Source organism: Schistocerca serialis, chromosome 1 (assembly GCF_023864345.2).
Source record: "Schistocerca serialis cubense isolate TAMUIC-IGC-003099 chromosome 1, iqSchSeri2.2, whole genome shotgun sequence".
Lineage (NCBI taxonomy): Eukaryota > Metazoa > Arthropoda > Insecta > Orthoptera > Acrididae > Schistocerca > Schistocerca serialis.
The window spans coordinates 326,697,017-327,184,603 of NC_064638.1; the positions used below are offsets into that span (position 1 = coordinate 326,697,017).

The 487,587-nt window shown below is 43.8% G+C and overlaps 1 protein-coding gene and 1 pseudogene across 1 annotated transcript; one reads left to right on the plus strand and one right to left on the minus strand.

Annotated features, from left to right (window-relative positions):
* Positions 1-159,290: 159,290 nt before the first annotated feature.
* On the minus strand, positions 159,291-159,408 carry LOC126426259 (5S ribosomal RNA; annotated as a pseudogene).
* An 84,993-nt stretch (positions 159,409-244,401) lies between these two features.
* Positions 244,402-474,809, plus strand: LOC126470804 (uncharacterized). Its single transcript, XM_050098852.1, has 6 exons — positions 244,402-244,619; positions 365,258-365,557; positions 418,582-418,918; positions 454,872-455,219; positions 465,196-465,358; positions 473,908-474,809. The coding sequence occupies exons 1-6, from the start codon at positions 244,402-244,404 to the stop codon at positions 473,964-473,966; spliced, it is 1,425 nt and encodes a 474-aa protein (XP_049954809.1). The 3' UTR covers positions 473,967-474,809.
* The last annotated feature ends 12,778 nt before the right edge of the window (positions 474,810-487,587 follow it).

Genomic DNA, 487,587 nt, shown 5'->3' on the forward strand with positions numbered 1-487,587 from the left:
CCTGGGTCACTGAAAACTTTTTCGGACTACGTCACAACTTGTAAAATACCGTTTTCCCTTGGACTGTCCATGACTGCACAGATTCGGTGGTGTATCTGCCACAAACGTGTTATTTGTGTCGTAATAACTAATAAAAATTTCATGTGGCTCAATGGTCGTGTGCGGTTCTTTCGACTGGGCGTCTCTTCGGCTACTCCTATTATCCCACCGGGAAAAGAGGGCCTACTCCTCACATCATTGCGAGGTGAAAACTGGGTTAGTGAAAACTAGGTTACAGGCTGACTGAAAATTTCTGTCATCTGCCTGGGATTCGAAACCACGACCTTTCGGCTTCCCGGCACCCGTTGTACCACTGTAGCATCATTTGTGTTGTAATCTAAATGTTCGCCTACTCGTATATTGTAAAAATATAGATGTTAGCCGGCTGGTGTGGCCGAGCGGTTCTAGGCGCTTCAGTCTGGAACCACGCGACCGCTACGGTCGCAGGTTCGAATACTGCCTCGGGCATGGATCTGTGTGATGTCCTTAGGTTAATTAGGTTTAAGTAGTTCTAAGTTCTAGGGTACTGATGACCTCAGATGTTAAGTCCCATAGTGCTCAGAGCATTTGAACCATATAGATGTTAGCAACATGGATTCAAGTGTTTCGTGAGCAACCTGACTGTAACCCAAATAAGTCTGTTTCATGGGTTAAACCTTACTTGATAATAGCTACAACGCCGGCAGTATGCAACAACAGTGTTTTGAAAGTAAAAGATAAGCCAGCTAATTATAGACATTTGCGGCCCATTGTCGTCATCCAGAAAATTTATAGAACCGCTCAGCCACATCGGCCGGCTGTCAATCCCTGAATCTTATTAGATAATCCAGAAAGCAGTTCAGAGTAACTTTTAATGAAATTACATTAAAGAATAATCAGTTACCTTTTTTAAAATTGTTTTTAGTTAATTTGCCTTTCTTTCCTTCTGTACGTACGAACTTTGTTGTAGAACCTCTTATTTACGTGTGGTAATAAAAATTCATTTACACAGAATTAAGTACATTTAAAATTACGTGAATTCATATTAACTGATTAAGAATATTTAGTTGAGAATTAAATCCTTTACATAATTCGGCCTTGGCACACATTTTCTAAATGCAGTGGTTTTTTTTTAAATATTTACTGAATTCTTTCCCAGCGTTAGCTATGGAACACAAGACTGTCTCTATTAGCAGAAAATGGTTAAATATTGCCAAGCCGACGTTTTATTATCATTGTTAAAACACACTTCACTATACATTTAAGTTATTTAAAAGAACCAAAATCGTTAAATGTCAACGTTAACTATCCGCCTATGAATGCACAAATGTGAAACTAGTAATAAATTCCGTCAGTCTCTGGATCGCTGTAAAAGAAAAACATTTTCTTAATTCACTGCTAATTTTTATCTGCTTCCGATTTACGGGTTTGGTTAATTTTTCTTAGCGGAACAATTTTTTAAATGTGCCACCGCTGCAAATCGTTCGGTCGCGGCACAGCCCAGCAACACCGCTAAAAATGCTGAAAATTCTTTAAAGAAACATCATAGATGACATGGGCAAGCTAATTTACATTAGTAATACACACTTTTGTTAAATTATAATGTATTTAGACACACTAATAATTCAACTTACATTAGTTTGCAATTTCTCCTCTAATGGCGGCTAAATCTAGATACAGACAAAAGAAGTCTACCCATTCATAAAATGCTACGTCACAGGTTCCTCTCACTTTCAGCTCTCCAGGAAGACGACAAAGAATACACACTACGTGGTGCTTTTTATACTACTGCTGACCATTAACATCTCTTTGTAATCTTACAACATAATTTTCCTCTGTGGCTGAATTTTACATTTTTGTTATCGCAGATATTGACACATTTCGCAATTACATTATGAGTATAGAAATATTACAATCATAAATACATCGAGAATATTACTACAGAAAATATTACAATAATAAAGAATGTCCTTTACACAAAATTAAATAATATTTTTGTTAAATAATTACAGTATATACAAATCGCTTCATAGCGGCGTATATAGTACAATTAAAATTTTAGTTTGTTAATAGTGTGAGTGTTGCCAGGGAACGTTACAAACACGAAGGTCAAGCATACTGAATTAAGTAGTTTGCCGATAAGAACTACTTTAGTTTCCACGCACAATCAGGAACTAGATAGCTGATGATAACCATATTCTGATGCTGTCGTCTAGAAAGATTGTCTTGCATAAGAAGGTTCAGTAGTATCGGCAGAGAACACAACTCATTCTAGCAGATCAACAATTTTTCTAAATCGTATTTCTCCCTTCTACTTTCGCATACCTTCTACGGGCTACTTCTTTTCACACGAAATACACTATCTATTGTATATATTTCAGGGAAACTCATGGAAACGTTGTTTCTCAGATTGCTCCATTTACATTAACTTATCGCATGTACAGATCAGTTCGGTGCAGAACTTAAATTTACTTCATGCTGGGTTGTCGAAGGTAGCTTCGTCGCCCTGATATCCTCTTACCCTGTGGTTATGTTAGTTTTGAGCAAAGGACGGCAGAGGCAACACTATTGCTTTGCAATACACTCGATTCTGTAAACTTGTTCAAAATAACTTCGCTAAAAGAGTGTTGTCATTTTTCCTTTAAAGTTCCACGTGAACAGTTGTATCTAGTAGTAATCTAAGAGGCCTGTTACAGATCTATCAGCGCTCCTCTAAATTCCTTCAATCTGTAGGCAAGCATGTCGCCTAACTACTTGTTTGATACCGCTTGATAATACCCGAAGGGATGAAATCAACCGATCACAAAAGTACTGAATTGTTTATTTCAAATAAAAAAGCAGCCACAAGCAAGAAAATTAGGAAATAGAAAGTAATAAGCACACCGGACAAATAATTAGTCACCGCTAGGAGATACCACACTGACAAGGCGTAACACTGCCTCTAGTCTTGATAATAGCGCCAATTCGGTGAGTAACAGGCTTGATAAATTCCGTCAGGTGCTCCACATTGTGGTGTATCATATCGTTTCTGCGGAATAACACACTCCACTTCCAACTACTTAGGCCGAAGAAAGGCATTCGTGGAAATCGGGAACGTTGTTTAGGTAGTTGTTGAGTATGAGACGTCCCACAGTGCGAGCTCCGGTTTGTCGTAGGCGCAGATAGGGAGTAAAAGATTTCAGCTCAGAACAACGACAAACAGCGACGGCGAGTGCGCGTCTCCACCTGCTTTGGGAGGGCCGGGTATGCCTTGGCCTCGCGGCTTGGCTGTGCAACTGAAGCCACGGAACAAATGGAGTGAGCGATAATTTCAACTCCAGAACAGCTGAAGATGATAGACGAAAACTGTCACTCTCTAATGCAAATTGAGTACAGTAGTATATGACATGATCTATTGTGAGCTACAAGTTACGAGCGATCTGTCTGGCTCGCAGTTGCAAACGAAATTGCATAGAGAATTATAATACAGTAGAATTACCACAAAACTGATTATGTCATTTTAGTAGCTTGAATAGATTGGAGCCGTCTTTTAGCACCCGTCAACTGCAAAAGATGCAGAAGTAAGACGTCGCAGTCTAGCGGCACTGCATGGCAGGTCCACTACAACAAATAACTTCAAGAGCGACGACCGCAAGATACTTCTAAGGTAAAAGCTGGTAATGTAGCAGCAGGATGACAGGTCATGGAAGGAGTGGAATACATCATAACCAACCACAACCATCTATTCCACTTCAACATCCAGCTGTAGCCTCTCGTTGACGATTCGATCCCGTAGACGTAGAGCAAAAAAACTGTGGAGATGTTGATGGCCGCATTTCACCCGCTGTTCCAAATACTCCCACACATTGTGTATGGAATTAAGACCGCGTCATTTATATGACTAGCCGAGATACGATAGGGTGCCTAACTGTTAGTCAAACTAGGAACATGTGCGGGCAGCCGAGTGAACTCCGCTGTTTTTATCCTACAAGAAAGGAATGTCTATGTCACACTCATCATGAAGGTGTAGCAGAAGAGATGACACCTGCTCACGAAGAATGCTAAAATGAGCGTCCTCGTTCATTTTCGCGGCAACCTCAATGAGTAGGTTCAAATTATGATACGACAAATATCCCAAAAACTTGACAGAAACTGAACTATATTCTCCTCACACTTGAGAGTGAGGCCTCATTTGGCCGCGGGCGCCTTGCGTCATTTGAAAAAGAGGCAAAAAATCATCATTTGGTGGAAGAAACTATATGCCTCCAGTCAGCCGGTTTCTACGTTGTTTGAACCACTGAAAACGACCAGTTTTACATGCAGCTGTGAGCAACTTCTGTTCTCACGCCATGTTTAATGGTAACGAGATACCACCCACTTCCTTGGAGACGCTTTGAAGAAAATTGCTTCAAAATATCATTAGGACTGCACCCGTGGTATAGGAGTAGCGTCAGGTCTTCGGTCCCGGGTTCGAATTCCGGCGCTGCTTAATTTTTGATTAATAATCAGCATTTGCGGCCGAAGACTTCCGGCATAACAAGTCACCCCCATTCTGCCAACGACCTTGTCAAAGAGGGCGGATGAGCGGACAGAGGTTCAAGCCGCTCTCTTGTCCTAGGGGTGGGAAACTCCTCCTAAAGGCAGAAGAATCAGCAATAATCAACGAAATGAGGATGCAGAAGACAATGGAAACCACTGCATTAAAGACACGTAACATGTATCCACAGTACATGTGGCTTGTAAATGAAGAAGTGTCGTGATGATTTTTCCATTGGCATAAGATTCCGGAATAGTTCCCCATTCGGATCTCCGGGAGGGGACTGCCAAGGTGGAGGTTACCATGAAAAAAAAAGACTGAAGAATCAACGGAAGGATAACGTTCTACGAGTTGGGGCGTGGAATGTCAGAAGCTTGAATGTGGTAGGGAAACTACAAAATCTGTAAAGGGCAATGCAAAGTCTCAATTGCGATATTGTAGGGGTCAGTGAAGTGAAGTGGAAAGAAGACATGGATTCCTGGTCAGATGAGTGTAGGGTAATATCAACAGCAGCAAAAAATGGTATAACGGGAATAGGATTCGTTATGAATAGGAAGGTAGGGCAGAGAGTGTGTTACTGTGAACAGTTCAGTGATAGGGTTGTTCTTATTAGAATCGACAGCAAACCAACACCGATAACCATAGTTCAAGTATACATGCCGTCGTCGCAGGCTGAAGATGAAGAGATACAGGACGTGTATGAGGATATTGAAAGGGTACGTAAAGACAGATAAAAATCTAACAGTCATGGGAGACTGGAATGCAGTTGTAGGGGAAGGAGTAGAAGAAAAGTTCACAGGATGATATGGGCGTGGGACAAGGAATGAGAGTGGAGAATGGTAATTGAGTTATGTAACAAGTCTCAGCTAGTAATAGCGAATACTCTGTTCAAGAATCACTAGAGGAGGAAGTATACTTGGAAAAGGCCAGGTGATACGGGAAGATTTCAGTTAGATTACATCATGGTCAGACAGAGATTCCGAAATGAGATACCGGACTGTAAGGTGTACCCAGGAGCAGAATAGACTCAGATCACAATACAGTAGTTATGAAGAGTAGGATAAAGTTTGAGACATTAGTCAGAAAGAATCAATACGCAAAGAATTGTGATATGGAAGTACTAAGGTATCACGAGATACGGTTGAAGTTCTCTAAGGCTATAGATACAGCAGAACGCAATAGCTCAGTAGATATTACAGTTTAAGAAGAATGGACATCTCTAAAAAGGGCCATCAAAGAAGTTGGGAAGGAAAACATAGGTACAACGAAGAACAACGAAGAAGCAGTGGGTAACAGAACAAATACTTCAAATGATCGATACAAAGGAGGAAGTACAAAAACGTTCCGGGAAACTCAGGAACAGAGAAATACAAGTCGCTGAGGAATGAAATAAATGGGAAGTGCTGGGAAGCTAAGACGAAATGGCTGCAGGAAAAATGTTAAGACATCGAAAAAGAAAAGATTGTCGGCAGAACAGACTCAGCATACAGGTCCTTCGGTGACATTAAAATCAAGGGTGATAATTAAGAGCGCAACGGGAATTCCATTGTCAAATGCAGAGGAGAGACCGGATAGGTGGAAAGAATACATTGAAAGCCTCTGTGAGGGGGAAGATTTGTCTGTTGTGATATAAGAAGAAACTGGAGTCGATTTAGAAGAGATAGGGGATCCCGTATTAGAATCAGAATTTAAAAGAGCTTTGGAGGTCTTAAGATCGAATAAGGCAGAATCGATAGATAACGTTCCATCAGAATTTTCAAAATCATTGAGGAATGTGGCAACAGAACGACTATTCACGTTGGTGTGTAGAATGTATGAGTCTGGCGACATACCATCTGACTTTCAAAAAAAGCATCATCCACACAATTCCGAAGACGGCAAGAGCTGGAAGGTGCTTAACAGCTCATGCATCCAAGTTCCTTACAAGAATAATATACAGTAGAATGGCAAAAAATTGAGGATACAGTAGGTGACGATGAGACTAGCTTTAGGAAAGGTAAAGGCACGAGAGAGGCAATTCTGACGTTGCGGTTAATAATGGAATCAAGACTAAAGAAAAATCAAGACACGTTCATAGGATTTTTCGACCTGGAAAAAGCGTTCGACAATGTAAAATAGTGCGAGATGTTAGAAATTCTGAAAAAAGTAGGGGTAAGCTATAGCTAGAGACGGGTCATATACAATATGTATAACACCCAAGAGGGAATAATAAGAGTGACAACCAAGAACCAAGTGCTCTTATTAAAAAGGGTGTAAGACAAGGTTGTAGCCTTTCGCCCCTACTGTTCAATCTGTACATCGAGGAAGCAATGATGGAAATAAAAGAAAAGTTCAGGAGAGCAATTAAAATTCAAGGTGAAAGGATATCAATGATACGATTCGCTGATGACATTGCTATCCCGAGTGAAAGTGAAGAAGAATTACATGATCTGCTGAACGGGATGGACAGTCTAAGAGGTAAAGAATATGTATTCAAAGTAAATCGAAGGAAGACGAAGGGAATGAGAAGTAGTAGATACGAGAACAGCGAGAAACTTAACATCCGAATTGATGACCACGAAGTAGATGAAGTTAAGGAAATCTGCTACCCAGGCAGTAAAATAACCAATGATGGACGGAGCAAGTAGGATACCAAATGCAGACTAGCAATGGCAAAAAGGACATTCGTGGCCAAGAGAAGTCTACTAATGTCAAATATCGGCCTTAGTTTGAGGAAGAAATTTCTGAGAATGTACGTCTTGTACAGTTTTAGCTTCATGAATGATAATTCGCGTGTTTACCTTGCTGTTCTCGTGAATTCGTTCGTTCAATCATGCTAGGATCTCCAGAATGAAGTGGCCTGCCTTTTCCACGGACTTGGTCCCAATCGAACACGTTTGAAACGAGCAGTTTTTGAAAGCCATGTATGTATACCATGTATGTATGAGTACCATTTTATGGTTGGGAAACATGGACTTTTGGAAAATCGGAACAGAAGAGAATCGAAGCATTTGAGATGTGGTGAGACAGACTAATGTTGAAAATTAGGTTGTCTGATACGGTAAGGAATGATGAGGTTCTGTGCAGAATAGGAGAGGAAAGTAATATGTGGAAAACACTGATAATGAGAAGGAACAGGATGATAGGATATCTGTTAAGACATGAGGGAATGACTTCCATGGTACTAGAGGGAGCTGTAGAGGGCAAAAACTGTACAGGAAGACAGAGATTGGAATACATGCAGCAAATAATTGAGACGTAGGTTGAAAGTGTTACTCTGATATGAAGAGGTTGGCACAGGAGAGGAATACGTGGCGGGCCGCATCAAACCAGTGAGAAGACTGATGACAAAAAAAAAAGCAACAAAGTGTGGATTTTTTTAACATTGTGTTCACGGGCAAGTCCAAAGGTGATAGCTTTTTCCTGCAATTCTGTTCCGTCTCCAGACGGTTCATATTACTGGGCTGACTCCATATAGACAACTGGGAATTTACACCACTACAGCATCCCAAACTGACCATTGTGCTCTTTTAAGGAGGTAACTAATATTTTCTCCCGTGATCTTACTTCCAGCCAAAAAGGTGGTGATGTCCTGTTCAGCATGTCGGAGCTTCAGTTAAGGAAAGAGTGTTGTCTCGAACCTAACCCACAATGAATGAAAGCTACTGCCCTTCAACTACATACACCGACGAAAATGTTGCATACCCACGACATGTCATGGTGGTGTGTTTCTATTGTGACTGTTGTGACCAGAAGGTCATCCCTGACGTTGTTCGCAACCATACAAACGATTACTATGAGCGCACTCGAACGGAGTGTGGCGTTTCAGTTCATAGTAAAGCACAAGGAGGGATGCATTAAATACGTCTTGAACAGCATAGTGAATATCCATCGTGCTACGGTGGACCACACGGCGAGTATTTGGGTCCACGTCATCAAGTTACGCGCAGAAAGCTTGTCAAACACGGAAGTTAGTCGACGTGTGCACCGAAGTCAAAGTGTTATGTTGTGAACGAGGAGTCGGCTCCAACTGACAGGTACTGTTGACGGCTTAGACCGCACAGGGCGCCAACGTTTAATTGTACACCATTATAGTGAAAGGAACAGTGGGCTGAATGCTCTACAATTGATGAGGCTAAGAGACATCATGTATCTCATTAGGCTGTTACGGGGCAATTGCATGATACGAATATTCACTCCCGACGACCATGGCGAGCGCCATGTCTTGCACAACAACACCATGATCTCTGTTACACAAGGTAAGAAATCATTCAGAATGGATGCCTCAAGATTGGAATCTGGTGTCGTTTACTGTCGAAACTCGCAATTATTTGTACTGGAATCGTTTACCGTCGAAACTCGGAACTGTTTGTACCATGTCACTGACAGAAAACTCGTTAAAATCCAACGCCCGGAACAATTTGTCGCACATACGTTAACAAGATGATGGCGTAGTGATGTTCTGGGATGGCTTTTCATGGGGCCACGTTCTCCCGCTGCTGTCATGGCTAGTCTCACTGCTCTAAGGTGTAGGGACGAGAATGTGCACCAATAATGGGACCGTACTGGCAACATTTTTGTACAGTTTTAGCTTCATGAATGATAATTCGCGTGTTTACCTTGCTGTTCTCGTGAATTCGTTCCTTCAGTCATGCTAGGATCTCCAGAATGAAGTGGCCTGCCTTTTCCACGGACTTGGCCCCAATCGAACACGTTTGAAACGAGCAGTTTTTGAAAGCCACAACGACTGCCTCCATTGCACGACTTACACAGAATCACCACTGAAGGGTGCGGCACTTTGGACCGGGGCTGGCTTAATGATCTAATAGGCGGTATACCACGACAGAATCAAGCCTGCATCCGAGCAAGGGGACGTTGCGGAATGTACCGCTATTGCTTAGCAATGCTCTGAAAGAACTCTCATGGGAACAGACGATTTTCTCGCTACACAAATGTTTGCTTACCTGATTTGGTGATCTAGACACATTCGAAATGAATTTATGCGCGTGTCTCAGAGCCAGTTTTTGTTTTCTGCGGTGTAAATTTCTAAACAAACTTTTGTTGATGCGCGTAGTAACGATAGGACAGCTTGACGCTCGTGAGCTGTGCGCCAGTGGAAACCGGCAGGGCTGATTTAGAGACGCTCCACTGTAGACGTTTACGCGGCCCATTAGCCCCTCACTGCCGGCTGCGTAACGGCCACTTAGCGACACTTCTCCGTGATGAGATCGCCTGTGTCCACTGTGATGGACCTCGGAGCTGCGGTCGGCGTACCGCTGGCGGGCTGCAGTTTGGCCGAGCAGCCTCGACCTCCGGCGAGCGGTCACCTCGAGAAGAGGCACTGCGCAGTGTGCGGTGCGGTGCGCGTCCTCAGCCACAGTACCTGCAGGGAATATAAATCCCCTCGGCTGCGCCTGATACGGAGCTACGCCCGCGGCGTCGCGGTGTAGGGCAAGCGGCCCGCCGCGCCCGTGCTAACAGCCGGCAGAGTGCCTGGCGCCGCGGGGCCTTAAAAAACTCATAAAGACGCGCTGCTCGCGAGATACCGACCCTCGGGGAGCCGGCCTTAAAACAAAACAGAGAGCCCCATGCACCGAAAGGGGCCGCGCTCTGATGGCTTACGGCCTGAACTGTCTGCAGCGTCTCTAAGGCGCACCTGGCCAGCTCTACAACTTACTTAACTTTCTGCGTCGCCATCTTCGCCGCGCTGAGAAAAATAGTGAAGCAACAAATGTAACCACTACGCGCTACAGTTAGTAAATGGAATATCAAGGAAGTACTACGTTGTGGACTCGGGAGTGGCCAGACATTATTACTAGCTACACTACTGACCATTAAAATTGCTACACCACGAAGATGACGTGCTACAGACGCGAAATTTAGCCGACAGGAAGATGATGCTGTGATATACAAATGATTATCTTTTCAGAGCATTCACACAAGGTTGGCGCCGGTGCCGACACCTACAACGTGCTGACATGAGGAAAATTTCCAACCGACTTCTCATACACAAACAGCAGCTGACCGGCGTTGCCTGGTGAAATGTTGTTGTGATGCCTCGTGTAAGGAGGAGAAATGCGTACCGTCCCGTTTCCGACTTTGATAAAGGTTGGATTGTAGCCTATCGCGATTGCGGTTTATGGTATCGCGACATTGCTGCTCGCGTTGCTCGAGATCCAATGACTGTTAGCAGAATGTGGTATCGGTGGGTTCAGGAGGGTAATACGGAACGCCGTGCTGGATCCCAACGGCCTCGTATCACTAGCAGTCAAGATGATAGGCATCTTATCCGCATGGCTGAAACGGATCGTGCAGCCACGTCTCGATCCCTGAGTCAACAGATGGGGACGTTTGCAAGACAACAACCATCTGCACCAACAGTTCGACGACGTTTGCAGCAGCATGGACTATCAGCTCGGAGACCATGGCTGCGGCTACCCTTGAGGCTGCATCACAGACAGGAGCGCCTGCGATGGTGTACTCAACGACGAACCTGGGTGCACGAATGGCAAAACGTCATTTTTTGGATGAAGCCAGGTTCTGTTTACAGTATCATGATGGTCGCATCCGTGTTCGGCGACATCGCGGTGAACGCATATTGGAAGCGTGTATTTGTCATCGCCATACTGGCGTATCACCCGGCGCGATGGTATGGGGTGCCACGTCTCGGTCACCTCTTGTTCTCATTGACGGCACTTTGAACAGTGGACGTTACATTTCAGATGTGTTACGACCCGTGGCCCTACCCTTCATTCGATCCCTGCGAAACCCTACATTTCAGCAGGTTAATGCAAGACCGCCTGTTGCAGGTCCTGTACGGGCCTTTACGGATACAGAAAAAGTTAGACTGCTGCCCTGGCCAGCACATTCTCCAGACCTCTCACCAATTGAAAACGCTTGGTCAATGGTGGCCGATCAATCGGCTCATCACAATACGCCAGTCACTACTCTTGATGAACTGGGGTATCGTGTTGAAGCTGTATGGGCAGCTGTACCTGTACACGCCATCCAAGCTCTGTTTGACTCAATGCCCAGGCGTATGAAGGCCGTTATTACGGCCAGAGGTGGTTGTTCTGGGTACTGGTAACTCAGGATCTATGCACCCAAATTGCGTGAAAATGTAATCACATGTCAGTTCTAGTATAATATATTTGTCCAATGAATACCCGTTTATCATCTGCATTTCTTCTTTGTGTAGCAATTTCAATGGCTAGTAGTGTATAATGCATCCTAGTTTTTGAAACACCTTCCTACACATTTAAATAATATTATGAAACACAAAATGTACATAACAATACTTTTGACAAGTTATCTGGAACATCTAAAACGTTTTGCGCTTCCTGAGAATGTGCAACTGCAGTACAAGAAGGAGGACAACTTGAACAGTAGAATCTACGTTTCATGGTTTGCTCATCGCCGCCCGAACACTTTGTTGCGATCGATGTAGGCTCATCTCACTTTGTTGGTTTTGAACTGTCCCATTCGTGTACTCAGTCCAATGATTACCATGTGATCCACGTATTGTTGAAGTTAGGTGGTTAGCGTCCCATTTATTTATTTTTATTTAGTGTATGGTACGTAACAATCGCAATAACACACAAAATACAGTACCACAGACCCATTAAAATACAATTTAGATCTTTATACACTCCTGGAAATGGAAAAAAGAACACATTGACACCGGTGTGTCAGACCCACCATACTTGCTCCGGACACTGCGAGAGGGCTGTACAAGCAATGATCACACGCACGGCACAGCGGACACACCAGGAACCGCGGTGTTGGCCGTCGAATGGCGCTAGCTGCGCAGCATTTGTGCACCGCCGCCGTCAGTGTCAGCCAGTTTGCCGTGGCATACGGAGCTCCATCGCAGTCTTTAACACTGGTAGCATGCCGCGACAGCGTGGACGTGAACCGTATGTGCAGTTGACGGACTTTGAGCGAGGGCGTATAGTGGTCATGCGGGAGGCCGGGTGGACGTACCGCCGAATTGCTCAACACGTGGGGCATGAGGTCTCCACAGTACATCGATGTCGTCGCCAGTGGTCGGCGGAAGGTGCACGTGCCCGTCGACCTGGGACCGGACCGCAGCGACGCACGGATGCACGCCAAGACCGTAGGATCCTACGCAGTGCCGTAGGGGACCGCACCGCCACTTCCCAGCAAATTAGGGACACTGTTGCTCCTGGGGTATCGGCGAGGACCATTCGCAACCGTCTCCATGAAGCTGGGTTACGGTCCCGCACACCGTTAGGCCGTCTTCCGCTCACGCCCCAACATCGTGCAGCCCGCCTTCAGTGGTGTCGCGACAGGCGTGAATGGAGGGACGAATGGAGACGTGTCGTCTTCAGCGATGAGAGTCGCTTCTGCCTTGGTGCCAATGATGGTCGTATGCGTGTTTGGCGCCGTGCAGGTGAGCGCCACAATCAGGACTGCATACGACCGAGGCACACAGGGCCAACACCCGGCATCATGGTGTGGGGAGCGATCTCCTACACTGGCCGTACACCACTGGTGATCGTCGAGGGGACACTGAATAGTGCACGGTACATCCAAACCGTCATCGAACCCATCGTTCTACCATTCCTAGACCGGAAAGGGAACTTGCTGTTCCAACAGGACAATGCACGTCCGCATGTATCCCGTGCCACCCAACATGCTCTAGAAGGTGTAAGTCAACTACCCTGGCCAGCAAGATCTCCGGATCTGTCCCCCATTGAGCATGTTTGGGACTGGATGAAGCGTCGTCTCACGCGGTCTGCACGTCCAGCACGAACGCTGGTCCAACTGAGGCGCCAGGTGGAAATGGCATGGCAAGCCGTTCCACAGGACTACATCCAGCATCTCTACGATCGTCTCCATGGGAGAATAGCAGCCTGCATTGCTGCGAAAGGTGGATATACACTGTACTAGTGCCGACATTGTGCATGCTCTGTTGCCTGTGTCTATGTGCCTGTGGTTCTGTCAGTGTGATCATGTGATGTATCTGACCCCAGGAATGTGTCAATAAAGTTTCCCCTTCCTGGGACAATAAATTCACGGTGTTCTTATTTCAATTTCCAGGAGTGTATCTAAGCCATTGTCCCAATTCACCACTTCAGAAGTAACCAGGTTGGGATCCACTACATTTCCATGGAAGGCACGGAGGGGGCAGTCCACTGCTATATGCTTCATTGTTTGGGAACGTCAGCACAGTCACAGAATGAGGTGTCCACCCAACCCCATTAATGTAGAACCGAAGCACTTCTTTCCACACGACATCTGAAAAGGTTAATCTTGCTCCAAATGTATCTTGACAAGCTGAAACCATTGAGCCTTACTGTTGGATCTTCAACTTTCAACAGACCCTGTGGAGTAGAAGACGTCCATTCTTCCCGCGAGCTGTCTTTGGGGTCGAAATGGTTGCTTAACAATTCCATGGCCGTTTTACATGCCGGTTTACCGGACTTCGACCTGGATGATTCTAGCTGTCTCACATCTTCATAAATTGAGACTGACGAGTTATTCAGTATTCTTGACCACAGATAATCAAGATGTTTTTGTCTTCTGATGGGAGGAGGTGGTATGTTACACAATACCGGCAGCGTTTGGAGTAGCATGTAATGATCCAGATATGATACGCATAGTGTGACGAAGTTGAATGTCTACAAGGTGAGTAAGGCAACTATTAGGCCATACTGCAGAGCAGTACTCTGCTGAGGAATAGACGACTGCTAGAGCAGATGTTCTGAATGTGATTGCGTCAGCTCCCCATGATGTACCAGCTAGACGCTGAAGAAGGTTATTAGGGCTCTTCAGTTTTGCAGCAGATTTACGTAATTGGGCTTTATATGTTAGGTTCCTTTCCAAAGTTATACCCAGATATGTAGGTGTGCCATTGAACCGTAATGCTTCCCCTCTAAAATTGACTCTTGGTTGGTAGTTTGAGAGCCTATGGTGCAGGAGAAAAGTAGATACCTCACTTTTGTGAGGGTTAGGTTTCAAACGCCATTTCTTAAAGTATTCATCCAGGAGCACAAGGTCTTGGTTGAGGACATTCTCTGCTTCTGCAAAATTAGTGCGTTGAACACTGAGGTTGATATCATCCGCATATATGAATTTACAGGAGAGTGTGTTAGGCAGATCATGAGTGTATAAACTGAAAAGTGCTGGAGAGAGGACCGAACCTTGTGGTAGACCATTACGCAATTTGCGGAATCGGCTTCTGCTGTTTTCTGACTAAACTTGAATTAGTCTGTTACTTAGCATATTTTCGATTGAAGTTGATATCTTAACACATGGGACCACCTTGATCAGTTTTAATAAAAGACCTTCCTCCCAAATGGTGTCGTAAGAGTCCCAAACTGATACGTTCTGGTATCTTTTGTACTTTGACTTCCCGCAACTGCATTCTTTCCACTTCCGGTGCTGCAGTAAATTCTTGTAATGGCTGTAGGACGCTTTTTCTATGCTCAGATCCTTATTCACAGGTATCTGTAAGTGAACGTATGGTGGGGTTCTCCTGTAAGATGTCACCACCTTGCTACTAAACAACAGATCTCGTTCAGCGCTGATCTCACTCGTTAGGCAAGCCCAAACTGGAATATAGGTGCTAACACATAATCCTTCAATATGACCGATTGTGGTCAATACTATGTGTATATGATAGCAGTGATGCCATCACCTAGTCATACACAACTTCTTATTAACATAATTAATGGCAGTCATATCCATGTAAGTATCACGAGAGGGTAACGTCACCTTGCCACAATCTAGTGGATATAAAGTTTTCGCTCAGACTTGCCGGATCAGTTTGAACTGATCTTACTCAATGACGTTTAAAGGTGTCCTTGGAGCGTAGCTCGCCAAATCACATCATAATTTAACCATTTTCCCGTCATCCTCCTATAGTTTAGACTAGTTCTTTAAGTACATATTGACCTTTGTCGGTCAATTATTTTAAGTGTGTTGACTGCAGCGATGTACGCCTAGTCACACTTTAGCTTTAAATATAATTCCGCTGTCATTCCCTAAGTTCAATGGCAGTGGTCACCAGGCCCGAATTATGATGGCAGTGTTCCACACACAGTTTTTACAGTATGTGTGTGGATCACCTCCATAAAGGCAAGTTGAGTACCCCATTGCCGCCACATTATCCTCTACTTTCGTGTTTTCTGTAAATCATAACCATAACCTCGTCAAGAAGCTCAATCAGGCACGTGCATTAGTTTTTAATTTGATTCTAGACCATTTCAAGTCAAATATACTAATCTTGAATAATGACCATCTCTTTTATATGGCCCGTATTGACGGATGTTACAGATTAGATATAGGCTTGTTCATAAGTTCAATCATGACCATTTGTGTGCTAAGTCAATAGGATGTTCATGCATTGTAATCATAGCTAAGCAAGTGCTTAACATTTACGTCTCAAAAAATTTTTAGACCTAGTCATAATAACGACGATGTTGGCTTTATATTATACTTCCCACTTCTAAGTTATTTTTAGGTGATTAAACTTCGTGCTTCAGCACAAAATTTTCTTAGACAGGCTATACCTTGTAAGCACGTGATGTCTTCCTCATATCATGACCAATGAATACTTCATAAATGTTGCGGCAGTCGATGTAAGTACGTTCTTCACAGGATAACATATGCGCCATTTTCCTAAGCTGTACCTTTTATTTCATTTTACTAGTAAATTCAAGGTCAGGAGTTAGGTTCGCGTCTTGTCCCAACAAGTAACTATCACACAGTTTATGCGCAGGCGCAAGGTATTGTGTCCGCCTAGGCGGGCTTCATGACGCTACGGACAGTTCCAGTACAGCACTCGTGTCTGCCGCATTGCGGTCGCGAAGTGGGACCGAGGCAGTTTCTGATAAGTTTTCACAGTCTGACGATAATTTATGGATTTGTAGTTTTAGCTTGACGATGTCCACTATGGACAAATGGTAGTTACTTTTATTCTGAAGAAGGTTGTGTTATCCCGACTGAAACCTAGGTAAACCTAAATAAACATTGCAACTGAGTCTGTTGGTTATTAAAATTAAAGTTCACTGAAAGTGTTCCCAACATAGTTCAAGCCGTCATACAGGCGAAGGGTGGACACACCCTTCATTCACGTCCATTATTAGGTAATCCGCATACTTTTGATCAGATAGTCGCGGTATGTGAACTAAGGAGCTATCGGTATTGGCGTTCTGAAAATTTTTATTAGTTATACCAGCGCCCTCTGCATTATGTGAAAACAGAATTAGCTTTCTAATAATATTACACACGTATTGTTCGTGTGCTCTCTTGAACTGTCCTGCACGAAATAGTCGCAGCTCTTTTCGTTAGCTGTTAGTTCTGTTGTTGTAGTTCATGTTGCACTAAATGAGTATCACACTCCAGAATATGTAAACAGATGTGTGAGCAGAAGCTGCTGACAATATGAAGCGCTAAATTTCGCAATGATTTGTTGGCGCTGCGCTGCAAGGCAGCCGTCCTAGGAGCGTTCCGAGGACCGGGCCGGACCGGGTGGCGGCTATCAGGTCCTGCCTCAGCTGTACTGGCTACGTCGGACGCAGGACTTGCGTCCTTCCTTGAAACCTGCGTATGTGTGAAGCTAAACACAGACTGGTCCGTACTAAGTTGTCTACAGTTTACCACCGACAGAGGACTGCACTTTACAGGTTTCAGCTGCTAACAGCCTGATGAAAGACGGTTGAATACTACAATGAAGGGCCAAAGAAACTGGTATAGGAATGCTTATTCAAATAAAGGGCTATTACAAATGGTTGAAGCGATTTCATAAATTCACTGTAGCTCCATTCATTGACATATGGTCACGACACACTACAGATACGTAGAAAAACTCATAAAATTTTGTTCGGCTGAAGCCGCAATTCAGGTTTCTACCGCCAGAGCGCTCGAGAGCGCAGTGAGACAAAATGGCGACAGGAGCCGAGAAAGCGTATGTCGTGCTTGAAATGCACTCACATCAGTCAGTCATAACAGTGCAACGACACTTCAGGACGAAGTTGAACAAAGATCCACCAACTCCTAACTCCATTCGGCGATGGTATGCGCAGTTTAAAGCTTCTGGATACCTTTGTAAGGGGAAATCAACGGGTCGGCCTGCAGTGAGCGAAGAAACGGTTGAACGCGTGCGGGCAAGTTTCACGCGTAGCCCGCGGAAGTCGACGAATAAAGCAAGCAGGGAGCTAAACGTACCACAGCCGACAGATTGGAAAATCTTACGGAAAAGGCTAAAGCAGAAGCCTTACCGTTTACAATTTCTACAAGCCCTGACACCCGATGACAAAGTCAAACGCTTTGAATTTTCGGCGCGGTTGCAACAGCTCATGGAAGAGGATGCGTTCAGTGCGAAACTTGTTTTCAGTGATGAAGCAACATTTTTTCTTAATGGTGAAGTGAACAGACACAGTGTGCGAATCTGGGCGGTAGAGAATCCTTACGCATTCGTGCAGCAAATTCGCAATTCACCAAAAGTTAACGTGTTTTGTGCAATCTCACGGTTTAAAGTTTACGACCCCTTTTTCTTCTACGAAAAAAACGTTACAGGACACGTGTATCTGGACATGCTGGAAAATTGGCTCATGCCACAACTGGAGACCGACAGCGCCGACTTCATCTTTCAACAGGATGGTGCTCCACCGCACTTCCATCATGATGTTCGGCATTTCTTAAACAGGAGATTGGAAAACCGATGGATCGGTCGTGGTGGAGCTCACGATCAGCAATTCATGTCATGGCCTCCACGCTCTCCTGACTTAACCCCATGCGATTTCTTTCTGTGGGGTTATGTGACAGATTCAGTGTTTAAACCTCCTCTACCAAGAAACGTGCCAGAACTGCGAGCTCGCATCGACGATGCTTTCGAACTCATTGATGGGGACATGCTGCGCCGAGTGTGGGATGAACTTGATTATCGGCTTGATGTCTGCCGAATCACTAAAGGGGCACATATAGAACATTTGTGAATGCCTAAAAAAACTTTTTGAGTTTTTGTATGTGTGTGCAAAGCATTGTGAAAATATCGCAAATAATAAAGTTATTGTAGAGCTGTGAAATCGCTTCAATCATTTGTAATAACCCTGTACAGAGACATGTAAACAAGCAGAATACGACACTGCGGTCGGCAACGCCTATGTAGGACAACAAGTGTCTCGCACAGTTGTTCGATTGGTTACTACTGCTACAATGGCAGGTTACCAAGATTTAAGTGAGTTTGAATGTGGTCTTATAGTCGGCCCACGAGCGATAGGCAGAGCATCTCCGAGATAGTGATGAAGTGGGGATTCCCCGTGCGACCATTACATGAGTGTACCGTGAATATCAGGAATCCGGTAAAACATCAAATCTCCGACATCGCTGCGGCCGGGAAAAGATCGTGCAAGAACAGTATCAACGACGACTCGAGAGAATCGTTCAGCGTGACAGAAGTGCAACCCTTCCGAAAATTGCTGCAGATTTCAATGCTGGGCTATCAACAAGTGTCAGCGTGCGAACCATTCAACGAAACATCATCGTTATGGGCATTCGGAGCCGAAGTTCCACTCGTGTACCCTTGATGACTGCACGACACTAAGCTTTAGGCCTCGCCTAGGCCGTTAACACTGACAGCCGACTGTTGATGACTGGAAACAACATTATACCGAGCGGATGGACGTGCACGGATGTGGAGACAACCTCATAAATCCACGGACCCTGCATTTCAGCATAGGACTGTTCAAAATGGTGCACGATCTGTAATTGTGCAGGGCGTGTGCAGTTGGAATGATATGGGACCCCTGATACGGCTAGATACGACTCTGACAGGTAACACGTACGTAAGCATACTGTCTGACCACTTTCAGCCATTCAGGTCCATTGTGCATTCCAACAGACGATGCAGGACGATGCGACACCCTTCACACCAATAATTGCTACAGAGTGGCTCCAGGAACTCTCTTCTGAGTTTAAACACTTCCGCTGGTCACCAAACTCCCCAGACGTGAACATTATTAACCACATCTGGATTCCCTGCAACGTGCTGTTCAGAAGAGATCTCAATCCATCGTACCCTCACGGATTTATGAACAGCCCTACAGGATTCATGGTGTCGGTTCCCTCCAGCACTACTTCAGAACTTAGTTGAGTCCATGCCAGGTAGTGTTGCGGCACTTCTGCGTATTCCCAGGGGCCCGACACGATATCAGGCATCTGTACCAGTTTCTTTGGCTGTTCAGTGTATAAGCTATGACAGAATACTCTCCCTCGGAACAGGCGTCGGAAGGCCCAACGGTACCGACCAACCGCCCTGTCTTCCTAAACCGATGGACCTAGGTGTCACTGGATGCGGATATGGAGGGGCATGTATCGTGAACCACTCTCCGTGCCGTTGTCAGTTTTCGTGACCGGAGCAGCTACTTCTCAGTCAAGCAGCTATTCAATTGGCCTCAAAAGAGCTGAGTGCACCCCGCTTACCAAATGGCTAAAAAAAAAATTGTTCAAATGGCTCTGAGCACTATGGGACTCAACTGCTGTGGTCATAAGTCCCCTAGAACTTAGAACTACTTAAACCGAACTAACCTAAGGACATCACTCACATCCATGCCCGAGGCAGGATTCGAACCTGCGACCGTAGCGGTCGTGCGGTTCCAGACTGTAGTGCCTTTAACCGCTCGACCACTCCGGCCGGCCCAAATGGCTCAAATGGCTCTGAGCACTTCTGAGGTCATCAGTCCCCTAGGACTTAGAACTACTTAAGCCTAAGGACATCATACACATCCATGCCCAGAGGCAGGATTCGAACCTGCAACCGTAGCGGTCGCGCGGTTCCAGACTGTAGCGCCTAGAACCGCTGGGCCACTCCGGCCGGCCCCGCTTACCAACAGCGCTCCGCAGACCCGGAGGTCACCCATCCAAGTGCTAGCCAAAGTCAACAGCGCTTAACTTCAGTGATCTGACGGGAACTGGTGTTACCAGTGCGGCAAATCCGTTGCCTCTGTGACAGGAAGAGCGAGACTAAAATGATGCGATTGTCCTTATATTGGACGTCTCACAGAATCTTCTCGTGCAGGCCACCTTAATTTTAAAATCTTCCTGACACGAACACTACCTAAGTGACTAAAACGGCAAACTAAAACTAACGAGCAGATGGTTGTGGCTTAGGTATGGTTGTAGATGTAATCATCTTAAGCAGTAGAAATAGCTATAAAGATGGGAAATAATATTGGGTTACCTTTAATAGTGCATTTTGTACCCTTAGTGGCCGAAGTATAGCAAAAAAAAAAATTTGACTGTTGACAGTAATAATTTGAGTAAGAACGAATACAGCCTTCGCTTACAGTGTAGGTAACAGTTAAGAACGAAATCAATAAGAACCGCGGACGTGAAATAGTTTGTCTCAATCGCTACGTAACACATCTGAGACGCGACAGTACTAGTGTCACACACCTTACATACAGCGTCCGGCAGGTGAGCGACCACGGGTCACGATGTTTACACAACGCATTCGCTTTGCCTTGGAGACCATGTCGAGTCTCATAGTCGGTGCTGCAAGGACGAAAAGTGGCACTTTGGTGTCTCTAATGCAGCTTCTGATAAGCGTGTAAAGAGACCGGTGAAACTTTGCGAAACAATTAACTCACATGTAAGTCACGGCCGTCGCTTACGCGAGCCAGCGACGTATCAGCTGAAGGCATTGACTTATCTTCAAAACGCGCAAAAAGGCTGTAATTCAATTAGATTGAGGCTAAAATCTGAGGAAACAACAGCAAGTCAATTTATTATGATCCTAGAACTGTGAACCACCATTAATCCGTGGGCGGCGCCGTTTCTGCACCTGGTGCTCACGACATGATTGCTTCCTTTAATTCCAGCGGGTAGGGCGCACGGGCTGCTTTCAGGCGCCCAAATAATTCATGCTTTACTTTGCGTGTTCTCCAGTACTCCGCTCCATTAGCCCTGCGCTTCCAGGACGGCCCCTTTTGTCGCCTCTGCTTGCTGCACTTTGCGGAGGACATCTGCGCCCTTGCCCTACCTGATAAAAACCTGTCGTTGAGTAATAGCAGCACTTGTAGATTAACATCATTTCTATACAAGTGATAAACAGAGCGATGTTTCAAGAATGTCTCCCCCTAACCTCTCATTTCGGCCTTTTAAACTGCCTTTATAAGACTTCATATTTCTTGCAGTTCCTAGAATATACTTAATGACATTCTGTTCTTAGTCAAATCGAACGTTATACGATCAGACGCTGAAAGATTTTTACTCTCAAAAATGTTGTTATTTTTAATCCAGTCTCCTGTTAGCTCAGTGCCCTTTTCACATCTCCCTCCCTGAAGTCTGTGTCTACAGAACAGCCATCTACAGTTTTGCACAGATTCTTCAATAAACACAAAACGTTTGAAAGTAAAATTTCCTTCAAATGTGAGAGCAGGTGGAAGACATGCCAAATACGGTGCTGAGGCTGACATTTCCAACAATTTTTATCAAATCCGTTACTTTTCCCACCATCGAAACAACTTTATGAGTAAGAAAATTGCACCAGTGATGAGTGATATATTTTTTTCTTTTACTATTCAGATCACTTATCATTTTTCTTTTTATGTAGTTGACTCACACGACTTGCCTAGCATTCACCAGTTATTAATTTATCCTTTGAAAGTTAAGTAGTATGACACTTACCATAAACTTTCTGGCGGATGAAACAGACCTTATTGTAGAAATAATTCAAAAGCCAAGATCGCTTAAATACTGTTTACTGGACAATCGGTTTCAACACACTAGAGGTACCATGATCGTATCTGTGAAGATATAACATGACAGGTGTGAGGGAGGGCTTACATGAGTAACACTATATACATTACTATTAGTACAGTACCAGATACCTGAATGTAGATTAACATTTATAAATCATTTGGATATAACGATACATGAGGCAGACCAGCTGTATCGTTATATCCAAATGGTTTATAAATGTTAATCTACATTCAGATATGTGGTAGCGCACTAATAGTAATGTATATAGTGTTACTCACGTAAGCCCTCCCTCACACCTGTCATGTTATATCTTCACAGATCCGATCATGGCATCTTTAGTGTATTGAAACCGGTTATTTAGTAAACAGTATTTAAGCGATCTTGGCTTTTGAATTATTTCTACAACAGTGTGATCGCCCCACTACGCACTATGTGTTCACTGCAAAAGTCTTTATTGTGCTGGTCTATCGGCTTCTGCGCATTTCTTTGCTTTCTCCTTCGTTACTGGTTTCAAATCGAGGATCCACGTCTCCTCCATGACATAAGATCTGTTGGATTCATTTCAAAGTCTCCAAAAATTGCTTACGTACTCACTTTGCGTTTTCTTTCGGTTGGCGTTGAACAAATGTGGCACTCCTCTTGCACAAAGCTTTCTCGTAGCTGATTATTCATATGAAATGTACCGCACAGTTTCTTCTGCTACGTCTGTGCCGGAAACGACACACATTGACAAGCACCACACCATAGGTACACACACATGCATAAATACGTGCCATTGTAGACACCACTTTTAAATTTGTCTTCTGCGATAAATAACTTTGACTCAGAATTAAATTAAAATGGTTTCAATACCCCACTTAGGACTGAAGGTTTTGGGGATTTCCGCTGATTGCCAGACGAATTGTGGAACTGAAAGTGCCCTCCTAAATATTTCCATTCGGGTTCCCTATCGCTTTCACCTAGCCTACTGGCTGGAGAAAACCGGTTTGTTATAATGGTCCAGACCCCAGACACCGCGCTTCACTCCTTGGAGTGGAGAATGTAAAGTATCAAAAAACAAATGTCTGTGTCGTCAAATATTTCATATCCGCGATTTGTTTGAAGTGAAAACTTTCAGTGCATCTCTCAGAAATACGCTGCGCCATTTCATACCGCGAAAATCGATAAGACAGGGTTCGACGAACATCAGATTAGCGTGCTGCCTTGGTCTGGCAAAAGTTCCGACCTCAAACCAATTGAGAACTTGTAGTCAAGGCTTAAAGCCATACCTCACGACGGAAACCCAGTAACATGAAGGAGACCCTAGAGGCCATCGGCAACTCGTGGTTCAGAGTGATCAAACCAGAACTTCAACATTTCGTGGACTCGATGTCGCGCAGTGATTACATCAATAGGTTATCACACAAAATATATATCAATAACTTACGTGCTAAGTAATTTGTTGTATTGTGGTTATTCTTTGATTTTTTAAATTGTTAATTAAATTTTTATATTTGAATTTTAATTTTCAAATAGTTGTCATTAAAGCATACTTTCTGCAAATTTGTGGTGGTTTATATTGTACATTTCATCTAAAATAACCTTCTGACTGCATTAGCCAAGTGCCCAGAATTAATGGCTCAAATGGCTCTGAGCACTATGGGACTTAACATCTGTGGTCATTAGTCCCCTAGAACTTAGGACTACTTAAACCTAACTAACCTAAGGACATCACACACATCCATGCCCGAGGCAGGATTCGAACCTGCGACCGTAGCGGTCGAGCGGGCCCAGAATTAATGCCACTACTGTATATCTCATCTCCACACGAGTGAGAGAAGGGGAGACACACTATGACAGAACTATTAAACCCAAAATACAAGGTATACGAGACACACAACATCTTCTCAAATGAAAAAGAATGTAATTATCCCAATTCAAAACAGGCAAGAAGAGACAGGTAGCAATTTTTCATAGCCATCAGTTTACTAAGTCATGATAGCAAAAAACTAATACGACTTATTTAAAGGATAAAAAAACTATCAGAAGACCAAAATGGGTACCAGAGAAATGTAAGAACAAGAGCGGCTGTATTGACTCAGTATGACTCTATGACTCATACCACAGACCGAAAAAGGGCAGACATACATTGATAGTATTTGTTGATTTATAAAAAGTTTTCGTTAATGGCTACTGAGATACACTTACTGAAATTCTGAAGTGTGTCTACCCTTCTACAAAAAACAGACGCGAAGAACATAAAATGAAAGTAATGGGAGGGACTCAGGCAAATTTCTTTTCAGATTTCATAAACTTTTTGGTCAGGTTTATTTTGTTTGAAGTTGATTGGTCTTACAACACGATTATTAAAGTAAAACTTGGTATACATACATGCAGCTCAACATTATATTTAAGAGTGCAAAACAATTTTATATAGGCTCAAGTCGAGGTGTAAACGTACTCGTGGTGTGCGGTTGGTTTACTCACCTACGGGCGCATGTTTAACCATCTCATGCAACACAATAATAAGTATACAAAACACATTGGCAGTAAACAAAATTGCAGCTTTAATTAAATCAATAATTGTGGTCAAATGCAAAACTTTCAGTGGCAGTAAACAAACTTTTGGCGAAATTTCAATTCTTAGCATAACATGTCCTACATAGAAGTTTTAATGTTATTTAAAGGCCTGTTCATCATCATTGTCCAAGTTACAATTTATGCAGATAAAAAATAATTTGTCTGCTGTGGCACTATCGTCTTCAGTCCACCTTTTACATCTAAGGCACTGCGCCCATTCTTGATTTCATTTTGACTGGTCGTACCTTGTCAAGCGATAAGTAGAAAGACATTATTCATCCTCTTGACGAGAATGCTGCAGATAATAAGAGAAAGGAAGAAGAACTGGATGGGACATTCGTTGAGACGGGAGTGCTTGGTAACAGATGCTTTGGAAGGACTGGTTTGTGAGAGGAAATCGAGAGGAAGAAGGGGATACAAGATAATAGACGACATAAAGGGAAGCGGAAATTAGGTAAACCTGAAGGGGATGACAGAAGACAAGAGAACACGCAAAGTTACCATGTGAAAACCTGCCTTTGAGCAGAACAATAACTGTATCAGAAGTAGGAAAATACGCATTTTTCGTGAAGTTACCATGTAAAAACCTGCCCTTGAACAGCACAATAATGATATCAGAAGTAGGACTATACGCCTTTTCCTTTGTTATTGCTTTTAGCAATTTGTTGCCCCTCTCAGTCCTTGCTCTCATAGGATTAATTCTCTCAGCTTGAGATGCATCCGGTTCAATTCGCTTTTGTTAGCAGTTTCTTCCTTTATTCTCCTGTGTCTTCATTTTTTAGAGTACGTTTGCAACTGTTGTTGTCTTAACATTTCCTTGACTGTTGTATCAGTTAGGATGACAATCCAAAATAGTGCGTAAATATGACCCAAAGTAGCCGGCCGGAGTGGGCGAGCGGTTCTAGGCGCTACAACTGGACCCGCGCGACCGCTACTGCCACAGGTTCGAATCCTGCCTCGGGCATGGATGTGTGTGATGTCCTTAGGTTAGTTAGGTTTAAGCAGTTATAAGTTCTAGGGGACTTATGACCTGAGACGTTAAGTCCCATAGTGCTCAGAGCCATTTTACCCAACGAAACTGCGTAAACGTGCCCCATCACCATCATCGGATTAGTAAATTTGATACTTTCAAATTATACAGGTGCACGTCTAAAGTAGAATAATCTTCTATAAACAGACATACATCTGTCTATTCTCAATTCTGAAAGGTATGCTCTGTAGGAGCTTCAATATTTTAGTAACAAACTTTATTCGCCATGGACAAAAACACAAAATGTTCTTCGCAGCGAGACGTTTACGCAACTGGTGTCGTGAAGTTTGTGATTGCCGACAATAGAGATGGCAGTACTAATCTTCCATTGTCGGTAGTGCTCATGCGAGAATGGTTACCGAGAATAGTGCCCTGCGTAAACGTGCCAATGTGTCATCTACTCGAGAAGGGGGTGGACAGAGCAGGGCCTATCCATGATTTTATTCAGTCTGTAAAGAACACCAAACAGAAATTTGGAAAGGGAATTAAAGCTCGTGGAGAAGATATAATAACTTCGAGTTTTACTGATGACACTATAATCTTGCGACGGACGGCAGAGGACTTAGGTGAAAAGTTGTACGGAAGAGCAATTAAATATAGTCAAACTCACTCAGGTGATGCTGAGAGGATTAGGAAGTGCGACACTAGAACTAGTAGATGAGTTTTTCTATGTGGGTGGCGAAATAACTGTCGACGGCCAACGTAAAGCGGATGCAAAAATTGCGACTGTCAGTAGCAAGAAAAGCTTTTGAAGCCTTTTCTGAAGGTATTTTCCCGGATTGTAACCTTGTACGGATGTGAAAGGGATTGCCAGGATTGTAATCTTGTACGAATGTGAAAGATGGATGATAAAAGGTACAGGTAAGAAGACAATAGAAGTTTTTAATAAGTCATGCTACAGAAGAATGATGAAGATTAGATGGATAGATCGGGTAGGTGAGGAAGAGAAGAGAAATTTACGGCCTCAGTAGGTGTGAGTGTGCTGGCAGACAGTGGAGCAGCAGCCGCTAGGTGTGCCACTTTCCAGCAGGTGGCAGCGCCTGGCGGGCTGATCCCATTTACGCGCCGCGCCGCCACTCTCTTTGCATAATGGCTGCAGCGGCGGTGAACTCCGTCGCTGGAAGCGCAGGGGCGCTCTTCCGCCTGGAACTCTGTCCTTCGGCGCCACTCCGCTACTGCCGACTCCTCGCAACCTCTGCGACCCCTATAATCACGCCGCGGCGGCCCTATCGTCACTGATCGTCTACCACGGCAGACATGGCAACAGGTCGCCCATTGCTCGTAATGGGTTGACACTTTGAGAAAGAGTAGGGCAGGGCTGGGAACCCAGGACACAGCCGCACGTGTCCCCGCTCAGTGGCCGGCTGCAGCTAATGGTGACAGCGCGGCGCGCCCAAGCTGCAGCACGGTGTTGGCTGCCTACTGAGGGCTGTTACACCGACCGTCACGAAAATAGGCACCTCAAGGACATCTCACCGTCTTACAGCATTGCCAGTCACGATAATGTCAAAAGTTAGTACAAATTCCGAAAAAAATTAGCTATATTTTTAGTCTAGAATATGATGCAGTTACGAGGATGAGTCAAATGAAAACCTTAAATTTGTAATAACAAATCGAAATTTCGCACCATTTTCCTGTAAGTTGGAAAGCATGCTACAAACAGTGTGCAGAATGGCCTGTAGGTGGCAGCATAGTGCAGATGCACACAAACCGTCCCCGTATCAGTGTAAAGATGGCCGCCCCACTTGCGACTTGCATCAGGGAAGAACAGCGTTCTGTTATTCGGTTTTTGCACAGTGAAGGTGTGAAACCTATTGAAATTCATCAACGAATTCAGTACGGTGATGCATGTTTGTCACATCAGCAAGTCTAAGAACGGCGTAGGGAGTTCGCAAATGGTGTGACTTCAGTGGAAGATGCTCCTCGTCCAGGTCAGGACCAACGAGTTGTGACTCCACAGAACATTGCAGCAGTTGAAGCCATTGTGAAGGAAAACCGAACAGTAACACTGAATGACATTGCAGCATGTTTACAGATTAGTCATGGGTCATCACACAACACTGTTCATGATGTGCTCCAATTTCAGAAAGTGTCTGCAAGTTGGGTGCCATGGCAACTGACTCCTGAAATGAGAAAACGACGTGTTGATGCTTGTGAAGAATTTCTTCGGCGCTTTGAACGAGAAGGTGATGACTTCCTTGCAAGAATCGTTACGGGGAACGAAACATGGGTTCAAATTGGTTCAAATGGCTCTGAGCACTATGGGACTTAACATCTGTGGTCATCAGTCCCCTAGAACTTAGAACTACTTAAACCTAACTAACCTAAGGACATCACACACATCCATGCCCGAGGCAGGATTCGAACCTGCGACCGTAGCAGTCGCGCGGTTCCGGACTGCGCGCCTAGAACCGCTAGACCACCGCGGCCGGCTAAACATGGGTTCACTTCCACCAACCGCAAACGAAGAGAGCGAGCAAGGAATGGCGCCATTCCTCATCACCAAAACCAAAGAAGTTTCGAACAGAACCATCAGCAGGGAAGGTTATGGTGACTCTATTTGAGACGAAAAAGGCGTCATTTTGGAGCATTACATGCTAGAGGGGCCACTGTCACCAGTGCATCATACACAGATCGCCTAAAAAATCATCTGGGGCCTGCAATCAAATCAAAGCGTCGTGGATTGCTGTCAGCAGGTGTCCCTCTGAAACATGACAATGCAAGGCCCCACACTGCCCGTACAACAGTTGCAGCAATCTCAGACCTGCATTTTGAGTGTCTTCCTCAGCCACCATACTCACCAGACCTTGCTCCAAGTGATTTCCATATGTTTGGACCACTCAAAGACGCAATGGGAAGAAAGAAGTTCCGCTCTGATGAAGAGGTATGCCACACGGTGCATGAGTGGTTGCGCAGACTACCAAACGAACTTTTTTCTAAAGGAATTTATGCACTTTGTAAACGCTGGAGGACTTGCATTGAGCGTGGGAGAGATTATGTTGAAAAGTGATACAGCTTTGTACCATTTTTCACAATAAATAATATTTAAAAAATATTTAAGGTTTTCATTTGACTCACTTTCGTATTTTCACAAGAAAAATTTTGTCAGATGCTACGAAACAAAATAAAAACTAAAGCAACAAGAAATGTTGAAGAAAAACAACTTTTTACTTCAACTTGTTGATAAAACAGAACTACAGACATAATTGGACTGAAAAAATGTATGAATAATCTGAACGTTTATAGATGCGTGTGATACATGTTTTATCGTGGAAGCATAAAAGTATTCCGACATAAAAAATAAAATACCATAAGAGGAGTGAAACTATTCTTCCTGTGCAAGGAAAAATGTCGTGACTGATTACCTTCATTGGACTTTGTACAAACTTCCAGCGAGAAAATAGTTGAGAAAATTGTAAAATTAATTTTGGTAGCATCTGAGACTTCATTATTGTATCATGTCAACTATGAAAGCGTTTTATTTGCGAGAGACTCCGTGCGCCGCAGGGTTCGAGCAATTACGTACCGCCGCCAATCTTTTTGTTCCGACGACTCGCCTTAATACGTCCGAGAATGTTCCCTACCGTCCGAAAACTTCTTGTCAGGCAGCTCTCACTACTTTTCGTCACTGCATCCATCACCCAAATCGCCGAATACACTACAGAAATGTATCTGTAGGTACTTTCAGGCCATTAATTCCATTAAAGTCAAGCAAAATACATTTATGGTGATGGTTTTTTGAAACGAAAGCTTTATCGAAGTGTACTACGTCCTTGCAGCTGCAGTGTCTCTGAATCCCATCAAAAATTTTTGTCCAACTTTACATTTCGTGAATCAAAAAGGAAGTGAGCGAAGAAGACAAATAACGGAGGTCTCTGAGCTAGAATAATCAATTTTTTCACCGCGATCACCCTGTATTTTTCTAGTCCTCTCATCGGACGAGCCTCGTAAGTACAGTTCTATGCACTAACCTTTCGTCAAAATCGTCAAAATTCCGTTATTTTTATTTTCACCCTTTTCTTCCAGAATCAAAACACATGTTCAACTCTAGGGATTCTGCCGACGTAACTGTACTCTCAAAATGGAATACAGTCTATTCCGACATACTACAAGATTTGTTGGCATTTTGTGATACTGTGCAAAATTTATATTGTTCCTTGTTTCTTCACTGTTAGCCAGATCACTAAAGAAAGTTTAGTACATTCGATACGACAATTTTAGATTCTTTTCGAATGTCTTTTCGCCCTTGCTTCTGTATTTCGCTCACTACCACACACGTCAGTGCACCGTCCCACGGGAGACTGAATCCACACGTCAACACACGATATCGGTTGAAAACACAGAAAATTGAGGTGGCAGCGATGACCTAATGCACTGACGACAGCGTGGCAACAGGGCTATGAGGCGGGTAAATGACAGTGCTTAGCGTCTGTGGCCCGCAGGCAGCGGGTGTGACTTTGAGGTGTCTAATTTCGTGACGTCCGCTTAGTTTACAAGCATCGTGTGTTACCAGGTATGACTTAAGACTGTGAGACAAGGACTTTTAATGCAAACCATTCAAAAGCTGGGGATTTCTAAACTAGTAACGGAGAGATGGCAATTGGAAATTATTGTAAGAGACAGGAGGCGTTCTCTTTGTCAAGTTTGCTGTTTTCTAGGATATAAGAAAGTAATCGAAAATGGAATGTCGGAAAGTGGGTAGATAACATGAAGAAGTACGCAGTAGCAACTTAGATGTCTAAGGTTGACTACCGTAATGCATGGTGGAATCTGAAAGATGCATTTTAGACCCTTTGGTGTCAACTGACTGATTTATGTTTATGTTTACATGGACCACCCGTGATAGGTGGATCACTTGTGTTGAGTCTTGCCCATTAGGCTCGTATAGGGTGCCTAAGGGATGCTGCGTTCTCAGAATGCTACACAACAATTCAAGCAGAAAACATTAGTAGTTTTATTTCTATAAAGCAGAGTTGATAATACTTAACTTGACTGTACAAAATGTGGTCGCAAGCGAGGGGCGACTAGCAATATAATTCAGAAACCTTGGCTATATGCAATGATCCTGCAAGGTGACACACGTCACTAATACTGCTCTGAGCATCCTGTCCACTACTGTCGGCAACTGAGCACTAATCTCCGGTCAAGACTGGCAGGAGCGGCGCTTATATTCACTTCTTGCAGATGGCGCTTCTGCCGTCGCCGCACCGCCTTCTCTGGTCTCGAGTTCTTCCTCTTCGTTCCGGAGTTTGTGGTTACGACAGAACATCAGAACATCCCTCCTTACCCCCCCCCCCCCCTCTCCAACGCGACGAACCGTCGTCGTGTCGGGAGTGCGACCACGGAGGGGGAGGCAGAAGTGTGGCGCATCGTTGTGCTGGGAGCTGTGGCTGCAGGGGACGTCGCGCTTCCGGCCCTACCCTTCCATTCGGCCTGTGCTCTCGCGGAACGTCCCCCGGAAAACGACCAGAAGGGTACACGTCCACCTCCTGCTGCCGTGAACCAGACGAAGAAGGCGGCAACTGCTGCATTGTGGGCAGGTCCAACCCCATCTGTAGAAGGAGGTGGAGGAGGCGAAGGCTATGTCTCCATGGTGACGCCCCGCGGTGTCGAGATGACATCCTCTGGCGGCTGCTGTGGCCGCATTGTCCTCTGGATCCGTTAATCTGGGGGAAGAGAGACTGAAAGATCATCGTGTGCATGACAGAGGCGAAGTTGATTGCAAGCCATCATGACCTGAAAGAAGATACATGCGAGCGCCAAGTAGACGGAAGATTTCGGCTCGCGCCCACCGTCTGCTGCCGCTAAAAACTCTGTGAAAGACAATATCGTGCTGGGCGAAGCGATACTTGCGGCCTTCCAGCGGCACCTGATGCTGAGGACGGTGGATCAGGTAGAGCAATGTGCGATGGCGGCGGCCGTGAAGCAATTCGGCCGGCGATGGTCGATCTCGTGGGTACGAATGTCGAGAAACAGTTGCAATGCTTGATCCCTGGTGTGTGCGGAGCGAAGTTTGGCCATCTGCTGCTTGAATGTTCTGACAAAACGTTCCGCTTCGACGTTTGACTGTGGATGGAACGGTGCACTAGTGAGATGCTGTATGCCATTACGTTCACAGAATTTTTCATATTCATTTGACGTGAACTGAGGTCCGTTGTCTGACACCATTACTTCAGATATGTAGTGGACTGACCCGACAGCCAATCCACTAGGACGGGTAGCCGAAAGGCACGCGTTTAAACTCACGCAGGCTGGCGTGAGGTCTGGAAAATGACAAGGAATTATAGTAGCCGAAAATAGTACATAGCTTCTGGAATACTTAACTTTAATTCATAATTGTAGAACATCGCTCTTGATGACACAGAAGTATAATAGCAATAATAACTGGTAATGGCGCCTTGCGAGGTCGTAGCAAATGACGTAGCTGAAGGCTATGCTAACTATCGTCTCGGCAAATGAGAGCGTAGTCGTCAGTGATCCATCTCTGGCAAAGTCAGCTGTACAACTGGGGCGAGTGCCAGGATGTCTCTCTAGACCGGCCGTGTGGTGGCGCTCGGTCTGCTATCACTGACAGTGGCGACACGCGGGACCGACGTATACTAATGGACTGCGGCCGATTTAAAGGCTACCACCTAGCAAGTGTGGTGTCTGGCGGTGACACCACAAGATAAACCTTCGAGGCAACAAATTGATGACAACGCCTGAATTGTGCTATTTGATGTTTCGAGTTCATTGGCACAGCATAAGGAAACTTGCTGTATGAGTCAACCAGAATCAACCATCGACTGTTCCGAAAAGGTCCCGCAAAGATCTATGTACACACGTTACCATGACGATTGCGACTTAGGCCAAGCAGAGAACTTTGGTGGCAGAGCGGACTGATTTTCCACGCATGCGTGACACTGTGGCAATCATTAAAACAAAGGCGTTGCGTCGGGATCTTCTCATGAAATTCCAATCACCAGTTTTCTCCTCCGATTGGGAAAACATTTTGTTGGCACCCACCTACATAGGGAGAAATGATCATCACGATAAAATAAAAGAAGTCAGGGCTCGCACAGAAAAATTTAAGTGCTCGTTTTTCCCGCGTGCCGTTCGAGAGTGGAACGGTAGAGAGACAGCTTGAAGGTGGTTCATTGAAACCTCTGCCAGGCACTTTATTGTGAATATTAATCACGTAGATGTAGAAGTAGATACGTTCTATTTGGGCGTCCATACCCTGCCAAGTACAGTGTCGACGCGCTAACTGTTTCGTACGCAGTATCCCCCAGTGTCCTTGGTGAAATGACTGCATCACTTCTTATTGCAAAGCTTTAGGGATCAACATACGTGACTGTCCACTGTCATTCTCAACAAGAATTACACATTTCTATGCAGCGAGGTTATGCCCACGTGCAAAGTATCGGCGCACGACAGAGTTCTTTATGCTATTCAAGGAAGGAGGCCAAGATGTGCGAATATGTCAGCAAAATGTTCAGATCTGCATCATCTTCCGTGGCCTGTGCAATGTTCCTATAATCAGCGGAAAAGATTGAAGCAATTCAGAATCCTGATCATTGATGTGACAACAAGACGCAGCAGAAGCGTCAAAGATCGTCTTAGCGCCAATCGGAAGACGTGAAAGCGCGTCCGCATTACCATGTTGAGCTGTTCAAATAGTACAAAAGGCTTTAAGCACAATGTGACTCAACTTCTGAGGTCATCAGTCCCCTAGAACTTAGAACTACACTCCTGGAAATGGAAAAAAGAACACATTGACACCGGTGTGTCAGACCCACCATACTTGCTCCGGACACTGCGAGAGGGCTGTACAAGCAATGATCACACGCACGGCACAGCGGACACACCAGGAACCGCGGTGTTGGCCGTCGAATGGCGCTAGCTGCGCAGCATTTGTGCACCGCCGCCGTCAGTGTCAGCCAGTTTGCCGTGGCATACGGAGCTCCATCGCAGTCTTTAACACTGGTAGCATGCCGCGATATTGCGGACGTGAACCGTATGTGCAGTTGACGGACTTTGAGCGAGGGCGTATAGTGGGCATGCGGGAGGCCGGGTGGACGTACCGCCGAATTGCTCAACACGTGGGGCGTGAGGTCTCCACAGTACATCGATGTTGTCGCCAGTGGTCGGCGGAAGGTGCACGTGCCCGTCGACCTGGGACCGGACCGCAGCGACGCACGGATGCACGCCAAGACCGTAGGATCCTACGCAGTGCCGTAGGGGACCGCACCGCCACTTCCCAGCAAATTAGGGACACTGTTGCTCCTGGGGTATCGGCGAGGACCATTCGCAACCGTCTCCATGAAGCTGGGCTACGGTCCCGCACACCGTTAGGCCGTCTTCCGCTCACGCCCCAACATCGTGCAGCCCGCCTCCAGTGGTGTCGCGACAGGCGTGAATGGAGGGACGAATGGAGACGTGTCGTCTTCAGCGATGAGAGTCGCTTCTGCCTTGGTGCCAATGATAGTCGTATGCCTGTTTGGCACCGTGCAGGTGAGCGCCACAATCAGGTCTGCATACGACCGAGGCACACAGCGCCAACACCCGGCATCATGGTGTGGGGAGCGATCTCCTACACTGGCCGTACACCACTGGTGATCGTCGAGGGGACACTGAATAGTGCACGGTACATCCAAACCGTCATCGAACCCATCGTTCTACCATTCCTAGACCGGCAAGGGAACTTGCTGTTCCAACAGGACAATGCACGCCCGCATGTATCCCGTGCCACCCAACGTGCTCTAGAAGGTGTAAGTCAACTACCCTGGCCAGCAAGATCTCCGGATCTGTCCCCCATTGAGCATGTTTGGGACTGGATGAAGCGTCGTCTCACGCGGTCTGCACGTCCAGCACGAACGCTGGTCCAACTGAGGCGCCAGGTGGAAATGGCATGGCAAGCCATTCCACAGGACTACATCCAGCATCTCTACGATCGTCTCCATGGGAGAATAGCAGCCTTCATTGCTGCGAAAGGTGGATATACACTGTACTAGTGCCGACATTGTGCATGCTCTGTTGCCTGTGTCTATGTGCCTGTGGTTCTGTCAGTGTGATCATGTGATGTATCTGACCCCAGGAATGTGTCAATAAAGTTTCCCCTTCCTGGGACAATGAATTCACGGTGTTCTTATTTCAATTTCCAGGAGTGTACTTAAAACTAACTAACCTAAGGACATCACACACATCCATGCCCGATGCAGGATGAACCTGCGGCCGCAGCAGCAGCGCGGTTGCGGACTGAAGCGCCCAGAACCGCTCGACCCCACAGCGGCAGACTGTTGAGCTGTCCGACGATATACAATCTCGTACTGGTATTGAGACGACAACAAATCCCATCTTTGCAATTTTTGAGCAGTTCGTACAGGAATCGATTTCATCGGATGAAACAAGGACTGCAAAGGCTTGCGATCCGTTAATAAGTAGAATTTTCTGCCATACAAATAGTGGTGGAATTTGGTGGCGCGGTACATAATAGCTAAAGCCTCTTTTTTCAGTCGGTGAATAGCTTTGGACAACAGTTTTGATGCGAAAGCAATAGGTCTGTCCTTATACTAATTCTGTGCGAAAGCACCGCACCGTTTCCGTAAGAGGAAGCGTCAACTTCCAATACAACTGGTTTGTCAGGATCAAAGTGAACTAAGCATCGATCACTGAGCAATGCATCTTTAAGTTTCGGAAGAGTTACATGACACTCATCTGTCCAAACAAAGGGGATATGCTTGCTACGCAAGCGATGCAATGGAGCTGCGACTTGCGCAGCGTTCGATATGAAGCGAATATAATAGTTCATTTTCCCTAAAACTGACCACAATTCTGTAACGTTGCGAGGAACTGGCAAGTGTCGTATGGCTACGTAATGCTGCTGAAGAAGATGTACACCATGACTGTTTATGACACGACCAAAATGCTGCAACTCAGATTTAAAAAAAAAAAAAAAAATGCATTTGTCCAGTCTACACTTTAGTCCTGCAACAGATAACACACGAAACAAAGCGATTAAATATGCAATAAGTTCTTCAGATGTACGAACTGCTACGTCAATATCGTCCAAATAGTTCGAACAGTTTGGCACCTGTGCAGTCAGCTGTTCCAAATACCACCGAAAAATGGCTGGTGCGGAAGCACTGCCGAAAGGCAAATGCAAATATTTAAAGAAGTCGAAGTGAGTATTCACTACACACACTTTGAGATTCTTCATCGAGCGATATTTGAAGATATGCGTCGCGCAAATCAAGTTTTGAAAAGTAGCATCCAGCGCCTAATTTCTCCATGGGATCTTCTGGACGTGGTAATGGATAAGTATCAATGATAGATTATGGGTTGACTGTAGACTTAGTCAACACAGAGGCGAATGCAACCTGAAGGTTTGGGGAGCAAAACCAGTGGACTTGCCCATTGAGTAGCTTATATGGGCGCAGTAATTCCGCCATCTTGCAATTCTTTAAGTTCAGCAGCGACTTTGTCCCATACTGCAGTGGGAACAGTTCTGGCTCGGCAAAATTTCGATTGAGCATTGTCTTTCGGCGTAATATATGCAACAAAATTGTTAGTTTGCATAAACCTTCAGAAAAGAGTTCCAGGAATTCTTTTAGCAAGCTATCTACACTGTCTTTTGCATTGAATGTGGACACTGACAAGACATTGTCCTGAATGGTAAAGCCAAAAAAAAAAAGAAAGAATCAAGATCATATGTGTTCTCACACTCGCGTGATTTTAGTACTGTAAAAGTCACTGTTCGTGCGTGCAAGTGATACATGGCAGGTAAAGTACATTTTCCGAAAACGGGAATGTCCTGTCCCTTACAAGCCGTCAGTTGCGTGCTAGTTCTAGACAGGTGTGGAGAGCCTAACAGTTCATATGTATGATTGAGCAATGAGTCAGAGGCACCCATGCCCAAACTGAAATTTCACACATTCCCCACAAATACGTAAATGAACAAAAAGTTTGTTTGACTGACGTATCACAGTTGCAGACTTTGAATATACTGCATTAATCACATGGGCCTTGTGACTACATTTTTGTTTGTGGGCCGACTTCTTGTATCTGTTCAGTTGCAAACATACGGATTGCACATGTCCTTGCCTACCACAGGCGCAACACTGAGCCTGTGTGTAAGGGTAGTCTTGGCGTTTGTGCCATGAATAACACCTCGGGTAAGACTCGCCTGTGTAGCCGTCTGTTTAGCGAACTGCTTACATGGCGTGGAACGTTGTTTACTCGGTGTGGCTAGCGCACACCGCCGGTTCGGAATGGGGCGATCGCAAACGAGAGACTCTACCCGGCTTATAGCTGGCTGCTCAAATGTATGAGCCGACAGGGCACTGGAATTGTACTGGTCAAATATTTGCACTACCTGCTGAAATGGTCGATCTGAGTGTTGGAAAATCTGCTCTCTGAGTTTGACATTAGATGCATTGTACGCGATTGCATCATGCAACAAAACATCTGAATATAAAGCACCGCAAGCACATTTGAATTTGCATTTCCTTGTCATTCCCTGCAAATCTGTTATCCACTCGTAATAAGTTTGTTCTGACCGTTTTTTGTAATTAAAGAATTGATACCTAGCTGCTACCACATTCATTCGTTGGTCATAATAGTTAGGGACTGTACTACTTGTTCATACAACAGTTCACTCGGAGTGGCGTTAGGAAAGCGTTTATGAAATAATCTGAACACTGCACTTCCTACCATGGGTAATAGATATGGAATTTGCACAGAACCTGGCACACTGTGGGCAATGAGATGCGATTCGAACTGGGACAACCACTCGAGCCTTTCTTTGTCTTGTTCACAATACTATCGGATAGGCGGTATGGCAGCTGTAGTAAGCGGTGCTCGTTCCGTCGGGCTCACAGCATTGCAGCATTGGCCAGCAGCTGCTGCACCGTGTTGTGTAGTGCAGATATTTGCTGTGTCTGCATTAGTTGTGTGGCATCTAACGCTTGCTGCTGTGGCGCCTGAGCAGGAGCGGGACAGATGGGGGGCATGGTGGAAGAAACAAATGCAATAAACAGATAAAAATATGTTCAAATAAATTTTCTGCAATGTCCAAATGAAAATACGATGTAGCAAAAACAGCAAGATATCGTTAGAGCAATATGCGCCACTGCAAAGGAAAGACAAGAGAAAATTAAGGCGCCAGTAACAAAAACACAAAGAAGTCTGTGGGCATCAGACAGGGGTTTTGTTTGCGACACCTCATCACCAGTTGTTGGGTCTTGCCCACTAGTCGAGTATAGGGTGCCTAAATAATGCTGCTTTCTCGGAATGTTACACAACAATGAAAGCAAAAGACATTAGTAGTATTATTTCTATAAAGCAGAATTGACAATACTTAACTTGAATGTACAAAATGTTGTCGCAAGCGAGGGGCGACATGCAATATAATTTATAGTCCTTGGCTAAATGCAATGTTCCTGCGAGTTGACACACGTCACTAATACTGCTTTACGAATCCTGTCCACTAATGGCCGGAGGAAGCTGGCAGGAGCGGCGCTTATCAGGAAGGCGGCTTCGAACGTGGTCAGTTGATTGGGTGTCACTTGTGTCATACGTCTGTATGTGAGATTTCCACACCCCTAAACATCCCTATGTCCACCGTTTCCAATGTGATAGTGAAGTGGAAACGCGTGAGTTCCACAGAGCGTCCCATTCTGCTCTCTCACGACGTCTAATGACTACTGAGGTCGCGGATATGGAGTTCCCGGCAGTAGGTGGCAGCACAGTGGACTTAATATGAAAGACATATGTTTTTGGGGGTGTCCGGATACTTTTGATCACATAGTGTATGTCTACGAACCGCTTTGTTCACAACCACAACTTCTCCTGCGAAGTTCACCTAGGGCGGCTTCCCTATGGAGTACACAAACGATGAATACGCAAATTTGCTATTGTTGCTGGGTATATCTGACAACCAAGTTGCTGCTGCTACCGGTTATGCGTATGCTGCGCGGTCCGTCGGTGTATAGCTGCTGAAGGGAACTACTTTGAAGGGGACAAGATTGTTGTTTGAAAAAATAAAAACTCCGGTAGACAAAAAAACTATCTCATTCATTTTCTCGCACAGATCGTGTGCTCATCTTTGCAGTTGCGTGTGCAGCAGCCATGTTTCTGTACGTTGTCAGAAACTTGGGCAGGAATCCTTGTAACTACTGTTCTCGCAAATTGTTACTTCAAATCAGTCAGCCTGCTCTGGTCGAGAGTCTGCCTTGCAGCAGGTAAAGCATTACATTCCGCCATTACTTTCGTTCAGATATACGCACCTAAAATCGTTAGGTTTGCCTCCGAGTGGGTTGTGCGCGTTCGACCTCTTGCATCGGGAATGGAGCCTGCAGATTCATTAGCATGACCTGCATTACAAGGACATTACCTTGTCGTATTGCAGACACTTCTTGCTCGAGGACTGACACCCTTCCTTGAGCTGTTTACTTTCCTTATCTGTGAGCGCAGAGATGTGAGACATCTTCGCGTTTATCCGCGTTTCTGTGTGGGCAGCCTTCGTTACTCACGCTTGTCTCACCTCGTCCTGATTACCTCTGTCCGGATCTTTTTGATTTCCGTCCTCAATTCGTGCCTAACTTCGGAGATCTGCCGATAAATCTTCTGATTACAAAGTTTCAGGTTCTGCTTTTTTGTCTTTCGAATGGTGGTTTATTCTCATACCTCTTGGCAATTAACTGAGATGTTTGGTTTTCTAATATCACGAGAAATCGATCCAGTGGGCTCTGTCCTTGCGTATCCCCTAAAGATATGCCTCGTGTACTTCTTCTGTTGCGTGTGTTACACCATCTCAGTTCAGTTGCAGTAGTCCATAGAATTTTTATCAGTGCTTCAGACATTCAGTTCTTATTGTATTTGCCCTTCTTTTCGCTGACTTTGCGTTTATAACAGACAGGGTGAATAAAAAATGCCAAATTTGGTGGTCAGAATTCGGTTGCTCCTCTCATTTTAAAGACAAAAGCGTATCTAGCAAAACCTAGTCCTGCTAATAGGTTTCATACAAATGTGATTTAAAAAACGACGCCGTGGCAGCGCTGTAGGTGCCCGCAGCGTGGGCAAGACCAGGGAGCATGAACTCTGCACTATGCAGAGGTATCCCATTAGCTCAGTGAGATGACGTAATGCCATGGGGGACGAATATGCAGACTGGCCAACGTCCTTTTTTTCAGTTAGAGCAACAAATTGTATCCAATTTAATCCTCCACAGTGTAGTATCTTGTGTGTTTTTTCTGTTACTATTACCTTTATTTAAACATGAAACAACGTTCTTACAAATGTAAGCGATCACTTTGTTTCGTCCACGACATAAACGAAGCCAGCAGAAAATAATTGTGGATGTAGTAACATCGTCTGTATCCAGCGAGGTATAAGAAACATAACAGATAGGCTACACTATACTGCACATTATGCTACACACAATAATTTCATTCCCTACATTTGACGTCCATAGCTGAAATTTACACGCACAAGCAACGTTCAGTTTAGAGAAGACAGAATGCACACGAGCTATTAGGTCGTGCACTTCACAGGGTGGAATACTGTGCACTTAATCCTTTAAGTTGTCACCATAAACAAAAATCTACTGGATTAATGTCACAGGAAAGTGGAGTCAAAAATGGTTCAAATGGCTCTGAGCACTATGGGACTCAACTGCTGAGGTCATTAGTCCCCTAGAACTTAGAACTAGTTAAACCTAACTAACCTAAGGACATCACAAACATCCATGCCCGAGGCAGGATTCGAACCTGCGACCGTAGCGGTCTTGCGGTTCCAGACAGCAGCGCCTTTAACCGCACGGCCACTTCGGCCGGCGAACGTGGAGTCCAGAACATTGGACCTCCAAGGCCAATCCATTTCCTTGGGAACGCTTCATCGCTTCATTTAAACAGGTACACATATTTATTCCAAAGTATGGCGGTGCACAATCATGCCGAAACCATAGCTGTCGCCGAACATCAACTGAAACAGTTTCTAATGCACCAGGAAAAGTACTGGAAGGAAACGTACCATTCAGAATCGCATTCAACTTATCTGGTGATAGGTAAGGGCTCAAAGGCACTCCTCTCACAATTCCAGTCCGCCGCTCGTGGTCGTGCGGTAGCGTTCTCGCTTCCCACGCCCGGGTTCCCGGGTTCGATTCCCGGCGGGGTCAGGGTTTTCTCTGCCTCGTGATGACTGGGTGTTTTGTGATGTCCTTAGGTTAGTTAGGTTTAAGTAGTTCTAAGTTCTAGGGGACTGATGACCATGGATGTTAAGTCCCATAGTGCTCAGAGCCACAATTCCAGCCCATAGGGTTATACCAAAGCGAGTCTGAAAGCCAAATTCACAAGTGACACATGTGTTGTGTTCCGAGCAATAATGGCTGTTGTGGAGCTTGAAAATACTATCACTAGTGAAGCTAGATTCTTTAGTCCATATAACATTACTTATAAAATGACGTTATCTTCCACTTGGTACAAAATCCATTCAGAAAACGGTACTCGTCGAATGTTATCCTCTGGCCGCTGGTGTTGAGTTAACGTGTAATGATATGGATGCAGTTCCTCATCGAGCAACACTTTAACAACAGTCTTTGAGATATCTGAAACTGGCTTGCAGTATCACGGGCACTTTGACGAGGTGGCTGGTGAATGGTTTCATGAATCGTGTCCTCTGTTTCAGGATTATATATATTCCTTGGATGACGTCTGTCAATTATGTGTGAACGAAGACTACCGGTTTCCTGGAGGCATTGCTCCAGACAATGGAACACATACTTATCAGGAGGGCGGCTTTGAGCGTACCGCGCAGCTTACGCACAAGCGGCAGCAGCAGCTTGGTTGTCGGATGAACCAAGCAACAACAGCAAATCTATGTATTCATCGTTTGTGTACTCCATAGGGAATCCGTCCTAGATGAACTTGGCAGGAAAATGGAAATGAGTGTTTGGCGTCATTGGCCGGGAAGCCCCTTGCGGAGCAACTCCGCCCGCCTTGGTGCAATTCTTATTTCATTCGACTCCACACTGGGCGACCTGCACGCCGGATGGGGATGAAATGATGATGAAGACGGCACAACACTCAGTACTTGGGCGGCGAAAATCCCCGACTCAGCCGAGAATCGATCACGGGCCCGTAGGATGGCAATCCGTCATGCTGACCACTCAGCTATCGGGGCGGACAACTTGACACGAAAAGTTATAGTTGTGAACAAAGCGGTTCGTAGACATACACTATGTGATCAAAGGTATCCGGACGACCCCAAAAACATATGCTTTTCATATTAGGTACATTGTGCTACCACCTACTGCCAGGTACTCCATATCAGCATTAGACGCCGTGAGAGAGCAGAATGGGACGCTCCGTGGAACGCATGGACTTTGGTCAGTTGATTGGGTGTAACTTGTCATACCTCTGTACGAGAGATTTCCACGCTCCTAAACATCCCTAGGTACACTGTTTCCAATGTGATAGTGAAGTGGAAACGTGAAGCGACACGTACCGCACAAAAGCATATAGACCGACCCCGTCTGTTGACTTACAGAGACCGCCGATAATTGGAGAGGGTCGTATTGTGTAATAGTCAGACATCTATCCAGACCATCACACAGGAATTCCAAACTTTATCAGGATCCACTGCAAGTACTATGACAGTTAGGCGGGAGGTGAGAAAACTTGGATTTCATGGTCGAGCGGCTGCTCATAAGTGACACATCACGCCAGTAAATGCCAAAAGACGCCTCACTTGGTGTAGGGGGCGTAAACATTGGACTATTGATCAGTGGAAAAAAGTTGGGTGGAGTGACAAATCACGATACACAATATGGGGATCCGATGGCTGCGCGGTAATTAGCGCCCATGGCAGGGTGTGGGTATGGCGAATGCCAGAGTGTGTTGTTCCAGCAGTAAACTTCGGAGCCGGTGGTGTTATGGTGTGGTTGGGTTTTTCATGGAGGGGGCTTGAACCCCTTGTTTTTTGCGTGGCACTATCACAACACAGGCCTACGTTGATGTTTAAGACCTTCTTGCTTCCCGCTGTTGAAAAGCGATTCGGGGATGGCGACTGCATCTTTCAACACGATCGAGCAGCTGTTCATAATGCACGGCGTGTGGCAGAGTGGTTACACGACAATAACATCCCTGTAATGGACTGGCCTGCACAGAGTCCTGACCTGAATCCTATAAAACACCTTTGGGATGTTTTGGAACGCCGACTTGGTGCCAGGCCTCACCGACCGATATCGATACCTCTCAGTGCAGCACTCCATTAAGAATGGGCCACCACTCCGCAAGAAACCTTCCAGCACCTAATTGAACATATGCCCGCGAGAGTGGAAGCTGTCATCGAGGCTAAGGGTGGGCCAACACCATATTGAATTCCAGCATTACCGATGGAGGGTACCACGAACTTGTAAGTCATTTTCAGCCAGGTGTCCGGGTACTTTTGATCACATAGTGTATGTATTTTATTTAATGGATTCCAATATCATTTGACAGGCTACTGTCATGTGACAAAATTATGTTCCACCTATAAATGACGATAAATATGGAACGGGAGTCTAAAACTAAAAAGAAAGGACCCTGATTGAGATTCGAACTATAGATCCCAGGTAGATGTGGATTTGATGTCCGAGCTGTTTACCCAGTGAGTTACAACAGCTGGTACAGTAGTTCGAGCTGATATACGTTCTTCACTGCATGCACTGCGCGATGTAACAGTGTTGCCAGCTCCTCGTTTTTGTATACGTGTTTTCGAAATGCACGCGATCTGATTTTGCTTGGTAAACTTTTGTCTTGAATCAGGATGAGGTATCGCATGCCGACCTCCAAGAGCGGCGTTTCTTCTTCGCCCTGTATAACCGGGAATACAGTTACAAAAGACATGATAGACAGGATCGACGCATATGAGCTGATTGAAAATAAAAATAAAAATGTGGCGAGTTTTTCCTCTTGTTAGCAAGCGTGTGAGTGTTGCATTTTTGTCTGCAGTAATGCATTCCGTAGTGCTGGCTCGCCGGCGCTGGCTGACACGGGCACCCATTGAAAGCGGAGCGGCGCCAGCGCGCAGCGTGCCCTGTCTCGCCTCACCCCTTGTCGCGCCGCCGCCCGCCGCCCGCCGCCCGCCGGCCACTACTGTAATAAAACTCCGGCGTGTAACCCCGCCGCGACGCGACACGACGCGGGCGGCTGCGGAAACAAAAACGCGCGCGACAGCCGTGTAAACAGCGCCGTCGCCGGCCATTGTACGCCCGCCGGCTCACAACGGCGGGCGCGGCGCTAACAAGGCAATTAGCCGCGGCCCTCGGGCCCCGCCGCTTACGCGCTTCGGCAGCCCGCGGTCCCACTCTCACCCGTCGCTCCACGCTACTCTCTCCCAGCTCTTATTGCCCGCTACTTCTCGCAATCTTGTCAAGTCACCGAGATTCTCGGTCTAAACCGCCCGTCCGAAAAGTTCCGAGACTGATTTTATTCGTGGCGTACAAGCGACGTTAGCGCAATAACTGCGACGGCTGTCTGAACTAAGCAGACTGTAACACTTCGTACTGCGGACGCTCCGAGGAACGCCACGTGCAGTGATGAGATTGTGAGCGTCCATGCTAGATCGGAAGCAAAGGATGATTCGAGAAGTCATGAATAAATATGAAATCGTTTGACAGATTCGACACCTTTTCATGAGGAACAGACAGCTGTGTTTCAATTTAATTCCGAAGTTTCTAAAAACTCAACCATGAATTAAAGTCCCAAAATAATTACAGAAGCGAAATAAGCCTTGTAATCATAGTTCTCTACGTCACTTTGAGAGGAGTTCACAAATTTTTCAATATGGCGGCGGCCGTTAAAAATATTCACGTTCAAACAGGGCGTCTTCTTGGTCTTGAGGCGCACACGAATGCAGAAAGGTTGGCCGTCCCAACGGCCGATGCCGGGCCGCGTTAAGAAATTTGTGGTGCAAAACGGAAGCGGCAAGTTCTGTGGCCCATTTGACCACCCAGCAAGTTGAACCTGAACTACACTACTGGCCATTAAAATTGCTACACCACGAAGATGACGTGCTACAGACGCGAAATTTAACCCACAGGAAGAAGTTGCTGTGATACGCAAATGATTAGCTTTTCAGAGCATTCACACAAGTCTGGCACCGGTGGCGACACCTACAACGTGCTGACATGAGGAAAATTTCCAACCGATTTCTCCGATTTCTCATACACAAACAGCGGTTGACCGGCGTTGCCTGGTGAAACGTTGTTGTGATGCCTCGTGTAAGGAGGAGAAATGCGTACCATCACGTTTCCAACTTTGATAAAGGTCGGATTGTAGCCTATCACTATTGCGGTTTATCGTATCGCGACATTGCTGCTCGCGTTGCTCGAGATCCAATGACTGTTAGCAGAATATGGAATCGGTGGGTTCAGGAGGGTAATACGGAATGCTGTGCTGCATCCCAATGGCTTCGTATCACTAGAAGTCGAGATGACAGACATTTTATACGCATGGCTGTAACGGATCGTGCAACCACGTCTCGATCCCTGAGTCAACAGATGGGGACGTTTGCAAGACAGCAACCATCTGCACCAACAGTTCGACGACGTTTGCAGTGGCATGGACTATCAGCTCGAAGACCATGGCTGCGGTTACCCTTTATGTTGCATCACAGACCAACAGCAGGAGTGGCCAAGTGGTTCTAGGCGCTACAGTCTGCATCCGCGCGACCGCTCCAGTCGCAGGTTCAAATCCAGCCTCGGGCATGGATATACGTGATGTCCTTAAATTAGTTAGGTTTAAGGAGTTCTAAGTTCTAGGAGACTGATGACCTCAGAAGTTAAGTCCCATAGCGCTCAGAACCATTTGAACCATTTGCATCACAGACAGGAGCGCCTGCGCTGGTGTACTCAACGACGAACCTGGGTGCACGAATGGTGAAACGTCATTTTTTCGGATGAATCCAGGTTCTGTTTACAGAATCATGATGGTCGCATCCGTGTTTACTTGCTGTCTTTGATTCAGTTCATGTGGATCCCATTTTCCCACTTTCTGCACCTTTCCCATAGTTTTCAATCGAAGAGAAACGGCTTTCTGCGTCACATTAAATTGTTGCGCGAGTTCCAGTTGAGTTTGAGTATCATCTTCAACCGATAAGGCTTGCTAGCCGTTGTCTTCGAACTTTTTCGGTGGTTTTCCGCGCTCTTCGTTTCTCACGTCAAAATTACCATTTTGAATTTTTTGAACCACACAAGACAATGTTTTCCCAAGAGCATATTTTTCGAAAGCTTCGACAAACATTCGATGCGATTCTGCAACTGTTATGTTCAAATGATAACAGAAAATCAATGCTGTCACCAAATCGTAGTTCGTTGGCATAACACTCGACATTTGAAACAAATACCGATGTATGGAACTTGGGTTACTGTGTGCTGACATTCGGCATCTATAGGGAAATTCCTCTTTAATGCTTCTATAGGTGGTAATGACGCTAGGAGAAGCTTGATGTTCTTTCTACAATATTGCAGAACAGCTAGGCAGGAATGTAGCCGCTGTACCTCATGCTAGTAGCGGTAGTCACGAAAATGCGTGGTAGCAAGAACGCTCGGCTCTGGGAGCCGCGTGACACTACCAAGGCAGGAGATAATCGTGTTCGGTATATGGCTCTGGAGCATCATACTACACTACTGGCCATTAAATATGCTACACTATGAAGAAATGCAGATGATAAACGGGTATTCATTGGATAAATATATTATACTAGCACTGACATGTGATTGCATTTTCACGCAATTTGGGTGCATAGATACTGAGAAATCAGTACCTACAACAACCACCTCTGGCCGTAATAACGGCCTTGATACGCCTGGGCATTGAGTCAAACAGAGCTTGGATGGCGTGTACAGGTACAGCTGTCCATGCAGCTTCAACACGATACCACAGATCATCAAGATTAGTGACTGCCTTATTGTGACGAGCCAGTTGCTCGCCCACCATAGACCAGACGTTTTCAATTGGTGAGAGATCTGGAGAATGTGCTGGCCAGGGCAGCAGTCGAACATTTTCTGTATCCAGGCAGGCCCGTACAGGACCTGCAACATGCGGTCGTGCATTATCCTGCTGAAATTTAGGGTTTTGCAGGGATCGAATGAAGGGTAGTGCCACGGGTCGTAACACTTCTGAAATGTAACGTCCACTGTTCAAAGTGCCGTCAATGCGAACAAGAGGTGACCGAGTCATGAAACCAATGGCACCCCATACCATCACGCCGGGTGATACGCCAGTATGGCGATGACGAATACACGCTTCCAATGTGCGTTCACCACGATGTCACCAAACACGGATGCGACCATCATGATGCTGTAAACAGAACGTGGATTCATCCGAAAAAATGACGTTTTGCCATTCGTGCACCCAGGTTCGTCGTTGAGTACACCATAGCAGGCGCTCCTGTCTGTAATGCAGCGTCAGGGGTAACCGCAGCCGTGGTCTCCGAGCTGATAGTCCATGCCGCTGCAAACGTCGTCGAACTGTTGGTGCAGATGGTTGTTGTCTTGCAAACGTCCCCATCTGTTGACTCAGGGATCGAGACGTGGCTGCACGATCCGTTACAGCCATGCGGAGAAGATGCCTATCATCTCGACCGCTAGTGATACGAAGCCGTTGGGATCCAGCACGGCGTTCCGTATTACCCTCCCGAACCCACCGATTCCATATTCTGCTAACAATCATTGGATCTCGACCAACACGAGCAGAAATTTCGCGATACCCTAAACCACAATCGCGATAGGCTACAATCCGACCTTTATCAAAGTCGGAAACGCGATGGTACGCATTTCTCCTCCTTACACGAGGCATCACAACAACGTTTCACCAGGCGACGCCGGTAACTGCTCTTTGTGTATGAGAAATCGGTTGGAAACTTTCCTCATGTCAGTACGTTGTAGGTGTCGCTACCGGCGCCAACCTTGTGTGAATTCTCTGAAAAGCTAATCATTTGCATATCACAGCATCTTCTTCCTGTAGGTTTAATTTCGCGTCTGTATCACGTCACCTTCGTTGTGTAGCAATTTTAATGGCCAGTAGTGTACATCTTCAGCAGCAATTTGAGCAGCAGTTGGCACCACAGTAACACAACGAACTGTTACCAATCGATTACCTCACGGACAGGTCCGAGCCAGACGTTCTGTAGCGTTCATTTCATTGACCCCAAACCACCGCCATTTGCGACTTCACTGATGTTAAGCGAGATCTCACTGGAGAGCAGGTTGGAGGTCGGTTGTGATTTCAGGTGCAAGCTGGTTCCGTTTGGGTATTAATGATGGCCGTGTTTCAAGCCGTCACTTGCTTTAATCATAAACATGTATCTCAGTGATGCCAAATGTTATTGTCTTTACATATAGAAAAGTATTATCTTCCCATAAACATTCCAGTTAGCGAATTTACTTATGACACTCTCACTGTCTTATGTCTGTCATCACTTTGAACACAAATTAATAGTTGAATTACAGAATTTAATAAGATTCAACTTTAGATTGCCGGTGTACCTAAGGACCACCACAATAAAATATAAACAGTGGATAGTAGAGGGAGTATGAGTGAAAACAGTGGCGTATTTAAATTTTACAAATAATGAAAAGTTTAATTAATTCTTTTGTAACTACAAATAGCTGCTAAACCTACACAAAAATGACAAACACAAATCAGAAAAGGAGTGGTGTTTGATTGGTAACTCATACATTGGGATGGAAGCCATACAAATTCTCCCAGGAATTAATTTCTTTTACAATGCAATCTGACGTTGCTCAGAAGGATCCACTGCGAGGTACAACTCTATTCAGATGGAATCAACTAAGCCTAGTATACCACAAACTATGGTTCACCTACGAACAGGGAGCTGTGAATATCATTTAACAACCCTACGCCAGTGCAGCACTATTTTACCCTTTTACCTTGGTTCAGGAGGCAGCAGAAAATGGCGCACTGTGGGCGAGGTCTGGTGCTCTGCAGCAGCTATAATTTTCTGACGCATCCACAAAAATTTGCAAACTATGCAATCTGGCTTTCTGATTACCAGGACGCTGCAAACTTCCCTATCAGAGTCCTGAAATCGCGGCACATTTCAGTGAGAAGTGCACTCATATGCTCGTATGGACAAACGAATTTCACCCACAGGAATGGCAGTGTGTGCTGGAACTCTCAAACGTCAGATGGCCAACCCAGAACGTACAAGTTCACCCTCATAACACACAGTAAGTCCAACATGCTGTGCATCGGTACAGTTGGAAACTGCCATTGGCTCTTAGTCCATCACGAGATTCGGACCACAAGTGTCATCCACTAGGGAAAGTTCTGTAGTTCTCCACCAGGGGACCGAGCGAGGTGGCGCAGTGGTTAGCACACTGGACTCGCATTCGGGAGGACGACGGTTCAATCCCGTCTCCAGCCATCCTGATTTAGGTTTTCCGTGATTTCCCTAAATCGTTTCAGGCAAATGCCGGGTTGGTTCCTTTGAAAGGGCACGGCCGATTTCCTTCCCAATCCTTCCCTAACCCGAGCTTGCACTCCGTCTCTAATGACCTCGTTGTCGACGGGACGTTAAACACTAACCACCACCACCACCACCACCATCCACCAGGGAAGGACCTGAAGACAAAGAAGGCAAAGAATCACATCCACTTTCCACCAAGCCTTGGTATGGGAGTCGAATTGGCAAAAACGCAACCGCCCGCACATTGCACAAACCAATCTAGCGATCCTCTGCTCATTGACTCTCTCCTTTTGACTGTTCTTGGTGTGGTAGCTAATCCATGCACAGCCAGTGCTGCAGTTCCCACGCTAGGAGAGCAAGCCTCTACTCTGCGTATCCTGAGAGGAGCAATCAGCGAATCCGAATCTCTCTTCTCTGAAAAAAGAAGATTTTAGACTAGGGAGGCATCATTCTGATGGTAAGCATGTCCGTGTTTTTAAACATCTTCCTAGATGGGGCCATATTCCTTTATTTACAGAGAGATTTAATCTTTCGCCAGCCGGTGTGGCCGAGCGGACAAAGCGCCTACTTCAGTCTGGAACCGCGCGACCGCTACGTCCCAGGTTCGAATCCTGCCTCGGGCATGGATGCGTGTGATGTCCTTGGGTTGGTTACGTTTAAATAGATCTAAGTTCTACGGGACTGATGACCTCAGATGTTAAGTCCCATAGTGCTTAGAGCCATTTGATTTGATTTAATCTTTCCGGTTCGACCATTTCCAATTTTTGGAAGAAGGCTGTTAAGCTTCCCAGACAGTCTTGCCAATAGAATATGGTGTTTTTGCTGCTCACTAAAAGAACCTGTTGACTGCCTGGCATCAAGGGAGTTGCTGTTCTGCCTCCACTAAACACGTATACAGCCGCTCTGTCCGTATCGTCCCAGCTTCTAAAATTGGAATGCATGGAGTTTTATGACATTATCACCAATTGCTCAAAAGATCAGTTTACAGCAGTCTCTCTTAAATGGCTTCCTGCACGCACTTTTGCCATCTGGCCACCATCGCAATAGACTGCCGCTGACCCAGGTAAAATGTTTTGCGAACAAGCGCTCTTCTGTCCGATTCTAAGCGGAAGGAGGAGAGGGCATCGGCCAGAAGTCCCTTTGAAGGTAAGATCCACCGAGCGCTGTTTCACAGAATCACTCACATGGCCAGGTCGCTACACTCAGCATTTATGGCCCTGAACTCATCTCTCTTCCTGTTCTGTGTCACCTCCATTATGGCCTCTCGGGTACAAGTTCTGCGCAGGCTACACATGCAGTTATAAGAACATTCTGCCCACAATTTCTCTATGAAAAAATGTCATAAACCACACACACCAAATGTAGTACTGGAGAACACCAAGATCATGACCTAAAATATGAATGTTAATCTGACTGACAATGTTGTTAAACTGAGATAGTGGCGTGCCACCTCTGGCTGCCTCCCTGTTAGCCAATAATTTCTGGACCAGGAGTGTCATACTTCAATAAACAGGTTAGTGTGACACAGAGCAGAAGGAATTATGATACTTTAAATGCGTCTTTGAGTATGACATGTCAGACCATGACAGCTTTGCCAACCAAAAAAATACTACATCCTGTCTTGACCTCATTCAACCAAGGGCCATACACACACTCACTGCTGCAAGCCTGCAAAAGTTTTGTGATTTTCTCAGAGTGAGAATTGTTCCTGTGGACCCTCATGTCTTTCATATACACCTGTGGCTCTAAACACAATGACTGAGTGGTTGATAGGTCATGGAGACATTTAACTAACCCACTCACACCGAGGCTGAGGTCAGAGATGATTGGTTTTCGTAACTGCAATGGAATATCATTGAGCATTGAGCTTTCTCTACCTCAGAGATTTTGTCACCCCTGCCCAAGCATTCACAGTGATTCCACGTTCCACAGAGACAAATAACATGACAAATTCTATCGAAGCATTCAGAAAATGTAGGTAAGTCATGTGTGTGTTCTTGTTGCATGTGCCATCTGTTAGCCTTATTTCATAGTGAGGTGTCTTTCTGTTCTTCTAGTGCAATGATGTACATCGTCTTAACACGAAATAAACAACGTTTAAATGACACTTGAAACATAGTGGGACTTTACACAAATGACAAACACAAAATGAAAATATTAGTCAGTTTGAAGAAGTGGTTTGGATATTAGCGTATTTGTTGTGTGTGATCTTTTGTCAGTCTTAGATCTTAATGACAGACCTTGTACCCAAGAACACATCTGAAAATGATGTTGTCCCTCATAACAAAGAATCGACACATTTCTAGCCAAGAAGTAATATTCTATCTATGAAACATGAGAGGATACCAGTACGTATCAAATTTGTGGTAAACTGTCGAAGGCCAAATGCTATAAAGAAAACTATAAACGTTTGTCTTGTTGGTCAGATGACACAGGAGACCTTATTCGCTAAGTATAGTAATAAATCATCCAAAAAAAATAAGTGCAAACAAATAAAGTACAATACACTACGTGACTACGTGACTACACAAATCAATTGGAAATAAATGATTCTTAACGCTAACTTAATTATATAACTATAGAAATTTGCCCGTACTGATCTTACGTCCGGCTTAATTTTGTGCTGAGGCCTTAGCGGCCAACTGTCAATTCCTACGAGGACTTCTGGTGCTATTTCTGTTTGATGGGTTAGGTGATCTGATTTCCACTACGTCATTCTGGTGATTACACTGTGATCTTCCAGTATTCTATCGAATTCCTCTCACAATATCGTGTCTACTATCTCATATTCATCTACTGCTTCTTACTTTTGTAGAATACTGCGTCCCGGTTCATTTCCTATTGTATATATTTCTTGCACCTTTCCCTTCTTTGCTTTATACTGGCTCCCCATCTGAGCTCTTGAATTCGTAATATTGATTCTCTTTTCTTTCTAAAGGTCTCTTCAATTTTCCTATAGACGGTATGTATCTTTCCCCTAGTTATGCATGCTTCTACAGAGTTGCATTTTTCCTCTAGCTATCAGGATTTAGTTCATTTAGGGACAGTTTCAGAATTAAGTGGCAGTGAAGGTGAAAACAACAAGTAAGTGAAATCGATGTATTTTCACAATAATAACTGTTACTGTAATAGGTAACACGAATTTATGTGGGTTTTAGACACAGGCAAGTCAAAGAAAAATCGCTAACATTTACGGTCGTAAGTTTATTAGAATGTGATATATTCTACATCCTTGAGAATTTCATGACTACGGATCTATGGAACGAAAAATGGAAAAATGTCTCTATCTACGTGAAAAAAAGCCGAAATATCCTCCCATGTAATTTAGGTATCTCGGTTACTATTTTCTCGAAAGTTGCAACTTGAAAAGAAAATGTTTGACTACTACATAGATGTATGAAGAAGAGTAGGAAATCGATAAAGCACATCATTTTTTTGTTTTAGTGCGTTTTTTATACTGTACCTCTTAAGAATATAGATAAGTGTATATAGTTTTCCTTTTGTGAAACTGCAGTACAGAACAGATAGAACAGTTGAAGTGATAAATTTAGGATATGTTGGCTTCAATTAAAAAGTCAAAATAGCTTTACTGTTCACTACTCTGCTCCAAGCAGTTATTAAAGCTTATGGACGCCTCATAAAAGCTGACAGCTCCTCTTCGCTTTAGTTGCTGCACTCTTCGATAGCTTGTCGTTTGTCTCGGTTCCAATATAAGCGTACTCGTACACTACAGATATTGCGGCAAAGTTTCTCCATGAAATCACTCAATGAGTTTTAATGACGTCAGCCTAGGTGTTCTAGACTAATTGCAGGTACGCTTCGTCAAGGTTATATCCACAACTTTCGACAAAGTGAATGAATAGAGAACGACCAAAGTGTGCACATTCCATCAGAGAGCTTCCTAGTGGCTACCCAGTTGCATTATTAGCGAAATGACATATGTTGATTTTTTCACCTTCGCTAGTACTAGTACCAACTGAAGAACAGTATAGTAGTACTAAGGAAGGCGACAAATGCTACAAACGTAAAATTTGTGTTCTGTGCTTCAGTTGACCGATATTGGGCAAATGAAGTATAAAATACAATCTTCGTAGTTCAACTGAGGTACAAGATGCCAGTATTATGTATGTCGCTTTTTTTTTTTTTTTGCTTCCGCTAGTACTAGTATCCTATTCTTCAGTTCACCTACATGGTACAGGATACGAGTCAACTGTAGAGGTAAAAGCAATCGGAATGAGCCACTATCAGAGAAAGGTATAACTTAAAACGTGTACACAGATGATTTAAAATTACCACAAGCGACAAAAAGCATGCTCAGTATCTATCACTTAATAATATTCATTTATTTTTATTTGAGATTCTGACGCTTTGCAATAGAAGATAACCGATTTATTATCTACGACTCGAAAACGCACAAACTAATGTCTATGACTAAAACATGACGTCATTGGTCAAATCTGACTAGTAGTATCGCATTCTTCAGTTGGCCCTTAAATTATGGTGCGGTGTTGAGGAACCTGTACAGTCTGTACAGTACAGTCTTCGACATACACCCCTCGTTAAGGAAGAGAGAAGATATAATCGCGATCTAAATGTCATAAGGAATGCTTGAAGAACTGTGTTTCCAGTGTCCTCCTTACTGTGACTGATCTTGACTTTGTTGTGTTTCAGGTGAGTTACGTGACGTCATAGCGCTAGACGCAGCTTCAACCGAGCGTGGTGCGTTTCCTAGCAACAGTAGCCTACGCAGTCGCAGCTTAGACGAGCACACAAAACGCGCAATCCACTGATTCAGCGTAACAGGTCGGTAAATGTCACTGTACAAGCTTGAAATTTCTGCTTATATTCTCTCTTACTATTACTGTACAGAATGGTTACAAACGACACGTAATATTCCTCTTTAATGCAAAATGTCTATGATTTCGAAAAAATAAGCAGTTAGGGTAGTCCACAAGACGCCTTTCTCTGTTCAACGACGCAAGTGCGTTTTGAAACACCGTAACGAGGAAATGCTTAGGCGTATGAGTATTTTGTTGCACATCCTGGACGCAAGAAAAAGTTCAGAATCTTATCTGCGATTTGTATGTAAATTTCTTGGTGTTTATCTGTGTCTTCTTCTCCGAAATATATTTTGATATTAAAGACAGAAGGCTTTTAAATAGGACACAAATGAGAAGATTTGAAATATACTAACTTGAAGAACCTGATAATTATTGAAATAATATTTGAAATAGAAATGACGGAAGAAATTTCATAACTACATCTTTTTCGTCGTTTTCCATTTGTAATGAGCCAGTTCTATACAAAATTTTGTTGTTCTTATTGTCTTCAGTCCGAAAACTGATTTTATGTGGCTTTCCTCGCTAATCTATCATGTGCAAGCCTCTTCACCTCTGAATAACTAATGAAATGAAATGAAATGTCGTGTGGCTAGGGCCTCCCGTCGGCTAGACAAGTCGCCTGTCTAATGTAACCTAAATCCATTACATCCTCCTTACTGTATCATCTTTGCGGTTATTTCATTTACACATACATATGAGTATAATAAAGCTTGTATTACCGATCTTTATTTATCTTGAGAGACGCCAAACCCTTTTGGGTTGTATTCTTTCATTTATTTTCTTTAACTGTCCTCTCAAGGACTGACGATAGGAAGGCGATCAGGTATCAAGGTCTATAATTACTCTTTGCTCTAAGTAAATCAGGTCTTACTCCACTGCTATATTTTCCAACTATTGGTGAAGTTTCTATATGTGAGAGACACACGGGACGGGAGAGTTGTGTGCGGCCATGTCCACTGGGTTCCAGGAACGTCCGCTCCAGGTGACGATAGCAGTAACCAGCGACTATTGTTGCATTCTTAGAATCTCGGCTCGGTGAACACCAAGTCGGCACCTCACGTAGGCACAGTATTTTGCTGTGTCAGTTACTCTTCCCACGCCGCAGTCTTCCACGTGCACTTTAAAAAGACCAAGCTGACTTGCAGACAGTTGACGACGCTTGCAGATGTAACGAGACGCCACTAGTTTTTGGCGGTAGGATTTTTCATGGTGTTTTGGAGGGGTTGTGTGCAGCGGTTTGCACACTAGTGATTGGCACTTCAGTCCACAACCGGTCGCCCTGCGGCTTGATGTGGTCGGCGCTTCTTAATTTTTTGGTAGTTGGGAGAAGACGTGAAGCAGTGACCGAAGATAGGTCGACTGGAACGTATTCACTGTCCCGGTAGCCCGGACAGAGTTTTTTGTTAGCGCTGGTCCAACTGGCTTTCGATATCGCGACATTAGGAACATCGTCCACGGCCTCAGCTCGTCACTGTGGTCAGCGGTCCTAACTGCAGCGTGCAGTGCAGCTCAACGCTGATAGCTGACTCCACACATGTTGAGCACGGCAGCCGGCCGCGGTGGTCTAGCGGTTCTAGGCGCTCAGTGTGGAACCGCGCGACCGCTACGATCGCAGGTTCGAATCCTGCCTCGCGCACGAGTGTGTGTGATGTCCTTAGGTTAGTTAAGTTTAAGTAGCTCTAAGTTCTAGGGGACTTATGACCACAGATGTTGAGTCCCATAGTGCTCAGAGCCATTTGAACCATTTGAGCAAGGCATTTGGTAATGTACTGGACAGCTCTGGCAAAGCACGGACACCGTCAGTTATTTTGATGGTCCCAGCATCGCTCCTGCCCACACAGTGCCCACCGTAGATCTAAATTACGTGTGGAATTCTGTAGATGTGTTCTGTTACTCTATCACTTCACTACAAGCTAGTGAATTAGCTGTTTGTTAGCATAATCAGCCCACTAACATAAGAGAAAAGAGAACTACAACCATTTGATAGGCCGTGCTCTTCAACTTTACCAACATGGAAGCTTGTTGTACTTCTTACGTATATGAATAGCCACGTGTTGTCATAATATTTGAGGACTGGAGTCGTTTGTGTTTTATATCAGTAATGTCATTATGATACTAAATCCCGCTATAATTTCAGTAATTATAGAACCATATTAGAATACCATGCACTTTATCATATTTTTTGTGGGAGATTATTGATTATATTGTGAATTACGTAAAGCGGTTAACCAACAAATTGTCGTTTAAGACATGGACAAATAAATGGTTCTGCATTCAGACACTCTTGCAGAACAGGGAGAGTGACTGCTGCTGGGGCAGTGTGAATCTTCACAACACTGAGATAAAGGTTTTTATTTACTCAAATCTGAGAACTAGTTTCACCTCGCCCCAGGTACCTTTCAGCCGGTTCACATGACCCTCAAATTTAGAAAGTGAATGCAGCATTTTGGCAGAAAGCGTATTGAATGGGGAGGGGGCAACGGCGTTATGACAGCCATTAATATACTGACGTGTATTGTATCCAAGAATAGGCTAGTTGGACTAGCGGCAGAGCGTACGTTCGAAATGGAATCGAAGTATGAGAGTTTTAGCACCTATGAGGTCTTCTTTGCAGTGATGGGTCACCATCATCTCCATCTACAGTGGTACAGCGAAAGCCATCGTGCGGTATGGACGTGGAGGGTACATACTATTCCGTACCAACATCGGTCGTCCTACCCACGAATTGGCGAGTCGTGTGAGAAATATGTGAGACGAAGCGATAAGTCTCTTGACTCATTCTTACACGCCTTCCTTCCATGTCTGAACAACGCATTTTAGTGCGACGTACAGTGTGTTGCTTGAGCATGCCTATGAAACTTTCGCGCGACTGAAATTGTATGTGACTAAACAGGCAGCTCATTTCTGAACGTTCTCTATCTGTTCCGTCAGTCCAATTCTGTAACGGTCCCAGACTGAAATCAAATAATCGGTGGGATTTTCGTAATAGATATCTGTCGTAAATTAATTGTCCTTCCTCCACAATCAGATTGCAGTTGACTTTAAAGATTACTCGAGGATGGTATAACCGAAATATATGCTGTCGTTTACGCACATTTCATGAAATGAGCCAAGTGACAGCTTTTGTTCTATGGAATCAATGCATCCCTTAATAAATTTTCAGTAAACGACAATCCTGTACATAACTGCGCCTTCAAGGAATAGTGAAAGTGAGAGTCATCGATGTTGCGAACGAACAGCTTTGGAATTCAACCTAGGAAATACGGCGAACAAATGGTTCAAATGGTTCTGAGCACTATGGGACTTAACATCTGAGGTCATTAGTCCCCTATAACTTAGAACTCTTTAAACCTAACCAACCTAAGGACATCACACACATCCGTGCCCGAGGCAGGATTCGAACCTGCGACCGTAGCAGCAGCGCGGTTCGGGACTGAAGGGCCTAGAACCACTCGGTCACAGCAGCCGGCGGTGACCAGCTATACTACAGTGGCACTCCCTCGATCCTTGATAGTCAGCCTCGGGCAATGAAAATTTAATATAGTATCAGTACTCCTGGCACTCTCAGAGTTTCAGCATGTCATCAACGAGACAATTGAACATCGATTATGAGGGCGCATCGTGGACATCATGCCCTACAGTGGAACAGCTCATTAGCTAGTGTAAAACTAGCAGCAGTTCAGTAAGTCATGTTGGCTATGTGAAAAGAGATACGTCATCGAAAAAGGCCGCAATTTTGTTGGCAGCATCGAAGTGAGACCTTCGCTAGTTACCAAAGGTAGCCACCCGTTACCAGCACCATCCAAACCGAAGGACTTCAACGTGTCAAACTAGAAAGTAAGGAGACAAAACCACTGTTTGGTTAAGTTGAATGCGCTATGGTAAGGACGTCACTGTGGTAAAGGGAAGGCTGCTTTGTTGTCCGTTTCACTAAATCATTAGTGTGCAAAGAACTCTCCGATGTTTGAATTACAGTATATGTAAAACATCACTCAGTTTCCGTAGTATTCATTTACATATACCTTAAAGTAAACTGCACTTTACGACGTGTTTGAGAAATATACGGCCGATTCTTCGGCCGATTCTGTCCGTGACTCAGAATCGGTTGTATATTGCGCAATCATGGCCTTAAGACTGCATATAAATCGACAAAGAAGGTCAAAGAGTGTCCCAGATCGGCAAAGGAGAAAATGGACCCATTTGAAATATCCCGGAGTATACTACATACCATGTCATGCAGAAAATTTTTTGTTGAAATTACTCCACGATCAATCAACACCAAGATCACAGAATGTAAGTGGTATTGCAGGTTGCAGGAGATGGAGAAATCAGCCGTGGCAGATGTCACGATGCGAGACCGACCATACAGTAAAATTCACCGACACGGTAGTGCTTGCCGTAGAGAAAAGCTATCACGCCCGCTTGTTCTGAGAAGCTGTAGAAATACACAAGCACGAGAATTGCTTCTACAAGAAAGAAGAAAGCTTCAAGGTGAACGGACCCTGGATTCCCGTGCTACAGCGAATGACCGTTGCAGGTATCGAGGGGAGAAGCCCACCAGAAATGACCGTTTAAAAGCCATTGGACGTTGGGGCGCCAGGTACGTATGATCTCCGGCCGTGAGCTCGATTGCAGTCCACCACCAGCAGTGGAGGGTGAAGCTTTGATAATGCCAGCCACTCTTGCTGGTGAAACGTCAGAAAAATCACACAAAAAAACGTCGCCCGAAGAACCAGGCAGTTTTTCGACAAGTGGTCACGAAAGCCTTAACAATTTTGTATTAGAGAAAGCTTTTGACAGTGTTGACTGAAATACACTCTCTGAAATTCTGAAGGTATCAGCGATAAAATACAGGGTACTAAAGGTTATATAAAAATTTCATAGAAACCAAAATGCAATTATAAGAATCGAGGAATGTAAGAGAGAGACAGTGGTTGAGAAAAGCGAGTGAGATAGGGTCGTAGCCTATCCCCGAATTTATTTAATCTATACACTGAACAAGCAGTAAGGGAAAACAAGCGGAAATTTCGCGAGGGAATGAAAGTTCAGGGAGAAGAAATAAAAACTTTGAGGTTTGCTGATGAGATTGTAATTTTGATAGAGACAGCAAAGGGCGTGGAAGAACAGTTGAACGATGTTGGATAGAATCTTGAAAAGAGGTTTTAAGATGAACGTCAACAAAAGTAAAACAAGGGCAATGAAATGTAGTCGAGTGAAACAGGGCGACGGTGAAAGAATTAGATTAGAAAATGAGATCACCGAAGTTAAGCGCTGTCGGGCGTCGCCGGAACTTGGATGGGTGACCATCCTGGCCGCCATGCGCTGTTGCCATTTTTCGGGCTGCACTAGGCCTCGTGATGCCAATTGAGGAGCTACTCGACCGAATAGTATCGGCTCCGGTCAAAGAAAACCATCATAACGACCAGGAGAGCGGTGTGCTGACCACACCCCCCTCCTATCTGCATCCTCCATTGAGGATGACACGGCAGTCTGATGGTCCCGATGGGCCACTTGTGGCCTGAAGACGGAGTGCTGGGTGCTGTGAAAAGTACTAGAAGAGTTTTGCTATTCGGGTACCGATATAACCGTTGATGGCCGAACTAGAGAAGACATAAAATGCAGACTGAAAGTATTAAGAAAAGTATTTCTGAAAAAAGTGAAATATTGTTGACATCGAACACAAATTTAAGTGTTACAAAGAGTGTTGAATATTAGACGAGTGGAAAGATTTTCTAATGTGGAGTTACTGAATGGAAATGGGGATAAAAGTAATTTATTGCACAACTTGACTAGAAGGAGTGATCGATTTTGTATCACACATCCTGAGACACTAATGAATCGTCAGTTGGTACCGGAGGGAAGTGTGCGGGGTGTAAAATTTATAGAGGGAGAGCAAGACATGACAGATAAGCTACTAAAATCCACTAAAATGTAAACAAATGTGACACGTACCAACAGAAAAAATGCTCCTATCAGAGTACAAAAATGAGAACACATAGGAAGGTAGAATGAGGCAGTTGGTACCTCACTTTTCAGTCAGAGTCTTTTAAGAAACATGAACATATTCACATTTTTTTTTTTTTTGCTCCGATACAATCATTTTTGAGCTGGTTCCCCTCTTTTTCCCACTGCAGCACGGTATGTAACACGTGTGAAAAGAAATGTATTGGCCAGTAAAATTTAGATAGTTTATTAATGTGGAACTGAAATAACGCGAAACTAATTTTAAACCTCAGACCGGATTTTAAGTGCAAAAAAAGTTTGCATGTGCTTCCGTATTGCAAAGTGTTGTTTCCAGATAACGGGCACATTTTGCAGAATATTACTTCGTCTATGTCACTTTATCAACTACGTTTTCGCCTGACACCCGATTTTACCTGTAGTATTAGGGTAAATTTGAAGCTCTGTACCTCGGAAACGGATAAAGATAAGAAGAAAATTTTCAGGGTTATTAAAGATAGTGACCTTTAGGAAAACATCTTAAAACTTTCAGACATTTTCTGTGCTTGGCTGTCGTGGAATCCTCTGGTAAGTTTTGGTTCGCTGGTGACGGCGAAAATATAGTAAAATAATCTTTTTTGGCCTTATCCGAGGAACCTCCATGTGCTAATGGTGCCTGCTTATGTCCCATCAAGTTCACCATAGACCACATAAAATGCAAAAAGAACCAACAGATTTATTCCATTTGCCTAAGCCGTACTGTAGGATAGTAACACTAAGACGATCCTTCTGTTGGGCATACAAATGGCACGTAGCCAAAGGGCTATACAAAACACTTGACCGCCCCCTCTTTAAAAAGCAATAGAACCCGAGGCATGAGCACCGGAAAAGCCCATTTTTATGCGCGGCTTTTTGGAACATATTAGGTACCAATGATGACTTGCCGATCACAACTACCAGACGATTGCCGTTACACAATAAATATCTGGAAGTCCGGAAGCTCTGTGAAAAACATTAATTATTGTCTGATCGGATTAGGGATCTGTATGTAACAATAAATGATATTTCAATGCTGTTCGCTTTGAACAGATGCTGGAATTTTGTCAATTAAATACTTCGCTCTCCGCTAAAGTTTATTATTTACCTTCGGTAAGGTTGTACAGCGGATCAGTTAGGAATTTTCTCCATTTTTTATGTTTAATTATAATCGCGTTCCTTCTCCAAAGCGATAACCCCTTTTTATCGCTTTACTAGCTTTATTTCAAAGATTGATAGACAAGGTTCTGTTCTTTGACGTAGATGTCAAAGGAGATACCTTGGGATGATTTAGCCTCGTTGATGCTGCAATAATATCTCCGACCGCCTTAACACCGAGACAAAATTAACGATGTACCTCCAAAGAATTATATCAGTAAACAGCCGATTGAAATACAGGCTGACGTGATGGGTGCCCACCGTTCGACAGTGTGAGACATACTGAAAATTTCAGCAGTCACTGTCGGATGTCACTGTCACTGCCGACAACAGTGTACACCCGTTGACAGGTGATTTTCTCAGAGCGTGCACATTTATTTTAGTCTGCATGCACAACACGCAAAATGCGGGAATATTCCATACAACTGGTCATCCTTAGTCTGTGTAAACTTCACTTCGAGGTGCACAAAACAATCGATTGTTTAAAGTTTGTCTCTCCTTAATATAGCCCTGAAGAACAAATCATAAGTCGATACATTTCGGTATCTAATTGTAACAGTTAACTGTTCTTATCAGTAATTCTCACGTTTCAAATTTCGTCTCCCACGAAGTTAAAACCCACGAGCAATATTTTACCAATATTCGGATTTAAGACAGTAGTAACCTCCATTTGCATAACAATACAGCGCAGGAAAATATTATTTCACAGCATCTCGAGCTGGATAAAATTTGCACATTGTACGTCTGTCTGCGTTCACTCGTTTTCCCAACAGAAGAACTCACGTCCTCTTGCTTCAATAGCCGGCCGCTGTGGCCGAGCGGTTCTAGGCGCTTCAGTCCGGAACTGCGCTGCTGCTACGGTCGCAGGTTCGAATCCTGCCTCGGGCATGAATGTGTGTGATGGCCTTAGGATACTAAAATGTAAACTTTCACGGCCGGAAATATCATGTCCATTATAGTTATCCGGGCTGTTATGCCGTGGTCGGTTGATGAATTCTGTGGTGATTCCCAACGTTTCGTCTCCGACTGCGGGAGACATCTTCAAGGGGGTCCGTAGCTTGATGGAAGGTCCAACACACACACTGGCTCGCTACTGACTGCCGCTAAATTCCGTGTCCGCGCGCCCCCGCGCCGCGGCGTGACGTCACGTGTTTTGAAAACGTCAGTGCAATTGGCCGAAATAAAACGTGCGTTGAGGCAGCCACGCAGATATCATACTGACGTACAGGCTACTGCAAAATCCAAGGTTTTCCTGCCGTTTGTTAAAAATATAACGGAAAGAATAGGGAGGATCTTCACGAAGCGGAATATTACCGTAATTTACAAGCCCACCAGGAAGGTACAGGAATACCTTAGGCCTGCCAAGGACGCTCGCAAACCATTGGAAAAATCTGGAGTGTATAGGATACCATGCAGATGTGGTGATGTTTATGTGGGTACCACCAAAATAACTGTTTCTAAACGTTTGGAAGAGCACAAGGGAAATTTTAGAAGAGGAGAAACGGAACGATCAGCTGTTGCGGAGCATGCTTTCCAGCCAGGGAACCACAATATTCGTTTCGAGGAGACGCAAGTACTAGCGGCCACGAGCGGATACTACAAAAGGCTCTACAGGGTGGCAATCGAAATCGCTAAACACCCAAACAATTTCAACCGAAAGGAGGAGGGCGTCAAATTAAACGGTATATGGATGCCGGTGTTAAAGAAGATGTGTACCATCCGTCCACTACTGGGTGATGGCAACGGCGATCGACGGCGACGGACAGCGGCCAATTGCACTGACGTTTTCAAAACACGTGACGTCACGCCGCGGCGCGGGGGCGCGCGGACACGGAATTTAGCGGCAGTCAGTAGCGAGCCAGTGTGTGTGTTGGACCTTCCACCAAGCTACGGACCCCCTTGAAGATGTCTCCCGCAGTCGGAGACGAAACGTTGGGAATCACCACAGAATTCATCAACCGACCACGGCATAACAGCCCGGATAATTATAATGGACATGGCCTTAGGATACTTAAGTTTAAATAGTTCTAAGTCTAGGGGACTGACGACCCCACATGTTAATTCCCATAGTGCTTAGAGCCATTTGAACCAATTTTTGTTTCAATAACAAAATCTCCTGAATCTTGACGAGATTTTACGTTGATGAAACATATCCCAAACTAGGCCATTTCATTGTTTTACATGTACAATAATAATTTCAGGTCATATTATACTTACAATGTAGACAATATTTACATATGTCAGAAACAGAAAACATTTCTACAGTTTCTCATCAGGCATAGATTTACATAATCAGGGATATTTTGCACAACAGAACTGAGTAATGTACAAGTGATTAGTTTACAAATCAAAATGTACATATAATAAGACAAGTCCCCGTACCAGTGCTTTTTGAGACGACCAATTTGCCTTCCTTCTCATGATTCTTTTGCTTCCCCCACATAATTTAACAGCACAGCATTTATTACAGTCACACATAATCGGGTTTTACGCAGGTTCGAGAAAGGGCAGGGCAAATCACATTTGATGGAAGGAAAGAGGGACGTCTATGTTCATCCCAACGCTCGGGAATAACAGTCACTTAACAACGAAGGTAACTTACGCATTATGTGTTACTGTAGAGCAAAGCAGTTCTATGAAATTGGACTGTACATAGAAAGCGTCTTTACAGCGTAGTGCAGAAGATAACTGTAAGAAATTCGTAATAAGACAAACAGAAATTACACTTTTACACTTTATTCAAAGATAACAACTAATTTGCACTGAAGTCATTCCGATTTATGATTTTCCCCTAGACATTACAAAAGGCGGGACACGGATCTTAAAAGGGTGTGTGATCACCGCGGACGGCTACGCATGCTCTGCAACGTGCTGCCATGCTGACCACGAGGTTGATGATGAATTCTTGTGGTAGGGCGTTCCATTCCTTCACCAGCGTGGGTGACAACTGTTGGACGATCGTTGATACATGTGGGCGTCCTTTCATCCGTTTCCCCATCGCACGCCACACCTGCTCTGAGGGATTTAAGTCGAGGGGAACCGCGGATGCCAGACCATTCGCCGAATAACCTCTCGTTCCAAAAATTCTTCCACCTGCACTGTTCGATGCGGTCGTGCATTGTCATCCATAAAAATGAGGTCAGGGACGAATGCACCCCTAAAATGATGCACCATAGCGTTGACCGATGCCTGTGGAGGTCTGTACGCCCATGCAACATTATACCTTTACCTTTTCTTGGTGTTTTGTTACGAAGGAAAGCAGATGGAACCTTGGGACACAGAGTCCATGCAAGCCAACGCTTACAGATCTATACCTGCGGGCCACAAGCTGCCGTCATCCTGCAAAATGTGGTAGTGCATTACGCACGTTAGTTAATAGAGCACATGATTGATCCTGAAAGCCTGTCGAGTGAACTACAACATTTGAAGACAGTGTTCCGACAATATGGTTATTCCGAGAGACAGATACGTAATGCATTTAGGCCCAGGCGAGTTCAGTCTATGGAGCAGAATGAAGACACGAAGACACCGACCACTTTGGCCTTTTTGCCGTATTTTGGTGCCATGTCGTCAACAATAGGAAGAGTCCTCGGAAGATATGGAATTAAGTGTGTTTTTCAACCATCTGCAAAACTGAGAAACCTGTTTGGTTCGGTTAAGGATGACGTCGGCCTGAGGAAATGTGGTGTGTACAAGATTCCTTATGTGGGGGGCAGCGTATATAGGCCAGTATAAGAACGCTGCGATGAACATCAGCGTCACACACGCCTTCGTCAAGCGGAAAAGTCGGCAATTGCGAAACACTGTCTGAATACAGGACATCGGATGATTTATGAAAAGATGGAAGTTTTATCACCGGCATCTTCTTTCTGGGATTGCGTCATTAAGGAAGCAATACATATTCTTTCGTGGCCGAGCGGTTCTAGGCACTACAGTCTGGAACCGCGCGACCGCTACGGTCGCACGTTCGAATCCTGCCTCGGGCATAGATGTGTGTGACGTCCTTAGGTTAGTTAGGTTTACGTAGTTCTAAGTTCTAGGGGACTGATGACCTCAGAAGTTAAGTCCCGTAATGCTCAGAGCCATTTGAACTATATTCGTACAGCCGATAATCTCATCAACAAGGATGCGGAATTTCAACTGGAACCGTGCATCGGCTGCTATCAAATCACGACGCGAAAACCCAAATTCTTCGATAACAGGCCCATCATAACATTGGTGTAGTACGTCCGTTGGTTTTAACGTCTGGCCTTACTGTTGGCAAAAACAGCTTACAGCTCACGCGCACGTGAGCCGCTCTGCGATGTTCGGCAGAGGGAGTTCTAATATGGCACCATCTAACTGCAAATCATTGCGCATGCGCGTTTTCCGCGCCTGCGTATTCTTCGCGCGCGTGTTCCAAAAACGGGGCTTCGACGTGCGGATACCGTCAGTCGTACCTGGCAACGAGCAAGGTTGAACCACCTGAAGGTGTCGGACAGTTGCTCCGAGGAAATATTGTGGAATTTGCACAACGTGATCCGGCGGCAAAACCGTGAAGACTTTTTACAACATTATACCTCCCCGCACCGTAACACACCGGAACCATTATGTTCGACAGTGTACCTGGGTGCAATGCGCGCTTCCACTTCACGATATGTGACGATACGTCCAGTATTACTACTCAAGCTGAATCTGCTCTCGTCCGAGAAGAGCACGCGCTCCTCTCCTCGTTTGCCCGGTCGTTATGCTATGGGAACCACTGTAAACAGTGCCGCCGATGTGCGGGTGTCAATGGAACACAGCGTATTGGCGTCGGCACCCCATGCTGTCCTCGTGCCACTGTGGAGCATGAGATTGCAAGCCTTGGGGTCCTGTTAAATGTGCTTGCAACTGTACCTGATGTCTGACACTAGTCCGTTCTTACCTGTTACACAATGCAGCTGTCATCTACTGGTGCATTTGACCATGATCGACAACATCTTCTCCTTCGGGCAGCAGTGTTTGTGGTTCCGAAAACTCCCCAAGCGCTTGGAACAATTCTGTGAGCGAAACCAAAGTCCTGGGCTACACTCGTCGCACTTCGTCATCCTTCCAACTTCCCGACCCGATGATTCTTCCCCGTGTGGAGTCATTCACATGTTGTCTCCGGGCCGTGTTTTAATGAAGAACACCACCGCAGGATGCTATAGCTTCTCGCTGGTTGACACACAATGTCTTTTCCGATTTCTTCAATTGCCTTCGAGTTGCGGGGCTACATCCATTTGAAGCAATAGTCATGCCTACCTGACGGCATGTCACGCCCAGCTTCCTGTACACGACCGCGAGACCTCTGGCAAAGGCTACAGCACTTTCATCTCCACTTAGTATTCAATATTTTGTGTTACTTTATGTAGCTAATTCTTTAGTATTGCAGAGTACTATATTTATAATGATCGTTTTTGCCTATGAACAGCAGCAAGAGATGAAATTTTTTTTTCAGAAATACTGCCATCCTGAAACCCTCAAAAAAAAAAAAAAAAAAAAAAATGATCTCGGCTAGAAAGAGACGATCGATGACTATGTTTCAAACTTCCTGGCAGATTAAAACCGAGACTCGAACTCGTGATCTTTACCTTTCGCGGGCAAGTGCTCTACCACTGAGCACGACTCACTCCCCGTCCTAACAGCTTTGCTTCCGCCAGTACCTCGTCTCCTACCTTCCAAACTTTACGGACGCTCTCCTGCGAACCCTGCAGGACTAGCACTCTCCTGAAAGAAAGGATATTGCGGAGACATGGCTTAGCCACAACCTGGGGGATGTTTCCAGAATGAGATTTTCACTCTGCAGCGGAGTGTGCGCTGATATGAAACTTCCTGGCAGACTGAAACTGTGTGCCGGACCGAGACTCGAATTCGGGACCTTGCCTTTCGCGGCAAGTACTCTACCACTGAGCTACCCAAGCACAACTCACGCCGCCCCTCACAGCTTTACTTGGCTAAGCCATGTGTCCGCAATATCCTTTCTTTCAGGAGTGCTAGTCCTGCAGGGTTCGCAGGAGAGCTTATGAAAAGTTTGGAAGGTAGGAGACGAGATACTGGCGGAAGTAAAGCTGTGAGGATGGGGCGTGAGTTGTGCTTGGGTAGCTCAGTGGCAGAGCACTCGCAGCGAAAGGCAAAGATCCCGAGTTCGAGTCTCGGTCCGGCACACAGTTTTAATCTGCCAGGAAGTTTCATATCAGCGCACACTCGCAGACCGCGAATGAATCTGACAGGAGATCTGTCTGTTCGCTGTCGGTGAGTGAGATATGGAAGGTCGGACGTTCGTGACCGACTGTTGGGGTATGGGCTGGACATGAACCCTGGAATGACAGCTGCGTCCGATCGTCATATGCGGTTATTGCGGAGATATTATTAACGAAGCTAGCCGTGATTTGCGGATTTCCAAATTTGCAAGCGAAGCAGTGTGCGCAGCAGCTGTGTTACGACTGTTCCTGTATAGCATCATCGAGAATCGTCAGCACGCCTCATTAGAACTGTACACGACAGCAAGAGGCGAGGAACGAAGAGGGAAGGGGGTGGTGTAAACAGGATCTCAAAAGCATCGCGGTTTCCAGCAAAAGCTTGTTACTCGCGATTTTTAATGAACAGTGTAAAAGCGATCGATTTATTACTTGCGTCTGCTGTGCATTTCGTTCTGTTAGATATTGCTGAAGCGGCAATATCTGTTATCTTTGCTGATTGCTTTAAGTGATGTCCGAATATACACCTCCGGTTTTATTTTCAAGCACGGTCGTGCAAATATCTACATATTCTTCTCTGCACATACACACACACTCACACACACACACACACCCTACCACGCACCCACGCACACGCACTAGGGGCCACCCTTGTTTTAAGCGCCTGAGGGTTTTTGCTATGGGACCGACCCCAATATCTGCGCCCCTTTGATCGCACAACGGATAATGTCTTTCTTTGAACCGGTGAGCTATGAAAGGCAGTAGATAAAAGCAGATCGTATCGGCCCTTTGATGCCTTACGCAGCATCGTTCATCGTATTAAGTTGTCTTCAGGAAAACGATGACCTGCGAAATAAATACATGGTACATACCACGAACCATGTAATTCGCAAAATACAGAAAAGAAACAAACGACTCAATTTTGACTTAGTATAATGGGTTGCGAAGTTACGCAAAAATATTTTTAACGCAATAGAACAGGGATGTCCTTGATCACATATTCGATTATGCAGTATATTATAAGGAACTTCGAAAATTTTGCGATTTGGAGTACTAATCTAAAAGCGAAAGAGAGGTCCATTACACACGGGTCTGGAAATGTATTCCATCTGCGAACTCAACACCTGTTAATAGAAACACTGAAAGACGTAGCAGAAATTAACACAGGCTTTGCTTTGATTGTACATCAACGGGGCCAACAGATTGTTTTGATGTCTTAGTATATCACAGAAGTCTTCACGCACATTAATTTGCACATTCGACACGCAAGTCGCTACAGTGGCGTCAACTCGAAAGACTTGCACCAGGCGAACGGTCTACCCCACGGGAGGCCTTAGTCACACGGCATTTCCATTTCCAATTTGCACATTAGGAACCCTGCAGCTGTTTATGTGGTTTTAGCTGTACAGCAATGTAGTTAGAACATTAAATTATTCGTAACTCTGGATACCTATCGTGGTATCTTACCCGCTTATGAAACTGTCATCTCTTTCATGATTACTGTTATTATGCTGTTTGCTCCTACGAATGGGCAAGAACATTTTCCTTTATGATTCTCTCCGTCTGTTAAGAATGTAAGCTTCCAACTCTAAAAATCATAAGATATGATTTTCTATTACGATTTAGCAAATGCTAGTTGCTTGCGAGCCCTTTCCCTCTACAATGAAAATTACCGACGTCGTCGAGTTCAATCTAATAAAACATTGGGTTGACTTTTACGATATATTCGGTTCACGGATTCTCAAGCACCTAAAGATGTACCTACTGAAAGACGTAACTGAGTCCGCTCGTATGCAATGGATGAACGTCCATTACGTTTAGCCGACAACAACGCTGAGGCCAGTGTCTGACAATTAGCAGAGGAAGAAAGCGTGAGTCATCCTCTTGTCTGGACAGTAATTTATAAATAATTGCTCTATCCGTACTGACTTCATGTTGAACAGACTCAAAGACAGCGAAATACACTCCTGGAAATTGAAATAAGAACACCGTGAATTCATTGTCCCAGGAAGGGGAAACTTTATTGACACATTCCTGGGGTCAGATACATCACATGATCACACTGACAGAACCACAGGCACATAGACACAGGCAACAGAGCATGCACAATGTCGGCACTAGTACAGTGTATATCCACCTTTCGCAGCAATGCAGGCTGCTATTCTCCCATGGAGACGATCGTAGAGATGCTGGATGTAGTCCTGTGGAACGGCTTGCCATGCCATTTCCACCTGGCGCCTCAGTTGGACCAGCGTTCGTGCTGGACGTGCAGACCGCGTGAGACGACGCTTCATCCACTCCCAAACATGCTCAATGGGGGACAGATCCGGAGATCTTGCTGGCCAGGGTAGTTGACTTACACCTTCTAGAGCACGTTGGGTGGCACGGGATACATGCGGACGTGCATTGTCCTGTTGGAACAGCAAGTTCCCTTGCCGGTCTAGGAATGGTAGAACAATGGGTTCGATGACGGTTTGGATGTACCGTGCACTATTCAGTGTCCCCTCGACGATCACCAGTGGTGTACGGCCAGTGTAGGAGATCGCTCCACACACCATGATGCCGGGTGTTGGCCCTGTGTGCCTCGGTCGTATGCAGTCCTGATTGTGGCGCTCACCTGCACGGCGCCAAACACGCATACGACCATCATTGGCACCAAGGCAGAAGCGACTCTCATCGCTGAAGACGACACGTCTCCATTCGTCCCTCCATTCACGCCTGTCACGACACCACTGGAGGCGGGCTGCACGATGTTGGGGCGTGAGCGGAAGACGGCCTAACGGTGTGCGGGACCGTAGCCCAGCTTCATGGAGACGGTTGCGAATGGTCCTCGCCGATACCCCAGGAGCAACAGTGTCCCTAATTTGCTGGGAAGTGGCGGTGCGGTCCCCTACGGCGCTGCGTAGGATCCTACGGTCTTGGCGTGCATCCGTGCGTCGCTGCGGTCCGGTCCCAGGTCGACGGGCACGTGCACCTTCCGCCGACCACTGGCGACAACATCGATGTACTGTGGAGACCTCACGCCCCACGTGTTGAGTAATTCGGCGGTACGTCCACCCGGCCTCCCGCATGCCCACTATACGTCCGTCAGCTGCACATACGGTTCACGTCCACGCTGTCGCGGCATGCTACCAGTGTTAAAGACTGCGATGGAGCTCCGTATGCCACGGCAAACTGGCTGACACTGACGGCGGCGGTGCACAAATGCTGCGCAGCTAGCGCCATTCGACGGCCAACACCGCGGTTCCTGGTGTGTCCGCTGTGCCGTGCGTGTGATCATTGCTTGTACAGCCCTCTCGCAGTGTCCGGAGCAAGTATGGTGGGTCTGACACACCGGTGTCAATGTGTTCTTTTTTCCATTTCCAGGAGTGTATTACATCTCTGTCAATGGCTCTCGCGAAAGTGTAGTGCAGATCCACTCTTTGGATTTAACATTTTGTTTACTTCAGATGTGGGATTCACTACAGATGGTATTGCGAATTTTCGTAATCAACATTTGTTAGATGATGGAAACTCTTACGCCGTTTCAGAAGTTGTGGAATCTGTATGGATAGGCGTGTTAAAGGTAGGTTAATAGAGCCATGTGAAATGACTGTCAGGACTTTTTGACGAAAGTATTGCTTACGTTGCTGGCCTCCTCGATACATCAATACTTTCAGTTATGGAGACATTTGAAGGAACTTGTCTATGCCAGGCCAATCCATAGTCTGCAGACACTACAGAATCGCACCTTTAATATATGCCAGCACATATAACAGCAACCAGATGCAACTTGAAAGAGTGCGTGATTTCTTAGTCGAAGGGCAGAGGGATGCACTGGCTTGATTGTGCTTCACGTTGAGCACCTCCTATGAACAAGTGTTCAGCTCTCAAAAAATATGCGTTTGCGCATCCGTATTTATTGAATTAGTGTTCTATTCATTCTACTACAGGTTGTGTTCAAAAAGATCACCGCCAGCAGCAGTACACGCTTCCAGTCTGGTATGGAACGAATGCTGCTCATGCGCTAGCGTTTCAGCAGAGATGTTGAAGCAGACTGTAGTAATACGCCGTTCCATATGATCGGGTGTAGTAGGTATGTCCCTGCAGACAGGGTCTTTCAGGTTTCCCCATAGAAAAAAATCTACAGGCGTTAAACCTGGGAATAGGCCGGCCAAGGTACAGGTCACCTAAATGTTGCACCGCAAATACTGCGATAATGGAAAGAACTATTGATGTGCGGTTTCCACGTAAAGGATTAGTGGTCAGGGGCTCGTACATTTAGCCAATCAACAGACGGTAATAATCCTTAGAAAGTGTATTTTTGTGCAAATATACACTTTTTTACATGCAAAAATGCCTATTGTCATTAGCAAATTAAAACAGGGTAGATTATAAAGTAAGTGCTGTTTGTTGCAGCATTCTAATGCGAATCGTTTACGAGGTGTGGTGCGCGTACTGTAAGACCTTCGGTACACACACCATCAGATTATTTGACTTGTCGCTCTAACGAAGTAGGCGAGTGTCAGCAATATGTCTCGTGGTCTTATCGTGGCGTGTTTATCTTCTGCCGTTAGGTCAGACGATAGAAATGCCACTTGCACGCTTAGAGTAGCAGATTGACGGCGACCAACTTTAAACAGAACTTGATTAATTTTCACACACATTTATTAAAATAATAAAAAGGCATAGATATTACGTAACTTGATTCTGGATGCTGTTTACAATTGACAATCTCAAGTTCTTTTCGTCTTGGTACGTTAATCTTATTCTCACATATTTCTGACACTTGACAAAGTGTCTATTCAAATGGTTCAAATGGCTCTGAGCACTATGGGACCCAACTGCTGAGGTCATTAGTCAAAGTCTCTATTCATTTATCTTCATGGCTAAGTACAGGAATATGATAATCTTATTAGGCGCAGACTGAAACTTGACTATAGACTGGTACAGACTGGTGCAGACAAATGCAGACTGACTAATCGGAGATCTGTACACTCATTATAATACCTCACGCGTTCAGGTATCACTGCGCGAGTGTGATCCGCGAGGAGAATAGGTTCTACGTTAGCAACAATCTCATTGACTGCGCTACATATTAATACGCGGATCAGCGGAAGCAGAATTTGGTCCGCCTCTAAGACGGCACCATCTCGTAGTGCGGAGACGGATGAGCGCTGCGCCTGCGCTGTTGTGCTTAGCGGGGCGCGCTCTAGTGGGAAAGTTGTGTACGCGCTGACTACGCGGAACTATGTACACAACACGAGGTATCGTATTTTGCGAAGTTCCCACGCCGACACTTGTACAATATCTGTGGTAACACACACTTTAGAACAACAGAAGTGCTTACTCCAATTCTGCGGATTATGACCAGTAACAAGACAACTGACCATCACAGGTTGTGTTTAAAATGACCACCGGCTGCAGCAATACGCTCTTCTGGTCTTATATGGAACGACTGCTGCACACGTGCTAGTATTTCAGCGGAGATGTCTTGGCAGGCTGCAGTAATACGTCATTGTATATAAAAATCCGGGAAACTAGCCGGCCGAGGTAGAGGTCCTCTGTGTCCAATCAAATGATTTGGAAACAATTTTTGAAGGCAATCTATAACACTTCGTGCACTATGGGCTGAACAGCCATCATGTTAGTGCCATAGGTCCCTCCTAGTCTGCGGAGGAACGTCTTCTAGCATCCGGGGAGGATGATCTATTAAAGTGCGCGTCATATATCTTGGCGGCCGAGTTTAGGTTCGTTCTGCGCATCTGACGTCACAAAACACAGTCAGCCAATGAACAGAGAACGACGTTGCCAGATCTCGACAGCAGTGCAGAGCACGGACGAGTGTCTTCAGTTTTAGAAACGTTCAGTCATAAATAAAGTAATAGAACAAAAGCAATGTCTTGATAGCAGGCTTTCTTTTACAGAAAGTTTGGAAAAAGCGTTCTTTATACCAATTGCTTCATATTCTATTAATTAATTAAACCAAACAAGCAATAAGACTCCTAATTCAGGCGATAGCAAGGAAAGGTGTTTGTTTCAATCTCACGAACTGCTTTTTCGCAATAAAGAACAGCGGTAATTGTTTATTTCCTATTGTACTTCGACGAAGCGTGAGTAATTCATAGTCATACCAACAGTGTTTATAAGTAGTTGCGTGAGGTGTTAGAGTCCTTATGGAGTTACACTGTCCGATGAGCTGAGGTAGCGGAACGGTTAAGGTGTTGGGCTGCCAAGTGAAGGTTTATGAGTTCAAACCTTGTGTGGTCCTCAATATTTTCTTTTTTTAAAAACAATATTGGAGTGCCTTACTTCAAGAATTTTATTCGTTTGAATGAAATTTATAGTGCTTTGCCTCTTCATTAACTTTTTCGCTGCTGCAGACACGTGCTCCCCGCATTCCGCGCTGTGCGCGATTTTGTCATCACTGCACTTCTCGCCTGTGCAGACACATGGTGTTCCCACTGCTTTGACACACTTATCATTCGATTTCACAAAAACTATTTGGCCAAAAAATTTGATTTTTACACGTCTTCTTGCCTGATACCTTCCCCCCATAAATGACTTAATTTTGTTTTGATGTCCAGCATTAAATGTAGTAAACCATTGCACGAAATTTTGAAGAGTTTGCAGAGGTAAAAGTCCATAGCGTATACTTTCCATATGGTCGATTTTAGTTGCCACAATGTTGAGAATGAAATGTGGACAAGATACTTAAATTTCATATAATATTTACTGTATAACAATATCTCATTTAATTTAAGTACCACATAGGTGTCGTATGTAATATTGAGAAATATTCCGTCTTTCGCGACTGTAATAAAAGTTTTATATACACACGGCGCGTTTGGCTTTATTTTAAAGCACTTCCATCGGTGAAAGATATGGCACATACACAATGGTATTCATGTTCTATTTCTTGTTTTTGTTCCACAGTCGCAATTTTACCAATGGTATTGAAATATATCCCTCTTCTGCAACTGTAATAAGCGACTTATTTAGACCAGACGCGTTTCTCTCTTTTGAAGCATCATAAGATCCATTGCCAAGTCACCTTTCGCAGTTTTGTGCTGCGGTAGCACAATATTCAACGTTTGTGTTGGCTCATCAGTGTTTTAGCAAATAAATGCTGTTTGTGTGTGCCACACACAAAATTATATTTGACATAGCTCTGAGCACTTCACTGACAGACGGTATATTCAAGTCCTAATGTTTTTGTAAGTCCACAGTTTTGTTTAATGTATTTTGTCTACTTCCTTTTGATTGACTGAAGTGCTTTAAAATAAAGTCAAACGTGCCCAGTGTAAGTAAAACTTTTGTTACAGTCGCGAAAGGTGGAATATTTCTCAATATTACATACGACACTTATGTGGTACTTAAATTAAATTAAATATATAGGTATCTTGTCCACATTTCATTCTCAACATTGGGGCAACTAAAATCGACCATACAGAAAGTATACTCTATGGACTTTTACCTCTGCAAACTCTTCAAAATTTCGTGCAAAGGTTTACTATATTTAATGCTGCATAATAACTGCGTTGAACATCGAAACAAAATTAAGTCATTTATGGGGGAAGGTATCAGTCAAGAAGATAGGTAAAAATCTAATTTTTGAGCCAAATAGTTTTTGTGGAATCGAATGATAAAGAGTGTCAAAGCAGTCGGAACACAATGTGTCTGCACAGGCGAGCAGTGCAGTGACAATATCGCCCACAGCGCGGAATGCAGGGAGCACGTCTTTGTAGCAGCGAAAGGGTTAATGCGGCCGTGGTGGCTTTACTTCATGAACTGCGCGCTCCCCCCTACACGTAAGCTTGTGAACTATGCTATACTATGGCGCTGCTTCTATTGGCGCGTGCGTCGTGTGCAACTGGCAACGCAGCAATCTCCAGCGTCTGGGCGAGCATGCGCGAGCCGCCAAGATAAAAGAATTGAACTATAGGAGGCTGTGATAATTGTGCGCATGCAGTGTTCCGTCTGCGAAGAAAGGGCCTATGAGCTAGTGGTTCAGTGTCCCATACCACACGTTTATACTCCTATGACGTTGGCGCTCCACCTGACGAAGCCAACGGGGTTTGTCAGCATACCAGTAGTGAATGTTTCGGCGGTTTACCTGATCATGACTGGTAAATGTGGCTTCATCAATAAACAAGATACACGATATACCTGAGGTATCCTGTCTTAATGCCCATGTACAGAAGGTAACACGATTCTCATTATCGTTTCCATGCAGCTCTTGATGGAGAGAGATGTAATAGGAATGGAACCTATATCGGTGGAGAATGCGTTAGAAATTCGCCTGACTCGTGGCACTTCCTTCTGCGATTTCGCAACAGCAGCAAGAACATTTTCCCTCTCTTCTGTCATCACTTTCCTTCTGTTCCGCTGCGTGGGTGTTACACTACCACTTTCGCGAAGAGGTTGATAAATAATTGCCGAAATGGCTGAAGACTATTGGGATGTCTTGCCACATACACCATACGAAAGCGATCTGCATTCTTCGTACACTCTCCATACACCATGAGCATGTCGGCTTTTTGTGCGCGGCAAATCCCATCCCCCACTCACGACGTGCTGCTTCGACTGTCACACAGTAACTAACTAGCAAGTCACAATGCACTCAAGGTCACACAAACATAACATCGTACCTAGCAACTACGGTGGTTGGTAGCAAAAACAAGTGTCGGTGTCTAAACTGTGCAAAATACGATATCTCGTAACACTGTGTAAGAACAGTGGCCGTAAGAAGATCCTAACCGACAGGGACTGGATACGATTGCCAGGCTTGTCAGTAACAACAGTTTTCGAACCCGATAGGAATCGCCACTGTCAGTGGATGCAGATCCATCACCTCAACGTATTTTAGTGGAACGTTTACTTTTTGCTGCATCTGCTTGTCATAATGCAGTTTTGATGTTTTCGTAATATGTCATAGGAGTGACACTTTACTGATAATAGATCGTAATACTATCAGTATTAGTTGACAGGAAACAGTCGGTTAATTTAGTTCTTGCCAGTTTCTCTTTGGCTGCTAGTTGCATGACATGGCTGAGCGTGAAATGAGAGACACTGAATTAACTATTTCAGAAAGTGAGTAGAGACCCGATACAAGTACGTTTAGTGATGCAACAACTGTGCCAGAAGCTTCCAAGAACTCGACTGTAAGTGTATTGGCACGTGACAAACGAAGAAGTGTAGAACCGTTGGAAAGAAGCATGTAAATATAGCGAGAAATGTTGACCCTCCAACAGATACTGGAGCGGATGGTAGGTATAAAAGCCGCTGCTGTGGCAAAATCAGTGATGAAATGAAAAAATACGTTGATGAAATAATTCAATAAACTGAAGACCAAAAAGCAAATGGATGCATTTGTATGTGGGTTAATGACAGGAAACAGAGGACATTCGTTCTTCTAGAAGGCATCTGCACATAACACGTGACGACACATATATAAATATGTCATGAAGCTTGCCAAGAAGTACGTGCCAGCTTCAGACATGGAATTTTATAATGAGATGATCTGTTACCTTACTATTGCGGATGCTAACATCCAGTTCATCAGCAGGAGAAGCGCAATGAACTTTCCATTAAGCATCTACAGCTATGACTTTTATTGGCCTATCCACTATCCTTCGTAATTCCGTCTTCTCGTAATATTCAGGAACCTTTAAAGTACTAACAATTGTTGCTTCTTTAGTTACTTGTTTATTCATTTGATGTTCATATTCACAAAACAAAACTGTTTGGTGAAAACGAGAGATAAGCAGACTTTCTTAAAAATCAATAGATATGATAATAATTGTTTGTTTGGTTATGTAGTGAACTTTTACGCTGCGCAGATGCCCAATATAAAGGTTGATTAAAAAATTTTTTACAATATTTGGACAGCTTTTGTATTTTACTCGAAATTATACTTAGTTATTGCACCAATGCTTTCAATTGAGGCCATTATCAACGTGACTGGCAGTGCTACATGGTATTAGCTTGATGGTCCCCGGCTGGTAGCTAACCTTTCGTCCAGTGAGTTTGTATTCCACTCCCTAATCCGCTGCCAGGTAAATTCATGGCCAATAGTCCACAGCTAGCTGTGGGACGCCATCTCAACGTCAAATTTCGGAAAGACCACGATTCCCTACGAGTGTACGAAGCAAAGAGAGGCGTGAAGGATAGTGGTTGTGACATCATACTCGCATTTTGCAGGAGCGTGTTCAAATTATTTCCAACAATCCACATTTAGGATTCCTGCAGCTACCCTACATCTCTGACGGAGGGAAATGCCGAGGTGGTTCCTATGAAGAAGGCTTGGCCGGTTTCCTTCTCCAGATCCTCGTTTGTACTCCGTGGTTAATAACCTGTTTGTCTTCTGGTCTTAAAGCTGCCATCTACCTTCCTTCGCTTCCGAGAGGCGCACGGTTGAAATCGCTGTCCACCATTCATATTTACGTTCTTCTTGGTCCCTGAATCAATCGATGCATTTGCTTGGATGTTATATCAACAAGCAATTTGAGATTCAATCTCCTATAGTTGCCCAACTAAACTAGTGACATTCGCTAATGGTCTCAACGTTGACAGTACATTAAACTATAGCATTTCTTCGTCGCTCGGCTCCTTCAGTCTTTCACGGTGCAAGTATTTTTATGCTCAAGTGTTGTTTGAAGATGCGCACTGCGAGAAGCGTTCCTGATACGTTAGCCGCTAATCTTTGGGGTCAGGTTTTACTGCTAATGGATAAATTATATTCATGCTTTGAGTTTCCTCTCTTCCACCTGAACAAATTTTTGTTATGTCGTAAAACACAGAGTGTGTGTCCAAAATGGAGTGAGGAGAAAATCTGTAATTTGTACGTGGTCGAACAGTGTACGAAAAACAATGTATTTCATTGTTAAAATGTCGCGACTGGCGGAGCAGCGAACGGAAGCGATTAGCAGGAGTCCGCCATTGAACACGCCGCTAACAGGCCGGGCACCTGGTGTCGGACGCTCTCGTTAATCAAAACGGGTGCGGCCGCACACCACGCAGGAAATTACGAATTCAGCTAACCACGTAAAAAGGAAATTGTTACCCGTTTCGAATGAATATTAACAACGTCGCATCGATTTCGTTTTAATAACGTCGCTAATCAAACAAGATGATAGGCCAATTAGGCTGGCCACATTACGCGCGTTACATAGTGCAGCAGATGCATTTAAATTACGATAGGAAAGCAAACAATGCCAAACAAGATCAAAGAGCAGCCGGCGAACCTAAACCTCACAATAAATACGAGGCAATTAAAAGTCAATTAGTGAACCTTAACTTGGAATACTTAAGACGTTACGCAAAAAGAAATTAAACAGTTTTTTTTTTTTTTTCTAACGGTGATCAAGCAGTAATCTTTCGACGTATCGGTCGGCTTGCTCTTGCAAAATGGCGTGATCAAGAATGAGAACTAAATGTTACTGCCAATACTTTGAAGATAGGGTTACTGATTTCACAGGTGATCGTGAAGATGATGTAGCTATCACAAATTCGAAGTCGGATTCCATCATGACACCCCTCACTGTGAGATCTCATTTTTCCCCGAGTCCAGTGCGCATTTCAGAAAGGTGCTACAGCCCTAGGCAGTGTGCGTAAACTACACCGCGGCTGTTGGAACGACATACAAGGTTCGAAACTTAAATCACCACTATTTGGCCGTCAAGGGACGGAGAGGTGGCGGTGCGCAGTTCATTATCAGATTGTGCGTCAGCATTCAGAGTTTACGTACCAAATCTGCCAGCGTTTCCTTACGGATTGAGGGCATGAGACACTGTTGTTTATATCCTACATCGACATCAATATATACAGTGTGTCACATTCATATACAGGAGATAGTATTCGTCAAAACGGAAGAAAATTTATTTACATGTACGGAAACTAAGGCCTATGGAGATATGGGCTGTTTTACTTGTGACGAGAAATGTGAAGTACTCGGCGTCTTACTGTTGCAATTCATTGCGTGTGTCCGAATAGTTGCAATTTTCAGGACACTGATGGTGCCGCTGATACCAGGCATAGTAGTGCAACGATTTAATCCATGGATCCTTGGGGTCGATATCGGTTTCCTAGGGAATGACATAAACGAAAACTGATTTTGGGGGTCGGCGAGATCTAAAAATCGATCCCTATTAAATTAACACAAGTTCTTATTTAAAACTATCAAGATAGGTAGGTACTTGGTTCAAAAATGGCTCTGAGCACTATGGGACTCAACTGCTGAGGTCATTAGTCCCCTAGAACTTAGAACTAGTTAAACCTAACTAACCTAAGGACATCACAAACATCCATGCCCGAGGCAGGATTTGAACCTGCGACCGTAGCGGTCTTGCGGTTCCAGACTGCAGCGCCTTTAACCGCACGGCCACTTCTGCCGGCAGGTAGGTACTGTATTGTTTATGTTGTGTTACGTGTACTAAGAATAATTAATATTTTTGTAGGAAATAGCATTGTTGTAGTAATGTAAAGTCTCAAGTTCGTACAAGATGAAAAACTCGGCAAGTCTATGTGGACAAGTTTGTGCAAGATAATGAGTTCGAGCGTACGTCTTTCAGGCTCGTTTTGACTTGCTCTCTATTTGACGCTTAGTACCTAGGTATTTTGTATCAATAGGAAAAAACTAAAGATAGGCCCCCTTATTCATAATAGTCTACTAACTTAAAGCATTGCTAATTCTCACTCTGTCGTCTTCTATTGACCTTAGTCAGAATCAAAAATAACACTCTGTAGCAGCTGTTTTAAGTTAGCGGACCATTATGAATAAGGGGGTTGATCTTAAAAGCAGGTAATTTGGCCAATGGGGTCTGAGGTAGCAGTTCATTTTGGAAAAGGGTTCACTTGTCCAAAATAGTTTGGGGATCCCTGATTTAATTCATCAGTTGAGCTTGTGCTGCCCGTGCATTATTATGCGTATCATTCCTGTCACTAACTTGCATGCCTGATACGTTAAACTGCGTCTGCGATAGTTCTCGCATTTATATGCTTTTGCTGTCTTTGAGATTTTATGGATGATGTTTTTCCGAAAGTCTTGACTCACAGATTCTACAAACCAACGTCAGTAGTCGTTTGGTTGCCAACTTCCCCTATACTTCCAGAAATTCCGAAGGAATTCCGCGTTATTTGGTCGCAAGTCTTCCGAAAGCTCTTTTAAACTAAAAGTGTAATACTCAAACCGCTATGTACTTCATAACGATTCCCACTTCCTCTTCTATCACGTCATTAGACAGTTCCTTCCCCGTGTAGAGGCCCACAATATATTCTTTGTATCTATCCGCTTCTGAAACCCTGGGCTTAACAAACAGCACAGTTCCTCTTGAACTCTTAATTTCAACACCTTTCTTTTTAATTTCGACGAAAGCTGTTTACACATGAAGTCAGTGTGGACATTTCGAGAATTTTCGTCTACATCATTCTTACAATTTTATCTCCTATTCCATTTTCACTTTATTATATGCAGAAACAGTCTTTCTATTGACAATTTCTTTTTTCAGTTTTTCCAAATTTTTCCTTCGGTCATTTCGCATTTGCTTTCTTGCCCTTCCACTTTATTTCATTCCTAAGTGACTTATATAGTTGTTCTCCTGACTTTTCCTAAACATTTTTGTACTTGTTTCGCTCGCCAAGCAGCTGAAGCTTTCTTTTGTACATTAAGCTTCTTTCATAGCAACCTTCCTAATATCTATGTTTGTACGTCCAACTTTCATGATTGCCCTTTTTACAGATATCCAATCCACTTCGACTGTATGTCCTGTTATAGTATTCATTACTGCAGTATCTACAGTCTTTGACAACTTGAAACGCATGTCATTCTTTCTCAGTACTTCAGTATCCCGCCTGTTTCCACATACATTCTTCCGGACTTTTCTTTTATAGTTCAGTCTGCTCTTCATCATTAGTAAATTGTGATTTGAGTCTCTATTTATTTCCGAGTGTGCCCTACAACACACTATCTGATTTCAGAGTCTCTTCCTCACCTTGATGTAATCGAGATGGAATCTTCGCGTGTCTCTAGGCCTTTCCAAGTCTACCTCCTCATATTATGATTATTTAGCAGCATATTCACTGTTACGAACTGACACATATTGCAGAATCGAACTAACCTCTCTCGTCTCTCATTCTCACAACCAGTCCCATATTTTCTCACAACTTTGTCTCTATTCCTTCCCCTACTACACATTTCCATCACTCATTATACCCATCACATACTGAATTACACATTTAGTGTCCTGACATACTTTCTCTACCTTTTCATCTTCTACTTCTGATATCGGTATATATACATCAGTTATTGTTCTTGGAGTGGTTTGCTGTTGATTCTGATGAGAATAATCCTATCACTGAACTGGTCGCAGCATATCATTCTCTGGCCCACCTTCTTAGTCAAGACGAATCCAACTCCCGTTACATAATTTTCTACTGCTGTTGATATTACCCTACTTTCTCTGACCAGATATTCTTAGTTTCTCTGCATTTCACTTCAGCGACCCTCACTGCATCTACACTGAGCGCTTTCATTTCCCTGCACATAATTTTTCTGGTTTCCATACCACATCACATTTCTGACATTCCACTCTGCGACTCGTAGAATTTTGCCCTTCGCTGGCTATTCAATATTTTTTTCATTGTCGCTTCCCCTTGTTAGTCCCTTCCCGGAGATCCTAATGGTGGCTAATCCGAAATGTTTTGCCAATGGAGATATCATCATGACACTTTCGATTACAGGCTGCGTGTTACGTGGATACACATTATGTGACTTTAATACAATACTTTCCATTGCCTTCTGCATCCTCATACCGTTGGTTATTGATTTTTCTTCCGCATTTTAATGGCAGTTTCTCACCGTGAGGGCAAGAGAGTGCCACGATCCACTTTCCGCTCCTCCGCTCTCTTTAAGAAGATCATTTGCAGAATGGGGCTGACTTCTTATGTCACAAGTCTTCGGCCGCCTACATCTACATATATAAACTGCAAGCCGTTGCACAGTGCATGATGGAGGGTACATCGTGTCAATACTATCATTTTACGTCCTGTTCCATTCAGGCATTGAACAATGGGAAGAACGACAGTCAGTAATGTCCTGTACACTTCTTGATCTCTCATATCAAATCCTGATCAAAGCTACGCGAGGAATACAATGGTTGCAACATTATAATCGCACAGTCTCCTTCTAACACAGATTCTCTAAATTTACCCAACGGAGTTTCATGACAAAAACATCTTAACTCTCTCAAAAATTCCAATGTAAATTCCGCAATTATTTCTGTTACAGCATCATATGAGCTTCATCGTCCCGTAACAATACCAGCGAAGTGTCCTCAACGTCTTCCGTTATACCTAATTAATAAAGTAACGTAGCGCATCCATACTACAGAAGTTTGGCGAAATAGATTGCAATGAAAGCTCATCCATACTACAGAAGTTTGGCGAAATAGATTGCAATGAAAGCTCAGTCTAAGAGTTATTTACGTAACGAATGCCAAGAGCGCAGCTAAAATCGAATTTACTCTGGCATCACACCGTCAAAGATATGTACAAAATAGCATTGTGTAGTACAGAGAAGATACTTTGGTTTGTTCCATAGCCGGGTGAGGAGCCATGGTTGCGCTTGAAGAAGGTGAGAAAGGTGACAAAACATTCGAAAGAGGTGATTAAAAGGTAATAAAATATTTAAAAATGTGATTAAAAGGTGACATTATTCTCAAGAAGCGGATATGGCACAAATGAATCGTTTTCATTTATGATAACCCCATATCAAAAGGGTCTGCAAAGGCCTAATAAATTTCTCTGTTTCGCTCCTGGATGAATTGTTATCATTTTTTTCCATTCATACTAATTTATTAATGTATGCAACCACATTGGTAATTCGGTATTGGTGATTCGACATCGGTAATCGTAATTCACAAACAAAATTTAGGTACATTTTACAACTAATGATATTCTACACTTCAGTACTGGAAACAGATGAACAAAATATTTTTGGATTATGTTTCCTTAGGAATCTCAGCAAAACATTGAAGTAATCACACTAAAATTTCTGTGTGGTTTCCACCTCCGTTCTTCATTCTTTCTTCTAATGTCATGACTTGTGCACTCAGATTTACCCTGGGCCAGTTTTGCTGCCTTTAAATTATTTACAATAGTGTAGTGCCTTTGTTGTTAAGAAGTACGGTGCAATGTTCCATCGGGCATGCATCCGCGTCCGTGGGAACAGGCACCATGAAATACGTGAAATGTATTCGCACTTGCGCATATGGAAAACCATCAGCTGCATAATGGAATGACGACAAAGAGAACTTGTTAAGGTGCTTAAGGCGACCACTGGCGTAAAGCGGGATGTCCGGTTCGAGTCCCTGTCCGGCACAAATTTTCATTGTCGTCATTCCATTACAGCTGATGGTTGTCCGTATTCGTAACCGCGAATACGTTTCATGTATTTACATTATTTGTTTCGAGTGGTTTCTTCAGTTTAGCTGAACCTTCAGAAAAAAGTTAACCTCGCACCTCCTTATATGGTTTACATTCTTTTTTCTTTCCTTTCATAGCAACTGTCTCATAATCAATTAGTTTTTACGTTATTCGCAATTTTAATCTCATTTTCAAGATGCCTTTGGTTTTGTTCCTCTTTATGCTTCTCTTCTAACTCAAGTTTTCTTTTCCTTTCGCATTCTTCCTTGTAAGCAGTACTTGCTGTCCATATCTAAGGAGTTGTGAGTCAATGGGCACAGAAAATAAATGTTTGCATTGTCCTAAAAAATCCCTCAGAGTCAAAACACTGTTCAAAAATCTTTCGGTTATCACTGCCTTATCTTCTCCTTAGATCTACGTTGAAATGGAATGTCTCCTATGTCCACTTTCCCATGGGACAGCTTCAGAGCAGCCTTAACAAGTTTTGAAAAATTTTGATACTTTATGAATTCTGAGTCTCTTTCTGAGACGTGCTGCTGCCAGTAATTGTCAACGTCTTTGTCACCTAAAGCTTGGTCATCTATATCAAACTATAGAACCTTCCACTCGTCTAACAATTAATCTTTCCGGACATCGAACGGCATCATTTCTGCTACTTTTAACAGGTCACTATAGCTTCTGCCCTTTAATATTTCTTGGGAGTGTAAAAACCTAAAACTTTTCAGTTGTACAAATGAAAAGTAAGCCTTTCCCATCACGTCTGCAAGTTGCAATGTAATGTTTTTTGGGAATTGTTTAGAAACCACAACATGTCACGTTCTTGTAGTTTACTATGCTCTTCGGTTGCTTGCCCGCTAACAACCAGTTGTTGAAGAGGACATAGATCATCCATTGTAAAGAGTTCAGTATGAAGAATTTCAGAAATACTCTCAATTTTTCTCGAAATGGAAACCTTCAAAATACGAGTCAAAAAGGTTTGACGTATATTTTTCTAATTTTGTATGCAACTTGTGAATCAAAGGTGTTGACTTACTGAGTAGTCATGCAGTTGAAACTATGAAATGAAGTTCTGATTTCAATGAAAGTTTTTTAAAGAATTCACACCTCATTGTTGGATTGGGACTGAAGAGTAACAAAATTCTTTTTTAGAGGTATGTGCTTCGGAAAGTAATATCGAATACCATCCCACTGTTCCAAGATACTGTTGGCTGTAGGTCCTAAAGTAAGTCATCTTGTGCTTGCACGGCTTGAAAACTTGTGATGTCGAATGTTAGATTGAATGTCTTCAGATTCTTCCCAGCAAAAACCTCGAGTCTCCTGGACATCACTACATAAAAGCCTAAACATTTTTTATTGACGTTAGAATTGTCTGATCTCAACATAAGGAATTTATTTAGGGACCACTTGGCTTTAGAAAGTGCTTCACATAGTTTCTAATGTAACGTTTCACCATCTGCTTTGCCGACAAAGAAAGTCTCAACCGACGCTTCGTTATGCAACACTTACTCTCTGACTAAAATTTAATAGTTGTTTGTAATTCTTTTTTATCATTGACACTGATTGTTTCATCGAAACTAAGTATGTAAAATGAGTAACTTGTTTCTTCTAACATAGTTCCCCGAAATATGGTGCTAGTCCGTCAGTTATCAGGTATCTCATTTTCTCAGACTACAGTGAAATAGTTCAGGAACTCTATCAGGGTACATCATCTTTAAAACGTTACACATACCATTTGACGAATCCGTAGAGTAATTGGAAATGTCTGATTTCATTGTCCGAATCAGTTTAACGTTGATGGATCTATCCTTCACACTAACATCCCTATTGTTGACGCACGTACCGAAGTTGAAGGTTGTGTCTGATCTGAAAATTCTAAATATAACTAATGTGGTCCATATTTAATTTTGAAGTTACACTTATGTTTTGTTGAAAGTCGCTAGTTGAAAACTGCCTGAAAATCTTTTGTCTCAAAATTATCAGAGCAAGAGCACACACTGCAAAGTATTTCATTTTCACTAACTTTTTCCCCCAAGGCAGACACTTTTCTTCTAAAACTATATGTCTTTTCAGGCCAGTCACCAGGAATTTGCTTTTTCCCATCTAGAAAAGTTTATTTTCAAAACTGACCAGAGTATGATAGAGGAACTTTATTTACTACACTAAAATTAGAATCTGGAAGCAGTTGTAATACACTCCTGGAAATTGAAATAAGAACACCGTGAATTCATTGTCCCCGGAAGGGGAAACTTTGTTGACACATTCCTGGGGTCAGGTACATCACATGATCACACTGACAGAACCACAGGCACATAGACACAGGCAACAGAGCATGCACAATGTCGGCACTAGTACAGTGTATATCCACCTTTCGCAGCAATGCAGGCTGCTATTCTCCCATGACGACGATCGTAGAGATGCTGGATGTAGTCCTGTGGAACGGCTTGCCATGCCATTTCCACCTGGCGCCTCAGTTGGACCAGCGTTCGTGCTGGACGTGCAGACCGCGTGAGACGACGCTTCATCCAGTCCCAAACATGCTCAATGGTGGACAGATCCGGAGATCTTGCTGGCCAGGGTAGTTGACTTACACCTTCTAGAGCACGTTGGGTGGCACGGGATACATGCGGACGTGCATTGTCCTGTTGGAACAGCAAGTTCCCTTGCCGGTCTAGGAATGGTAGAACGATGGGTTCGATGACGGTTTGGATGTACCGTGCACTATTCAGTGTCCCCTCGACGATCACCAGTGGTGTACGGCCAGTGTAGGAGATCGCTCCCCACACCATGATGCCGGGTGTTGGCCCTGTGTGCCTCGGTCGTATGCAGTCCTGATTGTGGCGCTCACCTGCACGGCGCCAAACACGCATACGACCATCATTGGCACCAAGGCAGAAGCGACTCTCATCGCTGAAGACGACACGTCTCCATTCGTCCCTCCATTCACGCCTGTCGCGACACCACTGGAGGCGGGCTGCACGATGTTGGGGCGTGAGCGGAAGACGGCCTAACGGTGTGCGGGACCGTAGCCCAGCTTCATGGAGACGGTTGCGAATGGTCCTCGCCGATACCCCAGGAGCAACAGTGTCCCTAATTTGCTGGGAAGTGGCGGTGCGGTCCCCTACGGCACTGCGTAGGATCCTACGGTCTTGGCGTGCATCCGTGCGTCGCTGCGGTCCGGTCCCAGGTCGACGGGCACGTGCACCTTCCGCCGACCACTGGCGACAACATCGATGTGCTGTGGAGACCTCACGCCCCACGTGTTGAGCAATTCGGCGGTACGTCCACCCGGCCTCCCGCATGCCCACTATACGCCCTCGCTCAAAGTCCGTCAACTGCACATACGGTTCACGTCCACGCTGTCGCGGCATGCTACCAGTGTTAAAGACTGCGATGGAGCTCCGTATGCCACGGCAAACTGGCTGACACTGACGGCGGCGGTGCACAAATGCTGCGCAGCTAGCGCCATTCGACGGCCAACACCGCGGTTCCTGGTGTGTCCGCTGTGCCGTGCGTGTGATCATTGCTTGTACAGCCCTCTCGCAGTGTCCGGAGCAAGTATGGTGGGTCTGACACACCGGTGTCAATGTGTTCTTTTTTCCATTTCCAGGAGTGTAGATGAGTATTTGACCCTAATAACAGTAGTGCAAAATACAAGAAACTCTCAAAAAATCAAAAAGCAACAATCTCTCTTAAATTTCAGAGGCCCCTCAAAGTTAGATTTTATATACTTTCATCAATGGAACATAGAAAAAGTTGAATAAACGAACATAAATAAAGAAACTTGGAAAGAAAAGTAAATAACATCTTTACTTCCTAAAAAGCAAAAAAGGTGAAAAAGATGATATTCTTTTTAATGTGACAGGAGGTGACAACGTTAGGAAAAGGTGACTGTGAGAAAGGTCACTGATGCCTGGCCCTTTGCCTGTTGAATTTTAGACTCACAGCTCGTTGATGAAAATCTGAAAGCAGAACGGTATTAGACACTTCATAAAACAGTACGCAAACAAAGAAAAGAGTTCCTAGGAACCCTGTGCCATGTTGTTAGAAACCTCAACAGCTAAGTTTACTTTTTATCGCCTGAAATAACCCTCTACCGAGTAAAAAGATAGCCTAAGTCATCTTGAAGCACGGCGAGGAGGCTTTGAGGCCAACAAGGTCTTTACTAACACTTCACGTGAGATATCATTTTCTTAATTTTATCATTCCACTCCGCCGTAAACTGGTGGCACTCTACAGTGAGAAGGGGTACAGGAACTCGTGTACAATCAGTAGCACACCGCAATAACTGTACTGTGCAACGCAACCTGCTCCCGGTAAGCGACGGCTGTCTGTGCTGCTCTGTTTCCTGGGGGAACGGGCACTGTCTCAGGGTATGAACAACACCTGTTTTATTGCCGACATTTCAAACTAAATTAATCTCGTTGCCAATTTTAATCAGAAGATGGAAAACACATATGTATATTAACAATCCCGCGACAAAAATGCTATATCACTGTTGCAGGTAACACAAAGCTCTTCTCAGCAGACTGGAAATCCAAGACTCTACACAAATGTTGTATAAGACAGAAAACTCGCGTAGTTCAGACTAGCAACACATCGCTCCTCCAACGACCAGCAGAAATATTTTCATGATCTCTGCTGGGTTTCTATGAATATCAATCAGTTGTCATAAATTTTGTTCGACTTTTAGTGTTTGACATTTACCATCATGGATCTTCGGTTTATAGCAGTAATATCCTTCCAATAGCTGTCCAGCAAGATTCCAAAACGCTTTTTAATTAACGTTTCAGTCGAGTGGTACAGGCCAGCCGCCGATCAATGGTAGTTCTTTCTCAAGTGCCACCTACTCCCTGTATTGTCCGTTTTGTAAGTAAATCCAGAAGTTTCATGAGCATAGTCTGCTGCAAGCTAGGACCCTCCCCACCCCCTATGCAGTTCGATCCGTCAGTCACAAACTTATTTTGTCTGAGGAATAATTCCCGAGGAATGAGGCTGAAATCCCCATCGGACCATCAACATCGACGAATTTTTAAAAAATTTATTGTTATTTCATCCCCCCTGCCCGCTCCCTCCCCCCTGACGTCCCATATGGGCAAGGGGTGGACTGTCAGCGGATACAATGAAGGAAAAAAATCTCAGCACAAAAAATTAATTAATGTAGAGTAATGAAATTCCGGGAATACACTTGTCTAGGTTAGATATCTAAGTGACTAAGATTACAAAAAAAAAAAAAAATGGAAATTTATGGTAAGGTATTATGGGACCATACTGCCGAGGTCATCGGTCCCTAAGCCTACACACTATTTAATCTAACTTAAACTAACTTACGCTATGGACAACACACACACCCATGCCCGAGGGAGGACTCGAACCTCCGACGTGGAGAGCCGCACGGATCGCGACAAGACGCCACACACCGTGTGCCTACCCCGCGCGGCTAAGATTACGGTTCAAAATGGCTCTGAGCACTATGGGACTTAACATCTGAGGTCATCATCAGTCCCCTAGCCTTAGAACTACTTAAATCTAACTAACCTAAGGACATCACACACATCCATGCCCGAGGCAGGATTCGAACCTGCTACCGTAGCAGCAGCGCGGTTCCGGGCTGAAGCGCCTAGAACCGTTCGGCCACAGCGGCTAAGATTACGGGATCATACGTTCATGTGGCGCGAGATAAGCCATTGCAAATGTGAACTGCCTATACCTGAATAACCGGTGTGACTACCAGAATGTGTATTTAAAGGAAATCTGATATGAATCCTCATAGTGCCGCTGCTAGCGCCACTCTTATACAACTGGTGCGAAATTTGAGAAGATATCATCTTTCAGATGTAGAAACACGCCTACCAACTTTCGTTCAGCTCTCACAACTGCTTCTTGGTGCTGCGACTTTTTTTGCGTCAGTGTATATTTTAGTTTCTCACGGTTTCGATTAACCAGCGAACGCAAATGCCTGGCTGGTTCCTTTAAATGTGACTCAGAAGTATTCCCCTTCCTTTCTTCGTCCGACTAGTTGTCCTGTCTCTAATAGGAGCATGGCGACGTGACCTTGCTAGTCTGCGAGACGAGTCAAACACCGACGAGATTCTCCCATGGTCAGCCTTAGTGTATCCAGAATGAGATTTTCACTCTGCAGCGGAGTGTGCGCTGATATGAAACTTCCTGGCAGATTAAAACTGTGTGCCGGACCGAGACTCGAACTCGGGACCTTTGCCTTTCGCGGGCAAGTGCTCTACCGACTGAGCTACCCAAGCACGACTCACGCCCCGTTATCACAGCTTTTCTTCTGCCAGTACCTCGTCTCCTACCTTCCAAACTTTACAGAAGCTCTCATATCAGTGCACACTCCGCTGCAGAGTGAAAATCTCATTCTGTAAACATCCCCCAGGCTGTAGCTAAGCCATGTCTCCGCAATATCCTTTCTTTCAGGAGTGCTAGTTCTGCAAGGTTCGCAGGAGAGCTTCTGTAAAGTTTGGAAGGTAGGAGACGAGGTACTGGCAGAAGTAAAACTGTGAGGACGGAGCGTGAGTCGTGCTTGGGTAGCTTAGATGGTAGAGCACTTGCCCGCGAAAGGCAAAGGTCCGGAGTTCGAGTCTCGGTCCGGCACACAGTTTTAATCTGCCGGGAAGTTTCAGCCTTAGTGTAGATTTCAGCTTAGTTTTCCACAATTTTTAAGACAACTAAATGCCAGGCTGTAATCGTATCCTCGACTGAAATACATCACGAAAAATAAATGCCAGGCTGTAATCGCATCCTCGACTGAAATACATCACGAAAACAAAATAAAAGTCTCACAGAAATGAGTTTAAGGAAATCACATACAGGAAACTTTCTTCGTTCTAGTGCCTTAGCTTACGTCACTATTATAGGAATAGGAAAGGCACCCAACCACAAAATAACTGCCGAAAAGTGAATTCACGATTTCCCATAATGTATTAGCACTGCCAAGATAGGTTTTCTACAGTGTACATACGTTCAACTACAGTGCAGGTGCAGTGGTACTGAGTGAAGTGCTACATCGCACAGCACATCGAATTAGTAAATCCTGTTCCTCAAATATAACCTTGAATCTTACATTGGCCTAAGAGAAAAATATATACATTGTATTGTATGGAACTGGGGACCTATAAACGACGGAGAGGCGTCGGCCCGCCGTAGCTCTCAGTAGTTCACAACCCCACAACAGGCCACAGCAGTCCACCGCCGCCCCACACCGAGCCCAGGTTATTGTGCGGTTCGGCCCCCAGTGGACCCCGCACCCCCCAGACGAGGGTAAAACGAATATTTGCGTGGTAGAGTAATGATGGTGAACGCGTACGTGGAGAAAGTGTTTGCGCAGCAATCGCCGACATAGAGTAACTGAGGCGGAATAAGGGGAACCAGCCCGCATTCCCCGAGGCAGATGGAAAACCGCCTTAAAACCACCCACAGAGTGGCCGGCACACCGGACCTCGGCATTAATCCGCGTCGTGCCGGCGACTGGTACGCCTTCCCGTCCGGAAAGCAGTGCGTTAGAAAATGGTTCAAATGGCTCTGAGCACTATGGGACTTAACATCTATGGTCATCAGTCCCCTAGAACTACTTAAACCTAACTAACCTAAGGACATCACACAACACCCAGTCATCACGAGGCAGAGAAAATCCCTGACCCCGCCGGGAATCGAACCCGGGAACCCGGGCGTGGGAAGCGAGAACGCTACCGCACGACCACGAGATGCGGGCGCATTGCGTTAGACTGCACGGCTAACCGGGCGGGCCAAGATCTACATTACTAAGTATCTACGCCGGAAGCAAACATTAACAGAGCGGTCGTTACTTGGCACCGAAAACCAGACTGGATCTGGAATTACAGTATCTGCCAATCATGAGTAGCGCTGTCATAGTCGTCAAGGATATAAACCTTGTTCTCTATTTCTCTGGGAGCAGACGATTTAATTCGTTGGTAGTGTAATTCGACAGAAGTGGCCGGCGTGAACTCACAGCAGCGAATTCGCGCAATTAATTCACGCGGTCTAAATTTCATGAACCATTTGTGGCGGGCTGCGGCTTGTTGGGACTGGCTGTGGAACGTTCGGCTATTAAACAGATTCCGGTCATCATTTCATCAGCGTGTCCATTAGGAGCAGCGCGCGGGGCGTGTGATTCGATAAGCTGCGTCACGGCAGCCGCTCACGTGACGCCACATGCATCTGATAGCCTACGGTCGCTCTCTGCTGCGCTACCGTCGCCACGTCTTTGTGCTATACTGCTAGTTACAGAGTTCATCTCGCTAACTCAGGAGAGAAGAGAATTTAGAAAGGTGAACGGGTCGAGACTGGGCGATGACTGTTTTTGTGGTGGTCAACCTTCAGGTTGATCTGACGTCTTGTCTCTTGTCATCTGTCCTCTTCGTTTCAGCATAGCTGCTGCGCCCCATGTGATCGACAGTCTGCAGAAACAACGAAACAAACACGCCAAATTTAAACAGACGCAAAATCCCCAACACTGGCGATCCTTTACAGAAGCTCGAAACTTAGTGCGGATTTCAATGCGAGACGCCTATAACAGTTTCCACAACGAAACGTTGTCTCGAAACCTGGCAGAAAATCCAAAGAGATTCTGGTCGTATCTGAAGTATGTTAGCGGCAAGAAACAATCAATGCCTTCTCTGCGCCATAACAATGAAGATACTATCGAAGACAGTGCTTCCAAAGCAGATTTACTAAACACAGCCTTCACAAAAGAAGACGAAGTAAATATTCCAAAATTCGAATCGAGAACAGCTGCCAACATGAGTAACGTAGAAGTAAATATCCTCGGAGTAGTGAAGCAACTCAAATCACTTAATAAAAGCGAGTCTACTGGTCCAGACTGTATACCAATTAGGTTCCTTTCGGAGTATGCTGATGCATTAGCTCCATACTTAGCAATCATATACAACCGTTCGGTCGACGAAAGATCCGTACCCAAAGACTGCAATGTTGCACAGGTCACACCAATATTCAAGAAAGGTAGTAGGAGTAATCCACCATATTACAAGCCCATATCGTTAACGTCGATATTCAGCAGGGTTTTAGAACATATATTGTGTCTGAACATTATGAATTACCTCGAAGGAAACGGTCTATTGACACACAGTCAACATGGGTTTCGAAAACATCGTTCTTGTGCAACACAGCTAGCTCTTTATTCACACGAAGTGCTGAGTGCTACTGACGAGGGATTTCAGATCGATTCCGTTTTCCTGGATTTCCGGAAGACTTTTGACACTGTACCACACAAGCGGCTCGCAGTAAAATTTGCGTACTTATGGAATATAGTCTCAATTATGTGACTGGATTTGCAATTTCTTGTCAGAGAAAGTCATCGACTAAAACGGAAGTGATTTCAGCAGTTCCCCAAGGTAGTGTCATAAGCCCTTTGCTGTTCCTTATCTACACTCCTGGAAATGGAAAAAAGAACACATTGACACCGGTGTGTCAGACCCACCATACTTGCTCCGGACACTGCGAGAGGGCTGTACAAGCAATGAACACACGCACGGCACAGCGGACACACCAGGAACCGCGGTGTTGGCCGTCGAATTGCGCTAGCTGTGCAGCATTTGTGCACCGCCGCCGTCAGTGTCAGCCAGTTTGCCGTGGCATACGGAGCTCCATCGCAGTCTTTAACACTGGTAGCATGCCGCGACAGCGTGGACGTGAACCGTATGTGCAGTTGACGGACTTTGAGCGAGGGTGTATAGTGGGCATGCGGGAGGCCGGGTGGACGTACCGCCGAATTGCTCAACACGTGGGGCGTGAGGTCTCCACAGTACATCGATGTTGTCGCCAGTGGTCGGCGGAAGGTGCACGTGCCCGTCGACCTGGGACCGGACCGCAGCGACGCACGGATGCACGCCAAGACCGTAGGATCCTACGCAGTGCCGTAGGGGACCGCAACGCCACTTCCCAGCAAATTAGGGACACTGTTGCTCCTGGGGTATCGGCGAGGACCATTCGCAACTGTCTCCATGAAGCTGGGCTACGGTCCCGCACACCGTTAGGCCGTCTTCCGCTCACGCCCCAACATCGTGCAGCCCGCCTCCAGTGGTGTCGCGACAGGCGTGAATGGAGGGACGAATGGAGACGTGTCGTCTTCAGCGATGAGAGTCGCTTCTGCCTTGGTGCCAATGATGGTCGTATGCGTGTTTGGCGCCGTGCAGGTGAGCGCCACAATCAGGACTGCATACGACCGAGGCACACAGGGCCAACACCCGGCATCATGGTGTGTGGAGCGATCTCCTACACTGGCCGTACACCACTGGTGATCGTCGAGGGGACACTGAATAGTGCACGGTACATCCAAACCGTCATCGAACCCATCGTTCTACCATTCCTAGACCGGCAAGGGAACTTGCTGTTCCAACAGGACAATGCACGTCCGCATGTATCCCGTGCCACCCAACGTGCTCTAGAAGGTGTAAGTCAACTACCCTGGCCAGCAAGATCTCCGGATCTGTCCCCCATTGAGCATGTTTGGGACTGGATGAAGCGTCGTCTCAAGCGGTCTGCACGTCCAGCACGAACGCTGGTCCAACTGAGGCGCCAGGTGGAAATGGCATGGCAAGCCGTTACACAGGACTACATCCAGCATCTCTACGATCGTCTCCATGGGAGAATAGCAGCCTGCATTGCTGCGAAAGGTGGATATACACTGTATTAGTGCCGACATTGTGCATGCTCTGTTGCCTGTGTCTATGTGCCTGTGGTTCTGTCAGTGTGATCATGTGATGTATCTGACCCCAGGAATGTGTCAATAAAGTTTCACCTTCCTGGGACAATGAATTCACGGTGTTCTTATTTCAATTTCCAGGAGTGTATATAAACGATTTGGGAGACAATCTGAGCAGCCGTCTTCGGTTGTTTGCAGATGACGCTGTCGTTTATCGACTAATAAAGTCATCAGAAGATCAAAACAAACTGCAAAACGATTTAGAAAAAAATCTGAATGGTGCGAAAAGTGGCAGTTGACCCTAAATAACTAAAAGTGTGAGGTCATTCACATGAGTGCGAAAAGGAACTCGGTAAACTTCGGTTACACGATAAATCACTCTAATCTAAAAGCCGTAAATTCAACTAAATACCTAGGTATTACAGTTACGAACAACTTAATTTGGAAAGAGCACATAGAAAATGTTGTAGGGAGGGCTAACCAAAGGCTGCGTTTTATTAGCAGGACACTTAGAAAATGTAACAGATCTACTAAGGAGACTGCCTACACTACGCTTGTCCGTCCTCTTTTAGAATACTGCTGCGCGGTGTGATCCTTACCAGATAGGACTGACGGAGTACATTGAAAAAGTTCAAAGAAAGGCAGCACGTTTTGTATTATCGCGAAATATAGGAGAGAGTGTCACAGAAATGATACAGGATTTGGGCTGGAAATCATTAAAAGAAAGGCGTTTTCCGTTGCGACGGAATCTTCTCACGAATTTCTAATCACCCCTACAAAGGGCGGAACGATCACCACGATAAAATAAGGGAAACCAGAGCTCGTACGGAAAGATATAGATGTTCATTCTTCCCGCGCGCTATACGAGATTGGAATAATAGAGAATTGTGAAGATGGTTCCATGAACCCTCTGCCAGGCACTTAAATGTGATTTGCAGCGTATCCATGTAGATGTAGATGTAGATGTTATACATGGCGTTAAAAAAAGTGCGACAGTATGCGTTATACATGGCGTTTAAAAAAGTGCCACATATTCCTACAGGAGGCAGCGTTGGTCAAAATTAGAAGAAAAGTTCCTGTAATCTCTCCACTCATTCAAATCTATCTATTAAGCAGAAGTAGATCGATCAGTCCTTCGGCCATGATACATTATGGTATTGTCGCATGATCTGTAGAAAATGGAGTTGTGTTCTGCCGTGTATAGTCAACAATCGTCTTTCTGCAAGAGTAACGTTTTTTCCTAGCGCTGTTTATTCATCGCACAAAAATCGGTGATACACAGAACCTCTTACTCTGTTTCGTAACGTGTATGGTCCCACGAGTCTAACATCGCAAACTTGTGCGTATCCACTGATAGTGAAGCGATCCTGAGGCCTCTTCTCTGTGATTACTGAGGGATTTACATCTGATCCTACGTGCGTATTGTGAATACCGCCTCATCTGTAAATTTTATGACGGAGTCCACAGTCATCATGAAATTTTTAATGAAATCATTCCGCTTTAGGCTGTTGAAAATTTATTTACCGCGATAGCAAGTTCGACACGTGCTGATTATCAAGCACTGCGAGATGCTGTAACCCAATAAATAATACAAAGCTGTGATATGTTGTGTAAGAGCATTTGCATGTAGTGGGGTGAATTTATATTTGGAAATTTGTGGTAAGGTTCTACGGGACCAAACTGCTGAGGTCATCTGTCCCCAGGCTTATCCACTAATTAATGTAACTTAAACTAACTTATGCTATCGACAACGCACACACCCATGCCCGTGGGTGGAGTCGAACCTCCGATGGGGGTAGCCGCGCAAACGTCACAAGAAGCCCCAGACCAAGCGGCTACCCCGCGCAGCGCTGAATGTATCTCCTCATATATCACACAGAAAGATGGTGAAATAATGACAGTGTAGCAGATGTGGTAAACTGAACCGCCTAAAGCGCCTTTAGGAGATGTGGAACATACATACATATACACTACTGGCCATTAAAATTGCTACAGAAAGAAGAAATGGAGATGATAAACGGGTATTCATTGGACAAATATGTTATACTAGAACAGTTATGTAATTACATTTTCACGCAATTTGCATGCATAGATCCTGAGAAATGAGTACCCAGAACAACCACCTCTGGCCGTGATAACGGCCTTGATACGCCTGGACATTGAGTCAAACAGAGCTTGGATGGAGTGTAAAGGTACAGCTGCCCATGCAGCTTCAACACGATACCACAGTTCATCAAGGAGTAGCGACTGGCATATTGTGACGAGCCAATTGCTGGGCCACCATTGGGCAGACGTTTTCAATTGGTGAGAGATCTGGAGAATGTGCTGGCCGGGGCAGCAGTCGAATATTCTCTGTATCCAGAAAGGCCCGTACGGGACCTGCAACATGCGGTCGCGCATTGTCGTGCTGAAATGTAGGGTTTCGCAGGGATCGAATGAAGGGTACAGCTACGGGTCGTATCACAACTGAAATGTACCGTGCACTGTTCAAACTGCCGTCAATGCGAACAAGAGGTAACCGAGACGTGTAACCAATGGCACCCCATACCATCACGCCGGGTGATACGCCAGTATGGCGATGACGAATACGCGCTTGCAATGTGCGTTCACAGCGCTGTCGCCAAACACGGATGCGACCATCATGATGTTGTAAACATAACCTGGATTCATACGAAAAATTGACGTTTTGCCATTCGTGCACCCAGGTTCGTCGTTGAGTACACCATCGCAGGCGCTCCTGTCTGTGATGCAGCGACAAGGGAAACTGCAGCTATGGTCTCCGAGCTGATAGTCCATGCTGCTGCAAACGTCGTCGAACTGTCCGAGCAGATGGTTGTTGTCTTGCGCCGGCCGCGGTGGTCTAGTGGTTCTAGGCGCGCAGTGCGGAACCGCGGGACTGCTACGGTCGCAGGGTCGAATCCTGCCTCGGGCATGGATGTGTGTGACGTCCTTAGGTTAGTTAGGTTTAAGTAGTTCTAAGTTCTAGGGGACTGATGACCACAGAAGTTGAGTCCCATAGTGCTCAGAGCCATTTGAACCATTTTTTTGTTGTCTTGCGAACGTCCCCATCTGTTGACTCAGGGATAGAGACGTGGCTGCACGATCCGTTACAGCCAAACTTTCCTCATGTCAGCACGTTGTAGGTGTCGCCAACGTCGCCAACCTTGTGTGAATGCTCTGAAAAGCTAATCATTTGCATATCACAGAATCTTCTTCCTGTTGGTTAAATTTCGCGTCTGTAGCACGTCATCTTCGTTGTGTAGCAATTTTAATGGCCAGTAGTGTACATTTACGTACAGTGAACTGACAAAAGTCATGGCCTAGAGATGCACACATATACAGGGTGTTACAAAAAGATACGGCCAAATTTCAGGAAACATTCCTCACACACAAAGAAAGAAAATATGTTATGAGGACATGTGTCCAGAAACGCTTACTTTCCATGTTAGAGCTCATTTTATTACTTCTCTTCTAATCACATTAATCATTGAATGGAAACACGCAGCAACAGAACGTACCAGCGTGACTTCAAACACTTTGTTACATGATATGTTCAAAATGTCCTAGGTTAGCGAGGATACATACATCCACCCTCCGTCGCAAGGAATGCCTGATGCGCTGATGCAGCCCTGGAGAATGGCGTATTGTATCACAGCCGTCCACAATACGAGCACGAAGAGTCTCTACATTTGGTACCAGGGGTTGCGTAGACAAGAGCTTTCAAATGCCCCCATAAATGGAAGTCAAGAGGGTTGAGGTCAGGAGAGCGTGGAGGCCATGGAATTTTTCCGCCTCTACCAATCCATCGGTCACCGAATCTGTTGTTGAGAAGCGTACGAACACTTCGACTGAAATGTGCAGGAGCTCCATCGTGCATGACCCACATGTTGTGTCGTACTTGTAAAGGCACATGTTCTAGCAGCACAGGTAGAGTATCCCGTATGAAATAATGATAACGTGCTGCATTTAGCGTAGGTGGAAGAACATGGGGACCAATCAAGACATCACCAACAATGCCTGCCCAAACGTTCACAGAAAATCTGTGTTGATGACGTGATTGCACAATTTCGTGCGGATTATCGTCAGCCCACAAATGTTTATTGTGAAAATTTACAATTTGATCACGTTGTAGCACATACTGACGAAACTAAAATGAGCTCTAACATGGAAATTGAGCGTTTCCGGACACATGTCCACATAACATCTTTTCTTTATTTGTGTGTGAGGAATGTTTCCTGAAAGTTTGGCCGTACCTTTTTGTAACACCCTGTATAGATGCCTACGATCTCGCGTGCAGAAGGTATAAAAGGGCGGTGCATTGACGGAGCTGTCATTCGTACTCAGGTGACTCATGTGCAAAGCTTTCCCACGTGATTATGGCCGCACGACGGGAATTAAGACACACTGAACGCGGAATGCTAATTGGAGCTAGAAGCATGGGACATTATATTTCGAGAAACGTTACTGTATCAATATTCCGAGATCGACAGTATCGAGAGTGTGCCGAGAATACCATATTTCAGGCATTGCCTATCGCCACGGACAACGAAGTGGCCGACGCTCTTCACTTAACGACCGAGAGCACGTAGAGTTGACAGTACTAACAGACAACAAACATTACGTGAAATAATCACAAACATCAATCTGTGAGGTATAATAAAAGTATCCTTTGGGACAGTGCGGCGAAATTTAGCATCAATGGGCTATGGCAGAAGATGTACGATGCGAGTGCCATTGTTAACAGCACGACATTGCCTGCATAGCCTATCCTGGGCTCTTGACAATATCGGTCGCACACTAAATTGGAAAAAAATGGTTCAAATGGCTCTGAGCACTATGGGACTTAACTTCTGAGGTCATCAGTTCCCTAGAAATTAGAACTGCTTAAACCTAACTAACCTAAGGACATCACACACATCCATGCCCGAGGCAGGATTCGAACTTGCGATCGTAGCGGTCACGCGGCTCCAGACTGTTGCGCCTAGAACCGCTCGGCCACCCCGGCCGGCCCTAAATTGGAAAACCGCGTCATAGTGAGATGAGTCCCGATTTCAGTTGGTAAGGGCTGGAGGCAGGTTTCGACTGTGGCGCAGACTCCACGAAGCCATGGTACCAGGTTGTCAACAAGGCACTGTGCAAGCTGGTGGTGACTTTTTAATAATGTGGACTGTGCTTACATGAAATGGACTGGGTCCTGTGGCCCAACTGAACAAATCTTTGACTGTAAATGGTTATGTTCGGATACTTGGGGACCATTTGCATCCATTCATGGAATTCATATTTCCAAATAACGATGTCATGTCACGAGCACACAATTATTCACGACTGGTCTCAAGAACATGATCCAAAACTCGAGCGAATGATTTGACCAGCCAGATCGTCCGGTATGAATCCCATCTAACATTTCTCGAAAAGGTCAGTTCGTGCACGAAATCCTACACCGGCAACACTGTCGCAAATATGGCCGGCTGTAGAGGCTACATAGCCCAATATTTCAGCAGGGAACTTCCAACCATTTGTTGAGTTCAAACCACGTCGAGCTGCTACACTTCGCCGGGCAAATTGAGGTCCGACGAAGTATTAAGAGGTATCCCACGACGTTTGTCACCAGACTGTATAAACGAGTACATACATACATTTTTGTAATATGCATGGACTTTTTCTAGTTCATTCGATACAGGACATCTTGATAACTCACGCCATCAGTCCATCTGATATGCAACAGGGCTACATAATACCACACTTTAAAAACTACTTAATTTTTTATTGTTTCCAGGTTTCCAAGTGCAACTCTTCATTAATCTTTTTCTGGTGTCAAGGCTAATATTTTTGGACTTTAGCAGGTGACTGTTTTCGTAGAAAACCCCTCTCACTAGTGCAATTCTTGTTAGTACGCCTCACTCGCATCTCTCCTTTGTTTATTCTAGCCCGAGAAAGAAAGATTCGCCCATCGCTTCAAAAGTCCCTTGTCTAAGTTCAACACAGCCATCTGGCAGGTCCACCTGCTTCACTCAGCCTTACGTCAGTTTCTTTTAGTTTATGTGGGTATCATAACACACGCTCCACTTAATCAGTCACCCGAGTCGATTCCTGCTCACTTTCGCGGAGTACTGTTAGTTCATTTGCAAAGTGTGACATCACTCACATCAAGATAGTACTTTGGGTCCCTCAATGTCCCTTCAACATACAAATGATAGCAGTGACATCGAGCGGCTTCTCGCCATATTTTTCCTCTTTTATGCAAATTAAATATTACTCGTGACAATGAGCAGCCCTGTCTTAGCATACACTTCCTAATTTTGACCTTTCGCATCCTCCCGACAGTGCTAACATCTCTGTTCCGGGTCACATAAAGTGAATGGATTACCCTTTTATCCAAGCAGTTCATACCACACTGCTTAAAAATGGAAACCATTTCATTCAGTCCCACATCATTCAAAATCTTCTCCAAATATACGAATTCCATGTAAGTCTCCTTCATTTTTTCATTAATTCTGCCTGCAGCTGCAGGGCACAAGAAGAAGTGACTACTGGAAGGTTTAGCTTAAATCTGCCACACAGCATTTCCAATAAACACCATTCTCATCCTTTGCTGTCTTTTGTAACCACACGAAGACGTAGACGCGTGTTAGGGAGCGAACCAATGCAATTTGATTACGTTATTTCAAATTGCTAAGCTCTGAACAGTTTTCATAATGCTGCAGCCTTCTAATTTCCATAGTTCCCTACAGATTCCTGAATAAAGGTGTCCAGCAATACTGTCGCTAATAACGCCTTAGAAGTGTAGAAAAACGTAAATGTTTAAATTTGACACATAGCAATGGTATCGTCGCTTAGAAAGTCGGCGCTTGCACAGTGGGCATCCGTATTGCAGTGACTCATTTTGAAAACCTGTCTGATTCACTGCGAATGGATAATAGCTACGGACGACACGGCCAAGTGGAACTGAGGTGATTAGTCCTCATTACACTTCTGTTTGCTGAGGACAGCGCTCGAATTATTCATTTCTCTGTAGCTAGTTAACGTAACGATGAATGAGAACTCGGGATTCCACGTATGTAAACAGTGTTACTAAAACAATGAGAGCATACACGGAGGGAATTTCCGTTTGCTCTTATTTATTGTACCCTCTGTAAACGTTAAAAAATAAATAAATCCAGGACGCCCCTATTGTTTGACTGTCTTCATAAGTAACTTTTACAGCTTTCCAGAAAAACGCGTAGTATGTGATTTAGTCAGGTTTTAGAGAAATAGTGTACGCATTGAGACAGCTTGCACAGTTAATAGAACATGGAATAATTTGATAAAACCAGTTAGGATTTAATTATGGCTAGAATACTCAACTAGTCTTAGAAGTTATTTAGGAATGCAGAAGAATAACTAACTGATATGACAAACGGTGAAACTGTAGATATAGTTCTTGTCCGTCAGAATGTACCTTGAGCTAGCCACTGCAGGAGAAAAGAGAGAGAGAGAGAGAGAGGGAGGGAGGGAGGGAGGGAAAACGTGATTGGGACATGAACAATAAATAATTTGCCAAAACATTGCGATGTAACCAATAACGACCATATATAAAGTTACACTTGCTGCCTTCAATGCAGCTATCGAACATGCAATACTGCAACGTAATACAGGTTGTAATAAAAGTACTCGCAGATAGTTCCATGACGATGATGATTTTGGTTTGTGGGGCGCTCAACGGCTTGGTTTTCAGTTTCGCCATGTCCTGAATGGTGACGATGACAATACAAACACCCAGCCCCCAAGCGAAAAAAACCCTACGCTACCAGGAATCGAACCCAAAAATTAAAAAAAAGGTCAAATTCAAGTAGGATATACGTCAATTCTGGGAATTAAGAAAATCAAAGATGTTTACCTGTTATCGATATCGCCAAGTTATCGGTCCAAGGGATTCCAAGACTTTATCAAGATCTGTACAGTAGTTTCTCAGACTAGTTCAGACATACAAAAAGAAGAGAACCGTTTATATATGTAGAGGCTGAAGATTTAATAAAATATTTTTATTTACTTACTAAAACGTAAGTAAAACTTACATTTTATGTCTGTGTGGAGTAATGTTCGTCTGTTATGCTTTTGACGGATAATGGACACAATTTATGTTCTAATGGCAAAAAGATATTATTATGTGGTATACTCACAATTTAACAGTTTTGGGATTTCTTTTTTTTACTTATACTATGAAACCTTACTCCTTGCCGAACTTCTTGATTCTTGGTTAATGGTAGGTATCCTATAGTTTTACATGAATGAGTTTTCTAGTATCAATATATGTGACATAAATAGACGTACCTTTTGACTGAATTGACTTAGAAGCTTAAAATTTTTAAACTGTCAAGGGTCCATCGACCTTAATATGTGACAAGAATTTGAACTTGATACGTTTCCCCGTTCCTGAGAAGAAGGGTTCTTAACAGTGGGACAGACAAGCAGACAGACAGACAGACAGAAAGACAGAGGGACAGCAACGGAATCCTGTAAGGGTTCCGTTTTTACAACTCGAGGGATGGAACTCTAAAAAATGTGAAAGTTCAGCGAAACTTAAAATTTTAACATGATCTAAAAATTTTAACATGATCTAAAGACTAGAGCGAAAGCCACTTGGATAGGTGAAGAAAAATTAACAGCAAATACCTTCTCAACTGACACAGAATCAATGCTTTTTTAAAATCAAAAAAGTTCAAACGAGCTCTTACTCAAGATTCTTTTTAAATCGAACTGAAATACACCTCGGTCGACAAAGCATTCTATATAACAGTATAAAAAGGGCTTTTTCTATTTATTTCCTTAGGATCTTAAACCGGCCGCTTGTCTTTTATAAACAGTATGAATTAAAAAAGGTAAGGAAATTCAATAGTGAATGCTGGAAAGTGCACTGTTGTTACATGAAATGGTCTTTTGTGGGATCAACAGATTAGAAAGGAAATAAAAGAAAAAAAAAAACTTTAAATGAATTATTAGAAGACTAGAAGACTTACGACATTTGAATGAAAAACATCGGCGGTTAAATCTCAGTTAGTGGAAAGGTTGGTGTTTGCTGGGATGGAGTTTTGGAGACGGCGTGCCCTGGTGTCCAAGAGGAAAAGGATCAGCAATTAAGTCACCAGGAAGAAAATGGATGTCACAAGAAAATTTATTGATTTTGTGGGAGAAAAACAACTCATATGGTATAGTCATACGAAAAGGATGTCAAAGGAGAGATTGTCACGACGAATCATGGAATGAGAACCATCAGAAAGGAAAACAAGAGGGAGGCCGCCTGGCCGGTGGATTCAAAGGATTCAGATGTAAATTAGTAGAAGAAATAACCAAGAAAGTTTATGGACAGATAGGCCCAAATGTAGAATAAAAATTAAATTTGATTTATGATATGTAAATACAATGCATGATATGTAAGTACGATGTAAAACTGGTGATAATAATGCATTATTATTACTATTACTACTATTATTATTATTATTCAATCTCTGCAAAATTTCATTTACTCACCAACAGCTCACAATAAAAAGTAAGGACTTTACAATAGAACAATTTTAAATAATAAATTCTTCCTAATGTTCCGTTAAATTACATTTATTTCGTTCCGAACCGGCTTTCGGCTTCTCAGGCCATCGTCAGGTGACAACGGAATGCAACAAACACAGATAATATGATTCGCGACTGACACAAATATTATTTGCAAAGAAGGTACAAAAAATACAAAAATGGTGACATGTAGATGTTTACTTAAGAAAGTCTTACTTTTTTTCGTCACGCAGAAATGGTTACATTACCTAAAAAGACAACGATTTTTTTTATGTAGAGATGCGTTTCACAATTGATGATTGCAATTATAATTCGACTTTATTTTTCATCATTTGTTATATGTTTCGTCACACAACAAAAATTGTTTCCTTTTTCGTCGACTTAAATATTTCTGTGTGGCAAAAAGTGTAATACTTCCCATGTAAATACTCTACATCGTTTTAGTATCTTTTGATTTTTCTTCGTAAAAAATATCTATGTAAGTCGCAAGTCATCTTATCTGCGTTTGCGACATCGACTTGTTTCCTAAAGATGTCACAAGAAACGGAAATCCGGTTCGTAACCATATAAATATGATTTTGTAGCACCTCAGACAATTTTTCCTGTTTAATATTATTATCATGTTCTGATTAAAAATTCAGTTGTTATTATAAAACAATTACGTTGTAGTCGATAAGAGCTCTGCTGTAAGGAAGAAAAGAAGTTTAATACTGAAGTAGTTGGGATCAAAACCACAGGCCAATACGAGTATATACATACAAATATACTTAATTCTTATTGCACATAGGTATCATGTATGGATAATACTGCAAAATTGTAACTGTGCAGCAGCGACAGACAAAAAAACATCAAACGTTCGTGTGATAAAGAATGAGATAACTGTACGAAAACAAACACTGCCCTCACATTTGTATTCTTTGTCGTAAAATATTTAATGAAAGAGAAGAAGAGCGAGTAGCCGGTGAAATTGTTTGCCCGCCTCCGTAAGCTGAGAGCTGTGCTCGTCCGGCACAGCGAGCACCTGTATTCGACCACCAGTATGTTCGAGAATGTTTCTCGATAGTTTTCAGAAATTGGACGCTTCGTTATGGAGGGATGAAACAGAGCTATTGTATTTGATTTTACTACATGGGTAAAGGTGTGAGATCACCAAAAGTCTTGGCTGGCTCCGCCCAAGCAGATGTTTCCAAAACCGCAGACTTGGACACGCATAGTACTTTCCAACTGTTTCTCAAAAAAATGGTTCAAATGGCTCTGAGCACTATGGGACTCAACTTCTGAGGTCATCAGTCCCCTAGAACTTAGAACTACTTAAACCTAACTAACCTAAGGACATCACACACATCCATGCCCGAGGCAGGATTCGAACCTGCGACCATAGCGGTCTCGCAGTTCCGGACTGTAGCGCCTAGAACCGCACGGCCACTCCGGCCGGCACTGTTTCTCATCGGAGAATGTTAAATGAGATGATAGCGCTGAAGTAAGTAGCAGTGGACGCTCAAACTCAGTTTATTATCCATGTTTAAATTAAACACGGTGTCGAACTGGAACTGTGTGGTTCCAGAGACCTTTTCAAGTCTCAAACATCTATGATATACATTATGTATATTCAAACTGAAGCGACGACTGAAGATTTGTACCAAGACTGGCATTCAAACCCTTCCGAACATACATAAACTTTTATTTGCAGATTTTTTAACAATCACAGCTGTATACTTGAATTTTTTGACCCATTTCAAATGGAAAGAGACATTGTTCTCGTTTTTCTTTGCAGTTCTATAAATGGATTTTGTTAAATAAGACATCATTTATTCTTCGATTGTCTTTAAGCGATTTTGCTATGTTTGTTGACGAATTTCGTTCTAAGAATTAAAATATTTTGGTTTGTTGATTTTTTTTACTTTGAATATCTTAGATTACATATACCTAGTACGTTTGATGGTTTTTGGCATAGTGACATTTTTTATTTAACGTAAAGGCGGGGAAGAAACACAGATATATTTCATTTAAGTATGTGAATTAGAAAACACTACAGGCATGATAAAAACATAAATTTAGAGTAATAAACAGTAATAAGATGAAAACACTGGTTCCCCTGCTCGCTAGGCAGATGCGCCAACCAATAAGCCACCCTTGCAAAGTGGTAACACGCCTCGCTCCTCAACCCAAATTCCGATTCACGCCTCAGCCTACTTAGTATTCCCCCTAAACTCGAACAGCAGTGCGGGTGTTCTCCAACTGTATTGGAATAGCACGACATGATCCACCATTTTGTGGCTTCTTTCCCCCCTCCCATGAACAGCACTTTCTTCATTCTAACAAAAATTAAGAATACTCTCCCTAAATAGACCAGTAAATTCAATGAGAGAGAGCCTGTAATGTCATCTGGAAAAGGAGAGGCAATTTTTCCTTGAACAAGTAATTTACTTCTCAACATTTGCTTGTTCAATACTGTTTTGCCTGCTGCAGCTTGTAACGTTAACTGGGCTGCATAGTCCCTTCCGTGGGCCACTGCCCACTGTCCTTCCCTGCCAAAGACGATTTTACACTGGCACTTATACAGTAGCGAAATGGAAGGGTCAGGTCGCTTTGACAAGCTGAAGCCCATTCCTTGCATTTTCTACCACTTCGATTCTCAGAGTAAATGTGACCATACATCACAGAGAATCATACATAAACAGGTTCGAAAATATCGGTGATATCGAGTTCAGAAATATTTTGACACTTATATGCCTAAAGGTTAAACCAGCAATATCTCTTAAAAATTGTCCACTACCTTCACCAGGGATCATCTGGAGCCATCTATTAACTGAAGATTGTTAGATCATAAACAAGAGCACAAGTCTAGAGCAACCTTATCAAAGAACTGTTGATAACACGTTGTTTACGTAATTTGGAATTAATTTACTTGATGACAGAGAAATAGCATGGGCAAGATATTTAACGCGGCTTATTGTTGATGGCACTAATGTTTCGTACATGAAGGTATTGATACGGAACAAAATACCATGTGATACATAGGTGACATATAAAACTCTTATTCGAGACGAGTGACAGTTAAATTGGCTTTTGTTCAACCTTATATTTATGTTATGTGATTCTCTACTTGGCCACCTAACGAAGGTCGCTAACGGGCTCTTGCCCGATGGATTCTATTGAGATGCTCGCAGTAAGAAAATTTTGATCACTACTGTTAGTAAGGTAGGTGTCTTAAGATTCTATGTACTTAACTTACACTCAATTCCAAGCGCATCCGCAACGTTTCATAGAGTGACTGTTTTACATCTAAAAACTTAATCCACAAGCCAATTGGCCATTCATGGCGACGGGCACCTTGCACCACTAATAGTCATTCCCATTCTGTTCTACGCGCAGAGCACCCAGGTATAAACGATTCGTTCTGCAGTCATCGGCAATTCCGGTTCTCTAAATTTTCGCAGTAGTGTTTCGCGTAAAGATCGTTGTCTTCCCTCCAAAGATTTCCATTTCAGTTCGCGAAGCGTCCCCTTAAAACTCGACTGTTGATTCAAAATCGAGCAGCACGCCTCTTAATTGCTCCAAAATGTCTTCCTGTAAACCTATTTCGTAGGGATTCCAAACACTCAAGTATACACAATCTCCTTTAGACGAGCGACAATTTCCTAGAATTCTACCAATAAACGAAAATCCTCATTCCTCTTCCTTACAGTCGACCTTACGTGATCCTTCGTTTCATGTCGCTTTGCAACGATGTATCTAGATTTTTAATCTGCGTGAATGTGTTAAGCAAACCACCTATAACATCGCATTCTAACATGACAGTATTGTTTTTCTGTTCAACTTACATTTTTGCACATTTTGAACAAGGTACCTTTCATAGCACCAAATAGAAATTCTATTCGTGTCATCGTGCATCCTCCTACAGTTTTCCAACAACGACTCATTACGCGCACTGAAGCATCAACAGCAAACAAGACTGAAGCTCGCCCTATCCTTCAAATCGTTTACGTATGCTGCCTGAAAAAAGAAAAGTGAAGCACCAAGAAGGGGAGAATGAAACGAAATGAGGCTCCGTGGACAGACGTAGTATGTAGTCTTATTTCAGTGATTCAACTCTCCGGAGGCAAGCTTGCCCAGAAATGTTGTAATTGGTCCTCGATGTCCTTCATGCTGGCAATGGGACGGAGTTGGCGCCCGAGCTGCTCCGACACATGTTCTAACGAGAATGGATCTTGGAATCTTTATTGCCATTGAATTACCTGAACAACTAGCAGATAGTTCATAGATACACGTGAAATGTGGGGACGAGCATTATCCTGTTGAAAAATAGCACCTCTATACAATCACGTGAGAGATTACGTATGGGACCACAGGATGTCTGTGGAGTATTGTTGGGCCGTCAGATTCCCGCAGTCACCACCAGCCGTGACATGTCATACCCGATATATCCACACACCATGACGCCTGGGGTAACTCCGATGCTCCTCCACAAAACACTGGAAGAATGGGACTATCCCTGAGGATCGCTGCCATACTCGCCAACGATGGTCAGCAAGTGTAGTGCAGAAACGCGATTCATCACTTATATAATGCGACACCATACACCAGTAGTCCATGCTTACCGGTCGCAGCACCACTCAAAAAAGCAGCCGGTTTGCTATGATGTTAACGGCAGCTTACGCATGAGACGGCAGTTCCCTAGTCCGGCTATTGTGAGTCTCCATCATCCAGTGGTATGGGAATACAGAATGTCCCATGGAATCCAATGCTCATTCCTGGATGGCAGGCGTAGATTTGATTGCGATAGTATGTGTCTGATGAAGTGTACGGTTACCCTCCCTTGTGGTGGCCGACGTGACCGACCGGAAACTCGACGACAAAGATGCCTGCCCTCACACTTCAATGCAGTCCAATATAGGAGCACTGTCACGTCCGAATGCCCCACAAATCTGCATATTGCTCGATTCAACCAGTCGGCCAATTGGAGACCGACAGTGAAGTCACTTTCAAACTGTGTCAAGTACTGATAATGCTTTCTCACATGAGTGTATAGCATTTCCATGTCATTCACAGACATCACTCAGCACTTGACGCTCTTTATGCTCCTTATATGACGAACTGGCCTCACAGAAACATTAATCCCGAAAAACACTAATATCCTCTGGTGGCCGTTCTATCCTCCACAGAAAATGACAGTTCTTATTATTAGCATATACGCCGAAGTTACATTGACATTCAACCAAGGCTTCTGGGCGCTTCACTTCTTGCAGAAAGTGTACACGGGATAAACATTAATAAAGCCTACAAACTTCAGGGACAGATTCCCGACTGTAAATGGGGGAAAAACGTTCCTATCAACACATGTCCGGAAATGCATCGTTGCAACAGTTATCGGCGCTGATGAATGACAGTTCCTCTGACCATGTGGCGAGTGTGCCTTGTGTGTTGCAGTCTATGTGATTGACGCAGCGTACTATAAGCAGCAGAATGGTCCAGTATTCATGTCGGGAACAAGCCGAGACCATGACTCTGTACGGGGAAACAGATCAAATCGGATGAGAGGCAGCACAGCTACACCAAAACAAATACCCTCAGAGACATCAACCACATTTCAAGCTCTTGTTGCGGGGTCGGTGTGTCGAACCTGGGACTCCAGATGGCAGAGCTGAAGCAGGAACCCACCGCGCCGCATTTCGTCAGGAGGTCGAGCAAGTTCAAGAGCGTCTAGGGGCAGTGCAGAGTGATACAGCGGTATTCGGTAACATTGCTTTCTTCAGCTAATTTACAGTACTCGATGGTGAAGCGTAGTGTCAGCGTGCCGCCCGGCGATGACCCGCTAGTCCAGCCAGCTCAGCAGACTCCTGTTATGCCGACGCCGCTGCTGTCGTCATCCAGGCCGACCGCCGATGGAAGTCGGCCACCGCTCTCCCGGTCGCCACCTGCCGATGCATCGCGACTTGCGCCGCGCTGCTGCCCGCGATTCCGTAGACTACTAAAGTCCCTGGTCCTCGCCACCCTCCATCCCATTTGGCCTGCTCTGTCCGACCATGGGACAAAGGTGGATGTACTGGTCACCTGTGGCCCTCGGGCCGCCGCTGCTCCCAGGACAGGACTGGACTCGAACCCGCGCCCTCCTGGACACTGCGCCGCAACTTGCCACTAGTGGTGCTTGCCAGATGACAACACCTGCCTCCGTCTCTGGCACTGTCGCAGCACTGCTGCGCCTCGCGCAGCGTACACCTCGTTCGGACCCCGGTACGCCACGTGGGAAGTGAACCTGGCCCGTAGACTCGAGTGGAACCGAGCCCCTCCTGGACGTGCTGCAGACTGCTGTCACTGCCCTCCTTCAGGCAGTCCATGCGATCTCCAATTTCCAGGCTGCCATTCTGTCCCATGTGTTGTGTCCCCAGAGGTGGAATATAGCCCGAACAAGTACATAGAAACAAAATACAAGTTTATGCAGAATATTTATAACATTGCTGCCAGACGGGCCCCTATAAGCGTTGACCAGTACAGATCTGTCCTGACGCTCGGCTGACCTGGCACACCCTCTCAAGCTAAACTTGCCCATCTATTTATATTGGTTTCTCCCTCGCTTCTGACATAGTGTCAGAGAGAGACACAAACTATGGCAGGGATAAATTCACACACGTCAGCCATTTAGCCGGCCGGTGTGGCCCAGCGGTTCTAGGTGCTTCAGTCTAGAACCACGCGACTGCTACGGTCGCAGGTTCGAATCCTGCCTCGGGTATGGATGTGTGTGATGTCCTTAGGTTAGTTAGGTTTAAGTAGTTCTAAGTTCTAGGGGATTGATGATCTCAGATGGTAGGTCCCATAGTGCTCAGAGCCATTTGAAACGTCAGCTACTTACAAATCGCCACTTTTGGCTCTGGCCTAGTGCCCCGCCTCATACATTGCAGTAGCTTAAAGCAATGCTACAGTTTCCAGCCTTGTTGTTGCTCCACTCAAAACAAATCGTGCTTGCAATACCGCTGTCGCAGCTCCGCACCCCCGAGTGCCGTGTTTACCTTGCCCGGCCTGCTGGCTGTCGTCTGTTACCACACTCTGCCAGCGGCCCCAGATTTCATCCCCCAACCGCGCCTTCATTGAATTTTGATAAAATTTCCCTTTCCCTCGAGTAGGACTGACACTAGCGCAGCACCCTTTCTAGGCTTTAGTGTGATCAATGATCCTTTCAGTCAAACGAATGTGCAGGTAGGGGGCGGATTGGAGTACTGGTTTCTGCCAGATACTGAGACGGATCCTTGTACAAGCTCCAGACAAGTGGCCCGTCAACTTGTAAGACATAGTACGATTATGTGTATCCTGCACGACAGACGCTACTGTCCACATCACCTGCAATCCCATGGAGGCCACATTGAACATCTGTTGTGACGCGGATGCAGCTCTGTACTTTGTTCCCGGACGATCTGTTGTCGTTGCACACACACCGTCCATTTCCGGACATTTCCACTCAGCAATTCGTCCCTGTAGTTTTTCGTTTTTGTTAATGTTCATCCCGTATAGAGCATCTCTTGTTACGCTCAAAAAAGATAATTCATATTTGCGAGAAGGTACCTTCAAATGCTCTTACTCAAAGACTCTCGCACATGATTCTAATCGAACGGGAACAACAAGTCTGTTGTTTTCGTGTGTCTGACCAAATGTTTTGATCGCGAGCTTCGGTAGCCACCCTCCAAACCCAACGCCCGCGGCAGAGTGCACAGTGTAGCAGCGACGCAGATTAATGGGAGCCATCAGTGGCCCTTAGCACGTGATATATCACCCGGCAACAGCCACCACCATTGTTGTCGGCCACGGATCAGTACGCTCGCTGTACGGCTCGCTTTTTTTTACGGCAGAACAGGTGGCTGTAAAAAGGAGCGTCCCGTGGCGTGGGTTGCGGCGCTATGGAAATGGCCGCGAAAACAGCGCTACGGTGGCGACCACCGCTTAATCAAGGCACGGCTGGGGACGCAGGCACCGCGGGGGGCGTGGCCCAGCCAGACACCGATCTGCGCGGCTGGCCGGCTTTTTGCTGGCAGAGCAGCCACGGCGAGTATTACGGCAGCCTCCGATTAATCGGTCGCCGCCGCGCGTTCGGTTCTTTTTGCAGCGTCCCTCAGCTTCATCCCTTCGCCAAACATTTCGTCGCCCCGCGAGCGGCTGCTTTCGATCGAGTTACCACGTCACACGCGGCGCTTATTTCGCGAAATTAATCCGAACGCGGCGCCGCTCCGCAGATTGTGAGCATTAATAAGGATTCCCGATCTTGCGTCCGCCAACTGCGCCCGGCCGGCGAGCCGAAGATTTACAGCGCCCGGAGAAATATCCTTACATTCGGCTCCTGCGGGCAGGCGGTGTAAAAAAAATGGGCAGAACGGAGAACAGACGTGGATGACATCATTAGCGGGATTGTACTCTTCGGCTTACTGTGCAGCGCATTCAGTCATTGCGAAAAAACCGCCACGCAGTAATCACTTTGCAGCGGATGACCGCTTCGCACAGCTATCGGAAGGCCCCATTTGCGATTGGACTATCGATCACCCAACTGTCGATGTGCATCCGTGCTTAATATCAAAATTCGCCGGAAATTTGTTTCCTCTATTGGCGGGACGTATGTGACCGCATACAAAGCTCCCACTCGATTGTTAGCGGCACGATCACAGACTGCCATCATTAATTCCACGGCTACACACGCTACTCCGTCGCTCTGTTTCCACAAAACAGACTATATGCACAAGTCTGATTACTAACAAACCCTCAGCTACTAATTACAAGATTCATATACACAACCTGACAAAATGGTCAAGCACTCAGAAGACATGATCGGATGTTAATGTAACTTCGTAGGGGGTCACATCATCGGCGGATATGTAAATGATGAGAGTTGCAGTTCTCTGCGAGAGGTGCACTAGCCACCAGTGTGTATTAGAGTTCTTCGTGCTTAGTATTGCTACCATGCCCGGTAGGGTACATAAGGGGCGTGAACAGCGGCAGATGTTGAGTGATTACTGTCTTCTTTATTCGTATCAGAGGTATACTAAAATGAACACATATACAATACACACAAAGAAAACTATACAGTATTCGCCCTAGAATTGGGCAACTTTGATAGCATTAGGTGCTGCAGACGTTAAGTCCTTCATGCTACAGCTGGTTGGGCATGAGTTACATTTCAAGAGATGCCGGGTTGTCTGCAATTCACCGCATTCGCACAGTGTTCTGTTGGGAGTTGGAAGTTCCATTTAAGGAGATTGTTCCTCGATCTTGCGACTTTGGTCCGTAATCTGTTCAAGGACTTCCAGATGACCCACTTCTCCATATGTCCAGGAGGCAGGGATTCTTGTGGTGTCATCCAGTTTGACAGGTGTTGGCATCTTTCTTTCTACTTGGTGATTCGGATAGCCGCAGCTGATCCTTCTAAGGGCTGTGAAGTTTTTAGGAAACACTTCCTGGGCTTCAGTCTTGGCTTGGCAGGTTGATGTCCAAAGACTGGGCGTGAGGTCACTGTATTTCATTTATGCCTCTCGATGTTAGCGGCGACCTCTCTTCTGATGTCACATGCAGCAAAACCCAGAGAGACATTGAACTCTGTCCATGGGGGTTGGCCTTAGGCAGCCTTTAACAATCCTACAGCTGTCATTTAAGGCTACATCAACCTTTCTTGCATGTACTGAATTGAATCACACTGGACTAGCATACTCTCCTGCAGAATAGCATAAGGCAACAGCTGTTGTTCTTGATGTTTTTGGTTGTGTACCCCAGTTTGATCCCGCCAGTTTCCGAAGAAGGCAGTTTCTGGAGGATACTTTCTGCTTCAGCTTCAGTCAGTGTCCCTTGTAGGTCTGTACGGTCGAGAGCGACACCCAAATACCAGGGGTGGGAACAGTATTCTAGTGTAACTCCATTCCAGAATATTTCAAGTTTCCTGTCAGCTTGTTTATGTTTCAGATGGAATGAACACAGTTGCTTTTTCTTAGGATTGGGTGCGAGTTGATTCTTTTCATAGTAATTATCGAACTGTTGTAGACCGTGTGTAAGTATTATCTCTACATCTTCAAACCGATTGCTCTGGCAGCAAGAGCAAGGTCATCAGCATATGTGAAGCTTTTGAATCCTTGAGGCTGTGGTTGATCGTTAGTGTACTCATTAAATAAAGTAGGTGACAGTATACTTCCTTGAGGGAGACAACTTTTGAGTTCTCTATCGGCTGTGTTTTCCTTGGAAGCCCACGAAAAAACGTCGATTTTGTAGGAGTGTTGCAATTATCCTCGTCAGCGCATAGTCGTTATTCAGGTTGTAGATTTTGTGCAGTAACACTCTGTGGTTTACGGTGTCAAAGGCCGCCGAAAAGTCAACAAAAGCTACACCTGTTATCTTTCTCTGCTCGAAGCCATCTTCTATGAACTCAGAAAGATAAAGAATTTGTGAGGTGCAGTTCTTGCCTGGTCTAAAGCCAGCTTGCTGCGAGATGAGAAGTGGATCAACTACTGCAGTTAAGCGGTGAAGAATCATTCTCTCTAGGATCTTATAGAGATGGCAAAGGAGAAATATTGGCCTGAAGTTCTTCGGATCCATTGGTGACTTTCCGGTTTTAGTATCGTAATCACGCGTACGTTGCGCCATAATTTGGGGATCTTGAAAAAAGCCAGACAGTGGTTATACAGGTTTAAGAGCCAGTCTTTGGTTGCGGTGACAAAATGTTTAATTTGCTCTACACAAATGTCGTCCAATCCTGCTGCCTTGCCATTTTTGCATTTTTGAATGGCTTTTTCTAATTCACCTAGGTTGAATGGTCTAGTCAGGTTATTATTCTGAGATTGTTCCTTAAACTTTGATTTGAAGCCCACTTTTTTGAGTGGAGATCTTGGTTTAGCATTCTGAAGAATCTGTGTAGCAATTTCATTTGGAGTGATGTTGGCGTGATTGGCATGATTGGTTAGATCGTTATTTTGTTTTCTCAGCAGTTTCCAGGCCTTCTGGCTACTAATGGAAAGATCTGTTTCCTCCATAAGTTTAATCCATCTTTTCCTTTTGTTTTTTGCTATGGGAGACATTACTTCCTGGCCAGCCAAGATGGTTTGCTCATTGAATGGATCTTGTTCAAACAGCGACAGGTATTTATCCGTTAGTGCTGCCGATAGGGTTGTTAATCCGTAGAGGTGTTGTGTTGTGCAACCCCGTGTCGTAGGTGACCGTGATATCTTCTTCACCCCATCCACAAACTTATCGTAGTTTTCTGGTGTTGCCTGGAGATCAGTTACAATTTTATCCAGGTTGGAACTAAAAAGCTCCCAGTTAGCCTTATGGAAGTTGTATCTTCTGCGGAATGGAATGGTTCTCGGTTGGGATACTGCATAAACTTGGCACACCACAGGGCGGCGTCGAGATTGGGTACAGTGAGGTAAACTGTCTTAACACACTGTTGACCTATGCGAAGATTAGATATGGATTACATTCACGTTTCCAAAGTCCGCTGTTGAAAGATGCGGAGAATTTACTATCGTGGATGAGAGTTAGTTGGAAGTTGTCAGACCATTTCAGCACTTCTTCCCCGTTGTCATCATCTTGTGAGTAGCCCCAAAGAAGTACATGCAAATGAAGTGATTACTGTGAAGGACACGGGGATGCCTCGTCCTCCTGTGAGACAGTGTTATCAGCACCTGCAGAGTTTGAAAGGGACATCATTGTGAGTCCCTGTTTGGCCGGCAGATCGAATCATGCAGTATCTAGGTTTGTGAGGCATTCGAATGTGACAGTGGCCCGATGTTGGACAACATCGAAACGTGAGGGTAGCCATACTCGCTGTCATGCTTCCGATCGACCACGTCTGACTACAACAAGGGGCGTCGCCTTATAGTGCATCAGGCACATCGTAATCTCTTCATATCTTTGCCTGCCGTCCGACGTCATGTAATGGACTCCATGCAACGTTCTGTGTTATACAGCGCCATTGGTTAAAGACCAGAAAATTACTGTCTTATTTGTAGACCACTGTTTACACTAAGATACAAGCGTTTAGAGTCGTGCCGTGATCTGGAAGCAGGGACTGCTGATAAATTGCATTACGTTGCGTTCAGCGATGAATCGTGGTTCTGCACTGCTACGAAGGACCGTCGCAGACGAGAATGGCGCCGAACTGGTCAGGGTGTCTCATTCTTTGAATGTTTTGGAGAGAGACTGCGGTGTTACCTCTAGCGTCATGGCGTGCGGAGTCATCGGATATGACTTTAAGTGACGGCTGGTAGTGCGTGACGGAACTCTAACGGTATCACGGTAAGTCACGAACATCCTGCGTCCTCTCATGCGACATTATTAGGATGCCATTTATCAAAAGAACAAAGCTCGCCCAGACGTGGCACGTGCCTCTAAGAACTGCCTGCGTGATGTTCGGCACTGACGGGGCCAGCAAAAGTCACAGATCTGTCGCCGATGAATGGGACTAGCTCGAACGTCAACTCTGCCCCACTGCTAGTATCCAGGACATGTAGGGCCCGTTACCAGTTGTGGGGTGGCTCAGAGGAGGACACCCTTACCAATCGGATCAGTGCATGCATCCAGGCAAGAAGGGGTGCAACCTCATTCTGTGCTGAAACTGTCAAGTTCTTTCTTAATTTGACTCCATTCTCGCGACCACCGAAGGAACATCACATACCCTCTCAATCCTGGTCGCTCCATTTTTTATCAGGTAGTTTTTTACCTGGGAAGAGAACAGGTCTAGATTACTCTGCTGTCTTGTTACAAAAGTCACTTCTCTAAACATTTATCTCCTCTACTGAATCACTTCTCGGAAGTGCAATAAAATTATATGTGCTTCGTTCGTAAAGCAGTACTGTTGTGGTTCGAAGCGATCGTTCCATTTCAGCAGACAGTCTCCTTGCAGCTGATTTTGTAACGTTATTTCGAGGATGGTGGTTTCGTCAGCCCATAGATGTGTGGTATATTGACTGTGAACGAACATTTCGAATTACTGTTGAGATTAAAGATACTAGAATCTTTAGTTTCCAGTTTCATCGAGCTTCTATCACGGTGGTAAAACATCCCACGTTCTAGGGAACGCAGGCGTCAAATGCCGCATTAATTGCTACGACTGAAATTCTCCCTGATTCTCCCAAATTACTTCACGTGAATGCCGATGAGCTCCTTCCACTGAGGCTTCGATCAAATATCCTTGGAACCGCTGATTCATCTTATATACTTTCCCGCTTCGAGGATCACTAAATATATCTGATATTAAAACGTAAAAGTTTACACCGCCTTCACTTTCCGAAACAAAATATCTTGCACATCAGAGTCACTCTGGTAGAGATACCTCATTATTCTAGATGGTGCTCGTTATACTAGTGACAGACTTATAGTGACAGCATTAGGCATATCTGTCTTCAACCCGAAAATTGGTTTCAACATTACAGAGCTTTGCTCGGTACAGACTTACTCAAATTAGTATGACATTATTTTCTCCCGTCTTATGTACTGACTTCTGCTGCATCGCATAGAGATCCTTCAGTTTAACGTGGACTTCCAACCGTACAGCAGCGTATTACATTTCACAGAGACAATTTATTGACAGAGTTTAAACACATGGTAAATGGCAGGAGAAAAAAATGAAAAAGAAAACATATTGCTCCCAAATAAAGATTAAGTTCATGTAATCTGGCTTTTACCCACGAAGTTGCCTGGCCTCCTGATAACAGTATGCCAATTTATTTCCACCATTGCTTCTGTAATGTGCTAACTCCTTCATCACTGGTGTAAAATGGCTCATATTCCCATTGAAAGATTTAAAGCCCCATTTTCGTCTCATGAGATTGGTTTTTTTTTTTTTTTTTTTCTTTGACGTTGCTTATCGTCGTGTTGAGTTTGATTCCCACATTGGGCCAACAAATGCAAGAGTCTGATGATGCTTCGCCCTCATGTTCACGAATTTTCAATTTTTGAATTTTTCGTAATAGAAGTAAGTAACCGCTTCTCTATACAAATATGGATTATGTATATTTCATGTGGAGGACAACTCATACCCGTAGCCGTTTGAAATTCGTTTTCGTCTTAATGAACAGTGAATTATTTTGATAGCGATTGATGACACTAGCCTTGCTAGCTATGACTTTTTTAGACATAAATTCCGTAACAGTGGAAAGATTGTCGACGAATGAGCGTTGTCACCACGTGACTTATCCCAGATATCAATGGAGAGAACACCTAAACCTGCCCCTGTGCAAAGCTTTCGGAAAAATTTGAAATTTTTGGTAAGGTCTTATGGGACCAAACTGCTGAGATCGTCGGTCCCTAACACTACACACTACTTGATCTAACTTAAACTAACTTACGCTATAGACAACATCCACACCCATGCCCGAGGGAGGACTCGAACCTCCGACGGAAGGAGCCGCACGGACCGTGACAAGGCGCCCTAGACCGCGCGGCTAAAAAGCTTTCGAAACCCTCCACCGTCCTTATCCCCTTTCGCTCGTATTGTGAAAATGTTCGTGAGATGAAGAACATATAAAAAATTCCACGAACCTACCATTCTGCTGCAGGAGCCTTTTGATAATCCACATGGCACTGTTACAGGCGACTATCACAATCGAGAAGCTATCTTTCTGTTTGTTGTTCTGAGTTTGCACGTAATAGCTCATAATCTTCCATGTTCAGTGAGATAACACCCAGCGTATGTGTAGACGAAATGTCTAATTTCATGATTTCCAGAGATTTGCTTAGCGGATAGTTGGATCCTTTTGCTGGTGATAAAAGTTACCCTCTGTCATGAGAGAGGCAGGGGTGGATTAGACATTGGGGTAGTGAGTTTCTACTCACCAGAAGCAGGATTCAGATCTCTGTTTGGTCAACCAGACTAGGGTATTCCACTGCCTCCCACATCACTCTCCACCCGAGCTCACACTCCGTCTCCAAAGACTAGTTTTGGTCGTGTGTCAAATTCTAATCTTCCATCTTTCGATGCGAGGTAATTATATCTACCATGCCAACAGCGACCAGCGTTCACTAGCGGTAACGTTGCATTTTGGTTCTCCGACCAAAAAAAGTTATCAGAAGTGATCGAGCCTATTAAGGGCACAACAGTTTGTACTAAGCTTCTCGGTCATATTTCGCCGACTGATAAATGCTGCAATGTGAAACGTGAGTTGCCCTTAAACAACTATTACAAAAGTCGTTAACATAAGGAGCAGTCCAATCAAAACCGGAAACCCGACACAACGGGACCACGGAATGGTTGTATTAAAAAATAATCACCAAACGCATTACGATATTTACCCCACTGGGAGACGAGACGATCAGTTCCTGATTTGTAGAGCTCGTTCGGCCGCTGACGCATCCACAGCCACACCCACTCTTGCACTTTCTCGCCCGACCCATAGTGCTCAGAGCCATTCCCTGGCGTTTTGACTTTATGGCATATCGCAGGTTCTGCAAAGTGTCGTCAGAGCGCTGCGCATTGATTGCGGTTACACGCTCGAGAAACTTGTAATCAGCGGGACTCTGCAGTCGAATAATATCATCATGACTTCGCTGATAGTTATGTGAATTGGTCTGGATTTCGTTGGCGGGGAGATGTGGAATGTTTTCCTCTGTTAGCTTTACCGCTTGACCCTGGGCTTCGGACGAAATCATCCTGTTCCACGACAGTGCCCCCTCCCACAGTGGCAATTGCAGGAAGGCTACGCTGTAGCTGTTTGGTTGAGGACCAACACTTCATCCACCGAACATCCAAGATCCTTCACCTTTTGATTTTCATATATTTAGCAAGCTGCAAAAAGGCATGCGTGGACATCATTTTCAGTCCGGTGAGGAAGTGCAAGAGTGAGTACTGTTGTGGATTTGCCAGGAACTGATCGTCTCGTCTCCCAATGGGATAAATGTCTTAATGCGTACGGTGATTAGTTTTGAATGGAATCATTCCATGCTCCCGTTGTAGCGGGTAACGGTTTTAATTTAACTGCTCCTTATACTACGCACACCGGGCATACCTTTTACCAAAGAAGGGAAGGGAGATTAGGGTTTAACGTGCAGTCGATATCCAAGTCATTAGAGACATAGCACAAGCTCGGATTGTTTTCAGGAATGGAGAAATAAATAGACCAAACCTTTTCAGAGGAACTTGGTCAAATGGTTCAAATGGCTTTAAGCACTATGAGACTTAACATCTGAGGTCATCAGTCCCCTAGACTTAGAACTATTTAAATCTAACTAACCTAAGGACATCACACACATCCATGTCCGAGGCAGGATTCGAACTTTGCGACCGTAGCAGCAGTACTAGCAGGAGTAGTACTTGACAAGGATACATCAGGAGGTATAAAATATGGAGAGTGATACACAAACAAATTAAAAGAAGAAACAATTATCAATGTAACTACAGAATACATAGAGAACTCAAGCAGTATCAATAAGAGAAATAGAAATAAATAAATGCACGAAAATGGAGGTGTTTGAGGGTACATACAGCAAACGCAATCTTTGAGAGTGTGGTGGTACTGCTTTTTAACATTAACATTATATTAAAAACTCTGGCTATGTAACAGTTTGCATTAAATAGGTGAACAAAGTAAAATATGAACAGTATTTGATGAGACAACAACAAGAGGTGTTAAATGTGGTGTCACCGCCAGACACCACTCTTGCTAGGTGGTAGCTTAAATCGGCCGCGGTCCATTTAGTACATGTCGGACCCGCGTGTCGCCACTGTGAGATCGCAGACCGAGCGCCACCACAAGGCAGGTCTCGAGATACGGACTAGCACTCGCCCCAGTTGTACGACGACTTTGCTAGCGACTACACTGACGAAGCCTTTTTCTCATTTGCCGAGAGACAGTTAGAATAGCCTTCAGCTAAGTCCATGGCCACGACCTAGCAAGGCGCCATTAGCCTTACATAGCAAGTGATAGTTTGATAGTTATAGTATGAAATGTCTCATCCGGAATGCTGTATTCACAACAAGGATAAATAAAAGATAAGTATTCGAAGAGCTGCATACTTTTCTTATTAGCATTCAATACTTATCCTGTTCCAGAATTCACGCCAGTCGGCGTGTGTGAGTACGCGTGCCTTTCTTTCGGCTACCCGTCACTGTGGACTGGCTGCTTTGTCAGTCCACTACATTAAACGTGGAAGGTTTTGGTAAAGAGAATGAAGGGCATCGGTTCATCTGGGGGATGCTCGGACACGACAGTTAGTCCACACCTGCTTGTAAAACTAACGCCTATACGGGAATCCTCACGTTTGTGAAATCCACAGCTGTCTGGCTTACACAGATCGTCGTGCGCATGCAATGAATGGCACGCAGAGAGAATGAAGTGGAGAATTCTCCAGGGAGAATGAAGTGGATATGGTGAAACACTACAAAAAGTGGTCACGACGTGTATCTCACGGAAGTCTAATTATAATTAGTATTTAGGGCAAAATATTCATTTACTCCATACGGCTCTAATGGAGAACTCAAAGGTAAATTAGACTGCTAAAAGTTAGTGCAGACACATAAAAGTGCTCATTCTTCTAACGCATCATTCGTTAATCACCATCTGCCATGCACTTCCTGACGATATAAAAAGCGGACATTTGTATGTATAAAATACTTTTAAATAGTAACGATATTAGAGGAAAACTCATCAAGTTCTCGTTTCTGCCTTTTGTAGACCTAGCAATTAGTTTTGCAGGTAAGGTTAACAAACAACGGGATAACGTACTGTCGTTGACGGTGCAGTCCGCAGGCCGGTTTCAGAAGTCGCCATGTCCAAACATTTCACGACGGTTTCGTGAATGAAATTCCTGGGCATAGCGCCGAGGTTTAGCGTCCAGCGGGCAGATCCCATATTTATGGTCGCTGGCGCAGCTGTAATCTGCATATTTATTGCTGTGAGTAACTTTCAACCAAGCGGTGAGCTGACAGATAATTTCGGGCGAGTAAACTTTACACCTTGCAGCTGGTACCTGTAGACTGCGCGCTCTGTCCCGGCAAAGTTCAAAGTGTGTTTCTTAAACGTTGAGATTAATTTAATGCTAAGCACTTCCAATTAGTTACATCCGCCTTATTGCATCTGTTCTATCTAATTACCCTCCTTTGTCACTATCAACTACACTAATTCCTGTATTTCCCGGCCGACTGCAGGTATGCCCCAAGGCTCTGTTCTCTCTCCTCTCCTATCCATCCTCTATCACGCCGAAATTCCTGAACCACTCGCTCCAGTTCACTTCCTACATTTCGCCGGTGTTCCACTTTCATATCCCTCTGTCGTACACTGCAGAAGCTTCTGCGCTTCCTCAAACTTCTTGTTAGCCAGTTTACCTCCTAATTCAACCAGCGGTCCTCAATATTAGCGCTTCAAAAGCCCTGCTAATAAGAACCACCAGCTGTTTTCTTCTACATAACCTTCTTCTATATAACCTTTATAACCATCTTATTCATTTAACTGAAACACTTACTCCGAGGTCAGTCTCCACTGGTCTTTTTTCCATCTCCTGTAAATAATTCGAATCATTATCTTGCAACCATGGCTTAGTAAACTGATGATTCAGCAGGTTCCTTCTTTGGGAATAGAATTTACATTCTTCTTGAAATCTGTAGACATTTCTCATGCCCTGCGTAGCTTGAATACCAAGCAAAATAGTTTTGTTATGGTCGGTTCTTCCAAGGACATTAATAATTCCGAGGAAGTGAGTGGTCCGGTTGCCTCGTTTCGATTTACGCTATAACCCGTCAATTTGAGTAAACAATCTTATCATTTGCCGCCTATCATTTGCCAACACATTCCAGCGATCCTACACCTACACATCTCCCGTACACTCTCCCAGCGAAACTTTCATAGCCTTCCCCTCACAGACAACGAACGCTGTACTGTCATTTATCTTTCTTATTATATCCAAACCGTTTCTCCTTTTCATTTCTCAAATGGGGTTTCTCCTTGTTTCTCATTCTATCTGTTTCTCACCTCTCTATAATCACTGTTCGGCGTTAATCCAAGTCACCTCTACCCATATCAAATGTCTTCTGTCACACTCTGTCGCACTAGTCATCTCTCCCACCCACGCACCTCCAATAAATTTACAAATGTAATTACCATGTCACACCATTTAACCCTTCTACTCCCAATTTGTCCCTTTCCAGCGCAGCTCGCACAATTTAGTGAAATTGTTGATTATTTCCATAAAGACTGTCCTCAGTATTTATGTTCTAAAAGACAATACAGTTTTTGAACGATTTTCAATGTACAGCCGAGCTCCTTAATAATTATAAATTGATGAGCTGTTTATACGCTCCTATTCTACGTCTGTTAATCCGTACCAGTCCTAAAGGGAGAAGCAATGAAATTACAATAATGAAAATAAATTGACGCTAGCAGATGTGTGGTTCACAAGCAACGTGTATGTGAAATACGTCACTATAGTAGGAACGCCCAAAGAAAGTCCCTGACAGTTTCAATGGGTTTGGTGAGCTGCTTCACCAGTCAACTAACGAGATTTCCTAAATGTCTCTATGGAAACGTCTAATTGGGATCGCAATTTATTTATAGACGACTATTGTTTGAGGCTGCAGTCGTTTGCGCTTTTCAGATAACAGCATGCAACAGCGCTGGCAGCTGGCAGAGAATTTCTATTGCCGACCACTATAGTAATAACGACTACGTACTACACAATTTGTAAGTATTAATTTACTCTGTGTAAGCTTTCAGATTTCACAGACATTGATTTTAGCGTGCCCACGTCTGGTATAGCTAAGACAAATCTGCAGTGAAACTAATTTTCGAAACATACCTCTCATTGTTAGCAAAATGGATTTGCTTTCGGAGAGATTCAAAGCCTGTTTTCATAGATGTGGCATAACGTAATATGAACAGTACATGGTTCTGGCGGATAAAGAAAGCGAAATTCGTGTCTTTGAGCAGACAAACTACGAGAACACACTAATAGGAAACATAAAAAAGTCTTTGAAAAATCTAAGTCTTCTTCTCAAGCAGATTAGCAGTGTCCACAACAAAGATAGTAAGTAAGAAACGACGTATCGTGCAAGATTTAACAAATAACATTCACTTTGGGATCGCAAAAATTGACGTGTATTTGCGATAACGCGTCCGGTGTACACATTTACGATGTTTGGAATGATAGAACTTCATTAAGAAACATCCACCCAGCTATAGCAGTGAGGCGTTCTACTTCACGATACAATGAGTTAACTATAAATACAAAAGCAGACAGAATACACCTGTTCACAATTTTTTTGTGTATAAAAAGAAGCAAGTTTCTGATTGAGCACAATTATTACTACAATATACGCTAATGCTTCTAGCTGTACTCAGTAATGTGTCGCCGTGAACAAATAAAAGCCATGCTGAAAAAATGTACTTTCTGGCCGCATCCATTGAAGCACAATTGATGTAAATAGAGTAGTTGAATTACTGAAAACTGCCGTACGTTACTATTACGATTTTATTATTATTTCAGGTAAGATCCAGCGCAGACAGAAACACGAGAATGTCGTGAAAACGAAAGAAGTAAACTGGACGAGAATTGTCAAATTAGAGCACATGTGCTTCTATGCAGGTACAAGGTATGTTAACAGGAGATAAGCCCATTGCTAGTTCTAACCCTGTCACAGTATAATGTACTTGAAAACTGAAGAGTTTACGTCAGTATCTGTTAACAACTATTCTGTGACTTCATGGAGCAGTCTTTGACATGCTGGAATATCTGATCTTGGGAAGAAGAAGAAGAAATACAGTAACAGCAAGGAGGCTAGCAAATGTAAGTTCTAACTAGGTCACGAATGTAATCGAAACCAGTCAATCATCATACTTTTCTAGGTCTAGTTGTCTCGACTTCTACTTATTACACGTCAATTCCCATCAATCATGTTATGAAACCAGCATGCGCAGTTTGCTGAGTTCGGTTTTAAAAAGGCCGATAATTTAACAGATTACAAACGGAGGTCAAATAAAATGGCGCACTTTAAAATAAATATGTCGCCCACTAAAATCACATTTAAAGAGTAATCGGTTCCCACGTAAACAGATGAATGATATTGCAATATCTGAATCTCAAATCATATAAGTATATTTGAAATAATCAGCACACTCCTATGAACTTAAATAGTACAGAAGACAGTGTGAACAGTATCTGTGAAATAATCGTCACACAGTTATGCACTTTAATGATTAAGAAGACAAAATGAACCATTTTACCAGTAACTGATGTTGAAAATACGCCATCAAAATCTCTGTCGTTTAACTTAGCTATAATTAGCAACAATTTGGTATTTGTGAAGGCAGAATTAATTACTATAGGAAGGCGGAATAAACATACAAATTTTGAATCCAGTATTATAGTTACAGTAGTTTTAAAGATTCCACACGCCAAAAATTTTAAACTTTTAAGCGACAGTATTTTCGTCATAGATTGCACTAATTATTATAATTTTCACATTTGCAATTTCGACTTTTAAGTCATTTTCAGGTGGTTTAGGCACTGAAAATCACTTGAAAATGACTTAAAAGTCGAAACTGAAATTTTGTAAATTATAATAAATAGTGAAATATAAGACGAAAATCTTGTCGTTCAAAAACTTAAAAGATTCAGCGAAGCGAAGACAAATACAACTGTGTCAAAAGTTAATGTTTCATTACAATTGTTAATAACAAATGCGATATTACACTTTTACTTTGAAGTTTTTGCAAACAAAGCAACGTCCTCTTGACGCATTACTGTTTCCACTGACATAACAGCTAATAATATTTTTGACCGTTTGCGCCTATGCAAATCTATTAGCATTTATTTAATTTTTATGTAAAGAAAATATGGCAATCACATGAGCATTTAAATGATAAACAACAGTAAAGGCACTCAGAAAACTCTATTCATTGTGAAAAGTTGAATGTCATATCGCGGACGACTCCTTGGTCAGAAAGACAGCTATCTCTGCGTTCTTTGTTGATACATTCGTCAGACGTTCACGCACGACAGAAACACTAAATAATTTGTTTCACTATACTTTCATAGACGTTAGGTTTCTGACAATGGGCATTCTTATACAAAGCAGACTATGTGCTTTTCGACTTATTGGTGTCTTCACTACCACCCAGTTCACAAAATGGAAAATTACTATCACAAGTCTGCTTAGCCCCTACAGTCTGAAGTGGACTTACGTTCGAGCCTCTCTCTAACTTCCTGCTTCCATACAACGTAGCGGCTCTAATCGTACCAAAATACCAAACTCAACACTGTTTTAAATACAAAATCACAAAATTTGTGTTCCTAGGAGTATCTCTCCATACAAATGATTACCGATAGTATTTACATAGCATTGCACGATTTTAATCACATTACAAATACATGAGGGGATAAATATTGAAAAAAGCATTAATATGATGATACACTGTTTTCCAGCGTTCTTTGTTGTCATTGTTTCTGATAGTACTGAGCAAATGCCAACATGTGGCATAACGTACATTCAACAGTACATGGTTCAGGCGGTTACAAAAAGCGAAATTCGTGTCTTTGAGTAGACTTAAACTACGAGAACACACTAATAAGAAACATAAAAACGTCTTTGAAAAATCTAAGTCGTCTTCTCAAGCAGATTAGCAGTGTCCAACATGTGGAGCGCAGTGTTCTGTGTAGACAGTAAGTAAGAAACCACGTATCGTGCAAGATATAACAAATAACATTCACTCTGGAATCGCAAAGCTTGACGTGTAGTTGCGATAACGCGTCCAGTGTACACTTTTACGATGTGGGGAATGACAGAACTTCATTAAGAAACATCCACCCAGCTATAGCAGTGAGGCGGTCTCCTTCACGATACAATAAGTTAGCTACAAATACAAAAGCTGACAGAATGCACCTGTTCACGAATGTTTTGTTCATATAAAGAAGCAAGTTTCTGATTGAGCACCATTATTACCTACAGTATACGCTAATGCTCCTAGCAGTACTCAGTAATGTGTCGCCGCGAAACAAATAAAAGCCATACTGAAAAAATATACTTTCTGGCCGCATCCATTAAAGCAGAATCGATTTAAATAGAGTAGTTGAATTCCTGAAACCTGCCGTACGTTACTATTATGATTTTAACCGCACACACACACACACACACACACACACACACACACATACACACACACACACACAAAACCTATCTTTCCACAGTAAAAATCAGCGCTATTGGTTACCAGTTACAGGATTAGAATTAGTTACTAACACTGCTTCACTACTTCTCAATTGCTGGACGAGGTGTCCGGAGTAGTACTATTCAAAAAGGTACACTGCTTGACAAAAAAAAGAAAAGAAAAAAAAATTATTAACTAATCATAATACCAAAAGTACCGTTATTAATTACATTCGTGTGAAGCAAGTTAGAAATTTTGATACTCTGAGAGAGGAAAAGGTGAGTTAGCCATCTGCCCAGCAACGCAATGAGGGTTAAATTGCAGTAGGAGATGAGAATAATTCCTCCAGAGTATTTGGTAGGTCCGTTGGAAAAGTTACGTGTGAAATTTAATACGAAGATCAGTGACTTGTTAATCTGGGTTGAAATTTTGTTGTGGGGAAGATTTGATATGTACTGGCTAAAGTCGGTTGTTCTGTTTTATTTTACGTGTTTAATCTGTGTAATTTGAATGTGGCGACTTGGTTACAATTACTGTACCAAAAAGCAAGAATTTTCTTTGAATAGCGTGTAAACTATCTAGGTTATTAATGAATAAGCTTATGAGAGTGAGAGTGAGAGAAGTGATGGATATCGGTACCAATCCAGAAAGTGCACTATAATAATAAGGAAAAACAATAATACACCATAGGATATTGAAATGTGCACGTAATATCATGCCCACTGGGCAGAGAATTTCATGTTTTCTTTGTATGTTTAAATGTATTTGAGGAAATTTTGTATCATTGCGGTGGAAATAAGAGGAGATATGAAACAAAGTGGTGGTCATGATCATTCAGTAGAAGGTAGCCATATAGTTCAGACATTTTTGCCATAAGCTCCCCATTACTAGATATCCAAGCTCTGATTAAAATGAATGCAATAGAATGCGAAATGGTTCAAACGGCTCTGAGCACTATGAGACTTAACATCTGAGGTCATCAGTCCAGCGGTCGCATGGTTCCCGACTGTGCTGACCAACACTTCCGATCTCACCAAAAAGTCACAAATTCGTTCGATTCGTGGATCGCTTCTAAGATGAACAATTTTTTTCGACGTGGGATTCGTACACTGCCCGAAAGTTGGGAGAAAGTAGTGGCTAGCGATGGAAAATGTTTTGAATAATACATGTGTAACCAATTTGTATAATTAAAGCCTCAAATGTTGGGGAAAAAACGGCGGAAGCAAAGTTGTACACCCTGTATTATTATTATTATTAATATCAATTATTATTTTTACTAATAATATAAAATATTACTTTATTATTGTTACTGTTATTTAGTATGTTTTATGTCTGTTGTTCCTGATCAGATGTGAGAGAGGACCTTGAGGTCCTAATCTGGTCAGGCTAAATAAATAAATAAACGGTATCTGCTACCTCGTTAGCTTCGTAAGACACACATAAAAGAGTTAACTGCTTTTATGTCTCATCACAGATTACCGGCGATCAAGGTGGCGTTACTGAGTTCTAAGTCATGAATTTGGTGGACAGTCCAGTTAAAAAGCAATCTAGAAGCCACAGAGTAGCCTCATTGTAGTCAACGAACATTAGTAGATAGCAGCTTGAGAATGAATCTTACTACTTCCGTTAGCACAGATTTCCGCGATTATTTATCGGCATCTCTCTGTTAATAATAATTTATATACATTATCCCCCACTGAGCCCATTCCCTGTAACACGCAACTATCACGGAAATTCAGAGTCCCAAAATAAATAACCTGCATCTCTCTTCTTATACTCTAAATGCCAACCACTTCTCTCCCTCTTCCAAAGCAAACATTTCTCTCTGTGTTGTTCTAGCTAATAGATATGGACAATTCTGCCCTTTAATTCAAGCATATTTTCTATAAACAAACATAATTACGTAATTAATAAGACAAAAGAACGAAATTACCAGTCTCTCTTCCCGTCTCTTTCCTGTAGTCTGCAGAACCTTCAGAATTGAACTACAGCGCAATTGGGTACACTATTTCCCGTGTGAAATGAGTTTCCAAACGGATGTATTGAGCAAAAAAAAAGAAAAAATGTGACTGCCTTTCATGATCGTAACTCTTGCCGTTCTGTTATTTTCTTTCTACAAAGCCAGCAAAATTAATAATCTGCGACGGAAGACCAGAATTTAATCAATCGTCTTTTAAAACAATTAACAACGCATTTCTACTCAATCACCAATCACAACCGTCAAAGACGCAGCTTTGATGTACTCTGTCCCGTAATGGTGTGCCAATCCGGTACTAAACGAGCACTTTGTTGCGAAAATTTTCACTTTCCGCTTCCAGCGGTTACTCACTTTTCCAGGAAGAACATACCCTCTAGCCCTACAAAATTAAACAACTTTCTACGTAATTTCCCGAAGAAGAGTTACTTTAAGCAGCAATCGTTGTTAGGACAGCTTTTAAAATTAGGGGCTTTCTCTAAACCTCTTTCGACTAGTACCGGCTATTCTCATATCGAACCATCATCAGGTCACTTGTAATACATGTTTTAAACAGTAAACAGAACCATCTCTGAAAATCGAAATCCTTTCCACCTAAGAACCTGAACATATCTATTATACTGCAGTGCCCAGTAAAGTAAGGTTTTGGAAGTGTAATTTCTGTATCCTTAGTGTGTTTCATCCAAATAGGACTCAAGTTATACCGGTCCTAACTACTTTTTCCAGGATGTGTATTGTGGGTTTGCTGAATTCACACATTCTAAATTCCCCAAATGCATTTTAGCAAACAAGAAATTAGTTTTTTCTATGATGTTAATCTAAAAAGTACATGTTTGAAAGCAGAAGCTTCTCTTTCATATTAAGTTTTCTTCGCACTACTTTGCATAGCAGAAGAATGTGCTTTTTAGTATCCGCTGAGTCATATTTTTTTCCTGTTTCAGTGACTGCCCTAAATTTAAAAAGCCTATATATTGCTAAATGACCTCAAATCCTTAGCACAAATTTCCACACACTCGTCAGCCACTAAACCTTTGTCCTTTTTCAAACTATTTACCGGGTGATCAAAAAGTCAGTATAAATTTGAAAACTTAACAAACCACGGAATCATGTAGATAGAGAGGTAAAAATTGACACCCATGCTTAGAATGACATGGGGTTTTATTAGAATCACTGCATATTGCTAGACGCGTGAAAGATCTCTTGCGCGCGTCGTTTGGTGATGATCGTGTGCTCAGCTGCCACTTTCGTCATGCTTGGCCTCCCAGGTCCCCAGACCTCAGTTTGTGCGATTATTGGCTTTGGGGTTACCTGAAGTCTCAAGTATATCGTGATCGACCGACATCTCTAGGGATGCTGAAAGACAACATCCGACGCCAATGCCTCACCATAACTCCGGATATGCTTTACAGTGCTGTTCACAACATTATTCCTCGACTACAGCTATTGTTGAGGAATGATGGTGGACATATTGAGCATTTCCTGTAAAGAACATCATCTTTGCATTGTCTTACTTTGTTATGCTAATTATTGCTATTCTGATCAGATGAAGCGCCATCTGTCGGACATTTTTTGAACTTTTGTATTTATTTATTTGTTTATTTATTGTTCTAATAAAACCCCATGTCATTCCAAGCATGTATGTCAATTTGTACCTCTCTACCTATACTATTCCGTGATTTATGCAGTTTTCAAATTTATACTGACTTTTTGATCACCCGGTATGGTGTGAAGGAAGTGCTAGTCAAATTTACAAACATGTCGTAACATACTAGATGCTCCAAAATGGGTGTTCAGTAACTTTTTACGCACTTTGCATTGCGAGACACCTATAGGTTTATTTGAAGCTGCCTGATGTACAGATGAATGCTTTTCCCCTGCTGGACTTGCGCTCTGTTTCGCGACTGGTATATAGTCCTCAATTTTTAATTTCTCCTTAATCACCTTTAAATTCGCTTTGTTCGTACTGCTGCTCTCACCGCAAAAATATACATGGCCAGTCATGGTTAGAGAGCCTGTATAGGGAGACAGTGGCCAATTGGCTCGTGGCCGCCATGTTTTTACCAGATTGCGCGCGGGACGTGCAGTAAGGTAGCGACGCAAGCAGAAAGCTAGCCACTTCACGAGTAAAACAAGGCATGTGTTTAATGCATGAGATCAAAGCAGATATTCTAGCTTAATACTCCGTACATGATTAAAACAAATGCCATTCGTCTATGTTTATATAGGGCTAATAAATTTGTGAGCAAATGGAAGTATCGTGAAGCAATGTGTATGTCGGCCGAATTTCAACAGCTGTATTTTATAATGCTATATAAACATTGACAACTGATTAATAAGAAAAAGAAGTATCATTTAATGTATCTCAGAGTACATGATACTATTTCAGATTTTTCCGTACGGATATTCATCGCTGAAATTGGTAAAATCTTGTCTCTTTCCGTCCCCACATAACGCATTTAAAGTGTGTGTCGATCTCATAACATTATCTTATGCTGGCAAAACATGTCATTCTGTACACACTTTTAGGAACTCTAGACAGGCTCTCTAGTCACGCTAGATTCATAGCGCAACCTGTTGGCAGACACAGCAGGCTGAACGGACACCGTGAAGCTTGCCAAGTTTGCGGAAACCGAAGCTGGCCTGTGCTTCAGTACACGCGTACTTTTGTGTGTCAGTTGCGGTGGGTTGAGCTGCTTTAATGGTTGCAGCAGAAAGAGTGTCAGGCAGGTTGGAACGAGAATTTGTGTACCTCTGGTGAAAATAGCTTCGTCACGTAACTGTATGAATGGAATTAATCGGCTATTTGCCATTTCTTCCTGACAAGTTTATTATAGCCGCGCTGTGTAGCCTCCATTAAGGTTGTTCATCTGTCGATGAATAATGCAATACAGTACAAGCCATGTTGATGTAAGACCGCTGTACTTTTGTATATGGAACACTCACACGTGTGCTTTTTGTAAGGTCTTTGGCTAAGATCTACTGACTGAATAGTAGCTTTCACTCGTATTTCATCTTTTCTTCACTTTCGGGACATTTCTGTGTACTGGCAATTGTAAAAGTATCGCGAAAACGCCTGAAGCAAGAATATTTACATTGGAAACCTTTGTATTTATATGTCTTATCCGTATGTTAGGCCGGCCGCGGTGGTCTCGTGGTTCTAGGCGCTCAGTCCGGAACCGCGCGACTGCTACGGTCGCAGGTTCGAGTCCTGCCTCGGGCATGGATGTGTGTGATGTCCTTAGGTTAGTTAGGTTTAAGTAGTTTTAAGTTCTAGGGGACTGATGACCACAGATGTTAGGTCCCATAGTGCTCAGAGCCATTTGAACCATTTTGAGCCATCCGTGTGTTAATTCTCCCAAATAATTGCGTCACAGAAAGAGAGCTTGAAAATGCAGGCACATTTATTCAGACAACGAAATCACTACTCATCTACGTAATACCAACGAGCGCGTATCAGAGCTGTATATGAGAAAGCTGGTGTGTCCCCATATGCACTGACGGCTGCACATGTATGAGGGTCACTCCAGAAGGAATGCACACTATTTTTGTAAAAATACAGTTTTCATTCTGCATGTGTGAAAGTTTTACAGTGTACAGATACATCCCTCCCGCTTGTTTTCAAACTTAGTTCAACCTGTTGCCGTGAGTGGCATCGTCACAGATGGCTGCTATTCTTGACGTTCGTCAGAAGCAACGTGCTGTCATAGAATTCCTGTGCTGTGAAAACCAGACAGTGGGAAACATCCACAAGAGGTTGGAAAAGGTGTATGGAGATGCTGCTGTCGATCGCAGTACAGTTAGTCGATGGGCAAGAAGGTTACGTGATGAAAGCGGGCACGGCAATATTGAGGATTGCCCTCGCAGCGGCAGGCCTCGTACTGCACACACTCCAGACAATGTGCAGAGAGTTAACGAATTGTTGACTGCTGACAGACGCATCACAGTGAACGAATTGTCACGCTACGTTGGGACAGGGGAAGGAAATATTTGCAGAATACTGAAAGTGTTGGCGTTAAAAAAGGTTTGTGCCAGGTGAGTTTCCAGGATGTAGACAGTGGCTCACAAAGAAACAAGAAAATCGGTATGCAGCGAACTTTTGGAACATTACGAGAATGGTGGAGATGAATTTCTTGGAAGACTTGTGACAGGTGATGAAACATGGCTCCATCGTTTTTCACCAGAGACGAAGAGGCAATCAATGGAATGGAGTGGCATCTTGCAAATTCACCCAAGAAAAAAAAAATTCAAAACCACACCTTCTGCTGAAAAAGTTATGGCTACGGTGTTTTTCGATTCCGAAGGACTCTTGCTTGTGGACATCCTGCCAAGTGGAGCCACCATAAATTCTGATGCATATGTGACGACACTGAAGAAACTTCAAGCTCCACTGAGTCGTGTTCGACCACATCGGCAAAGGCAGGATGTTTTGCTGTTGCACGACAATACACGGCCACATGTCAGTCAAATAACCATGGAAGCGATCACAAAACTAGGACGGACAACACTAAAACACCCGCCTTACAGCCCTGAACTGGCTCCATGTGACCATCACCTCTTTAGCAAACTGAAAGACTCTCTTCATGGAACAAGGTTTGAAGATGATGACTCCCATGTGCACTCTGCCAAACAGTGACTCCAACAGGTTGGTCCAGAATTTTACCGTGTGGGTATACAGTCGCTGGTTCCAAGAAGGCGTAAGGCAGTTGAGAGGGCTGGAAATTATGTGGAGAAATGAAAATATTGTTCCTAAAGGATGTATCTACCCACTGTAAAACTTTCAAACATGTAGAATAAAAGATGGATTTTTAAAAAATAGTGTGCATTTCTTTTGGAGTGACCCTCGTAGTTATCGTAACTTTTTAGCTCTAATTGCATATCACTCAACACCTGTATTAATTACAATTACTTCGTAAATACTAGGTCAAGGAGAACACCCAAGATATATGAGTGGAAAAATTTTTTGGCGTCTCCATTTAGCTCAGTGCTTTTTGACTAAAGGTTTTTTAGTGAGCGCATTCCTCTGTGAAGTGCTATACTGCAAGGTCCACAAAATATCCATCTAACACTGTTGTAAGCTCTTCATAGGAACCAACGTATTTTTCAGTCAAAAACATCTTTACGTGTATGGATGTGTAGGAGTCTGAGGATGTGGATCTGATGAATAGTGCAGACGTTTTTCGATCGTTGGGGCACCTCTTTGGACTGATGCAACGTCTCATTTGCGTTCCCGTTTTTAACTCTGGCCTCTTCCCAAGCATTTACTCATTTTATTGGTCCAGATGACTATCAACTTATTCACCGGATAAATCTTTACCTTTGCAAGGAAACGAGTTAATTGTATACAGCAATAAAACGTCACACAAAATCAGTTGGATTGTTCCTAAGACGATCCAGACTGTTGCAGAGGAAGACATTTCCCCATTTCCTGTAGCTTAGCGTTAAACAAATACCGCGCCTATTTTGCTCAAAGCTTTCTCAGGCAAAATGTGCCGTCATCTTTCTGCTGATACGCCTATCACGTTATGGACTACGTTCACTACTAAACTCTTTTTATCGCCTGGTGGTGTAGTATACAGTTTGATCACGTTTTATGCTGTGTGGGTACTTTTTGAAATGTCCATGCGGCTCACCTTTACAACAAATACTGCCACATTCGAGTTCTGCCTGCCTCTTCTTAATCACTGAAGACGAAGCAGCAGACGCTTTGACCTTTACCGTTATCATTGACGATAAGACTTCATAAAAATTTTCCAAAATTTCATAAGCACACAGCAGTCGAATCACAAATAATAAAACATAATCGAATAAACACAGGACTTCTTCAAAAATATTTATAAAGTAAACTACACCGCAGATGAAGCTGACACTCGACTCTCTCTACTGTGTGACGTTTATCGATAAACCAAATTTCCGAAACTAGTCACATTTATTAATCTTGTCACTGCGCTTTCCGGAGCATTTTCCTCTATCATCAGGCGAATCTATCTCAGTTAATATGCCATAGACTGTAGTATACGATTTCTTGTGGACAAGGTGGATACGGTCACGAGTCCAGGAGAAGTGCTGCAGGCGATATTATGTGTTAGCAAAGACACTTATGTCGGTCGTCTGCTGCCATACCCCATTAACGCCAACTTCCGCCGCACTGTCCTAACGGATACGTTCGTCATCCGTTCCACATTGATTTCTGCGGCTATCTCATGGATTGTTGCTTGTCTGTTAGCACCGACAGCTCTACACAGACGCTGCTGTTCTATATCGTTAAGTGAATGCCGCCGGCCACTGTGTTGTCCGTGGTGAGAAGTAATGCCTGAAATTTGGTATTCTCAGCACACTAATGACACTGTGGATCTCAGAATATTGAATTCCCTAACGATTTACAAAACGAAATATCCCATGCATTTACAGGGTGATAATTATTGAACTATATAAAAAAATCGTCATAACTTCTGAACGGTTTGCCTTAGGACGTTAAAAGTGCACAGTTGGTCGCAGGGCATGAAGGGAGTTAGTATGCACATGCGCCCGCGCCTTGTTGTTGGCGGCCATTGGCACGTGAAAATACGCAAAACTGGAGCATTTACGGGGACTAGAATCCGTATTACGCGATCATCGAGAAGTCTCTACACTCTCAACGGGTGACTGTGTGGCGTGCAATGTCAGACACGGAATAACCGGTGCGATATTATCTGATGCCACGTAACTATCAAACAGTGCGTGAAGGTTTTGCAAGACGATTTCATCCCCAATATCCAGTGACTCTGATTTCGACGAGATGTGGTTCATGCCAGACGAGCTCGACCCCACTGAAGCAGGAGTGTGATGTCCTGCAGGAACCCAGAGGCCACTGGCATGGGCCTCGATTGGCCGCCATATTCTCCAGATCCGAACACATGCGACTCGTTTTTTTGGGGCTGTATTAAAGTCGAGGTGCACAGCAATAATCCCAAAACCTTTTGGTGACCTGAAACCAGTCATTCGGGAGGTCATCGACAGCATCGATGTTCCGACACTTTAGCGGGCCATGCAGAATTTCGCTATTCGTCGTCGCAACATCTTCGCTAACGATGGCAGGCATATCGAACATGTCATAACCTAACTCCGCATACCTATAAGGACGTTTAAATGTTGAATAAAGTAGTTGCACGCCGTAGTTTGCAACTAATTTTTTCATATAATTCAGTAATTGTCATCCTATAGCTCCAACTACCAACTGCGTTCTGAGTCCATTAATTCTCGTCGTGCGCTCGAAATCTACATCTACATCTACATGGATACTCTGCAAATCACATTTAAGTGCCTGGCAGAGGGTTCATAGAACCACCTTCACAATTCTCTATTATTCCAATAGCGCGCGGGAAGAATGAACACCTATATCTTTCCGTACGAGCTCTGATTTCCCTTATTTTATCTTGCTGATCCTTCCTCCATATGTAGGTCGGTGTCAACAAAATATTTTCGCATTTGGAGGAGAAAGTTGGTGATTGGAATTTCGCGAGAAGATTCCGTTGCAACAAAAAACGCCTTTCTTTTAATGATATACAGCCCAAATCCTGTATCATTTCTGTGAGACTCTCTCCCATATTTCGCGATAATACAAAACGTGCTGCCTTTCTTTGAACTTTTTCGATGTAGTCCGTCAGTGCTATCCGGTAAGGATCCCACACCACGCAGCAATATTCTAAAAGAGAACGGACAAGCTTAGTGTAGGCAGTCTCCTTAGTAGACCTGTTACATTTTATAAATGACCTTCCAATAAAACGCAGTCTTTGGTTAGCCTTCCCCATAACATTTTCTATGTGTTCCTTCCAATTTAATTTGTTCGTAATTGTAATACCTAGGCATTTAGTTGAATTTACGGCTTTCAGGTTAGACTGAGATATCGTGTAACCGAAGTTTAACGAGTTCCTTTTAGCACACATGTGGATGACCTCACACTTTTCGTTATTTAGGATCAACTGCCACTTTTCGCACCATTCAGATATCTTTTCTAAATCGCTTTGCAGTTTATTTTGATCTCCTGATGACTTTAATAGCCGATAAACGACAGCGTCATCTGCAAACAACCAAAGACGGCTACTAGATTGTTTCCAAAATCGTTAATATAGATAAGGAACAGGAAAGGGCCTGCAACACTACCTTGGGGAACGCCAGAAATCACTTCTGTTTTACTCGATTACTTTCCGTCAATTACTACGAACTGTGACCTCCCTGACAGGCAATCACAATTCCAGTCACATAACTGAGACGATATTCCATAAGCACACAATTTCACTACGAGCCGCTTGTGAAGTACAGTGTCAAAAGGCTTCCGGAAATGAAGTTGGAAACTTTTTCACACAAATCACCCGAGTTCATAGGACAAGTCCGCCTGTGCACTGCGTTTTATATCTCGTGTACATGATGCTATCGTCATCAGTACAAGTGCATATCGCTATCACATGACTTTTGTTCAAAATGGCTCTGAGCACTATGGGACTTAACATCTGAGGTCATCAGTCCCCTAGAACTTAGAACTACTTAAACCTAACTAACCTAAGGACATCACACACATCCATGCCCGAGGCAGGATTCGAACCTGCGACCGTAGCGGTCGCGCTGTTCCAGACTGAAGCGCCTAGAACTGCTCGGCCACTCCGGCCGGCCATGACTTTTGTCGCCTCAGTGTGTATTACTGTCTGATGCGCTGTTAATCGGTGATTGATGTTAACGTTTCGAAAATGGTAAATATACTGTTTTTCGTTTCTGGCATCTGTAGTTCCATCCATTGCAGTAAAGGCAAGCTATGTTTATGTGTGTTGCCAGAACTCTCTAGAACACGGTACCGTGACGTGTCACTGTCCAACGAGCGTTTCATCAACGATTAGATGTAATAAAGACGCTAAACTTTCCGGCACACAAGAATTTGGTCAGATTTGCGGTAGATTTCCTGTTCGATACAGTTCCCCACAGTCATTTAATGAACAAAGTAAGAACATATAGACTGTCAGACCAATTGTGTGATTTGATTGAAGAGTTCCTAGAAGACAGAACGCAGCATGTCATTCTCAGTGGAGAGAAGTCTTCCGAAGTAAGAGTGATTTCAGGTGTGCCGCAGGGGAGTGTCGTAGGACCATTGCTATTCACAATACACATAAATGACCTTGTGGATAATATCGGAAGTTCACTGAGGCTTTTTGCGGATGATGCTGTAGTGTATTGAGTGGTTGTAACAATGGAAAATTGTACGGAAATGCAGGAGGATCTGCAACGAATTGACGCATGGTGCAGGGAATGGCAATTGAATCTCAATGTAGACAAGTGTAATGTGCTGCGAATACGTAGAAAGAAAGATCCCTTATCATTTAGCTACAATATAGCAGGTCAACAATTGGAAGCAGTTAATTCTGTGAATTATCTGGCAGTAGGTATTAGGAGTGATTTAAAATGGAATGATCATACAAAGTTGATCGTCGGTAAAGCGGATGCCAGACTGAGATTCATTGGAAGAATCCTAAGGAAATGCAATCCGAAAACAAAGGAAGTAGGTTACAGTACACTTGTTCGCCCACTGCTTGAATATTGTTCACCAGTGTGGGATCCGTACCAGATAGGGTTGATAGAAGAAAGAGAGAAGATCCAACGGAGAGCAGCGCGCTTCTTTGTAGGATCATTTAGTAATCGCGAAAGCGTTACGGAGATGGCAGATAAACTCCAGTGGAAGACTCTGCAGGAGAGACGCTCAGTAGCTCCGTACGGGCTTTTGTTGACGTTTCGAGAACACACCTTCACCGAAGAGTCAAGCAGTATATTGCTCCCTCCTACGTATATCTCGCGAAGAGACCATAAGGATAAAATAAGAGAGATTAGAGGCCACACAGAGGCATACCGACAGTCTTTCTTTGCACGAACAATACGAGACTGGAATAGAAGGGAGAACCGATAGAGGTACTCAAGGTACCCACCGCCACACACCGTTAGGTGGCTTGCGGAGTATGGATGTAGATGTAGATGTAGACTCGCAGCTTTCGCCACAATGGGAAGCACGAGCCGCGCCTGCCCAGCGAGGTCGCCGTTGTTCGCCTGCTGGTGACCGCGCAGCCCCCAGCGGCAGCTCTCTGCGAGTCTCGGGCCGCACGCCAAAACGGCGCGTCGGTGATGCATCCGCCGGCGCTCCGTGCAGTAGCGTGGGAGCAGCACGGAACGCGGAACCTGTCTCGGCTATCTGCGCTGAGTGCACGTGCCTCCCCCGCCCCTCACCCCTCCTCACACCCTTCCGCCCCCCAACAACTCCCTCTGGTATCGCGAACACTGTCTGCGCCCGTACTTTCTTCCTTTGTACTCTGCAAGAGAAGCGAGAATAAAGGCGGAACAGGTGGGTGGCGCTGACACGAAATTCGTCTTTGGGGCTGCACTTCTTCGTGCCCTGCTCGGTGCTAAAAAAACTACCTGACGCTCCCGCCGGTGAGGCGCGTCAGGTGTCTCAGAGTGAGCACTTCCAGAGGGACGGCGTCTCTAGGAAGTAATGGCTGCCGCGAGCACTGCCTCTCACTTCGCGTATTGATAAAAAAAAAGAATAAATAAATCATTACAGAAGGGTCTATTCATCATTTTGATTTGCAGCTCCTTGTGTTGGCCGTGTTTGCAGTTAAAATTTGTGAGGTCCGCCAGTTATGCAAAAAACAGTTTTTTCTCAGTACCCAAACATGTTTCGGCACCACTGTCCCATCATCAGTGGGTTTTCGTTTTTATTTATTTTGTAATGTGAACAAAATGGTTCAAATGGCTCTGAGCACTATGGGACTTAACTGCTGAGGCCATCAGTCCCATAGAACTTAGAACTACCTAAACCTAACTAACCTAAGGACATCACACACAGCCATGCCTGAGGCAGGATTCGAATCTGCGACCTTAGCCGTCGCGCGGTTCCAGACTGAAGCGCCTAGAACCGCCTGGCCACTCCGGCCGGCTCTAATATGAACATTTTCCTTAAATGATTTTAGAATGATGTGCATTTTTAGTTCAAACAATAGAACGTTTTTTTTTGGAAGTACCTTTACATTTGGTACGCATGAATTTTATGGATCACTTGTGTGTGAATTACTACAGGTAGCTTGTCATCTGCAACCAAACGATGTTGATGAGAAAAGTTTTTTGCTGGGAGTTAACCCATCTTCTAGAATGTAATTTAGTTTGTCGCGATGTTTTCGCACCTATATTCGTTTCTACTTACGTTTTCGTGTGGCAAGCACTTCCATTCTCCGCATCATGCTGAGGTGTTGTGATGCCCGCGTAAGTATAACAAGTTTTTTCCGCAAATAACGTAGTAAAACACTTTTCACTTCACCAACACACGTACACACAAAAGGAATACCATATAAAAGACAACACACACAGCTAAGATGCTCACAAATGGCTCTGAGCACTATGGGACTTAACTGCTACGGTCATCAGTCCCCTAGAACTTAGAACTACTTAAACCTAACTAACCTAAGGACAGCACACAACACCCAGCCATCACGATGCAGAGAAAATCCCTGACCCCGCCGGGAATCGAACCCGGGAACCCGGGCGTGGGAAGCGAGAACGCTACCGCACGACCACGAGATGCGGGCTAAGATGCTCACAGAAAACGCACACACACGCACACGCACATACAGACACACACACACACACACACACACACACACACACACACACACACACACACATACACACACACACACACACAAAGATAAAATGCAAACAAAATTCAGATTTGGCGCCGAATCCTCTGGTGAAAAAATGAACACAACAAACCACAATCACACTGTGTTTCGCTGAAGTGAAAAGTGTTTTACTACGTTATTTGTGGAAAATACTTGTTATAGTTACGCGTGCATCACAACACCTCAGCATGATACGGAGAATGGAAGTGCCTGCGACACGAAAACGTAAGTGAAAACGAATATAGGGGCGAAAACATCGTGACAAACTAAATTACATTCTAGAAGATAGATTAACTCCCAGCAAAAAAACATCAACATCGTTTGGTTGCAGATGACAAGCTACCTGTAGTAATTAACACACAAGTGATCCAGAAAATTCATGCACACCAAAAGTAAAGGTATTTACAAAAAGAAACGATCTACTGTGTGAACTACAGATGCACATAATTCTATAATCATTTAACAAAAATGTTCACATTAATAATAAATAAAAACTAAAACCCAATGATGATGGCACAGTGGTGCCGAAACATGTTTGGGTACAGAGAAAAAACGGTTTTGCATAATTGGCTTATGTCACATCCAACAATTACAGAAGGGACACACGTTATGTCTGAACGAGGATGAGAGAGGGAATTGCACGCACTCTTTTTGAAGTGAACGTTTTGGCTGTAAAACCAAATCAGACCACCACAAGGAAGCGAAATAAGGAATCATTTTCTCACAGGACTTGAGTAGTGAAATGTATACATATCTAAGATTTTGGAAAATAGTCACAAGTCACAATTAGTATTTTTTATTTATCGGTTTCCCTCTTCTAATGAACAAGAGCATCACATTGACGTTACGTAAAGTACATGTTCTATTTCTAGTATGATGACTTATGTTTAAAGCATTGACAGCACTAAAGATTGCGTTTAAAGTTTGCTGAAAGCACTAGAGTTTAAACTGGCTGTATTATACACTATTTGATCAAAAGTATCCGGACACCCGGCTGAGAATGACTTACAAGTTCGTGGCGCCCTTCATCGCTAATGCTGGGATTCAGTATGGTGTTGGCCCATCCTTAGCCCTGATGACAGCTTCCAATCTTGCAGGCATATGTTCAATCAGGTTCTGCAAGGCTTCTTGGAGAATGACAAGCCCATTCTTCAAGGAGCGCTGCACTGCGGAGAGGTATCGATGTCGATCCGTGAGGCCTGGCACGAAGTCGGCGTTCCAAATCATCCCAAAGGTGTTCAATAGGATTCAGGACAGACTCTGTGCAGGTCAGTCCATTACAGGAATTTTATAGTCCTGTAACCACTCCGTCACAGGCCGTGAATTATGAACAGCTGCTCGATCGTGTTGAAAGATACAATCGCCATCCCCGAATTGCTCTTCAACAGTGGGAACGTAAAGGCAAACGCTTTTTGAAATTACGTTACACAGACTTCAGACGTAGGATTTAAAGACTTCTTTCAATGGCACACTATTAGCAGCAACCACTACCACCGGGAGGCTGCTAGTTATGTGTCCCTACCGACTCTACTATTCAACAAGTTAAGCCACAAACATTTACATATCTGTATATGCACAAATTATTACGTAACAGATATTCCTGGCCTCATCCATATGCGTCGCCTGTTGCTAGCTGCATATTGCTATTGATGCCTTCCTGGAATCTGAGAGTAAATAACTCAGAAACCCTTTGAACACTTCTTCGCGTATGGTAATTATCTTACACAAATCCTTTAACGACATAGTCACAAAAAGGCTGAGTAATGACAGTTAATATGTATATTTTTGCGATGTCCATAGTAGTCTCAGTCAAACATATTGACTTAACAATAATAATAGTATTTAAATTCCCATTACATTGTAATGGGACTTTCACTATATTCCCGAAATATTCTAGAGCTCAATGATATGCTATGTTATTCCCTACATGCTAAACTGCTAGACATTTACTTCATCATTCCTAAGTGGAAGATCGTATTTAATGTTAAAATGGCAGCCTTTGGGCAAGCCATTTCTGAAACGCACTTGACAACACGCTCTATGATCGGACGTTTTGGCAGTTTGAAGAGACGGCGGCTGGCAACCTAACAGTCTTTGCTATTTCCGGAAAGCCCCGCTGACTGAAAGTGGGCGCGTAGTGAATTAAATGTCGATGGTCGAAGTGGAGATGGAATAAAATCCAGGCTAGTTTTTATAAGAAATGCGTTGCTGCAAACGTGGAACTTGTTAACATCGAATATAAATTTAAGTGTACAGAAGTCTTTCTGAAAGCATATCTGTAGAGTGTAGCTTTGTACGAAAGTGAATCAGACGGCAAGCTGTACAGACGAGATCAAAATAGAAGCGTTTGAAATGTCATATTAGAGAAATGCTTAGGATTAGATGTATAGATCGGGTTATCAATGAAAAGGGGGTATTGATGGATATGGAGAGAAAGGGCTTTATGGCAGAACTACACTAAAAGAAGGGACAGGTGGAAATAATACATCCTGACGCATGGAGCAATAGTTAACTTGGTAGTGCAAGGAAGCGATGTGAATAAAATTTGCATGAGGAGACGGCGGCTTAACAACATTAAACACGTAAAAGTGGACATAGTTTCCAGCAGTTAGTCAGAGAGAAGAGACTTGTACAGGATAGATTGGCATGGAGCCGCGGTTTGCGAGCAATGAAAGTTAAACAGCCTTACGGCAGCGGATCATTGTGCGTTGTTCAGTTCTTGGCCGGATAAAGTCGTTAACCGTTTGTCATACGTTAGCCAGGGTTGCCCCTCGCTCATTCTCATTTCCTTCCTGACTTCAATTATTTCATGATACGAAAAGTAATTCTTCCAGGTGCTTTGTCTTTACGCCCACGTTGCACTTTAAGTTAATAACTACAAAATGTTCTGATTCCTAATACATTGATCGCCTAATTGATTTCATAGCACTCTCTGTCATCATTTCAGTGTTCACGTGTGTTCACGTACTTTGTGCTGTGGACCTAATAGTACCTCTCTTGAGGCTACATCTAGATCTCCAGTTTATTTCTGTGTGTTGTTACTGTGCCTATGCTTGAAGATCTTGTTCTTTATAAATAACTAATTCTATAAAGTTGAGGGGAATAAATATGCCTGCTACACTCACAGAAATGGAAAGTGCTATACCATGATCACGTTGACCGAACACTGCTAGGCGACACTCCACTACTTTCATCCGGTGGGGTGAGTTGATTAAAATATCATCCTTCTGTGGACTTATTATCGGTATAGAGAAAAGCCATTCTAACAGATGACGAAAAGTGTGAGTACATGGCGGCTACTGGACGTGTCTAATAGTGCTGGAACTTTTAAGCAGATATCGCGACACAGCATCACCATCGGAAATTGCATATTCAGCTTATCCACATTTTTCGGACTTTGAAAAAGGTAGAGCTGTTGGCATGAGGGATATGCGAGCAACACATCGACAGATCGCACAGGCAATTGACTGTGCGGGAATGAGTGGAGAACGAGTCATGACGAGACATCCAACGGTGTGGCAAAACAAATAGCAGCAGACCATTTCAGAAGGATTACTCGACGAAGAGATCGCAGAATTATTTGACTGGCTCTGACAAATATATAGATGACAACAGCTGAAAGTCTGTCGTACATTACAGGCAGTGTGTCACTACGAAATTTAGAGTACAGATTACTGGAATCTGCATTGTGATCTCCAGTTGTAATGCGTCTTTCACCGATACTTGCATGCTGTGGAGCCAGAGTCAACTGGGACATTGAGTGGCATAATCTGGTGTTCTGCGATGAGTCTCTTTTCTCTTTTTAGGGGTCAGATCGACGCCAACGAGTCCATTGACGACCTGATGAAAAGTCGCAGGAATCAGCGATTCTTGAAACGCATACCTCTCCATCTCCTGTACTCATGGTGAGCGGAGCTACTGGATGTGATAGCAGAATTGATTAGGTAATACCGGAAGGAGTCTGAGTTCTCGAAAGTAAGTTATAAGAATATTGTCATACCATTCCCGACCAGCATCCCAAATGGCGTATTCCATTAGGATAATGCAAGACCCTAGACTGCTGTTGACGCCGTAAACGCCTTGACTGGCCTGTCTAGTCCCCTGGTCTGTCATCCATGGAATATGTCTGGGACGCGAAGGAAAGACGTATACAGTAGTATACGTATGAATCTTTATCCACTATCGACAAACACTCCAAAAACTTGTTTTTGGTCTCCAGAATCCAGCTGCGGATTCCGAGACGGCTATGCGTAGAAAATGGCTGTAATATTTACGATGAACTTCTATGATAGCGATCTCGAACAACCTTGAAAATTCCTTCATGTCTTTATCCGTTCCCGATATACAGAGGTCCAAACTTACCCTACTTGAACACGCAAAATACGCACTTAGAATATGGTGTGAGAAGAAAATGTAGTTCATAAAGCGACTTATCACGGGGAGATGTGCTGTAAAACGTCTCTTTCTTTTTCACATAAAATCCGATATCAGGTCTAAAACTGGTTTCGCGTGATTTTAGTTTCACATAAGAAAAGTAACTTAATTTTACTGATCAATACATTTCCTTTCATACGAATTTCATGCCCTGCTGCAACAGGGACAAGGAGGGAACCAGAGGAAAAAGTGCTCCTATCGTAGCACAAAAAGGCAAATATCTTCCTGTTTGTTAAAAGACTCTGAGTAAAGAATTGAGGTACCAGCTGTTTCATTCTACCTTCCTCAGCACACTATCTGTGTTACAGAAAGAGCGAAGGAGACAATGGCATGTGAGAGAAAGAGAGGGACACTATCTCAGTGGAACATAATTGCCGGCCGTCGTGGCCGAGCGGTTCTAGGCGCTACAGTTTGGAACCGCGTGACCGCTACGGTCGCAGGTTCGAATCCTGCCTCGGGCATGGATGTGTGTGATGTCCTTAGGTTAGTTAGGTATAAGTAGATCTAAGTTCTAGGGGACTGATGACCTCAGAAGTTAAGTCCCATAGTGCTCAGAGCCATTTGAACCATTTTTTTTTTTTTTGGAACATAATTGACAGTAACAGTGCCGTGGGTGGAGGGGGGGGGGTGAGGAGTAAAGAAAAAGAGATAGTGGAAGTGGGTGATATCCAATGATTATAAGAGACAGAGGGTATGACAGTGACAACAAGAAAGAGAGAGATAGTGACAGTGGGAAGAGACAACAGCATGCAAAGGAAGGAAAAATGGTTCAAATGGCTCTGAGCACTATGGGACTTAACATCTGAGGTCATCAGTCCCCTAGACCTTAGAACTACTTAAACCTAACTAACCTAAGGACAACACACATCCATGCCCGAGGCAGGATTCGAACCTGCGACCGTAGCAGTCACGCGGTTCCGGACTGAAGTGCCTAGAACCGTACGGCCACCGCGGCTGGCAAAGGAAGGAAAGAAATATTGGCACTGGCAGCAAGTGAAAGATAATGACAGTTAGAGGAGACTGCAGTATTAGGACAGAACGGAGGGATCTGTGGCTGCGACAGAGAGACAAGAAGAGATAATGACAATGAGTATAGCTGAATGAGTGAGCCAGAAAGGGCAACTGGGAATGGATGGTTATGAGCGACTCACTGCTATAGACTAGTGGCTTGTAGGAGTTTGAGATGAGTTGCGTATTAAAATCGTGAATATGTCCGCATGTCAAAATTATCGCAAATATTTTAAAAGGTGCTGACGGAGGTTGAACTAGGGAGCTAGTACCGCACTTTTCAGTTAGTTTTTTAAATTAACAGGAATATATTCGAATTTTGTGCTCAGACGGGAGCATTCTTCCGCTGGTAGAGTGTATACGTAACTGGGTGACAACTAATTTTCATAATAGATATCAGTTCTCAATGGATTGAAATTTTAATCATTTAATACCTATTATCTAATGACCATATCTATGAAGTTTAATGAATACCGGAATGGTGGTTCATAGTCCAATGCGTTCCATTTCCGTCAGTGTAAAAATTCGATACTGAGATATCAGTAACAAAATCAGACGGATAGTGTCAGTGATGTAGGATGTCAAACGTCTATTGTCAGAGGAGGAGACTGGCCCACGCCAGCGGCTCGATAATGCAGCACAATGTTGGTTAAAAGATAAATGAATTCTTAAGATCTTGAGTTTTTAAAATTCAGCGCGCATCCCTTGACGCAAAACATATCGGACAGACAGGTACAAGGAACATAAAGATTCATTCAAATTAAGTAATTGTGAGAAATGAGGATTTGTCAGTTATATACATGGTGGTCAGAAACAGTCTCAAGACGCTTCTAAGGGGGTTGTAAGGTGGGTTGTGTTGAGAAAAAATTCTTAAGTAACAAATTCGATATGTTGCGCCATTTCCGAGTTAACTGTTATTGAAGTTAGCCAATCAGGCCACAGCATGCACAAATTTAATTGGCCTGCCTGAGATGGTGTTGTCAAAAGTGTCCTTCATTTGATTTCCTAAAACCTAACAAGAAAGCGGTACAAATTTTGTCTAGTATGTAATATGAGATGGGACGTATACTGCAGATACCGACGATTTTAATGTAAGATGAGGACACACAGTCCTCACATTATCGATATTTGATATCCAGATTATATGAAATGAAATGTATATTGAACTAATTTGGTTTGAAAATAGCGTATTCCTTAACTTTTATTAAAGATTACTGATAGTTATTGCTAATACATAATGTACAAATAGGCGTTTTATTTCTTAAGAGTTACATTTGGCTGGACTGCCAATTTCACAGACAGACAGCAGATTAAAGTAGGCAGAACTAACTCAACACAGTTTGTAAAAGGTGATGCCGAAGCCAGATAGGGCACACCAGGTAAAGCGCAAAAGTCCGGACAGCCGCAGGGTAGTCATTGGAAATCTAAGCAAGACGACTGCCGCTCCCACATTCCTTAAGCGTTTTTCCGCGGTGAGGGTGTTGTAGACTAAAGGTCCCAGAAAGTGGACAACAATGAGCCTTGGGTGGAGAACGCAGAGAAAACGGCGCAAGTCTGCCGATAGGAGAGCAATATACCGGTGGACGCTACGCAAGATCTGTGAAAGCTACAGGTATTTATGACTCTGTGTTCTTGGCAGAACACGGCATGCGAGACGTGAGGATTCTGTAAGTGTGAGACTGCAACTTTCTTGTCCCAAAAATATCTATAGCTGGCCCCTCATATATACAAAGCAAATACGAGTCTTACGACAGTCATAGGCAACAACATGCTGCAAGTGGGTAGCTCAGTTGGTAGAACACTTGCCCGCAAAGGTCCCGAGTTCGAGTCTCGGTCCGGCACACAGTTTTAATCTGCCAGGAAGTATCATATCAGCGCACACTTCGCTGCAGAATGAAAATCTAACTCTGAAACGTTAGTATGTTAATGAGCAGAAGGAAGACGCTCTTCTGGCTTGATAATTTTACAAAGTCAAATTTTGACAATCACTGTGGTCAGATCGCGGAAACGGTTCAGTGTGCTAATAATATACTGTAGTATCCTACTTGTCGGTTCCTGGTCTTGAATCACCGCCAATCTTACTAACTTGCAGCTGTTTCATGTACGTCTGATAATTTGTCAGTGAATGGGATATTATTAAGCACGTCATAGTTGTACTTCAGTGCAACTATTGCGCTCGTTTTGTATGAGGATTATTGTATAATAAACATTAGAACTTAGCGTAACTTCGGATTTCAAAACATACGTATCTCACCTGGACACAAAATTAAATTACAGTGTCACTGATCTACCACTGTTTTTAGGTCTGTGGGGATGTAATTTAGGGTTAGTTAAAAATACTTGTGAAACAAATGATTGTTTAAGGTTTTCATTAGGTGTCTACGTACTGATGTAGGTTAATTACCTAAAAGCTTAGGTAGTGAGATGGTACATTATTTCATCTTATGAACCCCAAAATTATTATTGTTGTTCCGTTTTGTAGTGTTTTTAACTTCATGAGGTAAGTTTTTCAACCCGATGATGAGCGCATTTCCTCACGAAACAGTTCGTCGGCACGTGGGATACAATTGAACGCAACCAATAATTACTGCAGCTATTCGACACAAGTCCTACATGGGTACTGTCTAAGTAAACCATCATTAGTCACTTCTGTTTTCAGTGTAATCCTCTTCCGTTAATTTTCGCTCACTGTTGAAATGCTCTCATGCACCAGTCTCGTAATAGCCATATGCATTAAAATGTAAATTTAGTATCCGAAAAACTTTCATACCACTTCATTAATGCTTGTTAACGGTGTTATCTATATCAAAGTTCGCATTGCAAATACGACAACACGACATCAGAGGCAGAATCGATGCTTAATAATTCACTGGCTAGGTTGCATCACGGAGCACTAAATATTTCAGACTGCTTAAAAGGTTTCGCTTATCAAAACTTGCATCGCACGCCGGAGAATGTTGTTTGCGTGTGACAGAATAGAGAGCATGCATTTAGTTCGATTTGTCCCACCTATGCTGTTGAATGTTGGATGCATAAATTCGTTACACGGCATTCACGTTATTTCAAAAGCCGCATGTACACGTATTATATCGCGTACTCAGCAGTTTTAGCAACGAACATAACGCGCGCCGCTTGCGACAAATGCATTCAAATATGATGTCCCAATTGCGCGCTCTGGTGCGTTTTTGCAAGGCCACCTCAACTCGCTTGTTAGCCGTTTTCTTTTTTACACTACAATAAACGGCAGGCGCTAGTTTGGTGCACGCGTTTCGAGAGCCCGCCGTCCTCAAACAGGTGGACACCACGCGTGTATTTGTTAGAAAACAAGTATCTCTGTTGGTCAAACAGATGTACCTTTTAGACATGGAGAATGAGAGAGCTGCCACTACAAGCGTGGCGTACTTTGATGCCCTACCTGTTTATACTGCACCTGCCAGTGTAATCTTGGTTCGCGATGCAGAGACCGAGTTCTCTGCTCCTCCACACGATACTATCGGATTTTCACTGTTAAAGCATTCCCTTGCATTAAAACGAATGTAGTGTATTTTGCTACAGAGTCTGCGATACCTTTTCAGTTCAATTTCCTTATTGAAAGACTTCATGTTTCATTTAGATGCAAATCTCATTGTCTCAACACAAATTGGGAAGAAGCACCACGCATGAAACTCATTAGCGTAGTAATACTATATTACGCCGCCAGCAAATCCAATGCAGCTGAACACCATAGTTATGGATGTACCGAGGAACTTCAGGTAAGTGTACCTAGTAACAACAAAAAACAGCATCTAGGTTAATGCAAGTCTTACATGAAACAAAGCTACATTACTTAACGCTGTAGACATATTATCAGTATACGAAAAGTTCTAAAATCTTCTTGTAACTGTTTTTAAACATATCAGTAACATTAGATGATTGTAAATTTATTCCATCTAACAAATCACTCAACATAAAATTTACAGAGAAAAGTAATTTGAAGTTACAGTTCCTGACGTAAGTATTCATATGCCAGCTAAACTCGTACATACAACAAATTGTTCATTTAATCTGTTCCCCATTTTATTTCCTATTGCTGCTGTTGCACTTCGGCACCTGAAGTCAGGAAATAAACTGCCAAGAGGCCCCGCGTCGTTTTTCATAAACCTCTGAAAATTACAATGGAACTGGCTCCTGGTTACAAAAGAACATTTCTTTACTTCGCAGGACCAACACAGTAATGGTTAGGCGTAGGCTGATGAAGATCGTATATATTCAGGCTGAAAATAACAAATTACTGTTAGTGTTCAAATGTTCAAATGTGTGTGAAGTGTTATGGGACTTAACTGCTAAGGTCATCAGTCCCTAAGCTTACACACTACTTAAACTAAATTGTCCTAAGGACAAACACACACACCCATGCCCGAGGGAGGACTCGAACATTCGCCGGGACCAGCCGCACAGTCCACTGTTAGTGAATCAGGACAGTAGTTCAAGGAAACTATTCTTCATTGTAGTAACACGACGTCCAACATATAGGCTATCAAGTCAGTTACTGCGTCCCTATTATAAAATGGGCAGTGCGCAATAGTATGAATACTGTCTCAGAGCAATTAAAGATATACACTGATATGCCAAAACATTATGACCACTGCACAACGCGATTTGGATGCCGCCTGGTGGCTTTGCGAGCACGTAACGAAAGTATGTAAGCGGGGCAGACACGGACTGGGATCATCCTAGCGAAGACATGAGCTGCTAGTGAGAAAATTCATCGATATAAGCGACTTCGACAATGGGCAGATTATTATTACGCTGAGCCTGTCAACGAGTACTCGAAAACGGCGAAGCTGGTCGAATGCTCACGTGACGCTGTCGTGAGCATCTACGGAAGGAAGTAGAAGAACAATGAAACTATCATTAGGTGCTAAATGGCTGGACCTCCACGACTCGTCACAGAACGTGAAGATCGGAGGCATGTCCGCTGTGTAAAGCAGAATAGATGATGATCTGTGGCATCCCTACCGAAAAAGCACAATGCTCGTGCACGCACAAGTGTTTCGGAGCACACCGTTCATCGGGCATTGTTGAACATGGAGCTCTGAAGCAGACCACCCCAACGTATTTACATGTTGACGTAACAATACCGTCAGTTACGATTGCACTGGCCATGGGACAATCGGGATTCGACTATGGATCAATGGAAACGTGTCGGATGTCCGGGTGAATCACGTTTTTGCTACACTAGGTCGATGGCCGCCGTCGGGCTGAACGGCGGCTCCAAACGCGTAGGCTGGTGGGAGCAGTATTTTGTTTCCAGCACTTGCAAGGGATCTGGTGTAGTAACCGGAGACACGCTGGCAGCTGCGAACTAACTCTATCCCTTCATGCTCGATGTCTTCCCCGACGACGATACCATCTTTCACCATTATAATTGTCCGTGTCTCGGAGGCAGAACCGTGCTACAGTGGTTTGAGGAATATTATAATGAACTCACGTTGATATCTCGGGGACCAAATTCGCCTGATGTAAATCCTATTGAGACCATCTGAGTCGCTATCGGGTGCCATCACCGGGCAGTTCAGCGGCCCGTTATTTACGCGAATTACATGACCGGTGCGTAGATATCTAATGCCACATACCTCCACAAATGTACTAAAAAACTGCCGGATCCCTGATACGCAGAATCAGTGACGTACTTCGTTCCAAAGATGGCCAGACAAAGTACTACGGAGATGGCCATTATGTTTTGCCTCATCAGTATGTACAACGATCTCCAGTTTCAGGAGTTTACGTAGTGGATCATTGCTATAAGAGATAGCTATAGAAAACTTTGGGAAACGACACATCATAATAAGGAGGAAACTGTAGCTGCAGTGCGTTACATTGCTCTCAGTCATGGCCTTCATCAGTTTTGTGCTAACATACATTGACTTACTGCACTCTGAACAAGTTGTCAGCAGAACCCCACATGGATTCCACAAGACGCTCTTTTTATTCAAGAGATTAAAAATACTATAGACGCTTGTGCTGGGTTTAATACTATTTTTGTCGGCCTATGCAGAGCATTTGATGCAATTACACCTAGTCACACTGCCCAGTGTGGGAACCTACGTTTATTATCTGAGAACTCATTGCCCTAAATTGAATAAATGGAGTGTCAGATCCCCAGATTCTAGTCATAGGGTGTATACCACTGAAGTTAGAAGTATACTGCCTAGCCAAATGACGTCTCATCCTATCTCGCCTATTGTAAATGCCATCGATTTTTTTTTCTTCGACGCGGTTATACTGGTCACCAGAGGTAGGTTTTTTTCCCACTAGGTCTTACTTTACATGACAATCGCGAGCGTGCTCGACTTGGAAAGAAATAGGCTGCAACAATTGTTGTAGCTCATCCCGCATACACTAATTCTGAATGAGATATGAAGCACTGACCAGGAAACAAGTCTGGCATGAGTCCAGCGCTTGCCCGTTTTTCATAAATTTTTGGGTGATTATGCTCTATTTTGGGCTGGGTAAGTGTGACATTTCTCACTGTTTTACTTCTGCTGCTGATTCGTCCATGCAGTCCTATATATAATAGAACCTAGCCTCTTTAATCAGTTTTACCGCCACGATATATGATCCTTGGGGTTCTCTGTCTAATTGCTTACAGCATCCATTGAAGATCTGGTCAAGTACAGATGACCAAGGGTGCCTAACAGGACTTCTACTGTGTCACTCTACTTTTTAGTTTTATATACAAGAATAATACTGGTTTCTGTACTAGACTGTAGAGGCTCTGTATTTTCCAGCGGTTCACTTCCATTCGCACAGGTATTCAGATTGTGTCGTATCGATTTTGTAATGGCATCTTGACACCACTGTTACTTCGCATGGATAGCATGAGTAGCTCTTGACTGCTCTGGCTGGTGCAGTTGCTGGGCTAGATGGAAGCTTTCCTGGTTTTCCGATAACAGTGGCTGGAATTAACTGTTGACTCTGGACGCTGTTGTGGTCTTGGGCGAAGTAGTGTTGCTGCGCAGTTCTTGGTTGTGATGGCGCTCTTCAAAAAATACTGTTAATATTGTGAATCGTAGCCGTGTACTGCCTGACAGTGCCGTAGCTCACATCTCGGCATATCCCATTTCCATCCCCTCTGCCAGTCTTACACTATTCTTTCTCGCTCTTCATCAGAGGAGTCAACTTCTTGTCAACTTGAATTAGTTCTGCACTGCTGACATACATTTCTATTAGATGTCGCTACTCATGTTCGACACAAATGTAACAAGAATATTACTTAAGGGGACCCATCCCTGGACGGGCTGCATTTTTAGCATTGTCTTCACTCTCATAGTGCAACTGATCTATAAATGAGAGATAGCTCAAAATACTTACACACAATTAGGGTCATTAGTCAAAGCATTTCCCAAAATATCATTGAAATATTTATTATATTTGGTACTGACAACAATATATATATATATATATATATATATATATATATATATATATATATATATATATATATATATTGAGAGGCACCCACATGCCTTGCTCATACTGTGGCATCAAGCAGTCAGGCCTGCAAGATGAGTGGTCTGCCAAGCGAGTGGATTCATTCTTAATTTATCGAGTAACATGAACTCTCGTACTCACAATTTAAGTTACAAGTTATCCTCCTATATGATTATTACGCAACGGAAACACGCATCTGACTATCAATAACTTACAGAACTCTGACTGTACACTACGCACTGGCAATACCACATTTTCTTTTTTGTCTTTTATTTAACGGCTTTTGTCAACACGTGACCACCGCACACATTATAAATTCGGGACATTATGACAACATACAATTCGAAGTAAAAGTCCACCAATCTTTTTCTTATCACTATCTTATTTATTCCGATAAATTCTCTAACCTAAACACACAAATTCTACAACCTACAACAATAACACATAAGAAATTCCGCCCTGTGGGCATGGCTTTACAATGGTGAATCTCTATATTATGGTCTCGTAATTACTTTTAACGCTACAGTGCACTTTCTGGATAGGATGGTGGATCTTTTATTATACCTCACACTTCGACTCTCACAATCATCATCACTAAACTTTCCTCCAGATCGAGCGATACAGAAGGAACAAGCATAACCCACTAATCTTTTGAAACTACCTTGCTACTCTCCCATGCAAACCACACATACCCAAATTACATGACATACATCACACTGCAATAAGAAATATAAAACACTAAATAGTCACAACACTATCACTTTCAGCTTTCCCACTTCAATTAATATTTATCCCAGTTTCACACGACACTGCCCCACTTTGTAATTCTACTTTCCTACTGTGAACTCTGGAGATATATGCACGTCTTCCTGTGCAATGCAAGCCAAGTGGCGTTGCTGGATAGACGGCCGACTCACCTTGATTCTCTCTCAGAGTTTAAATCTAGCGTCACACGGAATCATATCACACAATTTAATATTAAGCACACACGCGAGTCCTCAACTGATACCATGGACGAGTACTTCTCTTTATCTTTTGTCTCATACACAGTTTGAGACTCACACAGTACTCACCACGTGGAAGTACTCGTCTCTAATTTCAAGTCCTGCACACGCCATTTCTTAAATATTTCAACTTATGGTACACACGCTATTTCTTAAATATTTCAACTTCTTGTACACACGCTAGTAATTCAGCTTAACTTAAGCACACGGAAGTATTTCAACTTAATGCTACACGTGGTTTCATTGTGACCGTTGGTCACTTCAGAAGATTACTACAATCCCTTTAATATTACCTGCCTGACATTTAATTCTCCCCACAAAAGTTCCTGAAATAGAGAAATTAATATTTCAAACTACTCTTAAATATTCCACATGCATACCATGTCTCAACTCTTTCGTCATTACGGAGCACAACTAAAAACAGGTCTTAACAGCACAAGATCCAGCGGCAGAGTGCCGAAACATGGCCGTTCTCTAGGTCCTCTCGCACCTGTGTCGAGGTGGGGGAAGCACCTTGCTATCGTATTGGTCAGCCACATTTCAGACGCTCAAAGTTCTGGTAAATTTCATCTCTTTGGTCCCACCAAAGGTGGCCAAAGGATCGACTCAAAGATGATCATATTCACTATCTGCGGTTAGCAGACGACCATACATTCATTCATTTCACAGATCTCACCAAACTGGATGTAGGGATTTACTTTGTGGGAGTGCACATGTGATCAATTAAATAAATAAATTGTCATTCTTTCCCACAATGGTATCCGGCTTCGCTGTATTAATTGAAATTGAGTTATTTTACCAAAAAAATGTGTTGTTCTGACAAAAATAATGAAGTATGTTGTACCTATTTTCAATGTCGGGTGGTACTGTACCCTTTCAATATATATAATAGTACAAAAAACGGAACACTATTTCCCTGTGGTACCATTTTCTGTGGAACCACTGGCTGCACAGGTTGGAAAAAGATTCACAGTACAGACAACATTCACACAAGTGTTTTATGCCTCCAGTTTCCTTCTCTGATACTCATCTGTAAAAAAGACAAGTAATATATTTTACTACAACAAAAATATTTAAAAATGTAGCTCAATTATCACCGACATCATCATCTTGTTATAAATTTTTCAGGAAATAATATACAAGGGAGGTAGGGGAGGACATTTTAAATATCTGTACCACTTTTTGTGAGTTTAACTTCAGTCATTTAGGAGAAAAAAGTACCTGAATGACGACAATTCAAGTTTTCGGTAAAACACAAAAGAAGATTTACAGATTTACTAACTTACCTCTATGCTCGTTTAGAACATTCCAGCTGCATACTCCAGTTGTCGTCCTGTTTCCTTATCCTCCAAACTCTTTCTCTTAATTCTTTGCTTTATCCTTGACTCCTTGGTAGCAGCTTCTGCAGCTGTCTCTGCTTCGGTTACCCGCAGCTTATCAATAGCAGTTAGTGTTGAAGCTGTATCCCTTCCCGTCCGGATGTTCAATTTCTTCATCACATTGATCCTTGAAATTGCACCATCATTGAATGTTGTTATTGTATCCATTATAGCAATCTTCAGCACTGTCAGCCCAACAAATACAGTTTTGGGTATTCTCTCCCACATACAGCTGTTGAAGCAATCATTTTCATTCTAAGAGAGACCATACATACTTTGCCTAAGTAGATTTTTATTTGCCAGATCTCTATACATAGGCCTAATTGCCTCCATTACAGTAAGCGGTAAGGAATGCTTGTGGGTATATTGTATGCCTGTAGCATTGCTCAACCAGTACTTGTATCACAAATCTTCCCCTTTTGGACACAAACCATGCTGTGGGGTTTCATCTGTTGACACTCTGTGAAACGATGTTGCTCAAACAGTTCGTCTCATGTTCTCCAAATCTCCTACATTTCTCCTTGTTGCTAGTCCATAATATTGAGTCAAAGAATCAATTTCACTTTTTGTAAGACGACCTGGACCACCTGTGTGTTTTCCGCCTGACAGTTTTTTTTTTTTTTTCCACCGAAGTCCTTACATAATTTTCTTAGCCGAGCTCCCATTCTTTTTTGTACATGAATAACACAATCAAGCTTTTCTATCAGAGTGTCCCCATATGGTCTGTCATTAATAACAGTAGTGTGTTCTTTACAGTCTCCATCCCCCAGGTAGCCTGCATACCTATACCACGACTGACCTCTGATCTTCTAAAAATGTTTGGAACTCTTTCGTTCTCATGTTTCCACTCGGGCCATCAAAGTTCTTTACGCAAACATGAGTGCCAATAAATTTACTTGAACAACCCTGGCAGTGCTTTGTTAGACATTCATAATCTAATATCTTACCAGTTTCAATAAATGTGGCAGTTAGAAGTATGACCTCTCTTCTGCCAAGATCTATCAAATGCTGCTACAATATCTGTATTGTCAGACAAGGCTACTGCTTCTTCTGCTGCTATTTTCATTGAATGATCATTTACACCACATAAAGCACTGTGTATTAATGTATAGTATCTGTCAAACCTCAGTGGAGATTGAGGTAAATCCATTACAGCACAAAAAGTCTGGACAGCTCTCCTTCCCCTTCCAATCCGTCGTATTGCATAAGCAAGCTGAATATTTACACTGTAATGTCGACTATCAGTTACTGGCGATGTCATAGTATCACTGTGCGTCTTACAGTGTAAGTAGATCCTCCAAAAATAAAACTGTGCTCAGTGACTGGAAGACAGCATAGCTACGCCCGTCTACAAGAAAAGCAGTACAAGTAATAGGCAGAACTGCCGTTCTATTTCACTGACGTTCATCTGTTGGAAAATGCTAGAATATACTCCGAGCTCAAATACCAGTGAGTATCTCGACAGAACGGTCTCCTCCAAGTCAGCGAGGGTAGATTCCAATAACATCGTCCATGCGAAACACAACATGCACTTTTCTCGCATGGCATTCTCAAAGCCGTGGACCAAGGTAACAGTTGGAGGCAATATTTCTGGCCTTACGAAAATCGTTTGCCTCGGTACCACACCAATATTCATCAGCGGAAGTTTGATCATATGGGATATGAAATGAAATTTATGACTGGACTGACGATATTTTAGTAGTGAGGACGTAGCATGTGATCGACGTCTAAGTAACTTCGGTCCTGCACCCGGGAAGTGTGTCGGTACTCTTGTTATCTACGTACATTAATAACCTGACAGACAACATTACGCGGTCCAGTAACGCTAGTGTTCCCACCGCCTAGATTCGACGTCAACGTGCAATCACCACAGACGGCGGGTGGCTGCACTAGCGGGGGAAGATACATAAAGCTTGTCCGGGGAACGCGGAAACAGTAGAGCCGCTGTCGTCCAACAGGGCGTGATCATTGGCTTTTGTGCCATTTCCGAAACGGCGGTTTGCAAACTGTTCGCATTCGGCCGTGGTGAAGGCATACCGGAGTGGAGGCAACTTGGAGCACCATGGGTCATAGTTGACAGGAGTAAAAGACGGTGGCGGCCATGTGCACGAGCGAATAGATGCGCAACTCTTCAACAACTGACCGCCCAAGGAGCCGGCCAGGGTGGCCGAGCGGTGCTAGGCGCTACAGTCTGGAACCGCGCGACCGCTACGGTTGCAGGTCCGAATCCTGCCTCGGGCATGGATGTGTGTGATGTCCTTTGGTTAGTTAGGTTTAAGTAGTTCTAAGTTCTAGGGGACTGATGACTTCAGATGTTAAGTCCCATAGTGCTCAGAGCCATTTGAACCATTTTTTGACCCAAGGGGCTACCAACAGTACCTTCTCAACGACCGTTCGGCGAAGGTTGTTGCGTATGGGTCGCTGGAGTAAGCACCTCGTTCGGGAACCCATGCTTACTGCTGTTCATCGGCGCTGAAGACAGGAATTTGCATACCAGTACCAGAACTGGTCGTCCACTGAGTAGCGAAAAGTGGCCTTTACAGAAGAATAACGTTTCATGCCCCATCGGACAGATGACAGTAATCGTGTACAGTTGAATCGTCCGAAATCAAACACCCTTCAACAATCGCTAGAAGGGTTGACGCTTGAGGGTATCCCCTGGGTGATCTCGACATACTGGAGTATACAACGGATCAACACAAGTATGTATCTATGCTTGGGAACCATTTCCACCCCTACATGCAGTTTGTTTCTCGTCGAAGTGATGGTAACTAACAACAGGACAATGCAAGGAGTCACACAGCCCACAGTGTACGTGTATGGTTCGAAGAGAATCACCATGAGTGGTGGCCACCAGATTCTCCGGATTTAATCTCAAGCTACCTCAGACTTGTCTCAGATGATGCAATTAACTATTAAAAAAAGCAAGCACTCCGCCTTCCGGCCACAAGTGGCCCTTTGGCACCCTCCGACCGCCGTGTCATTCTCAGCCGAGGATGCGGATAGGAGGGGCGTGTGGTCAGCACACTGCTGTCCCAGTCGTCATGATGGTTTTTTTTTTTTTTTTTTACCAGAGCCGCTACTATTCGGTCAAGTAGCTCCTCAATTGGCATCACAAGGCTGAGGGCAACCCGAAAAATGGCAACAGCGCATGGCGGCCCGGATGGTCACCCATCCAAGTGCCGGCCACGCCCGACAGCCCTTAACTTCGGTGATCTGACGGGAAACGGTGTATCCACTGCGGCAAGGCCGTTGCCAACTATTAAAAAGCTGTACGATTATCCACTCGTACCTTGATAATATTTCAAATTAGTGTAGAGATTGACAAATTTCTTGAAACGTAAAAAATGAAAAATTGTGCACTTTAATAAACACAGAAAAGCAGTATCCTACGAGTAAAAATCAGTGAGCCACCATTAGAATCAGTGAACTCATACAAAAACTTTGATGTAATAATCTTAGGGATATGACACGGAATGATCATGTAGATTCAGTCGTACGCAGGACGGACGGCAGTCAATCTACAAAGGAGACTGCACTTTAAAATCACTTGCTCGTCCCATATTAGAGTATTGTTCTGATGCGTAGGATCAGTACCAAATGGGACTAACGGAGGGTATTGAACGCATGGAAAGAAAGGCAGGGTTATTAGATTCACGAGAGAGCTCCACGGAAAATCAGAAAAGTCTGAATTGCCACAGGCTCGAAGATGGATACCAGCTATCCCACAGAAGCCTACTTACAAAGTTACAAAAATGGTTCAAATGGCTCTGAGCACTATGGGACTTAACTTCTGTGGTCATCAGTCCCCTAGAACTTAGAACTACTTAAACCTAACTAACCTAAGGACATCACACACATCCATGCCCGAGGCAGGATTCGAACCTGCGACCGTAGCAGTCGCGCGGTTCCGGACTGAGCGCCTTAACCGCGAGACAAACAAAGTTACAGGAACCGGTATTAAGTGAAGAAGTGAAGATAGATGCATTTCAGATCGATCCAGCAGGTAATGCGAAAATCAGATTTGTCTAATTGCGTGGGACACAAAGGTAATAAAACAGTCGTTCTTCTCGTGTTCCATACTCGACTGGTACAAGAAGAAACCTAAACATGAGGTACAATGCTAAGTATCCTCTTCCATGATCTTCACAGCGATTTGCGGGTTTTGTATGTACACTACTGGCCATTAAAATTACTACACCAAGAAGAAATGCAGATGATAATGGGTATTTATTGGACAAATATATTATACTAGAACTGACATGTGATTACGTTTTCACGCAATTTCGGTGCATAGATCCTGAGAAATCAGTACACAGAACAACCAACTCTGGCCGTGATAACGGCCTTGATACGCCTGGACATTGAGTCAAACAAAGCTTGGATGGGGTGTACAGGTACAGCTGCTCATGCAGCTTCAACACGATACCACAGTTCATCAAGAGTAGTGACTGGCGTATTGTGACGAGCCAGTTGCTCGGCCACCATTGACCAGACATTTTCCATTGGTGAGAGATCTGGAGAATGTGCTGGCCAGGGCTGCAGTCGAACATTTTCTGTATCCAGAAAGCCCCGTACAGGACCTGCAACATGCGATCGTGCATTATCCTGCTGAAATGTAGGGTCTCGCTGGGACCGAATGAAGAGTAGAGCCACGGGTCGTAACACATCTGAAATGTAACGTCGACTGTTCAAAGTGCCGTCAATGCGAACAAGAGGTGACCGAGACGTGTAACCAATGGCACCGCATACCATCATGCCGGGTGATACGCCAGTATGGCGATGACGAATACACGCTTCCAATGTGAGTTCACCGCGATGTCGCCAAACACGTATGCGACCATCATGATGCTGTAAACAGAGCCTGGATTCATCCGAAAAAATGACGGTTTGCCATTCGTGCACCCAGGTTCGTCGTTGAGTACACCATCGCAGGCGCTCCTGTCTGTGATGCAGCGTCAAGGGTAACCGCAGCCATGGTCTCTGATAGTCCATGCTGCTGCAACCATTGTCTAATTGTTCGTGCAGATGATTGTTGTCTTGCAAACGACCCCATCTGTTGACTCAGGGATCGAGACGTGGCTGCACGATCCGTTACAGCCATGCGGATAAGATGCTTGTCATCTCGACTGCTAGTGATACGAGGCCGTTGGGATCCAGCACGGCGTTCCGTATTACCCTCCTGAACCCACCGATTCCATATTCTGCTAACAGTCATTGGATCTCGACCAACGCGAGCAGCAATGTCGCGATACGATAAACAGCAATCGCGATAGGCTACAATCCGACCTTTATGAAAGTCGGAAACGTGCTGGTACGCATTTCTCCTCCTTACACGATGCATCACAACAACGTTTCACCAGGCAACGCCGGTCAACTGCTGTTTGTGTATGAGAAGTCGGTTGGAAACTTTCCTCATGTCAGCACGTTGTAGGTGTCGCCACCGGCGCCAATCTTAGTGAATGCTCTGGAAAGCTAATCATTTGCATAACACAGCATCTTCTTCCTGTCGTTTAAATTTCGCGTCTGTAGAACGTCATATTCGTGGTGTAGCAATTTTAATGGCCAGTAGTGTAATTGCATGGGACACAAAGTTAATAAAACAGTCGTTCTTCTCGTTTTCCACACTCGACTGATACAAGAAGAAACCTAAACATGAGGTACAATGCCAAATAGCCTCTTCCATGATCTTCACAGCGATTTGCGGGGTGTGTATGTCGAGATGTAGATCTACATGTAACTCACCTGGTTACGTATGAATAAACAAATAACAAACAGATGTATCTTTTGATGGACCTATCCTCTCCTGACACTCACCGGTAGTGATTAAGTGACACGATGGACGTCTGGACATAGATCTCAATCTTTTCCTCCACGCATGAACAGAACAGTGTATTGATGTCTGAAAGCTGTCAGTGATGTTGGCATTGCGTCCTGATCTTAGCCTGTTAAAGTTCTCCAGCAGTTGGCTGGGTCTTACTATATTGAATTCGGTGTAACTTATGCGGATAACACACAACGAATCTCTTGGATTCGGCAGCTAGGGTATTTCCGGTGGTAGCAGCATGTCAAAGTGCTGTCTGTCCGGAGGGACGGCCACCCAAACGCGGCCCCGTGGGAAATCTTGGGGTTGACGGTGGCCGCCGCCGACTCTCCGTTAAAGAGCAATCCGCCGCGCCGTAATTAATGAGGAAATTTGCGCGGTAATTGGAAGGCGAGCCGAGTGGCACCGGACCGCCAACACGCTGCGCTGCTGGCGCGTGACAGTCAGAGCCTGCAAACGAACACCGGACAATTCAAGCAGTCTGCACGTGACACAAGAGCGCAGGAGTCCGCGGACGTCGATTATATCGGAAAAATTCCTCGGGATGTGTGGTCAGCTCTTTATACGCTTTATCGGTATTCATGCAACAGCATGCTCACCCAATATGTTCCAAAACGCCGTGCATAAAATAGGGGTTGTCCGGCTCTCGTACCTCGGGTTCTACTGGCAATAAAGAACTGCTTCTATCTGTCGTCCCTCCAAGCTCTGTTCGTACAATCACTCACTTAATTCACTTTCTGGCGTGGTATCGCTTCCTTGGTGGATTGCATATCTTTTGTTTATTTAGCTCTGAATTTTGTTTCAATCTCCTGATATCCTCTTCTGTTTCTGTGGCAGCTATGACTAACTTGTTTGATGGCTTCATTTTCTTGATTCTTATCTTTTCTTTCTTCGGGTCAATTAGTTATGTCAGATGTGTCTGCATTTCCTTTGAGTCTCTCCTGTCCTTGAATTTGATGAATAGTGTGCTACCTCACTTGGCTTGCTGGTCTCAATCTTTCATTTTGTGGCGACCGTCTGAAAGAGTGGAACAGTGGCTGCCACACCATTGCACGAAACTTCTTGTTTTTGTTTTCTTACCTAAGATTGTCATTTTCTTTTTTTAATTGTTCTGCATACCAGGCAGTTCTGCTTGTGGTAATGCCCAATGTTTAAAAACGCGCGAAAATGTTTGGACGCCAAATTTTTGGGAAAAGGTAGACTGCGGCAGATGGAAATTCACTTTTCCGTCAGAGTTTTTTAAATAAACAGGATCATATTCGCATTTTTTGTGCTCCGATAGGAGCATTTTTCCGCTGATACACTGATGAGCCAAAACGTTATGAAGACTTCATACCCAGAGTTGGAATGCAGCCTGTAGATGTTTCGGACAAGTGACGCGGTGAAGAAAGAATATAAGACGCGCAGAGACAAATGGGAAATCATTCTAGCAACGATACGGACCTCAATATGGGAGAATTCTGCTCATGTAAGCGTCCTCAATAAGGTCCAGATTGATATGCCCTGGGACCTGGGAACGAACGTCTTGAAAATGGTGAGCTGGTCGGCTGCTGGCGTACTGCTGTCGTTAACATCTATGAGAAGAGGTTGAAGGACGACGAGATGTTGGACAGACATACCACATCACAGAGCTTGGAAGTCAATGACTTGTCCTTTCTGCAAAGCATCTGCCGACAAAGTACAGTGGTGGTGCAAGTACTAATGTTTTGGAGCACACCGTTCAGCGAACAATGTTGAACACGGAGTTCCACCCACATGATCCCTAGGTGTTCCCATATTGGAACAACGACATCATCAATTACGTTTGCAGTGAGCACAGGATCAGCGAGACTGGACAGTAGTCAATGGAAATATGTCATCTGGTAGGATAAAACACACTTCTTCACACACCAGGTCGTCAGTCTTGTCCAATTATGCCGTCAGCCAGGCGACAGGCTAATGGCTACACGATGCATGCATCGCTGCACGGTTACAGGCTGATGGGGGCAGTATTATGCTATGGCTGGAGGGAGGGGACGGGGACATTCTCTTGGGCTTCCATGGGACATATAATGGTTAAAATGGCTCTGAGCACTATGGGACTTAACTTCTGAGGTCATCAGTCCCCCAGAACTTAGAACTACTTAAACCTGACTAACCTAAGGACATCACACACATCCATGCCCGAGGCAGGATTCGAACCTGCGACCGTAGTGGTCGCGCGGTTATAGACTGTAGCGCCTAGAACCGCTCGGCCACTGTGGCCGGCATGGGACGTATAATATAATCGATGGCACCATCATGACAACTATGGACTACGTGAACTTTGTTGCGGACCACCTCCATCCCATCATGCTTGTTGTCATCCCAAATGGTGAGGACGGCTTCCAGGATAATTGTGCGTCACAAAGCAAAAATTGTTCTTCAGTAGTTTGAGGAGAATGGCAGTGAACTCAAGTTGACGTCTTAACCACCAAATTCGCCTGATATAAACACGAAGGACCTGTCTAGGGTGGTGCAGGGCTTCAGCTCCGCGCTGACACCCACCGGCTGGTAATTTACAGGAAGTGCGTGACCTATGCGAAGACTTCTGGTGCCACGTACCTCCATAAATCTACCAGGAAACTTTCGAATCTATGTCACAGAGAATCGCTGCTGTACCGTGTTCCATTAAACTACCAAGAAAGTCGCCATAATTTTTTGGGACGTTAGTAATATATATCGAAGCATATCACAAAAGTTTTTGTCTAAACCACAGGACCAGGTATATGCGCACCTTACTGTTGGGCAACAAGTGCTGTCGGGGTAATAACTATCTAATTGACATAGTTTAAGAGTTATGACGTCATAAACACTGAGATGCCCGAAAATATGTCGCATCGTGCATCATTCTTGGTTCATTAATCCTTTACCACTAAGACACTCCTAAGTCGAATCAAATTAAGGAAATGCCTACCATCTGGCAGCGCTTTTTGACAGCTTTCAACTGCGAAGCGTGAAACGATGTAGGCGAAAAAAGTCGCCATCTACAGAGCTATGAAGACACGTCGCCATAGAGACGCTTACAGAATGGCGTTTTAGGTGCGCGAAGCAGCCGTGTCCATCATACAGAAACCATCAGAAGTATTACACTACAAACACAGTTCATATTTTGTTTTCATCTCAAATGTAAAACTGGCAAAATGAATACCCGAGCAAGCCGAGTTTGTCAGCTAGTTTGTATGTAAAAGGTGTCTCTCCTAAGAATCGTCACTTCAATTTTCTCTGGCGTTTCAGGAGATATTTGCAATTCTCTTTCCTCACCGTGTAGCTGGAGTCATCACAAACAAATAGAGCTTATCACGACTTTCATGCGACGTCCAGTGTCGACGGAAACGTCGCTATGTTTCCCATTACAAACAAAACTATTTTTAAAGCTTTATTTTATGTTCTCATTCGAGAGAACGGTTACAAATTAGTCTAGCGCGATATTTGTTATATCGGTATGTATCAACAGGGACAGCAAAACTCGAATAATAACCAGTAATCCAGCAGCGACAATAACTTACTGTCACGGCCCTATTTGACTGCTACCGGCAAATATGCGGTACTACCGTGTCGCTGCTAGAATGTTATTTGTTCTTCGTGTTTCACTATTCCTGTCTGTACTGTAAGGTGACAATGGCCTTGCACCTTACATGAGTCCATTTAACGTGACACTTTAGGTTTTGTTGGAGCAATACTCTAAATTACGGTAGAGGAAATCTATGTAGAAACGCATCGGCACGCGAGAATTCCACATTTTGTAATTATAAGATTTTGCGGAAAGGCAGTACGCGAGACAGCTCGGCTACCTCCCCGCCCAGCCGCCGAAGGCCACAGCCTAACGGTATCAATGGTGAACTGGGGGATTCCTGTAATCCGTTTAGAGAGGCCACAGCGGTCGTCAACCTCTGAAGGACGTGTGGCTGCAGGTGTTCAAGTGTTTACGAAAACAGAGCAGTGGATAGCTGGACAGGCTTCCCTGTGCGTGCTCTCGCCTATGTCCCACTAATTTTACGCCTTCGAGTAACTCAAGTGGGGCAGGCCAGGAGATCCGAATAACAAACTTTCAATGCAAGAATCTGTGTTCGCTACGACGGGGAATCTTGCCGGGAAAATCTCGAGTAGTCTCTTGGGAGAAAACTTCCAGTAAACATGTTATTGCCCACAGCTGTGGTTCTTACCAGCCGGCGAGGGCGGAGTTTACTTGTGAAATTTTGTAGAAATAAAAGAATGGTGGAAAAGAGTTCTGTTCCCAGGCCGTACATTGGTCGGCACTGGCAAAATGGGTATTTTGAGAGCTTCTAGTGATGTGATTCGCTCGGTAAAAGTTGAGGCGAGAAAACAAAGGTGGAGAGCGATCTTCCTGGACTCTCGGTAATGGTCTTCCGTTCTGGGCTCTCGTACTGAGAGGACGTTACCCAAGTCGTCGCCCGTCTTGGTCTTTCGTTCTGAGTGGACGTTAGCCGCGCCAGCTCTTTACTGCCGGGAAGATCGTTGCAAATAGAGACGTTTATGGACAGCGGTCTGTTGTCCGAGTAGTGTAGGAGTGTACTTCCCGAGACGCCACACGCCAACCGCACAGCCCCGCCGTCGCCGTCGGAGACCGCCGCTGCAACAGGAACATTACGGTGAGGTCGCTCCCGCTTCGGCCTGTGTTAGGAGTAACGTTAAATAGTTGGACCACGTGCAGTTGCTGTTTCCACATAGGTTTCACGGTACTTTGGGGTGTAGTGGTTCTTCGTATTTTACGTTTTGTGTCGATGTCAGTCGGTCAGCCAAGTTATAAGAGATCGCGTTTTGGACCAATTTTAACACAGTTCACTGCCAATGCCAGTCAGGAGGATAATTTGTAAATTGTTCATTGTGTTTTATTCAGCATTGATCTGAAGGTTATAATAAAATTATTGTGATTCAGCAGAGCCTTTACTTTCAGTAGTTGATCCTGAATTCACTCTTTTGCGTTATTTTATTTTTGTGTATGTGTTTGATGTCACTGAACACTCTAAGTGTTCATAATCATTCATGTAATAACAGGTGTGATTTATCGTCAACGCTACCACCGCAGATTAATTAGGGGTGACAGGGCCACATTTAAATCTAGCGTTATACATTTTTGCGTACAGTTCCACTCCCAATTTCTCTTTAAGTTGTTTGTCAGGGGCGAACACACGCAAAAATCTGACAAGCAACGGGTGGGGTGTTACAGTACATATCGAGAAAATAATATAGCATTAATCCTGCACCGCTCTGTCGAATGTGCACGTAAAATACCTCTTTAAAAGTAATTTTGTTTATAACAAGAAACAAACTGATGCTTTCCGTCGACTTTGGCCGTCGCATGAAAGACGTGATGAGCAGTACTTGTCTGGGCTGATTCCAGCTACACGGTGCAAAATAATGCAAATATCTACTGAAACACCGGAGAAAATGCACCTGACGAATCTTAGGATGATGATGAAGTCCCATACTCCATGACGGAGCGTAGGGAAACGATGTGGAAGACCCGCACCGACGTACTAGGCAAGGTCCTAGTGGAGGTCGTTTGCCATTGCCTTCCTCCGATAGTAAGGTGATGAATGATGATGATGACAACACAACAACACCCAGTCATCTCGAGGCAGGTGAAAATCCCTGACCCTCCGGGAATCGAACCCGCGACCCCATGCTCGGTAAGCGAGAACGCTGCACGAGACCACAAGGGGCAAACGAATCTTAGGGGAGAGACATATATACAGGGTGAGTCACTAACTGTTGCCACCAAGAATAGCTCTGAAAGTATGACAGAAGCTGAAAAGTTTGTGGGACAGAAGTTGGATGGTCCAACGCGGGCCACAGTATGACGTTGGTTTTTTGTTGCTAGGTGAGGTCGCTTCAGAGATTTGAAGGTCAACTTTGTTTACTTAAATGGGATGCTATAGTTTGGTACTTGCTTTCTGATAGAGCCTATCGAGACGAATCCAATAAAATGTAACAGTAAGGTCTTTGAAGGTCAACGAAGGTCGAAAAGGTGGCATGAACGTCAATTTACAGAAGGTGTTCGAAGTGATGACCATTGGTATCAATGCAGTGCTGCAGTCTTCTTATTATGGATCGAGCGGTATTCCTTATCACATCGGCACTTATAGAAGCACATGCTCTGACAATTCTCTCTTGCATATCTTCAGGTGTATCTGGAACGTCTTTATAAACAATGCCTTGACGAATTCCCACAAGACAAAATCCAGAGGTGTCAAGTCCGGCGAACGAGCTGGCCACGGCACATCTCTTCCACGTATAATCCAACGATTTGGAAATTGTCTCTGCAACTCATTTCTAGCCATCAGCGAAAAATGTGCCGGGCATCCATCGTGCTGATACCACATTCTGTTCCTTTTTCCCAAAGGTATTTCCTCCAATAACAGACCTAATGTTTTTTGCACGAATGTGGTGTACTTCCTACCATTAAGATTTTCTTCGATGAAGTAGGGGCCTATAATTATGTCCTCCAGGATCCCACACCATACACTCACCGACCACGGCTTTTGGTGTGCAACTTGCCGCAGCCAACATGGATTTTCAGTTGCTCAATAAAGCATGTTATGAAAATTAGCATTTCCATGGTTCGTGAATGTATCCCCGTCAGTAAATAAATTCAAATTATTAAATGTGTCATCCCTCTGAATCTGAAGTTGAACCCATCGGCAGAATTCAGTTTGGTGTATACAATCCGTACCAGTTAATTTTTGCTAAGGATGATATGTATGGCGATACAGAATACGAGCAACACCACTCTGGCTCATGCCGGACTCCCTTGCGATTTGACGGGAACTAACACAAGGATCTCGAATCACATTGCAAGAGTACCAATTTCCGTTTCCTCGTTACTAACTTTCCTTTACCGGACATGTTTCCGATGCTTTAAGATCCAGTTATTCTCAATTTATCATACACATATTTAAATGCACAAAATGTAGGATGAGTGCATTGAGGATATCTTTCAGCGTATAAGTCTCTAGCTTCACTGAAATTCATTGGCATTCTCCGTAAATGAAAAACATATCAACTTGTTCTCCGAAGGAATACATCATTCACATTTCCTTGATTTGACGATACTAGTCTTACCGTTCCTATTAGTGTTGTATTGCGAAACTGTCGAATGGTGTTTACATGTCAGTGGCACGTTAGATGGATACGCCGTATTAGGCGAATATTTATTATTTGCACGACATACCGCAGAGAATTGTCAGAGCATGTACTTCGATACAACGTGATCAGACACCTAGTTACCTGCAGCCAGTCTTCCAGCACGACGCGTCAAGTATCAGCAGAAAATTGTGGTACCATTGTCTCTTATTACTGAGGCCGTTCTTTCCGTTCTTTTCCCTAAGAGTGTAATTGTGGATGTGCGCCATCTTATAAGGCATTACCATACTCCTGTGCAAATATATCATTTAATTTGAGAAGTGATTTAAAGGGCATGAGATACCACATTTACAGTTGATACAATTGATAAAGTTCTCGATTTATGCGGGAATTTGCAAAAAAAAAAAAAAAAAAAAAAAAAAAAAAAAAAAAAAAAAAAAAAAAAGCTTGTGTATAAATCTTAAAATTCTATACCGGTACAAGAAATTCTACATAGCTATCCTTATTGCCTTGTCATGAACTGAGTAAAATCTAAGAAGCTAACGAGACAAAAGGAATCCATAACACAACAGAATAAAAAACATGGCCGGCCGTTGTGGCTGAGCGGTTCTGAGCGCTTCAGTCTGGAACCGTGCGACAGTTACGGTCGCAGGTTCGAATCCTGCCTCGGGCATGGGTGTGTGTGATGTCCTTAGGTTAGTTAGGTTTAAGAAGTTCTAAGTTCTAGGGGACTGATGACCTCAGATGTTAAGTCCCATAGTACTCAGAGCCATTTGAACCATTTATTTAAAAAACATGAAATCGATATGAATACAAGTTCTCGTCAATGAATCATCCGAAGTGGCGATTTTTTATGTTATTCCTCCAGATGCAAGACAAATTTGGGAGCCTGAATTCCACCGGTCACTGAAGATGCAAATCATAAAAGACGATAACGAGAACACCACAACCCCAGATGTGTTAAAAAGGAAAGTCTCAAGAGCCTGTAAAAAGTTTTGCCCTAATCTAAAATAAATTCTACGCTTCCTACAACAATGGATGTTCTCCCATCAGTGACAGTCCAACATTAACATCGTTACCTAGGTGTATGTATACTTACGACTGCTGTCTACGTAAGGCAACGGAAGAGAGCACGTTGTAAATGTTGATGCTACTGTGATGTTGCTTGACTACCACTGGTAAAATAGTTATATGCCAGAGTCTCCCAGCGCACGTCACGTCGTGCTGGCAACTGTGACATTTTCTCGATTAGTTGTTATTCAGACGAGAGTAACAAAACCGAGATCGTAGTGTTTTAATACACTTCTGGCCATTAAAATTACAGCACCAGGAATAACAGCAAACAGCTTAACGATAATTATTGGGCGTATATAGCTTATTTGTCTGCTTAGTAATAGTTCCCGTTTAGTCCTCGTGCAGCTCGGACTTTTTTTTTTATTTTTATAAATTTACGGTAAGTGCCTATGGGATCAAAGTGCTGTGGTCATCGTTCCCTAGGCTTACACACCACTTAATCTAACTTCAACGAAATCACGCTAAGGACAAAACACACACACACACACACACACACACATGCCCGAGGGAGGACTCGAACGTCCGACGGGGGCAGCCGCGCGCTCCGTGTCAAGGCGCCTAGACCGCGAAGCTCGGACATTTTATACCTAGAGCATGACGTCACACCTACTAACACACAGGCAGCGTTGGAACCACAACAAGCAAAGGCCATGCTGACACCGTGCGCGCTGAAGCAAGTCGCCACATCAGAACAAGCAAGACCACAAGAGGAACGAACTCTCCATAGGCACAACAAGTAAAGCAACCTTGTAAACAAACTGAAAAGTTTCTCCCCCAAACCCAAAACAAACAAGTGGAGGAACTTAGTGACAAGAAACAAAAAGGAAACGAAAGAGAAAGAGGAAGCAGACTGGCTATAGAGGAAAACATGTCTGCGACGCAGACAAAGGAAGAGACTCAAGAACGCCGGCCGCAGTGGCCATGCGGTTCTAGGCGCTACAGTCCGGAACCGCGCGACCGCTACGGTCGCAGGTTCGAATCCTGCCTCGGGCATGGATGTGGGTCATGTCCTTAGGTTGGTTAGGTTTAAGTAGTTCTAAGTTCTAGGGGACTGATGACCACAGATGTTAAGTCCCATAGTGCTCAGAGCCATTTTTAGACTCAAGAACAGATGCATTTAAATATCCGTCAACACCCTCAGTCACCTCCGTCCTCCGAGATTTTCATCACTAGCGCACGGCATAAGAAGGGAATCAGAACAAGAATACAGAAGCAGTACGGAAGAATAACAAAACTTAAGACTCAAAAGACGTCAGTATTACTACTCACGGAAAAGAATCCCAGTCTAAAACTCAAACGGAGAAGGCGTGAGACTATGCTCGTTTAGTCAGTATTGCTGAGATTCTCTGTGGCTATGACTCGAGCTTATACTCTTTCTGAATATTAACAGAATTAAATGTGAATTAAACGATGCATTTCAATAACGTCCGCCCCCGGTAGCTGAGTGGTCAGCGCGACAGAATATCAATCCTAAAGGCCTGCCGGCATGATAGCTCAGCGTGCTCGGACAGAGGGTTAGCTACCCTCTCTAACAAAAAGCAGAGTTAACGGATCAACGAAGAACCTGAACGGGTATCATCGGACGTCCTCCCCGAACGAATTCGCCGAACAATAAAGAATAAAAAATGAGATCTACCAAAAAAAGGCCGGGTTTGATTCCCGGCTGGTTCGGAGATTTTCTCCGCTCAGGGACTGGGCGTTGTGTTGTCCTCATGATAATCATTTCATCCCCAACGACGCGCAAGTCGCCAAAGTGGCGTCAAATCGAAAGACTTGCACCCGGTGAACGGTCTACCCGACGGAAGGGCCTAGTCACACGACATTACTATTATTATTTCAATAACAGTTTATCTCAAGAGCAGTTACAGTTGTTACAGGGTAGCTAATATTTTCAGTTTATCGATACCTAGTTGTAAAACAGTACCGAACGTAGCACCCGAAGAAAACACAAGCACATCTGTTTTATTCAGAGAGGGCATTCCAGTAAACAGTTTCGAGATTTTTGAGTCCGGGCGAGGCATATATCGTAAGATTTGCAATGTCAGCTTGGTTACCAACATGCACAGACCAGCAATAGTAATAAGCTACACAGATGCACTTTTTAAGAAGAAGAAATTACTTATCTCTTAATAAGAAAATCATCACTGATGGGGGCTGAGTGTGGGAGTGGGGATGCCGTTGAAGGTCAAATATGCACGTTTCTTCCTGAACGACTCGAAAATTACGGTTTCTAGTGATAACGTCTCCAAGCACAAAATTTAAGTATATTTAATTTACTACAAGAAGGTACTAAGAGAAATTTGTGAACATCTAGTATAGATTTAAGTATCATGAATTCGTTTCTGAAAGTATTTGTATGGAGAGTAGCCATGTATGGAATTGAAACGTGGACGATAAATAGTTTGGACAAGAAGAGAATAGAAGCTTTCGAAATGTGGTGCTACAGAAGAATGCTGAAGATTAGATGGTTAGATCACATAACTAATGAGGAGGTATTGAAAAGAATTGGGGAGAAGAGGAGTTTGTGGCTCAACTTGGCAAGAAGAAGGGACCGGTTGGTAGCACATGTTCTAAGGCATCAACGGATCAAAACTTTAGCATTGGAGGGCAGCGTGGAGGGTAAAAATCGTAGAGGGAGACCAAGAGATGGATACACTAAGCAGATTCAGAAGGATGTAGGTTGCAGTAGGTATTGGGAAATGAAGAAGCTTGCACAGGATAGAGTAGCATGGAGAGCTGCATCAAACCAATCTCAGGACTGAAGACCACAACAACAACAACACAGGTCTCAGGCTACGTGCGCGTGGAGGTCGATACAACTGCAGCAACTGCTCGTTATCACAAAACTGGAAGCATCCCTTGACGTTTCATACTAAACATTCCAAGTGCTATTATCGAAGCCGTTAAGCCACATCGCTTTCCTCATCCAGTTTCTTCTTTTTCTAGAACTCCATGATCACACAGCAACTCGGAACATATTAAGAAAGCTTGCAGACACACACAAATGAAGAACATACTAAATATGCTTTTCACAGCTGGGTCGGATTCTATAACGTAGCTGCATGTTCGGATTGAATGTGTCATCCTTTTATAGTCGAACAGCATGCAAATCAGTAATCACATTCAGTTTGCAGAAACTTCCGTCCTCTCGACTTTCAAGATTTGCCATCGAACACACTACATCTTAAGGACCAAAACGCATGGACAACTCAGTTGTGAAACAAGGGAACATGTCATATGTCTTTCGAGTGTAAAAAGTGACGCAGAGGAAGAACTCAGATTTTTTCTGTCCTGTCTGATACTAGGGAAAGTCTTTATTGGCTGTCGGTGAGGGTCCTAGTGCAAGAAAAGAAATCAGACGTTACCCATAAGGAACGAGAAGTGTGGTCAGGGGAAGTGTTCGTAGCACAGAGGTTACTTCGAAATCTAGAATCACATTGGTGTCCGCACTGCTGTGCTGGCGATTACTACTGTGTTTGATAAACTAGGAACAATACTTTCATTATGATCTTTAGTGTAGTTTCGTGAAGATAATCCATGTCTGTCATAAAGAGCTAACAACAACTTTTTCTATTGATATGTACATCTTGAGCCACGTCTGTCACAGACGTACGTGAATCACGCGATCGCGTTTTGCGTGAAAGCGCAAGAGACTTAAATTAATTTTACACTGAGCCGTGTGGCAATTCTATACCTGGAAAAGCCAAATGCGGGACGGAAAGAAATTTGCGAGGGATTTGACTGGCGGTACTTGGAGGTTCATAACATATGTAAAAAACCATTGTCCCGGCTATCAATCATAGACATTTGTCGTTTAAATGCATTCCACATTTCAAAGATACCAAAAATATGCAGTGTTCAGTTTATTCGAAGTCCTATTTCAAGCGTAAATAGGGTATACAGGGTGTTAATAAAAGGTACGGCCAAACTTTCGGGAAACATTCCTCACACACAAAGAAAGAAAATATGTTATGTGGACACCTGTCCGGAAACGCTTACTTTCCATGTTAGAGCTTATTTTATTACTTCTCTTCAAATCACATTAATCATGGAATGGAAACACACAGCAACAGAACGTACCAGCGTGACTTCAAACACTTTGTTACAGGAAATGTTCAAAACGTCCACCGTTAGCGAGGACACATGCATCCACCCTCCGTCGCATGGAATCCCTGATGCGCTGATGCAGCCCTGGAGAATGGCGTACTGTATCACAGCCGTCCACAATACGAGCACGAAGAGTCTCTACATTTGGTACCGGGGGTTGCGTAGACAAGAGCTTTCAAATGCCCCCATAAATGAAAGTCAAGAGGGTTGAGGTCAGGAGAGCGTGGAGGCCATGGAATTGGTCCGCCTCTACCAATCCATAGGTCACCGAATCTGTTGTTGAGAAGCATATGAAAACTTCGACTGAAATGTGCAGGAGCTCCATCGTGCATGAACCACATGTTGTGTCGTACTTGTAAAGGCACATGTTCTAGCAGCACAGGTAGAGTAGCCCGTATGAAATCACGATAACGTGCTCCATTGAGCGTAGGTGGAAGAACCTGGGGCCCAATAAAGGCATCACCAACAATGCCTGCCCAATCGTTCACAGAAAATCTGTGTTGATGGCGTGATTGCACAATTGCGTGCGGATTCTCGTCAGCCCACACATGTTGATTGTGAAAATTTACAATTTGATCACGTTGAAATGAAGCCTCATCCGTAAAGAGAACATTTGCACTGAAATGAGGATTGACACATTTTTGGATGAACCATTCGCAGAAGTGTACCCATGGAGGCCAATCAGCTGCTGATAGTGCCTGCATACGGTGTACATGGTACGGAAACAACTGGTTCTCCCGTAGCACTCTCCATACAGAGACGTGGTCAACGTTACCTTGTACAGCAGCAACTTCTCTGACGCTGAAATTAGTGTTATCGTCAACTGCACGAATAATTGCCTCGTCCATTGCAGGTGTCCTCGTCGTTCTAGGGCTTCCCCAGTTGCGAGTCATAGGCTGGAATGTTCCGTGCTCCCTAAGACGCCGATCAATTGCTTCGAACGTCTTCCTGTCGGGACACCTTCGTTCTGGAAATCTGTCTCGATACAAACGTAACGCGCCACGGCTATTGCCCCGTGCTAATCCATGCATCAAATGGGCATCTGCCAACTCCGCATTTGTAAACATTGCACTGACTGCAAAACCACGTTCATGATGAACGCTAACCTGTTGATGCTATGTACTGATGTGCTTGATGCTAGTACTGTAGAGCAATGAGTCGCATGTCAACACAAGCACCGAAGTCAACATTACCTTCCTTCAATTGGGCCAACTGGCGGTGAATCGAGGAAGTACAGTACATACTGACGAAACTAAAATGAGCTCTAACATGGAAATTAAGCGTTTCCGGACACATGTCCACATAACATATTTTCTTTATTTGTGCGTGAGGATTGTTTCCTGAAAGTTTGGCCGTACCTTTTTGTAACACCCTGTATATTAAGTCTTCAAACATTTATTCTTCTACTAAACTCTCGAGGGCATTCCATTATATACAGAATGGTATTGATAGATTTTTAAAAAAATTATTTTCCCATTGCATTTCGTAATTATACAAGAACAATGTTAACTATCTGGAAATTTTTGTTGTCCACAAATTTTAGATAGATTACTACTTAAACTTCATGTGATACACTTGCATTTCACGGTTCACATTCATAAAATTTACTGCATTTAAAATAAGAACAGAAAAAATCACACAATTTATTTACATGTTGGCGTTTTATATATCTTTTCAAATGGTTCAAATGGCTCTGAGCACTATGGGACTTAACTGCTGAGGTCATCAGTCCCCTAGAACTTAGAACTACTTAAACCTAACTAACCTAAGGACATCACACACATCCATGCCCGTGGCAGGATTTGAACCTGCGACCATAGCGGCCGCGCGGTTCCAGACTGTAACGCCTAGAACTGCTTGGCCACCGCTGCCGGCTGGTGAATCTGTTCGGCGTGGTGCCATTATGAGTATCTGTGGAAATTGGTTGAAGCTCAGTGAACTCATGAGCAGGCATTAAAGTGTTCGATGTGCACGCCACGTGGATTTCGAAGGCTTGCCCGCACTTGCTATAGGCGGCGATCTGTAGCGGATCTGACAACAGAGTATAATGCTGGTGCAGGCACACAGGTGGTTCGGAGCATGCTGTTCAAAGTACGTTGTTGAAAAATGGACTCCGCAACAGAAAACTCCTACCTGTTCCCATGCTGATCCAACGACATCGTCAATTTCGAGTGCAGCGGGCATGCGATTATCGACGCTGCAACGCAGATCAATGCAAACGGGCCGTCTGGTCGGATGAATCACCTTTCTCGTTGCATCAGGGCGATGGTCTTTTGCTGTCCGATGCCATCCAGACGAACGTCTCCTCGGAACATGCACAGTGCTAGCAGGGGCAGCATTACGTATATGGGTGACATCGTTCTGCGCTTCATAGGAACCTGTGCTAGTAATCGAAGGCACCGTGACGGTTGTGCACTACGTGAACACCTTTGCTGACCAACTGGATCCCTTCATGTGTAATGCCCTTATCGACTTCCACACGTATCTTCCAGCAGCGTAACTGTCTCCGTCACAAGGCCAGGATCGTGCTACAGTGGTTTGAGGAGCACTACAGTGAACTCACGTTGACAACGTCTCGGTCACGAGATTCGCCTGATTTACGCGATGGAGTACTTCTGGGACGCCATCCGGCGTCATATTGGCGCCCACGAACCACCAACTTATAATTTACGGGAATTGCAAGGCCTGAGGGTAGACATCTGGTGTCACATACGTCCATAAAGACACCAATGACTTGTAGAATCTGTGTCACGTAGTATCGCCTTAGAGGAGCAGCTGTTCCTAAATCGGCTCTCTGGCCGAATTTTTCAGCAGTATCGAGTGATCCATCCACGAGGCATCACTCTGAGACACATCGAGTTCTCCAGACCAGAACGAGCAGTTTAGAATTAACAGTTCTCTCTTCGTCTTCATGCTCACGGGGAACAACAAAAAATCGAGGTTTTGGCTGGTTGAACAAGCATAATTCATAACGACAGCTTGATGGGTTGCGTTCTCACAGCTGAATATGTACTAGTAGATCTAGATCTCTGCAGATGTCACATGATGGCGACGCCTTCGCAGTGTTTGTGATGAAAGTGTGACAATAACGACCAATCAGAATATTTCTTACGATAGTAATCATTCCCATGAAACTAGCTGCATCAGTTACCGAAGCGTTGGCGTTCGTTATAAATCATTGGTGTCAACGCAGTCTGAAAAACTTTATTCAGTCAGATACCTGCCAAGAATGCCTAGGCACATACATTGAGGAATAAGATTACCATTTTTGGTAACGTGCTATGACTATTCAAATTAAGAATTTTCACGTATTGAAAATTTCAGTTCACGATTTCTTGGGAGAATTGGTGTTCCCCGTTGACTTTTAAACACATTATACAACAGTGAATTTAAAGTAGTGTCTAGTATCTAACATCATTATTATTTAAATAATCATCCACAGCAGACATTTATTTTTGCCTACTGTGATGGAATATCGTATCGGTATTCTGAATTTTTCTCATGAGGTGAAACTGGGTGCGAGCACAGATATCCGCACGAGGCCACATTCACTGATAGCTGTGAGCTTCCCGATCCTTGTGAAACATCACATAAGCTTTTACCTGTCCAAAGCATTCGATTTCACTGTGCCAACGCTTCGGTAACTGATGCAGCTAGTTTCATGGGAATGATTACTATCGTAAGAAATATTCTGATTGGCCATTATTGTCACACTTTCGTCACAAACGCTGCGAAGACGTCACCATCACGTGATATCTGCAGAGATCTAGGTCTACTAGTATATATTCAGCTGTGAGAACGCAACCCATCAAGCTGTCGCTATGAATTATGCCTTTTCAATCAGCCAAAACCTCGATTTTCTGTTGTTCCCCGTGAGCATGCACACAAAGAGAGAACTGTTAATTCGAAACTGCTCGTTCTGGTCTGGAGAACTCGTTGTGTCTCAGAGTGATGCCTCGTGTATACGGTTACAATTGAAATTTGTGTCATTAACATAACTTTCCGAATATATTAACTCGGAAAACCTTTTTCTACAATTTTTCGGGCCTAATCGCTACACATTAATTGTAAGCCACTTGTATTTTCTAGATTTTATTTTTCTACTATAGGTGTTTCTGTCACTGCTGTAGTTGCTCCTTGAGCATGCATGTATCCTCGGCTTTTACGATAAACGCTTTTTCGATTAACCCAAGCGGACACGTCACCTCCAATTCCGTCTCTGTCCCACATAAGTCGCTGCGTTCAAAGAGTCAATGAATTCTTTTAAAATACACAATGACTATTCGTAACGTTCTTATTCATTTTCTCTCTATATGTTTGCCGTAAAGTTGAAATCTAAGCTTCGCATGTGTCTGGAGCTTACGGGCGGTCAACGCGGAGGTTATCAGCGCTAAGTTTCGCGATACGAAACGCGGTGATATTAAAAGTGCAGCACGAGCAGACACGATCATAGCACTAAAGCTAGTGTATTTGCATCCCAGTAAGATTGAAGTACAGTATAGTATTAAGACTTCAGAAAAACGTCCTGAAACATATTTACTGGAAGTTACACCTGAACGGAGCCACCCATTTCGTTTCATTATTTTCACCTTAAATTAAGGTAGTTCCTTCTGGTGCTACACCTTGCTGCGTCATCTTCTTCATTCGTTATCTTTCTGAGCTCTTCTTTATGTTTATCTTATTCCTATTCTCTTTAAGAATAAAAATGTAAAAGCCGTTTGGCTAGGGCCTCCCATCGGGAAGACCGTTCACCGGGTGCAAGTCTTGACGCCACTTCGGCGACTTGGACGTCGATGGGGATGATATGATGATGATTAGGACAACACAACACCCACTCCCTGAGCGAAGGGAGAAAATCTCCGATCCAGCCGGGAATCGAACCCGGGCCCTTAGAATTGACATTCTGTCGCGCTAACGACTTTTTTTTTTTTTTTTTTTCAATTTTGTTCGTTGTTGATCGTTGGGTTTGGTTGTTGCGGACGTCACATGACATACGTCAAAGTTCGTTTGTTGATCCTTCCACTCAGTTTTTTACTACAGAAGCCAACCAGCTCTCTGACCGAACACGCTGAACTACCGTGCCGGCGACCACTCAGCTACTGGGGGCGGCCTTCTTTAAGAATAAGAAAAATAGATTAAATGACATGAAACATAAGGATAAACACCAAGTGCCGCATGTAATGAAATAAATTTTGTCCTCAAAAGCAGAAAATATCCCTCACCAGGCTCAACAGAGCGCCACGCATTCTTTAGTAATGAGTGCACCACTACCCACATAAAAAAGGATTATCTCCTTATTTTTTAGTCTCTAAGATAATCAATGTGATTTAAAAGTTAATATTTTTTAAGAAGCACCTTGTTGTAGTTAATACAGAATACTAATCTGGCTTGATGGCATATGCACTACACTTGTCATGCTGTCTCTGCTAGGACTACGTCGTATAATGAGTTAAGTGTGCTTTAATGTGACAGTACTTCTTAACTTAAAGAAATGTATTAAGCTTCACGATGTAACATGCTGACATAATAACTTACACTTCGTAAAATCATTGGTCTGAGAAAAAACGCAACGCTGTACTGCATCTTTAAACGAAGTTCATGCAGAAAGCTTTGTGTTTATCTTTAGTTTCATTTTAATTTTCGGTGACACCATTATCCATGTGCTTTCTGATCATAGTGTGTCAGCAACTGTGCGCCGATATGTTGGAAAGCAAACCATGAGGTATAGAGAAGATAAACGATTTCACTGACTGTTTCCCCTCTTCTACGAAGTTACTATGAAACCCAGGAAACATACCAAACCTTCATACAATCAGTCCTCTCATGCTACGTGGTAACTGTATATATATTTAGAACTATTGAGTCACAGGTAAATTAGCTCTCACACTACTAAGATTATAACGCTATCACTACTGGATTTATTTACGTAGACATTATTTAACAATTCGATATTGTGATATAAATGGCATCTCTTAGTTTTTGACTGATGTCACAGCTGTCTCTTTTTTGCTTTGCATCAGTGTGAAAGTACACTTTAAAAGACCAGGACCGCAATTGGAAGAGCTGTTTATTTAGGACTGCAGGATTGGCCATTGAAAATGGAGGATGTCGAGGTTTCTTTTCCTCGGAAAATTGCAACATTTCCATGGAATGGAGCGCAAAAGTGATTTTCCGTTAAATTTCCTGTTAGCTCACTGAATAGTTCAGATACATAAAGAAATATATGATTTAAAGGTGTAAAAATATTTTGTCCAGAATTTAATTAATTTAATAAGACCCGGATACAGCCTTATTACTTAGCTCAACGCACGGACTTCGTCTGGTCGATGACAACTGGCTGTATTACCTGTTCACGACATCATGCACAATACATACATCGAAGAAATTACTACTTTTCGTGGCGCTATGATTTTCAGAATCTGAGGCACAACAAAATAGTTTCATCCAGAAATGTATGTGGTTCAAATGGCTCTGAGCACTATGGGACTTAACATCTGTGGTCATCAGTCCCCTAGAACTTAGAACTACTTAAACCTAACTAACCTAAGGACATCACACACATCCATGCCCGAGGCAGGATTCGAACCTGCGACCGTAGCAGTCGCGCGGTTCCGGACTGAGCGCCTAGAACCGCTAGACCACCGCGGCCGGCTAGAAATGTATACTTACGAACTTTTTTCTTCCTGGATGATACAACTTCAAGGACTTTAGGATTCATTTACGGACCTCATGCTTGCTACAGCCTTGCTTTGTCTCCTGTTGCGCGCTGTATGGTAGAACTCGCGCTTAAAAAATGAAAATCACGCTATGATAATGCCTCTGTCTTAAGTACTCGCTAATGCAGTAGACTGAGCAGCTGGGAACACCACTCTCAAACACAGACAGATTCTTGTAAATGAAAAGCATATTCAAGCGTTTGCAGCGTCGCAAGGCGAAGGAAAACCGGAAATACTATTTCAGTCCTTCACGTATTAAGATCGTCAGCACTACGGTCCGCAATAGTGCTGGTAGGCATTACTTCAGCACGTTAGGGACATGTTTATTTACAAATCACTAACTAAATAGAAATAATTAATGTGATCTAAATCGAAACGATTATATTCGCGAAGTTATAGACGGATTTAAATCAACTGCCATCTGTGGTTTAATGTCCAAAGCTGCCACCCTGCTATTGTCTGTAGTCGGCCTATGCAGCGCTTTGATCTTCTGGCCACGGAAACTCACTTTAAAGTCAACATCACCTACAAAAATCAAGGGAAAATATCTGGTAGCCAGGTATAATATAGATCTTCATATTGGGTCTAAGAGCATAAAAATTCAGGGCCAGAGTTAGCTTTTTATTTTTAAACTTTTCACATCATGTCTAGGAAACTATTGTACTTGCTGAATTACTCTCTTTGGGCTGATCACGGAAACACCTCGCAAAATACCACGCAACAACGGATCTTTCCGAAATTGCGTAGCGCACTGCGTTAGCTGTGTGTTCTTTTCCGAAAACAGCCTTTTTTTCTCAATTTGTCGTTGTTTAACTCCTAACAAGCATGAAGTTCAAATCTCTATTTCGTTCAAAAATCACTGAAAGCTTATGACCTCTAATCATGTCAAAAATTTTGTTCTTAAATGTAATTAAGGCATCAGTTACATTTTTTTCTTGAAACAGGAAAAATTATCTCTTTCAGAAACGTTTATTGCTTTGTTCAGCTTAAGTGTCAACCGAGCTGGAGCACGCAATGCCAACCCACCATCGATGTGTTGACCGTCAAATGGCAACTACTTTAAGTCGGACTGCAGTATATTCTCGAGTACCAAGCTAGTGAAATCAGAGTGTTCCGCGGTGATATTTTGCGGACAATGGAATACTGTGTATCTTCTGCCCACGGCTTATTTTCCTTCTTGTCACAAGTTTTCTCCTTTTGTTCATTCCCCACCCAAGGTACTGTAGCCCACTGTAGAATTCTTACTTCTTTTCAGACATAGTACATCGATCTGGAAATTGAACAAAGAGTGCAACAGTGCTCCAGCACTTCAGCGTCTCTGGATTTCTTTGGTGTAATACTAATACGTAACATCGCTTCATCTATGGTGAATGTTTAGAATTAAAAAAAATATGTTTGTCATGTCTTTCCTCAGGAACTCGAAATTCAGAATGTGTAAGCGTAATTTAACATTTCTGATTGGAGTATGGGACGTATAAATAACAAAATCTTTGGTTAATCCAAGCAACTTTGGCAGACAAGCTGAGACAAACCAAAAGAAAACACACTACTGAGTTATGATACACTATCATTATTTATTATACACTTTAGAAAAACGTTCAAATGTGTATGAAATCTTATGGAACTTAACTGCTAAGGTCATCAGTCCCTAAGCTTACACACTACTTAACTAAATTATCCTAAGGACAAACACACACACACCCATGCCCGAGGGAGGACTCGAACCTCCGCCGGGACCAGCCGCACAGTCCATGACTGCAGCGCCTGAGACCGCTCAGCTAATCCCGCGCGGCTACACTTTAGAGCCACAACAATACAATGATAATGACAAGTAATTAGTCTCAATTGATGGTGTCTGCAGATTTAGAGGATTTGAATAACAATTTTGTCTCAATAAAGTTGTGTTAACTTTGACCTGCTTGCGAGTAGTTTTCGGTAGAGCGTCTTTTCTAGCGGTTAGTTTGTGACTGAATACGTTAATGAGAAACTAAAAATCAGCCTCAAACAGCATATGATTGTACTTTCACATTTTAGTTAAATTACTTCACAATCAAAGATAAAGTTTGTCCTAAGTGGTGATTTAAATTTGTTATGATTTTTAACATTTACAATATTACCTACAATGATTAGTATTAATCGCACAGAGTAAAATAAATGAATAAATAATTTATCAACGCGTTACATAACCATCGCTTAGTTAGAATTTCATTAGGATCCTTAATTCCCTTTTTGAAGCATTTCTCGATTTTACTCGCGGTTCGCGGGTCTGCGTACCAATGTGCAGTTTTGTGAACGAAAATCTACCTATACGTCAACTGCCAAGTTTCCAGCTCTCTCTCTCTCTCTCTCTCTCTCTCTCTCTCTCTCTCTCTCATTTCTGCCCGAGGCAGTGGGAAACTCCTGAACTCCTTATCGCACAAAATAGGGACGAAGTAGTATCATAACTGTTCGAAGAATTCGAGATAAGCCGAACCTAACGAGCGCCTACGGCGCCTCATAGCTCAGGCTCTCCTTGTGAGGCAACATCAACTCCCTGAGAACACTGTGCGCGCACCATACTAGTTTCCAGAGCTGTAAGGTCAAGGGCCGCCGCTATCGCTCCACTCTGTCGGGAACCCACATGTTCTGAGGATCGCGCATTCTGTCTCCTGCCGTGAAGGCATTCCTCCATCCGCTTTACTTGTTCACGGGCGGTTTACCTTTGCCAAGAGAGACGGAGCTGTCACAATTTCACTCAGCACTTTTCAAGGAAATACAATGACTGAATCCAAGAAAATGAAATGGGATCATTTTCCTTTACATCTGTGCTCCAGCCAGATGTGCTGCTTCGCTCACGTAGCATACCGACATCTTCCTCCCGCTTTCATTTGGGCTAGAAGAATGTCTATCAATACTTCTACCGACAAGCTCCAACCATTTTACTTTTGCTGCCACGGCCATTAACTGAACTATATGTGGCAGTAAGTAATATAATTCTTGGTTCCTCCGAAATTTTAAAAGTAAGCCAAGCCTTTCCGTAATGCATAACATCAATTTCCCAGTGGTTCCAATTGGTGTTTGGTAGTATATGTGTGACGTTCTAAGGCTGTTATCATTCAAATGTGATGTAAAACTAAGAAGCGAATTTCACCTACCAAACTATTTCCTAATCTGCGTCATGTAATAAAATTAAAAATTATTTGTTATAATAACAAAGAACGGAATCAACGCTATTCCAAATGAAAATCAGCCAATTAAAACTAGAGAAAAGGTTTATCAGTAACTGATCACTTTCAGACTATCAACTAAATGACAGGGAACTGTAATGAAGACACGATAGGATAAGATATTGCAGTGCCTGTGTTATTCCGAATTATGATGCAAAGTTCCTTTGGACATGCACGCATGCATCGTAGTTCTGAATAACACAGGCACTGCAATATCCGATTTGTCAGGTGACACCGGTCAAGCGGCTTTCAAGTAAAATGTCTCGCCCGTACAGGAATGTACATAATGGCTGTATGGTTAGAGATTGTAGCCACGTGGTTGACGACGGGTGGAAATTTGGATCTGGCCATGAGTCATGCTCGGACAGGCTAAATGTATGGCGACCGCTCGCGATAAGCAGGAAATCCGGGTTCGAATTTCGGCCCAGCACAAATTTTCACTGTCGTCATTCCAGTGGTTGTCAATACCGCAATGGCAAATACATTTCATGTATTGAAGGCAAGATGATATTATACAGGGTGGTCCCAGTGCATATTATACCGGTTTACGTTACCGCTTTTGGTGAATGACGCTTCGTCGCTAAATAGAACGCTTGCAAAAAATCTGTCATTGTTGCGTAATTTCTCTTGTGTCCAGTGGAAGAACTGTACACGACGTTCAAATTCGTCGCCATGCAATTCCTGGTTTGTAGAAATATGGTACGGGTGCAATTAATGTTGATGTAGAATTCTCAACACCGACGTTTTTGAGATTCCCGATTCTCGCACAACTTGTCTGTTACTGATGTGCGGATTAGTCGCGACAGCAAGTAAAACACCTACTTGGGCATCATCATTTGTTGCAGGTCGTGGTTGACGTTTCACATGTGGCTGAACACTTCCTGTTTCCTTAAATAACGTAACTATCCGGTGAACGGTACGGACACTTGGGTGATGTCGTCCAGGATACCGAGCAGCATACATAGCACACGCCCGTTGGGCATTTTGATCACAATAGCCATACATCAACACAATATCGCCCTTTGCCGCAATTGATAAACGGTCTATTTTAACACGAGTAATGTATCACGAAGCAAATACCGTCCGCACTGGCGGAATGTTACGTGATACCACGTACTTATACGTTTGTGACTATCGCAAAGTGAAAAAAGTGGTCCAACTAAAACATTCATATTTCTTTACGTACTATACGATTATGTAATAAAAAATGGGGGTTCCTATTTAAAAAAAAACGCAGTTGATATCCGTTTGACCTATGACAGCGACATCTATCGGGCCAACCATAGCGCCATCTGGTTTACCCCTTCAAGCTAGACGAGTTTCGTTCTTTGTAGTTTCTTCGTTTGATGCTTATTTCGTGAGATATCAATGGACCACCCTGTATATATCCTTCATCAGATACAAAAAAAACTATCGACTATTTTATACAGGATGATTCATCTGACCCTATCGATGTCGTTTTATGCAACTCACAAGGCCTTTAAAAATCCACTCGCGAGATTTTCGTATTCTCTTGCTCGCTACGCGCAAACTGTTAGTCCCCAATGAAAACCGAACAGGACGTTTTCGTAGGAAATTTAATGTAGTTAGATTTTGTATTGGAATATTTTTTGGCTGGAGGCCACAGTTTCCTAGTTATTCAAGAAAAATATACAAAAGTGACCTTCAAATGCATCTCCACCCCCTACACTCATTCCTCAGCAGTCAGGATTTCCTGGCTTTCCCTCCTAGCACTGTAAAATGATTTCCGATTACTCGAACTATTTTCGGTGTTAGACTTTTTTGGTCTCCATTGATTAGGCTATTACGCATAGTCGGATGTTTAGTTAACATTGTTAGCTTTAAGTGTCTGCGATTGTAGTGAAAGAAATATGACTCTTGTAAACTTTACGCTAAAACTGTTTATGTTTACAGTTCGATCAACACTTAATCCCGACAAGCACAGTAGTTCAGTATATGACTAATACAACGATGTAATTGTTTATTTAATGCTGTTATAATTCACAAAATTGTTAGGTAAAATTTACACAAGCGTCAATTTTACAATTTTTAAGTGCTCGACTAAGCCGGTGGCGTAATATTGCTAGTCAATGAAGACGAAAGAGGTCGACTGCGGAAAATAATTCGTGCAATTGCAATCTTTTGAACAATGGTAGGAGGGGAAGCCATGATCACAGCATACTAGAAACCCTGACTGATGGGGGCTGAGTGTGGGAGTGGGGATGCCGTCGAAGGTCACATATGCACGTTTCTTCTAGTTTGATGCTTATTTCTAGTGATAACGTCTCCAAGTACAAAATTTAAGTATATTAAATTTACTACAAGAAGGTACTAAGAGAAAATTGTGAACATCGAGTATAGATTTAAGTGTCAAGAAATCTTTGCTGGAAGTATTTGTATGGAGTGCAGCCATGTATAGAAGTGAAACGAGGAGTCGCACGGGATTAGCCGAGCGGTCTGAGGCGCTGCAGTCATGGACTGTCCGGCTGGTCCCGGCGGAGGTTCGAGTCCTCCCTCGGGCATGGGTGTGTGTGTTTGTCCTTAGGATAATTTAGGATAAGTAGTGTGTAAGCTTAGGGACTGATGACCTTAGCAGTTAAGTCCCATAAGATTTCACACACATTTGAACATTTTTGAAACGTGGACGATAAATTGTTTAGAGAAAAAGAGAATAGAAGCTTTCGAAATGTAGTGCTACGGAAGAATGCTGAAGATTAAATGGGTAGATCACATAACTAATGAGGAGGTACTGAATAGAATTGGGGAGAAGATAAATTTGTGCCACAACTTGACTAGAAGAAGGGATCGGTTGGTAGGACATATTCTGAGGCATCAAGGGATCACCAATTTAGTATTGGAGGGCAGCGTGGAGGGTAGAAATCGTAGAGGGAGACCAAGAGATGAATACACTAAACAGATTCAGAAGGATGTAGGTTGCAGTAGGTGCTGGGAGATGAAGAAGCTTGCACGGGGTAGAGTAGCAAGGAGTCTCTGGACTGAAGACCACAACAATAACAACAAGGAGGTACTGATTGTTAATTATGTAGGTCTAATAGTTTGCGCGTAGTGAGAGAGAGAATATGAAAATCTCGCACGTGGTTTTGGTGCGCCAGGTAAAAAACTGCGGGCAGCATAAAACGACATCGATAGGGGCTGCTGAATTACCCTGTAGAACCATATTTGAAACTATAAAATAACTTGGAATTGAAACGACTATATCAATATTGAAACTATGTATGCTGTATATGTATACATTATGCCCTAGTATGTACAAAGTATGTCCTAAAACAACGTATATCCCAGTATAATAGGGGTAATGTTGGCTCTTGGAGCACTTTTCAGACTTTCGGCTCTAGCCAGCCATCTAATAGAACTTTAAATATTTTTCTTATTCCATTTTGAAATTATAGACCTCACTTTATATGTGCTGCTATCTTTTTCGGAAATTGCAGAAATTACTCCGAAAAGTAAAGCTTTTCCAAATTTGAAAAACTGTTCGAAGGTACAATATGGTCATGTATCAACGAATAAATATTATATTCAAATTTAAATGTGTTTCAATCGTGAAAATCCTGTCAGTACTGTATTTGAATGTCTATCTGTTACATTTTTACTTTATTATGCACCAATAATCAGCAAGTGAAAAAAAATGGTTCAAATGGCTCTGAGCACTATGGGACCCAACAGCTGTGGTCATCAGTCCCCTAGAACTTAGAACTACTTAAACCTAACTAACCTAAGGACATCACACACATCCATGCCCGAGGCAGGATTCGAACCTGCGACCGTAGCAGTCGCGCGGTTCCGGACTGCGCGCCTAGAACCACGAGACCACCGCGGCCGGCAAATATCACATATTCCGTGGTAGAAGGCGTCCTTCTGTTTCAAAGTACAAGATGGTGGACGACCGACGAATAGTATCCTCCACATAGCTTTATTATATTATCCAAAACTTGAAAATGTAGAACTTGAAATATTTACAAACACTCCACAAAAGATAACAGCGTACCTCACAACAGCAAATGTCGTAAAATGATTATGGCGATCGTTACTGCACATTGCTTTGGGTGATTTTAAATCAGTCACTAGATCCAAACACCAACTCGTACACATCACGTTTTCCTAGGTATCTTATCCCCCAGACACAGTACTTCTCCATACATTGTCTACAACAACAACACAGCCTAATGTAGACCGCAGAAATCAGGCGAAAAATTTATCTATAGAAGAGGAGTCGATGAGGAGACCCAATCTTAGCAAATTTATTTACAGCAAATTTAGAATATACCACTAGGATAATAGAATGGGACAGCGAAGGTATCACAAAAAAGAAAATTAAATTATCTGTGATTTGCAGGCAACAAAATGCTCTTTGGCTTTGAGCACTATGGGACTTAACATCTATGGTCATCAGTCACCTAGAACTTAGAACTACTTAAACCTAACCAACCTAAGGACATCACACAACACCCAGTCATCACGAGGCAGAGAAAATCCCTGACCCCGCCGGGAATCGAACCCGGGCGCGGGAAGCGAGAGCGCTACCGCACGACCACGAAAATGCTCCTTGCAGATAGTCAAGATAAACTACAGAAGATGCAAGAACAACTCAACGATATGAGTAATCATGTTGGCCTTGATATTAATCTATCAGAGATAAATATCATGACACTCGATCCCTAAAAACCACTGATGCAGTTAAATAACAGCGTGAAAACACACAGCAACATACGTGCCTTGAACAAGGCTTTTCATTCAGGAATTGGAAATGGACACCGGTTTTAAGAATATACAGAAATGGGCTGCAGCTTGAGGTGTCTTACGAAGGGAGACTGACTGTTACAATTAAAACGACAAATGGCCATATGGCACACAAAATCTATTTTTAAACTCCATCTTTCACACATAAACCAAAAATCAATGTCACACAAAGTGGTTTGCAACGCAGCACTTTATACATAGTACGAAGGGAAAGGGACAGAAACTGAACCGCGAGGGATTAGCCGAGCGGTCTGAGGCGCTGCAGTCATGGACTGTGCAGCTGGTCCCGGCGGAGGTTCGAGTCCTCCCTCGGGCATGGGTGTGTGTGTTTGTCCTTAGTATAATTTAAGTTAAGTAGTGTGTAAGCTTAGGGACTGATGACCTTTACAGTTAAGTCCCACAAGATTTCACACTCATTTGAACATTTTTGACAGAAACTGAGACTTAAGACAAAAAACAGACGCAAACGAAGCGCTGATCCACGGTAAACAATAAAACAGCAATATGTGGGATACGTCATGAGAAGGCTAATGATATTCGGAGCAAATTAAGAACAGAGAAGCAGTCCCTAAAAGGAGAGAAGGAGAAAGGGTGATAAAGAAGGAAATAGTGAGATGGACTGACCAGATTGGTCAACGATGGCAGAGGACAGACGGCAGTGAGAAGTTGAGAGAAACCATTATCCAGCAGAGACACATTAATGGGTTACAACAATAAAACTCGATACAAAGATAAATTAAAACGCTACAAATGACAATGCTAATTTCCGTGGCTGTCGGTTATATGCAGAATTCATTCTTTTCTAAGACACTCAACTCATCGAAATTTTCAATTCCTTTACTCTAGTAACCTTTGATCTACATCTACGTCTATACTTGTATACTCCGCAAGTCCCTCTAAGGTGTTCTTCATTTCTCCCCTTTCATGTTCCAGTCGCGAATAGTGCAGGGGAAGAACGGTTGTTATTACCCTCCCTATGAGTTCGTATCTCTCTTATTTTACGATCATGCTCTTTCCGCGAAATATACGTAGGAAGAAGAAAAACCAATAAACCATACTGTGTTGTAGAACGCCTCTCCCGCAGCGTCTGCCACATCCGTTACGTTTTCGTTTCAAACTTCTTCCCGTTTTTGCATTTTCCGATCCAGAACACCTACATAGTATTGTTCTCCACACACACTCAAGTAATTAATTAAATAGTTAGTTAATTTTACAAAACAGGTGATATTTGTAAGTAAGAAGTATGTATGAGAGTGAAACTGATAGTGTTTCGGTAAGAGGAGTTACTGTGCAACTTCGAATTTGGTCTGAAAATGGGCGAGAGCCACTGTAATCTTAAGTAATAAACGGAGATCGACAGACTGAATAAAGTGTCTTTTTCATTCAGTAATTACACCCGCTCATTTTATTCTGATCTGAGAATAAAACTGGATGTGTCCTGTTCGAAAGAATCATTCCAGCATAACGTTTGAGTGATTTAGAGAAACCACGCGAAACTTGAGTTTGGACGGCCAGACCAGGAGTCCAGTGCCTCAATCGCTCTGACAAGTCTGTTTTCAGCGCTGACCATCTTAAAAAAGGCTTCAGTAATCCAGGTAATGGTTTAAGCATAGTGATAGTACGACGTACAGTAAAACTTTTTCCTTTTTGTTTCACTGCCAAAATTCCGCATCATGTCTTAGCCATTTGCAGTCGTCATTAGTTTGTTAAGTATTTCGTAATGGCGCTTGTAGGAAGAAGAAATTATTGCAAAAACTCGATCTTATGGAGATCAGTAGGCCATTTGTCCAAGTCTACTTGGCACTAAAATAGAGGTGCAGCAGAATCAATTTCCTAATCTACTCCCGGAGGGTGCAATAGTGATTCAATGGACATCAGGTGTTAATCTGTTTAATAGACTGGAACTTCAGGAATACAGAGTACATATTGCTCTCCACTGTTTCCTAAGCGTTACATACCTTTTGTCAAAGGTAAACACTGTTCGACTAAGTGAGGTGTTATTTGGAGATGTAGTGTATGTCATGCGCCATGTTACAATATATAGTTCTGAGCTACAGCTGGTGGGTAAATATTTATGACGATATCTAGTCGAATTTTTAAATACAAGTTGAAAGGAAGAACAAAGTGTTGGGTTTAAATTCTGCTTCAAATATCTGATAACTTCAATGCAAAATGTGTAAAACACGTTTTTGAATGTCTGGGTGAGCACAAAGGAATTTTTTACACATTTCAATCTCTCGAAACGGAAAAGCAAATTGTCCGATGGTAATTTCACGACTGAGTTGCTCCGCGCACCAACAAACTGGCGTAAAACTGCTGTATGTTACCCTGTGATTGGTGAAGAAGGCCATATAAATGTCTCAGATATTTTTCTAGGTGTGGGCGTCATAACCTTGTATTATAGCACACATCAGGAAATAACACAACACTCACCTAAACGAATGTGGAAATCCATCTCAAAGTCTCGTCCACTATGATAGTTGCGCGATGCCTTTTGCATATATCTTATCTGCAATTTCTCACCACTACATTATTCATTTCCTTACTGTAAGATTTGGAAAACTAATAGAATAGGTCTGTATAAGCTGTCATTCAACAGCTGAACAAATAATACCATTAAAATTCCAATATTTTTTTCTATTTGTTCCATAGGTATCAAAATGAAACAAATAACACGGTGCTTCCTAATTACTGGAGGGATCATAGGTCACACAGGTCTCCATTTCACACGTAGTGATGATAAACACACAATCTTACCACTTTCTGAAAGAACTGAGATTGAAGATTCGACGCTTACGTTTTACTTACTGTACATAACAACTGGCAGGTCGTTTACTGTTCGTGGAGAATATTACGATGTAAGCAAAAGATCGTCGCTGGCACCTGACGTAAAATGCCCTATAAAATTGTTCTCTTGATGTTGATGTTGCCGCCGGTTAATCGGCTCAGTTAACATAAACATAACGACAGCGCCAAGAAGAGCGCTGTCAGAGGACAAACTTATAAGCGGCTTATTTCCAGGCGTAGAACATGTGTCATCGACTTCAGAAGCAACTTCCACTCCAAGGAGGCCTGTTGCAACATTAGAGTCTGATGGAAACACGTATTTCACGAGTGCAACAAAGATGCGAATTAATCAGATGGTTGAGATCAAATACTGAAACGCCAATCAAATTTCAAACGTATTTCGTTTATGAATCACCTTCATTTGTAGCACTGCTTCAAGTAAAACATCTCGTTCTTTCAAGATACACAACAATTAAGAAAGGTTTCATGTCTAAAGCTACTAAAGTAAAATTTACATATCACAATAAAGCTAATAATGGAGATTGAACGTTAGACGCTAGGAAGAGGATTATTTCATCAAGATTCTTAACATACCAGATTTACATTTAAATAAAAAGGTCAGATAATGGGTATTTTTGATTTGATCACACTGACCAACCAGAAATACACCATGTGACCAAAAGTATCCGGACACCCCCAAAAATATACGCTTTTCATATTAGGTTCATTGTGCTGCCAACTACAGCCGTGTACTCCATATCAGCGACCTCGGTGGTCGTTAGACATCGTGAGAGAGCAGAATGGGGTTCAGGTGATTCGGTGTCACTCATGTCATACTTCAGTAAGCGAGTTTTCCACAGTCCTAAACATCGCTAGCTCGACTGTTTCCCATGTGATAGTGAAGTGGAAACGTGAAGGGACTCGCACAGCACAAAAGCGTACAGGCCGACCTCGTCTGTTGACTGACAGGAAGACCGCCAACAGTTGAAGAGAGTCGTAATGCGTAATAGGCAGACACCTATCCAGACCATCACACAGGAATTCCAAACTACATCAGAATCCACTGCAAGTACTATGACACTTAGGCAGGATGTGAGAAAACTTGGATTTCATGGTCGAGCGGATGCTCATAAGCCACACATCACGCCGGTAAATGCCAAACGACGCCTCGCTGGGATACAGGGACTTTCAGTTCGACATAAGCGCTGTCTCCAGCTTAAACAAAGGACGATTGAACAGTGAAAAACGTTGTGTAGAATGACGAATCACGGTACACAATGTGGTGTGAGTATGGCGAATGCCCGGTGAATGGCATCTGCTACCGTGTGTAGTGCCAACGGTAAAATTCGGAGGCGGTGGTGTTACGGTATAGTCGAGTTTTTATGGAGGCGGCTTGTAACCCTTGTTTTTTTGCGTGGCAGTATCACAGCACTGGCCCACATTGATGTTTTAAGCACCTTCTTGCTTCCCACTGTTGAATAGCAGTTTGGGAATGGTGATTGCATCTTGCAACACGATCGAGCACCAGTATATAATGCAAGGCCTGTGGCGGAGTGGTTACAGACAGTAACATTCCTGTAGCGGACTGGCCTCCTCAGAGTCCTGACCTGAATTCTATAGAACCCCTTTGAGAAGTTTTTGAACAGGCCTCGTGCCAGGTCTCACCGACCGACATCCATACCTCACCTCAATGCAGCATTCTGTGAAGAATGGGTTGCCACTCCCCAAGAAACCTTCCAGCACCTTATTGAAAGTATGCCTGTGAAAGTGGAAGCTGTCATCAAGGCTAAAGGTGGGCCAACACCATATGGAATTCCAGCATTGCCGATGGAGAGCGCCACGACATTGTAAGTCAATTTCAGCCACGTGTCCGGATACTTCTTTCGTTGGTAGTCCACTGACCACAAGTTTACACATAAAGATTTAGCCCTTGCTAATGCTGTGGCACTCTCCTCGGCGATAGCAGGCACTGGATTTGCGGGCTGGAAGAAGACACTTCAAGTTCCCGTTCGGTTGTCCGTATTTAGGTTTGGCATCCTTTCCTCAAACTGCTTTAAGCGAATGCAGAGATGGTTACTTTTGAAATGGCAAGGGCGACTTACTTTAGTATATTCCCTCAAACAGGGCTTCTACGCTGTTTATAATGAACTCTTTTCTTTCCGGAGGCTACTAGTGGAATCTCAGTGGTGGCCGGTAGTGTGAGAATAAGTTGGATCATGTAAATCATGGACACAGTTCTGTGCGCAGATGTCCTGGGTTGTATATCAAATGTTTCTGAAGTGTCCCATGAATACACAGCACGCTCAGCGTCCGCCTTTGTGCGGTTCGATAGGAGTTGGCTACCTTCTCACACCACTGCTCATTCTTTTCCTTAATTTTTTTAGTGAGAATGAGGATCATAGGTCAGTATTTCAGTATGACCCGGAAATACAAAGATACAGGGACTTTCAGTTCGACATAAGCACTGTCTCCAGCCTTGCATGGAGATCACGTTGCCCCTGTAGGCAGGCAGCTATCACCGCCATGGACGTGGTCATGACTCCACCGTGAAGTAAGTTGCATCACGTCGCCATGTGACACTGCGTACGGGCAGTAGACGTAAAATGACATTAACGGCCAGGGAGCAGGGACAGCTTCCAGGCGTTGTCAGCTCCATTTGGTTTCAAATGCGACAGGAATTGCTGCTGTCAGTGAATTCAGGTCCGTTTCAACCATTTTCCGAGTTAGTGTAGTGAAAAGAATTACATGCAATGGACACTTGGAGTAGATTATCTAGGAAAAGACCGTTTCTCACAGTGGTGCATACACTGAAATAAGCCGTGGGATACCTCTTAATATCGTGTCGTACCTCCTTTTGCAACCTGATGTAGCATGGACTCAACAAGACGTTGGAACTACCCTGCAGAAAGATTGAAGTATGCTACCTATATAGCTGTCCATAACTGCGAAAGTGTGGCGGTGCAGGAACGAACTGGCCTATCGATTTATGTCCAATAAATGTTCGACGGGATTCACGACGGCCGATCTGCGTGGCCAAATTATTCGTTCGAATTGTTGAGAATGTTCTTCAAACCAAATGCGAAAAACTGTGGCCCGATGATGAGGCGCATTGTCATCGATAGAAAGTACATCGTTGCTTGGGGACACGAAGCCTATGAATACCTACAAATGGTATCCAAGCAGCCGAACGTAACCATTTTCAATCAATCGTCGGTTCATCTGGGCCAGAGAACACAGCCCAATCCATGTAAACACAGCCCACACCGTTATGGAGCCACCACTAGCTTTCACAGTGCCTTGTTGACAAACTGGGTGCTTGGTTCAAAATGGTTCAAATGGCTCTGAGCACTATGGGACTTAACTTCTGAGGTAATCAGTCCCCTAGAACTTAGAACTACTTAAACCTAACTAAGCTAAGGACATCACAAACATCCATGCCCGAGGCAGGATTCGATCCTGCGACCGTAGCGGTCGCACGGTTCCAGACTGTAGCGCCTAGAACCGCTCGGCCGCACCGGCTGGCTGGGTGCTTGGCTTCGTGTGGTTTGCGCCACACGCAAGCCCCACCATCAGCTCATAGTAACTGTAAACGGGATTCATCTGACCAGGCCACAGTTTTCCAGTTGTGTAGGGTCCAACCTATATGGTCACGAGCCCAGAAGAGGCGTTGTCACCGACGTCGTGCTGGTAGCAAAGGCACGCACGTCGGTCATCTTCTGCCATAGGCCGTTTACGCCACATTTCGTCGCACTGTCCTCGCGTAGTACATCTCACATTGATTTCGCGCTGTGTGCTTGTTTGTTAACACTGACTACTCGGAGCAACCGCCGTTGCTCTCGGTCGGTAAATGAAAGCCGTCACACATTGCGTTGTGCGTACTGAGAGGTAATGCCTGAAATTTGATGTTCTCCGCACATTCTTGAAACTGTGGATATCGGAATACTGAATTCACTAACGATTTCCGAAATGCAATGTCCCATGCGTGTAACTCCGACTACCATTCCGCGTTCCAAGTCTGTTAATTCCCGTCGACCGACTGTAATCACGTCAGAAACCTTTCCACATGAATCATTTGACTACAAATGATAGCTTCGCCAGTGCACTGCCCCTTTATACCTTGTGTACGCGATACTATCACCATCTTTATATTTGCATATTGCTATTCTACGACTTCTGTCACCTCAGTGTGAAGCTGCAAATCTCTAGTGGGCAATGCAGCACAGAAAGTGGGTAGTGTGGTTCGACGAGTCCTGCTTCTGTGTCTTTTCTAGTGAAGTACGGGAGACAGTACATCGACGACCCAACGAGTCGTTTAATCTGCACTGTGTAGAGGGCTTAGCTCAAGCCGGAGGTGGATCGCTGATTTTTGCGACAAAAATTTCCGGTTTCCAGGAACAAGAACGATAAGTTCAATGTTCTTCGTGACCAAGTGTTACCCTTTGCTCTGCATGTTCATGACGACTATGCCTTAGACACTTCCATGTTACGAGGTGGCTACAGCCGTTTCTACAGGGCTGCACGTTTGTGTTCGTTGCTTGACGTAATGTCAGGTATCCTGTTGCATCTCCACTGATCCGCTAGATCACCCTGTCTTAATCCCACAGAAACGTCTGGGAGTATTTGGAGCAGAGGGTGAAACGTAGTAGTCAAAAAAAAAAGGTTCAAATGGCTCTGAGCTCTATGGGACTTAACATCTGTGGTCATCAGTCCCCTAGAACTTAGAACTACTTAAACCTAACTAAGCTAAGGACATCACACACATCCATGCCCGAGGCAGGATTCGATCCTGCGACCGTAGCAGTCCCGCGGTTCCGGACTGAGCGCCGGAACCGCTAGACCACCGCGGCCGACAACGTAGTAGTCAACATCCTTGCAATTTCGTAGCTGTACGAGATCTAAACATCGACGATGCGGCATTGGGGAGAGTCTTGTACCATGGAACACTTCTCAGATTTCCGTCTCTATCCAGCCCTCTAATAAAAGATTACACATTTTTCATTCTATTTTTAAGTGATGACATCCACGATTCTTATCTGGCAGTTGTATTGTTATTTAAAAGCGTTTTAATAGAGTAAATCCTGTCAGTACTGTACGTTACATTATTACTCTACTACACAGCAATAACCAGTAAGTGAAATCAAAATAAGCAGAGGTATTACCAATCACCAGTTAAAAGGTAAATTGAAGTTATTGGAAACCAACAGGTATTTCCATTTCCAAGGCACGTAAAATTGTTAAAACATTAAAAAAACGATGGACAAAGTATGGCTTACACGTCCACTCGTCATGTAGCTATTTTAAAAACATGCAGAATTTTACTTGCAACAAAAATCTATACCTGAAGAATTAACAATACATTCCAGAGGGATTTAATATATTTTACAAAAAATGGTTCAAATGGCTCTAAACACTATGGGATTTAACATCTGAAGTCATCAGTCCCCTTGACTTAGAACTACTTAAACCTAACTAACCCAAGGACTACACACAGATCCATGCCTGCCGCAGGATTCGAACCTGCGACTGCAGAAGCATCGCGGTTCCGGACTGAAAGGCCTAGAACTGCTCGGCCACAGCGGTTGGCTAATATATTTTACAGAGCTTAAAAATGTAGAACTCGAAATGTTTACAAATGCTGCACAAAAGCTACAGAAAATGGATACTGCTTGTACCGGTCTCTAGTGCGCATTCCTTCGCGTGATTCTAAAATCACTCACTAGACTGAAGTACTAACAAAAAAACATCGTGTCTTCCTAGGTATTTTATCCTCCACGTACAATACTTTGCCCTGGCCGAACAAACGTGTCACTCTCCTCCTCAGCAAACTGACGTCATTGACAAGGACATACGTGTCATTAGCGACATGTGCCCTGCAGTTTATAACTTTTTTGTCTCAGTGTGCTTATTTCGTACGATTCACAGTGCGCTATGTCCTGTTAGGGAAGGTGTGAGGATCGAGTACAGGCTTAGGTCGCATTTACAGCATTAATCGAGGCCGCAGACCGAACAGCTATGGTTTACGGCAGCCGGAGACCTACTGCCGTCAGGTAAGCAGAGAGTGCCTGTCGTCAGGCCGACAGGAGTTACGGCGCAGTAATTCCGCAATGAGGGGCGGCCTCTGTTTTCTGTGGGGCCTCGTCTACAGGCAGCTCTATCCAGGGACAGAGGCCCAGCGCCTAATGAAAGGCCACACTGAGCCGGACCCATTGGACTCGCTCTCTGTCCATAAGGCGGCCTAGCCGGTGCCGTCGCTGGACAATTAGCGGGTTCCCCATAATCCAGCCACCTTCCGCGGGGAATGCCTCCCACCCCTCTGTTTCTCTATCTCTCTCTCTCTCTCTCTCTCTCTCTCTATCAACGCCGCCTCTGCAAGTCGTAGCTCTGCGTAATGGCGGCCCCTCCGCAATTATAAGACGTCTCTCCGACTCACTCCAGACTCCAGCACCTGGATCCCTACTCCGCGCTTATTACCCTACTCAGCAGGATCGAGATTTATGGCTCCCGCCCCCGACCCTCACAATCTCTCTGCCGTTAACCACTTTTGATCCGACACGCGTCAGTTAGTTAGTTAGTTAGTTAGTTGGCTGCGTGTTCCATTGATCAATCGCACGGTACGGTAGCCGTTATGATGTGGAACGTGTCAAGTGCTCAAGCAATGCACATAAGAAACAAGATTTTTTTAATATATGTGTACAGCACTCCGTCTTCAGGCCACGAGTGGCCTACCGGGACCATTTGACCGCCGTGTCATCCTCAGATGAGGATGCGGATAGAAGGTTCAAATGGGTCTGAGCACTATGGGACTTCACTACTTTGGGCATCAGTCCCCTAGAACTTAGAACTACTTAAACCTAACTAACCTAAGGACATCACACACATCCATGCCCGAGGCAGGATTCGAATCTGCCACCGTAGCAGTCGCGCGGTTCCAGACTGTAGCGCCTAGAACCGCTCGGCCACTCCGGCCGGCGCGGATAGGAGGGGCATGGCGTCAGCATACCGCTCTCCGGGTAGTTATGATGGTATTCTTAACCGAAGCCGCTACTATTCGGTCGAGTAGCTCCTCAACTGGCATCACGAGGCTGAGTGCATCCCGAAAAATGGCAACAGCGCATGGTGGCCTGGATCGTCAACCATCCAAGTGCCGACCACGCCCGACAGCGCTTAATTTCGGTGATCTCACGGGTACCAGTGTATCCACTGCGGCAAGGCCGTTGCCCAATATATAGTTAAAGATTAACATTTCTATTATTTTCCCATTCCGTTAAATGGCACAAAATGCATACACTATATTTGCAGATTTATTTATTCCTATTCAAGAATTCATCTATGGTATAGAAGGAGTTGTCAAGGAGATATGATTTCAATTTATTTTTGAAGCTATTACATGTCTGATAGAGAAAAATTCCCAAAACCGGATATACATTTCGTTTTTGACTTTTTAAAAATAGAAAATAGTAACAATTTTATGTCTCCAAGAAAAAAGTCACGACACCAAAAAATGATTAATGAAATTTCGGTAATATATCTGTCTAGTTAACATACTTAAGTGATTAACTTCGTAAGATCACAGGTCAGTGTAAGCACGAGATAAACAATTGCAAATATGAAATTCTGGAACATTAATAACCGATATAACAGCAAGAATGTTGAATGCAAGTATTCAAACATGCATGCATTTTGTTGTACATGTGCCAGTTGTCAGTTTTTGCTATGGAGTTCCATGTCTGTTGCTCTTGTTCTGCCAATACAGGTATGGTTAATGCTGTTTGTGGATGACGCTGGAGTTGTCATCCGATGATCTCCATGTTGTGTACATAGTTCTGCGTAGTCAGTGCGTGCACAACTTTCCCACTAGAGCACGCCCCGCTAAGCACAACAGCACAGGCACAGCGCTCGTCCGTCTCCGCACTACGAGATGGCGCTGCCATAGAGATGGACCAAATTCTGCTTCCGCCGATCCACGTATTAATATGTAACGCAGCCAATGAGATTTCTGCTAACAGAGAACCTTTTCTCCGCACAGATCACACTCGCGCAGTGACACATGAACGCGCGAGACATTATAACGAGTTGACAGGCCTCCGATTTGTCAAATGGTTCAAATGGCTCTGAGCACTATGGGACTCAACTGCTGTGGTTATGAGTCCCCTAGAACTTAGAACTACTTAAACCTAACTAACCTAAGGACATCACACACATCCATGCCCGAGGCAGGATTCGAACCTGCGCCCGTAGCAGTCGCACGGTCCGATTTGTCAGTCTTCATTTGTCTGCACCAGTCTGTAGCAGTCTGCATTTGTCTGTACCAGTATGTACGAGTTCTACATTTGTCTGTACCAGTCTATAGTCAAGTTTCAGTCTGCGCCTAATAAGATTACCATATTCCTGTACATAGCCATGAAGATAAATGTATAGACACTTTTGTCAAGTATCAGAGATATATGTGAGAATAAGGTTAAAGTACCAATACCAAAGGGACTTCAGATTGTCAGTTGTAAATAGCATCCAGAACCAACTTAAGTAATTTTTATGCTTGTTATTATTTTAATAAATGTGCGTGAAAATTAATCAAGTTCTGTTTAAAGTTTGTCACCGTCAATCTGCTACTCTAAGCGTGCAAGTGGCATTTCTATCGTCTGACCAAACGCCAGAAGATAACCAAGCCAAGATAAGACCACGAGACATATTGCTGACACTCGCCTACTTCGTTAGAGCGACAAGCCAAATAATCTGATGGTGTGTGTACTGAAGGTCTTACAGTACGCACACCACAGTCCCGTATGTGCTGCATTGGTGACAGATCTGGTGATCGTGCAAGTCAAGGCAACACGTCGACACTCTGTAGAACATGTTGGGTACAATAGCGGTGTCTGGGAAAGTGTATCCTGCTGGAAAGCACGCCCTGGAAAGCCGTTCAATGACTGACAGCTCAATACGTCCAATCACCGGATTCACGAACAAATTTGCAGTCAGGGTGCATAGGATAACCAAGATAGTGGCTACGTTCCTACCAAATCTTTCTGCAGTATCGCAAAAGGATCATTCAGCTTCTCGTAGCCCTCTTACATGACCTCGTTGCAACTCAGTGAGGCATTGATAATTGCGTCTTCGTCACCTTAAACTCATTATTGACTAACATAACTCACCAAGTCCAATTTGAAAGGTAACTAGCCCTCACGGCAGTCAAAGCGTGTATTTAAAGCAAATCTGATTTGCATCGTCATAGTAGTGCTAATAGCGCCACTCTTATGCGATTGGCGTGAAATCTGAACAGACATCATCTTTCACATTTAGAAACACGCCTAGCAATTTCCATTTATATCAACAACGTTTTACTCTTAGAAAACATAATTTAAATTTATTATGAGTAAAATATTTTCAGATATCTTACACTTGGCGAGTTCCAAAAATCGTTCCCAGAATCGGACCACTTCTAAAAATAATCAAAATTGCTAACCAAAATTGGGAAAAGGTACCAAACCAGACAAAAAATAATTTAGTTCAAAAGTACGTATATTATAACGTTTTCCAGAAGGTCCCTGAACCCAAGAGCCTTGCTGTTGTATGTTCGCCAAAGTTTTCTTTCTGGGAGTTTGATTTTGTGGCGTTTAAGAAAATGACTAACCCTTCTTTTTCACAGCAGTTTCGTGTCTGAAAGGCTGTACAGTGTTATTTCTCTCTGCTGGATGTAAGGCTATTCTTCACAAGTAGTTAACCAATAAGCCCAAGGAATGAAGCTACTAAAACAAGACGATACTAAAACAGCTCTTCTCCAAAATTTTAGGTCTGCCTCTTTTTGTTTTTACTGCTTCCTCAAGTGTACCGTACTTCATGTTGGGCAGCCTCTTAAGTTTTGTTTTTGTAACATTGAACTGTTTACTGGTCTTCTTTCAAGCCATCTTCTTTTCCTAATTGCGTCAACAGCTTCATCATTTTTGAAGGATGCCACTTTCTTTCATCAACCTTCCTCATTATCCTCTTCAAACTACCATAGAATACCAAGAGCATAAGAGTGTGTTCTGATACAGATAGACTTTAAACATGAAAAAGTGGAGGGAGGGGGGGTGTCTGGTTAAAGCAACTGAAGGGGATCCAGTTTATGCAACTACAACGACGAAGTAAATTTTTAACTAAATATCTAAATGAAATGGTTTACTTTTAAACATTCATCTTGTAAAATACTATTCTAAACCAGACATAGGCTGAAATGATTTACCTACCAATTAGGAGAAATAATGAAAAACGTTGCACAGTGTACAAACGTTTTCATTGTCAGAACATGTAATGGCAAACTGATAAGTAACAAGTGAAGTGGATGTCTTGGGCATTCCGCTACAGAGTGACAGAAGCCTAAACAACTATTTACATTGGTCTAATTACTGTTCGGGTGAATGCAAAGCCAGCAAACAGGAGATCAGCTTAAGGGGCGGGAGAATCAAGTTTAGTGCACTTCTCTCTCAATGTACTTCACGATGAGGGTTACTCTCTACATACACCTGTGTCCAGAATTTCAGCATAACAGGGTAAAGAGTGAAATTAGAAAGAGAAAATAGTGATTAATTTTTGGAACTAAATGCCAATGGAGATGTAATAACACATTATGACTCAATATGAAACATCGATCTCGAACGCAAAATAGAATTTGAACATTATTATGCATTTTACTTGGTAGAGAAGTAACTCATATGTATTTCTTCAATAAATACGAATGGAAATTAATAGTAGCTGGTTATTTTAAAGCAAGCCATTCATTTCAATATAATATCAGATCATTACCATTATAGTCAAAAACAATTACTCATAAGTGCAGCGAATATCAATTCAGGGAAATACTTTCTTCATTGTTAAAGATTCATCAGTCCATTAGTAAGGAGTTCCAGTTGCATCAGTAATATTCAGTTTTAGTGAATCTTTACTTAAGCTCGTTTTGGAAGCTAATTTAAGTGTTCCTTGGGAGTAAATCTATATAAATTGTATTCATCAATTGCAAAATTACCGTTGGTCGCGGTATTTTCAATTAATATCAAGTAAAATGATAATTGTGCCAAACATTTTGTAATATCTACTATATCCACAAAATTTAACTTGTATTTTAATATTTATTTATTTAACTGGATAAGATTAGGGCATTCAGGCCCTGTCTTACATTGGACCAAGGGTTCACCATGCAGTACTTTTTACATCATAGTTGCTTCAGAAATGATACTAATTTTAATATGATAAATAGTAACAGAATGGTATTAATAGAACTAAAAATGTTTTGAATGTATCTCATGACAATATGATGAACGCTACTGACTAAGAACTAATATGTTAACATTAGTGTTCCTGTTACTACTACTGCTGATACTGCTGCTGCTGCTTCTGATGATGATAATAATAATAATAATAATAATAATAATAATAATGCCAGTGATAGTACTAAATACATTTAAGGTGTATAAAATTCAAACTTTCTGACTGCCGAGTTCTGATGGCTGACATTTAGGTAGTCTTCACCAGCTAACAGCTTTGGAAAATGAAGGAAGTTTTGGTGAGAAAGAAGGATACTTTATTGCAGTGAGGTAGGGAGTGCGTACAAGAACAAAGGTTTTAGCAGATATGTCATTAACTAGAGTGAAATTTTCACTGTGCAGCGGAATATGCGCTGATATTAAACTTCCCGACAGATTAAAACTGTGTGCCAGACCGAGGCTCGAACTCGGGACCTTTGCCTTTCGCGGGCAAGTGCTCTTGCCATTGAAAGGCAAAGGTCCCGAACTCGAGTCGCAGTCCGGCACACACTTTTAATCTGCCAGGAAGTTACATGTCATTAACTTTCTATTGAAGCTGAACCACAATTAAATTGATTGCAGTTATCCTTTACTATCTTCATCTTTAACACAGCAAGATTTAAAAGATTTCCCAGGATTAATCTTTGGGAGTTAATTATTATTTTGGGCTAAGTGAAACTTTTTTTAGGCACACAAGTGTTAAAATGTGTGTGAATTCCTAAACCAACACACTACTTAAACTAACTTAATGCCCGAGGGAGGACTCGAACCCCCTGCAGGAGGGGCCGAGCAGTCCGTACATAGTGCCTCAAACCGCGCTGCCACTCCGCGCGGCTTGTAGACACATTTTAACTTAACTATTAGCGCACTTCATAACCAGGCAGTGTGGTGCGCTTTGTGGTGTCAAGAAACTCATGACATTACATCTCCCAGACGGTCGTTGCGTGACACGGCCGGCAAAATGGGCCAACCATTACAGATAATGGCTCCGACTGACAGTTATTATGTTCAGAACTTAAATCTTAATCGACTTTCCACCAGATGTAAAAATTTCTCACGTCAGATCTAGCAGCACAGGTCTGAAATAGTATAGCTACGTCACTTCTCTCCTCTGTCGAATTATTTGTTGGCAACTTTCGTTGAAGTTGTATAACACCCTCTTTTCCTATATTAAAAAATGAATTTCATACAGTAATCTGGAGAGCGTGCTTGCCTGGAATGCGTCGTTAACGGAGTTTCTCCGTTTTCTCTGTCACTGCAGCCGACACCATTGCGCACACACCCAAACTACATGGTCGAAGTGAAAAAGGGACTCATGTTAATTTGAACCTGAAAAGTGGAACTTAAACCTGTTAGGTACCTAATTTCAGTATTAATGAGATGTGTGCAATTTTTCAGCTCACAAAATTTAGTCGCTGATCAATATCAATCTCTTCAGCCAAGGTCACTGATGCACGCTTTGGTGGTAGCGCTCTATTTGGAGGCAGCTGGTTCGAAAATTGTCCATGAAGAAATATTCATTATTAGTATTTGTCCAGCATGGAAGGAGAGCCTGACGTGCGATGCTGTCCGTCAGACTATGCACCGATGTTCTGGACGAAATTCGAAGCTATTCCACAGTGCTTCACAGCGAGAGGACATGTGTCACTGTTAACGGTGATCCCTCAGAGGGGATATTAAATTTGGCTGCCTTCTTGCTGATATTCACGAGAATCAGGGTATGGGTGCTGCACCGACTTATGCACTCCTTTCTCTCATCATCAAAAACAGCACAATCACCACACTATCCAATACACATACTAATAATAGTCGTCTATGCGAGACAGATACAATTAACACATATCACATACAAGCCAATACCAAGCATCAACTAAAAAAGTTTGCGTCCGACCATGGAGCACAAGTTACAGTCCAATGCTCATCACTAGTATATCTCTGGATCTGACATCTAGCCCACTGAATATGGCATTTTATAGTAGTACAACAACTGTGCAAGACATAAAACCTGAGCGACATTTGTGCGAACATCCTGGCCATATGATTAGCTTGAGATCGCCACGGGCAGTCTTACTCGATATGTCACCGAATATACCTACCTCATCAGAGTATCCACAGGAGCGGCAAAAATTATGTTTGTGAATCTGTAGCTTTAGCCACGTAACTAATTATCAGAGCTAGTTTATTTTTCGAAAGTTGCATTCTGTGATTTTTCACAATCTTATGATCGATCTGCGTCACCTAGTATTAATCATATTTACAAATTAAAAATTAATGAGTAAATAACTACAGGAAACTGCTGACAAGGTTTAATAAATCCTCCATTGTAAAGAGAGATATTTTCCATGATGTGGTCTCTTTGTGAGTCGTTCTTTGTTAGTTACGCTTTTTAGTTTCTAACACGCGTTTAATATTGTCGTACATTGTTATCAGTCCCTACTGCGAAGTAGTAAATACCTCTTCAGTTCTGTTTGAAGTGAAGAGAAATTCCTATATCATAAAAAGTGCTCGAAAGGTTGTTCTGGACAAAGCAGAGACGTTAGATTTGTAAATAATGGACTTCGTCTGATCTTCCCGAATTGTAACAGTACCTACAATTTTCATAGCTTTTACAGCCATCTTCTGGATTTTATATTGTAATGTAGTGCAAAATAAAAGGTAACGCTGAGAAAACGACTTATCGTCCCAGGGCACGTTTTAGAGAAAATTGTCCTCGTCGTAGATATTAATAAAATTTTCATCAAACAGTGGAAGAAAATTTTATGACACCGTGAAACAGTTAAAACTAGCAATAAACATAAAGTTGGCTGTTCTGCCTAAAGATCAGAGACGTGAAGTATTAGATTAGTGGTGTAATTTTCTGCTTTCATTTTAATCAAGGCAGACGATATTCCTAGCTGGTACTGTAAACGATAGTATTCTAGAGTGAGAGTCGAGCTGACAATAATCCTGATATAATTCTCTCGTTCTTTCCAGATTGTAATTGATGTAATTTGTTTTCCAATAATTTTTCTATAGTACATTTGAGCAGCTCTGTTTGTCATTACATGCGTAACGATTCAACACTCTTTTAAACGAATACTCTATTATGTAGTTAATTAAAGACTTTTTTGCAACATAAACGATTCATATGCAGTAAAATTTTTCTGTTGCACTAAGGGAAAAAGTAATTTTGGCTTGTCTTTGCACCGTAAATGCAACGAAACTTTGATCGTAGTACATATATCTTCACTGTCGTAGGTCTTATGTCTCTGAAACAAAAGAAGAAAGATCCGGTGTGACACAGCGTGAACTACATAGACCGTGCTTCAGCACTTCAAAATGGCATCGGCGATACAGCTCGTCACATTTCCTCCGGAAAGTGGGTTATTCTCTAAAGCAACTTTTTTGACGTATTCATAAATGTAAAACTGAGTTTTTCTGATAATTTTTCTTTGTTGGACTTAAAGTCTACCGGAGCGAAGACAAGCGAGCGCGCAGCAGAGAACTAGAATGCTCTCTATTATAAACTACAGACAATCGAGAGCGAACAACTGTCGGTCATGTTCGGTTCGTATTTTTAGATGCTATTTCGTGTTCTGTTGTTTGTTGGTCTTTCATCGAACCATCAAAGGAATCCCACATGCTCTCCGCTTCGGCGCTTGTCCCACTGTGAACAGCAAAACCCAGCATTCACTTTCCAAGCCTGTTGCTTTTCGCGTGTGAACTTCGTTTGTTATTGCAAGCGAGAGGTGTAAGCAATGTAGGGGGCGAAGAGATCATAGGAGAATGTCATTTTGCTAGTACTAAACTTCCTCGTTGCTTGTAGTACCCATGAGATAGCCCGCCCGCCTAGCTGTGCGGTCTAATGCACTGCTTTCCGAGCGGGAAGGCGTGCCGGTCCCCGGCACAAATCCGGCCCGCGGATTACTGTCGAGGTCCAGTGTGCCGGCCAGCCTGTGGATGGTTTTTAAGGCGGTTTTCCATCTGCCTCGGCGAATCTGTGCTGGTTCCCCTTATTTCGCCTCAGTTACACTATGTCGGCGATTGCTGCGCAAACACTGTCTCCACGTACGCGCACACCATAATTACTCTACCACGTAAACATTGGGGTTACACTCGTCTGGAATGAGACGTTCCCGGGAGGGGGGCGGGGGGGGGGGGGGGTCCACTGGGGGCCAAACGGCGCAATAACCCTGGGTTGGGTTCGGTGTTGGGAGGCGGCGGGGTGAGTGGACTGCTGTACCCTATTGTGGGGTTGTGTACCAATGTGGGCTATGGCGGGGACGAAGCCTGTCCGTCGTTTCTAGGTCCGCATTTCAATACAATAGAATACAATATCCATGAGATCCACAGCAAAAAGGTAGAACGAAAGAAAAAGAAAGGTGTTGGCAGGACATTGCGAATTACTCAACGTACTAACTGGGGAAGTGAGGAAAAGGATGAATTCATTACATGAACGGATAGGGAAGGTACAAGCATGGAAGTGATTAAAGTGCGAAACAGGTACGTAGAACCAACTAAACTGTAATCAGTTACTCAGAACCTGAGCACAACTACTAGATTTGTTCCTGGATGATATTATCCGTCAGAACTTAGTGTCCTTGCTGCAGTGATCCCCTCGGTTGTTGTGATGAGCCAGCAAAAACTTACCGGCATCTATGCAAAGATCTCCTTCCAAAGAAGGCTGAATCTGCAGTTCAGCGATAAGGACAATAACACCATGTGTTTCACGACTGCTTAAAAATTCAGGCATTCATATTTTTCTTCTCTAATGCCACTTAGCTTGTTTCATCACATTAAAACCATTCTCCATACAAAACAACTGTAAATAAATATAAGTTTTACATCGCGTCTGTAACCAGTGTTGTGTCGAATGAAACCTACAAGCCGACGAGTTAACAGACAAATATCAAAAACGCAGCGTTTGTAGCGTTCACATATGTCAATGTTCCGTCTCTTCCGACCCTGTCCGTTCCCGGCAATGTTGTTTGTCGGCACAAGTGGATGCTAGAGAACACTAGCGAATTGTTTTGTGAATACCCATTCCTCGTATTCGCTGCTGCTCGCTCCCATGGAACAATGCGATGAAGAATCACAGCATGCCGAGAGATCTGACATGCACTTCGAGTAGTCAGTTTTTAACATTTTCCCGGCAGTCGTTTCAGGAGGCTGCATTCCTTACTCTACGGTTTTGTCATACTATTGATAATGTACGCATTCATTATTACTAATAAGAATCCTGCGTAATAGCATTCAACGCTTGTAGAGGATTGATTGAAGTTTGTGCTGACTGTGTGTTCAACGATTATTTCGACATCCACTACGTGCGTATTTTCTGAAAGCTAAGGCTGTAGTAAAATAATCTCTCCCAAAAAGATATTTCATGAATGCTAACAGAATATATGTAAAGCTTTAAGAGCATGATGTTTTTATCAAAACAAATAAATAAATGTCTAATTCACGTTCAGTCCGTACAAAAGATGTGCAGCTTAACGTTCGGCAAGGTGGAAAAAGTCGACAGAAAGGATAGTTAGCATAAATGAATTAGTAGTACAAGCTCAAAGTTGTCAGTGGCCTTTATAAAGTACTCGCTACCGTTGCAAACAAACTCATCTATACATAAATTTGTCATTATTAATGCGGCTGGGAGAATAATAAATATTCAAGCGCAGTGTTAATCAGTAGAGAGTCTTAACGAAACTCACTGTTTCCATAAACAGTAGGGACGTTACGTCCCATCAGTCTCAACTAAATCATACCATAACTAACGTATCAAAACGCCATTCCAGACAGATAATCAAAGTTCAGACTAAGAAAAATTTGAAATGAACCAAATGGATAGGTCAGTTTGGTACGTTACAAATAACGTCGGCTGGGAGTGTGAATCTCTCGCGAAGTAACACACCACACACTGCGTACGCAACGTTACTAAGGGCAAAGTGTGTCTGAAACCCATACTAAGCGAATGTTCTTCTTAGAGCGCTGCCGTCAACATGCCAAAGGTTTTCGAAGGAAAGCTGCAATCAGGAAACGCCTCCCAGGGGTGCATCGTGAACATGCTGACTGAGATTGGTTCAAATGGTTCAAATGGCTCTGAGCACTATGGGACTTAACATCTAAGGTCATCAGTCCCCTAGAACTTAGAACTACTTAAACCTACCTACCATAAGGACATTACACACATCCATGCCCGAGGCAGGATTCGAACCTAAGACCGTAGCGGTCGCGCGGTTCCAGACTGTAGCGCCGATAACCGCTCGGCCACTTCGGCCGGCCTACTGAAGACCTTGCTTCACGAAAGGACCTCAGCTTGGACAAGTATTGTTGCACTGTGGTGCGCAATCCATTAGAAGAATAAGAGACAATTGTCAGGAACGAAATATCTACCGCTCTGCAGGCTCACAGTTCGACTTGAAAAAGACGGTACTCTTACAGAGGCATTCTTTCCTCTTATAATTGACGGGTGACAGACTTTTCCAGATTTGCGACGTATCTAAACATCTCTGCTGCCAAATCGCAAGCTAAAGAGAGAGACATACGTCAGAGAGCCAAAACATTATGATAGCCTGGTTAATACCTTGATGATCAACCTTTGGAAGGAAACATCGCAACGACTCTGTGTGGCATTGATTCGAAAAGTCCTCGGTAGGTCCGGAACCTATGTAGCAACAGATGTCTATGCCCAGGTCATACAATTCCCATAAATTACTGTCGGTGGCTTTATGGAAACAGATCTGGTGCCTGATAGCGTCCCAGATGTGTTCTATCAAATTTAGAAGACGCTAATTTGGTTGCCAAAACATCAGCGTGAGTTCCCTGTCATGCTCCTCAAACCACTCCAACTCTATGCTGGCATTGCGACACGGATAGCTATCCTGTGGGAAGGTAGGTTGACGATCGAGGAAGACATCAAATCCACGTGAGCCGCAGTAATGGTCAAATAGTCCACAGCTGACCTCTACTAAGGCCCATGTAAGCCCAGATGAATCTCCCTCGTACCACAATACTGCCCCCAGCGGCCTGCGCCCATGGCGCGCTGCATGTTACGAGCAGCCACTCGCATCGTCAAGGGCACACAATCATGGACATGGTGTAGCAAGAAAAGTGATTCATCTGACCAGGTGACAAATTTCCATTGATCCGCTGTTCAGATTCGATGATCCTGTGCCCACTGGAATCGTAGTTGACGATGATATCGGTGTGTCAATACGGTAACCCGTGCAGGTCGTCTATTGCGGAGTCCCTTGTTCAACAGTGTTCGCTGGACGGTGTACTCTGAAACACTGTCTGCACCAGCATTTTACTTTGTCGTCACATCTGCCACAGGTCACCAGATACCCTACTTCACAGAGCGGGGCGAGGCTCCGACCTCCACGTTCTGCGATGAGGCGTGGGGGTCCAACACCTTGTCGCCACTCTGTGGTGGTCAGTTGTCATAAAGTTGTGACTCATCACTGTGTCTGTGAAGAAAACAACATTCGACTAATGTGCAGTTCACTGTTCACTTTGCTTTCTACTCTCTTTCTTGTACCGAATGGAGATCAGCACACAAGTGGCACGTCGTATAGCGGACTACCACCTACTTGTAGTATTCGATTGTATCACCAGCAAAAGCAGAGCATAGATGGAGACGCAGTCGCGCTCCTTGTATAATAGAAAATCGGCCTTTGGCGCGTGTCATTGTTCTTGGTGGCTTTTCGTTAATATTCTGGCCGGACATTAACATAAACTGTTGCCGATATTTATTAATAACAGAAAAACGAAAACTTAATCGGTTGACTACGTCTGAGTTTGGCTGATAGCCCTCCGTCGCAAATCGGGCGGTAAATGATGGCTCGACGGCGATCAAAAATTGCAGTCCTACTCTAAAAGGCTGCCACGCGCATCATCGTCGATGTGCATGTTTATTTTACGGATGTGATACCAAACAATTTCAGTCTCCTCTTGCATCGTTGCGTCTTTTTCCAATAATTGTTTGTACAGGAATTGAATAAGTGCCATGCCGTTATCAAAATGAAAGAGTTATTACCGCATTTTTCCTCTGTTTACTTCGGTTGATAAAATACTCGCCCCTTACTTTTGGCGTTTCCTCTTTTGGCTGACTACTTCTGACTACTTCATTTCAAATACGACTTCGCTTTATAAAACACTTTCAGCATTTCCAAAACCACTAGTCTCTCTCAGCATGAAAGTACCGAGATTTTAATCCAGCTACTGCTGATATGGTTACTTTAAAAAACGAGACAACTGTTGGTAGCTATCTTTTAACAAAACAAACTTTACAAGATAGTCACAAATATTTTGTGCAAGAATTACAACATCTTATACTCACAATGACGAACTGTTTTGAACTGAGCTAATGAAATTTCATCACAAGGAGCGTTCAGTAAGTAAAGCGACACATTTTTTCTTCTGAAAGCAGATTGGATTTATTCAGGATTCCAATACACCATATTATTCCTCACTGTTTTGGCTACAAAAGCCTGTTTTTCAACATAATCTCTGTTCAGTGCGACGACCTTTCCAGATCTTAGTGGGAGTCCCTGTACGCCCGCGTGGTACCAGTCTACTGGTTGACGCCGGCCGAAGTGGCCGTGCGGTTAAAGGCGCTGCAGTCTGGAACCGCAAGACCGCTACGGTCGCAGGTTCGAATCCTGCCTCGGGCATGGATGTTTGTGATGTCCGTCGGTTAGTTAGGTTTAACTAGTTCTAAGTTCTAGGGGACTAATGACCTCAGCAGTTGAGTCCCATAGTGCTCAGTGCCATTTGAACCATTTTTTTTTTTTTTTACTGGTTGACGTTGTAACAAGCGTCTTGCTGCGTCAATAATATCCTTATTTGCAACGTACTGCTTCCCGGGGAGTGCGTCGTTGATTGGGCCACACACATAAAAGAGTCGGAAGGTGAGAGATCCGGGCGGTAGGGTGGAAGAGGAAGAACAGTTCAATGAAGTTTTGCGAACTCCTCTTGGGTGCGCAGACTTGTGTGAGGCCTTGCGTTGTCATGGAGAAGTTCGTTTGCATTTATATGAGAACGAACATGCTGAAGTTCTTTCTTCAATTTGCTGTGGGTAGCACAGTACACTTGAGAATAGATCGTAGCACCATGAGCATGGACATAAAATAGAATAACCCTATAACGGTTGTCGCAGGTTCGAATCCTGCCTCGGGCATGGATGTGCGTGATTTCCTTAGGTTAGTTAGGTTTAAGTAGTTCTACGTTCTAGGGGACTGATGACCACAGACGTTAAGTCCCATAGTGTTCAGAGCCATTTGAGCCTATATCGGCTCTTCTTCTTGATGATTTGGTTTGATTTGTACTTGGCCTCGGCTAAAACTCGGCGACAGTCGGTAGAGTGTCGAGATCGTTATCAAGTTACGAAGATGACGTTACACAAAATAGCAGTGCTGAACTGAAATTTCGACGTGCGCGAGATATTTACCTCACCAAGAATCGTAACTAATCGTTCGTAATCGATGTTTAACTGATTAATGATGACATATTAATGATAAAATCAATACAGTCACATCGACAACAAATTCCCTACAAGCTGGTAGTAATTTCAAGTATCTAAGAAATCGTAACAGTGGGCATGTTATTTGAGTCAAAGATTCTACACAGGCGCAGAGTGCTACAGTCAAATATTATCGCTGCGCGTAATTATTACTCGGGAGTTTCATGACAATTTTTTTGTAGAATTTTAAATCACAAATGCACGACTTGGCACGAGAGGGTGTTTTATTGCACAATATCAGTCACTTCCTAGCCGAGCCTTGAGAAGAAAACTTTCCCAGGCGTTGAAGGTATTTAAATTATATGCTTCGGACCTATCACTGAAGTTCCATAAGCCACTGGCTATTATGAATGAAAATTGTCTATCAGTGTTCGTTGCCTAAATCACTGTCTAAGTAATGTTTAGTTCAATTATCTAGTTAAAAGTTCACTTTATTATTACAAATCGCCATTATTCAAGACCTTAACACAAACATTGAGGCAAACACAATGCAGGAAAGTGGAATGAAACATCACGAGTTGAAAGGTCCGTAACGTCATGTCAGTGATGACAGTATAGAGTGAAGTTTACGAAGAACCTGGCAATATGAGTTCGGTATGACGTTGTACCCCCCCTCCCCCCCTCCCCCCCCCCCCCCCCCCCCCGTGACCTGAATTCATGTACTGATTCGGTGTCATAACACTGTCGTATCCACACTTTAGGCAGGCTGGTCCAAAACTGTTGTAAGTGGTCCTTGATATCCTGTATATTGGAACTGGGGCGAAGTTGACGTCCGAGCTGGTCCCACAAGTGTTCTACCGGGAACAGATCTGTGGATCTTGCTGGCCACGGGATTAACTCAGCATCACGCAGTCAGATCAGAGAGACACATGCCATGTCTGGACGAGCATTGTCCTGTTTCAAAGTGGTACCACGACCACGTGAGGAGCACGTGTCTTGGTGTCCCGCTGAGTTCCCTTAATCAGTACGAGGCCTGACCTGAAGTCATACCTGATGTCTCCTCACATCATGACGCCAGCAATAACACCGCTATGCCTCTCCAAAACACTGGAAGAAAGGTATCTCGACACAGCCCGCCGATATATTCGTCAACGGCGGCCATCCAGGGTAGTACAGAAGCACGATTCACAGTTAATCACAGTGCAACGCCATTCATCAGTAGTCCTTTCTTCCCAGTCAGGGCGCCATCCAAACGCAGCTGTTTGTACTGTTATGTTAACGGCAACCTTTTCACAGGATGGTAATTCCCTAGTCCGGCTGCTGTCAGTCACCGACCAATGCTGCAGGATAACACGGAGTGTAGCTGGGAATCCGTTGTTTGTTCCTGAATTGCAGGCGCAGCTGTGAAGGGATTACTACGTGCTGATGCACAGTACGGAGATCCTGCCTAGTGGTGGCGAGACGTGGTCAACCGAAACATCGACGACAAGTATGCCTGCGCTCACGTTCGCATGCAGCCGAATATCGGGCGGATGTCGCATCCGAATGCCCCACAGATCTGGATATTGCATGGTTCGACCACCGCGCTAAATCGAGACCCCACAATGAGGCCTCTTTCAAAATCTGTCAGCTGCTGATAACAATGTCTCATACCAGTGCCCTGCATCTCCGTGTTCCTCACATTGGTCGCTCAACATCTGGCGTTGTTCATACCCCTTATATACGCTACCAGGCCTGGTAACAACAATGAACACGAACAACAATATTGCACTCTGGTTTCGTTCTACCTGTCACAGAGAATTGAAACTCTAATCATTTACAAACCCACTAATGGTGTGTACTTCTATGACACATTAACATCCGACCACGTATTTTCTGTCACGTAGTGTATCCACAGAAGTCGCAACGCTGTAAAATTGGAGTGAAGTGCGGGAAGACAAGTAGAGTATCCACACTTAGTGCACAGATTGCAGTTGACGGTCAACATAAACAAATGCATAATAATCACTGGAAACGGTCACATACATAAAATATCATGGAGTGGAATTAATAAGCAATTTAAAGTGAAACGACTACATGAATGTAAGGCAAGTACGGACTGAGAAACACTGAATGTATCTGCCCTCAGAGGAAGTAAGTTACATAACCTCTTCGACTGATACTTGAAAATGGCTTTTCATACTGAGACCCGTACCAGATAGGGTTGACAGAAGACACAAAGACTATCCAAAGAAGGGCGGCGCGTTTTGACACAGGTACATTTATTCGGCGCGAAAGCGTTACGGAGATGCTCGTCCAACTGCAGTGGCGGACGCTACAGCAGAGGCGTCGCACATCACAACGTGATACACATTTTCAGGAGTATACATTTTTAAAAGACTCAATCCAATACATTATTTCCCCTTTCACAAAAGTGAAATTAGAGAGATTCGAGCTGACACGGGGGTTTATCAAAAATCGTTCTTCTCGTCGACTGTTCGCGACCGGAACAGGAAAATGGGTGAGGGGTGAGAGGGGGGGGGGGGGGGCGAGGCGAGTTACAGTGATATGCACACACAATAAGGTGACTTGAGAGTACAGATGTAGATGTATAAATAAACACTATGTCCTAAGTGAAAGTCAGCAGCCAACTGAGGTTTAAATCCCTATGTAACTCGCATTTTTTATTGTACTTGTTGAAACAGATTTACTCATTTCATAACACTAAACTTGAATCGTCGGCTATGCTTCCGTAAATTGGTGGACAGTGATAGCGTTTGGAGTGCATGAATTTCAGATATAGTTGTCACTGGTGTGCTAACAGGCCACTGTAGGAGTCATTGCGGACGTAGCGGGATCAAAACAATCCACCACTTACACTGCGCGAATTAACTGTCCACTTCTGATGCTAGTCCATGTCAGAAGCGACAGAAGAGTCTGTAAAGGAAAAAAAAAAGATTAGTTACAGATTAGTGATGACAAGCTACAGGAACTGTACGAGGCGTGTAAATAAAGTAATGAGACAAGTGGAGTAGCGTTCGATCTGGCAATGCTGGTGATGCCAGACTTGGAGGGAGACGGGTGAAAACGTGATACGCCAGTAGTGCGCGCTGGATCGCGCTAGTGTCTCGTTGGTTGTCTGTAGCGCTTTTCTAGTGAAGAAGTTATTGTTTGTGCGATCTTACAATGAGTGACACTAATTTGAAGCAATAGTGTGTGATCAGATGTGCTTCATACTTAGACACAGCACAAAGGAAAATTTGCAAAATGTCGGCAGGCCTCCGGAGAGAGTGTTTTGTCAGGTGCCAGGTTTGTCGGTGGATTAAGGCAATTGCAGAAGAAAGACAGACAGCTGAAGGTGAACCTTGCAGTGGAAGGCCTTCGGTTAATAGAACTGATGCAAATGTCGAGAGAAGCCAGGATCTTGGGCGTGCACATCATCGCCTGACCTCCACAATGATTGAGCCAGAGTAGCAATTGAGTCACACCACCGCTCATCGAATATTGACCAATGAAATTCTGATGAGAGAAATCTGTTCAAAAGCGGTTCCGAAACATCTCGCGCAGGACCAGCTGAACATATCACACAGCAGTTTCACTAAACCGGATTTTGGACAGCAAGAATTGCTCCTCAACCTCCTTTTCCGCCCATCTTGACTGATTGTAACTTGTGTATCTTTACGAGATTGAAAATGCAACTTAAGGGAAAGTCGTTCTGGGCGCAACATTCAAACGGTTGTAAACGATCAGCTCGAGGTTATACCAGTATCTGAGTTCCAGCACTACTATGACGAGTGGAAAACCGTCTCCAAGGCTGTGTGGTTTCCGAAGGCTAATACACAGACGAAAAAACAAATATCAACATCAAAAAGGAGTTTGAGACATTAAAGAAAGTTGCTAGCATATTTCTACATCTGTCTATCAAAAATTTCGCGCCAGTCGCATAAGAGTGACGCTAGTAACGTCACTTTGAGGAAGCAAATCAGGTTTGCTTTAGACGCTGTAACGGTTGTTAGCATTAGGTACCTTTGTGACTAAAAGTGGTGAGTTGATGTTAGTCAAGAATGATTTCAAAGTGTCAAAGGCGCCATTGTCAGCACCTTACTGAGATTGAACGAGGTCGTGTAATAGGGCTACGAGAAGCTAGATGTTCCTTTTGCGATATTACAGAAAGCCTTGCCATGAATCTAGCCACTGCAGATAACTGCTGGCAATGGTGGTCATGAGAAAGTACGATCGCAAGAAGACCGGGCTCCGGTCGGCCACTACCGGGAAGGACATTCGTACTCGGCGTATGGCTCTGGGTATGCAGCGTCTGCAGCAGCAAATCGAGCAGCAGTTGACTCCACAGTGACACAACGAAGTTCTATAAATCGGTTACTTCGAGGACAACTCCGAGCCAGGCGTCCTGTAGCGTTCATTCCACTGACCCCAAACCACCGCCACTTGCGACTTCTCAATGGCGTCAAGCGAGAACTCATTGGAGAGCAGGGCGGAGGTCTTTTGTATTTTCCGATGAAGCTGCTTCTGTCTCAGTGCCAGTGAATGCCGTAAGTTTGTTAGAACGAGGCCACTTGAGAACCTGTACCAAACCTGTTTGCGTGCTAGACACACTGGACCTACACCTGGAGCTATTGTCTGGGATGCGATTTCTTATGACAGCAGGAGCACCCTCGTCATTATCTCAAGCACCCTGACTGCAGACTTTTACGTCAGTCTGGTGATTCAGTCTTTTATGATGCCATTCATGAACAGTATTCTAGAGAGTATTTTCCAAGAGAATAACACTCACCCACCTACCGCTGTTGTACCCACAATGCTCTACACAGTGTCAACATGTTGTGTTGGCCTGCTCGATCTCCAATCGAACACATATGTGACGTCATTGGATGATAACTCCAGCGTCATCCACAAACAGCATTAACCGTCCCTGTACTGACCGACCAAGTGGATGAGGCACTGAACTCCATCCCAAAAACTGACATCCCGCACCTGCACGATACAATACATGCACGTTTGCATGCTTTCATTCAACATTCTGTCGATTACGCCAGTTATTAATGTACCAGCAATTCGCGTTTGCCATATCTTATTTGGCACTCCTCACTAAGTTGTGATCTTCCAGTGTTAATGAGTTTACTATGTTACATATACAAATGTATTCCCGAAATTTCATTACTGCACATTAATTAATTTTTGGTGTTGCGACTTTTTCAATCGGTGTACATTGAACGGAATGGACAGTGTCTTGAAAGGAGGATGTAAGATGAGCATCAACAACAGCAAAACGGGGATAATGGAATGTAGTCGAATTAAGTCGGGTGATGCTTAGGGAATTAGATTAGTATGGTTCAAATGGCTCTGAGCACTATGGGACTTAACATCTATGGTCATCAGTCCCCTAGAACATAGAACTGCTTAAACCTAACTAACGTAAGGACATCACACAACACCCAGTCATCACGAGGCAGAGAAAAATTAGATTAGGAAATGAGACACTTCAAGTAGTTAAGGAGTTTTGCTATTTGGGGAGCAAAATAACTGATGGTGGTCGAAGTAGAGAGGATATAAAATGTAGCCTGGCAATGGCAAGGAAAGCGTTTCTGAAGAAGAGAAATTTGTTAACATCGAGTATAGATTTAAGTGTCAGGAAGTCGTTTCTGAAAGTATTTGTATGGAGTGTAGCCATGTATGGAAGTGAAACATGGACGATAAATAGTTTGAACAAGAAGAGAATAGAAGCTTTCGAAATGTGGTGCTACAGAAGAATGCTGAAGATTGTAGATGGGTAGATAACATAACTAATGAGGAGGTATTGAATAGAATTGGGGAGAAGATAAATTTGTGGCACAACATTACTAGAAGAAGGGATCGGTTGGTAGGACATGTTTTGAGGCATCAAGGGATCACCAATTTAGTATTGGAGGGCAGCGTGGAGGGTATAAATAGTAGAGGGAGAACAAGAGATGAATACACTAAGAAGATTCAGAAGGATGTAGGTTGCAGTAAGTACTGGGAGATGAAGGAGCTTGCACAGGATAGAGTAACATGGAGAGCTGCATCAAACCAGTCTCAGGACTGAAGACCACAACAACAACAACATTGAAGGAGACAATTGCCACTTGTAACGTCATTGTAACGAAACAGGTGAAAAAGTCAGTGCTATTACTTTATTTACATGCGTCGCACACAGTGAAAGAATTGGGTACAGGAACGTCAACGAACAGAGCATTCGGTTTGAGCGAACAAAAGTTTCTAAAGGAACTTCCGTTTACTGCAGAATACCTCGTGTTTCTTTGTGCATAAGAAGTATCTTGCGGGAAGCAAAAGATGAAAGGCGCCCGGGGCATAAAGTTTGTCGCCCAAGTCGCGAGAAGTGTGGGTGCAGCAACGAGGACGGCGCAAAGTGGCGGCGCTTCTGCGGCTGCCAGCCGAGAGTACACGTGTCGGGTGGACCCGCCTGCCGCAGCGGGCGCGCTGTTTGCTCTGCAAACACGCCGAGACAAACGTAATGGAAGAGGCGCGCAATTCGATTTGTCGCTACGCTCTTGTCCAGACCCGTGTGTCGCCGCGAGTTGCTGCTTACCGCTCCTGCGTGGTTAGAGGACTCTCGAAGGGTCTTCCTACGCAGTATGCCTTCTGGGAGCTTTCCACCGGTCACACAGACCTGCTGCTGCAAAACTCCATCCTCTCTCATCTTATTACCTCTGTGTAATCAATGTTATCGGCGTTCCCGACAATAACAGTGTGAGGAGAGAGAACGTGGTGTCGTGGGCACAATGGCCGCCAGTTCGGTAGCGTGCGACCCGGAGTAGACAATTCAGAACCTGACTTAAGTGCGTAGGTTTCAGCAGCATCAGTTTGAAACCCCTTCAGGGCATTAGCCCGCATTATACTGAAACACTAAAAACAACGGTAAACTAACTTTTTCGCTCCTCTTCAGGATGACCAAAAGCTGGGGGCGGAGGATACGCCCAATTGTACGTTCTTTGTTTTCACTACTGTATCTACTAGTACGATGTGTCGCCTGAAGATTGTTGACTTGGAGGTCATGGCCACCGATTTTCCGGTGGGCTCGAGCTGCCAGAGTGCAAGACACTGCGTTTTTTGTGCTGTATCATGGAGTGACATTGAATACAGATATTCAATGTGATCAAAATTATCCTGACACCTGGCTGAAAATGACTTACAAGTTCGTGGCGCCCTCCATCGGTAATAATGGAATTCAATATGGTGTTGGCCCACCCTTAGCTTTGATGACAGCTTCCACCTTCGCAGGTGTACGTTCAGTCAGGTGTTGGAAGGTTTCTTGGGGAAACGGAGTGCTGCTCTGCGGAGAGGTATCGATGTCGCTCGGTCGGTCGGTGAGATCTAGCAGGAAGTCGGAGTTCGAAAGCATCTCAAAGATGTTCTATAGGATTCAGACCAGTCCATTGAAGGGATGTTATTGTCGTGTAATCACACCGCCACAGGCCGTGCATTATGAACAGGTGTTCGATCGTGTTGAAAGATGCACTCGCCATCCCCGAATTGCTCTTCGCAGTGGGAACCAAGAAGGTGCTTAAAACATGAATGTAGGCCTGTGCTGTAATAGTGCCACGCAAAAAAACAAGGGGTGCAAGCCCCCTCCATGAAAAATAGGAAAATACCATAACACCACCGCCTGCGAATTTTACTGGTGGCCCTACACACGCTGTCAGATGACGTCACCGGCAATTCGCCATACCCATACCCCGCCATCGGGTCGCCACAGTGTGTCCCGTCATTCGTCACTCCACACAACATTTTTCCACCGTTCAATCGTCCAATGTTTACGCTCCTTACACCAGTCGAGGCGTCGTTTGGCATTTACATTCGTGATGTGTGGCTTATGAGCAGCTGCTCGACCATGAAATCCAAATTTTCTCATCTCCCGCTAAACTGTCACAGTACTTGCAATCGATCCTGATGTAGTTTGGAATTCCTGTGTGATGGCCTGAAGAGATGTCTGCCTATTACACATTACGAACCTCTTCAACTGTCGGCGGTCTCTGTCAGTCAACAGACGTGGTCGGCCTGTACGCTTTTGTGCTGTACGTGACCCTTCAAGTATCCACTTCACGATCACGTCGGAAACAGTGGACCTAGGGATGTTTAGGAGTTTGGAAATCTCGCGTACAGACGTATGACACAAGTGACACCCAGTCACCTGACCACGTTCGAAGTCCGTGAGTTCCACGGGGCGCCCCATTCTGTTCTCTCACTGAGGTCGCTGATATGGAGTACCTGGCAGCAGGTGGTACCACAATGCATCTAATATGAATGACGTACGTTTTTGGGGGTGTCCGGATACTTTTGATCACATAGGGTATCTGTTGATGTGCGTCGGTTTCCTACACAACGTATTTGTTTATTTTCAGTTAGGATGAAAAATATAAAAGAAGAGAACAGGTCTCTGTGTGTGAGAGGCACCATCGGCAGCGTTGACAAGCTGCTACGCCGCAGAACTAAATGGGAAGCGCACGATCTTGTCCGCACCAATTTTATTTATACTGACGTGGTGTGTACGGCACGACAACGGCTTCAAGCTATGTAAACATGGAGCTCCTGATCTCAACGATTTTCAAGAAAATAGGTGTGCTTAACTATGTATGAGCCAGCCGCGGTGGCCGATCGGTTCTAGGCGCTCAGTCCGGAACCGCGCGACTGCTACGGCCGCAGGTTCGAATCCTGCCTCGGGCATGGATGTGTGTGATATCCTTAGGTTAGTTAGGTTTAAGTAGTTCTAAGTTCTAGGGGACTGATGACCAAAGCTGTTAAGTCCCATAGTGTTCAGAGTCATTTGAACCATTTGAACTATGTATGATCGCTAGCATTCAGGCAGTTCATAGGTGAAGTAGTAAGTGGTAGTTTCACTAGCGCGATGTCCTTGGGTCCAATCTGGTAACCAGCACATTTGTTTCATTCCCACGTTATTCTTCTTATCTATTCAGTGCGTGTAGAATTAAAATAATTCCACGCATATGTACTCTTATGATGCAACATTACGGTGTTTATTTTTACTGGGAGGCGGGAAACTTTACAAAACGACTATAATCGCGTACACATCATCGAACAGAGTAGTGAGAGATCTTCTACGTGCGACTGCATAAAATTTCAATAAATCGTACATCACAGTTGTCTCTGCCAACATTCGGTAATATGTTTCAAAAGGCGCGGTACGCCGCTGAATAGTCTGATGACCGAGAATCATTTTTAAATATTCACAGTTTCTTTTGCAAAAGGCACATTGAAAAATGATCCACATGTAAATATTCGGCGTTCATCACACGTGCTGTATGTCGCAGTAATAATTATTTCCCATGTTTTTACGATCAATTTGATTCTCATTCGTGCAATGCTCCCTCTAGGGTGTATTTGATATAATTAGACTTGTAGACGCAAGCTGCCAGCGAAAACGACTGGTGTATAAGACGTGTGTAGGCAATATCGAACTGTTAACTAGTCTAGGCAGTGCGGCCACCTCGCTAAATAACTGCGGTCCGATGTAAGGGGAACCAGACTTTTGACCGACGATGACCTAATGAGCGATTAGACACTGTCTGCTGTGGGTTAATCTGGTTGTACTGTTGTACCGTTGTACTGTAAGGAAGGAAGCACGGTCTTCCCTATTTCAATTTCTGATATAGTAAAGCCATCTGTATCAGGTCAGTGCCAAGAAACAGCAGACCGTCTCACTGCCACAAAAAATCTGGTTGGAAGCACGGTCTTCCCTATTTTAATTTCAAATACAGTAAAGCAATCTGTATTAGGTCAGTTCTAAGAAACAGCAGATCATCTCACTGCCACAAAAAAAGACGAGCCCATCCCGCAATTACAAAACAAAGTATACGAAACTTCGAGATGGCAGTGAACCTAAAACACATAAAAATGGAAATGTACTTTGTTTCAGCGGAAGTGACGTATGTAAAAGTCTAACACATATATGTAAAGATCGTTAAGAACGACGTATGAAACAAAAATGGTTCAAATGGCTCTGAGCACTATGGGACTTACCATCTGAGGTCATCAGTCCCCTAGAACTTAGAACTACTTAAACCTAACTAACCTAAGGACATCACACATCCATGCCCAAGTCAGGATTCCAACCTGCGACCGTAGCGGTCGCGCAGTTCCAGACTGAGCGTCTAGAACCGCTCGGCTACAACGGCCGGCTCTGAAACAAAAAACTGTGAGTGAAGATAACAATTTACTGCTACTAGTAGCAGTAAGTTAAAGCATGTGAACTCTTCATGCTATTAGCCACAAAATTGTAAGAAAACCCATATTGTTACAATGGCCGCAAAAGATTCTGTAAAATTAAATGCATTGCAATTGGTCTTAATAAGACTTTTGCTGCAATCGCAAAAGCCGACATTAGCCTAGACATAACTTATTTAACTGCAAGTGCCGAAGAAGAGGGCGTAAAACGAAGACGACAACACTACTGCAGCGTCTCTATTTCAAAACTATAATGACGATTAGAAGGGTCGTTTTTCGTAGTGAACATCGTGTTGTTTGCAGAGTTAATCGACCATACTAAATGAGTGAGTTGGAAAACTTGTGGACTGTAATTGTTCTTTGCCTTCAGGGATTTGCATTACAAAGCTGCCGTGACAGAGAATGTGACGGAGTAGTTGCAATGTTCAGGTAAGCAACTTGACAGTAGTCTGCAGTAAGACTCTGTACAGGGCTACGATTTCTTCTTGCACTTTTCGAGTGTCATCTCCAGCTGTAAACACAGCTCCTGTAGAGTGGGAAGATAGGCTGGCAAGCGTCAGTGATACAGTAACTGGTGGATAACTAAGGACAGTTGCCAATATCTCTAGATCAAAGAACTAAACAAAAACTGTGTTTTCGTTATCAGTTTCTCCACTTAAAACCGAGCGATCCACAATTTCATCCATTCCTGCAGTATGCATGCCATATCACAAGCTTCCATTACTCACAAAAAGTGAACTCCTCAGACTGGAGTGTGCTCTATCATGTCCTCTCTGGTTTGATCAGATACAATTCCCAATTTATCATATGCTATAATGTTGGCTGTATACCAGTTAGACCAATTCTTGATCGCTATGCGGAGAGGCATAGCGGACAAATGCCACTGATAATGGTTGGAAGGTGCATACAGTCTTAACGTATATGTAATTAGTGTTATCTGAATATTGGCTCACGGAAGTGTAAGAACTCGAGGTGCTGCACCTTCTTCAGACAACTCCCACAAGTCATACAGTGAGGGGAAGCCATTGGATAGATATATGCCCACACAAACAGATGGTGGTAGAATCGCGTACACAAGGTATAAATTGGCAGTGTATTGGCGCAGCTGTCATTTGAACTCAGGTGATTCATGTGAAAAGCTTTCTGACGTGATTACCACACGACGGGAATTAACAGACTTTGAACGAGAAATGGTAGACGTTAGACGCATGTTACTTTCCATTTCAGAAGTCCTTAAGGAGTTCAGTATTTCGAGATCAACAGTGTCAAGAGTGTGCCGAGAATACAAAATATCAGGCATTAGCTCTCACCACGGACGTCGCAGTAGCCGACGGTCTGCACTTAACAACCAAGAGCAGCGGCGTTTGTGTACAGTTGTCAGTGCTAACAGACAAGCGAAAAGCAACACTGCTTGAAATAACTGCAGAAATCAATGTGGGATGTACGATGAAGTATCCGTTACGGCAATACGGCGAAATTTGGCGTTAATGGGTTACGACAGCAGACGACCGACGGGAGTGCGTTTGCTAACAGCACGACAGTGCCTGCAGCACCTCTCCTGTGCACGTGACCAAATCGGTGGGCCCCTAGACGATTGGAAAACTGTGGCCTGGTTTATGTGAGTCTCGATTTCAGTTTATAAGAGCTAATGGTAGGGTTCTAATGTGGCACAGACCCCAGGAAGCCATGGACTCGCGTCGTCAACAAGGTTTTGTGCAAGCTGGTGTTGGCTCCACAATGGCGTGGATTGTGTTTACATGAAATAAATTAGTTCCTCTGGTCAAAGTGCACCCATAATTACCTGGAAATGATTATCTTCGGAACTTGGAGAGCATTTGCAGCCACCCATGGACTTCACGTTCCCAAAGAACGGTAAATTTTTATGGATGACAATGTGCCATGTCACCGGGCCACAATTGTTCGTGACTTTGTGGGACACAATCGGCAGGTTAGTTCATGCACAAAATGCTGTTGTGGCAATACTTCCGCAATTATGGATGTCTATAGAACCAGCATGGTTTAGCTTTTCTACAGAGGACTTCCAACTACTTGTTGGGTCCATGCCACGTCGAGCTTCTACTCTACGCCAGGCAAATGGAGGTCCGACACAGTTTTGGGGGGTATCCCATGACTTTTGTCATATTAGTGTATTTCAGTGTGAGAACACCGGACTATGTGTTGCGTGGTACCACTACATCTCTGACCAGCACACTCTACATCTACGGCTACATCTATACCCCGCAAGCCATCTTACAGTGTGTGACGTAGGGTAGTTTGTCTACAACTGTCACTTCGACCATTTCCCGTACCGGTCACGAAAGCTTCGCAGGAAGAACTGTTGTTGGTAAGCTTCTGTGTGATCTCGAATCTCTCTCATCTTACGTTGTGGTGTTTACTCGAGATACCTGGCTCACATTTACTCGGCTAATAAGCGCAGCGAATAAGCGTGAATGAGGATCAACTTGTTCTTCACCATCATCCAGCAACTGTTGTTTGCATGTGGTTGATTTCCACATACAAACGTTTGAGTAAGAATTTCGCGGTAACAAATCCGGTCCCTCTTTGATTCCACGACTCAGCGATCAGAGGAGGAAACACCACAATGAATCCTTAAAGAGATGACGTGCGTTTCTGTACTGAGACATATCAAACCTGTGATAACCGTTCGCATCAGTCGCAGGTACACATCTTGGTGTTGCAACATCCACAGAAATATACCTGATCTGTCTTGCCAGTTGTTTTTCGGAAACATTGTAACCGAGCATTTTCGAGTAATATGAGTTGTGGGCTAACCATTGAGCAGGAGACGAATAGCGAGCCTCAACTTTTCAGGAATCTGGAGGAAACTTCGTTTCTTAGTCATCGAGCTTCTGACTGTCCCTGATGTCTAAGACTTATCGAGCCATCCTGTTCATTCTTTTTGTCTTCCTTTTCTATATGTTTCTTTCTGCAGCGATTCTATGACGAACCTCCTCACTCTTTATCTTATTAGTCCCCCTAATTTTCAACATCGTTGTATAGCCCATATCTAGATCGCTTCAATTCTCTTTCTGGTTTCCCCATAGTCCACTAACATACATTGTTGTGCTCCAGACGTACGTCCTTAAAAATTATTTATCAAATTATGACCTATATTTCATACCAGAAGATTACTCTTCGACAGGAATGCCCTCTTTTCCTGTGCCAGTCTCCTTTTTTATGTCCTCCTTCCTTCGCCACTGGAGTGCTTTTGTGCTTTCGTGGTATCAGAATTCCTTAACTTCATCTACTTCATGGTCACCAAATTTGATATTAAGCTCCTCGCTAATTTCATTTCTGATACCTGAGAGACGACGGGCGGTCAGACGATGCTAGACCCGCGCTAGTATGACAAATGACGCTGCGTGGTGCGGCGCAAGACCTTGTAACTAATCGCTTCAGTATCAGGAGAACACGTAAATTTAAATGTATTTGGATACAATTTTAAAGTTGTTTTCTTTCCTGTTCGTTTATTTTGTGTTATACCTCTATCGCTACTCATTACATTGTCGTTACGTACCTGAACGCTGGTGAATTCTTTCGAAAGCATTCGTATCAGCATTTTTATACGTTCGTTCTAACTACAGTGTAACTAAACAACGGATATTAAGTGGCTAAGAGGAGGTATTTTACTCTGTCCTTTCTTTTTCCACTAATATAATTCCTCTTCAGCACCATCAGTCAGTGCGGCCGACTAGGCAGGCACTGTGAGAGACACCAATCAATTGCCAGGTTTAATCATATATTCCCAACAACTGCCACTAGAGGGAATTAAAATCGCCTGAATTACAATGTGTATTCACATAGCATCGTGTCAATGAAAAAAAGAATCTAAATTAATGTGTCTGATACATGTTGTTTCATTGTCTGTTACAATGTACTCCATTTTGTGCCAAGAAAGCCTTTTAATTTTCTTTCACTTCATACCTTCCCAGGGCTGGTTCGTGTAAGGCAGTGTTTCGCGTAGCCATATCGTAAAAAAAATATTTGCAAAGTTGGCGAAATTGCTAATTTCGGAATCAGGCTGTAGTTTTAACATCTGTAATTTTATTACTGAGAAGTTTCCTTTGTAAAAGGCGTTTTGTTCGACTGCTTGTAATTGTGTGAATAATTAAGACGCATGACCATAGCGATTTGATATTTGTTCTCAAAGCAGAAAAAAAATACACTGAAACAGGTGACTGTGTTAGGTCCAATATTATTTCATAGGTACTTCTAGCTAATTTTCATGCAGTTATTTTATTTTATTGAGCTGAGTAGTTCTTATTTAGCGGTTGGCACAGATGCTCGCCATTTTAATGAAATGTAGATGCATTTCTACTTTAGGTAAAAAGCAATAGAAAATGAATCAAGACAGACGCTCTGAAGGATTATTCACATAGGTAAACAGATTATTTCGCTCTGTATACTGAAACACATAAGTAAAGGTACGATTTATTACTAAAGTAAGTTACATCTTCACAATTTTTGAAAACTGAAACACTTAGTGGGCGTAACTCGATGACGTGATTGAAAACCACACCAGTTACATTCTCCTAAATAGAAAGTGAGAACCGTTTTAATCACTTAACTTATTTGATTCCGTCTGAAACTATACAATGAGTTGAAAAAGTCATGGGATACATCCTACCATCACGATCCCGGGATGGGCTCTTCAGGCGAAGCCGTGGTGTTAGCAGAGGCATTCTCGTCGGTCGTCTGCTGCCACATAGCCTATTAACGCCAAATTTCTCCTCACTGTCCTAACAAACACGTTCGCGTTACGCCCCACATTGATTTCACACACTGCTGCTTGTTTGATAGCACTAACAACTCGGTGCAGACGTCGTTGCTCTCGGTCGTTAGGTGAAGGCCGTCGGCGACTGCGTTGTCCATGGTGAGATGAAATGCTTGAAATTTTGTATTCTGGGCACACTCTTGACACTGTGGATCTCGGAATAGTGAATTCCTAACGATTTCCGAAATGGGATGTTTCATGCGTCTAGCTCCAACTACCATTCCGCTTCAAAGTCTGTTAATTGCCATCATGAGGCCATAATCACGTTAGGAATGATGCATAGCTATACCATGAGTTTTTCACCTCAGTATAATTTGTATTATTCTTAGTATCAAGGACTTGTTACAAATACACGCCATTGCTAGCTTAAGGTTTTCGATAGACAATTAATCTAATTTAGAATAACTATCTATTTCGGGATTCTCTTTGCACTTCGAGGTTCCGAGAAACAATACCTTGAAGATTTTGTTCAAGTTCAAGCGCTAGAGTGCGGGGTACTGTGATTCTTAACTCAGGGCATTCCAACAATATACAACGTTTGTCTGTCCTGTCCAGATAGTTATGCTGAATACGTACGTGTACTGAACAAGGCATTTAATTACTTTGAGTGACGAGTATCGGTATGGACTCAGATGGCTTTCAGTTTATCCAGACAATATTTTTAACCGCGTACTTTTCTTCCTTTTCACATCTGAGTTTCTGTGAAATTCAAGCCCCTGGTCTCTGATATCACCAATAAGCTCTTAGAGGTGGAATGAAAGTGAAAAGCGTGTATGTGAACGCTGTACTGCCTCATGTGAACTTATCTGCAAGGTTTGAACAGAACAGTTCACATGTATGTGACACTCATCACTATTGCTGTCGACGTACAGTATCACTCAAGATATGCGAATCGTCACAACCTAACACAGTAGAACATAGTTGGCGAGGAGGTGGAGTGTGGAGATCCCTGTGTGGACAGTAGACGACACGTCCACGCCAGCTACTAGCGTTATATGAGGCCTACGAAAGCGTCGCGGTGTCCGGACTTAGTGCATACTTAATAAAGCTAGTATTCAGTCAGTCACTGCTCTCCCGGTATTAAACAACGGCCAAATAGACATTCTTATTACCAAATGGTACCCACCCTGTGTTAAGGACATTTATTCAGTTTTGCACCTTTAACACTGCCGCAGTTTTAGTCATGTTGTAGGAAACTGACAGACCGTAGCAGGAGGTATGACTGGTGTGTAGCCATTCCCTAGACACATACGAAACAAACAAACTGAGTAAGTCAATCACTTACTATTAGCTAAACCCTTTGACACAAAGGGATAGCGTAGAGAAAAACAATTAGTACGTTGAGTATCCTCATTATTTTCGTCCTTGTTTCTTTACTCTCAGTTCATAATCTACACTCACTAGAATGTTCATTCCGTTCAAATGGTCCTGCAATTTTTCTTCAGTTTCCTTGATCGCAACTTCATCAGTGAATCTTATCACTGACATCATTTCACCCTGAAATTTAATGCCACTTTTGACGCTTCCTTTGATTTCTATCTTTGCTTCTTCGATGTTAAGATTGACCAAAAGGAGAGAAGATTGGATCCCTTTCTTACACCTTCTTTTTAATCCGCGATCTTAGTTCTTGGTCTTCCAATCGTACCGTTCCTACTCGGTTGTTATACATATTCTGCTACACCTTTCATCAGTAGTTTATCAGAATTTTGACATTTTACAATGTCGAGCGCATTTTCTAGGTCGATATATCGCATGAACGTGTCTTGATTTTTCTTAAGTCTTGTTCCATTATCAATCGCAACTTCAGAACAGCATATCTGGTACCCCCACCTTTCCTAAAGCCAAAGTCATACTACTCAGTTTACTTGTCCATTCTTCTGTATATGATTCGTGCATCAGCTGTTAAGCTTACTGTTCGATAATTCTGACTCTTACCTGCTCTTCCTATCCACCGTATTACTTGGGTATCATTTTACCGAAAATCTGAAAATATATGGCCAGTATTATAGTTGCTATACACCAACTTGAATAGACGTCTATTTGTCACTTTCCCCAATAATTTTAGATATTCCGAAGGGATCTTATGTATCATTTCTGCTTCATTTGATCCCAAGTCTTCCAAAGCTCTCTGTTAAACTCTAATACGGAATATCCTTTGTCTTCCATATAAAATACCAATTCTCCTTCTGTCTCCTCATCAGACAGTTCCTACCTATTTCCACCTATACGCTTCTTCCTCTGCGCTCAACAGTGGAATTTCCATTGCGCTCTTAATGTTGTTGACGCTCTTGCTTTCAGTTTTATCGTAGGTTGTGTTGACATATCTATATGATGAATCAAAGTTCCCTTTAGATTTCTTCACATTTTTTCCTGCAGTCATTTCACCTTGCTCTGCCTGAACTTCCTGTTCATTTCATTCCTAAGTGGTTTATTCTGCTGTAACTCCGTCTTCTCTGAACTTTTTGTGCTTCATTCTGTCGTCAATAATTGAAAAATTTCTTTTGTTAATCAAGACTCCTTAGCAGTTATTTTCACAGTACCTATGTTGTTTATGCAACTTTCTTCATTTCCCTTCTTAGACATGTCAACCCCCTCATCTGAACTGCCTACTGTGATATTCATTACCATAGTAACTGCAGCCTTAGAGCACCTGAAAAGCATTTTATCACTCCGTAATACTACAGTATCCCACATCTTTCCACACTGTTTCTGCTGGACGATTCTAATAACCTTCAGTCTAGAATTCATGACTAGGAGACCGTGAAGTGAATCTATGTCGCTACTGGGTGCTCCTTACAATCCGTTATCTGATTTCGTGACGTGATCTGGCTGAACCTTCCTGTGTCCCCAGTGTACCTCTTACTCCTGTGATTTTTGAAAAGTATTCGCTATAATTAGGTGCAATTTGCTGAGAAACTGAATGAGTCTTTCTCCTCTCTCATTTCCACTAACAAGTCCAGTTTTGTGTTCCAGTTTTACAGACTATTTACGCTGCCACGTCTAGAATGTGGTTACACGACGTTCATCATATAAGAAGGGAGAGAATTACGGTAGCCGTTTGACCGTATAGGACGTGACAAATTAGCGTTCTCTTCGTCTAGACTGGCGAGCCGCCAGTTCACTTCAGGCTGCAACTATTTCCTGGTACTAAAAGCATTCATAGTGCATTCCGCACCCTCGTGCCTGCGTTCTTTGCCCGGTAGCTATGTCTTTTGTTCCTTCCCCTACTACCGCATTCCAGTCTTCCATGAATATTAGATTCCTTTACATGTTGAATTACACGTTTAATATCCTCATGTACTTTCTCTATCTCTTCATTCTTTGCTTATGTTGCCGGCATGTACGCCTATATCTGAACTATTGTTGTTAGGGTTGTTCTCGTCAGAATCGACAGCAAACCAACACCTTCACTGAACTGTTCACATTAGCTCACTCTCTGCCCTATATTCTTTTTCATAACAAATCCTACTCCCATTACATCATTTTCTGTTACTATTGATATCACCCTATATTCGTATGATAAGATATTCTTATCTTCTTTCCAGATTACTTCAAGAAGCCTTACTATATCTAGATTAAGCTTTTGCTTTTCCCTTTCAGATTTTCTGTATCCCCTACCACATTAAAATTACTGCTTTTCGGCGCCCCGGCTCTTTCGTTACTTATTCAGTCTTTTTCTCATGATTATCAAGCCATTGGCAGTCACTTCCAGAAGACTCTAAAGGGGAACTAATTCAAAGACTTTTGCGAATGGAGAGATCATCATGAGAGTTCCTCAGTTCCGGGGCACGTGTCCTGTGAATACTCACAGTGTGTCTCCCATGCATTTGGTTTCCATTGCCTACTGTACCCGTATACCGTTGATCATTGCTCGTTCTTTCGTCTTTTAGTGGCAACTCCCCACATCGAGGGCAAGAAATTGTCAGCCCCTCTGCCTGTAACCTCCCCCTCACTTATCGACCTTAATGACAGTGAAAAATCAAACTGCGTGTACCTAATGGAAATTTGGGAAAAGCAATCGTCACCGAAGTTAATCTATCGGTAAAGAGGGAGGAAAGGGTTACATCTAAATGAAAGGAAAAATGCAAATGAAACTGGTGGAAATTAATTTTGAAAAGGGGTAAAGTTAATGAAGAAAGTAAATGTGCGGCCGTTACGTTAACAATTAACTAGCGGTAATTAGATATTTGAGATTTGGGGAAATTACGGTCGCCAGTCCTAAGGACAATTACTTAGTAACTGAAAAAGAAAGGTAATTACACATATAATTAGCACTAGAAGCGTGGCAACTGAAGGTTGACACGTGTAGTGTGAAAACTGAAAGTTTGTCAGAAGTAATAAATTTCGCTACACTCTGACTTAATTTAGCAAAAGAATTAATAAAACTGGAAAATCGAAAGTTAATTTAGTGACTGAAGTTAATAGTGAGCTTTCTTTCTGAAGCACATCGACATTCAGTAAAATAAGGTTAGTCTTGGACTACCTCAACAATCATTTCAAAAGCTACTTGAATCTACGCAATTTAGAAATAAGAGAATTAACTTTGAACTTGAATTAAATGATTCTGAACAATTAACAATGGTAAAATTTAGTACGTACCAAGCTCAGCTGCAGTCACAGGTAACTAAAATACGGTAACAAAACTCGCACTCTTAATTTGTGCTTGTGCAATCTAAATATTGTAGCCAGCTGGACTTTGAAATTAAAGCAGTGAAATCGAATGATGCTGGCGTTTGAATTTCAACGGCCCTCGGGCTCATTTCAGAAAAGGAAGGGACCCTGCTTGGCAATGCAATTGGGACAATGAGCAACAAAGGTTCGTGCTAAGTTGCTTTAATTTTGCGAGGCAAATGGAACAATTTGAAAAGCTGAGGTCTGCCATACAGTTCTGAAACTTTACGTGCTTTTAGTCTTCCTTGTTGGTTGATTGAAGGTTTGAAGCCGTCGATCGAGGAGGTGGCGACAGTCACTCATTGTCGGCCGTCGCTGTTGCAGAAGCTGGATATTGGCGCGACTTCTTCTCGACACGGTCACCAGGCGAAACGGGCTCTTGATGTGCGCCAGCTAATGCTTCCCGTCCGCGACACCATGTCAGAAACTATCATCGCGAGTCGAGCGCAATTACATGCTGCCAAACCCCGAAAGCGCGGCAACTCGCGGGAGCGTCACACAACACACCTGCTCCACTCGCTACTCCAGCCAGACTCCTACTGTTCTGCCCGCGCTCCACGCGGCAGAGTTAACACTACCAAAGATCCTACACACTTTGATTCTTCACACGACCTATCGATGTAATCGTTCGATAGCAGTTTTCCCTAGGCAAGACCCAGCGTAAAAATACGAATAATATTTACGAAACAAACCAATTATATATATCCAAACAGTAAAGCAATTACAATATATATAAAGAGACAGAAATGTCATATCTTGAGGTAACAAAACAAGGAAAAAAATAATAATACAATAGATGGAAATAGGAGGATATGCATTTCCGGCGTTACACGTGCCCCACATTGTCTGAGGATGTTCGTGTAACGTAAACAGACTCAGAAAATGTCCCAAAAAAGAAACAGCGGAAATGCATATGCTCAAAACATCAACAAAATTTAGCATTCGTGTAATTAACCATAAACCAATTTTTAGACAATAATAATTGAGTGGAGACACTCCTAATCTTATTCCACTCTGTCATCTTGCACAAAATAAAACAGGTTGACAACATATTAAAATTCATAGAAGATATAGAAAATGGTTTAGCTATTCCAAAATCGTCAAAATCCGTAACACTATCATGAAATGGAATACTATTTACAAAATTAATCAGAGTACATGGTCATAAAAACAGGTAGATCAAAGTACGCAAATTAATTATTAATTACATAGAATACACATTTTATATAACCTTTTCGTAATTAATACACTTGCCATGAGAGTCCACTTAATGCTAAACAAGAAAATAATATTCAGTAGATCGAAAACAACATAAGTATTGACAGCAGAATTCTTTCACATCATCTGTCCGGGAAGAAAAACAATTCCGCCTTCCGTACTCGCAAGTACAAAGAATGCCGACAGCGGCACAAGAGCCGACAGCGGCACCGCCTCGCCAGTATTGTTGCGCCCGCCTGTGCGGCACGCTTGATCTCACTCGCCTGTGTAACGGCATTTCCAGAACGTCCGTTTCACTGAATTCTTTCGGAAAAACTCACTCCCGAGTAATCTCAAGGAGTCCATTAACACTATCACAGTGGATAACTCAACACTGTCCATCATCACACATGTACAAGCCTGAAACTTAAAACAGCGTCTAAGTACATCGGCAATGACCAGTAAAACACATATTCATGGAATCTTACAGCTAGTTACAAAATCATATTTACATTGCTTAATCTACTGTGACTCAGCTGAAAACTTAAACTAGCAGCTTGGATTTTTAAATTGATTAATATTCAGTAACTCTTAAATCATTTAATCAACATAAATTACTTATTAATTACAACTTCTTTAATGACCTCTGGGTCAGTCAAAAGCATGGCAATCTAGCAAATCGTTAAATCTTACACTCTATTTTACATACTGTACAAATTACCCATTGTGTGGTATTAATCGATCCTAGGTTGGTACAATTTCAAGCCTACAATGTTTCGTATACCTAATAGCTTTCCAGAGCTTGGATACTCTAAGCAATAAGCATTTGTGTGAGGTATACCAATGACTTTATATGATCCATTATAAACAAACTTAAATTTAGAGATTTCATTGTCTATTTCGCTCGATTTCTCATGAGCTTTTACAAGTACTAAGTCTCCGATCGCAAACTTAGCAAAACGCGCTTTAGCGTCAATACGACGTATGCCAGCATCGACTTTTAGCTTCATTACTTCTCGCAAACGATCTTTTTTCACACCAATACTAATGTCAATCCGTGGAGGGAATTTGATTATCTCTTCCAATTCACTTTCTACACTTTCGTCAATGCCGAAATTCCTCACGTTACAGCAGTTCAAATTAATTCCTGCGTCAATGTCATCCGGCCAGTTAACAATGTGTATAGGCTGGTATTGCCTATGCACACCGTCTCCTGCCTCGTCAAAACTAACTACTATTGTTTTATCTTGGGACGTACATGTCAAAGTTTTGCTTTCGCAATTAATCACTGCACGGTACTTTAATAGCCAATCTAACCCGATAATTACTTCCGTAGTTAAGTCTGGCATGACAACAAACTCTTGTTCAAATCGTGCCCCATATATCTCGAAGTTGACAAAAATCTGTTTTGTGACCGGTTTACTGGCCTTCCCAGTAGCACCGATAATTTTCACTCCTGTTACTGGCATAACTACGATGCCAGGTCTGTCTTTCAGTAACTCAAATATTTTCCCAGATGCAGTACTCAATTCTGCACCGGTGTCAATCAATACGTTTAGTTGTAGGTCGTGCATATTAACAGACACTACTATCTGTCTACACTTGTCCTAGACTGTTTCTTTATTTTCCCACAGTAAATCCTCGTCTATATCCAGGTCATTCCAGAAAAAAACCATCCGGCTTTGATCCCAAACCCGGTTTATCTGGCGGCTTTTTCAGCCTCTGTTCACATACAGTTTTAATTTCAACACGTTTGTCCTGAGGCTTAGTCTGCAGCTTCGCCTCCAATACCGAAACCTTTTCCTGTAACTCGTCAGCTAGTGAGTGCTGCTTTGCTATCACTTCACTAATTGTCACCTTCGTTGATTCCTCTTTGGTCAGATTGATCTCATCTGCCAATCTACCTGGAAGAATGTGCCCAGTAGCATCTGAAATTACTTCCTCTGGATCTGCGCAACCCACACTGCTACCTTCGGACCGTATAATGTCAGCTCTAACCTCATACACGCTGTAATCTACGTGCTTTTCTACCAATCGTGTCCGGCTATCACTAAAATTTTCGTAATCTTTCTCCTTAATACTCTCGCAATGTTTAAACTGGATGTTCGCGTCGGATGGGTCGGCTACTTCTACCTCTACAACTTTCGGTAAAGTCTGCCGGTTAGGGCCAGAACTTTCCGTTACTACTTCAACATTCAACTCCTGCGGGACGAAACACGACGAATCTCGCTCGTGCTCCCCATTAACATCAACTATTTCTGGTAAAGTCTGCCGGTTAGGGCCAGAACTTTCCATCACTTCACAAATACTATCTTCCTGTGGGACGAGACGCGGCAAATTCTGCCCGCGCTCTCCATAAATGCTTCTCCCGTACAGGCCACTATAATCTCTTAGTTCGTCGTATTAGCAACCGAACTGCCTTAACCAGACCTCACCCCTCTCTGCATCCCCTCGCTCAATGACGGACGTGTTATCCGACATCTGATCTTCTCTCAACAATTGCGAATCATTCTTAAACTCAATCTCCAGTTCCGCTGTGGGTATTACAGCTGCCCCTTTATAATCGATTTCCGGAACACTACTTAAATTGTTCTCACTGACAGTGAATGTATTTTCTACTGCCGTGTATACAGTTGATCTACTACTTGTGGGCGCACTCCTTTCTCCTAACACTGGCACACTCGCCCGCCGTTGATTATTCCACACGGAATTTTCATAACGACGACACCTGGGTTTTCTCCTGTTATTGGGCCGCCAAAATTTCTCCACGCCTGGTCGGCCCCTCACCGGCGCGGCTAATGGTTTCCCTGTCTCGGCCCAGCAGATACGCTCCGCGGATGCTGCTGAGGCGGCTGATCACACCCTCTGGCGTTATTACTTTTCTGTGAAGCCCGTATCACGTTAGTATGATACTGGTTTCCGTCATTCCTGTTATTATTTGCAGTGTACCGATTGTTATTACAGTCCGAACCATTATTGTTATTGCTGCCATGGTTGCGGTATGCATTATTCCCATGGTTATTGTTGTTGTGGTTGCTGTGGTACCCGTTGTTGTTACCACGGCCTCTACCACTGTCGCGATTATTGCGCCAATTGTCCTCGTCCTCAACTCTTCCCAGGAAATCATTGATTGTCCTGTGATTGCTTCCAACATAGCGTTTTGTATCATCTGGAAGCTTCTTGTAGAGTTCCCAGACTATTTCGGATTCCGTGCGGCGATCACGCAAGTATTCCAACTTGCGGATCCAGCCCTCACAAAACTCCTTCATCGAACCGCGCGAATTCGCATCGAAAGGCCTCGATACGACAAATTCGCGCCAAACACTTTGCTGTTTTTGCTCTGACCGGTATTCAGCCAGAAACAAATTTTTAAACTCGTCAAAATTCATGTTCGTAATGTTGAGGTTTAAGCCCCAACGCTTGGCATCACCAGCCAACACATCAATAATCGCATTAATTTTTCTCTCATTAGTCCATGATCTGGGTAAAACTCTTTCACAATTCTTAATGAAATCCGTCGCATGTATACCGCCTTTTTTCAAGGGGTCGAACCGATCCTCTTTCGTCAACAATTCCGAACTGTGTGCACAGATTGGCACATAGCTCTGTTTTTCGTCAAGTTTCTTTTCTAATTCCGACACTCTCGTAATTACTTGGCAAGTGGTTGCCGCAAGCGTTTCCACTTCCCTCTTTTCCTCTTCGCAGGTATTAGCCTGCTTCGTCACTTTAGCATCAACCTCGGACACTAAAGCCTTTAAAGTTTCCACCTTCTTTTGATCCTCTTTTTTCACTAATTGAATTTGTTCCGTCAACTTATTCTCGATGATCGGAGCAACTGCTTCTCCTACACTTTTTTCGATTCTGCTAATTTCGGAATTAAAACGCGTATTTATGCTCGCAATTTCCGCCTGAACGCCTATCATTTCCTGCTTAAGATTACCGATTTCGGTATTAATCACAACAATATCTTCTTTGATTTTATCAACTTTTGCGTTAACAACTCCCACATTGTTGTTAACAACATTAATAGCTTTGTTCTGATTGTCTAGCTTCCTGTCAATTTTTTCAGACTAAGCTTCTTGCTTGGCAGCCTGAGCTTTAATTTCTGCCGATTGAGTTTCTATCTTGCTAGACTGAGCCTTGATTTCGTTAATCAAAACATTCAATAAATCAGCTAAATTCCCGGAAACTACCGGTTCTACTTCCGTAGCGGCTTCCTCTTTAATTGTCCCCGCGTGTTCGTCATCAAGGGGTTCAGATTTGATTTTCACTTCCGATTCCGAAACATTTTCTAAAGTTTGGAATTCCATTTCTGCTCTTTGTTGCGTTTCGGCGGTCGCGTCTTTCACGCTAGCCGCCTGCCCCTGAACAATGGGTACCGCGGTGCGCGTTTCCCACTGTTCGACCGATTGTTCCGTATCCAAGTCTACCAAATTTTGGTAATTGTTGCCTTCACTCATTTTAATAATTTTCAATATAAATAACAAATCTCAAATCTAATTAGGATTCCTCCCACTACTTAATCTCGCTGACGTAACTATCTGTTCGTAACCAATACTTTGTTACGACAATTGCACCAAACAAAATTCGTGTCCAGAACGACCTCAAATCTGAAGATTGTCCTGTCACCAGGTTGCCACGTGTAACCTCCCCCTCACTTATCGACCTTAATGACAGTGAAAAATCAAACCGCGTGTACCTAATGGAAATTTGGGAAAAGTAATCGTCACCGAAGTTAATCTATCGGTAAAGAGGGAGGAAAGGGTTACATCTAAATGAAAGGAAAAATGCAAATGAAACTGGTGGAAATTAATTTTGAAAAGGGGTAAAGTTAATGAAGAAAGTAAATGTGCGGCCGTTACGTTAACAATTAACTAGCGGTAATTAGATATTTGAGATTTGGGGAAATTACGGTCGCCAGTCCTAAGGACAATTACTATAGTAACTGAAAAAGAAAGGTAATTACACATATAATTAGCACTAGAAGCGTGGCAACTGAAGGTTGACACGTGTAGTGTGAAAACTGAAAGTTTGTCAGAAGTAATAAATTTCGCTACACTCTGACTTAATTTAGCAAAAGAATTAATAAAACTGGAAAATCGAAAGTTAATTTAGTGACTGAAGTTAATAGTGAGCTTTCTTTCTGAAGCACATCGACATTCAGTAAAATAAGGTTAGTCTTGGACTACCTCAACAATCATTTCAAAAGCTACTTGAATCTACGCAATTTAGAGAATAAGAGAATTAACTTTGAACTTGAATTAAATGATTCTGAACAATTAACAATGGTAAAATTTAGTACGTACCAAGCTGAGCTGCAGTCACAGGTAACTAAAATACGGTAACAAAACTCGCACTCTTAATTTGTGCTTGTGCAATCTAAATATTGTAGCCAGCTGGACTTTGAAATTAAAGCAGTGAAATCGAATGATGCTGGCGTTTGAATTTCAACGGCCCTCGGGCTCATTTCGGAAAAGGAAGGGACCCTGCTTGGCAATGCAATTGGGACAATGAGCAACAAAGGTTCGTGCTAAGTTGCTTTAATTTTGCGAGGCAAATGGAACAATTTGAAAAGCTGAGGTCTGCCATACAGTTCTGAAACTTTACGTGCTTTTAGTCTTCCTTGTTGGTTGATTGAAGGTTTGAAGCCGTCGATCGAGGAGGTGGCGACAGTCACTCATTGTCGGCCGTCGCTGTTGCAGAAGCTGGATATTGGCGCGCCTTCTTCTCGACACGGTCACCAGGCGAAACGGGCTCTTCATGTGCGCCAGCTAATGCTTCCCGTCCGCGACACCATGTCAGAAACTATCATCGCGAGTCGAGCGCAATTACATGCTGCCAAACCCCGAAAGCGCGGCAACTCGCGGGAGCGTCACACAACACACCTGCTCCACTCGCTACTCCAGCCAGACTCCTACTGTTCTGCCCGCGCTCCACGCGGCAGAGTTAACACTACCAAAGATCCTACACACTTTGATTCTTCACACGACCTATCGATGTAATCGTTCGATAGCAGTTTTCCCTAGGCAAGACCCAGCGTAAAAATACAAATAATATTTACGAAACAAACCAATTATATATATCCAAACAGTAAAGCAATTACAATATATATAAAGAGACAGAAATGTCATATCTTGAGGTAACAAAACAAGGAAAAAAATAATAGTACAATAGATGGAAATAGGAGGATATGCATTTCCGGCGTTACATGCCTTCTTTGACAAGGCCGAAATAGGATGATTGCTTATACCAGAAGCCTTTCTCCGCTGTTGTTACTAATTTTTTGCGTAATTTAAGCAGTGGTCGGGTTCAAATCCGGGACACAGGGCTTTTCGGTTACTATTCCTTGACCACAGGCACAAAAGAAAGAACGCTATCTTAAAATCTTTAAATAGGATGATGGTACAAGATTACAAGTAAACAGAGATCTTATAGCTCAAGTATTTGTCAGAATATGGTTCTGATATGTTGAACCATTTAGATGACGTCACAGAAACAATCGTCCTAGAACTAACTGTCTGAATAACGAAAGAAACAAAATTTTTAACTTAATAAATGGCCTTAAAAGCCGCCCGAGGTGGCCGAGCGGTTCTAGGCGCTTAATTCTGTAACCGCGCGACCGCTACGGTCGCAGGTTCGAATCCTGCCTCGGGAATTGGTGTGTCTGATGTCCTTAGGTTAGTTAGGTTTAAGTAGTTCTAAGTTCTAGGGGACTCATGACCTCAGATGTTAAGTCCCATAGTGCTCAGAGCCATTTTTTTTTTCTTTTGGCCTTAAAAATCCCGGTGAAAAGCCTACAGGGTGTCTGCAGCCTTTTCTCGACAACAGGCAGTTTTATTCGCTTCTTGGTAGCGTTGCCAACGTGCCGTTTGCTGAAGCGGACAAGAAAAAGTTTCGCGGTGGAGGAGAAAGTGCGCTTTCAGCGGGTCTGTCCAGGGGAGGAAGAGATGTCCGCCCAGAACAAGGGTGGAACATCACTCAGGTTGGCAGCGGGCCGAAGGGAAATCGCAGCAGCACGGCGCGGCGTAGCGAGTGACCGAGGGCTGCCTGGGGGACGGGACAAATGGCTAACGTCTCTCCTGACATCGCGCCACGCGTCGTATTTCAAAAAGGGGTCGCTATTGGCATGCGTAATATTCCAGTCTCATCCGCGTTCTCCAAGTGCTGCGTATAATAAGAACCAGCCGCACACTCACATGAACTGCGGGCCCTTAAATCGTAAATAATTTCGTGGAGACTTCACATTCGATGCACCGTAGCAAACGTATGTGTGACAAATTAATTCCATGTATAATGTGCTCCGTTTGGTAAAATTGAATAACCGGAAATGGTCTTAGGAAACTGCAATTCTCCATTTACGCAGGCTTGATCTCTCTTTCCTTCAGTCTTACTAATTTTCTCGTTCATGATCTATTTCCATGCTAATTTTGAAGAGCATATAATTACCATTCCACTGCTGTTTAGTTTGCAAAATTTATTCATTCCAACAATCGCGTACGAAACAGATTTCTGTAGCAAGATTGTCTTGTAAAGGGATATTTATACAGGGTGTAAATTTTGAGTTGACAAACCAGAATAACTCGAAAAATAAGCTTCACACGACAAACTGTGTAGAATCCAAAGTTGATTATTTTCCAGGGGGACATCTGCTAGTCCGCCCCCCCGCCCCCCCTGGGGGTGGGGCGGAAGGCAACTTTAAAATTTCAAATAGGAAACCCCATTTTTTATTGCAGAATCAGATTCTACGAAAAAAAGCTTCGTACATTTTGTCTTAAACATTTGTTTCGATTCCTGGTAGTTGGCGCTGCAGTTCAAGAAAACCCATGTTCTCATTTTTGCGTGGAAAATGGTTACGGATAAATAAAAAATACTTATTTACTTCGAAATTTTTGATTTGATAAAGCTAAAACTCTCCCTCTCGGCCCCTTAGGGTGGGGTTTGAGAGAGAGGAATTACAGTTCTACAAATGTTGATCCAAATACTTGGGAATGCCGGCCGGATTGGCCGTGCGTTTCTAGGCGCTACAGTCTGGAACCGAGCGATCGCTACGGTCGCAGGTTCGAATCCTGCCTCGGGCATGGATGTGTGTGATGTCCTTAGGTTAGTTAGGTTTAATTAGTTCTAAGTTCTAGGCGACTGATGACCTGAGAAGTTAAGGCGCATAGTGCTCAGAGCCATTTGAACCATTAATTTGGGAATCTGCGGAAAAAATTAATATTTATGTCAACATTTGTAAAACTCTAATTCCTCTCTCTCAAACCCCACCCTAAGGGGGAGAGGGGGAGAGTTTTAACTTTAGCGAATCAAAAGTTTCGAAGTAAATAAGTATTTTTTATTTATCCGTAACCATTTTCCGCGCAAAAATGAGAACATGGATTTTCTTGAACTGCAGCGCCAACTACCAGGAACCGAAACAAATGTTTAAGATAAAATGTAAGTAGATTTTTATGTAGAATCTGATTCTTCAACAAAAAATAGGGGTTCCCATTTGAAATTTTAAAGTTGCCTCCCGCCCCACCCCCAGGGGGCGGGCTAATTTTAGCGCCAACAAATGTCCCTCTAGAAAATAATGAACTTTGGATTCTACCCATTTCTCTTGTGAAGCTTATTTTTCGAGTTATTCTGGTTTCTCAACTTAAAATTTGCACCCTGTATATCGCGTTAGTGCATAAGTTCGTTTAGCGTTTTTCATAAGTTTGGTAAACCCAACAGATACACATAACAGAGGTTGTAGTCATCAATAATACATTCCCCTTCATTATTTATAACTATCTGTCAACGCTGGGGTAAAATTCCGATTCCGCTATTCTAGAAATTGCGTCGTTTTGAGGAGGAGAACTCATCGATCCATGTTCTGAGAACATTTTCATCCGCAAAGGAATTCCTTGTACACGTAAGTTGTGCGATAGAGAGCAGAAAACGTGAAAATCATTGGGCGCAAGATCTGGTGAATTAGATGAAACAGAAATGACCTTCCAATATAACCGCAGTCTTCCTGATCATTGTTCTTCGGTCAAATTTGCGATACATCACAGTTGTTGACAATAAATATCAGCAGCAATGCGTAGCACACCACACTGTCGCTGTTCCTCCAGATACGTAACATTATCTTTTGTGGACTCGCGCAGGTCTAGCGGTCTGGGACGTTAATTCCATCCCAGTGCCAATACCTCGGTTACCAAGGACCAGTTACAACAGTCGTAGGCCTACTTGCCTCGGGAAAGGATACAACAGCTTCATGACACACTTTCGGACCGAATCAGTGAGTGAAAACAGACCAGAAATGGTGCATCGTCGTACTGATACATTGCCAAGTTCCTTGTAGATGTGACTTAATTCGTAATCATCGAAATAAGACCACGTACCCCGTGAATGGAGCGTTTCCTGGGTACTTCAATTTTTTTGGGAAAGCAATGTACACTACTGGCCATTAAAACTGTTACACAAAGAAGAAATGCAGATGATAAACGGGTATTCATTGGACAAATATATTATACTAGAACTGACATGTGATTATTTTTTCACGCAGTTTGGGTGCATAGATCCTGAGAAATCAGTACCCAGAACAACCACCTCTGGCCGTAATAATGGCCTTGATACGCCTGGGCATTGGGTCAAACAGAGCTTGGATGGCGTGTAGAGGTACAGCTGCCCATGCAGCTTCAACGCGATACCACAGTTCATCAAGAGTAGTGACTGGCGTATTGTGACGAGCCAATTGGTCGGCCACCATTGACCAGATGTTTTCAATTGGTCAGAGATCTGTAGAATGTGCTGGCCAGGGCAGCAGTCGAACATTTTCTGTATCCAGAAAGGCCCGTAAAGGACCTGCAACATGCGGTCGTGCATTATCCTGCTGAAATGTAGGGTTTCGCAGGGATCGAATGAAGGGTAGAGCCACGGGTCTGAAATGTAACATCCACTGTTCAAAGTGCCGTCAATGCTACCAAGAGGTGACCGAGACGTGTAACCAATGGCACCCCATACCATCACGCCGAGTAGTACGCCAGTATGGCGATGCCGAATACATGCTTCCAATGTGTGTTCACAACGATGTCGCCAAACACGGATGCGACCGTCATGATGCTGTAAACAGAACCCGGATTCATCCGAAAAAATTACGTTTTATCATTCGTGCACCCAGGTTCGTCCAGTACACCATCGCAGGCGCTCCTGTCTGTGATGCAGTGTCAAGGGTAACCGCAGCCGTGGTCTCCGAGCTGATAGTCCATGCTGTTGCAAACATCGTCGAACTGTTCGTGCAGATGGTTGTTGTCTTGCAAACGTCCCCATCTGTTGACTCGGATCGAGACGTGACTGCACGATGCGTTACAGCCATGCGGATAAGATGCCTGTTATCTCGACTGCTAGTGATACGAGGCTGTTGGGATCCAGCACGGCGTTCCGTATTACCCTCCTGAACCCACCGATTCCATATTCTGCTAACAGTCATTGCATCTCGACCAACGCGAGCAGCAATGTCGCGATACGATAAACCGAAACCGCGATAGGCTACAATGCGACCTTTATCAAAGTCTGAAACGTGATGGTACGCATTTCTCCTCCTTACACGAGGCATCACAACAACGTTTCACCAGGCAACGCCGGTCAACTGCCATTTGTGTATGAGAAATCGGTTGGAAACTTTCCTCATGTCAGCACATTGTAGGTGTCGCCACCGGCGCCAACCTTGTGTGAATGCTGTGAAAAGCTAATACTTTGCATATCACAGCAGTGGTGTAGCAATTTTAGTGGCCAGTAGCGTACTTTGACACATTTTATTGTCTTTGTAACAGGTGATATAAAATGGTTTAACCGGAACTACTTTCCAAGAATGAATATAAAAACGACTTGAGAAGTTTTATCTTCAAGATAGAACAATGTAAGTCGCGCTGCTCATTTAGACTACGGGATGCTACAGCTATGTTTAGGGCACTGTGGGATTGAGGTCGGGAAATGACGCTCAGTACAGTGCAATGTGCCTGCCGGGTGTGCGCTCGTAAACAAGAGCAGGGGCCCGCTGCGGCTGCGGCTGCGGCGTTGGCCGGGGGTTAATCTGCATGTCCCGTGGGGGCGGTGGGCGCGCTGACCCGGCTGGCCTGCGCTCCAGGGTCGGAGGTCAGCCGCGCCGGATTAGCTGGCCCTCCTACGCCAGGAGGCCCTCGCGCCGCGGAACAATACTGCGGCCCTCTGCTGCCGGCGGCGACGACGAAGCGCTAGCGTTGTCCCGCCACCGCGGACCGTGGCTAATCCCTCCGGGACGGGCTGTTAGACAGAGGTCAGTTCCTGCGACTGCTACCCAGTTACAAATGAAATACACCGAAGTCACAAAAGTTATGGGTTAGCTCCTAATATCCTGTCGGACCTTATTTGCCCGGTGTAGTGCAGCAGCTGGCTGTGGCATGGACTGAACAAGTCGTTGGAACTCTCCTGCAGAAAAATCGAGCCATACTGCCTCTCTACCGAAATTGTTGAGGGTGCAGGATTACGTGCACGAACTAAGATCCAGATTATGTCCCATAAATGTTCGATGGGATTCATTCCGCGTGATCCGGGGGGCCAAATAATTCGCTCGAATTGTCCAGAATGTTCTTCAAAAACAATCACGAACAGTTGTGGCGACATGAAGTCCATGAATGACTGCAAATGGTTTCCAAGTAGCTGAACATAACCATTTCCAATCAATTAGCGGACCCAGTTCATTCCATGTGAAAACGTCCCACACCATTGTGGAGGTACCTGTAGCTTGCACAATGTCTGGTTGACGACTTGGGTCGCTGACTTCGTGGGATCTGCACAACGCTCTAACAATACTATAAGCTCTTACCCGCTCAAACAGGAGTTCGTTTGACCAGGCCGCGGTTTCCCGGTCGTCTAGCGTCTAACTGATGTGGTCATGAGACCAAGAGAGGCGCTGCAAGCAATATTGTGCTGTTAGCAAAGGCACTCGCGTCGGTCGTCTCCTGATATATAGCCCATTAACGCCAAATTTCGCCGCTTTGGCCTAACGAATACTTCCGTCGTGCATCCCACATTGATTTATACGGCTATTTCACGCACTGTTGCTTGTCTGTTAGCAATGAAACTCTACGCATACGGCGCTGCTCTCGGTCGTTAAGGCCGTCGGCCACTGCTTTGACCGTGAAGAGAGGTAATGCCAGAAATCTGGTAGTCTCAGCACACTCTTGACACAATGGGTCTCGGAATATTGAATTCCTTAAGAATTTCGGAAATGGAATTTGCCATTTGTATGGCTCGAACTACCACTGCACCTTCAAAGTCTATTAATTACCATCGTGCAACCATAATAAGGTCGAATATATTTTCACATGGATCAACTGAGAACTAATGACAGTTTTGTGTATGCACTGCTCTTTTATACCTTGTGCGCGATACCAACGCCATCTCTATAAATGCATATTGTTATCCAATTTCTTCTGTCACCTCAATGTAATTCGGTTCTGAACGGCCAAAGAAGCAGACATAGTCCTTTACAGTAGATATATGAATGAAGATAGTAGGCTCAGACTGTGGTGTCACCGCCAGACACCACACTTGCTAGGTGGTAGCTTAAATCGGCCGCGGTCCATTTAGTACATGTCGGACCCGCGTGTCGCCACTGTGTGATCGCAGACCTAGCGCCACCACAAGGCAGGTCTCGAGAGACGATATAGCACTCACCCCAGTTGTACGAGGACATTGATAGCTACCATACGGACGAAGCCTTCCTCTCATTTGCCGAGAGACAGTTAGAATAGCCTTCTGCTAAGTCCATGGCTACGACCTAGCAAGGCGCCATTAGCCTTACCTACTTTGAGAGTTATAGTATAAATGTCTCAAGAAGAATGCTGTAGTCATCAAATAATAAAGTTAAGTATAAAGCAGCTACGTACTTTTCTTGCTACCATTCTATAGTTATCCTGTTCCAGAATTGACGCCCGTCGGCGTGAGTGTGTACGCGTGCCTTTCTATCGGCTACCCGTCACTGTGGACTGGCTGCCTTGTCAGTCCACTTCACAGACATGGTTCCGATACCAATTAAAATTTGTCCTTGTTGTATTAGTACAGTGACGTAGGCAGTGAGAACACGTCACCAAGTAGTCAACGAAAGACGGAAAGAATTGGCCGACAGCAGCAAACTACACTGTGGAAAAGAATTAAACGGTCGCATTTTTGAATCCCCGTCATTTTTCACCATTGCAACGCTGCCTGTAAAACTCCTCTGGAATGGTGCAATAGCACGACGATTTGCGACGTAATCCTCGGGCCCGGCAAAGTTGTAAACAACGAGGTTCCGACACGTGCGAATTAAGCGCCGAACTTCAGAAGTTCGTGTCAGGTGCAACGGGGGTTAATGAGGTCACTTAGGCAACAAATTTCGCCACAGTTCTGCCCAACGTCACCTCGCCTTTCCAGATCCACTTCTTTTAATCTATATTACGATTAGCAAACGCATTGTCATTTCTGCAGAATTGTCTTGTGCTCTCCATGCTGACCTCGTCAAAAATTCGCAGGTTGCATACGTCTTAGCGTTATCTCTTTAGCGCATTCATAAACATCTCTACTCCTGCAGTAGGAAATCTAGAGTTTAAATTATGTTTCGAATCAAACTTCGACTTGCTAAGGTTGCTAGCTTCTTCAAATCTATCTAGTAGTGTCACTACATCAGTTTTACATCGACAAAAAATGTTTCCACTGATCACCCAAAGAAGTGTGATTAATCCGTTAATAGCATGCGCGTTCAACGTTGACACAAAAATATCTATGTGCCCTGTCTACAGTAGCTAATAAAGATAAATACTGAAGCAGGAGCACCGCCATAGGAAGCTCGGAGCGTCGAAAAAGGTACCGTACACAAATGTAGATAAACATCTGTTTCTCCCTGACGTGTCATTTTTTTCTCTGGAAAGAATCATGTCAGATCATGTCGACTGTGCTTAGCAAGCGAAATAACAAAGTCCATATCGCAACACAAAGAAAGGTATACACCACAGATCAGACACCATAAAAGAGTGTACATTAATGTCATTAACGTTTAAAATAGACAAAGCACGTGACTGTAGTTGTGCTTAGATTGGCATAAATCATTTTCCTGGACAGATAGCTACGAACTGTACACATAAACAAAAGTTTTGCAGCACCCTTTTTAATTGGAAATTCATGGTACAGAAAACAAAAAATGGCTCTGTCGCTTGCGTATGTATTCATTTCCAATGTGTCCATACCAGAAGATGAAGTAAAAAAAATTGAACGACAAAATCGTCTGTTTCCCCTTGAGGGGCTTTCCACAGCCCTCCTGAGCAACGTCTGTACGTGGTGGAACGTCCCCTTGCTCGGATGCACGGTTGAATTCATCATGGAGTACCATTGATGAGATCATAAAGCCAACTCTGCTTTAAACTGTCCCAATTTTAATGAAGATTCGCGCAGATTACGTGGTTCTTGTTGACGTCCAAAAACGGATCCCACACACATCTTGTTGGGTTGATTCTTGGGAATGGATAGGACACTCCGGTCTGGTGGCCGGCCATTGTGGCCGAGTGGTTCTAGGCGCTTCAGCCCAGAACGGCGATGCTGCTACGGTCGCAGGTTCGAATCCTGCCTCGGGCATGGATGTGTGTGACGTTCTTAGGTTAGTTAGGTTTAAGTAGTCCTAAGTTTATGGGACTGATGACCTCAGATGTTAAGTCCCCTAGTACTCAGGGCCATTTGAACTATTTGAACCATTCTGGTGATCCTAGCATGCTAAACGAGCGCCTTTAGGAGAACATCACTCTTAGCACATGGTTATCATCCGTCAATATGAAAATGGCGATTCGATCCCACACTGGTTGCAGAATCTCGTCCCTGTACCGTAGGTATACGATCGCCTTACGTAATGCCACCCAAGAACATCACTCCACCACAACCTTGTTGCACACGTGGGACGCAGTGTTGGAGACGTCCGATATTACCGGGTGGTCTACATGCAAGTTGACTGCGATTATCGTTTCGTCAGTAAACAACATCCGACTATCGTTTCGTCCGTAAACAAGACCCGACGCCAATCCTGGTGCGTCTGTGCCGCATGATTTCTTGCCCACCTACACTCCTGGAAATGGAAAAAAGAACACATTGACACCGGTGTGTCAGACCCACCATACTTGCTCCGGACACTGCGAGAGGGCTGTACAAGCAATGATCACACGCACGGCACAGCGGACACACCAGGAACCGCGGTGTTGGCCGTCGAATGGCGCTAGCTGCGCAGCATTTGTGCACCGCCGCCGTCAGTGTCAGCCAGTTTGCCGTGGCATACGGAGCTCCATCGCAGTCTTTAACACTGGTAGCATGCCGCGACAGCGTTGACGTGAACCGTATGTGCAGTTGACGGACTTTGAGCGAGGGCGTATAGTGGGCATGCGGGAGGCCGGGTGGACGTACCGCCGAATTGCTCAACACGTGGGGCGTGAGGTCTCCACAGTACATCGATGTTGTCGCCAGTGGTCGGCGGAAGGTGCACGTGCCCGTCGACCAGGGACCGGACCGCAGAGACGCACGGATGCACGCCAAGACCGTAGGATCCTACGCAGTGCCGTAGGGGACCGCACCGCCACTTCCCAGCAAATTAGGGACACTGTTGCTCCTGGGGTATCGGCGAGGACCATTCGCAACCGTCTCCATGAAGCTGGGCTACGGTCCCGCACACCGTTAGGCCGTCTTCCGCTCACGCCCCTACATCGTGCAGCCCGCCTCCAGTGGTGTCGCGACAGGCGTGAATGGAGGGACGAATGGAGACGTGTCGTCTTCAGCGATGAGAGTCGCTTCTGCCTTGGTGCCAATGATGGTCGTATGCGTGTTTGGCGCCGTGCAGGTGAGCGCCACAATCAGGACTGCATACGACCGAGGTACACAGGGCCAACGCCCGGCATCATGGTGTGGGGAGCGATCTCCTACACTGGCCGTACACCACTGGTGATCGTCGAGGGGACACTGAATAGTGCACGGTACATCCAAACCGTCATCGAACCCATCGTTCTACCATTCCTATACCGGCAAGGGAACTTGCTGTTCCAACAGGACAATGCACGTCCGCATGTATCCCGTGCCACACAACGTGCTCTAGAAAGTGTAAGTCAGCTACCCTGGCCAGCAAGATCTCCGGATCTGTCCCCCATTGAGCATGTTTGGGACTGGATGAAGCGTCGTCTCACGCTATCTGCACGTCCAGCACGAACGCTGGTCCAACTGAGGCGCCAGGTGGAAATGGCATGGCAAGCCGTTCCACAGGACTACATCCAGCATCTCTACGATCGTCTCCATGGGAGAATAGCAGCCTGCATTGCTGCGAAAGGTGGATATACACTGTACTAGTGCCGACATTGTGCATGCTCTGTTGCCTGTGTCTATGTGCCTGTGGTTCTGTCAGTGTGATCATGTGATGTATCTGACCCCAGGAGTGTGTCAATAAAGTTTCCCCTTCCTGGGACAATGAATTCACGGTGTTCTTATTTCAATTTCCAGGAGTGTATAAAAATGGTTCATATGGCTCTGAGCACTATGGGACTTAACTGCTGAAGTTATCAGTCCCCTAGAACTACTTAAACCTAACTAACCTAAGGACATCACACACATCCATGTCTGAGGCAGGATTCGAACCTGCGACAGTAGCGGTCGCGCGGTCACAGTTTGTAGCGCCTAGAACCGCTCGGCCACTCCGGCCGGCCCCATCTATAACGGAGGCCACGATGTCCTGGTGTACGACGTGGTGCTCACTATGATCGTCGGAAATAGACAATTGCATCGTGCGATTGACTCCTATCAGTCTGATGAAATACATGACGTCCTGTAGCCTCTTCGAACACTGAATTCAGTTCTGGAGCACTCACCCACGCTTTCTTTGACTCAAAGTCGTTGATATCGATCATTATGTACTCTTCTCGAACACACGTACATGCGTACATACATACATTTTTGTTATATGTGTGACGATAGGTAGGTGGTTCTTATTCCCCCCAAGAGATTGTTCCCTTACAGTAAGGGAATGTGTATCAGGTTCGGTCAAAATCGGTCAATCGATCCTGTGGTTTAGGAGGAGATATGGAACATACAAACACCCATGCACTTACTCAAACACACACACACACACACACACACACACACACACACACACACACACACACACACACACACACACGCGCGCGCGCGCGCGCGCGCGTACACAAATACATACATACATACATTTTTATTATATGTGTGATTTAGATTTACACGAGAAAAAGTAAAAGAGTTTATTCTAAACGAAATAATTGCTAGAAGCGATGTTTCAGGCATTTCATCACAACCACCATAGCGCATACTAGAGCTTCTGCAATCTTCGTAAAGTAGAAGTACCAGGATATACAAGCTGTGAACTGACTGCTTAACTGTGCCTGGAAAGCTCAGACTGTGAGACCGATGGTTGTAGAACAAAATAGTCCGCGATCCGTACCTGGATCAGATTTACAATTTTAATGCTTAGAGAGATTTCAATCGTATGGTTTTTCTCTGTTTTCGTCTATACCCCACAAGCCACACTCTGGTGCGTTGCGGAGAGTATTTTGTGTACTACTATTGTTCTGGCGTAACCACAAGCGCTGGCACGAACATGAAGAACGTAAGAGAAGAGAAGGCTGTGAGACGACGTCAGCCAATAGCACGCTGAGTAGGACGCAACCACTATAGGAGCGGCATCTAGACGTGGGCGGCCATGGCTGTTTAAGTACTCAACATTACCTCTCAACTGGAACTGATTCCATGTGCGCACTACATCATTTTCACTCCGGTGGACCCGTCGATCTACCTCCTTACTGAAAAGCTTTCTGCACGTAACGTGATGATGCGGACCCGACCTATGGTCGCGATTATTCTTCGTCCCGTGTAGGATGTTCTCTCTTCTGTTCCACAGTCGTATCCAATGCGTCCCTACTGGTGCTTTACTTTCAACTGAAAGTCCTTTCGAGCGCGGCGTTCTACCCTACGGATAGGAAGCGCTCTGGTAACTGTGTGTACGTTTACAATCAAAGTCAGGTGTGACCTTCCGATCGGAAGAGGAACTGACAGCAGCAACACGCCTGCACTACATATCGGTTGATGCAACACTTTTACTGCTGTGTGTAATGAAACATTTAGCATGTCTTGGTCACGATTTCTGAGACGTCGAGTGTGAGCCTTAAGCAGTATCTAACAGACAAATACGAGCTCGTTGACCAGAGAACGCGCAGCAAGTGCTATTGTTTTTTTTTAAACGGAATTGAACCGCGCGTCCGCTACGGTCACAGATTCGAATCCTACACCCCGGGCATGGATGTGTGTGATGTCCTTAGGTTAGTTAGGTTTAAGTAGTTCTAAGTTCTAGGGGACTGATGACCTTAGAAGTTAAGAGCCATAGTGCTCAGAGCCATTTCAACCATTTTTATACTGAATTGAGCCATAAGCTGGTAAATGTACTATTAGTTCTCCATGAAATACAGGTACACAGCAATCGACCAAAATCTGGCCGCTTCAATTGCCTCTGGCTTTTGTACGAGGAGACCCTTTTCCTACACGTGTCTACATTACGGTAGGGGATGTACTCTCCTCCGAAGTAATAATGCATGGTTCCCATGGTGAAACGCTACTTTGCCAGACTGCATTTTGTGACTCGAAAGCATTCAGTTAAGGGGCTTCAGGGTGGACCAGATCATACGTGTCTCGGCTGGAAGTCCTCGTCCAGTGTCAGTCAATGATTATGGTTCTTATCTGTAGCTCGCAACTTTTGGGCGCCAGCAGATGAGATATTTCTGCAAATGTCTCTTGTGTTCTGGGGAAATTGTACACTGATCTGAAACGTCTTAGTTTTGGCTCATAGCCGGATTAACAATCGATCGGAGATATATGTGCTTTTGTCCTTTCTGGTCTAAACACTATCAGCGAAAGCCAAAAGGCGTTATGCCAGGTAAACAATGCAGATTCCTCCGTGTTAAAGGGCATGACAGTCTGTAGCAAAGTGGAATACAGTATTGAGGGACCCATCTATGGTGTTAGCTCGGCGCAATGTAGACCACACTCGTCATGTACACTGAAGTGCCAAAGAAACTGGTATAGGCATGCGAATTCAAATACAGAGATATGTAAACAGGCAGAATACGGTGCTGCGGTCGGCAACGCTTATATAAGATAACAAGTGTCTAACACTGTTGTTAGATTGGTTACTCCTACTACAATAGCAGGTTATCAAGATTTAAGTGAGTTTCAACGTGGTGTTATAGTCGGCGCACGAGAGATGGGACACAACATCTCCGAGGTAGCGATAAAGTGGGGATTATCTCATACGACAATTTCACGAGTGTACCATGAATATCAGGAATCTGGTAAAACATCAAATCTCCGACATCGCTGTGGCCGAAAAAAGATCCTGAAAGAATGGGAATAGTTCAGCGTGACAGAAATGCAACCCTTCTTCTGGTTGCAGCAGATTTCAATGCTGGGCCATCAACAAGTGACTGCGTGGGAACCATTCAACGAAGCATCACCGATATTGGCTTTCGGAGCCCAAGGCCTACTCGTGTATCCTTGGTGACTGCACGACGCAAAGCTTTACGCCTCGCCTATGCCCGTCAACACAGACATTGGAGTGTTGATGACTGGAAACATGTTGCCTGGTCGGATGGGTCTCGTTTCAAACTGGATTGAGTGTATGGACGTGTACGGATATGAAGACAACCTCATGAACCCATGAACCCTACATACCAGCAGCGTACTGTCCAAGTTGGTGGAGGCTCTGTGCAGTTGGAGTGATATGGGACCCACGATACGTCTGGATACGACTCTGACAGGTGACACGTACGTAAGCATCCTGTTTGATCATCTGTATCCATTCATGTCAATTGTGCATTCCGACGGACTTGGGCAATTCCAACGTGACAATGCGATACCCCACACGTCCAGAATTGCTACAGAATGGCGCCAGGAATATTCTGAGATTAAACACATCGGTTGCCCACCAAACTCCCCAGACATGAACATTACTGAGCATATCTGGGATGCCTTGCAACGTGCTGTTCAGATAAGATCTCCTCCCTCTCATTCTCTTACAGATTTGTGGACAGCCCTGCTGGATTCATAGTGTCAGTTCCCTCCAGCACTACTCCAAACATTGGTCGAGTCCATGACTCATCATGTTGCGGCATTTCTGCGCGCTCGCGGGGGACCTACACGATGTTAGGCAGGGGTACCAGTTTCTTTGGCCCTTCAGTGTATAGTAAATTATTAGTGGTTGTGTTTCCCCCACAACACTAATTTATAAGAAGTAATGTGAGAAATTATCACGAAATAATGTTTGGGCACAGAATATATTGGCAAACTGTTTTTTTGTATTAGCAACAAGGAAGGATAGAAGCTTCTATTTTACTGTATCATCAGAAATGGCCAGCTAACTCGTACGAACAGGGAGGAAAAACATTCAGTTATCGTATTTGAAAAGATACAATCACTGTTTCTGCTAAAGTGATCAGTCAGGATAGCCGAAATGTGCATTCGAACTCACCTCTTCCATGTTGTTAACTACAGAGCGTAAGAATTAAGCCACTCCATATCTCCTGGCCCTGAATTATAGCTGCCCTGTATTCGCTAAATGAATTGGCGATACGAACGTGTGAGAAAGACTTTGGATAACGTGTCATTAAAATTCGTAGTACTTATTAGATTCAAAGTGCCTCTCACAAAAATATTGGACGCTGGTGAATAGAAAGATATAAGAGGAAGAAGAAACTGGCGTTGGGAAATGAGGACAGAAAAGACGAAAAGAGGAGGGGCGTGTGAAGAGCGGCGCGCCGCAAGTATTCGCAATAGATGGGCTGGACGGGGCGGGACGGCAGTGGCTGGAATGCCGCCTGCCGGCACCGCTGCTGGGATTGCGTGTGTCAGGCGCCGCGGGGCTCAGCGCGCAGCCAGCGGCCCCTTATATTCCGTCCCCGCTACCCGCCGCGCACCAGACATGCATCCTTCCACAGGCATACGTTACTAGACTGGCGAAGGCGTATCTTTAACCGAAGCCTGGCGTTTGGTGAGGTAAGATGGCGGCGTCAAGAAGTTTGTGTACAATACTACTACTATTTCTTAAACGAAATGACGTTGTAAGCTTTAGAAGGTGATCTAAACAAGTTGTGCATTTGAGAAAATATCTGCGTTCTAGTTGAGTTTAAAACATACATTGTATGCTAATACTGTACGTCTAGTACAGTCCAGCCGAGGCTGGCCGGCCCTCGGGCATGGGTGTGTGTGTTTGTCCTTCGGATAATTTAGGTTAAGTAGTGTGTAAGCTTAGGCACTGATGACCTTAGCAGTTAAGTCCCATAAGATTTCACACACATCTGAACATTTTTCGAGACTGGCAGGAGCGGCGCTTATATTCATTTTGTCTAGATGCCGATCCTATAGAGAACATAGAAAATTGGCAAAATGAATACCCAGTCGGATTTTTCAGCCAGTATCTAATATTTGTCAAGTTTCCCGCTTCCTCAGAAACCAGGACCAATACAGATGTTTCTCCTGAAGGTCAGAGGACAAAACAATGGAAACGGCATTGACAGAGCAATAACTTGTCTTTACAAGAGGCAATTATTCAAGGACATTCATTGCAAGGTCAATACCATACAAGCCCTTGTCCATGGTTTTTAAATGAAAAAGTACGTAGAATTACAATGTACAATGTAGAGAACATTCAACGCATCTGTTACCTAATAAATCTGTTTGCTTTTTGTATGGGCTACTCCATTTCAAACCGGACAAAAATATTGATTAGATTTTTTAAAAATCATTAACAATTTTTGCTTGTTTCCATTACTGTAAAAGAAAATAACTTTCATAAAGCTATCTCTTAAATTCTTACTAATTATAAAGTTAAAAATGGGTAAAGAGTAAATTATTTTCCGAATGCGACTATTTGGCTGCCGTGTAACTTAAGAACCATATATCGGACTTCACTCTCTTAAGATTCATTTTGAAACTGAATGTCTGTTGTTGATGGAGGTATATACCAACAACATAAAAATAATTAGTACAGTTTTTAAAAACGTTTTACTCGTGTATTAAGCACAAATACGGTTTTCATGAACATTAAACTTGCGTAGGTTTGAACCTCTTTTTATTACACATTAATTTCAGTTCTAAGTTTTATGGTTCTATTTACTTTTTATTTTTTTCTGAAGCTCCCCATCGAAGAAACCACATAGAGGTTTACTATTATAGTTTTAAATTAAATACTGAACAAAATGGCATAATTTTTCTTCCATTTAAAATTGTGTTTTTCATAAAAAGTACGAAACACGATGAAAATTACATTAAACTGTAGTTTAAAAAAATCATAAATTTAAAAAAATTCATAAATAATAAACGCTGAACGTCATGCTGGCCTTGGGTTGCTATGTGTTGCCGTGAAACATAAGCAACAGGCGATCGCCAAAGGCCTTGCTGTGATTCGTGATTGTTGTCCCTTGTTCTATTTACTTTTTTTTTCTGAAGCTCCCCATTAAAGATACCAAGTAGAGGTCTGCTATTACAGTTTTAAATGAAATACTGAACAAAATGGCATAATTTTTCTTCCATTTAAGACTGTGTTTTTCAGAAAAAGTACGAAACACGATGAAAATTACATTAAACTGTAGTTTTGAAAATACCGCACGAATACCGTCTATAACTGTACAATATTACTTTCATTTTTAATTTTATTTCAGAATTTTACTTTCAATAGTTTGTGAGTTACGAATCGCAGAATAGCGTGATTTTATTAAATTATGGTAACTTTGACCCTTAAAAAAACGTGTCTATACTTTATAAACGAATAAAGCGATTAATTATAGTGAGGATTCAATTTTCTGTCATCTAAAGTTGACGCCAAGTCCATATCTTTTCCAAACTCGTAGCCGTTTATCACAGCTGCGAGTTTGGAAAAGATATGAAGTTAGTGTCTACTTTAGCTGACAGAAAATTGAGCCCGCACAAAAAATGCACAGTTTCCTGCTGTACGAAATGAAATAGAACAGCCCGTATACAGAATTTCAGTGAAGTTTCTCCCTTAAGTTATTTACAATTGCAGACGTACTGCTTTGCGTGTACAGTTTTTCTTTGGTTACGCTACAAATTGAAAGAATGTCCAAATGCGGAGGGGTATTTTAGTTTCATACCAATAGTTTTCCATTCACTTTACTGTTACATTCTACAGAACAAATATGTGCATGGAAAAATGATTATTGCTAGCATATAAATCGTGAACGCTCTCTCCATTATCGGTAAGAGTGGTTTGTACAATACTGCAAGTCATTCACATCTTTCTTCCACATAAACTAAGCTGTCGCAAAAATCATACTTGAGGGAAAACGAGATTATCGCTCCCTTCTTGATATCTTATTGCCACCTAGAAATGGGACAAACAATGTGAGAGTCTTTTGATATATCTCTACGTTGTCGTCAATGTTTCCTGGATGATAGGTTGACAAAACGGAGTCGAAACGCACCAGAAAAGTAACAACTGAATCTTTCAGGTACTGAGAAGACGAAGTGAAATTCGTCTTCATGTAACACAATAGAAGTTATTCATAAATCAGTCTACTCTAATGCTTCAAGGACTTTTCTTCTAGCTTTTCTATCTGAACCCTGCATTAGAGTATCAAACTTACGTAGCATAGTTGCCTCTCTCCCTCCCTCCCTCCCTCCCTCTCCCTCTCTCTCTCTCTCTCTCTCTCTCTCTCTCTCTCTCTCTCTCTCTCTGTCTCATGATATTTTTATTTTCTCTCGGCCGACTGTAAAGAGAGAACTAGGTAGACCTCGTAACAAGTGGATGGATGATGGAGAAGGAAATGATTTCCCCTCGTTTTATGTATGTTTTTTGTGTATCGCACATTATGATGGACCGTGGCTCATTCCGTTGCTAAGAATTACGTTATCCTGTGACAGTACGACATTTCATCCCAACATGGAGATAAGAGCGTTTCGTGAACGTCACGTGATCAAGTTTTCTTTGTGTTTTCGTGCTTTAACCGTTAGCCTGTGGCAAAAATGGGAAATTATTTGGTCATTTTTCTAGATGAAAGTGGTAAATCAAGCCTGGCTCCTTTGTCTCCCAATGTAGCACTCGAAGTCTTGCGCTGTACGGACGTAGAGAATACAACAAAGTAGAATGGTGTGAACCTAAGAAAGAGAATAGATTATGTATTCTGGCCAGAAACAGAAAAAAAGTACGCCGTATGCAGCAGCGTCATCACTTTTCTTTCTGTCTCTCTTTCAGATCACATACTGCAGTTGCTTTCTTGTTTTGATAAGAATCAGTGCTGGGTGATAAGGAAGGAAGGGAGTGGAGGATTATTTCCGTTTGAGCATCTTCCAGAAAATTTATGTATATCCAACACTATTACTATCGGTTGTTAATGTTTATGGAACTTCCTTGATGTCAGTTGTGACAAACATTGCAATGCCAAGATATGGGCCACGGTACGTTCACTAAAAGGAAATCTAATGCTAAATATTCAAGGCACCACCTGCAGTGCAAATGCAAATACAGGAGACTGAACCTGTTGGCTGGTTCACTGCGTGATACGCTGTTTCTCGCTAACCTGTACCACACCACCACCAGCCTTCTTATGTATACAGTAGAGCTGCACCCAGAGTAGAGGTTTCGTGGGATTCCTTCAGCGTAAAGGGGGGACGAAAGGCAATTTTTATCCCTATTCTGCCAGTACTATTTTACCCTTTGAATAGGTACACTTTTCAAAAGAACTATAAGTGACAAAACAATGAAATTTTCACTGCGTATATGTAACATATATGCCTCAATTTACAAGTAAAAAGAACATAATACCTCTTATGATTTTAAAGAAAAAAAATTATTCTTTCACTAGTAATATTTAACTTTTTTGTACATTAATTATTATTGTTTGGTGATTCTCAATTTATTTATAACGTATTACCATCTGCAGTACAAATTGATCAAATTTCATGTTTCTAACCCCATTAGTTTATCAAATTGAAAGCAAAAAAAATGTAGTTTTGAGAAAAATTTTAATTTGGCAAAGTTTAATACTGCAATTCTAGTATAGTTACTGATGAGAATTACTTACCACTAATATTTTCCTGCACCATACTGAGCATCATCTGAATCATACTGATCTTCTTTTCTTCTCTTGGTCCCTTTTCTTTTCTGTCTGGCTTCTTTTGTGCATTTTAAATTAGCAATATCTGCTTTGCAGAGTCTCTCTTTATCTATTTGCACCAAGGATTTTGCAATATTTCCACTAGATTTTATGCCCAATAATTCCAGAACATCCAGTTTTCTAATTACACCATCATGGAAGCATAAAATAGCATCATAAACACCAAATCTGAGGGTTGTAAGCTGAACAAATACAGTTTTCGGTAACCGGTCCCAAATGACAGAATTCACACATTCATTTAAATGTTGGGTTTTCCCATGAAGACATTTCTTCAACAAGGTATATTTACAAAGGTCTCTAAATATGGGCTTAATTTCATTCATTACTGATTCAGGTAAAGAATGTTTGTGGTCATATCTGGCACTTCTCCTGCACTTGCACCAAGTGTCAGGATCATTCGGGCAATGACCGTGCACTGCATTTTCATTTGCGAAAAGCTTATGGAAAAGATAGACCACACAGCTTTTTTCGTGTTTTCTAAATTCCCTACATTTCTTCTTATGGCCAAGCGATAATAATTCTGTAATCTATCTATTTCAACATTTGTCAGGCGACCTTTACCGCCTATCTTCTTACCATCTTCCAGTACTATTTTTGACTTTTCTTTCAATAATCTTCTCAACCTGGACACCATTCTCTTCTGGACATGCCCAAAGCACTCTAATTTAGAAATTGTGACATTAGGACCATAGGATTGTTATGCACATACCCGGTCATAAGCCTCGCCGTCACCGTCCCCAGATTGCACAGAGCGTCAGGAAAACCATCATGTCTCGCGAAAAAATTGTCGTATTTATATAAAACAAAAACTGTTTCACGCAGAATAGACCAGGCATTTCAAATATGCTAAAATCTAAAAATCGAGTTTTTGAAGCCCACTTGCCTTCCATCTCCCCTTAAACAAGCCATAGATTCCCAACAATTTTTTGGTCACCACGCTCTAATTTAAGAAAAAAGGTTATTCACTGATTCCTTTCCAAAAAGAAAAAAAACACCAACTCACGTTCGTGAAGCCAATAATGTAACCCATAATTTGCCAACATTTTTAAATCATAGCTCATTTTCTGTGTACAGTGATTCAGTGGTGTGTACCGTATCTCATACACTAATAAAAAATAGATGAACTAACTTTGCAACAAAGAACACCATATCTTAACAAAAGAAAATACTCTCTAATGTAGATGATCGTTATTTAAATCGTGCGATTAGCTAATTTCGACGACTTGTCATTTTCAAGCATCTGTAAAGCCAACATGCAAGAGTACCATTTTGTCTGTATACATCTCCATACATCGCCATGCATAAGTAACATATTACGTATCTCACATTAACATACCACCTTACCGTGCAAAATTCCGACTTACATGTGTAACATTATGCATTACAGGTCGTAATTGTCAAATTATTTTTCGCTACCAGTAAAGAGTAGATTATATATTCCATCCTTAATTGTAAATCGATCCACATTAACGTGCCAATATAAACTTCATATTGCGAACTTTGGACTAAGTACTACAGCCTGACAACTAATGGCAGCTAATATTTTGTCGTCAAAGATACACATACATCCAAACACTGTAAGATTATCTACGGCAAATGCCAGTAGCACATTATACATATCGATGGGGGTATTATACTTAGTTGATGTGTTGTATCAGACAATCAGCGACCAAAAAGTACTTAAGGGCACACAATCAGACATGATAAAATATTTTATACAGTTCATTAACCATAATATAAGAAATAAGTACCAATTTCACAAAATATTGAAAAATGAACAATTCATTAACTGGTGGCGAGTTAAACTTAACGAATGCCTTACATCGTAGGTCATAAGTACCTGAATTCTATGAACAGTTACATAGAAGCCAAACAATTGACTTTTTTAAAGAAGAGTGATCCATTGAAATACAATTTTTTAAACTATATTATTACTGACAAACCAGCAGAATCTTCAATTTATACACGTAAACATATGTCTGCTACTTCGTCAGTAATAATATAATTTAAAAATTTGTGTTTCCATGGATTACAATTCGGTAAAAAATGTCATTTGTTTGACTTCTGTGTGTCTGTACATAGCACTGAGAATTAAGTCGGGCTCGCCAGCAATTAATGGATTGTTTATTTTTTAATGTTTTGTGAAATTTGTAATGTACCGTATAAAATATTTTATTATGTCTGTTTGTATGCCCTTAACTAGTCTTCGATCGCTGGTTGTCTGATGCACAATACATCAACTAAGTCTGGCACACCAACGATATATGTATTTTGCCATTGATATTTGTTATCGCTAGTCTTACAGCGTTTGGGTGTATGTGTATCTTTGACAACAAAATACGAGTCTTAGATGCCGTTAGTTGTCCGGCTGTAATGCGTACAGCAAAGTCTGCAATGTGATGTTTAAAGCTCTCACGTCAATATGTATCCATTCACGATGTAAGGATAAAATATAACGTCTACATTTTTTCATGCAGTGGAAAATATTTTGAGAATTACGACATGTAAAGCATAATATTACATATTAAATATGAATTTTGCACTGTAAGATGGTATGCTAGTGTGAGGTGTGCAATATGTTACTTAAACGTAGCGACGTATGGAAGTGTACGCAGGCAACTCTTCCACGTTGATTTTACACGCTAATAAACATCACGTCGTCGAACTTAGTTACTTAAATAAGGGTCATCTACATTACAGCCTACTACGAACCATGTTTTTTTTTATTAACAGTTTTGAGGCTTTGGAGCCTCTCAAAAACAAAATTTCGATATCATATTTTCTTCACCGTGAGAGACGACTGCTGCAAATTCCCTGTAACTCTCGCTTCTTTAGTCAGTCCGATATTTTTTTTCTAGGCTTCCCATTTTTTCAGCAAAGCATAGCTATCAATATCTACTTTTAATACTGACTGAAGTTGCATGATGGGTATTCAGAATCAGTTATTTGAAACGTTCATTCTATGATTTTTAGTATTAACCGCATTTTTCAGAGCATTCTTGCCAGTATTGCTCGGAAGCAAACAAGGGGGGGGGGGGGGGAGGAGGAGGGGGTTGATTCACCACATCTTATACATCTGCCCTCGATTAGTTAAGTCCCTGTAGATCTCTTCAACTATTGCCGACGGACGTTACCGTTCCCCTTAGAAACAATTTATGTAGACTCTAGTGAGTATGGAAACCACACAATACTGGCACTCCTTACCGCCATAAAGTGGGACCTGGTATATCTGCAGAAACATTACAAACAGAAGGAAATGGATGGAGAGAGAAAATAAATTTCTATAGTAGAGTATTTCAATAAGTTACATGAATGCAATACTATCTTTGGTGGATACGTCCCAAGGGAGCCGCTTCCGTGGGGTGCGGTTTTGTAAAACGCAAAAAAATAATACTGTATTGGCCACCCATGAAATATTTATTAGTTCTGAGTAAAAGTTCACATCTCTTATTACTGAGTGATATAAAGAGAATGATTAACCCTCTCCTGAAGAACACAAATGAAAAACACAGTGTTTGACTAGTAATCACTTTGTGTCAACGTCCTGAGCACGTTAAGGTACCCTTCCGGGCATACGCTAAGCGGTGGATGCTGGGCGAGCGGCAGCCGTCAAAGACGGCTTTAGGCACTTGTCAGCCACAGAAGTAGACCGACTGACTCTGTTACGCTCTGCTGTCATTGACTCGGCTCGATTCGCACTCAGGACAATCCACCATGGACTCGATGTAGAACAGAGCAAGCAGTCTGTTGTTGTTCCTGATGTCTTGGGTTGGTGATATGGATCTTGACGTTCTGGGTTTTCGTCTGTGGTGAGGTTCTCCTTTGTAGTGCTGTAGCTTAGCATATCCAAATTGTTCTCCGGACGAAGAACGCAGCGTCGTTTGCGTAGAGCTCCACCTGGACGAGCGCCGCTATGGGGACGTCGACTGTGTACAAAAAGTGCAGTACGGGACCAAGAACAGACCCAAGAGGCATCTCACCATGAATCTGCCACGCCGTACACACTAAATAATTCACACGAACGTGGAATGGCCTCCCAGAAAGGTGGGAGCAGACCAGGCGACTGTGTGATGCCGGGATCCGGTGCACGAAGAGTTTTTACAGGAAGCCGTCATGACACACAGAATTGAACGCGCTGGAGACGTCGAAAAGCATCGCCCAAAGGTATTCGTGAAGCTCCCATGGCCTATTCCACCAGCTGCAGCAGCTGATGAGATGTCGAGTGGCCTCTAAGAAAGCCGAATTGTTTTATCCGGGGTGAGTCCTTCTTCAGCCAAGTGATGACAGACGACGTGGCCTGTACTCTTCCAAAGGCTTTGGTGAGGAAAGGCAGCAAGGTGATAGCCCAGTATCTATGTGGCAGAATTTGTGTGCAGCTCTTCAGCATTGCCATCACTTCTACGCGTTTCCAGATGGATGGATGGATACCGGACAGCAGCATGGTAGGATGGTTAATGGAGAGCAGCTGCCCTCGGACCAAGTTGTCGATCCCATCAGAACCTCCTACCTTCTTCGAACTGAAGCGTTGGAGTTGCAGCCCCAACATCTCCTTCGTAATGAGCTCTATCACGGTGTCGTCCTCTATAGCTTCCGAAACTAGAATAGTCTCTCTTCCAACAAACGACTGTGCCCTTGGTTGACGGGTCCCTCACCAGCGTCAAGTTGTCCGCGAAGGCTGCTGCCGACGGAGATTCTGCTTCGTCATTTTCCAAGCACTGCCATCTTCTATCCTGAGGGCGGTGGTTTTACCCACCTAGTACCACTGCAGTGCTCGTCCACTGCAGCCTGGATGTCTTGAAGGGGACGTCGCCGAATAATGGGTAAGCTGCCACTGGCAGAGAACTCGGTTCTGCGTGATGGCCTCCAGAGTGAGAGGCGGCAGCTGTCGCGAGAATTCATATGGCCAGGTCTGCTGTTGTCAGGCCATGTACCCAGCAAATACTCGGCGAGCCGAAGCATAGTGAGAGCATCTCTAGTTCGGCGCACGTGACCAGTGCATTAGAAATAGTTCAGCAAAGGCGGCGTCCTCTGCTTCTCCACTGCGCCCTCCATACGTCTGACCGGAACTAAGGTGTCGTCGTGTCGCAAGTGCCTACTGTGCAAGTATCCCTGCAAGCTCCTCTGCAACACGTAGAAGCTCTGCCCCCCGTAGGTATAACAATGATGAAGGGGAAAAGAAAGGAAGAAGAGTAAGGGAAGTGGAGGGAGGGAGGGAAAACTAAGTTGGATTAGGATTACTAAGTCATTAGGCGGTGGGTGTAGTTATAAGAAAGGAAACCACAAGGAGATTCGAACTGGATTTTGGTAGCAGTTCCATAAGACTTGCCTCTACCTAGTACAGAAATACTTCTACCTTGTTTTCAGCTACTGCACGAGAGCCTTCTGGTTGTGCCGTGTGAGCCAATGCAACGAAAATGAAAGAAAATGTATTCTATGTTTGGTGATAATTAATTGAAACCATCAGCTGGAAAGAGGTGTTGTTGATATACCTCGAGGGGGACAGCTGAAAATGTCTGCCCCGACCGGGCCTCGAACCTGGGATCTCCTGCTTGCATGGCAGACGCTCTATCCATTTTATTATTTTTTTTAGTTATTTTTTTTATCCATTTGAGCCACCGAGGACACAGATGATTAGCGCGACTGCAGGGACTTATCCCTTGCACGCTTCCCGTGAGACCCACATTCCCAACTGTCCAACTCTTATGGGACTCGTCATCTTAGTGTGCACGAGTAATGAGTGGATGGGCAAACATCTATTAGGTACATTACGTATGTAGATTGTGGACGGTTGGGAATGTGGATCTCACGGGAAGCGTGCAAGGGATAAGTCCCTGCAGTCACGCTCTTCATCTGTGTCCTCGGTGGTTCAGATGGATACAGCGTCTGCCATGTAAGCAGGAGATCCCGGGTTCGAGTCCCAGTCGGGGCACACATTTTAAGCTGTCCCCATCGAGGTATGTTAACAACACCTGTCGGCAGCTCAGGGTTTCAGTTAATTGTCATTTATTCTAGAGAAGCTTTACGGTCATCAGTGATATCTTCATATATTTGGTGATTCTGTTTGTTTTTTGCATTGCGCTGATCGAAACACTGGCAAAAGAATACCGTTATTGCTGCAAGTAATGCAACTTTGGACAGTGTTTTTCTCCACAGTTTTAACTGTCACATACGAAAGCAAAAGAATTATTGAAAATGTAGCTTTAATATATTGTAATTTAGTGATGAATAAGGTTCAAATGGTTCAAATGGCTCTGAGCACTATGGGACTCAACTGCTGTGGTCATAAGTCCCCTAGAACTTAGAAGTACTTAAACCTAACTAACCTAAGGACATCACACACATCCATGCCCGAGACAGGATTCGAACCTGCGACCGTAGCGGTCGTGCGGTTCCAGACTGTAGCGCCTTTAACCGCTCGGCCACTCCGGCCGGCAGTGATGAATAAGGAAGCTAGGCAATGATGAGGAGTAAACAAAAGATATGGAGATGACAGCAGCGTTGGGAGACCAGAAGGAGGAGGAAGGGTCGTAAATTCGATGTGTGCTCCGGGTGCCAGTTATCCCAGATACGCTGTAAGGTGGCTACGGCCTTGCACCTTACATAAGTCCATTTAACGTGACACTTTAGGTTTTGTTGGAGTAATACTCTAAATTACAGTGTAGGAAATCTATGTGGAAACGCATCGGCACGCGAGAATTCCGCGATTTTGTAATTATAAGATTTTGCGGAAAGGTAGTACGCAAGACAGAGCTCGGCTACCTCCCCGCCTAGCCGCCGAAGGCCACAGCCGTAAGCATGGTCAACGGGGGGATTTCAAAAATCCATTTAGAGAGGCCACAGCGGTCGCTAACCTCTGAAGGACATGCGGCTGCAGGTGTTCAAGTGTTTACCAAAACAGAGCAGTGGATAGCTGGACGGGCTTTCCTGTACGTGCTCTCGCCTATGTCCCACTAATTTTACGCCTTCGAGTAACTCAAGTGGGGCAGGCCAGGAGTTCCGAATAACAAACCTTCAATCCAAAAATCTGTGTTCGCTACGACGGGGAATCTTGCCGGGAAAATCTCGAGTACTCTCTTTGGAGAAAACTTCCAGTAAACGTGTTATTGCCCACAGCTGTGGTTCTTCCCAGCCGGCGAGGGCGGAGTTTACTTGTGAAATTTTGTAGAAATAAAAGAATCGTGGAAAAGAGTTCTGTTCCCAGGCCGTACATTGGTCAGCACTGGCAAACTGGGTATTTTGAGCTTCTAGTGATGTAATTCGCTCGGTAAAAGTTGTGGGGAGAAAACAAAGGTGGAGAGCGATCTTGCTGGACTCTCGGTAATGGTCTTCCGTTCTGGGCTCTCGTACTGAGAGGACGTTACCCAAGTCGTCTCCCGCCTTGGTTTCTCGTTCTGAGTGGACGTTAGCAGCGCCAGCTCTTTACTGCCGGGAAGATCGTTGCAAATAGAGAAGTTTGTGGACAGCAGTCTGTTGTCTGAGTAGTGTAGGAGTGTACTTTCTGAGACGCCACACGCTAACCGCACAGCCGCGCCGTCGCCGTCGGAGACCGTCGCTGCAACGGGAACATTACGGTGAGATCGCTCCCGCTTCGGCCTGTGTTAGGAGTAACGTTAAATAGTTGGATCACGTGCAATTGATGTTTCCACAGAGGTTTCACGGTACTTTGGGGTGTAGTGGTTCTTCGTATTTTACGTTTTGTGTCGATGTCAGTCGGTCAGCCAAGTTATAAGAGATCGCGTTTTGGACCAATTTGAACACAGTTCACTGCCAATGCCAGTCAGGAGGGTAATTTGTAAACTGTTCATTGTGTTTTATTCAGCATTGATCTGAAGGTTATAATAAAATTATTGTGATTCAGTAGAGCCTTTACTTTCAGTAGTTGATCCTGAATTCACCCTTTTGCGTTATTTTATTTTTGTGTATGTCTAAGTGTTCATGATCATTCATGTTTGGAAGTAAAAACAGTTGTGATTCATCGTCAACGCTACCACCACAGATTACTTAGGGGTGACAGGGCCACATTTAAATCTAGAGTTATCCATTTTTGCGTACAGTTCCACTCCCATTTTATCTGTAAGTTGTTTGTCAGGGGCGAACACACGCAAAAATCGGACAAGCAACGGGTGGGGCGTTACAACGCCACTGGATGTATTCGAACGACCGAATATGTAGAGAATTCTAGTAGGAAGAAAATGAGTACACAATGTAAAGCCGTAGTCGCTTGGTACAAATAGAAACAAAGTCGCTACAACGAATGTAATTTTACTGTAAAGCGACATTATGGCTCTCGGAAATCAATCTGTGCGTACGCGACATAGTCGGAAACAGTTTTATTGCGGCAGGAAATAAGTCGCTTACCTCGTTTTCAATCGTAAATCCGCGTGCGAGCACTGTAATGCACGCTGGGAAGCTGCGTAGCTGTCAGAGAGCTAATGGGACGGCGTTACTCGCGGAACAATTGCTACTTGTTGGAGCGCACGCGGCTTGCAGACACACCAGAGTCGGCGAGACGGGAGGCCGCGCCTAACCTCGTTGCGCCCCCACCGCTGTTTTCGTTACCGCCTGGGGTGGCAGCGGGGGGAGGGGAGGCTCCATCGATTCTCGACAGTCTGGTCCGCGGTAACTCGGTTACCAGCGGACGCACCCGCCGCAAATAACGGCAGGGGACCTCTCGTGACGGCTGTAACTGGCCCCGCGCGAGACGCTAAACTCGTTACCACCGCCCTGTGTTCACAGACCTCGTTTCTTTGTTTCTACCCGCCGGAAACTTAGTGCATGTCTGTTTCTGTTTTGTCAGAGGATGGGGATGAGGAGGAGGAAAAGTTTGTACCATGTGCATCAGAAGTATTCGCCACTCACTCGGAGCCTTTCAGTATTTCAGTATCCGCCTCCGTAGCGTAGCGGTAGCGTTACCACCTACCACGCAGGGGACCCGGGGTCGATTCCCGGCAGGAGATTGGGTGTTGCGTGTCCTTCATCATCTTTCGCATCATCATCGACCCGCAAGTCACCGATGTGGCGTCACGAAAAAAGGACTTGCAGTACGGCGGCCGAACTCCTCCGAATGGGGCCTCCCGGCCGACAATGCCATGCCGGCCGGAGTGGCCGAGCGGTTCTAGGCGCTACGGTCTGGAACCGCGCGACCGCTACGGTCGCAGGTTCGAATCCTGCCTCAGGCATGGATGTCCTGAGGTTAGTTAGGTTTAAGTAGTTCTAAGTTCTTTGGGACTGATGACCTCAGATGTTGAGCCCCTTGTTGCTCAGAGCCATTTGAACCATTTTTTTGACAATGCCATACGATCATTTCCATTTCCAGTATTTCATTACTTGCCTAGTGCCTGTTATTGGCTGCACTGCGGCCTCCTAACAGACATCTACATGTACATTTAACTCCACAAGCCGCTATGTAGTGCATGGTGGAGGATACTTCGCATCAATATTATCGATTTTCTGTAATATGCCAATCGCATATTGACCGAGGGAAAAAAACCACGCAGTCATTGTCTTCTTCTTCTTCTTCTTCTTCTTTTCATTCCGTAGAGCTCAACCCTGAGGTTGGTCTGCAGCAGTACACCATTCCACTCTTCTGCCTTCCTCTTCATTTCGACGCACGTAGCATGCGTTACTTCACCCCTGGAGGGGTAAAATTAAATTTTTTAAAGGCGGAAACCAAAAGCTTGTGATTGTGTCTCAGTCAGTAAACTATTTTTAAAAGATAATATTAATTATTATTATTTTTATCATTATAGATACTCTAAGTTTCTAATATTAATTGCTGCGTGGGATTAGCCGAGCGGTCTAGGGCGCTGCAGTCATGGACTGTGCGGCTGGTCCCGGCGGAGGTTCGAGTCCTCCCTCGGGCATGGGTGTGTGTGTTTGTCCTTAGGGTAATTTAGGTTAAGTAGTGTGTAAGCTTAGGGATTGATGTCCTTAGTAGTTAAGTCCCATATGGTTTCCAAACATTTGAACATTTTTTCTAATATTAATTACAAAAGTTTAAATAATTACGTTTTTCCAAACACTAACATTAACGTGTGACGTGATCTGTTGGCTCTATAACTTGTGAAATGAATGTATGAACAAGATTCTGTTTCACATATCCACGCTCTCCATATATACTTTGTATTTTGTAGTGTGCATCTACGACAGTAACATTAATAAAACCAAAGCTAAATGTATCATGAAAATTTGTTCTATAAGTCGTAGGTAGTTTCTCTAATGGATCATAAAGTGCTTAGTTACTCATTTGGAATCAGATAAACGAACTAATTGATAGCACAACACGAAAGTAGCTATGTAACAGCCGGGGTATTCGGCTGTTAGGGTGGGTGGGGGTGATTCCAACGACTCCAGCGAGTGCAGCAAGGTGGAGGTTCCCTGTTGTTTTGGGGTGGCATTACGTGGGGCCGACGTACGCCGCTGGTGGTCACGGAAGGCGCCGTAACGGCTGTACGATATGTCAGTGCCATCCTCCGACCGATAGTGCAACCATATCGGCAGCATATTGGCGAGGCATTCGTCTTCATGGATGACAATTCGCGCCCCAGCCTTGCACATCTTCTGAATGACTTCCTTCAGGATAAAGACAGAGCTCGACTAGAGTGGCCAGCATATTCTCCAGACATGAACCATAACGAACATGCCTGGGATAGATTGAAAAGGGCTGTTTATGGACGACGTGACCCACCAACCACTCTGAGGAATCTACGCCGAATCGCCATTGAGGAGTGGGACAATCGGGACCGACAGTGCCTTGATGAACTTGTGGATAGTGTGCCGTGACGAATACAGGCATGCATCAATGCAAGAGGACGTGCTACTGGGTATTAGAGGTACCGGTGTGTACAGCAATCTGGACCACCACCTCTGAAGGTCTCACTGTATGGTGGTACAACTTGCAATGTGTGGTTTTCAATAGCAGTTAGAAGGACGTAAATGATGGTTATGTTGATCTCTATTCCAATTTTCTGTACAAGTTACGGAATTCTCAAAACCGAGGTGATGAGAAATTTGTTTGATGTGTGTATTTCATTTTATTTTATACAGAAAAGCGCTTGGTGGGCCGCCATCTGTAAAAATAAATAAATAAGTATTCTACGATTAAGTTGAACACACGTGACATGTGACTTCTGCCCAGACCAAATGCAGAAAACAGTAACAATAAAAAAAAAGCACATTAACGCACCGCTTCCGGAATTCGAGGCGACACGCCGTCCCCGAATCCAACTCGCCCGGCGAATTAATGACGACGTTCGGCGTACCGACTAACCTGCATGTGGTTCTTAGGCGAATTCTCACAGCCCACAACGTAAATACCATGTTGGTACCCAACTACCCCCTCAGTTACACGATTAGCAAACATTTAAAAAACGTTCGCACGTTTTCACGTGAATGACATTACAGACACACAGTAGGGGTACACATCCTCACTCATGCCGCGCTGGATTAGCCGAGCGGTCTGGGGCGCTGCAGCCATGGACTGTGCGGCTGTTCCCGGCGGAGGTTCGAGTCCTCCCTCGGGCATGGGCGTGTGTGTTTGTCCTTAGGATAATTTAGGTTACGTAGTGTGTAAGCTTAGGGACTGACGACCTTAGCACTTAAATCCCATAAGATTTCACACACCTTTTTTTCTTCGCACATTGGGGGGGGGGGGGGGGGGTTATCGGGGTGGCGACAAAAAGGGAATACTTCCCGCCCCCTCGCCCTTGTATTAACCATCCGAAATAAACCACACCGACCTCTCGTAGAGGCGGAACAAATGCACAACTAAAAGAAGATTTCATTTTCATGGAAGTGTCATTCGTAGCGAAAGAGATTTTCTGCGTAACCCTACAGTAAACTTTAAACGTCTTTTTGTCAATATCTCGACTATTTGATGAAGCCACTGGCCATCAGTTGGACTGCTCCAGTAAGATGAATATCAGAAGGGGTCCTCTTAAGCAATTTGGTTGCGAACATGCCGCAGGTTCGAGTCTGTATTTTAGACAGGCGCAGGATCTGTTCACGAGGAAAATCCTTGTAGATTATTTCTAAATTTTCTGCAATACCTCTACTTCAACGTAACATTACATGGAAATTCAGTGAGCTGCTATAGATTTTCAGGAGGCGCCTTTTCAGTGTCACCAGCAAAGAAGGAGTTGCAAAAGTATTCAGCTTCAAACTGATTTAAGTAACTGAATCTACTGCCAACGTTTTCTCTCTGAGCGTGTAATACAGAAACGAATCTTTCAAAATGTTACCTTATTGTCTTATTTCCCATTGTGGGCTGAAGGGTAAGGACTAATCATGTTTTAGTTTTGTCTATCTTAATCTCTCTGCGGCCGTTTTCGTCTCACTAGTTTTGTCTTATTACCAGAAACGAGAGCTTAACGTAGATACTGCTAACGACAGAACATAATCAGGCCATGTTATGTAGGACAGTTCGAATTAATATGAATGCGGCTAGGCCAGAGGGTTGGCCAAGTGGTGCGGGAACTCGTGGCTGGCAGAGCAGGGGAGGGGTGGGGGAGTCAAGGCCAGGCGATGGGAGCTACGGCGGGTGCCCATACACGCTTTGTCGTTTGCCTACCACTCGGCTATACCGACCTGTAACGATCCTAATAGCACTTCTCTGAATCAGACACACCTTTTCCATCCAACGGCAGCGGTAATACACTACTGGCCATTAAAATTGTTACACCACGAAGATGACGTGCTACAGACGCGAAATTTAACCGACAGGAAGAAGATGCTGTGATATGCAAATAATTAGCTTTTCAGAGCATTCACACAAGGTTGGCGCCGGTGGCGACACCTACAACGTGCTGACATGTCGAAAGTTTCCAACCGATTTCTCATACACAAACAGCAGTTGACCGGCGTTACCTGGTGAAACGTTGTTGTGATGCCTCGTGTAAGGAAGAGAAATGTGTACCATCACGTTTCCGACTTTGATAAAGGTCGGATTGTAGCCTATCGCTATTACGGTTTATCGTATCGCGACATTGCTGCTCGTGTTGGTCGAGATCCATTGACTGTTAGCAGAATATGGAATCGATGGGGTTCAGGAGGGTAATACGGAACACCGTGCTGGATCCCAACGGCTCGTATCACTAGCAGTCGAAATGACACGCATCTCATCCGCATCGCTGTAACGGATCGTGCAGCCACGTCTCGATCCCTGAGTAAACAGATGGGGACGTTTGCAAGACAACAATCATCTGCACGAACAGTTCGACGACGTTTGCAGCAGCATAGAGTATCAGCTCGGAGACCATGGCTGCGGTTACCCTTGACGCAGCATCACAACAGGAGCACCTGGTATTGTGTACTCAACGAAGAACCTGGGTGCACGAATGGCAAAACGTCATTTTTTCGGATGAGTCCGGGTTCTGTTTACAGCATCATGATGGTCACATCCGTGTTTGGCGACATCGCGATGAACGCACATTGGAAGCGTGTATTCGTCATCGCCATACTAGTGTATCACCCGGCGTGATGGTATGGGATGCCATTGGTTACACGTATCGGTCAACTTTTGTTCGCATTGACGGCACTTTGATCAGTGGACGTTACATTTCAGATGTGTTACGACCCGTGGCTCTACCCTTCATTCGATCCCTGGGAAACCCTACATTTCATCAGGATAATGCACTACCGCATGTTGCAGGTCATGTACGGGCCTTTCTGGATACTTAAAATGTTCGACTGCTGCCCTGGCCACCACATTCTCCAGATCTCTCAACAACTGAAAGCGTCTCGTCAATGGTGGACGAGTAACTGTCTCGTCACAATACGCCAATCACTACTCTTGATGAACTGTGGTATCGTGTTGAAGCGGCATGGGCAGCTGTACCTGTACACGCCATCCAAGCTCTGTTTGACTCAATGCCCAGGAGTATCAAGGCCGTTATTACGCCCAGAAGTGGTTGTTCTGGGTACTGATTTCTCAGTATCTATTGTTGTTGTTGTTGTTGTGGTTTTCAGTCCTGAGACTAGTTTGATGCAGCTCTCCATGCTACTCTATCCTGTGCAAGCTTCTTCATCTCCCAGTACCTACTACAACCTACATCCTTCTGAAACTGCTTAGCGTATTCATCTCTTGGTCTCCCTCTACGATTTCTACCCTCCACGCTGCCCTCCAATACTAAATTGGTGATCCCTTGATGCCTCAGAACATGTCCTACCAACCGATCCCTTCTTCTAGTCAAGTTCTGCCACAAACTTCTCTTCTCCCCAATCCTATTCAACACCTCCTCATTAGTTATGTGATCTACCCATCTAATCTTCAGCATTCTTCTGTAGCACCACATTTCGAAAGTTTCTATTCTCTTCTTGTCCAAACTATTTATCGTCCATGTTTCTCTTCCATACATGGCTACACTCCATAGAAATACTTTCAGAAACGACTTCTTAACACTTAAATCAATACTCGATGTTAACAAATTTCTCTTCTTCAGAATCGCTTTCCTTCCCATTGCCAGTCTACATTTTATATCCTCTCTAGTTCGACCATCATCAGTTATTTTGCTCCCCAAATAGCAAAACTCCTTTACTACTTTAAGTGTTTCGTTTCCTAATCTAATTCCCTCAGCATCACCCGACTTAATTCGACTACATTCCATTATCCTCGTTTTGCTTTTGTTGATGTTCATCTTATATCCTCCCTTCAAGACACCATCCATTCTGTTCAACTGCTCTTCCAAGTCCTTTGCTGTATCTGACAGAATTACAATGTCATCGGCGAACCTCAAAGTTTTTATTTCTTCCCCATGGATTTTAATACCTACTCCGAATTTTTCTTTTGTTTCCTTCACTGCTTGCACAATATACAGATTGAATAACATCGGGGAGAGGCTACAACCCTGTCTCACTCCCTTCCCAACCACTGCTTCCCTTTCATGCCCCTCAACTCTTATAACTGCCATTTGGTTTCTATACAAATTGTAAATATCCTTTCGCTCCCTATATTGTACCCCTACCACCTTCAGAATTTGAAAGAGAGTATTCCAGTGAACATTGTCAAAAGCTTTCTCTGAGTCTACAAATGCTAGAAACGTAGGTTTGCCTTTCCTTAATCTAGCTTCTAAGATAAGCCGTAGGGTCAGTATTGCCTCACGTGTTAAAATATTTCTACGGAATCCAAACTGATCTTCCCCAAGGTCGGCTTCTACTAATTTTTCCATTCGTCAGTAAAGAATTCGCGTTAGTATTTTGCAGCCGTGACTTATTAAACTGATAGTTCGGTAATTTTCACATCTGTCAACACCTGCTTTCTTTGGGATTGGGATTATTATATTCTTCTTGAAGTCTGAGGGTATTTCGCCTGTCTCATACATCTTGCTCACCAGATGGTAGAGTTTTGTCAGGACTGGCTCTCCCAAGGCCGTCAGTAGTTCTAATGGAATGTTGTCTACTCCCGGGGCCTTGTTTCGCCTCAGGTCTTTCAGCGCTCTGTCGAACTCTTCACGCAGTATCATATCTCCCATTTCATCTTCATCTACATCCTCTTCCAGTTCCATAATATTGTCCTCAAGTACATCGCCCTTGTATAGACCCTCTATATACTCCTTCCACCTTTCTGCTTTCCTTCTTTGCTTAGAACTGGGTTTCCATCTGAGCTCTTGATATTCATACAAGTGGTTCTCTTTCCTCCAAAGGTCTCTTTAATTTTCCTGTAGGCAGTATCTATCTTACCCATAGTGATATATGTCTCTACATCCTTACATTTATCCTCTAGCCATCCCTGCTTAGCCATTTTGTACTTCCTGTCGATCTCATTTTTGAGACGTTTGTATTCCTTTTTGCCTGCTTCATTTATTGCATTTTTATATTTTCTCCTTTCATCAATTAAATTCAATATTTCTTCTGTTACCCAAGGATTTCTACTAGCCCTCGTCTTTTTACCTACTTGATCCTCTGCTGCCTTCACTACTTCATCTCTCAAAGCTACCCATTCTTCTTCTACTGTATTTCTTTCCCCCATTCCTGCCATTTGTTCCCTTAAGCTCTCCCTGAAACTCTGTACAACCTCTGGTTCTTTCAGTTTATCCAGGTCCCATCTCCTTAAATTCCCACCTTTTTGTAGTCTCAGTATCTATGCACCCAAATTGCGTGGAAATGTAATCACATGTCAGTTCTAGTGTAATATATTTGTCCAATGAGTACCTGTTTATCATCTGCATTTCTTCTTGTTGTAGCAATTTTAATGGTCAGTAGTGTAATTAAAAGAACAACTAATTTAGACAGAAAAAGATACAATTTTTAGCAAGAAAAAGCAATGTATACCCAAAGCTTGCTAGAAGTAAGAGCAGGTTTCTCTTACAATTAATCCGGTACTCGAACGATTAGTAGAGGTAAAATACGGATACGGACAGCTGAGCTGTGGCAGGCACGACAAGATGAACAAGTAGCATTGGATTGGAGAAAATGGTCGTCAGCACTATTCGACAGTTTTCACAAAGCGTTTACAGGCGGCAATGTTCACAAGACTTTGATTCATTCGTTACTTTGGATCCATTATATTGCCATTAAACGCTCTCTCTCTCTCTCTCTCTCTCTCTCTCTCTCTCTCTCTCTCACTCACACACACACACACACACACACACACACACTATCTCTGTGTGTGTGTGTGTGTGTGTGTGTGTGTGGGAGGGTGTGGGTGTGTGGGTGGGTGGGTAGATGGGTGCGTGTGTCTGTGTTTGTCGTGTTTTTAGTGAATGTGCTAGTAAGACAGACAATAAATGAAAAATATGTATATTTAACCACCCCTTCCAGTTTAAGATAAAGCAATAAGATGTTATAGCTCTAACTGTTAGAGTAGCTGAGAGAGTTCCAACTTTGTGGACAGTATACTTCAGATACTAGCAAAGTGAGTCGCGGACACAAGAGGGCGCTTCGAGAGTGCTTAAGTATTTGAGTATGCTCTTAAGCAGAAGCATTCCATAATGAGAAGGATCGTCGCTATCAATGTGCGACTGTATGAAATAGTTGTAGCTACTTAATGGCACTTAGTTGTTTGTAATAGTCGCACATTAGAATGAAACGCTCGAGCCACTAGGGATGCCGCCTTGCTAGGATATGGAAGGATGCGGCAGTTACATTTCTACGAGCTTCTCCTTCAGCGTAGGTCCATGTTGGCCTTGAGAGTTTCCACGGAGCGCAGGAGAGGTTTCGCGTCCGCCTGCTTCCAACGATGCAGCATCGTTGGGTACGCACGACTGGGACATTTGCGTATAAGGCGATAAGACGGAAGAACTCTGTATGCGGCAACGATGTGGCGGCCCACAGGTGCGTTCTATTGTTGCCGGTGGCTGCGAATTCGACGCGTTTGCTGTTGGCGGCCGGATGAAAGCCGTCCTTGCCTACCCGATATCCACCTAGGTGTGTCTCCATCGAGATGGAACTGAACAGCACATAGAATGGAAGACAATAGATGAATCGGAAGAATTTTGTGCTGAAACGATGGGGGCATCGAACTGTAGGAATAATCTGTAGCACTCGTAGATTCCAACAGAATAAAAGGCACTCTTTATCACTGATGCGAACCCTGAAAACGAAGTTTGCTAATTACCGTCTCTTTGGAAAATCGCAGTGTGCGTGCAAAGTCGCCTGCATATAATAATGAAATATTTCTGGGATTTCTGTTAACGTACGCTCACTCCATTAAATGCAGACTGGTTTATGGTTTGAAATTATTTTGATAGTTATCATGGTATGCATTACATAGACAAGATCGTGAAGGGTTGTACGCATCATCTGCTGCAATCAAAATGAAATTCGTTCTAAAATTCTGTCAAGTAACCGTTAAATGTCAGTATATTGTCCCCGACTGGTACGCATGTGGTAGGTGATAGGTAGAATGAAATTTTTTTTAATAGACCTTGCGTTGGGGAACATTTGTATACCTAACAGAAGGATCGTTTTACTGTAAATATCCTACCGTACAGTTTCAAAACTTGAATATTACACACTTCCTCTAACTTAGGCCAACTGAAAAGATCAGATGGTTCTTTTTACATCACATGTAGTTTATGGTAAAACTTAAGGGGCTTATGGAGGCATCATTTAGTTCATGGGCGATTCCTAAGAAAACTCGAAAAAAGTGTTTTTCCACCATATTCTCGCCGTCAGCACCGGACATCTAAATAACTAGCAGGAGCAAATTCCTCAAATTTTAGCAGTATATTCTCTAGACATTTATCTAGATGTGTAGTCTTTCCATAGTCATAAATCTTTACCTGTTGTCGAGAAACACCCCCAAAACCGGGTTTTTTGGCTACTAAAACCAAGCCGCGGATTCGACGACGGCTATGCACAGCAAACGACTGAAATTTGTACGATTTATTGCTAAGATTCCAATTTCGAACAACATTTAAAATTTTATGTTTCTCTTTATCCGTTTCCGAGATACAGAGGATCAAATTTAGCCCACTTGTACAAGTAGAATGCACATTTAGGATCCGGTGTGAAGCGAAAACGTAGTTTACATTAGTAAAGTGGCGTAGCACAAAGATATATGCCGTACAGTTTCACCGTTATCGTCAGAAAAAGTCTGTCAACCCCATGCTGTTGTACTGAAACATTAGCAAAATTTTTGTGCACATAAAATCCTGTCTAATGTGTAAAATTATAGAGTTTTGCGTTATTTAAGTTTCACATAAGAAAACTATAAAAATTGTACTGACCCATAAATTTCTTTATGTATGAGTGAGATGCCCTGCTGCAGCAAGGATAACAAGGCAATCAGCGGAAAAATGCGAAAAATGGCGAACGTGCTCGCTCCCACTTTTAAAAGACTGTTTGAGAAGTGGAGTACCAGCTGCCTCATTCAGCCCATCTCAGCACCTCTAAAAATTTTCTCAAAAATTTTGGCATGTTCGCGCCTATTTATGCTCAGTGGGAAGGACACAGTAACAGTGGGAAAGAGACGGAAAACTAATAAATACTGGAAGATAGTAAGCAGTGGCTGTGAAATAGAAATAGCGAGGAAGACAATGGCAGTATGAAAGAATAGAGTGGGATAGAATGGCATTGGAACACAGTTCACAGTGAGTGGGCAGTACTAGGAAAAGAGTGAAGGAAACTGTGGCAGTTGGAGGGGAATAAAGAGACGGAGAAAGTGGAAGTGGATGAGAGCCAGTGATAATGAGAGGGAGAGTCTACGACAAAGACAACGAGGAAGAGAGGGTCAGTGACAGTGAGTAAAGCCGGCAGCAGTGGAAAGGGGTGAAGGAGATAGTAGAAGTAAGAGGGAGAAAGAGGGAGGCAATGACAGTGAGATAAGACAGTAGTAGCATGACCGAACGAAGGAGACGGTGGCTGAGAAACTGGAGACAGTGACAGTTAGAGAGACACAAAGTGATAATGACAGTGAATCGGGCTGACTAAGGGAATGAAAATGGCCAAGTGGTATCGGATGTGTGTGAGCGACTTACAGCGATGGGGTAGTGGGTGTGAGTTAGTTACAGTCGGGGGAGCTTGTGGGAGTTTGAGGTGAGTTGCGCGTTAAAAAATGCACGAATATCTTCGCATGCCAAATTTTTTGCTAAAACTTTTAAAGGAAGGAAGGAAAATTAGAATTTAAAGTAACGTTGACATCAAGGTCGTTGAGACGGGATAACTTTTAAAGTTGCTGGGAAAGGTAGAATGAGGCAGCTCGTACCTCACTTTCCAGCCAGTCTTTTAAACAGGAGCACATTCTCCTTTTTTGTGCTCCGATGGTAGCATTTTTGAGATGGTAACCTACTGATTCATCTCTATTGACGGGGATGTCGACGAGACTTGAAATTTAAAATCCACTCTCAAATCCAAATTGGAGCTCAAACCTGTGACCTTCTCCTTAGATGATAGCGACGCCACTCTTAGGAAACGAAGACCAGCAAGTAGACTCTGGCAGTTGTAGTCTCGAGAACGTTTCCAAACAACGCCTCTCGTGCTGCTGTAACTACAGTAGCACTCCATGACGTACCCGTAGCTCCTTACGTACTACAAGGCTTTCGGAAAGCATACAGGATGCCATCACTGACAGCAGTAATAGCTCTAACCCAGACGGGTGTCGAATAGAACTGAGAATCAGTGTCAGAAACAGGTACGTCATTCCATGCTGCTGCAACTCTGTGCCAACGGTCATCAATTGCAGTGGCTGGGGAGTGATGGAGTGTCAGTCCCCCGGCAACCGACGACCGGATGTTATCAAAGGGTGAGAGATCTAGAACGTAGGTCAGGATAGCACGGACAAAGCGCTGTTATTCGATTTACCCTCTCGATTGGACGAAGCGCATTTTAGTGGGACTATTCGATATTGGTCTGAGCTGTTTGAATAAGGCAAATTATGGGGAGATGCTCAGCTAAATTACTTGTAGGGTTAACTGAAAATGTCCTAATTTCTGTTTAATACGCATTACCTCTAATAATACAGTAATAATTAAAATACTTATTCCACCGTAATGGAAAGTAGCCTTTGCGAAATGTTTCTGTTCTCGTAAATCACCTCCAGAGCGTCCACAGGAAAATTGTTTACAGCCTCTCGCACCACACTAATATGTTGCTCATGGCACTTCCTCCTACCACTGTACATATATTTACGACTGAACGAATTACACTCCTGGAAATTGAAATAAGAACACCGTGAATTCATTGTCCCAGGAAGGGGAAACTTTATTGACACATTCCTGGGGTCAGATACATCACATGATCACACTGACAGAACCACAGGCACATAGACACAGGCAACAGAGCATGCACAATGTCGGCACTAGTACAGTGTATATCCACCTTTCGCAGCAATGCAGGCTGCTATTCTCCCATGGAGACGATCGTAGAGATGCTGGATGTAGTCCTGTGGAACGGCTTGCCATGCCATTTCCACCTGGCGCCTCAGTTGGACCAGCGTTCGTGCTGGACGTGCAGACCGCGTGAGACGACGCTTCATCATATCCCAAACATGCTCAATGGGGGACAGATCCGGAGATCTTGCTGGCCAGGGTAGTTGACTTACACCTTCTAGAGCACGTTTGGTGGCACGGGATACATGCGGACGTGCATTGTCCTGTTGGAACAGCAAGTTCCCTTGCCGGTCTAGGAATGGTAGAACGATGGGTTCGATGACGGTTTGGATGTACCGTGCACTATTCAGTGTCCCCTCGACGATCACCAGTGGTGTACGGCCAGTGTAGGAGATCGCTCCCCACACCATGATGCCGGGTGTTGGCCCTGTGTGCCTCGGTCGTATGCAGTCCTGATTGTGGCGCTCACCTGCACGGCGCCAAACACGCATACGACCATCATTGGCACCAAGGCAGAAGCGACTCTCATCGCTGAAGACGACACGTCTCCATTCGTCCCTCCATTCACGCCTGTCGCGACACCACTGGAGGCGGGCTGCACGATGTTGGGGCGTGAGCGGAAGACGGCCTAACGGTGTGCGGGACCGTAGCCCAGCTTCATGGAGACGGTTGCGAATGGTCCTCGCCGATACCCCAGGAGCAACAGTGTCCCTAATTTGCTGGGAAGTGGCGGTGCGGTCCCTTACGGCACTGCGTAGGATCCTACGGTCTTGGCGTGCATCCGTGCGTCGCTGCGGTCCGGTCCCAGGTCGACGGGCACGTGCACCTTCCGCCGACCACTGGCGACAACATCGATGTACTGTGGAGACCTCACGCCCCACGTGTTGAGCAATTCGGCGGTACGTCCACCCGGCCTCCCGCATGTCCACTATACGCCCTCGCTCAAAGTCCGTCAACTGCACATACGGTTCACGTCCACGCTGTCGCGGCATGCTACCAGTGTTAAAGACTGCGATGGAGCTCCGTATGCCACGGCAAACTGGCTGACACTGACGTCGGCGGTGCACAAATGCTGCGCAGCTAGCGCCATTCGACGGCCAACACCGCGGTTCCTGGTGTGTCCGCTGTGCCGTGCGTGTGATCATTGCTTGTACAGCCCTCTCGCAGTGTCCGGAGCAAGTATGGTGGGTCTGACACACCGGTGTCAATGTGTTCTTTTTTCCATTTCCAGGAGTGTATTTCCCACAGCCGACCTTTTCTAGTCTTCGTCTACTTGCCTTATTATGCCCCAGGCTTTGTCGAACACTTACAAATCGTAAAACTGACGTTTGTGTAAGTTGTACTTAACAGTCTGGCTAATTTTAACAACTACGAAACTACTGTGCTTACGAAGGTTAAATTTAGAGTGAAATGTCAACGCAATTAGTTTTAGCGTAACGTTTACAAAAGTCTCTTTGCGTTCATTACCCTCACATGCACGTTTAAATTAATAGTGTTAACGAAGTAGCCGACTATGCCGATGGCGTAATAGCCCAATCAAAAAGAGATCAAAGAAGGCCAAATATTGGGAACAGTTGATGTAGTCGGAAATTTTTGTTCAGTGGTACCAGGGAGTGCCACGAACAACGTACTAGAAACCCTGACTTGTGAGCACGTGTGTGGGGTGGACGTGCATTTGAAGGTCGCCTTTGTACATTTCTCTTGAATAATTCTAAAACCGGTGGCCTTCGGCGAAAACGTATCGCAGTACGGAATTTAACTACATTACGTTTCCTATAAAAATGTCCTGCTCGTTTTTTGCAGTGGGATTAACAGTTTTAGAATAGTCTGTACGGTTGTGAAAAGCTGCTGTGCCAGGGTGGCGTGGTATTTAGCTCATCTGTCTCGTCAACAGGGGAGCCAGGTTCGAATTCCGCCCTTGGTACAAATTTTCATTCGTTTCTTCAGTCCGCATGTATATATCGTAGATGTTTGAGACTTGAAAAGATCTCTGGAACCATATAGATTCATTTTACTAATAGTTCGCGCATAGCGAGGGAGAGAATGCAAAATCTTGCAAGTGCTATATAAAGGCCAGCTATAATACTTCGGGTTGCACAAAACGACAGCAGTAGGGGCACCTGAGTCGCTCTCTGTAGCCTATGTCCATCTTAATATTTGCTAAATTATGTTGTAAAAATTTGAAGTAAACCTATGAAGGACTTTTCGAGGTATTTAGTAATAACGTTCCCCCATTTATACATATTTGTATATTATGTATACTAAAAAATATCTAGATTGTTTCTGTCCAAATGTTCACTAGAATATCGTGTAAAAATTTGAAGTAAATCGGTCGACAACTTTTCCATGTTTTCGGTAACAACGTTTCCCTTCACACACACACACACACACACACACACACACACACACACACACACACACACACACACTTGTATATAGTCTATATCTGTCTGAAAATTCATTAGAGTACGGTGTAAAGCTTTGAAGTGAGTCACTCAAGCATTTTGCGTGACTCTTGGTAACAATGTTAAACAACAACTGCCTTATATTTATCTAGTGTTACTGCTACCTCGTTGTGCAGTTGCGTTGAAATACTACTCATTTGCATATCCAAATGTGTAGCACACTTCACACCGGTTTGACGTTCGCTACATCCCATCTTCATGGTTTTGCAATTTTAATGCCAGAAATTACATTCCGTTCTCTTTCCAATGCATTCCAAATGGTGGCAGAGCCAATTGTACAAGTATACTGCTCCAGTTCGTGTCTGTAGGGCTCCTACATCACTTGCTACACTAGATATGTAAGTATCATGGTTCGACAGCATGAAGAGTGATTCATCGAAAAGGGTGACGGCTTACCAACTTTCTACGTGCGTGACTACAGTACGACTGGATGTGTCCTAAATGAAAGGTGAGTAATATTAGTAAGAGGGCATAACCGTCAGAGAAATCTAATGAACACGAGACAAACTCCGAAGGTTCCCGGAGTTAGAATGCTTGAGCAATGCACTACGTTCCAGTCATCTGTCTGCGTGACGTGTCTGACTGAGCGGAACGACCATCTTCCTGTTCTAATAACGACAGAAGATTCTAATCCATTCTCGCCAGTGAGTATCAGGATTACTTGACTAGTTTGTCCAGTGTAGTATTCAGTCCTGGCAATGAAGGTACTAATCCCTCTTCTTATCGTGAATAAAGTACCCTTTCATAATTTACGCTAAGAAATATCAACAATATTCTAACACCGTTTATCTGTCAGAAGGACTTAAAAACCTTGCATGGTTACCTTATGATATTATCGTTTTATAATTTTTGTAGCAGAAAAAGTGGGTGAAACATTTTTCTTCCGATTATCCAATAAGTTGTTCACGTCTGTTTTTCATGTCGTTACGGAGAAATTAAACTAATTAATAAATCATTTAAGTAGCGGAATTTAAAGAAAATTAAAAGGGCTGGAAATTGAGCTATAGATGGACTGCTTTCGTTTTAATGCTCTTGTACTCGTAGAAGTATTCCCTTACTGATATATTAAAAATTTAAACTATCTTTTAGTTGAGATCGTAACTGATTCGCTAAATGAGTTTGCGTAGGCCGAACTAGCTAGTAGAAATGCCATGTTTTATTGCTAATGCGTGAACGTAACTCTGTGAGTAGGAAGCTGCTGAAAATGAAGAGGTCCTTGTCGTTAGATAAATGAAGTTCCACTTCGTTAACAAATGAAAATGTTGACAAACTTTCGCTTTTTTTCCTGTGAAAGTAATTAGTTTAGAACACGATTTGCTTACTCTTGGCACCTGTTCTCAAATGTTTACCATTCCAGCGCTGACACAGCAGGTCTGCGGCGGCTGGTGTTTTAAAAAACAAGGGAAGCCGCAGGTCCGATTCGCTTTTACGAGCCTCAGTGCTGTTTGAGGGCGCGAATCGAGTTTCGCACTTTGAACTGCCACCTCCGGTTGATATTTCCGTTCTCCGTTGTTTTGTTGTCGGAACGTCCCTTGCGCCCTTTCCACGACCATTCTTCCACGCGCCTGATTGCAACCATACGTCTTTAGTTTCCATATCTTAAATTTACTATCGGCCCAGTGGGCATTATTAATGCTATAACCTACGCCAATTAAATTAATACTTTTACGGTTAAAGTATTTACTAGCCAAAAACCATTAATATAGCTTATATCACCTGGTCCCTGTATCGGCACAAAAGTGCATCAAACTAGAATTGACACTTGAGGTTCTAAAGGTTCAGCGGCTATCACGCAATGCAATCAGTAGTAGCTGATACACTACTGGCCATTGAAATTGCTACACCACGAAGATGACGTGCTACAGACGCGAAATTTAACCGACGGGAAGAAGATGATTTGATATGCAAATGATTAGCTTTTCAGAGCCTTCACACAAGGTTGGCGCCGGTGGTGACACCTACAACGTGCTGACATGAGGAAAGTTTCCAACCGATTTTTCATACGCAAACAACAGTTGACCGGCGTTGCCTGGTGAAACGTTGTTGTGATGCCTAGTGTAAGGTGGAGAAATGCGTACCATCACGTTCCCGACTTTGATAAAGGTCGGATTGTAGCCTATCGCGATTGCGGTTTATCGTATCGCGCCATTGCTGCTCGCGTTCGTCGAGATCCAATGACTGTTAGCAGAATATGGAATCGGTGGGTTTAGGAGAGTAATACGGATCGCCGTGCTGGATCCCAACGGCCTCGTATCACTAGCAGTCGAGTTGACAGGCATCTTATCCGCATCGCTGCAACGTCATTTTCTCGGATGAATCCAGGTTCTGTTTACAGCATCATGATGGTCACATCCGTGTTTGGTGACATCGCGGTGAACGCACATTGGAAGCGTGTATTCGTCATCGCCATACTGGCGTATCACCCGGCGTGATGGCATGGGGTGCCATTGGTTACACGTCTCGGTCACCTCTTGTTCGCACTGACGGCACTTTGAACAGTGGACGTTACATTTCAGATGTGTTACGACCCGCAGCTTTACCCTTCATTCGATCCCTGCGAAACCCTACATTTCACCAGGATAATGCACTACCACATGTTGCAGATCCTGTACGGGCCTTCCTGGATACAGAAAATGTTCTCCTGCTGCCCTGGGCAGCACATTCTCCAGATCTCTCACCAATTGAAAACGTCTGGTCAATGGTGGCCGAGCTACTGACTCGTCACAATACGCCAGTCACTACTCTTGATGAACTGTGGTATCGTGTTGAAGCTGTATGGGCAGCTGTACCTGTACACGCCATCCAAGCTCTGTTTGACTCAATGGCCAGGCGTATCAAGGCTGTTATTACGGCCAGAGGTGGTTATTTTGGGTACTGATTTCTCAGGGTCTATGCTCCCAAATTGCGTGAAAATGTAATCACGTTTCAGTTCTAGTATAATATATTTGTCCAATGAATACCCGTTCATCATCTGAATTTCTTCCTGGTGTAGCAATTTTAAAGGCCAGCAGTGTAGTAACGGGAGCAAGCTCCTTGTGTTGCACACGACATAGGCTACTGTAGCCCAGATACTGTGAGAAAATGTTCTCAGTCTATCTCCTGTAATCGAGCACAGCTGGCAGATTCAAGGCCCCGAGGTTGAGCTGCAGGGCAGGGAGATGAATTCGGCTGAGTCCAGCGGTAGTGGCCATGAGAAGACGGCGCCGTAGCGGCGCTGGCAACGACTTCTTGAGGCGGCTGCCCAATGGGAAACTAACTTCTGCCCGCCCTGCGGCCGGTTACGTGATCGTTTTCGTAGATCCTCTGGTGGTCGTTGCTGGTCATTTGTTTGTCATGTGGCGCATCTGATGTCGCTTGTGGTGGAGCCGCTAAACTTACGATGCCTATGGTCTCCACCACTTACATCTCTTTGTCCATCGATCCCAAAAATACAAGTTTCAGTTCACAATTCAAGATAAATCCCTTCGTTCGTTCGTTTATTTTGTAGTTCCGCAAATGGGATATTAACCGACAGTATGGACATTTTTCAACATAGTTGAACGTGTCAATAATTGTCAGTGTTATTCGTAGAGGTAGTCCTGGTTTCTGTAGTTATCAGTAGCAGCATTAAGTTTCTGACCACAACTGTACCGAGAATTCAGGTTTGTAATAAACCGTCAACTACCACTCCCATGGTTAAAACAAGTACAATCCAGTGATATTATATACAGGTTTGCACTCAAAAGGCTAGCAAAGAGTTGGAAATATCACTAAACGATTGTTTCTGCAATGTTATGCAGTCATGGGGCTATACAATTCTCTCTCTTCAATACTGTTTCTAATACAAAACTGTGAGACATTCTTAAATTCAGGTTCATTATTTCCCAGCTCACCCTGTCCAGTTATTCTGGGATCTTCTTTAGTGATCTCCATTATTTTGTAAGGAGTTGTTTTATGTGAAGGTCCGCAGCTGACGAAGCATTTTTCTGGAAATAGCGCTTCCACATTTACGAATTATTGTTTTATTTATATTTGCTTCTTTGCTACTAATTTCGGGCTCGCAGGAGATTTTCGAGCACTCATTCTCGTTCAGATCTTCCAAGCAGTCGAGCTGCGATCTTGGCAGCGTGTCTGTTTTGCAGATATGAGCGAGAATGGGCGCTTGAGAATATTCTGCGAGCCCGAAATTAGTAGTAAAGAAGCCGATAAACAATAAAATAGTTTAGCTGTAGAACTGTTACTTCCAAGGAAAAATTCAAACTTGGTCACACACTGAATAACACCCGTTTCCGACACATACAATTTTTCGCACCTGTTTCCGAACCAGGACAACGTTCGTCTTTGTATAACTTATGCAAACAACTTGAACATCGTCTCCAGCGTCTGTAATCATGTGACGAAATATAGCTTTCAGTTGTTTATAAATGACTTAGATAAAAAGAAGAAGTAATTACGTGTTGAATACTGAACTTCTTTTCTGCTAATATAAAGCATTGTGAACCATTATTTTATCTTTTAATTTTCATTTAAAGAGAATTGTATCCCCTATACCACATTCTTATTTAATAAAAGTAATTATATTAGAGTTTTAATATTACATATTCTCAGCATTCTGTGTCACTGCAGAAATTACCGTAAACTTTGTCATCAACTACAGCAGTTTTTTCATTGATGAGGTTCTTAGGTTCTTCACAAAAATATTTTATTTATAATATCCACTATGCATTAATAAAACGAAAGTTTACGCGTGTACACTTTAGACTTCCAACATCAAGCGTCACACTTGAACAGTAAACAACCTTACAAAATGGTTTACCTAAAATCTGAGCCGGCCGGAGTGGCCGTGCGGTTCTGGGCGCTACAGTCTGGAGCCGCGTGACCGCTACGGTCGCAGGTTCGAATCCTGCCGCGGGCATGGACGTGTGTGATGTCCTTAGGTTAGTTAGGTTTAAGTAGTTCTAAGTTCTAGGGGACTGATGACCACAGCAGTTAAGTCCCATAGTGCTCAGAGCCATTTGAACCATTTTTGAACCTAAAATCTGAATGTTGCTATTAGGTTTAATGTTTTACTATATGCAATTTATACTTCGTCTTTTTGAATGTATCTGACAATAGACTCAAAGACTGTATTAGCAATACAACGTAGTAATACGTCGTAAAAATAGTTCCAACCAAGCGACTTGTGGACTCCAGTACTGTCTACCGGGTGAACTGACACTGCGGTAATACATTTGACTCCTGACTGGCCCCGAGCGTGGTTTCTTCACGTCAAGGCATCGCGGTTTTGGTTTTACGTAAATTACCTAAATCGCATGGGGTGAACAGCAGGACGATCTCTTCAAAAAGTTCGCCGTCGAATTCTTTTCCCGTTCTTATTCTCCAGAACGGCTTGGTAACCTGGGTGCTCTCTTTCATTATCTTCGTTACATTCCCTTCTCAATCCGCACGAGAGTCGCTGTACTGCTCAGTACTGCTCATTACTAATTTATGTCCCATAACGCTCTTGTTTGAAAATGATTGTGAGATTTGTTTAATTCTTACATTATTTCTGTCATACAGTACCCCGATCCCAAACACTTGTTATTTTTCGCTTAAGCACTCTAGAAAATGTATAACTTCTGAGATGCGTATCTTTTCTTATTGTACACTTCCAGACATGTTCTGCACTTGTTGATGATGCATAGGCCTAGCTTTCACCATTAATATCTTAAAAATACGAAAGGTTGAGACTTCATAGTGGACAAGAGCGTAGCCTACACTACGAAAAAAGAAAAAGAAAATATGAATTTACCACAGTACCTCTGCTTCTACCGAGCAGAAATCCCCCTGTTACTACAGGTAACCATTTTTCCGACGGAGCGAATGTCAGCACGGCTGTCCCCACCCATGCGAATTCCGCGGCCATTAGCGCTGAATAAATCTGCACCGCGACGTCGCTGGACAGTGCCCGACCTCCGTACATCGTGTGGTCAGAATGCGGGGAAAAACTGATGACAGTGAAAAATTAAATTTTCCTCCGGACGTGTCCATCTAACTGCCGAATTCTGAATTCTCGGAATCTTCCGCAGTGTGAATACTGGCAGGCCATAAGTGATGCGCTTTTACTGATAGCGGAGTTCTGTCTAGTAAAAAACCACCGGACACTTTCTGCAGCACATTACCTGTTGAAGCTCTAGCTGAAGATGCTATGAACTACCAGTTACGGTGCATTCTTTCATATATTCAGTCAGAAGTGTGAAACCGGCTCTGTCAGGAAGAATTCAAGCACCGAGGATGTGTCGGTAGTGTGACCGCTATAAATGACTAACACTACAGTGGGATAGCGCACACTTAGCTGCCAAAAAGGTCCCCTCGGGGGAGGATATAACGGCCAGCGTTACGCTTAGCTCACTTAGTGAGTCGTGAGACAAAGAGATCACGCTGGCGTCAGACGAGTCTCAGTAGCAAGAATGTAAGTACAAACGCAGAAATATATGGGTTCTCTACGTCATGTTGCGACATTTCAGCTTTTGCAGGGCATTTGACGCTGATGCGTGTTTGGAACGGGCAGATAAATGATACTCCTACATATCTACCAGCGCTTATAGGACCTCACGCGAAACCTCAGCATGGGATGAATGTCACTTTACGTGCCTATCAGATCAGAGAGGTTCGTGCACAGTGTACGCTCGGTGCTGGACTGCAGTAATGGGGGTGAAGCTGTCTGCATCGACGATTCAGCAGCGTCATCTGCAGGCAGGAGTAGCGGTGCGCTTGCCACAGCTTCTGCCTCGAGTGCCAAGAAGCCTCAAAAGCCTCACAGTGCAGTATGCACGTGAACATCTTCGTTCTTGTGCTCAACGCCGAAACTCAGTGTTTTTAGCAAATCTCGCTTATCTCTGATAGTCGCATACATGTCAGACGAGTTCGTAGTGGCCGTATTCTGGTAACTCCACAAATACCACTTATGTTTAGGTTTTGAGGTGCCGTTGGATATAACATATGATGTTGCTAAGCTCAGCAGGAACCGATCAGATGGAGGTATTAGAGTTTGAGGCAATGCCGGTCCGTCAGGTTGTACCACACGATATACTCCAACAGAATAATGCCAGGCTTGTTTGCTTGTTCATTTATTTGCTATTTCCTTTTAATATACTGTCTAAATACAAGAACAGACCAAATGTTGCAGTTTTTTCACCACACTTACCGATATGCTGTATAGCGCTGTTCACAACATGGTCCCTCGATTACAGGTACTGTTGATGAATGACGGCCGCCGACAGATTGAGTATTTGTTATAAAGAACATCATCTTTGCTAAAAACAAATTTTTATGCTAATTATTGATTTTGTATCACAAGAAGCGTCGGATCATTTTGTAGAATTCTTTTTTTGGTTTCAATAAAATTTCATGTCATTTCAAGCACTTGTGTCAATTTTTATGGTTCAAATGGCTCTGAGCACTATGCGACTTAACTTCTGAGGTCCTCAGTCGCCTAGAACTTAGAACTAATTAAACCTAACTAACCTAAGGTCATCATACACATCCATGCCCGAGGCAGGATTCGAAACTGCGACCGTAGCGGTCGCTCGGCTCCAGACTGCAGCGCCTAGAACCGCACGGCCATTCCGACCGGCGTCAGTTTTTACCTCTCTGCCTATATAATTCCTTGAAGTACTGAATTTTCGGATGTTAATAAACTTTAAGTCATCCTGTATATAAAATGCATTGTCATAGTAATTGAAAGGACGTATATAACCAATAAGCTGTCCTGACACCCCCACCGTGTGGGTGTGTCCGCTAAATGTGACTTAAAACATGAAAGCAATTTTCTGTATAGTTATCACAGTTCTGCATATTATTTTCATTATTGTTATTTTAACCATATTTGATGCTGTGAACTCCACGGCCGATAGTGATAGTTGGTGAATGATTCAAGCAGCCACAAATAATTTTTAAAATTTTTTACTTCAGTGGCACAAGCGGTTTCGGGCGAAGTGTCCATCTTCAGATGGGCCACCTAAATATGAGCATGGTCGCTCGAAACCGCTTATGCCATTGAAATACAACATTTTAAAAATTATCCGTGGCTGCTTGCGTCATTTACCAACTACTGTCATTAGGCAATAACAAAAAATTTTAAGATGACAATGCAAAATGGTTTTTCAAATGGTTCAAATGGCTCTGAGCACTATGGGACTTAACATCTGTGGTCATCAGTCCCCTAGGACTTAGAACTACTTAAACCTAACTAACCTAAAGACATCACACACATCCATGCCCGAGGCAGGATTCAAACCTGCGACCGTAGCGGTCACGCGGTTCCAGACTGAAGCGCCTAGAACCGCACGGCCACACCGGCCGGCAAAATGGTTTTTCAAATTGGAACAGAGTATACACGGTAAAAGTCAATTGAGGAGCTACTTGATTGAGAAATAGCGACACTGGCCACGAAAACTGACAATGGCAGGGAGAACAGTCTGCTGACCATATGCCCCTCCGTATCTGAATCCGGTAACGCCGAAGAGCTGAGGATGACACGGTGGCCGGTTGGTGCAGTTGGTTCTTCAAGGAAAACAAACGGAGTTTGGTTTCTCTTTATTTTATACATCGTAAAAGAAGGAAAAGGATGATTTAAATGTTAAAACTGTAGTGTTGGCAGAAGAGTCAACACTGTGTTTCTAGAGGAGGCCGAAATGCACGCGTTTAATTACACGCTGACTGGCGTGAGGTCTGGAACAGGACAATGTCTTGAGAATTGCAAATAAAGTACGTAGATGATGTAATACTTAACTTTAATCCACAATTGTAGAACATCGTTCTTGATGATACATGCTTCACATAATAAATATCAATTGAATACGGCGCCTTGTTAGGTCGTAGTAAATGTAGCTAAAGGCTATGCTAACTCGGCAAATGAGAGCGTATTTGTCAGTGAACCATTGCTATGAACGTCAGCTGTACAACTGGGGCGAGTGCCAGGACGTCTCTCTAGACCTGCCGTGTGGTGGCGCTCGGTCTGCAATTACTGACAGTGGCGACACGCGGGTCCGGCGTATACTAATGGACCGCGGCCGATTTAAAGGCTACCACCTAGCAAGTGTGGTGTCTGGCGGTGACACCACAAAAACAACTAGAACCAAATCTAGGCGCTATAGCCCGGAACGGCGCTATCGCTACGGTCGCAGGTTCGAATCCTGCCTCGGGCATGGACGTGTGTGATGTCCTTAGGTCAGTTAAGTTTAAATAGTTCTAACTTCTAGGGGACTGATGACCTCAGATGTTAAGTCCCATAGTGCTCAGAGCCAACCAATTAGAACCAATACAATACTGCTACGTAAGAGGGGGATGTGGAAGGCCATCTCTACCGTTGGCGGCGCCCTTCTTGCGGCAGCATGACGTTTACGTTGCTGGTAATTTGCGTGGCAGCTTGGTCATGGCGGCAGAGAACGACACTCCAGGAATACCGTGCACAGATTTCTCACATTTCTGTATGGACATAAATTTCAGTGGGTGCAGCTTTCGTATGTCCGACTGAATGAGTTCAGTTTTAAACGATATTAGATCCGTAGAGCGGGGCGGTGGGGGAATAATATCCACTATCAGAACTCATAAGGGTGACCAGTGCGACAGTGATCCAGCAAGACGTGAAACTACGCAGCTATGTGTGCGTGTGCGTTTGTGTGTGTGTGTGTGTGTGTGTGTGTGTGTGTATGTGTATGTATATGTGTGTGTGTGTGTGTGTGTGTGTGTGTGTGTGTGTGTGTGTGTGTGTGTTTGCGACCCGCAGTGGTCACCGAAGGTAGCCGCGCACGCTGGCTGCAGGTCCGCTTGACGTCACGCCGGGTCGCAGGCTGCTGGCCACGTGCACGGCTGCGCCGGACGTCTCTGGTTAGGCTGCGGCTGCACGGAATAGGGGATCGCGCCGCGTTGGCGGTGGCAGCGGCGGCCGCAGGGACTGGAGCTGGGGCAGGCTGGCTTATGCCGTACGTGCTCCACGCTCGCTCCTGCGACTCGCGCCATATCGAAGAAAGCACTTAACGCCCGCACTGCCACATTGCTTTCGGCTCACGTTACTGCAGGAGCGAGAATAACCTGCGCAACTACAGACTGCCGGAGTGCGGGTCTCGAGAAAACAAGTTCAGTGGGACATTTTCACATCCGTGCGACACCTCGCAGCGTAGCAACGACGTCTGCAACTCGAATCACGCGAATGTTACCCCTCTGCGATTTTTACATCTGCATCATACTCCGCAAGTCACCTAACGGTGGCTGGCAAAATATACTTCTGGTACTACTAGCTAATTCCCCCTTCCCTGGTGGACGAGCGGTACTAAGCGCTACAGTCTGGAACGCGTGACCGCTACCGTCGCAGGTTCGAATCCCGCCTCGGGCATGGATGTGTGTGCTGTCCTTAGCTTAGTTAGGTTTAAGTAGTTCAAAGTTCTAGGGGACTGATGACCTCAGAAGTTAAGTCCCATAGTGCTCAGAGCCATTTCAACCCCTTCCCTGTTTCGCTCCCAAATGCCACGTGGGAAGAAATGTTCTCGGTAAGCCTCTGTACGATTTGCGATTTCTCGAATTTTTTCGTCGTGGTCATTGCACGAGATGTGTGTGGGACGAAGTAATATGTTTTCTGACTCTCCGTGAAAACTACTCTCTCAAAATTTCAAAAGTAAACCTCTCCGTTATGCTGTAGCGTCTGCCACTGGTGTTTGTTGAACATCTCTGTAACGCTTTCGCTCCTGCTGAAAGATCTCGTGACGAAACGAGCCGCCCTTCTGGTTGGATCTTCTCTATCCCTTCTTTCAGTCCCACCTGGTAAGGATTCCAGATCGACGAACAACACTCGAGAATCGGTCGAACAAGCGCCTTGTAAGTGACTTCCGTCGGGGTTGAGTTACGTTTCCTTAAGACTGTTCCTATCTCAGCCTGGCATCTGGCCTTCCTACTGTTTGTTTCATGTGGTCATCTCATTTAAGTTCGCTCTGGATAACTTTTCATTTACATTTTCGGCAGATTATGTTTCCAGCAGTTTCTCCTCAATAGTGTATTTGTACAGTAATGGATTTTTTTTCTACGTATGCGCAATATGTTATATTTATTTACATTTAGAGTCAACTATCGGAGCCTGCACCACTCATCAAACCTCTGGATGTCATTCTGCAATTCTCTACTGTTTTCTGTCGTTGCCAATTTGTGCTAGATAACCATACTGTTTGCGAACAAAAAAAAATGGTTCAAATGGCTCTGAGCCCTACGGGACTTAACTGCTAAGGTCATCAGTCCCCTAGAACTTAGAACTACTTAAACCTAACCAACCTAAGAACATCACACGCATCCATGCCCGAGGCAGGACTCGAACCTGCGACCGTAGCGGTCGCACGGTTGCAGACTGAAGCGCCTAGAACCGCTCGGCCACCCTGGCCGGCAATCAGGTGGTTCAAGTGGCCCTAAGCACCATGGGATTTAACATCTGAGGTCATCATTCCCCTGGACTTAGAACTACTTAAACCTAACTAACCTAAGGACAGCACACACATCCATGCCCGAGGCAGAATTCGAACCTGCGACCGTAGCAGCAGCGCGGTTCCGGACTGAAGCTCCTAGAACCGCTCGGCCACAGTGGCCAGCGCGCACAGTCCTAAAGAGCTTCTGAAGCTTTCTACTAGAACATTTATATACATTGTAAACAGCATCGTAAACAGCAACGGTCTCATCACACTTCCTTGGAGTATTCAGGAAATTTGTTTCTGTCGATATTGTTCATTAAGAGTGACATGTTGAGTTTATCTGTAAGAAATTGTTCTATCCAGTCGCAAATCTGTTCCGATGCTCGGTTAGCTCGTATTTTTTTCACTAAACGGCGTTACGGGACAGTGTCAAATGCCTTCCTGAAGTCGAGGAACACGGCAACAACTTGAGGCCGTTGTCCACAGCGCTGTGGATCTCACGGAGGAACAGAGCGAGCTGAGTTCCGCAGGATCTTTATTTGCGGAATCTATGTTGATTTCTATAGAGGATATTTTCTTTCTCCAAAAACGTCGTAATACCTGAGCACGAAACGTGTTCAATAATTCTGTAATAGATAGAAGTGAGCGATATAGTCCTTGCTGAAATAATTTTCTGTAACTTGTGTTGGCAATAATCTAGCTAAAGGATTCAGCTAAAATTGATACGGTAATAATCACGCCTTCCATAAGGCGACGTGATTCACTTATGAATATTATGGCATTTTAAAGGCTGTTTTCATTCATTCCATAGATATTTTCATAGCGCATGGGATGTCGGGTGACATCCTGATACACTGATATGTTTAGAATATGCGCATGCCGCTTCTTGAGTGGCAACCTATTAGTAATCACAGACGGAGGTGAACTGTTTGCAGGCTGATGTAGAAGCTTTGGGGTTTGGCTGTACCTACCGTTATACAGGGTGGTCAGAAACAGTCTGAAAAGCTCGTAGCGATGTTGCAGGTTAGGTTGTGCTGACAAATAATTGTTAATAAAAAATTCGATTCGTTGGGGCGTTTCTGAGTTAATTAGCATTGAAGTTATACAACAGGCCGTTGCGAGAACAAATTCTAGCGGCCCCCAGAGGCAGTGTCGCGAAACGTGTTCTTCGTTTGCTTTCCTAAAACCGAACAAGAGACCGATACAAACATTGAACATGGAACGATAGATCGAACCCGAACCAAAAGCTGAGCAGTCTCGTGCGCAATCATCTACGCTATGAGAAGAATTAACACTAAATGTATCTCGCGGGCCACCTGAATTTGTGCGCGCAAAGACCTGATTGGCTAACTTCAATAATAATTAACTTGGAAACGTCACAACGTATTGAATTTTTTTTCTTAAAGATTACTTCTCTGCGTAGTCTACTCTGCAACATCCTCACAAGCTTTTCGGACCGTTTCTGACCACCCTGTATAAGGGACGCTACAGGCAACAAAGCCATGCGGAAGTCCCCTTTGGAGGACAGAGTAATGTATCGAGAAATCGGCTGCCGTCAGAAAGTAGTGCTTTTGTTTAATTCGTCAATTTCATTAACATTGACAATAAGTCAATAACTGTGGAAAAGGCCTTCGTATTTCGCTTACACCAAGTTAATTAATGTCAAATTTTCGGTTTGTAATTTAGGTTTTGGGGGAGTGTGTCGCCTCGCATACGCACATGTACACTCCTGGAAATTGAAATAAGAACACCGTGAATTCATTGTCCCAGGAAGGGGAAACTTTATTGACACATTCCTGGGGTCAGATACATCACATGATCACACTGACAGAACCACAGGCACATAGACACAGGCAACAGAGCATGCACAATGTCGGCACTAGTACAGTGTATATCCACCTTTCGCAGCAATGCAGGCTGCTATTCTCCCATGGAGACGATCGTAGAGATGCTGGATGTAGTCCTGTGGAACGGCTTGCCATGCCATTTCCACCTGGCGCCTCAGTTGGACCAGCGTTCGTGCTGGACGTGCAGACCGCGTGAGACGACGCTTCATCCAGTCCCAAACATGCTCAATGGGGGACAGATCCGGAGATCTTGCCGGCCAGGGTGGTTGACTTACACCTTCTAGAGCACGTTGGGTGGCACGGGATACATGCGGACGTGCATTGTCCTGTTGGAACAGCAAGTTCCCTTGCCGGTCTAGGAATGGTAAAACGATGGGTTCGATGACGGTTTGGATGTACCGTGCACTATTCAGTGTCCCCTCGACGATCACCAGTGGTGTACGGCCAGTGTAGGAGATCGCTCCCCACACCATGATGCCGGGTGTTGGCCCTGTGTGCCTCGGTCGTATGCAGTCCTGATTGTGGCGCTCACCTGCACGGCGCCAAACACGCATACGACCATCATTGGCACCAAGGCAGAAGCGACTCTCATCGCTGAAGACGACACGTCTCCATTCGTCCCTCCATTCACGCCTGTCGCGACACCACTGGAGGCGGGCTGCACGATGTTGGGGCGTGAGCGGAAGACGGCCTAACGGTGTGCGGGACCGTAGCCCAGCTTCATGGAGACGGTTGCGAATGGTCCTCGCCGATACCCCAGGAGCAACAGTGTCCCTAATTTGCTGGGAAGTGGCGGTGCGGTCCCCTACGGCACTGCGTAGGATCCTACGGTCTTGGCGTGCATCCGTGCGTCGCTGCGGTCCGGTCCCAGGTCGACGGGCACGTGCACCTTCCGCCGACCACTGGCGACAACATCGATGTACTGTGGAGACCTCACGCCCCACGTGTTGAGCAATTCGGCGGTACGTCCACCCGGCCTCCCGCATGCCTACTATACGCCCTTGCTCAAAGTCCGTCAACTGCACATACGGTTCACGTCCACGCTGTCGCGGCATGCTACCAGTGTTAAAGACTGCGATGGAGCTCCGTATGCCACGGCAAACTGGCTGACACTGACGGCGGCGGTGCACAAATGCTGCGCAGCTAGCGCCATTCGACGGCCAACACCGCGGTTCCTGGTGTGTCCGCTGTGCCGTGCGTGTGATCATTGCTTGTACAGCCCTCTCGCAGTGTCCGGAGCAAGTATGGTGGGTCTGACACACCGGTGTCAATGTGTTCTTTTTTCCATTTCCAGGAGTGTAGATGCCAAGAAACTTGTACTGTTGTAACTGTGTAATACCCCACCCGTTGCTTGTCCGATTTTTGCGTGTGTTCGCCCCTGACAGACAACTTACAGGGAAACTGGGAGTGGAGCTGTACGCAAACATGGATAACGCTAGATTTAAATATGGCCCTCTCACCCCTAATTAATCTGTGGTGGTAGCGTTGACGATAAATCACACCTATTTTTACTTTCACGAACACTTAAGGTGTTTAATGACATCAAACACATACACAAAAATAAAATAAAGCAAAAGGGCAAATTCAGGATCAATAGCTGAAAGTAAAGGCTCTACTGAATCACAATAATTTTATTATAACCTTCAGATCCATGCTCAATAAAAAACAATGAACAGTTTACAAATTATCCTCCTGACTGGCATTGGCAGTGAACTGTGTTAAAATTGGTCCAAAACGCGATCTCTTATAACTTGGCTGACCGACTGACATCGACACAAAACGTAAAATACGAAGAACCACTACAACCCAAAGTACCGTGAAACCTCTGTGGAAACAGCAATTGCACGTGAGTCAACTATTTTAACATTACTCCTAACACAGGCCGAAGCGGGAGAGATCTCACCGTAATGTTCCCGTTGCAGCGACGGTCTCCGACGGCGATGGCGCGGCTGTGCGGTTGGCGTGTGACGTCTCGGAAAGTACACTCCTACACTACTCAGACAACAGACCGCTGTCCATGAACTTCTCTATTTGCAACGATCTTCCCGGCAGTAAAGAGCTGGCACTGCTAACGTCAACTCAGAACGAAAAAAACCAAGACGGGATACGACTTGGCTAACGTCCTCTCAGTACGAGAGCCCAGAACGGAAGACCATTACCGAGAGTCCAGCAAGATCGCTCTTCACCTTTGTTTTCTCCCCACAACTTTTACCGAGCGAATCACAGCACTAGAAGCTCTCAAAATACCCAGTTTGCCAGTGCAGACCAATGTACGGCCTGGGAACAGAACTCTTTTCCACCATTCTTTTATTTCTACAAAATTTCATAAGTAAACTCCGCCCTCGCCGGCTGTGGGCAATAACACGTTTACTGGAAGTTTTCTCCCAAGAGACCACTCGAGATTTTCCCGGCAAGATTCCCCGTCGTAGCGAACACAGATTCTTGCATTGAAAGTTTGTTATTCGAAACTCCTGGCCTGCCCCACCTGAGTTACTCGAAGGTGTAAAATTAGTGGGACATAGGCGAGAGCACGCACAGGAAAGCCCGTCCAGCTATCCACTGCTCTGTTTTGGTAAACACTTGAACACCTGCAGCCGCACGTCCTTCAGAGGTTGGCGACCGCTGTGGCCTCTCTAAACGGATTACAGGAATCCCCGAGTTCACCGTTCATACCGTTAGGCTGTGGCCTTTGGCGGCTAGGCGGGGAGATAGCCGAGCTCTGTCTCGCGTACTGCCTTTCCGCAAAATCTTATAATTACAAAATCGTGGAATTCTCGCATGCCGATGCGTTTCCACGTAGATTTCCTACACCGTAATTTAAAGTATTACTCCAACAAAACCTAAAGTGTCACGTTAAATGGACTCATGTAAGGTGCAAGGCCGTTGCCACCTTAGAACTGAATTTTACTCTCTATTCAGCCAAAACATCCACTGTAGCAGGAAACTTACTTCTATTGTGGTTCAATAAAATGGTTATCACTTTGCACGCCAGCTACTAACTAAACACTTGTTTGATAGGGTGCCATTGGAACAGAAATGTGGCAGCACAGTAAGAGATTAAGAATAATACAAAAATTTACTTAAGTTGGGCAACAGATTCATGCGTGTCACTTGATGTCCTAAACCTAACGCAATGAAATCTGAATAACTTTCCTGTCTTTTGGCAGTTTATTATATTGTGGCTACAACTAAAAGAATAATGCAGTCACTCTTGTCTGATGGTGCTCGTACGGCGTAAATGGCGATTGTTAAGTTAGAACCTAGTCTGAGACCGCAGCTCGCGGAACAGCGCTCTGTGCCGTAACTGCAGGAAGTGTTCGCACTATCGGTACAAGGCGTGCACAGGAACTACAGGCGTTGCATGTACTGAACGAGTGTGTGCGGCGCCTTGTGTCTCGTGCCTGTTTGCGGATGGATCTTCTTCCCCATCGGTAATAGGAACAAGTAAAGTAGTCCCCGGTTGACGGCGCTATCTGTGGCGAATGGCTGCGCTGTCGGTGCACGAATACGATGCACTGTGGAACTAGAAAGTGGTCCCGAATAGCGAACGCCATCTGGGGGCTGCTCCTCGGACCTACGAAAGCGCCAGGCAGTGGTTGTCGTTGTGTTATGATGGCCTCTTTTTCTGTCGAATACCTGTTGTGCGGTGTACACTGTGATGTACTGGTTAGTTTCCTGTCACTAAGCGACCTTAAATACAGGGTGTCCCACTCAAACCTCCCTGATTTCAAGGACCCAGGAGAGAAAAATCACAGTAGATACGACAATGAAAAATACACCCCATTGTAGAGCATCTCAAAGATTTTATATTCCCGCGTCAGAAGTGCCAAGTATCGTCACCAGAGTGCAGCATGGTCGCATGAAATGAAAATGGCGACTACACAGCAGCGCGTGCAAGCTGTAGTGTGGTTTGCAGAAACAAAATCGTCGATTACTGTGCAGAGAAATTATAGTCGTGTGTAAGAATGTGATCCACCGCATGTGAAAACAATTAAGGAATGGTACAGGAAGTTTCTGGGAACAGGAAGTGTTCTGAAATATTCTGGCGGTGCACGTTACGGGGTCTCAGAAGAGACAGTGAAGGACACCAGACACACGTTTCTCAGAAGCCCACGTAAGTCAATTCGGCAAGGATCTAGGCAACTTGATGTATCTCGATCAACATTGCATCTTGTAGTTCACCAGCGTCTTCGTATGTGAGCTTACAAAGTGCAAATTCTGCAACATCTGATGCCAAACGACAAACAACGCCGACAAGAATTTGCTGCGGGTATGCTGCAACGTATTGATATGGGCGCCAACTTCCTGGAAAGACGTTTATCCTCAGATGAGGCAACCTTTCATCTATTAGGAAGGGTTAATAGACATAATGTTCCGATTTGGGGTTCGCAAAATCCGCACGTTGACATTGAACATGTTTGTGATAGCCCTAAACTAAACGTCTGGTGCGGGCTAATGCACGACAGGATTGTTGGACCGTTCTTCTTTGCGGAACAAAAAACGAATGGATCACTGTATCTGGACATGTTGGAGCTGTTTGTGTACCCTCAGACACAAGACTTGCAATCCAACATCATTTTTCAACAAGATGGAGCTCCGCCGCATTGGTCAACAGCTGTTCGCAAATCCCTGGATAGGAAATTTCCCAATCGTTGGACCGGCCGCGGAGGACACACTGCCTGGCCACCGCGTTCACCCGACATTACGCCGCTTCATTTGTTCATGTGGGGATTCGTGAAGGACCGCGTGTACGCGACCAAAGTAGACGATATTCCTACGTTGCGACATCGTATCACTAATGCGATTGCAAAATAACAGAGGAAATGTTACAGAGAACTTGGGAAGAAATTGAACATGGACTCGATATTCTTCGCGCTATAAATGATTGACATATAGAGGTGTAGTGATGATAAATAAATAAGTTCTTTGACATGCTCTACAATGTGGTGCATTTTTCATTGTCGTATCTATTGTGGTTTTTTTTCCTAGGTCTTTGAAATCATCGGGGTTTGAGTGGGAAACCCTTTTTAATTATTGCTGTTGTAGTATACAAAATTTTATGGCTGGAGGAACAGGGCTTGTGAGATCTGGAGTACCGAGCTCGTTAAATTCCACGTTGCTGGAACATGATGAGAAAGGCCAACTGCAAGCTTAGGACGTTGGGTTGCCGAGTGAGAAGGCTGGCGGAGGTAACGATGTTCCCAGGCCATGGTACCGTATGGTACCTTCTCAGAGCTGTGCGACAGACAAGTGGTTCCGGGTAGGGTAGGGAGAGAGGGGGGGGGGGGAGGGGAAGGGGAGTAGCCAGAAATGCGCTTGGCTTTCTCAGCTTTTCCCAGATGTATACGCAGAGAAAGGAACCATCGCCGTTTCACCGTACAGGCCATGGGAACGAGCTGCATTTTGTGCCCAGTGGAATTTTTGATCAATTGGGGTGAAAGCCCATCCAGTACCAACTTCCAGTCCATTTAGGGAAATATAACAAGCGCGTGTGGAGAACATTCGCCTTCAGTTTTGAATGTGAGGAAATTCTCGGTTGTCACAGCGGCAAAACTCCACCGTTAGCGTAGAGAAGCGGTAAGGAACATAGGAGAGGAGATTCAGACGGACTCCGTCCTTGAACGTAGCATTGACCATTTGGGAAGAGTCTCTTCACGGAGATATCAAAAGGTATCCGACCCAGCATGGAGCTTTTTTCACTGTTCTTTTTCGAGTAACTGTCACTGTCAGCATTTTCGCTGCTTTTCCTCTAAATAACTCACAATGTGCGTGTTTATTTCACGGAGTGGGATCCCTTTCTGTGGTAGATTTCTTGTACTGAGATCCTGAGTCTATCTTCCCCATTATTACTGCGCTGCTCTGACTTTTAAAGGTCGTTGGCTTGTTGAGTAGCAGTCTCCCACAGAGCTTTCAGGTGCCATCAGCATTTATTCAGTGCATTCAATATATTCAGGAATTTTATCTCATGACTGGTGTTAATTCTTTCTGTTTGTAATTCCACACTCAGTAATTTCATTATCCGTAACACAGTGAACTGTCGCTGTAGTTTCCCTTGATCTGTCAATTATATAATTTTTGACTCAGTAAATTAAAGATTAACTTTATCGAATGTAATCTTCTTTGTGTTGATCGTGGAAAGGTAGATGCCTTACAAAATCAACACCATAACGGCAGTGACGCGATGGCAGTAGGTGTTCCAGACTTAACAAACTTAATAATTAGTGCTATCTAGTCCGCCCCCGGTAGCTGAGTGGTCAGCGCGACAGAATGTCAATCCTAAGATCCCGCGTTAGATTCCCGGCTGGTGAGAAGATTTTCTCCGCTCAGGGACTGGGTGTTGTGCTATACTAATCATCATCATTTTATCCCCATCGACGCGCAAGTCGCCGAAGTGGCGTCAAATCGAATGACTTGCACCTGGCGAACGGCCTATCCGAGGGGAGGCCCTAGTCACACGACATTTACTTTTTTTTTTTTTTAGTGCCATCTAGACTCTAATGTCCATCAAGAGAATAGTTCACATCGATCGGTAAAAAGAGCCACTTCCTAGCATAAAAGTTACCTGAAGTTGTAGTTGTGTATAATACAAGCGATCAGCGCACTTTAACGATACAGTTTTAGCCATAGCCGACTTTTCTTTCTGGGCATTTTGATGTGAGCAAACTGTAGTCTCCACTAGATTAGTACACATTAATGTGACCTTGCGTGTGTGTATTGTTTATTGAACTGGGGACCTAGAAACGACAGAGACGCTTCGTCCCACCGTAGCCCTCAGTGGTTTAAACCCCACAACAGGCCACAGCAGTCCACCCACCCCACCGCCGCCCCACACCGAACCCAGGGCTATTGAGCGGTTCAGCCCCCAGTGGACCTCCACGGCAACGTCTCATACCAGACAAGTGTAACCCCAAATGTTTGCGTGGTAGAATAATTATAGTGTACGCTTACGTGGAGACAGTGTTTGTACAGCAATCGTCAACGTGTGTAACTGAGGCTGAATAAGGGGAACCAGCCCGCATTCGCCGAGGCAGATGGAAAACCGCCTTAAAAACCATCCACAGGCTGGGCGGCACAGCGGACCTCGACACTAATCCGCCGGGCGGATTCTTGCAGGGGACCGGCACGCCTTCCCGCTCGAGATGCAGACCGTTAGACCGGCGGCTAACCGAGCGGGCTTAATGCGATCTTTATGTATGACATAAATTTTATATACTATAATACAGTATTTGTGGCCATAAGTAAGTTCTAATCATCTTTAGATTTACATGGTACTTTATAAAGTCGTCGTGACTCACGAAGCATAACCCAAAATATTACACAAGTAATGTCCGCCTGCTTAGCTGAGTGGTTTGTCGACACGATAGCTCAGCGTGTTTGGTCCTCTGCAATAAAAAAAACTGAGTGAACGGCTCAACGAAGAACCTGAACGGGTGTCATTGGATGTCCGCCTCAAACAAATTTAACGAACAATATAGAACAAAATGAGATCAACAAAAAATAAAAAATAAATACAGTGGTAACGTGTCTGCCTACCATGCAGCGTGCCCGGATTCGATCCTCGGCTGGGTTGGAGATTTTCTCCGCTCGTGGACTGGGTGTTGTGTTGTCCTCAAAATGGGTCAAATGGCTCTGAGCACTATGGAAATTAACATCTGTGATCATCAGCCCCCTAGAACTTAGAACTACTTAAACCTAACTAACCGAAGGACATCACACACATCCATGCTCGAGGCAGGATTCGAACCTGCGACCGTAGCGGTCACGCGGTTCCAGACTGAAGCGCCTAGAACCGCACGGCCACACCGGCCGACTGTGTTGTCCTCACCATCATTTCATCATCACTGACGCGCAAGTCGCCCAGTGATGTGGCGTTGTCTGAAATAAGACATGAATTAGGCGTCCGAACTTTCTGGGATGGGGCCTCCCGGCTGTGAATACCACACGCCCATTTCATTTAATTTTTTTGTACAAGTAATAAAAAGCTACGAAAAGGATACGAGAACAAAGCCCGTGCAGATTTTCACACTAGAGTCCGATGTGAATAGTTAACAATGATAACAGTGAAGTGTGAAGACGCACCTTGTATTCACGCATACGTGCTCCAGCACTCCTTGTCTACGACATGGCTAACATCTAGGAGAGTCAACGCTATGACTGAAATTAACTGTTCATGGAGGAGAAGCATCTTTCCGACCATCCTTTAACAAACTATGACTCAAAATTTTCGCCTACGAAAAGTGTGCCTTTACTGAGTACAAAAGAAACAAATGAAAAAGCACACGGACAGTTCACGATGAAGAAATCCTGAGCATATCTGACATTTTCGGTATAATAGAAAGCGATCGTAAATAGGTAATCAAATGCAAAATTACAAAAATTTTAAAAACTTCATATAAAACTTTCAGAACTTTTAAATTTTCTATATATTGACCAGTTTCTGTAGCTTAACTACTATCTACAGGTCACATGTAGTATTACAAATGCATTGGCAATGTAAAAGACCGTTACATCACCCTTTTTCTTGAAGATTTAAAATAAGAATGTTGCGGACGATGCAACGGTCTTCTGCACTGCGAATGCATTTATAATACCACAGTTCAGCTAACGAAACCGGTCATCGTTTTGTTAAAAAAAAGAATTTTAATATTAAATGCGATTGAGACAATATATAGAAAATCTTGAAATTTTTAAAAAGTTTTACAAAAAATTTTCAAATTTTTTCATAATTTTATATCTGATTAGGAAGAATTTCAGTTATTAATAACTCGTCAGTAAAAGCAACGGGTTCGTTACGGCATCGATTCATTTAACCAGTGTTCCTTCAAATTCTCACACAGTTACACGATAGTGGATAGCAGCAACTCCATGCTGTTTATTTAAGTATCGAATCAACTATCTCTAATGCAATGACCTATTGGGAACCACTGTGATCACATAGAAACATAAGAACACAGGTTACTCGCCACAAACAGTATTTACCTTATCTTGCAATGGCCATAGAAGATCCGGAAAGGCCGTATTTAACTTGATAAATCTTCATCGTTTCCCTTGGGGCAGCGTCGTTGGGGAATTTCTCGGGGCTATAAACTTCAACGTCATTTCACGTAATCCGTAAAATCTCGGAGTTGGTATATTGGATTTCTAAATCCCTTATCATCTCTATGTTATATTTTTCGTATTCGCAAGAAATGTTTGTACGCGAAACTGACTACTCTTTTACAAATGCTGAGTCCTTAAAACGTGTTCTAAATTTGCGTGCTTGGTGGAGACAGGTTTTTTCTCAAGAACGCGTAGAGGAAGATATGGTTAAACAAGTAAGTGTCCGATTCATTAAAACAAAACGATCTTGGCTAACTTACTCTACATCCGCGTTATGTATTGTTTCACATGCTTCTAAAATGTAACAAAGTGCATGAAGCATTGTGCTTGGTTCTTTTTGCCGCTGTTCCTAAGTGTTACATATTATTATTAGAGAATTTAATTTATCCACCTAAATGTTTTTTTCCTCTTTCTTACCATTTCACGACTATAAAGATTCCCACCTAAGTATTGTGTTGCATAACTCCTTGCACGTTATTAATACTTCACGATTCTACTTCTGATTTCTGTAGAATAGGCAGACAGGTTCCTCCGTACAATGTGAGAAACGTTAGTAAATATTCATTCTCTTGACGTAGACCGCGAGCAGGGCAGTTGTATTAGTTGCCGAAGTCCAAAGTCACGCTCATGCTGCTTCTATCTCCCGTGTGTCACGTAAGAACTTAAGTACCACAACTTAAAAACCACCAATTCAGTCATTACAATTCCCTATGGAACGCACTATTTTGCTTGTGTCCATCTTAATTCTTTAGAACAATTTACATTTCGTTTTTAACCTTTTGTGAGTTATACGGGAGAAATATATCACAACACTAAAAGAATCATTTCCACATTCTTGCTAGAACAGGTCTTTACCTCGACAAGTCTTTAAAGTTACTGAATTTACTTGTTATCTAAAACAACTCATATACACTTTATTTCATTATTTCCTGTTGTGATACCGTCGTCTTTCGAGCTAAAATAACGGAGAAATAAAACTAGGAACTCAGTAATAGAAACTAATTTCCACCCTGCTTGAAATCATATTATAAATCCATGTCCTCATGTACTTACTTCTGCTGGAAAAAGAACGTCAGTATGAGTTTACGAAACTGACATCGTATAAAGTTTAGCTAGATAAGTTAAAATTATCTGTGTGTTACCATTTACCATGTTTCATCACAGTCGTCTAAATCCTCCTGCGCCCCTGCAGTTTGCAGCTGAAGATTTTTGTGTGTATTCGGTGATCATTAAAAGAGACAAATACATTAAACACACAAAAATTTATTACTCAAATTATGTAGAATTTCCCATGTATTCAGGTTTTGGAGAGTAGAATTATCATTAGGTAGAACGTACGTTTGCGAAAGCAATCTGACATTCATTTTTAACTTTCCCGTTAAAAAAAAATACGGGTTTTGGATATTTGGTTTTTTTTTCTGGTAGAACGAGCCTGTTCCTTCCATAAATTCATCATATGCAAACATTTATTCAATTTTTACCTCTCATGAAGCCTTCTTAGGAAACTCTCATTTCGCCACTGGGACGAGAGCTGGGTAATTTGGGCGATCGGTAATAATGAATCCCGTTTGACGTTCAGAGGAGTTTAGAGGTCAATGACTTTTAACAGCAGAAGGTCTTGCATCAAGTATACGTTCGAGTCTTGTCACTGTAACAGCACTTATACATGAAATGCGTGAACTAGTTTGCAGAAAAGCAACAATAACTGCAACTGACTAAATATTTCCTTCCTGAATTGTGTACTTTACAAACTAAATTTTTATTAAGGAGCGAAAATAACCTGGTGTTCCAGTGGGAGAAAATTTCTCAGTTCTTACATGAAATCTCACTAAATGTTTGAAAAAAGGTGAATTTTAATTTATCGACTATTTATAACAACATTCAGTTGTACATCATTTCTAACACACCTTATAAACACACCACTCATAAAACTGCCAGAGGACCGAAATACACTATGTGATCAAAAGTGCCCAAACACCCCTAAAAACATACTTTTTTCATATTAGGTGCATTGTGCTCCGTATCAGCAACCTCAGTAGTCATTAGACATCGAGAGAGAGCGGAATGGGACGCTCTGCTGAACTCACGGACTTCGAACGTGGTCAGGTACGAAAGATTTTCACACTCCTAAACATCCCTAGGTCCACTGTTTCCGATGTGATAGTGAAGTGGAAACGTGAAGGACACGTACAGCACAAAAGTGTATAGGCCGACCTCGTCTGTTGACTAACAGAGACTGCTTCAGCTGAATAGGGTCGTAATGTGTAATAGGCAGATATCTATGCAGACCATCACACAGGAATTCCAAACTGCATCAGGATCCACTGCAAGTGCTACGACTGTTAGGCGGGAGGTGAGAAAATTTGGATTTCATGGTCGAGAGGCTACTCATAAGCCACACATCACGCAGGTAAATGCTAAACGATCCCTTGTTGGTATAAAGAGCGTAAACATTGGACGACTGAACAATAGAAAAACGTTGTGTGGAGTGACGAATCACGGTACACAATGTGGCGATCCGATGATAGGGTGTGGGTATGGGGAATACCCGGTGAACGTCATCTGCCAGCTTGTGTAGTGCCAACGGTAAACTTCGAAGGCGGTGTTGTTAAGGTGTGGTAGTGTTTTTCACGGAGTGGCCTTGCACACCTTGATGTTTTGTGTGGCATGTCACAGCACAGTCCTACATTGATGTTTAAGCACGTTCTTGCTTCCCACTGTTGAGGAGCAATTCGGGGATGGCGATTCTTTCAACACGATGGAACACCTGTTCATAATGCACGGCCTGTGGCGGAGTGATCACATCCCTGTAATGGACTAGCCTGCACAGAGTCCTGACCTGAATCCTATAGAACACCTTTGGGATGTTTTGGAACGGCGACTTCGTGCCAGGCCTCACCGACCAAAATCGATACCCCTCCTCAGTGCAGCACTCCATGAAGAATGGGCTGCCGTTCACCAAGAAACCTTCCAGCACCTGATTGAACGTATGCCTGCGAGAGTGGAAGCCGTCATCAAGGCTAAAGGTGGGCCAACACCGTATGGAATTCCAGCAATACCGATGGAGCGCGCCACAAACTTGTATGTCATTTACAGCCAGGTGTCCGGATACTTTTGATCACTTAGTGTAGCTCTGCTGTAAAAAGCTACCCTCAGTGGTTGACAACCCCACAACAGGCCTGAGCAGTCCACCCTCCCCACCGCTACACCACACCGAATCCAAGGTTATTGTACTGTTCGGCCCCCAGTGGAACAACCCCCCACCGGCAACGTCTCATACCAGACGAGTGTAACCCCAAATGTTTGCGTGGTAGAGTAATTACGGTGTATGTGTACGTGGAATCGGTATTCGCACAGCAATCGCCAACAGAGTGTAGCTGAAGCGGAATAACGGGAACCAGCCCGCATACGCCGAGGTAAATGGAAAACCGCCTTAAAAACAGTCCACAGGCTGGCCGGCACAGAGGACCTCGACACTAATTTGCCGGGCGAATTCGTGACGGGGACCGGCACGCCTTCCCTCTCGGGATGCAGCGCGTGAGACCGAGCGGTTAGCCGGGCGGTTTTTTTATACTAGTATGGGCACAACATCCGTACGGTATAGTAACTGAAACCTCATGATCTGCGACAACGTTTTGAATTTGCTCTTCGATTTCTGGAACCGATCGAAGTTGATGACATGTGCCCGAGCAATATTCTCCAGAGGGACGAGACCCAATTTACACTATAGGGTGTAGTGAAAACCCAGAACCGCCGAATCTCGGGTACTGTTAAACCGCTTGTTGTGGACGTATGTGACTGGTGGTGTGGATTCACAAGAACCTTCATTCTCGGGCCGTTCTTATTTAAAGAGAATAGACCCAGAGCCCACGTAAGGTGCACCGTGACATCTGCACGTTATCGAGGCCTCCTTGTACACATGTGATTCCTGATTTGAAAGCGCGAAACTGTGTGGAAACCATTGTTTTCGTGCAAGATGGGCAACACGTCGTGTCACTCGTCTAGTTAAAGATCTGGATAATGCAACCTTCCACGAACGTATTATCTCCGGAGCTTTCCGAAATATGCTACTTGCAAGATCACCTGACCCGAACCAAGTGAGCTTTGTCTCTGGGATATCTACACTACTGGCCATTAAAACTGCTACACCACGAAGATGACGTACTACAGACGCGAAATTTAACCGACAGGAAGAAGATGCTGTGATATGCAAATGATTAGCTTTTCATAGAATTCACACAAGCTTGGCGCCGGTGGCGACACCTACAACGTGCTGACATGAGGAACGTTTCCAACCGATTTCTCATACACAAACGGCAGTTGACTGCCGTTGCCTGGTGAAACGTTGTTGTGATGCCTCGTGTAAGGAGAAGAAATGCGTACCATCACGTTTCGGACTTTGATAAAGGTCGGATTGTAGCCTATCGCGATTGCTGTTTATCGTATCGTGACATTGCTGCTCGCGTTGATAAAGATCTAATGACTGTTAGCAGAATATGGAATCGGTGGGTTTAGGAGGGTAATACGGAACGCCGTGCTGGATCCCAACGGCCTCGTATCACAGCCGAGATGACAGCCATCTTTTCCGCATGGCTGTAACGGATCGTGCAGCCACGTCTCGATCCCCGAGTGAAGAGATGGGAACGTTTGCAAGACAACAACAATCTGCCCATCTGCACGAACAGTTCGGCGACGTTTGCAGCAGCATGGACTATCAGCTCGGAGACCATGGCTGTGGTTACCCTTGACGCTGCATCACAGACAGGAGCGCCTGCGATGATGTATTCAACGACGAACCTGGGTGCAAGAATGGCAAAAAGTCATTTTTCCGGATGAATCCAGGTTCTGTTTGTAGCATCATGCTGGTCGCATCCGTGTTTGGCGATATCGCGGTGAACGCACATTGGAAGCGTGTATTCGTCATCGCCATACTGGCGTATCACCCGGCGTGATGGTATAGGGTGCCATTGGTTACACGTCTCGGTCACCTCTTGCTCGCATTGACGGCACTTTGAACAGTAGACGTTACATTTCAGATGTGTTACGACCTGCGGCTCTACTCTTCATTCGATGCCTGCGAAACACTATATTTCAACAGGATAATGCACGACCACATGTTGCAGGTACTGTACGGGTCTTTCTAGATACAGAAAATGTTCGACTGCTGCCCTGGCTAGCACATTCTCCAGATCTCTCTCCAATTGAAAACGTCTGGTCAACGGTGGCCGAACAACTGGCTCGTCACAATACGCCAGTCACTACTCTTCATGAACTGTTGTATCGTGTTGAAGCTGCATGGGCAGTTGTACCTGTACACGCCATCCAAGCTCTGTTTGATTCAATGCCCAGGCGTATCAAGGCCGTTATTACGGCCAGAGGTGGTGGTTCTGGGTACTAATTTCTCAGTATCTATACACGCAAATTGCGTGAAAATGTAATCACATTTCAGTTCTAGTATAATATATTTGTCCAATGAATACCGGTTTATCATCTGCATCTCAACTTGGTGTAGCAATTTTAATGGCCAGTAGTGTAAATGAATACGTGTACTAGAAACACATTCGGTCTCTACCTGATCCGAAGATCAGTATACAGGAACACGTTGCTCAGATTCGACTGGAACTGCTGCGAGCAACTGTTGACCACGTCGTTGTACGGATGCAGCGTCTCGTCGACGTCACCGGTACTCATATTGAAGAAACTGTAAGAGGCGGTTGATCATTAAGTAAATGTTATGCCTTTCTCACTTGTTTGGCCTTTTTTGTCCACGTCTCATTTCTAATCCATGGGATATACAAATATTTCAACACGTCTTTCTTGCAATTACGGCGCCAATTTTGCAGCTGGTGGCCAAAATTGGAACTAATTTTTTCCAGGATAAATCGGTTCTGCATTAACGCATTAGAGTATCTACCAAGTTTCGCTGCAATGCGATAATTACAGCCCAGACTGGACGTCTGTGAGCAGCTGTGAGCACCCGGTATTCATTACCAGTTCTTGGTGCTACAATATGGCGTTTTGTAAACTCTGGTACACTGTATTCTCTCCGCCATTCACAGTACGGTGGTCAGGGGAAGCAGGGCTGTAGACGTGAGTAGCTTCCTTGTGGTGGGCGCTAGGGACGCTGCGTTAATCCTGGCAGCGCGTGCGGTCGGCAGCGCCGGGCGAGCCCTGTGCCCTGTGCCGGGAGCAGGCGGCTGGCATCACACAGCGGCCGCCCACGTGGCGTACTGCGCAGCACGGCGGGCAGAGCGTGCTCGCAGTGCGGAGTAATTATCGTGGCGCGTGCATTCGTCTTAATGAAACCGCCGAGCGGGCCGAGAGGAGCGCGCTCCTCCACACAAGACACAAACCAGCGCACTCAACTGCGAGCGGCTCCTCTTGTGCTCCTCTGACAGCGCGTTTCCTCTAACAAGGCGTGCCAGATAACTGGATTGCGTATTACGCCATGTAGGCTCGTAATCGACAAACTAAAACTCTATTTTATAATTAGGCTCGGAGGTTGCGAGACCATTTCCTCGGCCTTACTGCGCTAACATCCGCCCCTACTTTCTGGAATCTAATTCGAGGCCCCTTCAGAGCTGTCACTGCATCACTAACCAGAAAGGAAAGCACACAGTGTCATCTCAAGCGGTGTCCACCCCGATAGCTGAATGGTCACCTTCTCCCCTTGACGCGCACGATGGCTATGAGGCTTCAGGCGGCTTTTGGGTACTATGCATGCCTGGGACAGCTCTTTAAGGTACAGTACAACACGCTTACCCTCCCAGCGCGAGAGGGGGCTTTGGTTTAGTGGACGTGCACGAGAAGGCACGTGCCATGTATATTAATACTATGCTCAAACGGTGGCGCAACAGGAATCACTCGCTTACAGGGACGATCATCGAAGAACTCGTACCAACACCGCATCTTCCTCCAGTCAGTGTCGGCCATATATCGCCCCCGTTAACGTATGTGCGCACGTTCATCGTGGAACACAGTTACGTTCGAGAGCGTTTACCGACGACCCGTCAGTCGAAGGACGTGTACCTTCTGCTTCTTCGACAGATCACCCGGAATAGGGTGGAACGGAAACATCCAGCTGTTAATTGGCACGTGGTGTGGCGCACGGACCACCACCCCCACCTACCTACGTCAGTCACATCAACATGGTACATTGTCGTGAAGCGAAAATACCCTACGAATGATAAAAAGTACGCAATACATTTGGCGGATTCGCCCTTGTGTCAGCAATGCGGCGTGCTGGATACGGACGACCATTGGTTGGTCTGCGGCTAGGCATTGGCTGTCCGGACTCTCGCAAGAAAGATAATAGCGTTCATGCGGCGCACTATCTATACAGCAGTCTCTTCTGACACAGTATTTTTTTCCAGAGGAAACGTATTTTCCGCGTCATAGGACGAACGCAGTGGCGTGGATCACAGGTATGACGGTCCATTACATCTATAGCGACACACGTCAGAACGTACTGAACGTCATGGATTACTGGCAATACTTGCAAGATGGACACACAAAACTATTACGGCTAGAAAAGTACAAGGATTGCTTTGCCAGTTTCCTAGTAACGGTTTTTGCGCACCCGATATAGTTGGGGTGTGCTGGGTGCGCAAAGATGAGCGGTGGTGCTGTCGTTGTGAAACCGACCAAGTAAAGTGATCAGCTAAAGACACTATGCGAGCATGCGACCTAGGAAAACCTAACGATTGTACAGTTAGCAAATGGATGTACTTCAGATTTTGTTTTCATATCTATAAATACTTTTCTTTAGGGTGCCGGAGGTGGCCCCACTTTAATTTTGTTTTTATTTCATGCTGCATGGTAGGACGGGAGCGAGGTTTTTTCCAGGACAGTTACCATGTGTCAGGACGTACTGCGTTTGTTTTGTGAATAATAAAGGTTTCTGTTTCTTCTACCTTCCTTAATAAAAAAAATAATTTAAAAAAAAATCCCTCACTACTGGCAAAAAAGTGGTTCCCTTGTAAATAAAAAAACAAAAAAGGTGGATAAAGCGTCTGCAAAAAAAAAGTTGGTAGAGCACTTGCCCGCGAAAGGCAAAGGTAAAAAAAAATTTTTTTTAATGGTCTTCATGACGGACTGCCGTCCTAAGGGGCCAAGGTTCGATTCCTGTTTGGGTCGGGGATTTTCTCCGCTCAGGGACTGGGTGTTGTGTTGTCTTCATCATTATTTCACCCGCATCCTGCGCGCAGGTCGCCCAATGTGGCGTCGAATGTAACAAGACCTGCACCAAGGCGGCCGGACCTGCCCCGTAAGGGGCCTCCCGGCCAATGACGCCAAACGCTCATTTCCATTTCATCTCAAGCGGTCGGACCAAGTCACCACTTGTCGCCCACCGTCAGTCTGCTGGTGACTAACTGCTGGACCAAGTCACCACTTGTCGCCCACCGTCAGTCTGCTGGTGACTAACTGCTGGTAACTGGCACTAACTGCTTAGATAGGCACTTGTTTAACGGTTTGGGTTTGGGTTGTTTGGGGTTAGAGACCAAACTACAAGGTCATAGGTCTCGTCGGATTAGGGAAGGACGGGGAAGCAAGTCGGCCGTCTCCTTTCAAAGGAACCATCCCGGTATTTGCCTGGAGCGTGTTTAATGGTGGCTGGGGCCGTCATTCCTGTGGCACTACAAAGTGGCTCCTTCGAGAGGGGTATATTTATTTTTATTTTTTTCTCATTCGTTCGGTGTCTTTAAAAACACGCGTGAATGCAGTTGTACGGTCCAATATGCAAAAACTGTAAACTGATTTTTACGTGAAATCTATCATTCAAAGAGATTTAAATGTACACTTTAATTTTTGACTTTTGAGTTATTTAACTATTTTAGAATTTTTTTTTCAAACTTGGTTTTACTTTTACGTAACTCACAACTGAACAGTAAAATCATCAAACATGATTGTCTGATTTACTTCCAAGAATATTACTTGCAAATGAGAATGTAACAGTATTATAATTGGTCTCGGCATATTTGTACTTTAAGAACATGGTCTCAAATATTGAAATTATTGTGGAACCACACAACACTCGAAGAATACTCCTCTTACCCTCATATTCAGGCTGTTGTAGTGGAATCCTGGCTCCCGGCGTAAGCTGATAAGTAAAATCTTGAACCTAATGTTGTTCTCCACTGCGGCTCATTGCTGTGAAAAAATGTTTGTCAAATGTTAAAGCGTGAGATCTCTGCACTTCCGCTATGATTTCACTTTTTATACCGACGCATAATAGCGTCCTTTGAAGCAGCGGCCGCTAAAATTGTGGAGCTGCAAACGTCTTAAGAAAAATTACATCAATGCAGGGAACATTAGAGTGGCCTCACTGTACATCGAAATGATTCATATTAAACTTTAACGTACTGTATTAACAAGGTTAACAGTACAAATGCTTACATTATTTTCGTGGTACAAAATGTCTGCTACCTATTACTAGAAACAAGCGAAGAGAGAGAGGAAGAGAAGAACAATCTAGGAGCGTTCTTCTACCTTATTAATCGCACAGAAGTTATTACATTTAAGGAGTTTACTCCTTGATACTAGGCTCAAATTTAATTTTTACTATAAACAGGGCCGGCCGAAGTGGCCGTGCGGTTAAAGGCGCTGCAGTCTGGAACCGCAAGACCGCTACGGTCGCAGGTTCGAATCCTGCCTCGGGCATGGATGTTTGTGATGTCCTTAGGTTAGTTAGGTTTAACTAGTTCTAAGTTCTAGGGGACTAATGACCTCAGCAGTTGAGTCCCATAGTGCTCAGAGCCATTTTGAACTATAAACAGGAAAATTTTACGCCACCCGTGAGGTCGGTGAAACACGTAAGGTTCGTTTACATTTTTATCGTCGTGAGATATACTTCCCGTTCTAATATATATATATATATATATATATATATATTCTTTTTTTTTGACACAGATGTCCCTGGGACGGCACAACTACCAAGCCATACGTCAGATTTACTTATTGTCTCCTGAATCAAATTATCATTTTTACTATCTCATATGAGTTTCATAACACAAATCTGTTCACACGAGTTTCATAACACAAACCTTCTCTTTTATTGCACTAACGGTTTCGGTTACAAACCATCAACTGGTACCTGTACCATCGTAACTGGAGCATGAGTCACAAATGCAACTGCAATCACAACAATAAAACATAAAAATAACAATACACTGTACTACATACGAAACTTTAACAAAAACACCATACATATTGCAAAAATGGAAACATAGGAATGCAGCTATTGACACATGCATTCACAAAAATACATTAATTAGAGTCAAGTTGAAAAATAACATTACAAATTCAAATACGCTGCTGCTGCGGTCGCAGGTTCGAATCCTGCCGCGGGCATGAATGTGTGTGATGTCCTTAGGTTAGTTAGGTTTAAGTAGTTCTAAGTCTAGGGGACTGATGACCTCAAATGTTAAGTCCCATAGTGCTCAGAGCCATTTGAACACTTTGAACCAAGTGAGATTACATGTGGGTTAGGATAGCTTTTTTTTCTAAATTGTATCTTTCGTTGTGGGAGTGACCAAAGTGAACGTGGTGTGTGTGATCTTGATAAATCGTATGCATTAATTTAGCAGTCTTGCCCCACACGTGTCGGTCCAGATGCTGCGCTGTATAATAAGCCACGTGTCGACGCACGCGCTAGCATCCCAAGTGACATATTTTAACTTCTGTGTATGTATTGCGTTACTGATAATGAAAAATAAATGTAAATTATTGTTCAATTCTTTGCCATTACATCTCGCAACGCTATTCCGCGACCGAGCGAGGTGGCGCAGTGGTTAAACACTGGACTCACATTCGGGAGGACGACGGTTCAATCCCGCGTCCGGCCATCCTGATTCAGGTTTTCCGTGATTTCCCTAAATCGCTCCAGGCAAATGCCGGGATGGTTCCTTTCAAAGGGCACGGCCGCCTTCCTTCCCCGTCCTTCCCTAATCCGATGAGACCGATGACCTCGCTGTCTGGTCTCCTTCCCCAAACGAACCAACCAACCAACCGCTATTCCGCTCCCTAGTCAGGATCCTTAAAATCAGTTAGTTTGCACATCCTCTTAGCAATGTTTCAATAAAATTCATCATGATTATTGGATTTGTGTTTTATTAAATCATCAAATAATCCGTGAGGTGGTGCATTTTTATCAGTTTAATTAATTGATAATAAATAAATGTGGCCCACTAATCGGAAATTTTGTGTTTGGTAATTGTTGCAGGCAAGCAAACGTAGCCTCTGCTTGCAGAGTCATTCTTGGGAGGTAGAGAGCCAGTAAAGAGATATTTTGCGCAGCTGATCTTACCAGAACCTTGCAGTAGTATGACAACAGGTATCATTCACAGTGCAGAGAACAAAACAGTTCCATCATAACGATGAACAAGTCAAAATTAATTAAAAATGGAAAGCCACACAGTAGAATTTTTTAAGCTTTGTATCTAAAATATAGTACGAAAAAATTCTTTTAATAAACCGTGAGCATTCGAAAATCAGTAGCACTAACAGCTGTATCCATGGAAGATAAATATAATTTACAGTTAAGAACAATAAAATAACATGCCATACTAACACAATTACGGAACGGTCAAAAAGTCTTCTTAGGGTAAATCATACAATGTAATTCACGTGCTGTTCACAACGGCCTGAAGAAAATGTTCGAAATTTCAAACGACTCTGATGTTCAATTTAAACAAGATTCAGTGCGTTAAATTGCAATACGGAGACCGTCACGGACTGCCAGTTCCCTTCGCATGCAAAATCATGTTTACAGTATGTTAAATTAACCTGGTTGACGTGAAGGTCAAATCCTAAAAAAGGTGAAACCTTAAAAAACAAAAATCCCTAAAAAATATGAAAATAAAAATTTGATGGATTTTAAATCTGGACTCGGATTCCTTCAAAGCAAATTATCTTTAAAGTTATCGACACATTTTTATCCATGTTGAATTTTATTTATAGCAGTTCACATCTCGTCTTTTAGAAGAAACAGATTACTTGTATCGGGATATCTTGACCTCAATCGCTTCAAAACGGTGTTTTAGAAAGTATCAAAAATTCGGTTGAGCCGTGATTTCTTCTCGCGATCGGCAAGATTAGTAAATGTAAGCTACTCCCACAATACCTTTTAGGTCACTGTGAATAAGAGATACTCCTGATTCTAAATAAATGTTAGAAAGAGTCGGGATAATTTCTGAAAAGCAAACCAAATGCTAAAACTTGAATCACGCAATCACTTTTGATAGAGAAAGTTTAAATAAACACGCTGTTATGAAAAAAGACGGATACTTTGAAGCAATTTTTATATTGTACTCGAATGTGTCTTCCATGCTACATCAGCTCTAACACGTATCACGCGAAAGTTGCGATGTCGGACAAGGATGTGCAGCAGGCAGTTACAGACTTATTCACACAGCACGACACGGTGTTATACGAAATGGGTATCTTCAACCTGGCGTTCGGTGGGATGATTGCCTTAGTGCTCACGGCGATTTTACCTGACTGGCATATCGATTCTGTAATATACGGCCACCGAACGAAAATTTTTTGGTGGCGCATTATGTATCAACCTCATGACCAAAAAAAAAAAAAAAAAAAAAAAAAAATGAAATACTGCTGGGATCATCGGTCCCTAGGTTTACGTACTACTTACTTTAACTTAAACTAACTTATCCTAAGGACAACACACACACCTATGCCCGTGGGAGGACTCGAACCTCCGACGGGGTGGAGCAGCGCGAAACATGGGAAGGTGCCCTAGACCGCGCGGCTACCCAGCGAGGCCCTCACGAACACCCGTGCGTTGGAATTCCTTGTACTCCCTGCTTTTCTGTCGGGATTATTATCCGAATATACTAGTAGTGTTAGATGTCTGAATTCCCGCCGTCATGAACATTCGTTCCACCGTCGTTCACCGTAGGTGTCTACTACATCATCACCATCATCGTTTTTGTGGTAACCTTGTAATCTCCCTACCGTCTTCGTTTCTGTCTGAAATTTAGCGTAACTTTACCTCCCACCCTATAAAATTGACGTATTACTAAAACTATGTACCCAAAAATAACTATTTAAATTAAATCGTATGCTAACCTTTGAGTAAACAGTAACTAATTTGAAATGAATTGTAACACACCTGAATCCAACTTGTCTTTAAGTTAAATGCACAACTAAGGTAAAATAATTACTTGACCCTAATCAAAATTTCCGACAACATTCTTACAAATTTCTCGAAAGCTCAACACTAACCAGCAAGCAGGCAGGGGCTACACACATCAAGAAAAGTTTTGCATTACCCCGGTTCCCAGAACTCCTGAAGACAGACGTTGACTATGGATAATGTATCACAGACACAGTCCCTCTGACTGTTCAGAGATGTCATTAAACCCGCCCAAAGATGTAAACAAACATGTATGAGCACTGTCTGTTAGACGGAGGGGGTCCGACAGCCGATCAGGTCCAGTCATTCCACCAGGAAGGAGGTACACGGCCATGCCTAGACTGTCAGTGCCGCGGTTCGATAGCGTTCGCATTGTAACTTTATGCAGGAAAGGCTCTCAGCAAGGGAAGTGTCCAGGCATCTCGGATTGAACCAAAGCGATGTCGTTCGGACACGGTGGAGATACAGAGAGACAGGAACTGTCGATGACATGCCTCGATCAGGCCGCCCAAGGGCTACTACGGCAGTGGATGACCGCTACCTACGGATTATGACTCGGAGGAACCCTGACAGCAACACCATTATATTGAATAACGCTTTTTGTGCAGTCACAGGACATCGTGTTACGACTCAAACAGTGCACAATAGGCTGCATGATGCGCAACTTAAATCCCGACGTCCATGGCATCCATCTTTGCAACCACGACACCATGTAGCGCGGTACAGATGGGCCTAACAACTTGCCGAATGGACCACTCAGGACTGGCATCACGTTCTCTCCATCGATGAGTGTCGCGTATGCCTTCCACCAGACAATCATCGGAGACGTGGTTGGCGGCAGCCGGGCCAGGCTGAACGCCTTAGACACACTGTCCAGGCCGCGCGGAATTAGCCGAGCGGTCTGAGGCGCTGCAGTCATAGACTGTACGGCTGGTCCCGGCGGAGGTTCGAGTCCTTCCTCGGGCATGGGTGTGTGTGTTTGTCCTTAGGATAATTTAGATTAAGTAGTGTGTAAGCTTAGGGACTGATGCCCTTAGCAGTTAAGTCCCAAAAGATTTCACACACATTTGATTTTTGACACACACTGTTCAGCGAGTGCAGTGAGGTGGAGGTTCCCTGCTGTTTTGGGGTGGCGTTATGTGGGACCGACGTGCGCCACTTGTGATCATGGAAAGCGCAGTAACGGCTGTACGATACGTGAATGCCATCCTCCGACCGATAGTGCAACCATATCGGCAGCATATTGGTGAGGCATTCGTCTTCATGGACGACAATTCGGGCCACCATCGTGGACACCTTGTGAATGACTTCTTTCAGGATAACGACATCGCTCGAATTGAGTGTCCAGCTTATTCTCCAGACATGAACCCTATCGAACATGCCTGGGAAAGATTGAAAAGGGCTTCTATGTGGACGACGTGACTCAGCAATCACTCTGAGGGATCTACGCCGAATCGCCGTCGATGAGTGGGACAATCTGGACTAACAGTTCCTTGATGAGCTTCTGGATAGTGTGCCACGACGAATACAGGCATGCATCAATGCAAGAGGACGTGCTACTGGGTATTAGAGGTACTGGTGTGTACACCAATCTGGACCACCACCTCTGAAGGTCTCGCTGTATGGTGGTACAGCATACAGTGTGTGGTTTTCATGAGCAATGAAAGGGCAGAAATGATGTTTATGTTTATCTCTGTACAAGTTCCGGAACTCTCGAAACTGAGTTGTGTCTAGATTCCTTCTATTCCTAAATAAAATTTCCAAACTTTACTCAAACCGTTTCATACCACATGGTACATTTTGGTAGCGAGTAACGATAAACAGTGTGATGGGGAGAGTAACTATTCCTATGACATGATATTCCAAGAAAACGATTTTAGAATGAAGTATGTATTTAAAAAGAAAGAGTAAAACTTCGTTTGATCTTCGTACATAACATAGGTCTGAACAATACTATACTTAATAAATGAACAATGATTTAAAAACGGTACACTGTTAACAGGCAATTTCTAAAAACATTAAACAGCTTGACCAATTTAGATGTTAATGCATGACTCAGGGAAGTGGGGTGATCTTAATCTCACCTCTGAATAAGTTGACTAGTTGACAATAATTATTCTGACAAACTAGGTGCGCAAGGCTTCAGATTTACATCAGATTTCTTCTCTTCAAAAATAATGACATTATTAAATATATATATTCTCTTCACTTTCTAATATATACATCTTATTCATCCTTTCTGTCCTTCACAATCAATATTTCGTCAGCTAACAGATACAATCTTAAGTCAACACAGTACTACTAAATACGACCTCGAACTATCACACTTCGACTAAGAATGAATCAGACTGCGCAAAGGCAAAGCCTGTACCACGACAAGAGTAAATATTGTTTAGCAGTAACGTAACTTGCTTCCTCTCTGACGTGCACATAGATAACATACAAAAACCAAAATTACATGACCACCTTACAACCTGTCGCAACTACGTCATCATCGATCGTCGAAGTCCTACTGTCTCATCCTAACTGGATATCACGAGAGTTATTTCTGTCATCGTTCGACGCTTAGAATGTACAATACGTGTATCATCTTCCGCGTCACTGACATAATCCATCATCTGCTCTGTTTCATCATCCGCACGTAAACTGTCCAGTCTTCGAATATATGTTTCCATATTGTTTCCCTCTCTGTATTGCGTATTGCTAACACTTATAGATCCTCTCCCTCTCTCTCTGTACAGTCACAGTCTTATCCACAGTTCTCACTCTCCTTTCCTGTTATGTCAGTCTTGCGAACAGGCACTTCCTTCAAAGATAAACGAAGGTCTCTAAAACCGGTGTATGTGAACCCAGAATGTTTATTACCCAACAGATTTAATTATATTCCAATTATCTGTTTCAACGAACTCAATAAATAATTCTCCGGTCATTCCTTACGACAGTAGTCGGCCTATTCGGTATCATAGCTTATGAAATTCTATGCCAAGGTTTGTTATACAAAGAGCTGGTATACAATACGCCATACAGTATGGTTTCTATTTAGAAGCATCACTCTTTTACAGGAACATCTGAAGGTGATTTGTAAAATTAACAGAAACCGATAAGCTCGAAAAAGCAAGTAAATAAATCTTTGCTTCTGATCCTATCGCACAGTAAACAATTAAGTTAAGTGAGGAGTGTTCCCGGAGTTGTTCTAGGCACAATGTCTTCCTCTGCCTCCACCACCTTCTGCTGCAGCCTCAGCCGCACAGCAGCAACATCACTATCTCAGCTGAATACACCTGACGCAGAAGCGCAACAGGATGCAGCTCCCTGTAATACTACCCCGTCTTCATCTACTCCTAGCCATTGTACCTTCCACAACTCGCTGTCTCCGAAAAGCCACATAAAAGAAAAAGTATATATAGGAGACGTTCTCTCCGTACCAACAGGTACAGATGATAGGGAGAATATGAATTCGATTTCAGACTTACTCCCGAAAATTCCACAGTTGTACTCAGTCCCATCACGATACAAAATCCCTTCACCCAAGAAGAACTATCGCCATAAATAACAAAGTAACTTACTAATTAAAATATTACCCAGCTTATGCCATGCAATGGTCAGTGTTCAGCTCGAAAATAACTACCCACCAAAAATGTAAAATGGCCCAAATGCTCCTCTACACTTCCCATATCAGTCCATCCCCACCGCTCAGTGTTTAGCCTCAACGACATGAAATCACTGAGGAGGTCTATCCAAGCGCTTCGTAATGAACTCTGACCCAACTTCCGTAGCTCAGACTCCACCACCATGATCACCTCCTCAACAACGGATCCCTTGTTTACCACTGTCATCCATCCCATGAGAAATGGGTACAGTAGGACAGCGAAGAACACCTCAGGGGAAGACCTTCTCGTCAATCAACTGAAAGAATACCAGACGTCTTATCAATGACTGTACAATCCAACGCAGCTCTCAGAAATGCGGAGAAGCTTAGTGAGAAAATTTTTTCCCACTACTAGAAGAGGAACCAGCTACCACTGCAACTTACAGTTCTACAATGAGATTTCTGCATATTTCTTTCTAAATTATCACAAGCCTATAAAACATTAATATATGGAACCCTGATTCTTTCTTTGGGTGATCAGTCTTTTGACTGTCTTGATACGGCCTTACTATCTATCAGTCTCTTCATCACAGAGTACCACTGACCATCCAGATACTTAATTTTTTTAACCCCTCGGTCTTTGTAGTAATTCTATTCAGCCCTGCATATTTTCCTATCTTTTGCTCAAATTTTCATCCCTACTTAACTGTTGCACCCAACATATCAATATCTGTTTTGTATATTCTTGCCCTGAACTGCATCTATTATTTATTTCATTGTACTACTCCTCCCAGTGCCACATTAATATTTATAGAAGCTGTAGCAGATGTCTCATTAACTTCTCCCGTCTTCTGGTGAGTGCTTCCCACAGAATTGTGTCCATACATTGTACTTCTTTAACTCCATTTCGTATTTTATCTCTCCGCTGATTTCTCAGCATTCTTCGATAGCACCATATTTCAAATTCTTCCAGTTTCTTCCTCCCGGTATTTCCGATAGTCCACGTTTCACTTTCATGCAGTGCTGTGCCACTCGTGTAACGTTTGGGGAATTTCTTCCTTTGTTCTATATCAGTTGTGGAATGAGTCAAACTAGTTCCATACTCAAGGAATGAGCGGAAGTGTTTGGGAGGGGGGGGGGGGGGTGGCATCCATTCTAGTGGAGGAGGTTTGCCGTTGCCTTCCTCCGGCCTGTTGTGAAGTGTCAAGGGCATATCTGTGTCGTGTGGATGGCTGTTATGAGTGCTTTTAGAGATTAGTGCTGCGCTTGTGTTGTTATGAGTGACGGGAAGGGAGAGGGTGCACCCCAGTGCCAGCACATAGCCTATGTGTCAAAAAGTACCCGGAAGGCCGCAGTTCCACATGCCCTCACTTCATGAGACACCGTGCAGAGGCTTTAAATTTAGCCCAGGACATTGACGCTAAGATTGGTGATCGGGAACTTCATGCTACCCGCGTATCCTCCATTTGCTGGCCAGATACTGTCAGTTCGAATTTTGCACCACCTGTATGCGCACCAACTGATCCCTCAATCGTGTGTCACAGTGCAGGCGTGAGTTAGCGACCTCGCCTACGTAGGCGTATAGATATCAGTAGAGATCTTCGATTAAAGAAAGCTTTCATCACCTGTGCCAGTTTGCTTCTAATATTTGTTCTACATGATTAGATTTCACTTTTCCCATTTAGGTTTTGCACCGTGCACCTTGAAAGTTATTCCCTTATGTCTTCAGACATGCCCTTTCATTTTGTCCTTTCTTGTAGATAGCGTTTCGACGTACTCCTTTCCTCACAGATTCTGCTAAGGGCTTCTTCATTTCTTTTGCTATGCCTGAAACACTATCAACATCTTTCGGTATTACCACGTCTCAAGCGTTTTAATTCTCTTTTCTCCAGTTTTCTCACTGTCCTTGATTGGCTCCCGTACAATGCTGTGCTCCAGATTTATATTCTCAGAAATTTATTGTTCAAAATAAGGCCTATGTTTGTTACTGGTAACCTTCTCTCGGCCAGGAATGCTGTCTTCGACTGTGGCAGTCTTCTCCTTATGTCCCATTCTTTCATCCGTCATGCAGTATTTTGCTTCCAAGCATCCCTTCACGGCTGGTCCCGGCGGAGGTTCGAGTCCTCCCTCGGGCATGGACGTGTGTGTTTGTCCTTAGGATAATTTAGGTTAAGTAGTGTGTAAGCTTAGGGACTGATGGCCTTAGTAGTTAAGTCCGTAAGATTTCCCACACATTTGAACATTTTGAACATCCCTTCACTTCACGTACGGGGGATAGGCAAAATAATGTGAACAGTGGTAATAAAGGGATGGTTGTGTTTGACGGTCAACAACAGAGGTAAGGCACGTGTCGCGCTGGAATGTGCGTCTTCAGTACGGACTAATGATGATGACGATGATGTCTGGATTGTGGGGCGCTCTATTGCTCGGTTATCAGCGCCCATACAAATGCCCAACCTTTTCTCAGTCCAAACTTGCCACGTGCGTGAATGATGATGAAATGATGAGGACAACACAATCACCCAGTCATCTCGAGGCAGGTGAAAATCCCTGAACCCGCCGGGAAACGAACACGGGATCCCGTGCTCGGGAAGCGAGAACGCGACCGCGAGACCACGAGCTGCGAACTGAGTACGAACTAGGCATCAGTGCAGGTTGTTTACGAGTAGTACACCCTTCGTATTTGCATTCAGAGGCCGAGATCGACGTGAATTGAAAGACCTGACAGAATTCCAAAGGGGGCAGATTGTGGGGGCCCGATTAACTGGAGCATCAGTAACTAAGACAGCCAACTTATTAAATGTTTCAAGAGTAACTGGTACTGGTAGTGCGCGCAAAGCAAAACTAAATGACAGAGACCGTCATACGCTAACACGAATTGTGTCAAAACAACACAAAGCTGTGGCGGTTACAGTAACTGCAGAGCTCAATAGTCATCTTCGAAACCCCGTATCTGTCGACACTGTCCGCCGAGAACTCCATAAAGCGAATATTCATGGACGAGCTGCTGTATCGAAACCATTAGTCCTGGACGGCTGATCAGTGGAAACACTTCATATGGCCGACGAATCAACGTTTTCGTTATTTTCAACATCGGGACGGGTTTACGTCTGGACAACGCCAAAAGAAGCCTACAATCCTGATTGCTTGATTCCAACGGTTAAGAACTGAGGTGGAAGTGTGATGGTGTGGGAAACCATATCATAGTATTCTGCTGGTCTCATTGTTACTCTTAAAGGTCGTGTTACAGCCAACGATTATGTGAACATTTTAGGTGACCAAGTGAACCTCATGATTTAAATGTTGTTCTCCAACAATGATGCCATATTTCAGGACGATAATGCACCCATTCCCACAGCTAGGACAGTACAATCGTGGTATGAGGAGCATGCAATTGAACTGCAGCGTCTTCCCTGGCCAGTATAGTCCCCGGACTTGAACATTATCGAACCCTTTTGGGCAAAATTGGAGCGCAGACTCCGGAGCAGATTTCCACCTTCCTCGTCGCTACAGTAGTTAGAAGAGGTTCTGATCTAAGAACGGCACAACGTTCCACTGGGGACTATACAATAATTATATCCCAGTATTCCAAGAAGAATCGCAGCTGTATCACGGACAAATGGGGGTCCAACCCCTTATTAATAAACTATTCCCAAGTAAGTACAGGTGTTCACATTATTTTGCCTGTCCCCTGTACTTCGGGATCCTTAGCTTTATGTTAAGTTCATCGCTTATTTTAGTTCTGATTATTAAAGAGAGCGGAAAGCAGGGGTGCTCTCTTCCTCCGCTACTGTTCAGCCCTTGTATCGTGTGTTGTTCTGCCCACTTAACAATCGGAATAAATTCCGGAAACTCGTCGTTCTGTGCTTGAAAAGACGTAATCATTACTGACGCAGTTGTGGGCTTTCGAGAAACATCGGTTATGATGGATGAAAGTGAAATCTCATTTCTGCTACTCTTCAATAGCTTCATCTTCCCCTACTGTCCGCCTGCTTAGCTCACTGGTAAGCCCGCACGGTAGCTCAGCGTGTTCGGTCAGAGGGTTAGGTGTCCTCTGTAATAAAAAGCTGAGTTAATCGATCAACAACGAACTTAAAAGGATGTCTTACGACGTCCGCCCCGAGCAGATGGAACGAACAACCACGAACAAAATGAGATTTAAAAAAAAAAAAAGTGGTAACGTGGTTGCCTCCCATGCAGCGGGCCCGGGTTCGACTCCTGGCCGGGTTGGAGATTTTCTCCGCTCGTGGACTGAGTGTTGTGTTGTCCTCAACACCATTTCATCTTCATCACGGGCACGCAAGTCGCCCAGAGTAGCGTCGACTGCAATAAGACTCGTACCTGGCGGACGAAGTTCCCCGGATGGGGCCTCCCAGCCAACGATGTCATACGATCATTCCATTTTCAACTTTCTCTGCTTTGTTCCCACTCCACATTCAGTGATCAGTATGACGCTATTGAACTGGTTTTGTAAGGCTTCCTGACTTTCAGATAGAATAGGAATGTCATCAGTGAGTCTTAAGTTTCATATCCCTTCACCCACACTTTTAATCATAAACACTCGCTTTACGCCCTTTTCCATCAGAGCACTTCTCTCTCGATCTTCCAGCCAGTTTTGCATCTCTTTCGTTTAAAATTTTAATTTGGGTTTGCTTTGGGTGACGTCGTATATACTAGACAGCTTCCTGCGGCCAGGGAGCCCCCACGTCATCCCAGACAGCGACCAACCCACGCGTCCCACCGTTCTCCCCCCCCCCCCCCCCCCCCCCCCCCCAACCAATGCCGCGTCCACCCTTGGCCGGTGTAAATCCCGGGCTGGCTGATCCGCTGACTCAATAGCCCGGCCGCCGCTCGGCGGCCACCTGCTGCCGCAGACCCCTGCCTGACAATGGACACTACCTGCCAGCCACCGCCGGGACACACGTCACCCGCCGCCGCCCCTTAGATGACCTGCATATTACACGTGCACACACTGCTTAACATACAAGGAGGTCGCCACACAACAGCTGCTGCAGACCGAGGTAGACGCTAGGCGTTTCGCCGAACAAGACCAGCAACTAATTATTCATACCGTAGATCTTCTGCTCGTCTGTGTAACCACGGACTGCTGCTGTATGTATGTTCGTCACACAAATCTTCACTTGCCTTTTGTCTTACACTCCAGACAATTCTAGAAATGTACGAGGGGCGTTCATTAGTCTTACACTCCAGACAATTCTAGAAATTTATGTGGGGCGTTCAGTAACTAATGCAACACGCGTTTTTCTCCAAGCAGATTGGTTTTATTCAGGATTTCAGTGCACCATACCATATTATTCCCCACTCTTTTGGCTACAAAACACTATTATCCCACATGAGTAGCGTAGAAGTAAATAACCTCGGAGTAGTGAAGCAACTTAAATCACTTATTAGAAACAAGTCTTCTGGTCCAGACTGTATCCCAATTATGTTCCTTTCGGAATATGCTGATGCATTACCTCCATACTTAACAATCCGTTCGCTCGATGAAAGATCCGTACCCAAAGACTGGAAAGTTGCACAGGTCACACTAGTATTCAAAAAAGGTAGTTGGAGTAATCCACTAAATTACAGGCCCTCGTACAGAAACCAGATGGCAGTAATAAGAGTCAAGGGACATGAAAGGGAAGCAGTGGTTGGGAAGTGAATGAGACAGGGTTGTAGTCTCTCCCCGATGTTATTCAATCTGTATATTGAGCAAGCAGTAAAGGAAACAAAAGAAAAATTCGGAGTAGGTATTCAAATCCATGGAGAAGAAATAAAAACTTTGAGGTTCGCCGATGACATTGTAATTCTGTCAGAGACAGCAAAGGACTTGGAAGAGCAGTTGAACGGAATGGACAGTGTCTTGAAAGGAGGATATAAGATGAACATCAAGAAAAGGAAAGCGAGGATAATGGAATGTAGACGAATTAAGTCGGGTGATGCTGAGGGAATTAGATTAGGAAATGAGACACTTAAAGTAGTAAAGGAGTTTTGCTATTTGGGGAGCAAAATAACTGATGATGGTCGAAGTAGAGAGGATATAAAATAAATATAGACTGGCAATGGCAAGGAAAGCGTTTCTGAAGAAGAGAAATTTGTTAAAATCGAGGTTAGATTTAACTGTCAGGAAGCCATTTCTGAGAGCATTTGTATGGAGTGAAACATGGACGATAAATAGTTTGGACAAGAAAAGAATAGGAGCTTTCTAAATGTGGTGCTACAGAAGAATGCTGAAAATTAGATGGGTAGATCACATAATTAATCAGGAGGTACTGAATAGAACTAGGAAGAAGAGGAGATTGTGGCACAACTTGACTAGAAGAAGAGATCGGTTGGTGGGACATGTTCTGAGGCATCAAGGGATCACCAATTCAGTATTGGAGGGCAGCGTGGAGGGTAAAAATCGTAGAGGGAGACCAAGAGATGAATACACTAAGTAAATTCAGAAGGATGTAGGTTGCAGTAGGTACTGGGAGATGAAGAACCTTGCACAGGATAGAGTAGCACGGAGAGCTGCATCGAGCCAGTCTCAGGACTGAAGACCACAACGACAACAACATCGTTAACGTCGATACGCAGCAGGATTTTGGAACATGTATTGTGTTCGAACATTATGAATCACCTCGAAGAAAACGGTCTATTGACACACAGTCAACACGGATTTAGAAAAGATCGTTCCGGTGACACACAACTAGCTCTTTATTCACGTGAAGTGTTGAGTGCTATTGACAAGGGATTTCAGATCAATTCCGTATTTCTGGATTTCCGGAAGGGTTTTCACACGGTACCACACAAGCGGTTCGTAGTGAAATTGCGTGCATATGGAATATCGTCTCAGTTATGTGACTATATTTGTGATTTCCTGTCAGAGAGGTCACAGTTCGTAGTAATTGACGGAAGGTCATCGAGTAAAACAGAAGTGATTTCTGGCGTTCCCCAAGGTAGTGTTATAGGCGCTTTAGTGTTTCTTATCTATATAAACGATGTGGCAGAAAATCTGAGCAGCCGTCTTCGGTTGTTTGCAGATGACATTGTCGTTTATCGACTAATTAAGTCATCAGAAGATGAAAAAAAATGCAAAACGATTTAGAAAAGAGATCTGAATGGTGCGAAAAGTGGCACTTGACAATAAAAACGAAAAGTGTGAGGTCATCCACATGAGTGCTAAAAAGAACTCGTTAAACTTCGGTTACACGATAAATCAGTATAATCCAAAAGCCGTAAATTCAACTAAATGCCTAGGTATTACAATTACGAACAACTTAAATTGGAAGGACCAAAAAGAAAATGTTGTGGGGAAGGCTAACCAAAGACTGCGTTTTATTGGCAGGACACTTAGCAAGTGTAACAGACCTACTAAGGACACTGCCTACACTACGCTCGACCGTCCTCTTTTAGAATACAGCTGCGCGGTGTGGGATCCTTACCAGATAGGACTGACGGATTACATGGAAAAAGTTCAAAGAAAGGCAGCATGTTTTGTATTATCGCGAAATATGGGAGAGAGTGTCACAGAAATGATACATTATTTGGGCTGGACATCATTAAAAGAAAGGAGTTTTTCGTTGCGACGGAATCTTCTCACGAAATTCCAATCACCAATTTTCTCTTCCGAATGTGAAAATATTTTGTTGACACCGACCTGCATAGGGAGGAATGATCACCACGATAAAATAAAGGAAATCAGAGCTCGTACGGAAAGATAAAGGTGTTCATTCTTTCCGAGCGCTATACAAGATTTGGAATAATAGAGAATTGTGAAGGTGGTTCGATGAATCCTCTGCCAGGCACTTACATTTTATTTGCAGAGTATCCATGTAGATGTAGATGTAGATCACCGTTCAATGCGGCGGCCTTACGCACCGTTATTGGAATCACACGTACTCCCGCACGGGTCCACTCTATTGGTCAACGTAGGAGTGATGAACCAATGTTTCATCGCCTCTGACGGTGTCCGCCAAAAAGTCACGATAAGCCTCCTAACCCGCAAGCAATTCCACATAGATGGCCCTTCGTTGCTCTTTATGGTCTTCTGCAAGGCGGCAAGGAAACCAGTGGGCGAACATCTTTGCGTACCCCAACTGGTGGACGACTGTGTCAGCACTACGAACAGAGGCGTCCAGTTGTGTTGCGAGGTGTCTTATTGTGATCCGTCGATCACCTCGAATGAGAGTGTCCGCACATCCAACATTACAGACTCACAGCTGTGTGCAGCCACCGGCAAGCGAAAGATAGGATAGGTTTGCGCAACTTTGTTGTGATTGTGACAGACCCCTCGCCCAACGACTTGCCGTGCTTTTGTTCATTGCCAGTTTCCGTAGGCATTGTACAAGCGCCTATGAATATCTGTGATGGCGTGATTTTCCGCCAAAACAAATTCAATAACAGCACTCTGCTTGGAGGGCACCTCCGTTACACAGAGCATTTTTAAGGCTACGTATAGTGCCGCAATTTATCGGAACTTCAGGTAACTATAGAGGGTAAAGCTGTCCCACAGCAAGTTCCGCATTTTTTCAACTGAAACTGGCCAAGAAACAAATGCGTTGCATTACTTATTGAACGACACTCGCAAATTACACTACTGGCCATTAAAATTGCAACAACACGAAGATGACGTACTACAGACGCGAAATTTAACAGACAGAAAGAAGATGCTGTGATATGCAAATGATTAACTTTTCAGAGCATTCACACAAGGCTGGCGCCGGTGGCGTCACCTGCAACGTGCTGACATGAGGAAAGTTTTCAAGCGTTTTCTCATACACAAACAGCAGTTGACCGGCGTTGAATGGTGAAACGTTGTTGTGTGGCCTCGTGTAAGGAGGAGAAATGCGTACCATCACGTTTCCGACTTTGATAAAGGTCGGATTGTAGCCTATCGCGATTGCGGTTTCTCGTATCGCGACATTGCTGCTCGCGTTGGTCGAGATCCATTGACTGTTAGCAGAATATGCAATCGGTGGGTTCAGGAGGGTAATACGGATCGCCGTGCTGGATCCCAACGACCTAGTATCACTAGCAGTCGAGATGACAGGCATCTTATCCTCGTGGCTGTAACGGATCGTGCAGCCACGTCTCGATCCCGGAGTCAACAGATGGGAACGTTTGCAAGACAACAACCATCTGCAAGAACAGTTCGACGACGTTTGCAGCAGCATGGTCTATCAGCTCGGAGACCCTGGGTGCGGTTACCCTTGACGCTGCATCACAGAGAGGAGTACCTGTGATGATGTACTCAACGACAAACCTGCGTACACGAATGGCAAAACGTAATTTTTTCGGATGAATCCAGGTTCTGTTTACAGCATCATGATGGTCGCATCCGTGGTTGGCGACATCGCGGTGAACGCACATTTGCGGCGTGCATTCGTCATCGCCATACTGGCATATCACCCTGTGTGATGGTATGGGATGCCATTGGTCGCACGTCTCGGTCACCTCTTGTTCGCTTTGACGGCACTTTGAACAGTGGACGTTACATTTCAAATGTGTTACGACCCGTAGCTCTACCCTTCATTCGATCCCTGGGAAACCCTGCCTTTCCACAGGATAATGCATGACCGCAGGTTGCAGGGCCTGTACAGGCCTTTCTGGATACAGAAAATCTTCGACTGCTGCCCTTGCCAACACATTCTCCAGATCTCTCACCAATTGAAAACGTCTGGTCAATGGTGGCCGAGCAACTGGCTCGTCACAATACGCAAGTCGCTACTCTTGATGAACTGTGGTATCGTGTTGAAGCTGCATGGGTAGCTGTACCTGTACACGCCATCAAAGCTTTGTTCGACTCAATGCCCAGGCGTATCAAGGCCGTTATTACGGCCAGAGGTACTGATTTCACAGGGTCTATGCACCCAAATTGCGTGAAAATGTAATGACATGTCAGTTCTAGTACAATATACTTGTCGAATGAATACCCGTTTACCACCTGCATTTCTTCTTGGTGTAGCAGTTTTCATATCCAGTAGTGTAATTTTAGTAACTTTCATCTACTATTCTGAAAACAAACTTAATGCTTGTGGCTCTTTCTGATCGTCTACTGAAATGTGGACTTCAGTTACATCACACTTTTGTAATCGTCTTTCACGTCAGTTGAATTATGTAAACTATCGTGAATCGACCGAGGCACTTATTCACAACGGTATATAAAATTCTCGCCTGCCATAATGTTTCTTATTCAAGGCTAATAACTTCATGAGATTAATCTCCCATATTTACGAATTGAACTCTGAACAATCGTAGTGCCATGATCCAGGATGGGTAGCCAATCTCAAATTACACCGACGGGTGCGGAAAGTGAAAACCATGTAGCACCAGTCCGACATTTATTCATCGTTTTGGAGAAGTTCATCAGAAAATGGGTATTCTGCACATCTTTAGTGCATTGATGTGATCAGTGTGAATACGTTTTATAAACCGATTTTCTCTCTTATGGTGCGTGGCAGTGTATTATACATTTACATTTTGTTTAACAAGTTGCTTATTAATTCTTAAATGAAAATAAAGTATTTAAATAATTCTTTTATTTTTCTACACCCATTAAGATTACCCTCACTAAGGATCAATTGAGCACTAAGCAGAGCTCATCTCATATTTAACTGATTAAATTGTCATTCCATTTAGAACTCGTGTCCATCATCAACACTATTTTGAGGTGTAACCTCCCACAGGCGAGGATACTACTCCCGCACTGTCCATCTGAGCCACCGAGGGCACAATTAATGGTTCAAATGGCTCTGAGCACTATGGGACTTAACTACTGTGGTCATCAGTCCCCTAGAACTTAGAACTACTTAAACCTAGCTTACCTAAGGACATCACACAACACCCATGCCCAAGGCAGGATTCGAACCTGCGACCGTAGCAGTCGCGCGGTTCCGGACTGAAGCGCCTAGAACCGATCGGCCACCACTGTCGGCCCTGACTCCCGTCCAACAATTAGAAATCTTTCCTAGGTTCATATCGAATAGCTCCCCACATCATAATTTCAGGATTTGCATACGTATACTTTTCGAGAGTGCTACTTAATGTGACCCTATGCCAGACAGTCTACGGAGACGTTAGTATCCGTTTGACCTTACAAGCAGAAGTGGAACTCTTTGCTGATCGGGTTAAAAAGCAGTCTAGATCGCGATAAACTGCAGTTGATGATCGTGTTGCCGCGTGAGAACTTTCTCATTTTCTGATGGTGACTTCTACATGAAGTCGAAACCGAACATTAATAAAATATTATTGTGATCTTGACTGTTGTTTTAACGCAGCTGTATCACCAGATAGCAGCCACTCCTCTGGAGAATTTATGGTCTTCGCTGATTGCCGTATGATGCAATGCCCCAGCTGACTCTGATTCCACAGTGTGCACGTCTCGATAAAATACGAATGACAACTCGTGATATCTGGTCAGATACCGGTGCACTGTTCCGAATGGTTCATGGTGACACTCCGCGTGTAAACTCCACCCGGATACCAGCTGACGTCATCTGTCTTTTCGTCACAGGTGACGAACAATCCTACGATTTTGGAACGACCCGTACATATCCAGTTGGGATAATTTGTCCTGAATTCGTCTCCTCACCATCTGTCCTGCAGTTATTACGCTAGAGGCAGCTGTGCGTGTAGACTGTCGGTATGATCTTCCCATACTCCTGCCAATCATCGACCTCTCTCAAAGACTGAATATGGCGACACACTGATCGTCCTCCCGGTATACTGTGATGCGATCTCCACCGGAAAAATTCCAGTAACGTTAGAGATACCCAATAGCCATTACGTGATCATACCATTCTTTACCAGTAGGAATATTTCTTCTCTGTCTTAAAAACAGTGAAAATAAGTTTGCATCAGGACAAAATTTCAACAAACGTCTTCTTCAGTCCTGAGTCTGGTTTGATGCAGCTCTCCATGCTACTCTATCCTGTGTAAGCTTCTTCATTTCCCAGTACCTACTGCAGCCTACATCCTTCTGAATCTGCTTAGTGTATTCATCTCTTGGTCTCCCTCTAGGATTTTTACCCTCCACGCTGCCATCCAGTACTAAAAAGGTGATCCCTTGATGCTTCACAACATGTCCTGCCAACCGATCCCTTCTTCTTCAACAAACATATCCCAGGGTATTTAAATATTTGCCTACCAGTTTGTAGCGTTCATTCAACGTGCCCACGGTGTAACACTTGTAAGTAGGCTGTTCAGGTTTTTATGTTGGTAACGTCACGTAGCGCTCTGTATGAAAATCATGACTGTGCTGTGTGAAGTCTGTGGCTGGTTTGCATTGTTGGAATATTTGCTACTGTAGTGGTGGGCAGTTGGATGTGAACAGCGCGTAGCGTTGCGCAGTTGGAGGTGAGCCGCCAGCAGTGATGGGTGTGGGGGGAGAGATGACAGAGTTTTGAGAGCGGACGATCTGGACGTGTATCCGTCAGAAGAACGAAATTTGTAAGACTGGATGTCATGAACTGATATATATAATGGCTTTTGAACACTATTAAAGCCGGCCGGTGTGGCCGTGCGGTTCTAGGCGCTTCAGTCTGGAACCGCATAACCGCTACGGTCGCAGGTTCGAATCCTGCCTCGGGCATGGATGTGTGTGATGTCCTTAGGTTAGTTAGGTTTAAGTAGTTCTAAGTTCTAGGGGACTGATGACCACAGATGTTAAGTCCCATAGTGCTCAGAGCCATTTGAACCATTTTGAACACTATTAAGGTAAATACATTGTTTTTTCTCTATCAAAATCTTTCATTTGCTAACTATGCCTATCAGTAGTTATCGCCTTCTGTAGTTAGAATCCTTTATTTAGCTGGCAGTATTGGCGCTCGCTGTATTGCAGTAGTTCGAGTAACGAAGATTTTTGTGGGGTAGGTGATTCATGAAAGGTATAGGTTACTGTTAGTCAGGGCCATTCTTTTGTAGGGATTATTGAAAGTCAGATTGCGTTGCGCTAAAAATATTTTGTGTCAGTAAGTAAAGAGAGAAATGTCTGAGCACGTTCAGTTCTGCTCAGCTGTTTGAAAATCAAATAACGTAAGGGGTTTACCAGCACAGTAATTCACAAATTTTTCTAAGGGGAGGTTTCACACTTACCGTTTTCTTCAGTGCACGTGGGCCGTGGCAATAGAAGGCGGACGGGGAGACAACACTTAGAGCGCCCGGCGAAACGGCGCGCTCTCTATACAACCGAGCTGTTGCTTTTTGTCGACCTCAGCTGTGGCACGTCGGTTCAGCCAACAGATGATTTCCCGTAAAAGGTGGTGGCCGGGTGTGAGCTCCGTTCACTGATATAGTCCCAACTTGCAACAACGGCTCACCACAAACCGTTTGTAAAACCATAATCGGTGATCGTTTCATACTGCTACTTTAGTATCGCCGTCATGAATAACATGTAGTCCTTCAACTAATTCCAAAAGTTAGACAAATGCAGATAAATTTCACAAATGATGCTATGAGCACACAGCAGAAACTGAAGACATCAAGCGGTACTCCAGTCTGGCCTTCGTTGGTAACGAATGCACAGTGAGGAGCAAGTGGAATTGCCTCATGCATCACGAACGTGAAGCAGAGAAAAAAAGCACCGCGCAACAGTAGGGAGGAGACATACGAAGGGCACCTCTGGAGAGATGTTCCATGAAATTAAAGTGACCCAGATTCAAGCTCTCAGTGGCACGACGCCACAAGATGAGCAGGACTGCGTAGCATCCACAACTCTCTCTCTTTTTCCCTCTTTCTGAGTCGGTGTGTATGTGTGTGTAAGTATCGCGGGACTGGCTCATCACCGTTTCAGAATTTCCTACCTGGCACCGACAGGCAATAATACTTGCTTCCCAGGCAGCGTTTTGGTTGCAACTGTATCATTGCAAGGACGATCTGCAACGTTCACGTCCTGGCAATAAAAGACTTTCTTAGGACAAAATAGCTGTATTTCGTCGGCATGGACTTTGTCGCGTGATTGTACAGTGTCCAACGTTCCTCCAGTGAGTAGATTCCTCTTCCAAAGCGTGATTTCCGACCATATGGAAAACATCCGGCTATAGCTGCCAAACTTCATTATTTTACGAGAGGCGTTCAATAAGTAATGCAGCACATTCTTTTTCCTGGAAGCAGGTTGGATTTATTCAGGATTCCAGTACATCATAATACTCCCCGCTCGCCGGCCACGGTGGCCATGCGGTTCTAGGCGCTGTAGTCCGGAACCGCGCGACTGCTACGGTCGCAGGTTCGAATCCTGCCTCGGGCATGGATGTGTGTGATGTCCTTAGGTTAGGTAGGTTTAAGTAGTTCTAAGTCTAGGGGACTGATGACCTCAGATGTTAAGTCCCATAGTGCTCAGAGCCATTTGAACCTTTTTTTTTTTACTCCCTGCTCTTGACTACAAAATGCTATATTTGATATAATGTTCGTTCGATGCGACGGTCTTAGGCCACCTTAATGGCGGGAGGGGGAGCGGGTCGTATGCCCGCTTGCTAACATTCTATTGGTCGACGTTGGAATGAACGTCTTGCTGCATGAGTAACCTTTCCATCATCCACGTACTGCTTACCGCGGGGCAGGCCGATGTGGCCGAGCGGTTCTAGGCACTTCAGTCCGGAACCGCGCTGTTGCTACGGTCGCAGGTTCGAATCCTGCCTCGGGCATGGATGTGTGTGATGTCCTTAGGTTAGTTAGGTTTAAGTAGTTCTAAGTTCTAGGGGACTGATGACCACAGATGTTAAGTCCCATAGTGCTCAGAGCCATTTGAACCATTTTGAACACTATTAAGGTAAATACATTGTTTTTTCTCTATCAAAATCTTTCATTTGCTAACTATGCCTATCAGTAGTTATCGCCTTCTGTAGTTAGAATCCTTTATTTAGCTGGCAGTATTGGCGCTCGCTGTATTGCAGTAGTTCGAGTAACGAAGATTTTTGTGGGGTAGGTGATTCATGAAAGGTATAGGTTACTGTTAGTCAGGGCCATTCTTTTGTAGGGATTATTGAAAGTCAGATTGCGTTGCGCTAAAAATATTTTGTGTCAGTAAGTAAAGAGAGAAATGTCTGAGCACGTTCAGTTCTGCTCAGCTGTTTGAAAATCAAATAACGTAAGGGGTTTACCAGCACAGTAATTCACAAATTTTTCTAAGGGGAGGTTTCACACTTACCGTTTTCTTCAGTGCACGTGGGCCGTGGCACTAGAAGGCGGACGGGGAGACAACACTTAGAGCGCCCGGCGAAACGGCGCGCTCTCTATACAACCGAGCTGTTGCTTTTTGTCGACCTCAGCTGTGGCACGTCGGTTCAGCCAACAGATGATTTCCCGTAAAAGGTGGTGGCCGGGTGTGAGCTCCGTTCACTGATATAGTCCCAACTTGCAACAACGGCTCACCACAAACCGTTTGTAAAACCATAATCGGTGATCGTTTCATACTGCTACTTTAGTATCGCCGTCATGAATAACATGTAGTCCTTCAACTAATTCCAAAAGTTAGACAAATGCAGATAAATTTCACAAATGATGCTATGAGCACACAGCAGAAACTGAAGACATCAAGCGGTACTCCAGTCTGGCCTTCGTTGGTAACGAATGCACAGTGAGGAGCAAGAGGAATTGCCTCATGCATCACGAACGTGAAGCAGAGAAAAAAAGCACCGCGCAACAGTAGGGAGGAGACATACGAAGGGCACCTCTGGAGAGATGTTCCATGAAATTAAAGTGACCCAGATTCAAGCTCTCAGTGGCACGACGCCACAAGATGAGCAGGACTGCGTAGCATCCACAACTCTCTCTCTTTTTCCCTCTTTCTGAGTCGGTGTGTATGTGTGTGTAAGTATCGCGGGACTGGCTCATCACCGTTTCAGAATTTCCTACCTGGCACCGACAGGCAATAATACTTGCTTCCCAGGCAGCGTTTTGGTTGCAACTGTATCATTGCAAGGACGATCTGCAACGTTCACGTCCTGGCAATAAAAGACTTTCTTAGGACAAAATAGCTGTATTTCGTCGGCATGGACTTTGTCGCGTGATTGTACAGTGTCCAACGTTCCTCCAGTGAGTAGATTCCTCTTCCAAAGCGTGATTTCCGACCATATGGAAAACATCCGGCTATAGCTGCCAAACTTCATTATTTTACGAGAGGCGTTCAATAAGTAATGCAGCACATTCTTTTTCCTGGAAGCAGGTTGGATTTATTCAGGATTCCAGTACATCATAATACTCCCCGCTCGCCGGCCACGGTGGCCATGCGGTTCTAGGCGCTGTAGTCCGGAACCGCGCGACTGCTACGGTCGCAGGTTCGAATCCTGCCTCGGGCATGGATGTGTGTGATGTCCTTAGGTTAGGTAGGTTTAAGTAGTTCTAAGTCTAGGAGACTGATGACCTCAGATGTTAAGTCCCATAGTGCTCAGAGCCATACGTCATTGGGACAAAAAACAGAAAGTCGGAAGGAGAGAAATCAGGTCTGTAGGGAGGTTGAGGAGGAATAACAGACCAATGAAGTTTTGTGAGCTCCTCTCGGATGCGCGACGTCTTGCGTTTCTATGAACAAGGAGAAATTCATTTGCTTTTTTGTGGCGACACACGACTTGACGTCGTTTCACAATTTCCTTAGGGTAGCGCAATACACTTAGATTTGTACCATGAAGGAGGACATCAAACACAATACCTCCTACAGACTTCCAAAGGGCCGTCGCCATGACTGAGGGTGCGATTTTGAACTTTTTCTTCGAAGCAGAGGGTGGCTTACGACACTCCATGAATTTCAGTTTTGTTTCTTGTGCGAAGAGATGAACCCATATTTTATCGCCTGTGACGATCTTCGACAAAAATAAAAAGTCAGAGTCGGCCTCGTAACGTGCAAGCAATTCCGCACAGATGGTTCAAATGGCTCTGAGCACTATGGGACTCAACTGCTGAGGTCATTAGTCCCCTAGAACTTAGAACTAGTGAAACCTAACTAACCTAAAGACATCACAAACATCCATGCCCGAGGCAGGATTCGAACCTGCGACCGTAGCGGTCTTGCGGTTCCAGACTGCAGCGCCTTTAACCGCACGGCCACTTCAGCCGGCCCGCACAGATGGCTCTTGGTTGCTCTTCATGGTCTTCTATTAGGCGGCAAGAAACCCAGTGATCAGAAACGTTTCAGCGCCCCAACTGGTGGACTAGTGTGCTAGCGTTATCTAGAGAGAAGTCCATTTGAGAACTACAGACAACACAAGCCGTGTACCTCCTTCCTGGTAGAACGACTGGAACTGATCGGTTGTCAGACTCCTTCCGTCTAATAAGCGCTGCTCATGCATGACATCTTTGGGCGGGTTTAGTGTCATCTCTGAACAGTCAAAAGGACTGTGTCTGTGATACAATATCCACAGTCAACGTCTGTCTTCAGGAGTTCTCGGAACCGAGGTGATACAAAACCTTTTTTGATGTGTGTATTTCTCTGCCCTTCCATTTCTGAACAGCGCGAAGGAAAACCGATGATTTAATTCTTGCCATGCGAGCTCTGATTTCTCTTGTTGTATTACGATGACCATTTCTCCATGTGTAGCAGGGCTCCAACAAAACGTTTTCACATTCGGAGGAGAAAGTTGCTGACAGAAACTTCGTGAAAAGCTCATGCCGCAGCGAAATCCGCTTTTGTTGTAATGACTGCCACCCCAACTCGCATATCCTTGTCTCTCTCCTCTGTTTCGCGATTATACAAAAAGAGCCGCCCTTGTCTGTACTTGTATGTATTGTATTGTACGTTAACCGGGGCCCTAGAAACGACGGAGACGCTCCGTCCCTGCCGCAGCGGTCCACAACCTCACGACGACTACCGCAGTCCACTTCACCCCTCCGACGCCCCACACTGAACCCAGGGTTATAGTGCGGTTCGGCCCCCCCCCCCCCCACCGGGAACGTCTCACACCAGACGAGTGTAACCCCTATGTTTGCGTGGTAGAGTAATGGTGGTGTACGCGTACGTGGAGTACTTGTTTGCGCACCAATCGCCGACATAGTGTAACTGAGGCGGAATAAGGGGAACCAGCCTGCATTCGCCGAGGCAGATGGTAAACCGCCTAAAAACCATCCACAGACTGGCCGGTTCACCGGACCTCGACACAAATCCGCCGGGTGGATTCGTGCCGGAGACCAGGCGCTCCTTCCCGCCCGGATAGCCGTGCGTTAGACCACACGGCCAACCGGCCGGGCTAGTCCGTACTTACTCGATGTCCTCCCTCCATCGTATCTCGCAGCAGTGCTCCAGAAAAGGACGGACAGGCCTATTGTAGCAGTGTCTGTAGCTGACTGGTTGCATCTTCTAAGCGTTCTGCCAATAAAACAACGCACTATGTGAATGGTACACCACCTCCTGCAGACACAGCCCGAGTTGGTACACCAACAAATCGGGCAGTGTCATTCATGTTGTCGTCATGGGCCGCCCAAACACGGTAGCTCTATTGTGCCATTCTGTCAGGTCTCCACATTCAACTATTTTACTTCACTGATTCCATGCACCAGACTGGCACATACAAGCTACTTGATTGCAGGCACACTCGGTTGCCTTATACCCATTATACAAGATCTACAGCGCTCCAGTTTGCCCTTTTAAGGAGGTAAGTAATATTTCCTCTGATGAATTTAGATCAAATCCCTAAACCACTCTTTTGCCGTGGCCAAAGCGTATTATGTAAGCGATCCCAACGTTACTGTTCTGTTTTTTTTTCCAGTTCAGTCCCTCACGTATCATTTTCACTCACAAGGGGAGGCCGCCAATTGTGAAATTCAGATTCGATTCATACTGCGCATAATAAAAGCTCATGGCCAGAGGTATAATGTGGCAAAGCACCAAGATGCACTTCTCAGCCGTTGTCGGGAAAATCGACAGTTAAAAGAAACCGTTGCGGTGAAATACTCTCTACGATTACTAATTTTCTACACCGTCGTGGTGCAGCGGTAAGCGGTCGGATTCGTAATCCGAAGATCGTCGGATCGATTCTAGCGCCATGCTACTTTTTTTTAGTATTTGTTTTTTGTAATTCAAATATATATATATATAATTCCCGGCAATCAGTTGCAAAAATTATGCATATAATAAGTTGTTGAAAGTCGTTTGTCGTGGAAAAACTGGCGACTTCGAACATCATTATGTTTTCCGCAAACAAAGTTGTATTTCACAAATGTTATTAATTATCTTCATAATGTTAACCACATATAGTTAACGGAAGACGTAGAAACGATATTCCGGAACGAATACGTATAGCGTAAGTCAAACGTTCGAATTAGAATAGAGACCCCACGAACACAAACTTGCTGTGGCAGGTATGAAATATGAACTCCGTTATTCGCTCGTTACACTTGAAGGACAGATGTTGAATGGGCCGAAACGAGCCGCCGCATAACAGCGTAGTTGCCTGCTAACTTCGAAAGAATGTAGATGCGGTCCCTAGCGCAACTTATAACATCGTCGAAAATCAGTGCGGACGGGAGAGCTTTGGTACACCCTGTTAAACAAACGGAAAAATGGAGGCGGTACAATTGGAGAGCGATCCGCCTTCACCAACATGCATAAGCAATTCATTAATAGTTTATATATATATATATATATATATATATATATATATATATATATATATATATATATATATTTGAATTACAAAAAACTAATAATAAAAAAAATTTCATGGCGCGAGATTCGAACCGGCGACCTTCGAATTACGAACCCGAGCGCTTACCGCTGCGCCACGACGCTGTAGAAAATTGTTAATCGTAGAGAGTATTTCACCGCAACGGTTTCTTTTAACTGTCGATTTTCTCGACAACGGCTCAGAAGTGCATCTTGGTGCTTTGCCACATTACACCTCTGGCCATGAGCTTTTATTATGCGCAGTATGAATCGAATCTGAATTTCACAATTGGCGGCCTCCCCTTGTCAGTGCGACCAGATCACTTACCTACTATACGCCAGCGTCCATTTGGGATATCAGAAAACACTGGCTATAAACTACTCAGAAGACGAATCTGACTTTCCATCTTATGGTGCAAGTCCATCGCCTTCCATCCACTGCTCTAATTGGTGACTCGTTTCTAGTGCAAAGCGGCAGATGCCCATCTGTCATATAAACAGGCAAACAATATCAGTAGGTTTGTTTTAAAATGGTATAAAGAGTGCTGACAGTTTTGTTTACGGATATTGTTTTAGCCATCTTGCATGAACATTCTCATACTTAATTATGTAAAATATGCTCTACTCATTCTTCTAAACTGTCTATGGCGATATTTATTTCATAATTTTTAACTGCCTATTGTGCAATACCACGTTGTGTTCCATCTCGATCTTCTCGTCTGTGCTTGATGTTCTGTCACTTACGGCACATGCCATAACAAGACGAATTCAGCATTCGTACCTTTTGTAAATGAACAAGAAGACACTACAAACCCTAACCGTTATGGAAATAATTTTCTTTGACAGTTAACCAAACTAATTAACTGATGCGCGATATTACTGTTTTATCCATTTGAACGAAAGGGAAGACACTCAACATACTACTCTTAAAAAACGTGTGAACAAGGCTATTGCACAGATACAGCTCGCAATTTCTTTACACTATTGTATAACATGCGCCAACACATCATAAACAAATTTCCATTAACATAAACGCCACCTCTGACTCACACCTAGGTCTTTCCACTTTGAATTCATTATGACACAGAGTGAATTTAGGCAAGGGATGAAACGCCGAGGTGTCAATGACCAACAAAAAGAGAGTATGAAGAGCGTTTATAATTTTGCAGTACTTTCTGTCTTGCAGCATTAATACCGCTCATTAATACCGCATGCATTTCCAGCAGTTCGGCAGAAAGCAATATTACCGGTGAAACAATGGTGGGGCGAGGGGGTGGGATGGAAAAGGGGCGGGGGCGAGTGACACATGAATGGCGTGAGTAAATAACAAACGAATTTTGATGAAAGTACAAAGCTGATGTAATACCAGCTGTGTACAATTCTTCATTAGCTAAAAATTACACATTCCAAAACGCTTTGCACTTTCGCTTTCCAACCACGATTCTGGGGTAGACAACAGAGAACCGCATACTCTTGGCTAAAACAAACGTGGCACGATGTTGGTTGCTTGTAATACAAAGACGTACTTCCGAGCCGCGTGGGATTAGCCGAGCGGTCTAAGGCGCTGCAGTCATGGACTGTACGGCTGGTCCCGGCGGAGGTTCGAGTCCTCCCTCGGGTGTGGGTGTGTGTGTTTGTCCTTAGGATAATTTAGGTTAAGTAGTGTGTAAGCTTAGGGACTGATGACCTTAGCAGTTAAGTCCCATAAGATTTCACACATATTATTTTTTGAGCGTACTTCCGATCGCTAATTCCACTGTATCTTTTCCTTTGCCGTGTTTAATCGCTTGAAGTCTCAGTAAATTCGTACACCCCTTTTCCTCCTTTCTCTGAGAAAAAGTATATACACTATATGATCAAAAGTATCCGGACACCTCCAAAAACATACGTTTTTCATATTAGGTGCATTGTGCTGCCACCTACTGCCAGGTACTCCATTTCAGCGACCTCAGTAGTCATTATACATCGTGAGAGAGCAGAATGGGGCGATCCGCGGAATTCACGGACTTCGAACGTGGTCAGTTGATTGGGTGTCATTTGTGTCATATGTATGTACGCGAGATTTCCACACTTCTAAACATCCCTACGTCCACTGTTCCCGATGTGATAGTGAAATGGAAACGTGAAGGGACACGTACAGCACAAAAGCATTCAGGCCGACCTCGTCTGTTGACTGACAAAGACCACGGACAGTTGAAGAGGATCGTAATGTGTAATAGGAAAACATCTATCCAGACTATCACACAGGAATTCCAAAATGCATCAGGATCCACTGCAAGTACTATGTCAGTTAGGCGGAAGGTGAGAAAGCTTGGATTTCATGGTCGAACGGCTGCTCATAAGCCACACATAACGCCGGTAAATGCCGAACGACGCCTCGCTTCGTGTAAGGAGCGTAAAAATTGGACGATCGAACAGTAGAAAAACGTTGTGTGGAGTGACGAATCACGGTACACATTGTGGCGATCCGATGGCAGGGTGTGGGTATGGCGAATGCCCGGTGAACGTCATCTGCCAGCGTGTGTAGTTTCAACAGTAAAATTCGTAGGCGGTGAAGTTTTGGTGTGGTCGTGTTTTTCTCTTGCATCCCTTGTTGTTTTGCGTAGCACTATCACAGTACAGGTCTAATCAAAAATGGTTCAAATGGCTCTGAGCACTACGGGACTTAACATCTATGGTCATCAGTCCCCTAGAACTTAGAACTACACTCCTGGAAATGGAAAAAAGAACACATTGACACCGGTGTGTCAGACCCACCATACTTGCTCCGGACATTGCGAGAGGGCTGTACAAGCAATGATCACACGCACGGCACAGCGGACACACCAGGAACCGCGGTGTTGGCCGTCGAATGGCGCTAGCTGCGCAGCATTTGTGCACCGCCGCCGTCAGTGTAAGCCAGTTTGCCGTGGCATACGGAGCTCCATCGCAGTCTTTAACACTGGTAGCATGCCGCGACAGCGTGGACGTGAACCGTATGTGCAGTTGACGGACTTTGAGCGAGGGCGTATAGTGGGCATGCGGGAGGCCGGGTGGACGTACCGCCGAATTGCTCAACACGTGGGGCGTGAGATCTCCACAGTACATCGATGTTGTCGCCAGTGGTCGGCGGAAGGTGCACGTGCCCGTCGACCTGGGACCGGACCGCAGCGACGCACGGATGCACGCCAAGACCGTAGGATCCTACGCAGTGCCGTAGGGGACCGCACCGCCACTTCCCAGCAAATTAGGGACACTGTTGCTCCTGGGGTATCGGCGAGGACCATTCGCAACCGTCTCCATGAAGCTGGGCTACGGTCCCGCACACCGTTAGGCCGTCTTCCGCTCACGCCCCAACATCGTGCAGCCCGCCTCCAGTGGTGTCGCGACAGGCGTGAATGGAGGGACGAATGGAGACGTGTCGTCTTCAGCGATGAGAGTCGCTTCTGCCTTGGTGCCAATGATGGTCGTATGCGTGTTTGGCGCCGTGCAGGTGAGCGCCACAATCAGGACTGCATACGACCGAGGCACACAGGGCCAACACCCGGCATCATGGTGTGGGGAGCGATCTCCTACACTGGCCGTACACCACTGGTGATCGTCGAGGGGACACTGAATAGTGCACGGTACATCCAAACCGTTATCGAACCCATCGTTCTACCATTCCTAGACCGGCAAGGGAACTTGCTGTTCCAACAGGACAATGCACGTCCGCATGTATCCCGTGCCACCCAACGTGCTCTAGAAGGTGTAAGTCAACTACCCTGGCCAGCAAGATCTCCGGATCTGTCCCCCATTGAGCATGTTTGGGACTGGATGAAGCGTCGTCTCACGCGGTCTGCACGTCCAGCACGAACGCTGGTCCAACTGAGGCGCCAGGTGGAAATGGCATGGCAAGCCGTTCCACAGGACTACATCCAGCATCTCTACGATCGTCTCCATGGGAGAATAGCAGCCTGCATTGCTGCGAAAGGTGGATATACACTGTACTAGTGCCGACATTGTGCATGCTCTGTTGCCTGTGTCTATGTGCCTGTGGTTCTGTCAGTGTGATCATGTGATGTATCTGACCCCAGGAATGTGTCAATAAAGTTTCCCCTTCCTGGGACAATGAATTCACGGTGTTCTTATTTCAATTTCCAGGAGTGTATTTAAACCTAACTAACCTAAGGACATCACCCAACTGGATCACGAGGCAGAGAATGCACAGGCCTACATTGATGTTTTAAGCACCTTCTTGTTTCCCACTGTTGAAGAGCAATTCGGGGATGGCGATTGCATCTTTCAACACGATCGAGCACCTGTTCATAAAGCACGCCCTGTGGCTCAGTGGTTACACGACAATAACATCCCGTAATGGACCGGCCTGCACAGAATCCTGACCTGAATCCTATAGAACACCTTTGGGATGTTTTGGAATGCCGACTTCGTGGCAGGCCTCACCGACCGACATCGATACCTCTCCTCAGTGCAGCACTCCTTTAAGAATGGGCTGTCATTCCCCAAGAATCCTTCCAGCACCTGATTGAACGTGAGAGAGTGGAAGCTGTCATCAAGGCTAAGGGTAGACCAACACCGCATTAAATTCCAGCACTGCTGATGGAGGGTGCCACGAACTTATAAGTCATTTTCAGCCAGGTGTCCGGATACTTTCCATCACATAGTGTATCTGTGTAACAGTACGCTTAAATTTTGAATAAAAGTCATCAACAACGGCGACGAAGACGTGCGGTACCAGGAGACACGCTCGTTCTCCCAACGGCGCTATTAAAATGGGAGGAGGATCGCATATTCAGGGCAACCTCCTGTCCTTCCGGTGGGAACCTGTCTCTAAAAGACGAAAGTGTCAGCAGTGATCACGGGAGAGGATGCAGAACGCGATGGAAATCACTGCATTAAAGAAACAACGTACATCCACAGGACTTGTCGCCTGGAATTCAAAAGTGCCATGATGATCTCCCCATTGGTAAGTGATTACGCATTAGCCCCTCCAGATGTCCAGAAGGCGACTGTCGACGCGGATGTGACGATGAGAAAGAGATCGACAATCAACGGAAGCGTAACGTTCTTCAAGTCGGAGCGTAGAAAGTAAGAAGTAGGGGAGCTACGAAATCTGGAACGGGAATTGCAAAGGCTTAATCTTAATACAGTGGGCTCAGTGATCTGAAGTGGAAAGAAGAAAAGGATTTCTGGTCAGACGAATATAAGGCAATAACAACAGCAGCAGAAAATAGTACAACGGGAATAGGATTCGTTTAGCAAGGTAGAACACAGATTGAGTTACTGTGCACTAATTACAACAATTGAGAGGTATACGCCGACATCGCAAGTGGAAGATAAAGATACAGACAAAGCGTGTGAAGATACTGAATAGGTAATTCAATTTGTAAAGGAAGATGATAATCTAACATTCACGCGGTGCTGCAACGCGGTAGCAGGGGAATGAATAGACGATAAAGTTGAGGAAAAATGTCGGCTTGGTAGTAGAAATTAGAGAAGAGGAAGTCTAATTAAGTCCCGCAATAAATTTCAGATAGTGAAAGCGAATACACTGTTCAGAGATCGTAAAGTCCAGAGACACGGCAATATTCCACCTGGATTACATCATACTCAGATATTCGCTGTAAGACTTATCCAGAAGTTGATATAGACACGAGTTACAATTTAGTAATGATGAAGAGCAGACTGAAGTTTAACAGCATCCTACGGAAGAATCTTTCTGGAAAGGAGTAAGATACGGGTGTACTGAGTGATGAAGAGAAGTGTTCAAAATTCTTTAAGGATGTAGATACTGGGATATAATGTTTTCGAGGTAGGTCACGAGTTGTCACGAGCGCTGAAGAGACAGACATAGGTACAAGGAAGGTAACAGCAAAGAAACCTTGGGTAACAGAAGAAAAGCTTGAACTGATCGAGAAAAGAAGAAACTGTAAAAATGTGAGGAAAGAAGAAACTGTAAAAATGTGCAGGAAAAGGCAAAATAATATAACGATGTAGTTAACTTAGGGATGAAATAAATAGGAACTGTAGGGAAGTGAAAACAAAGTGGTTGTAGGAAGAATATGAAGAAATCGAAAAAGTAGTGGTCATTGGAAAGACTGATTAATCACACAGAAACGACAAAACTATCTCAGATGGAATGAAAATTAAGGACGTAATGGGAATTCCGCTGCTAAAGACAGACGAGAGAGCGGAAAGGTAGAAAGAGTACATTAAGGGCTTCTACGACCGGGAGAACTTGTCTAAGGCATGACACGAGAAATGGTTTAGAGAAAACGTAGAGATCTAGTAGTGCAGTCAGACTATAATAGAATGATGGAAAGCGTTCGATCAAATCACACGGGATTACTTCGGAATTTCTAAAATCGCTGGGGGAAATGCCAAACGAACAACTACTCAAATTTGTGTTGAAAATCTGCGAGAACGGAGACCTACCATCAGAATTTTTGAAAAATATCATCCACAATCCAGAAAATAGCAAGGGCAGGTAGGTACGAGAACTATTGCACAATCAGCTTAACAGCCCCCAGTTACTAACAAGAATAAAATACAAAAAAGACTGGGAAAGGAAATTGAGAGTGTGTTATATGAGGATCCGTTTGACTTTAGGAAAGGTGAAGGCACCATACAGGATGTCCTGACGTTGTGTTTGATACAGGATCCAAGTCGCGTTCATAAGATTTGTCGATCTGGAAAAAACCTTCGACGATGGAAAATGGCACAAGATGTTCGAAATTCTGAGGAAAATAGGAGTAAACTATAAAGGAAGACGTTTAATATAGAGTATGTGTAAGAACCAAAAGGTAACAGTAAGACTGTAAGATCAAGAACGAAGTGCTCGGATTAAAAAACGGTGTAAGACAGGGATGCAGCCTTTCGCCCTCCAATTTAATCTATACATCGAAGAAGTAGTGCAGGCCGCGGTGGTCTAGCGGTTCTAGGCGCGCAGTCCGGAACCGCGCGACTGCTACGGTCGCAGGTTCGAATCCTGCCTCGGGCATGGGTGTTTGTGATGTCTTTAGGTTAGTTAGGTTTAAGTAGTTCTAAGTTCTAGGGGACTGATGACCACATATGTTAAGTCCCATAGTGCTCAGAGCCATTTGAACCATTTGAAGAAGTAGTGACGGAAATAAAAGAAAGGTTCAAGAGTGGAACTAAAATTTAAGGTCCAGTGTTATCAAATATTCCCTGAAAACATTCCTATTCTCAGTGACAGTGCAGAAGTGTTGCAGTGAATGGAATGAACGTTCTAATGATGACCCTGATGATGTTTTGCGGGGTGCTCAACATCGAGGTCATCCCTATCTTTCCAGTTCCAATATCGTCGCTTGCCGAATGATGATGAGGACAACACAAACACCCAGTCCCCGGTCGGAAAAAATCCCCGACCCGCCCGGGATCGAACCCGGGACCCCATGATCCAGCGGTAGCAACATTATTCACTAGACCTCAAGCTGCGGACATGAATGTTCTAATGAGTACAGAATATGGTCTGGGAGAAAATGGATAAAAGACGAAAGTAATTCTTCTTCAGCAAGGACTAGAGGAGAACTTAAGTGAAATTTTGGAGATATGAGAGAAGCACCGGAAAAATTCGAGCTATGAGGCCAAGTTTCTATTCGAAAGTAATCCTTGGAATTTAAACGTTTATTTTAAACACACCTGTCGTGCATATTTATCATTGATAGAATGCCTAAGGTATGGGTCAAATTGCTCTGAGCACTATGGGACTTAACTTCTGAGGTCATCAGTCCCCTAGAACTTAGAACTACTTAAACCTAACCTATCAAAGGTGGGTCAGATATGATAGTCGGATGCTTCTATAGACCACCTGCATCAGCAACCGTAGTAGTTGAGCGCCTCAGAGAGAACCTGCAGGACGTCGTGAAGAAGTTTCGTGACCATACTATTGTAATAGGGGGAGACTTCAATCTACCAGGTATAGAATGGGATAGTCACACAATCAGAACTGGAGCCAGGGACAGAGACTCTTGTGACATTATCCTGACTGCCTTGTCCGAGAATTACTTCGAGCAGATAGTTAGAGAACCAACTCGTGAAGCTAACGTTTTAGACCTCATAGCAACAAATAGACCGGAACTTTTCGACTCCGTGAATGTAGAAGAGGGTATCAGTGATCATAAGTCAGTGGTTGCATCAATGACTACAAGTGTAATAAGAAATGCCAAGAAAGGAAGGAAAATATATTTGCTTAACAAGAGTGATAGGACACAAATCGCAGAATATCTGAATGACCACCATCAAACGTTCATTTCTGAGGAAGAGGATGTGGAACAAAAATGGAAAAAATTCAGAAACATCGTCCAGTACGCCTTAGATAAGTTCGTACCGACTAAGGTCCAAAGCGAGGGGAAAGATCCACCGTGGTATAACAATCATGTACGAAAGGTACTACGGAAACAAAGAAAGCTTCATCATAGGTTTAAGAGTAGTCGAATCATAGCTGATAAGGAAAAGCTGAACGAAGCGAAAAAGAGCGTAAAGAGAGCAATGAGAGAAGCATTCAACGAATTCGAACACAAAACATTGGCAAACAATTTAAACAAGAACCCTAAAAAGTTTTGGTCATATGTAAAATCGGTAAGCGGATCTAAATCCCCTATTCAGTCACTCGTTGACCACGATGGCACCGAAACAGAGGACGACCGAAGAAAGGCAGAAATACTGAATTCAGTGTTCCGAAACTGTTTCACTGCGGAAAATCGTAACACGGTCCCTGACTTCAGCCGTCGTACGGACGCCAAAATGGAAAATATTGAAATAAACGATATCGGAATTGAAAAACAACTGCTATCACTTAGTAGCGGAAAAGCATCCGGACCAGACGAGATACCCTTAAGATTCTACAGTGATTATGCTAAAGAACTTGCCCCCTTTCTATCAGCAATTTATCGTAGATCGCTGGAAGAACGTAAAGTACCTAGCGACTGGAAGAAAGCGCAGGTCGTTCCCATTTTCAAGAAGGGTCATAAATCAGATGCGAATAATTATAGGCCTATTTCGCTTACGTCAATCTGTTGTAGAATAATGGAACATGTTTTGTGTTCTCGTATTATGACGTTCTTAGATAATACAAATCTCCTTCATCATAACCAACATGGATTCCGCAAACAGAGATCATGTGAAACTCAGCTCGCCCTATTTGCCCAAGAAATTCACAGTGCCGTAGACACTGGCGAGCAGATTGATGCCGTATTCCTGGACTTCAGGAAGGCATTTGATACGGTTCCGCACTTACGTTTAGTGAAAAAAATACGAGCTTACGGAATATCGGACCAGGTTTGTGATTGGATTCAGGATTTCCTAGAAGAAAGAACACAACATGTCATTCTTAACGGTTCAAAATCTGCAGATGTAGAAGTAATTTCGGGAGTACCGCAGGGAAGCGTGATAGGACCTTTATTGTTTACAATATACATAAATGACTTAGTTGACAACATCGGTAGCTCCGTGAGGCTATTTGCAGATGACACGGTTGTCTACAAGAAAGTAGCAACATCAGAAGACTCGTACGTACTCCAGGAGGACCTGCAGAGGATTAATGCATGGGGCGACAGCTGGCAGCTTTCCCTAAACGTAGATAAATGTAATATAATGCGCATACATAGGGGCAGAAATCCATTCCAGTACGATTATGCCATAGGTGGTAAATCATTGGAAGCGGTAACGACCGTAAAATACTTAGGAGTTACTATCCGGAGCGATCTCAAGTGGAATGATCACATAAAACAAATAGTGGGAAAAGCAGGCGCCAGGTTGAGATTCATAGGAAGAATTCTAAGAAAATGTGACTCATCGACGAAAGAAGTAGCTTACAAAACGCTTGTTCGTCCGATTCTTGAGTATTGCTCATCAGTATGGGACCCTTACCAGGTTGGATTAATAGAAGAGATAGACATGATCCAGCGAAAAGCAGCGCGATTCGTCATGGGGACATTTAGTCAGCGCGAGAGCGTTACGGAGATGCTGAACAAGCTCCAGTGGCGGACACTTCAAGAAAGGCGTTACGCAATACGGAGAGGTTTATTATCGAAATTACGAGAGAGCACATTCCGGGAAGAGATGGGCAACATATTACTAGCGCCCACATATATCTCGCGTAATGATCACAACGAAAAGATCCGAGAAATTAGAGCAAATACGGAGACTTACAAGCAGTCGTTCTTCCCACGCACAATTCGTGAATGGAACAGGGAAGGGGGGATCAGATAGTGGTACAATAAGTACCCTCCGCCACACACCGTAAGGTGGCTCGCGGAGTATAGATGTAGATGTAGATGTAGATGTAACCTAAGGACATCACACACATCCATGCCCGAGGCAGGACTCGAACCTACGACCGTAGCGGTAGCGCGGTTCCAGACTGTAGCGCCGAAGGTATGAGTTACTCTTGTCTGCTTCTGGTACATTGTGCGTTCAGAGTATTCTCTTAAGGTTCATTAGATTTTTCAATGCAAAGTTCGTTATTTAATCCTTCATTAACTCAGGTTTTTTTCAGTCTCTGATTAGAAGTTTACGGATCCGTCCAATTAAATCTTTTATTACAAGAATGTTAGCTTCCACCGATAGGCATTAATTACGTCTTAAAACTAGAATACATGCTCGCTTTCTTTTTAGCTGTACGCATGAAGCCGTAATTAAAGAGTAAACGTAAGTCTGCGTTACAGGCAATGGTATCGCTGCATTTTTTTCCTTTGCATGTAACTCGAATGTGTAGTATGATTTTCACGTTACCGCGAAATATACACCATACGCATTTGCCGTTATCCTTCCATAGCCAGATTTTTTTATTTGTTTTTTTTTCTTGTTAACTTCGCGCTTACATTCGCTTACCACACACAGAATGAAAGTAACATTCATTTTCTGCAACAGCATTTCAATTTTATGCCAACACGTCTACATTTATATCGTGGGTATCTTTTTCAGATACTTGCCAAACCATATTTTGAAGTGCCGCATCCCTACTTCGTCGGTCACTCGTTTGGTATCTCGAGTGGCAGGCTAATTTATTGCTCTCACGAATGAACTACATTCTGTTTATCCCGGGCTGGTCAGCAATTGGGAAACCCAGTCAGCGGAGCCATTCGACTCGGCAAACCGCTAGCTGCAGTTACACGTTCACAATGTACTCTCTAGACACCACACGGTGTCTACGTAATTTTTACAGAAAGCTTCAAGTCAGAATCATATGTCTGGCATTGAGGTATATCATAAATCCACCGCCCTTGTTAAGAAGTCTTAGCCTCGCTGAAGTGTAGGGACCTACTTCTGTTCTTTTTTCACAATCCATTCTGTGCTGTTGACCTGTCTGGAGTTGTCTTTGCAGTTGAAAAACTGGTACAAATACCTTGACTGAGCACTGATGCGCGGCTCGTAACATAGAAAATTAGCTACATCTTTTATCTTGATTAACTTGCTTTCTGAGCATATCGTCTGAGTTTGCCTTCCTTACATTTATTTCGTAACTGACACTGATTAAGAATCTGTGTAAGAAATTTTGAAATTACAAGACTGTTGTTTATTCTTCCTTGTAGTGATAATTCATGTGTTCTGGCCCGTTTTCTTGGGTCTCAAGACATCTCAGCACTTACAGGAGGTCATATTGTGTGATGACAAATGGAAGAGGATGGTGGAGAGTACCATCACAGAACACTGGTTAAAATGGTAGAAGTAATATCTTCCCGCTGATGTATTGTAACTTGAATATCAGTGTCTACTCTTTTGGCGGTACTTAGTACATAAATACTACGCCGTTTTTCTGACACCCGAGACGTTATGTATTACGTTCCTCACATTTTTGTGGTTTATGCCAAATAACAATAATGGTCACTTATTCACATCTTGATTACAGTTAATACACTACTGGCCATTAAAATTGCTACACCAAGAAGAACTGCAGATGATAAACGGGTATTCATTGGACAAATATATTATACTAGAACTGACATGTCATTACATTTACACGCAATTTGGGTGCATAGACCCTGCGAAATCAGTATCCAGAACAACCACCTCTGGCCGTAATAACAGCCTTGATACGCCTGGGCATCGCGTCGAACAGAGCTTATATGGCGCGTACAGGTACAGCTGCCCATGCAATTTCAACACGATACCACAGTTCATCAGGAGTAGTGAGTGGCGTATTGTGACGACCCAGTTGCTCGGCCACCATTGACCAGACGTTTTCAGTTGGTGAGAGAACTGGAGAATGTGCTGGCCAGTGTAGCAGTCGAACATTTTCTGTATCCAGAATGGCCCATACATGACCTGCAACATGCGGTCGTGCATTATGCTGCTGAAATGTAGGGCTTCTCAGGGATCGAATGAAGGATAGAGCCACGGGTCGTAATACATCTGAAATGTAGCGTACACTGTTCAAAGTGCCGTCAATGTGAACAAGAGGTGATCGAGACGTGTAACCAATGGCACCCCATACCATCACGCCGGGTGATACGCCAGTAAGGCGATGACGAATACACGCTTCCAATGTGCTTTCACCGTGATGTCGCCAAAAACGGATGCGACCCTCATGATGCTGTAAACAGAACCTGGATTCATCCGAAAAAATGATTTTTTGCCTTTCGTGCACCCAGGTTAGTCATTGAGTACACCATCGCAGGCGCTCCTGACTGTGATGCAGCGTCAAGGGTAACCGCAGCCGTGGTCTCCGAGCTGATAGTCCATGCTGCTGCAAACGTCATCGAACTGTTCTTGCAGATGGTTGTTGTCTTGCAAACGTCCCCATCAACTGACTCAGGGATCGAGACGTGGCTGCACGACCCGTTACAGCCAAGCGGATAAGATGCCTGTCATCTCGACTGCTAGTGATACGAGGCCGTTGGGATCCAGCACGGCGTTCCGTATTACCCTCCTGAACCCACCGATTCCATATTCTGCTAACAGTCATTGGATCTCGACCAACGTGAGCAGCAATGTCGCGATACGACAAACCGCAATCGCGATAGGCTACAATCCGACCTTTATCAAAGTCGGAAACGTGATGGTACGCATTTTTCCTCCTTACACGAAGCATCACAACAACGTTTCACCAGGCAACGCCGGTCAACTGCTGTTTGTGTATGAGAAATCGGTTGGAAACTTTCCTCATGTCAGCACGCTGTTGGTGTCGCCACCGGCCCCAACCTTGTGTGAATGCTCTGAAAAGCTAATCATTTGCATATCACAGCATCTTCTTCCTGTCGGTTAAATTTCGCGCCTGTAGCACGTCATCTTTGTAGGGTGGCAATTTTAATGGCCAGTAGTGTATAAGAAATTTAACCACGTTACCTCGCCTGATTACGACACACGTGGGTGTATGGTAAAGTACCAATATATCCTGATTGAATTTTCACTCTTCAACAGAGTGTGCGTCGATCTGAAACCTCCTGGCGGATTAAAACTAAGTACCGGACCGTAACTCGAACCTCGAACCTTTGCCTTTTACATGCAAGTGGTCTATAGTATCGAAGCACGACTCACCTACCTTCCTCACAAATTCACTCCCGCCAACGTAGTTCGAGTCCCAGAACTGTAAAAAGATTTAATCTGCTACGAAGTTTCAAAAAACGAAAAGTTGTTTTCACTACACGTTAAGTCGTCTGACTTGCTATCACATACCGTTGTATCACCTCACATCTCTACCTGTCGGTATTAAACATTTTACTTCGTGCCGCAAGAAGGATCTGAAGCTCTATACGCTAATTAACAACCATGACCTCAACGTCACCAAATTTATCTTTCCGGCGTTGTTTCTGTGACTCTATGAGATGCTTCTTTCCGCAAACTCCTTTTTCCGAACATTCAGCTTACAGTTTAAGGAGATCGTAAGGAAACAGACAACTGTTTCACAGATGCATGGCGTGACAGGTACAAGTGCAGATATTCTTATATGTGGTACCATAATATGTACACAAATCGATGTGTTGTTTTTTTTTTTTCCTCTATGTCTGACAGTCTTCCCACAAACACATCAATAATGTACTGCCTAATGTTCTGCATGGTCGTAAAACTGCATCAGTAAGTGGACTATGCCTGTCAGTATAGACTAACTGCTTTGCACCCATGTGTCCACACTTCAACACGTGATCTGCTGCCGAGGGAAAAAATAAATGTTAATAGGTTGCTTTTCTCACAAATATCTGGACTTACTAACGAATCTAAAAACATGGTACACCTAATAGCTATAATTATAGTTAGCAAATAACGTAAATACCGAGGTAATGTTGTTGAGCATGCTGTCCTCAGTCACCAGTAGAAATATCTGCACTTGTACCCTTTATATACCAAGCGAGGTGGCGCAGTGGCTAGCACACTGGACTCGCATTAGGGAGGACGATGTTTCACTCCCACGTCCAGCCATCCTGATTAAGGTTTTCCGTGATTTCCCTAAAGTGCTCCAGGCAAATGCCGGGATGGTTCCCTTGAAAGGGCACGGCCGACTTCCTTCACCGTCCTTGACCGATGACCTCATTGTCTGGTCTCCTTCCCCAAACAACCCAACCCAACCCTATACCCATTATATCCTGTATGATTGGGTCTTACAATTAAGGCAAATTATACACCCAATCATTAAACTACGTACTCTTCATAGACCTTTAATGGCCTTCGATGAGCATTTTATTCGTTTCTGAACAGTTATCAATGCCCTGAAATGATACAATGTGGATAATCCAATGTTACTGATACGGCGATATCTAACTGGTTTCAAAGCGTCTGAGGATTCTGTCTTGCAAAACAGTCGACGTGGCATCTGGCATTAACTAAAACCTTCACTCAGCTCACGACGGAAGTGTAACGACGCCTGAGGTATTCTTGTTATGCTTGGATCACCTACTTATTCAAAGTAGGGAATCCCTCTTTTCTAAGCCACGTGGACGGTAATAGCTCTGTTTGTGGGACTTTCCTGACGAACACTTTCAATGTTGACTTCTAACCACGATACGATCATACGGAGTGTATTCGGTAATATGTGAATGCCTCGAGGAATATTTGATAGCAAGTTACACTGGACGGCAAACGTTCCACTGAAACGAGTGTGCCCCGAAGAACTGTAATAGGATCTCGTATTTTCAGTATACTTAAAATAGGAAGAGCGGCAGCATAAGGGTGTTCGCTGATGTCCATCACCGAGTATCGTCGTTTAGACGATCGTAAGGTTTTGTAGAAAAACTTGAGCAAAACTTCATTTTAATTCAAATGGTTGAAATGGCTCTAAGCACTATGGGACTTAACATCTGAGGTCATCAGTCCCCTACGCTTAGAACTACTTAAACTAACTAACCTAACGCCATGACACACATCCATGTCCGAGGCGGGATTCGAACCTGCGACCGTAGCAGCAGCGCGGTTCCGGACTGAAGCGCCTAGAACCGCTCGGTCACAGCTGCCGGCTTGTAACAGAAAGTGATATTCCATATACTAAGGGACCAGAGACTCGGCAAAACGCAATATCATAGCGGACAATATATGAACCAAGCAACTGCAGCTGCACCTGATGTAAAGTGATGTCGGGTAACGTGAAGGCAACAAATAGAAAACCAATTCATTACGCTGCTTTAGAAATCGTAGGGAGTCAGACTTCGAGGATTAAACTCATTTTGCTCCCACTAATTGCATCTTCATGACATAGTTAGCAGATGGAGCACTTATCGTGGACGAAAAAACTACTGACATGCGCAAAGAAGCTTGTTACTTCGGAGCAGTCATTCAGTGCGGTAGACTTCGTCAAGTCAGGGAAGGATAAAGACAGTCTGAAAATGTTAGTTACGGGGGTAAATATAGGACACTCTAGGTCATCGAAAGCAAAAATAAGAAACTAAATTAACAGTCCATTCCAAACAGTAAGTTTAATGAAATGATATCGGTTTGGTAGCAAGCAAGCGCACTTTACAGGTAAATTCTTAAGCTATACACTGTTGAATATTTTTTCCGTTAATAAAAAAGTCTGTATTAATATGCTAATTGCAGTGACACAATTTTAATATCAAATTCGACAGTATAATATTACGTTCACTCAGTTTTGCGGAAAAGCTTCAAATGCAGTGCAATACTGTATTATATTTTAATGATCGTGTAATGTACTCTCCAGTTTAGTATCTAGACAACAGACTGCACTGAATTCAACTAATATATAAATTATTAAATCCGGGTATCTTACCAACGCTATTATTTATTATTAGACGAAATTAGGTTGGCGCTGCCCTTCATTTTTCTGGCATTTTTAGCACAGATAGTGGGGCAACTGACATCAGATATCTGAAATCACATAGAATACCTCGTTGTTCAGTGTGGTTTCGAGCAAACCATGTGCTCTTGGGCATAGTCACGTGCATTCGTGTTCCGTCAAAAACTATGTGAATACTAGAAGCTGATTATTTCTGGAACATTCAAAGCAATCATAGTACCACTCTCCTCCCAGCAGAGTTTATATTAATGCTGAAACATCATTCTCAAAACGAATAAAGCTGTTCGTCTAGATTAACACACACACTGAAGAGCCAAAGAAACAGGTACATCTGCCTAATGTCGTGTAGGGCCCCTGCGAGCAAGCAGAAGTGTCGCAACGCGAAGTGGCATGGACTCGACTAATGTCTGAAGTAGTGCTGGAGGGAATTAACACCACGAATTCTGCAGGGCTGTCCATAGATCCGTAAGAGTACGATGGGTGGAGAAATCTTCTGAACAGCACGTTGCAAGGCATCCCAGATATGCTCAATAGTGTTCATGTCTGGGGAGTCTAGTGGACAGCGGAAGTGTTTAAACTCAGAAGAGTGTTTCGGGAACCACTCTGTAGCAGTTCTGGGCGTGCGGGGTGTCTCAGTGTCCTGCTGGAATTGCCCACGTCCGTCGGAATGCACAGTGGGTTCAAAATGGTTCAAATGGCTCTGAGCACTATGGGACTTAACATCTATGGTCATCAGTCCCCTAGAACTTAGAACTACTTAAACCTAACTAACCTAAGGACAGCACACAACACCCAGCCATCACGAGGCAGAGAAAATCCCTGACCCCGCCGGGATCGAACCCGGGAACCCGGGCGTGGGAAGCGAGAACGCTATCGCACGACCACGAGATGCGGGCAATGCACTGTGGGCATGAATGGAAGCAGGTGATACACAGGATGCTTACGTACGTGTCACCTGTCAAGAGTTGTATCTAGACGTATCAGGGGTCTCATATCACTCTAGTTGCGGACGTCCCACATCATTATAGAGCTACATCAGCTTGAAGAGTCCCTGCTGACATGCACGGGCCATGGATACATGAGGTTGTCTCCACATCTGTACAAGTCTATCCGCTCGCTACAATTTGAAACGAGACTCGTCCGACCAGGCAACATGTTTCCAGTCATCAACAGTCCAATGTCGGTACTGACGGCCCAGGTGAGGCGTAAAGCTTGGTGTCGTGCAGTCGTCAAAGGAACACGTGTGGGCCTTCAGCTCCGAAAGCCCATATCGATATTGTTTCGTTGAATGGTTCACACGCTGACACTTGCTGATGGCCCAGCATTAAAATCTGCAGCAAATTTGCGGAAGAGATGCACTTCTGTCACGTTGAACGATTGTCTTCAGTCGTCGTTGGTCCCGTTCTTGCAGGATCTTATTCCGGCAGCAGCGATGTCGGAGATTTGGCGTTTTACCAGATTCCTGATATTCACGGTACACTTGTGAAATGGTTGTATTAGGAAATCCCCACTTCATCTCTACCCCGGAGATGCTGTGTCCCAACGCTCGTGGGCCGACTATAACACAACGTTCAAACTCACTTAAATCTTGATAACCTGCCTTTGTAGCAGCAGTAACTGATCTAACAACTGCGCCAGACACTCGTTGTCTTATTTAGGCGTTGCTGACCGCAGCGCCGTCTTCTGGCTGTTTGCATATATCTGTATTTGAATATGCTTGCCTATACCAGTTTCTTTGGCGCTTCAGTGTATAAGCACCGTGTCATTCACGAACTTGGCAATTTCTATTCCATACAAGATCAGTTATGTTGCTCAGGTGCTCCACAGTCACAGCTAGCATTATCTACGAATCCCCATTTATAGAGAGTGGCCTTGCATCTAGTGTGGCCACTTCGGAAACGGTTGAGCTTAACCCAGTCTTTCCTAGTAAAGTCGAACCCTTTTAGTGCTTTTGAGGGGTCAGTTATAAGGTGATAATTTCTGAATGAGTTCTCCCATTCCTTTTTCCAAGCGCCTGTAAGGTTGAAGCTATCCTCTCCTCTCATGTAGCTGTTATTCCGTATCAGCTTTCGTGACTTCAGTCGGTGATTTGGTAAATTTCTAATGACGTCTTGAATAGGTAGGCATTTTGCGTCATGTATTTGTGTTATTTTTTCCCACTCTTTAGTATATGCTTTTTGCCGCCTTAGCTTTCGCGGTGCTGTGTTGGCGATGACAGAGAGGCATGGAATTGGGGTAAATTTTAATGTTCCAGTTATAATATGCATGGTATCGTGGAGCTGCACGTCTATCATGTTGGTAAGGTGACTTCTCAGCCAGACAGGAGCACAGTGTCCTGTATAGACTATTGATGTTCCTGCTGTTCGTAGAGTTGATGCATCTGCACCCGTCCGCAGCTCGTGGTAGTGCGGTAGCGTTCTCGCTTCCCACGCCCGGGTTCGATTCCCGGCGGGGTCAGGGATTTTCTCTGCCTCGTGATGACTGGGTGTTGTGTGCTGTCCTTAGGTTAGTTAGGTATAAGTAGTTCTAAGTTCTAGGGGACTGATGACCATAGATGTTAAGTCCAATAGTGCTCAGAGCCAAGCCATCTGCACCCCGGGAACTACCCGCCAATTTCCTAATAATATTATTCCGTGTTTTGAGCTTCTGACCAACCTTTTTAAGGTGTTGTTTGTAGGTTAGGGGCCTGTCCGGTGTTACGCCCAAATATTAAGGATGGAAGTTGTGTTTCACCCTCTTTTGGTCAAATAACACGATCAGCCTTTCATTGGCTGCTTTATTGTTGAGGTGAAAAGCGCAGACTTCTGTCTTAGAAGGGTTTGGGTGCAGACGCCATCTTCTGTAGTATTTGTTAAGAACTTCAAGGTCAGCAGTGAGAATAATTAGTGGTGTTCACCCAAGGACGTCATGTAGGCACGTTTTCAAGGAGTTAGGTATTTTAACTGCACCATCAGAGTTCATATATTCGCTATTGAAATTTGTTACAAATAATCCATCTCCATTCGTGAAGAACAGTGATGTTCATACGCACAACACTAGAGGGAAAAATGACCTTTCCTACCCGCTATTGAAGCTGTCAGTTGCTCAAAAAGCAGTACATTATTCAGCAACAAATATCTTTGATCATTTTCCCAACAACATAAAGCATCTGTCAGGTGGCAGATAAAATTTTAAATCTAGCTTAATATCATTTCTTTTGGACAACTATTTCTACTCCATGGACGAATTTCTGTTTCAAAAATAGTAAAAAAAAAAATTGTACCTCTAAATGTAGTTGCATGTGTAGAACTAAAAATTTCAGTAATATTAATATTAGCACTATTAATGTGTGTATATATATCTTGTAATCTGACTTGTTCCACATCATATCGATAAAATAATCGGGAAAATTATCTACGGAACATGACGTAACTTAAACTAAACTAAAACTAAACTAAAACCATCCGTTAAAGTCTTTGACCCTTGTTTGAGAGATGTGCTGTGCACTGCTATAGCCAGGTCGTCAGCCCATCCGAATTTTTTACTCACTGTATAAAGCCTATCGCTGGTGTAGAGGTTGAATAGTAATGGTGCTAGAATTGAGCCTTGAGGTAGTCCATTCTTGATCTTAAAAGAGTTATTGACATCCATTCCACTTGTCACTTTAAAGCTGCGATTGGTAAACATGTTATTCAGGAGAGTCGCGAGCCGAAGGTATGGGATCGCTTTCTTCAGTTTCAACATGAGTCCACACAGCCAAACAGTATCGTAGGCAGCTGTTAAGTCTACGAATGCCACTGATGTTTTCAGTCCTCTTTGAAAGCCAGCTTCTATGTGTGATGTCAAAGCCAGTACTTGCTCGCAGCAGTTACGGTTATTGCAGAAGCCTGGCTGGAATGGTGGTATCACTTCATCTACACCCTTATGGATACTGTTGTATATGAGTCTTTCCAGCAATTTCTAGCTTACACTCAGTAACGCTGTAGCTTGGTGGATCTTTGAGTGATTTACCTGATCTGAGTTCTGCTACAGTTTGAGCTAATTTAAACTGTTGTGGGATCTTTCCGGTGTTGAGAATGTTGTTGTACAAATCTCTTAGTCAAGTTGTGCTGTTCTTTCCTAGGTGTTTGACGAATTCTGGGAAGATACCGTCCGTGTCACTGGCTTTTCTATTTTTGAGGCTCCTAATGGCTACTTTTATTTCTAACTCTGTGAAGGCGTTCGAGTAATAGCGGTGACGTTACAGATTTTTGGCCATTTCGTCTAACTCTTTCTTTACTTCAGCTGCAGCTGTTCGGTTCAGAGGAACATTTTCAGCTCTTTGTTTAACGTGCTGTGCTATCTGTGAGGCCCGTAATGTTGGTTCACTAATAGTTTTAGAAGAAGTAGAGCCTAATCTCCTTAGTAGTGACCATGCCTTCCTGCTGGAGAGCATACATTTCAGCTCTGACATTAATGTTTCCATCTTTGTTTCCGTTTTCGGTTCAATGTTTCTAGTTCTTGTTTCCCTTTTCGTTACCACCGCTCTCGCTGTTCTCTTGGTATAGCTTTTCAGTGACTTCGTCCCAGCAAGGTATATATTCCTTACGATAGCTGCGGGGTATATTTCTCTTAGTAGCATTGATTGTGACCCCAATAAATCATTGATAGTCTTCTACTCAAGGTTTGATCCATCGAATATTGTTTTCGATTTCTTTGGTATACTGCAGCTAGATTGCTTTGTTAAAGTTTCATCGTGGCTAACACATGGAGTTAACTGTGGGGAATTCTATACCCACAGTGACTAGCGTAGGCCTATGTAGACTGTTTGGGAAGTTTAATACTTTCTTTGTATGAGTTAGAGAGATGTTATTAGTGTCCTTGCTAACCATACACAAGTATGGGTTTCTGTTTGTGTTCCATCTTGCGGATCGGAAAGTTTTCAGGTCCTTGATATCGTAGCTCATATATAGATCTTCTTTTTCTATCCACTGGGCTAGTTTTTCACCGTTTTCATCAGTGTTGATGCAACCCCACTTAGTGTTACGGCTGCTTACTTCCCCTACATATATGCAAGGATGAGGGAAGGTGGGAAGCACAGAATTTACCGAGGTTGTTTTCGGTGGTTTGTAAGTTAACTTCGATGGCTATTGTTTCAACGTCATATTGTTGTTCTCCTTTAATTATTCTATAGCGAGTGAAAGCGTTCCTAATGTATATAGCTCACCCGTGGTTAGCAGATTGTATGTATGAACCGTGATTTATTTTCAAAGAATATTCTTAAGAATTTATTTTATTTACTAGCGATTCATCAAGAACATTAACACATTTAATCACACTATGTAAGCATGGAAGTAGCTGCCAGGTAGTAACTGAAGAAATCATAACCAAATTCCTTTTAACAAATGGGAATTTTATACACTCCAATATTGCGTAAAAGCATTTTTTAAAAGAAGCAGATTTAAAATTATAATCAGAAAGCACCCTCTAAATATCAAGTTACAATTTATTCAGAGGCAGAAAGAAACAAGTTTTGACTGCATAGCTTTCAGGCAGAGATTCTTGCCACTCCCTTTTGACACGGCCGTAGTTACGACCGCTCACAACAGCCTCTGAAAGACTACTGTGGTGCAAATCTGCAACACACCAGATTACTTTAAACTAAAAGTTTTAACAATTTACACAAGCACACAAACTATGCACCCCCGTAGGAGTGATGGAAATGGTACAAAACACTAAAAATTAAAATATTAACTTTGCCACCGAAGGTGCAACTTGATTTTAACTTCTAAGAAAAGTCTTATGGTGAAAGGGTGGCAACTTTATGTACTAAAAGATCATTTAAATAAAATCCCATGAAATGCTATCTTATATGAAATTCTACAGGGTTGGGCAAACAAGTTAAGATGGTCTACAGTACCCAGATACCGCCTCTCAATATCAAAACACGTTTCAGGAAGTAGGCCGTTACACTCCAAGCAATAAATTCGTTAACACACCGAATCCGACAAACATGACAGAGGCAGCTACTAACGTACAGTAATAGATAGAGAGATTACCGAACAACTCGAGCCGCAGGTTGCTCTAACCCGCCCCTACTCCACAAGGGAAAAACGGCCCACCCAATTTATAAACAACCACCTTCTCGCGGGTGAGCAAACGGAGAAGAATGGTGGGACGACCCCAAAGCAAAACGGCTGGTGACCTCACCAAGAAAACAAGTAAAATTTAACAAGAGTCAATCAAACAACATATCACAAATCACTTAACTTCTAATAAACTGCGATTTCTCGAGAAGACCTAGCGCAGCACCCCGAACTCGCTCTCCGGAACCGTCCGCTGCCAGCCGCTTCAACGGATGCAGGATGGTGCGCCGATCTCCCGTCTCACGGCGTCGCAGCTCGCACCGGCCAGACCAACTGCTGTTGCTCTCGTGTCGACCGCGAAGCCACTACCCCTCGCTATACGCCGCGGCCCACTGGACTCACGTGGCGACCTCGCATGCAGCGACGCTCAAGACGGACAAGTCATCTTGTGTCTCAGTGCGCGACCGACCAACCGATCGACCCAACCGCCAATGACCATTGCCTGAGCAAACTCGAGCAGACTGGTGGCCTAATGCGCAGACTCAGATGCAGGAAATAAGCCCCGATCGGGCGACCACTCGCTGAGTTCTCTTAGTGGCTGAGTGAAAAGACTCATTTTGCCGGCCTTAAAGGTTGATTCGGACGACAGACACACAAGCACTCCGAAAGACAGACAGACACTAACTGCCTAACAAATGCGGACGAGAGACAGACTAGCAAGCTGGGGACGAGAGACTGACCCAGACTCTCTTTGGCGAGCTCTTAGTGCCCCTTAAATGCACGTGAACAGGCTACCTTTCCCCTTTCCCACCAGAGGGAAACACCAAAGCTGCGACAGCCACAGCGGCGCCACCGCCAGAAACGGAGGGCGCTGCGGCGCGCTCTTCAAAACAGCAATTTTTACCACGACTCAATGTGTGCTATCAAATTATATGCTATGATATTAATTCTTGCTTCAGGAGCTTCCAGTGGCAGTTGAGTTTCTTGAAGAGCTATTATGTCGATGGTATTATCAGTTGCCAGTCTGCTTAGGTATTCGCATTTGTCTCTGGATATTCCTTCTACATTCATTTGCAAGATATTTAATTTGGGGCCAAAGTGCCTTGTCTATTGGCGTTTGAAATTTTTTTTTTGTTTTGTTTTCGCTGCTGCCGGTGGGGACCGTGAGAGATCGCAGATCCAGTACGGTCGTCGTTCGTGTAGACTTTTCGGGGTCTTTTTCTTGAAGGACATTGCCCGGGATGCGACATCTGGGAGGTCGTCCACACGTCGCACCCCGCCAAATTAAAGAGATTCGTGGTCATCGCAGAATTCCACATCCCAATACCAAATACACTCTTAAGACAAATAAAGGTGACACACCATGAAGGAATTATCCGAATGGGATGGGAATCAGTAGATGTTATGTACATCAGGTACATACAAACAAATGATTACAATTTTAGAAAAATTGGATGATTTGTTCAAGAGAAACAACTTCACAAATTGAACAAGTCATTAATGCTTTGGCCCACGTCTGACCCTTTTGCAAGCAGGTATTCAGCTTGGCATCAATTAATAGAATTGTTAGATGTCCTCATGTGAGATTAAGTGCCAAAGTCTGACATTTTGGTGCGTCAGATCTTCAAACTCCCGAGCTGGTAGTAGGAGGGCCCTGTCCATAATTCTCCAAACGTTCTCAGTTGTGGAGACCCTCATGGCGAAGGTAGGGTTTTGGCAAGCACAAAGAGAAGCAGTAGAAACTCTCGCCGTGTGCGAGCGGGCGTTATCTCTCTGAAATGTAAGCCCAGAATGGCTTCCCATTGAAGGGCAACAAAACGTGGGGTAGAATATCGTCGATTTACTTCCGAGAAATACCGTGCAAAGACGTGACAGGCCGAGATTCGGCCCACACGCCGCCTGCACACCCGGCGCGCATGCGGTTTGACACGCAGTGGCAGACCCTTCTTTCAACTGTAGGAGTTGCAAATGTCATTTTCTTGACGAAAACCACGGTCCATAATTGTTACTGTATTCCACCTGTTTACACAAGAACACAAAAACGCCTTTTCAATAAAAAGATATAGCCATCTCGACACTCGATGTACAAAGGACCTGAAAGGGGGAAGAACTGCCCGCACAAGGGAGACCCCGGCAATAAACCATACACTTATGACGGGCACCAAAATAAATTTCTGGTTTCGACACGTATGTTAAATTTGATTCCAAGTTTCTATCTTCATTCGTGCAGGAGGTATAAGCTCGTGAATAACGTGGGAACAGCCTGTATTAATGCCATGTTGGAGAATGACACGTCGCATCCCGACTTAGAGAGTCACGTCGCCTCCTCTCATCAACGGTTGCGGTACGAGTTGGTTGCGGCTTCCTACGCATATTTCTGCTGAATTATGCAACACCTTCCGCGCCGCACCTGGAGCTTCAAGTCTGTTTAGTCAAAAGTTTCGCTATGTGAATCACACATCCTAGAATATGTTTCAGTGTAAATTCGGGGCCTTCTTTCTTTTAGAAGGACCAGATGCAGAAATACGTGAAATTTCCATACCTGTCAGTGCAGTGTGCGCGCCTTGTTGCATCTCCAGCGGCGGGGTCACGGGCGTGTTCACCGACGGGACGTGGGCGTCGCATAATAACAAGCAGGTGCGTGTCTGCCTGCCTGCCAGCCGCCCCGCGCATCACGTATCCGACCCGGCGCCAGTTAGGAGACTGCATTTGCATAAATCCGTAATTCTGGCGCCGCGTCTGCCGGCCGCAGTCGCGGAGGAGCGCCTCGGATTAGTTCTGGGACTGCAGATCCCGAAATGCCGGCAAAAAGGGGTGACGTCACTAGCGGAAGCGGAGGCGGCGGTGGCGGCGGCGGCGGGCCACCCCCCGGGACTCCGGCGAGCCAGCGGCCATCTGTCGTCTTCCGTAGCTCAACCTCGCCCACGACGGAGATAGCTGAGTTCTGCAGGCCGTCTAAGAGGGCACCACCGCCGCCATTCATCTGTGTTATTGACTGTTCGAAAAATATTGCATTACAAGTACATCTACATCTACATATACAGGGTGTTACAAAAAGGTAGGCCAAACTTTCAGGAAACATTCCTCACACACAAAGAAAGAAAGTATGTTATGTGGACATGTGTCCGGAAACGCTTACTTTCAATGTTAGAGCTCATTTTATTACTTCTCTTCAAATCACATTAATCATGGAATGGAAACACACAGCAACAGAACGTACCAGCGTGAATTCAAACACTTGCTTACAGGAAATGTTCAAAATGTCCTCCGTTAGCGAGGCTACATGCATCCACCCTCCGTCGCATGGAATCCCTGATGCGCTGATGCAGCCCTGGAGAATGGCGTATTGTATCACAGCCGTCCACAATCCGAGCACGAAGAGTCTCTACATTTGGTACCGGGGTTGCGTAGACAAGAGCTTTCAAATTCCCCCATAAATGAAAGTCAAGAGGGTTGAGGTCAGGAAAGCGTGGAGGCCATGGAATTGGTCCGCCACTACCAATCCATCGGTCACCGAATCTGTTGTTGAGAAGCGTACGAACACTTCGACTGAAATGTGCAGGAGCTCCATCGTGCGTGAACCACATGTTGTGTCGCACTTGTAAAGGCACATGTTCTAGCATCACAATGCCTGCACAAACGTTCACAGAAAATCTGTGTTGATGACGTGATTGCACAATTGCGTGCGGATTCTCGTCAGCCCACACATGTTGATTGTGAAAATTTACAATTTGATCACGTTGGAATGAAGCCTCATTCGTTAAGAGAACATTTGCACTGAAATGAGGATTGACACATTGTTGGATGAACCATTCGCAGAAGTGTACCCGTGGAGGCCAATCAGCTGCTGATAGTGCCTGCACACGCTGTACATGGTACGGAAACAACTGGTTCTCCCGTAGCACTCTCCATACAGTGACGTGGTCAACGTTGCCTTGTACAGCACCAACTTCTCTGACGCTGACATTAGGGTTATCGTCAACTGCAAGAAGAATTGCCTTGTCCATTGCCGGTGTCCTTGTCGTTCTAGGTCTTCCCCAGTCGCGGGTCATAGGCTGGAATGTTCCGTGCTCCCTAAGACGCCGATCAATTGCTTCGAACGTCTTCCTGTCGGGACACCTTCGTTCTGGAAATCTGTCTCGATATAAACGTACCGCGCCACGGCTATTGCCCCGTGCTAATCCATACATCAAATGGGCATCTGCCAACTCCGCACTTGTAAACATTGCGCTGACTGCAAAACCACGTTCGTGATGAACACTAACCTGTTGATGCCACGTACTGATGTGTTTGATGATAGTACTGTAGAGCAATGAGTAGCATGTCAACACAAGCACCGAAGTCAACATTACCTTCCTTCATTTGGGCCAACTGGCGGTGAATCGAGGAAGTACAGTACATACTGACGAAACTAAAATTAGCTCTAACATGGAAATTAAGCGTTTCCGGACACATGTCCACAGAACATTTTTTCTTTATTTGTGTGTGAGGAATGTTTCCTGAAAGTTTGGCCGTACCTATTTGTAACACCCTGTATACTCCGCTAGCCACCAAGCGGTGTGTGGCGGAGGGCACAATTCGCGCCAAAGTTATATTTCGCCCCTCTGTTCCACTCGTGGATCGCGCGAGGGAAAAACGACTGTCTGAACGCCTCAGTACGAGCTCTTATTTCCCTTATCTTCGAATGATGATTATTACGCGATTTGAAAGTTGGTGGTAGTGATATATGCTCTACATTCTCGGTGAAGATTGGATTTCGGAATTTAGTGTGCAGCCCCTTCCGTTTAGCGCATCGTCTGTCTGCAAGTGTGTCCCACTTCAAACTATCTATGGGATATGTAACCCTCTCGCGATGGCTAAATGTACCAGTCATGAATCTTGCCGCTCTTCTTTGGACCTTCTCAATTTCTTGAATCAGACCCAACTGGTAAGGGTCCCATACAGATGAACAATACTCTAAGACTGGACGAACTAACGTATTGTAAGCTATTTCCTTTGTTGAAGGACTGCATCGCTTCAGGATTCTACCAATAAACCGCAACCTAGAGTTCGCCTTACCCGTTACTTGTGTAATCTGATCATTCCATTTGAGATCATTTCGAATGGTCACACCCAGACACTTGACTGATGTTACCGCTTCCAAAGACTGATCATTTATTTTGTACTCATACATTAATGGGGATTTTCGCTTTGTTACACGCAGTAGGTTACACTTACGAATATTGCGAGATAACTGCCAGTCATTACACCACGCATTTATTTTCTGCAAATCCTCATTGATTTGTTCACAACTTTCGTGTGATACTACTTTCCTGTAGACTACAGCATCATCGGCAAACAGTCAAAGGCCGCTGTCAATACCATCAACCAGATCGTTTTCGTAAAGCGTAAAAAGCAGAGGACCTATTACGGTGCCCTGGGGTACACCTGAAGTTACTCTTGTTTCTGTTGAAGTAACCCCGTTCAGGACGACATACTGTTCCCTGTCTGTTAGAAAGCTTTCTATCCAACCGCATCTGTCATTGGTCAGACCGTGAGCGCGCACTTTTTGTAGCAAGCGACAGTGCGGAACTGAGTCGAAAGCCTTTCGAAAGTCGAGAAATATGGCATCAACCTGGGAGCCGGTATCTAGAGCCTGTTGTATATCATGCACAAAGAGGGCCAGCTTTGTCTCGCATGACCGCTGTTTCCTAAAACTTTGCTGGTTTCTGCAGATGAGCTTCTCAGAGTCTAGAAAGGTCATTATGTCTGAACACAAAATATGTTCCATAATTCTACAACAAATCGATGTCAGTGAAATTGGCCGGTAATTATGTGCATCCGATTTTCTACCCTTTTTATAGATTGCTATGACCTGGGCCTTCTTCCAGTCCCGTGGAATTTTCCGCCGTTCCAATTATCTCTGACAGATGACGGATAAGAATGGTGCTATATTTGTAGCATAGTCAACATTAAATCTTACGGGGATACCGTCTGGGCCAGATCCTTTTCTGGCGTCTAAGGATCTTAGCTGTTTTACAATCCCAGATACACTAATCACTATGTCAGCCATCCTTTCGTTTGTTCGATAATTGAAAGGAGGAATGGTGCTGCAGTCCTCTAACGTAAATGAGTTTTTGAAAGCTAGATTTAGAATTTCGGCCTTCTGTTTATCATCATCAGTTACATTACCCGTACTGTCAGCAAGAGAAGGTATTCAATTACTTGTAGCGTTCATAGATTTTACGTACCATCAAAATTTTTTGGGGTAATTTTTAGAATCTGCAGATAAAATATTGCTTTCAAATTCGTTAAAAGCGTCTCTCATTGTCCTTCGGACAACTGCTTTCATTTCGCATAATTTCTGTTTGTCAGCGGGGCAGTGACTACGTGACAAGTACCCGTCTTTACCAGCCTTCCACCTGGTTATTTGCCGTTTACGGCCTCCCATTAAACCATTTCATTTTATTTACAGCTCAAGTGCCCGCCACCACAACAGATTGTCTGTCTGTCAGCCACGCGGAGGACCCTGGCTCCATTCACTGCACCGCCAGAGATTTTTCCTTTGTCGCACGAATTCCTCTCCTTCGCCTCAGAGTAGCACTTACAACCTACACCTTCAATTATTTGCTGGATGTATTCCAGTCTCTGTTTTCCTCTACAGTTTTTATCTTCGACAGCTCCCTATAGTACCATGAAAGTTACTCCCTCATTTCCTATCATCCTGTCCAAATGGTTCAAATGGCTCTGAGCACCATAGGACTTAACATCTGAGGTCATCAGTCCTCTAGAACTTAGAACTACTTAAACCTAACTAACCTAAGGACATCACACACATCCATGCCAGAGGCAGAATTCGAACCTGAGACCGTAGCGGTCGCGCGGTTACAGACTGCAGCGCCTAGAGCCGCTCGGCCAACTATCATCCTGTCCCTTCTTCTTGTCAATGTCTTCCATATATTCTTTTCCTCGCCGACTCTCCGGAGAACGTCCTCGTTCCTTAACTTACCAGTCTACCTAACTTTCAACACTCCAACACTCTTCCATAGCACCGTATCTCAAATGCTTCGATTCTCTTCTTTTCCGGTTTTGCCACACTGCATATTTCACTACCATACAGTGCTTGATTTATCACCAATCCTGATGTTAAGTTTCTCGCTGTTCACGTTTCTGCTACTTCTCATTACGTTCGTCTTCCGTGGATTTACTCTCAGCCCATATCGTGTACGCATTAGACTGTTCATTCCATTCAGCAGATCCTTTCATGGAGGATAGCAATGTCATCAGCGAATTTTCACATTAAATTTTAATTCCACTTTCGAATGTTTCTTTTATTTCCGCCATTGCTTCTCAAAAGTACACTCCTGGAAATGGAAAAAAGAACACATTGACACCGGTGTGTCAGACCCACCATACTTGCTCCGGACACTGCGAGAGGGCTGTACAAGCAATGATCACACGCACGGCACAGCGGACACACCAGGAACCGCGGTGTTGGCCGTCGAATGGCGCTAGCTGTGCAGCATTTGTGCACCGCCGCCGTCAGTGTCAGCCAGTTTGCTGTGGCATACGGAGCTCCTTCGCAGTCTTTAACACTGGTAGCATGCCGCGACAGCGTGGACGTGAACCGTATGTGCAGTTGACGGACTTTGAGCGAGGGCGTATAGTGGGCATGCAGGAGGCCGGGTGGACGTACCGCCGAATTGCTCAACACGTGGGGCGTGAGGTCTCCACAGTACATCGATGTTGTCGCCAGTGGTCGGCGGAAGGTGCACGTGCCCGTCGACCTGGGACCGGACCGCAGCGACGCACGGATGCACGCCAAGACCGTAGGATCCTACGCAGTGCCGTAGGGGACCGCACCGCCACTTCCCAGCAAATTAGGGACACTGTTGCTCCTGGGGTATCGGCGAGGACCATTCGCAACCGTCTCCATGAAGCTGGGCTACGGTCCCGCACACCGTTAGGCCGTCTTCCGCTCACGCCCCAACATCGTGCAGCCCGCCTCCAGTGGTGTCGCGACAGGCGTGAATGGAGGGACGAATGGAGACGTGTCGTCTTCAGCGATGAGAGTCGCTTCTGCCTTGGTGCCAATGATGGTCGTATGCGTGTTTGGCGCCGTGCAGGTGAGCGCCACAATCAGGACTGCATACGACCAAGGCACACAGGGCCAACACCCGGCATCATGGTGTGGGGAGCGATCTCCTACACTGGCCGTACACCACTGGTGATCGTCGAGGGGACACTGAATAGTGCACGGTACATCCAAACCGTCATGGAGCCCATCGTTCTACCATTCCTAGACCGGCAAGGGAACTTGCTGTTCCAACAGGACAATGCACGTCCGCATGTATCCCGTGCCACCCAACGTGCTCTAGAAGGTGTAAGTCAACTACCCTGGCCAGCAAGATCTCCGGATCTGTCCCCCATCGAGCATGTTTGGGACTGGATGAAGCGTCGTCTCACGCCATCTGCACGTCCAGCACGAACGCCGGTCCAACTGAGGCGCCAGGTGGAAATGGCATGGCAAGCCGTTCCACAGGACTACATCCAGCATCTCTACGATCGTCTCCATGGGAGAATAGCAGCCTGCATTGCTGCGAAAGGTGGATATACACTGTACTAGTGCCGACATTGTGCATGCTCTGTTGCCTGTGTCTATGTGCCTGTGGTTCTGTCAGTGTGATCATGTGATGTATCTGACCCCAGGAATGTGTCAATAAAGTTTCCCCTTCCTGGGACAATGAATTCACGGTGTTCTTATTTCAATTTCCAGGAGTGTATAATTGAACAGCAGTAGTGGAAGATCACATCCCCGCTCTGAGCACTAGGGGACTTTACATCTGAGGTCATCAGTCCTCTAGAACTTAGAACTACTTAAACCTAACTAACCTAAGAACATCACACATATCCATGCCCGAGGCAGGACTCGAACCTGCTACCGTAGCAGTCACGCTGTTCCGGACTGAAGCGCCTAGAACCGCTCGGCCACCGCGCCCGGCCACATCCCCGTCTTACACCTTTTTTAATGCGAGTGCTTCACTCTTGAGCTTCCAGTCTGATACAATGAAGCGCCGAAAAACAGGTATAGGCAAGCGTATTCAATTACAGAGATATGTAAATAGGCAGAATACGGCGCCTGTATAACACAAGTGTCTGGCGCAGTTGTTAGATCGGTTACTACTGCTACAATGGCAGGTTATCAAGATGTAAGTGGGTTTGAAAGTGGTGTTACAGTCGACGCACGAGCGATGGGACACAGCATCTCCGAGGTAGCGATGATGTGAGGATTTTCCCATAAGACCATTTTACGAGTGACCGTGAATATCAGGAATCCGGTAAAACATTAAATCTCCAACATCGCAGCGGCCGGAAAAAGACCCTGCAAGAATGGGACCAACGATGACTGAAGGGAATCGTTCAACGTGACAGAAGTGTAGCCCTTCCGCAAATTGCTGCAGATTTCAATGCTGGGCCATGAACAAGTATCAGCGTCCGAACCATTCAACGAAAACAGAAATGACCATTATTAAGCACAAACTGGGATGCCTTGCAACGTGCAGTTCAGAAGAGATCTCCAACCCCTCGTACTTTTACGGATTTATGGACAGCTCTGCAAGGTTCATTGTGTCAGTTCCCTACAGCACTACTTCAGACATTAGTCGAGTCCATGCCGCGTCATGTTGCGGCACCTCTGCATGCTCGCGGGTGCCCTACACTATGTTAGGCACGTGTACCAGTTTCTTTGGCTTTTCACTGTAGTTCCCACTTGGAGACTTACACACAAGGAAACGTAAATTATCTCCGCAGCCCCTGGTGGGCCCACCGGTACCGACCGACCGCTGTGTCGTCGTCCGCCTATGGCGTCATTCGGTGCGCTATGAATGGACGTGGGTTGAGCCTGTTCGTTGTCAATTTCGTGACCTGGATCCGCTACAACTTGGACAAATAACTCTTCAATTGGCATCACAAAGCTGAATGCTCTCAGCTCCAGTCCTCTGACTAAAGACAAATCCTTGGCAGTACCAGCAATAGAACCTGGGTTCGCTCTCACCAATCAGCTACGAAGGCGGACACTTACCGACGCAGTACCACTGTTAACATACATATCAGCTACTGGTGCTAAGGCCTCAAAGGTTAAGCATTTGAGTTATTTAGACCAAAACTGTTGAAAAGATATGCCTATTTGATTACCTTTTAGTACGACCAGATGTCATCACATCAGACACAGGTATTTCGACGAGGTAATTCTGTTCCTCTGTAGCACGTCACAGTGCGTAGCAGATTCTATGTAGTATTCCTGTGTATTTTTTTTCTCAGTAGTGGTCGACACTTAGGTATTTATCTGTATGGACCTGCATTGCTAACTAAATAAGATCTGGACAGTGTTCTCTACTAGTTTCTCAACAGTCAGTCTCTCCCCTCAAATAATTATTGTAATTTACTCCTATTTAGCAGTACTGCTCGCCTATACTATATAATTGGTTTCGATCTCGCAGCAGTTATCAGATATATTTGATAATATTGTTACCTACATAACTCATAATCACTCCCCTTTGCACGTACAAATATTTGGTAAGTTCTTGCTCCATCAAACCCATACGGAAAAATTAGCAATAGTAAGGCCAAATCAGGACACCAAATGATGAATCAAACATAAAGTGCCACGTAACGATTAACTATACAGAATCGTCATAGAATTTTTACCACAGAGAGTCGAGGCTATCTGCAACAAGTACTTGGCATTCGACAGTCCTGAACGACTGATGGTAAGGAAATTTCAACCTGCAACAATCATTCAGAACATGCTAGGAATTTTCGAGAGATAAGCCAATCATTTTGTGGAGAATGTCACATTTGTAGCGAAGCTGGAAGCAGAAATTTCGAGCATGTCCTGTAGAACTTTGATACTTAAAATACAGGTGTTTATAATTTGTTACCTCTGTTGGATTCCAACAGTGCCTTAGATTACAGTAAATGATTTACGTGTTAGAAAAGGACATCGTTCATTATCGTACATAAACAAATATTTTTAAAAAATAGCCTTCAGATTTCATCATTAAAAGCGTTGCAACTTATACCATTACATGTCTATCGTCATACCACAGCGTTGTTTCTGTCGTGCCGTTCATTATTATGTTATATTAGTGGATTTGAGGTGACTCTAGCGTATATGAGTAAACAGTTGGTTGATTTGAGGGGAGTTAACAGTCAGGCTTTAACCACTTTCACTGCTGTGGGTAGGAATTTAAAATTTGGGTTGCTTTGACCCTTACGAATAAACAGTTATTTTGAGCTAATTTAATCAGTAACTTCAGCGTAACAGCTATTATCTAAAAACGTCAAGTTACCTGCACACACCTTCGCCCGCTCGTCGGTCACTAGATGCTGGTGTACACTGTTAGCTCGATGTCGGTGGATTTGCGACATGTGGTTAGCTGGCTTACGTTACTCTAGCTGACGTCCCTTACACTGTTGTAATCAAACCACGGTTTTCCTGCATTCTGCATACTATTCAAGCTAGTACTCCGATCAGTATACAACCATTAGTCGTATGAAGAAAGATACAAGCGTTTCTTAAAAGATTTTACTCTGCATGTTTCTTGCATTGTGGCAAAAATGACACATTCCGGTGGCGGCAATATATTATTTTGGTGGCTAAAGCCCCATGGAACGTAGACATTCTGAAGTGTTTGCTGGAGAAGCCCGAGCAAAACACTGGCCTGAGCCCCAAACACTATCTATGGTTGAAAGCGAAGTGTCTGATACGCTTCGTATCAGATATGCTGTAAACCTACTATTCACCGTATTTCAAGAGCAATGGAAAAAATTACTCTTTTGTATCAGAATACTTTCCAGAGATTAAATATTGTCGTCGTATCACGGTAACTGATTCTTCCGTCGGCTTTTGGTAAAGCAACATAATTACACGTGAAAAGCACAATAGAGTGTGTAGTATCCTGGCCACTCGTCTAATATAGGGCGCCTAGGAAGCTGTTTTCTTGGATCGCTAGGCAACAATTCTACCAAATCGTATTAGTGGAGTTTATTACAGTAAGTTAAATTGACAGTATTTAATTCTGTGTGTTCGCAAAGATGAGTCACAAACAAATGGCGACATGCAAATAATCAATGTCCTTCGGTATATACAATTTCAGTGCAAGCAAATAACACAGTTCATAAGTCACTGCTGTAGCGTTCATAGAGAATAAATATCTATGGAGTGAGCATACCCCACTGCGCATGTTCTCAACATCAAACCGGTCTAGTCACGTGTAGTAGGACGTCGCTACTTGTCTGCAAATTGTGATACCAGCAAAACTTTAATATTAGACGTATTTACCTGTTTTTACATGCGGTTCTACACATTTTAATAGTAATAACAGCCATGGTGCAGTATTGTTGTTGCTACGGATGTAAAGAGAAGTACGTGAAAGGAGGACCAGATACTTTTCATAGGTATGTACAACAAATCTCTAATAGTGAATATCATATTGGTTTGAGGTGCTTTATAGGTTTAAAAACATCGAGACGCGGTATTATACTAATGTTTTGTATTGTACAGCAGATTTCTGCTCTTTCATTGCTACAAATGCGATTTTTTTCCCCTTTCTGCGATGCATTGGCCCCCATTACAGTATCCTGATTGTGATAAGTTTTGTTTGTCAATCACGCAGAGACGCAGCAACTAGGCTCGCTGAACATGAAGGCAGCAGAAGCTAACAAAATTAGGAGTCCCCATTTCCTGAGCATGTACTGAGTGTGAGCCATAGCTACCAGGCACAGTCACACTCCCTCCATTTAGCAAACAGTGGCCAAAGACTCAACCTGTCGTGAGTCCTGGACATCAACAAACTTCTGACCAACAGTCCTGATTCAATACTGGATGACCAAACACAGCTCAGTACTTCCCTCCTATAAACTTCTTTTAAACCTCACTGTTCTCCAATACTTCCCACACTCTCTGTTCCTTTCTATTCGTTCATTTGCCTGTATTTATTTCTTTTTTTGTGATTGCCTTCGTGCTTCGTATAATCTATTATTATAAATACAATAATCTATTTTTTTATGTCTTCAAAGATCAAATTTCTGTTGGTCATACTCATTTCTATCCGTTGAAGCCATTTAAGTCACGGTCTTCTTCTGTCTTTCTGTTTGTCGCTTTGTCTCCAAACATTTTTTTGGGTATTCTTTCTTGTCCCATTCTCATTAAGAATTTAATTCACAAAAGTTGTTTGCGTTCTATTGCATTCATTATGGTATATTTCTTGTATGTTATTCCTCGTATATACTCTTTTATTCATGTTCAATATGCGCGATACCTGAAGCTCATCTTATGGAGTCCATTTCTAGACTTTCAATCTTCTTGCATTTCTTCTTCATAATCTTCCAGCATTCTGATCGATGATTGGAACTGGCTCAAAGAAGATTTTTTTTTTCCATGTTGATATTGCTCTTCATTTGGAGCTCAGTCTTTTTGTCAAGTCATCTCTACACTGACTGCTACCCTTTGCCTGTGGCTTCACCCACATATGCTTTTGACACAATGTTGCCCATATCTCGTTCCCCCTCTCTGTTTCCACTTCTTATTCCAGCACTCTGCCTGCCTCATACTCCCATCTCTATCTCCTCGTTCCCAGTCTCTCTCTTAACCTCCCCTTTCTCCCTCTCTCTGTGCATCTCCTCTTCCCCCTCTCACTGAACATCTCCTCTTCCCCTCTCTCTTTTGATCCCCTACTCTCCCCTCTCTCTGCCCATCTACTCCATCTCTCCTCTGTGGTGCTCACCTTCTGCCCCTCCCACACTCTAGTGTCTACTCCTTCTCCATTCTCTGTCCTTCCCCTCCGCCCCATCTCTCTGTCACTACCCTCATTTCCCCTTCCCCCATCCATCTCCTCCTGACTCCCTCTCTCACTATCCATCCCTCCACCGTGGCTCGCTACAAACACAGTATGCCTCTCACACAGGGCAGCCTACATGTCAGGGGCTGGAAAAACCGTTTCTTACCCATGAGTTACAGGCCACCGTAAAAGCAAGTCATTAAGACAGGCCGATAGTACTCTAACAAAGCATTCCTGTTTGTAGGGAAGCTTACATGTTGGTGGCTGGGAAACAGTTTCTTGAACCTGACATGTAAGTAAATTGATCAGGCGGTCTAAACATGTCCTACATAGTATGTCTGTCATAGAGGATAGCCTATATGCCAGAGGCTGGGAAAACTGTTTTTGCCCTATCTCCACTTCGATTTGGGCCAGGAGGTTATAAACCCTACAGTACTGACACTTGTGAGAACTGCTGTTTCTGTGCAAAATTTGGTTGAAATCAGTCTAGCGGTTTAAGAGAAGAGCCTGGATGTTCACACATGCCTACTCCGTACTTCATATATATAACAGATATTCCCTAGGTATTTTTTAACTTTCACTATTATCAATGGTCACATTGTCTGCTACTTCAAGAGACTGCATTCCTGTCATTAAGTATTCTGTCTTCTTCATGTTCATCTCCAGTCCCCATTTGCTATAGTCCTCTATTAATTTTCTCACCATATAGGACATTTTTTCATCAGTCGCAAGACCATGTGATCATTTGCGATTAAGAGGGTATACACAATGTGGTGTTCTGAATGAATTACTACTTTATTGCATTTATTTGTCCAGTTCTACACGGCGATTTGTAGATATAGATACACTGATGTCAGGAAGGAAATCTGGACACCACCTGCCACTAACAGGATGAAAAGCCACATAACAATGCCGTCCCATAGAGAAATGGAATGTGGCCTGGAGGGGAAGAAGAAGATTTTGTCGTGATTTTCAGGAGAAAAAGAGTAAAAACAGCAGCTCAAAGGGTAATTTCGTACTTCTGCAGTCTTCAGTTCTTCATCGCCAACACAATCAAAACGTAAGGACTGGATAAAATTTTAGCTATGGGTCACTACGAAGACTTTTATTAGCAGCACTTTTGCTTTTATTCGCGAACTTGCTTTATTAGAGGAGTCACAGTGGAGCACTTTTGTGCAAAGGTAGAAAGATTGCAAGATAAGTATATCTCCGTAGATATCATGTGCAGGACCGTGTCTATTAAATAGAGACAGATACGCCTTTATGAGGAGCACAGAGAGAATTGCACTTTACCAGGTTTATGATCCGACATAAAGTTGACTTATTTTCTTTGGAGCTGAAGGGCAGCGGCAGAGCGGAGGGAGGGATGGCGCCATATTTCAGCGCGTTATCTCCACGTGGCGTCCGTTTTAATTAATAGCTGGAGCGCGGGCCGCGGCGCTGGCTGCGTTCTGCTCACGGCAGCTAGCGATAGGGCATGACAGGCGCGGCTGCGGCGGCAGCGGCGGCGGCCAGCGCTGCGTTTGACGCGGCCTCGTCTGGGCGTCGCACTGGACCGCACAGCGGGCAGGTCAGCTGCCTCGCTGGAAACCGCACATTAATTACGCTTACCGTGTCTCCTGGCAATACACTGCTGGAAAAAAATTAGTACGCCGTTTCAGAGGTTTCCAGTTCACTCAAGAGTTACTGTTGCAACAGTGCATGTGGAGCACGCGAATTACTACACTTACAGGCCAACAGAACAAGAGGTTCGAAGGCACCAAGTATCGACCCCTGCTGAAACAACGATGCTAGTACAAAGTGCAGCCTTCTCGGACGGCAATGCAGGCGCTAACTCTGGCGTCCGGTCAATCGTATAGATGGCGCCTACTGTCCTGGAACACGTTATGTCACTCCTGCTCCACCTGTCACGTGCGACCGTTGTGGCCGAGCTGTTCCAGGCGCTGCAGTCCGGAACCGTGCTGCTTCTACGATCGCAGGTTCGAACTCTGGCATCCAATCGATCATGCAGATGGCGACCCTGTCCTGGAACAAGTTATGTCACTCCTGATCCACCTGTCACGTGCCGGCCGCTCTGGCCGAGCGGTTCTAGGCGCATCAGTCCAGATGCTGCTGCTACAGTTGCAGGTTCGACACCTGCCTCGGGCATGGATGTATGTGATGTCCTCAGGTCAGTTAGGTTTAAGTAGTTTTCAGTCTAGGGGACTGATGTCCTCAGATGTTAAGTCCCATAGTGCTTAGAGCCATTTGAAACATTTTGAACCCGTCACATATTTCTGTAAGAGATGTTGGTTGACATTCGCACGTGTCACTTGTCGTCTGGTCATATCCTGCACGTGCTCGGCTGGAGACAAGTCCAGAGATCATGGAAGTTGCTGCACATCTTGCAGAGCACGCTGAGTTTCATGGGCAGTGTGTGGGCGAGCAATATCGTGTTGGAAGAGCGCATCAGCTTCCTGTTGGCAGAACGGAAGAAGAACGAGTCTAACTGAGCCGTGGCGGCTCATATCGATAGTGCCACTCTGGTGGTTTATCTTTCCTGCCACGGTCAGGGCTGTAAGCAGCGCCCTCTGGTGCCTACGCGAGGAGTAACGAGCCGAGGTCCTGTGGGGGGTGTGCTCCGGGACGAGGGGGAAGACGGTTGTCGGATAGCGCAGTGAGTGTGGGACCGAACCTATTGCATTGAGTTATACAAGTTGGCTCGGAACGGAAAGCGCCGTAGCAAACAGCGGGAAGCGGGCGTCCTGTAAATTGTGTGAAGGAGTAACGATTTTTGCATTGGATGTCCCAGTGGTTCCCAAGAGTTGCGGTGGCTGCTTTCGGAGAAGAGAATTGGTAAGAGCTTGTGTCTACGCTGTTTTCCGTACGATGTTGCTGCCTGCCGTTATAAACGGGTGAAAATCAGGCGCTTGTATTGACTATACGGGAACTGGTGATGTAAAATTACATTTGTGATTGAGTCTGACTTGTACTGTGACAATTTAGAGGCGAAAACTGTGGTGGTTTCATTAGGCCTGGTTCTTTGCTGTGCAACTAAGGGAGTCAGTTATTTGGGGTAACTGAGGGAGTCTAAGTGATACGTTCTTCACGTTTTGTCTATGGCTTTGCAAATCGAAATCGTTGGGGAGTACACGTGTGAGTAATTTGCTATTGTATTGATGGTTATGTTGTGAAGACTGTTCTCTGGTGTGTTAAATCACGCGCTGATTTGTAGCCAATCTAAGCAGAAGTTACCATTGCTACTTGCTTATGTGCTACTGTCCTTATGATTGGCGTTGCTTGTCTTTTGATTGTGGGTGTGCTCACGTTTAGAAAAAAAATTACGGCTACTATTCATAAGGGTTGTCTAGTAAGGAAATTGCTTAAGCTTTTATCACATGCTGGTCTGTTTGCCCATCACATTGGCTTTCTATGCAGTAACTGAAGGAATGTGTATGGTGGTTCAAGATTGTAGGCTGACAAGTATTTGAACTGGGGTTGAGGTTAACGGCGAGATCAGCATCCCGCAAACCCGCACGCTGCGCGTGGTTAAATGTTCCGCTGTTGGGGAGCCGGCTCTCTGTTCTTGGATTTTGTAAGGATACGTGATGAGTGCATCGCTGTAGTTTTTTGCGTGCTAAATTGCGGGGTGTCGGTGCCGTCCTAGGGCTAGACTTGTGATGTATGTTATGTTGAAAGGGAATTAACTGTACCAAACTTAAGAGATCTTTTAGTTTGTTTTAGGTCTGTACATGGAATGATGTTGATAATTTGTCGATTGCGGCAATAACATCCTGTGTGGGGAGATCCTCTGAGGGACTTGTATTGTACTGCTGCAGTGCAGTCCATCTGAAACGTGCTGCTTAAAACTTGGGACTGCAGCTCTCTGATGTTATATATTACTGTTTAATTTTAAATGTCTTGGATGTAATATGGTTATTGAGGATTATGTAATTAATTTTGATCGCTGGTTTCTTAAAGGAAGTATTTCGTTTAAAATATGTGCTCGGTCAGAACCTATTTAAATATGATTTTAACTCATCATTCAAATTTTCTAGTCTTGCTTTCTTAAAAGGCTTTCAGTTAAACGATTGCTATTTGCCTGTTTAATTGTTTGAGTGACTTAAAGGAAAAGAATATTATTTTGTAATTTGTACTGATTGTTCCTTTTGGGTAAAACCTGACTTATGTGTTCAATGTATGAGTGTCTAGTCAACGGTGATTCACTGTTCTATTGCTAGCCTACCCCTTCCACTCCACAGCCTATTGAGCTGCTTTGTGTCGAAATTGTGTTCAGATGACCCCTCTGATTTGACACATTCTGCACGTACCGAGTGCTTGTTCGCGTCCCCTTCACAAACACCAAAGGTGAACGACAGTCGTAGCTTGTCGCATCCCAGCCTGGGGCGGGGCCAGTGTGTCATGGACGAATGCTTTCTCCGAATCGGCACTCACCAGGTCTACGTCGAATGTGCAAACGACCATCATTTGCGTGCAGCCAGAATCTCCTTTCATCGCTGAAGACCACGGCGCGCTATTGCACCTTCCTAGTCATCCTCGGACGGCACCAGTCGAGCCGTCCGCGTCAGTGCTGTGGCGAGAGCGGAAAACGGGCTGGAAGTATGCGTACCGTAGTCCCACTGCTAATAACCAGCTAGCAACAATTCGTCTTGTAACGCCTGGGTTCACTAGCTCTCTTACCTGTGCTGTGGTAGCTGTACAATCCGCCACTGCTGTCCTTACAATGCAGCGGCCCTGGCGGGCATTTGTGCTGCATGGACGACCAGAACCTACTCTACGGTTGTCAGAGTGTTCACTTTCCCACTGATACCAGCATCGTTCCACAACTGACGCAGCACGTCCAACTTGTGCGGCAATTCTCCGAAAGGACAATCCCACCTCTCGGAAAGCCACAACGCTAACCGTTTCAAACTCGCTCAGGAGGCTGTAGGAAGCACGAGTGCCTCTCCATGACGTGGTTGCTTGCTTGCTTCACACGTTTGCACCACATTGAGTTTTCTGGGCTTTATTGTTTTTTACTTGTTGTGATTCAACTCCCCTGCCCCATATGGTCAGGGGAGGGCTGGCAGTGGCACAATCCTCCGCTCATCAGTCGAGTGGCATTAAAAATAAAAGTATGAAATGATACATACAAACGGCGATAGAAAGGGAGACATAAGAACATAATAAGAGTGTAACACGCCCGGAAGTACGAATGGGTGAGGTCCTTTAAACTGACTTCTCGTTTCGTTACCGTTGCTTTTCTTGACCGTGCGTCCTGTCCACACCACGTACCTGATAATCCCACGGCGGTCGTACTGTTCTGCTCCACACTGCTGTTGGCTTGTCTGAAATTATCTACCGAAATATGCAAGCGGGTTTAAGGGAGTCACTCAACGTCAAAACACAACACTGTCCTATGTCTGATATGAACATCTATATTCTGAGACAATATGGAAACCACAGGTTGCACTGTTTACATTGTAACTCAGAAGTATTATCCAAATTAATGGTTGATTAACAGTCCAAAAAATATCATTTAGACGAGCGTACGCGTAACCGACACGACGCGGGTGATTGTTGATGCTGCGGAAGCCGAATGATCGAACGAAAGTTCTTTCGCTCGTCACGCATACAGATACCTGGTAATGGTCCTCCTTATCACTAGTAATAATACAACACTGTTCGTAAAGTTAATTTTTCAGTTCTCAGTTCTCACTTGTACGAGCGTGCGCTTAACCGTCGCGGTGCGGGTGATTGTAGATAATGCGGAAACGCGATGATCGAACGCACGTCTTCACGCTCACTAAAAGACACTGGCACTTGACTGCACTCTTTTATGGTAACTAATTTTTACTGATTCACATTGGTTCATTCTGGGAGACCGAACACGGCGCGGATGATCGATGCTGTGCGACACGCAACGAGAGGAAACATAAATATGTTATCGACGGCACTGCTCATTTTTTCATTACTTCTTGACGCACTTTCCTCTAAATCACTTCCATATTTCATCACTTTACTGTAACAGCACTTGTAGCAACACTTCAACCTGATTACTAAGAAAGCCTCTCACGTGCAGAGCTACACACTACACAACATCACAGTACCGTGTCCCGTACTCGACTCTCTACAGACGCAGCTGCCCGCAAAGATACTCCACAACTAAGCCAGCGATATGACAATACGCTTACAAGGGGAGATGAGTCTTCTGGCAATGAGCATTTGATATTAAAGCGTAGACATGGATGGCGCTCTGAACGCTTTACCACTACGCTATCTGTTGCCGGACGACGTTGACACTATTATCAGTACATCTGCTATCCCCAAGATGGCATTTGTCCTGATCACATCAAAATCGACGTCGTCTTACCAGGTGTACTAATTTTTTTCCGGCAGTGTATGCCGTCGCAGTTATAAGTATGGAAGAAGTCATTAGTGACAGGCTCATAATCATCACTAGAAAGCATATTTATCTGTGCTCCACAAGCCATCTTACGGCGTGTAGTGAACGGTAGTTCTGATGTCATTATTCCCTCCCTCCCTATAACATTTGCGAATAGCGCGTAGGAAGAATGATTGTCGGTAAACCTCAGTAGGAGCTCAAATCCCAATTTTTTTCACAGTCCAACTTCTTTCACAGTCCAATCTAGCCACTGTCACGAATGATGATGATGAAATGACGAGAACAACGCAAACACCCAGTACCCGGACAGATAAAATCACCAACCCGGCCGGGAATCGAATCCAGGACCCTGTGATCCCGACTCTTCCCGGTACGCACATCTCCGTGAAACACATTTGTCTTGTAGCATCTGCCACTGAGCGTCTGTATGAGCTATCACGTAACGAAACGCACCCCACTTCTTTGGATTTTCTCAAGCTCTTCTGTTTATGCAACATGGCAAGAGTTCAAATGGTTCAAATGGCTCTGAGCACTATGGTACTTAACATCTGTGGTCATCAGTCCCCTAGAACTTAGAACTACTTAAACCTAACTAACCTAAGGACATCACACACATCCATGCCCGGGGCAGGATTCGAACCTGCGACTGTAGCAGTCCCCCGGTTCCGGACTGAGCGCCTAGAACCGCTAGACCACCGCGGCCGGCACTTGGCAAGAGTCCTAGATCTGAGAGCAGCACTCAATTATCGGTCGAACATGTTTTTTGTAAGGCACTTGCGTCGTATGACGAATATCAGCCTGGCATCTGCTTTCCCTGTGAGGTCATTCCACTTCAGGCTTCACATGGTTACTCCTAGTAGTTACCGTCTTCCACGATTTGCCGCCAATACCATAATCGAACAACAGCGAATTCTTTTCATACACTCCTGGAAATTGAAATAAGAACACCGTGAATTCATTGTCCCAGGAAGGGGAAACTTTATTGACACATTCCTGGGGTCAGATACATCACATGATCACACTGACAGAACCACAGGCACATAGACACAGGCAACAGAGCATGCACAATGTCGGCACTAGTACAGTGTATATCCACCATTCGCAGCAATGCAGGCTGCTATTCTCCCATGGAGACGATCGTAGAGATGCTGGATGTAGTCCTGTGGAACGGCTTGCCATGCCATTTCCACCTGGCTCCTCAGTTGGACCAGCGTTCGTGCTGGACGTGCAGACCGCGTGAGACGACGCTTCATCCAGTCCCAAACATGCTCAATGGGGGACAGATCCGGAGATCTTGCTGGCCAGGGTAGTTGACTTACACCTTCTAGAGCACGCTGGGTGGCACGGGATACATGCGGACGTGCATTGTCCTGTTGGAACAGCAAGTTCCCTTGCCGGTCTAGGAATGGTAGAACGATGGGTTCGATGACGATTTGGATGTACCGTGCACTATTCAGTGTCCCCTCGACGATCACCAGTGGTGTACGGCCAGTGTAGGAGATCGCTCCTCACACCATAATGCCGGGTGTTGGCCCTGTGTGCCTCGGTCGTATGCAGTCCTGATTGTGGCGCTCACCTGCACGGCGCCAAACACGCATACGACCATCATTGGCACCAAGGCAGAAGCGACTCTCATCGCTGAAGACGACACGTCTCCATTCGTCCCTCCATTCACGCCTGTCGCGACACCACTGGAGGCGGGCTGCACGATGTTGGGGCGTGAGCGGAAGACGGCCTAACGGTGTGCGGGACCGTAGCCCAGCTTCATGGAGACGGTTGCGAATGGTCCTCGCCGATACCCCAGGAGCAACAGTGTCCCTAATTTGCTGGGAAGTGGCGGTGCGGTCCCCTACGGCACTGCGTAGGATCCTACGGTCTTGGCGTGCATCCGTGCGTCGCTGCGGTCCGGTCCCAGGTCGACGGGCACGTGCACCTTCCGCCGACCACTGGCGACAACATCGATGTACTGTGGGGACCTCACGTCCCACGTGTTGAGCAATTCGGCGGTACGTCCACCCGGCCTCCCGCATGCCCACTATACGCCCTCGCTCAAAGTCCGTCAACTGCACATACGGTTCACGTCCACGCTGTCGCGGCATGCTACCAGTGTTAAAGACTGCGATGGAGCTCCGTATGCCACGGCAAACTGGCTGACACTGACGGCGGCGGTGCACAAATGCTGCGCAGCTAGCGCCATTCGACGGCCAACACCACGGTTCCTGGTGTGTCCGCTGTGCCGTGCGTGTGATCATTGCTTGTACAGCCCTCTCGCAGTGTCCGGAGCAAGTATGGTGGGTCTGACACACCGGTGTCAATGTGTTCTTTTTTCCATTTCCAGGAGTGTATTTATGCTCCATCAGCTTCTACTTGTTGCATCAATAATGCATCCCTACAATTCATTACAATCTTCTGGCATCTCTATCTTCCTGCAATAAACGGAATCAGTACAACGAAAAACCAGTCTAAAGTTGCAAATTTCACTTTGTTTTAATCACTAGATGACTAGTTTTGGGCCGAGACTCAGTTTCAAATCATCGTAACATAGTCAAAAATTGAATTTCCGAAAATGTAAAGCACTCCATCTTCAGGCCACAAATGGCCCATCGGAACCATCCAACCGCTGTGTCATCCTCAGTTGAGGATGCGGATAGGAGGGGCGTGTGGTCAGCACACCGCTCTCCCGGTCGTGATGATGGTTTTCTGTGACCGGAGCCGCTACTATTCGGTCGAGTAGCTCCTCAATTGGCATCACGAGGCTGAGTGCATCCCGAAAAATGGCAACAGCGCATGGCGGCCTGGATGGTCACCCATCCAACTGCCGGCCACGCCCAACAGCGCTTAACTTCGGTGTATCCACTGCGGCAAGGCCGTTGCCCGAAAATGTAAAGACCATGACAAAAATGTGCAAAGAAACAGTTACAGCGCATTTTTTTTACATTTTCGGAAACACCATTTTCCATTTTTTACGATGATTTGAAAATGGGACTCAGCTTGAAACTAGTCATCGAGTGAATGAAAAAAAGTGAAATTTGCAGCTTTGGACTGATTTTTCGTAGTACCGATTAACAGAAGTTGCGGACTCACAGCTATTCCAGCATGCTGGAAGTTCGAAAACAGTATCGTCTGCGAGCGGCCTCACTGAACATCCGACGTTATCCATTAAACAATATATATACATACTGTGTAAACAGTAATGGTCATTAGTTCCTTTGGATACTTTTGAAAATATCTTTACATCTACGGATTTTGTTTCTTTAACCCTTTGAGTCCCAGGAATATGAAAAAGTAGTATTCTAATTTTTTAAGAAAAGTAATCTTTATTATCGCAGAAAGCAACGAATACAAGAAGAAAATGGCAAAAGATAAACACTCAATGGCTCAAAGGAAGTGGTTTGTGTTTGGGAGCACTGGGGCATATCGTTTTCGGCCACTCATAATTTCAGGCGAATATTTGAAAGCAATTTCGCATTTTTCCTACACACAGTTCCAGATCTTGATACTCCTATGAACTCATAATGCCCGACACAAATAATAGTTCTAAATAACAAGCAAAAATGGGACTAGAATGTAATACATTGAAATCAAAAGTACACACTGCTGTAGTGGTTTCTTTTCGAAACCTCTCATAAAAGCACCAGCACAAACTCAAATTTACGTTACAATAGCTGTAGATGTACCTACTTTCACTTTCAATTATCTTCTCAATATGATCACTATGAAAAAAGTACACGTCACAATCTCCTACAATCACGGAGCAATGTTTGTTTGAACGCTGTAAGTGACTGCTTTAACGCATTAGAATCCTACAAGTACCTCAGTGATTGGTGGTTTCATGCGTAAGACACTGGTACTTCAGATAAAAAAATTAAGAAAACGGCGATTTGAGGAAGAAACCATTGGTACTTAAGGCTTTAAAAACGACGAGTTGCCCCCTCCCCTCCCCGAATGTCAGAATGGCACTGCGGTATACGGGCAGGAGCGCCGGTCTCAGAGCGAATCCGCCCGGAGGATTAATGATGAGGGACGTGCTGGCCAGCCTTGATGTGGCTTTTAGGCGGTTTCCCACATCCGACTCCGTGAATACTGGACTGGCAACCCCGTTCCGCCACAGTTACACGTTAACGCAAACATTTAGAAAACTTTCACACACTTTCACATGGATAACACCACAAGAAAACAATTAGGGTACACATGAAATAGATAACTTGTTGCTACTTCGAAACGCATCGTTGTTTTGAGTCACAATCGAGTGAGTGGTCTCGTCTCTCTATAGTTCACATTATAGTGGCGCTTCAGGTGCTACTATTACAACAGTAGTTCACAAACAGCTCTAGTCCAATACCACCCAGTCTTCCCCTATTCGTAGTTAAGTGAAAAATACATTTAATCATAAAACTCCATTTGACCTATGCGCTTTCGTTCAACTTTTTCGATAGTCTGTGATTGTTGTGCTCATGATGAAGTGCTTGAGTCGTCAATCTTGAAGTTGTTTTGGCGTTGCATTATGTCTGGTGTAAAAACAGCGCTAAGCAAAAGCAGAAAATGTGGCTTACAAAAAACGAGTGCAGCATTGGTGCACTACGCAAAGCCCTTGTACGAAGCGGATGGTTTGACCTACTGTATATTGTTCGTACCATGTCTGTAACGTCTGTGGTAAAAGCAACGAGTCACTTGGACGTAGCTTGGGTGACGTTTTGGCAAAAACCTTCGCTACTACGCTGTATTTCAGCACATTCGATATGGGTGAACCGTATTTACCACAACGTGAGTAGCGGCTTTTTGGTCAATCTGATCGCTAAACGCAGAAGACGAGAGCAAGGTCCGGTCGCCTTGCTGCATACAGGTCTAAAGCTGTGCTGATCGATATAAAACTTCCACTGTACCTTTTGTTGAGTACGGGTACTGAGCTCTTTATTTTACAGTATTCATTCTCTGCTACATGGAGCATAGTAAGAGGTTTTGAGATCTAGCCCACTAAACAGCCGCAGTTCTTTTACGCCAAGTACATGTCCGAATGAACAGACACCATATCCATATAAGTATATAGTTCTGGCAATACCGGCCATGTCCATCCTCTTCTGTGCGGATGCACACATATTACCCGAACTCTGACGGGACTTGGTAAGAATGTCTTCCACGAGTAAACAGTGTGTTGGGTAGGAACACTACGAATGTAGTGTGTGGACATACAAGGTGAGAATGTGGGTCTCGCGGGAGGCGTGAGCGAGATAGTCCCTGCAGTCGCGTTATCCTCTGTGTCCTCGGTGGCTGAGATGGATAGAACGTTTGCCATGTAAGTAGGAGATCCAGGGTTCGAGTCCCGGTCGGGGTACACATTTTCACCTGTCGCAGATGATATATAACAACGCACGTGATCAGCTGACAGTATTAATATAATTCTAATTTCGTATTTCCATTTGGTGCGATGAATGTCAGCATGCTCTAAATATGTAAAAATGAAAGTTAATGCAGATGATCAGAAAAAGAAAATCTTATGATCTTCGAATATAGAAGAAGTAAGGGTGGTATCGTGGGCCTCTGTGGGTAATTTGGGCCCCCTAAATAGCTGATAAACAACACAGCGCATTCTGCTAGTGGATGTACGGGGAACAGATCATACAATCATAGTATTAATACCCTGAACACGAATTTATATGATACCCTGTATTTACTAAAAACACTCTACAAAATATACCATCACATGTCAAGTGCCAGAATGAGACTAAAGAACACATTTTGAAATGTGATAGTCCCTGCAGTAGCACTATCCTTTGTGTCCACGGTAGCTCAGAGCCGGCACGGTAGCTCAGTGTGTTAGGTCATAAACGCCAGTATCCTGGTCTCTGTAATAAAAAAAACTGAGCGAAGGAATCAACAACGAACTTCAATGGATGTCATGTGACATCCGCTACGACCAAACACAACAGACAATAAAAAAAGAAAAAGATGGATAGAGCGTCTGCCATGTAAGCAGGAGATCCCGGTTCCGAGCCCCGGTCGGGGCACACTTGTCCCTGTTGATATATATCAACGCCCGTCGGACATATCCGAAAGAACAGACACCATATACATACAATAAAAGTTATTTGGATTTCACTGTATTATGTTTTGGACATCATGTGCCACACAGTAAACTGTACCAAAGTAATGCATCAGTTTGTACCACACTCTTGATAAAAGTTATTGATTAGTTCTTATTTTGTCGCCACATTCCTGCTCTATCGCGGCCCTGTCAAGCAAGTGTTTAAGTTAATGGTTACAGCGTGCAGTCGGCCACCTTTAAAGACTTATGGCATTAAAACCCTTTTCTGTCGAATTAACAGTAGCATTCAGTTGCAATATTTTCAACAAAACAATACAGTTTATCAGAATTAACGAGCATTTTGCTTATATAGAAATAAAAAAGATTGATATGCGATAGCAAGAGGTAGAGCCGAGTGACAAACCATTCATGAACCGACCATTAAAAAAATGGAAAAGGAAGAGAAGTGTGATCAACATGGCCATCTCGTCATGAACGCATGTATATTCATGCAGCTGTTGACCTTTAAGTAGCACACGATTTCACGCAGGTTGTGTGCGCACACGAGCGGCCAACCGCACTCGTTTTCCGGCACTTTGCGCTTTACGGGGTTGCCGCTATCGCAGGATCCGGCGATTTGGCGGGCAGAGGTCGCGTGTCGACGCCGCCGCTTATCTCGGGGCTAAGGCTGCCTGATCACATGACGCACAGTAGCTCAAAGCCGTGCTCTCAAAGTACATTTGACAGCTTTTCGTACAGCGAGCAGGCCAGATTGTGGTCAGGTAAAGACGACTGCTTCGTATCCTGCAGGAAACACCAAACTACATAATATTCAGTCATAAGGACGTTACTCAGAAGCTTTCACAGTCTACGTCCACATGTCAATCTAGTTAATCATTCTACGAGTATATACGCTACTGGCCTTAAAATTGCTACACAAAGAAGAAATAAAGATGATAAACGGGTATTCATAGGACAAATATATTATACTAGAACTGAAATGTGATTACATTTTCACGCAATTTGGGTGCATAGATCCTGAGAAAACAGTACGCAGAACAACCACCTCTGGCCGTAATAACGGCCTTGATACGCCTGGGCATTGAGTCAAACAGATCTTAGATGGCGTGTACAGGAACAGCTGCCCATGCAGCTTCAACACGATACCACAGTACATCATGAGTAGTGACTGGCGTATTGTAACGAGCCAGTTGCTCGGCCACCATTGACCAGAAGTTTTCAATTGCTGAGAAATCTGGAGAATGAGCTGGCCAGTGCAGCAGTATCCAAAAAGGCCAGTACAGGACCTGCAACATGCGGTCGTGCATTATCCTGCTGAAATATAGGGTTTCGCAGGGATCGAATGAGATGTAGAGCCACGGGTCGTAACACGTCTGAAATGTAACGTCCACTGTTCTAAGTGCCGTCAATGCGAACAAGAGGTGACCGAGACGTGTAGCCAATGGCACCCCATGCCATCACGCCGGATGATACGCCAGTATGGCGATGACGAATCCACGCTTCAAATGTGCGTTCACCGCGATGTCGCCAAACACGGATGCGACCATCGTGATGCTGTAAACAGAACCTGGATTCATCCGAAAAAATGACGTTTTGCCATTCGTGCTTCCAGGTTCGTCGTTGAGTACACCATCGCAGGCGCTCCTGTCTGTGATGCAGCCATGGTCTCCTAGCTGATAGTCCTTGCTGCTGCAAACGTTGTCGTACTGTTCGTGCAGAAGGTTGTTGTCTTGCAAACGGTTGTTGTCTTGCAAACGTCCCCATCTGTTGACTCAGGGATCGAGACGTGGCTGCACGATCCGTTACAGCCATGCGGATAAGATGCCTGCCATCTCGACTGCTAGTGATACGAGGCCGTTGGGGTCTACCAGGCGTTCCGTATTACCCTCCTGAACCCACCGATTCCATATTCTGCTAACATTCATTGGATCTCGACCAACAAAACTGTTGAACGAGTGCAGTAGATAAATAAACGGCAGCCAGTATTTTTCTTCTCAGAGTGTTTGCGTCTGCTCCCCAGCAAGTTCCAGTTGGCTTTGGCGGCACTTTCGCAGCTGCTTTCAGAAGGTGGGTTCGGTAAATAAGTGACGTATCTGGCAGGCAGATTCTTCAGACTGCGTCTGCACTGTAATACAATGTCTCTGAATATCACCTGTGGATAGTAGTGTGCATTCGCGAGGATGGCAGTTCAAATTCCCACTCGGCCACGAAGATTTTTCGTGGTTTCCCTAATTCGCTCAAGACTAATAGCGGTCTGGTTACATTGAAAAGAGTACTGCTCCGCCTCTAGTATCTCGTCGGCGGTGGGACGTTAAATCGTAGTCTTCCTTGCGGTTTTATTGGCTCGCTAATTTTTGGAGTAACATGGTATTATGGTAATACCGAAGACTTTCTTCGTCCATAGAAGCTAAAGTTTTTAAAAAATCTGACTAATAGTGCGGCAGTAGGTCTCCGAAGCCCAGCAAATCTCCCCAGTTTCGAACGGGAATTGGCGTGACCAGTTTTACAGCAGGCAGCGCCGGTGGCGCATAAAAGCCGGCCCACGGCATTTGCATCTGAAGGCGACCCCGGGCCGCGCTGATTAGTGCACACGCTCTCACGGTGCCTGAAAATGGCGTGTCGCCCAGTCTCGACCCCTACCGGACCCTGCACTCGCCGTTTCAGGCTCTGGCTGCCCCAGGTTCGGAAAGCAGCGGACGTCTCCGGCGAAAACGGATGAGCTCGGACAACTGATTTTTCGTATTGGAACACATGGGCAAGCTTGATTCCTTCACTTCGCTGTTGTACTTGCTTTTCCTAACAAATACCCGGTGTAAAAGTATGAAACCGGAATTTGGTTGCAATAATTACACGTCTGTTGTTTGAAACTGATGCACAATATTTTATTCAAAATAATTTCCGTTGCTATTTATACATTTCTCCATCTCTCCTTCAGGCTACGTTCTTCTTTTGAAGCTAAGGAGTCTGCGAGCCAGTTTCGTACATTGTCATACGAACTGAAGCGTTTATCAGCGAGAGCGTGTCCCAGTGTAAGGTGTCAGGCAAATCCAACGCCTTCCATGAAAACCCTGACATGATGAGCAAATCCAGCAGTATGTCACATAGCTCCGAATAAATCGTGACACTAAATTAACCAAAGTAATACAAGTAACGAGTGAGCAAATGGAATACCACAGACTAACACAAGAATGCCTAAATGCATGTCATACCTTCGAGGGCCACACCAGCTGCAAGTTTTAGCGTGACACTTTTTCGCGTCTCTGTTACGTTGCAAACTTTAAAAACATTGCCCCACCACGAAAAGTATAACGTTTCTCATTGGATAGACACAATTTTTGTAGACGGAGCTTAAGGTTAACATTGAGACCCTGATTGGTCAGATGAAAACACAGCCAGATAGTTTTTTTTAAACCAACTTCGGTAAATTGTAGTAAGGAGAAGTTAGGAGAGAGTTACTTCCGAGACGGCGACCTGTATGGAGCTGCGCCGGCCGCCGCCCCATGACAATCACCGACAAGGTAATGAACGCACGTGATACCGCATTTTTGAGTGCATAAGGCTTCACTCAGAACTGCAGAAATATCATCTGTTACATCCCCTTTTTATGTAATACTAGTGTCGATCGTCAATTGAAGCTCATGATATTCACATTTGCTACATAAGTTAAAATCTGAAACCCAATGATTTTTCTGTTATATGATTACTGAGAAGCCACATCAGCCACTGTAATTTACGACAAGTTAGATAAGTAACTAAAGATAATTGAGGGTCACTGTAGACAATTTTGATAGTTTTCTCTTTTGTGAAACTTAATTTAAACCTAGATTATAGACGTGATATGGCACAGGTCATCCTTCGATCCATTGTAGAGCTTGGAAACCCATTCAGGGAATATTCCTTCACATTTTTGTTGAACGCAGTTGGTTGTTATTATCCTGTATTAAAACATTTCCTTTTATCAATAGTGCAATTTATAAACAATGTTTTATGAGTAGAATAAAATTTCCAATGGTAAACTTAACTGCTTTTTCGACGTTATTTTACCAGCTAACTAAAAATAGGAAAGCCTTGAACCCCTTCCACGAAATTTAGTTAGTATTAAGATTCTTTTACAGGGAGTGCAGTGGAGCTGACGCTGAAATCATTAAGTATTTGGTTATATCATCGCTAGTCTCACTGAACTCTTCTGAACTCTACATGTCATGTGTGGTCTGGCGTCCCCTTACCAGCAACAGGTCCCAGGTTCAAACTAGTCAATTCCCTAAAAAACACCGTCAGAGCATCGTTGCGCGAAAGTGGTAGGGAGACACGACATAGAACAACAGACACCACGCAGAATGTTAGAGAATGGCGACCTTGCCAGGATGGTAAAATACCATGATTGAAGGGCGTCCACATGCCTAACTAGGTCAGAAAAATATCCTTTTGAAAAATTTTCGTAGTAAAAAATTTTTTCCTAAAGTTATAAATAGTCGAAAACAGTAGCTGCAGCGATAGATAGTAAGAAAGCATTCAATAGAACGTGAGACATTCTAGCAGAGACAATAGCATAATTAAGTTATGAATTTTAATATTGTTAGAATTAAGTTTTCTCTCCAATGCAAGCGCACAGGTGGCGGATACATCGTTGACAAGTTGGTTCTGACCCAACAAGTAAGTGAATGGTTTGTCAAGTCGTGTGTGCAAAAAGTTTATGAAACGCGTGAGATCGTATGAGCGCATGTTGACGCGAAGTAGGGCGCGTGAATTGCTTTTAAAACAGAAAATAAGGGATTCGGAAAGATTAGCAATGGCAGATCGAGACCTTGACCGAATTGAGGTAGAGACCCAACATGAAGGTGGACAGAGAATAGAGGACAGTACAACAGACGATGCAGTATCGCAAGAAATAGGACAGATAACGCATCATAACGAGGATAATGTACGCCAAGGCACAGAAAACCTAGCTCAGCATACGACAGAGGAGCAGGAAAGTAGAGAGACAGCCGATGAGGATTATTCTAACTTGCGTCTTGAATACGTAGAACCCATAGTACAAGTAATCAGAGCTCCCTCACCACAGAGTACAAGGAATTCGAGCAGAAACGTGTCACCGCACAGTTCAGTGCAATCGGTTGCAAACTAAAACTTGGGCGAAAACACAGAGCTTAGGACGTCGGAAGAAAACGCAATAGGACCCACCAATCTGGCAGAATTATTACAATTAATGACAGAAACCATGACAAGACAAAATAAAGAAATTGCGAACCAAAATAAAATTCAGAATGCAGAAACGACGAATCAAATTACAGAATCCACGAGACAAATGCGTGAGATTAAAGAACAAAACAAAAAAATTCAGTTACACCTAAGTCATATTGAAGACGAGGCAAAAGAATCGCGAGAAGTGATAGTAAACTTAGTAACAGGTCACAATCAATTGAGAACAGACAATGACAAGGTACAAGCAGACGTACAAACATTGCGTAATGACACTCAGGACGAGATCAAAACATTACGTAACAACACCCAGCGAGAAGCCAAGAAACTAGAGAAATAGATAAACGAAATTATTAGACAAGCAGCAGGTACAGTGCGTGAAATTGTTGAAAATAGTGTGTTACCCAAACGTGTGACAAAAGCAGCGCTGAAAAGATATGATAACCGCATAGTCAAAATAGAAGCGCAAACGAAGCGACAATATCAGAAATTGCAAACAGAGTTGTTTCAAACCATTAAAGAGCGTAGTGAACAGGATCGAACAAGCACAGAGTCTGCAACCACATCCGTATCTGTAACAGCACCGGAAAAACAAGCAATTAACCAAGATATCATGCATTTTCGATTCCAATCACAGGCGGAAAGTAACATACGTGAAATCAGACAGCCTGCACCGCAACAAACACGTTTCGAAATTCTTGATGAACAAACGGGACGACAAACACATGCAGAACCACAAATGTATGTTTCAAGACAGTTTTGATCGTGCAATGGAGCGGCAAGGTCAGCCAGACAAGATACCGAACCAATACCTGACGATGGAAAGCCAGGTCGCGAAGAGTACAGTGCAATGCATTCAGCTACACGTTCACAACCGATGGAAGAAAATTATTGCGTACCACTCCAACGATACTAAGCAAGGGTAGGCGAAAGTTACAGTGGACAATATCCAATGGATCTACCACAACCGGAAAGAACGACGGGAGAAATGATCAGAAACAAAAGTGGCGAAGAATCGCGAATTTCATATGGAACTATGACGAAGTACGACAACGATCATTTCCTCACAATCAGAAAATTTCAACACTTTCGAGAAGGAAACTCATTACATCCACGAACTTTTATTGATCAATTCCGAGTAGGATTACCAGAACACTGGACGCTATCACACAAATTAGACTTTATATGTGCACACACGTCAGGAACAGTCGCAGAAACCATGCAAAATGTTGCAGCGACATGCCGATCGTACGAAGATTTCAGAGAGAAGTTTCTCTCACGATATTGGTCCAACGAAGCACAGAACAGAGTTCATATTTTCGGAAGATGACGCAAGAAAAAGACGAAGCGCACGTGAAAACGAAAGCAAAAAGCAGTGGAATCCACGAGACACAGTACGAAGAAACAGTAATTACGAACCACGTGATAACTTCGCACCAAGAAACGACAATAGATTTCAACCAGAACCGGTTATGGATTTAGAAGAGAATATGGCAATAACTATAATTCACCCGGAACGACAACAACTATTACAGAGGGAATAACGATAACCAGAACGGGAATTGGAGCGCCAATAGACCGACAAATTATCAACAAAGAAACCAATATCAACAAGCGGAACAAGAAAAGAGAATACAGATAGAAGAGGTGGAGGTAAACCACCAAATCCGGATAAACGTTCGAATTGACAGCTAAGCGCCCATGCCAAAGAGAATGACGCACCGACCCAGGACAATTGCAGCACCTTGAACAAAGAAGTAAAAATCTTATCACGAGAATAGAAGAAGGAAGAAAAAAATCCGCAGGGACCAGTTGAAAACGAAGACAAGAAAATAACAATATCGTGTTGGGACGAAATTAATTGGGAGAATACTGACGAGGAAGATGAATTACCAGAGGCATGCACAACGAATGTAGGAGGAAAGGACGAAGTAATGAGTATTGCAGAGCTATTTGAGATGGAAACCAGGGAAAGCGAATTCAATGAGGATAATGCTCAGTCGACAGAAGTTGAAAATAAGTTACGAGTGGGCACACAACCCAACGTATATAATGAAGGAAGTTATGAAGCGATAATTAGAGCATTTAGATGCGATTATGTGGAAGTAGCGACGAAGAAGGAGAAGATAGACGAGGATGAGGAAAAAGTAGAGGATGTTGAAGAAAGCGTAAATGAAGGAAGAAATAGAGAAGAGGAAATAAAAGAGAGAGAAGTAGCAGTCGAAGCTTATCTACATCTATACTCCGCGAGCCACCTTACGGTGTGTGGCGGAGGGTACTTATTGTACCACTATCTGATCCCCCCTTCCCTGTTCCATTCACGAATTGTGCGTGGGAAGAACGACTGCTTGTAAGTCTCCGTATTTGCTCTAATTTCTCGGATCTTTTCGTTGTGATCATTACGCGAGATATATGTGGGCGGTAGTAATATGTTGCCCATCTCTTCCCGGAATGTGCTCTCTCGTAATTTCGATAATAAACCTCTCCGTATTGCGTAACGCCTTTCTTGAAGTGTCCGCCACTGGAGCTTGTTCAGCATCTCCGTAACGCTCTCGCGCTGACTAAATGTCCCCATGACGAATCGCGCTGCTTTTCGCTGGATCATGTCTATCTCTTCTATTAATCCAACCTGGTAAGGGTCCCATACTGATGAGCAATACTCAAGAATCGGACGAACAAGCGTTTTGTAAGCTACTTCTTTCGTTGATGAGTCACATTTTCTTAGAATTCTTCCTATGAATCTCAACCTGCCGCCTGCTTTTCCCACTATTTGTTTTATGTGGTCATTCCACTTCAGATCGCTCCGGATAGTAACTCCTAAGTATTTTACGGTCGTTACCGCTTCCAATGATTTACCACCTATGGCATAATCGTACTGGAATGGATTTCTGCCCCTATGTATGCGCATTATATTACATTTATCTACGTTTAGGGAAAGCTGCCAGCTGTCGCACCATGCATTAATCCTCTGCAGGTCCTCCTGGAGTACGTACGAGTCTTCTGATGTTGCTACTTTCTTGTAGACAACCGTGTCATCTGCAAATAGCCTCACGGAGCTACCGATGTTGTCAACTAAGTCATTTATGTATATTGTAAACAATAAAGGTCCTATCACGCTTCCCTGCGGTACTCCCGAAATTACCTCTACATCTGCAGATTTTGAACCGTTAAGAATGACATGTTGTGTTCTTTCTTCTAGGAAATCCTGAATCCAATCACAAACCTGGTCCCACAGAGAGTTCGAATTCACAAGGGAAATTCCTAAAAAGACTCATGTATGATTCAGTGGAGGATTAGTTGATGCAAGAAGAAGGAGAACAGAACCAACCCTTTCAAATTCAACCAATTGTGAAGGCCAAGGTAAAGCATATCCCAGTCAATATTGTAATTGAGAGCGGAAGTGAACTGACTGCGATTTCAGAAAATTTATTCATGCAGTGTAATGCCAATGAGGAATTGCCAGTTCTGAAAACACGTAAGATTAAAGTAAGAGGTCCTGTTAGAAACAATGCTGCGTAAGTTACGAGACAAACAAGGTTAACTCTTTCGTGTAAAGGTCAAAAGATCCAAAGCCAACTTCGTGATTATACCTAAACTAACTGTAGATTTGATTATAGGTGCAGATTTTTTAAATGAGAGATGAGCGATAATAGATATGGGGAAAGGTAGCGTAACATTCGGGAATTTCACACTTCTCTTTGAGCAAAAGCTAAAATTAGAAGAAATACCAGTTATAAACAAACAATTAAGAATGACGCGAGATAAAGAGGATGAAGAATTAGAATGGTATGCACAAAAGGGGGAATCGCCTCAACTCATGTTAGAAGTCCGTAAAGAAATCGACGAAAAATTGCAAGAAGTTCAAGGTACTTCGGAACACAGTAAAAGAGAATTAGAGGGTATTTTATGAGATAAAGCAGAGGTATTTTTACCTAAGACTGGCAGTATTAAACACTTTCAGTACAAGTTCGAAGTAAAACAGCACAAACCATTTAGATTGCCACCCTATACAATCCCATTAAGCTACAGGAATAAAGTATTCCAGGAGATATCTAAAATGTTAGATGACGATATTATTGAACCAGCTACCTCCACATATAACAGCCCGCTCCATATTGTACAAAAACGAGATGGGAGCATCAGGTTAGTGCTTGATTCCAGACAGATCAACACAATCATAATCACTGAGACAGATCGCCCAGAAAAATTAGAGGAATTGATACAAAACTTCCACGGTGCTAAGATATTTTTATCAATTGATTTACAGAGTAGTTTCTGGCAAACAGAATTGGCCCCAGAATGTAGAAAATTTACAGCATTTATCGTATTCGGTAAATGTTACCAGTTTAAACGATTGCCATTTGGTTTAAACATATCTTCAGCAGCGTTTATTAGGGGATTTAATACTATACTCAGTCCTGAAATTTTACAAAAAATTACTTGTTATGTTGATGATGTGATTATAGCAGAACCCTCTTGGGAACATCACGACGACACATTAAATCAGTTTTTACGGATCATGAAAGACATGGGGTCACAGTAAATATAACAAAATCAAAATTTGGAAGGCGAGAGGTCAAATTTCTAGGACACATAATTTCCGAGAAAGGGGTAATGCCCGACCCAGAAAAACTAACGGCAATCAGAGAATTCTGTACTCCATATAACAAGAAAACTCTCAGAGGATTTCTAGGTCTCACCGGATTCTATAAAAAATTTATTTGGATCGACACTCTCGCAACACCACGCCTATGTGCATTGACTGGAAAAAACACGCCATGGGTATGGGATCAACAAGCCAATGAAGAATTTTTAAAAGGGAGAAACGCACTAACAACAGCACCGATTTTAGCACATCCTGATCTAACACCAAATTTTTGTATGGCCACTGATAGCGCGAAAACAGGTTTAGGAGTTGTTTTATTCCAAGAATACGAACAGGCAGGGCTAACATCATATAGAACAATTGCATTTGCCAGTCGGGTACTAAAAAAAAGCGAGAAAAACTATTCAGTCACGGAGCTGGAAGCATTGGCCATTGTATGGGGCTTCCAACGTTTTCGATACTTCCTATTCGGAAGAAAAACAAAAGTATACACTGACCACAAAGCATTAGAATTTCTGTTATCCGCCAAACAAACTCATGGGAGGTTAGCCAGATGGATGTTAACACTACAAGAATTTGACTTCACTATTACACACATACCAGGACCAACGAATGTATTAGCAGATGCTTTATCACGATGTCCACAGGGTGCATCCAATAACATAGGTTTGGAAGCAGCAGAAGACCAGTTTAAAATGTACTATATGAAACAAGTACCTTTCGAAAACTACATTACGACAGCATTGAAAAACATAGGCAAAGAACAGGACAAGTATCCCGAAATACTAGGAATCAAACACAAGTGGAGAAGTAAGGATTTTCCAGACATTCGGCAGCACTATCTCGTAAAAAACAATGTTTTATTTTTTAGACGAAATGTTGCAACGAATGAGTGGTTTATTTACATCCCAGATGAACTAATTAATAAGTACATATGGTATAAACATTTAAGTAATGGCCACTTTGGACCAAAGAAATGCTTTTTAAAAATAAAACAAACAAGCCATTTTCCTAATATGCAAAGACGAATTAGAACAGTATTAGTCAAATGCAAAAAAAATGTATGAGGGCTATACACGTCACTTTCCAAACCAAACCACCTATGTTTCCAATAATCCCTAAAAAATTAAAACAAATAGCTGCAATAGATTTGATGGGTCCCCTCCCACGCACAAAAAATGGATATATTTTCATATTTATCGTTGACACCATTAAAACGGGCAACAGGTCTTACTATAAGTAAAGCATTTAGACAAGATTTTCTCAGACAAGTAGGTCGAGTGGAACGAATAATTTCGGATAATGGCCCACAATACAAATCAGTGCAATGGCAGAACACGTTAAAACAACACAAAATAAAACCTATCTACATATCTAAGTACAAACCTAGCGTAAATCCAGCAGAACGATCTATGAAGGACATAGGCACTTTATGCCGATTATATGCAGCAAAAGACACAACACTTGGGATATATACCTTAAAGATTTTCAAGAAGTAATAGATGAAATGCCACATAGCACTACACTACTACCTCCAGTTACTGTACTTAAAAATATTGAACCCCCAAACATAACCATAGAAAATGTTAGATTTCCTATTGTACTACGTAGACAGCACAAACAAGTCATAGCAACAGCACTTTCCAACATCAGAAAGGCAGCCATTAAAAGAAAAGAAAGAGGAGATAGAACAGCAATTAAAAGAACATTCTCAGTAGGCCAGAAAGTATTTGTAAAAACACAAAATACATAAGTTTTACGCTGCATACAAAGGATCTGTCATAATTAGCCGAATTGCTCATGATAATGCTGTGGAACTAATGAACCCAAAAACAGGCAAAACCTTAGGACTTCACCATGTGAGCCATATCAAATAGTTTGAAGATTAATTTTATTGCTGGTAAATAATCAGCACAATATTCAAGATTATGTTGCAGATAAGATCGCCAGGAGAAAGAAGAATGAAGAGAGAGGAAGGTGCGAAAAAGAAAGTAGTTTCAATAAAAACAAAAACAAAAATAACACCAATAGTACCATAGATTAAGGTGAAGGGATAAAGCATAGATAGTCTAACAGCATGAAATATTAAAATGCTATACACCACGACACTACACAAAAATAAAAAACGAATTTGAGGATTCTTGTGGAAGTTATGACTCAAAATATTTTAGAATTGTAACATGGAAAGGGCGCCGAAATTTGTAAAGCTTTTTAAGAAGGCGTAAAACAATGTAGGTACTAGACATATGTTACATGATTATAAGTAAAACTTTTTGTAAGAACCATTGTAAATACTCCAGCAAAGACCAGATGCAACGATCCACAAGTTGCAATGTGAGAAGTATCAAGAAAGAAAAGGACGTAATTAGCAAGACACGATTCCTTCAAGGCAGAAGCGTCGAGAGAAAGGAAAGTTCTACAATGGATCGAAGGATGACCTATGCCATATCACATCTATAATCTAGGTTTAAATTAAGTTTCACAAAAGAGAAAACTATCAAAATGGTCTACAGAGACCCTCAATTATCTTTAATTACTTATCTAACTTGTCGTAAATTACAGTGGCTGATGTGGCTTCTCAATAATTATATAACAGAAAAATCATCGCGTTTCAGATTTTAACTAACGTAGCAAATGTGAATACCATGATCTTCAATTGACGATCGACACTAGTATTACGTAAAAAGGGGATGTAACAGATGATATTTCTGCAGTTCTGAGTGAAGCCTTACGCACTCAAAAATGCGGTATCACGTGCGTTCATTACCTTGTCGGTGTTCGTCTGGGGGCGGCGGCCGGCGCAGCTCTATACAGCTCGCCGTTTCGGAAGTAACTCTCTCCTAACTTCTCCTTACTACAATTTACCGAAGTTGGTTTAAAAAAACTATCTGGCTGTGTTTTCATCTGACCAGTCAGGGTCTCAATGTTAACCTTAAGCTCCGTCTACAAAAATTGTGTCTATCCAATGAGAAACGTTATACTTTTCGTGGTGGGGCAATGTTTTTAAAGTTTGCAACGTAACAGAGACGCGAAAAAGTGTCACGCTAAAACTTGCAGCTGGTGTGGCCCTCGAAGGTATGACATGCATTTAGGCATTCTTGTGTTAGTCTGTTGTATTCCATTTGCTCACTCGTTACTCGTATCACTTTGGTTAAAGTAATGTCACGATTTATTCGGAGCTACGTGACATACTGCTGGATTTGCTTATCATGTCAGGGTTTTCATGGAAGGTGTTGGATTTGCCTGACATCTTACACCAGTGATGCAAATAGACGATAATCGGACGGAGGCACCAAGTCTGGAGAATAAGCCGCATAGCCTAGTACACTACTGGCCATTAAAATTGCTACATCACCAAGATGACGTGCTATAGATGCGAAATTTAACCGACAGGAAGAAGATGCTGTGATATGCAAATGATTAGCTTTTCAGAGCATTCACACAAGGATGGCGCCGGTGGCGACACCTACAACGTGCTGACATGAGGAAAGATTCCAACTGATTTCTCATACACAAACAGCTGTTGACCGGCGTTGCCTGGTGAAACGTTGTTGTGATGCCTCGTATGCGTACCATCACGTTTCCGTCTTTGATAAAGGTCGGATTGTAGCCTATAGCGATTGCGGTTTATCGTATCGCGACATTGCTGCTCGCGTTGGTCGAGATCCAATGACTGTTAGCAGAATATGGAATCGGTGGGTTCAGGATGGTAATACGGAACGCCGTGCTGTATCCCAACGGCCTTGTATCACTAGCAGTCGAGATGACAGGAATCTTATCCGCAAGGTCGTAACGGATCGTGCAGCCACGTCTCGATCAACTGAGTCAACAGATGGGGACGTTTGCAAGACAACAAGCATCTGCACAAGCAGTTCGACGACTTTTGCAGCAGCATGGACTATCAGCTCGGAGACCATGGCTGCGGTTACGCTTGACGCTGCATCACAGATAGGAGCGCCTGTGATGGTGTACTCAACGACGAACGTGGATGCACGAATGGCAAAACGTCATTTTTTGGGATGAATCCAGGTTCTGTTTACAGCATCATGATGGTCGCATCCGTGTTTGTCTCGGTCACCTCTTGTTCGCATTGACGGCACTTTGAACAGTGGACGTTACATTTCAGATGTGTTATGACCCGTGTCTCTACCCTTCATTCGATCCCTGCGAAACCCTACATTTCAGCAAGATAATGGACGACCGCATGTTGCAGGTCCTGTACGGGCCTTTCTGGATACAGAAAATGTTCGACTGCTGCCCTGGTCAGCACATTCTCCAGATCTCTCACTAGTTGAAAACGTCTGGTCAATGGTGGCCGAGCAACTGGCTCGTTACAATACGCCAGTCACTACTCTTGATGAACTGTGGTATCGTGTTGAAGCTGCATGAGCAGCTGTTCCTGTACACGCCATCAAAGCTCTGTTTGACTCAATGCCCAGGCGTATCAAGGCCGTTATTACGGCCAGAGGTGGTTGTTCTGGGTACTGATTTCTCAGGATCTATGCACCCAAATTGCGTGAAAATGTAATCACGTGTCAGTTCTAGTATAATATATTTGTCCAATGAATACCCGTTTATCATCTGCATTTCTTCTTGGTGTAGCAATTTTAATGGCCAGTAGTGTATTTCCCAACTGAACCCCCGATCTTCACTTCTAGCGGTAAGTATCTAATGATTACTAGTCTAAACTGTTTTCATCTTCCGAGCTAATTTTAAGTGTATAATCACTGTGGGTAAATTTAGCTCATGCTCAACATAACCCGTATTACGTCACGGTTATTAATAATAGTTCCATTATCAGTTAGGCTTGCTCACATAAAGGAAAGCTTTCACTGAGTGGCTAGAAGTCACGGGAACGCATTGAAACAGAATTTGGCGGGAAGACTACGCGTCACAGACTCCGTACAGTCGTGGTGCAAAGGTGTTCCTGACGCGTACATTCAAATTGGCGGCGACCTGACTCTCGGCAGAACCTCAATCGCCTCGCATGGCTCTCCTTGACGTCCGTACATCAGACAATCGTGGTCGTCCTGTGCGGCAGTTTAAGCGAGGGAACGTCGTCGCTGCGATACGGAATATCCACCCCAGACACCGTTGATCGCAGACAGGACCTATCCGTCCTGCACCGATTGCCATCTCATGTTCAAAATCGGTCTAGTCTCGTACTTTCATGAACGCTGCTCACGTATCTGTAACAGGCTGCTCATATATCTTGTCTTGACTCGCGCCATAGGCTGCATCTAGTCGCAACATCAGGTCGTCGTATATGGTACATCTTAAAATGGTACAACGCTTACGACGACTTTTGGCCTCTCAGTTTACAGAGATTTACACACTCTTCGGAGACCGATTCCCTACACACAGACACACACGCACACACACACATACACACACACACACACACACACACACACACACATACCAAAAAACATCAGGATGAACAAACGCCTGAAATCAATCGATTTTTATATGCATGGTTTCGTGGCGTTAAACAGCGTCGCCGTCTTTTCAGAGTTAATTAGCGCTGAAGTTAGCCAATCAGGTCGTTACGCACGCAAATTCAAGAAGGCCGCCAGCAACGGTGTCGACAAACGTGTCCTTCGTTTGGTTTCCTAGAATACAAAAACACGACATGGGACGGTAGTGAGGGTCAAGCCAGTGTCAAAGGCTGAGCAATCTGGTGCGCTATTATCTACGCTGTGGGGACAACTGACAGTAACCGTATCTGGCGGGCCACTTGAATTTGCGTACGCAACGACTTGACTGCCCAACTTCAATGTTAATTCCCTCGGAAACGGCGCAACGTACCGACTTATTTTCTTAACAATTATTGCTCAGCCCAAGCTACCCTGCGGCAACTTTGTAGGCTTTTCGGGCTGTTTGCGACCACCCTATATACCGATAAAATTCTCTCGGGTTTCCAGTCGCGTCTAGTGGTTTAAAATCCACGAGCTATTGTCAAGTGGTGATTGTCATGTGGTTGTTGCTGCCGTCCTTACGTAGCCGTGCTACTGCCTGTGACCTCACAGGTGAGCGAATCAGCACTGAACATGCACATTACATGACTAACACTGTTAAATACTGCTTCTGTTCAATGAACAAATACTTTAACTGATCATAAGATATGATTAGATAGTTCACTTCTGGAAACCTTCCACTGTTTGTATATAATATTTGTTTGTGTCGTATTTCAATTTATTCTACTTAATTTTCGTTTCGACCTATAAATTATTTTCATCCTTCGAGCAAAGATATATTTTACTGTGCCCATATTCTCTGTGTAGCGGTTGTAGCTTAACATCTTTACTATTCTAACGTCTTTAAAAATGTTTTTCTTGCTTATGTAAAGCCAGGCAATGCTTTGAAACTGTTTAGCGTGTCTGCTACCATAAAACATAGAATGGTGTGTATTTAAGCAGTTTCCAGAGAATTTGACAGCAGTGCCATACTACATCTGCCAAAATGTGTTAAATTTAGAGTATAACATAAATACGCGACGCATTCATCGTTCAGAAAAAGGAGCAATATAAGTTTCTCCCACATTTCACGTTTTTATAACTTTTTAATCATTCCATGCATGGTTCTATCAAGGTCGACAAGAAACAAAAGACTTCTCGAAAATTTATCGAATTTTGTACGTAAAAAACTTTTGTTTACCTCCGAGCACAAAAATAATGACTACAAAAGGAAACCTGTAACACCCATCAGAAGACGGATTTGTAATAAATCAGAAATCGGTAATGGTTTGTTTAAAACAAACATTTTAAACCTTAATTGTTGCTGTTTGTAGTTTTAAATTATAAACCTTATAGCTGTACTACAGCCACGATCGAAAATGGGAAAGATATTGAAGAATCCGGCCATGTCACTTTTTTTAAAAAAGGAAACGTTCCGATATCCGTCTCAAGTGCTTTAAGGAAGCCACGAAAGATCAAAATGTGATTTCAACTGCCGTCCTCTCGAAAGCGAATCCAGAATCTTAGTCACACAGCCGCGTCATGTTAATCGTTGGACTTCGCGGCTCTCTCTTACACGTGACCAGGCATTCTTCATATTTTATTATCACATTCACCATGACTCACAACATTCGAATTCGGAATGTCACATATCAATAATAAATACTATCTGAATAAAGCTGCATAAATACGCAGGCAAACCGTGATAGGATTTGAAAATCGTTTAAAGACAGACAACCAAATACCACTAACACTGCGTCAACACAGAAAACAATGCCGACCCCATAGGGAAACCGGAAAAAGTATGTTTCTCCTATGTTAATACCCATGCTACCAGAAAATCCTTTGCTTATATTAATACTTGTGCAATTCATTATCCGCATCAGGCTGGTCACGATACTTACGCCAATCCAATATAAGAAATTCAGCTGCTGAATACGCTATAGAAATGTTAGATGTGCGTCCTGATCGAGGTCCCGCGCTTCTGGTGACAAACAGACCCGAACTATTTGAAACAGTTAACGCAGAACAGGGAATCAGCGATCATAAGGCGGTTACGGCATCGATGATTTCAGCCGTAAATAGAAATAAGAAAAAAGGTAGGAAGATTTTTCTGTTTAGCAAAAGTGACAAAAAGCAGATTATAGAGTACCTCACGGCCCAACACAAAAGTTTTGTCTCAAGTACATATAGTGTTGAGGATCAGTGGACAAAGTTCAAAACCATCGTACAATATGCGTTAGATGAGTATGTGCCAAGCAAGATCGTAAGAGATGGAAAAGAGCCACCGTGGTACAACAACCGAGTTAGGAAACTGCTGCGGAAGCAAAGGGAACTTCACAGCCAACATAAACATAGCCAAAGCCTTGCGGACAAACAAAAATTACGCGAAGCGAAATGTAGTATGCGGAGGGCTATGCGAGAGGCGTTCAATGAATTCGAAAGTAAAGTTCTATGTACTGACTTGGCAGAAAATCCTAAGAAATTCTGGTCTTATGTCAAAGCGGTAGGTGGATCAAAACAAAATGTCCAGACGCACTGTGACCAAAATGGTACTGAAACAGAGGATGACAGACTAAAGGCCGAAATGCTAAATGTCTTTTTCCGGGGCTGTTTCACGGAGGAAGACTGCACTGTGGTTCCTTCTCTAGATTGTTGCACAGATGACAAAATGGTAGATATCGAAATAGACGACAGAGGGATAGAGAAACAATTAAAATCGCTCAAAAGAGGAAAGGCCGCTGGACCTGATGGGATACCAGTTCTATTTTACACAGAGTACGGGAAGGAACTTGCCCCCCTTCTTGCAGCGGTGTACCGTAGGTCTTTAGAAGAGCGTAGCGTTCCAAAAGATTGGAAAAGGGCACAAGTCATCCCCGTTTTCAAGAAGGGACGTCGAACAGATGTGCAGAACTATAGACCTATATCTCTAACGTCGATCAGTTGAAGAATTTTGGAACACGTATTATGTTCGAGTATAATGACTTTACTGGAGACTAGAAATCTACTCTGTAGGAATCAGCATGGGTTTCGAAAAAGACGATCGTGTGAAACCCAGCTCGCGCTATTCGTCCACGAGACTCAGAGGGCCATAGACACGGGTTCACAGGTAGATGCCGTGTTTCTTGACTTCCGCAAGGCGTTCGATACAGTTCCCCACAGTCGTTTAATGAACAAAGTACGAGCATATAGACTATCAGACCAATTGTGTGATTGCATTGAGGAGTTCCTAGATAACAGAACGCAGCATGTCATTCTCAATGGAGAGAAGTCTTCCGAAGTAAGAGTGATTTCAGGTGTGCCACAGAGGAGTATCATGGGACTGTTGCTGTTCACAATATACATAAATGACCTGGTGGATGACATCGGAAGTTCACTGAGGCTTTTTGCAGATGATACTGTGGCGTATCGAGAGATTGTAACAATGGAAAATTGTACTGAAATGCAGGAGGATCTGCAGCGAATTGACGCATGGTACAGGGAATGGCAATTGAATCTCAATGTAGACAAGTGTAATGTGCTGCGAATACATAGAAGGTTAGATCCCTTATCATTTAGCTACAAAATAGCAGGTCAGCAACTGGAAGCAGTTAATTCCATAAATTATCTGGGAGTACGCATTAGGAGTGATTTAAAATGGAATGATCATATAAAGTTGATCGTCGGTAAAGCAGACGCCAGACTGAGATTCATTGGAAGAATCTTAAGGAAATGCAATCCGAAAACAAAGGAAGTAGGTTACAGTACGCTTGTTCGCCCACTGCTTGAATACTGCTCAGTGGTGTGGGATCCGTACCAGATAGGATTGATAGAAGAGATAGAGAAGATCCAACGGAGAGCAGCGCGCTTCGTTACAGGATCATTTAGTAATCGTTAAAGCGTTACAGATAGATAAACTCCAGTGGAAGACTCTGCAGGAGAGACGTTCAGTAGCTCGGTACGGGCTTTTGTTAAAGTTTCGAGAACATACCTTCACCGAAGAGTCCAGCAGTATATTGCTCCCTCCTACGTATATCTCGCGAAGAGACCACGAGGATAAAATCAGAGAGATTAGAGCCCACACAGAAGCATACAGACAATCCTTCTTTCCAAGAACAATACGAGACTGGAATAGAAGGGAGAACCGATAGAGGTACTCAGGGTACCCTCCGCCACACATCGTCAGGTGGCTTGCGGAGTATGGATGTAGATGTAGATGTAGATGTGGATGTAGATGTAGATGTAGATGTAATGCGAAACATACGGAAGAATGCCTCTCAGTGCCCATCTCGAATTATTGGACGTTCACAAAAGTTGTTCCACTCTCCGATGGATGCATATACCACAGGGTGGTTTCATAGTCAGGTAGATTTCTATGAAAGAGCGAAACATTTTTGTTGTGCCTCCTTGGTTGGTAAGCCTGTTTATTCCAAGGATCGTATAAAGAATTTCACCAATACACATCCTATAGTTCACTTCTGACAGCTTTCTAAATTATTCAGTATGTCGATTGCGATTGAAAATGGAGGAAACCGAGTTTCGTGCTTTATTAAACATTTTCATACGAGGATTTGGACCGCAGCGCAAATGAAAACAGAATGGACCAAGTGTATATCCCTCAAAGGAGACTATGTCGAGAACTAAACTGAGTTGTTTACAAAACAAACATTTTTCCTGCTTTTTTACCAGACTTATCAAACTACTCTCGTATTTTCTTTCAGCTAGGTTCCTTCTTCCTGCTTCCACACTCAGTTTACTAAAACAACAAGGCCATAAATAACAAGAATGTTATGCTACTCATGTTCTCCATCTGTGCCAGCGTCGAATGCTTTGTCTAAACGTGCAGCTCCGTAAAATTTCCATTTAAATTGTAGTCCATGACGTCTGTTATCATTACGACGTGATTTCTCTCTTTAATAACACCGCTTAAGCTGAGGGCCTCAACATGCGCTTCTAAAGAGACGAGCCAGTGTTTTTAATCCAATACGTGTCCCTGCTCGGCGCTAAGCTCGGCTGAAAGCCGAAGTTAGTATGCTAATTTTATGTGCCCTGCAGAACAGGGAGCAGGACAGGAAAATTCTATTCAGGACGGGACGTGCCCTTTCCTTTCTAACAGATTCAATCCAACATCCTCATAAAAAAAAGGAACATAGGAATGTCGAGTGTTTAATCCAGATTTTTAAATTTTATACCCGTTTCTGTGCGAGAAATGGTTCTGTCCTACATTAGTTGTCCCAGTGAAATGTGTAAATAACGTGACAAGAGCCTAACTGAAAGAATGAATTTATAAAACTCTTTTCTTTCTCAATCTTGTATGACCCTTCAATGTACGAGGGCTATTCGGAAAGTAAGGAACGAAAGGTCGCGAAATGGAAACCAAAGTGAAAATTAAAACTGTTTTATTTGCAAAGGTTAGCTACACCTTCCAGCTACTTCTCTACACAGTCGCCGCTCAGATTTAGACATCTGTCGTAGCGTTGTACCAACTTTTCAATTCCCTCGTTATAGAAGACAGCCGCCAGTGCTTTTCGACAATTTTCTACTCTGGACTGCAGGTCGTTGCCTGTGTCAAAATATTGTCTTCATAGCCAGCAGTTCATTTGAGCAGAGATCAACCTCAAGGGTAGCCAATTACGGACTGTATTGTGGGTGATCAAACACTTCTCATCGAAAACGCTGCAGGAGCATCTTCATTGCGTTCACTGCCCCTGCAGAATGCGACCGAGAATTTCCGTGTAGAACGAACTGCATGGCAGTTATGTTACGTGGATTGCATAGCTTCAGGCGACATCTTTCACCAGGCCCTCAAATTGGCGGGAGACGCTAATTTCTAGCCATCTTTACGTTCTCACTGTGACCTCAGAACAGAAAAGAGCGACATGATGCGATCGACGGGCGTACTAGACACAGTGATTCACACATCTGAGCGAAGCTTCATCAGATTTTCACTGTATTTTCCATTTTGCGACCGATCGTTCCTTACTTTCCGAACAACCCTCGTAATCAGTATTTTCATCAGTTAAGGTTCAAATGGCTCTGAGCACTAAGTGACTTAACATCTGAGGTCATCAGTCCCCTAGAACTTAGAACTACTTAAACCTAACTAACCTAAGGACATCAGTTAAGGGATCTGTCACAGATTTGGCGCTTCAAAATTGCACCTAGTGATATACGCCTTAAAGTGGAAAAAATTATTTCAATCGTCTTTCAGCAATTAGTAAACGTTTAGAAAGAACTGACTGAAAAAGCTGGAACACAGGGTTCTGGTAAACTGCAACGCATACACCACGCTAGTGCAGCCAGTTCTGGAGTGTTGTTCCACTGTTTGGAGTCCTTACCAACTACGCATACCAACACACACCAAAAAAATTCACAGGCTCGTAACAGGTCGGTGAAGCCAATGCCAGAGTGTAACAGAAATACTTGACAACTGAAATGGGGATCCTTGGTAAAAAGTTGGCGTAATTCTCACGAAACCGTGTTGGGTAAATTATAAAACATGTATTCGACGATGACAGTGCGACTATTACCCTGATATCATCGTACATATTGTCTAGAGACTACAATGACAAGAAAGACAGGGGCTCGTACAGAGGCATATCAAGTCAAAGTAAATCCATACTCGGGGACTGAGTAGGAATCCAGTGTTGCTATTGCCGCGCGGAGTGGCCGCGCGGTTTGAGGCGTGGGGCATGGGTGTGTGTCTTGTTCTTAGCATAAGTTAAAGTAGTGTGTAAATCTAGGGACCGATGACCTCAGCAGTTTGGACACTTAGAAATTCACTCACATTGAACATTTGAACAGCGTTGCTATTATAGGCAAGGTCCTAGTGGAGGTAGTTTCCCATTGTCTTCCACCGACTTGCTGTGAAGCGTCAAGCGTGCATCTGTGCCATGTAGATGAGTTTCTTGAGTGCTTGTGCAGCTTGGATTTGGTTGGGTGTGTGTTTTTATGGATGAAGGAAAGTGAGAGATGAAACCTCCCCTCGAATAGCTTAACGTCCACATCCGACAGATGGATCACCATCAACAGTCTAAAATGCTCTCACTTCATGAGACACAGCGGAGAGGCTTGGAATTTAATCCGGGGCACTGGCGCGAAGAGTGATATTCAGGAACATATATAGATAGTCGTTTTTTCCTCGCTCAGTAAATGAATGAAATAGGAGAGGAAATCGATTATTTCGGGATGACTTACCCTCAGTGACATCCGCCCGGTTACTGTGCGTGTTAAAACGCCACTTCTGGGATCCAATCCGCCCGGTGGATTGACGACGAGGTCTGTGTGCCGGCCAGCCTGGATTTGGCTTTCACCCGGCTCGGTGAATATCGGGCTGGTACCCACGTCTTGCCTCAGAGTTACAGGATTCGCAAACGTTCGGGAAACTTTCGCTCATTTTCGTTTGAATACCAAAGCACGCAGACAGTTGGCGTACACACATTTTGTCCTGGGGGAATTGGGGGGGGGGGGCACCCAGCCCCCTCTTAAACTAATCGTGCCATGTTGTTGTTGTGGTCTTCAGTCCGCAGATTGGTTTGAGGCAGCTCTCCACGCCACTCTATCCTGTGCAAGCTTCTTCATCTCCCAGTACTACTGCAACCTACATCCTTCTGAATCTGCTTAGTGTGGTCTCCCTCTGCGATTTTTACCTTGCACGCTGCCCTCCAATACTAAATTGGTGATCCCTCGATGCCTCAGAACATGTCCCACCAATCGATCCCTTCTTTTAGTCACGTTGTGCCACAAATTTCTCTTCTCCCCAATTCTGTTCAATACCTCCTCATTAGTTATGTGACGTGCCCATCTAATTTTTAGCTTTCTTCTGTAGCACCACATTTTGAAAGCTTCTATTTTCTTGTTCAACCTATTTATTGTCCATGTTTCACTTCCATACATGGCTACGCTCCATACAAATACTTTCAGAAACGACTTCCTGACACTTAAATCTATACTCGATGTTAACAGATTTCTCTTCTTTAGAAAAGCTTTCCTTGCCATTGCCAATCTACATTTTACATCCTCTCTATTTCGACCATCATCAGTTATTTTGCTCCCCAAACAGTAAAACTCATTTACTACTTTAAGTGTCTCATTTCCTCATCTAATTCCCTCAGCATCACCCAGTTTAATTCGACAACATTCCATTGTCCTCGTTTTGCTTTTGTTGATGTGCATCTTATATCCTCCTTTCAAGACACTGTCCATTCCGTTCAACTGCTCTTCCAGGTCTTTCGCTGTCTCTGACAGAATTACAATGTCATAGGCGAACCTCAAAGTTTTTATTTCTTCTCCATGGATTTTAATTCCTACTCTGAATTTTTCTTTTGTTTCCTTTCCTGCTTGTCCAATATACAGATTGAATAACATCGGGGATAGGCTACAACCTTGTCTCACTCCCTTCCTAACCACTGCTTCCCTTTCATGCCCCTCGACTCTTATAACTGCCATCTGTTTTCTGTACAAATTGTAAATAGCCTTTCGCTCCATGTATTTTACCCCTGCCACCTTCATTCCGAGACTGCGCTGATGAGAGAAAGGCAGGAAAAAGGAAGACGATGTACCCTTTGCCACAGATTGCATGTCTTGCAAGTTTCATGCATCAGGAGAAGCTCCAAGCTACATAGACGATGCAGGGTATGTTAGTACGCTGTATGCTGACATTTATTGTACCATGAGTGTTCTGGAGATGGTCGCTTAGACAGCTGAAATTAGGTATCACATTTTTTTTGTTTTGTAATGTACACGGTCTGGACAACTGAAATTTTTTTGGAATGTTTTTTTTAATATTAAGATCTCTATATTTGATCACTCTCTCCTTCAATGAGAATGTAAGATGTAGCTAAGAGTCTGTAGAGCAAGGATGTAGCACTTGCATGCAGAGGAGAACTCATTGCGAACAGTTTCCTATAGACCACTTGTGCTTCCTTGTACTTAGATCATACCTATATCATATGAGTCAAATCGGTCTCGTTTGATCCTGATCATAACTTCCAGGAAGCGGGTTTTTTAGTAGACGACAATGTGTAGAGTAACATCCCTGTCCCAGCCGCCTACGAAATATGGACGTCACATGAGGTTTCCTTAGCTTGACAATCGATCTATAATCGACGAGAAATTTTCGACTATATGGCCACTAGGTGTATGCCCTTATGTTGCTGAGGTACACGCCATTCACGGATCCAGTTGCAGTATCCAGCTTTCTTTTCATAGGTTTGTAATCAGTATGAGGTACTGATGTTGGAGGGACGTGTCCTTCTAAAATACTTTTTTTTAGCTAGAAGGTCGACTATTTCGCTACGGAAAATGCATGATGCTCTTTCATCAGTATCAAATGCACAACTATGTAATTTTTCTTTGATTTTGTGATGAGCTCCAGCGTACGAGGTGGCTATAATCAAAGTGCAGCTGCCTCACGGAGATCCAGTGTGTGCTACAAATATCGTATGGCAGCGAAATTTGGTAAATATTCTAATGCTTTACTGCGGAACCGATTGACACTGGAAAACAAATTAGTTCCATCGTGACCTTCAGATGCAAATCTGGCACTGTACTCTGTTTATACGACATTATAACGTCCACAGTATCATTTGACGAGCCAAATGTGCGTGAACAATATGGCTATCGAGAAGAGAGGCGGTGCGTTGTTAGTGAAACTGCGTTATATGAACACCAGCAATTACAGTGCTGCATTGAGAGAATACCGCCGACTGAAAGGTCTGACGAAGGGTCCCATGACATTAAATGGATTAAAGAAGGTGATAAAGAAATACGAAAACACAGTGAACTTGTTGTAGCAACCGGAAGTGGAAGGCGTCCTAACCTGGTGGATGCTGTAACCGACCATGCAGCATGTGCCCGGGTAATGCTTGTGCTCATTCTGTCTGACGATAACTGCCTATCTCGTGGTCAACAGTCCGAAAGTTTGCAGTTTATTTTATACTGATAGGCCTACAAGGTCCAGATGAAACATCATGATTTGCAGCAACATTCTAAATTTGCTCTTCTGTTTCTAGCACCAGATCGAAGTCGATGACATGTGGCAGGGCAACATTCTATAAAGTGACGAGACACATTTTACACTATAGCGTGCAAAAGTGCCGGATTTGGGATAATGTTAAACAGCGTGTAACCTCCTAACAGATAAAATAAGTATATCATTGACATTCCGCAACCTCGCAATAGTTTATTATTCCGTAACCAAGCAATAATAACGTGACTAATCTCTCAATAAAATTGTGCCTCACATATAACCTTTCACTATTTAACTGAGTGTGAATCTAAACCGGTAAATTTGGACGTCAACAGTGCTGCGTCATGGCCCTGAAAGATCATTCTGAATAAATTGAAACTTCTTACCTCAATGAAGTCACCGGATAACGCGTATATATCTGCTCCTATAATAAATTTTTCTGGCACAGCCCAGTGAAATGCTGGCCGCTAGATTTGTCATGTATAAAAAGAAACAGCTGATTTTTCTTTACGTTAATCGGGATGACCATGGATTGCAGAAATTAGTAAATTCTTTAAATTCAGACGAATGATTGTCCAAGAGTTAATTTTATAAAAAAGATTATTATTAAAAGGTTTTTTTAAAACATTTACATGGGACTTGATATAACAATAGTACAAATTTTGTTGTAACAAACTACATATGCGCGCGGCTGCTTTTACGTTATACTACATCGCTCAGGCACCGCGATCGCTCCCCACGACCGGTCCCGCCAACTCCATACACCACACTGTTAGCTACTACTTACTCCTACAGACACTGCTCTTACTGCAGCCAACACCGCTCTCTGGTCTGCGATTCTCTTATAACTTACATATCGCAGGCAGCGCATGAGCAATCCATCGAAATTACATTTGCTCGAGTGCACTAGCAACAAATTCCCTAGTCATGGATCTCTTACCTAACCCTCCACTGGTTGGGGGGGGGGTCAAAAATTTGTCAACGAAGGGACTGCAATAGCCGCATGTGGTTTTGTGCTATGTATTCACGAACGCCTTTATTCTCTGTCTGTTCTTCTTTGTAGAGAATACACCCATAGTATATGCCAGGTGTATCGTGATGCTTGCAAGTTATCGAGACCTCCTTTTGAACATCATGTGATTCGTGCTTTGGAAGAGCGCAGCTGTGTAGAAATCTCTGTTTTCACGCAAGATGGGGCAAAATCTCATGTTGTTCGCCCAGTGCAAAGTCTGCTTAATGCAACGTGTTATCTCCAGAGGTTTAACAGATGCATGGCCTGCAAGGTATTCTGATCTCAATGTATCTGATCTTTGGCTCTGGGGATGCCGAAAAGAACGTTACTTATGTTCCACCCATAGTGTTGCGAGCAGCTGTTGATCACGTCGTTTTGCGGATGCAGCAACTCGTCGACGTCACCGGTGTTCTCGTTGAACAAATTGTGTGACAGGTGGTTAATAATAGAATCAACATTGTGTCATTCTCACTTGTTTGACCTTTTCTGCTGGTGTCCTGTACCTAATCCTTTACATGTCGAAACATTTCAATACGTCTTTCTTACATTCACAGCGCCGGATATACACCTGGTGGCCACCTTTGGAACTAATTCTTTGTCAAATGTACGTCGGTTCCGCATTAACGCTTCAGAATATCTACCAAATTGCGCTGCCGCAAGATAATTACAGCCCACACAGGGCCCTTGTGAGTAGCCACATTTCCCTTGTACAAGGGTCACTCCAAAAAAATGCACACTACTTTTTCAATCCATCTTTTATTCTACATGTTGAAAGTTTTACAGTGTGTAGATACATCCTTCAGGAACAATATTTTCATTTCTCCACATAATTTCCATCCCTCTCCACTGCCTTACGCCGTCTTGGAACCAGCGCCTGTATACCCGCACGGTAAAATTCTGAATCAACCTGTTGGAACCACTGTTTGGCAGCGTGCACAAGAGAGTCATCGTCTTCAAACCTTGTTCCACGAAGAGAGTCTTTCAGTTTTCCAAAGAGGTGATAGTCACATGGAGCCAGGTCAGGACTGTAAGGCGGGTGTTTCAGTGTTGTGTATCCGAGTTTTGTGATCGCTTACATGGTTTTTTTACTGACATGTGGCTGTGCATTGTAGTGCAATAGCAAAACATCCTCCTTTTGCCTTTTGCAGTGTCATCACATATGGATTAGAATTTATGGTGGTTCCACTTATCATGATGTTCACAAGCAAGAGTCCTTCGGAATCGATAAACACCATAGCCATAATTTTTCCAGCAGAAGGTGTGGTTTTGAATATTTTTTTTCTTGGGTGTATTTGGAAGGTGCCACTCCATTGATTGGCTCTTCGTCTCTGGTGAAAAATGATGGAGCCATGTTTCATCACCTGTCAGAATTGTTCCAAGAAATTCATCTCCACCATTCTCGTACTGTTCCAAAAGCTCGCTGCATACCGTTTTTCTTGTTTCTTTGTGAGCCACTGTCAATATACTGGGAACCCACCTGGCACAAACCTTTTTAACGCCAACACTTTCAGTATTCTGCAAACACTTCCTTCCCCTATGCCAACGTAGCATGATAAGTCGTTCACTGTGATGCGTCTGTTAGCAGTCACCAATTCGTTAACTCTCTGCACATTGTCTGGAGTGTGTGCAGTACGAGGCCTGCGCTGTGAGGACAATCCTCAATATTGCCGTGCCCACTTTCATCACCAAACCTGCTTGCCCATCGACTAACTGTACTGCGATCGACAGCAGTATCTCCATGCACCTTTTTCAACCTCTTGTGGATGTTTCCCACTGTCTCGTTTTCACAGCACAGGTATTCTATGACAGCACGTTGCTTCTGACGAACGTCAATTTTTTTTCCTTTATTGTATTTCAATTCCCCATCGGGGCGGGCTGGCAGCAGCTTACGCACTGCTCTTCAACCAAAAGACATAGAACAAACAATAGAAGACAATTAAAAGTATACAAAGGAGAAAACATGGTAAACATAGATATAAAAAAGGGGGAACATTATGGAAGGCAATAGACAAAAAAAGGGGCGACTGTAAAATGGAGATAAAAACCGTAAAAATGTAGTGCACACAAAAAAACCACACACTGGGACAATTAAAAGAACACAAGGCACAGTATGACTGGAGCATAAACGGTATCGACGGATGGCGTAGCACAGAACAAACACCGACGGCGAATCGCAAGGCAGTACACAATTAAAATCACACCTCTTGACGCACAGAAGAAACAGCACTAAACACAACACTGATGTGGCACACCGACGATGATCAAAACGGAGGAGCTGCCAGGCGCAAGGCGATGAGGGAGATTGGAAGAAGGGAGGGAGGGAGAGGAAGAGGGGGGGAGATGGGCAGGGGGCGCGCTGAAGAGGGCCAGGTAGGGAGGGATGTGGGAAGGAAAGAGGCAAGGATGGGGTGGAGGGTCTCAGGGGGGGGAAGGAAGAAATTCTGCTCTGGGAGAAGGAGAGGAGAGGAAAAAGGGGGCCCTGGGCAGGTGGGGGGGGGGGGGAACAAGGCCAGGTTATAATTGGAAGGAAGGGTAGATGTCACAGCGAAGTCCATCATCTGGGAGGGGGAGGCACTGGAAATTGCCCTGATGAAGGAGATAGAGGGTGTGGAGATGGAGAGAAGTAGGGATACAGCGATAGAGGTGCAACAAGTGCGGGGGGTAGAGAGGAAGGAGGAAACCAGAGGGTGGGAGGGATCAAACCTGTGGACAATGTAAGGGATGCAGAGATGTTGGAGGAACAGGAGGAGATGGGGGAAGGGGATGAGTTCATACAGGAGCCGTGTGGAGGAAAGAAGGTGGATACAGAAGCAAGGCAGAGCGCATGGCGTTCGAGGATTTGGAGGGCCTTGAAAAAGTAGGTGGGTGCGGAGATCCAGGCAACGTTGGCATAACAGAGGATAGGATGGATGAGGGATTTGTAGGTGTGGAGGATGGTAGAAGGATGCAATCCCCATGTCCGGCCAGACAGGAGTTTCAGAAGGCTGAGGCGGGAATGGGCTTTCTGCGGATGGTCTGTAGGTGAGGGGTCCAGGTGAGGTGTCGGTCGAGGGTGAGGCCGAGGTATCTCAGGTTGGGGGTGAGCTGGATGGGACGACCATAAAGGGTGAGGTAGAAATCGTGTAGACGAAAGGAGCTGGTGGTGCGGCCTATGATGATTGCCTGACGAACGTCAAGTGTAGCAGCCATCTTGAAGACATGCTGTGACGGCGCCACTCAAGGGAACAAGTTGAACTAAGTTTGTAAACAAGCGGGAAGGATGTATCTACACACTGTAAAACTTTCACACATGCAGAATGAAAACTGTATTTTTACAAAAATAGTGCGTATTTCTTTTGGAGTGACCCTCGTAACTACCCTGCAGGCAGGTGCTGTTGTAACCGCGATGTTGCCACCAGCAGCCGCCTGAGTGTCCCGTCGTGCGTGTTTGCAGCATGTGCCGCGTGGGCGCGCTGCTGCTGGTGGCGGCGCTGGTGGCATGTGAGGGCGCCGCGGGCCAGGGCCCGGACGCGGGCGAGCAGCGGGGCCCGGCCGACGCCGCCGCCTTCCTGCGCATGCGCACTGCTGGCGGCGACGGCGACGGCAAGGATGCGCTGCTGGAGAAGCGCGCGCCGCTGCTTGGATTCCACGGCGTGCGCGGCAAGAAGGACGACCTGGACGAGCTGGACAAGCGCGCCCCCTCGCTTGGCTTCCACGGCGTCCGCGGCAAGAAGGACGACGCCGACGATGACGACGGCTTCGACAAGAGGGCGCCCATGCGCGGCTTCCAGGTGAGCCTCATAGAGGTACACTGCAAGCGACAGCTTGAATTCTCGGCAATGGCAACCAACTGCCCACTTTGACTCACAAGGGGAGGCCACGACGTTTGGAACGGGGATTTACTGCAAACTTCGTACACTCGTAGTACTCCATGAGGACAACAAAATGTGTAAGCAGTAGCGCGTACTTCTCAAGCGTTATTGAGAAAATCGCAAGATAATATCGCTCGTCGAATATATATCTGTGCGTGGCCATTTTAACCATGAAGCGGCTGCAGCCAAGTGGTTCAAAAATTGTTCAAATGGCTCTGAGCACTATGGGACTTAACTTCTGAGGTCATCACTCCCCTAGAACTTAGAACTACTTAAACCTAACTAGCCTAAGGACATCAAACACATCCATGCCCGAGGCAGGATTCGAACCTACGACCGTAGCGGTCGCGCGGTTCGAGACTGTAGCGCCTAGAACCGCTCGGCCACCCCGGCAGGCACAGCCAAGTGGTGCCGGCACGGTAGCTCCGCGTGTTCGGTCAGAGCGTTTGCTTCCTTTTCTAATAAAAAAAACTGAGCGAACGGATGAACGAATAGACTGAACGGGTGTCATCGGACGTCTGCTCTGAACAAATTCAACTAACAATATAGAACAAAATATAAAAAAAAAGTTTTTGGCTTCAAGCCGCTGGATCGTTGGATCGAGTTCCGTTCGTCAGTCGTTTTTTATTTTCAATACAGTCATTTTCTTTATTATTTACATTACAGTTGATATAGTGGGGAAAATACGTGTAATCGGATGAACTTTTTACATTTTCAGTATCACTTAATGCGTTTGGTCTTTTACTAGTCGATACTTATGAATATTATATTATTTGTGATAATAAAAATTAGTAGACTGCCAAATAACATGGTAAATTTAATAAAATTTCATCCGATTACACGTATTTTTCCCATTACATCAATTGTAATATAAATAGTAAAGAAAATGACTGTGTTGAAAATTAAAGAAGAACTAAGGAACGGAACTCGATCCAGCGATCCAGCGGCTTGAACGCCAACCACTTCCTTTTTCTTTTTAAAAAAAAAAAACATTTTGTTCTATATTGTTCGTTGAATTTGTTCAGGGTGGACGTCCGACGACACCCGTTCAGTTTCTTCGTTCATCCGTTCGCTCAGTTTTTATATTATAAAGGAAAGCTAACCCTCAGACCGAACACGCTGAGCTACCGTCCCGGCACCACTCGGCTGCAGCCGCTTCACGGTTTAAATGGCCACTCACAGATGCATATTTGACGACCGAAATTATCTTGCGATTTTCTTAGTAATGCTTGAGAAGTGCGCGCTACTGCTTACACATTTTGTTGTCCTCATGGAGTACTACGAGTGTACGAAGTTTGCAGTAAATCCCCGTTCCAAACGTCGTGGCCTCCCCTTGTCAGTAAAACTAACCGACGGCGTAAAATAAAAATTTCTATTAATTCTTATGATCTCTAATCTATTATTTAAACGGACCGTGTTTATCATATGATTTACGTTGATCTGACTTTTTTATACTTTTCTTTCACTTCATTCATGAATAGAGCAATCTGTTCGAGGGCTGTGGGACCCATTCTGGGGGCCAGAGCTTTACAAATATCAAGTGAGGTGGTAGTGCGACGGAGGGTACCACAACCTTCAGTATTTGGAAGGGCATCTCTGTTTCCGACATTTGCCTTACACCCAAGGAAAATAGTTCGCAAACCTTGAACTAAATCGACTGACTGAAGCAATTTTTTATTTGACTCTTTCTCAGTATGTCCCAGATAATAGTATGAAAGCCTTTCGGATGTTACGGTGCTTGATTATGTGTGTAAGTTAGTGAAGACAACATAGTGAAGACGATAATTGGCTCGACATCTGCAGTTCACCTGCCATCGTTGTTGACCTGAGTGGACATAACGTATAAATTAATTGGTTCAAATGGCTCTGAGCACTATGGCACTTAAGGTATAAATTAATTACACAGAAACCAGATGGCAGTTATAAGAGTCGAGGGACATGAAAGGGAAGCTGTAGTTGGGAAGCGAGTGAGACAGGGTTGTAGCCTCTCCCCGATGTTATTCAATCTGTATATTGAGCAAGCAGTAAAGAAAACAAAACAAAATTCGGAGTAGGTATTAAAATCCATGGAGAAGAAATAAAACCTTTGAGGTTGGCCGATGACGTTGTAATTCTATCAGAGACAGCAAAGGACTTGGAAGAGCAGTTGAACGGAATGGAAAGTGTCTTGAAAGGAGGATATAAGATTAACATCTACAAAAGCAAAACGAGGATTATGGAATGTAGTCGAATTAAGTCGGGTGATGCTGAGGGAATTAGATTAGGAAATGAGAGTATTAAGGAGTTTTGCTATTTGGGGAGCAAAATAGCTGATGACGGTCGAAGTAGAGAGGATATAAAATGTAGACTGGCAATGACAAGGAAAGCGTTTCTGCAGAAGAGAAATTTGTTAACATCCAGTATAGATTTAAGTGTCAGAAAGTCGTTTGTGAAAGTATTTGTATGGAGTGTAGCCATGTATGGAAGTGAAACATGGACGATAAATAGTTTGGACAAGAAGAGAATAGAAGCTTTCGAAATGTGGTGCTACAGAAGAATGCTGAAGATTGTAGATGGATAGATCACATAACTAATGAACAGATATTGAATAGAATTGGGGAGACAAGGAGTTTGTGGCACAACTTGACTAGAAGTAGGGATCGGTTGGTAGGACATGTTCTGAGGCATCAAGGGATCACCAATTTAGTATTGGAGGGCAGTGCGAAGGGTAAAAATCGTAGAGGGAGACCAAGAGATGAATACACTGAACAGATTCAGAAGAATGTAGGTTGCAGTAGGTACTTGCACAGGACAGAGTAGCATGGAGAGCTGCATCAAACCAGTCTCAGGACTGAAGACCACAACAACAACAACAGGTAAATTACAGCTACACGATTAACTGAAAACACAAAAATATACTCTAGGACAAAAAAAGACACACCACGTGTAATTATGCGAATGGAAGGAATGCAGTAGATGTGATGTACGTGTCCAGACAAACAAATGTTTACAGTTTCAGAAAAATGACATGATTTAGCGAAGAGAAATAGCTTCAAAAACTGAGAAAGTCAGTTAAGCATTGGACCAGCTATGGCCCTTGTACAAGCAGATATTCGGCGTAACATTACTTGACAGAGTTGTTGGATGTTTGCTGAGGTATATCGAGGCAAATTCTGTTCAATTGGCGCTTTAGATCGTCAAAATTCGGAGCTAGTTGGAGAGCCTTGCCCTAATGCTTCGAACGTTCTCAATTTGGGAGAGACCTAACAGGCCAAGGTAGGATTTGGCAAGCATGGAGACAAGGAGTGGAAACTCTCACCGTGTGCAGGCGGGTATTACCTTGCTGAAGTATAAACCCTGGATAGATTTCCATAAAAGACAACAAAACAGAGCGTAGAATATCGTCGACGTACCGCTCTGGTGTAACGGTACCGCGGATGACAACCAAAGCGGTCTTGCTATGAAATGAAATGGTATCCCAGACCACCGTTCCTGGTTGTCGGGTAGTATGGTGGGTGACAGTCAGGTTGGTATTTCATCGCTGTCCAGTTTGTCTTCTGACATGTCTTCGCTGGTCATCAGAGCTCAGATCTACTCCAGTCAATGACATTCCGGGTCTGAAACGTTGAAACGTGTCTGGAGATCCCTGGACAATGGTGGGATACCAACGTGACTGTCGCCACCACACGGCCCCCCAGCCAGAAGTGATGGTCTGAGCTGCCATTTGATTTCATTGCAGGACCCCCTTGATTGTCATACGTGGCACCCTTACACCACAGCGGTAGGTCGACGATATTCTAAGCACCCTTTTGTTGCCCTTCGTGGTAAACTACCCTGGGCTTATAACTCAGTAAGATAAAGCCCGCTCGCATACGGCGAGAGTTTCTACTGCTTGTTCTCGTGCTTGCCAAACCCCACCGTGGCCACCCGGAATCTCTCCCCAATTGAGAACGTTCGGAGCTTAGGCAGCGTCCCCCAATCATCTCAGGATTCCAAGATCCAGAAAGCTAATTGGACAGTACTTCGCACGACAACCCTCAGGAGGACGCCCAACAAGCCTGTCAATCAATGCAAAGCCGAATAACTGCTTACATAAGAGCCAGAGGTGAACCAATGCATTAATGACTTGCACAATTTTTTAAGTTCTCTCTATTGAATAAATCATCTAATTTTTCCGAAATTGTAATCGTTTGTTTATCTGGATATGTACATCATATCTACCTATTACCGTCCCATTCCGATAATTCCTTCGTGATGCGTCTTTTTTTTTCCTTAGTGTGTATACACAGATACGGTAACAAAAGCAGAGGATTTAGTAGGACTTTAGGACTTTAAATACTCCTTGTCATTACTAAATACCAGGGGAAGTGTCGTACCGGCTAGCACACTGGACTGCCGTTCGGGAGGATGGGGTTGAATTCCACTTCCATTCATCCAGAGAAAAATGCCAATATTTTCTGCTGAATAGAGCACGGTGGGTTTCTCATTCTTCCTTCCATCGCAAACTGAGCTCGTCGTCGACTGGACGTTGAGCTTCTTTTACTTTTACTTATTAACTGAAAAAAAAACCAAAGGAACTGTATAAGTAAAGCGGGAAAAGGAGAAAAGTTTGTCTCGATTGTGCCCTTAGTATGGAGGAAACAGAAGAGAAAAGAAACGTGTAGCCATTTGACTAAAAGACGCGATCGGTTGATAGGACACATACTGAGGCTTCAATTAATCGTCCATTTCGTAATGGATGGAAGTACTGGAGGGCAAAAACTGTGGAAAGGACGAAGCCTTAACTACAGTAATCAGACTTTAAATGGATGCAGTAGTTTTGGAAAGAGGCTGAGAGGTCAGTAATCAAGAGTGTGCTCAGGATACAGCTTTCCCTAGGCACATCGCTTGCACCACTGAATTTTTAATTATGTCCATGATATAACACATCTGAATCGAGGCTATTAAATTTGGAACTGAGAAGTAGCTGTTCGCTCTAAGAGAACACACGGTCCAGTCACGTTACTGTGATCACCACCTGCGTTTTATGACAACGTCTAATAACCACTGCAGATGGCAGGTGGCACCACTAGCTGTGGAGGGAATTGTAAGGTGTCCGGAGGACACGGAAAACAGGAAGTCGTCGTCGTAATGGGAAACGGGATCGATTTATCTAACGTCTTAAAGGGCATGATAATTGACGTTCAGGCCGAAGATGGAAGCATTTCCGAAACGGCTACGTTTGTAAACTGTTCACGTGACGCCGTGATTAAACTATACCGTGCATGGCAAAATGGCGCTCTCTTAAACCAGCGCCGAGGCAACTGTGGTGCAGGACCGGTCATGGAAGGCAAGGGTGAACGTGGCTGTGGAGATGTGTATGGGCGAATAGAAGCGCAACTGTTAAGCGACTGTTCGCTAGGAACACCGTCTCCCCAAAGACGGTTCAACGAACGTTGGTGCGGATGGACCTTCCTAGCCCGTGCCTGGTTCATGCACCCATGATGTTTGATTGCTGCCGGCCTTTGTGGCCGAGCGGTTCTAGCCGCTTCAGTCCACAACCGCGCTGCTGCTACGGTCGCAGGTTCGAATCCTGCCTCGGGCGTGGATGTGTGTGATGTCCTTAGCTTAGCAAGGTTTAAATAGTTCTAAGTCTAGGGGACTGATGACCTCAGATATTAAGTCCCATAGTGAATGGTTCGAATGGCTCTGAGCACTATGGGACTTAACATCTATGGTCATCAGTCAAGTCCCATAGTGCTCAGAGCCATTTGAACCATTTGATTGATTGCTTTTCATCGGCGACGAAGGCTGGAATTTGCACGCCAATACTGCAACTGAACGTCCACAGAGTGCCGATAGGTGACCTTTTCAGACGAATCACATTTTATGCTGCATCGGAAAGACGGCTATTGGTGTGTATGGCGTGAAAGTTTGAAATCACCCTGCAAGAATGGGAAAGTTTTCGTGGCATTCTCTAGATCATCTCGTCGTCCTGGAAGGCACAATGTGTCAACACAAGAACGCACCTAAGCTTAGAGACGATGTTCAGTCTAAATTCATGTGGTGTCTTCCCGGTACGATAGCATCTACCAGCAGGACAATGCAACATGTCACACGGTTCGCTTTGTACGTCCCTGTTCGCACTGTGGATCATCAGCCATGAATCCGAGCGCACTTAGTCAAGGCGGTTGTGTCGATATTTTTCTACATCCCCGTCGATACCTTCCAGAATCTCCATTCACTCTCTTCCTGGACGTCCGCGCTGCAAAAGGTGGTTGTTCAAGCTTTTGACAGGCTGTCACGTTAATGTGACTGAACTGTGTAATAATAATAACGATAATAATAATTCAATAGAAATGACAGCTTATATGAACTTTAAGACCGAACGAGCTGGCACAGTGGTTAGTACACTGAACTTGTACTCGGGAGGATGAGATTCAAATACGCTTGCGACCACTCAGATTTAGCTTTTCCGTGATTTCCCTAAGTCACTCCCGGCAAATTCCGGGATGGTTCCTATGAAAGGACACGGCCAATTTCATTCGCAATCATTAAAACAATCCGAACTTATGGTCGTCTGTAATGATCCCGTTGTTGACAGCGCGTTCAACCCCAGTCTTTCGCAACTGAGCATCAGTTCATAGTTGCTTTCATTTCGTGAAGACGTGAATATTTGATGAGCAACAAATAACGTGGAAATATGTAAAAAGCTCAACTTCTTAGGCGCTGAGCACATAACTATATAATTATATTTCTGATATTGTTGATGAAACTGACTTTTTTTTTCGCGTTCTGTTGCTAGCTAATACTCTAGAGCCCCGTTACCAGTAGCGTCCGTTGAACTGCTGTGATAGACACGAGTTCTTCGTTGATGGTGGCAGTTAACTGATCTACTACAGCACGTCAGGTGGCCGCTTCACACATAACCTGAGAGCACATGTATCACCTTGGAGTGAAGTAGATGGTGTAGAACTGCACCAAGAGGTCATGTGACGCACCATCGCTGATGTAAGTCATGACGGTGAAGTGGCGTATATGTGCCAGTGTGGTATCCGGAGTCATCGCAGTAGGATGGGTCAGCAATAAACGTGACAGAATGGCAGAAAAGAGCTACTGTGTTTGAGCGTGGCCATGACAACAACGTGAACGAAATTGTCCTAACCGAAAGCGCCTAGAGACGAATCACATCCTTCGTGAATGGCAGGAACTGTTGCTGTCAGAGAATGTACTTTCAGCTCGACCGGTTTCCAGACTAAACATTGCGAATGGAACTGCATACAGTCGACTACCTCGTAAAAGGCCATTTCTGACGCGGCAGGTACAGCTGTACGTCTTCAGTGGGGCAGATGCACAGAAACGGGACACTAGATGACTGAAAGTGTGCAGTGAGATCCGATGTGTCGTGAAGTTTCTTCTTTTCAAGTGGTGCGAGGCACCCAGAGCAGCGACGACCCAATGGGACATTTAACCCTCGGCGTGTGGGTTCTGTAGTTCACATAGGAGGGAGTTCTCTCTCGTTTTCGAAATGTTTCTCATACCATGAGTTGGGTCCACTAATTCATGTTGTCATGAACATATGCCGGAATATTTCAGCATTCTCCGTGACAAAGTTTCGTCCTTTCTTTTATATCTTCATGATGAGATTGCTTGAACACTCTAGTCTCCTAAGATGACACGCGTACGTTCCTGGTTTGATGAACTTAAGAAACTTGCGGGGTCCCTTCGTCGCCGAATTGCGACCATCACCATGGCTGGAAGCGGTCTTACATGGCAATAGCGTCATGTCTGGCTAATTTGTCCAGTTTGCTCATCTTGTAGGGATCTGATTGAACTTGGTTGGCCTTCAGTGCTCCACTGCTCCGATGATGGCACTCAACGCCAACGAGATAGCAACGCCACTTTGTCTCACAAGAGCTGCTCACATTTATTCTGAAAAGCCGTTTTCATTCCGTACACATGCCTCGCAGAACAATCATTTAGTAGTTCGAACACAATTTTAACCCTCTTATCACTCAATACACCCCAGCTGTGCTGCTAAAATCTGATAAGATTCTCTCTTCACCTTTCATCAGAAGTGAATTTATGTAGTGGCCCTTGAGTTAGGGATGCTGAAAGTGGGGGAGGGGGGCCGGAATGGGGGTGATCTCAACAAAGTCACTTAAAAACAGCTGTCTTGAAACTAGCGCCAATGCTGTTCACAGCAGAAAAACGCCAGTAACAAACATGTGAAGGTCTGCTCCTAGAAGGACAGACATAGTTGCGCCTACAGCATACGCTAAAGATCTAATGAAGACTGAGCCAGTCCCGCAACTGCTACAAATGGTACTGTACTCAGCATGAAACTTGGTTTAATGTTTTATTATTTTATTCCATTGTACTTACAGATATTTCATGTCATCCCTTGGTATAGGAATACATCTGACTGAATGTAATATTAATAACAACATAAACTTCTATTATTTACGCAGGCTGGTTACTTATAGTCTGCCAGTTAAGAGTCGAAAGTCATCACTTTCTATTCGTCAGTCGCCGAGGATCGCGCGACTGCCAAAAGCCAAACTGAGCCGGATTTTCCAGGACAGTTTATCCTGCTTATTATGTTGACATTAGGCCCCTACTGTCCGAGCACCCATTTTATGCAGTCATATGCACAAAAACACAAATTCTTCAATGTAACATAAAATGACACATTCTTAAAAGTATGGATTAGAATTATAAATATTGGTTCACCCCTTTTGTCCCGAAAATCGATAATCATCCTTCACTGCAAATCAAAGCAGCGAGTGACATGGGTGCATTCTGCCATTTCTCTTATACAAGGTGTTCCACCATTCTTATTACTCACTTTTAGTAGTCGTAGAGAGTACGTACTATAAATCTCATACGGGAAAAACTTTCCCAGTTACAGTTTATTTCCATTTCATAAAGGAAAATTGCACGGATTTTTAACTCTCCTGTCAATTTTGATGGTGTTTTTGTCTTTTGTCGTATTCGGGCATGACAGACTACGAACATCGCTCTGGCATTTTCTTTTTTTTTCGGGGGGGGGGGGGGGGGAGGGGTCCTATGAAGCTATGTTTTTAAGACCCTGTCCAGTCAGAGGAAGACCTGGCTGCGCAGTTTACAACGAGTGCTGCAAAAATGATTTACCACTGACCGAATATTTGTATTCTAGTCTTTCAAACTTGCGTCTACGAAATGGTTACAGTAACATTATTCAATAGTGATGATCATCTGTAGGCGTTTTTTTCTCGTCTGTTGATAGTACTTGAGATATCAGTCGCCAAGAAGATGCTCATAGCGCTTATATTATTGTCTAACGTAATCAAAACTTAAACAAAGAAACTAGTAGCTTTACAGCTTTCAAATATCACAGTTATGAAATCAAAACGCTTTTATTTAAAGAGATATATGTACATAAAATGAAAGAAAACACCGTAAAATATGCACACAGATACTAAAATGCTGCTGCTAAATGCACTTTGTCATAAAATTCTGCCAAATAATAAAAACCGTAGTCACTGTCTTGATTTCACTTTCCCTCTTCCACCTCACAATCCTAATACTATACGACTGCTCACTGCTCGTTACGTGGAAAAGTAGTCCCAGTAAGTAGTTGTACCTATCCTTCGCTCTGAATTCTCATGGAATTTCAGACTTTTTAGTTATAAGTCGTCCGATATCAAATCCAGTTTCGTTATTTATTTATTTATTGTTCCGTGGGACCAAATTAAGAAGAAGTCTCCATGGTCATGGAACGAGTCAATACATGAAATTATAACATGATAGTAGAAACAGATAAAATGAAATACAAGAAACATATTCAGGCGACAATTCATAAGTTTAAATAAAGAAAATCAACAATGTAACACTGGAATTTGCTTAATTTTTCAGCTCTTCCAGGAGCTCCTCGACAGAATAGAAGGAGTGAGCCATGAGGAAACTTTTCAGTTTAGACTTAAAAGCGTTAGGGCTACTGCTAAGATTTTTGAGTTCTTGTGGTAGCTTATTGAAAATGGATGCAGCAGAATAGTGCACTCCTCTCTGCACAAGAGTCAAGGAAGTGCATTCAACATGCAGATTTGATTTCTGCCTAGTATTAACTGAGTGAAAGCTGCTAACTTTTGGGAATAAACTAATATTGCTAACAACAAACGACATTAAAGAAAATATATACTGTGAGGGCAATGTCAGAATTCCCAGACTATTGAATAGGGGTCGACAAGAGGTTCTCGAACTTACACCACATATAGCTCGAACAGCCCGTTTTTGAGCCAAAAATACCCTTTTCGAATCAGAAGAATTACCTCAAAAAATAATACCATATGACATAAGCGTATAAAAATATGCGAAGTAGACTACTTTTCGTGTTGAACTGTCACTTATTTCAGATACTGTTCTAATGGTAAATAAAGCAGCATTTAGTTTCTGAACAAGATCCTGAACATGGGCTTTCCACAACAGCTTACTATCTATCCGAACGCCTAGGAACTTGAACTGTTCCGTCTCGCTAATAATATGCCCATTTCGTCTGATCAAAATATCAGTTCTTGTTGAATTGTGAGTTAGAAACTGTAAAAACTGAGTCTTACTGTGGTTTAGCATCAAATTATTTTCCACAAGCCACGAACTTATTTCATGAACTACATTATTTGATAATGTTTCAATATTACACACAAGACCCTTCACTACCAAGCTGGTGTCATCAGCAAACAGAAATATTTTTGAATCACCTGTAATACTAGAAGGCATATCATTTATATAAATAAGAAACAGCAGTGGCCCCAGCACCCACCCTTGGGGAACGCCCCACTTAACAGTGCCCCATTGGGACTGAACATCACTACCACTCTCAATATTGCAGAGAATTACCTTCTGGTTTCTGTTCTTAAAGTAAGAGGCGAACCAACTGTAAGCTACTCCCCTTACTCCATAGTGGTCCAACTTCTGCAGTAATATTTTGTGATCAACACAGTCAAAAGCCTTCGTTAAATCAAAGAAAACACCTAGCGTTCGCAACCTTTTATTTAATCCGTCCAAAACGTATATTTGACAGCAAATTATATGAATTTAAATGCTCCAGTAACCTTCTCGATAACTTTAGAAAACACCGATGGCATAGAAATAGGTCTATAATTCTCTACATTATCCCTGTCTCCCTTTTTATAAAGTGGCTTCACTACCGAGTACTTTAATCGGTCAGGAAACCGACCACTCCTAAAGGAAAAGTTACAGATATGGCTAAGTACTGGGCTAACATACATACAACAATACTTCAGTATTCTGCTAGATACCCCGTCATGTCCATGAGAGTTCTTGGTCTTTAGTGATTTAATTATTAACTCAATCTCCCTCTTGTCAGTATCATGGAGGAGCATTTCAGGTAACAGTCTCGGAATACTTTTTTCTACGAGCGCTATATGATTCCCTGTTGGGACTAGGTTTCTATTTACTTCACCTACTATATTCAGAAAGTGATTATTAAATACTGTACATATATGCGACTTATCAGTAACACGGACATTCCCACTATGCACTGATTCTATATCCTCGACCTGTCTCTGCAGACCAGCTACTTCCTTTACGACTGACCATAGGGTTTTAATTTTATCCTGAGACTTAGCTATTCTATCTGCATACCACATACTTTTTGCCTTCCTAATAACTTTTTTAAGCACCTTACAATACTGTTTGTAATGGGCTGCTGCATTTAGATTTTGACTGTTTCTAACGTTTTGATATAAATGCCACTTTGTTCTGCAGGATATTCTTATCCCTCTAGTCAGCCACCCAGGCTGCCTGTTTGTACTAGCACCATGTTTTGAACGTTCTAACAGAAAGCTACTTTCAAAGAGCATGAGAAAAGTCTTGATGAAAGCATTATATTTATCGTCTACTGTATCAGCACTATAAACATCTTGCCACTCTTGTTCCTTGATAAGGTTTACAAAGGTCTCTACAGCAACTGGATCAGCTTTCCTAAAAAGTTGATAACTATATTTAACATGAGTTTCAGCACAAATATCTTTTAGAGTTAAAACTTGTGCATCATGATCTGAAAGGCCATTCACTTTTTTGCTAACAGAATGCCCTTCTAGTAATGAGGAATGAACAAAAATGTTGTCTACGGTTGTTCACCTGTTCCCCTGCACTCTCGTTGCAAAGAATACGGTTTGCATAAGATTATTTGAATTAAGGAGGTCTACCAGCATCCTTTTCCTTGCACAATCACTTATACAATTAATATTGAAGTCACCACATATAACTAACTTTTTGTATTTCCTATAAAGTGAACCAAGAACCTCCTCTAGCTTTAGCAAAAATGTTGTAAAATCCGAGTCTGGGGATCTATAAATAACAACAGTAAGAAGTTTAGTTCCACTAAATTTAACCACACATGCACAACATTCAAACACCTTTTCAGTGCAGGTATCTCACAGATATGTTTTCTGGAACAAAAACTGACTTCATGGACGACGTAAACCTGTCGTTCGATCTCGGAAGAATATACCTTCGGAAGGCTTAACCAGCTTAAAACACGCTGAAAAAGGTTTATTGCGCTAAAAGAACGGTATTTCGTGAAACAAGTTACGTCGTTATAAAGAAAAAAACTTTTGTAGGTGGTCCATTGCAAACAAGCACTAGACAAAAAGATAGAGAAAAAACTGAGAAAGATAGATTAGCAGGGCACTACACTATGTGATCAAAAGTATCCGGACACCCCCTAAAAACATACGTTTTTCATATTAGGTGCATTGTGCTGACACCTACTGCCAAATATTCCATATCAGTGAACTTAGTCATTAAACGTCGTGAGAGAGCACAATGGGGCGCTCCGCGGAACTCACGGACTTCGAAAGTGGTCAGGTGATTGGCTGTCTCTTGTGTCATACGTCTGTACGCGAGATTCCCACACTCCTAAACATCCCTAGGTCGACTGTTTCCGATGTGATAGTGAAATGAAAACGTGAAGGGTCACGTACAGCACAAAAGAGTACAGGCCGACCTCGTCTGTTGACTGACAGAGACCGCCGACAGTTGAAGAGGGTCGTAATGTGTAATAGGCAAACATCTATCCAGACCATCACACAGGAATTCCAGACTGCATCAGGATCCACTTCAAGTACTATAATAGTTAGGCGGTAGGTCAGAAAACTTGGACTTCATGATCGAGCGACTGCCCAGAAGCCACACATCACGCTTCGATTGGTGTAAGGAGCGTAAAGGTTACGTTGTTTTGGGGGAGGAGACCAAACAGCAAGGTCATCGGTCTCATAGATTAGAGAAAGATGGGGAAGGAAGTCACCCGTGCCCTTTTCAATGGAACCAGCACGGCATTTGCCGGAAGCAATTTAGGAAAATCACGGAAAATCTAAATCAGGATTGCCGGACCCGGAATTGAACCGTCGTCCTCTCGAATGTGAGTCCAGTGTGCCAACCACTGCGCTACCTCGCACGGTAAGAAGTGTAGACATTGGACGATCGAACAGTAGAAAAACGAGTGACGAATCATGGTACACAATGTAGCGATCCGGTGGTAGGGTGTTGGTATGGCGAATGCCCGGTGAACGTCATCTACCAGCATGTGTAGTGCCCACAGTAAAATTCGGAGGCGGTGGTGTAATTGTGTGGTCGTGTTTTTCATGGAGGGGGCTTGCACCCCTTGTTGTTTTGCGTGGCACTATCACAGCACAGGCCTGCACTGATGTTTTAAGCACCTTCTGGCTTCCCACTGTTGAAGAGCAATATGGGGATGGTGAATGTATCTTTGATCACGACCGAGCACCTGTTCATAATGCACGCCCTGTGGCGAAATGGTTACACGACAATAAGAGTACTGTAATGGACTGGCCTGCACAGAGTCCTGACCTGAATTCTATAGAACACCTTCGGGATATTTTGGAACGCTGACTTCGTGCCAGGCCTCACCGACTGACATCGATACCTCTCCTCAGTGCAGCACTCCGTGAAGAATGGCTGCCATTCCCCAAGAAACCTTCCAGTAGCTGATTGAACGTATGCCTTTGTGAGTGGAGGCTGTCATCAAGGCTAAGGGAGGGCCAACACCATACTGAATTTCAGCACTACCGATGGACGGCACTACGAACCTGTAAGTCTTTTTGGCCAGGTGTCTGGATACTTTTGATCACATACTGTATCTATAAACTACGTGAAAGAGATCATCAGGTAAAACAAACATCAACAATATAAGTAAACGCATTATGTTACGTAAGGTGGAAACGGATGTATTGCGATACTGATATTAGGCTTTACTGGTTATATGTGAGATCATTCTACGCTACGTATTCGTAATACACTCTCCCAAAGAGTAATTAATAGGCGAGCGACAAAGGCACCTTTCATGTCGATCTCCTTTTCGGCAATTTTCCTGACTTGCATATAGCCACTACGGAACCCGTGCGCTTATTTTGCTGCGCGAATTGAAAATGAATCAGACGAAATCCTTTGAAGATCTTTTCACAGTCTGTGCCTAAGTGAATGTTTTGATACAGGGACCCCGGCGATGAGAAACATCAATACCTACATTCAACAAGTAACTTTACTGTACGTGGCGGAGTTATTCCTGGTGCCTTCATCATTTCGCCATTTTCCTGCTCCATTCGAAATTGATCTTCGGAAGATCTGAGTTCGTCAAGATCTCTATTTTATTTTGTTTTACTGTCAAGAGTTAGCAAAGAGGAAGAAATACATTATCTATCTCCTCAATAAGTATACGCTCGCTTAATGCAAAATGCTTCTCTACCGGTATAGTTGGAGGTTCATCTGTATGACACCCTCGCGCTTACTAAAACCGTGACAACGCGCGCTGCTCTTCTTCAGATCATCTCCATCTCCCCTGTCAACCCCAACTTTTAAATGTCCCACTCGAATAGTACTCGACAATCAATCTAACGAGAGTACTATAAGCTACTTTCCGATTCTTCCAAAGAATCTCTGTCAGGTATCTGTTCTAACTACACAGCGCAACAAAATTAAAGGAAACCGCGAAGTCCCAGCCATTGCGACGCTGAAGTTTGAAATTTGGCTCAAAGGTGCCTACAATCTTCCACTGTGATGGCACAAAAGTTTGGGCAATGTGACTTCAATTTCGGATTTAATGATGTTTCGAACAGCAAGGTGTCGACACATGTGAAAAAAGGCAACACCTGAGAAGTTCGTGTGACGTGTAATGGTGGTTAATGATGTCACATTGGCACCATATTTCACAAAAATTCTGCCTAGTGCCACAGTGGGACGTGTTAGGCGATGGGAAAGTCATCACAGCCCCTCTACCCAAATTTCACGGCTTCTTTCGAGCCCCTGCGATGGAGACCAAAACCTCGACGCCCAGAATTGAAACCACGCGGAGGGCGAGGACCCATTCAGACACATCGATGCTGACAATCGGCACGAAAAAGTCGCAGGCAATGGCATGAAGGGCGTCAAAGAAACCACCCCTTATGCTGAGGCGTTGCCCCACACATTTCGCCCTCGACAACGACAGTTTGCAGTGCGATGAGTAGCAAAATGTTCTTCCCAACATTTGTCACTGTCGACACCCTCGGATATTTCAACCCTTCTCTAAGGACGTTGTGGGGCTGCATCCCCATCGAACGTGATCGCACAGCGAGACCACAATTTTTGCTCTCTTGCAATGGATGGAACCACTGGGAACCGTTCAAAATCATTCGACGAAATTTAAACACGTTACGAAGCATAAAAGGGTGCTTATGCTTCTACTTTGTGTCCTTCTGTAGCGCGATCATAGGGGGTATGCGACACATTTGGGAATAAAACGACAGTTTCCCCCTAAAAGCCGCCAGTTCGGCGAACCCTCGTTAGCGCTGGCCCACATTTATTGCGTATTTCAAAAATGTACCTGTACAGACAGAACCCGAAACGAGAGCCCTAGGCGCCTCTAGGCAGTCCTCACTGTTGCCCTTTCGCCGCCAGAATGGTGTCCTTGAGCCTGATAGTAGGCCATCCGGAATCAGAGACAGTCGAAGGGGTTGCCAGTCTGCAAGCACCTAGGACTTCACTTTGGGTTGTGTCTGCACTGGTACCTTTTTATAACCCTCAATAAAGGAGGTTTTTGCAGCACTGGTGAGTCTTAGAGAGACCCTTTGCCGATTGATAAGTTTTATAATTTTGTATGTAGGTTTAATAAAACCAAAAATTACTGAAAAATAAACCACCTACTTTACCGACGTATGGTGGACTGCGTCCTCCACGATACTGATAACAGTACCATATGAGCAACCACAACAGAGCCCTTTCGTTACTTGCAAGGGTAACAGTTTGCATGATTGTCCGATTTAGCCTCATAACGAAGCCAAGATGGCCTTGCTGTGTTAGTACTGCAGACGGCTGAAAGCAAGGGGTAACTACAGTTGTTATTTTTCCCAGAGGCAGGCAGCTCTACTGTATGGTTAAATGACGGCATCCTCTCCGGGCGCGGACTATTCGATAGTATGTCGTCATAAGGAAAAACAAAACGCATTCTACAGGTTGGAGAATTGAAAGTTAGATCTCTTAATGGGACAGATACGCTAGGAAATTTAAAATGGAATATGTTGAAGTAAGTGGGTATTAGTGAAGTTGGGTAGCAGGAGGAACAGGACTTTTGGTCAGTTGAATACAGTATTACAAATACGTAATCAATTAGGGAGAACGCAGGAATAGATCTAATAACGAAAAAGCAAATATGAATGCAGGTAAGCTACTATGAACAGCATAATGAACGCATTGTCGTAGCTGAACTAGACGCGAAGCTGACACCTACGGCAGTAGTACAAGTTTATATACCAACTACGTCCGCAGACTATGAAGACACTGAAGAAACGTACGATGAGATAAAAGAAATTATTGAAACAATTAAGGGACAGGAAAATTTAACTGCGGGGGTCCGGAATTCCATAGTAGAAAGAAAAGGAAACACAGTAAGAAGATATGGACTGGAGAAAAGAAATGAAAGAGAGAGCCATCTGCTTTGAGTCATGAAAGAAGGTTGTATACGTGGAAGAGACCTGGAACACCGGAACGTTTGAGTTGATTATACAGGGTGTAACACAATTCGTGCTACACACTTCTAGAGTTTGTAGAGGGGACATAGTAGAAAAAGTTTCATACAGGAACCCATGTCTGGAAACGTCATCCAACGACGGTACAGAGCGTCAAAGTTATAAACGTCGGCGCCTGTAAACGTATGTATATACTGGCGAACTCGTGATGATATAACAGACTTTCAAGGATGATGGAGAAGGATAGATGTATCAACTGGCGGTAAGGGTCCCTGTACCGGTAACGAATGAGTCGAAAGTTATAAGCGGAAACCGTTCTGATAATTCTGACAGTGGAGTACATGTACTGGTACTGCTGTTGCTAAGACTGTATGGTACGCAACTTTCAGATGTGGTAGTATGGACCACAAAAAGAAAAAAATTCCAGTAAACATGGGCTCTAAAATGCATACCTTAAGATCTATGAGCACGTGTTCCATAGAGGGATGTGTTCCATGGTAGGGAAGGTGTACAATTATTCATAGCTCCTCAGGTACTCATTTTAGACTAATAATTATGGATATTACAAGTTGTATGTAAGCTTAAAAGCTGGGTTGTACTTCGAAGTACATGTGGCAAGAGCAAGCCATTTACACTTATTTTCCCCTGGGGAGTAGGTCAGGTTGAAGTACGGACGCGCGGACGCAAAACGGGTAGTCTATACTGACAGGCGTAATGCACCTAGTGGTGCAACTACGACCGTGCCGGAGACATCAGGTCGTAAGGTTCGTGATGTATTTGTGGTAAGAATGTTATATGGAGAGAAAAAACAACCATGACACGAATGTGTGTACATATTAAGGTACCACATACAAAAATATCTTCACTTATACTTGTTACACCCTGTATATTAACAGTAGACGAAGATCTACAAGAAGCAGGCTCAAATGGCTGTATTTGTAATGCTTATTCATGTTTACGAGACATTTTGTCTTGTCTTGGTCCATATTGCCATACCTGAAAATTGCATACCCTACATTCTTATTAACAACCCGGTACATGTATTCCACTGCCAGAGGTATGAGAATAATCTGGTCTACTAAGTCCGCTCAACAACCTCTGGAAGAGTGTAACATGAATCATGAAATACCCTGTATAATGGTGTGGCAGAGATTTCGGTGTCAGGTTTTAAACTGTAAGACATTCCCAGCGGCAGATTTAAACTCTGACTACAGTTTGATGGTTACGACCTTTAGATTAAAACAAGAAATTGCAAAAACGTCGGAAGTTTAAATGAGACTTGGGTAAGTTAAAATAACCAGAGGTCGTCGAGCGTCTCAGAGGAGGCATTAGGGAACTATTGACTGAAACATGGAAAGGAATACAGGAGGAGACGAATGAATAGCTTTGATAGATGAAGTAGTGAAGGCGACGGAGGATGAAATAGGTAAAAAAGACAAGTACTAGTAGAAATCATCGAATAGCACAGCAGATGCTGAATTTAGTTGATGAAACGAAAGGAAAATACAAAAATGCAGCAGATGAACCAGGCAAAATGAATGCAGGCGTCTAAAAAATGAGACAGACAAAAAATACCAAATGACTAAGTAGAAGTGGCTAGAGGAGAAATGCAAGAGTGTAGAGGAATGTATAATTAGGAGGGTGGTAGGTACTATCTAAAGATGCCTTTGGACAAAATAGAAACAGCTATATGAATATCAAGAGCTCAGATAGAAAACCAGTGCGAAGCAAATGGAGAGCAAGCAGATGTAGATGAGATGGGAGATGTTGTACTAACAGTCTCCTGCCGCACCTTAGTAGACTGACGCCACCAGCAGTCGAGCAGCGGGTTCGCCCTGAAGATGGCCCATGCGATGGGCTGAAACCGGTCGGCACTAAATAAATAAAAAACGCGATTAAGACTGTTTCCTTAATACTAGGTTAAAGAGGATTGTGATGAAAAATAAGAGGACGACAACTGCAAAAGTCAGTGCACAAATGAATGTCGCACTCGCGAACACTGTGAGCATCAAACCGATGCGAAAGGAGCTCCATAAGCAGGGAATTGCAGGGCGAGCTAGAACACCAAAACCACTCGTCAGTGTTGTAAATGTCCGCAACAGGAAAACGTGGTGCCGGAGCATAAAACATGGACTAGAAGCAATAGAAGAAAGTCATTTCTTCGAATGAGTCTTGTTTCACACTGTTTACAACTTCTAGCTGAGTTTACGTCCCAAGAGTGAAACATGGCGGGAGCTCGATGATGATTTGGGCAGCCATACCGCAGAATTCCATGTGCCCCATCGTTATCCTGCAAGGGTGCATTACTGCCAAGGATTATATGGCTCTTTGGGCGGATGAGGTCCATCCATTGGTATAGTGTTTGTTCTCCAGTGGTGATGGTGCGTCCCAAGATGACAGGCCCCTGTTCACACGGCTCACATCGTCCAGGATTGGTTTCATGAGCAGGAGGACAAATTGTCACCCCTCCCCTGGCCACCGTAGTCGCCAGATGCCAATATTATTGAGCCCTAGTGGTCTGCTTTGGAGAGAAGGATGCGTATTGCTATCCACCTCCATCGTTCTTACCTGAACTTGCCATTATTTTGAAGAGAGAATGCTATAGGATTTCCTTCAAAACCATACAGGACGTGTATTTATCCATTCCGAGACGACTGCAAGCTAAAGGATTTCCTGTGTCGTATGAGCCATGATAATGCGTTGTGTTTATGGTGCTTCCCTATTATTCTCTGCTCCCTATAGCTTTCTCGCTCCGCGGAATATACGCTGTAATCAAAGTTCCTGGTAGATTAAAACTTTTAGACTTTCCAGAAAAGCGCTGTTACCATTTTAACTGACAGAGAACCACGTATGTGAGATGCTAGGTTAGGTTAGGGATAATATGTTTAAATAAGAGCAATAATGAGAAAAATCAAACTTAGAAATCAGGCTTGACTCCAAGCTCCTATGAGCCAATAAATCTCAACCTATCCGAATGTCCAGAGAAGACGAACGGCTAGCCCAGGTCTGGTGTTTAAGATGAGCCTGTGTCACACGGAGCAAGTCTCGCTGAAGTTTGCCTGATGGCGCGGACTACTGGCTAGCAGGTGAGCGGTGGTCCGCCTACCGAAGCTGTCACACGGGATACATATGACCTGTGGCAAAATGCCTGAAGTGAATATCTTTGTAGTACTAACTGGGAGTTTTCTCAGTCCGTAAGAACAACTCTTTCCAATATGCACCACTAAAAGCAATTGTTGTGGTGTAACGAGCTAGCTACGCCACACTGAGAAGGGAGCCGAAAGGCACGCGTACACACACGCCGACTGGCGTCAAGTCTGGAACAGGATAAGTAGTGAATTCTCATAAGAAAAGTATGCAGCTCCTCGAATACTTATCTTTTATTTATCCTTGTGGTACATCGCTCTTGATAATACAAATAAGACTATCTTCAGATACGGTTAATGGCGCCTTGCTAGGTCGTAGCCATGGACTTAGCTGAAGGCTATTCTAACAGTCTCTCGGCAAAATGAGAGAAAGGCTTCGTAAGTGTAGTCGCTAGCAAAGTCGTCGTACAACTGGGGCGAGTGCTATATCGTATCTCGAGACCTGCCTTGTGGTGGCGCTCGGTCTGCGATCACACAGTGGCGACACGCGGGTCCGACATGTACTAAATGGACCGCCGCCGATTTAAGCTACCACCTAGCAAGTGTGGTGTCTGGCGGTGACACCACAGCAATAATGTTCTCCTTTCTAGAGGGGCCGCGCCAGCGCCAAGGCCTCGTGACAGATGCCTGCAGAAACCTTGATTGGTTCAAAATGGTTCAAATGGCTCTGAGCACTATGGGACTTAACTTCCGAGGTCATCACTCCCCTAGAACTTAGAACTACTTAAACCTAACTAACCTAAGGACATCACACACATCCGAGGCAGGAACAGAACCTGCGATCGTAGCGGTTCCAGACTGCAGCGCCTAGAACCGCTCGGCCACTCCGGCCGGCAAAGCCTTGATTGGAGACCGCACATAGCATTCAGAGAATGTCGCAAGTAAAACAGCACAAGATCTACTAGCCTAAAAATTGCGAAGCTTCATGTAAGTAAGCAGCCCGTCAGTAAACGGAACATGCCTCGGAACCTCCATGTGAGCCAAGTTAACTTGCGTGCACAAAGGCGACGAGTTCGCAGCGTTACTGCCGTAGTGTGCGCCACTCCATTGTTTCACATGAATTCTAGAATTACAGGCTTACTTTTACTAATGGGAGTGGAAACGACTGAGAGAAACTGCATTCCTTCCATTTAGAAGTTCCTGTGGCCGTAATCTGCGTACCTGCATTCACAATCAAGTTAGCTACCGATAATGGTGAGAACACACTTCGATGCCATATCCTGTGAATTATGAAGTACCGAAGTTGTTAGAGTTTGTTGCTATATAATTCTTGAAGGAACAGCGTAACACATGAACTTCTCAAATCTTCGGACAATTGCATCAGAAATTATGTTTGTTTCCTGGATTGCGAATTTCTGGCAAGTTAAGACAAAGAAAAATATTAAGCACTAATGTAACCAAATTATTATTGTTATTATTAAACAATGGAAAATCCAGGATGCAATAATGACAATATTACGAAAAGGATAGTTGTCACTCACCACATAGCGGAGATGCTGAGTCGCAGATGTGCACAGCAAAAAGACTGTCAGACAAAGCATTCGGCTTCATTAGAATAGATTAACATACACACACGCTCAACGCAGATGCCACTCACACACACATGACCGCAGTCTCTGGCTGTCACGGCCAGACTCACATAGCATGTTGGCCGAAGTTTTTGTTTGACAATCTTTTGTTGTGCCTATTTGCGATTCAGCATTTCTGATATGGTGAGCAGCAAGTATCCTTTTCGTATTATAATTATTATATTAGATCATTTACGACTTATCTTAGAAGATAGATTAAGGAAAGGCAAACCTACGTTTCTAGCATTTGTAGACTTAGAGAAAGCTTTTGACAGTGCTGACTGGAATATTCCCTTTCAAATTCTGAAGGTGGCAGGGGTAAAATACAGGGAGCGAAAGGCTATTTACAATTTATACAGAAACCAGATGGCAGTTATAAGAGTCGAGGGGCATGAAAGGAAAGCAGTGGTTGGGAAGGGAGTGATACAGGGTTGTAGCCTCTCCCCGATGCTATTCAATCTGTATATTGGGCAAGCAGTAAAGGAAACAAAAGAAAAATTCGGAGTAGGTATTAAAATCCATGGAGAAGAAATAAAAACTTTGAGGTTCACCAGTGACATTGTAATTCTGTCAGACACAGCAAAGGAGCAGTTGAACGGAATGGAGTGTCTTGAAAGGAGGATATAAGATGAACATCTACAAAAGCAAAACGAGAATAATGGAATGTAGCCAAATTAAATCGGGTGATGCTGAGGGAATTAGATTAGGAAATCAGACACTTAAAGTAGTAAAATAGTTTTGCTATTTGGGGAGCAAAATAGCTGATGATGGTCGAAGTAGAGAGGATATAAAATGTAGACTGGCAATGGCCAGGAAAGCGTTTCTGAAGAAGAGAAATTTGTTAACATCGAATATAGATTTAAACGTCAGGAAGTCGTTTCTGAAAGTATTTGTATGGAGTGTAGCCATGTATGGAAGTGAAACATGGACGATAAATAGTTTGAACAAGAAGAGAATAGAAGCTTTCGAAATGTGGTGCTACAGATGAATGCTGAAGATTGTAGATGGGTAGATAACATAACTAATGAGAAGATATTGAGTAGAATTGGGGAGAAAAGGAGTTTGTGGCACAACTTGACTAGAAGAAGGGTCGGTTGGTAGGACATGTTCTGAGGCATCAAGGGATCACCAATTTAGTATTGGAGGGCAGCGTGGAGGGTATAAATCGTAGAAGGAGAAAAAGAGATGAATACACTAAGCAGATTCAGAAGGATGTAGGTTGCAGTAGGTACTGGGAGATGAAGAAGCTTGCACAGGATAGAATAGCATGGAGAGCTGCATCAAACCAGCCTCAGGACTGAAGACCACAACAGCAGCAACAACAGATCATTTTATATATTTCGTTATCACTATTAGTAAATTTCTGGGCATCTGTAATGGTCACAGCATATCCAGTTGGGATGGGGGGAGGAGAGGGGAGGTGGGGATGAGGAGAAGTTAAATATTTAACTACGAACGCTCTCGGCTCACAATCTAGGAGTGGCGTCTGCTACCGACTAAAAGTTTTAACTTCCATCTGGGAATAAAAGCGGCATTCAGTTTCTCGTTTATCCGGCCAATCATAAAATAAGCAAGGCGGCCGTTGGTGACAGTTCCAGTGAAATGTACCAATATTGATCTTTTTCGGTATCGCAATGTAAGTTTTTTTTATGGTTTAAAAAGGATATAATCGGCTACGTTCTTTATGAAACAAGTGTGAGATTGCAGTATTTTTACTCAGTAATTTTAGATTATATGGTGACAATGAAACGGCTGTCGGAGGAGATATTCGCATTTGAGTTTCGAAGAAAAATTGGCAATTAATGGCATCCCATAGTGAGCCTTTGACACCGTGCCGCACAGCTGCGACGCTGCTTCCCATTGTTCTGGCATTGCGGGTCGCGGGACGGTAATTAGGAAGCTGCACCCGTCTCTGCTGCCGGCCATGACTCGCTTTGTCCGGAGTCGCAACAGCAAGTTCTCTCCAACCAGACACACTGCTCCCTTAGTTCCAACTCAACGACCGGCCATTCCAGATGAAATTATGCTAGTTTATTTTAACCAACTTGTGTCGGCCCCTCGTCGACGTTTTTGGAAGGAAAAATATCAAACTTGAATGCAACATTAATTTCCCGCTATGTTATTTCTACGCTGGATGGGAATGTAATTTTCGCATTGTTTACGTTGAAGGGAAAAGAAAATTTGCACCAGGGTATGAACAAACACGATCGTTGATATAAAACTGCCATTACTCCGCTGTGACAACAGTCTCTTTCAGAAGTAGTTGTGTTTTCTCGTGTACGCTGCAGGCTCTTTACGGAGGTGTCCGTATGGTGGTGTTTTCAAGCGATTCATTTACATCCGCTTTACACCCTTTTATTACGCATACTGGTCTTGTGTACATATCATACAGCTTCTTGGCTCCCCATTTTTGAGTTCATCTTTTTCTTTTAACTGCACATGTTTAAACAGACGATAATAAAGGCGTCTGAATGTTTACGAAGAAGGGAACTCTTGGCGGTGACTGATTTCCAAGACATTCTAAAAAGATGTATCAATTGCAGACTAGTGATTTTTCTGTTTTTATACCATTAGAATCTTTACAGCGTCCAGTGCTAGCGATGCAAAGACGGGGTATTTCAAACATCAGCACTGGGCATAAAAACGGCCCACAGTATATTTATTTCAGTCTACTTACTACAACTATCAACTACAGCCATAACAATAATAATAACTATTCGAGTGCATAGGAGTTAAACATTTTGTATTATTCAAATGTGGTCAAAATTAAAAACAACAAGTAGTTTGCAAATAATCACGGCTACGTCTTCAGTTATTGGAATAGAGCAAGTACGTATATTTCACTACGTACACAGTTCTTTAAAAATTAGTTCACAAATTAGATAGTTAAAGTTTAACAGCTTCCATCTACATGGTTTTTAATTCATTTAGAATATTTTAACACTCGAAAGCTCAAGATGCACAAATGACGATAGCACAACAGTCGACATTTAAATGCCAATTTAAAAACTACTACATTCAAACTGATTATCCTAACAGGAGAAAAACGAGAATAAAAATGCGCATGGTTCAAAATTCGGAAATTTTCTGATATTTGCGCATTTAATGCGACGTGTGTGCTTGAATTTATGAAGAAAGCGGATGCAGTCTTGATTGGATCCTTGAAACAGCAACTCGCAGATCCTCTTCCAGCTGCCATCGAGACCGATACTTCGCCTTAATTAATTTCATTGCGGAAAATGTTGACTCACACAAGTAAGTTGGTGCGAAGGGTAATAACACATCGACAGCCATTCACGCTAAGTTGGGATATTCGTTTTTAGTCTGCACTCAAAAATTTTCAAAAGACTTCGATTTAAATTCATTTCGAAATGTTTTACCACTTACGAGCTCTATGATGTCCTGCTGTTTTATTCTTGACATGTGGTCTGTTATGATCTTATCGAACGGACTGTGGATCCAGTCATACTCAGATGAAGGTTTTGGATATTTATTCTTGAATTGTTGTAGATTTTCGAAAACTACTACTTACTACAACTCATTTTCCTTTACGAAATCATTCAGTATCTCGCAGTTATTCTTCTCCATCTGGGATTTTCTTTTAAACGAAAGTTCCTTCCCGCTTGGAAAGATGATACTATTATTTAGAACCTGAAGTGATGAATTGGACAACGGCCTTGCGCAGTGATTACACCGGTTCCTGTCAGAACACCGAAGTTAAGCGCTGTCGGGCTGGACTAGTACTTGGATGGGTGACCATCCGGACTGCTGAGCACTGTTGGAGACGTGTTTCTCGACAATACATCGATTTATCGATAACGTGTTGACAAGGTCGCGTGACGATATTTTTGTTTTATGTTACTTTTGTTCCAAATTTTAGATAAATATTTGTTCTTTTGAAATTGTAATAAAACATAATTTTGCTTTCACCGTGTCAAGGAGTCTTAGTACGTTTTGAACTTTCATCACGTTCAGTTCTCTTTGACTGTGTGAAGCAAGTATACATGGCGCAAAGAAGAAGTCCAATTATACTTGAGGGTGGCGCTGTGAATGGATTAGCAAGATATCCGATGTGAAGAAATAGCACACCAGCTGAGTTAAAAACCAATTTTAACGCAACTAGTGGGCTATTTCTTCACATCGGCATTCTGCAAAAACAGTTGCTGAAACTGGTGAATAAAAATCTAAATGGCGAGATTGGTCTTTGTGATGGGCGGAGACGTGCGAGGGGAAATGCTGACGTAATCAGCGCTCTGCTCTACTAACAGAAACTTCACCACGTAATTTTGACACTGCAACTGCTATACGCCGTTCATCATAATAATAAATCTCGTGTAAACATTACACTATGCATTCTTCTGCGTTTGCTGAAACCTCATTGGATTTCGACCCACGTGGACCAGAAGCCAATCTGTCGCGAGTACAGTCAAGTACGATAATGAGGATACATTTTATGCTGTCCGTTACGCGTACATACACTCACAGATAATACGGGACAGCAGTTTTAACGGCGCATTTAACTTGGAAAGCAATGGCCAGGCACGTGGTCCAGCTAATCTGCAGTGATGTGAACAGTTGTAGTAAAGGCGAGAAAAGATAAGAGCAGAGAACAATGCAGTCTTGAATGTCACTTAAATTTTGCACGGAAAGATACAATGGTAAAACTTAGGCGATACGCTTCTTAGGTGATCTGAAGGAAAACATGCTCTCGATCTGTAGTACTGTAATTAGAAACGAGAATGATGAAAATTCCTGAATTTAACAAGGGCAATTTTTCTGCAGGAGTAGGAGCGGCGTAAAAGCGCACTGCTGGCATTTCACCATGTAGTTATACACTACTGGCCATTAAAATTGCTACACAAAGAAGAAATGCAGATGATAAACGGGTATTCATTGGACAAATATATTATACTAGAACTGACATGTGATTACATTTTCACGCAGTTTGGGTGCATAGATCCTGAGAAATCACTACCCAGAACAACCACCTCTGGCCGTAATAATGGTCTTGATACGACTGGGCATTGAGTCAAACAGAGCTTGGATGGCGTGTACAGGTACAGCTGCCCATGCAGCTTCAACACGATACCACAGTTCATCAGGAGTAGTGACTGGCGTATTGTGACGAGCCAGTTGCTCGGCCACCACTGACCAGACGTTTTCAATTGGTGAGAGATCTGGAGAATGTGCTGGCCAGGGCAGCAGTCGAACATTTTCTGTGTCCAGAAAGGCCCGTAAAGGACCTGCAATTTGCGGTCGTGTATTATCCTGCTGAAATGTAGGGTTTCGCAGGGATCGAATGAAGGATAGAGCCACGGGCAGTAACAGATCTGAAATGTAACGTCCACTGTTCATAGTGCTGTAAATGCGAACAAGAGGTGACAGAGGCGTGTAACCAATGGCACCCCATACCATCACGCCGGGTGATACGCCAGTATGGCGATGACGAAGACACACTTCCAATGTGCGTTCACCGCGATGTCGCCAAACACGGATGCGACCATCATGATGCTGTAAACACAACCTGGATTCATCCGAAAAAATGACGTTTTGCCATTCGTGCACCCAGGTTCGCCGTTGAGTACACCATCGCAGGCGCTCCTGTCTGTGATGCAGCGTCAAGGGTAACAGCAGCCATGGTCTGCGAGCTGATAGTCCATGATGCTGCAAACGTCGTCGAACTGTTCGTGCAGATGGTTGTTGTCTTGCAAACGTCCCCATCTGTTGACTCAGGGATCCAGACGTCGCTACACGATCCGTTACAGCCATGCGGATAAGATGCCTGTCATCTCGACTGCTAGTGATACGAGGCCGTTGGAATACAGCACGGCGTTCCGTATTACCCTCCTGAACCCACCGATTCCATATTCTGCTAACAGTCATTGGATCTCGACCAACGCGAGCAGCAATGCCGGGATACGATAAACCGCAATCGCGATAGGCTACAATCCGACCTTTATGAAAGTCGGAAACGTGATGGTACGCATTTCTCCTCCTTATACGAGGCATCACAACAACGTTTCACCAGGCAACGCCGGTCAACTGCTGTTTGTGTATGAGATATCGGTTGGAAACTTTCCTCATGTCAGCACGTTGTAGGTGTCGCCACCTTGAGTGAATGCTCTGAAAAGCTAGTCATTTGCATATCACAGCATCTTCTTCCTGTCGGTTAAATTTCGCATCTGTAGCACGTCATGTTCGTGGTGTAGCAATTTTAATGGCCAGTACTGTATATTGAAGTCACTGAAGGTATCATAGTCAGTCGTCTGGTTATCTCTAAACTTCTTCCATATGGGACTCCAAGGAAAGTGATACATCTTAGTACTGCTACGCCGATACCGAGGGAATCAACAACTGAATCCCAAGCCACCGAAAAGTCCACATTGCCTACTCCTCCTCTTTTATGTCGTGCTGTTCTGCATTTCGCCACCGTTCTGCAGTGACGTATGATAAAGCTTCGTGCATTAGTTCCAGTAAGTTGTTTCTCACCACAAGTTCCTTTAATTGGCTGCAGATCAATTCTGTTTGGTTCCGATAGCAGTGGCACGGTGACAAATGTAAAAATGCAGCATTTCTACAATGCTCGACGCCATGAAAAATGTTTTCCGTGTTTCTACAACGCTTATCACTCTCGCTCGTGTGTGAGATCACATCTGTCCCATAAAACAGTGGGCATATTCAAACAAAGAGTATTATTTTTTGTATTTCTCCAAAAAATTTAATTGTCTAATGTTTTCTCAACTTCAAGATCTGTAATAATCTTTTATAATATATCGATGATTGGGAATGTGTATTTGCAGTAATAACCAGCGTGTGGTACGTAATTAGAAACCAGAAGACGTGCATTTTTCATGAATAAAAGATGGTTAAATATGAATTAATTACCACATGTTGATATATTTCAATGTTTAAATGATTTAGGTATTCAAACGGACCAAAAAAAAAATGTTGATCACAACAGGTTTCAAACTACCGCTCAATAACCTGTCAGATTATTTAACAACGTCTTTACCGACTTCGCCAACATTACAAGTATACGGACGCTTTTTGTACTTATTATATTGTCCCTCTAAATAAACGTCAAAGCCCATTTTTCTCTGTAATGTTGTGAAAAACATCAAGAACAATTCGTTTCCCGTCATTAACAGTGTTCCGCGCGCGTGTTTCATTACGAAGCAGGAAGCAGTGTCATCCATTTTCGTGGTACATATGAACAGTGAGACAAACGGAGCACACGTAGCGCTTACTGATACTGTGACTGTACGCGATTTTGAAATAAAAGTTACGTAGCTAATGTATGATTAAGAGAAACGTTGATGACTGTTAATATATCAGAATGTCTTAAAGTTTCATTCACAGTGACATAGTAATAAAATATCTAATACAGAAGTTGGACCTACTTCCAAGAGCGGAACAACATCAGTCTTCCGGAGCTACAGCTGCTGACCAATCATCGAGTTTGTGTTTCTTTACATCGGGTTTATTCTTATGACGAACGGAATATAGGTCGCTGGCGTGAAAAAACGGGGAAGACGACATGAAGTGTTCCAGTCAAATCCGATATGTGACTAAACAGAATGACGGACCCATCGGACACCTTTTCTTGTGCCACTTACCTGCAGTTACCATTGCTACGTCACAAAGTGGTTATCGCCAAGTGCGAACGTCATCGTCTTCCTTTCAATTCTTGCTCCAAGGGGTGGAAGTAGTCTGCTAGCCTGTTGATGTACAGAACATCTAATAATAAATCAATACTTATGCAGCCGAAATACTTTTTTTTTTGCCGGTACGCCGATATATTGATAACTTATTTCGATTTATCGATGACCGATAATTAACAGTTTGTAAATATCGATATATTGGATTCCTGATATTTCTAAAAATATCAACAGTCCTAGTTGCAATGTAGCCAGACCGTACGTTACGTGCGCTCCACTCTGCAGTCGACTTCTGACTGCCGACAAGTAACGTTACGTACGCACACAGGAAAGGTGATTTACACCTTTGTGGGGAAAGTCACGTCATCAGACTGCGTGCCTTTGAAATACGGAGCTGTATAAAATTTTTTAATGTAGAAAAATATCAACGCATGGTAAAAGGACGAATAGTGACAACAATAATAGACAGCTGCATTGTTTGTCGTTCCCGTCGATCAATACAAGAAAATGCCGTGGTAAATAATTCGAAAAAGCAGCGGCACATTTATTTCACTTTCACGCTCGAACTCGAAAAATACGTTCATCTTGTGATGTCTTGCAGAATAAAAATTAAAAAGAAGAATAAAAGAAACGTAGCGAAAGACGTATATTTACTAACACATCCTCGATCAGCAATGGCCTTTGACGATCCTCAAACAACTTTTATAATGTTCATGAAATATTTTACAATAGCGTTATTAATGGAAAAACAGGTGCGCTTTCCCTTTCGAACCCGACGATTAGGTTCACTTTGTGATGGCTCGCAAACTGCAGTCACAATTATTTGTTTGGAGTTGCAGAGTAGATATTTGCACAAATGAAATTTGTACCTGTCATTTTTTAAGTGACTTAAACAAACGTCTGAGCGATCTACGTATACAATGCCATTTCGGCGTTTTCTGTTCCTAGACACCACATTTATATAAAATAATTTATAATTGTCGTCGATATTGTTTCTTGATCTGATGGACTTAAATTTTTCTTGAGACATGTGAGTCTCAACGTTATCTCCACTGATGATAGAAGCTGAAAAATGAATTAAAATTTATTCCATGTGCAGGATCTGAACCAATGTCTCCTCTTTTCTAGGTAGATGTGTTAACCATCACACCACTGTAGCATTCTGGGTGCCACTCCTGCACGGGGTACCTAAGTCCAGTGCACTCTCTAATACAAATGTCAAACCTTCAGCCGATTTTCGCCTTCTCGTATCTTCACTGTTGCCGAGGAGTAGCACCCCAGCTTTGTACGTAATGGGCAAATCCTGCCTGTACCTCAGGCCTAGGTGATCTACTGATCTGATGGAATTGAGTTTTCCTTTAGACATATGAGTCTCGGCTTATGATAGAAGCTGAAGAAAGTAATTAAAATTTGTATAATGGCTAGCACATCTGCCTAGTAAGCAAGAAACCCAGGTTCAAGGCCCTGAAATTGACGAGTGTAACTGTTGAAGACCGAAGACAAGCTTTAAACTAAGTTCACAGCGGAACTGCATATGAATTAAAATCTTTTTATTAATCTGTTACCGGCAAAGCAAACCTAGTCTCAAGTTACATAGTACAGGCTTTAGTTGTACGACACGTTTTTAAATGTGGTAATAAGCAGTACTGACACAGTTAGCCCCAAACATCGCCTTCACCCTCGCTTACTGACTCAGACGTATCGAAATCGTGAAAGTCAATTATGAAATGGTCCATCACTGAGCCTCTGTCGATTTCCTTTTTGAAATCTTATTTCTACAGTGTTCCTGAAAGTCTACCTCAGTTTGCCTATGCAGAGAAGATTACGTTGTTCACCGCTTCATGTTTGAGTCTTTCGACGTCAGCAATCCGGAAGGCGCTATTTCTTTCTGCGATACGTGCTGTAACTTGCGCGCCCATACCTCACCTCTGGTAACCTCAACTGAAGAACGTAGGATTGCACGGTCGTTCCAAATCCACATTAAACATTATGACCCACTACTATCGACTGAAGCACAGATGATTTTGGTTAGGCCTTGACATAGGCGGAAGTAGCGACAAGTAAGTGGAAACTCTGGCACCAGTAAGCTTTATTACAACAGGAATTTTATTTTATTAATGAACCAGTCGTCATATAAGATTACAGGAAATTTATTTGTTATTGTTTTGTAACATGAGATGCTGTAAATACTGCTGCCGGTTTCGACACTCAGTCAGACACAGAACTTTTCATCATATCGTTTCAGGTTCGAACATGCCACTCCTAGCTACAGGTGAAAAAGAATTCGATACTTAATATCTCTTTATGTGTAGTCAGTAACGATGATATGTGCGGGTTCGACTTCCAGCCAGCACAAAAATTTTCATCACGTTATCGCCAATTCAAGCTACGCACACCTCACTACTGGTGAAACAAACTGATATTTAACGTCTGTTTGTGACAAGGAAACAAAGACGCCGGGTTCGAATCCCGGTGAGGCAAAAATTTTCGTCTAATCATTTCAATTTCAATCACCTCGCTACTGGTGAAAATTTAGGTATGTGAAATGTGATGTTGCATAGTTAACAATCGATTACGCACTGGATTCGAATTACTGTTCAAAACAAAGCTTCACGCAATGTCATTTCAGGTTTCAACGTGCACACATTTTACCATCTGCGAATGAAATCATATGTAAGATCTTTCATGGTTAGTCAACAGGAACAGTAGTTGCTGGATAGGAGTCCCAGGTCTCAGTCCAGTACAAAAATTTTCATCATGAAATTTCAAGTTGAAACATGCTTTTTGAAATATTCATTCTAATAAAACGGAGTATACAAGCGTTAAAGATTGTATCATCCCTAATAACAGGTTTCCTGATATTTGAATTATCGTGATATTAATTTGCATGTGGACTGATAGCCATACAGAGCTGTGTTCTGTAGTGGTCTCTTGTAGTAACGATTTTGTATAATGAAGCGATTGTACCGAAAAGAGATTAGAGGACCTGCAAGGAAATTACGTCATGTGAATAGCATATAAATCTGGCGGAACGTAGTTCAGATTGTTCTGATATTTTTGAACGTGAAAGTACATTCGTCAGTTGCTTTCGACAGGGGTTTTCATTCTGTAAATAAGCTCACCGAACAAAATATTAGACACCCGCTCAAAAAGATTCCATTGCTCGCTTTGTGGCATTGCACACTGTGTAGAAGTGTGAACAGGCGGTCATGCGATCCTCGACTGATGACGTGAGCAATGGCTGCGAGGTGATGTGTACATGAGTGACCTGTGGGGACCCTGCACTGCATGTAATATGGGTCGAAGTGAAGACGTGACAGAATGGCAGATAGGAGCTACTGTGATTGGACATGCCCATGACCGCAGCGTGAATGAAGCTGCCCGATTTGTTCGTTTATCAATGCGAACTGTCCAATGTGTTAATTTGCATCTGTACTGATAACCACACAGAACAGTGTTCTCTAATAGTCTCTCGTAGTAACGATTTTGTGTAACGGAATGACTGTACCGAAAAGAGAATGCAGGTCCATCTCAACCAGTTTCCAAGTGAACTTAGTGAATATGAGTGGTAGCTGACTAGAGGCGTGTAGTGTCTTGCGATGAGCCTCTCTTTTCAAATGACGCCAGGTGTAGAAGTGCGCCAACAATCCATAGGCCTTCAGCCAACAGTAAGTAGAGCGTACAGTTCAGGCCAGAGATGAAACCGTGATCTTTCACACTGTGAACATGAGCCAAGATTTTTATTTCAACGTTCACAGAGAGCAGCTGTTGCCGTTTCCTTTACATCCCTTCTTCCACTATGATAAAGGCCGAGTTGACAGGACGGCTCGCAGTTGTTCCTGGTTTGATAAACAGTCATGCAGCCTATCGCCCCTCGACTCGACCGCTAAATCACCCTACTTTAATCCCACAGAAAATGTCTGGCACTATTTGGAAAAGTGTGTGAAACTTAACTATCGACATCTCCGCAACTTGGTAGTCCTGCTGTATCTAATCATCAACAAGTGGCTTTGGCTGGGTATGGAATACCTGAAGAAAGTTGTGGACTCTCTCCCTCGCTGAACTCAGGATGTTGTCGAGGGCACAGGTGATGTTCAGCGGTAGTAGCTTGGTTTATCCTGGGTATGACTAATTTGTTGTCTAGTTTGCATACAAAATATACAAATCAAAAAGGGCTATGACACAGGACGGAAGAAACAGAGTACGTTGAGGTGACGAAAGTCATGGGATATAACCCAATATCATGTCGGAACTCTTGTTCGGTGTAGTGCAGAAGTTCAACGTGGCATGGACCAAACAAGTCGTTGGAAGTTCCCTGCAGAAATATTGAGCCATGCTGCCTCTTAGCCTTCCATAAACGCGAAAGTGTTGCCGGTGCAGGACTTCGTGCACAAACTGGCCTATCGATTATGTCCCATAAATGCTCGATGGGGTTCACGTCGGTCGATCTGAGTGGCCAGATCATTTGCTCGCTTTGTCCAGAATGTTCTTCAAACCATTCGCGAATAATTGTGGCCCAGTGACACCTTTGCCTAGAAAAAGTCGTAATTCAGAGTTAAATAAGGAGGAAACTTCTTAAATCATTCACTGCAGTGCCTAGCCTATGCTGACGATGTGGCGTTACTCGCACAAAACACAGCTGTGCTAGGCTAAGCCTATCAACAACTGGAGAAAGGTGCAAGGGAACTTGACCTGACAGTTAACATCGAGAAGACCAAGTATATGGCAATGACCAACCAACAAAACCTACCAAATCTCAGGATAGCTGACAGGGAGTTTGAAAGGGTGAGAGACTTCAAGTACCTTGGGTCGACTATCACTGAGACAAATGACATTGGCAGTGAGGTGAAAGCCAGAATAGCAGCAGGTAACAGATGCTACTTTGCCGCATTACCCATGCTTAGGAGTTCGCTTCTATCACGTAAATCCAAAATCCTCATTTACAAAACAATTATATGACCAGTTGATATGAATGGTGCCGAAACGTGGAGCCGGCCGCGGTGGCCGTGCGGTTCTAGGCACTTCAGTCTGGAACCGCGTGACTGCTATGGTCGCAGGTTCGAATCCTGTCTCAGGCATGGATGTGTGTGATGTCCTTATGTTAGTTAGGTTTAAGTAGTTCTAAGTTCTAGGGGACTGATGACTTCAGATGTTGAGTCCCATAGTGCTCAGAGCCATTTGAACCATTTTTGAAACTTAGACCATGACTGTAAATGAGGAAAGGATCCTTAGCATTTGGGAGAGAAAGGTGCTGCGTACAATATATGGCCCAGTATATGAGCAAGAACGTTGGCGCATTCGTACGAATGCAGAACTAAAACACCTTTTTGAAGAACCTGACACTGTTACTACCATTAAAATAAGAAGACTGTGGTGGGCAGGGCATGTGGTCAGAATGGAAGAAGACAGAGCATGTAAGAGGATTTTTGATGGCAAGGCTGGAGGAAGACGGCTGAGGGGACGCTCTAGAAAGAGATGGGTGGATGGAGTTGAAGAAGACATGAAAAAGCTGGGTGTCAGAGGATGGAGACGGAAAGCGATGGATCGGATAGAATGTCAGGATATTGTGATGCAGGCCAAGGCCCTCCAAGAGCTGTAGAGCTGAGTAGTAGTAGTAGTAGTAGTAGTAGTAGTAGTAGTAGTGACATCTTTGGAAACATAAAGTCCATGACTGGGAGCAAATGCTCTCCAAGTAGCCAAACATGACCATTTCCAATCAATGATCGTTCCCATGTTATGTAAACACAGCCCACACCATTATGGTGCCACCTCCATCTTGCACAGTGTCTTGTTGACAACTTGGGTCCATGGCTTCGTTGGGTCTGCGACACACTCGAACCCTACCATCAGCTCTTACCAACTTAAACATATGACCAGGCCACGGTTTTCGAGGCGTCGAGGGTCCAAATGATATGATCACGGGCCCAGGAGGGGCGCCGCAGATGATGTCGCGCAGTTAGCAAAGACACTCGTGGTGGTTCTCTACTGCCGTAGCCCATTAACGCCAAATTTCTCCGCACTGTCCTAACAGACACAATTGTCGTACGCCCCATATTGATGTCTGCGGTTATTTCACACTGTTTTACTTGTCTGTTAGCGCTAGGAACTGTACGCAAATGCCGCTGCTCTCGGTCATTAAATGATGGCCGTCCATGATGAGAGGTAATTTCTGAAATCTGGTATTCTCGGCAGACTCCTGACACTGTGGATCTCGGGGTATTGACCTCCCTAACGATTTATGGAATGGAATGTCCCATGCATCCAGCTCCAACAACCTCTCCGCGTTCAAAATCTGTTAATTCCCGTCGTGCAGCCATGACGATGTCGGAAACCTCATTACGTGAATCACCTCAAAGCAATGACAATTCCGCCAGTGCACTGCTTTTTTATACCTTGAGTACACGATACCACCGCCATCAGTATATGTGCATATCGCTATCGACTGACTTCTGTCGCCTGAGTGTACGTAGTGAAGCAGGTTATAAGGCCTCTGCCTATTAAACAATAACTTGTTGCAGGGTGTCCGAGGCAAGAAAGACGAGGCAGACGCGGAGGACGCAGAGCTGGGAGACGGCGCCGACTACCTGCAGCTGGCGGGCCTGCCCTACAGGGAGGACTACGACGCCGACGCCGACGGCGACGCCGACGCCGACGAGCTGCAGCTGGACGACCCTTGGCTGCGCGACGAGAAGCGCGCCCTCAAGGGCTTCTTCGGCACGCGAGGCAAGAAGGCCCCACAGGCCGGCTTCTACGGCGTGCGCGGCAAGAAAGGGCCCTCGGGATTCTACGGCGTGCGAGGCAAGAAGGCCCCCCTCTCCGGCTTCTACGGCGTGCGCGGCAAGAAGGCGCCCTCGCTCGGATTCCACGTACGTACTGATTCCCCAGCCAGCCCTTCAGCTGCTCTTCTGTTCCACCTGCCTGCTGTCCATGCTCCTAGTGTTAACACGATATGTACTGTCAGTCAACAACAACTACACTGTTTAGCGATCACAACTTTCGTTAAATTACAAAACCCCTGAGGCTTTCGCGGTCACTTGTTGACGTATTTCCTGTTGGTTTACGTCTCAGGATCTTTCTACGTCCTTGGTTTAGTGATTTTTCTGACATTCCAGCAACACGACTGGTTGGCACTGTCAAAGATTCGCCGGCCGCAGTGGCGGTGCGGTTCTGGGCGCTGCAGTCCGAAGCCGCGGGACTGCTACGGCCGCAGGTTCGAATCCTTCCTCGGGCATGGATATGTGTGATGTCCTTAGGTTAGTTAGGTTTAAGTAGTTCTAAGTTCTAGGGGACTGATAACCTAAGATGTTAAGTCCCATAGTGCTCAGAGCCATTTGAACCATTTGTCAAAGATTCACTGGACTGTTATCATCAATGGACGATGAATTCTGCTACCAGCAATGCAGGGTGAATCTTCTACAATCCCAGCCACTCATGCTGTAAACATATCAGAAAAAACATTAAACAAACGTCTGCCGAATATCTAGAGATGAAGGCCAAACTATTTTCTTATGTGAGGGTTTCAGAAATGATGCAGTCAGTCTGCACATAAGTCTTCGAGCAGCAACTACTTAGACCTTAGGACAATCACTGATTTATCATCGTAGCATTTCACAGGTCGGAAGAAATGCTGAATGTAGTAAGTTGCATTTTGATGTTTCATTGAGATGGATGTCATTGGAAAAGAAACTACTCAGGATCAGGGAATTGGCTATCGCATTATCAGAGTGCCTGTGCCTCAATAAAGGGATTTAGGGGCAGTCAAAAACAAACGAGACATATGGAAAAAAGTAAATAAAGTGCACAATGTAAGCACCATCTCTGACGCAGAGAGTCTGCCCCAAGAGCTGGAACACCTCAAAACTGTATTCCGGAAAATCGGGTACTCGGAATGGCAGATCAGAGGCGCTCACCGTCCCACCTCTACAGTACAGCGTGTGGAGACGGATGAAGTCACGGAGAAAGAGACAGCCACTGCCTATATATCGTATATTGGCGCAGTATCGGGGAAAATAGGACGAATATTGAGGAAACACCGAGTAGGAACTGTCTTTTGACCACCAAATAAAACAAGAGCATTATTGGGAAGTGTCAGTTTGCGGAAGGCCGGCATATGCCAGATTCCGTGTCAATGTGGGAAGACTTATATTGGACAGACAGTGCGCACCATCGAAGATCGTTGCCGAGAACGTCAGAGGTACGCTCGACTTGAGTACCCCAACAAGTCGGCGGTCGCAGAGCTCTGTTTGCCCGAAAATCACGAAATGGACTACCAACATATCATGGTCTTGGCACAGACATCTAAATACTGGGACAGCGTCGTTAGAGAGGCTAACAAAATTCGTACCAGGGACGGACTCATCAACCGAGACTATGGCTACAACCTCAGCAGGGCATGGGAACCAGCACTGAGTCTAATTAAAAAGACGCTCAGCGAAGGAAACGAACGGGCGACCAGGGCGGACGAGGCAATTACACCGACGCCACCACAGACGCCGACGCCAGCGTCTCACCGGCCGCTGACGCGCGGGCGCGGACCGCGGAGAGAACGCCTCGTGAGGGCAGGGGATTTAAGGCGGCCACCCACACTAAGGAGCTCAGTTCGTCAGCGCACCTGCCGATTCCGACATGTCTGATCGCCGAAAGATTGTGCCCGTTGAACACTACGGACCGGGAATATACCCGTGAACTGTTCGAGCAAGAAATACGCCGGGAGAAACTGAAGAATCACATAAATAAGTAATCGCCATAGTTGTAACTTTTAACTACATTATCCGCTATGAGACATGGTGATCAATGCCTTCATGGAAAAAATGTTTGCGGTTGCCGGCGGAAATACGATAGTACCCAGGTATGCACCTCTTCATACGAGGCTAATCGACGGCCACGAAAGACTTTCTTCAGGGCTCCATAAATATTGAAAACGCATGGGGAGAGATCGGGTCTGTATCGAGGATGAGTAAGGGCTTCCCAGCGAAACTTCTGCAGCGTATTCGAAACAGCCTTGGTCCCATGTGGGTGGGCATTATTCTGTAACAGAATGATACCATCCTTCAACACGCCTGAGGGTTTGGACTTAGAGCACACTTCATTTTTTGGAAAGTGTCCACGTACCGCTGTGCGTTAAATTTGGCACCGCGTTCGAATAACTCAATGAGCAGCGAGCCCTTGCAGTCAAAGAATGTCATCCTGAGTTTCCCGGAGCCGGAGTGTCTGTTGTTTCTACTACATTGAAGAATTTTCCAGACATTTAGAGGAACTGGCACCGACAGTCTGTTTATTGTGTTGAGGAGACTATTAAAGCTGCCGACGGGATACTTGCACAAAGAAATATGTACCAAAATTCCGTGGCGTAGCAGTGGTCTGTCTACAGTGAGGTAGATAGCAGCATACGAATGCCAATGTTGTCCTCATGTTTCCCAGGAACTGCTCCGTTACATTAGTGTCTCTCACTGTAGCGAAAGCTATTCCACTTTTCGCCACTATGGCAGTTTCCGTGTCAGTATTTATTTAGTCGAACAGCTTCCCATTTGATATCACGAGGAATATTGGGCCGCATTCCGGACTGTTCACCTGACAAAGTTATGATGTCACAGGGAATCAATACAACCTCATAATTGTAACATACAGTGCTGATCAAAAGGTAATGAAAACTGCCATCACGCCAGTACTGAGAAAGACTAATAACGATAATTATTACATAACCTAATGTAAAACTCGAATCACGATTTTGCCGCTATTGAACGAACCTATGACGAAACAAGCTGCACTACTGCAGCTTTTCTGTGTACTTTATACATACCTTCTGATATGGATCCCAGACCGACGAGCATTGATCAAGAATCGATGCAACAAAGGTTTTATGAGCTACTTCCGGAGGATTCTTCCATTGCATTTCACTGTGGCATCTGTCTTTCTTGCGAATACTTTTATGTGTTCATTCGGCATTAAATCATTCCATATACGTGTTCCAAGACTTTTAAATAAATATATACCGTGTTTGCCCAAATGTTTTGATAATTTCATGTTAAGGCACTACTATTTACACTGCTGGCCATTAAAATTGATACACCACCAAGATGTGCTACAGACGCGAAATTTAACCGACAGGAAGAAGATGCTGTGATATGCAAATGATTAGCTTTTCAGAGCATTCACGCAAGGTTGGCGCCGGTGGTGACACCTACAACATGCTGACATGAGGAAAGTTTCCAACCGATTTCTCATACACAAACAGCAGTTGACCGGTGTTGCCTGCTGAAACGTTGTTGTGATGCCTCATGTAAGGAGGAGAAATGCGTATCATCACATTTCCGACTTTCATAAAGGTCGTTTTGTAGCCTATCCCGAATGCCGTTTATCGTATCGCGACATTGCTGCTCGCGTTGGTAGAGAGCCAATGACTGTTAGCAGAATATGGAATCGGTGGGTTCAGGTGGATAATACGGAATGCCGTGCTGGAGTCCAACGGCCTCATATCACTAGCAGTCGAGATGACAGGCATCTTATCCGCATGGCTGTAACGGATCGTGCAGCCACGTCTCGATCCGTGAATCAATAGATGGGGACGTTTGCAAGACAACAACCATCTGCACGAACAGTTCGACGACGTTTGCAGCAGCATGGACTATCAGCTCGGAGACCATGGCTGCGGTTACCGACGCTGCATCACAGACAGGAGCGCCTGCGATGGTGTACTCAACGACGAACCTGGGTGCACGAATCGCAAAACATCATTTTTTTCGGATGAATCCAGGTTGTGTTTACAGCATCATGATGGTCGCATCCGTATTCGGCGACATCGCGGTGAACGCACATTGGAAGCGTGTATTCGTCATCGCCATATTGGCGTATCACCCGGCGTGATGGTGTGGGGTACCATTGGTTACACGTCTCGGTCACCTCTTGTTCGCATTGACGGCACTTTGAACTGTGGACATTACATTTCAGATATGTTACGACCTGTGGCTCTATCCTTCATTCGATCCCTGCTAAACCCTACATTTCAGCAGGGTAATGCACGACCGCATGTTGCAGGTCCTGTACGGGCTTTTCTGGATACAGAAAATGTTCGACTGGTGCCCTGGCCAGCACGTTCTCCAGATCTCTCACCAATTGAAAACGTCTGGTCAACGGTGTCCGAGCAACTGGCTCGTCACAATACGCCGGTCACTACTCTTAATGAACTGTGGTATCGTGTTGAAGCTGCATGGGCAGCTGTACCTGTACACGCCATCCAAGTTCTGTTTGACTCAATGCCCAGGCGTATCAAGGCCGTTATTACGGCCAGAGGTGTTTGTTCTGGGTACTGATTTCTCAGGATCTATGCACCCAAATTGCGCGAAAATGTAATCACATGTCAGTTCTAGCATAATATATTTGTCCAATGAATACCCGTTTATCATCTGCATTTCTTCTTGGTGTAGCAATTTTAATGGCCAGTAGTGTATTTGTCACATCTACAGCTACACCCAAAAACTACGTGGCGCCGCAGCAGTATGAATTTGAAAAGGTAGAATACTAACAAATGCACTCATGGCGACAAAAGTTATGGGCTATCTCCTAATATCTTGTCGGACATCCTTTTGTCCGGCATAGTGCAGCAACTCGACGTAGCATGGACTCAACCAGTCGTTGCTGTCTCTATAGCCGTCCATAATTGCGAAAGAGTTGCTGGTGCAGGATTGTGTGCACGTAGTGGCCTTTCCATTAGGTCCCATAAATGTTCTACGGGTGTATAATCACTTCATCGAATTGTCCAGAATGTTCTTCAAACCAATCGCGAACAATTGTGGCCCGGTGTCACGGCGCATTGTTCAAATGGCTCTGAGCACTATGGGACTTAACATTTGTGGTCATCAGTCCCCTAGAACTTAGAACTACTTAAACCCAACTAACTTAAGGACATCACACACATCCATGCCCGAGGCAGGACTCGAACCTGCGACCGCAGCAGTCGCGCGGCTCCGGACTGAGCGCCCAGAACCGCTAGACCACCGCGGCCGGGACGGCGCATTGTCATCCACAAGAACTCCATTCTTGGCTGGGAACATGAAGCTTATGAATGGCTGCAAATGGTCTCCAGGTAGCCCCACGTAACCATTTCCAGCCGATGATCGTTTCAGTTGGATCAGAGAACCGTGTCCATTCCACATAAACACAGTCCACTCTATTATGGAACCACCACCAGTTTGCATGGCGCCTTGTTGACAACTTGGATCCATGCCTTCGAGGGGTCTGCGCCGCACTCAAACCCTACCATTAGCTCTTACCGACTGAAATCGGTTTTCCAGTCGTATAGGTTCCAGCCAACATGGTCACGAACCCACAAGAAGTGTTGTAGGCGATTACGGCAAGTTGAGAAAGAGAGAGTCGCAGAGAGAAAGAGGGTGATATTTATACGAGCGTATCATTAAACCCTTTCACTCAAAAATATTTCTCTCCTTCATAGCTTTTCTGTGTTACCAGAGATGTCGTGTCACTCATCTCATTTGTACTAAGACTGCAGTACACAAGAGGTGCATTTGCTTCCACCACACTGAGTGGAATGAATAAGTTCTAATAACTGTTCACTAACCTGCAGTCTTCTACAGTTGTTGTCCCCTGCGCAGAAAACGGTACGTAGGTCGTGAATCCGTAATCTTGAGGCTGTAGGAAATCTTAGATAGGAACTGTTATTTTAGGGATGATTAAATTTGCAAACAGTTTTTCTATACGAGATGCCACTCGCTTTTTATTAGCATAACACGGGAAACTGCACATCACATTCCACTTTAGAATCACAAATAATTTATATTCTTCAACAGATTAGTGAACTGCATATTTCCGTAATTAGCATCACACTGTTCCCAAATACACGCATATCAAAAGAATTTTTGCATCACCTCAGTTTCCAGAACTCCTGAAGATAGACGATAACTGTAGGTATTGTATCACAGACACAGTCCCTATGACTGTTCAGAGATTTAAACCCACCCAAAGATGTAAACACCCATGCATGAGCAGCGCCTATTAGACGGAGGGGGTCGTCATTCCACCAGGACGGAGGTACACTGCTCGTGTTGCCTGTAGTTCAACCATGCCTAGATGGTATATACCGCGGTTCGATCGCGTCCGCGTTGTTACTTTGTGCCAGGAAGGGCTCTTAACGAGGGAAGTGTCCAGGCGTCTCGGAGTGAACAAACGCGATGTTGTCCGGCCTTGGAGGAGATACAGAGAGACACGAACTGTCGATGACATGCCTCGCCCAGGCCGCCCAAGGGCTACTACTGCAGTGCATGACCGCTACCTTCGGATTATGGCTTGAAGAAACCCTGGCAGCAACGCCGCCATGTTGAATAATGCTTTTCTTGCCACCACAGGACGTCGTGTTACGACTCAAACTGTGCACAACAGGCTCCACGATGCGCAACTTTACTCCCGACGTCCATGGCGAGGTCCATCTTTACAACCACGACACCATGCAGAGCGGTACAGATGGGTTCAACAACATGCCGAATGGACCGCTCAGGAATGGCATCACATTCTGTGCATCGATGAGTATCGCATATGCCTTAAACTAGTCACTCGTCAGAGACGTGTTTGGAGGCAACCCGTCAGGGTGAACGCCTGTGACACACTGTCCAGCGAGTGCAGCAAGATGGAGGTTCCCTGCTGTTTTGGGGTGGCATATGTGTGGCCGACGTACGCCGCTACTGGTCATGGAAGGCGCCATAACGGCTGTACGATAAGTGAATGCCATTCTCTGACCGATAGTGCAATCATATCGGCAGCATATTGGCGATGCATTCGTCTTCATGGACGACAATTCGCTCCCCCATCTTGCACATCTTGTGAATTACTTCCTTCAGGATAACGACATCGCTCGACTAGAGTGGCCAGCATATTCTCCAGAAATGAACCCTGTCGAACATGCCTGGGAGAGATTGAAAAGGGCTATTCATGGACGACGTGACCCACCAACCACTCTGAGGGATCTACGCCGAATCGTCGTTGAGGAGTGGGACAATCTGTACCAACAGTGCCTTGATGAACTTGTGGATAGTATGCCACGACGAATACATGCATGTATTAGCGCTAGAGGACGTGCTACTGGGTATTAGAGTTACCGGCGTGTACAGCAATCTGGACCACCACCTCTGAAGATCTCGCAGTGTGATGGTACAACATGCAATGTGTGGTTTTCATGAACAATAAAAAGCGCGGAAATGGTGTTTATGTTGATCTCTATTCCAATTTTCTGCACAGGTTCCGGAACTCTCGGAACTGAGGTGATGCAAATCTTTTTTTGATTGTGTATGTCCAAATATCCATACGTTGCTATTAAAGTCTTAACTAACATCGACCGCGGCAGACAACACGTCTGTCCTCCGACACTGCCAAACCAGCTCTGATCTCACAGCCGAACCACTTCGCCCGCTATCCAAGTTAGGCGCGCTCCAAAGGTCTCCGAAGTGCTTATTCAGCCTTTTCGTTTAACAGTTGTTTATTGTTGTGCTGGTTATTAATACTTGTGAAATAATAGAATGATATCACACTACTGAGAGATGCTTTAAATATGAAATACAAGTAATTACGCTCTTTAGTTTGTCTAATATGAATAACAGAAGATTGTCATTTTGGTGCGCAACTTCCGAATGCAGCAGCCAATCGCGGAGAGGGACCACAATTTAGACGGTCCTTCTCATGATACCCATACCTAACAAACCATCTGTCATCGGTACCTCACATCGCATTACGTCATCAACTAACTGCTGCCTTCTCAGCTGCTCTAAGAAGAGCTTCTTGTACTTGAATATGACGGCTGCAAAGTCAGAAATATTATGTGATGTCGTGCCGTTAGCAAAGGCAGTCGCTTCGGTCATCTGCTGCCATAGCCCATTAACACCAAATTTCATCGAACTGTCCGAACGGAGACGTTTGTCGCAGGTCCCATATTGACTTATGCGGTTGTTTTACACAGCGTCGGTTGTCTGTTAGCACTGACAGCTTTACACAAATGCAACTGCTCTCAGTCGCTAAGCGAGGGATGTCCACTGCACTGGCCCTGGTGAGAGGTAATGTCTGATATTTGGTATTCTCAGCACACTTTGACACTACGGCCTTCGGAATATTGAATGTCCTAACGATTTCCGAAATGGAATATCCCATGCATCTAGCTTCAACTAGCAGTCCGCGTTCAAAGTATGTTGATTCCCGTCGTGGGGCCATAATCATATTGAAAACCTTTTCAAATGGATCACCTAAGTACAAATGACAGCTCCACCAATCCACTATCCTTTACATCTTGTACACTACTGGCCATTAAAATTGCTACACCACGAAGATGACGTGCTACAAACGCGAAATTTAATCGACAGGAAGAAGATGCTGAGATATGCAAATGATTAGCTTTTCAGAGAATTCACATACGGTTGGCGCCTGTGGTGACACCTACAACGTGCTGACATGAGGGAAGTTTCCAACCGATTTCTCATACACAAACACCAGCTGACCGGTGTTGCCTGGTGAAACGTTGTTGTGATGCCTCGTGTAAGGAGGAGAAATGCGTACCATCACGTCTCCGACTTTGATAAAGGTCGGATTGTAGCCTATCCCGATTGCGGTTTATCGTATCACGACATTGCTGCTCGCGTTGGTCGAGATCCAATGACTGTTAGCAGAATATGAAATCGGTGGGTTCAGGAAGGTAATACGAAACGCCGTGCTGGATTCCAACGGCCTCGTATCACTAGCAGTCGAGATGACAGGCATCTTATCTGCATGGCTGTAACGGATCGTGGAGCCACGTCTCGATCCCTGATCAACAGATGGGGATGTTTGCAAGACAACAACCATCTGCACGAACAGTTCGACGACGTTTGCAGCAGCATGGAGTATCAGCTCGGAGACCATGGCTGTGGTTATACTTGACGCTGCATCACAGAGAGGAGCGCCTGTGATGGTGTACTCAACGACGAACCTAGGTGCACGAATGGCAAAACGTCATTTTTTCGGATGAATCCAGGTTCTGTCTACAGCATCATGATGGTCGCATCCCTATTTGGTGACATCGCGGTGAACGCACATTGGACTGGAGTATTCGTCATCGCCATACTGGCGAATCACCCGGCGTGATGGTGTGGGCTGCCATTGATTACACGTCTCGGTCACCTCTTGTTCCCACTGACGGCACTTTGAACAGTGGACGTTACATTTCAGATGTGTTACGACCTGTGGCTCTACCCTTCATTCGATCCATGCTAAACCCTACACTTCAGCAGGATAACGCACGACCTCATGTTGCAGGTCCTGTACAGGCCTTTCTGGATACAGATAATGTTCGACTGCTGCCGTGGCCAGCACTTTCTCCAGATCTCTTACCAACTGAAAACGTCTGGTTAATGGTGACCGAGCAACTGGCTCGTCACAATACGCCAGTCACTACTCCTGATGAACTGTGGTATCGTGTTGAAGCTGCATAGGCAGCTGTACCTGTACACGCCATCCAAGCTCTGTTTGACTCAATGCCCAGGCGTATCAAGGCCGTTATTACGGCCAGAGGTGTTTGTTCTGGGTGCTGATTTCTCAGGATCTATGCTCCCAAATTGCGTAAAAATGTAATCACATGTCAGTTCTAGTATAATATATTTGTCCAATGAAAACTCGTTTATCATCTGCATTTCTTCTTGGTGTAGCAATTTTAATGTCCAGTAGTGTATATGCGGTACTACCGCCTTCTGTATATGTGCATATCGCTATCCCGTGACTTCTGTCATCTCAGTATAGAAGCAAAAGTAGCTTGAATGAGTTCGTTGTTAGTGTGAATGTGCTATTGAGGTGATGTCTGTGTTGTCCGCCATTCAGGGAGTACGAGGCAAGAAGGACGACGGGGCTTCCCCTCCTGACCTGGACTCTCTGCTGTACTACCTGAACGAGGCCAGCGAGGCAACTCGCCAGAAGAGGGGCAACACCAAGAAGGCGCCCGTCGGCTTCTACGGCACCCGCGGCAAGAAGTCCTGGGCTCCGGGTACGTACTCTGCTGGCGAGGCTGTCACTTCTCACCATCGACCACTGTGACTGCTATCCTCGCTGCACGTTTCCCAACTGCAACTTATACAGGGTGTAACAAAAAGGTACATCCAAATTTTAAGGAAACATTCCTCGCGAAAGTACTTGCCCCCCTTCTAACAGCCGTGTACCGCAAGTCTCTAGGAGAACGGAAGGTTCCAAATGATTGGAAAAGAGCACAGGTAGTCCCAGTTTTCAAGAAGGGTCGTCGAGCAGATGCGCAAAACTATAGGCCTATATCTCTGACATCGATCTGTTGAAGAATTTTAGTTCATGTTTTTTGCTCGCGTATCATGTCATTTCTGGAAACCCAGAATCTACTCTGTAGGAATCAACATGGATTCCGGAAACAGCGATCGTGTGAGACCCAGCTCGCTTTATTTGTTCATGAGACCCAGAAAATATTAGATACAGGCTGCCAGGAAGATGCCATTTTCCTTGACTTCCGGAAGGCATTCGATACAGTTCCGCACTGTCGCCTGATAAACAAAGTAAGAGCCTACGGAATATCAGACCAGCTGTGTGGCTGGATTGAAGAGTTCTTAGCAAACAGAACACAGCATGTTGTTCTCAATGGAGAGACGTCTACAGACGTTAAAGTAACTTCTCGCGTACCACAGGGGAGTATTATGTGACCATTGCTTTTCACAATATATATAAATGACCTAGTAGATAGTGTCGGAAGTTCCATGCGGTTTTTCGCGGATGATGCTGTAGTATACAGAGAAGTTGCAGCATTAGAAAATTGCAGCGAAATGCAGGAAGATCTGCAGCGGATAGGCACTTGGTGCAGGGAGTGGCAACTGACCCTTAACATAGACAAATGTAATGTATTGCGAATACAGAGAAAGAAGGATCCTTTATTGTATGATTATATGATAGCGTAACAAACACTGGTAGCAGTTACTTCCGTAAAATATCTGGGAGTATGCGTGCGGAACGATTTGAAGTGGAATGATCATATAAAATTAATTGTTGGTAAGGCGGATGCCAGGTTGAGATTCATTGGGAGAGTCCTTAGAAAATGTAGCCCATCAACAAAGGAGGTGGCTTACAAAACACTCGTTCGGCCTATACTTGAATATTGCTCATCAGTGTGGGATCCGTACCAGGTCCAGTTGACAGAGGAGATAGAGAAGATCCAAAGAAGAGCGGCGCGTTTCGTCACAGGGTTATTTGGTAAGCGTGATAGCGTTACGGAGATGTATAGCAAATTCAAGTGGCAGAGTCTTCAAGAGAGGCGCTCTGCATCGCGGTGTAGCTTGCTGTCCAGGTTTCGAGAGGGTGCGTTTCTGGATGAGGTATCGAATATATTGCTTCCCCCTACTTATACCTCCCGAGGAGATCACGAATGTAAAATTAGAGAGATTCGAGCACGCACGGAGGCTTTCCGGCAGTCGTTCTTCCCGCGAACCATACGCGCGTGGAACAAGAAAGGGAGGTAATGACAGTGGCAGGTAAAGTGCCCTCCGCCACACACCGTTGGGTGGCTTGCGGAGTGTAAATGTAGATGTAGATGAATAAAAGGTGTTATATAGACGTGGGTCCGGAACCGTTTTATTTCTATGTTAGAGCTCATTTTCTACTTCTCATCATAGTTGCGTTAATCACGGGAAACATACAGGAACAGGACACAATAGCATTACATGAAACGTTTTCTTACATGAAATGTTCAAAATACCTTGCTGATTATGTTTGGTTAGAGAGATTTCCAGAAAGACAGTGCCTCTACAGGAGGAGTTTGAAGTAATTGATCGTCGTATTAGGAAGAATGGGACGCTATACCCTCTACTCGCGACTAGAGGAGGCATAGAAGAACCCCGACACCTCAACTGAAGGAGGACTCCTTCGTGTAGTTGAGGAAAACACTATTACAGCGTAAGACAACTAGCTGCAAGACGTAAATGTTGATTGGAGATTGCTACGCGATGAAATATTTTTTTCCACTGCGTTACAAGAATGTTTCCTGAAAGTCTGACCCCACCTTTTCGTTACACCTTGTGTGGATATCTCATACACAGTGCCCCACTTATTTCGAAGAGCTTCTAATTTCTGTTTTTGGTGTGTGTGTGTGTGTGTGTGTGTGTGTGTGTGTGTGTGTGTGTGTGTGTGTGTGTGTGTGTGTGTGTGGGTGGGTGGGTGGGTGGGTGGGTGGGTGGGTGTGTGGGTGGGTGGGTGGGTGGGTGTGGGAGTGGGAGTGGGAGAAGTGAGCTTAAGAGACTCATGTCAAAGGGATTATGGTATTGCACTTCAGTTTTTGAAAAGCAAATCTGTGTCAAAGGTCATGACGAAGGATACATTTTCGACCAGTAAGGGTTATTACAACGCTATAACAATATGCACCATGTTGTTGTCTTTATTTTTGTTGTTGTTGTTGTGGTCTTCAGTCCTGAGACTGGTTTGATGCAGCTCTCTATGCTACTCTACCTGTGCAAGTCTCTTCATCTCCCAGTATCTACTGCAACCTACATCTTTCTGAATCTGTTTAGTGTATTCATCTCTTGGTCTCTCTCTACGATGTTTACCCTCCACGCTGCCCTCCAATACTAAATTGGTGATCCCTTGATGCCTCAGAACATGTCCTACCAACCTATCCCTTCTTCTAGTCAAGTTGTGCCACAAACTCCTCCCCAATTCTGTTCAATATCTCCCCATTAGTTATGTGATCTACCCATCTAATCTTCAGCATTCTTCTGTAGCACCACATTTCGACAGCTTCTATTCACTTCTTGTCCAAACTATTTATCGCCCATGTTTCACTTCCATACATGGCTACACTCCATACAAATACTTTCAGAAACGACTTCCTGACTCTTAAATCTATACTCGATGTTAACAAATTTCTCTTCTTCAGAAACGCTTTCCTTGCCACTGCCAGTCTACATTTTATATCCTCTCTACTTCGACCATCATCAGTTATTTTGCTCCCCAAATAGCAAAACTGCTTTACTACTTTAAGAGTCTCATTTCCTAATCTAATTCTCTCAGCATCACCCGACTTAAGTCGACTACATTCCGTTATCCTCGTTTGCTGTTGTTGATGTTTATCTTATATGCTCATTTCAAGACAATGTCCATTCCGTTCAAGTGCTCTTCCAAGTCCTTTGCTGTCTCTGACAGAATTACAATGTCATCGGCGAACCTCAGAGTTTTTATTTCTTCTCCATGGATTTTAATACCTACTCCGAATTGTTCTTTTGTTTCCTTTACTGCTTGCTCAATATACAGATTGAATAACACCGGGAAGAGGCTACAACCCTGTTTCGCTCCCTTCGCAACCACTGCTTCCCTTTCATGTCCCTCGACTCTATATCATACATTTTATTAAAGGTGGTACCCCACAGCTCGAAAGTACTTAAAAACATCTTACTTACAGCACCATGAGCTACTAATAAATACTTTTTTTATTACAGCCGGTTATAATTCTCAAATAATCATTGTGAAGGACTTTACCCCTTGACAGCAGTGTCTTGAAATGTATTTTATGTTCTTTTGAATGTCTGTGTTTTATCGTGTACTATATAATGTCCTTCAGACATGCATTCACTGCTACGACCTACAGCTGTGTGAAACAGAAGAAAGAGTTGCACAATTTATTAGTGAGATACGATAACTTGTGGTGGATCGGACCTCGGGCCTGGATTTCCCGCTTTGCGCAAGCGGCCTCCATAACCACTTCAGTTATCCGAGTCCACATCCCAGACGGACCCAAGTCACCGTCTGCCACCAGGTGTCCACTTCCTGCCCCTGCACAGTTGCTGTGATTTTCGCACAGAGAGAGACAAAGTAACTACCTTTGCGGCCTATCTAGGCATGTAATACTATTTTGCACCGAGCGAGGTGGCGCAGTGGTTAGCACACTGGACTCGCATTCGGGAGGACGACGGTTCAATCCCGTCTCCGGCCATCCTGATTTAGGTTTTCCGTGATTTCCCTAAATCGCTTCAGGCAAATGCCGGGATGGTTCCTTTGAAAGGGCACGGCCGATTTCCTTCCCCATCCTTCCTTCAGCCGAGCTTGCGCTCCGTCTCTAATGACCTCGTTGTCGACGGGACGTTAAACACTAATATCCTCCTCCTATTTTGCAGCGGCTGTGTTTTACAGTGTATTATGCAATTATGAATACATTTCTTCTATTTCTTACAGCTGTAGATCGTAGCAGCGTCTGTTTTTCCGACATGCGTGTATATCTAAAGGACATTGCATAGTACACTGTAAAACACAGACACTGTAAAATCGTATTACATGCCTAGACAGGCCACGACAATTATAAATAAGTTTCTCCTTGTGCGGAAATCACAGTAACTGTGCGAGTGCAGGACGTGGACACAGGGTGACATATGGAAGTTTGGGTCGGTCCAGGAAGTGTGCAGGGATAGCCGAAGTTGTTGAGGTGACCGCTCGGTGGTAAGGCGGGAAGCCCAGGTTCGAGTCCCGGTTCGGCGCAAATTTTCATATGTAATTAATATTTGGGCAGCTGAAATCTAATCGTATTCGCAAATGCGAGTACATATGTTGTTTTTATGCTATTTGATGCCGTAAGTTTAAACTGCCGTAAGCTGCTTTAAATGACTTCCACATATCTGATGATGATCTCAGGATTGAAATCGGTTGCAATAAGGAATTATTTATTAGGAGCTCTTAGAGGATTTTTAAGAATACATTTTGGCTCTCATAAATGCATGAAAGGTTAATTTCCAGTCACTGCATCATACACAGAGAAGTTAAAACATTGTTAATTAGGGCGTTTGCCGATTTGTTGGTATAAAAATCTATTGCGTCGGTCAGTCGTCTGCTGCCACAGCCCTTCAACGCAAAATTTCATCGCCCGCTGAACGAACGGATACGTTTATCGTACATCCTACCTTGACTTTTACAAGCTTTGTTGCTTGGCTGTTAGCGCTGACAACTCTATGCAAACGCCGCTGCTCTCTATCATTAAGCGAGGGGCCTCGGTCACTGCGTTGTCCGTAGTGAGAGGTAATGCCTGAAATGTGGTCTGATGCAACCTCCATCCGTTTGAATCTGCCCACTTCCCTCGTGCTTACATTTCAACAATATTTATTTCTGCTATTTGCCTTGATTACCAAATTGACAGATAAAAATGGTTCAAATGACTCTGAGCACTATGGGACTTAACTTCTGAGGTCATCAGTCCCCTAGAACTTAGAACTACTTAAACCTAACTGACCTAAGGATAGCACACACATCCATACCCGAGGCAGGATTCGAACCTGCGACCGTAGCAGCAGCGCGGTTCCGGACTGAAGCGCCTAAAACCGCTCGGCCACCGCGGCCGGCTAATTGACAGTTCCAAAATTAAAAGAAAATATTACTATGTTACTTTGTAAATATTTTTCCGTGGTGGGGCATTGTAGATATTTTATGTCGCTATATCATTTTCCTATGTGAAGCAAAAAACTGTTTCACTTATAAATATGATCTCTGTATACCTTAAAATTCGATGGGATCAAAAATACTTGTTAGTTCTGAATACTAACAAATGCTTTCACACTGTATTTTTATACATCAAATTATGAAAGTTGTTGTTTTTTATTCCTAAAAAGTCCACTCCAAGCCAACGTTTGAGTAACCTCAGCTTGTGGGATCTCTTTGAAATTATGAAATAAATGATCACCGTGTCGCCTGTAGAAAAACTATCGGACTCCTTTAAAGTACTTTGGAAGAGATGCAGATCCAGTTTCACGATTAAAATTGGTTCACTGACTATCTGTGAAGCCGACCAGAAATTCCCACGAAAGTTTCAATTATTACAATGCTGAAAGCCAATTCTACTAGTTATTCGGAAACGAAACATGATTCAGAGTATCTAAATAATGCTCAGGACTCTCAGCAATAATTTGCTTTGAAATAACACTTTCACCTTGAATAAACTTACATGAATTAGCAACGAACCATAGGAATCGCAAGAGGCATGAACGGTTTTACATTGTTCCGTCATATTTATGCTTTTACATTAGTAACATTTTAAGTCACCTATGACGCATTCTGTGTCGTCTCTCTGGTTAAATAGAAGAGTTTTCTCTGCTACTTTACTATCTCAGGCACTTTATTTCTTTATGAATTATAATCTCTTACTCGTAAAACAGCAAACATTAACAAAAAGTACGAAAAATAAATTAAATCTAGAAAAGAGGAGCCATACCTTCAGCCATTTGCACCTGATTATTGCACTCGTGCACACCTCTTCTTCAACAATATTTACTCCGCGCATCTCCTTTAAGTACCAAAGTGACTGTTCCTTGAAGGCTCGCGCTGTGCCGTTTCAGCCGAGCCCTTCTTTTAATCAAAATGTACAATTTTCTTTCTTCCCCAATTTAGTTCGATAACGTGTTCTTGTCAGATTCATTTACTACATTAAACCTATGATTATTTTGAAGTAATACTACAGACAAACTTTGAGAAGTTGATCAGCGTTGTTTGCTGGATGCTTTAATAAGATGAACACTTGGTTTCCATCAGCTCGTTACAGGGTAATTCATTGATTGTATTTTCCTAATTATCTTTATTACTTTATTGTAACAAAATAATTGCTACCACTGTAACGCTGACAGAGTGCTCTATTTGTATGGAAATGCTTCCACTAACTCTTGACGGCCGCGGGTGCAAAGTTTAATACGGATGGAATGGAAGAAATCGACCTGCAAGACAATCAAGTTGGATCCCGGAGAAATTTAGGAACACGAAAGGCAATACTGACTGAACTACTTGTCTCAGAAGACAGGCCGAGAAATGTAATCCGACATTTTTTAGAATTAGTAAATTTAGAAAAATCTCTTGCCCGTTTTGAGTAATATGCATTCTTTAGTATTCTGAAGGTAGCAAGGACTCAGAAAACATCCCATTTTGCTATTTTGCTATTCTGACGATGTGAAAGTACACCCTTTAACGTGAGGCGATTTAGTTCCTGAACAGTAGACGTCGATGCGATTCAGTGCCTCCAGTCCATACCGCAGTAAATGGCGCGGTAGGTCCTTTGAAAGGACACGGCCAATTTCCTTCCCCGTCCTTGAAACAACGCTAGCAGTAGCCCTGTATCTAATGAGATCAATGCCAAAGGGATGTTAGAGCCTTATCTTCCTACCTTCGAAAAATCGACGCAAAGAAGTCTGCACCCACTCAGTCCTTCAGCATCGAGTCTCCACTGTGGACGAAGCATGTGGTTCGTTAGGCCTACATTGCTAAGATGACAGTCATCCCATTGCAGGAGTACATTTTCTAGTGCCAACCCTTCGGTGTATCTACCCACCAGTTCCACAGTTGCATCAATGCCACAGCACCGTGCATTGTTCGATCCGAACTGTTACTGTATCACAACCGCATTTCCTGAACATAGATCATTGTGGTCTGCTAGGACTCTCATTTGCTGAGACTGGGCATACTGACAATGGCGACACATACTGTACCTGCTTTCAAGTTTCCAGTTCGTTTTGTGATTCTCAGCCAGTTTGCCGTGACACTGAGCTATCCAGTAACACAAGATAAGTACTGCTGGGTCAACATGTACATCATTTCTCTGTGGTCTTGCTCACTTATCTATGGTACACCGTTCTACAAATCCTATGAAGGCGGATTGAGTCAGATGATTCTTCCTGTGTGTTGCATTTTTCGCAGAACTAAGCGTATTATTTGTCTTTCGGAGCAACATATCAAACCAAACACAAGAGGGCAATCACTAGAGAGTGGGTAGTAACTCATGAGAATCCACGAGCGACTGGATCTTTCAGGATTTTGATTCTCCTCCTCGTTCCTGTCAGAATAAAATCCTTTCTGTCTCACTCCAAACGGAGCCCCTTTCTCCTCTAAATCTTGTTCTGCAGCAGAAACTTGACTCTGAAATGATCTCTCACGGTTTCCTCGAAAATAACGTTTCCAGTTTCAAAAGAGAGCTAATGACTGATCCCCTAAAACAGTCTCGGCTTTGACGCGTCCTTTACAACTAATTGCCCTTAGTTCCTCTAACAATTTCCATCGCCCAAAATCTTTAGCTGAGACACACTGTCTCCTCTCTCTTACTGTGTAACTTAAGGCGGTTCCTCTAATAGTTAATGTAATTTGGGTTTCCTTATAGATCTATTTTTCAAGATTGTAAACAGTTTTCAGGTTTTACATGTGATCACTGAAGACTCATAGAAATAAAGTGGAACGTAAATTATCTAAATAAGACTTTTATTGCAGTCTAAAAAGAAGGTTATGACCTCTTTTACTTACATAATTGCGACTGCGGTAAAACGGAGGTCTAAAAACAGAAAAGACAACAATTACATGTTATTATCATGTATCACTAATTACGAAAATGAACCTAATTTGCAAACATTTAATAACCTAAAAAAACATTCATTCAATCTCATTTCTTAGCGTAATTACGATTTCCTAAAGAGAAAGGAAAGAGAATATTTACGTATTGCTGCGTCACATGTGAATTTGTGCAGTTGGACGTTAAACTAAATATGTCGTTCACTAATAAATTTTTTTTATGTTTTTCAGACGGTGGAGCGGCATCCTCGAGCGATTCCATTGCCTCATCTCTCATCAATAGTCAATAGGAAGTTCTCACAGCAATGATGAATCACTTAGTGCCATCCACAATGTCACAAGTCCTCCAGACATCCTCAGAAACCAACGTTAACTAGTGCATGAAACCATACAGTAATAAAGAAGATAACTTTAATGCTTCTATCCAGTGGCCTGTTGTAGATTAGTGATTTGTCATTGAGAGATAAGTATTACAAGATTATGTAGGCTGCCGTGTCCTGTAGTGTCATATTTTGTACTGAGACTAAGTCTGATATTGGCCACGTCTCTCTTCTTTTTTTAGGTGTGGACATTTCGTCAAAAAATATTTATTTTATTTCATCTACGATACATGTTCCCTAAGAAAATCTTGAGTTACGCTTGTAGATTCTGTACAAAGAATGAAATCGCACCATTACAATAAAAATTCTTAAAACTATACAGAAGTAGATACTTTTGGCGTCCATAAACATTTTAACTACTCATTCAATTACAGTACTTTATATAGTCTCTAGTTTTTAAATTTGTATTTGTCTAAGACTTTGCTGCGGCCTCGTTTTATATGTAACGTTATATAGAAATTATTGTATTCTTAAGCGTTCTCCCTGATCCCTGTATAATTTTTCAGAGCGATTACAACGCCTCAAGCTCGAAATATTTTTGGCCATATATTATGCTGTTATGAATAAGTTCATAATAAAGGAAGCGTTATCTGGATTATATGTGGTGGTGAATGGTGCGTAAATATAAGATTATTACGTTATATTGTTGCTTTTGTAGTTATCATTTTTGTTGGCATATCTGGAAAATACGAATGAAAAACTATTTTAAAATGTAAAATTACACTACATATCAATAAAAGGGCAATACAAATGATAAAATGACAAAACGTGGTGGTTACTTCCTTAGTTTCACTTTCATTTTAAGAAAATTGATCTGCAACAGTGAAAACCACTGCCTCCGTGTAAATGCAAAATTCTCAAATGACGCACACCGAAGACTCGGTTACTTGGTGTTATTGGTGAATGTGGATGTTTTCTTTTCTTTTTAAGCGTCAGAGAACTGCGCACTTTTACTTCAAAGAAAATGCAAGAAACTTTAGCGGAACCCAACACCAACTGTTTCAGCTAATATGATCTCAATACAAATTACATCGTATTTGGGAAGCCAAAAGTGCATGTATAACAATTTTACAACCACTGAAATGAAAATTCATGACTGATCGCATATCTGAACAACAGAGTTCCCAGTACGTCTTTACACTACCTGGAAAGTCATCACTGCGTGTCTAAATAAAATTCTGTACAAAATAAAGATCTTATTTTGTACATATTTATATTACATGTATTTTACTTTTTTCGATGTACATTCCATCTTCGTGAAGTTCTCCATTTTGAGACACAAACCCCATTGTTACGTTTATAAATAAATGGCATCTGTGTGAGTCGAATTACCGTCTTTTGTCTCGACATATCACTGTAGGGATACATAGAGTAGCTACATCTTTTGAGTGAGCATTTAGATGCTCAGAATTTTTTGTCGTCAAGATACATTGCTTCCTGTGTCACTTGACTTCGCTACATTGTAAGGTTTACCCGAAATTGCTCTGTATATTTGGAACTTTATTACTCCGCTAATGTAGAAATTACCGTGCATTTTGTACACGAGTTTCATAGGCATCTTAACTATCTGAATTCAATATTTGTAATGTACTTGAATTAAGGCTCTGAAGAGAAAAATTCAAGGGTGTGTCGCTTTTTTTGTGATAGGTGTCGCAGCTCATATCGCTAGAACATTTTATATGCGAAAGGAAGTAACAGCCATCGTTGTGTATTTAGGTTATGTAGTCTCGACATATCCCTGTAGGGATACACAGAGTAGCTAGTAGTAGAGACTACTTGCCATACTGCGTACTCCATGGCCTTATCTCTGTTACACACACACACGCACACACATCTACAAGTTTCCTCCCTTCAAAGCATTCTTTTATAAAGTGTTTCAACCATACTAGAAATATTTTGTGATCAAAACTGATCGCTTATTTTTTGGAATCAAATCTTCAATCTTAATTCATCCTTAGGGAAACTGAAATACTAATTCCACATAATGATTCTTCACATCATAGCTACAAACTATCGTGGCGACTCTAAAATGGGTTGTAAATCTATAAAGCATGGAAGAAATTACTCACTGTTACATATAAATATTACCAAACAGCGAGGTCATCGGTCCCATAGAATTAGGAAAGGATAGGGGAGAAAGTCGGTCGTGCCCTTTCGAAGCATTTGCCCGAAACGATTTAGGCAAATCACGGGAAACCTAAATCAGAGCGGCCGGACGCGGGATTGAACTATCCTCTTCCGGAATGCGAGTCACATGGGCTAACCACTGCGCCACCTCGCTCGGTGCTCTTACTGGTATGATGATTATAATTAGACCTTTCAAGTACTTTCTTACGAAAAGTAATACTTCCCACTTTTACAAGCTTCTGTTTGATTACGTGGCAACAACAAATACTCGTCATTGCGTAAGGCAGTCAAATTTCAAGCCCTTCAGTAAGTTTTCTCCCTCGTCGTAGAGCGAAATAAACTCCGAGGCAGAAAGAATGGGCTGTGACTTGTATTCCTCTGTAGCAGTTTCGTTAACAATAGGGCTTACGATTGCCTAGTCTCCCACTAATCATCTCATATGAAACAGTGCGAGAAATTTTCAGCTATTGTTCCTGAAACTGAAATATTGAAATGCCAGTTTTCTGTAAATTCATCACTAGGCTGCTGAAGATGACTACACACGGCGAGCCGATCTGTTCTTTCCATGTAAGTTTGTACTGCCATATCAAACATGCTACATCACTGAATCACAACGTCCAAGTCTGATAATAGACATCCCAAAACTGACGGGTAAAATCAGTAGCTGATATAAACTTTTTTTTACCAGAAAAACTCATATTATCACATGGACTCACTGGTTATCAGCTCAGACACTTATATGGACTGGGAGAAACTGGAGGCAGCTCAGTCTTCCCACCATCGTATCCGGACGTGTGCTTAGTTAGCCCGCAGTGCGTTTAGGTTCAGGAAAGGTTTCCGTTCCTCCACTGTTTGCTGCGCTACGCGAAAACGGCGGTTGCTTTTCGCGTAGCCCTCATTCATTTTTAATATTCTCAAAACCCCACGTTCTAACAATCTGCGTGGTTTTTGTTGGTTCTATATTGTGTCTCCCTACCACTTTCTCGCAACGACGCTCTGAGCGTGTTTTTTAGGGAATTGACTAGTTTGAACCTGGGACCTGTTGCTGGTAAGGTGACGCCAGACAACACATGACATGTAGAGTTCAGAAGAGTTCAGTGAGACTAGCGATGATATAACCAAATACTTAATGATTTCAGCGTCAGCTCCACTGCACTCCCTGTAAAAGAATCTTAATACTAACTAAATTTAGTGGATGGGGTTCAAGGCTTTTCTATTTTTAGTTAGCTGGTAAAATAACGTCGAAAAAGCAGTTAAGTTTACCATTAGAAATTTTATTCTACTCACAAAACATTGTTTATAAATTGCACTATTGATAAAAGGAAATGTTTTAATACAGGATGGTAAAAACCAACTGCGCTCAACAAAAATGTGAACGAATATTCCCTGAATGGGTGTCCAAGTTCTACAATGGATCGAAGGATGACCTATGCCATATCACATCTATAATCTAGGTTTAAATTAAGTTTCACAAAAGAGAAAACTATCAAAACAGTCTACAGTGACCCTCAATTATCTTTAATTACTTATCTAACTTGTCGTAAATTACAGTGACTGATGTGGCTTCTCAATAACTATATAACAGAAAAATCATCGCGTTTCAGATTTTTACTTCAAGTGGCAAATGTGAACACCATGAGCTTTAATTGACGATCGACACTAGTATTACTCAAAAAGGGGGTGTAACAGATGAGACTTCTGCAGTTCTGAGTGAAGCTTTATGCGCTGTTATGCGGCATCGCGTGCATTCATTACCTTGTCGGCGTTCGTCAGGGGGCGGCGGGCAGTACAGCTCCGCTCACCTCGCCGTCTCGGAAGCAACTCTCACCTAACTTCTCCTTGCTACAATTGACCGAAGTTGGTTTAAAAAAACTATCTGGCTGTGTATTCATCTGACCAGTCAGGGTCTCAATGTTAACCTTAAGCTCTGCCTACAAAAATTGTGTCTATACTGTTCTTCTGGAGGGCTCTATCTTTTAACATGGGCTGGGGGGTGGTCCTGACGTAACAGAGGCGCGAAAAAGTCTCACGCTAAAATTTGCGGCTGGGGTGGCCCTTTTTGTGTTATCGTAAGATCTATACTGTTCTTCTGGAGGGCTCTAGCTTTTAACATGGGCTGGGGGGTGGTCCTAGCGGTTAGCTGGCGACGTGGGTGTCCGTCCCTTATTGTAGGGCCTTCCAGCTTAACACGGTTCTGCTCTCGGCTTCTGTTCTTGTTTCTCCCCTCGTAACTGCGTCTGTCTCACGGTGGGAAGGTATGACATGCATTTAGGCATTCTTGTGCTAGTCTGTGGTATTCCATTTGCTCACTCGTTACTCTTATTACTTTGGTTAATTTAATTTCACGATTTATTCGGAGCTATGTGACATACTACTGGATTTGCTTATCATGTGAGGGTTTTCATGGAAGGTGTTGGATTTGCCTGACACCTTACATATCACCACCCTTCGAACTTGATTTTCGCACTGAAGTTAGGCAATGATTGAATCGTTGTCTAAGTCAGTCAAAAATTATTCCATTATCTAAATTTTGTTGCCTACTGTTCAGCTAAGTTATTCTGTTCCATGCTAGTTTGTATTACTAATTTATATTTTTTTATTCTTCCACATTATTATCAAAAATATATTTATATTGACAAGGGAAGAATATTTTTATTCTATTATAATTATTATTATTTAATTATTTTCTTTCTTTATTTAATTGTGAAGTTTGTTTTTTAAGAAGTATGTTATAGAAAGTGAGGAGCCTTTCACATCGATTTTCTTAGAAATATTGTTTTTATAAATGTAGTAATTAAGTAAAATCTATTCCTAACATATTTTCTAAATATCATGTACAAGTAAAATGTTTTTGTTTCTAGACACTCATTTCAACATTGTTACACTAACAAATAAGAATTATTTCCAAGAATTGCTTTGACAAAGAAATATACATACACAAGTATTGAGATATTATCCTAACAAATGGTACAAATGTTAAAAAAAGGGAAAACATCCAACAAGATAATTTTTTATTCTTTGTTTTTATAAGGAGAAAATAAGTAAAATATAGTTATTCTTTTATTTTTATGAGGAGAAAATAAGTGGCATATAGTTTTAGTGTTTATTATTCGTTACTTTTGTTCTTTATATACTGTCCATTTCAGAACTGATTACTTATTTTTATCGATAGTCTATTTTTTTACTTAAGTCCATAGTCAATGACTGTTATTTTGTAGTTTATTAGCTGTCTGGTGTGCTTAACTTATTTAGTTTTTCACACATTTCTTTTGCACAATTCCTACATCACATAATTTGATTTCACACATTCACACAACCCTATGAATGTTTAAGCATGAGGTTGGCGAATGTTTTTTGCACGAAGGTGTTGGACTTGAGCGAGATGGATGTAGGCAAGTATTTGGTGTACAGCTTTGTTCGTCATTCCTTGTTGGCTTTGCAAGTGTGTGTTGCTGTTGTGGAGGTCCCATAATGGAATGGAGCTGTGAGTGCAGAATCTCGTGGTTTACTGGCTTTGCATGCGCGAAAGTCATCGTTGTGTGTCGCTGAAAGCGGTAGTTTTTCGTTGTAATACTTCACAGCCGACTAGTTTACAGTAGGATAGGGATTTGGGAAGGTATGTCGTCTATTCTTCACCCATCTTCTTTCTTGGTCTCAATCTTGCGAATCTTCAACTTCTGTTCTTCCTGCTTTTTCTCTGCTTCTTACTTGCTTCTTGGTTCTTCTCTGGGCATGATATGGAAGTATTTATTGATAACTAGTCGCTTTGAAGTTCTCCTCTTAGTAACAGTTTGATAAATTGTTTGTGTATGTCATTTTTACTTTGTGGAAGTTTTCTTGAGTTTCGTGCATCAGCGTGCTGTTTAATAGCAGTAGTGTGACTTTTACACATTTTTTTTTTTTTGCCAGTGGTGGCTTGCCCAAGCGGTCTTCTCGTCAGACTGTTTTTTGCTCACTCTGCTGAGTCGGGGCGTTTGGAGACCCTTCTGGCATTCGGTGTCCTGTCGTGTCTCTGCAGGATTCCACCACTGTGTGTTTCCGTGTTCTGTCCCAGCAGGGTTCCGCCACCCTGTGGTTCAGCTTGGCAGCAGATTTATTTACGGCCTACTTCGTCTACAAGGGCCTTCTGTTGCTCTCGCTGTCCTTTCCCTTCTCTCGACGCTTCTGCCTTGTCGGAATCATGTCTTGCTAATTACATCCTTTCCTTTCTTGATACTTCCCGCTTTGCAACTTGTGGGTCGTTGCATCTCGTCCTTGCTGGAGTTTTTACAATGGTTCTTACAAAAAGTTTTACTAATAATCATCTAACATATGTCTAGTACCTACATTGTTTTACGCCTTCTTAAAAGCTTTAGAAATTTTGGCGCCCTTTCCATGTTACAATTCTAAGATATTTTGAGACTTAGCGACTACAAGAATCCTCAAATACGTTTTTTTATTTTTGTGTAGTGTCATGGTCTATAGCATTTTAGTATTTCATGCTGCTAGACTATCTATGCTTTATCCTTTCACCTTAATCTATGGTATTATTGGTGTTATTTTTGTTTTTGTTTTTATTGCAGCTACTTTCTTTTTCCCACCTTCCTCTCTCTTCATTCTTCTTTCTCCTGATGATCTTATCTGCAACATAATCTTGAAATATTGTGCTGATTATTTACCAGTAATAAAATTAATCTTCAAACTTTTTGACATGGCTCACATGGTGAAGTCCTAAGGTTTTGCCTGTTTTTGGGTTCATTAGTTCCACAGCATTATCATGAGCAATTGGGCTAATTATGACAGGTCCTTTGTATGCAGCGTAAAACTTATGTATTTTGTGTTTCTGTTTGCTGGAGAGATGGTGTGTTTTACAAATACTTTCTGGCCTACTGAGAATGTTCTTTTAATTGCTGTTCTATCTCCTCTTTCTTTTCTTTTAATGGCTGCCTTTCTGATGTTGGAGAGTGCTGTTGCTATGACTTTTTTGTGCTGTCTACGTGGTACAATAGGAAATCTAACATTTTCTCTGGTTATGTTTGGGGGTTTAATATTTTTAAGTACAGTAACTGGAGGTAGTAGTGTAGTGCTATGTGGCATTTCATTTATTACTTCTTGAAAATCTTTAAGGTATATTTCCCAAGTGTTATGTCTTTTGCTTGCATATAATCGGCATAAAGTGCCTATGTCATTCATAGATCGTTCTGCTGGATTTACGCTAGGTTTGTACTTAGATATGTAGATGGGTTTTATTTTGTGTTGTTTTAACATGTTCTGCCATTGCACTGATTTGTATTGTGTGCCATTATCCGAAATTATTCGTTCCACTCGACCTACTTGTCTGAGAAAATCTTGTCTAAATGCTTTACTTATAGTGAGACCTGTTGCCCATTTTAATGTTGTCAAGGTAACATATTTAGAAGTAAGTTCCTAAACGACAAATATGAAATTATATCCATTTTTTGTGCGTGGGAGGGGCCCCATCAAATCTGTTACAGCTATTTGTTTTAATCTTTTAGGGATAGTTGGAAACATAGGTGGCTTGGTTTGGAAAGTGACGTGTTTAGCTTCATACATTTTTTGCATTTGACTAATACTGTTCTAATTCGTCTTTCCATATTGGGAAAATGGCTTGCTTGTTTTATTTTTAAAAAGCATTTTTTTGGTCCAAAGTGACCATTACTTAAATGTGTATACCATATGTACTTATTAATTAGTTCATCTGGGATATAAATTAACCATTCATTCGTTGCAACATTTCGTCTAAAAAATAAAACATTGTTTTTTACGAGATAGTGCTGTCGAATGTCTGGAAAATCCTTACTTCTCCACTTGTGTTTGATTCCTAGTATTTCGGGATACTTGTCCTGTTCTTTGCCTATGTTTTTCAATGCTGTCGTAATGTAGTTTCCGAAAGGTACTTGTTTCATATAGTAAATTGTAAACTGGTCTTCTGCTGCTTCCAAACCTATGTTATTGGATGCACCCTGTGGACATCGTGATAAAGCATCTGCTAATACATTCGCTGGTCCTGGTATGTGTGTAATAGTGAAGTCAAATTCTTGTAGTATAAACATCCATCTGGCTAACCTCCCATGAGCTAGTTTGGCGGATGACAGAACTTCTAATGCTTTGTGGTCAGTGTATACTTTTGTTTTTCTTCCGAATAGGAAGTATCGACAACTTTGGAAGCCCCACACAATGGCCAATGCTTCCAGCTGAATAGTTTTTCTCGCTTTTTGTGAGTACCCGACTGGCAAATGCAATTGTTCTATATGATCTTAGCCCTGCCTGTTCGTATTCTTGGAATAAAACAACTCCTAAACCTGTTTTCGCGCTATCAGCGGCCATACAAAATTTTTTTGTTAGATCAGGATGTGCTAAAATCGGTGCTGTTGTTAGTGCGTTTTTCACTTTTAAAAATTCTTCATTGGCTTGTGGATCCCATACCCATTGAGTGTTTTTTCCAGTCAATGCACATAGGCGAGGTATTGCGAGAGAGTCGATCCAAATAAATTTTTTATGGAATCCGGTGAGATCTAGAAATCCTCTGAAAGTTTTTTTTATTATATGGAGTACAGAATTCTTTGGTTGCCGTTAGTTTTTCTGGGTCGGGCATTACCCCTTTCTCTGAAATTATGTGTCCTCGAAATTTGACCTCTCGCCTTCCAAATTTGGATTTTATTATATTTACTTTGACCCCATGCTCTTTCATGATCTGTAAAAACTATTTAATGTGTCGCTGTGATGTTCCCAAGAGGGTTCTGCTATAATCTCATCATCAACATAACAAGTAATTTTTTGTAAAATTTCAGGACTGAGTATAGTATTAAATCCCTTAATAAACGCTGCTGATGATATGTTTAAACCAAATGGCAATCGTTTAAACTGGTAACATCTACCGAATACGATAAATTCTGTAAATTTTCTACATTCTGGGGCCAATTCTATTTGCCAGAAACTACTCCGTAAATCAGTTGATGAAAATATCTTAGCGCCGTGGAAGTTTTGTATCAATTCCTCTAATTTTTCTGGGAGATCTATCTCAGTGATTATGATTGTGTTGATCTGTCTGGAATCAAGCACTAACCTGATGCTCCCATCTCGTTTTTGTACAATATGGAGCGGGCTGTTATATGTGGAGGTAGCTGGTTCAATAATATCGTCATCTAAGATTTTGGATATCTCCTGGAATACTTTATTCCTGTAGCTTAATGGGATTGTATAGGGCGGCACTCTAAATGGTTTGTGCTGTTTTACTTCAAACTTGTACTGAAAGTGTTTAATACTGCCAGTCTTAGGTAAAAATACCTCTGCTTTGTCTCGTAAAATACCCTCTAATTCTCTTTTACTGTGTTCTGAAATACCTTGAACTTCTTGCAATTTTTCGTCGATTCCTTTATGGACTTCCAACATCGGTTGAGGCGATTCCCCCTTTTGTGCATACCATTCTAATTCTTCATCCTCTTTATCTTGCGTCATTCTTAATTGTTTGTTTATAACTGGTATTTCTTCTAATTTTAGCTTTTGCTCAAAGAGAAGTGTGACATTCCCGAATGTTACGCTACCTTTCCCCATATCTATTATCGCTCGTCTCTCATTTAAAAAATCTGCACCTATAATCAAATCTACAGTTAGTTTAGGTATAATCACGAAGTTGGCTTTGGATCTTTTGACCTTGACACGAAGGAGTTAACCTTGTTTGTCTCGTAACTTACGCAGCATTGTTTCTAATAGAACCTCTTACTTTAATCTTACGTGTTTTCAGAACTGGCAATTCCTCATTGGCATTACACTGCATGAATAAATTTTCTGAGATCGCAGTCAGTTCACTTCCGCTCTCAATTACAATATTGACTGGGATATGCTTTACCATGGCCTTCACAATTGGTTGAATTTGAAAGGGTTGGTTCTGTTCTCCTTCTTCTTGCATCAAAGAATCCTCCACTGAATCATACATTAGTCTTTTTAGGAATTTCCCTTGTGAATTCGAACTCTCTGTGGGATAAGCTTCGACTGCTACTTCTCTCTCTTTTATTTCCTCTTCTCTATTTCTTCCTTCATTTATGCTTTCTTCAACATCCTCTACTTTTTCCTCATCCTCGTCTATCTTCTCCTTCTTCGTCGCTACTTCCACATAATCGCATCTAAATGCTCTAATTATCGCTTCATAACTTCCTTCATTATATACGTTGGGTTGTGTGCCCACTCGTAACTTATTTTCAACTTCTGTCGACTGCGCATTATCCTGATTGAATTCGCTTTCCCTGGTTTCCATCTCAAATAGCTCTGCAATACTCATTACTTCGTCCTTTCCTCCTACATTCGTTGTGCATGCCTCTGGTAATTCATCTTCCTCGTCAGTATTCTCCCAATTAATTTCGTCCCAACACGATATTGTTATTTTCCTGTCTTCGTTTTCATCTGCTCCCTACGGATTTGTTTCTTCCTTCTTCTTTTCTCGTGATAAGGTATTTACTTCTCTGTTCAAGGTGCTGCAATTGTCCTGGGTCGGTGCGTCATTCTCTTTGGCATGGGCGCTTAGCTGTCAATTCGAACGTTTATCGGGGTTTGGTGGTCTTACCTCCACCTCTTCTACCTGTATTCTCTTCTCTTGTTCAGCTTTTTGATAGTGGTTTCTTTGTTGATAATTTGTCGGTCTATTGGTTCTCCAGTACCCGTTCCGGTTGTCGTTATTCCCTCTGTAATAGTTGTTGCCATTCCTGGGTGAATTATAGTTATTGCCATATTCTCTTCTAAATCCATAACCGGTTCTTTGTTGAAATCTATTGTCGTTTCTTGGTGCGAAGTTATCTCATGGTTCGTAATTATTGTTTCTTCGTACTGTGTCTTGTGGATTCCACTGCTTTTTGCTTTCGTTTTCACGTGCGCTTTGTCTTTTTCTTGCGTCATCTTCCGAAAATATACCTTTAAATGCTTCGACGTCATTGCCTCCGCGACCTACTAATGATTGCTGGTATTTCAATGGTAGCTTCATCGCGCATAATTTAATCAACTCTCCGTCACTGTATGGTACATCTAAGCATTGATTTTTCTTTGCCATTAATTCGAAAAATTTCACGGGACTCTTCTCTCCTGAATTTTCAAAATATGGGTTCTGTAGTAATTCGAACTTCACTCTGTTCTGTGCTTCGCTGGACCAATATCGTTAGAGAAACTTCTCTCTGAAATCTTCGTACGATCGGCATGTCGCTGCAACATTCTGCATGGTTTCTGCGACTGTTCCTGACATGTGTGCACATATAAAGTCTAATTTGTGTGCTAGCGTCCAGTGTGCTGGTAATCCTATTCGGAATTGATCAATAAAAGTTCGTGGATGTAATGAGTTTCCTTCTCGAAAGTGTTGAAATTTTCTGACTGTGAGGAAATGATCGTTGTCGTACTTCGTCATAGCTCCATATGAAATTCGCGATTCTTCGTCGCTTTTGTTTCTGATCATTTCTCCCGTCGTTCTTTCCGGTTGTGGTAGATCCATTGGATATCATCCACTGTAACATTCGCCTACCCTTGCGTAGTATCGTTGGAGTGGTACGCAATAATTTTCTTCCATCGGTTGTGAACGTGTAGCTGAATGCATTGCACTGTACTCTTCGCGACCTGGCTTTCCATTGTCAGGTATTGGTTCGGTATCTTGTCTGGCTAACCTTGCCGCTTCATTGCACGGTCCAAACTGTCTTGAAACATACATTTGTAGTTCCGCATGTGTTTGTGATGACGTTTGTTCATCAAGAATTTCGAAACGTGTTTGTTGCTGTGCAGGCTGTTTGACTTCACGTATGTTACTTTCCGCCTGTGATTGGAATCACAAATGCGTAATATCTTCGTTAATTGCTTCTTTTTCCAGTGCTGTTACAGATACGGATGTGGTTGCAGACTCAGTGCTTGTTCGATCCTGTTCACTACGCTCTTCAATGGTTTGCAACAACTCTGTTCGCAATTTCTGAAATTGTCGCTTCGTTTTCGCTTCTATTTTGACTATGCGGTTATCATATCTTTTCAGCGCTGCTTTTGAGATACGTTTGTGTAACACACTGTTTTCAACAACTTCACGCGCTGTACCTGCTGCTTGTCTAGTAATTTCGTTTATCTGTTTCTCTAGTTTCTTGACTTCTCGCTGGGTGTTGTTACGTAATGTTTTGATCTCGTCCTGAGTGTCATTACGCAATGTTTGTACGTCCGCTTGTACATTGTCAATGTCTGTTCTCAATTGATTGTGACCTGTTATTAAGTTTCCTATCACTTCTCGAGATTATTTTGCCTCGTCTTCAATATGACTTACGTGTAACTGAATTTTTTTGTTTTGTTCTTTAATCGCACGCATTTGTCTCGTGGTCTCTACATTCCGAATTTGAATTTGGTTCGCTATGTCTTTATTTTGCCTTGCCATGGTTTCCGTAATTTGTTGTAATAATTCTGCCAGATTGGTGGGTCCTATTGCGTTTTCTTGCGACGTCCTACGCTCTATGTTTTCGCCCAAGTGTTGGTTCGCAACCGATTGCATTGAACTGTGCTGTAACACGTTTCTGCTCGATTCCTTGTACTCTGTGGTGAGGGAGCTCTGATTACTTGTACTATGGGTTCTACGTATTCAAGACGCAAGTTAGAATCCTCATCGTCTGTCTCTCTACTTTCCTGCACCTCTGTCGTATGCTGACTTACGTTTTCTATGCCTTGACGTACATTATCCTCGTTACGTTGCGTTATATGTCCTATTTCTCGCGATACTGCATCTCTGTCCATTTTCATGCTGGGTCTCTACCTCAATTCGGTCAAGGTCTCGATCTGCCATTGCTAATCTTTCCGAATCCCTTATTTTCTGTTTTAAAAGCAATTCACGCGTCCTACTTCGAGTCAACATGCGCTCATACGATCTCACGCGTTTCATAAACTTTTTGTTCACACGACTTGACACTTATTATACCCAAGACTGACAATCCATTCACTTACTTGTTGGGTCGGAATCAACTTGTCAACGATGTATCCGTCACCTGTGCGCTTGCATTGAGGAGAAAACTTAATTCTAACAATTTTTAAAATTCATAACTCATATATGCTATTGTCTCTGCTAGAATGTCTCATTATCTATCGCTGCAGCTACTGTTTTCAACTGTTTATGCCTTTCAAAAAAAATTTCCTTTATTACGAAAAATTTTTAACAGGATATTTTTCTGACCTAGTTAGGCATGTGGTCGACCTTCAATCATGATATTTTACCATCCTGGCAGAGTCGCCATTTTCTAACATTCTGCATGGTTTCTGTTGGTTCTATATCGTGTCTCCCTACCACTTTCGCGCAACGACGCTCTGAGCGTGTTTTTTAGGGAATTGACTAGTTTGAACCTGGGACCTGTTGCTGGTAAGGTGACGCCAGACAACACATGACATGTAGAGTTCAGAAGAGTTCAGT

Bases quoted from the DNA above. Each gene is read 5' to 3' on its own strand.
- LOC126470804 (XM_050098852.1), top strand. From the start codon at position 244,402: ATGTCCCGTGGGGGCGGTGGGCGCGCTGACCCGGCTGGCCTGCGCTCC. The intron at 365,558-418,581 runs GCGAGCCAGCGG...GCGTGTTTGCAG, and splicing joins GGCCACCCCCCGGGACTCCG to CATGTGCCGCGTGGGCGCGC. The intron at 418,919-454,871 runs GTGAGCCTCATA...AACTTGTTGCAG, and splicing joins CGCCCATGCGCGGCTTCCAG to GGTGTCCGAGGCAAGAAAGA.